Below are 576,716 nucleotides of genomic sequence, written 5' to 3' on the forward strand. Positions count from 1 at the left end.
ATCATTGATACATGGGAAGCATGTCAACAGAAACGGCATAATTTCAGCTCCGTTCTCGATTGGTTCCTGAGTTACAGTAAGCCTAGCGTCAGAATGAACCTTGTCCACTACAGTTGTGAAGCAGCTTTTTGGAAAAGGAGGACAATGCAATTTCATAATCTCAATACAGTTCAACAGAACTGTACAAAAATTAAATTTTGAACCGAAGTACGTGAAGGATGCGCTCGGCACTTCTGCTAATCGTAATTGGAACTGATACTTTGAGCTAAAACTTATGAAAGCTGTTTACTCTTGTGGACGTGGAAGTTTTTCAGTCGATTTCAAACTTTTTTATGAGAGTACAACACATTGGCGACTGGAACAGGAAAAGGCTGAAACTCCTGTGGTACTCAGAGTATCCTCCATCACACACCAGAATGGATCTGTGAAGATATCATATCATTTCAGACGTTTCTGATCGGTAAATTGTTTCAGAAAGATGTTATCTTGTGAATTTTTAAGCAGTTTGACACAAACTCAGATGTGTTAAATTTTATGTTCATTTGCATTATAAATACAAAAGCAGTTCTGGTACAGTCATTGTTTCCATGTCTAAAGATAAGGATTAACAGTATCCAGGGCCAACATTTTAATCTAAGTCATTAGTTTTGTAGACAAGTTGCGTATATAAATTACATTCAAAGCGGCCTGCTCTCTCGCAGGCAAATCGTTTGATGAACTGGCTAGAGGGGATTTCGCATCGTGTAGCGTGTCCTTCACATACATTTTTATACAGTTCTGCTGCACTGTATTGAGATTTACGCATATCGATATCAAATTTCAACAATTTCGCACATGGTTCAAATGGCTCTGAGCACTATGGGACTCAACTGCTGTGGTCATAAGTCCCCTAGAACTTAGAACTACTTAAACCTAACTAACCTAAGGACAGCACACAACACCCAGCCATCACGAGGCAGAGAAAATCCCTGACCCCGCCGGGAATCGAACCCGGGAACCCGGGCGTGGGAAGCGAGAACGCTACCGCACGACCACGAGATGCGGGCTGTACGAGTCAAAGTAAGTGTAGTTTTATTACCTGTAGCTCCATGACTTGCGTCACCGTCTCAGCTGTGCCGTTGTGACCGATGAGTGTGGAGACTCGTGTGCGTCGTTGCGAAATTGCTTTCGTGTGCTGAAACTCGGGCCCCGGTGTTCTGTCTCCAATACAACTAGGATTGCTTTGCTCGTTGCAATCTTTTACGTCAAGTAGAGACAACAGTACCAGATAGAGAGGATTTCCTTCACATTTTGTATGCGTGTCATGTTGTGGTCTGATTGTGTTTAGTTAAACGTAGACTGATTGTATGGTTCCAGATGATGGTCGCATTATGTGGTGTGAATACCGCTACTACTATGTCATTGTTATTAAACACAACAGGTACGGTAGAGTAGAATGTTTGCTGAATATGGAGAAGTAAATTGAGTCTGATATCAGGAGCGAAAATTCTGTTGATAGAAGTGATACAGCGTTAATCTCGGTATGTTGCAAATTAGAATAGTCTGATGTAGCACCTTGTAGAGTGGTGTGAAATACTTTTCAGCGATCAGATATTATAGAGCAGTTGTGTTTGTTCACAATGAACTGTTGACTTTTGCCATGTTTACTCTGGAAGTGTACTCGAGACATTCTTGTTGACAGAAGGATTGTCCGTTGTTACCTGAATTATTTTGCTGTTATCTGGAGTTGTCCGGGTTTTGCTACAACGTTCCTTAGAGTATGTGTGTGCTGTATGTTACTTGAGGAGGCCTGCAATTAGTGAGTCACAATGGGATTGAGTTTTTTGGATCTTTATTTAAAAAATTATGAATATTGCTCTCGTACAAACTCTTTCAGTTCCTGTTTTTTTGCACAGAGTTCGCTGGACTGCCTGCCTCATGACAGCATCTCCACCAGCCGCCTGTGCTTGTTCTGCCTGGCGAGGTCCAGCGCTGTCTGCCCACGACGAGTTGTGGCCCCCATGTCGGCCCCCGCGACGAGCAGCTCAGCCGCCACTTGTGCGCGGCCATTCGCTGCCGCAACATGCAGCGGCGTCAACCCATAATCATCCCTGGCGTCCACCGCCGCCCCCGCCCCCACCAGCAGCCTCGCCGCCTCGACGCCTCCCATGCGCGCTGCCCAGTGCAGGGCGGTCCACCCACCCCCGCCCCTCGCCCCCACGTCGGCCCCTGCGGCGATCAGCGCCCTCAGCTCCCCCACTGCCCCCTGCTTAGCCGCCTGGACCAGCCTCCTGTCCCTCTCCTCTGCAGAGAGGCTCCTGCACAAAACACACAAACTGCCACTCTCTGCTACAAACACACAACACACAGAACGAGGAAAACAGTCACACGAGGAAACAACTGCTGCGAATACAAATCTGTCCTGAAACAAACCTACCGTATTCCCCCTCCCACAGTACAAAACAGTGCGCAATTGTGTGTATGTATTAAATTACAGCAAATCTGTTCTACCCCCCTCATAAGAAAATCTTCATTCATCGTCCGTTACAAATAGCATTATACAACCTCTGAAAGAATTTCATTACCACATTTTGTCACACTCATTCCTGCAAGTTGAAAGGTGGCTACACTGAGCCACAGCGCCAGAGATTGCACCAAAGAGTTTTATTCCGCCGCCTCCACTGGCAGTTCTTGTCGAGATGTGGCAGTTGTCAGTGCTTGCTGAGATGTCGTAGTAAAGAGTTCTTGTCGAGAGGTCGTGCTGGAGTGTGCTTGTTGAGATGTGGTAGTAGCGAGTCGGTGTTGAGATGTTTTAGTAGGGAGTGCTTGTTCCATGTTTTATGCAGTTGTTTGATGGGCTAGACAGCAGATGTTGTTCTAATGGAGATATTGTAATGATTAGAGTGCTTTTCATCAATATATATGAAGGTAACAAAACTCGCTTTTTTTTCTCATTATTTCAATGTCTTGAATAATGCGTCATTACAGGTTCAGTCAACAAAGCATCTGGCTTGTCTTCTTGTATTAGAGTGTAATTCTGGTTTTCTTGCGTAATTATAGTATTTCTATTTTCTTTAATTACTTCAGTATGAATGACATTTAAAATTTCTTGTCTTATTGAAGAAGAACTGTGCCAGATGTGTACGTTGAATCACACTTCCACACACAGAACAGCTACACTTGTGCTTTGTTGGCTTCGTAGATTTTATAGTTGCTGGAGACTTAATTAATTGTGTTAACGGAAATTTTCTTTCATTCTTTGTTGTTGTTCTATGCAGTCTTTGCCTGTACAAAATGTTCACTACATGAGCCCACAAGAGAAAACTGCTCTGTGTGATTATCGGTTTACATGCAAACTGACACTTCGATAATGCAAATACCAGAAAACGTGTTATTGTACAATACACAGCCATTACGCTTGCATATTCAAATTTATTGTAATAAATGAAAGCTCAGAAAGCAGCATCCTCCTTTAAATGGCACGACAAAAGTTTTCTCACTTCGCTACTATCTGGGAATGCAATCCAGCAAGTAAAGACGAAATATCTCAAGTATGGTTTCAGTCACAAGTAACAAAGAGTGTCCAAGTTCAAACTTGAAATGATCTGCCATAAAGTTTTGTTTCCCGGAGATTCGAACGCAGCACTTAATCGGATGGTTAACTAAGCAGAATGAAACGCCAGAAACCGTCATTTTTAACCAGCAATGAGATGACAAACTGAAACCAGGAGACGAAAGTGTTTTGTGTTATGGGCATTCGAAACCAACACCTATCGACACGGACCTCTAGTCACGTGTAGACGTTATATAATGACTTACTTCATTAGCAGCGAAATGTGCGCATTTCTGTATTGTAAATAAAATTATGAAAATTTTCTGCTGACTAGCAATCGAACCCTGGACACACAGTTGTTGACTACATACAAAGATACCTCGACTGTGCTATTCTCTTTCACCAGTAGCTAGGAGTGGCATGTTTGAAAGTGACACGAAAGGGACGAAAAGCTGCCCGTCTGACTTGGGACTCGAAACCAGTACCACCATTATTGTTAACAAAGCCCAGAGAATCGGTAAAATCAGAATAATTTCTCACATGTATTTTTTTGAGCTCATGTTGCAACTTAAAGTGACATGCCAGGATTCGAACCCAGGGATGTGTCTCTTGTGAACGTCTTTATGACTTTGCAGACAAGTGGAGACAATGAAGCAGTGGAAATGCATCATCTGAAAGTGATCAAACGTGACGAAAAGGGAGATCCGAGTTCGAATTCCAGTCCATCGTCAATATTTTCCACGTAAGAGTCAAGTGCGCTGCGGACTTGTACAGCAATTGGCTCATTGATTTTAAAAAAATATCGCTTAAGAAAGGTGACTGGTGACAGAGTTTCGACCCGGCGTGACTTCCGCCTCTGTCAGGGCCCAACCTGTAGCGACTCTCCTCCAGGCTACCAGAGGTGGGAGAGATGCTGCTTATGCTGGGTAAAAATGATTGCCGGATGTGAGAAACGAACCCAGACCTTCAGCATATGTAACAAGAATCATTTCAACTTTTTCCTAACTAGCAACTACTACCACGAATTAAAATTCATGCGAGTTGCGGTATTCGAATCCAGTACACGCAGACTAGAAACTCGCGCCCTTAACCCCTTTTATTTCATTTAATTTTTTAACCATTCCGAGGTCTGGCCACGACGCCTCCCCCATACCTGTCACCGAGTCGCTGCGCTATTTTCGCGCATAATTTTTTTATTTTTTTTATTTCTAATTTTTTTTTTATTTTTAGCACTTGATCTGAAAGACCATGTTTGCACACAAACTAACTCAGCTGAGAGCGACGCCTTCCAACTTCTGTGTTCACGATGGTTTGCTTTCCGATTTATTTCTCAACATCTTGTAAATCGCCCAATGCCTCAGTTCCCGAGGCTCGTTTGGCAAGTTTGTCTTCTGCCACCCCTGAGTACTGCACGCGCTGGAAGCTCCGTGCTGCGATTCCTGATACAGCGGGTGACGATGAGTGTAACGCAGAACAGCAGAAATCAGCGCAGTCGCTTCTGTACAAAAGGAGTTTCGACATACGGAACGAAGTGAAATAAAGTGTACTAAAAAGTACGACGTGTTCTGTCGTGAGGACCAGCTTTTCCTCCGAGATTCCTTCAACACAAAATATAATGCTTCTGACCTATGTATTTCAAATTAGATTTCTGTTTCCTTAAAAATAAGTAAGGCAGTAAAAAACACCGTTTAACACAAAATAGCTTAAGGACGATTCATTATGATGTTCTTGCGTTCACGCCTTTTTCTATTCACTTTGCACACTGTACCACGTAACTGTATGTACTGAAACATGTTGCGAAGTTCCTCTCGCAGTTTCCCGCCTCAGCGACGCACGCGCCGCCCCGTGGCCCGCTTGTGCCCGGCGTGCGTGCGGCGACCCACCCAGCGCCCGCCCGTCTCGCTTCCCTCTGCTGGCAGGTGGTGCGTTGTCTGTCCTCTTAGCCAGTTTACAGCATTCCTTTATTCACGCGGCACGTCGCTACGATTCAAGAAAATTGTAAGGCAAGGTACTGGGAGTAGAGTTCGTGTTATTGTGGCCAACAATTGTCTGATAACTCACCAGATGCCCTTCACTTGAGCGCGTACGAACCTCGCCTGCTGTCAGGTAGTAATTCTGTCACGTGCTGCCGACCACCCAGGTGGACTGCCTCAAGTTTCGCTTTGGTTGCTACTTTCCTGTTTACTGCCCTCTACCGAGTAGTTTTCACACTCGTTGGTAGGTGAGGGGTGCCGATGTTTGTCCAGATGGCCCTCCAGCCGTAGTGCGGCTACTTTTGTACAGTCACGTTTCCGCTTTTGCTTCTCATTAATTCCACGTACATGTTCTTGACTTTTACCATATTCGACGGCCAACTCTGGTTTGAGTATAACTGAGTTGGAATCAAAATTGTTCAAAATGATAAAAGCCATTGGCGACGTGCCGTACATCTGTGGGTGGATTCGAGACAGTGGGAGTAATTTCGTGTGGTAAGTGCGGCGTGAGGACCGTCTGTGTGTCTTCTTCCGCATGTCGTGTGTGGAACACACGAATATAGTTTCTCACTTTCTCCCAAAGTCGGTGAGATTTAATCCCCACCCCTGTTTCCGCCTGAGATGGTCAACGTGTCAAACTTTATCTTAAAAATATTACCACGAGTTAGAAAATGTCTCGTAGCTGACAGAAATCTTGCTGCTGTTTCATGTGGTATGGGTAAAACATGTGCCACGCAGTTGACTTTAGAGACCATGTACATATGTGCAAAGTGTGCCCTTTGGAGGTCGTCAACTCTTCTCGCCCTATGTTCTTTGACTCCAACTGGCACGCTGGCAAGCACTTTCTTAGAGTTTGCAGCTGCAGTACGATTTATATTAGACCTGTAGTCCAGAGCCAGAACTTGAACTGAGGTCTCGCGTGTTTTGGGGTTGTGTGATTTTATGTTGCTTAGCTTCGCACCTGATGCAAGTTGGTATTTGCTGGTGCCCTGCAACGCCTTCTGCGACTCGCTCTCGCCGGAGATCACCACATCCATGTCACCTGTGTACGCCCTACACACGATATTCTGGCGACATGTGTGTGTGTGTCTGTGCATGCGTGCAGCCCTCGTAGCTGTTTCTGCAGAGCGGCTAGCAGGGCCTCAGCGGCAGTGGCGAACGAGGCCCTCCACACAGGACCACCTCGGCGCACACAACTCTTGAGTGCGAGCTGCCTGGTCACCTGACCACTGATCATGATTTACAAAGTGCAGTTCTTCGAAACTCTACCAGTGATGTCGGCAATGGATTGTTTTCAGAAGGCACTGGTGGCTCACCCTGTCGAAAGCCTTCTCGAAATCGAGCTGCATTACAGCCAGCTGAAGCCTGGGAACACGTGCCGTGCATATTCACAAACAGTGTGTGGTATAAGGAGGAAAACATAATTTCTAAAAGGGTACACATTAACAGTTTCTTGAATCATTGACCTTTGGATCAACTGGGTAGTAAACTGAAATTGTGATGAGGCTTAAGGTGGCGGCGGTACGAATTGCTCGATGGTTTTCGATCTGGAAGCCTGTAACTCTGTAAGAGCAGGTGTAGGCAGCAGACAGAATGGCTACTTGGCTGGTCGCGCGACCAGCACCTGCGGCTGGCGCAGCGTTCCCCAGTCAAAGGAGCCGGGTCTCCATTCAGCTGGCGCTACTACTGCGCTCCCACTGCGGTACACTTCGCCAGTAGAGAGACTCAGTAGCGTTAAAATATGAGATTACTTACATGTTCTGCGCGGAATGGTCTTTCTGGAATCAAGGAACAAATTTGACACCTCTGTGTTCAACCTGAAGTGAGAATCTGTCATGTTATTTATCGGAAGTGACAACAAAATATCAACTGAATTGACCAAATCAATGATCACGTGGTTGCCAAATGAATTCTGTGACGTTGCCAATTCTGCGTTAGATTAGCGAGACGGTGAATACGTTGGCTCAGCTGATGCTATGATCACTGGCGATTTTGCCTCGTGAAGACGCGAAGACACTCCAGAATGAGATTTTCACTCTGCAGCGAAGACACTGTCTGCTGCAGTACTGACCAGGGGCCACAATACGTGAAGCATTTCCCAGAGTTTCGTTTGCATTTCTCTAACTTATATTCTGATCCAAAGCACTGTTACGAATAATATCCAGACTCACCGACGGCAAATGTAACGTCTTACATAGAGAGCAGAGGTGATTATTCGGATAGTCGCACTCTTCAGTAGCTATTGTATCTATTTCTGTTTTTTGTGCCTTACATGTGCTGTAGAGATGCAGCTCATTCACCATGAGTGATTCGCTTTTTTAGCACCACCTGACACTATTTACATTATGACTCAATAACTTTATTTTTAATATTATTCACTTAAAGCGGTTTTCCTTGCAGATACGTACATTGGCATCACCAAAAGACAGTGTAACACCGATTACAAAAGATTTTTCATAAGGTTCGAATAACACACTGTTTCCAATCAGAAAAGCAAACAGTACAAGAAAATCTTATCAATGACCAATCGAATGAATACAGTACAAGTTCGATAACGGTAGATAATGTGGGAGACTACATTCCTGATGATAACGCATTTCTTATATTTAGCTAGCGTGTTCAATAAACCAACAAAACAACCAATGAGGTATACGCTGTACGAACACAAAGGAATTGCAACTTACTAAGCTAACCTTACAAGAAAAATATACTACAATAAAACAATGTTCCCATAGCACAAACGCCCATAAATAGTCATGAGTTGGCGAGATATTGTGCCTTCCTGTGCAAAAACAGGCTGTGACCAAGTGCAGCCCACAGTCATAATGAAGTTGCGTTGCAGAACTGCCACGGAAGTATGTGTGGAAAAGTAGCAGTGTGTGCAGGCATATAACGAAATCAAGTTAACAGGTTATTCAGTGCCCCAACTAAATCTCTACACTTTTTTCTGCATAAAAATTATCTCTGTACAAGACGAAACAGCAGCAACTACGTTTTCAAATCGTTAAGTTTTCACTTTTAGACCTACAGTGCACTGAATCAAGACAGGAAAAAAAAGTTTTCTAAGGACTTTTTAACTGCTTGTGGATCTAGCTGAGGGTAACTCTTCCACACAAGAAATAAAAAAAATCTTTCCAGCGAGACTTCAGCCTACATCTACCACAGTCACCCTTTTGGTGGGTTAACGCTTCACCCCTGAGCTATCGCATCAACCATCTCATGTAGCTCTCTCCTTGACCCCGTCGGTGTAAAAGGTTAAAGTGGTTTTAGTTTGAGGTTGAAACGAGCTTTCTGGACTCGGAAACATAAATCTTCTAATCTATACCATCGATGACAACGACAGGAAAATATCAGGTGGATGTGTCAGGACGATTCTCTGCCACTCCAGGAACCAAGTCGGAGTTCACAGTGCTGAAATGAAATCAGTCGGAAATTTGAGGGAAGGAAAAATAGGATGACTGCAGGAACAATTAGAAAAAATCGAAAAGAAAAGGAACATAAGAAGGATGCATTCAGCAAATGGAAAAGGCCGCAACAACCTTCAGTGAAATTAAATGCAAGGATGACTACACAAAGAGTTCGAAAGGAATCCCAGTGTTAAACGGGCAGGAGAGGGCAGATGCCAGAAGACAGTGCGTTAAAGACCTCTGTGAGTGGGAGGAACTAACAGATAACGTGACAGAAGAAGAGATGGAAGCCGAATTGGAAAACGTGTGGGACTGGCCATTACAATCATAATTTCACAAAGCTCTGGAAAACTTGGACACAAACAAGGTGGAACGGTTAGTTAACATTCCTCGGAACTTACATGATCATTTGGGAAGGTGAAAATCAAATGACAATTCAAGTTTGTCTGTAGGATCCATGAGACAGGAGTCATAACAACAGACTGCCAGAAACACACCATCCAAACACTACAGAGGCGAGCAAGGGTCGATATTGCGACAGCTTTCTCGTAGTGAGCTAAACATGAATCCAAATTACTAACAAGAATAATTATAACACGCAGAAGAATCGAAGATAAAACTGAGGGTCTGTTCGAGCACACTAAATTTGGAGTAAAGGATCGAGAGAGGCCTATCAGACCTTCGACCTGATTGTGGAAGGAATGTGTAAGAAAAATGCAGATCTTTATTGGATTTGTAGATCTTTAAATGACATTTGACAATGTGAAATAGTGAAAGTGTATGAAACTTTAAAAAAAATAGGTATAAGACATAGGGAACAGCAGATAACACAGAATATGTACAATAATAAGGAAGGATTGGTGCTTTGATTAAAAAACGTGAAAGATAGCGATGATGATAGTCTCCGCAAATATTCAGTCTGAACACTAAAGAATCGTTGGTGGAACTGAAGAAACTTCCAGGAATTTAATTAAAACTGAGGGTAAAAAGCATTTCATTGATAAAATTTCCTGGCGATATTTCTTTCACTGAAAGTGAGAAAGAATCACTGGAGTTGGTGAATGTAATAAATAGTCGAATGATCACTGAATTAGGATTAATGAACAGAAGAAAGAGGAAAATATTGGGGAGTGGCGGAAATAACATTGATGGCAAAGTTTACATCAGAATTAAGGACCACGAAGCTTACAAATTGCAGGGATTCTGCTATGTGCGAAGCGTCTTTACACTTAGGGACAAGGCGAGGTTGTTATAAAAAGTCATCTAGCACACGAAAACAGGACATTCCTCGCAAAACAAGGCTACTGGTACAAAAGATAGTCCTTAACTGGGGAAGAAACCTCTGAATGTATGTTTGTAACAAAGTACTGTATGAAAATGAATCGTGGATTACGGGAAAAAACGAGAAAGAAATCGAAGCATCCTAAATGCGGTGCTATTGGAGGATGTTGAAATTAGGTGAACTCATACCAGAGGAACACTGAAACGTCCCTCCAGAATAGGTGAGGATAACAATATGTGGAAAACCGTGACATGTACAAGGGTCAGCGTAATAGGTTACATGTGAAGTCATCAGAGGTCAACTGCCATGGTACTAGAGGTAGCTGTAGAGGGTAAAACCTGTAGGGCAGGACAGAGATAGGAGCGCACAGCACAAGTAATTGTGGACTCTGGGCGGTCACAGCACTTTAAACTCGTTGGTCAGACAGACAGAAACATGGTCAACAGCAGGCAGAGTTTCTGCTTCGCATGTGTGTTGTTACTGGGACTGGCTGTTACTCCAGAGTGCGGCGGGTCGACCAAAGTCGTCCACACCCTGACGAGCTGACGCTCTGCCGACATTCGCTTCTCTTTGCTGCTTGACGAGCATACTTGTTGTTATTAGCGGAAATTTTATGGCAAATAATTGTTTTTCTTTTTGTCCTGTCTCAGTGCTGCCAACCACCCCAAATGGTCTCACAAACATGTGTTTATCTGACCCCTACTAGACCACTCCAATATGCCAAGAGTGCTGGACGTTTACCTCTTTTGACATAGAGAGTCACACATTCAGTGCAATCACAGTGGCTCCCTGCCAACAGATTTTCTGTGTACGACGTCGGCGTATGTGCGTGAATTATCGCTGACATTCGCTGCATGAGAATAAATCACTGAACTGTTGACAATAACTCACTATTTTCCCTACCAACCTATTCTTAATGACTCTCTCTCTCTCACGATACAACCTCCTATCATGTCGATACAGCCCCATTATTCATCTGACTGTATTGTTCTGATTTTAGTGCCAGTTCGCTTTGCTGACCGTCATTAACTCTAGACTCTGCATTTACACTTTGCTTTTCGGTATTTAAATCTTATCTACCACAGAATGGTCGTGTGTGTGTGTGTGTGTGTGTGTGTGTGTGGTGAGGGAACTTACCGCAAGCGAGAGACAGTGGCGTCATCAGGTGCAGGAGTCGTGGGCAGTGCAGCAGCAGCAGCAGCAGGAGTCCGGCGGGTTGTGCCGGCAGTGGTGGTGGTGGCGGCGGCGGTGGCGGCGGTGGTGGTGGTGGAGGTGGTGGTGGTGGTGCGCCTCAGCTGTGCAGCGGCTGGTCGGCTGCACACAGAGAGAGAGAGAGGCACAGTGTGAGCAGGCGTGTCCTCGTGGGGTCCTGGGGACGGCCCACTGCAGCGCGCACACACACACTCATACACGCCGACAACAGGAGTAGCGGTCCAGCAAATACAAATGATTTACCAGTGCGGTAATCACATTCATTTGCACCACCTGAGTTCCCCACAGCAGTTGCTCACCATACCACACAACAGGAAGTTCAAAATCAAGCATGAAGAAAATGTACACACAGTGCCTGACACTTACACGGAACTTAATTACAGACCCACTGTGCGGGCCAGCTCTGGTACTATCGTTCTCAAAGATTCGAATGATCTGAACTGGATTGTGCCTCTTTGTACGTGACCCACATAACTTGACTACCTCGCATTTCATGTGCACCCTTTTAGATATTGTCGTTTTACTATACATAATAAACGTCCTAGGACTGGTTGGGTACCAATCCCTGAAGTGTGGCATCTGAGACCAGTACAGACCAAAGTATGTGCTTCAGGTAGAGGCATTTGTACGCCTGTCTGTCTTTATAGCTGTTATAATGGTAACAGACAGTCAAATGTTAAGGACAAGTGGCCCTTCCAAACTTTGAAAAATATCGTGATTAACACTTTGAGCTATTTCTAAATTTCCTTATTTAACAACCACTTTTGAAATATGTATGACCTGTAGGACAGCAGCTCCAGAAAAAATTTCAAGACATTTGGCTTACCATGTGCAGTCATTACTGAACAGTCCTCTGGTGGACTTGCTCATCAGTTCGAAGCTGGTTCTGTCCACACCGCTCCCTGTGTGAGAGACCCCCTGCTCCGTGTGGCGGGATTACTGCAAGTCTACACTCTCTGTTCTGTGATATTTGTATGACTGCTTCAGCGCCTCAGCGTCTCTGGCTATCAAGAAGGTTAAGGAGGAAGGTGGTGGTGTATATTTGGTGTATAAGACAGACCTGGAAGAATTGGAAGGTTCCAGCCGTATTATATCATTCCCAGATAGAGAATCCGATGAATTGCAAGAGGTACGCACGAGCAGACCTAGGGTCAGTTAGTTATGGTGGTGAACAAACTGAAAAGAACTGTTAGGAGCAATCAGTGTGTAGATAAATGGGATACTGAAGAGCTGACGAAAGGAATGGGTTCTTCAACTTCTGTGACACTGCAGATGACGCGATAATGAATGTCTCAGCTGGAATTTCAGGTGAACAGCAGCTGATGTCTCTGACAACGCGAAACACGAAAATTGAACAGAGAAATGTTGGAGCAAGGAAGGCAACTCTGAAGAAATCTGAGCAAACGAAAAAATACATAAAATGATTGATGAAAGACAGAAGTACTAAAATAGCCAGGGAAAGCCAGGAATAAAGTATTACAGGTCGCTAAAGAATGTAATTCTAAGTTCGAGGGACGATGAAGTAGAATGACTGCAATAAGTTTCAGGTAAATAAACAAAAAGTGATCGTAGGATGCACGCAATCAGCACATAGAAAAGCCTAAAGATACCTCAGTGAAATTAAATGCAAGGATGACAACACTAACACCCACCCTTCCAGATGTCAGACTCTCAGATCGGTGCCAAAAGCCGTTATGTCGATGGAGTATGAACCGAAACAGGGCACGTGTAAACGGTAGTTAAAAGTATCACGAGAGCTGCCGAGCACGGGAAGAGCGTATCGGTGAGTAACTGCATCCTAGATCTCGCGTGGATGAGAAGGTATAACGTTCAAATACCACTAGTGACAACCGTGTTGGCGCGAAGCTGTTACATGGGACAACATTTTCCTGACATGTACAAAGACTTTCGGGAGTTTGTAGCAATGTTCCTTTGACAGTCTGCTTTTTCTGCTTCGTTAGTGGAACATCATGTACTTATCATTGATATTATTATGCTGTCTATTATTGATTATTGTTATTGCTGTTATTTCCACGTGTGTGATGCAACTGTTTCTTTATTTTTCGGTTCTGGTTGTATATTCTGTGAAACTACTAAGGCACTCTACAGCTTTACTGCTTTCAGTGAAACGAACCGAAAGCGGACTACCAAGAGAACATTGCTGTGAACTCCAAACAGCCATTTTACATGTCATGAGCACGTCCAGTATTAGAATCAGAATATAAGAGAGCTTTGGAAGGCTTAAGATCCAATAAGGCAGATCATATACATAAAATTCCATCATAATTTCTAAAATCATTGGGAGAAATTTGCAACAAAACGACTATTCACGTCGGTGCGTAGAGTGTATGTGTCTTAGGACTTCGGAAAAATACCATCAACCCAATACAAAGACTGTTAGAGCTGACAAGTGCGAGAATTACCGCACAATCAGCTCAGCAGCTCATGCATCCAAGTTCCTGACAAGAACAGTATACAGAAGAATGGAAAAGAAAATTGAGGATGTGCTAGACGACAATTAGTTTGGCTTTAGAAAAGGTAGAGGCACTAGAGAGACAATTTTGACATTGTGGTTGATAATGGAAGCAAGACTAAAGAAAAATCAAGACACGTTCATAGGATTTGATGACCTGGACAAAGTGTTCGACAATGTAAAGTGGTGCAAGGTGTTCGAAATTCTGAGAAAAATAGGGCTAAGCTATAGCTAGAGATGTGTGGTATACAATATGTACAAGAGCCAAGAAGGAATAATAAGAGTGAACGACCAAGAACAAAGTGCTTGGATTAAAAAGAGTGTAAGGTGGGGATGTAGTCTTCCACCCTACTGTTCAATCTGTACAAAGAAGAAGGAATGAAATAAAGGAAAGGATCAGGAGTGGAATTAAAATTCAAGACGAAAGGATATCAAGGATATGATATGCTGCTGACATTCCTATCCTAGCCTGACCAAGAGAATTCTACTGATATAATACATAGGCCTTAATTTGCGGAAGAAATTTCTAAGAATGTACATATGGAGCACAGGACTGTATGGTAGTGAAACATGGACTGTGGGAAAACTGGAATAGAGAATCTAAGCATTTGAGCTGTGGTGCTACTGGCGAATGCTGAAAATTATGTGGACTGACGAGGTAAGGAATGAAGTCATTCTGTGTAGAATCGGAGAGGAAAGGAATATATGGAAAACGCTGACAACGTGAAGGGGCAGAATGATAGCACATCTGCTAAGAAATCGACGAATGACTTCCATGGTAGCAGAGGGAGTTACAGAGGCCAAGGACTCCAGAGAAAGACAGAGATTGGGATACATACAGCGAATAATTGAGGACATAGATTGCAAGTGCTACTCTGTCCTGAAGAGGTTGCTGGCACAAGAGAGGAATTAGTGATGGACCGCATCAAACCAGTTAGAAGACTGATGACCCAAAAAAAAAGCGCGTCGTCCCATATAGCACTTTCACACATAATACGGTAAAAATTTAGGGTCGTTGGGTTGTGAACCCATGATCTTTGATACAGGAATCTTAGACTCTATCAACTTCCACATGAAAGCAACATACGTTACATACTGTTAGGCTTGTGAAGTGCTCTGTAGTCCTGGTGTTACTTTTAATTAACGTTTATGTACTCTCTGCTGGACAACAGCAGACAGCATGAACTAAACCGCAGTTTTTGTTGATAAGCTATCGACCTGCAACTTTTGGTACTGATCTGAATGTCTGACATCTGCAGGGTTGGGCGTAAGAGTTAGAAAAGAATTTCGCTGCTAAGTGCAGGGGGGCGGGGGGGGGGGAGGAAAGAAAGAGAGAGAGAGGGAGGGGGGAGAGAAAGGGATGGCTGACAAAAGTACAATGAGCACCTCCATGAGGGAGGGACTATTGAATGATATGATGGAAGCGAAACTGAAAGTCGAGCTGGAAAACATAGCAGACTGGTCATTAGACACAGAGTTTAACAAAGCTCTGGACGATTTGTGCAAAGAGAAAGCGAATGGTTAAATAACATTCCCTTGCAGTTTATATGATGCTTGCAGGAGGCTGCAATGAAACGACTATTCAAATTCCAGAATGGCAGAAGTGAAGCTGTGAGTACCGGGCGTGAGTCGTGCTTCGGAAGCTCAGATGGTAGAGCACTTGCACGCGAAAGGCAAAGGTGCCGAGTTCGAGTCTCGGTCGGGCTCGCAGTTTTAATCTGCCAGGAAGTTTCAACTATTCAAATTCATCTGTAGAATCTATGGGACTATAGACATAGCAACAAATTTACAGAAAAATATCATCTACACACTCCACATGCGTGTAAGGACCACTAAATGCGAACGATTTCGCACAATCAGCTAATTAGCTTATGAATCCTAATTGCTGACACGATTAATATGTACAAGAAAGTAAGTTTGGATGTAACAAAGGTAAAATCACCAGAGAGATAGATCTAATCTTACACTTCAAAAGGGAAGCAAAGTTTAAAGAAAGTCACGCAGCCTTCATTGCATTAGGCCACCTTTAAAAAGATTGACAAAGTAAAGTAATGCGACATGTGTGAAATCTCAAAAAATACGAGTGAGGTATAGAATACAAGCAGATTATATAAATTACTATATGTACAATAATCAACATGGAACAGGAAAAGCTGAAGCAAGGAATACTGTCATTAAAAAGGTGCAAAACAGGGACCCAATTAGTATCGCCAAGGGTTCAGTTTGAACATCAAGGAATCGTTCGCGTAATTTAATAAACTTCCAGAAATTTAATTAAAATTGAGGGTGAAGGCATTTCATTGATAACATTCACTGGTGTTATTACCATGTTCACTGAAAGTGAGAAAGAAGTACCCAAGTGGTTAACGCAATAAACAGTTGGATGAGGACAGAATTATGATTTAAACTAAAGAAAGACTGAAATATTGGGGAGTAACAGAAATAACATCAGCGTCAAACTTAACGTCAAAATTAGGGACCACAAAGCAAATTAATTTGAGTGATTCTGCTACCTGGGAAGCCAATTTACAATGAGGGACACAGCGAGATTGTTATATGAAGTAATGTAACAGAGGAAAACAGATCATTCCAGGCAAAACAACGCTACTGCTGCCGAAGATAGGCCTCAATTTCGTGATAGAATATCTGAAAATGTACATTTGGAGCACAGTATTGTATGAAAATGAATAATGGATTATGGGAGATACAGGAAGAGAAGTGCCTTGGAGCATTCAAATTGGGATACAATAAAAGGATGTTGAGAATTAGGTGAATTGATAAGAAAGGAACTGTGGAAAGTGGGATATATCTGAAGACATCAGGGAATAATTGCCATGGTAGTGGTGGAAGCAGCAGAGAGTAAAAACTGTAGACAAAGACAAAGATTGTACTACATCCAACAAATAACTGGAGACTTTGGATGCAAATGCTGCTCTGTGGTGAAGAGTCCGACCCGGCACCCCCTCTTCCCAGAAATAAATGATGGGATCTCAGCACTCTAAGTGTGTTGACAGACAGAAATGTGATCTACAGTTGGCTGAGTTTCTGCTTTGCATGACTGTTGTTACTTTGGCTACCTGCTATAGCAAAATAAAGTGGTACAATCATGTTGGTGTAAACCCTGAGGCTCTTAGGCTTAAGAGACCACCTCTGCCAACTACTGCTTTTGTTTTGACTCTTGAACAGAGTAATTCTTGTTACTTGCACAAGTTTAATCCAGGGGTCTAGGATCCTTTCTTCTCTTTTGTTTCTACCAACGACCCTAAATTGTCTCATAAATAAATCTGTCTTTACTCATCCCCTGCCACTGCATTCCAATACACCATGATTTTTAGAAGTTTATGTCTCTTTAAATATAGTGTTACGCATCATGTGCTCTCATAATCCCTAACTGTGACTGGATTTTCGGTGTGTGAAGTCGCCTTACATGCCAGAGTTGTTGTTGGATTGGTTTACTGGTTCTGATGGGAATATATCACTGAAATGTTCACAATAGATCACTGCTTTCCCTACCAAACCATTTTTAATTGACCTTTCTCTCATAATACAACTTACTCATTCTGTGGATACTGCCCCATTATTCATCTGACCATATGTTATGATTTTCTTTCCATTTCATTTTGCTGACCCTCACTGAATGTAGACTGATCCTTTACATTTCCTTTCTCTGTTTTTCTACCTTCTGTACAATGTAGCGCTAATGTGTGCGTGCATGTGTGTGTAGTGAGGGAACTCACCGCATGCAAGAGACAGTGGCTTCTCCAGGTGGAGGAGATGTGGGAAGTGCAGCTGCAGCAGGTGTCTGGCGGGGTGCGTTGGCAGTGGTGTTGGTGGCGGTGGTGGCGATGGTGGCGGTGGTGGTGGTGGTGGCAGTGGCGGTAGTGGCGGTGACGGCTGGTGTGCTGCACATACAGAGAGAGCAGAGTGTGAGCTGGCTGGCGTATCCATGTGAGGATGTGGGGGTGGCTCACTACAGCCAGCCCTGCTGAGGGGCCGTGCACACACTGGCAACTGGCAGACGACAGGTGCCGAATGCTGCGACAGCGGTCCAGTTAATACAAATGAACTGCTGTTGAGTTAATGACATTCAGATGCACGCCTGAGCTCCCTACAGCAGTTGATCACAACACCATACAACAGGTAGAAATCTTGAAATGACATTCCATAAAGTTTTGCATTGGATGCCAATTTGAACCCAGAACCTAATAGAATTGTTAACGATTTACTGGGATTTGCTTCCAGCACCTATCATTGTTTTATAGCTACAAATACTCGTTAAACACCGTTTTAGAATGCTTAAATAATAATTCTTATAACCTTCAAATGTATAACATTGAATACATCACTGCATAAACAGTTTATACATTCAAATAAAAATGACAATAGATAAACGAACTTATAGTAACCTGTGTAACAACACATCGAACAATATCTCTACCATCTTATGCATGAATCTACTTGTTTCAGTTAATTATGCCCTTTAAGGCTATATGCATCAATGTTGAATGTTATGTGAGAAAGAGTATGCACTTTACTATGCAGTTGCATGATACTTTTTTTTAGGCCTGCGCTACATAGGCTACATTTACTGAAGACATGCATCGTCTTTGTCAAGATCAATGGTGTGAATAATAACAGAATAATAATGAATGACCTCCTCCAAAAACTGTTATATTGGATAAACAAAGTTGCTTTGTAGCTTAATACCACCTCATGGTGAAAAAGAAATTCCTTTTGAAATTGTAATAAAAGCACAACACTTTCAGAATAACAATGGACTCAGTGTCTGAACAGAATAATGACTGTCTACGAATGACGTCCTTATAAACCAAACACATCTCTTCTTTTAGTAAAATTATAAACCTCTAGCACAAAAATAAAGCACTACAAAATAATAAACTGCTTTGACACAATGACACATATGGCAGCTATAAATGCGACAACACTATCTGGAGAACTTTCTGGAAATTCGATTGATACTTGTCGCCGAGTTAATTTTGTATGATCGAGTGTTAGTGTAACCATAGATTCATACGAAGTCACAGCTGCTCAGTTAGGGGCCAACACTTCCTACAGAAATTTCTGCATCATTCCATAATGCCAATAGTGCAGCTGACCGTTATTTATTTCAGCGATTACAAAATCAAGTCGAAATTATATATTTCACAGCGCAGGTATTTGAGGTTAAGATGTTCAAAATGTTGCTGCTGAGCTGGGGAGCTGGGAGTTTAACACAGATATCCCTTTCCGCAGTTTTTGACCCTTTTTGGACTATACAGTTCCATCGTTTTGTTGCTTCCCCAACATTACCAACTCTTCAGGTTTTCGAAGAAAAGTGCAAGTCTGGTTTTAAATAGTGGGCAGGTGTAAAAATTTTCATCGGGTCACTTCAAGTCGTAGCATTTGCATTGCAAATCATAGGTGAAAGGCAATAATAATTTTTTTACATCTCTACATGCATTGTCAACAATAACGATTGGTGCCGGTTTCGACTCTCAGTCGGGCACAGAACTTTTTATCACATCATTTCAGGTTTATAAATTCCACTTCTAATTACTGGTGAAAAACTATTTGACAGTCAACATGTCTTCATGTGTAGTCATCAGCGGTGATAGTATGTACGGGGTTAGAATCCCAGTCAGCACAGAACTTTTCCTCGTGTAATTTCTAGTTCAGGCACGAGCATATCTCGCTAGTGGTGAAACAATCCAACTGGACAGCCACGGCGCTCTTCTGGTTGTGAAGGATATCTTAATTTAATTAACAGGATACTCTGATCATCAGTCTTCAAAGCATGTGTTAAAGACTGGGTTTTGGGAGGTACATATAATGAAAAGGTCGACAGCGCGTTTCGACCTGAGCCAGAGAAGAAATTCAGTACAGTGGGAAGTGTGGGAAGGTGTGAGGATGTAGCAACGCGAAATTTACTTGGCCTAACAGAGTTACCATATAAATCTAAATTTCATCCAAGAAACACAATTAACAGAAACTGAAGTATTTTTCAAATGAGCCACCTCACTTTATAAGCACACACAAAATGATGAGTCGCTCAAAGTAAGCTGTGTCATTTCCCCATTATGGAAAACAAAGTGTGTGTGTGTGTGTGTGTGTGTGTGTGTGTGTGTGTGTGTGTGTGTGTGTGTGTGTGTGTGTGTGGGTAGGTGGGTGGGGTGGGGGCTGGGTCGGTGCTCAATGTTTGTGACTGATGATATTGTGGTCTGTAAGCTGTGCTGTGAACTCACTACTGAAACAAAGTGAAGGTTGTCCTCCACATACAGGAGACATGTATGGTAAATTCTATGAGAAACTTATGTCTACAAGGTCCTGGCACGGATACAAGGAGAAGAGGATAAACATGAGGTAATGAGACATCCTCCCCAAAAAATGCAAAAGCACTGTATTATTGAAGTAAAAAATTATTCTGCTTATATGCAACACTTTTATACATCTTATTTTAATTATTATTAAAATCCTAGGCGTCTGTGATGTATAAAATTTGAGTGTGAGGGGCAATGGGGGGAGAAGAGGGGAATCATACAGTAAAAGACGGTGGTAGACCCAGAAAGGAACAGGATATCTCTGTATGCAACTGACGCCCATAGTGTGTGCAGTATGCGGCAGTGAACTAGGTGAAGATCAGGAATTACAAGGATCTAATATACATCAAGAGAATTTGTAAAATGTACACAAGGATTACTGTCAGTAAAAAGGTTACTGTTAACAAAAACTTTCTCAAACTTAAGACCTTGTGTCATTCCCATAGTGTGAAAAAGGAGTTTGGAGTAATGTAGGAAAATATATTTAGGTGCGATGTATTAATTTTTTTTTTCAAGAACATAACTAAAGATTGTAATATGATCGATGTTTCAAACATGAATTTTCATGTTGATGTCTATTGAACAAAAGAGAAACACATTGAATGATTTACAGTATAGGCTATAAGTTCATTGCAGTTGTTTGAGGGAATGCATTTAGCGTCACCTCAAACACAAGCTTACCAGTATGTCAAATACCACACAAAATATTACCTAAGTATTAGAATCTAGCTGCAAAATAAATGACGGTTTATCAGTGTTAATGGCTACTAGACTTGTATGGACATATGTAACTGTAAGATGGTGCAGAAAAAAGGGAATTTTGGTCTCAGAATCTGTTTCATGTTCTGACTATGAGAGGTGGAATAGCAACAGTAATAGATGGGGTAGATAATATCACAGGTAGTGCCACAGTGGAATGAAAGTCTGTGGTGTTCACTGGGTGCCTATAGGAATCCATAGAGCAACTGAAACAGGCGGAGAGGCGTGGGGTACCGGTTCATCAAAGACACAGTAGAGCATGGCACAGAAGGGAATGTATCCAAGTACTGTGTGAGCTTCATGTAGCGGCTGAATAGAGAGAATAAGGAAATGAGGTGGAAAGTCTCAATTTTATGGAACAAACTGGAACCACCATGAGGACTGGTTTGTGTTCCTGTGAGGTGGTCCAAGGCTGCGAGAGGTGTGAGCAGCCACACACTGGAGCACCGATGCTTACTTCAACAGGTTTTCTGATCATCTTCCATACAAGACCTGACAGTGAACCATTATTCTGTCATATAATGTTCCTTTAGAGAAATTCAAAATCTTCCATGTACTGCCTGGATTTGGAGAGAACAAAGAATTATGTTGGGGAGGTTACTGGCATATGGCTTGCATGAAGAAAGAAAGTGACAGAGAACGAAGCGGTAGTACTGAGGTGTGAACAGCGATTACTCTGATATTCTCCTTTACTACATGAAGAAAATTCCGCAGATCAACATCAGCTGTCGTAAACTGTAAATATGTTGCCGCCCTCCTCGAACCGTTGTGCAGTACGCTTCCTTGCTCGAGGTGTCGGCCAGAAGTGACGTACTCGGTCGTCGTCTTCATGCAGTGTGACTGTTCAGAGGTGTCTCATTGTCATCAGCCACAGAGGCACTGAACAACTTTAAACGCTGCTCTATATGAACGGGCTTACAGCAACCCGTAAGGGCTGCCGGCTGCAAACTACACACATCACTGTGTTTTAGGCTGGGTTGGGCAATACAGCTTTGTGTGCACAGCAGACTGCGTGATGCTGCATTCACACAGTTAATGTATCCTACTCTCCTCACACTTGATGCCAAAACCTATAGAACAACTTTTCCTACACGTGTAGTTCGACAGATAAATGTCTACAAATTGGTTGTTTGATTATTTTTGCTAGAAAACATACCTGTTAATGAAGTGGACTCAGCTTAGGGATTCAGCTAACCTGCTACAAGAGGACAATGATAGCATCGTGAGCTAGCAGGAAATGACAGTCTATGATTGCGTATCTTACAGCAGTGACACATCTAAGGAAACTCAGTGACAAAAATTATAGTCTTACAAATACACACACACACACACACACACACACACACACACACACACACATCGAGAACTGAGGGACACGAATGAGTGGGTTGTCTCGCACTTACCTGCTTTTTGGTGGTGGATCATACAGCAACTGGCTCACTTCGATCAAGTCTTCCGGCTGCTTCCGCATCGCATCTGCCCACCCCTGAGTGCCCATCACCTCGAACGGACAGGTCTTAATGAACGCCAGTGCAGCGTGCTTGAGGTCACTGCAGGAGTGGCGGACTGCGAGGACGGCCGCGGCCGCCGCGGTCTCGACGGTCAGCTGAGCGGCCACCTGCCGCTCGCACTCCGCCTTCAGCCGCGACACCCCGTATTTATCCGCTGCGGCCAGCAGCTGGGGGGCCGTGCCGGGCAGCTGGGGGGCCCGCAGGGTGTACAGGTAGGAGACCAGCTGCCTCAGCACCGGGCCCCCCACGTCCGGGATGCTCACCGCGCCGCTGCTGGCCTCGAGGGTGTCGTGGCCGAACATGGCGGCGAACACAGGGCTCCTGTCCGCCAGGACGGCCCTGTGCGCCAACAGCCGCGTGTCGCCTGCCTCGAGTATCACCACGGCGTCGTCCCCGGCGTCCAGGAGGTCCCCCAGGTCCACGGCCGCCGTCTCCGTGATGTCCTTAACTGCTTCCATTGCGGACGATTCTGAAACACTGCATCACCGGGCAGCCCTTTCAGCTTACAGGTGACTACTGATACTTCTCGAGTGACGGTTCATAAAAAGTGGTCCATCACCAGCCAGTGGCAGTATCATCTTTGCTGTGTTAGACTGATGCCATTGGTGAATACCTGCATATCTTTAATAATACGTTTTTAAATAGTTACGGTTTTCTTTCAGCACATTTTATTTACGCGACAAGCTGCAGAAGGAGGGGGGAGGGGGGCAGACTTCATTTCCATAATTTTTTCTACACAGCGATTTTACTTGAACCGGCAATCGTTAGAACTGGACATCTACCAAAATACTAAGAAGGTTCTAAATAACTATAGCAGTACTTTATTCAACGAGATATTCTGTTCACTTCTTTCCTTCAAGGAAACAACATTATTTTATGGCTGGAATCTATATTATTCGTCATTGAACCAACAATTGTGCATGTAGCCTTGTACGAGTTGTTTCACACAGGTCTACTACAACCTGGAGGGTGCTTCTGGGAAACATTGCCTATGGGAAGCAGGCCTACTCAGCCTGCAACTCATTCTCAACACTTCTCAAATAGTCCAACAGGACAACATCCGACAACCACACGCAGCATGATATGTCAGAGCCAGCCACAGAGAATATTCTTTCCCTTCAACTAACACGTATACTATCATTTTGTAGCAGAAGTCACTGAACCTCCGCATTGCAGATGGTACTGATAATAGTAGATAACCACTCGATGATACAGTTTGTGGACAACGAGGTCTAATTTTCGCTGAAGAATTTCTCAGTTCGTCCTTACACTGACTGTGTAGACTGTGTGCATTAGATGCCGAGATTGGACCTTTGCATAAAATGGGAAATCACTATCTGCTTATTGGATTCACGTTGTTTCATTAGTAACAGTCGCTGAAGAATCGATTTTAAAACAGCAATTCAGAATAGTTCTGTAGAAGTGGAGAATCGATATGAGCCAGGTACCGACAATGTTCCTGCTGATCTTCTCGGTGTGGGAGCGATGAATGTGAAAGGTTGGCTCTATACTCTTATGTGTTGTACAAGTGAACGAGGGAAACTGTCCACAAATCTTAAAACAGACATTTGAATTTCCATCCACAGAAAGAAAAATGACTTAAAAAGAGAGAAAGTACTGAACATTTAAGGTAGTTGTCCAGCGGAAATATTAACATTGTTTCCTCAAAAAGGTCAGGCCACATTTTAAGAAACTCAGTCTGGAATTATAAAAAAGTGTGGGGCTGGTGGTGGTTACGTGGACCACACACACATACACACACACACACACAAACACCTGAAAACCAAAAAAAATTTTTTTCACTTTATACATTTTTGTAGTAGTATTTATGTAGAAATAGCTCTAAATGCATTAACAAAGTTATTGATAGTATTAATAAAGCTACATCCACATCATTTTTACAAGAATGCCTACGATCACCATTGAATAAGAGACAGAACCTGAAAATCAAATCTTCAAATACAGATGTACTTCATGTATACGAAATTTGAAAAGGTTTATTTTGTTAGTTATTCATAATGCCATCTTTACTTCTTTACTGGTATTAGTTTTGAACTTTATTTAACAGTGTAATTTGGACTGTCATTTTTAGCTTCACTTCACACCTGATCAGTTTGAAGCAAATTGTAAGGATGGTGTTAAGAAACTGAAATCTAATGTAGTACCCACTATATTTAGCCATCGTCCTCAAATTAAGGGACGAAAGCCACCAAAGGACAGGGGTGTGCAAAGGGAACCTGAGTGCACTTACACTACACAGAGAGAGCCAGGTACTGTTTAAATACATATATGTAACTAAAGACAGACTTATCTATCTTATTCACTACTAACTTTTTATGAAACTTAAATTTCTCGCGTTTTCGTTCGACAAAACATTTTTTTGTTATTATTATTAATACTATTTCTTTTCAGGCAATGAGCAAGTTTGCGTTCTTCCTCAAGAAGTTTTGCCGGATGTTCACAGTTCTGACGTCGGATTACCTCCTGAGAATGACACCGAAACGGAACTAGAAAGTTTGAAAAGGAAAATCCACTTGTTGCAGAAGCAACTACACATTGCGAATGGTAAAATTGGTACAATGGCGGCATCTGTGAAACCTTTTTTAAACGACGATCAGATCTCGGCACTGCAGAAAAAAAAACTATGCGAGGGACAAAGTGCTCACCAGAAATTATTAAGAAGGCTTTCATAATTCGATTAGCTTGTGGAAGCGTTGGATATAATGCGGTAAGAGAACTGGGACAACCATTACCAAGCGAACGAACTCTACAAAGGAAACTTGAGTCTCTGGCATTCAGCCCAGGTATTTTGGAGGATTTCGTATCCGCTCTTAAAGTGAAGGTAGACACCACGAATCCTTTTGAAAGACATGTTGCAATAATGATGGATGAGATGAGTCTCACGCCAGGCCTAAATTACGTCGTTTCATCGAAATTCGTAATTGGCTATCCAACACTTCCAGCAGCTAATGGTTCATATGAAAAATATGCTTGTCACGTCTTGGTATTTATGCTTGGTGGTCTAAGTACGCGATGGAAACAAATAATTGGTTACCATTTCACCGGGAAATCAATTGCAGGTAAAGAACTTCAGTCTGTCCTGTGGCAAGTAATTGTGAAGTGTGAAGCGATTGGTCTGATGGTAGAAGTTATTGTATCAGGTATGGGTGGACAAAATCAGGCAGTGTGGCGTGAATGTGGTGTTATTGCTGGCCGTCATAATGAAACAAAGAATTTCTGCCAACATCCATTTTCTCCAGAGCGGAATCTGTACTTCATGCCTGACGTAGCTCATATCTTGAAGAATGTGAGGAACACCTAACTAATTCCGACCACATTATCCTACCACGGCAAGCAATTGCAGACAATAATTTGACGGGACCGGTAGTCTCGATTGAGCCTATCAAGAAACTGTACGAGTTTGACAAGGAAAAGTAATTAAATATTGCTTGGGATTTAAAAGATAAAGTCATAAGGCCAGGGCATTATGATAAAATTAAGGTTGGTCCTGCTTACGCACTTTTAAATCACAGCGTTGCAGCAGCGTTACATGATGCAATAGAGGAACATGTACTTGAAGATTCTGCCACGTCAACAGCGTTTTTCATAGCCACAATTTTTCGTTGGTTTAAATTAATGACCACAAGGAACAGGAAAACTGCCATGAGTAGAACCGTTGAGGACATACACAATGATGGTGTACAGTTCCCTAAGAGTGTCATCTCGCTGTTTGAAAATTTGAAAATTGGAAACAGGGGTATCTGGAAACCTGTACAATCTGGAGTTATTCTAGCAACATGCACAGCTATTAATGTCCAGGATTATCTTCTGAACGAAAAAGGTTTCCAGTGTGTTGTGCAGGCTGTCACAGGATGCTCTGGAAAACCTTTTCAGTATGGTTCGAGCTAGTAATCCTGTTCCAGTTTGTGTCAGTTTCAAGATGATACTGCGGCTTATTGCTGTGTCACAGTATTTTCGTCCCAGTTGCCGTGGAAATTATCAGACAGAAGATGGTGAATTTCTTGTCGACTACTTGGAACACAGACTGACGTACGACGAAGCAGAAGGCACAGACGATGCAGACATGCTTGCAAGTGCGAATTCAGGCGTAAGCGATGTTGAAGAAATGCCACCTGAGGAAGCACAGTCTCTACATTATTTAGCAGGCAGGACAACAAAGCAAGTGCAGAAAAAGTATTTGCTTTGTGAAGCGTGCCGAGAATCACTTTCACCAAAGGAGAAATCTTAATGTGAAGCAGTACGAAGACTCACTGAACTAAAAAATTATACAGCTCAAGACAGCTTGGAATGCATTTCCCAAGAAATATTTCGCATTATTGAGATGACAGATAAAGTCTTTCGTGTGGATGAAAAACTGTTCCTGGAAGCTAAATTATCCCTCCAAGCACTGGAGGCAGTTGCACAGAAGTCATTCGAGGAACTCATTCAGAATATTCCTTCTTCTCACGGTGTTGTGGACAGAGCTGTAGATGAATTTTTGAAGACTCGAATTTACGTTCTTCTGAGGAAATATAACTGCCAGATACAGAAGGAAGCCACAGCAAAGTGCGGTAGTAGAAGTATTGGTATGAGAAATGCAGCAAAGGTATTTTAAGAAGAAGAAATTTATTGTCTTTCACATGTATTAGCTAAATTGATGCACCGGTAATTTGTAATTTTGTGTTTTTTTATTTTTAATTACAAATAACTACCATCATTTGTAACAAACAAGCATTAAAAAAGGAAGTATGCAAATCGAAGTATGCATTTGTAATTTAATATGTACTGTAAGTCATGTGTGTACCTCAAAGACCTTGACTGGACTCTATCGTTTAAGCATGTAATACTTTTCACAAAGGTCAGCGTGAGAAAAAAATTACTGCTTGCTATATTTATAAGCGTCTACATCTCACCAGGGAACCTCCCCATCGCACCCCCCTCAGATTTAGTTATAATTTGGCACAGTGGATAGGCCTTGAAAAACTGAACACAGATCAATCGAGAAAACAGGAAGAAGTTGTGTGGAACTATGAAAAAAATAAGCAAAATATACAAACTGAGTAGTCCATGGGCAAGGTTGGCAACATCAAGGATAATGCGAACCCACGAGCGCCGTGGTCCTGTGGTTAGCGTGAGGAGCTGCGGAACGAGAGGTTCTTAGTTCAAGTCTTCCCTCGAGTGAAAAGTTTACTTTCTTTATTTTCGCAAAGTTATGATCTGTCCGTTCGTTCATTCACGTCTCTGTTCACTGTAATAAGTTTAGTGTCTGTGTGTTGCGACCGCACCTCAAAACCGTGCGATTAGTAGACGAAAGGACGTGCCTCTCCAATCGGAACCGAAAACATTTGATCGCAAGGTCATAGGTCAACCGATTCCTCCACAGGAAAACACGTCTGATATATTCTATACGACACTGGTGACTGCATGTGCGTCACGTGACAGGAATATGTTGTCGACCCACCTAACTTGTACACTTGGCGAATGGGTAGAAAGATTCTTCTACCTTGCCCGATTTAGGTTTTCATGTGGATGTGATAATCACCTCCAAAAAAGTGATGAAAACATAAGAGTGTGTCACATAAACTGCAACAAATGAATGCAACACTTTCACAGTCGCACAGTTTTCTCTGTGCTCTGTCAAAACATATGAATTTAACGTTTTCAAATTTTTCCGTGTGTAGACCGTCAAATCCTGCATATGTCCAAGCAAAACTGAACATGTTCTGGAATTTTGGAGAGCGAAGTTGATTATGTGTGAGTGCCTGAACTCTGATAATTGTCTGAAAATAAAAAGTTAAAGTTTTCACTCGAGGGAAGACTTGAACCAAGGACCTCTCCTTCCGCATCTGCTCACGCTAACCACGGGACCACTGCGCGCCTGAGCTCACGATATCCTTGATGTTGCCTATCTTGCCAATGGACTACTCAGTTTGTATATTTTGCTTATTTTTTTCATAGTTCCACACAACTTCTTACTGTTTTCTCGATTGATCTGTGTTCAGTTTTTCAAGGCCTATCCACTGTGCCAACTTATAACTAAATCTGAGGGGGTGCGATGGGGAGGTTCCCTTGTCAGTGAGAGAGTAGCAAATTTTCACTAATTTTCCCAGTAGACGCCGAGTTATCAAGGATGTAACGATTAACAACGATAGTCATTTGTTCACTTGACGCACTGTCGTATTCAGGCGAATTTTACAGTTCCGTCCACAGGGCTGCCCTTGCGCAGTAGGCCTAAAATGGCGGCGGCCGGCAGGTTGGCGGTACTCTCCCGTGTAGAGGGCTCCAGCGTGGCGCTGGCTGGCGCGAATGCCGGACATTTGCCACGCCGGCCATTTGCCACACTCGCCCCTTCGCCGGGTAGCGATCCCTCAGGTAAGGGACGCCCTTCCTCGCACTTCTTCTGTCCGCTTTCAAACCGCCGCCTCCACATCTTACTCGATACAACCAGGCCGTAAGGGACCTTCTTCTTCGACATCTTGGCCAAATACAGAGCTTCTTTTACGAAATCGGAATATTTATAACTTTTGGGAAACGAAAGCAATACCGACGATTATGCCAGTATGTAATTAGTTCTGCCAAGTATAAATATAGATCCCTCTGCCTGTACGGTAGCTTCCTTTCACGCTTAGTGATCGCGATGGAAACAGTCCATCGGCAGGGGAGCAACAAGAAAGGAACGTTGTAAAGAGAATGCGAATTTATGCTAATCATTTCTTTTTGATCACTGCATTTGTGCCTACTTTAATTACTACAACTGCACGCCCAAAAGACAACAAGTAAAGAAGAAATGGGTATGTGAATGTGGGAAAAGAAGAACGATATACTCCATATTAATTTACTCTCTAAAACGCGATATCCCTTGCGGTGAAACATTAATTAATAAAGTGTAGGGGGACAAAGTTCAAAACATGACTGAAAATACGTTCACTAAATAGAGATAAGAACATCTATGATTGACATGTCATCCAAAGCCGACGTACATTTTTAAAATGTTAGAAATAAGGAAATGAGCCGGCCGGTGTAGCCGAGCGGTTCTAGGCGCGTCAGTCTGGAACCGCGAGACCGCTACAGTCGCAGGTTCGGATCCTGCCTCGGGCATGGATGTGTGCGATGTCCTCAGGTTGGTTAGGTTTAAGTAGTTCTAAGTTCTACGGGACTGATGACCTCAGATGTTAAGTCCCATAGTGCTCAGAGCCATTTGAACCATTTTTGAAGGAAATGAAGTAATACAGAATGCTACGCTTGTAACGTACATTGTTGTTCTACATTCTTTAGCTCTGGTATTTACAGGGTCACGGAGAAAGCATCCTAGGTTTTGGAGGGAAAAGCCGTAATTGTAATGATCTGCACTGCAACAGAAAAAAGAAGCACAACTTAAGGAAAAATAATGTAATGTTTGTTCCAACTCACAAGCGACACTGAAGCAGATAGTTCCTGTGACTTAGTATGGACAGAGGTTGTATTCGACAACCGGAATAAATTAATAACTGGCTCCTTTTACCGACCCCCTGTCTCAGATGAAGCAGTTGCTGAACAGTTCAAAGAAAACTTGAGTCTCACCACAAACAGGTACGCTACTCATACAATTATAGTTGGCAGTGACTTCAATCTACCTTCCATATGTTGACAAAAATACATTTCCAGACCACATTGTAGATATAAAACAACTTCCGTAACTGTTCTAAATGCTTTTTAAAATTATTTTTAGCAGTTAGTTCACGAGGCCATTCAAAATGTAAATGGTTACGAAAACACACTTGACCTCTTAGCCACAAATAATCCTGAGCATCACGACGGATACAGGGATTAGTGAACACGCAGTCGTAGCGAGGCTCAATTCCGTAACAAAGAAATTCATCAAAACTAAACGCGAGATATATCTATTTATAAAAGCAGCTAAACATTCGGTTGACTTCTTAGAAACATCCAATCCTTCCAAACTATGTAGTGAAGACCATATATGACTGAAGTTGAAAAAAATAGTATCAACAGCACTCGAGAGATTCATACCAAATAAATTAATTGATCCCACATGGTACACAAAACACGACAGAATGCTGCTCCAGGAGCACCGAGAAAGGCAAGTATAATTTAAACGAACTCAAAATCACCCAGATTCGTGAAGTTTTACTGAGGCTCGAAATTCGGTGTCCATTTCAATGCGAGATGCATTTAATAGTTTGCACAACGAAACACTCTCTAGAAATGTGGCGGAAATTCCCAACAGATTCTGGTTCTATGTTAAGTAAACCAGCGGAAAGGGTCAGTAAGCGATGGGGAGGAGGAGGAGGGGGAGACGAGGGACCAAAACCTTCGGAGCAGGTAAAATCGTGGCAAATGTCCGCCGTGGCAAACGTCCGCACACCGGCAGGCGCACCGCCGCGCGGGATTAGCCGAGCGGTCTCAGACGCTGCAGTCGTGGACTGTGCGGCTGGTCCCGGCGGATATTCGAATTCTCCCTCGGGCGTGGGTGTGTGTGTTTGTCCTTAGGATAATTTAGGTGAAGTAGAGTGTAAGCTTATGGATTGACGACCTTAGCCGTTAAGTCCCGTAAGATTTGACACACATTTGGACATTTCTGCAGACGCGCGACCGGCCGGCAGGCGGCAGCAGCGGCGCAACTCACCCTACAGGCGGAGCGGAGCAGAGCGACGCGGAGCGAGGCGAGGCAGCGCAGCTGGCGGCAGCCGCTCTTATACACCTGCCGCGTGACGTCACGCCGGCCGGCTTATCTGCCGCGGGAGCACGCTTGCGCAATCCGCCCTTCGGATCCCAGAGGCACGTTCCATTCCCACGGGTTGTGATATGTCGCAATACACTCGATAACTGGATTAAACTCGACACGCTCGAGATTGAAAATTTTGTTTCGATGTCAGTTTGAACGACGTCAAACAGAACCTTTCGGCACTCGATGTAGAAAATGGTTCAAATGGCTCTGACCACTATGGGACTCAACTTCTGAGGTCATCAGTCCACTAGAACTTAAAACTACTTAAACCTGACCGACCTAAGGACATCACGCACATCCATGCCCGAGGCGGGATTCGAACCTGCGACCGGAGGAGTCGCGCAGTTCCTGACTGTAGCGTCTAGAACCCCTCAGCCATTCCAGTCGGAGACTAGATGTAGAATGACCGCGATTGTATCACAAATGATTGTCAGTCCGTTCTGCCTCATTCCAGTGAGTATCATGCCACGAAACGGACTCTCGAAATCTATTATAGTTTTTTTGACATGAGATTGAATACTTTGCCTGCTGATGGAATTTCTACAGCTGGAAGAACAGCGATTAAGGACACTTCTTGTGGATCTACTGCGTAATAACGGGGATACACGATTAAAGTTTGTAGGTGATTTGGGGTGTACAGGGCGCCACATTCAGTACACGGAGCTGCCACCTCTGCCGTCAGCAGTCGCTCTACTGTGGCTGGCCAGCAAGCTGAACCCAGCTGAGGCGACAGGTTGCCCGCATCTCGTGGTCGTGCGGTAGCGTTCTCGCTTCCCACGCACGGGTTCCCGGGTTCGATTCCCGGCGGGGTCAGGGATTTTCTCTGCCTCGTGATGGCTGGGTGTTGTGTGCTGTCCTTAGGTTAGTTAGGTTTAAGTAGTTCTAAGTTCTAGGGGACTGATGACCATAGATGTTAAGTCCCATAGTGCTCAGAGCCATTTGAACCATTTTTTGAGGCGACAGGTGCGGCACTTGCCTCCACGGTGCTGCAGCTGTGAGCCAGAGGCCGCCGCAGTGGCTGCCAGGAGGTGGCGTCCCAGCCTCACAGCAACCTTATGGTACCTGCTGGGCGATACATTGTCAATCACTGACCATTCCCCTCTTCCTGTTCCACTCGAGAATGTTTCAAGGGAGCAATGGCTGTCAGTACGCCTCCATGCGTGTTCGACTCTCTCCATTTCTGCCTTCACAGTCTTTTGCGAGATGACTGTTTGTACATTCTAGGGACTTTGACAGTAAACCACACAGTGCTGTGGAGTGCGTCTCTTGCAGCGTCTGCCAGCACACCTGCCTGAGCGTCTCCGTGATGCTTGCGTAACGGAACGCGCTGCTCTTCTTTGGATCTCCGTTAATTCCTCTATCAATCCTATCTGCTCCGGATGCCAGACTGACGAGCAATAGTGAAGTATTGGTCGAACGGGTGTTTAGTGAGCTGCCTCCTTTGTGGGTGGACTACACTTCCAGACAGTCCTTCCAATTACCTTGTATGGTTTTTAAGTTTACCTGCCATTAGTTTCAGATCGCTCTGTACACACACATGTAGATATTTTATGGATGTAATTGCTTCCACTGGTTGTTCTGCAATCCTACAATCATCCAGTAGTCAGTCATTATGCCTATTTATGCGTAATAAATTACATCTGCTTATCTTGAGGGTCAATGGCCACTCCCTGCAAGCAAGTGTCGATCCTCTGTCTCTTGAACAGAACAAAACAGCAATTACAACCCAAAGTAGCAGAATATCGAGCAGGATTTAGATCAAACAGATCACGTCTGGAGCAAATTTTCAACCTCAAAACCATACTCAAAAAGCGGAGTCTCAGACAAAAAAGTGTAGTAAGCACATTTGTACATTTCAAAAAGCATACAATTCAGGAGACACGCCCTCACTACTCCAGATTTTCCAAGAGAGGCGATTAGATCCCAAAACACGAGAAATCGTAAAACAAACACTCATTGGCACGAAATCTAAAGTAACGTATATGGGGGAGATCTCAGAACCCTTCGACATTCAAACAGGTGTTCAACGTAGTTCTGGACAAAGTTATGGAAGAATGCGAGAAAGACCTCAAGACATGTGGGGTTTGGAAGCCTTTACGACTCGGCATTGCCAAAGACAATGTCTACATACCAGATCTCGCATTTGCGGAATACCTGGCAGTACTAACAGAGAATAAGCAGAGGGCAGTGAAACAGCTGGAAATACTCAAAGAATGTGCATAAAAAGTAGGTTTACAAGTTTCGTTTGAGAAAACTGAATTCTTTTGTTGAAAAACAGAAATTGCAAGCATGAAAACAAAATTCTGTAAAATTAACAGGGCCCGACATTTTAAATACCTTAGAGAATTCATTGAACCGACAGGTGTTGAAACAGTTCACATCAACATCGCCTCAACAAAATTAAAAAAGGATTAGGGTTAATCCAAAACGTCTGCAACTAAAAATCAATGTCAAGAGGGACAAAAATTCGACACTACAATACTGTCATAAAACCAGCAATCCGCTATGCAAGCGAAACACTAACTCTTAACAGGAAACAACAACTTGAAGACATCAGAAAAGAAAAGAGAAAGATAATCAGCAAAATTCTAGCAGGAAGACGTAACAAAGGCGGTCACATGCTACAATCGATTAATACAACAGAAAAGTTTTCAAACATCGAAAATGATATTAGCAGAAGGCGAATGAAATTTTTTGGTCATCTCAGCCGACTACCAGAAAATCGATTGACGAAGAGAATAATAGATTATGTAGCCACACAAGAATTCCGCACCTCGGCTAGATGAAATTCGAAAGGACCTAAATAATGGAAACATAGGACTAGCTGACTTCAAGAAAGAGACACTTTCAGACACAAAGAAGACAAATAGGAAGCTATATCAGAGAAACCAAAAGAAAAATAGTACAGACCAAAGGGATCGGATGTGCGTAAACAGGTCTTTTCGGAAAGAATGAATGCGTATTGGAAGAACAAGAAGAACTCAAAGAAAATAATTGATCGAGTTATATGCTCAACTTTTTCCATTTCTGAGGAGAATTCTCCAACAATAACAACACTATATATATATATATATATATATATATATATATATATATATATATATATTACACTGTGATAAAAAAATCAGCGTATAATACCCCATAGTGGCCGGGGTGGCCGAGCGGTTCTAGGCGCTTCAGTGCGGAACCGCGCGACCGCTACGGTCGCAGGTTCGAATCCTGCCTCGGGCACGGATGTGTGTGATGTCCTTAGGTTAGTTAGGTTTAAGTAGTTCTAAGTTCTAGGGGACTGATGACCTCAGCAGTTGAGTCCCATAGTGCTCAGAGCCATTTTTGAACCAATGCACAGTGCTACTCCGAAGCTCGCCCTGTCCTTCCGTCAGCTCCACAGCACTGCAGGCAACGGGGCTCAGGTTGGTGCAGCGTTCCCCGACTTAAGGAAGCCATCTGACACTGTCCCGCACTGCAGCCTGGTGGAAAAAATACCGGATTGTCGAGTATCGGACTACATTTGCGAGTGAATTCAAGAGTTTCTCATAGGTAGAGCTCAAGCTGTCACTCTCAATGGAACAGAATCCTGAGATGTATAGGTAATGTAAGCAATACACTGAGGAAGAGTGTTAGTTTCGTTACTGTTTGCAGTGTATATGAATGATCTAGTAGAAAGCGTCGGAAGCTCTTTGACACTGTTTGCAGGTAGTGCAGCTGTCTGTAAGGAAGTAGCAACGCAGTGTCTATTTCCACAACGACCTGCAGAGCACTGATGAATGGTGCAGGCTCTGGTGGTTGACCCTGAACGTAAATAAATGTACGACATCGCGCGTACGTAGGAGAACAAGTGCACTACTGTACAGCTACTGTGAGCAGCATGAAGGCGTAACTATTCAGAACGACTTTCAGTGGAACGACCTCACGAAACAAATAGCAGGAAAAGCAGACGCTAAGCCGCCCGGGATTAGCCGATCGGTCTGAGGCGTTGCAGTCAAGGACTGTGCCGCTGGCCCCGGCGGAGGTTCGAGTCCTCCCTCGGGCATGGGTGTGTGTGTTTGTCCTTAGGATAATTTAGGTTAAGTGGAGTGTAAGCTTAGGGACTGATGACCTTAGCAGTTAAGGCACACAAGATTTCACACACATTTGAACATTTTTTGAACAGCAGACGGCAGATTGAGAGGAAGGATCTTAAGGAAGTGTAGCTCATACACGAAGAACCAGGCTTATAAGGCGCTTGTTTGGCCCATTGTTGAGTGTTGTTAGTCAATCTGGGACGCTTACGAGGTAGGTCTGAGAGACGAGAGAGAGAGTATGCAACGAACAGCGGTGTGTTTCGTCAGGTGATCGTTTAGTCGGCGCAGGAGAGCTACAGATATCATCAACAGACTCCAGGGGCAGACGCTACAGGCGAGGTGTCGTCTATCTCGCAGTGGTTTACTACTGACATGTCGAGAGAGTACTGTATGGGAAGAGTCGGACAACGCCTCACTGCCTGTCACGTACATCTCGCGATATCAACGCGCGCGAAAATTCTGGAAATCAGAGCCAGTGCATGTCTTAGCCACGTGTCTTACCTCTTCCCATGCGGCATCCGCGACTGGAAGAGGGGAGGGGCGGGTCAGTTCGTGCGTCCAGAAGTACTCTCCAGCGCCCGGAGTCACGTGGCTTGCGAACTGGTGATGTACGCGCAGTTTTATAATGTATCTCTGCACATACTATAACTTCTCATGCAAACGTGGAATTCAGCAACAGGCTAACATGACACTCTTTATGTAATTACTAGATATTATTATTGCATTGGTACCTATTTAAAGAGAGGTTTCTGTTTGCAAACGAAGCAAAAAAATACCGTCAGATTTGTTCCAGGTTTCCTTGCAGTCATCGTGAAGTTGCCCTTCCCTGTAGGTCACTTTCTTCGTCTGAGAATGCAGCCGGTGTTCTCCGCTAGAGTGTTTAGTGTGTCGAGGATATCAGCGACCTGTTGTGCCTTCTTGCGGAGGACACGTGGGCACTGTAGTTTCTATAGAGTTTTCGCCTTTAGCACATCGTGCTCTGTTCAGCAAGTCGAAAATTCTCCGAGACAGGCCCATGCCTGAGAAGATACACCGTATTACTTTCTGATAATAAACAACCTACAATGAGCTACCCTAGCTAATACATTTCTGTAGTGTAACAAGGTGTACACGTTGACCTGCGTGTGTTATTAGCCACCCGTCGTGTGTGATACAAGGGGACGATGTCTCACGTGTTACTCTGTTAACGTTTGCCATGTCTCAGAGAGGGATTTAGTCCCATCGGAGGGTCTCCACGTCCGACTGCAGACCCCCCTGCAGAGCCTCCCCCCCGCCCGCAGTCCCCCTCCCCCCGTATCCCACCCCCTGCCGCCCCCCAAAGCCAGGCTGCTCCACACGCAGCCCTCCTGCACGCACTCACCTCTCAGCTGCTCCGTCTCCCAAACCGCCCGATATGGAGCCGTTTCTCTCCAGTTGGCCCCTCACTATTCCCGAACGGCACAGAATCGCAAATCACTGGCCCCATTGCGCAAGTGTCGACACCCGATAACGGCGACTCGCTTGTCAGCTCATCACAGGTCTGGAGTGTTGACTGCCAGGTGCCCACTCACGTTTCCAGATAAGTGCCGGCCTATCAACTTGAGATCAAGGTCTGTGCGACCTGCAAAGAATGCGCCTCTCTTTACGTATAAATAATGTAGAACGTTTTCACATTAAATTCGACATCTTACGTATTTACCAATTTATTGTCGCATGTCATCCCACCCACGTATCGCAGCCCTAGAGCACCTCTCGTTTCTAGGAATGCGAAATGTCGGAAGGCTTTTACTGGCCGTTCCCACGTTGGAGGTGCGAGACTGAATACGCGCCGGCCGGACTGGCCGAGCGGTTCTAGGCGCTACAGTCTGGAACCGCGAGACCGCTACGGTCGCAGGTTCGAATCCTGCCTCCGGCATAGACGTGTGTGATGTCCTTAGGTTAGTTAGGTTTAAGTAGTTCTAAGTTATAGGGGACTGATGACCTCAGAAGTTAAGTCCCATGGTACTCACAGCCATTTGAACCATTTTCTCTAATAACTTTAAATTCGCTCCTCGAAGTGATCGAGAGGCAAAATTCGGAATGAAAAATGCTTGAAAGTGATATGGTTTCCCGTGTCTGTCCGCTATGTAGCTCACAGCATACACCTACATCTACACAGATACTCCGCAAGCCAACGTACGGTGCGTGGCGGAGGGTACTATGTACCACTACTTGTCGTTTCCTTTACAGTTCCACTCGCACAGAGAGCGAGAGAAACACGACTGCCTGTATGCCTCCGTGTGAGCCCTGACTTCTCGTAATTTATCTTTGTGGTCCTTAAGTGCAGTGTGTACTGGTGGCTCTAGAATCGATAGGCAGTCAGCTTCAAATACCGATTCTCCAAATAGTATTTCTCGAAATAACGTCGCTTTCCCTCCTGGGATTCCCACTTGTGTCCCCGGAGCATCTCCGTAACACGTGTAGTTCGAACCTAGCGGTGACAAACCTAGCAGCCCGCCTCTGAATTGCTTCGTTGTCTTCTTTCAGTCCGACCTGGTAGGGATCCCAAACCCTCCAGCAGTACACAAGTGTACGTCGCACCAGCGTCCTATTTGTGCAATATTGACTGTGGGTACTGAAGTCTTCACGTCTCAAAATCCAGTCGCGAAAACGCAGACAGAGGGTTTTTGTCTTCCTTCCTGACGTCTTCACATTAGCTGCACAGGCCGCGAGTCTGGCTTTCGATGCTTTCGACGCGGCACGCCGAATGAAACAGACGTGCGAGGCAGGACACATTTGTATATCTCATGCAAGAACTGTCAAATATAAACGTACCTCAGCGGGCCGTACATTTATTACAAATTAGAGCATTTCGAGAAATTTCGCGTAAGTATACAGGGTGGTCCAATGATAGTGACCGCGCCAAATATCTCACGAAATACGCATCAAACGAAAAAGCTACAAAGAAGGAAACTCGTCTAGCTTGAAGGCGGAAACCAGTTGGTGCTATGGTTGGCCCGCTAGATGGCGCTGCCATAGGTCAAACGGATATCAACTGTGCTTTTTAAAATAGGAACCCCCTTTTTTATTACATCTTCGTGTAGTACGTAAAGAAATATGAATGTTTTGGTTGGACCACTGTTTTCGCTCTGTGATAGGTGGCGCTCTAATAGTCACAAACGTATAAGTACGTGGTATCACGTAACATTCCGCCAGTGCGGACGGTATTTGGTTCGTCATACATTACACTTGTTAAAATGGACCGTTTACCAATTGCGGAAAAGGGTAATACGGTGTTGATGTATGGCTACTGTGAGCAAAATGCCCAACAGGCGTGTGCTATGTATGCTGCTCGGTATCCTGGACGACATCATCCAAGTGTCCGGACCATTTCACCGGATAGTTACGTTATTGAAGGAAAGAGGGAGTGTTCAGCCACATGTGAAACGTCAACCATCACCTGGAACAAATGATGATGCCCAAGTATGTGTTTTAGCTGTGTCGCGGCTAATCCGCACATCAGTTGCAGACAAATTGCGCGAGAATCTGGAATCTCAAAAACGTCGGCGTTAGAGTGCTACATCAACATCGACTGCACCCGTACCATATTTCTATGCACCAGGAATGGCATGGCGACGACTTTGAACGTCGTGTACAGTTCTGTCACTGGGCACAAGAGAAATTACGGGACGATGACAGATTTTTTGCACGCGTTCTGTTTAGCGACGAAGCGTCGTTCACCAACAGCGGTAACGTAAACCGGCATAATATGCACTATTGGGCAACGGAAAATCCACGATGGCTGCGACAAGTGGAACATCAGTGACCTTGGCGGGTTAATGTATGGTGCGGCATTATGGGAGGAAGGATAATTGGACCCCATTTTATCGATGGCAATCTAAATGGTGCAGTGTATGCTGATTTCCTATGTAATGTTCTACCGATGTTACTACAAGATGTTTCACTGTGTGACAGAATGGCGATGTACTGCCAACTTGATGTATGTCCGGCACGTAGCTCGCGTGCGGTTGAAGCGTTACTGAATAGCATATTTCATGACAGGTGGATTGGTCGTCGAAGCACCATACCGTGGCCCGCACGTTCACCGGATCTGACGTCCCCGGATTTCATTTTGTGGGGGAAGTTGAAGGATATTTGCTATCGTGATCCACCGAAAACGTCTGACAACATGCGTCAGCGCATTGTCAATGCATGTGCGAACGTTACGGAAGGATAACTACTCGCTGTTGCGAGGAATGTCGTTACACGTATTGCCAAATGCATTGAGGTTGACGGACATCATTTTGAGAATCTATTGCATTAATGTGGTATTTAAAAGTAATAAAGCTGTAACATCATGCATTCTCAGAAATGATCACAAAGGTACATGTATCACATAGGAACAACCGAAATAAAATGTTTAAACGTACCTACGTCCGGTATTTTAATTTAAAAAGCCTACCTGTTACCAACTGTTCGTCTAAAATTGTGAGCCATATGTTTGTGACTTCTTCTCCCCAATCCTATTCAATAAAGAGAAGTTTGTGGCACAACTTGACCAGAAGAAGGGATCGGTTGGTAGGACATGTTCTGAGGCATCAAGGGATCACCAATTTAGTATTGGAGGGCAGTATGGAGGGTAAAAATCGTAGAGGGAGACCAAGAGATGAATACACAAAGCAGATTCAGAAGGATGTAGGTTGCAGTAGGTACTGGGAGATGAAAAAGCTTGCACAGGATAGAGTAGCATGGAGAGCTGCATCAAACCAGTCTCAGGACTGAAGACAACAACAACAACATGTTTGTGACTATTACAGCGCCACCTATCACAAAGCGAAAAAAGTGGTCCAACTAAAACATTCATATTTGTTTACGTACTACACGAATATGTAATAAAACTGGGGGTTCCTATACGCAGTTGATATCCGTTTGGCCTATGCCAGCGCCATCTAGCGGGCCAACCATAGCGCCTTCTGGTTTCCGGCCGTGGGCCAGGAGAGTCACCCCGTGGGCCAGGAGAGCAGGGGGCAGCCTCCCCCCCCCCCCCCCCCCCCGTGTCGCTCAGGGGGGATGCTAAGTTCACCCAACCTGGATATGATGTGACGTCATTATGACGTATATACGCTTTAGTCGATTAACACACCTGTCGACTTTTACGAACGTTCCAGATTCTAAACTGTCGTCAGCTAGTGGTTTGTTTTGACACGTGCGATTCTGAAAACAGCTCAATGTGGCAGCGTATATGTGTTTCGCCAAAATAAAATTAAAAGAGCTGGATATTAATAGAAATATTCCCCGACCGTGGCCTTGAAAACACCATGAACAACACGTTTCGTAAAAAAGTGAAGTCTTCTTATGTCCCGACCAGATTAGATTGTGTGATTGTTGTATTGAATGCTTACGCCGAAAATAATATTTATTTATCATCAACATTTTAGTATGGTTTCATACAATTGGTCTTGTCAGTACATATTAGATTGTAGCAGCATACTCTTGCTGACTTTTTTTCTTAATTTATATAGCTGAAAGAGAACTCGGGCAAGTTTGTTAGCTAAGTAATTCACATGTCCATCCCAAGAGAGTCTTTTATCAACCATAATTGCAAGTAATTTTACACTTGGACCGCAGAGACAGGTACCTTAGTGTCCAGTAATGACTGGTGTGTAGAATGATTGAATTTCGAACTTAAAAAGAAAAATATGAGGCACTGTTGAAGAAAAATCGTCGACCGGAGATGAAATACGAGGGGAAGTGGATTTCTCAATGTAATCTTAACCAAAGGTTAGTGTCTAGTACTGATTGACGCATGAAATGACTGAATGCAGTGTCAAAGCATTCCACGGTGGTATGATAATCCAGACGTACTGTATATTATGTCATGTATACAGCCACAATAGTTTTAGCATGTACCTGGCCATGTCAATGTGGTTTATGTCAGCAGTATAATTTGCTAAGACAAGATTATGCAAAATACGAATTGCATCACAACATGAGCGGATAGGCACAATAATTAGAGACGAAGAAATGAAAAACATCGCACAGGACACAAACACAGTACAATACACGATTTAAACGCAAGGAAAGCAAAACACATCTAAACGAATGGCGCAGAGCACAGCGCTACCCTGTCACAACCTCTCGAAAGTTCACAAAAGTCGATATACGGTTTATATCGTTTTCGATGTAGCGTGTATACGTCATAATGACGTCACATCGTATCCAAGTCCGGTGAACTTAGCAGCTGCACCCTGTGTGCCAGGCTGCCTGCGGCTCGGCAGCCGCTGCCCAGGCTGGAAAGTAAGCGCAGCGACCAACTATACGGCGAGCGCCATTTGGAAACACTCGAGTGAAGGCCACGGCAACACTGAAAAAGGGTAAAATTCTCCAAAAAATGTATCCAGCTACAGGAAGTACAACTACCACTTTGACACGCCACGTAAAATCTGTAGACACTGCTGGATATGGAGAACCAGACAGCTCAAGCACGAAGTCACGCTTCCCCTTCCTCCAGCTCAGCTACGCTACGGGGAACTAAAGAACTGGTAATTTGATTACATTTTTCGGTAAGAAACGAACAGCAGTATACGATGAACGTAAATCAAAAGATATTGACTATCTTATTACTGAACTGACTGCCATTAATTTTGCGAAAGATGTCGGCTTGTAACGCTTAATAGAATTAAAGACGCCATGCTATCACTTTGCAGTATGTCATTCGTTTTTGTTTTGCATTATACCTTACAGTCGTCAGTTACATAAATAGCTTAGAATAAAACCAAATTTTTATTTAAATAAATAACCGGAGTATTTCATATACTGGGCTTCGTTAATCATAAGCGATAATTACGTAAACTACTTTCCATCAGAGTTCTTAAGCAACCTCCGACCCCAACGTTGGTTCCGATGAAACCACCTGCGCCATTTATCGGCCAGCAGTGAGCTGCCGGCTGCTGGTTACAGAAGCGGCAAACGGCCAGTGGCTGTGAGGTGCGGTCGCTTCTCAGGGAGCGATCCCCGGTTTCAATCCCACTGTGGCCACTTGTTACCTCGTTATTCTTTTTCCCGTTTCTTCCAGTTACACGTAGGAGGCATATTAACTTCAAAGAGCTAGTACTGACACTTCAACGACTTAATTCACGACTTTAAAAATTGTAGTTTTTCGTTTGATTTTGATTTGTTTAAAATCGCGCCTCATACTCATTCAACGTCATTTGCTACACAAAAAAAATTTGCAATCAAACACGCCTACACAGCTAAAGAGTTTACAGCGCACAGAAGCTTCGGCAAACTTTTCCACGTACTGCTGTCCTTGTGGCGGGAGCAAAGGTCCCGTAAGATAAAATTCCACCTTCCTGGTGCTCGACATACTTGATCGATGGCCCGATAAAGTTGGCGAGCACTTGCTCTGGTTGCCACAGAGAGCTGACACAAGTCACGTACAAACACTCCAGAGATGTGACGTGTACTAGGTGAATGCGTGGCAAGTCCTGCGAAGAGCGTCGTATTGTTTGTACTTTAAACGAGCCGAGTGTTGAACACAGGCAACAACGGAACACTTGGTCGAGCTACGGGCCACTCATGACACTGGAATAGAAATATTTCGAGCTTGTATGAGCTACACGATTTCTTCTGTTTATTGTGACCTGCACCAGAGTTGATGAAAAGGAAACTAGAAATGGCAGAAAATGTTTTGGCGAACTCGCAGCAGTTCGATTTGTTGTCGAGCAATTTGTGAATAACTGCAAAGAATCGTATCGTCCAAGTGAAGTTCAGAGAAAACTGTGGGTTCATTCAGTACCGGCCGAACTCGCCTGCCAAGTGTGCCCTGAAGGTGTTTGTCTGCTTTCCGTGACGCAAAATCCTTTTACACAGGTAACGTGCGAAGTTATTGCGTATGCAGTCAGGACAGTACATTAAGCCAGGCACACCCCCATAAAGTGTACATGCATAGTTGGAAAATGTAATACGAAAAACAGATATTTCGGTTGTGAAAACTTTTACTCTAGTGCTGATTGTTTGCTGAAGTAGAAACTGACATTCAAACGATCTGTGAATAAGAACAAGGAAAGTTGTCCGGTCCTCTGCTTTTCGATTTCGAAATGTTATTGTTGTTGCATCCTATTTACCAAAGAATGGGAAGTGGGTTTTGCTGCTATCAACAATGTAGAGTGATGTATTTTGGATCGAGAAACACGCAGACGTCGGACTTAATAAACTTATTTAATACCGCCAAAGGTGGCGTGGACACAGTTCTCCAGAAGCCAGTAATTATTCCATTTCCAGAAGAACCAGAAGATGGCCCTCATTTTTTTTCCAGATATTGAACACAGCAGGAATCAGTGGTCAGATCACATACAGTTTTCCACGTCCAGGTGTCACTGAGAATTCTGAAAACGTCTGAGTTTGGGATTACTGGAGCTCCGTCTACTCTCAATAGCCAAAATCATATGCATACCTAGGATTGTAAAGGAATCCTTAAGGTTTTTCAGATACAAAAGAAATGCTATGTCCGTTGAAGAAACACCACGAAAAGTCAAGGTCCGGTGCTACCTTTGTGGAAGGATGAAGATTAGGGTAACGACCGTTACAGGTATTGAACGCTGGCGCAAATAAGAAGCACATTCGTTTGAAAGATCCACTTGCTGGTGAGAAGCTGGTAGCCAGTTCGTATATGGGTAGAAGTTGTTGAAGCTTTTATTCGTACGTGTGCTTATTATGTAAAATTTTACTGAAATCAATCCTATGGATTATTTCACCGTAGATGGGGGCGGCACTTGATATGTTGTGGTGTGCAAATGTGCATTCAATTTAACTGAATCTATGAAGGAGTACGAATTGTGGTCTACTTCAAAAGACTACTTCAATCTGAGATGCGAAAGTAGTCTAGTCTATTTATTATGTCTCTAATTCGTAAATATGTTGTTCGAAGCCGGCCGAAGTGGCCGCGCGGTTCTGGCGCTGCAGTCTGGAACCGCGAGACCGCTACGGTCGCAGGTTCGAATCCTGCCTCGGGCATAGATGTGTGTGATGTGCTTAGGTTAGTTAGGTTTAACTAGTTCTAAGTTCTAGGGGACTAATGACCTCAGCAGTTGAGTCCCATAGTGCTCAGAGCCATTTTTTTGTTGTTGTTCGACGTAGTTTTAAGATATGCTCTGACATATTTTTGTACGTTTAGTTTAGGATGCCAAATACGCACCGCACAGAATGTTACACTTTTGATTTTGTTATATTTTGCTGATTACTATGTGGCTGTATTCGTTAAGCTGTTGTGATTCGCGGTGCTGCTTCGATTACCTCGTTCTCTTCCTGAAACACAAGGTTCGACACCCCAGTGCTGTTGAGACGTGTGACGCGACATTCCTTCGGAGATGCGCGCCACTCCAGACGAACGGCCACAGCGGAGGCGCAATGAGATACACGAAGTGTACTCGCAGCTGCCGGTACGGAACACTCGTCAGCTGTGTAATAGGCTGACGACAGTGGGGATATCTGCAGCGCCGGGACTCGAACCCGGGTCCGCAGCTTTACACCAGCGCCGCCGCTTTGGCCGCCCGTACGCTGCGCACCGCCACACCCGAACTTCCGTATCATACGCCGGCGTTCCTGCGCCACAACCTGTGCTGGTAGACACGTTACATAAGTTTCCCACACAGTAGGGGAGAGGGACGTTTCAATCGAAAGTCGCTGCCTGGTGTTGGCGTGTGAATGCGCTCCTGCAGCGGCTGTGTTTCCGAGGAGAACGGTGCAACGTTCTTTTGCACGTACGTGCGTCTACGAAGGAACATTCGCTCTTCCTAACTGCACATGCGGTGCAGTATTGCATATATCTGCAATCGTTGTAGTATTTACCAACACAAAAACGATGAAAATGACGTAATCAGAATTGCAGTGTTATTTAAGTATCAAAAGGCGTAAGTTAGGCTGGCGAGACTGCGAAACTCGTTACGTGATGTACAAGTTGAACTTTTCACGGAGGAACGAAGCGGGACTATAAAACGGCGGCAGCCGTCCTGCTGAAGGGCACTGTTAGACAGTGCAGGGCAGCGCTGGTCAGAAACAGTTTCAGCCTCGAGAACTAATTATTTCGTAGGATGTAGTTATCGGCGACTTGACCAGGGATATCTCTGGTTAAAAGACTTAGACTGTTTAAAATAAACTTCGTTGTATTTTTAATACTTTTCCACGGTTCACCGTTGCCTCATCAAACACTAGATGTCTCCACAGCTTACGTTTCGCCAAAACATGGTACCCAACTGGTGATGCTTGTCGCTGCACAGGAGAACTGGGGCGTGCGTAAGAGTGTGGCGCTGTGTAACCCGGCCAGAGACTGAGTGGGCGTTGTCCACCTGGGAGAACACGCCGAGTTCATGAAGTGCTGGCGGCCTCAGGACAAGTGGGTGTGTTCTACTCACTGTACAGTTCTCCGAGGGCAGTGACGTTTAGGTTAAGACTGTACGTGGGTGCTGTCACTGCCCTGCAAGCTGAGCAGCGTCTGGCCACTTCATGATGTTTAACGAGGAAAGTGAATAAAGGAGCAGTGTTCTGCTGGAAAACACGTACCCTAACCACACGACTGTAGTTGGTAGTGACTTCAATTTACCCTAGATACGTTGACGAAAGTACATGTTTAAATCCGGAGGTAAACACAGAGCATCACCCGATATTGTGCTAAACGCATTCTCTTAGAATTAATTCGAACAATTAGTTCATACGCCCACTCTAATGGTAAACAGTTGTGCAAACACACTTGGCCTCTTAGCAAAAAATAATCCGGAGATATTAATGAGCATCAAGACTGATACAGGGATTAGGTAACCGAAGGTTGTCATAGCGACACTGCATATCGTAGCTCCGAAATCCCGCAAAATAAACGGAAAACATGTCTATTCTGCTTGACGCCATCCTGAGAGACAATCTCCATTGCTCCAAATTAATATTGCAAGTGTAGTTCAGATGTGCCTTGAATTCAAAGAAATAGTGTAGCCAGAAATTGAGAGATTTGTACCAAATAAATTAACAAAAGGCGGAACTGGGATCGTCGAAGGTACGCAAAACAGATCGGAAGACTGTCGCAGAAACAACGAAAAAACCAGGCCATATTTAAACGAACGCAAAGTTGGCAAGATTGGCGATCTTTTTCAGAAGCTAGAAATGTAGCACGGACTTCAGTGCAAGATGTAAAGCCCGTAAATTCAACTAAATACGTAAGACTTACAATTACGAGCACACAAAAAACGTTGTGGGGAAGGCACACCAAATAGTGTGTTTTATTGGCAGAAAACTTGGAAGATGCAATAGATCTACTAAAGAGATTGCCCACACTACGCTTGTGCGTCCTCTTTTGGAGTACTGCTGCACAGTGTGGGACCGTTACCAGGTAGGATTAACGGAGGACGTAGAGAAAGTTCAAAGAAGAGCAGCACGTTTTGTACTGCCGAAAAACAGGGCAAAGAGTGTCGTGCGTGTGATACAGGATTTGGAGTGGACGTCATTAAAACAAAGGGCGTTTCTCGTTGCGGTGAGACCTTCTAACGAAATTGCATTAACCAACTTTCTACGTCGAATACGAAAATATTCTGTTGACGCCGACCTACTTACGAAGAAACGATCATCACAATAAAATAAGGGAAATCAGAGATTGCAGGGAAAGATATAAGCGCTAGTTTTTAGGCGCTCTGTTCGAGAGTCGAGTAATTGAGGATTAGTGTGAATGTGGTTCAATGAACCCTCTGCCAGGCACTTTCCAGGTGAATTATCTGGCAAGTTCTATTGCTCCATTTCGAAACAGGTGAGGGTATCTTGGGCTGCAGTTTGACACCACGTGACATAGCAGTGTGCCCCTGTGTGTCACGGCCAGGTGAGGTGAGGTGAGGTGAGGTACGTCAGCGGTAGTGGGGCTGTATGAGACAGTGTGCGTGATTACAGAGTTGCAGAGGCAATAGAAGACTGGGTTGGGTACATCCTCCACATTTCAGTTTATCCTCAACAAACGAAAACGATTGTTTTATGTCATAACTCCCCTAAACATGAACGACAAAATGGGCAGAAGGGGGTAAATTATGCTGCCACAAAAGTCTTTGGTCACTTACCTAATAGCATCAAAAGTCTGACAGATAGCCATATAGCATTTAAGAGGAAATTAAAAGAATTTCTTAATGGCAACTTCTTGTACTCAAGTTAGTTTAACCTTGAGTAGTGAAAATCATCCTTTCTCCTAGAGTTGTAGCCATGTACATTGCTATTACTTTTGAATTCGTTCAGATTGTTAATAACAAATTTCATAGGTGAATATTTATATTGTGAGGCTACAGTGAAGATCTCTAGCTCTTTAAGTAAGTGTCTGCAGGATGATCTTGGATGAGCTCCAGCAATTATTCTGATTACACGCTTTTGTGCAATGAATACTCTTTTACTCAATGATGAGTAACCCCAGAATATGATGCCATAGGAAAGCAGAGAATGAAAATAGGCGTGCTAAGCTAATTTACTCACATGTATATTGCCAAAATTTGCAATGACCCTAATAGCATACGTAGCTGAACTCAAACGTTTCAGCAGATCCTCAGTGTGTTTTTAAGAGTTCAACCCCTCATCAATGCATATACCTAGAAATTTTGAATATTCTACCTTAGCTACTGATTTCTCATCGAAGTCTATGTTTATCAATGGTGTCATTCCATTTGCTGTTTGCAACTGTATATACTGTGTTTTGTCAAAATTTAATGAGAGCCCATTTGCAGAGAACCACTTAATGATTTTCTGAAAAACATCGTTTACAATTTCACCAGTTAATTCTTGTCTGTTGGGTGTGATAGCTATACTTGTGTCATCGGCAAAAAGTACCAGCTTTGCATCTTCGTGAACATAGAATGGCAAGTCATTAACATTATATTAAGAACAGCAGAGGACGCAAGACCGAACCTTGCGGAACCCCATTCTTTATTGTTCCCCACTTTGAGAAATCACGAGTTTTTTGCATATTATGTGAACTGCTTATTTCAACTTTCTGCACTCTTCCAGTTAGGTATGATTTAAACCATTTGAGCACTGTCCCATTCATACCACAGTACTTGAGCTTATCTGGGAGTATTCCATGATTTACACAATCAAAAGCCTTTGATAGATCACAAAAATCCCAACGGGTGACTTCCGGTTACTCAGAGCATTTAATATTTCATTAGTGAAAGTATATATAGCATTTTCCGTTGAAAAACCCTTCTGGAAACCAAACTGACATTTTGTTAAAACTTTATTTTTACAAAGGTGTGAAGCTACTCTACAATACATTACTTTTTCAAGAATTTTGTATAAGGCAGTCAGAAGAGAGATTGGGCGGCAGTTGTTGACATCAGACGTATCCCCTTTTTTATGCAGTGGTTTAACAATGGCGTACTTCAGTCTATCTGGGAACATACCCCGCTTCAGAGAGCTATTACATATGTGGCTAGGAATCCCACTTATTTCTTGGGAACAAGCTTTTATTATCCTGCTGGAAATGCCATCAATTCCACGTGAGCTTTTATTCCTGAGAGAGTTTATTATCTTCCTAATTTCAGCAGGAGAGGAGGCTGGAATTTCAATTGTATCAAATGGTGTGGGTAAGGCCTCTTCCAGGAACTGCCTTGCTTCTTCTAATGAACATTTTGCTCCTATTTTCTCTACGACATTTGAAAAATGATTATTCAAAATCTTTTCGACTTTCGGCTTCTTGTTTATCAAGTTTACAGTCGCTTTGATGGCGATGCCGTCATCCTGTACTCTTGGTTTCCCTGTCTCCCTTGTAATAATATTCCAAATTGTTTTGATTTTGTTATCAGAGGTATTAATCTCAGACATGATGCACATGCATCTGGACTTTTTAATAACCTTTCTTAATGTAGCACAGTAGCTTTTATAATATTTAGCTGTTTGTGGGTCATTACTCTTTCTTGTTGTTAGATACAGTTCCCTTTTGTGATTACAAGGTATTTTTATTCCTTTAGTAAGCTAAGGTTTTTTGCATCGTTTCATATAATTTGATTTTACTACTTTCTTGGCGAAACAGTTTTCAAATTCTCTTACAAGTGTATCATGAAATAAGTTATATTTGAAATTAACATTGGGTTCCTTGTACATCTCATCCCAGTCTAACTGATGAAGATTTTCTCTGAAATTTCTAATTGTTGAGCCATTAATTGAATGCACAACTTTGGAGGGTGGTTTTGAATTACTGAATGGAGCTATGTCATGTACTGCAACTAGCTGAGCATCATGATCAGAAAGCCCATTCTCAACAGGACATGAATTTATGTTTTTAAACCTGCCTTGGTCTATAAAAGTGTTATCTATCAATGTGCTGCTGTCCTTTACTACCCGAGTAGGAAAATTAATGACAGATGTCAAATTGAAAGAACCGAGCAAGACTTCCAGGTCATTCTACCTATTACACTCTTTCAGCGGCTGTGTCTGCAGCGGGTCACGCTCCACAGTGGCCAAGGAATCTCTCTCTGCCCAAATGCGTAACACTCGGTCACTGACGCTCGTCTTATCCAGAAACACAACACTTCCCTCTGACACCATAAGAGCGCATTACCGTTACTTCACTCGTACAGAATGAATTTAGTTTTGACCGTGGTCGAGCGCAACTAAAAAGGTATCAGGCTATTCGTCGCTAAACGGAAAATCACATTCTGTTAGAGCCCAGTAGCTGAAATAGCCGGAATCGAACCAGTGTTATGGTAGGTTAATACTGTAGTAATCTCTAACTACGTAAATGAAAAGGAAAGTCTCCAACCTAACCAGGCAAAGTGCAACCAAGTGATTCACTGATCATTAACGACTGTATGTGACTTTACTTGGTACGAACACCTGTATCGCAAACAGGACACCAAACAGTAGCACAATGTAGCAAGCCTTCCAATGGAGGTTTGTCTTGAGCAACATATATGGAATTTCAAAATATTTTGGCAGCAAAACGACTTTCACTATCTCTTACCATCTCTGTTTAAAGTGAGAAACCTAATGTTCACTGATCAAAATTATTTAACAATGGATTAGCACAACAAATATGCACATGAGGAGCTTTAACTGATTAACGATTTAGAAACACTGATATAGCAAAGATCTATTAACTGTTATCTTAACTGAAATGGTTACTATACGGTTTCTTTGGCAGCATTTCTTTGTATTAAATAGAGAACAATAAAAGAAGAGGTCCTTGAATCTGTTACAGTTTGAACAGTTGTAGTCGCTGAACCTTTAAACAAACAAATGCTATTAAAATGATTGTTGCACTTTATAAGTACATTTAATGTTATAATGACTGAACAGTTTCCGGCCTGCTATGCTAAAAGTTGAGACAGTATTACAGTCAATTGACTCAGGTCAGAACTGAACACTTCTGCCTAGACATAAAATGAAAACACTTTGAAGTAGAGCTACAATAATATAAACACTTTTACAAACCAATGCAGCAGCTGTTCATGAAGTCGGCCCTTAGACTGCAATGAAAAATAATCACTTGTTAGTATTTCTGCTCTGTTCAGTTGCTTTTAATACTGAATTAAGTTTCCAGCAAGGCTGAAATTTAAACAAAGTAGTTAAGTCTTTTCCATTTATTTACACTTTTTCAAAACATGAACTATTCACCTTCACAGGTTTACGTCATTTCAGAAACCAAACTAACTGTACACTTGAGAAAATTTCTACTGCACAAGCGTTAATGAACACTATTAAACGAAAAAATACTCTGTAGCTAAAAAGAAAAACTGAGATAGCAGCATATTGGGCATTACCAGGAAAAGCATCCTCTCAAGGTGACATAACAATTCAGTAATCCAAGGTTTTCGATACTAACTTGAACCAAAAACAAATACTATATGCAAATAAAGCAAATAGTAGGACCACGCTAGTAAATACAACATTAAACTGTTACTTGATATATGGGTGGTGTCTCTGGAGACTTTCTGTGCCTAAAGTAACGGCGACAGACGTAATCATGGCTCTTTATGTATAAAGGCATGAAATACAAGAATTATTTCTAAAGAGCGACGAAAGAAGAAACTACAAAACCGTTCAGGAAAGGACAGGAATACGGCAATAGAAGTCGTTTTGGAATGCAGTACATAGGAAGCGCAAAGAAACCAAGACTAAATGACTATGAAAATGTGCAACGAAATCGAAAACAGTGCAATTGTCGGAATGACTGGTTTAGCACACAGAAAAGTCAAAACAACTAGTTCTCGAGTGCAATGGCGTTGATCATTTGGATTAATGCGTTCAAACTATTTTCATCAAACCCCGGAGATCTTCCTGGATATGGAGTGTCACTAATGTCGAAACGATCCTCCTTGGAGCGAGACAACCGTTTTATTGCCGTGCTCTGTCCGGTATGGCCATCCGCAGACACGGCGCAAATGTTTCTGGCCGCCTCCCCTGCCCTCAGCCTTCTGTTGGACTCAAACAGAAGAAGTCATCGAGTAAAACAGAAGTGCTTTCTGGCGTACACCAAGATAGTGTTACAGGCCTATCTATGTGAACGATTTAGGAGACAATGTGAACAGCCGTCTTAGGTAGTTTGCTGATGATGCTGTCGTTTATCGTATAGTAAACGGATCAGAAAATCAAAGCAACTACAAAACGAAGTAAGTGGTGCGAAAATTGGCAATTGACCTTAAATGATGAAAAGTGTGAATCCGTTTTGGAAAGAACAGGTATAAAATGTTGTGATTAAAAGGCAAACCGAAGACACCGTTTTACTGGCAGAACACTTAGAAAATGTAACAGACCTCCCAAAGAGACTGCCTGCGCTATGCGTGTCTGTCCCCTTTTGGAGTACTGCTGTGTGGTCTGGGATCCTTACCCGATGGGATTAACGGAGCACATCGAGAAAGTTCAAAGAAGGGCAGCACGTTTTGTGTAATCGCGAAATTTGGGAGCGTTTTTTGTTGCAGCGGAATCTTCTCACGGAATTTCAATCACCAACTTTCTCCTCCGAATGCGAAAATATTTTGATGACGCCGATCTACACAGGGAGAAACGGTCATCGTAATAAAATAAGAGAAATCAGAGCTCGCACGGAAAGATGTGGGTGTTTGCTTTCCCACGCGCTGTTCGAGTGTGGAATAACAGAGAACTATTGTCAAGGTGGTTAGAAGAACCCTTTGCCAGGAACTTAAGTGCGATTTGAGAAGTACCTATGTAGGTGTAGATGTAGATCACTGGAAATCAGTTAAAAAATGGCTCAAATGGCTCTGAGCACTATGCGACTTAACTTCTAAGGACATCAGTCGCCTAGAACTTAGAACTGCTTAATCCTACACTAACCTAATGACATCACACACATCCACGTCCAAGGCAGGATTCAAACCTGCGACTGTAGCGGTCGCTCGGCTCCAGACTGTAGCGCCCAGAACCGCACGGCCACTCCGGCTGGCGGAAACCAGTTCAAACTGGTCTCAGGCTGCTCGCACACAATGTATTTGACCTGCAGGAAATGTTTTTGCACAAGAATAATTGTAAGTCTTTGTTTACCTTTAGGTTAACACAAGGTTGACTAGAAAACATGTGCACATGTGTTCGAAGTATTCAGTACGTGTCCACAGCACTGTAGTTCAAAAACAGTTTAAAACTATTTGTGTTGCTCAGTATTTGATTTCCTTTTAGAAACAATTATAAAACCACAGTAGACCTGAATAGGAACGCCATTACTCTCTTCTGCTGACAAAGCAATCTTGGCGAGAACGGTAAGTATGAACGTGGGCTTCAAATGCAGTAAGTTCAAGACTAAAAAGTAAGTAAGGTGGAAGTAAACAAGCTGGTAAGCATCACATAGTCTAATGATGACTTTATATATATATATATGATAATTGACGGTAATCGGACACAGAAATGAAGGGATGAATTAAAGTTATCCTGGAGCTGCTGCTCTGTGTAAACTCAACAGGGTTCCAAAAGAAAGGTTCCGATTTCTCTTAAGATCTCGCCGCGTCGAAAAACGCATTTCTTTTGATGATTGCCACCGGAACTCGCGTATCATATCGGTGGAACTCTCTAACACATTTCGTGACAATACAAAACGAGCTGCCCTTCTTTGAACCTTTCCGGTGCCCTCCGTCAGTCCCATTGGCTAAGGATCCCATACTGCACAGCAGCACTTCACGTACAAGTGTAATGCAGTCAGTTTCCTAAGTAGAGCTGTTGCAACTTCTAACAAGTGAGTATTTTGTTAGTAAAATGCAGTATTGGATTCGCCTTCCCCACCACATTTTTTATGTGAGAGCTCCAATTTAAGTTGTTCGTAATTGTTCCCCTTAGGGTTTCAGGGAAGTTTAGCAATGCTACACTTTTCACCAGTTTCCACTTTTTGCAACGAGCAATGCCAAGAGAGAGAACTATTCAAAATATGAGTGTTCTTTTCTTTAATTACACTGCAATGGAAATGGTGGGCGGAAGTGAAATAGAATGCACGTTTCTTGCTTCATTCAAACAGATTAAAACTAATTTAAACTGTGAAAACCATGATATCTTAATAACATGCCGCCTTTTATACTGCATATTCCAATCAAAGACGTGACCCTTCTCTTTCACCCACTGCATTCACGATGGACTTATTAGGTCAAACCACCTTTCTACAATCATTACCTTCCAAAAATTCTAATTCGGAAGTACAATAATTTTCTCATCGGCATCGGAATTTTTGCTCTTTATGTAAAATACGTTAGCTCAAATATTGCCAAGTATGAAGTAATTTTTTTCATAATTATTTAAGATACACGAATGTTTTAAGTTTTTTGTCAACAAAGTTGAAATTCCAGAATGAGATTTTCACTCTGCAGTGGGGTGTGCGCTGATATGAAACTTCCTGGCAGATTAAAACTGTGGTTTTTTTTTTTTTTTTTAAATCTCATTTTGTTCGCTTTTGATCGTTGCGTCTGTTCGGAGCGGACGTCGTTAGACATCCGTTTAAGTTCGTTGATGATCGATTAACTCAGTTTTTTTATTACAGAGGGCGCGTAACCCTCTGACCGAACAAACTGAGCTACCGTACCGTCTGCCATCTGAGCCACCGAAGCACGACTCACGCCCGGTACTCACAGCTTTACTTCTGCCACTATCTCGTCTCCTACCTTCCAAACTTTACAGAAGCTGCGACGTTCTGGCAGAAGTAAAGCTGTGAGTACCGGGCGTGAGCCATGCTTCGGTAGCTCAGATGGTAGAGCACTTGCCCACGAAAGGCAAAGGTCCCGAGTTCGAGTCTCGGTCGGGCACACAGTTTTAATCTGCCAGGAAGTTTCAAAGTTGAAATTACTAATCGATTCCACTAAGGAAGCGTTCACTACTTGCAATAATTTCTTGCCAAGCTTCTAATCGCTAAAGCCGAAGAACACGAATCGGGAGCGGCGCTGTTGCTCGTCGCTGTCGATAGATGGCAGCTCTGTACACTGCCTTGTAAAGTGCGGTCCTCGTCTTCTCCCGCCTTTGCCGCCGTCAGCCGTTTGTTGCCGGATGTCGTCAAGTCACGCGATATTACTTTGTGGCCGTAGAGTACTATCCCCTGTAACTTGTGAGCAACCAGCGGCGGAATTTCATATAGACCCAATAGGCGCGGGCCTAGGGGAGGCACCTTAAAAGGGGCGCCATTTTTTGCTCTGTACTCATTTTAACTTTTTACGTTTTAAAATCACTGCACTTACAAACGACAAAAATCTTCAATCTCGTTAAACAACTTGCCAGTTCCAATAAGCCTTAAGAACGAAATTAGACAATACAAGCTTGGAAATATACTTAGTGAACTTGTTGACTGAAGGGAAATTTAACATTGGTTTCCTGTCTGGTATCATCTTCATGATTGTTCAAAATGTACAATTGAATAAAAGCATTGCATCAGCCAGTTCCCAGAACTGCTGAAGATAGACGTTGACTGTGGATGTTGTATCACAGACACAGTGCACAGAGATGTCACTAAACCCGCCCGTAAGATGTAAACAGCCATGCATGAGCAGCGCCTATTGGACGACGGGGGTCCGACAGCCGATCGGTTTCAGTCGTTCCACCAGGAAGGAGGTACACGGTTCGTGTTGTCTGCAGTTCAGCTATGCCTAGATGGTCAATACCGCGGTTCGGTCGCGTCCGCATTGTTACTTTGTGCCAGGAAAACGAGGGAAGTGTCCAGGCATCTTGGAGTGAACCAAAGTTGATGTTGTTCAGACATGGAGGAGATACAGGTAGACAGAAACTGTCGATGACATGCCTCGCTCAGGCCGCCCGAGGGATACTACTGCAATGGATGACCGCTGCCTACGGATTATGGCTCTGAGGAACCATGACAACAACGCCACTATGTTGAATAACGCTTTTCGTGCAGCCACAGGCTGTCGTGTTACGACTCAAACTGTGCGCAATAGGCAGCGTGATGCGCAAATTCACTACCGACGCCCATCTTTGCAAGCATGACACCATGCAGCGCGGTACAGATGGACCCAACAACATGACGAGTGGTCAACTAGGGGCTGGCATCACATTCTCTTCACCGATGAGTTTCGCGTATGCCTTCAACCGGACAATCGTTGGAGACATATCTGGAGGCAACCCGGCCAGGCTGAACGCCTGACCAGCGAGTGCAGCAAGGTAGAGGTGCGCTGGTGTTTTGGGGTGGCATTATGTGGGGCCGACGTACGCCGCTGGTGGTTATGGAAGGCGCCGTAACGGATGTACGATACGAGAATTCCATCCTCCGACGGATAGTGCAAGCATATCGACAGCATATTGGCGAAGCATTCGTCTTCGTGGACGACAATTCGCGCCCCATGGTGCGCATCTTGAGAATGGCTTCCTTCAGGATAATAACATCCTTCAACTATAGTGGCCACAGTGTTCTCCAGATATGAATATCGAACATGCCTGGAATATAGTGAAAAGGGCTGTTTATGGACGACGTGACTCTCCAACCACTCTGAGGAATCTATGCCAAATCGCCGCTCAGGAGTGGGACAATGTGGACCGACAGTGCCTTGATGAAGTGGATGGTAAGCCACGACGAATACAGGCATGTGTCAATGCAGGAGGACGTGCTCCTGGGCATTAGATATACCGGTGTGTACAGCAACCTGGACCACCAGCTCTGAAGTGTCACTGTATGGTGGTACAACATCCAATGTGTGATTTTCAAGAGCAATAAAAAGGGTGGAAATGATGTTTATGTTGATGTCTGTTCTAAATTTCTGTACAGGATCATGAACTCACTGAGCCGAGCTGATACAAAACTTTTTTTGATCTATGTATTTTGGAGTAAGCCGTCAGGATGGCAATCTACAATACAATATTTGAAAAGTTATTAATCCGAGAATGTTGTCAGATTCTGCTTAACCCTACCATATTTTCCCCATGGAAATAACGAGACCTCTGAAAGGCTGTGACAAAGTAACCAGCAGTTTCTTAAATACAGAAACATGTGTGGGCCTCAGTATGTAAAACCTGACTCTACTTCAATTCCTTGTGGAAACTGCGGGGGAGTATCAAGTCAACCCTCCATTACTGTAATAAATGTGAAAGCTCTGTGGTCTTCAGTATCTGGGCTTTGATTTAATGGCACCCGTTTGAAAAAACATGTTTATTTATTTATTTAACCTGGCAACATGTTGATACTGGGAATGTTTTACGTTATTAAACACATGTTTATACTGAAAGAACACAACAGAATATCAAATAATGTGTGAAATACACTTCACAACAGTTCAAAAATTTTATTTATTTATTCACTTACTTACTTTTGGCAAAAAAAGAAGAAGAAACCGACTTTCGTTTATCTCGTGCAGCCTGCACGATATCAAAGTTCTCATTCTGTACAATCAAACGGGACGTGGCACTGAAAATTTTATATTGAACATCTTGAGTAAGCTTTTTGTCCGCAGCTCGTGGTCGCGCGGTAGCGTTCTCGCTTCCCACGCCCGCGTGCCCGGGTTCGATTACCGGCGGGGTCAGGGATTCTCTCTGCCTCCTGATGACTGCGTGTTGTGTGCTGTCCTTAGGTTAGTTAGGTTTAAGTAGTTCTAAGTTCTAGGGGACTGATGACCATAGATGTTAAGTCCCATAGTGCTCAGAGCCATTTTTTGAACTAAGCTTTTTTTTTTCTTTGAGGAGAGATTATTTTTATTTTACGTTAGAACGTAAGGTGCATTTGCGTGTAGATATAACAGCAGTGTTCACACAAATGACCACACATCACATCAACTGCCCACAAGACTGTATAAACTTTATGGTCTGTTTTCTCTGCCCCCAGAAACCGTAAAATGTTGTAAGAACAAGTGGGATAAGAGTCGACCCAGCACGTCTGACTGCAAGAAGTTGCAAAAATTATTTGCTTTTTAAATTAGAACGACAGTGTCAAGAATATTCAGACCATATTTGCGTCTCAGCTAAAATGCCGGCCACGTGGGAAACAGAAGCCAAAGGAGGGACTGCCCCGTTTTGTTTTTCCTTACGAGACGAATTCCAGCCGGCAGGTGTGCTTCTGCTGCTCACTGACAGCAGAGAAAGAGGCGACAATGAAATTAAACCATTCTGCATTGTCGTTCTTTCATAGCACAGTTACGTTGAGTAATCCGAGTTGGTCAGTTCATCGCTCCGTGTTTAAAGGAAAAATCTTCGTGCTCATATGCCACGTTTAGAGTAAAAAGCTTTGTGCTCATGTGCGATGTAGTACGACTGGAACCGAACACAGTCTTTCTTTCTTTCCCTTACAATTGTTTTTCTTTTGTTTTGACCGTTGGTTGACAATTTCGAAAGTGACTTAACATGAATAACAGTGATGAAAGCAAACGTTCAAAATTAAGTGGGGCGGCATTTCGGAAATTATGGAAGCCTTCTCCCTCACAACCTAAGCAAAGTGAACCACTTTGCGTCTCACCCCTCTGACATCTTCACCATCCCAGATGGCCCCCATTCTGGTTACTCCTTATTCCTGACAGTCCACGAGAGTACCAATGCTTCCCTCCCACTATCACTCCTAATTACCAGTAACTTGACCACATCCCACAGCAGAACTCAGTACTCCAATAGCAACACAAGACATTCAACAGATGTTCCATGATAAACGCACTGTGGATCCTGAGCACTACTACAGCTCCTAAGACTCTTAAGAGAAATCCCTCTCTCCTTCCTTGAAACATGTATAATCATTCACAAAGCTTTCTATCCTGGAAAACTTCTGGAATCCTCCTCTTCCTCAAACCTAATAAACGTGCCACTGACACCTCCTCCTACTGTCTCATCAGCCTCACATCCATGTTCAGCAGGGTCCTTGAGTTCGTTCAACCTTCACATATCCGTTAACACCTACCCGTACCTGTCCATCAGCGTGGCATCCATCCCAATGATGCCTTCAATAGCCAACTCCTGTACCTTAATCATGTGGTCTCCCACCAGATCAACAATCACAGATCCGCCATTTTTGTCTCCCTAGATCTTGAGAAAGCTTATGACCTTGTATGGCATTCCCACAAATTTTGTCCACCTCATCGCCTACTTTCTCTCTAAAAGCCAATCTTACGTATCCATCAAAAATGCGGATTCCCATATCTTCCATCCCATTGCAAGTGTGCCCCAAGGTTGTGTCACCTCTCCTGTATGTTCTCTACACTGCCGATATATCAAAGCTCCTGCCCCCCTCCCCCATTCTGCTCATCCTTCATTATGCCGGTGACACTGCCTTCCTTGTCCTATATGCTAATCCAGAAATTCTAGCGATCCCTCCAGCTCCATCTCAACCAGTTCCTGTCCTCGTGCAACCAGTGGCTCCTCAAGTCACAGGCAATAATTGTAGGCTGGACCAGCTGCAGCCTCCCTTCCTACAACTTTTACTCTACCATTTACGACTGTATTATACAGATAAATAATATGCTAAAATACCTCAGACTGACACTTGATCATTGGCTAACACGGGAGCCCCATCTGCTAACCATTCAACAGAAAACACACAATAGACTGAAATTAGTAGAACTACTAACCGGCAAAACATGGGAACTGCACGCTTCCACAAATCTCCAGACCTGATCTGACTCATCCTCTGCTACACAAATGTGGAATGAACTCTCCCTCCTTTTATCGTACCCTATAGATCCTCTATCAATGTATAACTGTGCCGTGCATGGCTCATGTTCCTGCCATCATCTATTTTACACCCTGTTTTTTTAACGGACTTCCACCTCACTACATTAATTTAAATTACTATTGTCACTGAGTTGCTGCTTTGCCTGACCATTAGCGGCGCTAGCAGCGCATATCGATATATCCCCTCTCGTAGTATCTTTGCACGACTGCTATTAGTTCCCGGTCGTTGTCTGTCGTGGGGGACTTCGGACAGCCAGTTCGGGTGCCGACTTCGGCTGTCAGTCAGTTGGAACATGTCTGGACTGGAGTCTGGACCTGCCGGTCGGGAGTTCCAATGCGGCACTGGTGCAGTCGGGTTGGAGCAGCAGTGAGGTCTGCGTCAACATAGCTCGCCCGACCGTTGCCGCCACGCATCACTTGAGCCAGCCGGCAGTCTTGGTGGATCGTCGGTCGGTCGCCATACTGGACGATGCATTTTGGCTCGCCGATCGTTCATGAGTCGGCTGTGTGTGTGTGTGTGTGTGTGTGTGCATCGGTTACCGATTTGTCTTCGTGCGTGCTTAGTTACTGTTGTGCATTACTCAGGACTTCATGCAAGTATTTGTCAGGTTGTATGTGTACTTGGCGTTATTTCCACTGACGACGATTTTATTTGTTGTCGGGATTCTGAGGCGAGTAGGTCCGTTGTTGCGGGCGAGGGAAGTTCTCCACGGGGTGCGGTCAGCTGGGGCCGCTGACGGTCCCTGCACAGTGTCGGAGCATGTGTGGAGCTGTCCGATCGCTACGAGCTTCGTGGTTCGCCGACCCAGGACGTCAAACTTGAGTGGTGGTTTCAACTAGCCAAGCCATTCATGTTGTAGTGGTTCGCTTCGGTAGTTTGCTGTTGGGGAGGTTCTCTGGTGAGAAACACTGAGTGTTTCTACTGCTGGGATTTAGCCGCCATGCAGTGCAATTAACTATTTTGGTCGACTGCGATTTGAGTGCACCACACCCCTCCTATCTGCATCCTCCACTGAGGATGACATGGCGGTCGGATGGTCTCGGTAGGCCACTTGTGGCCTGAAGACGGAGTGCAGTGGAACTTTTTGTCTTGTGACCATTAGTGTTCTGGTTACCTGCCCTGGGCACTGACATAAATTCAGGTAGTGTTCTCTCGAGCGAAGTTAACTATGACCGTGTTTCAAATTCAAGTGTACCAGCGGAATTTTCTGCCTGGTGGCTGTTAGTGTTCCGTGTACCTGCCCTGGCCACTAACGTAATTTCATCCTTTCCTCACCTGTTGTCGCTGTCCAACATTTTGTGTAATTCTGACAGCTAATACGTACTCCATTGTGGATTATCACGTTTGTAAGATTGTCGGTTTGAGTTCTCATGTACTGATTGACGGGAAGCCAGTCGTTGTGTCGCCGAGCGAGGTGGCACAGTGGTTAGACACTGGACTCGCATTCGGGAGGACGACGGTTCAATCCCGCGTCCGGCCATCCTGATTTGGGTTTTCCGTGATTTCCCTAAATCACTCCAGGCAAATGCCGGGCTGGTTCCTCTGAAACGGCACGGCCGACTTCCTTCCCCGTCCTTCTCTAATCCGATGAGACCGATGACCTCGCTGTCTGGTCTCCTTCCCCAAAACAACCCAACCCAACCCAGTCGTTGTGTCGGTCAGTTCGTGGCTGTCCCCTGGTTGGGCTCTCCACCTGTCTCACCTAAGTGAACGAGGGCAGACCGACCTCCCTGGAGGCCTTCCGAGTGCGACCGGTGTTTAATTATCTGTTGTCAGCTATTTTAAATTTTAGGTTTATGGTTATTTGTTATGTTTCTTTAACATTTTGCAAATTAATTTTTAAATTTACATTTCAAGCTTAAACAATGCGGCCTTCTGCCTTTAAAGGTTATGGTAATATATTTTAAAATTTTGAAGTTTTTGGCCCCCAGCCACTGGTATTGCACCTTGCATACGTTGTTTCTTTAAATTATTTTATTGCTATCTTAATTGGATTTTTATCTTGTCGATTTTTAAGATTTCTTATTGTTAAACACGCTGGCCTTCTGCCTTTAAGTGTCTATGGTAATATATTCTGAAGGTGTGAGATTTAATTGTGGCCCTCAGCCATTTGTATTGCACTTTGTGTATTTTGTTTTTGAATTATTTTAGTACTATCTTAATTGAATTTATTTATCTTGTTAAGGTTTCTTGTTGGAGGCCTTCAGCCATCAAAGAGTTGCTAAATTTTAAAAAAATGACAATGAGGAGTAGAAACTGACTTCAGCCCTTGGCCCTTTCCACAATCCTAATACCGGTTCTGCCCAGCGGGTTTAGTGTGCGTTTCAGTAACATTTCGCTCCCTCCTATTCCATCCTGAACATCTCCGAATATCCTACATTGCCCACCAACTTGATTCTACTCATCCCTTAGTTCCCCACCCCCCGCAATTCTCACTGCTACTGGTTCTCTGCCGCAGCTCTACCACCACGTTTCCCCAACACTACACCTTCACACTCTCCACATCCTCTCCCAATGGAACTTTAATCGCCTTCCCTTAACTGACCATGAAACCTGCCCTGATATACACCCATCCTATCAGATTTAACAGAACCCACTCCGCCAACTGCAGCCAGTACTCCCTTCCTCTGCAGTCACTTCCTAAGCCTTAGTCTGGACTGGTATTTCGTCTTCACTCTCCTGAATTGCTCCTTTATTCATCTCCCCACACAGACACACTCTTAAGCACTACCTCAACTTCTACATCCCCATGATGCGCCTCTTCCTGGCCCACTCATTACTTCACACTGGCTCTTTACTTCTTTTAACTTATGCTCCTGTCCCTTCGTCTTTTACCTTTCGTGAAACACTCTGCTACCATTTCAGCTGTGTCAGTCTTTTAATGAATCAGCTAATATGCCTTTTACATTTTAAATTATGTAACTAAATCTATGTCTTCTTATTATGTCAAACATTTATTTTGTGAACTGCCATGTCCAATTTTATACTGTTTTACATTTTTGCTGTCATGGCTGAAGATCGGCAAATTTTATCCACTGACAGCCGACCCCACCCTTCCCACAACTCATATGTGGCGAGGAAAATGCAACGACAATAAAAAAGAAGAAGAGGAAGGAGGAAGAAAAGCCAACTGTCACATTGCATGTATATCATTTGCCATGAAAATGATACTAATCAAAGCAGTGGAACTTTGTGGATACATATATTACTTTATTTTCTTACAACTTCAAATGCTGTTGAGAATTATTTCCCTCGTGCATCCATACACCTTGGCTATATGCACTGCCCACATCAAATACATTTCCTTTACGTAAATTTCTGGACAACATAGTTGTATGGAGATAAACAGCGATTAATTTTCTTATAAACAATTATTCAAAATGACAGTCACAATCACATTATTTATTTTGCCGCCAACCGATTTCAGCCCGCGATGGGGTCATCTTCAGGGCAATTTACACCATTTGGTCGCTCGTCGGAATTACCAACCCTGCCTGTGCACAGTTGGTAACTATCTAGTTACCAACCCTGCCTGTGCACTATCTAGCTAAAGAGAATGCACAGTTTGCCTCACAGCAGGGAGCAGGCGCTGGTAATTTCCACCATTCTGATACAGTGCTGTTACCAAATGTTTGCATTTTGCGACTCAGGTATCATTTGCGACAGTAGAAATGACACATAGAAGTAAAATGAGTTCGTGAATATGCAGTGCAGATACATTCTCGAGCTCATTTGTAAGATATTTACTGTCACATTGCAAAGATCAGAAGTAGCTGCCATGGGCAAGAAATCTGATGATAACTATACTGCGTATGAGTCAAGAAACGACAAACAATAACAAAAATATCACTTTCGATACTCAGGAAAAAGAAAAATTAATATTAAATCTTCGACCATAAGCAACACAATAATCCCAAACATAAAAATGAATCCATCAGCCGTAATATGTAAATTCAAAGTATCCCACCAGAAAACCAGCACAAATTCTTCCAATAGGAACCTGAAACATTCAGTTAATGTCAAACAACTCACTAACAAACATCCAACACAAGAGAGGGCCACCAAATGCTACAATACACCATCTACAAACAGAAACAGAGTCGAAAACATCAAATCTCACCATGATATCACACACCACATCACGGTTACGTCACGGGCCTAAGCAGATGGGTGTAGCATCAGCACCTGACCGAGTGCGAATAACCTTACGTTATCCCCTGATAGTAAATGGTGACAATGACTGCCAATTGGCAAGAAAACAGCACCAAATTATCTAGAATGAAGCTTAGTTACTGTTAGAACATTTGTTCAGAGTGTAAGTCTTTTGGTACAACCGAAGAATGTCAGTACTGCCTGCTTTGCACTTAGAAATCTTTCTCACTGTACTGGCCCACAAACAGGACTCACAGCATAATTTTATCCCAATCTGTCCTACAGCATTTTCTTTTTAAGCAGCGCAGCTAGAATCTAAAAATTGTCCATTCTAACACTGAAATTCTTATACTTACATCCTAAACCATTTACTCCCTAACTGTGCTTGTGACTAATAATAAGGAGTGAATTTAGTACACATTCATTTTATATACGAATTTTCTGAATGTCACTCGAGACATTCGTATAGACACTTACCTGGAGGACAAATAAGTACCATCACGTTTCCGACTTTGATAAAGGTCGGATCGTAGCCAATCGCGATTGCGGATTATTGTATCGCGACACTGCTGGTCACGTTGGTCGAGATCCAATGACTCTTAGCAGAATATGGAATTGGTGGGTTCAGGAGGGTAATACGGAACGCCATGCTGGATCCCAACGGCCTCGTATCACTAGCGGTGGAGATGACAGGCATCTTATCCGCACGGCTGTAACGGATCGTGCAGCCACGTCTTGATCGCTGAGTCAACAGATGGGAACGTTTGCAAGACAACAACCATCTGCACTAATAGTTCGACGACGTTTGCAGCAGCACGGACTATCAGCTCGGAGACCGTGGTTGCAGTTACCCTTGACACTGAATCACAGACAGGAGCACCTGCGATGGTGTATTCGACGACGAACCTGGGTACACGAATGGCAAAACGTCATTTTTTCCGATGAATCCAGGTTCTGTTTACAGCATCACGATGGTTGCATACGTGTTTGGCGACATGGCGGTGAACGCACATTGGAAGCACGTATTCGTCATCGCCATACTGGCGTATCACCCGGCGTGATGGTATGGGGTGCCATTGGTTACACGTCTCAGTCACCTCTTGTTCGCATTGACGGCACTTTGAGGAATGGACGTTACATTTCAGACGTGTTACGACCCGTAGCTCTACCCTTCATTCGATCCCTCCGAAACCCTACATTTCAGCAGGATAATGCATGACCGCATGTTGCAGGTCCTGCGCGGGCCTTTCTGGATACAGAAAATGTTCAACTACTGCCCTGGCCAGCACATTCTCCAGATCTCTCAACAACTGAAAACGTCTGGTCAATGGTGGCCGAGCAACTGGCTCATCACAATACGCCAGTCACTACTCTTGATGAACTATGGTATCGTGTTGAAGCTGCACGGGCAGCTGTACCTGTACACGCCATCCGAGCTCTGTTTGACTCAATGCCCAGGCGTATCGAGGCCGTTATTACGGCCAGAGGTGGTTGTTCTGGGTACTGATTTCTCAGGATCTGTGTACCCAAATTGCGTGAAAATGTAATCACATGTCAGTTCTAGTATAATATATTTGTCCAATGAATACCCGTTTATCATCTGCATTTCTTCATGGTGTAGCAATTTTAATGGCCAGTAGTGTATTTGCCTCGCAGAACGTGAATGTATATAACATTTCTTATTCTCTCTCCAACAATTTTGCGTTCCGCTTTTCGTCTCTTAGAAATCGGTTCAGTACAAAGCCTATTGCTGTGTTGCTACTACAGTTCAACGCTGCATCAACTTATCTTGACGAGAACGATAACAAACATAGATCTTTCTGCCGCCAAAAATTTCGTCTTCAAAGATAATACTGACGACGCCTTCTACCGGATGTGGTAACTCTTGCGAACAACGTCACTTCCCGTGTTTTATTGCCGTGTCAAAGACTCTACATCTACATCTACGTAGATACTCCGAAAGCTACTGTACAGTGTGTAGCGGGGGGTACCCTGTACCACTACTAGCCACGTCCTTCCCTGTCCCACTCACAAATGGAACGAAGGAAAAGCGGCTTTCTATATGCCTCTGTACGAGCCCTAATGTCTCTAATCTTATCCTCGTGCTCCTTATGGGAAATGTATGTGGGCAGAACTAGAATCTTTCGGCAGTCAGCTTCAAGTGCCGGTGCTTAAATTTTCTCAATGGTGCTCTCAAAAAGAACATCACCTTCTGTCCAGTTAGTCCTATTTGCTTTCCTGAAGCATCTGCACAACACTTGCACGTCGTTCGAACCCATCGGTAACAAACCTAGCAGCCCGCCTCCGAGTTGCTTAGAAGTCTTCCTTTAACCTGACCTCGTACGCATCCCAAATACTCGAGCAGTACTCGAGAACTGGTCTCCTTTTCAGATGAACCACATTTTCCTAAAATTCTCCCAGTTAACCAAGGTCGTCGATTCGCCTTCCCACCTACAGTTCACACATGCTCCTTCCATTCCATACCATCTTATGCCCAGATATGTAAACGACTGTGTCAAGCAGGGCACAATTAATTCTGTGTCCGAACATTAAGGGTTTCTTCTTCCTACTCATCGCCTACGCTACTGCTCAGGGTACGCTGACTTCAACATAGGCTTTTTTTTTTTTAATTCTTACTGTGCAGTACTGTTATGTAGCAATTCCCATCAGGTCATGTGTATGCAATGCTACAGAAAGCTAGTAAGAAGGATTACGAATTTCTAGCAAAAATTAAAAATGTAATAAGGCAGTTGCTCATGTATACCAGATCTAAGGATAATAAGTTATTTATGACAGATTGGCAGGGAGGGGGCTAGACGTTGGCATATGAGAGTATTATTGATATCTTCGAAGATAAATGACAACTTGTAAGTAGTCATAAACGGTTCCAGTTACTGCCATGTTAATAAACCTGCACAATACCGACTTTTAGATAATTTTCATGACAGAAATTCACCTGACTTCGCTATGTCCCCCCGCCCTCCCCTCCCCCCCTTCACTGTATTTCAGTTCCCCATCGGGGCGGGCTGGCAGCATCATATGCGCTGCTCTTCAGCCGAAAGACATAGAACAAACAATAGAAGACATTTAAAAAAAAAAACAAAGTAGAAAACATGGTGAACATAGATATAAAAAAGGGGGAACCTCATGGAAGACGATAGACAAAAAAGGGGCGACTGTAAAATGGAGATAAAAACCGTAAAAGAATAGCGCACACAAAAAACCACACACTGGGACAATTAAAAGAACACAAGGCGCGTAGTGGATCCCCCTCTATGGGTATCAATATAAAGCCATGTGAGGAGCTACAATGGTAAAAAAAAACGTGTGCTGCCAGTCCGTAATTTGCCAAGCAATAGCATTCTGTAAATTTCACCTCAGCTCTGCGCATGCGCGTGGAACCGCCGGCAACTGCTTAAACGAACCTAAAACCGTACGCCGCCAATAACTCGTTTTCGGCCAATCACGAACCGTAGACGGCAATAAGAGACGGGGCTGAAAGGATCACCACATTATCTGAGGCAGCGTCTTTGGCTGACATCTGTTGGCAACACCGAACAACACTACAGTATTGAAGCACTACATATTTTACTTCGAATCGACAAGTTTAACACGAAAACATTCGAATTAACATACAATTTCGCAGGTATATCACTTGCTTATTTGTAGTTTGCTAACAAAATAGCAATAAGCGCCCACGTATTTTTATTATCTGTGAACAATATACTTCATACCCACTAAATTTCTTGGTAAGGTGTGCTTTACATACGGTAACTTGCGCGCATGTATTCGTCATGTTTACCTCGTCGCCAATTGTTGTGTATAATTTTTGGACGGCTCGTTAGGGATGGGCTAAACTGCGATTTTCCGATATCAGTGATTTCTGTGAATGCTACTTTTCAGTATCTGTTGTTCTTAACTGTGATTTGTCGCAGTTAAGGAACATAGTTCGTGTATCCCTCCGCCTCTGCGATTTCTGTTACTTCTGCGATTTCTGTGATTCCTGCGACTTACCACCGTATGAAAAAGTTACATCTGTCAACACAGAAAATTGCATCTCAACAAACCTGTCATTGGCAAGTATGTTTTACGTTTTTTCTTCCGTTGGCTTTAATTTTGTATTAAAGAAACAACTGTGAAAATATTAATAGTGTAATTAATATGTAAGTAGCGTACAGTACCGTAATAGTTCGTGTTTAGAAAATGAATTCTAACGTATTGTTATGTTCTCAGGTACCCGAACTACATTTCAGTCACTCAGTAAAGTGATAACTCAAAATATCATTGTCAACAGATCTGAAGAAATTGCCACAGCGTCTTTAGACCGTTTTCGTCAGACGAGAGGTTAGTTTCTAAGCGTTTCGATGGACTTAATTACTTCAGTGAGATCGTTCTTGCAAATGTGATATTCATTATAGCAAATATTAGCAATCTACTCTGTGAATTATATTGCTAGTAATTAATGACAGCAAAAATTGTTTAATAATCCTTGTGTTTTTGCAGACACAGTTCTGACTCTGATTACTGGTTGCTGTATGTATCTATCCACATCAAGGCTGTTTTTGAGAGAGACTCTTGAAGATTCAAGACAGCTCTTAGACGATTTGCAGTTTAAAAGTGAAATAATTGTGAAATAAGTGTGTGAATGATTAAACTGTGTTTTATTGAAGTTGTTGTGCGATTTTAAAGGAATAATAAATGTCAAATACAGTGAGTGAATTATAAAAATCTCATTTTCCACATGTTTAAGCCGTCCTATACCCATAATTTTCCGCCACTTACTTATTGGTAAACACTTGTTGGAGAGTGACATGCCGCCCTCCCCCCCCTCCCTTTCTCCACAATCTTGGTGTGACACTGACCTGTAACTTATCCCGAAGTCTACAATATGCATTTTGAGGCTGTTGATATGAAAGTGGGAAGTACAGATCTTCCAGTTAAATCAGGAATAGCTTAAGTGCATTACTTGAAAGTAACACAGGAAAAGCTTACTTATGTAGGTGGTAGTAGTGTCGGCAAAAAGTTCTTGTGTGTGAAGTTGCCGTGTAGAACACCAGGTGTAAAACTTTTCTCCCGAGTCTTGAACTGTGTCGGAACAAAAGTGAGGCATTCATATGACTGTTTTCATTTCTCTACACTTATACAGATGTCTGAGTTCTGCTGTGTTAACATTGCAAAGTCCTGTAGGCATATGGAGTATTAACCAAAACTGTCATATTGGAAGCAGAATCAAACACATTTGTTACGTTACTTGATATTTTCAGGAGAAAAAGGCAATGTTGTTTCTTATTGATATAATACATTCAGAGTCACAGCAGTATTTGACCAACCATAACTGATGCTGAATGTGCATGTCGTCATATAATATGAAGGGCTTATTTCAATAGTGGTACAAGTCCATTACCTCCACTTTTCTGTCTCTAATGCTTCTGAAATTAGTGATCCAAACAAACATAAATAAAGGTTCATCTCTAGCAAGAAGCCATATGCTTGAATATTTCTGGTATCTCAAATGCAGATTTGTCAGCGCTCATTTAACTTTACGATTCTGTATCTCAAAATGAACAAAAATGGACTTGTACCACTATTGAAATAAGCCCTTCATATGCACACACAGCAAATCGATCTCTTGAGGCACAAGGCTCTCATAACGAAGTACGTACTTCGGTCAACAGATGACACTAGGAAAAGTATGTTAACTGCGCTTTTTAGTTGCTACTTGCGACTCTTAGTTGCGATTTGTCACAGAAATCGCAGTTTGACTCGGTAGCGAATAGCGTAGTATGAACTTTGCTCAACAGATGGCAGTGCTAACTGCGCTTTTTAGTTGCTACTTGCGACTCTTAGTTGCGACTTGTCACGGAAATCGCAGTTGGACTCAATAGTGTATCGCAGAGATGGGCGTAGTACGAACTTTGACTCACAGATGGCACTGTTAACCGCGCTTTCTAGTTGCTACTTGCGACTCTCAGTTGCGACTTGTCACGGAAATCGCAGAAAGCAGTTCTAAATTCGACCAATAGATGGCTCACGTCTTTGAATATGAAATACAACTTGCGACTGCTAACTGTGACTGAAATCGCAGTTAGATTCTGTAAAGTTGCTACTGTGATATCTGTGACTTCTCAGTCACTGTGATTTCTAACAGATACGCGATTTCCTGCCCACCACTAATTTGAGTTGACTGTGGTGCAGGGGTTGACAGCAGAAGTGCGTGAAGTGACGTAAATAAAAACAATGTGAAACAAATAAATACGTCAGTGACAGTTGTGTTGTAAAAGCCTATGTGCTTTTCGGCAAAGGACCAGTGTGACAGTTTGAGCCAGCATTCCAAATGCAATTATGATAAAAGTGATTGCGCAGATATTTGAGGCATGTTCCACGAAAACATTAGATATAACGATGCAAAATTCCAGTTTTGCTTCGTTTGCTTGTCATCTATGCAATGCTGCATTCCGAAATTCCCACTCGTCAAGGTAATGCGCCAGATAGAGTTTGGTTAGTTATGTAATCAAGTTATTCTTCTCTTACATCTGTACATTCATGTTTCCAGATATTTACAGCAGTGCACGAATTTGAGATCTGGCAGCCACCTTACACGCGAAAATGCGAAAAGTGTTAATATGTGGCAAAAACCTAAGAAAACATCACATTTTCGTCATTTGTCTTCGTAATGACGCAATGGCAGATCGTCACATTGGTCGCTCTTCTCTCGAAATCGTTTACATTTATCGTCTGGAAATGTATGTCGTGTGCTGAGGTGTGCAGTTGCACCACTCTGAACAACATAGGTGCTCCCAAGTAGATGCAATCGACAAGTAATAAGTAGTACGTGTCATGTTTTAGTTATCGAAAAATCAATTATTATGCGGTTTTGGTGCCTTGAAGTTGACCTAGGACATTAAGATTTTGCATGAACCGTCATCTTGCAGCCACATTACATGAGAAAATGCGAAAAGTGTTAATATGTAGTAAGACCCAAGAAAACATCACTTTTTCGTCATTTGTTTTCGTAATAACGTAATGGCAGCTCATCAGAATGGTCGCTTTTGTCTCGAGTACGTTTACATTTATCGTCTGGAAATGCATGTCGTGTGCTGAGGTGTGCAGTCGCACCACTCTGTACAACATAGAAGCTTCTAAGTTGATGCAATCGACAAGTAATAAGTAGTATGTGTCATGTTTTAGTTATCGAAAAATCAATTATTGTCCGGTTTTGGAGCCTTGATGTTGATCGACGACCTTAAAATTTTGGATGAACCGAGATCTGGCAGCCAAATTACACGATAAAATGCGAAAAGTGTTAATACATGGTAAAAACCTAAGAAAACGTCTCGATTGCTTCATTTCTCTTTGTAATGACGTAATGGCAGATCGTTACACTCGTCGCTTATCTCTCCAAAACGTTTTACATTTATCATCTGGAAATTAATGTCGCGTGCTGAGGTATGCCGTCGCACTACTCTCTACAACATAGAAGTTTATAAGTTGATGCAAACAACAACTAAGAATTAGTAAATGTCATGTTTTAGTTATCGAAAAATCAATTCTTGGCCAGTTTTGGTGCCTTGAAGTTGACCAAGGAACTTAAGATTTTGCATGAACCGAGATCTGGCAGCCACATTACACGGGAAAATGCGGGAGGTGTTAATATGTATTAAAAATCTAAAAAACCTGACGTTTTCGGCAATTGGCTTCGTAATGACATAATGCCAGATCGTCACATTGGTCGGTTTTCTCTTGGAAACATTTACATTTATCGTCTGGAAATTTATTTCCCATGCTGAGGTATGGAGTCGCACCACTCTATACAACATAGAAGTTTCTAAGTTGATGCAATCGACAACTAAGTTGATGCAGTTGAGAGCTAAGAAGTAGTACATGTCATGATTTTGTAATCGAAAAATCAATTATTGGCCGGTTTTGGTGCCTTGAAGTTGACCTAGGACTTTAAGATTTTGCATAAACCGTGATCTGGCAGCCACTTTACACGAGAAAATACTAAAAGTGTTAATATGTAGTAAAAACATAAGAATGCCTCACGTTTTCGGCATTAGCCTTCGTAATGACATAATGCCAGATCGACACATTGGTCGCTTTTGTCGTGGAAACTTTTACATTTATCACCTGGTAATTTATGTCGCATGCTGAGGAATGCAGTCGCACCGCTCTGTACAACATAGAAGTTTCTAAGTTGAAGCAATCAACAACTAAGTTGATGCAATTGGTTTATATTCTGTGCTGACCAGTTGCAGCTGTAGCGGCACATTGAAAGCTAGGTACTAATTAATTGTTTGTGTATAGTGGTTTATTTAGGAACTTTAGTAGTCTTCAACCGGTGTTTTTTGTGTTTTCTGGTGAAATAATTTCAGAAGAACCTTTTGGGAACTGTTTTCAGCTTCGTTACTGCGTCATTAGACGTTTGATTCTCTTTCTGTATTATTCTTTTGTGATATTCACATTTGTTGTTTACTAATACTGTTAATAATAGTAGTTACTTCCCTTGTAGAGTACTTTTGTGATTATTGTAGTCAGGTTTTTAAAATCTTCTTATTGTAGTAGCAGAACTTAGAAAAAGTAAAATTTTACCATGAGTGAGATGTGTGGGCTTTGCCGTAGGTTTTTGAGTAGTGGATTGTGGTGTGAGACTTGTTCGAAGTGTTTTCACTGGGGGGAATGCAGTGGGGAAGCCAGTGGGCATTCTGGTGAGATCCTCTCCTGGAACTGCAGGTTATGTATCAAGAGTAAGTTGATAGAGGAGCAGAAGCGTAAGATCTGTGCCCTTCAGGTGCAGTTGAAGAATGCACAGGTGGAGCTAGATAGGATGAGGAGGGAGGAGGGGGTTGGGGAATGGGAGCTGGCTGTTGGCAAGAGATCTGCTAGGAGAAGAAGATTTTCAGATAGTTTTACTATTGGTGTTTACAATAGATATGACCAACTGTCAGAGTCTAGTGGAGAGGAATCTTTAGTAGCTGTAGATGTAGGAAGTATGCAGCAGACCCCAGAAGTTATGGTGGCTAGAACAGTTGCAAAGTCGAAGAGGAAGAAGAAGGTTCTGCTGTTAGGTAGCTCTCATGGCAGACATGTAGGCCACCAGTTGCAGGAAGTGCTGGGGAGTGAGTACCAGGTCACCAGCATTGTGAAGCCTAATGCAGGATTGGCTCAGGTGACTGTTAACATAGGGGGGTTATGTAGGGATTTTACTAAAGAGGATCAAGTAGTGACTGTGGGTGGGGCTGGTAATAGTATTGATAGGGATGGGGAGTATGACATAGATGGTGACCTGGAAAAGATAGCCACTCAGACTGGCAACACGAATGTGCATTTCGTGGAACTGTTTCAGCGTCACGATCGGCCTCATCTTAATACAGCCGTCAGGCGTAATAACATGAGACTTGGGGGTGCGCTGATGACAGAAAGCATGGGTCACATTTCAGTGGTGTCGGTGGAGTCTATCAGCAGGACGGGTTTCACTAGACATGGCCTGCACCTCAACATGTTTGGGAAGGGGAGGTTAGCAAAGCTTATAGGTGACAGCATAGGCGGAGTTGGTGGGATCACTCATGGGAAAATTCCTGCAGTAGTGGGTGTTAGAGCTGCACCTTTTTTAGACTGAAATCAGCTGATAGGTATTCCTGCTTAAGGGAAGTCTCTCTAACAAAGGAACCACTTTTGACAAAGCTTAGGTATCCGGGTAACGAGGGAATTAGTATATTTCAGCAAAATATACAAGGTATTAGAGATTAAGTTAGTGAATTGCTTATAGATGTTGACTCTGAAATTATTGGTATATCTGAACACTTCCTAAATAAGGAGATAATTCGGAGGCTTCCTTTACCAGGATACATGTTGGCTGGCAGCTTTACGAGGAGCTCTTTGCGGTGTGGGGAAGTAGCCATGTATGTGAAAAATGGCATCCCATTTGAGTCAATTGATGTTTCAAAGTACTACACTGAAAAGGTGTTTGAATGTTGTGCAGGTGTGGTTAAATTTAATGGAGCTAAACTTCTAACTGTTGTTATTTATAGATCCCCAGACGCAGATTTCACAACATTTTTGCTAAAGCTAGAGGATGTTCTTGGTTCACTTTATAGGAAATACAAAAAGTTAGTTATATGTGGTGACTTCAATATTAATTGTATAAGTGACTGTGCAAGGAAGAGGATGCTGGTAGACCTCCTTAATTCATATAATCTTATGCAAACCGTATTGTTTTCAATGAGAGTGCAAGGGAACAGTAGAACAACCATAGACAACATTTTTGTTCATTCCTCATTACTAGAAGGGCATTCTGTTAGCAAAAAGGTGAATGGCCTTTCAGATCATGATGCACAAATTTTAACTCTAAAAGATTTTTGTGCTGCAACATGTGTTAAATATAGTCATCAGCTGTTTAGGAAAGCTGATCCAGTTGCTGTAGAGACCTTTTTAAACCTTATCAGGGAACAAGAGTGGGAAGATATTTATAGCGCTGATACAGTAGACGATAAATTTAATGCTTTTCTCAAGACTTTTCTCGTGCTCTTTGAAAGTTGCTTTCCGTTAGAACGCTGAAAACAGGGTACTAGCACAAACAGGCAGCCTGGGTGGCTGGCTAGAGGGATAAGAATATCTTGTAGAACAAAGTGGAAATTATATCAAAACGTTAGAAACAGTCAGAATCTAAATGCAGCAGACCAACAGGTGCTTAAAAATGTTATTAGGAAGGCAAAAAGTATGTGGTATGCAGATAGAATAAAATTAAAACCATATGGTCAGTCATAAAGGAAGTGGCTGGTCTGCAAAGACAGGTCGAGGATGTAGAATCAGTGCGTAGTGGGAATGTCCGTGTTACTGATAAGTCCCATATATGTACAGTATTTAATAATCACTTTCTCAATATAGCAGGTGAACTAAATAGAAACCTAGTCCCAACAGGGAATCATACAGTGCTCTTAGAAAAAAGTGTTCCGAGACTGTTACCTGAAATGCTCCTCCATGATACTGACAAGAGGGAGATTGAGTTAATAATTAAATCACTAAAGACCAAGAACTCTCATGGATATGACGGGGTATCTAGCAGAATACTGAAGTATTGTTCTATGTATGTCAGCCCAGTACTTAGCTATATCTGTAACTTTTCCTTTAGGAGTGGTCGGTTTCCTGACCGATTAAAGTACTCTGTAGTGAAGCCACTTTATGAAAAGGTAAACAGGGACAATATTGACAATTACAGACCTATTTCTATGCCATCGGTGTTTGCTAAAGTTATCGAGAAGGTTGTATATACAAGGTTACTGAAGCATTTAAATTCACATAATTTGCTGTCAAATGTTCAGTTTGGTTTTAGAAATGGTTTAACAACTGAAAATGCTATATTCTCTTTTCTCTGTGAGGTTTTGGACATATTAAATAAAAGGTTGCGAACGCTAGGTGTTTTCTTTGATTTAACGAAGGCTTTTGACTGTGTTGACCACAAAATATTACTGCAGAAGTTGGACCATTATAGAGTAAGGGGAGTAGCTTACAATTGGTTTGCCTCTTACTTTAAGAACAGAAAGCAGAAGGTAATTCTCCACAGTATTGAGAGTGGTAGTGATGTTCAGTCCCAATGGGGCACTGTTAAGAGGGGCATTCCCCAAGGGTCGGTGCTGGGGCTACTGCTGTTTCTTATTTATATAAATGATATGCCTCCTAGTATTACAGGCGATTCAAAAATATTTCTGTTTGCTGATGACACCAGCTTGGTAGTGAAAGTTCTTGTGTGTAATATTGAAACAGTATCAAATAATGTAGTTCATGAAATAAGTTCGTGGCTTGTGGAACATAATTCGTTGCTAAATCACAGTAAGACTCAGTTTTTACAGTTTCTAACTCACAATTCAACAAGAACCGATATTCTGATCAGACAGAATGGGCATATTATAAGCAAGACGGGACAGTTCAAGTTCCTAGGCGTTCGGATAGATAGTAAGCTGTTGTGGAAAGCCCATGTCCAGGATCTTGTTCAGAAACTAAATGCTGCTTTATTTACCATTAGAACAGTGTCTGAAATAAGTGACACTTCAACACGAAAAGTAGTCTACTTTGCATATTTTCATACGGTTATGTCGTATATTATAATTTTTTGGGGGTATTTCTTCTGATTCAAAAAGGGTATTTTTGGCTCAAAAACGGGCTGTTCGAGCTATATGTGGTGTAAGTTCGAGAACCTCTTGTCGACCCCTATTCATAGTCTGGGAATTCTGACATTGCCCTCACAGTATATATTTTTTTTAATGTCGTTTGTTGTTAGCAATATTAGCCTATTCCCAAGAGTTAGCAGCTTTCACTCAGTTAATACTAGGCAGAAATCCAATCTGCATGTGGAATGCACTTCCTTGACTCTTGGGCAGAAAGGAGTGCAGTATTCTGCTGCATCCATTTTCAATAAGCTACCACAAGAACTCAAAAATCTTAGTAGTAGCCCAAAGCCTTTTAAGTCTAAAAGCTGAAGAGTTTCCTCATGGCTCACTCCTTCTATTCTGTCGAGGAGCTCCTGGAAGAGCTAAACAATTATCAAATTCCAGTGTTACATTGTTGATTTTCTTTATTTAAATTTACGACTTGTCACCTGAATGTTATTTTTTATATTTCATTTTATCTGTTTCTAATATCATGTTATAATTTCATATATTGACTCGTTCCATGACCATGGACACTTCTCCTTAATTGGGTCCCATGGAACAATAAATAAATAAATTAAGAAGTAGAAAATCTCATGTTTTAGTTATCGAAAAATCAATTATTGGCCTGTTTTGGTGCCTTGACGTTGACCTGGGACCGTAAGATTTTGCGTGAATCGAGATCTGGCAGACACATTACACAAGAAAATGCTAAAAGTGTAAATATGTAGTAAAAACCTAAAAAACCTGACATTTTCGGCATTTGTCGTCGTAATGACATAATGCCAAATCGTCACATTGGTCGCTTTTCTCTCGGAAACGTTTACATTTATCGTCTGGAAATTTACGTCGTGTGCTGAGGTATGCAGTCGCACCACACTCTACAACATAGAAGCTTCTAAGTTGATGCAGCCGACAGGGAAGAAGTAGTACATGTCATGTTTTAGTTATCGAAAAATCAATTACTGCCCGGTATTGGAGCATTGATGTTTACCGACGACCTTAAAATTTTGGATGAACCGAGATCTGACAGCCACATTACACGAGAAATTGCGAAAAATGTTAATACATAGTAAAAACCTAAGAAAACATCTCGATTTCTTCATTTGTCTTTGCAATGACGTAATGGCAGATTGTTACGTTGATCGCTTATCTCTCCAAAACGTTTACATTTATCGTCTGGAAATTTATGTCGAGTGCTGACGTATGCAGTCGCACCACTCTGTACAACATAGAAGTTTCTAAGTTTATGCAATCGACAACTAAGGAGTAGTACATGTCACGTTTTAGTTAACGAAAAATCAATTATTGGCCGGTTTTGGTGCCTTCAGGATGACCTCGGATTTTAAGATTTTGTATGAAGCAAGATCTGGCAGACACTCTACACGAGAAAATACGAAAAGTGTAAATATGTACTATAAATCAAATGAAAAATCACGTTTTCGTTATTTGTCTTCGTGATGACATAATGCCAGACAGTCACCTTGGTCGCTTTTCTCTCGGAAACATTTACATTTATCGTCTGGAAATTTATGTCGTGAGCTGAGGTATGCAGTCGCACCACTGTGTATAACATAGAAGCTTCTATGTTGAAGCAATCGACAACTAAAAATTAGAACATGTCATGTTTGAGTTATCGAAAAATCACTTATTGGCCGGTTTTTGTGCCTTGAAGTTCACCTAGGACCTTAAGATTTTGCATGAACCGTGATCTGGCAGCCACATTACACGAGAAAATGAGAAAAGTGTTAATATGTAGTAAAAACTTAAAAAAAAACCTCATGTTTTCGGCATTTGTCTTCGTAATGACATTATGCCAGATTGTCATATTTGTGGGGTTTCTCTCGGAAACGTTTACATTTATCGTCTGTAAATTTATGTCTCATGCTGAGGAATGCAGTTGCACAGCTCCGTACAACACAGAAGTTTCTAAGTTGAACCAATCGACAACTAACTTGTTGCAATCGACAACAATCGATAAGGAGTAGTACATCTCATGATTTAGTTATCGAAAAATCCATTATTGGCCGGTTTAGGTGCCTTGAAGATCACCTAGAACCTTAAGATTTGGCATGAACCGTGATCTGGAAGTCATTTTACACGAGAAAATGCGAAAAGTGTTAATATATAGTAAAAACCTAAAAAACCTGTCGTGTTCGGCATTTGTCTTCGTTATGACATAATGCCAGATAGTTACATTGATCGCTTTTCTCTCAGATACGTTTACATTTATCGTCTACAAATTTATGTCGTGTGCTGAGGTATGCAGTCGCACCACTGTGTACAACACAGAAGCTTCTATGTTGATGCAATCGACAACTAAAATTTAGTACATGTCATGTTTTAGTTATCGAAAAATCAATTATTGGTTTGTTTTCTTGCCATGAAGTTGACCTAGGACCTTAAGATTTTGCATGAGCTGAGACCTGGCAGCCACATTACACGAGAAAATGAGAAAAGTGTTAATATGTAGTAAAACTTTAAAAAAAACCTCATGTTTTCGGCATTTGTCTTCGTAATGACATTATGCCAGATTGTCATATTTGTGGGGTTTCTCTCGGAAACGTTTACATTTATCGTCTGGAAATTTATGTCTCATGCTGAGGAATGCAGTCGCACCACTCTGTACAACATAGAAGCTTCTTAGTTGATGCAATCAACAACTGCGATGTAATACATGTCATGATTTAGTAATCGAAAAATCAATTTTTGGTCGCTTTTGGTGCTTTGAAGTTGACCTAGGACTTTAAGATTTTGCATGAACCGAGATCTGGAAGTCACTTTACACAAGAAAATGCGAAAAGCGTTAATATGTAGTAAAAACCTAAAAAACCTGACGTTTTCGGCATTTGTCTCCGTAATGACATAAGGCCAGATCGTTACATTGGTCGCTTTTCTCTTGGAAACACTTATATTTATCGTCTGGAAATAAATGTCGTGTGCTGAGGTATGCAGTCGCACCACTCTCTACAACATACAAGCTTCTAAGTTAATGCAATCAACAAATAAGAATTAGTAAATGTCATGTTTTAGCTACCGAAAAATCAATTATTGGCCAGTTTTGGTGCCTTGAAGTTGACCTATGACTTTAAGATTTTGCATGAACTGAGATCTGGCAGCCACATTACACAAGAAATTGCGGAAAGTGTTCATACGTAGTAAAAACCTAAGAAAACCTTACGTTTTCGGCATTTGTCTTGGTAATGACATAATGCCAGATCGTCACATTGGTAGGTTTTTTCTCCGAAACGTTTACATTTATCTTCTGGTAATTTATGTCATGTGCTGAGGTATGCAGTCGCACCACTCTGTACAACACAGAATCTTCTAAGTTGATTAAATCCACAAGTAAGAAGTAGTACATGTCATGTTTCAGTTATCGAAAAATCAATTATTGGCCGGTTTTTGTGTCTTGAAGTTCAACTAGGCCCTTAAGATTTTGGATGAACCGAGATCTGGCAGACACATTACACGAGAAAATGCTAAAAGTGTTAATATGTACTAAAAATCTAATGAAACCTCACGTTTTCGTTATTTGTCTTCTTGATGATGTAATGCCAGATTGTCAAATTGGTCGCTTTTCTTTTGGAAACATTTACATTTATCGTCTGGAAATTTATTTCCCATGCTGAGGTATGCAGTTGCACCACTCTGTACAACATTGATGCTTCTAAGTGTACATTTCGACAAGTAAGAATTAGTACATTTCATGTTTTAGTTATCGAGAAAACAATTATTCGCCTGTTTTCTTGCCTTGAAGTTGACCTACGACTTTAAGATTTTGCATAAACCGTGATCTGGCAGCCGCATTACACGAGAAAATACGAAAAGTGATAATATATAGTAAAAACCTAAAAACCCTGACGTTTTCGGCATTTGTCTTGGTAATGACATAATGCCAGATCGTCACATTGGTGGCTTTTCTCTCGGAAACGTTTACATTTATCGTCTGGTAATTTATGTCGCATGCTGAGGTATGGAGTCGCACCACTCTGTACAACATAGAAGTTTCTAAGTTGAAGCAATGAATAACTAAGTTGATGCAATCGAGAACTAAGAAGTAGTACATGTCATGTTTTAGTTATCGAAAAATCAATTGTTGGCTGGTTTTGGTGTATTGAAGTTGACCTAGGATCTTAAGATTTTCATTAACCGAGATCTGGCAGCAAACCTAAGAAAACCTCACATTTTCGTCTTTTGTCTTCGTAATGACGTAATGCCAGATCGTCAAATTGGTCGTTTTATCTCAGAAACGTTTGCATCCACCTTCTGGAAATTATTGTGTCTTACTAAGGTATCACGTCGCACAACTCTGTACAAAATACGTAGAAGCTTCTAAGTTGATGCAAACGGCAAGTAAAGCCTATTACAGGTAATGTTTCAGTTATCGGAAATTCAATTATTGGCTGGTTTTTGTGCCTTGCAGTTGTTAAGCGTACCATCCTTTAATAGACTCTTATCTCCATAACATAATTGTATCTTTTCACTTTCTCCAAACTGTATTTCGCTTTCTATGTTTTAGCCATGGAGTTGGTAGCAATGACTAACTTTGAGAGTCCTGATCACATCACTTTGACTTCTTATTTCACCTGGTACAACACAGGCATTCATCTTTCATAAATATATCAACAATATTGTGAAAACATGAGGACTGTTCTAAAGAAAATCTCGCTGTTTGAACATCTACTTCATGCAGAAATGTCTGAGTGCTAATTTACTTGTACCATGCAAGTGTGCCGCCATGAAGCCACTTTATAGCTGTTCAAATTCCATAATTTCCCAGCAGACAGTATTACATTTCAAAGAATTAAGAAAATTCTTAATATGAGACGATAAATATTTATGCGAAGTTTTCAGATCATAAAATTTTTATAATTTTGGTTACACAAATAGACCAGTAAAACAGATGAAAGTATCTGAAGTATATATAGGCAGCACTGAGTTTAAGTGTGGCTGAAAGAGATTCCAGAAAACCAGGAGTTACGTGTAAACAATTATGGAGAATAATATAGTGGATACAAAAACGGAGAAGGAATAGCAAGTGGGAGACTAAGTAAGTGTGTAATCAAAGAATGACAAACACTACAACAAATGAAATAGTTCATATATTAGAATTTTTTCCACTTTGTGTCACAGGAATTAAAGTGACATCTATAATGGACGACAGAAACAATTATATTTCGTGTAGATACAGACAAAATTGGACGAACTATGCTTCATTAATTGCTATGTTTCATAAGCTGTGGCATATTTGCAGCAAAAATTTCCAGTGAATCAAGAAGGTATTAATTATGAAGTATTTAATCCAATTATTAGGCGAAAAATGTTATAATAAAGTAATTTTACTACAATATGGAAACACACTGGTATGTGCGCTAACATTATACTTTATTGACTCCCACTGAAAAGATTACATGCGTATCGATATCTCGAAGAAATCAATATCGCGAAAATGAAAAATACTGGTTTCACGAAAAATATCGACATCTTGAATATTCGATGCATAGTAAAATATTAAAATACCCTAAAATATCGACATCTGAAGAAAAATCGACATTTCGGGAAGTAGGACACTCGTTACATATAGACAGGTCGAAAAACATCGGCAACTCGAAAAATCGACATGTCAATATTGTAGAACCCTTGAAAAAGTTGACATCTCAAAAAAATCGACATCTAGAAGAAATTCTACATCTAGAAAAAGTTTCACACGTAGAAAAGAATTAACATCTCGAAAGAAATCGACATTTCGAAAAAACTTAACTTCTGGAGGAATGTGGAAATCTCGAAACATATCGATTTATCGAATAATCTGTTACCTTGAAGGAAATGGATGTCTCAAAGGGAATAGAGGCCTATATAAAAAAACGATACATCAAAGACACTGACAAGCTGATAAAATGGTTACCTCAATAAATCGATGCATCAAACTTCATCGAGAAATTGTTGACGTCGATGTCTCGTTTGGAGCCGATGTAAGATGAAATATCGATATCTGAAGAAATACAACTACCGGAAAAAATCGATATCATGTGTCCTGTTAAATGTCATAAATGTCGAAAAATATCGATACATTGAAAAATACCGATACTACGAAAAATAGCGAAACCTCGAAAAATGTCGTCTTTATGAAAAAAAATCAATAATCAATAATTGCTGATATAGCGAGAAAACGGCATATCGGAATATAGATTGATCTGAAAATTTCGATAATTCCGAAAATGTTATCGACTCGAATAGTATCGGCATGTCGAAAAATATGTACATTTCGAAAATGAACGGTAAATCGAAAGATACCAACGCTCAAATAACATCGATATATGGAAGCAGCCGATGTCAATAGTTTCGATACATCGAAAAATTCCGACACTTCGAAAAATTCATAGTTATGAAAAATACAGTGGCCTGCAGAATATCGACAACTCGCAGAACATCGATATAGCGAAAAATATCTGCATGTGCAAAATATCGGTAATTCGAATGATATCGACCTACTGTGTAATATAGATATATCGAAAATGACAATAACAATGAAAATAGAAATACCGAAAAATTTCGGTATATCGAAAAAATCCTTTATTCGGAAAACGTCCGTATCTCGGAAAATATCGGTATCACGGGAATATCGAAACAACACGAACATCGACGTCTCAAAAAAAAATTATCTCGAAAGAATTCGATATTACGAAAGAAACCGTTATTTCTAAGAATATTGATTTCTCGGAAAAAGTCCACATCTCGAAATAAATCGAAATCTCGAAATATATGATGTGTTGAAGGATATAGATATCCCGAAAAATATCGCTATCTCGAAGAATAGCGGTCTATTGTAAAGTATTGATCTCTGAGGTGTTATCTTGCTTTTATCACGCTGTCCTCCGGAAAAACGCCGACCTCAGGAAAGAGAGACAGACACTCCTCGAGAGACAGACACTCCTAGAGACAGACATTCTTCGAGAGATATATATTATTGAATCATCCAGATTACTAGATGGATCGATAACCTCCGATGTATTGATATTCCTCTATGGTACGGTACTGTTAGATGGAACGACACTTTTCGATGGGTCGGTATTTTTCTGTAGGCCGAAATTACTAGATAGATCAATATTTTTTGTTAGATCGTTTTGTTTCCATTGTACGATATGTTTCGGGATATCGATATGCTTATCGAAATTTCAATTATTGAGCGGTTTAAGCGTCTTGCAACTGACCTAGGACCTTCTGAATTTGCACGAGACGAGGTTTAGCAGCCACATTACATGACAAAACTATAGAAGAATTAACTTGTAGTAAAAACGTAAGTGAACCTCAAGTTTTGTCACCTGTTTTCGTAATGATGTAGTGCCAGAACATCACTTTGTACGGCTTGCTCACATAAAAGTTTACGTTTGTCTCCTGGAGATGTATGTCCCATAGTGAGTTATCCAGTCTCTTCGTTCTGTAAAAAGTAGATGTTTACAAGTTTATGCAATCGCCAAGTAAGCTGTATTACAGGTCATGATTTGGTTATCGACAATTCAATTATTGAACGATGTAAGTGCCTTGCAGGTGACCTAGGACCTTAAGATTTTGAAGGATACAAGGTTTATCAGCCAAATTACACGAGAACACGTGAGAAGTATTAACTTGTAGTAAAAACTTATGTAAACGTCAAGTTTTGCCGAATAATAGAGAGTTGTGAACGTGATTCGATTAATCCTATGCCAGGCACTTAAATGTAATTTGCAGAGTATCTATCTAGATAGCAAAACAAAATTGTAAACAGGTTTCATACTAGACTACTGACAAATTTTTATGAGTAAAAAGAAATAGGTATGCTTAAAATACATAGAGTTGGTTAAAAGTAGTGGTAATTCGGTTATAATTTTTGGGATTTGAGTTCTGCCAGTTATGCAGTTGTTTCACTTATTGATGGTAGATAGATCAAGTATAATTGATATAAAAGTAACTTACATAAAATATAATTAGTACAAATTCTGTTGTGTTTTGTTTACAACTGACTTCATCTCTGGATGAGATTACTTGGAAGTTTACCGAGCGAGGTGGCGCAGTGGTTAGCACACTGGACTCGCATTCGGGAGGACGACGGTTCAATCCCGTCTCCGGCCATCCTGATTTAGGTTTTCCGTGATTTCCCTAAATCGTTTCAGGCAAATGCCGGGATGATTCCTTTGAAAGGGCACGGCCGATTTCCTTCCCAATCCTTCCCTAACCCGAGCTTGCGCTCGGTCTCTAATGACCTCGTTGTCGACGGGACGTTAAACACTAACCACCACCACTTGTGAAGTTTTCAAATGTTTTTTGTTTCTTATGACAGTTCACTCAGATTACTTACTTCACAGATCTTTCCATAGTAAATAAAAACGAAAACCTACTGATGATGGCACAATGGTGCCAAAACATGTTTGGGTACTGAGAAGAACTGTGTTTTGCGTAACTGGCGGACCTCAAATCCCAAAAATTTTAACTGCAAACACGGCCAATACAAGGAGCTGCAAATCAAATATGGATAATTCGGTTATAATTCATGCCAGACTTGATTGCGAGGAATTCACTTTATTACATCCCCGTCTCACATCTCGATCACCTTCCCCCACTCACGTTCAAGACGTCGTACACCGTCGGCACATCCAGCTTTAATAATGTCTCGCTGGGACTTCATTATGGTGTCTTGTCTTTTGCTTCAACGCGTGCCACGAAGTACTTCGTTCATTTTCGCGAACAGATCGGGTGAATACGGTGTATGTTCCAGTATCTCCCACTGCCAAATACGAGGAGCTCCTGCACAGGGCTTATCACTTGATGTCGTGCATTGTCGTGAAATTTGGTGGGATGCAGATCCGGAAGGAAATATTGTTGTGCACTCCGACCACGTGCCACTTCAGTCTTGATTCACGCACTTTCTTCATGTTCCCCAGACGTACTGTTAGGGCGCCTGAAATAGCCTCTCCAACTCTGAGATAGTACATACCGCAACTAACGCAGACACAACCTATGCCGCTGACTTCACTACTTCAGCCCACCATCTCCTACCAGCAACAGAAAGCGAGTGTACCATGTGACTCACATCATCCATATTACGGCATTGTTGCTACTACTTTTTATCCAACACATGTAAACACCCACGAGTGAGTAGCTGTTATCTCCCACCTCGGTAGTGGCCTCATTATCGGGAGGTTTTGAAGTGCATTATCTACACCGGTTGTATTAAAAACAGTCATCCGATTTGGCATGTCTATATTTTTGAAACTAATGAACATATAAAATAAATTTTGTTTTTTGTGATGAATGGGAAACTCAAAAGTTTTTTACATGCCTTTCCAAAGGTGTTCAGTATGCCCACTTGAGATGCACGGCATATGTCTACATCTACATCTACATTTATACTCCGCAAGCCACCCAACGGTGTGTGGCGGAGGGCACTTTACGTGCCACTGTCATTACCTCCCTTTCCTGTTCCAGTCGCGTATGCTTCGCGGGAAGAACGACTGTCTGAAAGCCTCTGTGCGCGCTCTGATCTCTCTAATTTTACATTCGTGATCTCCTCGGGAGGTATAAGTATGGGGAAGCAATATATTCGATACCTCATCCAGAAACGCACCCTCTCGAAACCTGGCGAGCAAGCTACACCGCGATGCAGAGCGCCTCTCTTGCAGAGTCTGCCACTCGAGTTTGTTAAACATCTCCGTAAAGCTATCACGGTTACCAAATAACCCTGTGATGAAACGCGCCGCTCTCCTTTGGATCTTCTCTATCTCCTCCGTCAACCCGATCTGGTACGGATCCCACACTGATGAGCAGTACTCAAGTATAGGTCGAACGAGTGTTTTATAAGCCATCTCCTTTGTTGATGGACTACATTTTCTAAGGACTCTCCCAATGAATCTCAACCTGGTACCCGCCTTACCAACAATTAATTTTATATGATCATTCCACTTCAAATCGTTCCGCACGCATACTCCCAGGTATTTTACAGAAGTAACTGCTACCAGTGTTTGTTCCGCTTCATATAATCATACAATAAAGGATCCTTCTTTCTATGTATTCACAATACATTACATCTGTCTATGTTAAGGGCCAGTTGCCACTCCCTGCACCAAGTGCCTATTCGCTGCAGATCTTCCTGCATTTCGCTACAATTTTCTAATGCTGCAACTTCTCTGTATACTACAGCATCATCCGCGAAAAGCCGCATGGAACTTCCGACACTATCTACTAGGTCATTTTTATATATTGTGAAAAGCAATGGTCCCATAACACTCCCCTGTGGCACGCCAGAGGTTACTTTAACATCTGTAGACGTCTCTCCGTTGATAACAACATGCTGTGTTCTGTTTGCTAAAAATCTTCAATCCAGCCACACAGCTGGTCTGATATTCCGTAGGCTCTTACTTTGTTTATCAGGCGACAGTGCGGAATTGTATCGAACGCCTTCCGGAAGTCAAGAAAAATAGCATCTACCTGGGAGCCTGTATCTAATATTTTCTGGGTCTCATGAACAAATAAAGCGAGTTGGGTCTCACACGATCGCTGTTTCCGGAATCCATGTTGATTCCTACATAGTAGATTCTGGGTTTCCAAAAACGACATGATACTCGAGCAAAAAACATGTTCTAAAATTCTACAACAGATCGACGTCAGAGATATAGGTCTATAGTTTTGCGCATCTGCTCGACGACCCTTCTTGAAGACTGGGACTACCTGTGCTCTTTTCCAATCATTTGGAACCTTCCGTTCCTCTAGAGACTTGCAGTACACGGCTGTTAGAAGGGGGGCAAGTTCTTTCGCGTACTCTGTGTAGAATCGAATTGGTATCCCGTCAGGTCCAGTGGACTTTCCTCTGTTGAGTGATTCCAGTTGCTTTTCTATTCCTTGGACACTTATTTCGATGTCAGCCATTTTTTCGTTTGTGCGAGGATTTAGAGAAGGAACTGCAATGCAGTATCCAAATTGTTCTCACACTTAAGCGAGCATGTCTTAACATACAGCTTCCACAGCTGCTGTTATGTGATGTCTCAATTCATTCATTGCTGTTGGCAGCGGAGGTGCATGAAAAGTGTCTCTTATAAACCCCCACAAGAAATAACCACATATAGTCGGGTACAGTGACCTTGGAGGCCAGTAATGTAAGGCTGAATCATTGGGTCCAGTATGACCGATCCATCGTACAGTAATCCTTTGATTTAAAAATTCCCGCACTTCCAGTTGCCAGTGTGACGATGCCCCATCCTTTTGGTAAGTAAAGTCTTTCGAATCATTGTCCAACTATGGGAAAAGAAAATTCTCAAGCATATCGAGAAACGTGCTACCTGTGACAGTGTTCTCGGCAAAGGCAAATGGACCATACACCTTTTACAAAGCACACAAAATTTTGGAGAGTCCCTCCTATGTTGGAGAACGTAATGGTGGCTGTCCAGTACCCCATATTCTCACATTATGACGTTCAGATTTCCATTTAAATGGAACGTTGCCTCATCACTAAATACGGAGCATGGAAGAAAACTGTCATCCTCCGACTTGCCAAGATCAAAACTACAGACTTCCACATGTTGTTGTTTGTCACCTTCACAAATAGCTTACAGAAATACGCCAGACAGACATCGGGGACATGTTGAGCTGTAGAGCTGCACGGCGAACGGATTTCTGCGGGCGGCTTGTGAAACTATGGCGGATGCGTTCGACGTCTCTGTCAGACACTCGGGGACTTTACCTTTGCCTTTACACCTTCGACCATAAATATAATAGACTGGCCCTGACGTCATTTTCGTGGCTCAAACATCTCTGGGCTAAAGTCACGTGAATGTTGGCAAAACATGGTTGTTTCGTGTTGCGCTTATGGCTGTACTCAGCGTTTTGTCGGGGGAAATGGCATTACATTTCACATGTGTTTCTATGATAGTGCAGATGCATTTATTGAAATCTGCTGAAGTGACTTTTCTATGTTTTTTACACTTGAAATAGAGTATCACCTAAATTAAAGTGTTGAAAGTGATGCCTGTAAAGTCAGACTCCTATTACATTTTGGAAAGTATCTGTGATAATTCGGTTACAGAAGTAAGTATAACAGTTTCTCGTTCCTACTCAAAGGTTCCCTAAGGATGAACACCGAAGGCAGCTTTGGATACAGGCCCTGAAACGGAAAAAAACTTTAAGCCATCTGCACATACACGCCTTTTTGTATATACAAGTGAGATTATAATAATGTAAGAGCACCTATAGTCGGCACATGAAGAGGATTTTTTTCCGCCTTGTAATACTATTAAATAAATGTAGGCTCCGAAATTATTTTCTGAAACTTCAAAGTCTCACCTTCCATCTAAAACATTTTTTTAAAACTTATAGTTTAAACATAGGATGGCAGACCGCTGATTTGAAATCCCGCCACGTTTTGCCAACAGTCACGTGGTTTATGTTGCACAGGAAGTCCAATCTACTAGTATATATGGTCGAAGCTTTACACAGACAACCTGTTTCTCGGAATTGCTCATGTCATCGTCTCATGCTCTGAGCTCTAGGAGGATCCACAGCATGGCTAGTACGGGAGTCACACTGAACAGATATTACTGACCCACACTACGCAAAACGTAGAACAGCAATCGCTTTCCGGTTCCCTGACACCGTTTTTACTAGAACTGAATTGGGCAGATACTGCTGCTACTAGTGGTGGGCAGGAAATCGCGTATCTGTTAGAAATCACAGTGATTGAGAAGTCACAGATATCACAATAACAACTTTACAAAATATAACTGCGATTTCAGTCACAGTTAGCAGTCAGAAGTAGCATTTCACATTCAATGCCGTGAGCCATACTCCTTCCTGCGATTTCAGTGACAAGTCGCGGCTAGAAGTCGCAAGTAGCAACTAAAAAGCGCAGTTAGCAGTGCCATCTGTTGGCCAAAGTTCTACTACGCTCATCTCTGCGACACGCTATCGAGTCCAACTGCGATTTCTGTGACAAGTCGCAACGAAGAGTCGCAAGTAGCAACTAAAAAGCGCAGTTAACATACTTTTCCTAGTGCCATCTGTTGACCGGTGTACGTACTTTGTTATGAGAGCCTTGTGCCTCACGAGATCGATGTGCTATGTGTGCATATGGAGGGCTTATTTCAATAGTGGTACAAGTCCATTTTTGTTCATTTTGAGATACAGAGTCGTAAAGTTAAATGAGCGCTGAAAAATCTGCAGTTGAGATACTAGAAATACTCAAGCATATGGCTTCTTGCTAGAGATGAACCTTTATTCATGTTTGTTTGGATCATTAATTTCAGAAGCATTAGAGACAGAAAAGTGGAGGTAATGGCCTTGTACCACTATTGAAATAAGCCCTTCATATTATATGACGACATGCACATTCAGCATCAGTTATGGTTGGTCAAATACTGCTGTGACTCTGACTGTATTATATTAATAAGAAGCAACATTGTCTTTTTCTCCTGAAAATATCAAGTAACGTAACAAATGTGTTTGATTCTGCTTCCAATATAACAGTTTTGGTTAATACTCCACATGCCTACAGGACTTTGCAATGTTAACACAGCAGAACTCAGACATCTGTATAAGTGTAGTGAAATGAAAACAGTCATATGAATGCCTCACTTTTGTTCCGACACAGTTCAAGACTCGGGAGAAAAGTTTTACACCTGGTGTTCTACATGGCAACTTCACACACAAGAACTTTTTGCCGACACTACTACCACCTGCATAAGTAAGCTTTTCCTGTGTTACTTTCAAGCAATGCACTTAAGCTATTCCTGATTTAACTGGAAGATCTGTACTTCCCACTTTCATATCAACAGCCGCAAAATGCATATTGTAGACTTCGGGATATGTTACAGGTCAGTGTCACACCAAGATTGTGGAGAAAGGGGGGGGGGGGGGGGGCATGTCACTCTCCAACAAGTGTTTACCAATAAGCAAGTGGCGGAAAATTACGGGTATTGGACGGCTTAACATGTGGAAAATGAGATTTTTATTATTCACTCACTGTATTTAACATTTATTATTCCTTTAAAATCGCACAACAACTTCAATAAAACACAGTTTAATCATTCACACACTTATTTCACAATTATTTCACGTTTAAACTGCAAATCCGCTAAGAGCTGTCTTGAATCTTCACGAGTCTCTCTCAACAGCCTTGATGTGGATAGATACGTACAGCAACCAGTAATCAGAGTCGGAACTGTGTCTGCAAAAACACAAGGATTATTAAACAATTTTTGCTGTCACTAATTAATAGCAATATAATTGACAGAGTAGATTGCTAATATTTGCTATAATGAATGTCACATTTGCAAGAACGATCTCACTGAAGTAATTAAGTCCAACGAAACGCTTAGAAACTAACGGTCTAAAGACGCAGTGGCAATTTCTTCAAATCTGTTGACAATGATATTTTGAGTTATCACTTGACTGAGTGACTGAAATGTAGTTCAGGTACCTGTGAACATAACAATATGTTAGAATTCATTTTCTAAACACGAACTATTACGGTACTGTACGGCTACCTACATATTAATTACACTATTAATATTTACACAGTTGTTTCTTTAATACAAAATTAAAGCCAACGGAAGAAAAAAACGTAAAACATACTTGCCAATGACAGGTTTGTTGAGATGCAATTTTCTGTGTTGACAGATGTAACTTTTTCATACAGTGGGAAGTCGCAGAAGTAGGAGAAATCACAGAAATAGCAGTGGCGGAGGGATACACGACCCATGTTCCTTAACTGCGACAAATCACAGTTAAGAATAACAGATAGTGAAAAGTAGCATTCACAGTGATCACTGATATCGGAAAATCGCAGTTTATCCCATCACTAGCTGCTATCTAGCGGTAACCATGTAAATCCCTAGAGTTTGCTCTTCCCAACAGTACACTGTTCACGCACAATGTCGGTAACATATATATAGTTATAATAGAAGGAAACATTCCACGAAGGAAAAATATACCTAAAAACAAAGATGTGTGACTTTGTTTTTAGGTATATATATATATATATATATATATATATATATATATATATAATTTAATTGGGTGATTCTTTTTGATACATCCTATATATTTACACTCTAGACGGCACCACGAAGAAATTACCCCAGTGTGAAGGAAGTCGGTAGATGTGATGTACGCGTAGAGGCAAACAAATGATAACAATTGCAGGAAAGTAGGTGATAAATTCAGTGACTTCCCTTAGCACAGTAGTGGAGAGAGGTGCACCATATCATCTTTTCAGATGAGTCTCAGTGCTCCACAGAAAATCTCGATGGGTGTATCTGTACATGGAGGCTACGTGGAGAATGAACATTGCTATGAGGTACTACAGTGTACACAGCATGATTACTTCTGGTTCACATAGTTGGTAATTTGCAGAAGGCATTAAATTTTCAATGTGTTAAGGCCTTTAACATCTGGTTTGATGTTGCCAAGGAACGTGCACTGTGTCACTTGGCAGCCACTACAATTCGTGAAATCTAGAATAGGGCTGAAGCAGCACGGGAAGTAGTTCTCGTATGTCATCCCAGCTCACTTCAATACAATGCTCGGCCTTGTTAGAGCCATTGTTGCTGCCAGAGGTGGCAGCGCTGTACAATAAATTCCTTGCCTTTTATAGTCCATCTATGTACAAGGTGCTGCCCAAAATATCCAAGAATTTAATTGTATTGGTCAAATTAATTACAGTACTGCAGCACAAAGTTCTGTCATATTTAGCACACCCAGATATGACTTGTAGGGGTGCACGGCAGGACATATTTCAGTGCTTCTGCAAATTGTGGAATGGATAATGTGAAAGAACAATGGATTTGAATCAAATTGTGTTTCAAGTTGAAGGAAACTGCAGCTGAAGCCCAATGCTTGCTGACAGAGGTATTCGGTGACCACAGAGTCAAGCAAGAACACGTGAGTGGTTCAAGTGCTGGGCTGAGAATCTGTGAAAGATGACAAACATTCTGGTCGGCCGTCAATATGCACAACACCAGAGATGATTGTTAAAGTGCATCATGTGATTCATGAAGACAAGCCAGACAATTCACAACGTTTGTAACAGACCTGGGGTGTCATACAGTACATATCAATGAATTCTAGCTGATGAACTGACCACGAGACAAATTGCAGCGACGTTTGTGTCTCGCTTTCTCAGTACTGACCAACAAAACCTCAGCATTTAGACCTGCACTGAGCTGCAACAAAGAGTTTCAAAGCGTCCATAATTCTTATCTAGAATTGCCACAGGTGATGAATGTTGGGTCTACAATTATAACCCTGAAATGAAGCAGCAATCATAACAAAGGAAAAAGTCTCTTCTCCAAGGGCAAAAAAAGCTCAATAAGCCCACAGCAACATGAAGTCAGCACTGATCTTTTTTCTTTCTGGCATTCAGGAAATACTCCACAGAGTTTGTTCCACCTGGTCAGAGTACCAGTGGGCACTTTCACTGTGAGGTTTTGAGGCCACCGAGGAAAAATATTTGGTGCAAATGGCCAAGGCTGTGGTGGGGGGGGGGGGGGGGGGGGGGACACTGGTTGGTATACCATGACAACACACTCACGCACTTCTCATCTGTTGTGAAGGAATTCCTGGACAAAAACAGGATGGCAATAGTCCCCCGCCCTCCCTAATTGCCAACTTCTCCCTGTTCCTGAAGATGAAAATCGCTTGGGAAGGACGACATTTTGACTCAACTGAAATAATACAAACATGTGCTATACAGGCTTTTAAACAACAATATACGGATTTTCAATTAAACTGACTGCTAGAAAAAAATGCGGTGTTGTGCTGTGAAAATGTGCAGATTTGTTTTCTTTCTCACAGCTAGTTTTAACTATGATATCAGTGCATTTAAACAATTACACAAACTGTTTTTACCATACAGACTAGACTCTCGCTAATCCGGCCATTCCTGGCACATATGGGTGCTGGATTAGCGGAAGTGCCGGATTATTGAGTGTCTGAAATTTATATTACTCATTTACTTTGTTTTTTATTTATTTTGAAAACAGGGGGGATAAAGTGTACTACACTTTATTAAACTGAAGGATACAATTTTAAAACATAGAGGATGTGCTTTATTAAATCCACAAACACATTAATTTTCAAAGAAAACTTAGCCCTTGAGTGTATACTGTACATAATTATACAGTTGTATCACTCACTATGAAACATGTCCCTAATTTTTAACTGTCACAATGATGACACGCAACAGTGGCATGCTTTATCACCCAACGAGTTTACGAGCATTACGTCGGTACTGCATGCATCTGGTTGTTGCATAATGTACTGCAGGAAGACCTCGGCAGCTTCAGCACTAGCATTGTGAGAAATCTTCAAGAAACTCCTGTCCCCTCTTTCTTCATCACTTTCATCATTACTTTCTTGCACTCTTTTGCTTATTTATTCGTCTCTTAAAGTTTGGTCCGTATCACAGTTTTCCTCATTCAGCCACATAGTAATATCTTGATCTATTTTCCTCCTGGAAGGTTGCAGAATATGTCAGTGTACAGTGACTGGCTCATCACTGTCACTCACTACTGGATCCAACTCGGCATCAATAGATGTCCACAATTTTCTCCAGCTCTTCATTATGGTAGCGCTCTCCACTTTATCCTATACCTCAGCTGTTTGGGAAACAACATCACATATGTTAATTGCTTTCCACACCTTCAGCATAGTTTGGATAGAGTCGTTTTCACTTTCGTTCAGTAGGGAGACGAGAAGTGAATGTTGATATGACGTTTAATTGATTCCAAAATTCCCTGGTCAGTGGGCTGAATTAGGACTGTCATATTGGGTGGGAGAAAGAGTGCTTGTACATGTATACCATTGGACTTGAGAGAAACCTCTGAAGATGACTGGGAGCATTATCAATTACAAGGATAGCTTTTAGTGGAACCTTTTTCTCCTTTAGCTCTTTTCTTGCTGCTGGTACAAACTGGTGCGAGTCCTGCTTGGACCTGGTCAATTTATGATTATTACTTCCTGATCTTGAAATATCTATCTTACTGTCTAATGCTTTGATGCTGAACGTTATTCAATAATAACACAAAATAGTTAATTTGTTATTCACACTGTGTTTCATCAAAATTTATGATTGACAGGGCAGTTTTTAGATTACTGATGGTAATAATACAATTGGTTATTATGGGAACATTTTCTTCAATGAAATATTAGTGACTGACTACATATGAAACCCACGGGAAAATGATTTTTTCAAAGAGCTTGTAAAATGTTTGTTTTTATACTAACATAGCGCATTTGAAAGCCTCGATTCTCCTCTTTTTGACAAACATTTTATGTTTCCAACAAAAACTTCAAATGTTGAAGGTTGTTCACACTGAAAATTTTCATGTTCTCCAATAGCAGTCTGCACATTGGGGGTTTTGCTCGCTCATAATTGCTCCAGTGCGCCACGCTCGGTCGTGGCTTCCCCGAGTACGAACGCTCGAAGTGTACTACGGTCGAACGAGGCACCGTGGAGCAGGGAGGGCAGACGCCTGTCAAGATGGCGCACTCACCGCGCTGCTGGCTGATGGAGCCACACTCAGGTCAGTTTGTTTACACTGTAGACCTATACTCCTGGGTGGCAATTTCTAATTGTGACATCATTGTGAGCCATAAGAGGAAACAGATTGCTTTATGCAGTAATGAAATTTTGGAAACAATCTGGAATTTCACGTGAAAACTATGTACCTACCAACTTTCGCCAGTCTCGTAATGAAAAATCACGTTGCTGCTATTTATAACAGCATCTGCTTTATTGATTCAAATGTACACATATGATTTGACCACCTAACAAATCAGAAATGTAACAAGAACAAAATTGGGTTGGGTGGTTTGGGGAAGGAGACCAGACAGCAAGGTCATCGGTCTCATCAGATTAGGGAAGGATGGGGAAGGAATTCGGCCGTGCCCTTTCAAAGGAACCATCGCGGCATTTGCCTGGAGCGATTTAGGGAAATCACAGAAAACCTAAATCAGGATGCCCGGACGCGGGATTGAACCGTCGTCCTCCCGAATGCGAGTCCAGTATCTAACCACTGTGCCACCTCGCTTGGTGGAACAAAATTGTCTCCCAGTTATTCCCTGCTGGCGTAATTACATGAATGGCATTGTTTTGGATCAAATTTGCTTCATCAGGCAGAGATATCATTCCAAACTGCACTGAATTTTTCTTTTTTTTTTTGTCTAGCTTATCAGCACCTGATATTTCATCACACATTTGACGCACACTATTTAATGTCTCATCTCTGTCACAAACAAATATCATTTCCAATAATTGAAAGGGCGACCACAGAATTGTTACTATTCTGTGCAATTCTAGAGTTCCTACTTTCTCATCTGTGAGACAGAGACAGCAATGATCCAATACTTATAGTTAATAGAGAATATGACAATTGCAGCTTACTGTCAAAAATACCAGTGACACTGGAAGCGGCGTTTTGCGCAGTTTCCATTTGCTGGACACGCAGCATGTCTACAGTAATTTAAATGTATGCACCTTTGTATCTTTCGGTCTTATAATACAATGACTTTTCAATTTGAGCACCCATAACAAAACAAACTGAACTGTTGGAAACTTTTCACCTTCCGTTTCTGTTGCACCTCCGAATGGCTCTAAAAATGTTACGAGTTCTTTTGTAGCGTTGTTGTCCCAGTCAGTAAGTTTTTCAGACACACCTCTCTCCAGAAGCAGTTCCATGGCTTTGTCATAGTGCCTTAGTATATGCTGTAGCATTCTAAACAAGCCGTTACACTTACTCTATGTTTCTTTGATCTAACTTGTCTATACTGAATTGAGGTCACCTGTTTTCTTCATGAAACAATCACTATCTTTAGCAGCATAAGTCATGAAATAAACTACTCCAAGCCCAATTATTAATCAATCATCATGTAACAAATGTTTCAGGACTACATTCAAAACATGTGTAATGCATGCATAATGCTGAAAGGATTGCAGTGCCTTGCATACATTAACACCTTCAACAGTAGCAAATGAAATCTTATTAAAATGGTGGGGATTTACTCCTAACAATTTGAATAACGTTTCCTCGATGTAGTTCTTAAGCAATTCTACATACTTTTTTTGCAACTCAGAAAAGTAATTTTGCCATATTTCACAGTGCCTAATCTCAATAAGCAAAGCCCACAGTACTAGATTGGTAACACATTTTCTGATATCTGTCGGACTATACACCCACTGTACATCCACAAGCATTCGTGCCTACGGCCTGAATAATGCTGGACATCATACGCACTCATATTTCATCGGGTCGTCTTTCAGTATTTTGTACTACTATCACAGGAGGAGGCAAAATGTTGGAAATGTCTACATCTCTCAATTCAGAACCGAGATTTACAAGCTCCTGATATACAACTCAAGATCTTACACCTAATGTTAATGTATATGGACAAAGGTCGCTGGCACACATTTCTATGCACCTTTTTAATTATTGCAGCTTTCACTGAAAGTGCCAATGCTTCGGAAATTACACTTTGTCGTAATCTGCAGGCAGGTGCCTTCAGATGTATGGTGTCGGAGATGTGAGACGGGAGAGCAGTGCACGTGCTGCAGGTAGCTGACACCCTTGTCAGTCGCTGATGAAAATCTCTCCCTAACATTGTTACAGCTACTGTTTACTGCACTCAGCATATATTATTTTGAATGACATCTCGCTTTTGCACTCTCCTCCATCTCGTGTTCATGCTCTACGGTCCTTCAGCATGCAGTTAGCTGCACTCGGACTGCTAATCAATTTGAGTGTGCGACGCTCGAACAAACGTCATGAAAGTTGAGTGCAGTTTCCCCCTCAGTGCGAAGTGGCTGTATTCACATCTGACGAGTTAGGTGGAATTACGTGCTCTCAGCAATTTGAGCATGCTTAAATGTCAGATGCAGACCTGTATTCTACAATTATCCAGTATTAAAATGTAAATACTTCCAAACTTCAGTAGCACAGTACCATGGTTTCACAGCCGTGATTTTTGGTTTTCCAGAAACATGATCTGCAGTCAGTTTGTGCTTTGCCACCATAAGTAAGAGGTATAAATTAAGTAGAATGTGTAAGTAGGAGGTTCAAGTAAGTAAGTATAAAGTAAGTAGAGTGTATGAAATGTACACTTCATGCGGGAGCCAGTAAGGGCCTAGCTGTGAACTTCTACATGTTTCATCATTCAAATACTATGTTGTAGTCGTGTAAAGTAATATGTTAGTCTGCCACAAGTGCGCTTTGTGAATTTTTTTTAATACGTGTAAGTTACTGGTATGTGTCAACCATGATGTTCTAAGGTATCATCAAAAAGGGAACACTGCGTGTCAATAAAAATGATGAATTCAAAAATCATTTGCTGCAGTGTTGTGTACTTTACCAAATGTTCATCAAGTCCACTAATTGCACGAAGACAATCCAAGAAGAGTGGTTATAGGCCTTCCAAGCTGCAGTTCTAGGTCAGTACATTTACACACTTCTGAAGTTTCTTGTAGGGGTAACACTGTCATCTGGGATCGCCTACAATCAACCAATTAACCCATTCTTAATTTAAGAGGTAAATGATGGTTCTGCAAGCCAAGAAAACTTTATTAACACCTTGTATAATTACTACAGGTAAATACATAATGGAAACTTTAGATAATAAAAATAAAGAACACAACATTTTTTTGTAATAAATCAGTGTGTACAGGGTGGTATCTACAGCTATTAGTTACTGGCAACATTCAAGATATAATTACAACAAACAGTGCTGACAATAATAGGTACTACATGCACACTCTAAGTCAACTCCTGATGAGACACTTGACGACAGCAGCCAAATCGACATAAATGTAAGTACGTCGAGTGGTACTGACTGTCTTCTGGTTAAAACCAACTTTAATGCACTCAATATGTCAATAAATAAGAGGATTTCGAATTATGTGCTAGTGACTGTTAATTCAGTGTATCACTTACAAGAGTTTTTAGACACAGACATACTAATCACAGTGTTATTTGACGAGTAAAGTTGGCAACAACCAGAAAGCAGTCAATACTGATCTACAGCATTCAATTTCTATCGATTCAGCCGCTTGCATCAGATGCTTTACTGAGAATGTGCATTAAGCAGTATTGAAATGTGTATATTAACATAAATACGTACATCAGAAAAATACATTACAATTCACAGAGAACATTGACTACTATTAGAGAGAATACATACAACTATTGAGTGGTCTTTATTGCTTCTAAATAAAAGAAGAAAACAGAATGAAAAACATAATTGTGAGAATTCTGATTTGCATTCAATTATGGCATAAATCTGTCCAAAATGAGATCAAGAATGTCTCTCACCACGCCGTTCCCCTTTAATATTTATCACCTTACACTCAAAACTGGTGGTGAGAACAGAAGCAGGAAGAGTACAAATATACAAAGCCACTCCCCGGAACCTACACGGCAGCAAACATCTACAGTTATGGAAAATTAATCTCAGACAAAAGACTGAAGTACTTGGGCCCCCTTAGTAAAGGCCACAGATAACAGAATTTCTCCACAGTGTCATAAATTTAGTTAAAATATTTACAGCCGTGCATCTGGTAACTACAAGAAAAAACATACGCAGAAAATTGCAATAGTAATGAAATTGTGCTAGTTTATAATTTACATTACCACTGCCACAAAGAACAGTATTGTGATCAATTGGGTGAAACAAAACCAATATATAATGTATGACTTTGAAAAAAGTACAATGCAGTTCTAATCCTAGCTACGTCAGAAGCTGCCTACAACTCAAGAACTTGCTCGAATTATGTCACATACTTTCAGAAACAACAGTACCTTAATACTATATTTTCTCTTACAAACATCAATGTAGCGTAAGGTGTAATGGCAAAATGGGGGAAGGCGTGTCTGATTTAGAGGAGACAAGTATCTGTTTATTTATGACAAGGGTATAATTATATTCATTCTCTAAATATTGATAGGGTAATACAACATCAAAGCTAATCAAATACTGGAGAAAAATGTTCATTTTACCATGAAGATAGAGAAATGGAAAAAGTACACTCACACAGAAACACCTGAAAGCAAGCATCTCACTATATAAATACTACACAATAATAATGAAAAGAAGCAATCAGTTCTGCATTCTTCTTCTGATCAGTAACACAAATTGAGTACTTTTCACTTTCCGTCAACAAGGCAGGATGAGAGCAGACAATGCACAGACTTCCAAATGTCAGTCACAGATTAAATCATTCTGAGTAAATTTAACAAAAAAACTGTTCCTACACTTACAGGAAAACACGCACCATTTGCAACAATTAATGAGAAAAGAGTATTTCACACTTACAATTACAATGCCCAAACCTTCTTTCACAAAATATACAAACACAAAAAAAGAGTAACTCTCTCTCAGTGGGTTCTCGGGGAGGTGAAAACAGTAATCACAGTTCATTTCCCCAGTTCCACAGTATTAGTAATAACAGCAGTACTAGAAAATAAAAGATTGTTCTCCGTCCTGCCAAAACTCGACTAATTTCTCCGTAACTTGTGACAACAGCTATGTGAAAACATACTATCAGCTTACTATATTAGTATATATGTCTTCTAATCCTAGTTACAACATGCTACATTATGCCATTATCTTCTGGTAAAAAAAAAAGGACCATGTGAACAAGAACTATGGGCTAACTTCCAGTTGTAGAAGTAAGCAATGAGATCACAGGTATATGAGGAAGGGGATGGGAGAGGTATGGAATGATTACAGGATAACTCACTTTTGGTTGCACCTGACACATTTGAGAAATAAGGATACAGTGAAGACAGAAGCGCATGCACAGGTATGCGAATGTGTACCCGCCGCAAATATACTCTTCCATTACATCCAATATGCAAGCTTCTTGACGACACTACAAGATGGCAAATCGGCATACAAGAGTGTCAGATCACAGCTCAGCTGCTGCACACAAATTCTTCCAATAGTCGTTAACAATTTCTTGACTACCTACACAGAATTCATGACATTCAAAATAAATAAATCATTCTGCAACAGTCCAACACTGTATCTTCTGTGGCATGGAAAATGTACTGCACGCAATCCAGCGTTCTTAGGAAACCTCTACTTCGTCAACAGCAACTGGTGGATTTGTAAGTGAATCTTCATCCTGCAACACACAGAAAATGTAACATAGTTTTCATTTTAACACCATTCTACAAGTGTGGCTCCTCTAGGAAGAGGAATGATATCTTTTATACTTAATACAGGCTGTTTTCTTCCATACCAACCATATTTCTTCCACAATCAAAAAGTTCCATCCTCCATTCATTCATTGGGTTCTTACAGACAGTCTCTCGTGTGTGTATTGGGGGGGGGGGGGGGCACATGTACTCTGTCTGCCAGTACCATCAATGACAGATGTGTTGATCACCACCATATGTGATTACCACAACCTGAAAAATCTGCGGCAGCTTGGCCCTGTCTTACAGAGGAACAAGGTACTACACAAAGAGACTCAAGTGGCTCCAAATGCCTCGCCTTACAGAGACTGTGTTTTAAAAGAACCTGCTGAAATCAGAACAACAGATAATATCATTAACTGTGGTAATGGATACCAGCTAAGTATAACTTGGAATCCTGTTTTATCCGACACGAAGAAACTATGGCATGTGAATCGGCCGGCTACGAGTATTAATTTTAACGGTATGTCATTTTTCGCCAGCTGGAGGCACGGCAGCTCTTCTTGCCCCAGGGGGCAGCAGCAACGTTTGAGTACTTGCGCATTATCTCAGAGCGTGTGCTTTTGTATTTTACCGTCATTCGTGGTTCGAATCAGTTATCGGCGAGAGCAGCTTAGCTACTCTCACCTGATGATGCAGCCTATTGCACTGTGGAAAAATTAGGTGTAGATGACAGTTTGACCCGGCTGAAGACCCAACAAGAATTTGAAAAGGACTTCAGGACTGCAACTGTGCATAAAGTAATTAAGCAAACATTGAAGTTGTTCCCATATAAAGTGACAGCAGTGCACAAATTGAAACATATGGAGGATGAAAAGCAATTCCATTGCTGAAAATGGTTTGCATCTTATGTTGAGAGGAATATGATTTATATTCTCAACGTCACCTTCTACACAGACGAGGCTCGGTTTCACGTCTCTGGTCATGTTAACATATAAAACACACGATTACAGTTGATGGAGAATCACTGTCCTTTGCTCAAAATGCCGCTGTGAGATCAGAAAATCGGAGTGTGGGTAGGAATATCCGCACAGCACGTTACTGGATCTTTATTTTTTTTTTTTTTTTTTTTCAGAAATGGTGAACAGTGAATGTTGTTATTTAATGACCCACCATTTCATTTGCCAACTAAAGGAAGATGAAATCAACTACTCACAGTTTCAAAAATATGGCGCACACAGCTAACAAAACTGTGCACCTTCTGGAACAATTTTCTGGGGAACATTTCCTCTCAAAAGACTTTGCCAGACCTTACCCCACCAGATTTTTTCTTTTGGGGAGCAGCAGGATCTATAGTGTATCAGAATCACCTACGCATGCTGTGTGACTTAAAAACTGAAATAACTGCGTGCATGAGAAGCACATCACAGTCAGATCTGCACAAAGTGTTCTCACTTGTATAGCCAACTCTGGACATCATTTCCAACATAAGTTGTAACTGGACAGCAACTTTCTGAACACTTTGTGTATAAGCTGTGAAGCAGGTATTTTGAAAATGCCACTGCTCCTGCTCTTACACTGCTCAGCTGTTTTCATTGCCCTAAGTGATTTAATACTAAGCAATTACAAAATTTTAACTGTATAATACAGTAGAGTCCCATTAATCTGAACAAATTGGGACCGGACCTTGTTCAGATTACCGATTGTTCGGATTAGCCGGAATTACGGTGCCGAGTTTCTAGAAACAAGTATACCAAGCAGATAAGTAGGTAAACCATGGTAACAAGTGTGGGAACAATGACTCATCCTCACTCCCTGCCCTTGTTGTTGTACACTGATTAGACTTTTGTAGTGTCTGAGGTCAGTGCACTCCCAGTTGTATTGTATTCATTCAGGTGTAGTGGTGTACGTATTTTTGTCATGAGTAAACGGAAACATACAATGTTAACTCTCTAAGAAAAACTGAATGCTTGAAGTGGATAGAAAATGGTGAGAATGTATCGAAACTGGTAATGGAACTGGGTGTTGGTAAAGCAACCATTTGTGATCGGAAGAAGAAGAACCGAGTGAAGCTTGAACAGTCTGTGCAACGTCTTCGAGAAAAACACTCGAAATTCGGCAGAGTTTGAAACAGTCTCAGTACGATAAAGTGGATGAAGCACTTTTCCTTTATACAGGAAAGAGAAAGGGGAACTCCTTTGGGTGGAGCTCTGGTTCAGGAGAAGGCTGTTTACCTGAACAAGTTTATGAATGGCGATGAGTCTTTTAGTGCGAGTACGGGTTGTTTGGACAGATTCAAAAAAGGACATGTAATCCGTCAGCTAACATTTACTGGTGAGAAGCTTCCTTCTGGGCATGATGCAGTGAAGGAATATTTAGGTGAGTTTGAAAAAATGATATTAGAGGGAAGGTATTCTCCCCAACAAATTTATAACACTGATGAGACTGGCCTTAATTTTAGGGTATTGCCAACAAAAAGCCTGGCATCAAAAGCAGAAGACCGTGCTCCCGGTTTTAAAATGTGCAAAGACAGTGTGACTTTATTAGCGTGCAGCAACGCTGCTGGTAATCACAAGTTGCCTTCACTGCTGATCGGCAAATCTGCTAGGCACAGAGCTTTTAAAAACTGCAACATGAAGTCTCTGCTCGTATTTTATCGCAACCAGAAAAGAAGCACAGAGGGGTGGTAAGCTGTCCAAAGAATGGTTTCACAGCCAGTTTGTTCCCTCTGTTCGACGGTTTTCTAAGGAAAATCATTTGTCTCCCCACGTACTCCTTTTGATTGATAATGCACCATCTCACTCCAGCACTGAGGAATTATGTGACGGAGAAATTGTGGCGAAGTTTTTGCCACCAAATGTTACACCACTTCTACAGCCAATGGACCAAACATTGAAAATTATTTACAGAAAACAATTTTTAAGAATGCTGATCCAAGATGATAGCATTCCTTTAGTGGGCAAAATAAAAAAGATGAATGTGAAGGACGCTGTCTATTGGGGCGCTGAGGCGCGGCAGAATATTTCAGAAAATCGTCGAGAAAACTGTGGACATCTCTTGAATTTCAGGACAACCTAATTCAAAATGAAGAGGAAAATGTACTACAAATGATACAGACAATCCCTGGGTGTGAAGAAGCTAGTGAAGGAGACGTAAATGAGTGGATGGCAGCGGATGGGCCATATGTGGAGAACGTTACTGATGCTGATTTAGTTGCTGCTTTGACTCGAGACTAGGAAGAAGTGGACTGCTGTGACAGAAGTGACATCAGTGCGACAGAGGAGAGCTGCTGCCACACAGGGACGCAGCAGAAGCCCTCGGCCTCGCGCTACATTATTTGGAGCAACAGCCCACTGCAACACCTGCTGATTTGATGTTTATAAGACGATGGCACAACTGTGCGTCATATAAGAGACTGTCTTCATTACGCCAAAAAACAGTGACTGAGGTTTTGTCATCTAAAAAGTGGGGATCAAATGTTCGCTCTAATTTAGTAAGTTTGACAACTTTTCTTTCATTGTTATGCGTTGTTTAAACCTAATATTATCTTGCCAATTTTTCTAATACCATGTTTAGTACACTATGTAAATTAAAATAGTGTGTATGTACAGCAGTTTACTGCACAGGTTTCCATACTTAGTCTAACATTTTTCATGTTCGGATTAACCGAACATTCGGATTACCGGGGGTTCGGATTACCAGGACTCTGCTGTACTACAAATGTTACAATACATTTAATACGAACAGTGCCATTCTGCCGTATAATGAACAGAATACAAGCATACAGAATATCAGACCAACTGTGTGACTGGATTGAAGAGTTTTTAGCAGATAGAATACAGCCCATCATTCACAATGGAGAGAAATCTTCAGACACAAAATGTAAAAGTGACTTCAGGTGCACCCCAAGGGAGTGTTACAGCACCACAAATTTTCACAATATATATAAAAGATACTGTTTTACAAAAAGGAAGTTGCAACTCTAGAATACCGATTTGAAATACTGCAAGACCTTGCGGAGAGTTGACACTCGGTATAGGGGCTGCTGAGTACGATTACATGATTGCAGAACAATCATTGGAAGCAGTCCATAAAATATGTAGGAATAAGCGTGGCAATTTAAAGTCGAAAGACCACGTAAAACGTATCACTGGTGTGGCAGATAGCAGCCTGAGATTCACTGGAAGATTCCTCAGGAAGTGTGGCCCACCCGCAAAGGGGGCAGCTTACAAAGTTCTCGATTGACCAGTGCTCGAATATCGCTCATCAGTCTGGGATCTGTACCAGACAGAATTAATAGAGGAAATAGATAATATCCAAAGAAGAGCAGCATATTTTGTTACAGGTTCATTTAGTAAAAGTGAAACTGTCACAGAGGTGCTCGGCCGACTCGAGTTGCAGGTACTGCAAGAGAGGCATTCTGCGCCAAGATGTGCTTTAGTGTTAAAGTTCTGAGAGTAAATGTTCCTAGAAGAATCAACCAATATACTGCTTTCTCCTATGTATTTTATCACAAAAAGAGCGTGGAGGTAAAACTAGAGACATCGAGCCCCCACAGGAGCTTGTCAACCATTATTATTCAACAAACCATTCGTGACTGCAACAGGAAAGGGGGATATGATAATGGTAAAACAAAGATCTCACCATCACACACCATAAACTGGTTCGTGGGGTGTAGATGTAGATGTACTGTTAACCAGACCAAATCACAGAGTCCATGCATTCCAGAACGCGAAATTTCAAGCTGAACCCTAGACCCCTAGACACATATGTGTAGTCTATATGCAAATTATTTGTACTACAGTAGTAACCAACCCTAAATTCACTCTTATTATTAACCATGAGTATCAGTAACGAACAAAGATATCGGCACACAAAGGTTGGAACATCACAACAAAAAAGAGTGAATAACTGTACTTTGAGCTTATCGTTAGTTAGCTGGTTTTAGCATTCTCCATTTTTACAAATATGAAACAGTGGTTGCTGCACATTACTAATACCCAGAATTACTCCATTCAGCTAGGTATTTTTGCTATTCTTGTCGAACTACATGTTACGGGAGGATAAGCTTCATTTTTCAGATTCAGTTAACCCTCCAACCTCTGACTTTTCTGAACAAAATTCTGGACCAATTTTTTTCACTAATTATAGTAGTTATAAGGATTGCATCCTCCCCCCCAAGAATCACAGACCTCCCAGTTGGTGGGGAGGCTTGCGTGTCTCAGCGATACAAATAGCTGTACCATAGGTGCAACCACAACGGAGGGGTATCTGTTGAGAGGCCACACAAACGTGTGGTTCCTGAAGTGGGGCAGCAGCTTTTTCAGTAATTGCAGGGCGCAACAGTCTGGATGATTGACTGATCTGGCCTTGTAACACTAACCAAAACGGCTGGTATTGCGAACGGCTGAAAGCAAGGGGAAACTACGGCCGTAATTTTTCCCGACGGCTTGCAGCTTTACTGTATGGATAAATGATGATGGCATCCTCTTGGGTAAAACATTCCGGAGCTAAAATAGTCCCCCATTTGGATCTCCGGGTGGGGACTACTCAGGAGGACACTGTTATCAGGAGAAAGAAAACTGGTGTTCTATGGATCAGAGCATGGAATGTCAGATCCTTTAATCGGGCAGGTAGGTTAGAAAATTTAAAACGGGAAATAGATAGGTTAAAGTAAGATATAGTGGGAATTAGTGAAGCTCGGTGGCAGGAGGAACAAGACTTTTGGTCAGGTGAAAACAGGGTTATAAATACACTCCTGGAAATGGAAAAAAGAACACATTGACACCGGTGTGTCAGACCCACCATACTTGCTCCGGACACTGCGAGAGGGCTGTACAAGCAATGATCACACGCACGGCACAGCGGACACACCAGGAACCGCGGTGTTGGCCGTCGAATGGCGCTAGCTGCGCAGCATTTGTGCACCGCCGCCGTCAGTGTCAGCCAGTTTGCCGTGGCATACGGAGCTCCATCGCAGTCTTTAACACTGGTAGCATGCCGCGACAGCGTGGACGTGAACTGTATGTGCAGTTGACGGACTTTGAGCGAGGGCGTATAGTGGGCATGCGGGAGGCCGGGTGGACGTACCGCTGAATTGCTCAACACGTGGGGCGTGAGGTCTCCACAGTACATCGACGTTGTCGCCAGTGGTCGGCGGAAGGTGCACGTGCCCGTCGACCTGGGACCGGACCGCAGCGACGCACGGATGCACGCCAAGACCGTAGGATCCTACGCAGTGCCGTAGGGGACCGCACCGCCACTTCCCAGCAAATTAGGGACACTGTTGCTCCTGGGGTATCGGCGAGGACCATTCGCAACCGTCTCCATGAAGCTGGGCTACGGTCCCGCACACCGTTAGGCCGTCTTCCGCTCACGCCCCAACATGGTGCAGCCCGCCTCCAGTGGTGTCGCGACAGGCGTGAATGGAGGGACGAATGGAGACGTGTCGTCTTCAGCGATGAGAGTCGCTTCTGCCTTGGTGCCAATGATGGTCGTATGCGTGTTTGGCGCCGTGTAGGTGAGCGCCACAATCAGGACTGCATAAGACCGAGGCACACAGGGCCAACACCCGGCATCATGGTGTGGGGAGCGATCTCCTACACTGGCCGTACACCACTGGTGATCGTCGAGGGGACACTGAATAGTGCACGGTACATCCAAACCGTCATCGAACCCATCGTTCTACCATTCCTAGACCGGCAAGGGAACTTGCTGTTCCAACAGGACAATGCACGTCCGCATGTATCCCGTGCCACCCAACGTGCTCTAGAAGGTGTAAGTCAACTACCCTGGCCAGCAAGATCTCCGGATCTGTCCCCCATTGAGCATGTTTGGGACTGGATGAAGCGTCGTCTCACGCGGTCTGCACGTCCAGCACGAACGCTGGTCCAACTGAGGCGCCAGGTGGAAATGGCATGGCAAGCCGTTCCACAGGACTACATCCAGCATCTCTACGATCGTCTCCATGGGAGAATAGCAGCCTGCATTGCTGCGAAAGGTGGATATACACTGTACTAGTGCCGACATTGTGCATGCTCTGTTGCCTGTGTCTATGTGCCTGTGGTTCTGTTAGTGTGATCATGTGATGTATCTGACCCCAGGAATGTGTCAATAAAGTTTTCCCTTCCTGGGACAATGAATTCACGGTGTTCTTATTTCAATTTCCAGGAGTGTACAAAATCAAATAGGGGTAATGCAGGAGTAGGTTTAACAATGAATAAAAAAAAAATAGGAGTTCGGGTAAGCTACTACAAACAGCATAGTGAACGCATTATTGTGGCCAAGATAGATACGAAGTCCACGCCTGTCACACTAGTACAAGTTTATATGACAACTAGCTCTGCAGATGACGAAGAGATTGATGAAATGTATGTTAGCTTTGAGAGACGAAATAGTGAAGGTAGCAGAGGATCAAGCAGGTAAAAAGATGAAGGCTAATAGAAATCCTTGGGTAACAGAAGAGATATTGAATTTAATTGATGAAAGGAGAAAATACAAAAACGCAGTAAATGAAGCATGCAAAAAAGAATACAAACGTCTCAAAAATGAGATCAACAGGAACTGCAAAATGACTAAGCAGGTATGGCTAGAGGACAAATGTAAGGATATAGAGGCACATATCACTAGGGTAAGTTAGATACTGCCTACAGGAAAATTAAAGAGACCTTTGGAGAAAAGAGAACCACTTGTATGAATATCAAGAGCTCAGATGGAAACCCAGTTCTAAGCAAAGCAAAGAAGGGAAAGCAGAAAGGTGGAAGGAGTATATAGAGGGTCTACACAAGGGCCATGTACTTGAGGACAATATTATGGAAATGGAAGAGGATGTAGATGAATATGAAATGGGAGATATGATACTGCGTGACGAGTTTGACAGAGCACTGAAAGACCTAAGCCGAAACAAGGCCCCGGGAGTAGACAACATTCCATTAAAATTACTGACGGCCTTTGGAGAGCCAGTCCTGGCAAAACTCTACCATCTGGTGAGCAAGATGTATGAGACAGGAGAAATACCCTCAGACTTCAAGAAGAATATAATAATTCCAATCCAAAAGAAATCAGGTGTTGACAGATGTGAAAATTACCGAACTATCAGTTTAATAAGCCATGACTGAAAAATAATAACGCGAATTCTTTACAGACGAATGGAAAAACTGGTAGAAGCCGACCTCGGGGAAGATCAATTTGGATTTCATGGAAATGTTGGAACACGTGAGGCAATACTGGCCCTTACGACTTATCTTAGGAGAAAGATTAAGGAAAGGCAAACCTACGTTTCTAGCATTTGTAGACTTAGAGAAAGCTTTTGACAATGTTCACTGGAATACTCTCTTTCAAATTCTGAAGGTGGCAGGGGTAAAATACAGGGAGCGAAAGGCTATTTATAATTTATACAGAAACCAGATGGCAGTTATAAAAGTCTAGGGACATGAAAGGGAAGCAGTGGTTGGGAAGGGAGTGAGACAGGGTTGTAGCCTCTCCCCGATGTTATTCAATATGTTTATTGAGCAAGCAGTAAAGTAAACAAAAGAAACATTCAGAGTAGGTATTAAAATCCATGGAGAAGAAATAAAAACTTTGAAGTTCGCTGATGACATTTTAATTCTGTCAGACACAGCAAAGGACCTGGAAGAGCAGCTGAACGGAATGTATAGTGTCTTGAAAGGAAGATATAAGATGACAGAAGCAAAACGAGGAAAGCGTTTCTGAAGAAGAGAAATTTGTTAACATCGAGTATACATTTAAGTGTCAGGAAGTCGTTGTAGTATTGTATGTAGTATGAAGTATTTGTATGGAGTGTAGCCATGTATCGAAGTGAAATATGGACGATAAATAGTTTGGACAAGAAGAGAATAGAAGCTTTCGAAATGTGGTGCTACAGAAGAATGCTGAAGATTAGATGGGTAGATCACATAACTAATGAGGAGGTATTGAATAGGATTGGAGAGAAGAGGAGTTTGTGGCACAACTTGACTAGAAGAAGTGATTGGTTGGTAGGTCATATTCTGAGGCATGAAGGGATCACCAATTTAGTATTGGAGGGCAGCGTGGAGGGTAAAAATCAAGAGAGGGAGACCAAGAGATGAATACACTAAGCAGATTCAGAAGGATGTAGGTTGCAGTAGGTACTGGGAGATGACGACCACAGCAACAACAATGAGGATTGCATTAAAGGAATCTAACAAGAAAACCAAAAACTATATTTAGAAAGGATTTTTAATTGATGTTTGACATACACAATGCGGGAACCACAAGAACTGTTTTCAATGTTACAAACACAGTAAAAATTTATTGATAATTTTTCTGGATGTTTGGAGCTGCATGGGCTGTTAGAACAGTAACTATTGTTGTGGCTTCTTGTGATTCAGCAGCAGAGAGATGTAAACTACTAGTGCTGGACCTAACAACAACACTGAACAAAGGTTGTCACCACATTATTATTATTATTATTATTATTTTGGCAAGTCTCGGTTTTGTGTATAATGTCACAATGGACATGTATGGGTCTGGATTCTCTGAGAATGATTGTTACCTGACTGAATTTGTCACTGTCCTCTCTAAGTAGGGTTACAAACACAAGCTTGCAAAAATGGATATATTTTGCTTACGTGAGAAGGTATGCACTATGTGATCATAAGTATCCGGACAGTCCCAAAACATAAGTTTTTCGTATAAGGTGCATCGTGCTGCAATCTACTGCCAGGTACTCCATATCAGCGACCTCAGTAGTCATTAGACATTGTGAGAAAGCAGACTGGGGCACTCCGTGGCACTCACGGACTTTGAATGTGGTCAGTTGATTCGGTGTCACTTGTGTAATATGTCTGTACGCAAGATTTCCACACTCCTAAACATCCCTGGGTCCACTGTTTCCAATGTGATAGCGAAGTGGAAATGTGAAGGGACACGTACAGCACAAAAGCGTACAGGCCGACCTCATCTGTCGACTGACAGAGATTGCCCATCTATCCAGCCCACCACGCATGAATTCCAAACTATATAATGATCCACTGCAAGTACTACGACAGTTAGGTGGGAGGTGAGAAAACTTGGATTTATTGATCAAGCACCTACTCATAAGCCACAGATCACACCAGTAAATGCCAAATGACACCTCACTTGGTGTAAGGAGCGTAAACATTGGACAATTGAACAATGGAAAAATGTTGTGTGGAGTGAGAAGTCGTGGTACACAATGTGGCGATCCAATGGTAGGGTGTGGGTATGACGAATGCCCGGTGAACGTCACCTGCCAGCATGTGTAATGCCAACAGTAAAATTCGGAGGCAGTGGTGTAATGTTGTGGTCGTGTTTTTCATGGAGGGGGTTTACACACCTTGTTATTTTATATGGCACTATCACAGCACAGGCCTACATTGATGTTTTAAGCACCTTCTTGCTTCCCACTGTTGCAGAGCAATTCAGGGATTGCGACTGCATCTTTCAACACAATTGAGCTCCTGTTCATAATGCACGGCCTGTGGTGGAGTGGTTACATGACAATAACATCTCTGTAATGGAGCAACCTGTACACAGTCCTGATCTGAATCCTATAGAACACATTTGTGATGTTTTGGAATGCCAACTTCGTGCCAGGCCTCACCAACCGACATCGATACCTCTTCTCAGTGCAGCACTCCGTGAAGAATGGGCTGCCATTCCCCAAGAAGCCTTCCAGCACCAGACTGAACGTATGGCTGTGAGAATGGAAGCTGTCATCAAGGCTGAGGGTGGGCCAGCACCATACTGAATTCCAACTTTACTGATGGAGGGCGCCACAAACTTGTAAATCATTTTTCGCTAGGTGTCCAGATACTTTTGATCACATAGTGTATGTGTACGTATGAGGATGAGACTCAAGAAAATAGAAAATGGACTCCTGATGTTCCACAGCAACAGAAAAAAAAAGTAATTTCCAATGCTGCTGAGAAACAGAAAAATATCTGAAACTTCCTGGACAATTAAAACTGTGTCTCCGCAATATACTTTCTTCCTGGAGTGCTAGTTCTGCAAGTTTTGCAGGAGAGCTTCTGTGAAGTTTGGAAGGTAGGAGACGAGGTACTGGTGGAAGTAAAGCTGTAAGGATGGGTCGTGAGCCGTGCTTGGGTAGTTCAGTGGTGGTAGAGCACTTGCCCCTCGAAAGGCAAAGGTCCCGAGTTCGAGTCTCGGTCCAGCACACACTTTTAATCTGCCAGGAAGTTTTATATCAGTGCACATACTGCTACAGAGTGAAAATTACATTCTGGAGAAAAATACCTGATGGGAGGACAATGACTTCCAATGTCTAAATAGCCGAAAAAGAAATGTTGGTCAGAGATTTTGTTTTTGTGATCAGTTCCTCCTTGAGGGTGCTTCACCTTTAATCGGCAGGCAGTGTACTTCTCTTGCACTGAACTCGAGTTTGTTCTCACAAAAAGGGTATTTTTAAAAAAAATTACAGTATCACGTGGTTGAATGCCAGTAATGCAACATATTACTGATTGATATTTCAATCTCTGAAATTATTTGAAGCAAAACGTGTCATGAACCAATGTCTGGAGGCACAGAAGTCTCCTTCTTATTGGTATATTTTCAGTGAGTGTAAGCCATATAAACTTACAGTTAGGATGTTCCATTTCTGAAGCTGTGTGGACATAAAATATTCTCGAGGCATCAGGTGCACCACACCATTACTGCATTGCAATTATAGTCCTCCGCAGAGGATGAAATAATGGTCAACAGTGGCTCAAAGAGTACTATTTCCAAATTTTTTAAAATGACATAATGAGTGTAACAACACAATACAATGTGACACAGAATAAAGTTTCCCAATTGAGTTTACAATTTTCAACAATAAATTCTGAGATTTAAATGACTGCAGTTCAGAAATTTTTGGTGACTTCTAATATTACAAAGTGAAAACTTAAACAGCCTTGTATGCAAAATTAACGAGGCAAGAAATTTTACAAGAAAGCTGTAACCTATTATGTCTTGTAACACCCTAACGAACCCCAAAACCCAGTTAGGAAAGACCATCATGATGTAAAGTAGGGAAAAGTTATCCTGACATGTACGACAACTTTGCCGACGATATAACACCAGAAAGTCTTGATAAACACCAACATTAAGCATTACAGAGTGAGTTTTGGTAGAAACCAAGAAGAAAGAAAGGACATCTTTAGTTATTTGCCAAACATCTAAGTAATAATTGTAAATTAATACCATGAAAGTTAAGTCCAAAGAAATGCCGGTCAGAGATAACTTTTATGCGGAAGAGAGTTGTAAATGCAACAAAGAAATACAATGCGTCTACAATACTCATTCACGGAAAAAGCAAGTCACTTGCTAGTTATTGCACTATCAAGTCATACGAGAGCAGCTCTTGTCATAGTTGAGCGAACGGAGCATGATGAGATTGTTTTACTTTCAAGAGTCATTGTTTTGTGACATAGGCGCACGGATTTTGTGAACTCGTATTCAGACTAGAGGCTTGATCCGAGATAGTATGCTGACTGTGTCTACCGAGTTGTTGGACTTTATTCACGGAAGTAGGCAATATTGGACTCAACATTCATATAAGTGAACTTATAGAAAGGAATGGACAAAGTTCCAAAAGACTATAATACACGTTTAGTCTCGAGTAGGTGACATTGACACGAATACATGAAGAAGAAACAGTTACGCCGAGGGTTAAAGCTGTCGTAATTGTCACGATACTTGAAACTAAAAGAACTGCCAGTGCTAATTAACCGTGCGTGCGTATGGCGTGATGTTTGTAAAGTATTTAGCAAAAAGGAACAATAAAATTGTTCATCAAAAGTGGAATGCAACGTGTCGCCTCCATCATTCTATGAATGTTTGATAATTGCTCATCAAAAATTAATGAACAATGACTTTTTAACTGGGAAGTAAATTCGTGGACTGTAAGTTGTGACAAGGAAGGTTTGGACACACATAATATTACGATGCAAGATAATGAAGACATTGTTAAAGAGTATCTGTGGATCTCGCGTCATATAGAGCGAACAATTTTACTTAGCAACAAACAAACAATGACCAATACGATCTGCAACTGAACTTTTTCCTCACTTTTGGTGATGTGGGCGATGTGCACGAGGGAAGATACATCAATTACTGCACTGAAGTGTTAACGGGGCACATAATAATTCAACTTCAAACCATAAGAGACAATCAGAGTGCGCAGTTCGTATCAATAAGGAAACTGTGCGGACTCGCAATCAAATTTTAATCATTACGCGAGGAATGATTTCTTAAGAGCTATTCCGGATCTCGTCTCTCGTTAACCGACGGAGATGTCCACCATCACGCAACGCGTCTCGACTCCACCAACCGAGCTGTAGCAGCAACAGCTCCACGGCGTCGACAACACCGGCAAGCGGCAGAGAGCGGACGTCACATCGTTCTGGCGCCTACAACGTGGGGCCCGACGACGCCAGCTGCTGTCTCATCTGGGAGACAACGCAGCGCCTAACGACAACAATCGACGCATCATCAAGCAGACAACGCTAGCTGTATCATCCAGAAGACGACACAATCTTCATGGACAACAGCTATACATTGTTTGTCCACAGAACGGAACTCAACAACGCCGGACGCCACACCGTCCACCACTTATCCCCAACTACGAGTGCAGAGATACAACGTGGGGGGCTGACACCTGCTCAACACAGCCAACACTTCACGACTTTGAGTGACCTACACGCAGAACGACGCAGCGTGTCTGAGAGCAGTCATCAGGGACAACACCGACACCGTGACAATCTTGAACACCAGAGAAAACGTAAGCAATCCACAAAATAAGTGCTTATTTGAGTATAGCAGAATGGATTACTTACCATAGTGGGAATATTATACTTTCACTGTGCTTGTGTTTCGTAGTAGTAATAATATTAGTGGGTGAAACAGTGTAATAACTGTGAGGTATACTAAATGGGTTATCATTACGTCTAAGAGGAACATTAGATTACATAGCGATATGGAGAAGAGAATTTCCGAATCGAGGGAGGAGTTTAGTGATTTATCAGAACAAGAAGAAGGTACTAGAACCACTGTCAATGTAGGAGGTGAAATATTTATTGAACCAGATAACTTGGTGACACCTAGTGTGTCGGGTGTTAGAACAGAAAATAAAGTTGTAGATTTAGTAGATAACAATAATTCTGATGCTAAAGAGGAAATAGATCAGGAATGCGGAATGAATGTCGCACAGACCAGCTCTGGAAGTGTGGACGTATTCTGTGTCATATTGTCAAAATTAAATATATTGGGTGATGTGAACGATGCAATCAAGGAACAGCAAGCTACCTTAGACAAGAAATTTTCAGAACAACAAACATCCTTAGACAATAGATTTTTGGAACAGCAAACAGCATTGAATAGCAAATTTTCTGAAGTAGCCCAACAGCAGGCCATGTTAAATAATAAATTTTTGGAGCAACACACAATGTTAAATAGTAAAGTAGCTAAAATAGGTAGTAAGATAGTGCAACAGCAAGCTGTTATGGAAGCCAAATTCAGTGAACAATTACAGATTTTTGAAAATAGACTTGTCGAACAGCAGCTAAATTAGTGGATGTTGAGTCTAGGTTAAGTAAACAGGAATAACAGGAAGTGAAACTTATTGATCGTATAGATAAATTACAAGAAAATGTCAGTAATTTATCAGGACAATGCGAAATGGTATCAGTAAGAATTAATTCCTTAATGGATAATAATAGTAATATTACAAATCGTCTGACTGAAATTGAAAATAATTCAGCTAAAAAGATCGACAACTATCTTTTCGATCAGAGTAAAAATTTTGAAGAGGATTTATCTGAGTGGATCGAGCAAAAGACTGTAGATATAGACGATAGAGTGCGATCTACGCTTGCGACCACACACAAGTTAGTGATAGAGCAAACACATAAGAATAATGAGACAACAAATAATTTTATTAGTGAATTTAAACAAATTAAAAATAAAGTCATTCATGATTGTGACCATAGTTTTGCTCGAACATCCGAGCAACAGTTTTGCAATGACGTGAAGCCAGAAAATGAGTATGTATGTAGTCAATTAAAATCCAACTCCGAGACGAAGTGTCTGCGTATACAATCCAACACGTATGCTAGTGATCTGTGGGAAATAAACTCGCAATTGGAATTGGATGATGAACCGTATGTGCAGCAGAGTTGTGTTTCTTCCTTAAAGGTGGAACACAGCATCTTTAAGAGTAGGCAATTTCCAATCTTCTCTAGTGAGAAAGATAACATCAACCCGAAGGTATTTATAAACTCGTTTAAGAGAATATTTCTGCGCAATTGGACTGAATTTGATAAGATAAAATTTATCATGTCTAAGATCATAGGAGAAGCTGCATTGTGGGCTGCAGAAATTAGTGAGACTTGTAATACGTGCTCAGAGTTAGAAAGGCTTTTCTTAGCAAAATATTGGCCCTCAAGTCGTCAAGAACATTTGCGGAAGGAGGTTCACCGACCTGAGTTTTACAACCCTAAGAAAGAGACTTTAAGGCAATACTTTGAGTGTTATTTTAATAAGACTAGATGCTGGACTGAACCCATTTCCAGTCGTGCAGTCATCAGGATATTGAAGGGCAGGTTGCCATTCAGTATAAGGGGAAATGGACTCAACTGATATGTTAATAGAGGACGCCAATGGCACAACAATGACAGCAATTATTAAAGGAATAATGGAAACAATAGTCAGTGGTATTAAAATAGGCAGAATAATAATAAGAATTCTACCAACTTTAACCGGAATAATCAGAATTTCAAAAACGGTAGCGCACAAATAGATCAAAGGATAATCAAAATTGGAACCCGAATTATAATCCTCCTAACGGTGCCTTCGTACTGAACAATAATCAAATGCCAGGACAAAGCGATTTCCAAAGAGTAAATGTAGTATCAATGAATAGGAAGAGGAAGTATGGGGGGTGGCAATCGCCAAACCACCAATGTTGTGGCGATGGCCGACAGAACAACTGTGCTCCTATGGAGCTGCCTAGCAAGTCCAGTTGGGGAACATGCCAAATGAACAATGTGGGTTGGACTAATACCAGTGCTACCAGCACATCCTTTAACCGTAATCGATCTATACCATTACCAGATGGGAGAAACGTAATTGTAGACAACGCGTATCCACAAAAAGTGAACGAGATACATCTAGTCTAAATACACGAACCACCGAGAAACTTAAGTGATAGACGGTCAAATGAGAGCCAGTCATTTTAGGCCTTCCTCAGATGGCTGGTTATGAGGAGGGAGGCAAACTTCACAAGTCCATCTATGTCCTTAAGTATCACAATGACTCCAACATCAGAGACAATTTAGTAAATGAACCTAGGGCTGAAGTTAATAAGGAAGAATATTCCTTACAGGCTATTGTGGTAGAGAAGATCAGTAACATTCCAGTAAATATTCTGATTGACACAGATGCAACGGTCAGTGTAATGACGATTAATTGTTTAAATATGGTTAGTAGACAACAGAAGCAACTCACTTTGCCAGTGTCAGGATGCACAGTATCGGGGGCCTTTAGCGTGAGAGCACAAGGGATAATTAAACAAGTACGGGTAGCAGTACAGCTACAAGAAGTTAAATTAGAATGTACTTTCTTATAGTATCTAAAATGACTACACCGTGCATATAGGGGATGGATTTTTTATATGAATATAGTGCAATCCTTGACATTAAGGAAGGTGTTTGTATGTTGACTGTTAATGATAAACCATTAAAGATTATGCAAAGAAAGAAAAGACCTATTTTAGGGAAATACTGTCAACATTTAATTGTCAATTGTATTCCGAGGAATGCTTTGCATTACATAGATGATGACTGTGATAAGTCAACCGATGTTGAAGCTGATATATTGAGCATCGATGATAAAGAATCAGAATATTTATCGATACAGCAGCAGATAGAATTAAGATAAGTGTTAAGGTTCTATCTACTAGTATTTAATAAAAAACCAAGGATAATAAAAAAAACTTCAAGTAAAACATTGAAACTTACCCACATACCACATTCTGTAAGATGACATACTCAGTCCCACGGTCAAAGAGGAAAGCGGTAACGAAGGAAATAAAAAGGATGTTAGACTGGAGTATCATCGAAACTTCAACGTCAGAGTACTCTAGCCCTCTCTTAGCCGTAACTATGCCTAATGGAGATATTCGTTTAGTCTTAGATGTGACAGATGTCAACAAAATTATCAAACTAGTGAGTACTCGACCGGAAAATATTGAAGAACTTATGCAAAAATGTCATGTAGTTAATTTTCTGACCTCCCTAGATCTAACATCCTCTTATTGGCAATCAAAAATCTCCAAGAAATCACGAAAATACACCGCTTTTATATATTTGGGAAGAAGTTATCAATTTAAATGCCATTCGGGCTAAATAGTAGTGGTGGTGTATTCGTAACCGCACTGGATACAGTGCTTGGTCCAGATCTCTTGGAACGAGTTACAGTTTACGTAGATGATTTCTTAATTGCCATGGAAATGTGAGCAGAACATCTGGAATTACTAAATCGTGTGTTTGAAAAATGTTTGGAATATGGAGTAACAACTAATTTGGCAAAATCAAAACTCTGGAGGAATCAAATTAAATTTCTGGGTCACATAGTCACACCTGAGGGAATAGTGCCAAATCCTAAGTAGTTAGATGCCATTAGAAACTGCCCATATCCTAAAAAACAGAAACCAGTTAAAATCATTTTTGGGGATAGCGTCCTTTTTCAGGAAATTTAATATCCCATCAGTTATTGAGTAAGGAATGTCTATTTGTACTATGACACTGCACTAATGCTTGTAGTAAAGCTTCTGATGAAATACGTAGTGCTCTAATTAATGCTCCGCTGCTGCACAATCCATGCACCAAAAAGGATTTTTTCATCGTGAGTGATGCAGCAGAGATGGGATTGGGGGCTACATTATTTCAAATGGATGATGAAACAAATGTAGATACCATAAAGATAATTGCTTTTGCCAGTCGAACACTATCAAATTGTGAACATTCATATTGTACGACTGAATTAAAGGTGTTAGTGACAATACGGGCATTGTAAAAATTCAGGTATCCGACTTACATGTTGGGGCCTAGTGTTACAAGAGTACAACGTGACAGCTAAACACATCAAGGGTCGCAACAACGTCATAGCAGACACATTGTCGAGATTGCCAACACCTAAGTCTGACGAAACGGAAGAAGAGCGTACAGTAGATTTTAAGATCATGATGTTCGAAACAGTTCCATATACGAAAGAGGCAAGTGAGATGTGTTTGCATATAGAGCAGATGTAAAAGATAGATTGTAAAGAAGTTATAAGTGATTTACATACTGGCAAAAATAAAAATTAATAATCATTATAGAATAAAAGGTGTATTATTTTACTGGAAAAATGAAAGGAATAAGTGGAAGATCTGTATTCCTTGTAAGTATGTTGATCCTATTTTATGGTTTACTCATGTCCGTTGGTGTCATTTCGGAGCTCAGAAATGTGTTATGAAACTACAGCAACTGTGTTTTTATCGGAACCCATTAAAGCGAGCTCAAGAAGTACTAAAAAAGTGTAAGATATGTCAAAAGGCAAAAACCAGTTAATTATGGTATTCGAGATGTCTTACAGCCCATAGTTCCTAAGCAACCATTGAGCATTGTATCATGCGATACATGTGGACCCTTTCCAACAGGCAAGGGGAATTTCAAATATGTGTTTGCTATGTATGATTTATTTTCGAAACATGTAAAATTGTATCCATTAAGATCCACTAATGTCAAACCGACGTTGAGAAAAATCAAGGATGACTATTTAATTAACGTAGGTAAACCCACGGGGTTAATTACAGATAATGCCTGTTACTTCAGAAATAAGATGTGGCGTGAAGCATTGAAGACATGGGGCGTGCCTCATGTGTTCATAGCCAGCTTCAACCCATCAGGGAACCCAATTGAAATGATATTTCGAGAACTAAATAGATTTATAAGGACATATGTGGGCAAACAACACCATCGATGGGTAGAGCTGATAGTTAGTTTTGAAACCATGTACAATGAACTACCACACCTATCAACTGGTTATACGCCAAATGAAATCTTATTCAATAAGCAGAGTAATGACAACTGGCTTGGTACTTTACCAACTAGACATCAGAAGGAAAGAAATCGCCAGGAAATGATAAGTAAAGTGTACTTGAGATTGAAACATAAGGCTAAAATACGCAAGAACCAGTTTGATAAGAGAATATGTGTTGTAATTAGCTATAAAGTAGGTGATTCTGTATTCTTAAGAAACCATTCTAAATCGTCAAGAAAAAAAATAGACTGAATAAGAAATGGTGTAATCTACATAATGGACCGTACCGAATTATTCAGATACCTCATACTCAAAGTTATCTTCTAAAAGACGAGGAACATACAAAATAAAAGGAGTTTATCCTCATCTTGAATTAAAAAGGTATTTTAGTTAGTGCAGAATAATTATTTTATGCATCAAGATATTTTGTGAAGTGAGCGAAGACTAAGAATGTTTATATTTTTTATTTAGAATAGTAGTTAATAGTTATAATTATTTTTAAATTAAATTTAATTGAGTCATCAAAGTAGATGATAGGTTTTACAAGAAGAATCAATTAATTAATAAAAGTTCCATTGACGTATTGCTAGAACCATCTTAAAGATGATTATGTGTTGGAATTTTAGTTAATTAATTAATTAATTAATTATGTGTTTATTGTAGACGATGGTAAAGGTTTGTTTAGAATATTTGTTCACACGTTCTGCGATGGAAGAAGCACCACACGCATGTACACAAAAGCACAATGAAAACTATAATCAGGATTAATTTGGATAGGAGAGTAATTTTAAAAGTGAAATCACTTATTTTGGGGAAAGTAAGCGAAGCCTGTATAGAAAGTGACCAAGTAACCAATGAGCGTACCAGAGAGTAAGAACTATTTTGAGTGACAGAACCAAAGCGGTAAAGTGATGATAGTGTGAACAGTCTATGATTAATAAACTGAAGAAACTTGTATAGAATGTCAAGAAACTATTCAAACTACTGAATGACATTGCTAGACAGAGACAAAACATAGTGTTGTTAAAAAACAGTAAATCATTAGTGTTGTGTGTATGCACAAGGGAAAGGAGTGAAATAAGTGTTCCAGATTTCCAACTGTGGTGCTGTGGACACCCGAGCTGCAGGCTGTATTGAGCTGTAGTGCAGTCTACCACAGATATCACCTCGCAATGGAGATCAACCCTAAAGCGACGACAATCAGATCGTACCGTATTTACTCGAATCTAAGCCACACTTCTTTTCCGGTTTTTGTAATCCAAAAAACGATCTGCGGCTTAGAATCGAGTGCAAAGGAAGCGGAAGTTCTGAAAAATGTTGGTAGGTGCCGCCACAACTAACTTCTGCCGTCGAATATATGTAACGCTGCACAGGCAAGCTTTGTAGGCACAAAGATAAATACTGGTGCCAAAACCTATGCGTCATTTTTTTTAAAAAAAAAAAAGAAAAAGAAAAAGAAAAGGGGTGGAAGACAAGCTTTGTTTCTCTGCCCCGAGTTTCGACCACTACATTTTCATACATTATCCCACGAAGTAAATACAAATTCCATATTGTTCATCTTCGAATGTAGCAGAATTTCAATGTACTACGAAAATCCGACTGGCAAGACTGTTTGGGATGTTTGTCAATATGGCCAATTTCTGAATTTTTTTGCTACCTCTGAGAAGAGATGGTTGCTAATAGAAACTTTTTGAATTGTGAATCACATGCAGTATTCTCTTCACCATAAGAATAATAAGAATATAAACATTTTGCCATGTATACTTTAGTGTTTGCTGCTATCTCATTTCAATCCTGTCTGCCTAATAAACTACAAAACTAGAGTGAGACAACAGCAAACGCGGAAGAATATACATATCATGTCATGTTTATATTCGTATTATTCTTATGCCTAATAGTGATACAGTCAGAAATGAAGCAAGGGCAATTGACTAGATTTTTAAATCTAAGATAACTCTAATTTCTGTGCAGAATGTAATGTACTAAAGAGGCGCCTGCAAAGATTTTCAAACGGACAAAAATTTTCGCGAAACTCTTTGTTCAGAACATCTTCTATCATATGCAGTCTATTATTTGGTTCTTGTTGATCATTATCAAAGAAAGCAGCAGTGTAAGTAACAACATATAGCAGTCTCTTACCATTGTTTCGCTAATGAGACAATTCCTCTCTTTTATTTATTTATTTTTTTTTTTTAATTGTAAGCGGCGGTAGCGCGCACAAAATCAAGCCATGCGGCGAGCGGTGACACGCCGCAAACACACACTATCAGAATGCGACAAACAATGCATGACCCAGTACAGTAATGAATTTTCAGCTTAGAATGATGTAAACACCTATAACAAAGAAAACGGCGCTTATCAGATCAAAGAAAAATAAGCAATCGATTCAAACCAGACGAAGCACGTGAAAAAGGAAGGGTACCTGTATAAACACGGATGGAGTGCCCGACGCATAGCAATGGCTACCTGGTAAAGCTTAACTGCTAAGCTTACGACTCGAACCAAACTACTGTAGCTGTATCGTCATTCATCCGACCTAAATTGTGTCTCATATTACAATGGACCAACTTTCTTTCGATTTGGAGGTGCGGCCTAAAACTTTTCTCTCCCCTTGAAGTTCGAGTCTCAAATTTCAGGTGCGGCTTAGATTCAGGAATTTTTTTTTTTTTTCCTTTATTTCGAGTCTCATATTTCAGGTGCAGTTTAGATTCAAGTGCGGCTTAGATTCGAGTAAATACGGTTTGCTGCTTTGTACGATCTGATGCAGTAGCAGCTTTGCCAGAGGTTCGGAGCAGAAGAAGCAGGCTTCGAACTGGGCCACATCTCACAGCCGACACGGTCCAGTGCTGTCGCAGCGTCAGTGAGACGATAACAGTGCAATGAAATGAATTATTTAAGTGATGAACCTTACGTTCATACGTTTGTTAAGATCGATGTATTATTTCATGTTTATGTATGTGTATGAATGGTGTTGCATTTCAGATTTGTACACGTATCTGTAAGAGAGTGAAAAAACCAAAACGAGGACCCGACCTAAGTAGGGACTTCGAAGCGGGAATAAAATACCCACTTCATCATCCGGGGGGTAAATGTAACACCCTAATGAACCCCAAAACACAATTAGGAAAGACCATCATGATGTAAAGTAGGGAAAAGTTATCCTGACATGTACGACAACTTTGCCGATGATATAACACCAGAAAGTCTTGATAAACACCAACATTAAGCATAACAGAGTCTGTTTTGGTAGAAAGCAAGAAGTAAGAAAGGTCATCTTTAGTTATTTGCCAAATCTAAGTAATAATTGCAAATTAACACCATGAAAGTTAAGTCCAAAGAAATGTCGGTCAGAGACAACTTTTTGTGGAAGAGTGTTGTAAACGCAACAAAGAAATACAATGCTCTTGCCATAGTTGAGCGAATGGAGCGTGTCGAGATTGTTTTACTTTCAAGAGTCATTGTTTTGTGACGCAGGCGCACGGATTTTGTGAACTCGTATTCAGACTAGAGGCTTGATCCGAGATAGTATGCTGACTGTGTCTACCGAGTTGTTGGACTTTATTCACGGAAGTAGGCAATATTGGACGCAACATTCATATAAGTGAACTTATAGAAAGGAATGGACAAAGTTCCAAAAGACTATAATACACGTTTAGTCTCGAGTAGGTGACACTGACACGAATACACGAAGAAGAAACAGTTACGCCGAGGGTTAAAGCTGTCGTAATTGTCACGATACTTGAAACTAAAAGAACTGCCAGTGCTAATTAACCGTGTGTGCGTGTGGCATGATGTTTGTAAAGTATTTAGCAAAAAGGAACAATAAAATTGTTCATCAAAAGTGGAATTCAACGTGTTGCCTCCATCATTCTATGAATGTTTGATAATTGCTCATCAAAAATTAATGAACAATGACTTTTTAACTGGGAAGTACATTTGTGGACTGTTAGTTGTGACAAGGAAGGTTTGGACATACATAATATTACGACGCAAGATAATGAAGACATTGTTAAAGAGTATCTGTGGATCTCGCGTCATACAGAGCGAACAATTTTACTTAGCAATGAACAAACAACGACCAATACGATCTGCAATTGAACTTTTTCCTCGCTTTTGGTGATGTGGGCGATGTGCACGAGGGAAGATTCATCAATTACTGCACTAAAGTGTTAACCTGGCACATAATAATTCAACTTCAAACCATAAGAGACAATCAGAGTGCGTAGTTCACATTAATAAGGAAACTGCGCAGACTCGCAATCAAACTAAAATCATTACGCGAGGAACGATTTCTTAAGAGCTTTTTCAGATCTCGTCTCTCGTTAACAGACAGAGACATCCACCATCACGCAACGCGTCTCGACTCCACCGACCGAGCTGTAGCAGCAACAGCTCCACGGCGCAGGCAACACCGGCAGACGGCGGAGACGGGACGTCACAGTCTCCGACACACCAGCTTCTCGAACTGGACTGGACATGTGTGAAACGAGGACATTTACTATAGGAAAAAATTTACCATTTGCTCGAGTTACTTGAGGGGACATTTTTTATGCAATATTTGGTGCATACGTTCTGTCAGGCCTTCAGGCTGCTGCCTATTTTCATATCGAAATACAAGGGGGCAATCAAAAAGTTACCATTCGAGGGCACCGTTGCAGCCCGACTCCGATGCAGGTATATAAGCAGCGACATGTAGACAAGGTGTTTATCGTTGCATTTGTGCCTATCTGATGCGAATGTTGTAAGTGCAGAAAGGTGAACTATGACAATGTTGTTACTAAAGGCGTCCAAACAGGACCAAAGTGCCGTTATTATTTTCTCGGTTGCCGAAGGGCAAACCCCAGTAGACATCCGCGACAGCACGAAGAACGTGTATGGGGCAGCACGTCTGTCCAAAACCACCACTGTGACATGGTGCTCTAAGAGGCTCCGCTGCTTTACAGTAACGCATTCCCACCTATTGCGACGCAGAAGTTACGCCAACTCGTATGCGAGACACTCGAGCACCCACCTTTTACTGCTGATCTCTCCCCGAGGGATTGTCACACCTCAGATCCCTCAAATAAGTCCTCAGAGGAATGACGATTCCCCTCAGATGAGGATGAGGATGTGCAGCAGGCAGTTACAGACTTCTTCCCGCTGCAGGACACTGTGTTTTACCGAACAATGTCAGTGGGAGGATCTCTTCAGTACTCGTGGCAATTTTCCTCTATTGCCGTACCAATTCTGGACCGTATGGTCGTCAGAAAGATACTTTTTAATCACCCTTCATACGTACGCACGCACTGCCAGATTTCTGAACTTCGTGATCAGGGGTACTACATTTTGTATAAGTCAAGTTCCAATACATAAATAGTGGACAAATACTTATTTAATGATACAGAGTAAGCACAGAGCCTTTCACTGATTACAAAAATTTATTTCTAACAAGGGAAACTCCCCAGTGCACCCCCTCAGATTTAGTGGTAAGATGGCCCTGTGGGTAGCCCGTCATAAGCTGAACACAGATCAAGCATAAAACAGGTAGAAGGTGTGCTGAACTGTGGAAAAAGAAGCAAAATAGAAACAGTGAATTGTCCAAGAAGAAGTAGTGCAATAAGGAACACTCTCAAACAGCAATGCCACCGTGGGTAAGTGAATATGCTGTTAGACAGCTAAACGGCAGAGCTGTGTTCAAAACTCCCTCCTGCCATTTACCCCCATCCCCCTTTCCTCACGCACACACAAAATTATGAACTGTTTGTCCAGTCACTGAAAGGTTTGTTCTCTTTCTGTAGTCTTGTCGAAGTTGTCACATTATACATTGGTTATAGAATGTGACTCGTGTGGTAAGAATATGTTACCGTCGCAAGTAACTGTGACAAATAGTGAGAGCAGGCGAGGTACCGTATAGACGTCTCACAGAAATGAAAATGACAAAAGAATTCGAGAGTGAAGACTTCCGAAACAGATCACAACTTCAAAAACATTAAAAACATACGTTTTGACAAAGCACAGAGAAACTGTGCGACTGTCAAACTGTCGTGTTCATTTGTTGCAGCTTATTGTCAAACTATTATGTTTTCATCATTTCCTTGGAGTGATCACATTTACATTCACATTCACACAAACACCTATGCCAGGCAAGGAGGCCTATCTCACTCACTTACCACTCATACAAATTAGGTGCGTCAGTAAGAGATTCCTACAATATGACACGTGTACCGTCACTAATTCTGTGTATGACACCTCAGACATCTTTGCTGGTTGAGGATTCTGTTGACTTGTCACCTTGCCATCAAGTATTTGCAGTTCCCATTTGAAAGCCACATTTCCTTTTGGCTGCTAACAGACCAACCGGTCCCTTCTTCTAGTCAAGGATAAAGTGCGCAATTGGTACACGTCATGTAACAACAGTAGAAATGCAGCGTGCTGTTCGCCAGAGACGTGGCGATCCCATCAGTGTGGCAATTAGTGAGGGTTAAGTGTAATTTATCTCATTTTCTTGCCACTGTCATTTTGTGACAGATGTATATGGGGGGAAATACTATGCTCTCAAAATTTCAGTAGTGAAACACTCTCAGAGTGACTGTTACAGGGGTTTTTTGAGCAACTCCATAACCCTCTAGTGCCGACTTAACAATCCGATCACGAAATGTGCTGCTGCTCATCAGATCTTCTCTATCTCTCTTACATTACTTCAAAGTGGTTCCTACTTGGGACTGATGAGCAGTACTCGAGATTCAATCTTACAAGTGTTTTGTAAGACACTTCTTTTGTCAATAAATTGTATTTCCTATGTATTTTCCCAGTGAATCTCACCATGCATCCTACAGTTATTTCTATGTGGTCATTGCACTTTATCTCAACCCAAACAGTTACTCCCAGATATTTCACTACTGTTTCCGTTACCAGTGATTTTTCACCTATTTATGTGCTGTGTGTTACATTTATTTGTTACACGTTAACTGCTGGCAGTCCCTGCACCCATCATCGATCCTCCACAGGTGCTCCTCCATTTTCTTACGTCCTCTCGTGTTGTAATCTTTCTACAGACAACAGTATGCTCTGCAGAAAGCCTTTATAAGACCATTATCCACGAGGTCAATCACATATTAACTATAATCGAGATGGCGTATGGGGATCCCTTACAGCTAGCAGCTGTGTTGCCAGCTTCCAAAGGCAAACCACAAATGGCTGGAGCGAGACAAAAGCTGTGACAACAGTGAGCTGTTGTGATAGAGATGTTTACAAAATTGCATTGTGTGATTGGCTGTAGTAGGCGCACAAAGCTGTCACGCCCAGCCCTCTACATCTGATAGGTATCTGCTTACACCTTCTCGATTATACCACCCCCTCCTCCTTCATCAACTTTACTGCCTTACCAACCTTTAGTATGAACAAGACTAGTCTCCGAACATGTTTATTTTTTTAAAAAAAACAAAGACAAATTATATTTAGTTTTTGTACGTGTGTCACCATTGCTTTGTGTATCGTAACTGTCACTACTACTACTACTACTACTACTACTACTACTACTACTACTACTAATAATAATAATACAAATATTAAAGAAGAACTAAAAGAAAAATATAGACAAAGTCTAACAAAAATACTGAAAACAGAATTGACAGCAAGAAACAAGACAAAAGCTATAAATACTTATGCTATACCAATATTGACCTACTCATTTAGAGTAGGGAAATGGAGTAACACAGACCTAGAAGCACTCAATACACTTACACGATCACAATGCCACAAATATAGAATACATCACATACATTCAGCAACAGAAAGATTCACATTAAGCAGAAAGGAAGGAGGAAGGGGATTTATCGACATAAAAAACCTCCATTATGGACAGGTAGACAACTTAAGAAAATTCTTTCTAGAATGAGCAGAAACTAGCAAAATATACAAAGCAATCACTCATATAAATACATCGGCTACACCACTGCAATTTCATAACCACTTCCACAACCTTTAGATCACATAACATCAACAGATACGAAGAAAGTAAATTGGAAAAAGAAAACACTACATGGCAAGCACCCGTATCATCTAACACAGCCACACATCGATCAAGACGCATCCAACACATGGCTAAGAAAAGGCAATATATACAGTGAGACGGAAGGATTCATGATTGCAATACAGGATCAAACAATAAACACCAGATATTACAGCAAGCATATTATTAAAGATCCCAATACTACAACAGATAAATTCAGACTTTGCAAACAACAAATAGAAACAGTAGATCACATCACAAGTGAATGTACAGTACTAGCAAATGCAGAATATCCCAGAAGACATGACAATGTAGCAAAAATAATACATCAACAACTTGCCACACAACATAAACTAATAAAACAATACGTTCCCACATACAAGCATGCACCACAAAATGTACTGGAGAATGCTGAATACAAATTATACTGGAACAGAACCATTATAACAGATAAAACAACACCACATAACAAACCTCACATCATACTCACCAATAAAAAGAAGAAATTAACACAACTAATACAAATATCCATACCCAATACAACAAATATACAGAAGAAAACAGGAGAAAAAATTGAAAAATACATCCAACTGGCTGAGGAAGTCAAGGACATATGGCATCAGGATAAAGTTGACATTATACCAATTATACTATCAACTACAGGAGTCATACCACACAATATCCACCAGTACATCAATGCAATACAGCTACATCCAAACTAATATATACAACTACAGAAATCCGTAATTATTGATACATGTTCAATTACCCGAAAGTTCCTAAATGCAATGTAACATATACCGTACAGTTAAAAGGAAGTCACGCTTGATCGAGGTCTGCGTCACTTTCCATTTTTTACCAGACATAATGTCTGAGAAAAGGAAAATAATAATAATAATAATAATAATAATAATAATTCAACGCACAATTAGGCAAAGAGAAGAAATACAGGCAAATCACCGGAATCCATACAGGTCACAAGAGAAGTAACAAGAATGGGGAAAGATTGATACGCTTTTGCGAAAATTTCGGCCTCGTAATTATGTCATATATACCCGTGGTCTAGGGGTAACGTCTTAGATTCATAATCAAAACATCTTCGGTCCCGGGTTCGATCCCCGCCACTGCCTAAATTTTGATAAATAATCAGCATTGGCGGCCGAAGACTTCCGGCGTAAGTAGTCAGCCTCATTCTGCCAACGGCCTTGTCAAAGAGGGCGGAGGAGCGGACAGAGGTTCAGGGCACTCTCTTGTCCTAGGGGTGGGAAACTGCCCCTAAAGGCGGAAGAATCAGCAATGATCAACGACATGAGGATGCAGAAGGCAATGGAAACCACTGCATTAAAGACACGTAACGTGTATCCACAGGACATGTGGCCTGTAATTGAAGAAGTGTCATGATGATCTCTCCATTGGCAAAAGATTCCGGAATAGTCCCCCATTCGGATCTCCGGGAGGGGACTGCCAAGGGGGAGGTTACCACGAGAAAAAGATTGAATAATCAACGAAAGGATAACGTTCTAAGAGTCGGGGCGTGGAATGTCAGAAGCTCGAACGTGGTAGGGATGCCAGAAAATCTGAAAAGGGAAATGCAAAGGCTCAATCTAGATATAGTAGGGGTCAGTGAAATGTAGTGGAAGGAAGACAAGGATTTCTGGTCAGATGAGTATCGGGTAATATCAACAGCAGCAGAAAATGGTATAACAGGTGTAGGATTCGTTATGAATAGGAAGGTAGGGCAGAGGGTGTGTTACTGTGAACAGTTCAGTGACCAGGTTGTTCTAATCAGAATCGACAGCAGACCAACACCGACAACGATAGTTCAGGTATACATGCCGACATCGCAAGCTGAAGATGAACAGATAGAAAAAGTGTATGAGGATATTGAAAGGGTAATGCAGTATGTAAAGGGGGACGAAAATCTAATAGTCATGGGCGACTGGAATGTAGTTGTAGGGGAAGTAGTAGAAGAAAAGGTTACAGGAGAATATGGGCTTGGGACAAGGAATGAAAGAGGAGAAAGACTAATTGAGTTCTGTAACAAGTTTCAGCTAGTAATAGCAAATACCCTGTTCAAGAATCACAAGAGGAGGTGGTATACTTGGAAAAGGCCGGGAGATACGGGGAGATTTCAATTAGATTACATCATGGTCAGACAGAGATTCCGAAATCAGATACTGGATTGTAAGGCGTACCCAGGAGCAGATATAGACTCAGATCACAATATAGTAGTGATGAAGAGTAGGCTGAAGTTCAAGATATTAGTCAGGAAGAATCAATACGCAAAGAAGTGGGATACAGAAGTACTAAGGAATGACGAGATACGTTTGAAGTTCTCTAATGCTATAGATACAGCAATAAGGAATAGCGCAGTAGGCAGTACAGTTGAAGAGGAATGGACATCTCTAAAAAGGGCCATCACAGAAGTTGGGAAGGAAAACATAGGTACAAAGAAGGTAGCTGCGAAGAAACCATGGGTAACAGAAGAAATACTTCAGTTGATTGATGAAAGGAGGAAGTACAAACATGTTCCGGGAAAATCAGGAATACAGAAATACAAGTCGCTGAGGAATGAAATAAATAGGAAGTGCAGGGAAGCTAAGACAAAACGGCTGCAGGAAAAATGTGAAGACATCGAAAAAGATATGATTGTTGGAAGGACACACTTAGCATACAGGAAAGTCAAAACAACCTTTGGTGACATTAAAAGCAACGGTGGTAACATTAAGAGTGCAACGGGAATTCCACTGTTAAATGCAGAGGAGCGAGCAGATAGGTGGAAAGAATACATTGAAAGCCTCTATGAGGGTGAAGATTTGTCTGATGTGATAGAAGAAGAAACAGGAGTCGATTTAGAAGAGATTGGGGATCCAGTATTAGAATCGGAATTTAAAAGAGCTTTGGAGGACTTACGGTCAAATAAGGCAGAAGGGATAGATAACATTCCATCAGAATTTCTAAAATCATTGGGGGAAGTGGCAACAAAACGACTATTCACGTTGGTGTGTAGAATATTTGAGTCTGGCGATATACCATATAGCATCATCCACACAATTCCGAAGACGGCAAGAGCTGACAAGTGCGAGAATTATCGCACAATCAGCTTAACAGCTCATGCATCGAAGCTGCTTACAAGAATAATATACAGAAGAATGGAAAAGAAAATTGAGAATGCGCTCGGTGACGATCAGTTTGGCTTTAGGAAAAGTAAAGGGACGAGAGAGGCAATTCTGACGTTACGGCTAGTAATGGAAGCAAGACTAAAGAAAAATCAAGACACTTTCATAGGATTTGTCGACCTGGAAAAAGCGTTCGACAATGTAAAATGGTGCAAGCTGTTCGAGATTCTGAAAAAAGTAGGGGTAAGCTATAGGGAGAGACGGGTCATATACAATATGTACAACAACCAAGAGGGAATAATAAGAGTGGACGATCAAGAACGAAGTGCTCGTATTAAGAAGGGTGTAAGACAAGGCTGTAGCCTTTTGCCCCTACTCTTCAATCTGTACATCGAGGAAGCAATGATGGAAATAAAAGAAAGGTTCAGGAGTGGAATTAAAATACAAGGTGAAAGGATATCAATGATACGATTCGCTGATGACATTGCTATCCTGAGTGAAAGTGAAGAAGAATTAAATGATCTGCTGAACGGAATGAACAGTCTAATGAGTACACAGTATGGTTTGAGAGTAAATCGGCGAAAGACGAAGGTAATGAGAAGTAGCAGAAATGAGAACAGCGAGAAACTTAACATAAGGATTGATGGTCACGAAGTCAATGAAGTTAAGGAATTCTGCTACCTAGGCAGTAAAATAACCAATGACGGACGGAGCAAGGAGGACATCAAAAGCAGACTCGCTATGGCAAAAAAGGTATTTCTGGCCAAGAGAAGTCTACTAATATCAAATACCGGCCTTAATTTGAGGAAGAAATTTCTGAGGATGTACGTCTGGAGTACAGCATTGTATGGTAGTGAAACATGGACTGTGGGAAAACCGGAACAGAAGAGAATCAAAGCATTTGAGATGTGGTGCTGTAGATGAATGTTGAAAATTAGGTGGACTGATAAGGTAAGGAATGAGGAGGTTCTACGCAGAATCTGAGAGGAAAGGAATATGTGGAAAACACTGATAAGGAGAAGGGACAGGATGATAGGACATCTGCTAAGACATGAGGGAATGACTTCCATGGTACTAGAGGGAGCTGTAGAGGGCAAAATCTGTAGAGGAAGACAGAGATTGGAATACGTCAAGCAAATAATTGAGGATGAAGATTGCAAGTGCTACTCTGAGATGAAGAGGTTAGCACAGGAAAGGAATTCGTGGTGGGCCGCATCAAACCAGTCAGTAGACAAAAAAAAAAAAAAAAATAATAATAATAATAATAATTTATGTCAACACAATTCAAAAAAACCCAACAAGAAACTGTATACTTGGAAGTCGCCCAACACAATGTTGGGTGAATTCCAGATAGACCATGTGGCCATCTCCAAGAGTAACACAGCAGAAATTCTCAATGTGAAAACGAGAAGAGGATTTTTTGACTCAGACCACCATCTTCTACAGATAAAGACCAGATTACAACCCAATAGAAAAAAGCCAAAACTAAATGAAGTGCTGAGACCAGACCCCGAATACATAAAACTCAACAAGGAAAACATCTTACATGAAATTAGTCAGACAAACATCACAAACTGTACAGAACTTGTGGACATCCTCAAATCCACGATGAAATTGAGTCAACCCCCAAGAAGGAGAAAACACAGGTGGTGGAATATAATATGTGACCGAGCAATAGAAGAAAGGACCAATGTCTGGAGAAACTTCAATAGTCACAAAACATCAGAAAAATGGCAACAATTTCTAGTAATCCGAAAACAAACATCGCAAACTATTCGGAGGGAAAAATGAAATTATGACAAACGGCGACTAGATGAGATAGAACAAGACTTTAAGAAGAACAACACCAGGAATTTTTATACGACGTTTAAAGAACATATTGCAGGATTCCAGCCACCCAATCTTTGCTTCAAGAAACTGGATGGTTCACTAGAAACTAACACAAAGAATAACTGCCAAATCCTCGCAGACTATTTCAACAAACATCTCAACTGCGAAAGACCTACAGAGGATATTCACTAACAGGCGTCTACACCAAATCCCGACTCTAAACCGCCAACCATCAATGAAATAGTAGAAATTATCAAGACACTGAAAAACAATGGAGCCCCAGGAGAAGATGGAATTATTACAGAACCATGGAAACTAAATGATGAAAGATTAACAGGTAAAATCCACAAAATGATATTAAAAATTTGGGAAACAGAACAGATCCCTTTTGAATGGAAATGCGCACTCATCCATCCACTCCACAAAAAAGGGGACAAAACTGAACCAAATAATTACAGGGGTATCTCACTCGTACCGGTCACATATAAAATCCTATCAAAAGTTCTCACGAATAGATTAGAAGAACAAGCTGACCCACAAATAGGAGAATACCAGGCTGGTTTTCGCAAGGGACGATCATGCATAGAGCAGATCTGAAATCTGAAAATGATTCTCCAGATGAGAAACACCCGAAACACAGTGGTCACTTTTGTAGATTTTGAAAAGGCCTACGACTCGATAGACAGAGTAGCACTCTGCAAGACGCTGGAAGAATTCAGCATTGACAGAAAGACAAGAGCAATAATTCGGCAAACATTAACTGACACAGTCTCCAAGGTTAAATTTATGGGGGATATCTCAGAACCATTTGAAATCCAAACTGGAGTGTGACAGGGTGACGGACTTCCACCATTACTCTTTAATATCATTCTTGAAAAAATTATCAGGACATTGGAAAAAGAAGTCAAAGGAATGCAAATTGGCATTAGAAAAGATAATAGATTCAATGTGAAGTGTTTAGCTTTTGCTGATGACCTTGCAATCCTCACAAATAATACATAAGAAGCCACTAACGCCATAGAGAAGTTACACGAAATTGCGCAAAGAACTGGCCTGCAAATCTCATATGAGAAAACCCAGTACATAGAAAGAGTGCCACAAGACAAATTGCCTATTGTGACAACCCATGGGAAAATCATACAATTACCACATTTTAAGTACCTGGGAGAAATCATCCAGCCATCAGGGATCAACCTAAAGGTCAATGAGGTAAGAATAAAAAAAAACTACAGAAAGTATATAAACTCACGTGGAACTATTATAACAAAAAGTCCATATCCATTAATGCAAAATTGAGGCACTACAACACTGTTGTACTTCCAGAGGTACTGTGAGCATCTGAAACAACACAAATAGGTGGGCAAACTAAAATCAAAGAAATAGAGAAAAAAGAAAGAAAAATTCTCAGGAAAATTTTTGGCCCGATACAAGAGCAAAGAATCTGGAAGAAGAGACCAACATCAGAATTGTATATATATACACAGACAAGATTACGGATACAATAAGGAAAAGAAGAATGCAGTTCTACAGACATATCCACAGGACAAATGAAAACAGAATTTCAAAGTGAATTCTTAAAGTCATCAACTCAGGCAGAGGAAAAACAAAATGGATAAAAGAAATTGAAGAGGACCTCAGACAAGTACACATAACAGTCAATGATGCAGAAAATAGAACTGAATTCAGGAACATCATCAAAAAACATAAATTTGACACCACAACACAGAAGAGACCAGGATGCAAATGGACAGTGGAGCGAAAGAAACAACACAGTGAACACGTGAAGAAAATTTGGGCTCAGAAAAAACATAAACAATCATCATAAAGGAATTCAAGTTCAAACACTCTCTTTAAATGGGAATAATCGAAAATAATAATAATAATAACAATGTGAATAACTGGGATGAAAGGAATGGTAATGAAACTGGATGGGAAATAGATGCGAAGGAAATAATGGCTTCCCACCACACAGGGCAATGTGGCAATGCAACAAATAAAAGTTCAAAATTTGTGCCGGACTTTGACTCGAATCCGAATGATCCTCTTTTCTGCAACAGTTGCCTCAATCACCTCGGCCATCCAGACACGCTTTCCATCACACCCAACTTCCCACTCACCACCCTGCAATGACCCCTGACTGTTAGCCCCGAACTCGCATATTTCTGATTTCTGTAGGTTTTTTTTTATCAAACAGCCATTGTGCTCATAAAATCACACATATGAGTGGTGTCTGCTGGACATGTCTGACAGTGCAGACACTGCTTATATAATAATAATAATAATAATAATAATAATATTGTAAATGCCCAACAGCAATATAGTAGCCATTACATAGTAGTTATTGTGTTTTGTTTTCAATTAATTCATTTATTTGTTGCAAAACGAATTATAAAGCAGTTTCTGATCTATCATGAAAACTATTTAAAAGACATTTTTTGAGATATTTAAATATATGTGTCATATGGGTCTCAATTTTACTGTAAAAGAAGCATGGTACAAAGTACAAAGCATGTGTGTAGTGGGTGGACTACGTGATGATGAAATTGTTCATACATTCATTTCAGAAGCTGTAATCTGCTCCATATTGTGTCACGCGTTAATGCTGGTACTGAAACACTCCCCGCCACTCCGGTTCACAGGCGCTGGCGGACCCACCAGTACCGACCGATCGGCCTGTCATTCTCTGCTAGTGGCATCAATGTATGCAGTACGGAAGGGTATGGGATCAGCACATCACTCTCCCAGCCTGCTGTCAGTTTTTATGACCTGGTGCTGCTACTTCTCAGCCAAGCAGCATGAGGCCGAGTGCTCCCTGTTCCAGTTCTTCCAGCAAGGGTATATCCTCAGCACTACCAGGAATCGAACCCAGGTCCTCTGAAAGGTGGTCAGCCGCACTGACCACTCGGCCATAAAGGTATACTTGGTATTTGAAAAAGTAATTATTGATAACTTATGTGATCAGTACCTCAGTCATACAACAGTGATCACTGTAATTATATCTTGAAAGAAATTCAGTTTTGTGGATGACAAAGACAAACATTTTTCTTTTTACCCCTCAGTAAATTTCATATTACTCTTCTGGCGATAATTACCTCAGGTTGGCAATTGCTGTGCTAGATTGTTTATATGTACTGTAAAGCGTGATGACCTTTAATACTATCTTAGCAAACTTCTGAAATTACTTTCCAGTTCCCCTCTTTTTTTTACATCAAATACAAACAGATTAATTGTTATCAATTTTTAATTTTTAATCAATGATGTAATCACCCTTCCCTATTTTTAATCATGTTGCTGTCATTAGTATGTACTAATTTTTATTTTATTCTTATATGATCCATATTTCGACCTTACGCAATTTTCAAGTACAAAAATTGGAATAAACAACAGAAATATAAATCACAAAAACAAGGAACAGGACAGCCATGAAAAATAGTGTATGTTGTTGTTGTGGTCTTCAGTCCTGAGACTGGTTTGATGCAGCTCTCCATGCTACTCTATCCTGTGCAAGCTTCTTCATCTGCCAGTACCTACTGCACCCTACATCCTTCTGAATCTGCTTACTGTATTCATCTCTTCATCTCCCTCTACGATTTTTACCCTCCACGCTGCCCTCCAATACTAAACTGGTGATCCCTTGATGCCTCAGAACATGTCCTACCAACCGATCCCTTCTTCTAGTCAAGTTGTGCCACAAACTCCTCTTCTCCCCAATCCTATTCAATACCTCCTCATTAGTTATGTGACCTACCCGTCTAATCTTCAGAATTCTTCTGTAGCACCACATTTCAAAAGCTTCTATTCTCTTCTTGTCCAAACTATTTATCGTTCATGTTTCACTTCCATACATGGCTACACTCCACACAAATACTTTCAGAAACGACTTCCTGACACTTAAATCTATATTCGATGTTAACAAATTTCTCTTCTTCAGAAACGCTTTCCTCGTTTTGCTCCTGTTGATGTTCATCTTATATCTTCCTTTCAAGACACTATACATTCCGTTCAGCTGCTCTTCCAGGTCCTTTGCTGTCTCTGACAGAATTACAATGTCATCGGCGAACCTCAAAGTTTTTATTTCTTCTCCATGGATTTTAATATCTACTCCAAATTTTTCTTTCATTTCCTTTACTGCTTGCTCAATATACATATTGAATAACATTGGGGATAGGCTACAGCCCTGTATCACTACCTTCCCAACCACTGCTTCCCTTTCATGCCCCTCGACTCTTATAACTGCCATTTGGTTTCTGTACAAATTGTAAATAGCCTTTCGCTCCCTGTATTTTACCCCAGCGACCTTTAGAATTTGACAGAGAGTATTTCAGTCAACATTGTCAAAAGCTTTCCCTAAGTGTACAAATGCTAGAAACTTAGGTTTTCCTTTCCTTAATCCTTCTTCTAAGATAAGTCGTAAGGTCAGTATTGCCTCACGTGATCCGATATTTCTACGGAATACAAACTGATCTTCCCCGAGGTCAGCTTCTACCCGTTTTTCCATTCATCTGTAAAGAATTTGTGTTAGTATTTTGCAGCTGTGACTTATTAAATTGATAGTTCGGTAATTTTCATCACATCAGTCAACACCTGCTTTTTTTGGGATTGGAATTATTATATTCTTCTTGGTCTGAGGGTATTTCACCTGTCTCATACATCTTGCTCACCAGATGGTAGAGTTTTGTCTGGACTGGCTCTCCCAAGGCCGTCAGTAGTTCTAATGGAATGTTGTCTACTCCAGGGGCCTTGTTTCGACTCAGGTCTTTCAGTGCTATGTCAAACTCAGTCACGCAGTATCATATCTCCCATTTCATCTTCATCTACATCCTCTTCCATTTCCATAATATTGTCCTCAAGAACATCACCCTTGTATAGACCCTCTATATACTCCTTCCACCTTTCTGCTTTCCCTTCTTTGCTTAGAACGGGGTTTCCATCTGAGCTCTTGATATTCATACAAGTTGTTCTCTTTTCTCCAAAGGTCCTGTAGGCAGTATCTATCTTACCCCTAGTGAGATAAGCCTCTACATCCTTACATATGTCCTCTAGCCATCCCTGCTTAGCCATTTTGCACTTCCTGTCTTGAGACGTTTGTATTCCTTTTTGCCTGCTTGATTTACTGCATTTTTATATTTTCTCCTTTCATCAATTAAATTCAATATTTCTTCTGTTGCCCAAGGATTTCTACTAGCCCTCATCTTTTTACCTACTTGATCCACTGCTGCATTCACTACTTCATCCCTCAGAGCTACCCATTTGTCTTCTACTGTATTTCTTTCTCCCACTCGTGTCAATTGTTCCCATATGCTCTCCCTGAAACTCTGTACAACCTCTTGTTTAGTCAGTTTATCCAGGTCTCACCTCCTTAACCTCCCACCTTTTTGCAGTTTCTTCAGTTTTAATCTACAGTTCATAACCAATAGATTGTGGCCAGAGTCCACATCCGTCCCAGGAAATGTCTTACAATTCGAAACCTAGTTCCTAAATCTCTGTCTTGCCATTATATAATCTATCTGATACTTTCTAGTATCTCCAGGATTCTTTCATCTATACAACCTTCTTTTATGATTCTTGAACCAAGTGTTAGCTATGATTAATTTATGCTCCGTGCAAAATTCTACAAGGCGGCTTCCTCTTTCATTTCTTCCCCCCCAATCCATATTCACCTACTACGTTTCCTTCTCTTCCTTTACCTACCATCGAGTTCCAGTCACCCATGACTATTAAATTTTCGTCTGCCTTCACTACCAGAATAATTTCTTTTATCTCATCATAAATTTCATCTATCTCTTCATCATCTGCTGAGCTAGTTGGCATATAAACCTGTACTACTGTGGTAGGCGTGGGCTTCCTGTCTGTCTTGGCCACAATAATGCGTTCACTATGCTATTTGTAGTAGCTTACGCGAGTTCCTATTTTTTTATTCATTATTAAACCTACTCCTGCATTACCCCTATTTGATTTTGTATTTATAACCCTGTATTCACCTGACCAAAAGTCTTGTTCCTCCTTCAACCGAACTTCACTGATTCCCACTATACCAGACAAACGTGTGGTTCCTGAAGAGGGGCAGCAGCCTTTTCAGTAGTTGCATAGGCAACAGGCTGGATGATTGACTGATCTGGCCTTGTAACACTAACCAAAACGGCCTTGCTGTGCTGGTACTGCGAACGGCTGAAAGCAAGGGGAAACTACAACCGTAATTTTCTCCCGAGGGCATGCAGCTTTAGTGTATGATTAAATGATGATGGCGTCCTCTTGGGTAAAATATTCTGGATGTAAAATAGTCCCCCATTCGGATCTCCGGGCGGGGACTACTCTAGAGGATGTTGTTATCAGGAGGAAGAAAACTGGCATTCTACGGATCGGAGCATGGAATGTCAGATCCCTTAATTGGGCAGGTAGGTTAGAAAATTTAAAAAGGGAAATGGATAGGTTAAAGTTAGATATAGTGGGAATTAGTGAAGTTCGGTGGCAGAAGGAACAAGCCTTCTGGTCAGGTGACTACAGGGTTATAAATACAAAATCAAATAGGGGTAATGCAGGAGTAGGGTTTAATAATGAATAAAAAAAAATAGGAATGCGGGTAAGCTACTGCAAACAGCATAGTGAACGTATTATTATGGCCAAGATAGATACGAAGCCCACGCCTACCACAGTAGTACAAGTTTATATGCCAACTAGCTCTGCAGATGACGGTGAAATTGAAGAAATGTATGATGAAATAAAAGAAATTATTCAGATAGTGAAGGGAGACGAAAATTTAATAGTAATGGGTGACTGGAATTCGTCAGTAGGAAAAGGGAGAGAAGGAAACATAGCAGGTGAATATGAATTGGGGGTAAGAAACGAAAGAGGAAGCCGCCTGGTAGAATTTTGCACAGAGCACAACTTAATCATAGCTAACACTTGGTTCAAGAATCATAGAAGAAGACTGTATACATGGATGAAGCCTGGAGATACTAGAAAGTAGAGGTTTAGGAACCAGGTATTAAATTGTAAGACATTTCCAGGGGCAGATGTGGACTCTGACGACAATCTATTGGTTATGAACTGTAGATTAAAACTGAAGAAACTGCAAAAAGGTGGGAATTTAAGGAGATGGGACCTGGACAAACTGATTAAACCAGAGGTTGCACAGAGTTTCAGGGAGAGGATAAGGGAACAATTGTTACAAATGGGGGAAAGAAATACAGTAGAAGAAGAATGGGTAGCTCTGAGAGATGAAGTAGTGAAGGCAGCAGAAGATCAAGTAGGTAAAAAGAGGGCTAGTAGAAATCCTTGGGCAACAGAAGAAATATTGAATTTAATTGATGAAAGGAGAAACTATAAAAATGCAGTAAATGAAGTAGGCAAAAAGGAATACAAACATCTCAAGACAGGAAGTGCAAAATGGCTAAGCAGGGATGGCTGGAGGACAAATGTAAGGATGTAGAGGCTTATCTCACTAGGGGTAAGATAGATACTGCCTACAGGAAAATTAAAGAGACCTTGGGAGAAAAGAGAACCACTTGTATGAATATCAACAGCTCAGATGGAAACCAAGTTCTAAGCAAAGAAGGGAAAGCAGAAAGGTGGAAGGAGTATATAGAGGGTCTATACAAGGGTGATGTACTTGAGGACAATATTTTGGAAATGGAAGAGGATGTAGGTGAAGATGAAATGGGAGATGTGATACTGGGTGAAGAGTTTTACAGAGCACTGAAAGACCTGAGTCGAAACAAGGCCCCGGGAGTAGACAACATTCCATTAGAACTATAGTCTGTCGGTAAACTGAAGAGTGAGCAAGCGAGTCCCCACTCTGCCTACCGTGCTACGTCACAGGGCGCTTCTACAGGCTGTTTCACAACTTAGTACCGTCTCTGCCGTGGCGCGCGCTTTAAATCTTTGGCGACGCCGTGTACGGATACGTCCCGGCTGCGTTTATTTTTAGACAAATGCGTTAAGAGTGTAAGGGAAACAAATGACGATAGCTTCTTCGCAACAAAACATTATAGAGTAAATAATATTGACATAAGAACGGAAGTCAGGATTCTAGTATAAACATAGAACCGAATGCCCATTCATGTGAATGTATGTTCCTCTATTCGTAAGGCGAACTAGATATAGCGCAATCAATCTGTAGAATTTAAGGCTTGTTCTTACTTTGTGTTTCTACTAAAAGGTAGAAGTTTTCTTTGAAGGGTTGCATTGAAAGTTAACATTTCTTGGAAAGTAACCAGAAATTTATAATTTCGTGTGTTGTATTAGTTCGATTCGCACTGCTTTTTTGTCACCGACTGAAAAGTATCTGTGCAATGTTTTGCATATTCGGTATTTGCCCTGTTGTCAACTGTGAAAAAGGTTATATGGGTTTTGGTAGCATCAACTATTACTTGTTTTGTAAAAAAAATAGATTAGAGAACCAGTACTAAATTTTCTTATAAGAATGGAATAAAATGTATCAAATTTTTAGGAATGTTAAATATTGCTTTCGGTGAGTCTCTTATGAGTATACCAAGAGCATACAAGTGGTATAAACATTTCAAAGCAGGCCATAAAGGGCAGCAGTTTTACAAGAATAGATGAGATTAAAAATGCACAGTTAAGATACCTATGAACTGTCCCGAGGAAACAGTCCCTAAAGTGTTTTGGGAATTGGAAAAAGCAATGGCATGTGAAACTGTCTATAACGTTGGGTCTCCTTCCTAAATTATTAGTTTTCCTTCGCGGCGATTTCAGTAAACCATGCGGCTTGTTTTCGCGTTCCTTCCTTATGCGTGCTATTGTGGCGAGGCTGACGTTTGCATATACTGCAGCCCTTTGATTGGGACTGGTAACATTATGCAACAGTTCTTTTTGTGTCGCCTCCTTAACACACGCTCTACTAACGTTATAGACGATCGAACGCTCGTTACTCTGCAAACACCTCTTCTTCTTCGTATTCTGCACATTTTCTTGCAATGCAGGGCGATTATCCATCACTTCCGGATACTGAAGTATATCAGTGAGTACACAAAGTCAACTGACTGACACTGGCAACTAATATCCCACGAACTGAAACGACGTATATCACTGCACGCCAAACTACACCGCTAGACAGGTAACGGGCAACTGATTTTTGGGTGGCCCTGTAGGCCAGTGCCAGGGTTCTTCCGGGAAAGGCCACTTCCCCCACCAAAAGCGCTGCTCGCTCTTGAGTTTACAGACAGACTATACTGACAACCTTGGGAGAGCCAGTCCTGACAAAACTCTACCATCTGGTGAGCAAGATGTATGAGACAGGCAAAATACCCTCAGACTTCAAGAAGAATATAATAATTCCAATCCCAAAGAAAGCAGGTGTTGACAGATGTGAAAATTACCGACCTATCAGTTTAATAAATCACATCCGCTAAATGCTAAGACGAGTTCTTTACAGATGAATGGAAAAACTAGTAGAAGCGGACCTCAGGGAAGATCAGTTTGGATTCCGTAGAAATATCGGAACACGTGAGGCAATACAGACCCTACGACTTATCTTAGAAGCTAGATTAAGGAAAGGCAACCCTACATTTCTAGCATTTGTAGTCTTAGAGAAGGCTTTTGACAATGTTGACTGTAATACTCTCTTTCAAATTCTGAAGGTGGCAGGGGTAAAATACAGGGAGCGAAAAGCTATTTACAATTTGTACAGAAACCAGATGGCAGTTATAAGAGTCGAGCGGTACGAAAGGGAAGAAGTGGTTGGGAAGGGAGTGAGTCAGGGTTGCAGCCTATCCCCGATGTTATTCAATCTGTATATTGAGCAAGCAGTAAAGGAAACAAAAGAAAAATTCGGAGTAGGTATTAAAATCCATGGAGAAGAAATAAAAACTTTGAGGTTTGCTGATGACATTGTAATTCTGTCAGAGACAGCAAAGGACTTGGAAGAGCAGTTGAACGGAATGGATAGTGTGTTGAAAGGAGGATATCAGATGAACATCAACAAAAGCAAAACGAGGATAATGGAAGGTAGTTGATTTAAGTCAGGCGATGCTGAGGGAATTCGATTAGTAAATGAGACACTTAAAGTAGTAAAGGAGTTTTGCTATTTGGGGAGCAAAATAACTGATGATGGTCGAAGTAGAGAGGATATAAAATGTAGACTGGCAATGGCAAGGAAAGCGTTTCTGAAGAAGAGAAATTTGTTAACATCGAGTATAGATTTAAGTGTCAGGAAGTTGTTTCTGAAAGTATTTGTATGGAGTGTAGCCATGTATGGAAGTGAAACATGGACGATAAATAGTTTAGACAAGAAGAGAATAGAAGCTTTCGAAATGTGGTGCTACAGAAGAATGCTGAAGATTAGATGGGTAGATCACATAACTAATGAGGAAGTATTGAATAGGATTGGGGAGAAGAGAAGTTTGTGGCACAACTTGACTAGAAGAAGGGATCGGTTGGTAGGACATGTTCTGAGACATCGAGGGATGACCAGTTTAGTATTGGAGGGCAGCGTGGAGGATAAAAATCGTAGAGGGAGACCAAGAGATGAATACACTAAGCAGATTCAGAAGGATGTAGGTTGCATTAGGTACTGGGAGATGAAGAAGCTTGCACAGGATAGAGTAGTGTGGAGAGCTGCATCAAACCAGTCTCAGGACTGAAGACCACAACAACAACAACAACATCTAACTTTAACCAATCCACTTCCCTTTTTAAATTTTCTAACCTACCTGCCAGATTAAGGGATCTGACATTCCACGCTCCGATCCATAGAACGCCAGTTTTCTTTCTCCTGATAACGTCCTCCAGAGTAGTCCCCACCCGGAAATCCAAATTGGGGACTATTTTAGCTCCAGAATGTTTTAACCAAGAGGACGCCATCATCATTTATCCATACAGTAAAGCTGCATGCCCTTGGGAAACATTACGGCCGTAGTTTCCCCTCGCTTTCAGCCGTTTGCAATAGCAGCACAGCATGCCCGTTTTGGTTAGTGTTACAAGGCCAGATCAGTTAATCATCCACACTGTTGCCCCTGCAACTACTGAAAAGGCTGCTGCCCCTCTTCAGGAACCATACGTTTGTCTGGTCTCTCAACAGATAGCCCTCCGTTGTGGTTGCACCTACGGTACGGCTGTCTGTATCGCTGAGGCACGCAAGCCTCCCCACCAACAGCAAGGTCCATGATTCATGGGGCAACAGCAAGGTCCATGGTTCATGGGAGGGGTGGGGGGTATAAATACAACAATTCTTTTAGCTTATTTACATGTCAGAAAACATCAGACTTTTATGAAATACAAGACTTTGTCGATAGAACATATCTGGTCATTTTAGGCCAGATCTGTCATTAGTTATGATGAGAACATCTCTAAAACACTTAAATATATTGCAGACTTTCATTTCTTGACCCTATAGCACAGGTGTTATATGACTGCTAACCAACTAATAGGTATGCATCGCACTATAGTGTCTGTACATGAACTGACATGGATGAAATTATCTTCCAAAGACCATCTGAGAGACATCACAGTCTGCACAATGCAATCTGTGGTGTGTTACAGAGCAAGGTAGCTGAACTGTTTAATTACATTATCTCTGCATACAATGGTATACAACAGTGGTTACAGTATATGAAATGGAGTTCAATTTATTAAAGTTCACATGAGAACATTATGAAGTGTCTTATCTTAATACATTTGAAACAAAAATGAAATTTCTAACTTGTAATACAGTTAAGGGGTTCCGGAAAGGCTCAAAATCATGAAAAGTTCAATTTTTACTTTTTTTGCGTTTTCTGAATCTACAGACTATTACCTTTTAATAGATATATAATTTATTCAATTCCGAAGACTACAACTATTTTTAAATTTTTTTTGAAATGTGTTCTACATGGGCATGACCCACTGTGGCGCTGTTAAACTGCTGTCAAATGGTGTTATTATTAACGTCCGTGTTCATCAGGTACATTTTAGTGATGTGAGATAAAGTATGTGTTGTGGCTAACCTGTGATGGTTCAATATATATCGCTGGTGTGATTGTCGATTGTTTCATGTTTATTTACTCTGTCGTTATCTCGAAAATATTTGTAATTAATTCTGTTTCTTGAGTCTCTGTTTTGTTGAAGTATAATAATGAGTAAAAGTAAAGTTATTAGAAATCCTCTGAAGGCTTTTAAGAAAAGGAGAAATGTTGGAAAGCCAAAGGTATGTGTTATTACTGTAAACAATAAAGACGATAACCAAGTGAGTGAACCTAATCTCTCAAGTACACCTGCCCATAGCAGTCAAAGTGGGAAAGAAAATACTTCACAGAAGAAGCTTGGTTCAATGAGTGAAAACTATGAATGTTTTATGGGCGAATCGGATGTGAATGAAATATTTGATATGTTGGTTCTCAAAGGAATTTTTCCAAACTGTGTAAGATGTATTCATTGTAGTGAAGTTGGTCTGGAACTCTCCATAATAAAGCACGTAGGACTTGCTAGTGAAATACAACTGAAATGTGATAAGTGTTCATACATGACCACCTTTTGGAACAGTGTTGCAGTTACTGCAACTGAAGAAAATGGTAGCAAAATCTACGAACACAACATTAGATTTGTTTATTCCTTGCGTTCAGTTGGTAAGGGTGCTACTGCAGGTGCAATTTTCTGTGGCATCATGAATCTTCCAAATCCCCCAACCAAGTTTACGACCTATAATAAATTAATAGGGTCTAAAGTAGAAGATGTCTGTATAGAATCTATGAAGAACGCTGTGGAAGAGGCAGTAATGGAAAATAATGGTAACAGAGATTTGACTGCAGCGTTCGATGGTACCTGGCATAAACGGGGACACACATCTCTTCATGGTGTAGTATCTGTCACCAGTATGTATACAGGGAAAGTTTTAGATGTAGCAGTAATATCAAAGTATTGTAGATGTCCACAAAAATATAAAGGTACACATGAAAATAATTGCAAAGCTAACTATAGTGGCAGTAGTGGAGGAATGGAAGTGGCTGGTGTTGCCAGTATATTCCAGCGTTCTGAGGCGTGTGATAAAGTGCGATATGTTAATTACCTTGGTGACGGTGATTCTAAAAGTATCAAACATGTTCAAGGACTGAAGCCCTATGGTGATGATGTTGTAGTGCAGAAATTTGAGTGTATTGGACATGTACAGAAGCGAATGGGAACAAGACTTTGGCGACTGAAAGCTTCGTACAAAAAACAAAAGCTCAGTGATGGTAAAGGGTTGGATGAGAAGGGAAGGTTAACTGACAGTGTAATTGACAAAATACAGAACTATTATGGAATGGCTATTAGGCAAAATACACAAAGTGTCGACGAAATGAAGAAGGCTGTTTGGGCTCTTTTGTTTCATACTTCTTCAACCGATGAAAATCCCCAACATAGTTTGTGTCCCAAAGAAGAAGACAGTTGGTGTAAATATAACAAAGGATTGCTAACTGGTGAAGTGTACACTCATAAGCATAGTCTGCCTCATGCAATAATTGAGGTGATAAAACCTATTTTCAGAGACTTAGCAGCACCTGAACTGTTGAAAAAGTGTATTCACGGAAAAACTCAAAACCCCAATGGAAGTGTAAATAGTGTTATATGGTCAAGAATCCCCAAGACTGTATTTGTTGGAATAGAAACACTTCACTTTGGTGTGTATGATGCTGTTGTGACTTTCAATGATGGCAACATTGTAAGGTGCAAGGTATTTAGAAATATGGGAATGAAGATAGGTTCTAACATGGTACGAGCGATGCTTGCTTTAGACAAGGAACGCCTTCGGGCTGCAGACAGGGCTGTAAAGAGTCTATAAATACAAACAAGAGTAAACAGGAGGAGGAAGAAGAGGAAGCTGGAAGAGGAGTTTGCAGAGGATGAAGATAATCCATCCTATGGACCTGGAATGCACTAAAAAGTTAATTCAATCTTTGTTGCTCGATTCCCAAAACTTTTATTTTCTCATACTAATTACATGTTTTCTAAGGATCTTCCAAACATATTTGTTTCAAACTTTCAGTAAATGTTACACAGTACCTTCTGCATAATTTAACACAGGCTTTTTCCAAAAAACTGTATATTTTTGAATATATAAATAAAAAATTGCAAAAAAATGTTGTGAATTTTCATTACAATTGAAAAATAATCATCTTTAATAACTAAACTAAAATTTTGTAAAATCCCTGTGTTAAGTTGTAGCCCATATTCCAATAAATAATCTGTAAAAAGTTCAACTTCCTACCTCAAATACTTTGTGAGGAAAGATGTAATTTATAAGCATTATTTTAACATTGCAAGTATAGGGCGTTCCGGAGCCCCTTAATCATGTAAAACATGGTGCACCTATAGAGGTGAATAGTAATGTACATCATTACAAATGGCGATGGCAGTACACAAAAGCCCCCACACCAGCACAATCAACTGAGGGAACAATAATGCAATGGTGAAGACATGGTTGGGCAGAGGAGGGAAAATGGATGCAGTTCAAGAGCCAACAGAACATCCAACATTATTCAAATGGATAGGGGTGGCAGTGGAGTGGGTTGGGAACTCCACAGGTTGCATTGTACAGACTGTGATGTCTCTCAGGCGATCTCTGGAAGATCGTTTCATCTCTGTGCATGTCAGATGTTGTTCAGACAAAACAGTGTGGTGCATACCTGTTAATTAGTTAGCAGTTTCATATAACAGCTGTACAATAGGGTCCAGAAAGGAAAGTCTGCAATATATTTACGTGTTTTATAAATGTGATCACTTTTACTAATGACAGATCTGGCCTATATGACCAGACGTGCTTTTTCGACAAGGACTTGTACTTCATACCAGCCTGATGTTTTCTGACACATAAATAAAGTAAAGATTCGTGATATTTATACACCATTTTACATGGTCGCCTTGTTCCTCATTTTTGTGATTTATATTTCTGTGGTTTATTCCAGTTTTTGCACTTGAAATTGGCTACAAGGCCAAAATACGGATGCTATAAGAATAAAATAAAAATTATTACAGTCAAATGGTGACAATAACATTCCAAAAATTTACAATAGCTGTGGCTCCAGATAAAATAAAAAATGATCACCCTTGTTATCAACAGCCTTTATCATTAGTGCACACGTTTTTGATGCCAGGTCGATAAAAAATCAATTGCTTTTCGAGCAAAATATCTGGTGACAGTATTTGGACATAATCCACATTTTCAATTTTTTTTCCAATTAGAAAATGTAACAATTGGAATAAATAGAAATCCAAAGGCACAACATGGGTCGAGTATGGTGGGTGAGGCAATACTTCCCACCCCAATTCATTAACTTTTTCCAGGGCTCACGTTGTAAGGTGTAGTCTCGCATCATTACGTCGTAGAATAAGCCTTTTCTGATGACAATCGCTGGCCACTTTTCACTTAAAAGACTGATTTACTCGATCTAATCATTAACAGCAAAGGGCTGCATTCACAGTTTATCCAGATTTCAGAACTTGAAAATGAACGAGACCACCTACACTCCACCAAATACACAAAACTGTCTTTATGGTGTGTATTTAGTGACAATTCATGCAGAGAGGGCCACTGCATTTTGTATTTTGGATTATCATAAAGGACCCATATCTCATCCCCATTGAAGAAGCTATCAAAAATTGCATCTGTATTGTGCCGCTGAAGTAATAAGTTGCATGTGATGGATCAATTAGCTTTGTCTTCTTCAAGGGCAGCAAATGTTCTCGGATGGTCAACCGAGGCTGGTTACGAGTGTTGTCTGACTTAATTGTCTGACACGGATTTGGTTCCACTTTTGCCCTTAACATGTCACTGTTTAAAGCAATTGGACTTAGTCATCAATACACAGGTCAGAAAGACCTAAAAATTACCGGATATCAACTTAGAAAATCACTTCTGGCACTTACGAACATCTAATGCACTTGGTTAAACATTGCAAATGGTTTTGGTAGCAACTGTTGTGTTACTACTGTTGTGAAACTCAAAAAGCATATGACATCAGATATGCACCTCTTCTGGTATTTGGCTGGTCATTTCACCATAGACTGGGGGGAAAAAAGTAAGGTTTAATGTTTTACAAGTAAACAAATTACTCCAACTTTAAAATGTCTTCAGCACGACTTTGAAGTACACAGTAAGCTGATAGATGGCAAATGAATTCAACATTACTTTCCGGTACCCCCTAACACATTTGCCAGTTTAATCCTGTTAAGAACATGTTGAGTCCTATCAGCTAGAAAGGCTAGAATCCAATCAAAAATCTAGCCAGATGGCAATTTCACTGAGTGAACAAATAATGTTCTCACAATAAAAGTTTTACGCTTAGCCCGACCTTCAGACGGTTCAATTTGTGTACCAAACACAGCACTGTCAGAGAATACGCTCGGGCCATAAACTCGTACAAAATAAGTAATGTGTTTTTCCCCACTATTATATTGGCTGTGTTATTCCCTTAGCTGTGAGTAACTAAACTGAGCAGTGCCCATCACCTGCTGACCGGCAACTTCCTCCTCCGCCCCGACCATGGCGACACCCTGCGCCACCGCCACAAGGTCAGCTTCGTCTGCCCCCAGAGGCGGCTGCAGCATCACCTCCCCCGCATCCATGTCCATGTCCACATCCCGGCAGTCGTCGTCTATGTCTTCGTCAGCTCGAGGAGACGTCGCCGACAGCGTCGACTCGGTCGACAGGTCCGCATGGTTGCCGCTGCCGCTCACACTGGCCATATCGTCTGCCACCTCGTCGTTCGTCTCCATCTGTAAACGCCGACAGAAGTCCCACATAATATGTTGCTACAGAACCCTCCACTCACTGACTACTCGTTTGTATCGATGAAATGAATTCGTCTAACCAAATTGACATCATCTGCCTCTCTGAACATCAAGTGACCATTGGTATAGATGTGTTAGACATTTCAGGATTTAAGCTAGCTTCCTACTTCTGCAGAGTAGATATGGATGGAGGAGGAGTTGCCACATTTATTAAAAACTGCCATAAATTCCAGAACATTGACATTAATAAATTCTGTGTAGAGCAGCATCTAGAAGCATGTGCAACAGAAGTAGAGTTCCACAACAGACCCTATATAATAGTAACTATTTACCGAGCACATGGAGGAAATTATAATCTATTCATAAATCATCTAGAAGCTCTTTTGGTTTATTTAACAGGAAGAAACAAAGAAATTTTGATTGCTGGTGACTTTAATACAGATTTTCTAATGCAATCTTCCAGTAAACATTTACTGCAGTTAGTAATGTTGTCTTTCAATCTAACTCACACTGTAAACTTTCCAACTAGGATCACTAAATCCTCAAGGACAGCCACTGATAACATTTTTATAGACAAATCAAAGGAACAAAATCATATCATAAAACCTGTAATAAATGGACTATCAGATCATGACATGCAGCTCCTTGTTTTAGATGTAAATTCTAAGCAGATTATCAAGACTGCTAAATCTGAGTACAAGAGAGTATACAATCAACCAAAAATGAAGTGTTTTAGAAAACTGCTCAAAGATATGAACTGGAAAGATGTTTATAGTGCTCATGACATGAATGAAAAATATAACACATTCATGAACAATGTCAGTACCATGTTTGAAAACTGTTTTCCTCTAAAAGTTACTCAAATTAAACAGAAGTCTATAACAAAACCATGGATCACACAAGGAATAAAGATTTCCTGTAAGACAAAAAGGAAAATGTATCTGTCGACCAAGAATAGCGCCAATGTTGATGATTTAGCTAAATACAAGGAATACTGTAAAATATTAAAAAAAGTAATTCAGACATCTAAACAAATGCACTACGAGAAGAAGATAGAAATGTCAGGGAACAAAATAAAAACAATATGGGATATAGTGAAAGAGGAGACTGGTAGAACCAGAAAGGAACAGGAGCAAATAGCACTAAGGGTAGATAACACATTAGTAACCGATGGGCGTAGTGTGGCAAATCTATTTAACAAGTACTTTATACCCGTTACTGATAGAATGGGATTGTCAGGATCAGTAAATAATGCCCTTGAATATCTGAAACTAGCCTTTACAAATAGCTTCAGGTACATGAATATGTCACTCACTTCACCAAAAGAAATAACTTCCATAATAAAATCTTTAAAAACAATGCATTCTGGTGGTCAGGATAAATATCAACAAAGTTAATTAACGTAGGTTTTGTGAGTTTAGTACAATTCGAAGCTAGTTGTGAAACCAGTCTATTATAACTGGGACATTTCCTGATTGGCTAAAATATGTAGATGTTAAGCCTCTATTCAAGACAGGGGATAAAGAGATACCATCAAACTACAGACCGATTTCACTTTTGCCAGCATTTTCAAAAATTTTAGAAAAAGTAATGTACAGGCAGCTTCTCAACCATCTTACCACAAATAACATATTATCAAGAACACAGTTTGGATTTCTGAAGGGTTCTGATATCGAAAAGGCTATTTACACCTACAGTGAAAATGTACTTAATTCATTAAATAACAAGTTACAAGCAAAAGGTATTTTCTGTGGTTTGTCAAAGGCATTCGATTGTGTAAACCACAACATCCTTTTAAGTAAATTAGAAATCTATGGTGTCACGGGCAGTGCTGCAAAGTGGTTCAAGTCGTACCTCGCAAACAGGAAACAAAGGGTGTCAGTGCAAGGGACTAGTGAATTAAGTCATCAGTCATCATCAGAATGGGAAGAAATTACATGTGGTGTCCCACAAGGATCCATCTGAGGGCCATTGCTTTTTCTTGTGTACATTAATGATCTCTCATCGGTTACACTGCCAGAATCAGAGTTCGTTTTGTTTGCAGATGACACAAGTATTGCAATAAATAGTATGTCGAGTGTAGTTCTAGAAAGATCTGCTAATGATATTTTCATGGATATTAATAAATGGTTTAAAGCCAACTCACTGGCATTAAACTTCGAAAAGACTCACTATATGCAATCCAGAACCTGTAAGAGGTTTCCACCCAGCATATGCATAAAGTACGAAGAAGAGCAGATAGAAGAGGTTGACAGTCTTAAATTCCTGGGATTACAACTTGATAATAAATTCAGTTGGGAGGAGCACACCACAGAACTGCAGAAACACGTTAACAAATCTGTATTTGCAATTCGAGTGTTAGCAGACATAGGCGACATAAAAGTGAAAAAGCTTGCATACTTTGCCTACTTTCATTCCATAATGCCATATGGTATAATATGTTCGGGTAACTCTTCAGGTCAAACAAAAGTTTTCAGAGTCCAAAAGCATGTAATACGTATTACTTGTGGAGTAAATTCACGGACATCCTGCAGAAACCTCTTCAAAGAACTGGGTATACTAATTACTGCCTCTCAGTATATTTACTCCTTAATGAAATTTGTCCTAAATAATATATCTCTTTTTCCAACAAACAGCTCAGTTCATACATTCAATACCAGGAACAAAAATGATCTGCACAAGGACTTAAAAGCACTTACTTTAGTTCAAAAAGTGGTCCACTACTCAGGAACACTCATCTTCAATAATTTGCCAGCAAACATAAAAAAATTTAGTTACAACTAAAGATCAGTTTGCAAGGAGCCTGAAAGACTTACTAGTGGCCAACTCCTTCTACTCCATTGACGAACTTTTTAATAAAAACAAATGATGTGTTGTATATATTCATACTGTTAGTATTGTTATTTCAGCTTTTTTTTTTTTTTTAAAAAGTGACATGTTCCACATCCACGAGGATCTCCTCAACACGGACCTATGGAACGAAAAACTAATCTAATCTTAACTTTTTCTACACTGAGGTGAGTGACACTCCAAACTGAATAAGTGAGAAAACCCTGTAAGTGAAGGTAATCCCCCCATTTTCACCACCTACAGCATCTATATTAAGATAAACTGCCTGATTTTCTACATCTATAAGGATGACTTCCAACCACTGCAATGCTTCCCTAGTAATATTACCTGTATAATTATATACATACATCAATGCAACCTGGAAAGTGTTAGGAAGAATGCAAACAATGAGAGGAGTAAAGCTAACACCATTTTTGTACATCTGTGAAGTCTATTAGCATACAAGGGTCGGAACTTAAATAGTGGCAACTATTTATTCACAACCGATACAAGAGAGTTACATGTTTGCACCTGTTATTGTCCTTCAGAGTAGTCACCAGCATTGTATAGGACCCGTCACCAGCAATGTGGAAGGCGTAGTATACCGTTAGCAGAGCCTGTCGTATTGACAGTGCGAATGGAGTGGTCTACTGCCTGTCGAATCTCTGGAACAGTTCTGAAGTGAAAGCCACGAAGTGGTTCCTTCATCTTCGGAATCAATCAAAGTCACAAGGACTTAGGTCGGGGGAGTACGGTGGACGGTAGTACTTCCCAGTCCCGTTGACCAAACACAGCAGCCACAGCTCGCGCTGTGTGTGCCCGCACACTGTCGTGCAAAATGACGGGTGGGTCGCGCAGAAAGTGTCGCCGCTTCTTTCGCAAAGCTGGTCGCAGGTGATGCTCCAAAAACGAACAGTAATACTGTGCACTGACAGTCTGCCGTGGAGGAACGTAATGCGTTAGGATAACACCGTCACAGTTGTACACGAGAATCACCATAAGTTCAGACTGCTCCATTTGCACCGTCGACAGAACAGGCTCTGCTAACGGTATACTACGCCTTCCACATTGCTGTGCAATGGGTTCTACACGACACTGGTGACTACTCTGAAGGACAGCAACAGGTGCAAACATGTAACTCGGTTGTGATTAAATAGTTGCCACTATTTAAGTTCCAACCCTCGTACAAACGAGGGTGAAATTAACATGAAAACTTACTTTTTTGCAGTGCTATTGTGGGATAATTGTTTCTCATTTTTCTTGCCATGTCAGATTTGTTTGTGTAGGAGTCAATTGTCATATTTATTGGATGCATCTACTTACTGGGAACTATCATCACAGAAGCCACTGCAATCATAGTGTGCAACAACTAACTGAGACATCATCTATACTCTTCGTGGTGCATGGAAATAGGCTTGCAATGTTGAAAGGATACATGGAAATAAGTTCAGTTAGGTACAGTCTAATGGACTCAGCATTTCTATATATGTGAATGATCTTCCTTTTAACAAGCAAAACTGGTACTTTTCGCAGATGATACTAGTGTTATAATGAATCTCCTTAGAGAGAAACCAACAGAAGGGATGAATTATTAAGTGTTCCTCAGACAACGGACTCTCCCCACGTTTGAAGAAACCCTCTATTCAGTTCCGTACGACAATAGTCGTACTAAGAATTGATGCAGCACGTGAGCAGGAGACGATAAATGTGGAAAAATGCTACAAATTTTTTGGTGTGTATATTGATGAAATCTTGAATTGGAAGAAGCATATTACTGAGTTTCTCAAACAATTATGTTCAGTTCCTTTTGCTCTTTGTATAATTGCTAATCTTAGAAACAAATTAACATCCTGATATATTTTGCATACCTTCCCTCAGTAATGTCTTATAGAACAATTTCTGGTGTAACTCACCACTCTGAAAGAAAAGTGAGCAATAAGAGTAATTTGTAGTGTTCACCCACAGACATAACAAAGATACCTCTTCAAGGAGCTGAGCATTGTAACTGTGCCATCACAATACATATATTTGCCAATAAAATTTGTCATAAATAAACTATCACAACCGAAAAGAACAGTGAGAGCCACTAGAGGGAAAAATTACCTTTATTACCCACGATTAAAGCTGTCAGTCGCATTTGCAACAATTGCAGCTTACCATACATTGACGACGAAATATATTTTATCATAATGTTGTACGACCTTCTTTTTGTTATTCATAAAGATAGAGCTTGGCATGAGAATCCCAGATGACGGTGTTTACACTGCAATAATGAATTCTGGCCTCCTTGCCAATTAGTGCAAAAAGTTTCAACACCAATATTAATGAGTGTTACATTACTGTACACATCTCTTCAAATGTCCTTAAAAACTATACTATTCCATTAAAACAATATTAGAGAAGGAAAGTTGGTATTCACTGCAGTAGCCACCAGAAAGATCGCGGGAGACGCACATCGGCACGGCGCGTCACGGACGGTAGTAAAAGAAGAGCTCGACCGGCTGACAGCCCTAGGGGTCGTTCTTCCCATTTCTTCTAGTGAGTGGGCTTCACCCCTCGTTATTGTCAGGAAACCCTCGGGAAAATTACGTCTTTGTGGTGATTTCAAGGCCGCCATCAATTCCCAATTGGTGGTGGACACCTATCCTTTGCCTCGCGCTGATGAATTGTTCTTGTTGTTCCGCTGGCAGAGGTCGTGGCCGAATTCCCGCATGCCCTCTGGTGGACAGGACTCTATTTGCGGCAACTACTGTCCGTGACGCGCCGTGCCGATGTGCGCCTCCCGCGATCTTTCTGGTGGCTACTGCACTCACCATAGAGCGGAGATGCTGAGTTGTGATAGGCACAACAAAAAGATTCACACAATTATAGCTTTCGGCCATTAAGGCCTTTGTCAGCAAAACACACACACACACACACACACACACACACACACACACACACACACACAAATGCAACTTGCACACACGTCTGCAGTCTCAGATAACTGAAACCAGTTACAGTTATCTGAGACTGCAGACATGTGTGCAAGTTCCATTTGTGTGTGTGTGTGTGTGTGTGTGTGTGTGTGTGTTGCTGACAAAGGCCTTAATGGCCGAAAGCTATAATTGTGTGAATCTTTTTGTTGTGCCTATCGCAACTCAGCATCTCCGCTATATGGTGAGTACCAACGTTCCTTCTCTAATATTGTTACATTCCATCGTGAAATTTCTGTTCCATTAAAAAATATATTTGCTTTTATACATTCTAACAGTGAAGAGCATTAACTGTACAACAAAATTAAGTGACCTTCACAGCATACTATCATTTCCTGAAAACCTCATTTACCTACCTTTTACAAATTAAAAACTAAAACAAGATGTGGGTGCTAGGTGGTTCACCCTGTGTATTTTATAACAACATAACATATTTTTAAGTAATACTTCTATGCAAACGGAAAGTTACCTTCATTTCCACTTCCTCTATAATGCCACCAATGTTAGGCATCAGTTCGTCTAACTCCATCTTAATTTTCTTGTTCGCGGGGCCAAAACACGTGGCCTCGCAGTCCTCGGCCGCCTCTCCTTTCGGCACCTTTACTTCCTCCTTCGGCACACCGGCAATTCCCACCTTACCCTCGGTAGCGTGTCGGTCGCCGGGGACGTACACCGTGTGCCAGGGGCAGCGCATGTCCACCTCGAACACGCGCAGCACGGGTTCCTGGCAGTGCTCCCTCTTCTTCGCCTTCCTCGCCGCCAGCGCAGCCGCCTTGAGCTTGGCCGCGGCCGCCTTGGCTGCGGCACTCTTCGTCCTCGCGCCGGACGGCACCTTGGCCTTGAGTGCGAGCCCCCGGGCCCTGACCGCTTTCGACCCGGGGGAGGTCGCCGTCGGCCCGGACTCGAGTGCGGCAGACGCGGCTGCCGAGTTCCTCGACCTGAGAGCGGCCGCCACAGCGCCGGCATTCCTAGACCTCAGTGCGGCCACCGGGGCCGCCCGGTCGCCCGAAACCGCCACACGCGGATCTCCAGACTCCGCAGTAGCGGACCTCGCCGCCGCTCCACCGGGTCTGCGGGTCTCGGAGACACCCCCGCACGCGGCCGAGTCCTTCGGGACGACGGTCGTCGTCGCGAGTCTGCCCTCGGTCGTCGCCGGGTTCGCGGCCTCAGATTTTGACGGAACGAGCAGGCCCTTCGCCCTCAAGTCGGCTACTATCGGCGCGACACCTTCCGACCTGAGGACTGACCTGATGACGCTCTTGTCCCTGGTCCTGACGGCGGCCATCAGAGTCGCGTGGTCTGCAGGTTTGAGGGAATCCAGCAGTGCAGCAGAGTCCTTGAACTTCAGAGCGGCCAGTGCTTTCGCCACCTCTAGACTTTCCAGACTCTGAGACCGAGCTGACGGGACTCTTACCGTGGCCCCGTCGGGTACGGCCGACCGACTCCCGGACTCGGCCGGAGTGCGATCCGGCTCCAGGGCAGCGGCCAGTGCTGCGGCACCCTTTGCTCCGAGTGCGGCCGCCACCACCCCGGCGTCCTTCGACTTCAGTGCGGCGATCACTGTCGCCGCACCTTCGGATTTCGAGGCGGACGCCGGCCGCACTGCTCCTTCCGGCTGCGGCACGGCTGCCGGAACTGCGACCTTTTTAGAGTCGTCGGTCACTTCTCGAGTCGACTCCTCTCGGATTTCCTCCGACACTGCCACCTTCCCCGGAGAACTCTCGGACTTTCTGCCAGACGTCCTGGCGGCCAGGAGGGCGGCCGCGTCGCGCTTCTCGATCGCGTCCGCCATCCGGGCGAGTTTCCTCCGCCGCACCAGCTTTTCCAGAGACGGCGTCTTCTCCACACCCAAAGCAGCTGCGAAAGCGGCAGCATCCTTATTCTTCACGGCGGCGGCAGCCCGCGCCGCCTTTTCCGACTCGACTACACTCTGCAGGGTGCGCAGGTCTATCGACTCGAAGGTGCGCGGCCTCCTCGCGGCAGTATCCTCGCGCTTCACGTTGGTGGCGACCTTCTTCACCTTTTCCGGCTCGAGTACTCTCTGCGGGATGCCCACATCTACCGACTCGAAGGTGCGTACTCTTCCCACGGCGACATCCTCGCTCTTCACGGTGGCGGTGACCTGCGCCACCTTTTCCGTCTTCGGTACTTTCTTCGGGGTGTGCACGTCTACTGTCTTAAAAGTACGTGCACTTCCTGTGCCGGTATCCTCATTCTTCACAGTGGCTGCCTTTTCCGTCTTCACTACACTCTGTCGGGTGACCGAGTCCGCCGACCCGAAGGGGCGCCCCCTTCCTGAAGTACCGGCCGCCACGACTGAAACAGACAGGCACGTCTTAGTGTCTTTTTCCTTTGTATACGGGAGACAAATTGGGCATCAAAATCTTCAAAGAATCTGAAGGAATTCTCATATATTTGTCATCAATGGGCAAAAATTTATCGATGGTCAAAACCGTGGGCATTGTAGGTTTATCTCTCCACCAAAACGGACAGTGGTGAATAAAACTTTCCGCACTCGCTGTTAAAATACTTTTATTATACAGTCACGACTGGTTTCACATCAGTGGAGATGCATCTCCAGGTGATCTGTACATGAAATTGAAACATTAAAGAATTACAACTGTCTTAAAAATAGATGTGTCGTACTATAAAGTACCGTATATCAATGAGAACTGCGTATTCACAAGTTTGTTTCTATTTTGTCTGAACTGTCACAGCAACACAACGTAAATGTTACGAAATAAGTTCCATCATTCGTCATCAAGATTTAAGCAATAGCACACTAAAAGTGGGATCACACCGCACCGTGCCATAAACATCACAGTGTGGTGCAATCCCAGTCAGTTTGATCGTAGACGATCACTTTTAGTGCACTATTGGTTTAATCCTGACGACGAACGATGGGACTCGGCTTGTACGATTTATTTTTCTACACCTCACTATTTAAAAAAGTAAAGAAACTTGTGAGTACTCATCTCTCATTGATATATGGCACTTTATGGTAGGGCACATCCATTTTTAAAAACATTATAATTCTCTAATGTTTCAATTTTTTGTACATATCACCTGACAACTGATCACAGCTTTTTAATAAAAGTTTTGTAAGAGCCAGTGGAAGATTTTATTCACTGTCTGGAGTTGCCCAACCTCTAAAATAATGTGTACAATAGACAGTAATTATGCCACCTAACTGCCAGCCACGTAAGACAGCCAGTTGCGAAACTATAAATATGCTATTACAACAGCCCACAGACCAGGCGGAAGGCATCTACATCGAGGACATCACTGTCAGCTATGCTACACTGTCATCATCTCACCACTGCAGCTCGACTACGATTGTTATTTCTCCTTAAACTTGATACATGAGTATATTTTACTGTATCTTAAGTTACCAGCATAATTGTTTGGCATCATATATTGGCACTTATCCACTTCCTTTTTCATAATTTTAAAAACTATTAATCACGTTTCCATTATTTGATGTATTTCATTTTATCACTGTAACAAGGCAAAAGTTAGAAGGAATATAAGGAATGGTTTTACAACAGAAATTACCTTGAAGGCAATATTATAGAAGGAGATCAGTAAACGACAATTCCCCATAACTGTTAACATTCTTAGTAGAGCCAGCCATGACAAAACAATTTCACCTGGTGTGCAACACCTATGAGACAGGTGAAATACACTTAGACTTCAAGAAGAATGTAGTAATTCCGAAAAAGAAAAAGATGCTCGACAGATGTGAATATTACGTAACTGTCAGTTTATATCAACAAAAATAATCATTTTTTGAAAATACAGTGTATAGATAAAAATATGTACTCACTGTACGTGATGGCATGAGAACACACTTATAAACATCAGTCCGAAAACTTTCAGAGCCAGTGACTCCTTCTCCTGGCAAAAGGATTAAAGCGGAAGGAAGGGGGCTGAAGGAAAATGACCGGTGAGGTTTAGGAAAAGGGGTAGAGTTTGGAAAAGTCACCTGGTGGAGACTGATTGTGGGTGACTGCAGACAATCAGTTTTTCTTTCTCACACCATCCGGTAAGCCTTCCCTGAACTGGGTGACTGACTTTTCTTAACTGTACCCTTTTCCTAAATCTCACCAGTCCTTTTCCTTCATTCCTCTGCCTTCCCCTTCAACTCGTCTGCCATAGAAAGGAGCCACTGGCTCTGAAAGCTGGAAAACTTTAATACCTTTGTAAGTGTGTTCTCCTAGCACTGCCTTGTGAGTAGGTATTTTTAATCTATCCAGTTTCAACAATCAGTTTAGTAAGTCGAGGTTGTAAAATACTGACAAGAGTTATTTACAGAAAAACATAAAAACTGATAGAAGCCGACCTCTTGGAAAATCAGTTTCAGTTCCATAGAAACACTAGAACACACGAGGCAATACTGACTCTATGGCTTTTCTTAGAACATGTGTTAAAGAATGGCAAGCCTATGCTCATAGCTTCTGTAGACTTAGAGAAAGCATTTGACAATACTGATTGGAATACACAAATAACACGGAGTAAAAGCCTACATACAACTTGTACAGAAAGCAAGTGACAGTTATAAGAGTTAAAGAGCATGAAAGGGAAGCAGTGATTGTACCCTATCCCCGATATTATTCTGCACACTGAGCAAGCAGTAATGGAAGGCATACTGATATTTGGAGAAGGAATTAAAGTTCAGGGAGCAAAAAAACAAAAGGTTTGAGGTTTGCTCATGACTCTGTGATTCTGTCAGACACAGCAAAGGACTTGGAAGAGCACCTGAATAGAAGTGACAGAGTCTTGAAAGGAGGATACAAGATCGACATCAACAAAAGCAAAACAAGGATAATGGAATACGGGCAAATTAAATCACGCGATACCGAAGGAATTACAGGAGGAAATATGACACTGGAGGTAGTAAATGAATTTACATACTTCGACAGTAAAACAACTGATGATGGCTGAAGTTGAGAGTATACAAGTGTAGAATGGCAATTGTGAGGATACCATCCCTGAAGAAGAGAAATTTTGTCAATTTTGAATGCAAATTTCAATGATAGCAAGCATTTTTTGAAATCATCTTCCTGATGGGCAGCTTTGTTCAGAAGTGAAATGATGACAATCTGCAGTTCAGACAAGAAGAGAATAGAACCTTTCGAAATGTGATGCTACAGAAAAGTACTGAAGATTAGATAAATAGATCACGAAACTAATGAGGAAGTACTGAACAGAATTGGAGAGAAAAGAAATTTGTAACGAACTTGAGTCAAGGAAGGGATCAGTTGAATGGACACAGTTTGAGACATCGAGGAATCATCAGTTTAGTATTGGATGGAAGTGTGGGGTGTAAAGAGTGCACAGGGAGACTACGAGGAGTGTACGGGCCATAGGTGCACGACATCCTCGGTGCCCAGTTATTGACTGTATCTGCCCTGCAAATGTGTCTGCCCATTGGAGGCACGTGCATGGCAAACAAAAAGGGAAGTGGCTTGCTCGCGGCAGTGGGGGGAATTCGAGATCTGGTTTTACTTAGGACGTGCGAGCACTCAGTTGGGCTGAACACAGCTGAAAGGCAGTGGCCTGGTCTGTCTACATCTTAATCTACATTTATACTCCGCAAGCCACTAACTGTGCGTGGCGGAGGGCACTTTACGTGCCACTGTCATTATCTCCCTTTCCTGTACCAGTCGCGTACGGTTCGCGGGAAGAACGACGGCCGGAAAGCCTCCGTGCGCGCTCGAATCACTCTAATTTTACATTCGTGATCTCCTCAGGAGGTATAAGTAGCGGGAAGCAATATATTCGATACCTCATCCAGAAACGCACCCTCTCGAAACCTGGCTACACCGCGATGCAGAGCGCCTCTTTTGCAGAGTCTGCCACTCGAGATTGCTAAACATCTCCGCAACGGTTTTACGCTTACCAAATAATCCTGTGACGAAACGCGCCGCTCTTCTTTGGATCTTCTCTATCTCCTCCGTCAACCCGACCTGGTACGGATCCCACATTGATGGGCCATACTCGAGTATAGGTCGAACGGGTGTTTTGTAAGCCACCTCCTTTGTTGATGGACTACATTTTCTAAGGACTCTCCCAATGAATCTCAAACCTGGCACCCACATTAGCAACAATTAATTTTATATGATCATTCCACTTCAAATCGTTCCGCACGCATACTCCCAGATATTTTACAGAAGTAACTGCTACCAGTGTTTGTTCCGCTATCATATAATCGTACAATAAAGGACCCTTCTTTCTATGTGTTCACAATACATTACATTTGTCTGTGTTAAGGGTCAGCTGCCACTCCCTGCACCAAGTGCCTATCCGCTGCAGTGTTACTGATACCATCACACTAGACGGAATCAAACTGTCACCTCTTCTGTCACTCAGGGAAGCGAACGTGCTTTGGGAAACAATGAGTGCCTATATTGTGGACTGTACGGTGAGGCCTTTTGAACGGACAGTAATTCTGTTCTTAACTGATGAGTGATTCACTTCATCCTGGTTTCTTTTGGGCCTAGACGGTATCTGTGGACATTACGCCGATTTTCTGTTGCGGGGGAAGGAACTCGTTTATATTTTTCTATCACTCTGTGTTCAGCTGATTTTCTGGACACGTATTCACGATTTCTGGCGAATGTGGATTATAATTTGGTTTTTATTTCCTGCTCGCCAAGTTACTGGGTAGCATGTTTTAGTCATTTGTGTTCGTAAGCTCACTTTCTGCCAGATTTTTCCATATGCTAATTGCCTGGAATATTATGTTTTCAATGCTTGCCAGCCCTATTTTATTGACTGGTGTTTTCTATTTTATTAGAATTGTGTTTAATTCTGCCTTTACAGGACAGATTATCCATTATTTAATACTTTATTTATTGAATTCAGGGGCGAACCCAGGAAGGTGCCTCACCATATGCTTTAGTTTGTCTTGTGCCATTTATCAGTTCGTTTTTGGTAATGTAAATTCCTCATACACCTGCTGAAAGGTATCCGTTTTGGTAAGACAGCTGGCCAGCTGATTCAGTAAATACACACTACTTGTTAAATTAGCTTTTTTCCAGACTAGCTGCCTGTTTTATTTTGTGATTTGTCTGTTCACTGTTTCTGCCCGCCAGGTGTAGCTGATTCTGCTACTACCATCATTTGCTTACTGGTAACCCCCGAGATTAGCCCCCTGCCTTACTTTACTGTCTCTCATTTCAACTGTATGTGGACTGATAAGGGGCCTTTATATTTACAATTAATTTCCCTTATGATTCAATGTAAGAGATTCCTTCTAAATCCCACCTAATAAAATCCAACCGACTCTGTCTAGAGACAGCCTTTTAGTAAAAGTTTGGTTCGGGCACTCGAGGCACCTTTTACATTCTAGGCGATTTGCTGTGGAGTTCTCACAAACTTCGTGCCTCGGACCTGTTGTTTTGATTGGCCATTGCTCCTAAAGGGCACTGTGTTTATAAGCCTGGTAGTTTGCCTGCCCATGGAGGCGGGTTCAGCCACAAGCTTAAGATATCTCAAAATAATTACTAATCGACTTCTGTATTTTAACCAAACTGCATGTGAATCCTAAAGCAGCTCTGTCTACTGTAAAGCTTGTTCGCACAAGCTGCGGCCATTCATTCAAGTCTTACATGTTGTGAAGCTTTTTGCAGTGAAATTCTGTTCACTTGAGACTGGTCAGTGTTGCTGAAAGCTGGTCTTAATGGCCAAGGCATTCTGTTCCTTTGTGAAATTTGAGCGTAAAATTTAAGTAAACTGTTTTGGTTTTACCATGGCATGCATTTATCATTGGGCCTTAGATATTTGTGCAGTTACTAAGCATAATTATTGCTTTGAGCAACTGATGTTCTTGACCTGTAATGTCTCTTAACGAGCAATGGTGTGTGCTAATTAATAATTCTTCTTTTAATTATTTTGTTAATTTTATTTGACCCCTCCCCCACTTTAATTATCATCTTGCACTCGTGCTTTTTAAGAATTGTTTTTATTGATGTGGTGAGCCTTGTGTTTAAATACCTTACTCAATAGTTGTCAGTGCTTCCACTAATGACATCTGTAACTACATTGCACTCCAGAAGCCACATAATAGTGTGTGGTGGAGAGTACTTGTGGTTCCACTCCCTTCCCTATTTCACTCGCATGGGGAAAAGTGATTGCTGATAAACCTTTGTATTAGCTCTTATTTTCTCGAATTTTCTTGTCATGGTCATTTCACAAAAAGTATGTGGGTGGCAGTAATATGTTATCCACCTCTTCCCAGGAAGTGCACAACTGAAATTTTAACAGTGTAACTCTCCGTGGTGCACAATGCCTCTTTTGTAATGTGTGTCAGTGGAGTTTGTCGAACACCTCGGTAATGCTCTCGTGCCGACTAAACGATCCTGTGACGAAACGTGTCACTCTTCATTGGATCTTCCCTATCTCTCCTATCAGTCTTACCTGGTAAGGGTCCCATACTGATGAACAATAGTAAAAAATCGGTCAAACGAGCACCTTATAAGCCACTTCCTTCGTGGGCCTATTACATTTCCTTGAGGTTCTTCCTATAAATCTGTCTCGTATCTGCTTTTCCTACTATTTGTTTCATGTGGTCATTCTACTTAAGGTTGTTTTGGATAGTTAGTAATAGATATTTTAGAGAGGATACTGTTTCCAGCAAATTGTCATCAATAGTGTACTTGTACAGTAGTGGATTCCTCTTCCTATGTATGTGCAATATGTTACATTTATTTACATACAGGGTCAACTGCCAGAGCCTGCATCATTCATAGGTCAGTCTGCAAACGGGTACTGTCTTCTGGCATGGCTACTTTCTGTATGTATCATCTGCCAACAGTCTTAAAGAGCTTCTGGCACTTTCTGCAGGATCAGTTACATAAACTAAAAACAGTAACTGTCCTACCACAGTACCTTGGGGTATGCCCAGAAAGTACCTTTACAATCTGTCAATTCTCTTCCACAACGAGCAATGTGTTGAGTTCTGTTTGCAAGGAAGCCTCCAATCCAGTCACGCCTGAGCAAGCTATGCATTTCATAGCCCATGTTTACTAGACATTTTTTCTTTCCTACCCTACACTCTTAGCAACAATAGTACTGGTACATTCATTCCACTGTCAGAGGTATCAGGACAATTTTCGCTTGTAACTTTTGACTCATTTGTTTCCAGTACAAGAACTCTCATATCACATCGATACATTTATCATTTTCCATCATCCTCGAAAGTTTGTAATATCACTATGGAATCATCCTGTGTATACATATATTTACAGGTGCTGGTGCGTATAGCTTTGCCCTAAATTAGACAATGGTGAGAGAATTAGATTAAAAGGAGAAATTTTTCAGCATCTAATATATATTACTGTGTTAGGAAATCTTTTGTGAAGATATCTGTATGGAATGTAGCCTTTTATGGAATGAAACATGGACGATTATCAGTTCGGACAAGAAGAGAACAGCTTTTGAAATGTGGTGCTTCAGAAGAATGCTGAAGATTATATGGGTAGATCAAATGACTACTGAAGAGCTGGGAAAAAGGAAATTTATAGCACAAGTTGGCTAAAGGAAAGGATCAGTTGGTATGACACATCCTGAAGCATCAAGCAAACAACAATTTGGTAATACCCTCTGGAGTGGTTCCACCAGCGATACAGATGTCTGTATCACGGAGGTACACAAGCCACCCCTTTGCAACTACCTCTACGATTCGTGTGGGTATAATGGAGATGAAACTGAATTAATATTCATTGTGTCAGCTTCATATAACTTTGTACTGTTTCAAGTGCTTCACAGTAATATGGAAACCTATTAATGTTGCATGACTACACCTAATTAGCCACTAACCCTTTTGTGAGTGGGTTGATGATTAATTTCTTGGATACTCATATGAACAATGTTGGCAATTTCGTATAAATACTGGAAATGCTAGAAGAATTAGAAAATAACCCTGGGAATTGTGGCTGGAGAGGTGATAGTTGCGCAATAAGTTTATGGAACAGGAATAACTTCCCAAAGAAGTTCTCATTGACAAAGACCATGCTGTGCATTTTTAATTAAACAATGGGAGGGAATAAACCTTTAAGTGCAGCAGCGAGCAGCACCAGTTACAGTATACAAAATTTAAGCATGAATGGTAAAAATGGAAGAAACAATTATGCAAAGCAAGAAAGAAAGAAAGAAAGATATACCAAATTGAAAGAGCAAAGAAATTAGCCGAAAGATCCACAGCCAAGGACAACAGGCCGCAAACACGCTTCATGACAGATTACAATATAATGGAAGGAAACATTCCACGTGGGAAAAATTATATATAAAAACAAAGATGAGGTGACTTACCGAACAAAAGCGCTGGCAGGTCGATAGACACACAAACAAACACAAACATACACACAAAACTCAAGCTTTCGCAACAAACTGTTGCCTCATCAGGAAAGAGGGAAGGAGAGGGGAAGACGAAAGGAAGTGGGTTTTAAGAGAGAGGGTAAGGAGTCATTCCAATCCCGGGAGCGGAAAGACTTACCTTAGGGGGAAAAAAGGACAGGTATACACTCGCACTCACGCACATATCCATCCACACATACAGACACAAGCAGACATATTTGACAGATTACGTAATAAGTGAGTTTAATTACGTAATAAGTGAGTTTACAGAGATCCTCAGAGGACAGGATACTAAGGCAAGGGCCCAGGGTGGCTAAAATAGGAAAGAAGAAATCGCTTCTCGGCTTTTGACGAGATCAATGTGTGGTTTATTTAACCATTTGTTACATCTCCTCCTCCTACAGGTTCTCGATGTACCCGTATCTGATTCTCAGCTGAGACTACAGATATTAAACCCTGTTATACACAGTCATATCAACAAAAACTTAAATTTCATACACAGTCACCGACACCTGATAAAAACAGATAGTGTCGTCTTAGGTAATTTATACGTATGACGAGCACGTACACACATACCGGTAGATTTACCAATAAAAAAATTTCCTGAAATATCAATCCTTGTACTAGTTTGGAAAATTTCCCTCCACTTGATTTAATTGAACATCGAACATTTATGGTAATGCAAGCAGAAGTATCCACAAGGACCGATATTCTAGGAAATATTTTTACTGATAAAGTTACGTGTGAGTACTCGGTGACAATGTAAGCTGTCTAATGATGACACTGTACCTCTTTTTATCAGAGGTCACATAATGTCTACAAAATTTAAGTTTGTTAGTGATATGACTGTGTAAATAATATTTAAGATCTGTAACATTAGCTGTGAACCAGACAAGCGTACACTTCACTGCACGTGAGAGACCGATGCAAATCGACAAATCTGGTTTCTCCGAATTGCAAGTGTGAGGAACATTCCAGAAAGATTATTAAAAACTAAAACACAAAAGACTAAACAGAAGGTCCACGTATCATTGGGACATTACAGCTGTACAAAAATTGTTTTTCCAAAGATATGTGACTTTTTACGACTACATATTTATACAAAAAATGCAAGCATAATTAAATAGACAAAGAAACCATCAACAAACCAACCCCACATTACATTGTACTCAAATATTTGTTAGAAGAATGTAAAGACCAATGCAGTACACAAGTGAGTACTGGCACAGACTACTGCGAGGGTCATCCCGAAAGTAACTGCTCCACCTTCTTTCTCAACCAACAACAACAGCACGAATGCAAAACTTTATATACGCATTTTTCAAGTTTCCAGAGTGCACACACAAATTTTCTGTTTCTTTTGCCAATCAGTATAGCTGCAGCAATGGTGTCTGTGTAGATGTAAGTTATGAGCAGTGCATAGTCACTGAATTTCTCACTGCAGAGCAAGAAACTGTTGGGAATATTCAAAAAATTTTGTGTGCAGTTTAAAGAGCATCTGCAGTCAGCAGAAGTACGGTCAGTCATCAGTGAAACAGAGTGAGGATATTACAAGAATGCAGTTCAGCGAAGCTGTAAGATTTGCAGCATTCTGGGAGGCCATCCACGGCTGACGCAGCTTGCCAGTGTGCTCACGCACAAGGACCGGTGCACAGTGAATCGGTAGTCAGCACCGAGGCTGTCATTTGGCAAAGGAAGTGTGGATGCAATCATCCGTGCTCTCGATTACAATGTGTGTGCATAATGGGTTCAGCAGTGTCTTACATTAGAACACAAATCTCTCAAGAGAATAAAGGAAAACAATTCGTTTCTTCTGAGTTATTGCAATGTTTTGAAGCTGATGAGGAAGCCTTTTTTGTCCAAGAAAGTGACAGGTGAAGAACAGTGCAAAACAAAAGACTCTCAGTGGAATGGCATCATCCCAACGCTCCACAGATGAAAAAATCCAAAGCAATTGCTTCAGATCACTGTGTTTTGGGATTGTGAGGGTTTCATACTCACTGATGTGATGCCAAAAGGCAGCAGCGCTAATTCTGAAAATCATGTGAACACATTAACCACACCCGACAACTGCTTTCGGTGACTTCAGTGGCAGAACACCCCACGTGATCAATCGATTCAACATAATAATGATCAGCCTCGTAGAAGTTTGAGGACTCCAGCACACATCACCAAACTGGGTCGGACAGTGTTTACCGCTACCCCCGCCAACCTCTTTTGCCATGACATAGCTACCTCAGTCTTCCACTTGTTTGAGCCATCAAAGGATGCCATTTATGGTAGACATTTTGAGGACAATCAACAGGGGATTCACACAGTCGAGGAATGGCTTCGTGACTTGAACAACGAGTGGTACCTGTGGCGTCGCAACTGGTGCGCGATCGCCCATTTGTCTATTAAAAGCTTTACTTCAGAATGTATGCGGGCTGCAATGTAAGCTGGTAGAGTATTATACGGTCAGTAACGGACGAGTTGTGTCCTGCAGACTGACGTCACGACCACCTGTTGCAGCTGCACGTGTGAAACCAGTGAAGTAGCGCTGGTTGGCCACTTACATTATACGAAACTAAAAATATTAATAACTAATAAAGGAATAACCTGAGGAACGTCATATTTGATGTACATCCTTCTGTTGTGAAAACAAACAATATGTCAAAGTCTGAGATCAAAAATAGTTGTATTTTGGAAGTTAGTAAAAAATTTTCCGACAGTCAAGAATGTAAATAAATACAGTAATGTAATAGTTCACCTTCAGTGACTATGTACGATGATCTGATAACATTTTCAGTGTTCATATAAAAATTTGGAAAGTTTTTAGTTTCAGAAAACCTCTGTGACTTTTCTATAATAATAATTTCAAGAATTCTAAGTAAATATGTGTATTGTGTGTTAGGGTGCGCGTAAATGAGAATGCGTGCGTGACAGTATGTGAGACATTCGGCATTATTAAAAATCATTCATGTAATTATCTACAGGAACTGGCAAGTGTTCCAACTCTGTAACGTGGGAACGAATCCGCTAGTGGTTACCCTACTAGTGAATGTCAAATGTCCAAATATGTATGCTTATGTATAAGACAGCCAGAACGTTCATGACTACATAATAAATTTCCAGATGTAAAGCTTATCGTTCATTTTGTTTTGTTTATTTAATTAGAGAGTTTTGTGTTACTTAATTTGATGATGTCAATGAGCCTAGAGAAATGGTTGGTGTTGCTAGATTTTGGCGCGAGCCGCGCCCTAGAAGTGAGTTCTCATTGGTCGTAAGTGCTGACAGCCAATGAGAAGCGAGACGGTTGGCCGCCTAGCGAGGAGATATAATTTTGAGTGTGGGAGAGTGGGAAGGGGCAGTCGCGAGCTAGCTTTGATTGGAGGTGGTTATGCTGGATGTGACTTTTCGCATTATGTGCGAGATGAAGTCCTGGGATGACTTCCGCGTTATGATCCAGTGTTACGGTGTCGGGTAGTGACCAGAAACTGTTTATGAAAAGTTTAGAGTGTTGCGATAATTCCATCCGATGAAAATCGCGAGTGAACTTTGAATTATATAGCGTGGCGGAACTGAGCATATTCTTACTGAGTATTTTATGGCGAGCATAAACTTTTACTAAAGACAACCACTGAATATCGTGCGCAGAAGTCATTGACCGATCATTGACTGTGTTACAAGTAATTGGTTTCGGAATTTGGGAAGGTAAACGTTCTGGCTGTTTTAGGTATAGTGATAACTGTGAGCAGAAACTTTAGTAATTTTCGTAAATGTGGGCTGATGATCTTGCTTAACGGCAATAAAGATCTATTGAAGGTTTAAATTTGAACTTCATGTTTCAAGTACGAGTGACATCCCCTTTCCGAATCATTTCTTTAAAGTACACAGAAAATTTTCAGCAAATTTTACTTATAGCAGCCTCCGGCGTGTAGCTGTGAGGTTACAGTTTCCTCAACATTGCTTTTCTGTGATCTCTTAAGTAGCTGCAGTCAGGAGTTTACGTGCAAAGATCTACCGCTGTAAAGAAATAGGTGAACAAAAATTATAAAAGAAATTGCATTGCAGCAGCGACGTATAATCCATCGCAGTTGGTGCATCGCAAGCACCCACGAAAAATCCGTCGCATACCGACAGGGCATAGATGCCCTTCTATCTTGCTAGAGGAAGGCCACATAATGGGAAGGAGATCACATTGAAAAATAGGGAGTGTAGAAGAAACATCTTTCTTCCTTGTGTGTTTGTGTTTCATTGTGCTCAGAAAATAGTTGTTCAAGAAAAAAATGTGGTGCATTACTTTCGTATGTTAAATGCAGAGAATAATTGGTGAATACCATGAACAGGCAATGATGTTCTCCACAGAGCAAATGAAGGCTCAAAATTCTGGCTATCAATGAACACCAGTCACAGAATCCTGATGTAATCTTTAATGAACAAATTCAGTTCCGTTATTCATCCTTACTAAAGTAGCAGCAAACAGTGAATATTTTTCTCGATAAAAGATAATGAGCTTGTTGTAAAGAGTCTAACAGTTCCCCACCCACGTCCCACTGAGTCCTTCCCCCTATCTGCCCCCCGCCGCCCACCCCACTCTCTTGCCTGTTCGTCACATTCGTCAGTTATTTTGACCTATAACATAGAAGTCTGTGCCAGTACTCCCTTGTGTACTATTTTGGCCTCTACATTGTTATACAGGGTGTCTCAAAAGGTACACTACAACTTCAATATATCACAGCACCCAACCTAATTAAGATATTCACACCATGTTCAGCTTATGTGACAGACATAACTCACAACATTTTGTTTGTGTGGGTTGCAGATGGTTGTGAATGAATTATATGACAACCGTTCAAGAAAAGGCTCAGCACATGGAATGGTTTATTTAGACGAAATTGGACATGCAGGTTCAAAGGAAGCACCCATCCTCACACCAGTGCTACAGGAATTTTGTGTAAGCAGGAAGTGTTCGTGTGAAGCTTAGACCGTGCGAGACATTATAATTTCCAGATCATTTGATTGACAGGGGTGGTCCAATTCCCTGGCCTCATAGGATGTCTGACAATACACGGATGGACTTCTATGTATGGGGGTATGTCAAGGACAGTCTACCAAACATGTGTCAACCACACTACTCATTTAAAGAACCGAGTGAATGCCGCCATTGCCACAGCCGATGCGGATACATTGTGCCGAGTATAGGCAGAGCTCAAATACAGACTGGATGTCGTGTGTGTCACGAAACAGACAAAAGTTGAATTGATTGAATGGCATAAAAACTTTGTGAGAGAGTGTGTCACATAAGTCAGACACGGTGTGAGTATCTTAATTACTTTGGCTGTTACAGCACGTCAAAGCTGTACCATACTTCTTGAGACACCTTGCAGTTTTAATCTTTAAATAATGCGTAATATGTAGGGTTTATTAGTTCCTGGTTTCTTTGAGTATTTCATAATGCTTGTGTTTTTCACATTTACAGTCATAAAAAGTCACATACCTTTGGCAAACCAATCTCTGTGCAGATATAAACTCTTGCTGATGATGTACAAATTATATATCTATTCTTAAGTTGTCTAAGGTACCATAGAAAGCTGAATGCCATTAACAGCAGCCATAAATTAACTGTTATTGTGGAATGTTGATATTGCATATTTCAGTTTTTAATACATCTGTATTCATAATTCCACAAAGAATTCACAGTGGAGTGTGTAATGAATAGAAACTTACTGGCAGATTAAAACTGCACATTGTACTGGGACTCAAATCCAGAACCTTTGCCTTCACAACTACATGTCCTACTGACTGAAATATCTAGGCACAAATCATGAGACAGACACACACAGCTGGGAGAGTGTTCCCATGTAATTTGGAAAGTAGAAGAGATATACTGCCAGAAGTAAAGCTGTGTTGTGTTCAGACAGCTCTATTGATACACGTTTACTTGCAATAGGCAAAGGCACCTCTTCCAGGCTTTTTCAGCCAAGCTGGTGAAAGAAATTCAAGAAAAATAGGAAGCTACAAGCGAACATGTAGAGCAAATGTCGTTTATCAGTACTACCACACAGAAATCCATAACCGGTGTGAAGACTATGTATGCACTTGTCCCTGCAACTGCTATGTTTAATGCTGATCAGTCATGTTTAGCCAAAGAACTGCCAACCAACCACAATTTTGTAATTTTACAGTTGGGGTGGAGTGTCAGTAGTGCGATCTATGAATGCTAGAACATATTCGTATGCACCATCTGATCAAAATGTATCCAGACACCCCACATAATGTTGAACTGACCACTCGATGGCACAAGAGATGGATCCACTAGCATAAAAGGAGGCATGAAGTATTGTGTTGTCAGTAGAGAGGCAGTAATAGTAGAATCAAGTCACGAGAGCTCAACGACTCAGAACATACACTCACGATCAAGCACCAGTTCATAATGCACGGCCTGTGGCGGAGTGGTTATGTGACAATAACATCCCTGTAATGGACTGGCCTGCACAGAGTCCTGAAATGAATCCTGTAGATCACCTTTGGGATGTTTTGGAATGCTGACTTCGTTACCTACCATAGTTTGTTGTGACAATTGTGAAGTACAGAGAAGGTGGTGTTACGGTACGGGGATGCTTTTTCACGGTTAGCCTGTGGTCCCCTTACTGTGCTTAAGAAAAAACTAAATGTGGAAGAATATGACCACATTTTACAGCAATGTGCACTATGTACAGTAGAACAATCATACTAACACGATGACTGTATCAGCACGAGAATGCGCCTTGTCACAGAGCAACATTTGTGGGGCAATGATTTGTGGGCAGTAATATTCCTGAAATGGACTGGCCTGCCCACAGTCCTGGCACGAACCTAATTGAACACTGGGACGAGTCAGTATGTCGACTTCACTGCAACTTCTCCCATTAATAACTTCTCTAGTTTCTGCTCTAGAGGAACAATGGGCTATCATTCCTCCACAAACATTCTCACATGTCGCTGAAAGTGTCACCAGAAGAGTACGAGTCGTCATAAGAGCAAACGGTGGACACAACCAATATCACTGTCCACCAATAGCTGTTCAAATCAGATAACGTACAACAGTGCTAGAAGTAAGTACGAGTTGATTACTACTTCTACATCTTTACCTCTGTCTACAGGAAGTTAAGGCAACGTAGGTCTGGAAACTGGAGGTGGGCTGTTTTACTTTCACTATTTCTGTAATAGACATAACACAATGTGGGAAAATGGTAAAGGGTGAAAAGCATTTCTCAGGAAATTGTTTTCAACACTTCATTAAAACTGTCCTCTTACAAGCTGCAGAAAGTATATTGATTTTGCTGAATTTTGGCCTCAACAGGATTTATCATGATACTGACAAAAAGGCTGTCGGTCTAATTTCAATTTTCTTCATAAGTACATATGTGATTTGACTTCTGGATAAGGAATTTTGTAAAAAGTGAAAATTATTTTCCACGAAACTGTCAGACAAGATTATTTCTGATAACTCTGTCATTTCAGATTTACAAGCAGAACAGTATTCTTATTTTTCAGTTATTTGAGTATTTTTCTAACGGTGTCCAGAATTCAGCTAACAATGACACAGACTTTTGTGATCAGACTAGGAAATTTCTAACAGAGAAGATACCATGGGGGGAAGGGGGGGACTTTTCTTTTCACGTTTTTCCCAGCTTTATTGGGAGAACCATAAATTTATCTTCAGTGAACAATGGCCTATGTATATTACAGCTACATATGTAATATAAATAAAACTGAACCAAGCAGACCAATCATGTGATGATCCTTTATCCTCATTTACAATGTTTCAAAGAATGGACATTACAGGATGGAATAACAGTAGTACCTACATCTGTACTCCACAAACCACCCTACAATGTGTGGAGGAGGGTAGCTGTGGACTAATATCACTCCCCCGTTTTCATGCTCCAGCTGCCAATGATTTGTGGGAAGAAAGACTGTTCGTATACCTCCGTGTGAACTATGATCTCTCTTAATTTTACCTTCATGTCATTTTGTAAAATATATACTGTCAAAAAAAAATCACACCGACATAAAATAATTAATGCACAGTTATGAAATTTCAGGAATACATTTGTGTAGGTAACTTATTTCGGTGATTAACATAGCAGGATCACAGGTTACTGAAATAGCAAGATGAGCCACTGCAAATGTGAAATGCTGGTGCATTAATAATCAGTGTAATTGCTAAACATGCAAACATGCATGTATCACGTTGTACAAGTGCTGGATATCAGTTTGTGGGATGGAGTCCCACGCTCGTTGCACTCGATCAGTCAATACAGTGACGGTCGACGTGTTTGTGGATGACGCCGGAGTTGCCTTCCAACAATGTCCCGTATGTGCTCGACTGGAGACGGATCTGGTTTTTTATTTATTTATTTACATGTCAAGTTCCGTAGGACCAATTTGAGGAGCAAATCTCCAAGGTCATGGAACATGTCACTACATGAACTTACAACATAAAAGTAATAACAGATAAAAATAAATGTTCATGAACCTGAAAGAAAATCAGGCCATAAGTTTAAGCAAACGCTATGAGCAATACAATGAGAATCAGCTTAATTTTTCAAGGAACTCCTCGACAGAATAGAAGGAGTGACCCATGAGGAAACTCTTCAGTTTCAATTTGAAAGCACTTGGATTACTGCTAAGATTTTTGAATTTGAGTGGCAGCTTATTGAAAATGGATGCAGCAGTATACTGCACACCTTATTGCACAAGAGTTAAGGAAGTCCGATCCAAATGGAGGTTTGATTTCTGCCGAGTATTAACCGAGTGAAAGCTGCTTATTGTTGGAAATAAGGAGTATACATATTGAGAGGCCAATGTCAAAGTACCCAGACTCGTGAACAGAGGTCCACAAGAGGTTCGTGAACTCTCACCACTTATTGCCCGAACCGCCCGTTTCTGAGCCAAAAATATCCTCCTAGAATGGGAAGAGTTACCCCAAAACATAATACCATATGACATAAGTGAATGAAAATAAGCAAAGTAGACTAATTTGCGTGTCGAAGTATCACTCACTTTCGATACCGTTCGAATAGTGAAAATGGCAGTATTAAGTCTTTGAACAAGATCCTGAACATGGGCTTTCCACGACAGCTTACTATCTATCTGAACACATAGGAATTTGAACTGTTCAGTTTCACTAATCATATGCCCCTTCTGAGAAATTAAAATGACAGGTTTTGTTCAATTGTGTGTTAGAAACTGTAAAAACTGAGTCTTACTGTGATTTAACATTAGTTTATTTTCTACAAGCCATAAACTGAGGTCATGTACTGCACTACTTGAAACCGAGCCAATGTTGGACACAGCATCCTTTACTACCAAGCTAGTGTCATCAGCAAACAGAAATATTTTAGAGTTACCCATAATACTAGACAGCATATCATTTATATAAATAAGGAACAGGAGTGGCCCCAACACTGATCCCTGGGGCACCCCCCCTCCCCCACTTGACAGTACCCCACTCAGATCCCACATCACATCTGTTATCAACATTGTGAATAATGACCTTTTGCTGCCTGTTGCTAAAGTAAGAGGTGAACCAATTGTGAGCTACTCCCATTATTCCGTAATGGTCCAATTTCTGGAGCAATATTGTGAGATCAACACAGTCAAATGCCTTTGTTAAATCAAAAAATACGCCAAGTGTTCGAAACTTTTCGTTTAGCCCATCCAGTACCTCACAGAGAAAAGAGAATATAGCATTTTCAGTTGTCAAATGACTTCTAAAGCTGAACTGTACATTTGACAGCAAATTGTGTGATATAAAATGATCAGTTAACCTTACATACACGTCCTTTTCGATAACTTTTGCACACACTGATGGCATAGAAATAGGTCTAAAATTATCTACATTATCCCTTTCTCCCTTTTTATAAAGCGGCTTTACTACTGAGTACTTTAATCGCTCAGGAAACTGACCATTCGTAAAGGAAAAATGGCTAAGGAAATATGGCTAAATACAGGGCTAACATGTGCAGCACAGTACTTTAATATTCTACTAGACACTCCATCATAACCATGAGAGTCCTTAGTCTTCAGTGATTTAATTATTGACTCAATCTCCCTCTTGTCTGTATCACAGAGGAGTATTTCAGACGTCAATCTCGGAAAGACATCTGCTAAGAAATTTATATGATTTCCTGGAGAAACTAAATTTTTATTTAATTCACCAGCAATGCTCAGAAAATGGTTGTTAAATACTGTATGTATATCTAATTTATCAGTACCAGAAATATTATTACTGTGAACTGACTTTATATCATCAACCTTGTGCTGCTGACTAGATGCTTCCTTCACAACTGACCATATGGCTTTAATTTTATCCTGTGAATTAGCTATTCTATTTGCATACCACATACTTTTTGCCTTGCTAATAACATTTTTAAGCACCTTACAATACTGTTTGTAATGGGCTACTGTAGCTCGATTGAGACTAGTTCTAACATTTTGATATAATTCCCGCTTTGTTCTACACGATATCCTTATCCCACTAGTCAGCCAACCGGGCTGTCCATTACTGCTAGTACCCCATTTAGTATGTTCTAATGGAAAGCAACTCTCAAAGAGCATGAGAAATGTGTTACGGAAAGCACTGTATTTATCATCTATATTATCGGCACTATAAACATCTCGCCACTCTCGTTCCTCGACAAGCTTCGAAAAACTCTCTATTGCTGTCGGATTAACTTTCCTACGAGCAAGCCGAGGCATCGTGATGAGCATGTTCGGTAAAAGCAGCAACGTGCGGGTGAGCAGTATCTAGTTGTAAAACAGCACCTGGACACTGTTCACGAATGGCAGCACAACAGACTGAATCGCCAGACTGACATGCAAATGCACCCGAGATAACTCCCGCTGTAGGTCCAGTGTGTCTAGTACGCAGACAGGTTGGTTGCAGGTCCTATACTGGCCTCCTCCTATGCTCAACACTGGCACCCAGACAAAATGAGCTTTCACTAGAAAACACAAACGACCTCCACCCTGCCCTCTAATGAGCTCTCAGTTGGAAACAATGAAGTCACAAATGCCAGTGGTTTGGGGGTCAGTGGAATGCACACTACAGGGCGTCTGCCCCGGAGCTGTCCTCGAGGCAACCGATTTGTAACAGTAGCTTCCGAGATGCTTGAAGACACACAATGACGCTGCGATTTAGAGGCTGTACGACAAACACAGATTTTTACCTTAACGTGTGAAATGTCCCACCCCCCCCCCCCCCCCCCCTGCTGAGACTGCATTTGATTATGATCTCTTATCCCTGTTAATCGTACATTAGTCATCATAGGGGGGAGTGGATAAAAAATGTATGCACCACAATGCATTAAAATGGATGGTAAAATCTCACAGCCAGTAATAGGTGAACCACAGAAACCCTTAAAAACTCTACTTCTTTACAAATGTAATGCATCGAGATTTATTTTTAAATGTAATTAGAAAAAATAATGCACGCTTTCAGATTCGACATCAAAATAATAGAAACACATCCATCATGTACCTACATACGAGCACTGCAAGCATGCTTTATACATATGTCTCTACATCACTATACATACAGACACATCAAATGAATTTGCAGTTACGAATAAGGACAATCATCAGCTGCAGAATGGAATGACATCAACAAAAATTTGTGCCGGACTGGGATACGGGGCCAGATTTCCCACTTTTTGTGAGCAATCGCCTTACCGTTTGGGTATCCGTGCACAACTCACAGCCGGACCCAAACTTCCGTATGTTGTCAACAGTGTCACATTTTAAAAACTGTGAAAAATTTACCTGTTTAGAAGTAATCAGTTTTTTGCTTTTCCTGTAAAACTGTGTTTTTGGGATATAATACAATTTGATATGTTACTCCTCAATTTTCTGATGTGTCAAAACCAGTGAGTATGCCGTATCTTTGAGGTCTCTGTGATGTTATTTTTCAACGAGATAATGAATAACTGTGCCGGTCTGACCTACCTCAGTACGGAGGGTATCGAACTGCTGTCCCGGCCGGCACGTCCCCCAGACCTTTCGGCCACTGACAATACCCGGCCGTCGGTTACCGAGAGACTCGGACACCGCCACTGTCAGCCATTACGACTGACTACTTCCGGCACAGGGTCGGTACAGCTCGGATCGACATACCCGTATCTCACATCTGAACTCACCGAGGTACTCCGCCTACCTGTCACCGTCGATTTTGTCCATATTTGTGGCATACGCAGGGCTCGGCCAGAAATGAATGACAGAAGTGAGAACTCTACATGGGCAAGCATTTAAAACAAGTAATACTGTCAGTACAGGTCTATACACAGGGGATGTACTTGAGAACAATATTATGGAAATGGAAGAGGATATAGATGAAGATGAAATGGGAGATAAGATACTGCGTGAAGAGTTTAACAGAGCATTGAAAGACCTGAGTCGAAACAAGGCCCCGGGAGTAGACAACATTCCATTAGAACTACTGATAGACTTGGAAGAGCCAGCCCCGACAAAACTCTACCACCTGGTAAGCAAGATGTATGAGACAGGCGAAATATCCTCAGACTTCAAGAAGAATATAATAATTCCAATCCCAAAGAAAGCAGGTGTTGACAGATGTGAAAATTACCGACACGTGATGTAATCATCCGATAGCAAGATCACTCTTAAGTAGCGCGAATACACAAATAAGTTACTGGATTAAATTAATATACATAGTATTCACATATAATATTAGTCTCGAAGATTAATAAGTTGGAAGAGAAGCTAAGCTTCCACATATAATGTTGATCTTTTTTGCGCGTGTTACACTTCTAGATACATCACACAAATGTGCCAGTAAAATTTTTAATAATGACACAAATGTCTCATCTTCTGGGCTCCAAATTCTTCTAAATGGTCGTCCACGAGGAGTTGATTTTTAAATGAGAGTCAAACGCTTTGTGATTTAAGAAATTCATCGTACATTCTGCTTTTAATGTAACGCTTTTCAAACCACCTTTCGCAATATTTTCCCGCTACCTGTACGAAATAGGTTCGTTTCAACAGCTGCAAGAAAGCGCCAAATAACTGGCATCACCGCACTTGCACAGCTACGTTGACACAGGAAGCTCTTATGTTCATACGTGTAAAACATTAAAAGATCTTACATTATGTCATAAAATAAACAAGACATCAAAGGATACTTCAAGAGCGTCGGGATATTGCGAACCATACCAAAATGCGGGAGGAACAAGTTCGGTGGCAGAAGAAACAAGCCTTCTGGTCAGGTGGATACAGGGTTATAAATACAAAATCAAATAGGGATAATGCAGGAGGAGGTTTAATAATGAATAAAAAGATAGGACTGCGGGTAAGCTACTACAAACAGCATAGTGAACGCATTACTGTGGCCAAGATAGACACGAAGCCCACACCTACTACAGCAGTACAAGTTTATATGCCAACTAGCTCTGCAGATGATGAAGAAATTGAAAAATGTATGACGAGATAAAAGAAATTATTCAGGTAGTGAAGGGAGACGAAAATTTAATAGTCATGGGTGACTGGAATTCGAGAGTAGGAAAAGGGAGAGAAGGAAACATAGTAGGTGAATATGGATTGGGGGAAAGAAATGAAAGAGGAACCCATCTGGTAGAATTTGGCACAGAGTATAAATCATAGCTAACACTTGGTTCAAGAACCATAAAAGAAGGTTGTACACTTGGAAGAATCCTAGAAATACTAGAAGGTATCAGATAGACTATATAATGGTAAGACAGAGGTTTAGGAACCAGGTATTAAATTGTAAGACATTTCCAGGGGCAGATGTGGACTCTGACGACAATCTATTGGTTATGAACTGTACATTAAAACTGAAGAAACTGCAAAAAGGTGGGAATTTAAGGAGATGGGACCTGCACAAACTGATTAAACCAGAGGTTGCACAGAGTTTCAGGGAGAGCATAAGGGAACAATTGTTGCAAATGGGGGAAAGAAATACAGTAGAAGAAGAATGGGTAGCTCTGAGGGATGAAGTAGTGAAGGCAGCAGAGGATCAAGTAGGTAAAAAGAGGGCTAGTAGAAATCCTTGGGTAACATAAAAAATATTGAATTTAACTGATGAAAGGAGAAAATATAAAAATGCAGTAAATGAAGCAGGCAAAAAGGAATACAAACGTCTCAAAAATGAGATCGACAGGAAGTGCAAAATGCGTAAACAGGGATGGCTAGAGGACAAATGTAAGGATCTCACTAGGGGTAAGATAGATACTGCGTACAGGAAAATTAAAGAGACCTTTGGAGAAAGGAGAACCACTTGTATGAATATCAAGATCTCAGATGGAAACCCAGTTCTAAGCAAAGAAGGGAAAGCAGAAAGGTGGAAGGAGTATATAGAGGGTCTATACAAGGGTGATGTAGTTGAGGACAATAGTCTGGAAATGGAAGAGAATGTAGATGAAGACGAAATGGGAGATACGATACTGCGTGAAGAGTTTGACAGAGCACTGAAAGACCTGAGTCGAAACAAGGCCCCAGGGGTAGACAACATTCCAGTCCTGACAAAACTCTACCATCTAATGAGCAAGATGTATGAGACAGGAGAAATACTCTCAGACTTCAAGAAGAATATAATAATACCAATCCCAAAGAAAGCAGGTGTTGACAGATGTGAAAATTACCGAACAATCAGTTTAATAAGCCACAGCTGCAAAATACTAACGCAAATTCTTTACAGACAAATGGAAAAACTAGTAGAAGCCGACCTCGGGGAAGATCAGTTTTGATTCCATAGAAATATTGGAACACGTGAGGTAATACTGACCTTACGACTTACCTTAGAAGAAAGATTAAGGAAATGCATACCTACGGTAGCACCTGTAGACTTAGAGAAAGCTTTTGACAACGTTGACTGGAATACTCTCTTTCAAATTCTAAAGGTGGCAGGGGTAAAATACATGGAGTGAAGGGCTATTTACAATTTGTACAGATATGATAAGGCAGTTATAAGAGTCGAGTGACATGAAAGGGAAGCAGCGGTTGGGAGGGAGTGAGACAGGGTTGTAGCCTATCCCCGATGTTATGCAATCTGTATATTGAGCAAGCAGTAAAGGAAACGAAAGAAAAATTGGGAGTAGGTATTAAAATCCATGGAGAAGAAATAAAAACTATGAGGTTTGCCAATGACATTGTAATTCTGTCAGAGACAGCAAAGGACTTGGAAGAGCAGTTGAACAGAATGAACAGTGTCTTGAAAGGAGGGTGTAAGATGAAGATCAACAAAAGCAAAATGAGGATAATGGACTGTAGTCAAATTAACTCATGTGATGTTGAGGGTATTAGATTACGAAATGAGACACTTAAAGTAGTAAAGGAGTTTTGCTATTTGGGGAGTAAAATAACTGATGATTGTCGAAGTAGAAAGGATATAAAATGTATACTGGCAATGGCAAGGAAACCGTTTCCGAAGAAGAGAAATTTGTTATCATTGAGTATAGATTTGAGCATCAGGAAGTCGTTCCTGAAAGTATTTTTATGGAGTGTAGCCGTGTATGGAAGTGAAACATGCACGATAAATAGTTTGGACAAGAAGAGAATAGAAGCTTTCGTAATGTGGTGCTACAGAAGAATGCTGAAGATTAGATGGGTAGATCACATAACTGATGAGGAAGTATTGAATAGGATTGGGGAGAAGAGAAGTTTGTGGCACAACTTGACTAGAAGGAGGGATCAGTTGGTAGGACATGTTCTGAGACATCGAGGGATCACCAGTTTAGTATTGGAGGGCAGCGTGGAGGATAAAAATTGTAGAGGGAGACCAAGAGATGAATACACTAAGCAGATTCAGAAGGATGTAGGTTGCAGTAGGTACTGGGAGATGAAGAAGCTTGCACAGGATAGAGTAGCATGGAGAGCTGCATCAAACCAGCCTCAGGACTGAAGACCACAACAACAACAACGGGTTGGACAAGGCACGAGCCATTTATGTTAGCATAATTACTTGGAAGAAGAGGGAGACAATGTAGACGAGTTACGGTCGAGGGTCACGACTGAAGTCACGTGCTGCAGATGAAGTGCTGAGACCGCTGGAGAGAAAGAGGAGGAGCAGAAGATGGTTTAATGACAAGTGTGCAGTTAACAAGAGAAGAGCAGGTAGAATGTTATGGCTGACAAATGAATGAGATGAAGGAATAAGGCTGAGATACACGGAGGCAACTAGAGAAGCGAGAAAAGTCCTCCAACAGTATTGGAGGGCAGTGTGGAGGGTAAAAATCATAGAGGGAGACCCAAGAGATGAATACACTAAGCAGATTCAGAAGGATGTAGGTTGCAGTAAGTACTGGGAGATGAAGAGGCTTGCGCAGGATAGAGTAGCATGGAGAGCTGCATCAAACCAGTCTTAGGACTGAAGACCACAACAACAACAATGTGAGAGCAATAAACGAAGAGGAAACAACAAAATCACTGAACGTAAATACAGGTCACATCGAGACGACCCACCTCCCAACAGCAGCTCTGACTGCTCTGTGCATCAGCCCCGGATCTACGATATTTCCGAACAGGGGCAATATTTAGTAGTGGCGCCGAGTCACACTTCCGTAACCAGAAGCGGGAGAAGGTACTACTCGTACGCGACTCAACTGCCAATGCACAAGAGCCCGCCTGCAACTGCTCTAACGAATCTAATTTAAACGATTGTCACGTCACGCTCAGCGGAGGCAATTTGTTGTTATAATGCATTGCATAGTGTTCCTGAAGCCTTTGACACACTTTGCTGTTGGCAGACGCTTGTATGAGCACTGTTTTGCTATTGTATACAGCGCGTTTCCTTTGGAACTTAAGTTTTTTTTCGTTTTTTTTCTGTGTTCCCCGGTGCCGGTTCAACCGGACGCGCAGCCGGTTTATGTCGTAATTGCTGCTACAGGCATCGGCTCTTCGTACTAAATGCAACAGCCTGTACCCCATGGACCATCTGTACCTGTAACTGTGCAGACAGAGGTGTACATTATTAACTCGATAAAAGGAAGCGCTCGCCTCACCTGCAGCCGAGCCCTCGGACGAGCGGGCTTTCTCCACCTTGGCGGGAACAGATCTCGCTCTGGAGGGAGCAGCTCTGGCGGGGGAAGTTCTGGCGGCTGCGGCTCTCGCAGGAGCAGCCCTGGCGTGAGCCGCTCTGGCGGGAGCTCCCCTGGTGGAAGCAGATCTGGCGGGAGCAGGCCTGGTGGGAGCGGGTCTCGTAGGAGTGGACCTGGCGGGAGCCGCTCGGGCGGCCGCGCCCCTCTTCCTGGGGCTGGGGGCTGCGGCTCTGGCCACCGCCTCCTTACGGCCGGCGGCAGCTGCCCTCGGCTTTGACGCAGCCATCCTACCGACGGAAACTGCCCTGCCTCTCGCCGCCAGCACTGCCGCGACTGCGGGATTCACGCCCCTCGCACACGCTCGTGCGCTGGTCCGGCAACTCTTCACTACGGGTTGCCTGCTCGTGTTGGCACCACTGGCTCTGCTACCTGTATATAAACAGAGGGATTAACTTCAGTTTTCTCGTCTACACAATAACTGTTCTTCGGTTTTGTTAAGGGAAGTTACAAGAATATACGAGGTGTCCATTTTAACTCGGAACTACTACACCGTGCATACTATTTCTCGAGTCGACACTCCTTTTCCTCGACTCGTACTAACGGTATAGGAACGAACGATGCATCGTGAGGAAGATTTTTTATCCAGCTTCCGACTTTGCACACCAATTTTGCACTGAAACTTATTATTTTAGGAAAATTTTAACATAATAACAGACCTTTAAGTATCACAGACAAAGGGGTATCGTACCTCTATTTTACAAAGTTAACTTCTATTAATCACGAATACACGAGTCTGTTTTTGTATTATCCTATTACAAATACCAATTCATTTGTTTTTAAGGCAGTTATTAACTGGATAATTTGTATACAGGATTGTCATAGATAATAACAGTGACCACTGGGGTACTCCATTATCTCTGCCTGTCATACAAGCTGATTTTTTTAAACAAATATACTTTCCAAAATGACAAACATATTTGTCATTCAAATGAAACTACATTGTTCCGGAGACCTTCGAAGTCTCGAACATCTGTAGTGCACGTGAGGAGATTTGTACCGAGGCTGGGATTCGAACCCGGGTCTCCTGCTCAGTAGGCAGATGCGGTAACCACTAAGTCACCCTGACACGGTGGCTTCACACAACTTCTGGGAATATCCCAGCATGCATCCCTCCTCGATCCAAATTCCCATTCGAGCCTCAGCCCACCGGTATTCCCACTAAACTCAAACAGCCCGTTACGTTCGATGCTGAGGTGATATTCCAGTACAGTTGGAGAGACCCTGCAATGTTGTTTAATTTTTGGGGGGAATACCAGTGGGCTGAAGCACGAATGGGAATCTGGATTGAGGAGGGACGTGTGCTGGTGTAGCCCGTGCAGTGCCTAGTGAGGAGGAGACCTGGGTTCGAATCCTGGCCTTGGCAAAAGTTTCATTCCTCGCTTCAGTCTGCAGATATAATTTTCACCTAAAGTACAAACTGCAATTAAAACCTCCTCTTTATCATCAAACTTCTCTTCAACAATGGATAACTGTAAATGTCATGGTCGAAAGTTAAAAATTACAAGCAATAATGTATGGAAATGTATATAGGAGGTTGTATTGTAAATTCACGATTATTATTTCACATCATTTGGTTCATTTTTAAAGATTGTTCCTCTTCATTCCCACAACTACCCATATCCCAAAGACTTCACTCATTCAAAATACTGCCATTATTTAAAACTATAAAACTGTAAACGTTTCGCCCAGGTACCCTGCTATCTCGAAAAATATGCTTGGTATTAAAACAGAGTCCCAGATGAAAAGTTAATATTTTCAGGGGGAACATCTGTCTGTTGTAAAACTGGCCACTGTGTCCCCCATCCCCCAAAGGGGGGGGGGATCATTTTTTTATTTTCAAGTGGGAACTCCCCCACTCTTTCACTGCAGATTCAGACTGTATGCCAAACAATACCGAGGGTTCATCTGAAATAATTTTTTTCCATTCATGGTGGATTTCACTGTCATCCTGATAGTGAGATTTTAGGGAGCTCACCGTAATCGATCCTGAAGGGGATAGAAAGCTATATTGCCTTGCATGGACATTTAAAAGCCTGAAAATAAGACTTTTATTAAATGTGATTTGAGACTTTCTCGGCGTATTCCATTCGTGAAATCTTCTCGGGTGATCAGCCGAGTAAAGGCGTCGTCTTCTCGCAACGTTTCGAAGGGTTTCATACCCATCATCTTCAAGCGAAGATGATGGGTACGAAACCCTTCGAAACGTTGCGAGAAGACGACGCCTTTACTCGGCTGATCACCCGAGAAGATTTCACGAAAAGACTTTTATTGTACAACCTATTTCACGAAACTAAATTAAATTTTTGACAATAATGTCACCTATTCAGAACAAAAATTTATATTTTAATTGAAAATGTATAGGAGAATCAAATGAGTTAATTCTTAATTTAATAAATCGGTAAGATTGAATTTTGTCAATTGCATGCCATCTGCCACAAATGGAACGAAATATTTTTGGTACATCTTAGACACTTTTTCACGCAGAATCCAAATCTGAAATGAAACTGAGGAGAAGGAGGGGGGGTTCCTATTTGAAAATAAAATGTTGACCCCCCCCCCCCCCCCTTATTGGGGGGCGGGGGGTGGGTGGATGGATTAGGAGAGTAGTATAGACAGATGTCCATCTTGAAAATATTAACTTTTCATCAGCAATTTTTTTTTGTATTATGCATATTTTTTAAGATATTTTGTTGTTTCAAGTCAAAACAAACACACAGCTTCTTTTTTTCTTCAAATTTTTATCCCACAATAAAGCACGCAATTTCATTAATAAAATGTATACAATTCACCCTAAATGCAAATGAGAAGTATATGTTTTTGTTGTTGAAAATTTTATGTCCATTACTTCAAGATCAAATAACATCAGCACTTTTTATGTAGAAGGCTGTGGCTTGCAGTATTACTTAGGTGATATTACGTCGTTTCTGTTGGTAGCACTGTCAAGAACAATATTGTACTTTTTTAATAAAACAAACACATGTTGTACATGGCATGTTCAGAAAGTAAGTGTACTGTCATCATATTGGGGTGTGGTTTTTTGTTTTCTGAGGCTTGACAACAATGAATGGGAGAGGGGGGAGGGGGGAGAGGGGGGGAGAGAGAGAGGGAGAGAGAGAGGGAGAGGGAGAGAGAGAGAGAGAGAGAGAGAGAGAGAGAGAGAGAGAGAGAGAGAGAGAGAGAGAGGGGGGGGGGGGGGGGGGAAATCCTCTGACTAGAGCGAGCATTGCAGGAACATGGTAATATGCAAACTCACATTGGGATTTCCAGTTGTGTAAAAGATGTCAGTAAAAAATTTTGCCAAGCGCAAGCCACATGCTGTGATCCGTTTCTTACTCAATGAAGGAATGGCACCCACCAAAACATTTTCACGAATCAAAAAGGCTTACGGCAAAGGAGTTGTGAACAGAACAAGGATGTTCAAGTGGTATGGTGAGTTTAGTGGAGGCTGAACAAATGTTCATGATGAACAGAGGACTGTAAGACTTTCCATTTTGATTGATGATTTGGTACAAAAAAAAAAAAAAAAAAAAATTGATGAAAAAGTTTGTGAAGACGACCAATCACAGAAATTATGGTAAACCGGAAAACTGTGTGCAAGATGGGCCCCAAAACAGCTGACAGACCAGCAGTAGTGGCTGCGAGTTTCTTGAGTGACGTTAAATGGAAGGTGAGGATTTTCTGAGCTCTGTTGTGATTTTTCTTGTATGCTGAAAAATTCAAAATCACAACTTTGACCAAAAAAATCATGGCTTCTGGGTTTTGGGACCGAAAAAGCACCTTGTTGATTGAATTTCTGCCTCAGGGTGAGACCACCAATGCATAATGACGTCATGAGACCCTAAAAAAATTAAAAAGGAGTATTCAAAACAAAAGTAGGGGAATGCTTGCAAGAGGAGCATGCTCATTCCACGAAATGCCTGTTCTCGCACAGCCTAAGCCACCGAGGTGTTCCTGGACTCATTTGACGGGATGTTTTGAACCTCTGCCATATTCACCTGACTTGGTACCTTCAGATTATCATCTTTTCACCTCCCTTGAAGGCACATGAGTAGAATTAAATTTTTAACAAATGAGCAGGTGCTGAAAGAGTTTTGATTTATAAAATGAGAGTTCAGAAGAATCCGCAGAAGCCGGGTCAGGTGAGACTTACCAGATGGGACGGAAAGGAAAGCTCGACTGTTCGGCATTCCGCCAGATGACATTTCAAAACCTAATAGCTTAAAGGTGTAAGATAGGGTAATAAGCTAGACAGAGATAACCATAAAACCATTGTGCAAGAATTAGTAAGAGTGGAAATCTAAGTGCATTGCATGTGGTAGAGAGGGGGGGACAGGGAAAAATAAGCAAGTCAGAAAATGAAAGACACAGAAAACTAAAAGGGAATGGATAAAGGAATAGTTACTTAGAAGAAACGCTGAGACTGACGAAATTGATGCAAATTACGCCCAGGTGGGTGATGAGAACCAAGGTCATATTGTAATGCCTGTTCATTCCCACCTATAGAGTATTGAGAAACTGGTGTCTAGGGGAAGACTGGTGGCAAGTGTGATGAAACAGACATCTCAGTTCTCACCACCCACCTGGCCTTAATTTACATCAATTTCTTTACTCTCAGTACTCCTTTCTTCACCCCTTTTAGTTTTTTATTTTCTGGCCCGTCCATTTTTTCCCCAGCCCCCGCCTCTACCCCACACAACGTATTTAGCGTTCCAGTGTTATTACATCTTGTACAATGTTTTGTCAGTAACCTATGTTTTGTGTGCTACCCTATATTCCTCCTTCAAGTTCTCAGGTTTTTAAATCTCATCTGATGCAGTACACAACAGTCAATATTTTCTTTTCATGCTGCCCACTAATTCTCCCCCGATCTGGGATTCTGGGGTGACTTTTCCATACTCTTCTCATTTCCTAAATCTTTCCAGTCATTTTCCTTTGATTCTCTTACTTCTTCTTCAATCCCTCTGGCAGAAGAAGGAGCCACTGGTTCTGACTGCTTGCACATTTACTTAAACTTTGTGTGCGTCTTCTCCTGCTGCCTGGTGAGTAGACTCAATAATATGGAAAGGATAGATTACACCTGTCACATAGAGGAGGCGTTGAAACCAGGAAGATATTAAGCTTTCAGATAAAGTCCGTCTTCAGAAAAAAAAAAAAAAAACCCACACACGCGGATATTCTCTCTCTCTCTCTCTCTCTCTCTCTCTCTCTCTCTCTCTCTCTCTCTCTCCCCCCTCCCTCCCCCTCTCCGGGTGCAGGGGGCCCGAGTGCAACTGCATCTGACATGAGCAGCAATCTGCCGGGGTTGAGTGGTGGGGGTAAAGAGGAGGCATTAGGTGGGAAAGAGGAGAGACAGCAGGGTAGGGGTGGGAGAAGACGCTGTGATGCCAGTGGGAGCATGCAGCAGACACGATAGTGCTGCTACCTGCAGCATTGAGAGACTGTGCAATGGATGTGGGCAGTATATACAGTCAACAGACTGGGTGGTAGCTGGAGTGAGGGAGTTTTCTGATGGATTCCAAAAGACAGGGGAAGTACAGGTAAGTACATTGAAGGTGAGAAAAGAACAGACTAGCAGCTCCTAAAATATGATGCTAGTGGAGACTGCTGAGGATTAAACGAATAGATCCAGTAACTAATGAACAGTTACCAAATCGAATCAGGTAGAAAAACGGGGCAGATGAATAGGACACAACCTGAAGTGTTGTTGTTGTTGTTTTTGTTGTTGTGGTCTTCAGTCCTGAGACTGGTTTGATGCAGCTCTCCATGCTACTCTATCCTGTGCAAGCTTCTTCATCTCCCAGTACCTACTGCAGCCTACATCCTTCTGAATCTGCTTATTGTATTCATCTCTTGGTCTCCCTCTACGATTTTTACCCTCCACGCTGCCCTCCAATACTAAATTGGTGATCCCTTGCTGCCTCAGAACATGACCTACCAACCGATCCCTTCTTCTAGTCAAGTTGTGCCACAAACTCCTCTTCTCCCCAATTCTATTCAATACCTCCTCATTAGTTATGTGATCTACCCATCTACTCTTCAGCATTCTTCTGTAGCACCACATTTTGAAAGCATCCATTCTCTTCACGTCTAAACTATTTATCGTCCACGTTTCACTTCCATACATGGCTACACTCCATACAAATACTTTCAGGAACGACTTCCTGACATTTAAATCTATACTCGATGTTAACAAATTTCTCTTCTTCAGAAATGCTTTCCTTGCCACTGCCAGTCTACATTTTATATCCTCTCTACTTCAACCATCATCAGTTATTTTGCTCCCCAAATAGCAAAACTCCTTTACCACTTTAAGTGTCTCATTTCCTAATCTAATACCCTCAACATCACATGAGTCAATTCGACTACAGTCCATTATCCTCGTTTTGCTTTTGTTGATCTTCATCTTATACCCTCCTTTCAAGACACTGTTCATTCTGTTCAACTGCTCTTCCAAGTCCTTTGCTGTCTCTGACAGAATTAAAATGTCATCGGGGAACCTCAAAGTTTTTATTTCTTCTCCATGGATTTTAATACCTACTCCCAATTTTTCTTTCGTTTCCTTTACTGCTTGCTCAATATACAGATTGAATAACATCGGGGATAGGCTACAGCCCTATCTCACTCCCTTCCCAACCACTAGTCTACGAATGCTAGAAACGTAGGTTTGCCTTTCCTTGATCTTTCTTCTAAGGTAAGTCGTAGGGTCAGTATTGCCCGAGGTACTGAGGCCTGAGGTACTGAGGAATAACTAATTTGGTAATGAAGCAATGTGTGATGAAAAGTAAAAAAAATTACCGAAACAGAGCAAAGCTAGAATTTGGTATGGTCAGACTGTGCCAAGTTGTCTAGAGGTTCCTGCATGACCATCACTGACTTTGATGAAATTTTGAGTGAACATTCGCACGTGTTCCCTGTGGACATTGGTATAGTTTTACTTGCACAGATGTAGTCGTTTGTTTGACACGTGGTGCAGCTTTCAATCGTGCACCACAACAGTTTTTGGCAACTTTTGAGATATGATATCTCTGGCAGTTGATATCTCTGGCAATATTTTGTTGGAAGAAACAAAATTAGACCGTTGTGAGCGCTCTCTTAAGTGGAATACGAAAAAACAGATTTCTCGAGCAATTTTCATGTAGACAGTTTGAAGCAAAGTCAGCGGAAAAAATAGATACTTGGAAAAAAAGGTTCACCTTTTCATATTTCATGAAGTAACTGTGTGAGAGATCTGAAATATTGCAAGTGATAATTTGCCAAGAAAAAGTCTTAGAATATAAATTTTTCCTCTGACTGCTTTCCACTAGTTTGTAAACTGAAACCCAAATTGACAATTTTTGTAAAAACGACAAAAATAGGTATTTTTAGACAACATTTACAGAAGGCTGTTTGCTGCAAACTCTTTTAAACCATTTTTGCTAGAAGTACCATGTTCCAAACCGCCTAAAACGTAGGTTTGGTTTTGCAGTTCGAGCATATAGGGCCCTAAAAGGCAGCAAGAAAATGGAGGTGTAGTGAAAATGTGCCCGTATTCCACAGATACTCAAATTTGACACCTTTCATTACATTCCACAACTGTTTAGTTCTCTCTGGGGAAGTCAATATGAAGTCCTAGTCGCATCTGGCCAATGTGCCCGCCCCCCCCCCCCCCCCCCCCCCCCGACCACCAAGAAGCCAAATACAAATTTTCACAAATTTTCACAGGGGTTGAATTTCCAAATACCAATTTTTATACATCTAGCTTTAAAAACGCTGTAATAGTCTTTGAGAAATGATTTACTTTAAAAAAAAAAAAAAAACACTTTCACCCACTATTTCATCTCCATAGGGGAAAAATTTCCAAAAATGATGAAACAGGTATTCTTTTTATTTCTGACTGAGAAACCAGTTTGTAGTTATAGCTACAAAATCCCCTCACAGGCAGAATTTCAAAAAAACCCTTCTTAAGCAGTGTCTATGTTATAAGATCAACACCCTCTCCAAATTTCAAATTTCTTTTCTTATTAGTTTGGAGTGGGAGATAATGACTCAGTCAGTCTGGATATTTTCTTTTATATATCGGAGATTACTTACGGAGATATAAAAAGCCAAACTTCATTTTTCTTTTTTTCTTTCAAGTGTCTATTTTTTCAACTGACTTTGCTTCAGATTTTCTATAGGAAAATTGACAATAACATTTTTTTTTCAAAATTAAGGAAACACAAAGTGTTATATAGGATAGCCTAGATTTTTTTTCTTTCAAGACAATACTGCCAGAGAGAATGTGTCTTAAAGTTGCCTAAAATTCCAGGGTGCACTACTAAAAGCTGCACTTTGGGGTCAAACAAATGATCTGTAATTATTGAAAGTAAATCTGTACTAATGTTTATTGGGAACATGTTTTCATGTTCATAAACAATTTCACCTGAGTTTGTTATGGTCATGTGAGAACTTTTTCCGAAATAAGATCATTTGGCACGGAATTGCCCCAGTGAAGAAAAATGTGTTTGTTGCACAGAAGAATGTAATAATGACGATGATGTGTGGAGTCCACTCCATAACCTCTTGAGTAAGTTGTTCCAGCGGTTGGGAGTACTGAGAAAAGGTTCACCTTGAAGTTTCTTGTAAACAGTCACAGTTTGAAAACAATAGTAACATTCAGAAAATGTAATACTAGAATGAGAAATGATTTACAATATCCATCACCCTGCCTTCATTTGTCACAGAAAGGAGTGGCGCATTCAGGCACAAAAACTTTTCAACACCCACAGAGAGAGAGAGAGAGAGAGAGAGAGAGAGAGAGAGAGAGAGAGAGAGAGAGAGAGACTGACTGTGTGTGTGTGTGTGTGTGTGTGTGTGTGTGTGTGTGTGTGTGTGTGTGTGGAGGGGAGGGGGGGGGGGGGCAGAGAGAGATAATAAAGTAGAAGTCACTTTATGCTTGGAACTAAAGGAAAAAATATTTAAGAAATTATGTAAATGGTCAGCATGTTGCCATATTGTTCACTAAGTGAATGTACTTAATTGTAAAATGGATTTGCTACACATCACAGCAGGGAGTCAGAATAAAGATGCACAGAACAACTAACTGTACTGGGTTACTTCTATGACACATTTTATAAAAGTTGGGCCATGATGTGAGGTTCTATGAAAGATCTGTAATAGTTCTCTGACAACCTCACGAAGGCAGGACAAGAGACAATCAGAACTAACCAGTCGAAGTACGGCGTGCCTTCCTCCTGCTTTTGGAAAATTCCTCGTCACGCTGCTCCAAGGTCAAGTTACGGCGGCCGACACAGGGGACGTAGAGCATCTGGTTTGGGTCGTTTAAGATGTGCTTTAGGCAGTACTTGCTCGCTGGAAGGCATCGCTCGCTGCACCTGTTGACAGTAACATTCAACAATTAATTCTCAATTTGATGAGACATAAAAAGTAAGAAGATAGGGGTGTTGCCCAAAACTCAGAAATAGTAATGTATTATTCAAAAGCTTCTGTTCTTGCACATGTAGGTAATAAGTAGTATTAGCTTACCACCAGATGTCCAATTAAAATACTGGATTCCATTTAGCTAGTGTAGGCACAAATAGTATTAAACAGTACTGAAATAGTTCATTGTCAATACAGATTAAGTTTCTATTATTTGTTTATTTTGTTAGTAAATTGACTTGCTCCACATCCCCAACATTCTCCTCCTCCTCAATGGGAGCTACGGAACACACTGAACGAATGAATGAGTACCTTTTGAAGGCATCACCGAGTAAAACTGAGAGGTGCAAATGTGGTGTGACCTGTGCAACTTTCCAGGCTTTGGGTACAGATCTTTTGTTGAGCAAGCAGTTGTACATGATTGTTAAGTATGGAGCTATTGCACCAGCATACTCTGAAAGGACCCAAACTGGTATCCAGTCTGGACCAGAAGACCCGTTTTTATTAAATGTTAAGTTGCAACTCATGTTGGCAGCTGTTCTTGATTCGAATTCTGGAATATTTACTTTGTCTTCTTTGATGGAAGTTTGAAAGGCTATGTTCAGTAACTCTACCATGACACCACTGTCACTGATAGTATTTCTATTGCTATTGCGCAAAGAAGGCACTGACTGTGTTTTGTCGCTAGCATGTTTTACGTACAACCAGAATCTCTCTAAATTTTCTGCCAAGTTTCGAGACAAAGTTTCATTGTGGAAACTACTATAAGCATCATTGAAGTCCGTGCTAAATTTTGAGTGTCTGTAAAAGATCGCCAATCTTGGGGAGTTTGTGTTCGTATAAATTTGGCACGCTTTTTTTGTTGTTTCTGAGACAGTGTTCTGATCTGTTTTGTGTACCAAGACAGATCAGCTTTGTTTGTTAATTTATTTCGTATAAATCTCCCAATTGATGTTGATACTATTTCTTTGAATTCAAGCCACATCTGGTCCAAAATTATCTTGGTAATTTAGGTGGAAAGGAGTTGTCTTTCTTGAAGACATCAAGTGAATTTTTATCTGCTTTTTGAATAGCTATATTTTTCGTTTATTTCAGGGAGATTTGGGGGTTACAATATGCAATCTCGCTATGACAACCCTGTGTTCACTAATCCCTGTATCAGTTTTGATGCTCATTATTTGCTCAGGATTATTTGTTTGTTTTCACAACTGTTTACTATTCACATGGGCTCATGAAATAACTGCTCAAAATAATTTCCAGAACACACATTAAGCATAATTTTGGATGTTTTATGTTGACGTCCAGATTTAAACATGTATTTTCGCTAACATATCAAGGGGAAATTAAAGTCACCACCAACTATAATTGTATGAGTCAGGTACGTGTCTGAAATTAAACTCAAGTTTCCTTAGAATCTTTCAGCAATTGTAAAATCTGAGTTGGGAGGTCGATAAAGGGTCCAATTATTATTATATTCCGGTTGCCAAGAATGAATGACCTCTGCCCACACTGACTCACACGAACTATCTGGTTCAATTTCGGTACACGATAAACTACTTCCATCAGCAGTAAACCACTGCCACTGTGTTTAGCCTATCCTTTCTGAACACCATTAGGTTCCTCGCAAAACTGTTGGCTGAACTTATCTGCTTTCCGAGTCTATAATGATTTGGGCATCAGTGCTTTTTATTAACTCTAGGAGCTCTGGTACTTTCCCAACACAGCTACGACAATTTAAAACTATTATAGCGATGGTTCCTGTATCGACATTCTTCATATGTTCGACCTGCAACCTTTGAGGATGGAGCCCTTTTTGTTTTCCCCGAATTTCACTTCTATTGTGTGACATTGTCTATACCGAAGAGATTTCTTATTTTGTCTGTCGCCCTTTGCTTGCGACGCATCTGTTTAGCACAATGTTCAATATTGTAACCATTTCCTTTTGTAATAAAATTCATTAATACGATTTGCTTGAACTGTTCTCTAGCGATACGAGAAAAGCAGGTTTCCTAGGCACCCCATATTTGACAAGTGGGCAGGATGAAACGAAACCATTCGTTGATTTTATTAAATTTGAAAAAAATAACAAACAACTGAGCAACCTAAAAGACAATAAGTGTGTTTCTAAATCATCGAAATTACCCAAAGTAAGTAACAGATGTAATCATTAATTTGCAATCTCAATATTCATCCTATATGTTGCGTAATTTTCATATGTTACTCGTGTCTGGCGATAAGATTCTGCCCTCTCGCCGTCTTTTCCGCTCAGTTGTTCCGTTTCGTAGCTGATTAACGTCTTCTTGTTGAACTCCTGTCAAATGTTATCTAACGCTCATTAAGGGTTAGCTAGCGATCGTGAACAACTTTTACAACGGAATGTTTTCTACGCAGTTGCAGGTAATGTGGTGTAAAGTGTCACCTTCTATTCACGAGGTTCCGATCATTACAAGTGAAATTTGTATACAGCGTAACAAATCTGAAAGTACTAATTGCCGTAAATGCCTGCCCCACCGTTGAATTAATGGCGGAAAAAAAGTCGAGGAACATACCAACCATTTGTCGAATATTTCTTGATTTTTGGGCTTCCTATTACATCGTTCATTCGTACCAAACGTCGACGAAAGTCGGAACATTTCAGACCGATATGTTTGACTATGGCTACTGCCAATCTCATAATGTAACTTGGCGCTGTCGTAGAAATGTAGCAGATATAACGTAACTATGTGTGATAAAATAATATGGTTTCATATAGGTCACAAGTTTCGATTCCTGGCGTGCACAAAATCGTTAAGCTTTCGTAAAAACGTGTGTCAGTTCAAAGCATGGAGTAGAATGTGGTACCAGCAGTGGCTGTCGTTGGCAAATACTGATGCTCTTGCCAACAGCTACCACCCCGCCCCAGCAAAACTCTTTACAAACGATACTGCTTATATTAACAGAATCTTCCGTCGGTTCTTGGTAGAACAACATTATAATAATAAATGAAAAGCACCAGTTTGCTTTTGTTCTACAATATTATTTTTATTGCTAACCGGTTTTCGGCTTACAAGGCCATCATCAGACATTTACTGAGTACTATCACCAAAGAAGTTAAATGCTAGCAGACAACATTGGAAGAGAAGTAACACATCTAGAGTGAAGTAGAAACATACAGTGAGTAGCATCTTTGCAATGAAATAGTAAAAACTGAACAGTACATAAATAACAATGGAGTTCACAGGAAAACCTTTAGCACAAAATAGGAATAGCATGTCTACATAACAGTTTCTATTAATAAACAAAACTAATAAAATAAGATAAAATTAGTATTAGACAAGGCTGCATCAAGAGGTATGAAACATGGAGAGTGATACACAACCAATTAAAAAAAAAAAAAAAAAAAAAAAAAATACAGTTTGAGAGTGTGGTGGTACTGCATATTAACATTAATATTATAATCAAAGCAGTGGCTGTATACCAGTATACATTAAATAAATGAGCAAAGTGAAATATGAACAGTATTTGATGAGAAAACTACAAGGGGATTTAAACATGGACAGTAATACAAGTACAAGTTAAAAGCAAACCCTTAACTATTGAAACTACAGCATATGTGGAATACAAAGACAACTGCAACAAATAAAACAAAATTATGACTACAGGAAAATGGGAATATGTACGAAGAGAGAGTGTGGGAAGTAATCAACAACAAAGATGATTATATGAAGTTTAGGAGAGGGGAAGTGTTGAGTTGTGTCTGGTCATTTAGGATGAGATCTGGACTGTGAGCAAGATGTTTGTTAATTTCCAGGGCTTCCAGCTGGTTGAGTTTATGGCCTTTGTTTGCTAAGTGAAGTACATGGGACACTGGCTGGTAGTTGTAACCCTCACTCAGTACATGCTCAGCAAATGCAGAGTCTGAATTCTGCAACCTCCAGCTGCGTTCATGTTCAGCCAGCCTAGTTGATATGTCTCTGCCTGACTGACCAATGTAAAATTTGTCACAATCAGAACAGGTGATTTTGTATACCCCACTGTTGGCTAATAACTGGATCTTGTCTTTGCTATTAAAACACACTGGGCTGTAGTGTTCCTGACATAGTAGGAAACCCTATACTTGCAGGATTTCAGTGATTTGGCTACAGTCTGTGATACCTGACCTAGAAATGGTAGAGTACACCATTTCTTGCAGACAGTGGATGGGGAAGCAGGTGGGGCATTGAGGAGGGGTATAATTTTCCGTTTTTGTTTCCTGTGCAAGATGTGGTCAATAAGAACTGGATTGTAGCCAGTTGATGAGGCAATAAATTTTATTGTATCTAACTCTGCTTTAAAATCATCTCTGGACATGGGGATAGATATGAGACGGTGTACCATTGAGTGGAAAGCTGCATGTTTGTGAGCTATGGGGTGTTGTGAGCAAGAAGGTATTACTGTGTCTGTAGTAGTTGTTTTTCTGTAAATTTTGAAACAATGTGTGTGTGTGTGTGTGTGTGTGTGTGTGTGTGTGTACTGATGTCAATGGTGAGATCTAAGAAGTTTATGGATTTGTTGCCAATTTCCATAGTGAACTGGATATTTTTATGTTGACTGTTTAGGTTTTTTAAGAACGTGTTGAGTTGTCTTGTAGTACCAGTCCACATACACAGGACATCATCTACATATCTAAACCAGTATTTGATGTTTGGCACTCAAAGGTTCTGTTTTTAGAAAATTTTGTTCAAAATTTTTACTATTTCATTGCAAAGATGTTACTCACTGTATGTTTCTACTTCACTCTAGATGTGTTACTCCTCTTCCGATGTTGTCTGCTAACACTTAACTTCTTTGGTGATAATACTCAGTAAATGTCTGAAGATGGCCTTGTAAGCCGAAAACCGGTTAGCAATAAAAATAATATTGTAGAACAAAAACAAACTGGTGCTTTTCATTTATTATTATACTGCTTATACTTGGATCAAGATAATGACGTGATTTACAGTAGATTACAAATGAGAACGAAATGGAGCGATATCGATCTGTTGTTACCCACGCAATACACATGCTGCAGCAACAGCCGTGCAGTTTTCGTATCAGAATACTCTCTTAATGTGCACTGTCGAGTTCCCTATGCCAGATCATAACAGCTTTACTAAATTTCTGTAAATTACTGCATAAGAATAAACCTCATGTTAACATTACACTATGTATTCTCCCGCGTTTGCTGGAACTTCATTGGATTTCGTTTCACGTGGAGCACAAGCCAAGATGTCCCGAGTGCAGTCATACTCCGATAATGTTTTATGCTGTGCGTTACCAACACCGACTGAAGGGTAGGTCTCGGCGCTTGTTGGTGACGTCACGTCAGCTAGGCACGGCGAACGCCAGGTCTGTTGCAGGCAGAAACGCCTGGGCGCGCTTATCACTATAATCTCTTATTCTTGGACAAAATTTTTGGTATCGTTTTGGATTCTGCAGTTTTATTTAGATGAAAGATTTTCTTACTATCGTAAAGCTACAAATGAAGATCAAGTTCTGTATTACTGAATCCTGTCGAAACATACGTCGATCAATATGAGAAGATGATTTGCCCCATTGCAAGCTTCGGAAATTTTACATTCAAATAACTATATTTACTTGGTTCATTTTGTTATCGAAACTTACCCCAACCTCCTTACAATTAACTCGTTTCTTTTATTTATTTAATTATTTATTTATTTTCGTTTGGCATCGTCACTGGAAATGTGAACTAATTTACATGTGTAAATATCCAACTGTTGCCAGTCATTAGATTACAGTCGTTTTCAACGAAAGGAATTCTAAACAGGAAACAAAATAGCTTCATAGATCGAAAATACTGCTGAGCTTAAACTTTTTTAAACATGCACATTAGAAAACATAAATATTCCCCTCTTTATAAGATAAAAAAAATGTGATAAAACACGTATCTCTCTTTTGCCTCTTCTTCTATCCCCCACCCCCTCCTCCAATGGGTACAATCGCAAGATATTTCATTAACATTCAGTGCTCCTCACCCCATAGTCAACCGAGATACCTAAAGAAGAGCACCAATATGTTCACAGTTTCTTGTAAAAGCAACCCAGTACAAACGTAACTTCCTCAGATTTACAAATAACGTAAAGAAACACGAATTCTGTTGCTGCTTGACCGTGAAGTTGTTTTTGTATGTCAATCTTTAAAACAGGTGGAAATTTAAGTCCAGGAGTACACCATTTGTTAAGAAGTGTAATGAATTGCGCAATTAATTGATTGCAGATATCTCTCAGAACAATGTGTGTTGGTCAACTACCGCCAATAGTTTCACATTTTCCTGTGTCAAAGAGGGAGACACCACCATTATGAGTATGCCTGCAACAGACCTGGCGTTCGCCGTGCCTAGCTGACGTGACGTCACGAACAAGCGCCGAGGCCTTCCTTTGAGTCGGTGTTTGCGTTACGCGTGCATCGATTCGGCGATAATAAGGGACAACAGCTTTACCAGCGCATTTAACATGGACAGCACTGGCCAACCGTCTAGTCCAACTAACCTGCAGTGATGCGGACAGTAGAGTTGGGCAACACGATTCTTTTTACCGATTCGATTCCTACGATTCAATCTCACATTGCGAATCGATTCCTACGATTCGTTCACGATTCATTCTAGTCTGTGGTGGCACGATTCTTACGGAATGCAAAAAGTTCTACATCTTACTCACAGATGGCAGGACATGTCAAATTGTCAATGGGGTTACAATCGAACTGTGTCAAGATATGCCAGAAATGAGTAAACATTCATACAACGTTACAAGTGTGATTCTCGATTTATACGTGTAATACCTTAATTGATGAAAGGTCACGTTTCATTTGATTGCATCTATTGTTTTATTTCAGTATGCCAGGAAAGAGGAGTCGATATGTGCGAAAGGTGGTGCAAAATTACGCGGTATGCCAGTTTGGTTGTGCGGCTTGAACGTATCTAACTACAGACGTCTGTTTTATAGTAACAAAATCTAGCAGTGAGGCAGACGTGGTTTGGCTCATATCATCCTATTCAAATAAAGTTGAAAGCAAACAGTTAAATAAATTAAATTTTCATTTCCGAGATACCAGCGATCAGAGGAAACCATGTCTAACCTAAAACATATCTAGGATGATTGCTACTATTGGACGCACAGTAAGTCCAACGTGTTCGTATTCGGATTATCTTATACCGCCATCTCACAAAATTTTCATACACCTCTACTGCAACATCCAATAGTAACAAAGATTTACGAAATTGTGATATAAAATACTTATTGCGTAAAATCGAGTTTTTTCAGGAAACACACTAATATAGATAAACTTAAAAATCAAAATCTTTATCTAAATATAAAATTCTATCCAAACTGTTAAAGCTGTTCCCAAGAAACACGAAATTCGCGTTTTTATTTAAAAACATTCTTTTGTGTAAAATCGCGTGCTGTAAGGAAAGAAACCTATATACAGATAAAGATAAAAACCAAAACCTTAACTATATTCAATATGTACTAGCAAAGGTTTACGAGATGTCGTTATAAAAACATGTGAAATAGCGTTTTTATAATATAAAATTGGGTTTTTACGAATGGAACTATGTAGGATAAATATATTGCAAAATTGACTTTTTACGAAAGAATGGAACTATGTAGGTGAACTCAAAAAGCAAAAACAAGTCTAAATACAAAATTTCATTCAAATTGTTAGGGCAGTTTCCGAGATACGCGAAATACAATACATAATCCAAGTGCTATTACTCGTGTGTAAAGAAGGTCTGTGTGTGTGTTTTGCATTGTATCTGCAACATATAAGAGGTACGTATTTATTCATCATACTTGGATTTCTTGATTTTAATCGTGTGTATTGGGAGCTGTGTACTCGCTGTATATCGTTCCTGTCATCACTAGTTCGTGTATTACTCGCGCAAAATAAGCTGACGTAAATGGGAAATGCCTTTACGCTCGTTCCCATCAGCCACAGCCAAGTGTCAGCTTGAGCTTGGTTTTCAGTTTTCACAGTAATATTACGGCCCACGAACTTCGTTTGTTCGTTCCGAGCTTCCTTTGTTCACACGCATCCTCCACTTGACTGCCATCTGGCGGTCGTAATCATTCGGCATGATTCGGAAGTTGCCTTCGAAGCATAGCGTACTAAGAATCGATGAATCGTTGTAACTTGGTATCGTCACGACTCGGAAACACGCAATCGCTCTTACGATTCTTTTGAACGACGATTCGTCCGCATTACGATTCGATTCTTACGATTCTTTATTGAGAGTCGTTCAAATGAACGACTCATTCACGAATCGCCACAGCTCTAGTGAACAGTTGTAATAAAGACGCAGACGCGAGCAGAGAACAATGTAGCCTTGAAAGTCATTTAATTTTTGAACAGAAGGAAATAATGATACGCTTCTTAAGTGATACACTGGAAAACATAACATGTTCTCGATCATAGCTAACATAGTACTGTAATTAAAAACGAGAGTGATGAAAATTCCTGATTTTAACACGGGCGATTTTTCTGCATGAGCTATGTGCGGCGTAAAAGTGCACAGTTGGGATTTCACCATTTAGTTAGATATTGAAGCCACAGTCAGTCGTCTGGTAAACTCCGAACTTCTTCCATATCAGACTCCGTGGAGTGCGGTAGATTTCAGTGCTGCTACTTTGATAACAAGGTGATCAGCAATAGAATCTCAAGCTACCGAAAAGTCCACATTTCCTCCTCCTCCTCTTTTATGACGTGCTGTTCCGCAATTCGCCATCGCTCGGCAGTGACGTGTCACAAAGCTTCGTGCATTATCTCGTGACATATCCCTTAACTTGGCTCCTGATCAATTCTGTTGGGTGACTGTAGTGTTAAGGTGACAACTGTAAAAATGCAGCATTTGTACAGAGTGTTCGACTCCGCGAAAATTATCGTTTCCCATGTTTCTACGACGCTTGTCGCTCTGGCTCGTGAGAGACCACGTCTGTCCTATAAAACAAAGGACATATTCAGACAAAGAGTAACTGATTTTTCATTTTCTCCAAAAACTCTAATTGTGTAACGTTTTAAAAACTTCAAAATATTCACAATCTTTTATAATATATCGATAATTAAGATGTGTATTTGCAATGAAAACGAGAACTCTTTGTGTGATACGTAATTAGAAACTAGAATACATGCATTTTTCTCGAAAAAATCATGGTTAAGTACAAGTTATTTACGATATATTTAATAAATTTCACATTTAAATGATTTAGGTATTCAAACTGAACAAAAGGAAATTGCAGATAACGATCGCCGATCCTCTGTCCACCCAGTTATCCACCTACCACGCTACACGTTACGCTACATGTCTCGACAATTAGCACATCATGTTTCTCGAAAAACGTAGAAGCTGATTCGTCTTGGTAATGTTGTGAAAAACATTAAGAACAACTTGTTTTAGACATTAACGGTGTTCCGCATGTGTGTTTCACTACAAAGCAGCAAGCAGCGTCATCCATTATCGCGGGCCATTTGAACAGCGGGACAATCGGAACATAAGTAGCGCTTACAGAGACTGGGACTGTACACGGGTTTTGAAATAAAAATTACGTAGCTAAAGTGAGATTAAGAAAAACGTCGATGGCTGTTAATACATCAGAATGTCAAAGTTTCATTTACAGTCACACAGTAATACGATATCTAACATGGAAGTTGGACATACTTCCAAGGGCGGAATAACACCAGTGTACGAGAGTAAGGGCTGCTGACCAATCATCGGGTATGTGTTTGTTTACATCAGATTTCTATGATGAACGAAGTATAGTTGCATGGATACTGAGATTAGACGTGTCGGCAGAGCATAAAGAAACTGAAATATGAGGTGGAGAACGGTGAAACTGTTCGGCTCTTTTTTTTTTTTGTTTTATCAATGCTATGCATAGGCGCTTGTGGCATTTTAATGATGCTGACTACACAAACAAGCAGCGACGTTATGCTGCGCTTGACGCTATCATACGTGATCTGAACACGGATTGGTAGACAATATGTGGGCTGCAGAGTAAAATTCATTGAATTAGTGTACATATACCGTATTTACTCGAATCTAAGCCGCACATTTTTCCGGTTTTTGTAATCCAAAAAACCGCCTGCGGCTTAGACTCGAGTGCAAAGCAAGCGGAAGTTCTGAAAAATATTGGTAGGTCCCGCCACAACTAACTTCTACCGTCGAATACATGTAGCGCTACACAGACATGCTTTGTAGGCACAAAGACAAATGCTGGCGCCAAAACCTCTGCGTCAGTAAATAAATTTTTTTAAAAAAAGGTGGAAGACGAGCTTTTATTCTCCGCCCTGAGTTTCCACCACTGCATTTTCATACATTATCCAACGAAGTAAATACAAATTCCGTATTGTTCATCTTCGAATGTAGCAGAATTTCAATGTACTACGAAAATCCGACTGGCAAGACGGTTTGGGATGTTTGTCAATATGGCCAACTCTACGTTCTGAATTTTGTCCTACCTGTGGGAAGAGATGGTTGCTAATAGGAACCTGAAGAAATGTGAATCACATGCAGTATTCTCTGCACCATAAGAAAGAATATGAATACAAACATTTTGCAACGTATTGTTTCATGTCTGCTGCTATCTCAATTAAATCTTGTCTGCCTAATAAACTACGAAACTAGAGTGAGACAACAGCAAACGTGGAAGAATATAAATATCGTGTCATGTATATATTCGTATTATTCTTATGCCTAATAGTGATACAGTCAGAAATGAAGCACGGCAACTCACTAGATTTTTAAATCTAAGATGACTCTAATTTCTGTGCAGAATTTGATGTACTAAAGAAGCGGCCGCAAAGATTTTCAAACGGAGAAAATTTTTTGCTAAACTCTCGTTCAGAACATCTTCTATCATACGCAGTTTATTATTTGGTTCTTGTTGATCATTATCAAAGAAAGCAGCAGTATAAATAAAAACAAATAGCAGTCTCTTTCCACTGTTTCGCTAATGAGACGATTTTTTTTTCTTTTTTTTTTTTTTTTTTTTTTAAACGCGGCGACACCGCGCGCAAAAGCAAGCCGTGCCGCGACAAACAATGCATGACACAGTACAGTAATGCATTTTCAGCTTAGAGTGACGTAAACACCTATAACAAAGAAAACGGCACTTATCACATCAAAGAAAAATAAGCAATCGATTCAAACCAGACGAAACACGTGAAAAAGGAAGGGTACCCGTATACATACGGACGGAGCACCTGACGCATAGCAATGGCTACCTGGTAAAGCTTAACTGCTAAGCTTACGACTCGAACCAAACTACTGTAGCTGTATCGTCGTTCATTCGACCTAAATTGTGTCTCGTATTACAATGGACCAACTTTGTTTCGATTTGGAGGTGCGGCCTAAAACTTTTCTCTCCCCTTGAATTTCGAGTTTCAAATTTCAGGTGCGGCTTAGATTCGGGAAATTTTTTTTTCTTTTATTTCGAGTCTCATTTTTCAGGTGCGGCTTGGATTCGAGTGCAGCTTAGATTCGAGTAAATACGGTACATATGAATCAAGAAAAATACAGGCAAGCAAAACATATGGGCGCCGAACTGCCCACGTCTGCAAGAACAGAACCCGGTGGATACAGTTCTTCATTTATTCTCTGCAAACTACTGTGAAGTGCGTGGCAGACGGTACGTCCCATTGTACAAATTATTAGGGTTTCTTCCGTTCCATTCACGTATAGAGCGCGGGAAGAATGAGTGCCTCTATGCGTGCAGTAATCTTATTCTTACGATACCTATTTGAGTGACTCGTAGGTGGTAGTATTAAATTATGTGATCAACAGTATCTGGAACATACGTTTTTCATATTAGGTGCATTGTGCTGCCACCTACTGCCAGGTACTCCCTGTCAGCGACCTCAGCAGTCATTAGACATCGTGAGAGAGCAGAATGGGGCGCTCCGTGGAACTCGCGGACATCGAACGTGATCAGCTGACTGGGTATCACCTGTGTCATACGCCTGTACGCGAGATTTCCACACTCCTAAACACCCCTAGGTCCACTGTTTCCGATGTGATAATGGAGTGGAAACGTGAAGGGACACGTACAGCACAAAAGCGTAGAGGCCGACCTCGTCTGTTGACTGGCAGAGACCGCCCACAGTTGAAGAGGGCCGTAATGTGTAATAGACAGGCAGCTATCCAGATAATCACACAGGAATTTCAAACTGCATCAGGATCCACTACAAGCACTATGACAGTTAAGTGGCAGGTGAGAAAACTTGCATTACTTGGTCGAGCGGCTGCTCATAAGCCACACATCACGCCGGTAAATGCCAAACAACGCCTCGTTTGGTGTAAGGATCGTAAACATTGGGCGACTGAAGAGTGGGAAAACGATGTGTGGAGTGACGAATCACGGTACACAATGTGGGGATTCAATGGCAAGGTGTGGGTAAGGCGAATGCCCGGTGAACGTCATCTGCCAGCGTGTATAATGCTAAGAATGAAATTCGGAGGCGGTGGTGTTATGGCGTGGTCGTGTTTTTCATGGAGGGGACTTGCATCCCTTGTTGTTTTGCGTGGCAATATCACAGCACAAGCCTACATTGATGTTTTAAGCACCTTCTTGCTTCCCACTGTTGAAGAGCAATTCAGGGATGGCGAATTCATCTTTCAACACGATCGAGCACATGTTCATAATCCACGGCCTATGGCTTAGTAGTTACACGACAATAACATCCCTGTAATGGACTGGCCTGCACAGAATCCTGACCTGAATCCTATAAAACACCTTTGGGATGTTTTGGAACGCCGACTTCGTGCCAGGCCTCACCGACTGACATCGATACCTCTCCTCAGTTCAGCACTCCGTGAAGAATGGGCTGGTATGCCTGCGAGAATGGAAGCTGTCATCAAGGCTAAGGGTGGGCCAACACTATACTGAATCCCAGCATCACCGATGGAGGGCGCCACGAACTTTTATATCATTTTCAGACAGGTGTCTGATCACATAGTGTATGTTCCCCGAGTGATCATTAAATGTCGTTTCTTGAAACTTTGTTAGCAGGCGTTCTCGGGATTGCTTATGTCCATCATCAATTCCTTCTGTACCTTTGAGCTTCCCACTGATCAAACAAGCCTGTGACCATTTGTGCTGCCCTTCTCTGCATACGTTCAATATCCCCCGTTAGTCCTATTTGGTAAGGGTCCCACTCAGTTGAGCAATATTCTACAACCGGTCGCACGAGTGATTTCTAAAGAATCTCCTTTGTAGACTAACTGCACTTCCCACCAATACACCGAAGTCTACCACCTGCTTTGCCCACGACTGACGGTATGTTATCATTCCACTTCATACCCCTACAAAGTGTCAGACCTAGATATTTCTATGACCTGGCCAATTCCAAAAGTGACTCACTGACGTTATGGTCATAGGATACTAAATTTTTTCGTTCTCTGAAGTGCACAATTTTACATTTCTTAACATTTAAAGAAAGTTGCAAATTTTAGCACAACTGTTAAATCTTATCACGATCTCACCGAATATTTATGCACCATCTTTCAGACAGTACTTCGTTGTAGATAACTACATCATCTGCAGTTGATAGTTTCTTATTTACGCAAAATGACAGGAGAAGAGGCTACAGAAATCTGGAAAGCTGAACTATTCATTCAATATTAATTTATTCAAAACTTCATAGCAGTGCTCTCCATTCACAAATTGTTGTACAGATGATTAAAATAACTTCTAGGGTCTTTCAGTACAACTTCTTTCAGCAAGGTCGCTGAGCAAACAAGCTGTTTTTTCTTTATACAGTCACGACACGTTTCTTGCTTTTTTTTTTTTTAAAAAAAAGAAATCTGTCTAACGCAGCGATTTCATGCAAGCAAGAATTAACTCCGCCACAGCTCTTACAGCTGCCAAAGCTTTCATTTACACACGACAAAGGCACTCACAAAACAACGAAATTGTAACACCGTGTCCACACACACACACACACACACACACACACACACACACACACACACGAAACCATTTGCATGCAAGTCGATTGAAGCAACGAGAGGCGTTAAGTTCGTGTCGTCGTAAAAAATAGCCTTCTGACCAGGAGCACTGCCATCACTGAAGTATTTGGCGGAGAGACATTGGCAGCGCTGGCTGTGAGGTGTGATGGGACCGCAACGGGGCGTGTCATCGGCGCATTGTAGCTATCCAATGAGAAAAAGAGCAGCGGACAGGCGGCATAGTATTTCGTGTCAACGAGTACAAAAAAAACCGCGTTAAACCAACAATAAAGAGCTGAAATTGGCAATTTACTCCCACAAATTGATGATGAACAGATCTCCCATCACTCACTCATTAAATCCTTTCATTAAAAACCCTTACGGTAATGGGCCTTCCGTCTTACTACTGTAGTGACTAGATTGGTTTTTATATGTTCGAGCAACTCGCTGCCTAATGAGCTGTAATTTGCTTCAAATCGCTTGAAATTATGCCGACACGTAGGCTCTCAATTGACGTTTGCTTATACAGGTCTTAACAAAGTTGGTTCATACAATCAAGCAAGGTTGGGTTGTTGGCAAAATCGACCTAGCGGCTTCCACATTCCAACTGCTTGCGCAAAATTGCCTGCCAAATGCTCAACCAAGCTTACACTAAATCACCTTTAGTCATTAGACGACTATGGTACAAGATACGCACATGATTTTTAAGTGTAATCCCTGGCGGATGATACGAATGTGTGGTTGTATCATAACCATTGAACGAATAGTTATAGTTGCACGTATTTAACAACCATCTTTTCTTTCTTTTCTGGCTTTTGGTCATCGCCATACAGCATCACACTCATTTTAGTACGGATCAGGGATTACTGGTAATACGTACTTGTCATTTTTTCAAATGTAAAATAGCACATTTGTCACGATGCTTTTACGTAAACCGGATCAGACTCTGTTAAAATTGCGTCTGCCTGTTGAAAATGAGTGTTGAATGTCCACATGTTGGCTTTTTTTGCAGCTATTCTGCGTTTATGTTAACACCTCTTTCCAAACGCGTAATTTTTTTTAACGTTGAGAAAGTAGTTACCATCGGTTATGTTTTTTCTTTGACTGTCAGCTTTTTTTCTTTGACGACGTTCTTTCTTTTTTTTTTCTCTGGTATGATGGTCTTCCGTCGCTCACGAACTTCGATCTCTGTTTGCCGCTCCTTTTCTTCAATTTGGCGATCTTCTTGATTAGTGAAACTATTTTTTTCTCAAGTTCTACGAACGTCTTCCTCTGTTTGGTAATCTTTTTTTAATTCAGTAGGCTCGTTTCCCATCAAGCTACATTCTTCCGTTGATTAGCAGTCTTATTTCATATGCTCATCGATCTTTACCTAGGTTTAACAATAATTCTTTCCTGCAAAATTGTTTAGTGTCAATTATTTGATTCCATCTTCGCCCACAGATCCGTTTGCTTGTTTGTCCAGACCCCTTCCCTTGTAATGTTATAATTCATCTCACTAACCTTCTCCCCAAAAATCCACAAATGTTGCTAATTCCATGCTCTAATACCAACACTCCTTCCATGAAGCATAATATGCTTTCACCATAGCCAAGCTACATCCCCACACACTGTTCCTCCAATGTTGAGTGACTTTTGGCATTATGTCTAAGGCTTCACCTTAACAATTCCCATACTAACTGTCCAACTTCCCACAATAGATAAAAAATAACCATGATATTTGTCTCCTTTACTCACCAAACTTATTTCTTCTTACTGTAGCTCCTGAGACACCCACTCCTCTCCCACCCACCGCCAAACCTCGTGTCCCCCTCTTCAAACCTTCACCAATTCTTTCTCCTTTCCTACCCTGAAGAATGAACCTCATACGAGTGCAGTCATTATTTATTTTTATTTGTGCCTGTCAGCTGTACTGGATGATGTGCCGCCTGAAGGTAAGTACTGGACATACAGTCTTTGTGATTTTAATAAATTTCTGGATGAAATTTTTCTTTTCATATGTTATGAACCTGTTGCTATCATTTTTTCATGATTCCCTTGAAGTTATCACAGACTGTTAAAAAGTGTGTTGACTTCTATGCATTGTTCATTCGTTAATTCATACATCATGCCCCATAAATTGCACCATGAAGGAGAACCTTTCAGGATGTGAAACACTTCAAGTTCAACATTAACAGGCAGAAATAGCCACCACTGGCTTTTGATTTGATTTTTCACTGGGAGACAACAACAGTGGACCGAGCCCCTGTTCCCCACACCAAAATTAAGTTTACTGTGCAGTATTTAGCCACAATGTCTTCAGGAATTAATGGCCCAAATATTTTCTGTCTCTGGCCTCGCAGTTTTTCTCAGTGGATGATTAAATGTTGCACTGTTTCACCCACTGTACCACATAGTCTGCACTTGTGGCATTCTATCCCTATTCCCACTGTGTCCAGGTGTTTCCTGAAGTTACCAAGGGCAGTGACGACACTTGGGTTTTATCTGCCTCCTGTTCAAGCTGAGGATTATAGAAATTCTCTTCAAACATGGTTTTGGCATTAGTAGCTTGCCACGTTGTTTTGTTTCTGGGTTTTAAATCTATATTCTACAAGCTGAATCCTAATACAACACTGTGGTTTAGATTTTACCACTGTCTTAGTAAAAGTTATCACAAGTTTCGGTCCAACAAATGGGGTCATCACCTCCACTCTAACCACTGCTGGTTGCTTTTGTATTTAATATACTAGCAACCAATCATGACTAAAGATAATCTAGATTACTTATTATCGATATATTTGGAGTAAAGCAGATATTCTGCAGAGTGTCTAGGGACGAGGGCTAGTTTTCAACTTACACTACTGTGTAATTTCCAAGAATGATTGCCTATTGAAGTCGCGGGGTCCAAACGACACGTATATAGAACGTGTGATTGTAAATCGATTGTGTGAGTCTTGTGGCGGGCGTTATGTTTATGGTGGTCACTACAGTAATGACTAAAGAAGAGCATTAAGAAAAAAAAAATTGTAATTAAAAAGGAAATGACTTACCTTATTCGTCATCGGTGTTATTGTCATGTGAAAGTCCATGTGATGTGTATGCTGCTGGGACAATTCCCTTTTTGCCATAGCCTGGGTAAACTTTGCCAATATCACGCAAGAATATCGGCAGAGTGTCACATGCATTAACTTTTCCCTGCAAACGCAAGTTATGGAAATAGAGGTTCTGAAACAAGTACTGTTCGTCTCTTTGTCCTGGACACCCTTCTCTTTTAATGGAAGACTTCACAGATTTCTATAGCCGCTCAATATTCTGTATGTGGACATGTGGGTCATCCGAAGACACGAACTCCGTAGAGTGGTTCATGAACTCGTGGTCGAATCCTTCAGCTTTCAGAGTCGTGTACGACTAAACCCGTCTGTAACAACTTTAGTTCCAGTGCTTTATCAGACGCACTAAAGTGACCTTGTCTCTTGTCAATACTCACAACAAAACACTTCCGGGAATCTCTATTCCACTGAATACCCGAATGTGATCCATTTCACTTTTTGAAGGTCATCCTCTCTGGTTCTTCCGTCTAGCTATATGAGATTCGTCAACTTCCACAACTTTACTCACTCCACCAATTGGTACACTGTCATTTGTCACTACCACATAACAGACTTCTTGGCAAAACCCGAAATAGTCACACATGGTATTTGCATATATCTCTTTCTGATGCTGTTGCTTGTAACATGTACTCTCAAATGCAGCACAATAGAAGAATTACGCTGGTCTGTATGAATAACTTGGAAGAGTCGAACCACGTGTTCTTCCTGATACTGGGTTGTTTTCCGAACTTCCTGCAATGAAATTGAAATGGTATTTCAGCATTGAAACTCATCTTACGAAGTTTTACACAGTTCGCAGCACCACAGTCAACACAGTCCTTCCTTTCGTCGTCTGGCAGAACTCCATATTTGCGGCAAAAAGTCAAACAGTTTTGTACATTAGATAAGCATGGAATTAGGTTTTTCCATGTGAGAGAATCCGCCAAAGAAACATTAGGAACACCAGATATCACACTCAGTATGTACAGAAATCGTCTGGGGTTCCCAAGAAAGTCACAAATAATTCGCGGAGGAAAGAGCAAGTAAACAAACGACGGAAAACAGATAAAAATGATGATCACAAATAATTGTCATAACGCCCGCCATGAGACTTGCACGATCGATTTACAATCGCACATTTGATATATGTGTCATTTGGATCCCACTACTTCAATAGGCAATCATTCTTGGTAAATAACTCAAATGCAATTTGTTCATCTTGTAACATAAAATTTTCAAATAATTTGATCTGATGTACTGATATACCAATGTTTACTTTATTTTATATAGCTACATCTCTGAATTACTGCCACACAAATACATACTATAGTTTTCAGTATATATAAAAAACTGTTAACCTATTCTCCATGACAATTCTTCAATAGATAAACAACACTTTTCCACCAGAAGAGTATAGAGTAATCTTTTCAGCAATCCAAGCTCCATGTTAAACATATTACTGCCTTTTATTTTATTGTAAATTTTTAACCCCATTTACTCTGGTGTTTGTGCATAGTGCTATAACAGTGCATTGGGAGTTTAAAATTCTCTGTGGCAAGAGTTGTAGTTGTGGTCATAACAGAAAGAGAGTGGTGTTTGCTGATTTTTCTTTACGAGTAACAACAGCTCATATACGTAAAGGAAGAGAATCGATAGTATTTTTAAATTTTTTTAACAGTGGCCAACAGGATACCCATTGTTTGGCAGCACACATGTTTTTAATTGTTTTCTTTTGTAATACTAAGAATCTCATCACATCTGCTATATTTCCTCACAAGATTATGCCATAGTGAATAAAACTGACTCAAAGTAACCATGACCGACTATCTTTCTGATGTCTACTATGTGGCAGTTGCCAAAATACACATTGCAAATGCTAAGTTGTTAAGTTTTTTTGCTATGTAGTCAATGTCTACCTTCCAATTTAAATTTTTATTGAGATTTAAGTCTAAGAACTTTATGTGCTTTGCTTCTCTGAAATCCTGACCATTGCAAGTTCCCTTTATTTCACTCCATTCTAATGCTTTAGCTTAAAACTTTGTGATTTTTATTTTAGTTACAATTAGTTTTAGTTCATTTTGATGGAACCAAGAAAAAAGGCTAAACCTCATTCACTTCTTCACAATTCATCTGAGTGAAAATAAAAGTAAGATTTTTTAAACAGTTCTAGAATCTCAGATAGTATGTGTACAAGTAAACAAGATACATACTGATGTAAGAAAAATTATTTTATTTGTAAAGTATAACGATAGTGAGGAAACAGATTGCCAAACACAGTGTGTGTATAATATTAAGGAAAATGTATTTGGAACAGTAAGTTTGTTTTGGTTTGCGCACACGACAGAGGAAGGTAGGATTGTACCCTCCCCACCTCTTCATTTATTAGTTGTCCCCATCTTCTCTGTGAATGATTCATCTCGTTTTAATGTTGGCGATATTTTGAACGGTTCTTATTGGCGATTATTCCAAAGTTTTCGAGCTGCTTTGGAACTACTGCTGCCTTAAATGGTGTACCAAAGTGTAAGTGCTGCAGTAGCCATTATGCAGTGAACTGTTCTGTTTATTGTTGTTTTCGTTGCTTTGTTGTATGTTGCACGAAATACCATGGCGGTACAAAGAAAGCTTGTGTCTGGAAGTGGAGTTTGTGTGTTACAATGAGCCAATTCTTGACTACTGTAATTGTGATGTGAAGTTAAACTTGATTTTGTGACAAATATACGACGGTGGAGGAGGTTCCTACCTCCAAGGATGCAGTTCAAAAACCTAAACCAACACATAACCATAAGTAGGCTGAAAGCTACAGTAAAAGTTTAATAAAATATTTTAAATTTCATTCCCCCCTTACTCAATGAGCATTTATATCAGTGCCAGCTTAATTTACTTTCATATTATTTGCTACAAATAAGTACCACATGTGGACATGAACGGCCTCGTAAAAAAGTCCTTGCAAGAATCCTTATTATTTGTGTCACATTTCTACCATACACAGTTGTTGACCAGCACTACACAAAAACTGGCACCGAGCCACATGGAAAAAATTATTTTTCTCGTAACATTCCTCACCCCTCTGGCAGGCACCCCCTCCCCCCCCCCCCCTCCCTTCCACCAGTGTTTGTGAACACTGGTACTGGTACACCGAAATTTAAAAAATGTAAAGCTGTATAGTGGTATACAGTGCCAAAAGGTCTGGGAACCACTGGGTTAACTGAATCACCCTGTATAAAAAGGTTAACTGAATCACCCTGTATAAAAAAACTGAGGAGTCAACGGCTATTTTTTAAAATAATAATTTTTTTTCTAATTTTTTAGGTACTAGTTAAAGTTTGGTGTACATCCACATTACCCTCCACATTTGACACGATCTTCTTGTTTCTCATGGTGAACATGTGACTTTCACACTTCTAACTGTTGAAGATTTAAGTCCAAGAAAGAACAGCCAAAAGGGAGCCTTTAATTTGCAATAAAATTTAGTACATTCAGTCTCCGATACAAACCTCTGTTCTCCATAGCATTGAACTCCCCTACAGCAACAGTGGTACAACTAGGGCAGCAGTAAATGTTAAATTTATGTGACTGTACTAATTAACCACAATATTATTGCACTCGGCTGTTATTGGAAAAATGCAGTGACGTTACTGTAAATAAGTGCAGTGGTGACTGAAGAAAATGCATCACCCTGTCAACGCTTTCAGGTCAGTAATCCACACATTAACAATCTAGCTCACAATAAGCAGACAGAAGCACCTTCATTCCCAGGTGCAATAATTTTGTGACTGACTACTAGATACACTATGTGATCAAAAGTATCCGGTCACCCACAAAAACATACGTGTTTCACATTAGGTGTATTGTACCGCCACCTACTGCCAGATACTCCATATCAGCAACCTAAGTAGTGATTACACATTGTGACAGAGCAGAATGGGGCACTCCATGGAACTCACGGACTTTGAACATGGTCAGGTGATTGGGTGTCACTGTGTCATACGTCTGTACGCGAGATTTCCGCACATCTAAACATCCCTAGGTCCACTGTTTCCGATGCGGTAGAGAAGTGGAAATGTGAAGGACATGTACAGCACAAAAGCGTACAGGCCAACCGCATTTGGTGACTGACAGAGACCGCCGACAGTTGAAGAGGGGTCATAATGTGTAATAGGCAGACATGTATGCACACCATCACACAGGAATTCCAAACTGCATCAGGATCCACTGCAAGTATTATGACAGTTAGGTGGCAGGTGATGAAACCTGGATTTCACAGTTGAGCGACTGCTCATAAGCCACACATCACACTGGTAAATGCCAAACGACACCTCGCTTCGTGTAAGGAGCATGAACATTGGACGATTGAACAGTGAAAAAACGTCGTGTGGAGTGACGAATCAAGGTACACAATGTGGGGATCCGATGGCAGGGTGTGGGTATGGCAAATGCCTGGTGAACGTCATCTGCCAGTGTGTGTAGTGCCAACAGTAAAATTCGGAGGCGGTGGTGTTATGGTGTGGTCGTGTTTTTTGTGGAGGGGGCTTGTACCCCATGTTGTTTTGCATGGCACTATCAGAGCACAGGCCTACATTGATGTTTTAAGCACCTTCTCGCTTCCCACTATTGAAGAGCAGTTCGGGGATGATGACTGCACCTTTCAACACGATCGAGCACCTGTTCATAATTCGCGGCCTGTGGCGGAGTGGTTACACAACAATAACAACCCTCTAATGGACTGGCCCGCACAGAGTCTTGACCTGAATCCTATAGAGCACCCTTGGGGTTTTTGGAACGCCGACTTCGTGCCAGGCCTCACCGACCGACATCGATACCTCTCCTCAGTGCAGCACTCCGTAAAGAATGGGCTGCCATTCCCCAAGAAACCTTCCAACACCTGATTGAACGTATGCCTGCGAGAGTGGAAGCTGTCATCAAGGCTAAGGGTGGACGAACACCATATTGAATTCCAGCATTACCGATTGAAGGCGCCACCAACTTGTAAATCATTTTCGGCCAGGTGCCCAGATACTTTTAATCACATAGTGTATGAAGCTAGCTAGTGAGAGGTAACACTTGGGGGATGGGGTTGGGGAGAAAGTCTTTGCAAGCAATTTTATTTTATTTTTTTTTATTCCCTTCGCAGGTATGTGAGTAGATCACATACTGCTATTTGTAGTGTGGAAGCTATGCAGGTATAGTATGTATTCACAACAACAGATGATCTGCGAGTGCTGGTAGTAGCACAGAGCACACTGCCAAATAAGTCGTGTGGTGAGCAGTGTTGAGCATCGTGCGTGCATGAAAACAGCAATATTCTCCAGGGACATACAGGAGAAAATGTCATATTGAAATAGTGTAAGCCTTCGGGAATAATGGCCTCTCATACCGTACAGTAGCACGGTGGGTAGGAAAGTTTCAGTGAGGATGTGACGCAACTGGTGATCGGCACGCTCAGCACAACCTGTCAGTGTGCGGAACGATGTGGCATGTACCGCAATTGAGCAGCTGCTACGGGAAGATAGTTGATGCTACTGGAGTTAGTGTGTGGGAGTGGCATTGAGAAGCTCACTGTGGTATCACAGGATATTTTGGACAGAGCTGCAACTGCGTAAAATCGCATCACAATGAGTAACAGATGACTCGATGGAACTTCAGTGGTGGATGGCATACGCATAACCCTCTGACCAATTAGCACGCTGGCAATAGGACAGCAGCCAATTCCTGTCACGAATAATCACCAGACAAAGTTTGAGCAAGGGTGTACAAACTGTAACTCTAATGTCAGTCTGTGGGATGACGACATATCGGATCACTGAGGCAGCGGAAGTTCCCTCAGAATATTTCTCCCGTGAAACTGATGGTGATTATCACGTATGCCCACACGGGCACAAAGTACTACCAGGGCCTTCCTGGTGCGACAGGTAGCACTTGACAATTGGGACAAATGTCCAGATCTCGTGGTCAGTGCAGTAGTGCTGCACGACAACGCAAAATCAAATAAAGCACAGTGTGTGAAACGGCAAGTTTGATGTGGGTGGGAAGAGTTGGAGAACCTGCTGCACTCTCCTGCCCTCTGTCCCTGCGACTTCGACTTTGTAAGAAAAGTAAGGAAACCACCATGTGGTAGGTGGTTTGCAACACGGGAAGACATTTTCCAATGCTGTGCGACAACAGATGACCTAATTCAGATACGGTGGGGAAAATGGTGATGCAGACGCTATTCAGCGTCTCTCACATCATTGGCAATGCGAGGTCCACTCTGAGGGCCTTTAGGCTCAGTTTTGTCCTGTAACCTGCACATGTGCTGTGCTGTAATCATTTTGCAACACGAAATTGTATCATCCTATACACTACCATAATAAATATGTGAGAGGCACAATGTTCACACTTTTTCAGTGTCCACACGTGTAGTTCTCACCTCATCCTTTCATCTGTACATTTCACGTTTGCCATGACTATTGCCTCGACCCTCATATTAAATTATATTGCCTTCTATTTCGGGGATTTCTTCATATCCAATTATATGTATTTCAAAGACATCTACTACACAGTTTATCCTGACCAAGTGGAGAGATGCCTATTCCATGGACAAAGAAAGCATTTCAAATGTTTTGGCAAATAATGACATTAACACAGAACTGTGGTTATAGATGAGGATTATAGAGTACAGCAGCCACCAGCAACAACTTGGTTTTGGTTTACTTTACTGATAAAGCACAAAATGTTCCTTTCGTCCATTCTTCGGAGTTTTCACTGCACTGTAGAAAAGTCCACTAGTGACCACAAGCAGAATTCGTGCTTTGTTGGTGCTGTGCAGTACTTGAGACAAATTAAATGATACACTGCACTGCAGATTTAGTTGGAAAAGTTTGCAAAATTAATCCTCCACTCTGCTACTCCACCATCAGTCCAAATATAAGTTGCCAGCCTCCTCCAACCCGCATGACAGGATTAAACTACTCACAACTAAAGTTAATAATTGAAAGGCCTGTAGCTATATAACTATTTTCAGAAAAGCTACTAACATGTGACCACTGGACTAGGATATATTCATCGCTAACAGTTCAATGCACCGTGTCCAACTGGCTCTCGGCAAATCTCACCTATAATCACCACAACAGCAAAACAGGAACACTGTTCAAAGTCAATAGGGAAAGACATAAACGTCACTATCAACTTTCCATGGACAGCATTATCATTTATTGGTTCCTACTAAATGTCACGGTGACCAACTCATACACTAAAACACTAACTTCTGCTTAGCTACAGGCTCCGGTATCTCATGCAAGGACTTCGTCTACCAAGCACGTGCACACTCAAAAGGCAACACTGGAAAATGCATCCACCTACTGGAACACTCTTTTCAGCCTTCTATACTGCAAGGTACTGTGTGTGTACCACAGACAACAACTTTTCACAGTATCTATAAACTAGCCTGGTGCCCGCTGCTTCACTCTTGTACACTGAATGGCCTGCACAGATTTTCTTTTTTTCTTCAATCAAATTTTTATGTTGTTCACAAATTGCAACACCTTCTATACTTTTCATGCTAATTATGTCTGTAGAAGCACGATCTCTTCCTAGTGCACTTCTGACTAAAAAGTGATTCTTGCAGCTGGATACCTTTTGTATTCTTGGGGTGACATTTCCATTGCAACTTTCATCACCTAATACACATTTCTTTACATCTAATCGAGAAGTGAAACACCAATTTTTCATAGATTTAGTTTTAAATTTTTTAATATGGTGAAATAGTTTCTTAAAAATTTTCATTCCCTATTTCACCCCATTAGGAACTGAATTTCCAATGGTATTTTTTTTTTTCTTTAATTTCTAACAGAGAAGCCAAATACAAATTTTCACGGATTTAGCTTTGAAAATGTTTTCAAAATTAAATTATTTTGTAAAACTTTTCATTCTCTGTTTCACTCTCTGAAACACGTATTTTTTTTATTTCTAACCAAGAAGTAAAATACTAATTTTCATAGATGTAGCTCAAAAATGCTTTACTAGGTCTTTAATAATTTTATTTTCGAAAAAAAGTTTAACCCATTATTTTACCTATTTAGTGGTTGAATTTCCAAAACTGCTGAAACACATATTTTTTTGTTTCTGATTGAGAAACTAAATACCAATTTTTGTTGTTTGAGCTTCGAAACTATCTTCAGAGTGACATACTTAAAAAAAGCCTTTCATTCCCTATTTCACCCCCTTAGAAGTTGAATTCCAAACCGACAGTATAAGGTTCACACCCTTTCCAAATTCAAGTTTCTGTCTTTGGTAATTTGGGCTGGGCAATGACAAATCAGTGAATCAAGTCTGCTCCTATCTCACTCATTTAGAGGATGAATTTCCAAAAACAGTGGCACACATACTTCTTCTTTTCCATCCAAGAAGCCAAATACCATTTTTCGAAGACTTGGCTTTAAAAATGCTTTCACAATGAAATATTCATAAAACATTTCACCCCCTGTTTCACCTTCTTAGGGGTTGAATTTCCATACAAAGTGAAATGCACAATTTTGTATCTCTAACAGAGAAGCCAAATACAAATTTTCACAGATCTAGCTTTGAAAATGCTTACATAATGAAATATTTTGATAAAAACTTTCATTCTCTATTTCACCTTTAAAGCGGTTGAATTTCCAGAAACAATGAAACATGTATTTTGTTATTTGTAACAGAGACTTCAAATTTAAAAATGCTTTCATTATAAAATATTTTTATAAAACATGTCACCTCCAATTTCACCCCTTTACAGGTTGAATTTCCAACACTGAAACACACTTTTTTTTATCTGTAACTGAAAAGCCAAATACCAATTTTCAGAGATGCGTAGCTTTAAAAATACTTAAGTAGTTCTGTAATAATGATTTATTAAAAAAACTTTCACCCAATATTTCACCCCCATAGAGGTTAAATTTTCAAAAATCCTGAAACATGTATTTCTTTATTTCTGATTGAAAAATCAAATACCAATTTTCGTAGGTCTAGTTTCAATATTGCCTTTATAGTGACATTTACTAAAAAGATTTCACGCCCCATTTCACACCCTTGCGGATGGAATTTCGAAAAATTTCTTCAACAAAGTGTACGATATAAGATCAACAAACTCTGCAAATTTCAAGTTCCTATTCCTTGTGGTTTGGGCTGGGTGGTGATGAGTTGGTGAGTGAGTCAGGCAGTCGGTGTATCACCTTTTATATTATAAAGATGACCTAGTGGATAATGTCGGAAGTTATTTGAGGATTTTTGTGACAATGCTGTTATATACAGGGAAGTCACAACACCAAAAAATACCAATAAAATGACCTGCAGAGGAATTGATGCTGGGTGGAGTGATTACTAATTGACCGTGAGCATAAACAAATTCAACAAATTGCTCATAAACAAGACAAAAAGACCCACTACAGTATGACTACTCAACTGAAAAACAATCAATGGATGTGTTGACATCTGTTAAATACCTGGAAGTATGCATACATAGTGATGAAGTGGAACGAATACCAAAACTAATCACTGGTAAGGCAAATGCTGCATGAGAGTCACTGGAAGAATTGTCAGGGAGTGTAGACCACTCACAAAGGAATTATCTTACGAAACCCTCATTCGAGCAATACTTGAATACTGCTGATTAATAAGGGATCCATATCAGATAGGATTGATACAAGAAATAGAGAAGATCCAAAGAAGAGCAGAGTACTTCATTACTGCTTCATTTAGTAACCTTGAATGCATCACAGAGATACCCTGCAAACTCTCTGGCAGATGCTGCAAGAGTGGTGTTCTGCATCCCAATTTGATTTACCGTTAAAGTTCTGAAAGCGTGTGTTCCTAAACGAAATCAATCAAGGTATTGCTCCCTCCACTGTATACCTTGCGAAAAGAGCACGAATGTATAATTTGACATACAGAATTCATCTTTCCATGGAGGCTTACCAACACTCTTTCTTTCCACAAATCACCTGTGAATGGGGGAAAGTGTCAGTGGACACAATGTACCCTCCATCACACTACATAAGGTAGCTTTTGAAGTGTAGAAGTAGATGTAGATACAAATCAGTCGATCACGGAGGATCACCCATAATGAGAGCATATGGTTGTACACTACCCAAGGGCTACTGGCTGTTTCCTTTATTTCGTAAGTTCCCAAAATTCGCCACAAAGTTATTCAATGTTTAGGCATCCCAGACAATTAGAATTAGAAACAGAATTTAGGCATTTTCATTGGCTGTTTCGGATTCCTCCTGATATTGCTTCTGTAAGTTGCTGCTTCCTGGCAGAGTTTTGGGAAGTTAGTTTGCAACAGTTGTTACAAAACATTGGCTATAATAGGAAGTGACAAACCTTTAAGCTGCCCACTTAGGAGGATTAGTGAAAGACTGGCCCATCACCTCCGGGCTGAATAGCAACTCCTTCCTCCAGACACTGACATCGATCAGCAAAATAGCCACCTGACAAGTGCACAGGTGCTGCATGTTATAAGCAACATAACCATTTTCAAACATAGACATTCATGCTTCAACATGTTAGTTTACTTGCGAATTGCTGCGTAATGATTGCCTGAAACATTTGTTTTTGCTCTCTTTCTACCGTGAATAAAATTCATGTTGTTGTTGAAGTTATCACTTACCCTCACAGTGGTTTCATTATTGTTATTATTATGTGCGATTCGACCCATACGGATCACGCAAAGCTTTTCCGATTCAATTTTTTAATTCTCCAAACTTCTCTCATTCTTTCCCCATGAATTCTCTTTCTTTCCTCTGTCCATTTTGTCCCCTGTCTCTTGCAAACTTCATTCTCGGGTTGTACTTTCCAACTATTGATTTTTTGCCTGTATTTCTGTTTATAACTTCTGAAGAATTTATTTGTGCATTTGCTAGATCTGTTTTGGTTTCTTGTATCCAGGGTATGGTTTTCAATTTTTCAATGTATATTAAAATTTTGTGGGAGAGTCTGGGTGTTGGGAGTCTGTGGATATGACCGTAAAATTTTAGTCTTCTTTTCCGGATGTCTGCGGCGAGGTTAGATAATTTTTCTGTAGTTTTCCGAGACTGTAACCTGTATCCATCTTCCGTTCTTTTTGGGCCAAGAATCTTTCTGATAATTTTTCGTTCCTCTTTCAGGATGCCTTCCAGGTCGCCTTTTCTATGGAGTGTGAGTGTTTCGCTGGCATATAGTGCTTCGGGCTTGATTACTGTATTGTAGTGTCGTATTTTTGAGTGAATGGAGAGACACTTTTTATTGTAGATGTTGTGGGTTTTCCAGTATGCTCTTTTCAGTTTTTGCAGTCGAACTTTTTGTGCAGTTTTCTCTCCCCCTGTGGGTTCTAGGACCTCGCCTAAGTATTTAAAGAATGGAACTCTCTCAATTTGTCCATATTTTGTAGTCAGTTTTTGAGTTTCAAATTTTGAGCAGATGAATTTGGTTTTTTGGAAGGAAATTTGTAGCCCAACTTTTTCGGCGCATTCTTTGAGAATGTCTATCTGTTTAACTGCTGTGGTCTCGTTTTCTGCTAGAATGGCCACGTCATCTGCAAATGCCAAGCATGAAATTTTAATACCATCTTTAGATCTTCCTAGTTGTATAGCCTTCCAGTAATTTTGATTCTTCAGTTCTTTTTCCCATTCTCGGATGACTTTGTCTAGACAAGGTTGAAGAGGAGTGGAGACAAGCAGTCACCTTGTCTGACGCCGGTTTTGATCAGGAAGGGCTCCGATATTTCACCCAGGAATTTTATCTTAGAAGTTGTGTTTGTGAGCGTTTCTTTGATATGGTTTAGGGTTTTCGGATCGAGTCCTAGCTCCTCAAGGATAATAAAGAGAGATTGCCTATCGATTGAATCATAAGCCTTTGCGAAATCAACAAAGGAACAAATGATCGGACTGTTTCTGACTGCTTTGTATTTTAGTGTTGTCTTCAAATTGAAAATTTGTTCTGCACAGGATCGGTGAGGGCAAAAGCCAGCTTGGTATTCACCAATACTGTGTTCGAGTTGTTCTTGTGTTCGTTGAAGAAGACAAGCTGAGAGGATTTTATAAGTGACTTGGAGAAGGGAGATTCCTCGATAGTTGTTTATATCTGCCATGTCTCCCTTTTTATGCAGTGGATGAATTAGGGCGCATTTCCAATCTTCTGGTAGTTTTTCTGTCTGCCAAATGTCTGTGATGATTTGAGTGAGTTCTTTGAGGGAATTTGGTCCAAGATTTTTAAGTAGTTCTGCAGTGATATTATCTTCTCCGGATGCCTTGTTGTTTTTCAGTCTATGAATATGTCTTTGGATCTCCTCTAGTGTAGGTGGTGGGGATTCTGGATTTGTGTAGATAGCAGTTTCTTGAGGGAATCTTGAAGAAGGTTCAGGGCAATTGAGGAGTCCGGAAAAGTATCTTGCCAGCTCCTCACAATTTTCCCGATTTGTGAGCGCTAGTTTTCCATCTGGTTTTCTGAAACATAGATTTCGTGAGCCGTATCCATTGATTCTCCCAGCAAAGGTCTTATAGAAGTCTCGTACATTATAGTTATTGTCTTCTGGTGTTGTGGAAGTGATCTAGATTTTCTGGGGATTTTTTACTGTTATACTTCAGAAAGGCTTTCTTTCTTTCTTCCAGTGCTTTTTCACATCCAGAGTCCCACCAGGGGTGTTTTGTGTTCTTTTTCAATGGGATCAGTTCTTTTGCCTTCTTTGTAATTTTTGTTCAAAAGTTTTCCCAAGAGTCTGCTGGTTCCTTTTCCCACTCCTCCTTCAGATTGGTTTCTTTGATTGTTCGTGTGTCAAATTTCATCATGTGTGTTTTCTTCGGATAGAATTTTTTTGGGGTGAATTTCACTTTAATGCTTGTTAAGTAGTGGTCTGAGTCAATGTTCGCCCCTCTGCGGACTTGGACATCATGGATCTCTTTCTGTACGAAATAGGAGATGGCAATGTGGTCAATCTGATATTCGCCGATCTCTTATATGGGGGACCTCCAGGTCTTTTGTTTTCTAGGTTTTTTTCTCAAAGATGTAGACATTATTTTTAGATTATTTTGTTGGCATAGTTCAATAAATCTCAGTCCGTTTCTGTTGGTGAATCTGTGTGCTGGATATTTTCCTACAGTTTTTTGGTGTTCTTTCTCTCTGCCAATTTGTGCATTGAAATCTCCCATTAAGATTTTGATATCATCCCGGGGAATTTTGGCCATGACATCTTCAAGTTTAGTCCAGAATTTTTCAGTTTGTAGTTGGCGTTTTTTGTTGTCTATGTTTGTGGGTGCATGAACATTTATCAATGTGTATTTCTTGTTGGCGCACTGGATACGCATGGTCATGAGGCGATTATTTATGGAAGAGACCTCTCTAATTGAGCCTAATATATTTCTGTGCACCGCAAATGCCATGCCCAGGAGTGGCGTACCATTGGCAATTCGTTTGTCAGTCTTGCTCTTGAAGATGCGATAGTTTCCATAGTCTATTGTATTTTCATCCGTGAATCTAGTTTCTTGTAATTCTAAGATCTTAATTTTTTGTTGGTCTAGCTCTGTTACTAAGTGGTTTGATTATTATTATTATTATTATTATTATTATATTATTATTATTGCTATTGATATTAATGAATTCTCCCAATAAATGGTAGACATTAAGCAAATAACTCAGTCAACTTTTCTTTAGTTTCTTCTTGTTGCTCCGACGAACTTCCCATTTGTCTACTTTGTGTCTGAAAGTCTCTATTTCTAAAAATGTCAATTGGTGTTACGTTTGCATTTTTAGGTCCTTTCGAGTTTCGTTCAACCAATGTCTCAAGTTCTTACGTGATGTTATATAGTCTATTATCCTTTCTGACAATCGTTTTTCTTGTACTCTGTTGAGATGACCAAAGATTTTATTTTCCTGTTCTTAACGCCAATTCTGATGTTTGAAAATTTTTCTGTTCTTTTGACTGATTGTAGATTGTAACTGTCTTTGGTATATCTTGCACTTAAAATTTTCTTGATGATTTTCTCCCTCCTTTTTTGATATCTTGAACTTCCATGTTTTTTATTAAGTGTCAGTGTTCTGCTTGCATAGAGGACTGTTGGTTTGACTGTGTTATACAGCCAAATGTTTGTCTATCTTGACATGGATTTTTTGTTGGAGAGGTTTTGGACTAGCCCTAATTCTTTTCTAACTTTTCGGAAGTGATTTTGCTGTGAGATTTTTTCGAAGCCTGTCAGTCCGACAAATTCTCCAAAACACAGCCACAAATTTTAGGTATGGAATGGACAGGTTGTCGGTAGGATTGGCTTCCAAAACCCACATTTCTTGAGTTCTCTCCCCCATTCTTCCATACCTTGTTTAGGATGACACTGAACAGACTAGGAGGAAGCCCACATCCTTGTCTCTTCCCTGTCTGAATGTCAAGGGGTTGTGAGATTTCCCCCATAAACTTTACTTTAGGTTTTGTTCCAGTTAGTGTTTGCTTTACGAGTTCTTGTGTTTTGGGATCTAGTCCCCTCTCCTCTAAAATTTGCAATCGTGATGGCCTGTCTAACCAGTCATACAGATTTCTGAAATTAAAAGTGTACATACAAGAAATTTTTGTGTGAGGACTCACATTTGAGTATGGTTTCGATGGTAAAAATTTGTTCTGGATGTGAACCGTTCAGTCTGAATCCTGCTTGATATTCTGCTAATTTGGGTTCTAATCATTTTTGTACTCTACTCAAGAGACAAGCTGATAGGATTTTTTTAGGTGACCGATGAGATCCCTCTATAGTTGTTGACATATGATCCGTTGCCCTTTTTATATAGTGGATGAGTGAGAGCAATCTTCCAGTCATCTGGGATTTTTTCAGTTTGCCTAAGGTTTTGGATTATTTGTGTTATTTCTTTGAGTGAGTTTGGGTCTAAAGTTTTCAAGAGTTCAGCTAAAATACTGCCCTCCCCTGATGCTTTGTTGTTTTTAAATTTCTTACGCTGTGAATAAACTTTTTCTTGTGTTGGTGGTGATGAACTTTCTGTTGTGGTTTCTGGATGTATTTCTGGGAATCTCTCTTTGGGTTCCAGACAATTTAAAAGCTGTGAAAAACACGTGGCTAGTTCTTGACAGTTTTCTTTATTTGTCAAGGCTACTTTCGATCTCATTGTGAGTACCCTCTGATTTGTTTCGCAAAGATCTCATAGAAATCATGTGTGCTGTAATTTTCGAAGTTGTCTTCAACTGAGTGTAGTTGGTGACTGACATATTTGCAATTATTTTGTCTCAAAACCTTGGGTGTTTGTTAGCAAACTTCAATGAATTTCTTATGCATTTTTTCTGATTTGTTGCAATTGTAATTTTGAAATGCCATTTTTCTTTCTTCGTGTGCATCTTTAACTTCTGGTTCCACCAAGGGTGTTTTGGTTTTCTGTGAAGAAAGATCAGATGTTTCACTGTTGTGGGTGATTATAATTTGAAATTTCTTCCAAACTTCCCGCAGGTTGTTCTTCCCATTTTTCTCTTATTTTAGAGTCTTTGATTTTGTGTAGATCAAATCTTGTGATCAATGGTGTTTCCTGTTAGATTTTCTTTTGGATGTGGGTTTAATTTTGATACTGGTTAAATAATGATCTAAATCGAGATTTGCACCTCTGTGTACTTACACATCAAGAATTTCTGTTTGGTAGTCGTACAATATTGTCACATGGTCAATCTGAAATTCTCCTAAATGATGGATAGGTGATAAATTGTTTTGTTTTTTGGACTTTTTCTGTAGTGAAGCTGACATAATTTTAGGTTGCTTTGTTGTCATAACACAACGAGTCATGTGCAGGTCTTAGTGATGAACTGGTGTGCAGGATACTCCTGTATTTGTATTCCCCATCAATTTGCACACTAAAATCACCAAACAGATTCTTCACATTGTCATTTGGAATTCTGGCTATTCTATTTCAAGTTCTTCCCAAAATCTTATCAGTTTTTTCAGGCTCTTTTTTATTGTCACCATTTGCCGATGCATGCACATTAATGAAGGTGTAATTGTGTGTGTGTGTGTGTTTGATGGGTTTCACATCTTTTAATAAAGCCAAAATTTTTTTGTCTGCAATGCCAAATATAACTTTTCCTTTGCCAATTTTCTGTTTGTTCCATTTTTAAAGATTCTGTAATTATCGTAGTCTATTGTTTCTGAATCTGCGAAGCACTCCTTGCAAGACAAGAATTTGGACTTTCTGCTTTGTGAGTTCTGTTGTGAGATTGTGTATTTTGCCTGCTAGAATGAGGGTCTGAATGTTGAAAGTGACAACATAAGTGTATGATTTTTGTGGAAGTTTACGAGAGGGCTCTGGCTTGCTCTTTTGCGTCTTGTCATCAATTTCCTACATTTTGCTAGTTGTGTAGAACCAGGGATTTTGAGTCCCTGGAGCCTGTTTACAGCCACACCTCCTGGTGAATAGTGCTGACCATACTGCCACTCGCTCCAAGTCAGACGCAGCATAGATTTTGGCTGTCATTTAAGACCACAGGTGGTATTTTATTTCACACCTATCCTTCAGAATTAGAAGTAGATCGGCCAACTCAGGACTATGTGAAATAGCTGATTTATGACTTGATACTGTTTTCCTTTTTTTGACTTCCCAGAGCATGTCTTCATTCTCTGTTCTCTTATTTTTCTGAAGTCCCTCCTCCTTCCTATTGTTTTCTTTTGGAAACCCTTGACCTTTTATACTGTTTTCCTGAACTCATATCTGTTTTCCACGTTTTTCTTTCTCCCAACTTCTGAACTTCTTGCTTAACTTCTGTAAACCATGAAACTTAGGTAGTTGGACTATTGTCAATGAAGTCGAATATTTTTTTTTTGTCAGCCTCTTGTTATCCATTCTTTTAAAATGGCCATTAAATGTAATCCTCTGTTTTCATTGTATCTACTTTATTCCTTGTTTTTGTTTTTGTTTTTTTTTAATTTTTTTACATCATATTGTTGTTCCTCAATTTGCAAATCCCATTTTCATAACTTTGGAGCCAATTTTTTTCGAATTGTTGTTCTTTCTTTTTTTTCTTTCTTCTCCACATTATTTTTTGCAGTATTATGGTGAGGCAGCCTGGGGAATAAAGACATGTGATTTTAATCACTACATTGTAAGGTCTCAATTTTTTATTTTATCAGATAAAAGATTTTTTTTGTTTTTTTTTGTTTTTTTTTTTGTTTGTAGAATGTGTTCTTTGTTACGTGGAGGGCCACTTTCATTTTTCTGGTCCTGTTTATATGAACTGCTTACTTCAGAGCATTTGATTGGATTATGTTTCCCAAGTATTTAAATTCTGTAACTTTCTTGATCTTCCCATATTTTAATATCATATACAAAGGAGCACTTTAATATTGGTCATGTATATGTTTTTTTTTCCAAATGGAATTTGTAATCCATTTTTTTTCTGCTCTTTCATGGGAAATGTATATCTGTTTCACTGCATCTTGTAGATCCTCTTGGTAAGATTTGCTAAATCAGCAAAATCTAAGCAGTCAATTTTATTGTTCTCTCTCTTTCTTCCATGTCTCACTTTATTTATTTCCTTTTCTTCTCTTATTTTCTTCATTTTCATACTACTTTCAACAAAACTTTTGCTGGGCAGCAACACAAACAATTGAAAGCTCCCCACATTTTGGCTTACTATGCGGGGTGTTCAGTAAGTAATGCAACACTATTTCTCCCAGCCAATTTAAGTTGAAAAAAATGTGAATTTTTTTGTAGGACATCAGGGGATATTTCCACTCCAGTCCATACAGTTTCATGAAATTCAATAGGTTGTGGCATTACGTGAAGCCATGAAAATAACTTCTGTAATGGAGGTGCATTCCAAACAGAGGGCTGTCATTGAGCATTGCAGGTATTCATAGGTGCTTGCAGACTGTCTACAGAGACATAGCTGTGAACAAAAGTGTGGCGAGTCATTCTATATAGCTGTGATTCCTGCAATTTGAGAACAAGCGGGCATTCCGATTTGAGGTGACTGACAGATCATAATCAAATATCTCACTGCTCAACTGGACATCTCTGTTGTAGTGCAGAAACACTCATCCAGCAGTCGGGGTACTCAGAGAAAAGTGCCAGCTGGGTTCGTCACCACCTGGCAGAAGGCCACACAGAGCAACAAAGTAGCATCCTAGTGGAATTGTATCCAAAAATGTGAGGAATAATATGCTGTATTGGAATCCTGAATGAAAATGAGAAACTTTCAGGGGAGGAAAAAACCACACACATGCCAAAGAAACTGGTTTAGGCATGTGTATTCAACTACAGATATGTGTTAACAGGCAGAATATGGAGCTGATATCGGCAACATTTATATGAGACAACAAGCATTTGGCGCAATTGCTAGATCGGTTACTCCTGCTATAATCCCAGGTTATCAAGATTTATGCGAGTTTGAACACGGTGTTATAGTCAGTGCACGAGCGATGGGACAAAGAATCTCCGAGGGGTAGCGATGAAGTGGGTATTTTCCCATACGACCATTTCACAAGTGTACAACGAACATCAGAAAGCCTGTAAAACATCAAATCTCCGACACTGCTGCGGCTGGGAAAATATCCTGCAAGAACAGGATCAACGACAACTGAAGAGAATCATTCAACGTGACAGAAGTTCAACCCTTCTGCAAATTGCTGCAGATTTCAATGTCGGGCCACCGACAAATGTCAGCGTGTGAACCTTTCAACGAAACATCATCGGCTTTCGGAGCCGAACACTCACTCGTGTGCCCTTGATGACTGCACGGCACAAAGCTTTACGCCTCACCTGGGCCCAACAACAGTGACATTGGACTGTTGATGACCGGAAACATGTTGCCTGGTTGGACGAGTCTCATTTCAAATTGTATCAAGTGGATGGACACGTACGGTTATGGAGACAACCTCATGAATCCACGGACCCAGCATGGCAGCAGGAGACCGTTCAAGTGGATGGAGATTCTGCAATGGTGTGGTGTGAGTGAGGTTGTAGTGATATGGGATGCCCGATACATCTAGATATGACTCTGACAGGTGACATGTCTGTAAGCATCCTGTCTGATCACCTAAATCCATTCATGTCCATTGTGCATTCCGACGGACTTGAGCAATTCCACCAGGACAATGCAACACCTCACAGATCCAAATTGCTACAGAGAGGTTCCAAGGTACTCTCTTCTAAGTTTAAACACTTCTCCTGGCTACCAAACTCCCCAAATATTAACATTATTGAGTATATCTGGGATGCCTTGCAACATGCTATTCAATTCAGAAGAGATCTCCACCTCCTCGAAGTCTTACAGATTTATGGACAGCCCTGAAGGATTCGTGGTGTCAGTTCCCTCCAGCACTACTTCAGACATTAGTCGAGCCATGCCACGTTGTGTTGTGGCACTTCTGCATGCTCGTGGGGTCCCTACATGATATTAAGCAGGTGTACTAGTATCTTTGGTTCTTGAATTAGCTCAAACTTGCATATGAATCAACAGTTGCCAGGTTATGAAGTGATACTGCCACACTGATCTGAGCAGCAATTGTAATACACTAACAGTTTCTTGCCTACAGATGTGTTCAATAATTCATGGTCCCACCAACAGTCTTTGCAGTTATTACACAAATGCCTCCTCAGTCCCTCAAGAATAATGTCAAAATCTTGCTGTGATATTTTTGTGAATACTTGAAAGCAAAGAGTCACCTAACCTTTGTATTTCTTCCATCATATTTTTACAACAATAACCTGCACATTGTTATAGTGGTGTGCACATGAGAAGGTGGTTGGTCGGGCATTGCACACTGGCAAGGGGCAGTGTTCCACATGGCAATCCCGCCAATAGCATCATTCTGCCATGTCTGCCTGCAGCATGTGCTTAGGGGTGCATGCAAAATATGTAGCATTGATTTTTCATGTCATTTTAGTTATGGTGAGATTATTTACCAACTATAATGTTCATTATGGATGAAATCAAGCAAAGATGACAAATTTTAACATTAAGAAACAACAGAGATTTTTTCCGGGCGTATAAATTCTACTAGGTAGAATCAAAAGCAGAAGCTGTTCCACTTACCCAGCACTGCCAGTTACTTGGGTAGCCAACAGAGTCCTGTGTGACTGAGTATGTGAGCATGAAGAGAAGGGTGGTAGGAGCACAGCCTAACTGGATAGGCTACCCACACCAGTTAATAAGTATCAGAACAAGAAGTCACGTTCACGTTACGAAGAAAAGGAAAAGGTTGGGATCAACCACGCACCAAAATGCCTTCCATTATCGCGGAATTATTAATAAAACATCTGCCGCAATAGTTGATATGAGGACTTCCACAGAATCAGAGGCATTATTTCACACAGCACATTACATAAACACAGATTAGTCTCTGGTGAATGTTTTACTTACAAGTAAATTGCCAAACATTAAGAAGATGGAAGTAAATATCATGAAGAAAATATGAGAGAGGATGGCTGTCTGCCACTTTCTGGCAGATATGTCGCATAACTCGGTTTTTGTCTCTGACCAGGGCACCAATATAATAAAAACCTAAAAAGTCACGAAAGATTTCTTTGTGATGCTTATTGTATTGATGCAGCACTTAACCACATTTTTGGAGAATGCAGGTTCTTCTTGAATGGTGCCACGAACAATGCAGGAACAACAAATACTGCAAAATGCGCTGTACGGTACATGAAGAAAAATGGTTTCTCTTACCTCTGACATCACCTTTGAAATGAGATCAGTACGTGCTGGAACAGCTTGTACATGATGATGGAGCCTTACTCAGTATATCAAAGTTTCTGTGTTAGTGATGGAGAGAAGTCCACTTACAGAATAAAGGAAAGTGATGATGGGCTTTCAGAAAAAATTGTTGATCTGGAACCAACTAAAGAGGGGACAGGTGAATCAGAAATGGGGGTGGGGGGCTACAATCAAGTTAGTTTTTCTTTGGTTACTGAACAAATCTTCAGTGTCCATGAAAATGACAGATATGAGTTAAATTACTGCAGCCCGAAGCACTGTTCTGTATAATGTATACTAACAGATAGGTATTTTCTAGTAAGAGGTACAAAGGATTAAAAATTGGGCTCTGTCTTTTGTATATGAGATTATTGTAATTGCTTCAAACCATGAAACTGCTACTTTCTTTCGGTTGTCTTTCCATCGTGACAATCTGTTTGACACAAGCAGGAAATTCTTAGCGATGTGCTACAAAGCATGCTAGTTTTGTAGGTAGGTCTACTACATGTAATCATTAACATAAATGTTTTTGTATAGTTATTGCTTAGTGTCTTGTAGACAAATGGAATTCCCCCCCCACATACATCATCATGTAGTTCTATATCTCTTCTCTCTCTACTGTTTATAAACTACAGCATTCAAGTACAGTGCCATTGCCACCCACACAGAGATTGGTTCTAGAACTGGAAGAACAACAAATTTTCCACTGCTTTAGTAAAGTTGGCATGTTATAAACACCTCAGCACAGCCAATTAAATCCAGACTGTGTCAGTGATCTACTGCTGATAAACAGTAAATATAAATTTTCTTAATCTGATAAACTACTGTGAAAAGTTAAAAGTTACAGCTGTAAATGTATGATGTTTTTCATGTGTTCCCCCCCCCCCCCCCCCCTTTCACTCCTAATGTCCACGGCGAGGTCCATCTTTGCAACCACGACACTGTGCAGCGCAGTACACACGGGCCCAACATGCCGAATGGACCACATTCTCATCACCGATGAATACCACATATGCCTTCAACTAGACAATTGCCGGAGACGTGTTTGGAGGCAACCCGGTCAGGCTGAACACCTTAGACACACTGTCCAGCGAGTGCAGCAAGGTCTGGATGCCTCAGACACACAGTCCAGTGAGTGCAGCAAGATGGAAGTTCTCTGCTGTTTTGGGGTGGCATTATGTGGGGCCGACGTACGCTGCTGGTGATCATGGAAGGCACCGTAATGACTGTATGATACATGACTGCCACCCTCTAACCGATAGTGCAACCACATGGGCAGCATACTGGAGATGCACTCGTGTTCGTGGACGACAATTCGTGCCCCCATCGTGCGCATCTTGTGAATGACTTCCTTCAGGATAATGACATCAGTCGACAAGCGGCCAGCACGTTCTCCAGACACGAACTCTATCGAACAGCCTGGGATAGATTGAAAAGCCCTTTTTATGGATGATGTGACCCACCAACCACTCTGAGGGATCTACGCTGAATCGCCGTTGACAAGTGGGACGATCTGGACCAAAGTGCCTTGATGAACTTGTGGATAGTATGCCATGACGAATACAGGCACGCATCAATGCAAGAGGGTGTGCTGCTGGGTATTACAGATACTGGTGTATATAGCAATCTGGACCACCACCTCTGAAGGTCTCGTTGGATGGTGGTACAACATGCAATGTGTGGTTTTCGTGAGCAATAGAAAGGGTGGAAATGATGTTTATGTTGATCTCTATTCCAATTTTCTGTACAGGTCCCGCAACTCTCGTAACTGAGGTGATGGAAAACTTTTTTGATGTGTGTACATAACAGCACTACCTTCCTATCCACCACAGTAATGTATTTTAATCTTTCAGGTTTACAGATCACTCCCAGCTTTGTTGAAGTTGAAATCTGACAAATATATGAACAGCATCTCTTCTTATAACGAGGTTCACCAATTCACTGAAAGATTCCTCATTCCTTAACAAATTCCTATAGTCATCCAGCTATGCAGCAAGTTCTTTTAGTAGGAAGTATGGTGATATGTTGAACACCTTCCAAGTTGCCTTTTCACCCATTGCACGTCCTCTTTTTTTTCTTTTGCAACTGGAATCACAAACCAAGTGTGTGTCGACATGTTCGCTACGCAGGCAGAGTTCTAACTGTATGTTCCGGGAGTAAATACTGCGCAATAATATTGTGCTGTTCTTGGCGTCACAATTTCTGACAATACGTTGACAGAATATTATTGCACAATAAACACTGAACATGGGATGGTCCCTTACTGGATGTGTGTACAGTGTTGTGTTATGTATGTGTTGTGAGATTGTGACGAAAGAAGGGAGAGGATGAAACATAATGGAGCACATAGCTTACTCCAGTCAACAGCTATAAGGAGTTCGCCGACCTTAAAATCGGGAGGGGGTTACGTAATTAGCTGTGATTATCCAAACAACCAGACATGTGAGGACAGCTGATGACACTGTACATAAAATAGCTTACTTGCTCACTATCACTCATCATAACGAAACTACTGAGATGCGAGTGCAATCACAGTGTTGAAATAAAGCAAAGCAAAATGTGCAATCAAATCGAACACGAACTTTTGGCAATTAATGCACTATGCACTCACATAAAATTTTATGCATATTTACTCAGAAATAAATGCTTGCCGAAGGACCTTATTATGAAACAGCGGGTTGTGACATGCCTGGATTGGGACGCTCAATACTTGTTTGTTTCCATTTCTAGAATATGAAGTAATCAATATACATTACGGGTCATTCCACATCAAATCACCCAATAAAAAACAAATTTTACACCCACCTCCTTAGATTTTCATGAAATTTGGCTCAAATGGTTCTAATACCATCCTGACAACACCTGCAAAATTTTTTTGCTGTATCTCTTATAGTTTTTTTTAAATAAATTTTTTAAGTTTTTATGTTTTGCGTTTTCCGAACCTTCCGAAATGGTAAATTTAATTTGTATTCAAAACTTTAAAATTGCTTATCTTAAAAACTCTTCTAGATAACATCATGAATTTTTGCAGCAAGTTTATTTATTATACATATTTGAAGATAAAAATGATACTATTAAAATATATTAATATTTTCTATGAAAAAAATATATATATGTATTTTTTTCTTTTCTTTTTTGTAACGGATGTTTTGTTTTATAAGAATTGCAATATCTAGAGTCTCAGACCTGATAGAATGCTCAAATTTGTTTTAATTTACTCTTAAACATATAGGCTACTTGATAAAACAAAAATAATGATGGCTTTTTAACATGTTTATTAATTATAGTGGATTACATTAGAATTATGTACAAAGATATTGTACTTACAACACTTATGTATAACCCAACTGATTGCTTGAAACATTGAATTTTTTGAGTAATTTTGTCTTTTTAATAAACATTAATGCTGATTCAACTTGTTTTTCCACTTCATCCAAGAGCTTTCAGTTCTTTTGATACAGTCTTTTTGAAGTAATACATTCTTCCAGTGCCGCTTGATTGAGGTGCCTCTACTACACGGACTATGTGCTCCAAAGGCACTACGCAAGAATCTTCTCTTTCAGGCCAATAAAATGATGCAGCTGGTCCTGAAGGATGTAGAAATAGAATTTCTGCATCTTCTTCATCATTGAATATTGTTTTTACCAGTCCAAAGTACCAGTTACCATCATAATTTACAGCCACATAGCTATTTATGGATGGTTCAACACGAACCCAATCAGAAGATGAATGGAAAGAAAAGAGTAAGGAGGGATTTACACTATCTGTAGTCCTTCTAATTTCAAGGTTGTTTGTTGCAAGTGGTTTGAAGTTATGAAAACTTGTTGTTCCAGGAATGGTTCAGGTTGCTGAAAAACGGTTTTCTAGTTTTAACCGTAGCAAATCAGCTTCTTTTTTGTCAATAAAGTGAAAATGAACACACATCGATTACTGTCATTATTTGTTCTTTGTCTGAAAGCTGTAGACCAGCTTTCCTTAAAATTCTTTTAATAGTTCCTCCTAGGCCATCACAAATTGACTTCTCATGACTTGTTGCAAAAAAAGAGTGTTGGGCCTTCAAATTAAAGTGTCTCAAGTGTTCAGTCAAATTTTTAAAACTGTTTCTATTTTTGTACTGCCCAGCACAACCATCTGTAAAGTAGTGAACTGAGTCAATGTCAGTATGATGCGATGACAGACACTTTGTAATTTCTTTTTGTACAAAGTTAACAAAACCAGTATCACATTCTTGGTCATTACTAATAAAACATTGGTTGGAAACAATTTCCTCATTTCTTAGAAAAACTCCAACTGGGTGTAGAGTACAACCACCTCTATTCCAGTGGTAACTTTGGATCTCATTTTGTATAACGAAGGAATAATTTTCACTGAAACCCATCACAATAATTGCTGTTTTGGGTGGTGGGTCTTCTTTCAATCTTTTAAAGGCTGCTGATTGGGATTTTGCTATAAAAGAGTGCGGGGTGAGCTTTTCCAATGACCTAACCAATAAAGAAATGTAGTCTTCAACACTGATAGACTGTTTGATCATTTCTGCCCTTTCTGTGTTAACCCACTGACTGATTACAATTTCTTCTTCTAAATCATAATCTTCACTTGGTTTTTCAAATAAGTACTCAGTTAGTGCAGTATCTGCAGTACAGCTGTCGCAATGACGTAGCATGCAGTTTTGGTTTTCCGTGTTGCACACAAGCATCTTAATTAGGTCTTTACAAGATTCTTCAATTTTCACAGCATCCAGTAATAGTTTAACATTCTGGTGGATACTGCATACACATACAGTGTGTGTGCCTGCAGCACCAGCAAGGATACACCATTTAGGTCTCAAGAAACAAAATTTTGAAAATCCTACTTCTACCTCGGGATTCTCCCATTAGAAAGAATAATAGAGTTCTCTCAAGTTACACAAAATGAGTCTTTTTTGCATGAACACATTTTTTTTGAACACTTACTTTGTCTTTTGTTCCAGGTAGCACTCTGGAACTTTCATCCTTTTCATAAAAATCTGTTACAAGTCTTACTGTACTTTCAGAAAGAGTTTTACCTTTTTTTGGACCAGGAGTTTCCAAAATACCCTTTTCAGATTTTAGCTTTCTAGCTTGTCGCACCATGTACTCACTTACATTAAATTCTTTCATCACTTTATTTTGACTCCAAGAATCTGAAGCCAGGGTCAGAATCTGGATTTTTCTAGACCTCCCAACAGATGAAATCTTCTCTTTCATAAGAGAAATCATTACATCAAAATCCTTTAATTCAGCCATGACTTCATCATCTGTTTCACTTTCATTGACTTCAACTCTCTATTTTTCCTCACAAAAGTTACGGCATGTTGAGCAAAACTTTTGTCCAGGTTTTATGCTAATATTTTTTGTCAGTAATTGTTTAGAAAGATCCAAGCCTACACTTCTCAACGATTTTTTGATGGGCTTTTTGCGTTTTTTTAGTGGGTCTACACATGTTGTTTGATACTTTTCAAAAACATTTAAAAAGTAGTAGCTGTGGTATGAACATATATTCTTAAATTCACACAGATTAATTCCAGATCGTAAGTGGATCAAATCTTTTTCTTCCTCACTCAATTCAGATACCGGCTGTAACTGTTTTGAAGGTGTGTAGGTTGTTTGGAAACAGTCAGATTTTTTAAATAACCCTACGCTACAGGTTTGAATATCTGACATACTGATTTCACTTTTGGTCTGATTACTGTTCTGGTTACTTTTATAGGATATTGGAAAAGAATCTCTGTAAACTAAGTAACAGTACTTACTGAAAGTTCAAATAAACTTAATAAAATACTATCCAAGCACTATTTAACACTGTAATAATTTTTTACTTCAAAACACAGGAGTAACAAAACAAAATCCAAGCGTACATTGTTACTCGAAGAAGACAAAAACTTATTTTCGGTGTATAAGTCACTTGGTACTTTTTATTTTTAAAATATAATTAATATTATTTTAAAAATTAGATAACTATTAAACAGGTTAAAAAGCCAACATAATTTTTCTTTTATCTAATAGCCTGTACAATTAAGAGTATTTTAAAACAAATTTGAGCTTTCTATCAGGTCTGAGACTCTAGATATTGCAGTTTTTGTAAAACTAAACATCCGTTAGCTAAAAAAAAACTTTTAAATTTTTATTCATTTGGAAGGTTTTAATATATCTTTATGGTATTTTTTTTTTTTTTTACATTTAGATATAATACACAAACTTATTCCAAAATTTCATACTGATATCTTGAGTATTCTTTAATATACAAATTTTTTTAGTTGTGAGGACACGTTTAAGTTACGATTTCCGACTGCTGAAACAACGCCAAATCTAAAAACTTTAAAAATTTATTAAAAAAAAACTATAAGAGATAGAGCAAGAAAATTTTACAAGTGCTTTCAGGATGATAAAAGAAGTAATTGTACCAAGTTTCATCAAAATCTGACATGGTTGGTGTCAAGGCCTGGGTGACTTGACATGGAATGACCCTTACAGCAATTCTCAATGGTAATTCTTTGACTGACGTGTCAAGATGTTTCTCAAAATGTTGCACAAAAAGAATGTCATCTTCCACCCATGGATTCCCATCTGAGTTCACAAAGAACTTCCACAATTACATGAATGTGTCGTGTCTGTTCTTTCAGACACTACTGATTCCACGTAATGTCCCATAGCAGCTGACAGCAGTGATTCCCTTCAATTTAAATACAATTTCCATAACACTGGCATGTTGATCATACCTACCAATAACAAATCTAGCAACACACCTCCGACCTGCTTCAATGTCTTTGCTTAACCCAAGCTGGTAGGGATCCCAAACACTTGAACAATACTTACGAAAGTGTCCCACCAGTGTCCTATACACCATATCTTCCGTAGATGAGCTGCACTTTGCTATAATCCTTCAATCAAACCAAAGTCGAGCATTTTCCTTCCCTACAACTGACCTTACATGCTTGTTCAATTTCATATATCACTCTCTAACATCACACACCATCTCTTCCAGAGACGGTCTACACTGTTCTAGAATTCCTGACCTTATGTGCTCGTTCCACTTAATATCACTCTCTAACGTTACACTCAGATACTTAACTGATATGACTGTGTCAAGCAGCATGCCACTAATAATATGTTCAGATACCATAGGATTGTTTTTCCTGCTCATCTGCATTAACGTTAACTTTTCCACATTTAGAGCAAACAACCATTCATCGCTCTAATACAGAGCCTGCTGAACTCATCCTGTATCCTCATAGAGTCATCAGCAAACAGTTGCAGACTGCTGCTCACCCTAATCGCCAGATTGTTTATGTGTGTATAGAGAACAAGAACAGTCCTATCACAATTCCCTGAGGCACTACTGACAGTACTTCAGCCTGGTGAACACTGGAATTTAATACTTAAAAAGTCTTTGAGGTGTTCACATACGTGAGAACCTGTTTCACAAGCCCAGACCTTTGTTGGCAATCTGCAGAGTGACATGCTTTCAGAAATCTGTTGTCCTCTACCTATAGTTCACAAGGTATCGTGCTAGAAAAGGTGAGCAAAAGTTTGCAAGATCAATGTTGACGAACAGTGCAGTTTCACCCAGATTTTTGTAATTCCCCGAGCCTTACAGAATTTCCCAAGATTTCCCTAACTTTTCCAGTAAATTCAGTTTTCCAAGTTTTTCAGATAAGTTGCCACACACTATTACAAGGGGTTACCTTCATTTGGCTACAAATACTGTGTGGCTACAAATACTGTGACTGAACAAGGTGTAATACTCGTGAAGATATCTCTAACCTAGTAAAATTCAGGACACAAAAACTGAGATGTAATACACGTTTATGAAATTCTGACACACAATCTCCCAATTCCTCGCGTCTACACTCGTGCAGCCTTTTCTTTGGACTTTTAGAATACACGCGCCGAGACGAGACAGAACGAAACGCACTCACCTGACGCCGCCTTCCGTGTGGATGCAGCGCGGTCCCGGAGGGGCAGGGGTGTCGGCCCGGCGTTCCCACGACTTGCGGCGCAGGACCGCACACACCCCGCGGTGCCGGTGGTAGCGCCACGTGGCGCGCAGCTTCTCCTCCGCATCGTACCGGCTCCGCTGCGGTGTGCCCCGCCCGCTGCTCCTGCCGGGGACCGCGTCCGAGGTGGAACCCCGTTCCGACAGGCCCGTCCGCTCCGAGTTCTCTTCCCCGGCCTCTGCCGCGAGCTGACGTTCCTTTGCCGCGTCGGCTTCAGCCTGGCGTTCCAGTTTCAGCTCGTGTAAGTACCTGCGTCGACCCTCGCGCAACAGGTGTTGTAACCTGTAAAAACAAAATTCACAAACAGTCAGAAAATTGGCAGTCCACACCAGTGTTCGCTGATAAGGCATACTGGGTGAATCCTAACTCCTCTGAAAAAAATTCTGAAACTCTGGATATTTTCCAAGTGTTTCGGTATAAGAGATCCAGGGTCTTTCGTGGCTTATTCAAAATAATAAGATAATAATGATTTCGTTTTTGCAGAAATACCCTCACAAAAGTGAAAAAGCTTGTAACATGTAATTAACATAAATAGAAAATACTCAGTTTCTCAGGGGTGCCCATGTACAGATGAAAAATTGGCCACATCTGAGTAGGACTCATGCACTGAGTGTTCCGTAAAAACTTCATTATGTATATAGACAGTTTGTCTATTTGAGGAATAGAGAATCTCAACAATATCTGCATGTTACCAACATTGATACTGATAAGACATACGTGTGTGGGGGGTACCACAACTTTCGAGACTGTTTTAATTTCAAGTCTGAAGTCTGATAACAAATGACAAAAGAATTTTTTTTTGTGAGATATAATTACAAATTAACAGTTTTCAGATTTTTTTGTTCCTTTACTCGAACTGCAAAACCTCGATTCTTGCGCAATATCACTTTTCTAAGCCACTGGGAAATACACTGTAGGTTTTGATGAGTGAGTTTTCTTCAAGTATCAAAATATGCGACATAAATGGTCAAACCTTTCAATTGCATTGATTTAGAAGTTAATGTTAATTATGTCACCAAGGGGACACAGACCCTACTATGTGACATTAATTTTGAACTTGATATGTCAACCTCTTCTTGAGAAAAAGGGGTCTTAACAAACGGATGAAAGATAAAGAGTCACGTAAGGAACGACAAAAAAAATTTTTCATGTACAGCAGAGTCCTGCTAATCTGAATCCTGGTAATCTGAACATGAAAAATGTTAGTCTAAGTATGGAACACTGTATGGTAAACTGCTATACATGCACACTATTTTAATTTACACAGTACAGTAAACATGTATTGGAAAAATTGTCAAGAAAACATTAGGTTTAAACAATAAACAACAATGAAAGAAAAGCTGTCAAACTTACTAAAATACAGCGGACATTTTATCCCTACTATTTAGACACCGAAAACTCAGTCATTGTTTTTTGGCATAATGAAGACAGTCTGTTATATGACACACAGTTGCGCCAACATCTCAAACATCAGATCAGCAGGTGTAGCAGTAAGCTGTTGTTCCAAATAAAATAGCGTGAGGTCAAGGGCTTCTGCTGCGTCCCTGTGTGGCAGCAGCTCTCCTCTGTCGCACTGATGTCACTTCAGTCACAGCAGTCCACTTCTTCCTGGTCTCGAGTCACAGCAGCAACTAAATCAGCATCAGTAACGTTCTCCACATATGCCCCATCCGCTGGCATCGACTCATTTACGTCTCCTTCACTAGCTTCTTCACACCCAGGGATTGTCAGTATCATTTGTAGAAGATTTTTCCTCTTCATTCCCAACTAGGTTCTCCTGAAATTCAAGAGATGTCCACAGTTTTCTCCACGATTTTCTCAGAGTATTTCCTGAAATATTCTGCCATTCCTCAGCAGCCCAATAAATAATATCCTCCACATTGGTATTTTTTATTTTGTCCACTAAAGGAATGCTATCATCTTGGATCAGCATTCTTAAAAATTGTATTCTGTAAACCAGTTTCAATGTTTGATCCATCGGCTGTAGAAGTGTTGTAACATTCGGTGGCAAAAACTTCGCCACAATTTCTCGATCACATAATTCCTCAGTGTTGGGGTGAGATGGCGCATTATCAATCAAAAGAATTGCGCGGGGAGACAAATGATTTTCCTTAGAAAACCGTTGAACAGACTATTCTTTGAACAGCTTATCATTCATCCGTGCCTTTTTCTTGATTGCAATAAAATACGGGCACAGGCTTGATGTTGCAGTTTTTGAAAGGTCTGGGTCTAGCAGATTTGCCAGTCAGCACTAAAGACAGCTTGTGATTACCAGCAGCGTTGCTGCATGCTAATAAAGCCACACGATCTTTGCACATTTTAAAACCACGAGTATGGTCTTCTGCTTTTTGTTGGCAATGCCCTAAAATTAAGGCCAGTCTCGTTAGCATTATTAATTTGTCGGACAGAATACTTTCTCTCTCTCATCATTTTTTCAAACTCACCCAAGTATTCCTTTGCTGCATCACGCTCAGAAGAAAGCTTCTCTCCAGTAATTGTTAGCTGACAGATTTAATGACATTTTTTGAATCTGTCCAACCAACCTGTACTTGCACTAAAAGACTCATCACTATTCATTAAATTGTTCAGGTAAACTGCCTTCTCCTGAACCAGTGATCCGCTCAAAGGAGTTCCCCTTTCTCTTTCCTGAATAAAGGAAAAGAGCTTTATCCACTTTATCGTACTGGGACTGTTTCAAAGTCTGCCAAATTTTAAGGGTTTTTCCCGAAAACGTTGCAAGGGACTGTTCAAGCTTCACTCAGTTCTTCTTCCAATCACAAATGGTTGCTTTACCAACACCCAGTTCCGTTGCCAGTTTAGATACATTCTCACCATTGTCTATCCGTTTCAAAGCATTCAGTTTTTCTTTGAGAGTTAACATTGAATGTTTCCATTTACTTATGAGGAAAATATGTATGCCACTACACCTGAACGAATACAATACAACTGTTACGCGTGCTAGCGATCGATAACCAACATAACCAAGTGCTTTGTGAGCCAACTGGGAGTGCACTGACCTCAGACACTACTAAGGTAGTGAGAGTGAGCTATTGTTCCCATTTGTTACCATGGTGTACCTACTAATCTGCTTGGTATATTTCATTCTAGAAACTCGTCACTGTAATTCCGGCTAATCCGAACAAATCAGTAATCCGAGCAAGGTGTGGTCCCAATTAGTTCGTTAATCTGAATCTACTGTAATATAATTACAAACTTACTGTTTCAGATTTTTTGCTTTGGATGTACTGTGAAACCCTTTTTGAAAAATTTCAAGGTTCTAGACCAATGGGTAACCTGTTATTTTGATGAGTGAGTTTGCTAGTATCAAAAAATGTGACAAACGGCCATATCTTTTGACACCACCAACTTATAAGCTAATGTTTATTATACCACCAATGGACCATAGGCCTTAGCATTTGACATAAATTTTAACTTGATATGTCTACCTGTTCTCTGAGAAAAAGGGTTTTTAACAGTCGGACAGGCAGATTGACAACAAAGTGATCCTATATGGATCCAGTTTTTACCAACTGAGCCACAGAACCCTACAAAGTAGTGCGATTTCCTTGCCATCACCGTAGGAACAGCTCAGCATAGTGTCATCATGCTGCTGCTCTACTGCATTGGTGAATATCAGTCAACTCTGCACCACTAAACCCAGTGCTCAACTTGTAAAAAATGAGGTTCCGATACTGTGACCTTCGACAGGGTGTTTTTTAAATGTAGACTTCTTGAAACGTTATTTTAACCCTTTTCTGAGCATTTTAGAGGTGTGACTATGCCTGTTTTACATCGATCAAACGTAGCAGAAGCTCTGTCATATCACATATCAAAATCTGCGGTTCTTATCTTTTTTCATCAGAGGTACTGGTATGGCATACTGGTGCATAGTGTCACAAACTGGGCACTGAATTGACATATCCATATAACTGAGTACCATCGTTAATGTACTGCTGGGAAAATAAACTTGAGACAGAACTGAGCAGTACTGAAGGCGAAAAATAAAGTAGACATTGCTGTTGTCAACAGTAGCGGGGGATATACGCAGACATAAGAAAAAAAAAAAAAAAATAATAATAATAAATTAAAATAAAAATAAAAAAATAAAAAATCCCCAGTTTCCCCGTTAAAACCACACTTTTTTCTAGGATGAAAATGCACTTCAGCCTGGGTGAAAGTAACATTTTTTCTGTGTTAAGTGACATTAAACTTTCCTTCAGAGCTAGAAAACTTACCAATTTCTTGGTAAAGGATTTATTCATTGGTGCTGAATTTAACAGAAACAAATCCCAGTAAAAAACAACATGTTTTGGAAAGATCTTCGATGTGTGGCAACATGTACAATGCTTGCTATACTAGTATGAGAGTATAAATACGAATTCTACCAAATGCAGCACAGTAGCTTCCGAAGCACTGACATCGAGACTGCAATGCTCTTTTGGCAACCAATTGTACCTCATTCCACGTGATCTTGACAGACAATGACAGCAGATATTCAGATCATAGGCTATGTGATGGAGTCAGCCAAGCAACATCACTTAAGTAGCACAAACACACAAACAGGAAAAGTTAATGGTTTAAATTAACATACTTACAGTACAGCTACAAGAAAAACCAAGTTTTCACATGTAATATTGGTTGTCAAAATTTTTTTGCCTTTTTTTCCCCCTGGTGGTTTGTTAGGCAGGAGCCTGAGGGCACATGTTAAATTTCAGCAGCTAAATATTTCTGACAAGCACGATTATAAATTTGACTGCTGTGCACTGAACATTCCATGGGTTACCTGGCTGAATACATGTTCTGTCCACTTTCCCACAGAAAAGCCAATTATGTGTGAAATTACTCACCAATTCACTTTGTCCCTTTTGTAAGGATAATTATTCTTTTTTGCCATTGTTATTGCATAATTTGTAATGTCTATAAGCTTGGTCTTTTTAGCATGTGCTTTTTAGGATAACATCACACACAAATGTGCCAGCAAAATTTTAAATAATGGCTTAAATGGCTGGTCCTCAAACTGCTAAGTTTTGAATGAGGGACAAATGCTCAATGAATTAAGAAATTCATTGCACATTCTTAAACGCAATATAATTCACCTTGCGTAAAAGAATATTTACTGTGAAAGTAACGCTTCTCGTACCACCATTCACAATATTTTTCCACGGCCAGTTACAAATGTAAACAGTGCGATATGACGCTTATCAAAAGCGGTTTCTTATTACAAAATATTGCACAGTTTTCGTCCCAAAGCCTTTGACACATTTTGCTGTCAACAGACACTTGTATGAGTACCGTGCTTTGTTGTTGTAAATGGAACATTTTCTTTGCAACTTAAGTTTTATTTTGGTGTTATTCTCCCATTTATGTTTAATGCTGCAATATTATTCTGCAGCAGTGGGCTAAAATAAATTCTTCATTACAGTACCAGTGCTTACTAGTCAAAATTACAAAAAATTAACTGAAACATTGAAAAATTCCCAGGTTTGTCCTTGATATTTTCTGGGTGAAAAACTCCTGGGACTTTCCCAGTTGTTCCTTCGTGTATACATCCTGATTATCTTGAGTGGTACAAGTTTGTTCCCTAACGAGGTAAACAGCACATACCTCCAACTTTTGTACTGCAGTACAGATATTTTAAGTGCAATACCAATAATACAAAGATAAACAGAGGTGCAAACACAGATGGAATGCCATTACTTTGTAAGAAGCTACCAGAGACCACAGGTCCCTTACACCTAAATTCTCAGAAAATATCACTGATAAAACTTACAATATTATGGCAACACCGATTATTTACTATATCATTTAGAAGAGGTCTTTCACTCTCCAGTGTGCATTGTTGAACAGATTCAAACTGTATGCTGGAATTCAAACCCCTATTGTGATCTTTCACAGGCAATGTTCTTACTGACTGAACGATCTGGCTACAGACATCCACATATCCTATTCTTGTAAAAGAATCTTACAGTGTGCCCCTATTTATTTCTGATCATTCATATATGGCTGGCAATTCTTTGCATCACGATCAAGTTAAGAGAGATAGAGATAGAGATAGAGAGAGAGAGAGAGAGAGAGAGAGAGAGAGAGAGAGAGAGCAAGCATTATCAGTAAATACACTCTAAAAGATACAAATTGAGATAAACATTGTGTTTAAAGTTGGCTCGCTGAAGACTGGCTGTACTATAGTACTTACAACAACAGTATTTGTAAAATCCACGTATAGTGTATCCAAAGATAATTTACAACTACAGAAAACAAAATTTACTCTTTTAATTGCCTCTTTTATGTGTGTGTATAGACATGTCATGTTGATACATATCTGCTTCTCTATAGTACAGCCATTTTAATCTTTAGAGATGTTACCCAACTTTAAATGCAATCTTTAATGCTGTCTGCCAACTTTAAACATAAGTTCACTATGCTGGAAGTAGAATATGTACTTTACGTAATGTCAGTTTAAGCCTTCTGTATTATCTCAATCTGTATCTTTTACAGTATATATTCTGATGTCGCTTGTTATCTGAGAAGCGAAACTGGTCAATAAAGAAAAATACATAGTGCGACTTGTGGCTGTTTTTCAACAGCTTAGTTTTAACAGTCATTCCCCCTGCAGGCAACACCTGCTCTTACTAAACTTGTAATCGCATTACGTGGTTTTCTGCAGCTAAGTGTGCACCATAAAAGTCTAATAGTCATTGGTTCTGATGTAGCTAGAAAGAATACTTTTATTAAAATTCCACATTTATTAACAAACAGGAATGTTAATTAACAAATATGATAATTTTTTAAATAAAAATAACACCTCTTTACTTCCAATTACCCTGTCCAACCCCATTACTGTGACCACCTGACAAAGCCTCAATAACCAACTTTTTGCAGCACGGACTGCTATGAGTTGTGCAGGAAGAGGTTCTGGAAGGTATGAACAGCAATATGGAGCCAAGCTGACTATTTGGTGGTCGCATGTGGTGACTGGTATTTTTTTTTTTTTGGTGGGGTTTAAGGGCGCTCAACTACTGAGGTCATTAGCGCCCAGTCACTGTTGCTAGAGCACATGGAATCTAGTAAAACTCAAGGGGATGGGGGGGGACACCAGAAGGACCTGACAAAGATGCAGATAAAATAAGTAAAAAGGTTAGATGTCTTTGGACAAGCCAGTCAAAGTTATAAAACGCAGAATACGAGCAGCTGCTCGAGCGTCATCAGCTAAAACATCTGGTAAAGTAGATGGCAGGGACAGGACAACACGAAATTGACTAAAGCGGGGACACGACAATAAAACATGGCGCACTGTTAATGCCTGACCACAAGGGCACTGCGGGGCTGGGTCACCGGAGAGCAGGTAGCGGTGGCTAAACCGGCAATGCCCAATCCGCAACCTGGTCAGAAGGACCTCCTCTCGCCAAGATGGTCGGGAGGAGGTTGTCCAAGCAGTTGGTAGCGGTTTTACTGCCCGGAGCTTGTTTCCTTGGAGGGATGACCAAGCATCCCACCACAACGACACAAGCCTCTTACATACATCCCCACGAACGTCAGATGACGGCACACAATGGGAGGCTGGCCGAGGCAGGAGGACTGCAGCCTTGGCTGCAGCATCCGCAGCCTCATTCCCAGGCACTCCTACATGTCCGGGAACCCACAGACAGCTGACAGGAGAACCATTATCAGCGAAAGAATGGAGGGACTGCTGTATCCGTTGAATCAAGGGATGGACCGGATAGGGAGCTCGAAGGCTCTGAAGAGCACTGAGTGAGTCAGAGCAGAGTACATACGATGAATGGCGGTGGCGGCGGGCATACTGAACGGCCTGATGGAGAGCAAAAAGCTCGGCCGTAAAGCTTGAACATTGGTCGAGGAGCCGGTATTTAAAGGTGGCGGCCCTGACGACAAAGGCACAGCCGACACCATCGTCAGTTTTGGAGCCATCGGTGTAAATAAAGGTGTGACTGGCAAGTCGAGCACGAAGTTCGACAAACCGTGAGCAATACACTGCAGCCGGAGTACCCTCCTTCGGGAGTGAGCTGAGGTCGAGATAAATATGAACCGGAGCCTGGAGCCAAGGTGGTGTCGGGCTCTCACCCTCTCTGAAGGTGGTAGGGAGGGCAAAATCCAATTGTCGAAGCAGGCGACGGAAGCGGACTCCGGGGGGCAGCAGGGCAGACACATACAACCCGTACTGACGGTCGAGAGAATCGGCGAAGAAGGACTGGTAAGAGGGGTGGTCGGGCATAGACAACAGCCGGCAGGCATACCGACACAGCAGTACGTCGCGCCGGTAGGTCAATGGTAATTCGGCAGCTTCAGCATAAAGACTCTTGACAGGACTAGTGTAGAAGGTTCCGGTCGCAAGACGTATCCCCCGATGGTGGATGGAGTTGAGCCGGCGTAAGAGAGATGGCTGAGTGGACAAGTAGACGAAGCTCCCATAATCCAGCTTCGATTGGACTATGGACCGATACAAGCGAAGCAGGACAGTGCTATCCGCTCCCCAAGATGAACCGCTAAGAACTCTGAGGACATTAAGGGAACGTGTACAACGGGCCGCCAAATAAGAGACATGTTGAGACCAACACAGTTTCCTGTCCAACGTGAGCCCTAGAAACTTAGTTGTTTCCACGAATGGGAGAACAACGGGACCGAGATGTAAGGATGGCGGAAGGAATGCTTTATATCGCCAAAAGTTGATACAAACCGTCTTCTCTTCAGAGAACCGGAAGCCATTTGCCATGCTCCATGAGTATAGGCTGTCTAGACAACGCTGAAGGCAGCGCTCCAGGAGGCATGTTCTCTGGGCACTGCAGTAGATCGCGAAGTCATCGACAAAGAGAGAGCCTGAGACATTAGGTGGAATGCAATCCATAATTGGATTGATCGCGATGGCAAAAAGGGCTACGCTCAAGACGGAGCCCTGAGGCACTCCGTTCTCCTGGAGGAAGACGTCGGACAATACGGAACCCACACGTACCCTAAACTTTCGATCCGTTAAAAAGGAATCAATAAAAAGGGGCAGGCGACCGCGTAGGCCCCACCTGTGCATAGTGCGGAGGATACCTCCTCTCCAACAGGTATCATAAGCCTTCTCCAAGTTGAAGAACACGGATGCCGTTTGGCGCCTTCGCAAAAAGTTGTTCATGATGAATGTCGACAAGGTCACAAGGTGGTCAACAGCGGAGCGGCGGCGACGAAAGCCGCATTGGACATTAGTAAGTAGCCGTCGAGATTCAAGAATCCAGACTAACCGAGCATTAACCATGCGCTCCATCACCTTACAGACACAGCTTGTAAGAGAAATGGGGCGGTAACTAGAAGGAAGGTGTCTATCTTTCCCAGGTTTGGGTATAGGAACAACGACGGCGTCACGCCAACGCATGGGGACCTGACCTTCGGTCCAGACGCGATTGTAGGTACAAAGAAGGAAGCTTTTGCCCGCCGGAGAAAGGTGTGCCAGCATCTGAACGTGAATGGCATCTGGCCTCGGAGCAGAGGACCGGGACAGTGCAAGCGCACGTTCGAGTTCCCGCATAGTAAAAGGGGCATTATAAGTTTCCAGATTCAGCGACTGGAAGGAAGGTCGCCGAGCCTCTTCTGCCTCTTTCCTGGGAAGGAAGGCAGGGTGGTAATGGGCGGAGCTTGAAACCTCCGCGAAAAAGCGGCCAAAGGTGTTGGAGACAGCCACAGGATCAACAAGGACCTCATTACCTGAGGTCAGGCCAGGTACCGAGGAGTGGGCCTTAATGCCCGACAGCCGGCGCAGGCCACCCCAAACGACGGAAGAGGGAGTAAAACTGTTAAAGGAGCTGGTGAAAGAGGCCCAACAAGCTTTTTTGCTGTCTTTGATGACTCTACGGCATTGCGCTCGGAGTCGTTTGTATTCAATACAATTCGCCAACGTAGGATGGCGGCAAAAGGTGCGTAAAGCACGTCGTCGAGCATGCATAGCGTCCCTACAAGCCTCGTTCCACCACGGGGCCGGAAACGCGACGTGAAGAAGAGGTAGTACGAGGAATGGAACGTTCGGCAGCATTGATGGTAACAGCCGTGAGGTATTCGACCTGACTGTCACAACTGAGAAAATCGTGGTCCGGAAAGGTCGCTAGGGAGGAGTAAAGTCCCCAGTCAGCTTTCGGTATGTTCCAGCACGAAGGACGTGGGGATGGGGTGTGGTGCAGGAGACGAACGACACAGGGGAAGTGGTCGCTCGAAGAGGTGTCAGAAAGGACATACCACTCGAACCGATGGGCAAGAGTGGTAGAACAGATCGAGAGGTCCAAGTGGGAGTAGGTATGAGTAGAGTCCGAGAGGAAAGTCGGGCCGCCAGTATTGAGGCAGACAAGATTGAGATGGTTGAAGACATCCGCCAAGAGTGAGCCTCTTTGACAGGATGCAGGAGAGCCCCAAAGGGGATGATGGGCATTGAAGTCGCCAAACAATAAAAACGGTGGGGGAAGCTGAACAATCAGGTGCATCAGGTCAGCCTGACTAACAGCAGATGACGGTGGAGTGCTAGATGGTACAAACTGAAAACGTAAAAGCAGAAAGAGTAATACGGACAGCTATTGCTTGGAGTGGGGTGGTCAATGGGATGGGATGGTAATAGACATCGTCCCGAACGAGCAACATGACCCCACCATGAGCTGGGATACCGTCCACAGGGGCGAGGTCATACCGCTCCGAGGTATAGTGGGTAAAGGCAATACGGTCAGTCGGGCGCAACTTGGTTTCCTGGAGACCAAGGACGAGCGGACAGTGCAGGTGGAGGAGCAGTTGTAATTCCTCCCGATTAGATCGAATACCTCTTATGTTCCAATGTAACAAGGCCATCGCTAGTCAAAAAGTTGGGGGAACGAGACGGGGGAAGAGCTGGTCACCTCGACGGCCGCGGAGGGCCAGGTTTCGAGGGAACAGCGCTACAACCGGCGGGAGGCGGATCCTGTTCCATCGAGTCGGCGCCAGCTGCGGCCGCTGTCCCTGGATGTGTAGGAGGGGCAGCATCATTTGCCGACGAGAGGCCAGATGAGCGCCTGGCAGCAGAGCGTCCCGGCGAAACTGAGGACGGCCGGGAGCAGCGACTCACGGATGGAGCATCAGACGAAACGCGCCGGGGTGGAGAGGGGGATAGAGACTTCTTCCTGGAGGCCTTCTTGGAAGGTCGAGGAGGCACAGGGATGGTGGGCTGGACCCGAAGAAGGTCCTCACGCGCGGGGTCCGTTTTGGAACGCCGGACCTCGGAAGCTGGGGTCCGGAACGTTTCCCCGATGGACGCCTGAGAAGAGGATCGCTTCTCAGGTGGCGGGGGGAGAGGAGGAGGAGGAAGGGTGGCCCCTGGGGCAGAGGGGGCGGGGGCCACGGGGGAGGAGGTTTTGGAAGGGAGGGATTTGGGAGGCGGAGGCAGAGCCCCCTGATGGGTGGAGGAGGGACAGGATAGGGGTGAGGATACCGCGGAAGGAGTGGACACAACTGAGGCAAACGAAGTGGTCAACGGCATGGGATGGAGGCGGTCATACTTCTTCCTGGCCTCAGAATAAGAGAGCCGATCCAAAGTTTTGAGTTCTTGTATCTTCTTCTCCTTCTGATATACGGGGCAGTCTGAGGATCTAGGTGAGTGGATGCCAGGACAATTAATGCACCGAGGTGGTGGGGTGCCACCTATCCTCACGAAGAGGACGTCCACAATTGCCACAAAGGCAAATGCTGCTGCCACAATTGTCACACTGTGACGACATGTGCCCAAAGCGCAAACACCGAAAACAGCGCATAGGTGGCGGGACGTAAGGTCGCACGTCGCACCGGTAGCACATCACCTTTACCTTCTCCGGGAGAACGTCCCCCTCGAAGGCGAGGATAAAGGCCCCGGTGTCGATGCGACGGTCTTTGGGGCCGCGCTGGACTCGCCGGACGAAATGCACGCCTCAGCGCTCCAGGTTGGCCCTGAGCTCCTCATCAGATTGTAGCAGGAGGTCACGATGAAAAATAACCCCCTGCGTCCTATTTAGTGCCAGATGCGGGACAATGGACACTGGGATGTCCCCTAGGCGGTCGCACGCCTGGTCTTGATAAGAACGGACCCTGAACGCATCTTGCTGAGAGCCTCGATTTCCCCGAAGATGTCCTCAATGTGCTGAACAAAGAACATGGGCTTGGAGGTGGCGAACGTCCCCCCATCGGTTCGAGAACAGACCAAATAGCGGAGGAAGTACTTCGCCCCAAGCCGGCGGGCCTGTCCCTCCTCCCAGGGAGTGGCCAAGGGGGAAAGGGCAGGAGAACCAGAACTAGAAATGGTACCTTTTCTTTTGAAAGACTCTGCCGCAGAGCGACCTGATACGTGTCGACGTTTCATCTGTGAAACGTCCGCCCCGATACCACCCACTCCGACCAGCGGCTCTCCCCACGGGCGCCACCCAGCCTCAGCAAGGGCCACCTGGCAGGATGACCGTTGCCGGGAGTCCTGATGCCACAAGGAGACGGGCATCTACTCCCTGGCCGACGTGGGGAGGGTGCAGCTCAGGTATCGGCAGTACGATCCCTGTGTTGTCAGGGGGCTACAACCTAGAGGGTACATGACGACCCCACCACAACGGGCTGGCTACCGTGCTGGATTTCTGGTGCCATGGAAAGTCCATTATGATCGCTGGTGCAGATGGGGACGCACTATGGGCGTAACTTGTACAACCCATCAGGCGTTTAGGCTCAATTTGAGGAATAGTGGGTATGGTTACAACGCCGGTACAATGCTGAGTGACAAGGTCTTAGTGCACTTGAGACCAATGGTACACCACGTAAGGTGTCCTTCCCCAAAAGGCTCGTACTTCAAGGGGGACCATCACATGGAAGGCCGAAATGGTTGAAACTCCTTTTAGTCGCCTCTTACGACAGGCAGGAATACCTCGGACCTATTCTTACCCTGGACCCGCAGGGGGAGGTGACTGGTATGAACCCCCCCCCCTCCCTGCCCCCCCACCCCCACCCTGCTCCTCTCACCTCTCATAGTTTACTGTCTGTATGTGAAGGACAATCTAGGAATTATTGCAGGTATTTTGATACAATTTTCAGTAATAGATAAGACCGATTCACAAGGATGGTTTGTGTATGCAAAGCACAAATTTTTCACACAAATTGGCTGAGCTACGATGGTGTTTGTCGCAAAAGTTGTGCCTCAGAATTTCCCTGATATGTGCTGCTTAAATCATTTAGTTATATGAAACAAGTTGTGTGGTCAAAGATACTTAAGGTTATCTGTGTGAAAGTGAAGTGGGTGGATAGTTCACAATAAATTAAAATTTGCTGGAAACAATGGGAAGCATCAAATAGAAAATAAATTCTTTTTTCATTTCTAGAGACTGTACAGTATTAATGATGTATATAGTTTTCTTATTTAACAATAAGGTATTTTGCACGTCTGCATCAAATTTTAATTCATTTTCATATGACCAGTTACAAGGAAGAAAAGATGTTAGCTAACATTTCCATTTGTTAATAAATAAGTTTGTAATTTAAATAACAGTAAAAAATTGCAACAATTATGTTAATAGTGTACAACTGTTTGTGCTTAAGAGCAATCTGAAATCTTATTCTCTTCAAGGATTTTGTTTTTTCTTTCAGTTTTTGACAATCAAGTCACACTGCTTTTAGCACAGAGCTCCAAATCCTGTAAGTGTGAACAAAGTTGAAGAGGTCCAGTCCATAAGTTCCCCTCTTCTAGTTTCCAAACTTCTGTAAATAGTGACTATTTACAACATTAGAAGACTATTTACAACATATCTGCCGGGACAGCTTGAAGAGTCACTTCCAAACTTCTGTTTTAAAAACAATACACAAAATGCTACAGTGAAAATTCTGTTCTGTGGCCAAGACATTTCTCCCCAACATTCTTTCCTCCAGGAATGCTAGTCCTGTAAGGCATGCAGGGGAACATCTATAAAGTTCAGTAGGCACTCTTACGGAGGGTTGAGAATCGTATCTGGATAGCACAATTTCTATATCATTTGCTTGGTAATTTCACTAGCATTCTGAACCTTTTTCTAGGCAGTGTTATTTTCTGACAGATATGGTGAACAAAAATTGACTACTTTTGCAAACAGTTCATCCTTTGGGTCAGAATTATTAAATATTTGATGGTTACTACCACGTGTTATGTTATGATGATCAGACTCTAAAAATATAAAAGAACAGATGTCAAGTGCTGGGTTCTAATCGATTAGACAGGAGTTAAAAAACAGATCTTTTACAAAAGCTTTTGGCCGAAAGACTTCCTTCTGAAGTAGAAAACAAACACACATTCACACAAGCCAACACACACACACATGACCACTGTCGGTCTGCTAGTTGAGGTTATGTGAATGTGTATGTGAATGTGTCTGCGTCTTCTACTTCAGAAAAAGACCTTTTGGCCGAAAACTTAAATGTATAGCAGTCTTTTCGTTGTGCTAGTCTGTGACTCAACATCTCCTTTATACAGTGAGCAGCCACCTATCATTTCCATACAATTGTCGTCATTCAGTCTTGGACTTCCCCTTGTTTGATCATTTACCAAAGTCAGCTGATATACGAACTCAAATTGTTAAGATTCCCAACATCACGGAATAGGGTCAGACTGATGTATGTACTTTAAATTTCTTTTTCTTTTCTTCTATTTGCTTATTATGCTTAATTGTGATCAGTCATGTGTTTAACATACGGTCTGTAAGCAGGGAAAGTGTTCCAAAATCTTTCATTCTAATCAAATAAAAAAATTAAAAAAGATTGGTATTTATTAAGGATTTCAGTACTGCCTCAATTTGGGCTTTTAAGAAAATCCTATTCACTTTTAACTCAAAATCTGCTTACATCTACATATACAGGATGTTATAAAGAGTATACCACACTTTGGGAGGTGGTAATATGGATCAAAACAAGAACTTAAGTCCACTAATCGTGGGCTTTAAAATGCATACCTCAAGAACTATGTGCTGTTATTGGTCTTCATTACAGTGAAACATATTCCTTCTTCTGCGAGTTCTTTGCTATTAGAATGACCTACACAATCAGTAAAGAACCAATTCACTCATGATTTATTGTTACAACAGCACATACGGAGTACACGAAGTGATTACATTTACAAATCAATAGCACAGGCAGTTCCTAGGTACCAGATACCGACCCACGCCGTAACACCCATACTAGTACACGGCGTAGCCTCGACAGGTGGCAGTGTAGGTGCTGACTCTGGCACCCAGTTGATAGTACAGGTAGTGAATACTGTCCCGGGATACGTTACGCTACACCTGCTCAACCTGTTCACACAGTCCCGTAAGAGCAGTCGGCCGAGAAGTCGCTCCTCGTCCCGCACGTGTTCGGTAACAGAGAAGTCCAGAGGTCTTGCCGGCCAGGAAAGTTTCTGCACGTCTCGCGGAGCACGTCGAGTTTCGTGAGCAAGGGTGAGCACAATCGTGTCTGAACAACACATCACCACCTCATTGCAAGAAAGGCGAAAAATGGGTCTATCGACATTCTGCACGTACTCGATGCTGATTAGCATCTCCACCAGAAACACGAAAGGTGAGTAAAAATTGTACCTTACGGCACCCCAGACCATAAGAACTGGGACGGGGTCAGGGTGTACGGGACAAATACAGCCTACGAGACAGCGCCAACCGGGTCTGTGTCGAACGCACAACCGTCCCTCACATGCAGGAAGCATCTGCTTTCATTTCTGAAAACCACAGGACACTATTCCATCTTCCGTACGATCCTCTGACGGCACCAGTCGAGCTGTGCGTGTCGATGCCGCGGCACGGGCGGAACGCGGGCTAGAGACGTGTTCACGCCCGCTGTCTTGCTGCGACTAATCGGTTTGCGACAGGTCGCATTGACCCGTCACGGCTGACAAGACCTCTTACGTGTGCTGTGGTAGCTGTGCGATCCGACACTGCTTCCCTTACGATACAGAGACCCTGGCAGGTGTCTGTGCTCCGTGGACGTCCACAACCCGATCTACGGGTGTGGAAATATTCACGAGGCCGATGACATCGGCACCATTGCACAACAGATGCAGCACGTACCACCCGTGTGGCAACTCGCCGAAAGGACCGTCCGGCCGCTCGGATGGCCACAATTTGACCCCAGTCGAACTCACTAAGTCGGCTGTAAGAAGCACGAGCGCATCTCTGTGGCACGGTCGTCCGTTTGCTTCGCACATTTCCACCATACCAAGCCTTCTGGCTGTGAGAATTCCCTCTTACAGGATAGTGAAGTTTCTACTAGATCGACAAATTCCACAAGTTCGGCTCGGCTCAGCTTGCAGGGATAATATAGCGCTAAGAGAGAAAAAGCAGCCGGCTGTCATACGTTTAGCATTTACAGGAAACCAGTAGCTACGTACCTTGTTATTCATGCGCAATTCAACCATCCATCTAAGTATAAAAAGTCCTATTTTTGCTCAATGATACATAGGCTCTTAAAGATGCCATTGCAATGGAGCAGGGTTAGGCAAGAGATAGATGTTCTCAAGCATATAGCCTGTAGCAATGGTTATGATGCAGGCATGGTGGACACGTTGTATATAAAAATTAAAAAAAAGCAGGGATAAGAAGGAAAGGCCATCTAACAATAGTAGGGATAAAAAGTATGTTCCAACGACATATCAAGGCCCGTTGTCTGACAAAATAAACCGACAGTTTCGTAAGTCCGGTGTGGTCTTGTCATTTAGCACAATAAATAGTTTGCACTAGAAACATAGGCATACGACTGAAGACAGCGCCGATAAATTTAGAAACAGAGGGGTATACAGATTACAACGTGGCGGGTGTGAAGGCTTTTATGTGGGGCAAACGGGGAGACCGTTTTTTACTTTTTGCTTTCGTGAGCACACGAGTGCCCACAATAAGTCCACTTTGGGTGACCATGTAAGGGACTCGAACCATAAAATTACTGATATGGGACAAGGTATGAAAATCTTGCATAAAGCATCTAAAGGAAGCAAACTCAACATTTTGGGAAACATCGAAATTTACAAAAACAGAAAAAGGTTTCCAAGCAAATTGTTGAACAACCAATTAGAATCGGCGGACTATAATTTCTTAGACATATTTTATGCGGCACTCCAGAGATCCTGTGCGGCGTATTCAAAAACTATGATGATGAGTTTTGTGTATCTGTTATGCTCGGAAAACCACATAAAAAGTACTGCTAAAAAACTTTTCTGATTTGGCCTTCTGTAATTTTATGTGCCTATGCAAGTTTTCATAGTTGATCCGTACTACATTCATAATGAGTGTATAGTTGGTGAGAGCCTTTTATAGCACGTTACTACCTTTTTTTACCTAAGACCGTAGTGCCCAGACAGGTAAAGCCCAGCATATAGGTTTTAATCACTCGTCACATTGTATCTAAGTCATGTTATGAACAGCTTACTATGTGTGAATTCCTGACTTCCATATATGAATAAGGGTGAATTATAATATGTAGTTTTGTATGGCACTAATATGGATAATGTTTTTACTCTGTAATTGACATACTTCATAGCATGTAAAGTAAGTGTACGCGAAAGTGTTCTTTGCATGGGTATTTGATTAGCAGTAATAGTAAAGTTGTATTGTAGTAGAAATGAGTGGTTATACCGTGGGACTGTATGTGCACTGCTGGGACAGTGCTATCTAGTGGCCGGTTGTGAACCACTAGAATTGCAGCAGGCAAACCGGTGCGGAATAGGGAAGTGTGATGCCGACCGTTGTAGTCGAGCAGTGGTCACGTACCAAATAGTTTTATCTTGTGAGTTCGGTTTTACATATCTGATGAAAAAGAATGACCATGAGAGCAACTGTTTTTATTTTTGTGACAGTGATTTTGTATCAGCTGGTCTGCCTCATGTATCATTATATCCAAATGGTTTATAAATGTTAAGCTACATTCAGTTATGTAGTACTGTACTAATAGTAATGTATATAGTGTAACTCATGTAAGTCCTCCCTCAAACCTGTCATGTTATATCTTCACAGATCCGATGATAGCACCTTTAGTGTGTTGAAACCGGTTATCCAGTAAACAGTATTTAAGTGATCTCGGCTTTTGAATTATTTCTCCAAGATTTAAGTGTAGCTCTTCAGGCGTTCCCGGCGATCTAATGACATCTTGGGTTGCTGGGTGTTCTGCCGGATATTAACGCAGCTCGTAACCTTCTACATCTAGATCCATACTCCGCAGGCCACCTGACGGTGTGTGACGGAGGGTACCTTGAGTAGCTCTATCGGTTCTCCCTTCTATTCCAGTCTCGTATTGTTCGTGGAAAGAAAGATTGTCGGTATGCCTCTGTGTGGGCTCTAATCTCTCTGATTTTATCCTCACGTTCTCTTCGCGAGATATACGTAGGAGGGAGCAATATACTGCTCGACTCTTCAGCGAAGGTATGTTCTCGGAACTTCAACAAAAGCCAGTATCGAGCTACTGAACGTGTCTCTTGCAGAGTCTTACTCTGGAGTTTATCTATCACCTCTGTAACGCTTTCGCGATTACTAAATGATCCTGTAACGAAGCGCGCTGCTCTCCGTTGGATCTTCTCTATCTCTTCTATCAACCCTATCTGGTACGGATCCCACACTGCTGAGCAGTATTCAAGCAGTGGGTGAACAAGCGTACTGTAACCTAGTTCCTTTGTTTTCGGATTGCATTTCCTTAGGATTCTTCCAATGAATCTCAGTCTGGCATCTGCTTTGCCGACGATCAACTTTATATGATCATTCCATTTTAAATCACTCCTAATGTGCGTACTCCCAGATAGTTTATGGAATTAGCTGCTTCCAGTTGTTGATCTGCTATATTGTAGCTAAATGATAAGGGATCTATCTTTCTATGTATTCGCAGCACATTACACTTGTCTACATTGAGATTCAATTGCCATTCCCTGCACCATGCGTCAATTCGCTGCAGATCCTCCTGCATTTCAATACAATTTTCCATTGTTACAACCTCTCGATACACCACAGCATCATCAGCAAAAAGCCTCGGTGAACTTCCGATGTCATCCACAAGGTCATTTATGTACATTGTGAATAGCAACGGTCCTACGACACTCCCCTGCGGCCCACCTGAAATCACTCTTACTTCGGAAGACTTCTCTCCATTGAGAATGACATGCTGCGTTCTGTTATCTAGGAACTCTTCAATCCAATCACACAATTGGTCTGATAGTCCATATGCTCTTACTTTGTTCATTAAACGACTGTGGGGAACTGTATCGAACGCCTTGCGGAAGTCGAGAAACACGGCATCTACCTGGGATCCCGTGTCTACGGCCCTCTGAGTCTCGTGGACGAAGAGCGTGAGCTGGGTTTCACACGATCGTCTTTTTCGAAACCCGTGCTGATTCCTACAGAGTACATTTCTAGTTTCCAGAAAAGTCATTATACTCGAACATAATGCGTGTTCCAAAATTCTACAACTGATCGACGTTAGAGATATAGGTCTATAGTTCTGCACATCTGTTCGACGTCCCTTCTTGAAAACGGGGATGACCTGTGCACCTTCATCAGGTGCGACCTGCGACTGCTCCTCGAGTGGACCTGGCCCTGTCTGTGGCCTCCCCCCTCCACCAGCAGTTGCAGGTGTTCCTTCTGCAGTCCGCGCCTGCTCGCTGCAACCTGCTGCCGTTCCGTCTTCCGCCCGCTGCCATTCTGAGCGTTCCCTCTGCGGTCTGCGCCCACCGGACCCACTCCTCGGCGTTCCGTCTTTGCCTCGGTGTGTTTGGGGTTCGGTCTGGGTTCCCAGGCGTTCTCCCTGCGGTGCTTTAACGCTCACTGTGGTCTTCTGGACGTGGCAAAGGAAGTCCGACTTGCAGGGCTCTAACCGACACCAGGCCTCCAAAATTGAACGTCACAACTGAAGAGAGGCACACACTCACAGAGCTCCGGGAAGATGACAGTACTGTAGTACTGCCGGCAGATAAAGGGAATTCTACAGTCATTCTGCAGCGGGTGGATTACGGTGAGAAAAAATATGGCAACTTCTGAGGGACCCCACATACAGAACCTCGGAGTGTGACCCCGCTGACGAGGTGGACGTGAAGACCGGGGCTCTTCTGAAGGAGGTGGGGATGCCCGATAAGATCGTCACACAACTTCGGGCAAATGCAGCGGTACCACCTAGACCGTAGGGTTTGCCTAAAATACTCAAGGAGGGCGTGCCCCTAAGCCCAATTGTCAGTAATATTGGGGCACCTATGTATGCAACTGGAGAGGAAATACAAACTTTGACGTTCGCCGATGACATTGTAATTCTGTCAGAGACAGCAAAGGACCTGGAAGAGCAGCTGAACGGAATGGACAGTGTCTTTAAAGGAGGGTATAAGATGAACATCAACAAAAGCAAAACGAGGATAATGGAATGTAGTCAAATTAAGTCGGGCGATACTGAGGGAATTAGATTACAAAATGAGACACTTAAAGTAGTAAAGGAGTTTTGCTATTTGGAGAGCAAAATAACTGATGATGGTCGAAGTAGAGGGGATATAAAATGTAGACTGGCAATGGCAAGGAAAGCGTTTCTGAAGAAGAGAAATTTGTTAACATCGAGTATTGATTTAAGTGTTAGGAAGTCGTTTCTTAAAGTATTTGTATGGAGTGTAGCTACACTCCTGGAAATGGAAAAAAGAACACATTGACACCGGTGTGTCAGACCCACCATACTTGCTCCGGACACTGCGAGAGGGCTGTACAAGCAATGATCACACGCATGGCACAGCGGACACACCAGGAACCGCGGTGTTGGCCGTCGAATGGCGCTAGCTGCGCAGCATTTGTGCACCGCCGCCGTCAGTGTCAGCCAGTTTGCCGTGGCATACGGAGCTCCATCGCAGTCTTTAACACTGGTAGCATGCCGCGACAGCGTGGACGTGAACCGTATGTGCAGTTGACGGACTTTGAGCGAGGGCGTATAGTGGGCATGCGGGAGGCCGGGTGGACGTACCGCCGAATTGCTCAACACGTGGGGCGTGAGGTCTCCACAGTACATCGATGTTGTCGCCAGTGGTCGGCGGAAGGTGCACGTGCCCGTCGACCTGGGACAGGACCGCAGCGACGCACGGATGCACGCCAAGACCGTAGGATCCTACGCAGTGCCGTAGGGGACCGCACCGCCACTTCCCAGCAAATTAGGGACACTGTTGCTCCTGGGGTATCGGCGAGGACCATTCGCAACCGTCTCCATGAAGCTGGGCTACGGTCCCGCACACCGTTAGGCCGTCTTCCGCTCACGCCCCAACATCGTGCAGCCCGCCTCCAGTGGTGTCGCGACAGGCGTGAATGGAGGGACGAATGGAGACGTGTCGTCTTCAGCGATGAGAGTCGCTTCTGCCTTGGTGCCAATGATGGTCGTATGCGTGTTTGGCGCCGTGCAGGTGAGCGCCACAATCAGGACTGCATACGACCGAGGCACACAGGGCCAACACCCGGCATCATGGTGTGGGGAGCGATCTCCTACACTGGCCGTACACCACTGGTGATCGTCGAGGGGACACTGAATAGTGCACGGTACATCCAAACCGTCATCGAACCCATCGTTCTACCATTCCTAGACCGGCAAGGGAACTTGCTGTTCCAACAGGACAATGCACGTCCGCATGTATCCCGTGCCACCCAACGTGCTCTAGAAGGTGTAAGTCAACTACCCTGGCCAGCAAGATCTCCGGATCTGTCCCCCATTGAGCATGTTTGGGACTGGATGAAGCGTCGTCTCACGCGGTCTGCACGTCCAGCACGAACGCTGGTCCAACTGAGGCGCCAGGTGGAAATGGCATGGCAAGCCGTTCCACAGGACTACATCCAGCATCTCTACGATCGTCTCCATGGGAGAATAGCAGCCTGCATTGCTGCGAAAGGTGGATATACACTGTACTAGCGCCGACATTGTGCATGCTCTGTTGCCTGTGTCTATGTGCCTGTGGTTCTGTCAGTGTGATCATGTGATGTATCTGACCCCAGGAATGTGTCAATAAAGTTTTCCCTTCCTGGGACAATGAATTCACGGTGTTCTTATTTCAATTTCCAGGAGTGTATGTATGGAAGTGAAACATGGACGATAAATAGTTTGGACTAGAAGAGAATAGAAGCTTTCGAAATGTGGTGCTACAGAAGAATGCTGAAGATTAGATGGGTAGATCACATAAATAATGAGGAGGTATTGAATAGAATTGGGGAGAAGAGAAGTTTATGGCACAACTTGACTAGAAGAAGGGATCGGTTGGTAGGACATGTTCTGAGGCAGCAAGGGATCACCAATTTAGTATTGGAGGGCAGCGTGGAGGGTAAAAATCGTGGAGGGAGACCAAGAGATGAATACACTAAGCAGATTCGGAAGGATGTATGTTGCAGTAGGTACTGGGAGATGAAGAAGCTTGCACAGGATAGAGTAGCATGGAAAGCTGCATCTCCAGGACTGAAGACAACAACAACAACAACATGTATGCAACAGCCAAGTACTTGAAAGATCTGCTGTGTTTGTGCGTGGAGAAATGTGTTCACCACATCCAAAACTCAGAAGACTTCCTGCAATGCCTCGAGCAACTACGCATCACAGATTCTGACATCACGGGTAGTTTTGATGTATCACTGTTCACTAGTGTCCCACTGAAAGACTCACTAGAACTGACTGTGGAAAAATTTGACGGGGCTCTGTTGGCCCTGTTCAGGCATACACTGACATCCATGTATTTCCTGTATGGCAACCGATATTTCGACTAAACTGAAGGTGTAGCTACGGGTAGCCCCTTGTCCCCTGCGGTTGCCGACATGTTTATGGAGAGACTTGGGGAGAGGGCATTAGAGACAGCCAGATATAAACCCACATGCTTTTTCAGGTACGTGGACGACACCTTCGTGATCTGTCCTCGTGGGAAGGACAGGCTCAATGAGCTCCTCCAACATCTTAACTCCTGCCACCCAAATATCAAGTTCACCATAGAACTGGAGAAGAATGCCCAGCTGCCATTTCTGGATTTGCTAGTTAAAAAGAAAGCAGATGGATCAATTGGCCACAGTGTGTCTCGAAAACCCACACACGGTGATATATATCTGCCGGCCAGCAGCTGTCACCACTCTGCGCAGAAGAACGGGGTTCTTAAGACATTGGTCCATAGAGCACTTATCTTGTCAGACCAAGAGCGTCTACCAAAAATGGATATACTACCAAACAAATTGAGATGGCACTCCAACCAGTCACTACGCCACCGGTTCCAGAAGGAGAGCAAGATGAAGCAAAGGAGGTGGCTTATCTACCCTATGCTGGTTTTATTTCTGCCAAAATCAGTAGGATCCTCCGTAAACACAACATCGAGAGTATTTTCTGTCCATCCAACAAGATTGAGGGACTGATGGGAAACGTTAAAGACGACCTGGGGTTACAGAAACTGGGCATTTACAATATACCTTGTCAATGTGGCATGTCCTACATTGGCCGGATGACAAGAACAATGGATATCAGAAACAAGGAACATCAAAGGCAGACCTGATTAAGACAGGTGATGAAATAAGCCATTGCTGAACACTGTCTAGAACTACTGGGTGATCAAAAGTCAGTATAAATTTGAAAACAGAATAAATCACGGGATAATGTAGATAGAGAGGTACAAATTGACACACTTGCTTGGAATGACATGGGGTTTTATTAGAACCATAAAAATACAAAAGTTCAAAAAATGTCCAATAGATGGCGCTTCATCTGATCAGAATAGCAATAATTAGCATAACAAAGTAAGACAAAGCAAAGATGATGTTCTTTACAGGAAATGCTCAGTATGTCCACCATCATTCCTCAACAATAGCTGTAGTCGAGGAATAATGTTGTGAACAGCACTGTAAAGCATTTCCGGAGTTATGGTGAGGCGCTGGCGTCAGATGTTGTCTTTCAGCATTCCTACAGATGTCGGTCGATCACGACACAGTTGCAACTTCAGGTAACCCCAATGCCAATAATCGCACGGTCTGAGGTCTGGGAATCTGGGAGGCCAAGCATGACGAAAGTGGCGGCTGAGCACACGATCATCACCAAATGTTTCGCTGTCCAGCGCCATCTGTCGGACATTTTGAGAACTTTTTTATTCTAATAAAACCCCATGTCATTCCAAGCATGTGTGTCAATTTTTACATCTCTATCTACATTATTGTGTGGTTTATTAAGTTGTCAAATTTATACTGACTTTTTGATCACCCGGTAGATCATGCCACGACTTATGATAAAACCAAGATTCTAACACAGACACCCAGACTTTGGGACAGTGTTATAAGGGAATCGATAGGATAAAAGTGACTGAAAATCTCACGAACCTCGACATGGGGTACCACCCAAGCAGAGCTCGAGATCCTGCTCTGGAATTGTTAAAGGAGCAATGGGGCAGCTACAGCACTCCACGAATAGAAGAACTGAAGGCGTGGAAATAGAAAACGATCCCCAGACAGAGTACCGGGCTCTCCGGACCAAAGATGGAACAACTGGGAGCAGGTCCAACGGGTGCGGACCACAGAGGGAACACCCAGAACCACAGCGGACCGAAAACCGAATGGCGATGCTCCAGAAGATCGCAGTGAGTGGGAGAGGATGACAGGGAGAATTGCCTGGCAACCCAGACAGAACACCAAATGCACCAGGCCAAAGATGGAACACTGAGGAGCGGGTCTGGTGGGCACGGGCCGCAGATGGAACACTCGGAACGGCAGCAGACCCAAGACGGAATAGCAGCGCGCCAGCAAGTCGCACTCAGCGAGCACGGACCACAGAGGGAATGCCTACAACTGCCAGTGGAGGGGGAAGGCCACAGAAATAAATACTGGACCAGGTCCAGTCGAGGAGCAGTCTCAAGTAGCACCTGATGAAGATTACCAGCTACGTTACCGAAATACCACGCAAGAATGACGCTGATATCCAGCAGAACACCCGACAACTCAAGATGCCAAGATTTAAGTTGTTTGAATGTGGTGTTATAGTTGGAGCACTCAAAAGATTATGAGTAACTGTCTTTTAATTTTGCCTGTCTGCAGCTTAGTATGTCATCTTTACAGTAAGTAGCAATCTATCATTTTCTAAAGTATTGTTAAAATATGCACAGTATTTCACAATGACCTTTCAGCCATACTATAACTAGTAAAACTTTTAAAACAGTGTAAACAAATTGGGATTATCAAAGTACAACTTGCTTGATTTAGACGCAGAACAATGTGAATGTGAGTGAAGAATAACCAATACACACACACACACACACACACACACACACACACACACACAAATATCATATTTTATTTTGTGGGTCCTTTTTTCATGTTTTCTCCTTTTCTCAAAGCTATCTCTTTGAATAACCAACTTCTGGACAGTTCTCAAATGCCTTTCTGACATTTTTACCACAATTGGAAGAAGGTACTGCAGACAGCCAGTTCACAAACCTCGCCAGGCGATGAGTGAACACTCACATTTTTTCTGTTCTTAAATTTGCAGGCTTTGGTTATCTCTTCAATCTCATTTCTGTTTCCTGGGCATCAGAAGCCACTGCTGCACTACGCTCCATTCGACAACAACGGATAACAGGCTGTATTTTTTTCTATTACAATAATTCTTTTCTTATTTTTGTTAACTACTACTGTCATTTCTCTTCTTACGTCTTTAAAATCATTCTCTGACTCCGGTGCACTTTTTCACTCATTTTCTACAGCAGTCAGCAGTTCCTCTGAATACGAGGAATCAAAGGGACACTGAAACGGTTCGGAAAAGAGTGCACTTAAGTGACACATTTGACTGGAAAAAAACTGATTTCCAGCCGTTAAACCATTACTTTGCTGACTCGAGTTCAGGAAACGAATGTCAACCAGATACTGACCCAAGCCTTCTTTCAGTTTTTGTGATATTTATGTCTGAAGAACTATTGGAATTTATTGCAGAGAAGTTGTTCTTATGTTTACACCACAGAAAATACAATACAATCTGTGAATTCTCGACTGCTAAAGTGGAAAGACACTGGATTTCAGGAAATGTATTGTTTTGTTGCTATTTGCCTTCTAATGGTACAAGTTAAGAAGTTAAAATTAAAGTGATTATTGGCCCAGAGACACACTTCTTAACACAGGAGTTTTCAGCGAAATTATGTCCCGAGACCGTTTTTGTCTACTTCTGAAAATGCAACACTTCAGTGGTAACTCTGCGAGTACTGGACACGACAGGCTACTCAAAATTAGGGAAATTGCTGACTACGTTCTTAAGACATTTTGTAATTCTTTTTGTCCACATCACAAGCTTTGTATAGATGAAAGGCTCTTGCTGTTCAAAGGACGTTTTATCTTTTAAGCAGTTTATTCCAACCAAACGAAGTAGAATCGGAATAAAGACATTTGTACTGTGTGACCATCAGAGTGGGTATATTTTGAATTTTATTGTATATACGGGCACAACAACAAAAATTGGTTTTCACAATTTAGAGAAAAGTGGCAACGTACTGGCAACTCACGGGACCGTATTTGTAACGGTGTCATATTCTTTACGTCGGTAATTGGTACTCCGGCCCCGACCTGTTCCTCTGGCTTCACAACCACGGAACAGCCGCATAGGCACTGTTCGTAAGAATAGGCGCAACATACCAAAACTGCAGAGGAAATTAAAACGAGGAGAAACTGAGTTTAAGTCCACTGACAAGACCCTCACTATCAAGTTGTACGATATGAGAGAGCTGTGCACGTTTACCACAAATCACACAACACAAATGGTTGACACAGAGAAGACTGACAGAAATACTGGCAGAAACCTCAATGTATTGTAGATTTCAATTCAAGTCTGGGTGCAGCTGGCTGTTGTGACATGTTACTGAGCTCAGTGGGATCAGTGCGTAAGTCTGTGAAATGGTAGAAGAAATATTTTTTTTTTTTTTTTCACATTCTTCAAAATGCTCATGCTCTCCACCAGTCAGTAATAGGGCAAAAAATAGCACTCGCAGAGTTTCACCTTTCTCTCATAAGGGAGACTGTAGAAAAATACGCTACAGAATAGAAAAAAGCTAGTGCGGGGAGGGGGCACTATGACAACGAGAATCCTCTGCGATTAACGGGGAGAGATTTTCCAGCTGCTATTGTTGAGCGAACATTTGCAAAAAAGTACGCTAATGCGCAGATGCGTTGTCTGCACAAAACAGAAAGTGCGCCGGGAAACTAGATACCGATGCAAAACTTGCAATGTTCCATTATGTGTTGTACCCTGCTTTGAGATTTATCATAAAAAGAAGTATTACTGATCACTGGGAACTAAATCTGAGAACATTTATTGGCACTTCTGAACGAATTACTAAAAAAGGGGGCAAAACCTGTAAAAAATTATAAATCTATTTTTAACTTCGCCAGTGCCGGTCCAAAGATGGCACAATATCTTTACTGTGGTAAATGTAATTATGCTGAGTACATTGTACCAGTATAACAAAAGCCATACATTAATCTACATACGACACATTTAAATTATTAACACGTAACAAGGACAGTTACATTCTTTTATCCCTAGTAGTACAAATACAGATGACATTTGGTCTATTTATACAAAACCTGATTTCCATAACTGATTTCAAATGCCTTTGATTAACGAGAAATAACATGCCACAGTTAAAACTATGTCCTCAGTGCGATTTTTATTGTTTCTTTGCCTGTGTTGTTAGGCAATATTGGAAATTAAACTCACTGTTCTGGGTATTTGTAAAAAGAAGTACCAAATATAGCCCGCTTTCAACTTTTCATAAAAATCAACATCTTTTCGGCTAATTCGTAGATTATTCGAAAATAGTAGGTGAATAAAAATTTTTATTCCATATCTTTGTGCTGTCAATCTATTGCACTATAAATGTTTTATATAACATAGTTTTTCAGCAAAATCAAAACAAAAATACTGCATTTTTGACGGTTTACAAAATCTTCAATTTTGCACTTAACTCATTCAGTACTGGAAAGTGCTACGCAAAAGAAACTTTGTATTTGAGAACCTTGTGTTGTTAGGTTACTACATGGCAAGTTTTACATTTGTCATAGCATTGGTCCAGGAGACGCAAGAAGCCAAACTTCAAAATTTTTTCGGGCGCCTATTGTTTTGGCCAATTTTATTTAAAATTTTCTGGCTCAATATAGCTCATAAAATTATTTTCATTATTATTGTTAAGAGAATGCATAAAGTTGTACACGATGGCTAAATTTGATTTATTTAGATAAACTATTGCCCGAGATATTACAGCTCACAGCTGCCAAAAATTCACGCCGGCTCTACGCGAGTAGTAATCAGTCCAGAAGTAGTCAGCCTCTAGCTAGGTCGGCGCAAGCCGCTCTGGTCCCGGCGGTGGCTCTGAGTGACAGGCACTTAACGCAGGTAACCGGATTACGCTGCAGGCCTCGTGTACCGAGCAGATGGTGCACCACCACAGTCAAAGGGTTAATCAATCATTCTCTTCTTGCTCTATATGTGAATGCAAGGGGAAGAAGCCCAGTATCCTCTGCCGTGTGCTTCACATTGGTGTGCAGGGTATAGATACACATGAAGCAATAAACACACAAACTGAGCACCTTCTCTCAAATCCCCAGGCTAAGAATAAAATCGAACAAATCTACTCGCAACATTTGACAAACTTGCCTCCGACATTATCATTGCACGACAAATAATAACTACCATTACCTTGAGAAATGAAAGCAAAATCACAGCCCACAATGAATGATCCCAGAGGACAGGCAACTGTCTGAACCTAAAGCACAATCCAAGCGTCAAGTTTGGTAACGGCTGGGGTGAAAGTCTGGCAACTGCACACAGTCACAGCGGCTACAGGTGTCGTGCGATTAGCCGAATACGGGCCGTACTTCTCGGGCCAGTTTCACTTCCCCCCATTGTCAATGCTACAGTAATTCTGAACACATTACAGTAGCCAGGTACACGAGTGCACCACGCATTGCCAGCCGTGTCACACCTGGAAAACTGCTGTATGTAGAGAGCCTGCTGCCGCACCAGCTTGTCGCGGGCGAGCAGGGCCGCCTCCTCCGCCGTGTAGACGCCAGCGTGGTGCAGGAGGTCCACGGGCTCCAGGCCTTCCGGGCCCGATTCCGCCCCCGACGAGTCTCCGGTGCACCCTGAAATGCAAAATGAGTTTAACAGGCCGCAATCGGCTAAGCATTTTAGGTTAAGCTTGACCCTGACCTCAATAAATACCAACTGAATATGCAAATTGCTGTAACCAGGCACATTTATGGTACAGGAAAATTATAAAATCTATGAAACATTGCTAAAATCGGAAGAGGTAAATGGCAGAGATCGACATAAAAAGTGACTCAGTATGTGTGAGACTAAGTCTCTCCAGGAAAGTACTTTGGCTCGAACAAACAGATCTGTATGAATGTCGGTTACAGGAGCATTATGTACCTCTGAATGTGATGGTGGGTGTCGTTTTCTGTAAAACTCTGCAGTCATGCTCTAGATATCACCGTAGATGTAATTGGAGATGCCATACGCAATGCAGCAATCTTAACTATAAATGTAAATGCGGAATGTCAATAAAATGCTTCGAGCGATACGAATGACTGCAAAACGCACAGTGAAGAAATGCAAGTTGATAGCATGGCGTAATTGCATATTCTATAATATCAGTGTTGAACGCCACGTCAATGACACTTTTGAAGTTGTTCACTGGTTCACCAATATCGTAGCCAACATATGCGTAATGAAGCATTGGTCTGTATACTCCCGCAGATAACTGATTGTAAATGACAGAATGCATATTCGTGATAAAGAATCTGTCGTGCAATTTTGACTGCATATTACTGGAACGTAGTTTAATGAAGTCTGTCATTCGCTTGGCATATATTTTATACTGCCTGAAGAAATACACATCCAGAGGTTGTGCATATTTTGTAGTTTTAGGCAGAATGACTTTTAAATCTACATGTTTTCCGCCAGATGCTTCCAGTAGTACTCATTCATCCTTATGTCCAGACCAGAAGTCACAAAGTAGTAATGACTTTATCGACAAATGTGGATTCAAAACTGACAGAAAAAATGTCTTCAGATGTTGTTTCGTCATTTTCCCACTCACACTTGCATCGACGACGACATTTGGAGGGCACCGCGTTTCTATTTCCCTTGACACGCAGGGTCCAAACTTTCCACTGGATTCTTGGAAGCAAATATAGAGTTTGTCTGCCAATCGTCCGTCCATTGATATAGTAACATCAATCGTGTAACTATATGTTGCACATTTAACTGATTGCAACATCGCGACAGTGTTTCTCTCCCCTTTCATGTATAGTGTTCTGTCACAAGAAAGTTCACAGTTGAACTGACTCTGATCACAGTTCCATACAGAACTAATATCGATGTTTTCTCTCGTGATATGCTCATTGACGTCAGCAACAAATGTTTGAGCTCTTTCAATCAGCTCTTCTTCATCATTCTTATCTTTTCGTGCTTGGAGCATAGTGATGCGGCGTGATGTTATCCTAAACTCCTTTTTCAAATTAGTAATAAATCCTAGTGAAGCTGCAAAGTTTGTACACCCGAGATTTCTGGCTACGTCCAATGCCCAATGTTGTAAATGCCAATAATGAATGGCAGAATCGCATTCTCGCGCTTCATCGAATTTCGCCATTACACGCTCCTTGATGGCAGTGTACGATTTCCTTTGAAAACTGTATTTCCTGCTCTTTTCTTTGCCACGTAATCCAATATGTTTTTAATATTGCTTTTAGACTTCAGTTTAGGGTATCTTTTCAGAAGCTTGTCGTATGTGTCGAAACCTGTTACGTAATAACCATCGTGCATGTTCTCCAGTGTGTTGTCATCAAACGCCGTGACGATACTTGCGACTTTAACCTTCTTCTCGGGAGACGGTTGGTATTCACTGTCACTGCTTCCATCGCCCCTTCCCGCACTTGCCATAGCACTACCTTTTGCAATGAGTTGTTCGTCATTATCATCCCTATCATCATTACGTGTTAGTGTTACAACAGTATCTGTTTCTAACTTACGTTCATATTTCTGCACTATAATAGATACAAGAAAACATGTGAATGATTCGTCTTCCACACCAATACCATCTTCACGAAGAAGGGTTCTTCGTAACTTCATCTCAAACAATCGCAATACATTAGCAGGATTGATTACCAATCGCCGAGCCATCTGATGCTTCAATACGCAAATAATGTCACAAAACGCAACTTCAGAGGCACACTGCGCCATCCCTACTGGTCCCCGACTGGCGTACTGGCAGGTCAGTGTGCAATGCGGCATGGCATACGCAGAGGCCTCTAACAGACGACCACAGAGTTTTGCAGATGCGGGAGTATCGCTAGTGTAATAACAGACCTTTACATTATTTCTCACACGATTTTGGTGTATTTGTGTTTGTTCGAGCCCAAGTACTTTCCTGGTCAGAGCTTTTTTACAATGTTTACAAATATTCTACGCATCCAGGCTTTGTCACATGCCACACAGGTATTCAGCAGTCAATCCCGCTTGCACCTGACCCAGCTTATACGGAGTGAGGTAAGGACAGACACAGTGTCGCAAGTCTTTGAGGTTCCGTGATAGGAGCAGAACATAAATCCTATCCTTAATGTAACCCACAGGAAAAAAAAGCTGTGACGCGGCGACATCTCGTTCGAGTAATCTCGTACACAGCTGTGGAAATGACGGGGAGGGGGTTTCATCTGGATCTGGTTGAAACATGCTATCAGTGTCAAGCTGTGGCACGAGCCACAATTGCACCGTGTTGACATAGGTGATACTGCTGATGAAAGATCTCTTTGCAAAGACGACACGGCACACGGTGCAAAACACACTAACTTCGTTAGGGTCCCAAACGTGTTCGCTGCACACGGATTCTCTGTTCCCCAAATGCAGTGTTGCTTGACCCTTTCAGAAAGATGAAAAGTGGCTTGGTCAGTGAAAATTAATTTTCTTGAGAAGTTGCCATTTTTGATACGATTCTGCATCTCAACCCAGAACTGCAGACAGTATAATTTGTCATCACAGATTATGGCTTGGAGGAACTGCAATTTGAGTAGCTTCACTCTTAATCACTTACAAATCACACTATCGGCTGAGTGATATTAAATTCTGCACTTGTTCGATATGCAGACTTTGTGAAACACAAACAGTCTTCTCAAACATTTTGAATTCACGCAAATCTCTTGCACCATTTCATAATGTTGTTGTAAACTGGTGGTGTCCTGTGAAACTTGCTCTGGAAAGCTCTTTGTACACTCATACTGATTTGTAACAGGCAAATTTTAGCACACAATACACTTTCTCTACCTAGCTCAACCAAATTTTTGCAACTACATTCAGTGGAACAACTGTTGGCAGTTAACTTGCTGACACCACGTTTGAGTAACTTTGAGAGTTTGTTTCGACGTACTGGACTGCTTTTTGTTATTGTTATGTTTAGCCATTTAGCTATTTAACTAGACCTTTTTTTTTTAATTGTTTCATGGATGTTTTAATTACCTTTTATTGGAAGTTACCACGTCACACACAAATCGACAACTGTTCTCTTCACACACCCATACCCCACAAAATGATAGCATTTCATTCTACTGTTAATGAAGCAGTCCAATCACCACACACTGAAGTTAAAATTAATCATTGAATGAAAACAGCACCACAAACAGTTATTACAAGTGGTTGGCTATAACTGCTCTACAATAGATACACTGAAACACTCAATGTCAAGACAGCCACAGCACAAAAGACACATAGTGAATAACACCATCTACTCATCCTCTTAATGGGTAATATTTGGTATTGATCTTTCAATGTCCTTAAACACAAAGTGTTGAGTTCTTTCTTTCACTTTTGCCAAGTGTAGTGACAACTAAGTAGTCTTTGCAACTGGACAGGTCAGTATATCCTGTATAGCCTGCTACCTCTTGGGACCTTTGTAACTCCATTTGTGTTACCTATCCAGAGCACCTATACGTTTTTCCTTTTTTTTTTTGGAGGGGGGGGGGGGGGGGGGGGGGGGGGGAGAGGGGGCGGCGAGCATGTAGTTTTGTTGCACCACTGCAAAAGGACATTGCAAAAATTGGAAGAGATACATGGCCAAGAACAACATAAAAAGTGACTTAGTACGTGACAGACAAAGTCTCGGAGGTTTTTGCCAATGTTTAAAATATTCTGTCCATCCAGGCTTTGTCACATACCACACACCTAATCAGCAGTCAATTCTGCCCACACCTGAGCCAGCATATCCAGAGTGAGGTAAGAACAGACACAGTGTTGCAATTCTTCAAGGTCCTGTGATAGATGTAGAACATAAATCCTATACTCAATGTAACCCACAAGGAAAATCTGCAAGGTGTCAAGTTCGGTGACCTCGGTGGCCACTCAAATAGTGCCATGTCAGTAGCCACAACATGGTCTATCTGGTGACACCTTGTTCAGGTCTTATCTCAGTAAGCTCTGCACTGAGTGGAATCCACTGTACATCCCGGAATTTGTTACAATAACATACCAAGGTCATAGCCGTTGGTGGGGAGGCTTGCATGCCTCAGCAATAAAGATAGCTGTACTGTAAGTGCAACGACAACGGAGGTTCCTGAAGAAGGGCAGCAGCCTTTTCAGTAGTTGCAGGGGCAACAGTCTGGACAACTGACTGATCTGGCCTTGTAACAATAACCGAATCAGCTTTGCTGTGCTGGTACTGCGAGCAGCTGAAAGCAACAGAAAACTACAGCTGTAATTTTTCCTGAGGGCATGCAGCTTTACTGTATGGTTAAATGATGATGACATCCTCTTGGGTAAAATATTCCAGAGGTAAAATAGTCCCCCATTTGGATCTCCGGGCGGGGACTACTCAGAAGGGTGTCGTTATCAGGAGAAAGAAAACTGGCGTTCTTTGGATCGGAGTGTGGAATGTCAGATCCCATAATCGGGCAGGTACGATAGAAAATTTAAAAGCGAAATTGCTAGGTTAAAGTTATACATAGTGGGAATTGGTGAAGTTTCGTGGCAGGAGGAACAAGACTTCTGGTCAGGTGATTACAGGGTTATAAATACAAAATCAAATAATAGGGGCAATGCAGGAGTAGGTTCAATAATGAATTAAAAAATAGGAGTGCAGGTAAACTACTATGAACAGCATATTGAATGCATTATTGTAGCCAATATGAATATCAAGAGCTCTGATGGAAACCCAGTTCTAAGCAAAGAAGGGAAAGCAGGAAAGTGGAAGGCGTATATAGTGATGTTCTTGAGGACAATATTATGGAAATAGAACAGGATGTAGATGCAGTTGAAATGGGAGATATGATACTGCGTGAAGAGTTTGACAGAGCACTGAAAGACCTAAGTTGAAAAAAGACCCCGGGAGTAGACAACATTCCATTAGAACTACTGACAGCCTTGGGAGAGCCAGTCCTGACAAAACTCTACCATCTGGTGGGCAAGATGTACGAGACAAGCTAAATTCCCTCAGACTTCAAGAAGAATATAATAATTTCAATCCCAAAGAAAGCAGGTGTTGACACATGTGAAAATTACCAAACTACCAGTTTAATAAGTCACAGCTGCAAAATACTAACACGAATTCTATACAGATGAATGGAAAAACTGGTAGAAGCTGACGTTGGGGAAGGTCAGTTTGGATTCCGTAGAAACATCGGAACACGTGAGGCAATACTGACTCTACAACTTTTCTTAGAAGATAGATTAAGGAAAGGCAAACCTACGTTTCTAGCATTTGTAGACTTAGAGAAAGCTTTGACAGTGCTGACTGGAATACTCTCTTTCAAATTCTGAAGGTGGCAGGGGTAAAAGACAGGGACCAAAAGGCTATTTACAATTTGTACAGAAACCAGATGGCAGTTATAGGAGTCGAGGGGCATGAAAGGGAAGCAGTGGTTGGGAAGGGAGTGAGACAGGGTTGTAGCCTCTCCCCGGTGTTATTCAATCTGTATATTGAGCAAGCAGTAAAGGAAACAAAAGAAAAATTTGGAGTAGGTATTAAAATCCATGGAGAAGAAATAGAAACTTTAAGGTTCACCGATGACATTGTAATTCCGTCAGAGACAGCAAAGGACTTGGAAGAGCAGTTGAACGGAATGGACAGTGTCTTGAAAGGAGGATATAAGATGAACATCAACAAAAGCAAAACGAGGATAATGGAATGTAGTCGAATTAAGTCGGGTGGTGCTGAGGGAATTAGATTAAGAAATGAGACACTTAAAGTAGTAAAGGAGTTTTGCTATTTGGGGAGCAAAATAACTGATGATGGTCGAGGTAGAGAGGATATAAAATGTAGACTGGCAATGGCAAGGAAAGCGTTTCTGAAGAAGAGAAATTTGTTAACATCGAGTATAGATTTAAGTGTCAGGAAGTCATTTCTGAAAGTATTTGTATGGAGCGTAGCCATGTATGGAAGTGAAACATGGACGATAACTAGTTTGGACAAGAAGAGGGTAGAAGCTTTCAAAATGTGGTGCTACAGAAGAATGCTGAAGATTAGATGGGTAGATCATGTAACTAATGAGGAGGTATTGAATAGGATTGGGGAGAAGAGAAGTTTGTGGCACAACTTAACTAGAAGAAGGGATTGGCTGGTAGGACATGTTCTGAGGCATCAAGGGATCACCAATTTCGCATTGGAGGGCGGCGTGGAGGGTAAAAATCATAGAGGGAGACCAAGAGATGAATAGACTAAACAGATTCAGAAGAATGTAGGTTGCAGTAGGTACTGGGAGATGAAGAAGCTTGTACAGGATAGAGTACCATGGAGAGCTGCATCAAACCAGTCTCAGGACTGAAGGGCACAACAACAACAACAACAACAACAACCACAAGCAATATTTTGAACTGACTGACAGTGTCACTATGGAAAGCCATTTATTTATGAAGGATTTTGAAGAAAAAGTGCTGAACTCTGCAGTTTTAAGACCGGCACGATTGATGACACATTTGTAGTTTGGCCAACGATGAGCCTTAACTGGTAGACTTATTTTAGAATTTGAATTTGATTCATGAAATATTGGGTTTACAACTGAGTGGGAGATGAATAGCTATCTACTGTTTTTGGATGTACAAGTTCAATAATTTTTGGATTAGTTTTTAGGGAATTGTGTGTACTTTAAATCCATTCATACTATTTTATCCTCCAGCTGCCACCACAAGTGCACTTAAAACGTTAATATACAGTCTATGTGGTGTTTGACACTGACACTGACAGTACTAGTACACCTGGAGGACATTTTAGGAAAAATGCATAAACAAAACTTGAAATTACAAGAGCTATGCAAATGAAAATGCCAGGCAAACAAAAGGAACAGGAAATGGATGCAAAATCTATTCCGTTTCTTCCACATGTGAGAAATGTTTCTTCAAAAACTTCCAGCTTCATGGAGTAGCATACACTGCATACGATTTTCCAGCCACCAGTCAAAATGGCTAGTGCAGATTCTGTCAAAGATGATCCACTTTCACAAAAGGCACATATCTACAAAGTTCTTTGTCAGTGTGTTAAATTTATACTGGTGGTTCAAAAAATGGTCACTTATTCTGTTGTTGTTGTTGTTGTTGTGGTCTTCAGTCCTGAGACTGGTTTGATACAGCTCTCCATGCTATTCTATCCTGTGCAAGCTTCTTCATCTCCCAGTACCTACTGCAACCTACATCCTTCTGAATCTGCTTAGTGAATCTGCTTAGTGTATTCATCTCTTGGTCTCCCTCTACGATTTTTACCCTCCACGCTGCCCTCCAATGCTAAATTCGTGATCCCTTGATGCATCAGAACATGCCCTACCAACCGATCCCTTCTTCTAGTCAAGTTGTGCCACATCTCCTCTTCTCCCCAATTCTAGTCAATACCTCCTCATTAGTTATGTGATCTACCCATCGAATCTTCTGCATTCTTCTGTAGCACCACATTTCGAAAGCTTCTATTCTCTTCTTGTCCAAACTATTTATCGTCCATGTATCACTTCCATACATGGCTACACTCCATACAAATACTTCATAAATGACTTCCTGACACTTAAATCTATACTCGATGTTAACAAATTCCTCTTCTTCAGAAACGCTTTCCTTGCCATTGCCCGTCTACATTTTATATCCTCTCTACTTCGACCATCATCTGTTATTTTGCTCCCCAAATAGCTAAACTCCTTTACTACTTTAAGCGTATCATTTCCTAATCTATTACCTTCTGCGTCACCCGACTTAATTCGACTACATTCCATTATCCTCGTTTTGCTTTTGTTGATGTTCATCTTATATCCTCCTTTCAAGACACTGTCCATTCCGTTCAACTGCTCTTCCAAGTCCTTTGCTGTCTCTGACGGAATTACAATGTCATCGGTGAACCTTAAAGTTTCTATTTCTTCTCCATGGATTTTAATACCTACTCCAAATTTTTCTTTTGTTTCCTTTACTGCTTGCTCAATATACAGATTGAATGACATTGGGGATAGGCTACAACCCTGTCTCACTCCCTTCCCAACCACTACTTCCCTTTCATGCCCCTCGACTCTTATAACTGCCATCTGGTTTCTGTACAAATTGTAAATAGCCTTTTGGTCCCTGTATTTTACCCCTGCCACCTTCAGAATTTGAAAGAGAGTATTCCAGTCAACATTGTCAAAAGCTTTCTCTAAGTCTACAAATGCTAGAAATGTAGGTTTGCCTTTCTTTAACCTAGCTTCTAAGATAAGGCATAAGGTCAGTATTGCCTCACGTGTTCCAACATTTCTCCTAATAATTATATGTCCGGAAATCAGTACCTACTGAGATATGGGCTGAAAATCCACATTTCACAGCCTGCATTTTACTTACAAATGAGGCAGAATTCACAAGAGATGGCCTAGTAAATTACCACAATAAGCACAAGTGGGCAGATGCAAATCCTCGAGCAACAGTGGACGTGAGACATCACGTTCGTTTCAGTATTGATGTATGAATAGGAATTGTGAGCAAAAGACTTTTAGGGCCATACACTTTATTATATAAATTAACAGGTGCTGTTTATCGTCAATTTCTGCATGGTGAATTACTACACTATTGGTGAGTGTTACCCTTGCAGAAGGACAATGGGTCCACCACATTTTCTACAAATCTTGTGACCACATCATAACATTTTATAGGCGATGCATTAGTCATGGTGGTCTGGTAGCACAGCATCCCTGTTCACCAGATCTGAATCCGTTAGATTTCTGGCTGTGGGGACATTTCAAGGCATCAGTGTATGCCTAGCCTATCAATAAAGTGCACATGATGCAAGAGTGTGTGAGCAATGTACGAGAGACGCAATCAGAATGAAGCCAGGTGTGTATGGAAGACTGCACGATTCAGAGGACTGGAGGATATGTCAGGATGCGTGGATATTACATGCAGCACTCCCTATAGTGTCTGCAACTACTTAACAGATGGATGGCAATGAGTGGACGGACTGGCCCATATACCCAACAGGTGTGTGTTTCCAGACATATCGTTACAGGACCTTTCTTCTAGTTTTGAACAATGCTACCTCCTATAGGAATGTATGATGCTTTTTCTCAACACACTGTATAGGATGAACCATATGCACTGTAAAAGAAGATTCCACTGAACACCAACAACACATTCGTCTTCTACAGCCCAAGAAAACTGCAATAGCTGAATACTATATTTCTCTTGACTGTTCTGTGGATTACAACAAAGTCAAGATACTGGTCATGGTGTCATCTTGTTGGGATCCAATGGTCAAGTGAAGCTGTGGAAATGTAGCTGTCAGACAACTTGTTCCACAGAAAAAAGGACTTCCATCTCGGAAATTCATGGAAAGCACTTTTTTCATGTTTGTGTTCGCAGAGGAATTATTGCTTTCAGTCTTTGCTGCCTGGCATTTCATTTCAACAACTGACAACTGTTTTAAAAATTATCCAACTAATTTGTATACACTGGAGATTTGCTGACTCAAAGCTCACTAAATTTTCATCTTAAGACACAAGGTTTCATTTATGGTGCTATTGTGCCAATTGCCTTTTTTGTGATGCATGCTCCTTCAAGTCCATATTATATCTATGAACAATGTGGTTGGATGGTTGGTTTGGGGAAGGAGACCAGACAGCGTGGTCATCGGTCTCATCGGATTAGGGAAGGATTGGGAAGGAAGGCGGCCGTGCCCTTTCAGAGGAACCATGAACAATGTGATTTTAGCATTTCTGCATATGAGTATGCATATGAGATGCTCAGAACTTAGTAACTGACTCATATTGAAGCTAGTTGTACGATTAACAGTCCTCACTGAAGATGGTCGTACGATTAAGAGCCAAAATTTTGGTCAACGAAGTATTGCTGTCCAAATGGAATCCCAAAACATGATGGAATACATGAAAAATTACTTAACACAGAGCATGGACAACCCAAATTAATTTTTAGTTGGCACGATTCTAGCAGCATATATTTTCAGTTGATTCACATTGCCCACTTTGCTCGCAGCAAGTAATTCTTATAACTTTGAAATCTAATGTAGACATAGGGCTACATTACATATCCATCTACCATCACACCCAGAATTTTGTATTCACATTTGGCTTCGTACTCTTATTTTTGGACTTCACTCACTCAAAACTGAACAGTCACTTTCCAACCTAGCCTAAAACTCTGGCTACACAATGCATTAGGAAACTCCTGTATCTTTACGTGTAATGTCTTTGGATCCACATATTTATTCATTCTTTCACCTACTGGTCAGTTGACTACTGATTACAACTGGGATAAAATTCAGTCCATGAAAGAATAAAAAGTGCACCCTTCAGATTGCCAAGACTGTGTCATGTGGGAGTAGTGTATCTCCATTGTTTGCTATTTACTCGTTGCCTCATCTCCACAATCAACTAAAGAAAAGCAAAATTACACACTCCCTCGAGAGTATGAAAGTGTCAATAAGTTGACTGTGAACTTTTTTAAGGAATAAAATAAACTGTTTAAAATTTATATGCAACTGTGGAAAACGTATTGAAGAGTGCATGAAATGTCTCTTGGACTTTGCAAAATTTAGTTTCAGATTGTGTAGAATCTATGGTAAATTGTACTACTAACTGCACAAAATGTATCAAAAACTGCATAAAATGTACCACAAACTGTGTTGTATATATTGTGAACTATGTGAAATGCATTAATTTGACAGAAATGCTTTGAAGGACATTTCCACCAGGAAAAAGAAAAGAAAAAACACAGAAATAAATAACAAAACTTCTTTGACGATAGCAATAAACACATACAGGGCTCAATTATCATTCAAAATAGTGCAACACCTCTATGAACTTTCTGCTTCAAATGAATATTTGCCATCTTGCAGAATATTTACTGTTCACCATTTATTTGCATGTTGTTCACTTGATTATATTTGTCACAAGTAGCTAGCAGAATGCTTTGAGTATGTTCCTTCAGCTAAAATGATTGGAGTGTACTTTTCGCAAGATGTGGGGTCCCACATTCTTCACAATTTGCAATGGAAGCATTTGCATTGTGCCTCTGGGTTCCATATCTCAATTGGTAAAAATGGAACCCGTATGGAATCTACTTGCAAAAAACAGTTTTTTCTGGCCAATAAGTCAAATATAAATGAAACCAATTGAAAAAAGAAAATGGTTTTGTTAAATTTTAATGCACAAAACCAAAATTAGTAAATCTGCATATCCTAGCCAAGTCAAGTCAATGTTAGCTCGTATTTATAACGATAAGACTGACACGCTTAATTCTGTCATTGATGTAAACTTCAGAAAATACACACAGCTTTTTCCTGACGAAGCGATCGTTGGTTGCGGGGGCTGGAATTTTGTGTGTATGTTTGTGTGTCTATCGACCTGCCAGCGCTTTCGTTTGGTAAGTCACATCATCTTTGTTTTTAGTTATATTTTTCACACGTGGAATGTTTCCCTCTATTATATTCAGAAAATACACATACGCATACTACTACTACTGCCACCTACTAGTAGTTCGACATGGCCTATTATGAAACTAACAGCATCATCTATTGGTTCATTGGTGTGCTATACTGTCACTAAGGTAAACACACGAACTACTAAGCTGAGCACAGACTCCTACAACTTTAAATTAATATTTTTTTGCGTGGTGTGATTTTGATAAAGCCTACATGTTGCCCTGAACTATGCTCAAATTACCTGTGAAAACCCCATTAAAATTTTTCCAGCAGTTTTTGAGAGTAGTGTGTTCAGATAGGCAGTAAGGATGGTTTTACAGTTTTATTATTAGTACTCACCAAGTACACATAACGGACGTGGAAACGTGCATGCTTTCAGAGCCAGTGGCTCCTACTGGCAGAAGGGCTGAAGGGAAAGGAAGAAGGATGAAGGAAAAGACTGGCGAAGTTTAGGAAACAGGAAGAGTTGCAGAAAAGTCACGCAGAATCCCAGGTCAGGGGAGCCTCATTCTACGGGATGTAAACTCCCCTGACCTGGAGTTCCGGGTAATCTTTCACCAGCTCTTCATCACGAGTCCTTGTCTTTCATCCCTCATCCTTTCACTTCAACCCTTCTGCTAGGAGGGGCCACTGGCACTGAAAACTCTTGTGTTTCCACATCTTTTATTTGTTTTCCCTGCCACTGCTTGGAGAGTGCCATTTTTATCTATCCACACTACTTTGCATAGTCACTGCTCAAAGTGTGGTCTTTTACCTGATCCAGTACTAGGATCTAAGAGCACTAGGCAAGAAATTAGTCACCCCCAGAAGACGTAACACTAAATACTGCATAACACGGTCGCTTGTGTCAGCAACGGTATCAATTTGGAGACGAGAAGCATCCGTAAATGTTTTCAGGCATGCGGTATCCAGCTGAAACCACTCACTGATAAGCAGATCCGATAGAGCTACCAAATTACAGGGATGTCGATTGCTGTGTGTCACATGCAGTTCCGAACAGTCCCTGACATTTTACTAATATATGACTCCTTAGCGGACCGGCCGGTACGATATGGTGCCAGCAACTTCATCAAATTAGAAATGTTTGTTTGCAGCCCTATGAACACAGTTGTCATCTTGGAACACAAGAATGTTGACAGCAAACTCATTAAGGAGTCATAGAAGAAAAGGGAACACTAGAGCACCAAGAATGTTAAAATTGTTGTGTTAGCAGAAGAGCCAACACCGTGTTACGAGTGGAGGCCGAAATGCACGCGTTTTAGCTTACTGACGTGAGGTCTGGAACACGACAAGGAATGAGAATTCAGAAAGCGGACATAATTAGTTTGATACTTAACTTTAATCCATTAATGATTAACGTCGCTCTTGACGGTACATGATTCACAATATTGTCTGTTCAGAATACATTCTTGAAGTAATTTCTTATAGTAACTGAATATGGCGCCTTGCTAGGTCGTAGCAAATGACGTAGCTGAAGGCTGTGCTAAACTGTCGTCTCTGCAAATGAGAGCGTATGTAGACAGTGAACCATCGCTAGCAAAGTCGGCTGTACAACTGGTGCTAGGGAGTCTCTCTAGACTAGACCTGCCGTGTGGAGGCGCTCGATCTGCAATCACTGACAGTGGGGACACGCGGGTGCGACGTATACTAACGGACTGCGGCCGATTTAAAGGCTACCACCTAGCAAGTGTGATGTCTGTTGGTGACACCACAAAAATAAACATCGTAGTTCATGTTGATGGTAACCTGAATGAGTGTGCACAAGTCCTGGAACAAAAAACAATGCCAGAAAGTCACAGAACCACTGCCAGCAAGAGCTACACACTGAGGGTTAAATGTTTGACTGACTTTTGGTGCATTCAAGGGGCAGAAATTGTAATTTGCTGGACTGCACTACATGCGCCTTTCAACTACTCTCCAGTTTCTCTGTTGATTGGATAACTTGCAATACCTCAACTAAACTAACTACCACAGTTTTTGTGTACCAGGGAGCCGCAATGCACAGTGCTTGTCCCAGTTAGCAGGTGGGATAAATACTGACAGGCCACTGGTATCTCATATTATTATACCCAGTATCAGATCATATGAAGGAATGGACTATGACCCTACTTGCACAGACCCAATGATGTGAATGGATATGGGGGGAAGGAGTAAGAAATCTTAACACACACAAATGATTTATGAGCCAGCACAAAGAGATATGTTCTAAAATAGGCACAGAACAATGTACTCTTAGCTTAGGGCAACCTCCACTGACACAGACAGATTCAGAGAAGAACATATGGAACCAGCATTCTCCTATAACTACACAAGTTTAACTGAGAAAACACTTCATGGAGAAAATCCTGAATAACGAGAACTAGGTTTTGGCAACAAAAGAGTGGGAGGGGGGTGTCAGACTTCTGTGGACCTTACTGCATGTCTGGTCGGCACTGTTGCTCTCACATCATGAAACACTTGCAATCGGCAAATGACTGAAATGGCAATCAAATCTGAGTATCGTTACTAGACTGAGCCCAAAGTAATGAGCCATTAAGCTTTACCACTGCATGTCTGAATGTACCTGTGGGTGATTGGATGTCACGAACGAGACAGCAGCTGGTGGACCTTTCAAGAAGACATTCCAGTATGGCCTGGAGTTGCGATGCTCTTTGGTTTTGTCAATTGTCTGTACCTCACGCTAGTCTGACTACAGCTGAAAAAAGTAATTCTGATGCCAACTTGTTGCACAGTGAAGTCGTTAGCTATCATCTGTTGGGTCATAGAACTTGCCGCTTCCTATTTACACCAGAGGTTTCCTAACGTGACTCAGCCTCGGCTTTTGGGGCAGAGGCTTTTATGTGTTCACGTGCACCACAAGACCCAGAAGACATCCGTTTAAACTCAAATCTTTGTAACAGCCACCGCCATATTGAACAATTTATTAATCCTCTCAAAATGACAGCAGCTGAAATCTTTATGGAATTACTATTTCACGATTTCTTTCATTTCTGTAACTATTTAGGTGCTTCAATTCACAGTTGAATCTTCAGATACATCAAAATAAAATAGATATACAAATTATCGATAGAGCAGCTGTTTTTTCCTCATCGGTATGTACTGAATCTGTCACCCGATTTCATACTCATTTCTCAACTCATTCCTTGTTTCTGGCTCCTGCACCCACTCACACACTCGTCACTTCATAAGTCAGTCTTGGAAGGGTACGCAACATGATGGGTTATAACTGAAGATATGAATCTTTGTGTACTACTGTGAGCAATGGCCTTTTCCAAGGTGCATAACTTCAAATGTCCACTGATTGCAGTTCCCCTCACAATGTTTGCTCAGGAACTGGTAGAGATGGACCTGCATTCACCGACACCAAATGTCAGATTTGAGACCAACTGTCATTGACAGGAGACACTAACAAACTGGGCAACTTCATACACATTGGCCCACATCCTTTCGTCTTTCCCTCTCCTTCCCTCTTTCCTGATGAGGCAACAGTTTGTTGCGAAAGCTTGAATTGTGTGTGTGTGTGTGTGTGTGTGTGTGTGTGTGTGTGTGTGTGTGTGTGTGATAGAGGGAAACATTCCACGTAGGAAATATATATCTAAAAACAAAGATGATGTGACTTGCCAAATGAAAGTGCTGGCAGGTCGACAGACACACAAACAAACACAAACATACACACAAAATTCAAGCTTTCGCAACAAACTGTTGCCTCATCAGGAAAGAGGGAAGGAGAGGGAAAGACGAAAGGATGTGGGCCAATGTGTATGAAGTTGCCCAGTTTGTTAGTGTCTCCTGTCAATGACAGTTGGTCTCAAATCTGACATTTGGTGTCGGTGAATGCAGGTCCATCTCTACCAGTTCCTGAGCAAACATTGTGAGGGGAACTGCAATCAGTGGACATTTGAAGTTATGCACCTTGGAAAAGGCCATTGCTCACAGTAGTACACAAAGATTCATATCTTCAGTTATAACCCATCATGTTGCGTACCCTCCCAAGACTGACTTATGAAGTGACGAGTGTGTGAGTGGGTGCAGGAGCCAGAAACAAGGAATGAGTTGAGAAATGAGTATGAAATCGGGTGACAGATTCAGTACATACCGATGAGGAAAAAACAGCTGCTCTATCGATAATTTGTATATCTATTTTATTTTGATGTATCTGAAGATTCAACTGTGAATTGAAGCACCTAAATAGTTACAGAAATGAAAGAAATCGTGAAATAGTAATTCCATAAAGATTTCAGCTGCTGTCATTTTGAGAGGATTAATAAATTGTTCAATATGGCGGTGGCTGTTACAAAGATCTGAGTTTAAACGGATGTCTTCTGGGTCTTGTGGTGCACGTGAACACATAAAAGCCTCTGCCCCAAAAGCCGAGGCTGAGTCACGTTAGGAAACCTCTGGTGTAAATAGGAAGCGGCAAGTTCTATGACCCAACAGATGATAGCTAACGACTTCACTGTGCAACAAGTTGGCATCAGAATTACTTTTTTCAGCTGTAGTCAGACTAGCGTGAGGTACAGACAATTGACAAAACCAAAGAGCATCGCAACTCCAGGCCATACTGGAATGTCTTCTTGAAAGGTCCACCAGCTGCTGTCTCGTTCGTGACATCCAATCGCCCACAGGTACATTCAGACATGCAGTGGTTTTAAGGGAGAGGGTAAGGAGTCATTCCAATCCCGGGAGTGGAAAGACTTACCTTAGGGGGAAAAAAAGGACGGGTATACACTCGCGCACACACACACATATATCCATCCACACATATACAGACACAAGCAGACATATATGTCACATCATCTTTGTTTTTTGTAGTGTAATATCAAAAAGAGTTTCATTTCCATGTTTTTGTGAAAACACAATTGAAATTACGGAACAGTCCTACAAAGAAATATGCATAATTTACAAATGTATAAATACAGAAGAAGAAGTATAAATACAGTATCCTGGACAGTTTCTGTACGCTGGGTGTAGCTGTCTCGTTTCTCTACGTCGTTATTTTGTAAACATCGCTATAGACCGCTATAGTTTTACCTATGGCCATTTGCATTTCACAGTTGAAATGCTACCAAAAGCACTGTCAAGGTGTCGGGGATTTCCCCAAGTTGACTAGACTGCAGGAATGTCTCAGTAGTAAAGAATAAATATATTAAAACTTCACACATGATCCAGCATTTTTCAGGCATCTCAGTGTTTATGATACTATATCTCCAGAACTAAGATAGGACAGTGGTTCTTACCTCCACAGTAATTCTTGTCTGACAGTAAGATATATATGTAATAAGTCTGGTTGAAATCTGTTTGGTGGTTTACAAAAAGATGTGGAAACAAACACACACACACACACACACACACACACACACACACACACACACACACACAGAGAGAGAGAGAGAGAGAGAGAGAGAGAGAGAGAGAGAGAGAGTTTCATTAGAGAAATGCATATGGTTTGCTAAACATTTTTTTTTTACAATAAATAAATAAAATTAAAACACTTCAGATTCAGCATTTCTAACGAGGCAGAGGGGGCACAATGGTGTGGGTGGAATGGCAAGAGAGCTCGACACCATAAAAAGGGCTACTTGCATCAATACACTCAAACTGCATTGTGTCATGGCATCTGCTGGCTGCAGTCACCCACCTGCCACTCAGCACCCAGCTAGTTAACTGAAACCAGGGACACTTTGGCACAAACCATAAGTGACATTTGCAGTGGCAACACCACAACAAACCCAATTCTGTGCTTATAAAAACTGGCTGTAGGCCTGGGTAAGTCACCGAATCGGTGAGCCATCACGTCGACGCCTGCCACAGGGCCGGCTTCTGCCCTCGGGCCTCTCTACTCGACTGTCATCTTGACGCGACCAAGTGTCAGGTGTCCGGTCACTGCCCGGAGGGCCGAGGCCCTATGGCACCAGCAACACCAGTCTCCACGAATCGACCGTCTCGTACTTGGCGGGCCGTGCCAGCTTGCCACATCGGCCCTGATGTAACTCACTACCAGCAGGGGATATCTATTATGCAAGGTTACACCACGTCTGGGCCACCCTAAATACAGTAGCTGCTGACGATTACTACGACACTTCGTCTCCGGGTCTGTGGGTCGAGCCTGACGTTACGACATTGCCAAATGTCGGCCCGAGCTCGGAGTAAAAAATGGATTGCGCTGCCTTTGAATGGTTTCTGACTCATCCTGACCCACCATCTTCTACCACAGCACACCCACATCCTCTACAATAGGCACACAATGATTTAAATACATTATCTCATTACTCTAATGAGTGTACCTACAAAATCTGCCTGCCAGAAATTCCTTCCACAGGTATTGATGTATATCAATAGGCAGCAGGAGGATTTCACTCTACCTAAGAAACCTGGACCTCTAGCTACGATAGCTTTCAGCAGTACTGACAGTGCAACAGAAAACGCTTGTAACGTGAGCCTTTAGGTATCATTTTATTCTTTTCTATCACTATGTAGATATCTGCTTGGCAGATATCGTAAATTATGGAATGAGTCTTTGTTTCCTATTTTTAACTACTGACAGTTGGAGGATGAGCACTGGCTGTTCAAAACTGATGAAGCCACTGTGAAATGTTCCTGCGATTATCTCATTTTTATATATATATATATATATATATATATATATATATATATATATATATATAAAATGAGATAATCGCAGGAACATTTCACAGTGGCTTCATCAGTTTTGAACAGCCAGTGCTATATATATATATATATATATATATATATACACACACACACACACATCCACACACACACACACACACACACACACACACACACACACACACATCTATCAGAAAGGTCACTCCCGTTCATGACAAGTCTGTGAAAGACAACGACACAACTGAAATGTTCCATCACACTGTACATAATCGAGGCCACCACAACGGACTTACCACTACCAGCATACTGCCGTGACGATCCGAGTGTCGGCGTCTCGTGGTCGCTGTCTTCCGACCACGCCGACTCTGCACTCGGAGAGGAAGCACGGAGCCGGTCTATGCGGCCAAGAAGTTGTTCGACGGTCGGCGTGCGCCCGACGGAAGAGCTCCGTCGCCTCGCCTCGGGTGCACTGTGCGGCACAGTCACAGTCACGGTCGCAGGTGTCGCCACCGGTCTGCCGGCTCCGCCCCCCCTGCCGCCCCGGCGGGACGGTTGCGACGGGGCAGGTACCGGGGGCGGGAGGTGGAGCAGGGACGCGTGCTGGCGGCAGTAGCCGCGGTGTGCCGGGAGGGATGCCCGCGAGCACCGGTAGCCGCCAGAGTTGACGTGGCGGCAAGACATGGCGGGGCAGTCCTACTGTCTGCAAGACGAACAATCCAACTTAGTTCTGCTTAAAACCACTGCACACTATTCACGACATTTGCAATTACACTCTATAAACTCTTAAAGTAATACAAGATGTACAACTTTGCTACCGCCGTTTGCCAATAGGTAACCAATGGTAAGCAGCGGTTGAAAGAAACAGATAGCAGACGTCAGGCAGTTAGCTCGGACCTCAGTCATCATAACCTCATTCAAACATTAGTTGATTTGTGGCCAAGTCATAAAGTTGTTCTCGATTGAAAATGTCAGTTTACGAGCCTAATTCTCGTTATTTGGGTGTTACTGTTTTGTTTCAATATGAAGTAAACAGCGGCCGAGTCTCGTCGAATGCTCTCAAGTACGTACGGTAGTGAAAGAGCGTGTCGTGAGTGGTTTCAATGCTTCAAGAACGGTGACTTTAATGTCGTAGACCGGCATAGTGGTGGAAGAGAGAAAGTTTTCCAAGCTTCAGAATGGGAGACATTGCCGAGAGAAGACTCGTGTCAAACCCGAGGAGGATTGGCACGATTAGTGGGAGTGACATAGCAAGCCATTTTAGAAAGTCTCAAGGCTACGGGTACGATTCAGAAAGAAGGAACTTGGGTTCCATGTGAGCTGTAACCAAGAGACATTGAACGGCGCTTGTGTTTTTGTGAACAGTTGCTTCAGAGGCAAAAACGGAAGGGATTTCTGCATCTCAGTGTGACCAGAGATGAAACGTGGTTTCATTACGATTAACCTAAATGCAAAAAATCATGGGGATATCCTGGCCATGCTTCCACATCGCCGGTCAAACCGAATATTCACGGCTCCAGGATTATGCTCTGCATTTGGTGGGACCAGCTCGGCGACATGTACTGTGAGGTGTTGAAACCAAGTGAAACAATCACAGGTGCTTGTTATCAAACACAATTAATGCGTTTGAGCAGAGCATTAAAAGACAAATGGTCGCAATACAGCGAGAGGCACGATAAAGTGATTTTGCAACACAATAACACTCGACCCCGTGTTGCAAAAAGAGTTCAAAACGTACTTGGAAATTTTAAAATGGCAAGTCTTACCCCACCCGCCGTATTCTCCAGACATTGCTCCCTCTGACTATCACCTGTTTAGATCAGTGGCGCATGGCCTGGCTGACCAACACTTCCGATCTCATGAAGTAGTCACAAATTGGATCGATTTGTGGATCGCTTCAAAAGATGAACATTTTTTTCGACACGGTATTCATACACTGCCTGAAAGATGGGTGAAAGTAGCGGCTGGTGACGGAAAATACTTTGAATGATACATGTGTAACCAATTTGTTTCATTAAAGCCTCAAATGTTGGGGAAAAAATGGCAGAAGCAAAGTTGTACACATTGTAATCTAATAGGCAATTAAAAATCAGTATGGGAATTTTGTTATTTCTCCTGTTTCAAACCTCAAAATGAAGCAACTCCCACACACTCAACATACACAGTTTTCAAACTGTGTACGTTGAACATGAGGGAGTTACTTCAACGCAATGTTTCGAACAAAAGAAATCAAGAAAATTCATCGATATACGTCTTGGCATATTGGCGACAAAATGAAGGTCCTTGCATAACAACAGGAAGGTCTCATGATGAAGCTCTGACTTCAAAATCTACATTGGCATAGTAAAAATGCTTATAAGATCATGTACAGTTTTTATTATTAATTTTTCTCTGAAGAATATTGGACATATTGAAGCAGCCCTTAGTACTTCCTCTTCTTCATTTTTCCAATAGGCATTATTTGAGAGTTTTTGAGGAGGGCCATTAAGAAAAGACAAGAAAGAGTGCAGTAGCTGTCCCATAATGCAATGTTACATGACTACATTTTAGGAGTGTCTGCAATGAAACTTTTAATAAATGTTTTACTTACTACACTTTACAAGAGTTCATCATAACACTCTTAAGGTAATGCAAAGCTGTCCTAAAAATTAAGGTTGTTTTCAACACAGCAGGGCTTTACTCAATTGAAATGGTATGCCCCTTCCCTACCTCTGAATTTTGAATTGACTGACCCAGTGTGTTAACAGAGGAAATCGAAATAGCAGGGCAGCTTGGTAGTTTTCAACGTGAGGTTGAAGCTCAGTCTCGTGTCTGTGTTTAGTAACAAAGAAATTTGTTTTTGGATAGGTTTCATCAAGAGCAAACAATTTTCTTCTTCTTCTTCTTCTTCTATACCCAGACATGTTTCACTTAAGTTACAGCAGCAGTGGTTTTTTTTTCTTCTTCTTCTTCTTCTTCTTCTTCTTATGAGATTAACAGGAAAGAACTGCTTTTTACTGTCTGTACATACAGAATTTAAGTTTTGAAGTAAGGTATTCACAAACTGAAACAGAAAACTTTTTCTATTTTGTTGGCACACAGTTGGTTTCTGCACTCTGCAGTGTAACTGTCATCCTATTACAGTTTGCAATCCGCCACAGCAGAGAACTTATATAGCCTGGAATGTTAAACTGTTATGGTTTACATTATTTTATTCTGTGTTAAAGATAGTGTGTTTGCACAGAACCTAATAATTGAAGAAAACTACTAAATATGAAAAACCACAGTAGAAGGAAAAGAAATAATAAACAAATGTACAGACCTCTGCAACTGAACTCTGTTCTCTGCTCTCCAAGAACGATCAAGTGACCAAAAAACACGCACATGCATACACACATGCACGCGTGTGCATATTCTCTACTGTTGCAGGTGACATACTGCGAAGTACAGAAAATTACAGACACTACAGGATGGGTTGACAAGGTACAAGAAAATTCTGTTTCAATTAGTGAATACTTCACTTGAAAACTGACACTCTGTGTGTACAGACAGCGAAAAGCAATTTTTTCTTGTTAAAAACAGTATTATGAAAAGGCCAGATTGCTACTCACTGCAACCTAACCTTTTTCTTGTTACTTTCAAAGAAATTAATCTGACAGAAGCAAATAAAAAACCAACTGTTGCTGTAACTTCAACAAAATGTGTGTGAGTAAGAAAGAAAAAAGAATTGTGTTTGCTTAAGGTGGAACCTATCCAAAAAAAAATTCATTGGTATTTTTCATTCTTTCACGTCTTGTTCCGTAAATGTCATCACTAAGAAAAATCTTTCAAGAATGCGGAATGAGTCAGGTTATACATCAATAGGCAGAGAAAGCTGTTACTGGCATTGAGTCGCAGAGAAGCACAATGAGAAAAATACTCGAAATATTTAAGCTTCCAGGGAAAATTTCACTAGGATATAACTTTGACTGCATTTGACTATAATAACAAACTGCTAGGGTGTGTGTGTGGTTGAGGAGGCAGTATGGGGTGGGAACGGTGAGATGATGGTGGTGGTGGTGGTTAGTGTTTAACGTCCCGTCGACAACGAGGTCATTAGAGACGGAGCGCAAGCTCGGGTTAGGGAAGGATTGGGAAGGAAATCGGCCGTGCCCTTTCAAAGGAACCATCCCGGCATTTGCCTGAAACGATTTAGGGAAATCACGGAAAACCTAAATCAGGATGGCTGGAGACGGGATTGAACCGTCGTCCTCCCGAATGCGAGTCCAGTGTGCTAACCACTGCGCCACCTCGCTCGGTGGAATGGTGAGAGATAATAGGGTAGGGCTGGGGGAAGATGCTAGTGCCATCTGTGGGAAAGTGCAGAGGTGAGCTGGGGACACTATAGAGCTGCTGGGTGCAGTGTTGGGTGGCTGTGTGGGGGTGGGGGAGGGAGGAAGTAAAGAGGGAAGGTCTTACAGGTGCATCAGCAGGATGTAAGGTGTGTGTGTGTGTATACTGTAGTCAGAGCACTGAAAGGGATATGCAAATGAAGGACAGGGGCTAGTAATTATGGGAAATACTTCAGAATACAGGATGTCCACAAAAGAATATCCCAGTTACAAATGACAATAGTATCACCTGTAAGCATTGTAAACTGTTGATTCAAGGTCACAGTTAAGGAGTAACTCAAACAGTTATAAATAAGTGCTTCTATGAATACTGATTTTCATTTTCCCACTTGCAGAACCACACTAACAAAATGGAGATTGCCAAGCATAACACATTTTGTGTTCTGCAGTTTGCTAAGAGGCAATCTGTAATTTCAGTTCAATGTGCATTTTGTTTAAAGTTTAAATTGTGACCCCACCAGGTAAAAACATTTGTCAGTCGTACAGTCAATTCCAAATGACCGAATGCGTGTAACCGGAAAAGCACAGGACAACTGAAAGTGTCTGAAGAGGACATTGATCGTGTCAGAGCATCTTACTGAAAACTACTCTTGAAATTCAGTTGCCAAAGATGACAGTGTGGACAGTTTTAAGAAAATGTTTTCACATGCATCCATACTGGTTACCACTGGTATACACTTTGAAGCCAGATGACTGTGTTGTATATTAAGTGACAAGCTGCGGCGGGAAGATGACACTCTTGATAATGTGGTGCTCAGTGCTGAGGCAACTTATCTAAGTGGAAAGGGGAACACCCACAATGTTCATATCTGGAGAACAGATTATCATCTGCAACTTCTGAAGCTACATTAATAGTGGTGGCTTATCAGGCTATGTTGCAACAATGGCTCTCTCCCCTATTAGAAGGTGAACATGAGAACTTTATTTAGCACCAAGATGGAGCTCCTCCCCATTGACATCTCTCTCTATGAGAGTGGTTGAATATCGAAGTCAGTGACCACTGCACTGGTTGTAATGGTAAGTACGACACAGAGCCCCTTTCTGCTGGGCTCTGCGTTCACCTGACTACACACCATGCGATTCTTTTCCTCTTCGAGGCTTCACAAAAGAATGTCTATGGTCCACCACTACTTAATGATTTGCCAGAGTTGAGATATAGAACTGAAGAAGCTATTGCTGTCATTACTCCGGACTTGTTAACCAATGCTAGGGAAGAATTGCATTTCAGGTTGAATGTGTGCTGTACAATTAGAAGAGCTCAATTATCAGTCTCATGTACAATTTGTTGTAAATAGTCTAAATGTGACTGTTATAAGAGACATTATTTTATGGACACACTGTACTTCAAATGTATGTGTGATAGGAGACAGCTACATTCAAAGATCACTGCTCCTATACCGCTTATCTGTGTTCTTAACTAATACTTCAGACAAAGCATTTTAATTTTACATAGACCACTATTAGCTGTCTGTGTAATGGCAAAATCTGCCCAATAGAAATATTAAGAGTTAGGCAGAACTTCCATTCAGGTATACTGTAGGAGTGGCTAATGATTATTCTGTTTTTGTGTTTAAATATAAGCGGATATTTCAGTTTCCTGTCATATGTTGACTGGCAACCTGTTATAGACTTTAGTACCACAATATAAAACTCCATTCCGAACCCTAGAGGGAGATGCTGGTTTATATGGATATTATTTCTATTTCTGGTATTGGGGTTGTGAACCACTGAGTGAAGCAACCTTCAACTGATGTGGGAAGGTTAAGCGGCCTGACATTTGCGTCTGAGGTTCACAAACCCCCACATTTTTGGGAACATTTCAGGGGCAGTGAAAAAGTCAGTGTATGATGCATGTTGATGAAAGACAGCATAGTTGGACAATTTTTCTTCACCTAGCAGACAGTAACAGAACGCAATTTGGGCAATTTTCTGTCTGTCCCTCTACTTCTTCCCCTTCAGCCAAAAGCTATCTTCCAGCAGAATGTTGAACCACTGAACTGGAGTTTTCAAGTCTGTGACATTCTGGACCGAATAGATCCACAGTGATGGGTAGGACATGATGGCCACCGCTATCTCAGAACGTAATCCCTCTGGATTTCCTCCTGTTTGGATATGTGAATGACATTGTGTGTGCCTCATCTGTACACTACATTGGAAATATCCACAGAAGAGCTGTGGATACAATAGTCTGTCACCCCAGAATATTTGTGTATATACAGGTTGACACACAGCATTGTCTAGACATGTTATGGGTTACAAAAAGAGCCCATGTAGAAGTGTATCATTTTTTTGTACAAAAATTTTTTTGACTTACTATACACAATACAAAACAAACTGCAGGTATCTATGTCTCACATTTTTTCATTTGTAAATCATGAAGGTCACATGGGGACACCCTGCTCTATTGAATAAACTTGTGTACACAAGCCCTTCACTGACGGTTCTACCCACTCCAGAACAAAAGATGATACACAGCTGTCAAAGGATGTATAAGTAAATAAAGAAGTAACTGAATTTTGCACATGTACATAACTTACTACAGCGAAAATATCGGACATCGTGTTGAACCATCACTGCCACTGTATCATAATAGGGCTGTAAAGAAATAGTAAATGCAGTGCGTATAGGAGAAATAAGTCACAAAAATATAAAAGCAAATACAACAGTCAGCTCTTCTGGCCAATAAGGAGGATTCTCTTTGTCTGTCCTGACTCTGACTTTGAACACAATGGGGATGGGAAAATAAATGCAGGGACCACAGCTGAAAAAGAAATGCGGTCAAGCATTGACAGCGAATAAGCAACAAGAACACCAAAGAGAACAGGATTTAATATTATCAGTCACCATTGAGTGTTATACAGAAAGTTAAAAACATTTGCACATAGATACTAAAGAGATTGTTTGTGCTGGCTGGTCACTAATTTTGTGTGTTCATTAGGGTGAACAAGTTTGCTCAACACAGTTCATACTATTCATAAAGTTCTAAAGAATTACCACCTTGCTGACTGAAATGCGAGTTATTTTTCAGTTTTTGTACACAAAAATTGTTGGATCCTGAGAAATAACAGTAGCTAGATGGAACAATGGACAGAACTACAGTTCTAAATCATAATTTATTGAAGAACTACAGAACACTTTTGTTTTTGGAGACTGAACAACATCTACATAGGTGTCCGCAAGTGCCAACAATGTAATACCCAGTTAGTGCTCTCTTTTCACAAGATCCAGAAGGCAGCAGATATGAGAGGTCCAAAGATATTGGAGGCCTTTTTTCCCCCTTCTGAAGTGACTCACATTTGATTCCAAATCAACATACATTAAACATTTTACGTGCTTACCGAAAATCAGAACAGGAAGTCTTCATGGCAAATAGAACTGTGTATGTTTGTCTTAGATGACGCAAAAATCACAAGTGAAGGTAGTATCTGACATGATTTCAAAGTAGTGGAAAGATGGGCAACTTGCTTTAAACGTTCAGAATGGCAAAACTGTGCAGTCCATAAAACACTAAAATAGGATTTGGCCAACTTCTACAAATATCTGGATGTAACAGTTTGTAGCGATACAAAACGGAATGATCACATTGGCTTTGCCATGGATAAAGCAGGTAGCACATCAGTTCACTGGTAGAACACTAGGGAAATGAAACCAGTCTACAACGAAGTCTGCTTAGAAAACACTCGTGTGACCTGCCCTATAACATTATTGAAATGTGTGAGACCCATAACAAAGAATATTGAACATACACACAGAAGGGCAGCTTCATTGGTCACAGGCTCGTTGGAGCACTGGGAGAGAACTACACAGATGCTAAAAAAACTGAACTGGCAGATACTTCAAGTCGGACATAATCTATCCCAAGAAAGCCTACTTACAAAGTTTTATGAGCCAGTTTTAAATTATGATTCTAGGAATATAGTACACACCCCTACAAATTGCAGTAATAGGGATCGTGGGGCTGAGATTACATTAATTACAGCACGCACAGAAGAGTTTAAGCAATCATTCTTTCTCTGTTCCATACATGAAAGAAATGGGAAGAAATTCTAACAACTGGTGCAATGAGAAATTCCCTCAGTAATGCATTTCACAGCACGTACATATTCAGGTTTTCAAGGTGCAAAGACTGTTCCATAAAATTTCGGGCATGCAGCAGCATAAATTCAGATTATTCTTCTAATATGTCAGCTGGATACTGTCCAGCAATCTTCATAGTGAGCCAAGGTGACTGATGCTCCAGAACTTGCTCCATCCTTTTAAACCAGAGGACCGAATCACTGCATAAGCTGAATTTATGTGGCTGCATGCCCGAAACTTTATGGAACATTTCACAGCAGTTTGCAGAGTGTGGGTGTAGATTCAGTGTACTATACTTTAAGGTAGTCGTCATCACTGGAAACTTGTCACAAAACGCTTTGAAATTTGCAGACAATAGTACACACCCCTACAAATTGCAGTAATAGGGATCGTGGGGCTGAGATTACATTAATTACAGCACGCACAGAAGAGTTTAAGCAATCATTCTTTCTCTGTTCCATACATGAAAGAAATGGGAAGAAATTCTAACAACTGGTGCAATGAGAAATTCCCTCAGTAATTCCCTGGTGAAAAGATTTCCAACTGACCATAAACAAAAACTTACGTATCAAATTCAGAATTTTAAAAATCACTGGGGAGGGGGGGGGGGGGGGGGGGTACAAGGGAAGTGGCAACCAAATGACTGTTGAAGTTGGGATGCAAAATCTGCAAGACTAGAGACATACCATCAGACTTTCAGAAAAATATCATTTGCACCATGGGTGTCCACAGAATTTTTTACAGGGGGAACTAGACTCTCAACACTGTCATTTTTTTTATATAAATGAGATGTTTAGTTTTGAGACATGTCACGCCATAAGAATTAAATTTTATAGGTGACACTGAAAACTCATTGTATCCCAGAGAATTCATGGTGGTCCATTCAATATATAAATAAAACTTCTGTACTCCAGATTTCAGAGTAAAAAAGGGGGGGAGAGATGCAAGTGCACAAGCTCATGCATAGAAAATGCTGACAAGAATTACGTACAAAGGAATGGAAAAGTAAACTGAGAATCTGTTAGATGACGATCAGTATGACTTTAGGAAAGGTAAAAAGTACCATAGATGCAGTTCTGACATGGTCGATAATGGGAGCAAGGCTTAAGAAAAATCAAGACACAATCGTAGGATTTTTTCAGCCTATAAAAAGTGATTGATAATATAATATGCTACAAGATGTTTGAAATTCTTCAGAAAAATAGGTATAAGCAATAGAGAAAGATGGGTAATACACAATTTGTGCAAGAACCAAGACGGAACAGTATGCGCAGAAGACCTAGAACGAAGTATTCAGACAAAAGAGGGTGTAAGACAAGAATGCAGTCTTTCAACCCTGCTCCTTGATCTATACATCGAGGAAGCAATGACGGAAATAAAAGAAAGGTTTAAGAGTGGATTAAAATTCAAAGCAAAAGGATATCACTGGTCTGGAGTACGTTCAATGGTACAGCAGCGAACCATGGACAGTTTGGGAAAATGGAAAAGAAGATAACTGAAGCATTAGAAATGTGGAGCTATATAAGGATGTTGAAAATCTGATGGACTACATGTTGAGTAGAATGTGAGGAAAGCTTTGACAAGAAGTAGTGACAGGATGACAGGACATGTGTTAACGTCTCAGGGAATAACTTAGGTGGTACTAGAGGGAGCTGTACAGAGTAAACACTGCAGGAGAACACAGAGACTGGAATAAGTCCTACAAATAAATGAAAATGTTGAGTTTAATTGGCTCTCTGAGATGAAGAGTTGGTACGATTACTGAATCACAATATTTGGTCTACGAGTATGATTAATTGTAATTTTGTGTATAATCTGACTTATGTACAAGAATTTATATCTGATCTCATGGCCAGTAGATATTCGACAACTTGTTACATGTAATACATGGGTAATGTTATGTTGCATTGCACTGCCATGATGTAATTTTTGGAAAGTCTTGCTATACGAGTAGGTGCATCTGAAGATTAGGCTGGTAATCCTGATATCGATTATGCAATAAAGACATTAAGAAACCATCCTCGCAGGCTAATTTACTAATTACTTAATTCCAAAAAACATAAGATTTCAGAATGAGATTTTCACTCTGTAGCGGAGTGTGCGCTGATATGAAACTTCCTGGCAGATTAAAACTGTGTGCCGGACCGAGACTCGAACTCGGGACCTTTGCCTTTTGTGGGCAAATGTCCCGAGTTCGAGTGTCGGTCCGGCACACAGTTTTAATCTGCCAGGAAGTTTCAACATAAGATTTGTTGGTGACGTGGTAATTCTGTCAGAGAATGTGCTGGACTCAGAAGACTAGTTCAGTGGAACAGACAGTGTCTTGAAAAAAGATTATATAAGGGGCATTCAAAAAGAAACTTGTTGGAGGCATAGTTACAGAAACCATTACCTGTATGTTAGAAGTATTGGCCCCGGCTGTTGAGACGCTTGTCCCACTGTGACAAGGCAGTGAATGGCTGTCTCATAAAATTTCCAGGGCTGCAATGTTAACCAGTTCCGCACGTACAGCTGGACGTCATTACAAGGTGAATCGTTTGCCCCCTCAGAGTCTTTTTAAGGAGACCAAAAATGGAAAAATCACAGAGAGGTCCGGACTGTATGGAGAGTGGCAGAGAACCTCCCATTTGAATACCTGCAGGAGTGCCATGACTGTGGGCCGTATGAGACTTTTTTACATTGTCGTAGAGCAGAACGACCCCACGGGTGAGATAGCCTGGTTGTTTTGATTTTATCATTTGGCAAATGGTGGTCAAGATTTGCGAGTAACACTGGCCATTCACTGTTGTCCCATGCTGCTGGAAATGAATCAGAAGAGGGACATCTTGGTCAAAGAAGAACGTCAGCTCTGAGGGGCAAACGATTCACCTCGGACGATGACGTCCAGCTGTACTTGCGGAACTGGTTAACATCGCAGCCCTGGGAATTTTATGAGACAGCCATTCACTGCCTTGTCACAGTGGGACAAGTGTCTCAACAGCCAGGGTCAATACTTCCAACATACAAGTACTAGTTTCTGTAATTATGCCTCTGGCTGATTTCTTTTTGAACGCCCCTTATACGATGAACAACAACAAAAGTAAAACCAGAATAATGGAATTTGATTGAATCAAACCGTGTGATACTGAGGGAATTAGATTAGCAAAAAAGACAGTAGTAGTCAAAGAGTTTTGTTATTTGGAAAGTGAAATAAATGAAGATGGCCAAAGTAGAGAGGATATAAAATGCAGACCAGCAATAGGAGGAAATTGAATATTTCTCGGGTATTCACCCAGGTGCTGTTGTTCAAAGGCGCAATATTTTTGCAAAATGACTTGTTGCCATCTTCTGGCATTCCAGGAGTCTGATTGATCTCAGATGGGTACCAATCCTATACAATCTTTCACCCCCCCCCCCCCCCCCTCCCTCGCACAGCATCTGCCCAGTTCGCAGCCAGAGGTGTCACGGTTCCCCCACCAGTCGGCACTGTGCTTCCCCACAGACCAACACACGAGGCATTGAGACGTTAGAGAGAGAGAGAGAGAGAGAGAGAGAGAGAGAGAGAGAGAGAGAGAGAGAGAGAGAGAGAGAGAGAGAGATGAGATGGGAGGGGGTGTAGATATTGTAGACGGGGAGACCAATAAATGAATACAGTATGCAGTTTCTAGTGGATGTAGGCTTTAGTAGTTATGCAGAGATGAAGAGGATTGCACAGGATAGAGCAGCATGAAGAGCTGCATTAAATGAGGCATTGGACTAATGATAACAATAACAACAACAATATGTTCAAATACAACTCAAGATATACATACACCTTCCTCCGCTGCACATCTCACTTAATGGCGGCAAGAATAGAAACACACATGTTTAGGCATATACAGATTGGTACCAGGAACATTTTTTCCTGCAAGCCATCCATAAACGGAAGAGGAATAAGACGGCAGTGCATAACTTCAGTACAGGGTGAGTGTAATATACGGCAAAGGTCTTCAGTGGGGGCTTCAGAAAGTAATTTACACGTGTCACCCCACACTAGAACCATTGTGCAACAAATGTGGCGCATTGCCAGAAGAAAGTATGTGTCTCTTGGTTCCTGCAGAGTTCCACTGCAGTTCAAATAAGAGGTGGATCATAATGTGCGAGCAAAATAGCACGGCAGCTGGAAACACTCAAAAGTTTAAGTATGTGGGACATATCACCCTTATGAGTGAAATGTGTAAAGTGTGCACTGATCCACTCTTGAAATTCTGGCAGTATATGGACTAAATGCACTGTCACATCGAGCCACAGTGAAATGGTGCCAACAATTTGACCAAGGCCACCAAGATGTGGATGGCAGGAAATCCAGATCTTGTACCGTGCAGTTCCCATTATTTCGGCAAGCTGAAAGAACATCTTCAGAGGGGGCAGGAGAGGGAGTGTAAGAGATTTTCCAAAAATGTGGAAGTTCCTGTAGTAGTTCTCAGATGGCTTGGTGACTAATGAGCTGATTTCTATCAGTGAGGAACTGAATGATTGGTAGCACCTTCCAACAACTGTTTACAGAGGCACTATGTTGACAAATAGTGTCATGTACCTGTGTCACTTTGAAGTGTAGTGCAGTACTCAATAAAAGCAACGTGGCCTGCCATAGTAATGTGATACTTTTTGAGGTACCCTTGTAAATGTGAGTAGTATTAAGGAGTAGTGGTTAATGGTTACGAATCCAAAACACATAATGTTGACCCTAGGAGATGGGATGTCTTTCAATCGTGTGCAGACACACTGAAACCAAACTGCATTTTTCAGGGTACTTCCAAAGGTGAATATGTACTTTACATACAGATGGTATACGGGTGATAGCTTCAGGATGATGTCTGTGTTGAACCTGCAGATATGACGAAGATTCATTAAATGTCTTGTGGTAATCTGACTAGCCTATGCCACAATTTTGTTGTTTATTGTTTCAGAGAGAATCTTATTTGGCATAATTAGGTACACGGCTCCTCCTTCCAGACCTTCCCAACAAAGAAAAATCTGTGCAATCAAATCATTCAAATCTACATCAGCAGCTAACTATGCTACTATTAGACTGTGGCATACATCCTCAGCTCGCTCACTGGGTGCAACAAGTGGTTGTATATCATTAATATTCAGTTGCTCAATAATCCTATATAGCTGCTTTACTGATCATATTTAGGCCTAATTCATATAACTGACTTCGAAAACATAATTCACCTGGGAGTCCAAATCTGTCAAAACATTGAAGTACATAAAGTGATCCCAAAATATAACAACATCAGAAACCAGTCGTGCAACAATATGCATAAAACATCCCAGTTCTTGCATGTCAAACATAGAGCAACATTTTGGATCACTTTACTCAATGCCTCATTCAAGCTAGACTACAATAAACGCACCTGAATATTAAATTGTATAATTTCAAAATCAACCATGTATTAAGTACCACCAATGAAACAACTGAATGGATTATCCAACACAGTATCTGTATTGATAAATGACACATGGTTTAAAGTGAAAATGCGTGGTACCGAACCCCCCTCCCCTCGATATCTTGTTTGTAGTGACTGACAGATGCATTATGCGGGCCAAGTTCTAGCTTCGGTTGGAAGGTGACAATATGATTGAGACTTGGCGAAGCCTACTGATGCGAAACCCAAATAAAAGTTGTGCCAACTGACTGGTACCGAATCAAAAACAGCAGGCATAGACAAAAATAGAAAACACACAAAAATTGCGTAAGTAAAAGGACTGAAAGAACAGACTGAAAACTAGCTTTTTTTTTTTTTTTTTTTTTTTTTTAAAAAAAGAAGTCCCTTCACTGTATTATCCTCTGCATTATCTCCCTTTGTTACCCTCTGCACAATTGGTATTATTTTACAGTGTGCCGTAATAATTATACAGCGGGCAAGAGTGTTTTAAGTTTGCACAGACTGTCACATCAGTGCTTAAATACGATTGCATATTACAGGATGCCACTAGGCTCAAACTCTTACTTTCACACTGACAACTTACGCCTTTAAGGATGCGTAACTTGTATGCTCAGTTTTAATTGTCCTCACAATAAATAACATTCTAAACTAGAGTCTGCCGATGCACATACAAAAAAGGCGATTTCCTTCACTATGGCCTGTTAACGACTTCTGATTCTGGAAGTCCGGGACAACTACCATTTATGCGACACAGTATGGCGGCAGTTAGGGGGGGGGGGGAGGTAGTTTTGTGTGGTTGCTTAAGATGATACCGGTACAGGTCAGCCTGAACTACCACCACATTTACGACACCTGCAAACTTCAAAAAATATTGCGCTGTAGTTGTTATCGAACGATTTCTGTACTCCACATTGCTTTGTGCTGTACGTTGCTCGTTTTATTTTGCAATGAATGAAGAGAGTAATTCTGGTCCATGTCGGGGTTTCAGTACATCCCACACAATGCAAAAAGGGATTGGTGGTTCTGCTTTCGCAGCAGCGTAGGACAAAGAGGTACGGTGCCAGCCCTGCGTATGAGTGGTGAGGGTTGTCTCCCTTCCTCCCCGACCTACCGTGTGGAAACTACATATTCTTCCCTGAGCCAGTTAGACAGACTATAGCTCGGTTTCAATTAATTGAGAAGTTGATAACTGAATGAATAAATAAAAAACTGATTGTTAAAAATGTATCCTGAATACATGTGCAGATATAGTGCCTCCACGAAGAATAAAAAAATTGTCCTTTGTACAACCGACCGAGTGCTCCCACAAAGAATAAAAAATTGTCTTTTCCACAACTGACCGTAAACCTACTCCAGTGTCTCATGGGCAATAAGTAACTTAAAATAATAGTCTGTGTATAACTAAAGAATACTTTTATATTTGGAAACTAATGCCAACAACGAAGCATGCTTTGTTCAAACGAGCCAATCCTGCTGGTCAGAACCAGCGGGAACTACGAGTAAACGACATACGTCAGTCGTCTGTTGTGCGAATAAGTTAAACAGCGAAGTAATAACATGTAATTCAGCTCCCGAGTGGGTTAAAACTGATACATGCGTATCTGAAAAGATGAGAAACGTGGCTGTGGCCTAAAATACGATTCTGTCAGACATTAGTAGCATGATAAATTTTAATTTTTAACAATAGAGATTAATATCATGATAAATCTTAATTTTTAACAATGTGTGTTCAAATAAACATCGTAGTATTTAATTCGAAGTAATTAACAGCATTTTTCATTAAAATGATTAACGTAAGTTTTTTGGTTACCAGTATTACACTGTGCATGTCATCCCTTATTAAAATAACAGCTGCTCGACGTAAAAATTTGGTTTTATCATTGCTGTCTCGTAATGCTGTGCTTTACAAGTTGGCAACCCTACTGTCGACCGGCAGATGAAAAAGACGGGAATCATGTTACACGGACAGCTAATGTCTTGGTAAAAGTCAAACGTTGTCGAATTAGCTGTTTTCTACCCACAGGTTTGTTAAACAAGCGCGCTCCGACATATTAACCACGTCTGTCAAATTTAACCTTACTTTGAAACAGTTGTCACAGTGTGTCTGTGTTGCGAAGTATTTTCAAACTGGTGGAGATAGCTACCAATGTAAAACATTTCTTGCACTGATTTGAGAATTGTGTATTTCTTCTTACGTCTTTTTGCTCAATATGTTTGCTGGGAAAGAGGAAACACCTAAATTTTGATAAGTGGCAACATGGTCGCGGATTGCAACAGTGATCCATGATGTGTAGAATTTCTTTTATTTCCGCCAATAACAACAAATCTGACCTGTTTCGGTAAACAACCACTATCTTCACGTCTGCAGCAAAATATGGGAGATGAAATACAACTAGCGGCCAGATTAAGTCTCACAACAAAAAAAGTGTCATAGCGAAAAATGATTACTTTCAAGAACGTAAAAACATCCGCTTAAAATATGACGAGGCATACCTGTTTAATAACTTGTTCTAATAGAATAAAGCCATAATGGCATCGTTACAAAATCAGCTTATCATCGTCGCACATCTTTCAAATATGGTGTAAGGTAGGTCACACTGCTAGTGGAATTGTACTATCTGCCGCTACTGTTCATAAACTGCAGTACAGTATCCATAACGCGTTTGTGCCGTACGCTCGATAGATGTCGCTACTGCACATCTAAACTTATTCGTCAATTATAAAATTGTATAGTACGCATAAATGAAGAGTACGGTGCGTTAAGTTCATAGTGAACTTGCCAACGAATAAGTTACTACAGTGATAAAGTGTAATATTTAAAAAACACGGATAAAGTTAAATTTAGAATTGTTAAAAGCGAATGGTCAAGTGACTGAATTATTCTGAGAGGCTCTTGAAGTCATTTTAGATAAAAATAATAACGTAACGAGAACAAGCTCCTGGAGCTAATAAAATAACAAAGTTGACAGAATAACCAGGGAAAGAAACGGAAAAAGATGAAAACAAAAGACTACAGAAAATGATTAGCGTCGTCTGTTGGCGTAGCCTCCAGAATGCAGCAAAGGCGAGAAGTCGGAAAAACTTTACCGCCAGAGGGCTTCAAGCACCCTGCAACATGCTGTTCGAAAAATAATAAAACATTTTAACAGTCACGAAGATTATCTTGTTAATGATATTTACCACATAAACAAGGGGGAATCTAACACGAGTGCGAAACGAAAAATATAAGAAAATGGAGCAAAAAGTGACGCACTCAATACTGTGTAATGACAGGGCAAGATGCACACAAGACAGGCGTTCAATCAACATTGTCAAATTAAGCAAAGTGGGCATGAATACGAAATCGCGTAGCCCAAAAACCACTTCTGCCATCTCCTGCCTTTTGGCTCTAAAAATTTCAAGCTCTTGCAATACATCGAGAGCAAGTCCTTTTTAAGGTCTTGTAGAACAATCCGCCCCCCCCCCCCCCCCCCCCAGTACTCCCTACGGAATGATCAGTTTCTGCCAAGTACAGCCCAAAGGTATTTTTGCTACTTACCTGTAAATGCCCCTTACGCCCTATATTGAAAGTAACTGGTCGATATGGCATATTTTATTGTTCTATGACGTAATCTGTTCAGTTGTACTTCATTTCCCATGTTTTGCTGCAGATACATAGATGGTCATTGCTGACCGAAGCCGGTAGTGTACAGACTAAAAAAATTTGGTGATCATCAGCGAAATAAAAGAAATTCAACCAAACATATCGATAATTGCCAGTGATCTTTTGTTCTTCAATTGTAGTTTCTACAACTGTGGAAGCTAACCATACAGGGACATAAGTTGTAATAAAATCTCTTTCTCGTTATGGAAGCATGGCAAAACAACACATGCAATATCTTCCATCTTGTCAAATCTGACGTCAATCAAAATTTCTTATAACATGATATATGTTTGACAAATGCACCACACGAAACTACACACTGCCAAATAATTTGACAAACTGCTTGACTGTCTGCCCTACTCGATGAAACTTATTAAAATTTTTCACGTTTGTTTCACTAACACCAAGATCATATTCAAAAGTACAGCTTGAAAAGTCAATACAAATGCAACGAAAACCATCACAGCTACAATTATCAATGCATATATTGAGAACGCAGAAATCCCATCAAACTTTTACACAGAACAGACAGGAAGTCTCAATATCACCTCAATGAGTGAGCTCAAAGACTTCTTGAGTAATAGAACCCAGTATACTGTCCTCTACAGTGAGTGTTCATCAGAGAATCATGAGTGTCCCGGGAAGTGTGACAGGGCTGCTGCTGTTGTCTATGTACACAATGAACTGGCTGCCAGGTTGGGCAGCAGTCTGCAGTTGTTTCTGATGAAGCTGTGGCGTACGGTAATGTGTCGAAGTTGAAAGACTGTAGGAAGATACAAGACGACTTCGACAAAATTTCTAGTTGGTGTGATGAATAACGGCTAGCTCTAAAGGTAGAAAAATTCAGATTAATGTGGATGAGTAGGGAGCGCACAACTTTAATGTTCAGATACAGTGTTACTAGTGTCCTGCTTGACATAAGCAAGTCGTTTAAATATCTAGTTGCAACATTGCAAAGCGATATGAACTGGAACAAATATGTGAGAACTGTGGTAGGGGAGGTGAATGGTCGACTTCGGTTTAGTGGGAGAATTTTAGAAACGAGTGGTTCACCTCTAAAGGAGACCGCATATAGAACGCTGGTGTGACCTATTCCTGAGCACTGCTAGAGTGTTTGGGATTAGTACCTGGTCGGATTGCAGGAAGACATTTAACCAATTCAGAGGCAGGCTGGTAAATTTGTTACCGGTATGTTTGAACAACACATACGTGTTACGGAGATCCTTTGGGAACTCAAATGGGGGGGAGAAAGCAACATTCTTTTCGAGAAACATTATTGACAAAATTTAGAGAACCGGCATTTGAAGCTGACTACCAAATGATTACACTGTCGCAAACATACACTGCATGTAAGGACCATGAAGATAACATTCAAGAAACTGGGGCCCATAAGGAGGGGTATAGACAGCTGTTTTTCCCTCGCTCTATCTGCGAGTGGAACAGCAAAGGAAATGACTAGTAGTGGCACAGGGTATCCTCCACCATGCACCCTACGGTGGCTTGTGGAGTATCTATGTAGATGCAGAGGTAGAGTGGGTAAACAATTTGCACACATTCAATTAAATCTAATTAAAATTAACTCTGACAAATATCACACTACAACTATTTTTCCTTTTATTTTTCATAGCTTGCTTCTCTCTTTGAGCCCAAGTCACAGATCGTATTCAGAGCGTAACCTGTAGCAGTAAAATGTAAAACAAATTATATACAGTTGGGCACATTTAATGTTGAACTGCAGGAAATTTTCAGTGCGACAAACTGGAAATAATAACAATAAAATAAATGTGGTGACCCTGATGAAACTAATTTCCATAAAACTGCACTATCCACTATTCATCTACAGGTGAGTACAAAAACTGAAATTCACAATACCGATGTTCCACAATAATATATATTTTAGAGTTCATTGCAAACCGCTTTTTGGCTTTCTAGGCCATTCTCAAACCGTGTAAGATCGAACAGACAATCCACACAACAACAAGAAGATTTTGTTGCTATAAAAACAATTTTTTTTAGGTATGTGACCTTTTATGACTATATATCTATACAACAGATCCAAGCATAATGACGTGAGCAAATAAACCTCAAGATAAAAGTATAATATAGAGACCAAAACATGACTACTGATACAGATTATTACGTTATATGGTCAAAATAACTGGTGAGTGTGATGAACTGGCAAATGAAGATAAAAAGGTGGGGGGGGGGGGGGGGGGGCAGCAGATGGGTGGCAGGAGTTAATGGAATGTGGGTGAAGAGCAGATACGCACATTACCCAACAAAAGAAAGAGGTGTCAAAAGGACATTGTTGGATGTCAACATAACTTCATACAAATACACCACACCATTCATGGGTATGTAAACTCTTTTTTTTTTTTTTTTTGGTCATTGTTTTCTCATTGGTTTGCCACAGCCTGCCCACGAATGCCCCTTCAGAGTCGACCTTTTCATCTCACAGTAGCATTTGCAACCTACATCCTCAATTATTTGCTGGGTGTTAATCTCTGTCTTTTTCTACAGTTTTTACCCTCCCTGATGTCTTAACAGATGTCCTACCATACCATCCATTCTACTTGTCAGTGTTTTCCATTTATTTCTTTCCTTGCCGATTTTGCAGAGAACCTCCTCATTCCTTATCTATCAGTCCACCTAATTTTAATTGTGCCCGGCCGCACCTTAACGTGTCTTCCTAATGGTAAGTAGCAATCTATCTTTTCCTACATTGTTGATATCCCTACCTGGAGTTTCCGTTGTTTGATTTCAACTGATTTTCAACATTCTTCTGTAGGACTACATCCCAAATGATTTGATTCTCTTACGTTCCGATTTTCCCGGAGTCCATGTTTTTCTAGCATACACTACTGTGCTCCAAATGTACAGTCACAAAAATTTCTTCCTCAAATTAAAGCCTACGTTTGATACTAGTACAATTCCCTTGGGCAGGAATGCCCTCCAACACAAACAACTGCATTTGGAGTGGTGTCATGACTGGGAAACATAGACTGTTGATGAATGGAGTCACATTGTGTTAGTTAATTACATGTTCCATGGATCATTTGGAGGATTCTTTTACCAAGTTTTTTTACTGGCTACCAGTTTTTAAGCAGAAATTCATCAATAGAGTGGAGCAAGTTGTCCAGGAGAAATGATTTTAATTCAGATTTAAAACTTGCTTTGCTACCTGACATTTTATCTTACTGAGCAAATGATCAAATTTTTTTCTTTTTATATATTGAGCTCCTTCCTTAGCCACTGACAACTAATGGACAATGACGTTCATTTTTCCCTCTAGTGTTTTAGGTATGGACATCACTGTTCTTCTCAACCTATAATGGATTATTTATCACGAATTTCGTTAGCAAATATATGTATTGTGACAGCAAAATTAAAATGCCAGCTCCTTAAAAGAGGTACCTACACGACATTCATGGCTGAATACCACGTAATATTCTTACTGCCCAATTTTTTTTTTTTCAGTCTTCATCTATACTGTCCAAAATACAGAGATGTGCATGGCAGAAGGTATGTGCCATTGTATCAGTTATTGGGGTTTCTTCCTGTTTCGCTCATGTACGCAGTGCAGAGAGAATGATTGTTTGAATGCCTCTGTGGGTGCAGTAATTATTCTAATCTTATCCGCACAATCCCTATGTGAGCAACATGTAGGGGGTTGCAGTATATCCCCAGAGTAATCATTTAAAGCCGGTTCTTGAAACTTTCTTAACAGACTTTCTCGGGATAGTTTATATCTGTCTTCAAGAGTCTGCCAGTTCAGTTCCTTCATATCTCTGTGACACTCTCCCACAGATTACACAAACCTGTGACCATTCATACTGCCCATTTCTGTATACATTCAGTATCCTCCGTTAGTCCTATCTTGTATGGGTCCCATACACTTGAGCAATACTCTAGAACCAGTCACACGCGTAATTTGTAAGCAATCTCCTTTGCAGACTGACTGCACTTCCCCTGTACTCTACCAGTAAACCGAAGTCTACCACCTGATTTACCCACGACTGAGCCTTTGTGATCATTCCATTTCATATCCCTACAAAGTGTTACACCCAGGTATTTGTATGAGTTGGCCGATTCCCATTCGATTCCAACAGACTCATTGATATTAAAGTCGTAGATTGCTTTATTTTTTTTGTTTTGTGAACACACAATTTTACATTTCTGAACATTTAGAGCAAGTTACCTATCTCTGCACCACATTGAAATCTGATGAAGAGCTGATCGAATATTTATACAGCTTCTCTTAGATAGTATTTCGTTATAGAGAACTGCATGATCTGTAAAAAGCCTGATTTTACTATAAATATTGTCTGCAAGATCATTAATATACAACATGATGCACTTCCTTCGGGCACACCCTAACTTACTGCTAAATCTGATGACTCTCCTTCCAAGGTAATATGTGGTGTCCTTCCTACCAAAATGTCCTCAACCCAGTCACAGATTTCACTTGATACCCCATGTTATCGTACTTTTGACGGTAAGGGCAGGTGTGGTACTAAGTCAAATCCTTTTGGGAAATCCAGAAACATTGCATCTCCATGGTTGCCTTGCTCCAAAGCTTTCAATACGTGATGTGAGGAAAGTGAGAGTTGGGTTTCCCATGATCAATGTTTTCGAAATCCATGCTGGTTGGCATTGAGGTGGTCATTCTGTTTAAGATACCTCATTATGTTTGAGCTCTGAATATGTTCTAAGATCCTGCAACAAGTTGATGTCAAGGATATTGGTTGGTAGTTTTGTGGATCATTTCTATTACCTTTCTTGTAGGTGGGTGTGACCTGTGCCTTTTTCCAAGAACTGGGCACAGTTTTTTATTCGAGTGATCTAAGATAGGTTATGCTTAGATGAGGGGCTAACTCAGCTTCAAATTCAGTATACAATGCGACAAGGATTCCATTGGTGCCTGGAGTTATCACAGTAAATTATTCCGTAAGACACTGGGTGAAAATATGTGAAGAGGCCGATATTTTTGTTTCCAAGATCAGCGATTACACGATGAGCAACAGTAGTGGAACTTCACTGTTTGAGCAGCTCAGTAATATGCTTCTAATTCAGGTTTTCTTCAATATGTACACCCAAAAATTTGTAGCATTCTGCTGTATTCAGGAAGAATCACTATTCTGCATTACCACAGATGACCACCTTAATTGACTATGGCAGCAAACTGTGGAGAGGATTGCAACATTTTGAAGAGGAGGAATAATTTTTACATCTACTCTGAAACATTGTTCATAGTCTGTCCCACAGTTTTCGTTACTTGTTCTGGTTCTGCATTCAATCTCATTTCAACAGCTTACTCCTTAGTTTCACTGAGACAACCTGCTTGTTAAGTCTAATTATTTTTATTTTATTTTTTCTAAAGCCTGCCACTGCAACAGTTAACACAATTAATTACTTTAGAGCATCATGAAGGAGGAAACTGTGGCTCTATCATAATATGAAGGACAGTCACAGCCAAGTGATAGAATTTCACCATGGAATATACCGGAATGTGCTGAAGAGTGGATGTTTGGGATGTACTGTCTAGTGAGGACAGAATACCGATTGAGAGAAAATGGAAGAAATTAGGACTAATGGAGGAGCAGCGGAAACAATTTTAGCAATCAACTTAACATCAAAATTGGGGGACCACGAAGCAGAGCAAGTGAAGGAGTCCTGCTACCTCGGATGCAAAATAATGCATGTTAGTAGAAGTAATAATGATATAAGAAACTGATGAACACAGGTAGAGAGGGCATTCTTCATTAAAAAGAAGTCTAATATAATAAAATACTGACCTTAATTTGAAGAAGAAATTTCTATGAATATACACTGCAACACAACATTGTGTGGAAGTGAATTATAGACTGTGGAGGAAAACCAAAAAAAAAAGAAAGAGTTTAAGAAGTGGTGTTCTAGAAGAACGCTGAAAATTGGTGGACCGATAATACAAGACCAGTAAACCACTGATTCTCCAAAGCATTGAACTCTCATGTTTAAAACAAACAGTTTCAAACTTCTACTTACAGATGAGTTAACATTTCAAATACTTAATGTTAGGAATGTATGTGAGAAACAGTTAAGAAAAGGTTTGAAAATATCTTTAAAGATTGTTGGAAGTTGCTAAGTGCTCTCATAATCAAACATTGGGTAAGTATAGTCTGGGTAATTTGTGCTCTATTTAGAGCAACTAGTTTTTCACACATGTCGAATTTTTTTTTCTAAACTATGTGTCATACTACAATTTTGCAGGCATGTGGATGCTTTCGGCAAAATGTGTTGCAAACAGAGTTAGCAGTAAGAAGTAATAGGAGGGTCATTCAATAATTAAAGAGACAAATTAGTCTGGAGAAAAAAAAGCATTTATTTTTACAAAACAATACTTTTTCTACTTTTCAACATAATCCCCTTGAACATTTATGCACTTGTTCCAATGGGTTACAAGCCTTTTTTATTCCAACTGCAAGAAACTCTTTACCTTAATGTTTGAACCAATTTGCCACAAAAATTTCCACATCATCATCATCATCCTGGAACCTCTTCCCAAGTACTGCCTCATTCGGTGTACCAAACAAATGGAAATCACTATGTGCTAAATCAGGACTGTAATGGGGATGGGGCAGTACTGCCCAACCCATTTTGTTGATGGCTTCATGGGTTAGTTGAGCAATATGAGGATGTGTGTTGTCTGCTGGAGAATCACATCTCTCTTCTGACATAAAGGACATCTATCTCTCAAAGCTGGCTTCACCTTGTTTAAAAGCAAATCCAAGTAGTATTAGCTGTTCATTGTACACTGCTCTTTGAGATAATCACAAAAAACTGGACTTTCAGCATCCCAAAACACCGTCAACATGACTTTTCTTGACAGGTGAGGTGGTGTGCTTCCACTCAAAGCTTTGTCTTTTTGATTTTCTGGCTCATAATAGTGAACCTAAGTTTCATCACAAGTTAAAATTTTGTTGAGGAAGTGTTCACATTCTCTTTCACAATGTTCCTCTAGCTCTGTGCACACATTCATCCTTGTTTTCCTGAGCAAATGTGTCAACTCCTTTGGGATCCATCTTGCACATGCTTTACAGTACTTCAGCTTGTTACAGATAATGCTTTGAACTGTACCAGTACGAACTTGAACCTCATCAACAATCATTTCCACAGTCACACAGTGGCCAGCACGAATAATCTTATCAATTTGACTTTCAAGTGAGGGAGTTGAAACTGCAACTGTTCGGCCAGAGCGGTGTTCTTCAGTCACTGAGTCACGACAACTGAACTACTCAACCCACTTGTAAAAATTTGCACAATTCATACAACCTTCGCCATAAACTTTAGACATTCTACAGTATATAGTCACAGGTTTCTCACCTTCCGAAAGTAAAAAACAAATAACAGAACGTTGTTCAACTAATGTGGACATCTGAAGCGGACTCGCCATCTTCAAAAGTATTTTTGAGGTTATAAACAAAACAACATTGATACATCAGTTGATCAGGGCTCATTCCAGTGATGTCAACTTATAGCCATACAAGTACCAAACTTGCCCTACTAACAGTTTTTTCTTCCAGACCAATTTGCTTCTTTAATTATTGAATGACCCTCATATATTATAATGTCATGCCTGATGCAGTAGTTTTACTGCACAAACAGTGAAAATGTTGGAAACAATGAACTTAGTTCCTTTCACCAGTGTGTGTGTGTGTGTGTGTGTGTGTGTGTAATGGGGGGGGGGGGGGGGGGGGGGGGAGGAAGGTGAAATGGGTCAGGTCAGATCAGCAAGGAAAAGGCTTCATAAAGCTTTGAAATTATGTGTAATAAACTTTGTTGGAAGTTGCTAAGTCCTCTCATTCTGAAATACTGGATGAATATAGCTTGGGTTATTTGTTCATCATGAGTCACACTGCCTCTATCTTTAACACTTGTCTTATTAAAACTTCCTGGCAGATTAAAACTGTGTGCCGGACCAAGACTCGAACTCGGGACCTATGCCTTTCGCGGGCAAGTGCTCTACCAAGCTTTGAAATTATGTATAATAATTGTGTAATTGTCTTATTGTGTTACACCTTTAACATGAGGTTAACCCTTCTAATGATTAGATTATGGCAGCATTTAAAATTTTCAAATTTGGTCAATAACAATAAGAAATAATTTTTGTCGAACATGGAATCTGTTGGATGGCCAACTCACATCTAGGAGTGTGGACCATGAACAATGAGCCGTGAAACAAGTTATTAATTTAGTAATACAGATGAGGTGGTTCACCACAGAATCAGCGATGATAGTTATACGTAGGACAAAATGAAGAACATATCCTGAGACATCAGAAGAATATTTTCCATGGTACTAGAAGAAGCTACAGGTAGTAAAAAGTGTAAGGGAAGACGAAGAGTGGAATATACTCAAATGACACTGGGTGTAAGAGCTACTCTTATGATGAAGAAAGTGGCACATGATAGGACTTTGTGGTGGGCTGCATCAAACCAGTAAGAAGACGGAAACAAAATAAAAAAATAAATTAAAATAAAAAAATTAAAGCAAAGACAGATTAAAAGCTCTCATGGAAGTACCACATACAGAATGATGTGCAAAATTGAATGCTAATATTTTTTCCATAATAATAATCTCTACTGCCTCTGACACTAAAACACAAAAGTTGTTTACTTTGAATGCTTTTACTCTATTATTTAGTATGGCAGTACACACAAAAGGTAATGGATAACATTCTCTCATGAACTTCTTGACTGAATGCTACCAAACTGATACTCAAATATTTACATGCCTGTAGGATTGAGCAAGCAGTAAAGGAAACAAAACAAAAGTTCGGAGTAGGTGTTAAAATCCATAGAGAAGAAATAAAAGCTTTGAGGATCGCCGATGACATTGTAATTCTGTCAGAGACAGCAAAGGACTTGGAAGAGCAGTTGAATGGAATGGACAGTGTCTTGAAAGGAGGATATAAGATGAACATCAACAAAAGCAAAACGAGGATAATGGAATGTAGTCGAATTAAGTCGGGTGATGCTGAGGGAATTAGATTAGGAAACGAGACACTTAAAGTAGTAAAGAAGTTCTGCTATTTGGGGAGCAAAATAACTGATTTTGGTCGAAGTAGAGGGGATATAAAATGTAGACTGGCAACGGCAAGGAAAGAGTTTCTGAAGAAGAAAAATTTGTTAACATCGAGTATAGATTTAAATGTCAGGAAGTTGTTTCTGAAAGTATTTGTATGGAGTGTAGCCATGTATGGAAGTGAAATGTGGACGATAAATAGCTTAGACAATAAGAGAATAGAAGCTTTCGAAATGTGGTGCTACAGAAGAATGCTGAAGATTAGATGGGTAGATCACATAACTAATGAGGAGGTATTGAATAGAATTGGGGAGAAGAGGAGTTTGTGGCACAACTTGACTAGAAGAAGGGATCAGTTGGTAGGACATGTCCTGAGGCATCAAGGGATCACAAATTTAGCATTGGAGGGCAGCGTGGAGGGTAAAAACCGTAGAGGGAGACCAAGAGATGAATACACTGAGCAGATTCAGAAGGATGTAGGCTGCAGTAGGTACTGGGAGATGAAGAAGCTTGCACAGGATAGAGTAGCATGGAGAGCTGCATCAAACCAATCTCAGGACTGAAGACCACAACAACAACAACAACAACAACAACAACAACAGGATACGTTGATTACAGTTTCATCCTTATGAATGACTATTTTCACCACAGAAGAAGATGCATTCCTATAGATGAAGGTCAGTGTGAGTATATTGGGTACTGGATGTCGGAACATAGCATTCCGAGAAGATGTGCACAAGAAGCAGCTTATTGCTACGTTTCGGACTTCGCGAATTGTTTGCCCAAGAGGCACAGGAGCATCATACCAAGAGAGTGCAGAGACTACTGGCATAGTGCAATGATGGCAGAATGACTGGTGATGAGATGGACAACAGTATGATAAGAAGAGTAGGGACATGTCCTTCCAGAAGAACCACACCAGGAAGATCGCAGGCTTGCTCCACTGGCTCTGATGAATAAATGGATGACAACAGGTGTTACAAGCAGAATGTCATGACCAACTGTGAGTCGCCACGTGTCACTTACTGCTGACATTGTACCACAGACAGCTGAGACTTGGGACACTGAGTGACATTCTGCGGTGCTCAGGCTGGTACCCACTGCCCCTCCCAGACACACACTGTGCAAACATTTAGAAAACATTATCCCACTTGAAAAAGAGATAAACTAGAAGCAGACAGATGGGGTGCTCAGAGTCCTTCCTGGTAGTGTCAGGAATGGCATCGGGCTACCAAATGCCACTAACACTGCCAAAAACCAATATTTTTCAATGCCAAACCTACAGAGGAAGGGAAAAAAAATGCTTCATTGATATTTCAATATTTCAGATGAATGATTTCTCGCCTCTATATTTTCTTACTACAGCAAGGGAGCAATCTTCATCAGAATTCTACAACAGGGGATCACGATGGTCATTTTCGACTGAGTGTACTGTTAACAAAGGCAAAATTGTGTGTCTCGTGCCTATTCAGCAACAATTCATTTTATCAGTTTGACTATCACGTTTTAACTCTATGGGCCCACAATCTGACAGATTTTAATTTTTTTTTTTTGTGGTATTCAAAAAATTTAAAAACCTCTCTCACACCGGCCTGATTTAGCTTCACTCATCAGGATAGTAAAAACATGCGTATGTTAAGGGAATTTTCATTCACAAAGCAGGCTTATCACATTCACACAGTTCAGTACTGTTCTATCCTGATTAAATTGAGCTTAACTTAAATTCCATAAGGCAGTGAAGCAATTTCGAAGTCTCGGTGCGACGAAAATTGTCAGTCGGTCTCCTGAAAACATTTGTAATAATTATTAACTTTCGATGATCACATGGGGAAGACCGGAGATCTGTTGGTAAGACCGTGTTAGCCCATTTATTTGAACTAACTGGATATCTTGATCATACAAAACGGCAGGTTCGTCCAGTGTAAATCAGACGTTCTCCACTGATCCTGTGCAACACAGCGTAGTAAGCAGACACTATAATAATCAGTTAAATAATACGCGAACACACTTACTTTAGTTTAGTTCATGTATTAAATTCCTTCTCATACAGAATCTCATCAAGATGGCGACTAGCTCAACAAAACATACATATACATCCTCCTCCTTTCACGGCTAATCGGCAAGATCTCCTTCATTCTTTTCATAAGAGAAAACATAGCAAAGAAGCTATTCCATGGAGTAAACGGACGCTCCAAGGAATAATAGGGCTTGAAACTACTTTGCATTGATAATCATCGTATATTAAAGTTTAGGAATCGGTAAGATAAGAAGAGATATTTCGAGATATGTACAGAGTTATATAATTTATAAAATTTCTGAAAATACAACGGAGAGACAGCTGCAAGAGACATTACAAGACGATATAAATGCAATAAACTGGCATGCACTGACACACCTCAGATGTGGTGGTTATGCAGCATGTGCTTAGTATAAACATAGCAACACACACTACTAATCTCCAATTGTAAAAAATGTTAGAAGATGGCTGTCTGATCATCAGCCCTAAAATAACAGCAAGAAGCAGCATGTGGGTTGGCACAAGGATCGGCACTGTGCCATCTCTTTTTCTTAACTACACAAATAATCTTCCCCTGATGACAGAGTGGTTCAAAAACTGTGATGTTTGCTGATTACACGAGCATACTAATCAAGGGCTTAGACTCAACCTTACCAGATACAGCTCAGATGATAGCTGAAGACACCTAAAGGCCTCACAGCTAACAATTTAACCATTACTCTAAAACAAAGACTCATACTATGTATTGCCAGAAAAACAGTAGTGACATATTGGCACCAAAAATAGATGTTAATGGTCACAAATTACATGAAACATATTGTGTGAAACTTCTTGAGGATCCAATATAATGGAAGGAAACATTCCACGTGGGAAAAATTATATATAAAAACAAAGATGAGGTGACTTACCGAACAAAAGTGCTGGCAGGTCGATAGACACACAAACAAACAAACACAAACATACACACAAAATTCAAGCTTTCGCAACAAACTGTTGCCTCATCAGGAAAGAGGGAAGGAGAGGGGAAGACGAAAGGAAGTGGGTTTTAAGGGAGAGGGTAAGGAGTCATTCCAATCCCGGGAGCGGAAAGACTTACCTTAGGGGGAAAAAAGGAGGAAAAAAGGAGGAAAAAAAGGACAGGTATACACTCGCACACACGCACATATCCATCCACACATACAGACACAAGCAGACACCTGTCCTTTTTTCCCCCTAAGGTAAGTCTTTCAGCTCCCGGGATTGGAATGACTCCTTACCCTCTCCCTTAAAACCCACTTCCTTTCGTCTTCCCCTCTCCTTCCCTCTTTCCTGATGAGGCAACAGTTTGTTGCGAAAGCTTGAATTTTGTGTGTATGTTTGTGTTTTTTTGTGTGTGTATTGATCCGCCAGCGCTTTTGTTCGGTAAGTCACCTCATCATTGTTTTTATATATAATTCTTGAGGATCCAGTTAGATAACAAGATAAATGGGCTCAACACATGGATCATCTGATCAAGAAGCTCAATTCAATATTAAGCCCTTAGAAGCATCTACCATTAGACATAAAGACAAGAGTGCTGGGTTATTTTGCATATTTTCACTCCCTGTTGCCTTACGGAATTATCTTCTGCAGCAGTGCACCAAACATAAATAGTGGGTTTTTTCAGTAGAAGCAAACAGAAAGAATATTGTGTAAGGTAGATAACTGTAAACCACTTTAAAAACCATAGAAAGCTGCATGACTAGTACTATAAATAGGAGTCAGTATTTACATTAGTGAAAAAATCAATTTTTGAAAATATAATGTAACTGGATAGATAAAAAATCTACTCATATAATGGTGGCAGGACGACGCACACACACAAGGTTATTTAAATTTACAAGCTTTTGGAGCAAGTGGTGCCGCCTCCTGGCAGAAGGATTCAATGGGAAGGAAGAGGGACGAAGGAAAAAGACTGTTGAGGGTTTGAAATGGGGAGATTTCGGGAAAGTCACTGAAAACCCTGGGGCAGAGGAGACATACCGGACAGGATGAGAAAGAAAGACTGATTACTGGGGACCGTACCAGACGAGATTTGAAAACCCTAGAGATTACAGGTGGAAAGTAGGGCAATACTCTAGGCAGGATTACTGCCATAACACCATGTATGAGCTAACAAGAGCGGAAAGCTATGTGCATAGCATGTGGCAGAGGCAGGGAAGGGAGGGGGCGAAGGAGTGATAGACAGGTCAAGACATGAAAGATGTAGAAAATTAAAAGGGAATGAAGAAAGGAATCGTTATAGTGAATAAATGCTCACACAGAAGAAATTAATGTAAATTAAGGTCAGGTGGGTGCCGAGAAATTTGGATGTATTGTAGAATTAGTTCCAGCGTCTGTACCCTGTGTTCATATAGCAGCTAGTATATGATGTGCCATTTCACAAGTGGCTCTCCCTTTGAATATGTTTCCCCAGTCACACAGCCTGGCAAAACATATGCTATTCAGTAATGACCTATACTTTCACATTCATAAGACAGAATGCAAGAGGAAGAAGCGAGTAGAAGAGGAAGAGGAAGAGGAGGAATGTGATGCATTTACCCGAGATTGTGAATAAAACCCAGGAAAGTCATTGCAGATGTAGGTTGCCTGGATGTAAGGGTTTTACATTTGTGTGATCAAGGCAAACTGTACCTCTGTTTCACAAAAGAGATTTGTTTTTTTAAATTCCACAAAAATAGCAGAATCATGAAAACTAGTATTTTAGTTGTACTTTGTTCCACAAAAATGATTTGACAACTAGTATAACTTTCCATTCACAAAATCTGCACTCAATAGTGAGGTGGTTGATGGCATTTCACGATGATCTCTTTCATTGCTGGGAAGATAATAGTAAGGAAACAGCAAAGTTACAATTAAGCACGACTACACAGATGTTATTACACTAACTTCTCACTACTCCGGCTCTCTGCAGTCCAGTCTCTCAGTAATCTGGCCACATCCTGTCTGCAGCCACTCAAGCAGAAATGAAGTGTACAATAACTAATTATCATGTGCAACAATGTTGTTAGTTAATTGCAATGCTAAACAATGCTATACCCATTACAGTCCAGTATCACAGCTTCTAAAAGGAAACAGGTCGTGCTAAACATCAAGCAGAAACTTAAAATTAGAGGTAAGTTGAACTAGGGTTCTTTGCAGAAAGTCATTGCTGCTGAGTTGGATGAGCAATTATTTATGACTAAACTTTAACAGATGAAGAGACAATCGGAAGCATACAGAAAAATTATGATGAAAGTGACAAAGAAGAGCACACAGGAAGAGAGAAAAATGAAGATATTTCACACTGCTAATGCCGAAGCTGCACACATCTTCCTGGAGTACATTATGCAACAATCAGGCATGCAATACCAATGTAAGGCTTGTAAATACATTGTGTTTTAAAGCATACTGCCGTCACATTTCATCACTGCAACAACTAAAAATTTGGGACATGTTTCATAGTGAGGGATACTACTTTATGAGACATGATCAAAAAGTAACAGCAATTTGTTTTTCTTACAGAATCTTTATTTATTCATCAATATCAACTTTTTCCCTTCAAAGCAAACCTCCCCAAATGTAATCCACGTGTGCCAGCATTAGACTTCATTCAGCAATTCATGGGCAACATCTACGCAATGCCGCTTTGTCAAAATTCAACAATTCCAGAACAAACTTTGTTGCTGCAAGTTTCATGTCCAAAACATCCTAAAATATTGCTTGATATGAGCCAAATGAAACGTCAACATCATCAGCAACCTCTCTAGTGGTGATTCAGCGATTTTTACCACAACCGTTTTCTCTACTTCTTCCACATTTTCATCAATAATTGATGTTCTGGGGCATCCAGGAGAGTCATCTTCAATATCTTCTCGACTCTCTTTGTAATGCTTGCACCACTCGTAAACTGTCGTATTACTCATAGTAGATTTGCTAAAAGCCAGTCAACATTTTGAATGCAGTACTACGCTTTATTCCATTTTTCAAGCAAAATTTAATCCAAATACTTTGATTAATTTTTTTTGAAAGTAAAAATTTGCCAATCACTCAAAAACTTGTATAACCTTTTCAAGTGTCAACAACAAACTATATATCCAAAACAGCTGTAAATGCAGACATGTATCGGAATGTTTGTACCAAAACAATGAAAAAAAATTGAAAACTGGATGTATAAAGCCTCTGAAATTAAAAAAATTCCAGTTACTTGTTGATCACACCTTGTATATTTGCTATGAAAATGAATGTATCTTTGGATTTAATAAAGTATAATCCCTATGTATTTACACTAAATTTACCACACGCAATAATTGAGTTGGTCAGCACACTTCACTCCTTTACCAAACAGACAATTTCTAATTGCTTGGGATATTTCTAATCAACTGATTCCTTCTTTTAGTCAGTTTTTACCATAATTTTCTTTTTTTCCATATTTGATTCAGTGCTTTGTTAGTTAATCTACCTTCCTACTCTTCACTTTGCCATCTGTAAATGTAAGTTTTTACTTCACCTCCCTTACCCTTAAAACTATATTCCAAATACCTCCTTTGATTCCTTCACAGTCTGGGGAAGGTACGGACTGAATAACGTTGGGAATAGGCTGCAACACACACTCACTCTCAACTCATATTTTTGTGTCCTTCACCTCTTATCACTGGGGTATAGTTCTACTACTAGTTTTCGAAAGTCCTTTATCCCCGTACCTTCAGAATATGAAAAGTGCATTCCAGTCATCACTATCAACTGGTCTTTCGAAGCTTCTGAATGCTACAATTGTGGATTTCCTTTAACTTTAACAGATTTCTCTCCTTCAGCAATGCAATTCTTGCTATTGCCACTTTGCATTTTATATTCACATCTGCATCTACATACATAATCCGCAAGAGACTGCATGGTGTGCAGTGCAGGTACTTTGACTGACTACTACAGTCAAGTTGGAGTAAGAAGGTCTCTGGCAGTTGCAATGGGGTGGGTGTGGCAGCTGTGCACACCTAACTCACCCAGTTGTGTGACCCAAGTTTGTAAACAAACCTACAGCAACACCTCACCTCAGTGTTGTCACAGGTCTATAGACAGCTATTGCTTTCATCTGCAGGAGTTAGCGGCCTACAATTGAATGCTGGCAATAGTGCTGCCAGTCGTCAGGGATCTTCTTATGCCCACTCAATTATTTCCATTTCCTTTCCAATTATTTTTGTAGTCCTTATGCAAAATGTACATTGGCGGCAGCAGAATTGTTCTGGAGGCAGCTTCAAATGCAGGTTCTCTAAATGTTCTCAACAATGCTCCTCTACACTTTAGCCACCCTCAATTTTTTGCCATGTAAATAACAAAACATTGCCTAACTTAATTTGACTAATTTCATTACCATGTTTAATATTTGTTTATGTTCATCTTATAACCTCGTTTTAGGGCATTTTTTGCATCAACTGCTCTTCCACGTCATCTGCTGTCTGACAGACTTACAAAATCATCAGCAAACTGCAAAGTTTTTATGAGAGACATTAATAAGTAATGCAACACATTTTGTCTGAAATATTCGTTTTATTCAGGATTGCAATACAACATGTTATTCCCCACTCTTATGGCTACAAAATCCTATTTTTAATAACCTTTGTTCAGTATTTTGCCCATCCTCAGCAACTGTAGTCATATATAAAGAAGTAATAAGCAACCAGTTGCATAAAAGAAATTTAATTTCTTTACCAGTTTCGGGAAGTTAATGCTCTTCTTCACAAGGTAATACACTATGTGATCAAAAGTATCCGGACACCTGGTTGAAAATGACTTATAAGTTCGTGGTGCCCTCCATCAGTAATGCTGGAATTCAGTATGGTGTTGGCCCACCCTTAGCCTTGATGACAGCTTCCAATCTCACAGGCATACGTTCAATCAGGTGTTGGAAGGTTTCTTCCAGAATGGCAGCCCATTCTCCACGGAGTCCTGCACTGAGGAGAGGTATCAATGTCGGTAGGCGTGGCCTAGCACCAAGTCGGCATTTCAAAACATCCCAAAGGTGTTCTATAAGATTCAGGTCAGGGCTCTGTGCAGGCCAGTCCATTACAGGGATGTTATTGTCGTTTAACCACTCCGCCACAAGCCGTGCATTATGAACAGGTGCTCGATCATGTTAAAAGATACAATCACCATACCCGAATTGCTCTTCAATAGTGGGAAGCAAGAAGGTGCTTGAAACATCAATGTAGGCCTATGCTGTGATAGTGCCACGCAAAACACGACCACACTATAACACAACCGCCTCCGAATTTTACTGTTGGGACTACACACACTGGCAGATGACGTTCCCAGAGCATTTGCCATAGCCACACCCTGTTATCAGATCGCCACATTGTGTCTGTGATTCGTCACTCCACACACTGTTTTTCCACTGTTCAATTGTCCAATGTTTACGCTCTTTACACCGTGCGAGGCATTGTTTAGAATTTACAGGCATGATGTGTGGCTTACAAGTGGCTGTTCGATCATGAAATCCACGTTTTCTCACCTCCCGCCTAGCTGTCATAGTACTTGCAGTGGGTCCTGATGCAGTTTAGAATTCCTGTGTGATGGTCTGGATAGATGTCTGCCTATTACACATTACAACCCTCTTCAAATGTCAGCATTCTGTCAGTCAACAGATGAGGTCAGCCTGTACGCTGTGCTGTGTGTGTCCCTCCACAGTTCCACTTCACCATCACATTGGAAACAGTGGAAGTAGGAATGGTTAGGAGTGTGGAAATCTCGCGTACAGATGTATGACACAAGTGACATCCAATCACCTGACCACGTTCAAAGTCCTTGAGTTCCACGGAGCACCTCATTCTGCTCTCTCACGATGTCTAATGACTACTGAGGTTGCTGATGTGGAGTACCTGGCAGTAGGTGGCACCACAATCCACCTAATATGAAAAATGTACTTTTTTGGGGGTGGCCAGATACTTCTGATCACATAGTGTTCCTATTGCACTATTTACGAGTGTCAACAATAATATACATACACCAAAATGCCATGGTCATGTGGCTCAAGGTGTCTGTACAAAATTAGTATAAAGAAGTGAAACATTAAGTGCAGGCATCATGACAGAACAGGAGCTAACAGTAGAATAGCTCCTGTTCTGTCATGTCGACTGCACTTTGTGTTTCACTTCTTTATACTAATTTTGTACAGACCATATGACCATGGCATTTTGTTTTATGCATCTTATTGTTGGCACTCACAAATAATGTGATAGGTATGACCTTCTGAGGAAAGGCACTTAAGTGCCTCAAACCAATAAATAAATTAAATTTCTTATATCCAACTGGTTCCTTATTATTTCGTTATAATCTTCGTACAGTGCGATGGGCTTACATCATCTTACTGCGAGGGCCCGATATGCCTGCATAGCACCACTCTACTAGTCGAAGTCAGATCCAATGTCTTTCTGCAGCAGCAATTTCCTCATCATCCACAGACTGCTTCCGGTGGAGTGCATTCTTCATTAAGCCACACAGATGGAAGTCACAAAGTGCAAAATCCGTGCTGTAGGAGGGATGACGAAGAAGAGTCCAATGAAGTTCTGCGAGATCCTTTCGGGTGTGCAGACTTGTATAGGGCCTTGTGTTGTCATGGACAAGGAGAAGTTAGTTTGTAACAATTTTATGAAAAGGAAAGTTGCTATTCACAATATAGCGGAGATGCTGAGTCGCAGATCGGCACAACAAAAAGGCTGTCACAAATAAAGCTTTTGTCCTCCTGTAACAATATACAACGCACACACATGCGCGCCCACACACCAACACCAACACAAACACGACTGCAGTCTCAGGTAACTGAAGGAATGTGGCTTCAGTTGCCTGAGACTGTAGTCCTGTGTGTACGAGTTGCGTCTGCATGTGCGTGTGTATTTTTCAAAAAGTTCTAAAAATGGGTATTTTTAGTCAAATTCTTCAAAAAGTGTTTTCTCCAAACTCTTCTAAACTATGGTCATTAGAAAGAGCATATTCTAAACTATCTAGAAAAGTGGATTTGGTTTTGCAATGCAAGCATATAAGGCCCTAAAAAGCAGCATCATCAAAGAGGCGCACTGGAAGTTTGAACACATTTTTCTGGCACTCAAATTATACCTGAAACCTTTTATTACGCCTAATAAATGTTTATTAGTGCCTTGAATAATTGAAATAAAAAGATCTGGTAAATAGGCAATGAGACTGTCAGAAAAACTTGAAAACTATGAGAAGTAGCCCTTCTACTTTTATCGCAAGTGTACATCTGCATAAAACTATTCTCACTTAAAAAAAAAAAAAAAAAAAAAAAAGGCGGGGGGGGGGGGGGGGGGAGGGAGGGGGGGGGGGAGAGAGAGAGAGAGAGATATATCATACAGAAATCAATGAATAATAGCTTCATATTTTTTGTACTTCTCAAAATTGTAAATATTTACAAGTGGAAAATGAAGACCTAATTTTTGGATTCAACTGTATAAAACATTTTTCAAAAAAGAATCGGTTTGTTTGAATCATGCATCAAGTGATGTAAATTTTCCAATCAATATTGCAGAGATTTTAATACCTAGGTGTTGTAACCTGTGAATTTTTGTCTTAAAGTTATTAAGGAAACGTGTGAAATTGGTTGGTTAAACATCTAAGAGTTTTAATTTTGTATTTAATCACACTTAAATGTAGTCTACTACCTTGGTAAATACGTAACCACTAGTTTCACAGAGAAAATTCACAAGATTCACTGTTTATAGAAAATATAATGGGAACAATTACTTTAACAATCAGATTGTTTCATTATTGTGAGCCTTGTTTGAATAATCAGTATTTCAGTCGTGCGTTTGCAGCATAGTGAGTGGGTTCTCTTGACTGAGTGTGGCTTGTTAAGTGATTCGTGAGAACATCTTAGTCTGCAATCTAATTTTAAAAAAATTGTTTTGATTGTGTCTTTTATAGCATATATCTCTTATTAGATTTTTTCATTGGTATTGAAGCAAAGCTGGACAATACCTGTCAAGTTTGCCTACACCATGAAGCCCTGTTATTGACACACTATGAGAGGTTACAAAAAAAAAAAAAATGCTTCAATCCCTTTGGGAAGGTGAATCATAATGTTAAGGCAGGAAGTTGCACTCTTGATACTGAAACAGCTAATAAGGCTTCTGATAAGTTGAAGAAGCAGCTAGTTAATAACATAAATCCAGGTCAGAAAATTTTGTCCGGCTTGCAGGACTACCTTAAATAAACACATGGACGAAGCTTTATCAGCCTCATCATCACATTCTGAAGAAGAATTAAATAGTAGCTTATTGTCTATCGGTATTTCACCCCTGAAGAGGACAGTAAGCTACAGAGATAAGCCCCAATATGTGAAGAAGAAAATTCAAAAGGTTGAAAATGTGATTAAAAAACAGTATTGTAAATGCAATGGCAGTAAACCGACAAATTTAAGATGCTAGTGAAATTAAGGAATGTGGAAACTGTGCTGAGTATGCACATTTGCTGACTGAACTGAAAGCCAAGATGCCAAATGCAATTCATAAAGAACAGATGCAAATTTTAACCTTGGCACCTGTAAGTTGGACAGTCAGACAAACAGCAGCTCAGTTCGGCGTGTCCGAAAGAATGGTGAAGAATGCTCGGAAGCTTAAGGCAGAGAAGGGCATTCTGGCAATTCCTGAAAATAGGCAAAGCAGGAAATTACCAGCAGAAGTTGCTAGTAGAGTGCGAAATTTTTTTGAAGATGATGAGTATAGTAGGGTGTGCCCTGGAAAAAAAAGGTAGTATTTCAGTTAGACTTTTAGATAGAAAGACATACATGCAGAAAAGATTGTTACTTTGCAATTTATGGGAAATGTATGTTATCTATAAGAATATAAATGGTCCAGAAATAGGGTTCTCAAAGTTTTGTGAACTTAGACCCAAATGGTGTTTAACAGTAGGATCAGCTGGAATGCATGCAGTTTGCGTCTGTGCAATTCACCAAAATGTTAAGCTTATGCTTAGCGGAGCTGGTATACGTGAAAATTATAAGGAGATTCTCAGCAAGGCAGTTTGCAGTTTGAACTCTAAACAGTGCATGCTACATCGCTGTGAAAGGTGTCCTGGGCCCGAAGCTATAGCATCTGAAATTGCCAGCTTTTTCCTAGATCATGAGCCACAGGAAGTTATTGTGTTTAAGTAATGGATACATACTGAAAAGGGCCACACTGGACACGAAGCAAATGGTAGTGGATGAATTTATTGAAGATGTAAAAAATAAAATATGGAGTCTGTCATGCCATCATTACATTGCCAAGCATCAAAGCTTGCATCTTAAAGGCCTTAAATGTCATCTGAAAGACGAAGAGTTTGTTGTTCTAATGGATTTTGCAGAAAATTATTCTTTTATCATTCAGGATGCTGTGCAAGGCTTCCACTGGGACAACAGTCAAGCAAGAATTCATCCATTTGTTATCTATTTTCGTCAAAATGAGAAAGTAGAATCTTTAAGTTTTTGCATTATCAGTGATTGTTTGCAGCATGACACTATTAGAGTTCACGTTTTTTATCAAGGAGCTCGTCAAATATATAAAAGCACGGTTTGCACAGATATCCCACATTCATTATTTCGGTGATGGCTCCAGTGCTCAATATAAAAATTTCAAGAATTTCCTAAATTTGTGCTATCATAAGAGTGATTTTGGAATAACAGCCGAATGGAATTTTTTTGCTGCTAGTCACGGGAAATCACCTTGTGATGGGATTGGAGGTACAACCAAGCGGTTAGCAGCAAGAGCAAGCTTGCAACAGCCACTTAATGGACAAATTCTTACACCCCTAGATCTGTTTCACTTCTGCTCTGAAAACATTAATGGAATTAAATTTGTTTTCGTCAGTAAAGATGAAATTGAAAAAAATATTGTGTCACAAGGAGAGAGGTTTAAACTTGGGCAAACTGTAGCAGGCACTAGAGAAAATCACTTTTTACCTATTGGTGAAACAACAATTCAGGTCAGCGGAGTTTCAAATGATTGTTCACCTTTTCTAGCTAAAATGGGTCCCAGTAATGAAGGAAGCATATTAATGTCTGCTCTCCAACCAGGACAAGATGTTGCATGCATCTATGAAAACGTGTGGTGGATTGGGAATATCTGTGAGACCTCCACAGAGCAAAGGGATGCATTAATAAACTTTATGCATCCACATGGTCCAGCAAATTCATTTTATTGGCCACCAAGAAGTGACAAGTGCTGGGTTCCGGAACACAACATTATTGCAATTATTCCAGGTCCATCAGTAAATTCGTCTGGCCGGCAATACACCATTCCTCTTGATATTCATCAGAAAATTAATATAGCACATCAAAAATTGAAATAGGTTAGAGGAAACAATCTAAGGAACCCAAGAGTGCCTTCTAATTTTACACAGGGCACTTAAATAATTTTAATATCAGGCTTGGGAACCTGTGTAAAGAAACCCTTATCAGGCTTGGGATCCTGTGGTAAAGAAACCCACCCTTGGCTGTTGTGACTAAGCTATCGGGCGTGGCCCCTATGGCAATGGGAATGCTGGTTTTCTCAGGTGAAATGAAACTAGCAGTGGATAAGCCACCATGGACCATAGCAACTCATTTATACACTTCTTTTCCATCAGTAAGCTAGCGTTGTTCATTAAACAGGCAACTAATAGTTAGATGATTGTGCAAATAAATTTTACGATTTACATTCATTCCTAGTAATAATTTTGTGTGTGTGTGTGTGTGTGTGTGTGTGTGTGTGTGTGTGTGTGTGTGTGTGAGAGAGAGAGAGAGAGAGAGAGAGAGAGAGAGAGAGAGAGAGAGAGAGAGAGAGAGAAGAGGAGAGGGGGGGGGGGGGGGGGGGGGGGGGGGGAGGTGACAATTAAGAAATAACATTGTTTCTATTTTTATTCTTTTGCTATTCGGACTTAAGCTATTCATCAGGACTTCTTATTTCATTTATCCCAGACATTAATAAACATGTATAAGGCAAAATAAAAGATTTCAGGTATAATTTGAGTGCCAGAAAAATGTGTTCAAACTTCCAGTGCGCCTCTTTGATGATGCTACTTTTTGGGGCCTTATATTCTTGCATTGCAAAACCAAATTCACTTTTCTAGATAGTTTAGAATATGCTCTTTCTAATGGCCATGGTTTAAAAGAGTTTGGAGAAAACACTTTTTTGAAAATTTTGACTAAAAATACCCATTTTTAGCCTTTTTGAAAAATCGTCAACTTCACCCTAGATTTGTGAAATAATGGAAAGCAATAGGACAATGAAATTTTATATTCTAAGACCTTGTGTTGGTGAGTTATGGTCTGCAAAGTTTCATGTACATCCCACAATTACTTTTGGAGATATGAAAAACTAAAGTTCGCATTTTTTTTTTTAAACAGCTATTTTTTCACCCAACTTTGCTTCAAATTATCTATATGAAAATTGCTCAGATATCCTTTTCTTAATATTTTACTTTAAAGAGCTCTAAAAGTTGTATAAGATGGCCAAGTTTTGTTTCTTTCATGCAAATAGCTACAGAGAGATTTCCTCTCAAAATTGCTGAAAATTCAAGGACGCACTATAGAAAGCTGTGCTATGGTCTTAAACAAGTGACTGTATCTCCGAAAGTATTGAATTTCTGAAACTGAAACTTTACCAGTGTTCATTGAGAACATGTGTGAATGTTCATACAAAATTTCATCAAAATCCATGAGGGTCATGTGGGAGCCTCTAGACCACTTGGCATGGAATGACCCTGGAACGTTCAGGTAACAATGATGGGAGGTGGACAGCGACCACGCAACCTTCTCTCTGAGGTACACCACAAAGACTCAATAGCGAGATCACATGACCGTGGTGGGCATGGGAGAGGCGATAATTCATCTTTGCACTCACAGACCCAATACTGGACAATGAGAGCTGTGTCAAAAGGGGCCGCGACGTCTTGGAACACACCTCCACAATTGGAGAACAAGACTTTTGCAGCTGTCATCTTATTTTTTGTCACATTCCTCTTTAGTGACTGTGTCACGATCACTTAAGCACGTGTTGTGATGTAGCAGATGATGTTTTTCTCCTTTCCCGCTATGCAGTATAAATCTTCAAAACTGTGCCTCTTGACACACTAAATACTTCGGCCCCTTGGTGCTGGAAGCACCCATCATACGAGCACCGACAACTGATCCATGTTTGAATTCACTTAGCTTCAGCCTAATGCACTCACAACTACACAGAACTCTGTTCTCACCATGACACCTGCACACGTGCTGTCGATAGTCAAATACAATTGCGCAACTGGCACGATTCGCTTCAAGCGTACATTCCTCACAGTGTTTCCGTATTTCTGCCCAATGCCTGTATCTTATAAGACGAGTCATGGAGTCAGTATCGTCCCTCGTCTTCCTATGTTTCTTCAGAACTCAAACCGATGTCCCCCGAGGTCAATTTCTACAAGTTTTTGCATTCTTCTGTAAATAATTCAGGTCAGTACTTTGGACCCATTACTTATTAAACTGATGATTCTGTAATGTTCACAAGTGTCTGCAACTGCCTTCTTTGGAATTTGAAGTACAGCAGATTTCCGTTACTGGGGCATCCAACTGTCTGGAATGTAAACTGACAACCATTACAGAAAACAAAACTGAACAGTTAGAAAGCGAACTGTAGAAATATTTCAGTGTAGTATGCTCTGCACTACTGCTCGCAGTCTGGCTTCAGCTATCAGACACTCTAGTCGTCTCTCTCTCTCTCTGTGTGTGTGTGTGTGTGTGTGTGTGTGTGTGTGTGTGTGTGTGTGTTTTTCGACAAAGGTCTTGTTGGCCAAAAGCTTGCTTTCCAACAGCCTTTTTATTGTGCCTACTGCAACTCAGCATCTTTGACATATGGTGAGTAGTAACTACATTCCATCCTGGATTTTCCATTGTTAAATACAATGGAAAGTTTGAAGAAATAATCACAGATAATAAACTAGCAGATCAGATTTACAATGCCAATAAAACATGCCTACAGTGGTACTGCTTATCAACATCTATTCCAGCTGGAGGAGGTGAAAAGGCAGCTGAACAAATACTGACAGTTATGCTTTGTGCAAATGTTTCTGGAAGCTTCCAAGTAACTCTTCTTGTAATTGGTAAATCTGTAACACATCAGGCATTTAAGAATGCTATGAGATTGCCTGTTCAATGTGATAATCAATCCTTATCCTACCAGGTGACAGCTAAGCCATTATTCTTTCAGACAACTATAAAGCACATCCGCCAGTAGCAGAGTTCATTTATGAAAACATATTTGCTCCACTTCTCCCACCTAATTTTACATCACTGATTCAACCAGTGGTTCAAGGGATAATCCAGAATGTTAAATGCTTTTATAGGAGATCTTTTTCTCACAGTCTGTTACATTACGAGTGTGATTTAACTGACTTAAAAAAAAAAAAAAAAAAAAAGTCTTATGAACAAGATGCTATCCATCTATGCTGTCATACTGTCTTGGGCTCAAGTACAAAAAGGTATTTTACAACAGTGTGGGGGAGATCTTTGGACAACTGCAGATCTTACATTTGATTCATCACAGGGGGGACAAAATACTGAATCAGTACCTGAAGTTTTGGATGCCGTAAGAAGTGTAACCAACAGCAACCCTTTGGAGAAGGTGCTCGAAGGGGAACTCGTGGAGTAGATTCAATTGGATGCAATGAACCTATTGAACTGGAGCTAACCAATGGGGACATTATCCGAAGTGTAGTAAACCTCAATACACTCAGACGTGGAAATCATAGAAAGGAGAAAACTGGCTGGCCAGAAGCTGCAGAGCACCTACATAAATTCAACACTTTTGCTTTGTGTAATGCTAGTTACAATGCCTCTGAACTTTTTTATATATCATTAGAAGTAACTTTTTACATAAGCGACAACGGTCTTGAGTGGCGGGAATATTTGAGATTATTTTAACTCAAAGTAAAATACTGTATAAAACATGTAAATAAACTAAATGTGTTGAATAAATATTTGATACTGAATTAATTTTGAGCTTAAGTTATTAACCTAATGATTCTGCTAATCAACATTTTACTGCAAAACACCACGTTACAGTTGTGTTCGCTGATCGGCTTAGCCTATACCAGTAGTGAGGGGTACTGCCAATAGTCCAGCATTTTCAGTAATTTGGCAGTGGATGAGTCCCAAGCATTCTGTACTTTTACAGTTTTATATTATTTTTTAAGTCTTGGAATATTACACTTGTGTTATACCTAACATATCAAGTAGTAATACATCTGTATATTGTAAAAACTACTATTCAGTCAAAGAATTTTAAACAAATTTATATGGGTAACCACTCGCAAAATTTAACTGACCAAGTACGACACTTAATAACAGAACACTTACAATATTTATATTGAATTTAGTTGTTATCAGCTTTCTAGACTGTGCTAAAAGTTATGTTACTGCTGAAAATAATATTTGATGAATTAATCTGATATACGTCAGAGGATACTTTTAAAACAATAAAGCTTGCTTATATTTTAAAATAATTCATATGTATATTACAACAAGGAATAAAACATGCATGTCACCACCCATGCTCATGCAAATCTTGTCACAGTTAAATAGAATTGGGAAAGTATACTGATTCACAAAATGAAGATTAAATAGTTAAATATACTAAACTTTTCCTGATACATGTGACTGCCTGCCTACTAATAGAAAGGAGAAAAAAAACTAGAAGGCACCAGCCACTCAAACATTAAAGTCTGCCTGCCCCCCCCCCCCCCCCCCCCCCCCAATTAAGGGCAAACTGCTGTTCCTCATACAATTTTAATGTCTTTGCTAAACTCATCCAACTGTCTCTTAAAATGGAAGTCAGGTCTCATGTCACACTGTTCAGTGCCCTTTGTCAGCCTACGAACAATAATCAGTTCAAATGTGGCACACTTTTAAGCCAATTTGTAATGGAACGAATACGAGCAAACAAGTATCAACAAATGATAATTCTCTCTGGTATAAACAACAGGTGAATGGAGGCAAACTGCTTGCAGTCATATTCAGTTAGTAAGCACTAGTGTTCGCTCGTGGCTCTCAATCTTTTAGTGAAGCATCAAACAAAGTTCGCATCCTCTCTGTTTTGGCACTAACATTACAGAAAGCTTATTTTGAATACTACTGCTATTGACATTAGTTAGTGAGCAATGGAGTGGTGTGAAGAGAATATAGTGTTGCTAACGGAAGTACACTAACGTCATACAAGCTTCTGGGATCCAAGAGACACCCAGCAAAAATGCTGAAGTAAAAGAAATATGAAACATAATTTACCTGTTACAGTAATTAAAATTAAAAATATACAAATGACCCAGTTGTTGTCATTGCTTACTTTTGTGGTAACTGTAAATTACATGGCTGATGTTATCACTGACATGTGTTCTCCTTCCACTGGCACTACATACCAGGACGGGCGGCCTCCTCAATAATTTTCTATCATTCCCCTCTGGACTTTGCTGTCATGTTACATCCCTGTCATGTTACATAGTTTTAATGATGAATGGTTCACCCGGTATCATGCTATCTGCCCTTTAACAAACTACCTAATACTAAGGAAAGCTGGAGCTGCAATTCAGTGCTAAAGTGAACTACCTGCATGCATTCATTGATTTCACATTCACTCACAAATTCAGATGCCTAAGTTGTTCTTTCCCTACATTTATTTGCTCTCTTCATCAAGACCAGTAGACTCACCATGCAATATAATGCTCTCTGTACATCAGTTTTGCATCCTGGCTCTAGGTGACGAAAGTCATGCGATAGCAATATGCACGTATACAGATCGCAGAGAGATTGTGTACACAAGGTGCAAAAGAACAGTTCACGGGCAGAGCTGTCATTTGTACTCAGGCGATTGATGTGAATAGGTTTCCAATGTGATTATGGCTGCACGATGGGAACTAACATACTTTTGTTCCGCCCACATGTAGTAAGCGTTGCTTCACGCAGTGGAGAATGGCAAAACAGAGGCACGCCGGCGACCGATGCGTTGTGAAGTAGGCGAGCACAGATAGCTTGCTGACAGCAGCAGTCTACCAACCGGCAGATGCAAGGACGTGCACAGACCGAGTGCCGAGCGAAGCCTGGAGAGTGCCAAGTAAAGGAAAGTGAGGCCAGCATGCTAAGTTACGCAGCAATATACTGCGGGAGTAGTAACAAAAAGCTACCACTGAGGGTAAAAAAACATCCTCCTGCCAGATATAAACAGTGGAGCGCGGGCAGCAACAGACAGAAGCCATTAGGAAGAAGTTCGGATCCGAGGACGGACATGGACCGTGTCCGAATGTTCAATCTTCATATGTGACGATTCCGGAAGTCTGTTTCAGCTCGCAGGAGTCATCCGTTCGCCGCCAGGTGTCAACTTCAGCTCTGGAGGTCGGCCCGAGTTCGGTCGGCACATGGCTGACAAACTACAGTGAGAACTTCCAGCAGGACCGGCCGCAGCACGGTCTCGGTCACAGGTGCCGCAGGGGACTGACGTCCGGACTTCACGGCAACCCAGTCCCACGGCGCGTGGTCCATCCGTGAAGGGACCTTGCGGAAATTGGAGGACTGATGGCTTCCCAGCACCCGGTGCAGCAGGTGTCAGCAGCTGACCTCACGGCGACGAGTTCATCTCAACCACAGGGCATCCTGGCTTCAGTGGAGCACTGGTGGCCTGAGGCTCCCGATTACGATCAGTGGCGCACGTTACACGCATTGTCGGGGAATCTACACAGCAGCAGCCAAACAGAAGGATCCGCAGGGCTGGGCAGCGACGACGAGGGAGAAATTGTAAAGAAAGCTCAATAAATAATTGTAAAACTCCACGCCGTCTCAGTCTTTGGCGCAGCCACTGTGTCTGCTGCTAACAAGTGGTGTCAGGCGCACCTACGCCACGACTTTGACTAGCACCGTGCGGAGCAACCGAGAAACACCGAATAGGGCGAGTCCAGCAACTACCTTCTCTCTACGTTTTCTGTGTAGTTAGACATGTCGAGGGTAACGTTAAGGGATGTGAGAGTGTCATTTGAAAGGCCTAGTAGCCCTGTAGACTTATCGCAGTTTCGTGGGAATGATAGTCACGTTACCTTAGTACCATCTAAACGTGTAGTGTGTGGATTAACAGGTCACGTCGCTCCTTGCAATAAATTTGTACCAAGCACTTGTGATGTGTGTGGCTTCTATGGTCATGTAACGGGGCAATGTGGTAAGTCTAGATAGCTTGCCATTAGACGTGCTAGGAATTAACTTGCTTCTGGGTAATACAATTTTATTTTTGTGAGGTGAGGATACCACACGGAAAATGCCAGACACACGTGCAACTGGGAAAAGTGACGCCGTAATCGCAATGACAGAGCAAGTTAAGAAACGGATTGAAGAAAATAAGTTGCAAAAGCAGCACATGCAGAGGATGGAGCAACAATTGCTGCAAAATACTCAATCAGGCTCAGGAAGCGATAGTGTAGAATGCAAGGGTACTGTCTTTTCCGGTGTGGCAGATTGTTCAGCGGCTAACTTGATACCTTCCTTCTTGGGTAAAACATCAGAGGATGTGAATGTTTTCATTGGTGACATACGTAGTACGACTAGACTGTGTGGCTTGTCAGATGAAATGCTTTTGCAAATGGCAAGGTTACGGTTAGTAGGTGATGCTAAGACTTATGTGGCATACCACGAAAGATTACAGGATGTTACTACGTTCACAGAGTTGGCTGAGGGATTATTGCAAAGGTTTAGGAAACAAAACAGTGTCAGATATTTTAGAGAAAAATTGGGGAGGATGATGCAAAAAACGGGTGAAATAGTAGAAGAATTTTCAGACAGAATTAGGAGAACGAATGCGCACACGTAAGAGTTAACGCAAGATGCGAGTGCCAATGAAGTTCTATTGAAAAAAGCAGAGAATAGAGCGTCAGATGCATTTTTGCGAGGGGTCTCGCCGGATTTTTCACGCCAGGTACGGATGGAAAATCCAAGTGACTTAGCAGCAGCATTGCGCATAGCTACACATTTGCAGGAAGTTGATAGCGCCACTAGAAGTCACAATGACAAGAAAATTTTTTCGTCTTTCAAAGAGTGTTACCATCGTGGGAAGCAAGGTGGGACAATGTCGGGAACCACAGTGTTTCAATTGTCAGAAAATAGGGCACAAGGCACGGCAGTGTAAAGCCAAGAAAAGGGTTAATGCCGTCGGGAGGCATTCCCAGTAAAAAGAGGTACTCAGAGAGTGCACGAAGAGGCGGATTGTAGTTTGATGGTTTGGATAAAAGATAAGTGGGAGTTTTAGTGGATACTGGAGCGCATGTATCAGTTGTCAGTATGGACCTCGTGGGCAAGAAAGGATTGCAAGCTCTGAGATACAGATTGCAAGCTCTGAGATACAGATTGCACGCAGTAGGTGATAAAAAAGTAGATGCACTAGGGACAGCACAGCTCAAGTTTAAGATAGGGAACATGTGGTTCCGGGAGCAAATGGAGGTGTTGTCAACTGTGGGACAGGGATTTTCAACTATACTTGGGTTGGACTTCCTGATTAAACATCACGCCAAAAGTGACCTTTCACAACGTACGCTAGAACTCTATGAGAACTTGTTCTCAATGGGTACAGCTGTTGCAAATGTTTCAGAGTCGCAAGGTGCACCGATAGCTAAGGTGATACCAACTAAACTGCGTACAAGTGCATTAAAGGTGATCTCGTGTGACAAAGTACGAACAGGTACAGGGAAGTTAATCTGGGTACCGGTGGATGTAAATGTGCCACAGCAGGGGTTATTCTTGGTAGAGCCACTACCGAGTAATGAGGTTTTAGACAAAAATCATTGCTTTATTTGTAGGAGTGTATCAGGGGTAACAGAAATAAATGGGCAGTTTATGGTTCCGCTGAGTTTAGATAACTTCGGGCACGATGATGTCGATCTGCCGAAGGGATTAGTAATAGCCACATTAGAGTTAATGGATCAAGAGGACATCAATAGTTTGAGGCTAGACTATGATGCAACGCAAACTGTCAGCACGTCTGCACTTCGTGACAAGGTAAATAATTTGAAAGAAAATGATCATTTGGTTATGGAAGCATTATTACTAAAGTATAAAGCATTGTTTGAAGCACAGGGTATGTTACATGCTACACCGATAACACAGTATCGTATTCCGACAGCGAATCACGCTCCGGTGTATGGACGCATTATTACTAAAATATAAAGCATTGTTTGAAGCACAGGGTACGTTACGTGCTACACCGATAACACAGCATCGTATTCCGACAGGGAATCATGCTCCGGTGTATCGTAAGCCATACAGACTACCAAAACAATTACAACCAGTAGTAGAGCAACAACTGGAAGATGGGATAATCCAGCACAGTAATAGTCCTTGGTCTAGTAGTGTGGTCCTAGTTCCGAAGAAGACACCGGACGGGTTGAAAAAATTTTGCTTCTGTTGTGATTATAGACAATTGAATGAACGGACAGTGGCGGACGTATATCCGATTCCAAATATCACAAAAACGTTAAGACAACCTAGGACAGTGTAAATTTTTCTCCACTATGGATTTGCGAAGCGGTTATCACCAGATTGAAGTACGTCCGGAGGATAGACCAAAAACAGCATTTACGACACATTGTGGTCACTTCGAGTATAAAATAATGCCGTTTGGACTAAAAAACGCTCCAGCAACTTTTCAGAGGTTGTTGGATGGAGTCCTTCGCAACCGAAAAATGCATGGTGTATCTGGATGACATTATAGATTTTTCAAGAGATATAGAGCAGCATTTATCAGTCAGGACGGGGTACGGACAGATCCTCGTCTCACTTCTGCAGTATGAGATTTTCCGGTTCTGCAAATGGTTAAACAACTGCAATCGTATATTGGTCTTGCGAGCTATTATCAAAAATTCGATCAGGGGTTCGCAGAAAAAGCGAGGCCACTTACTAAGTTGCTAAGAAAAGGTGTTACCTTCCAGTGGATGTCAGAGTGTGAGACAGCATTTCAAGAGTTGAAACGGATACTGACATCAGATCCAGTTTTGAAGCTTCCAGACTTTTCGAAGGAGTTTATAATACAATGTGACATGTCTAATCACGCTCTTGGGGTTGTACTTGGGCAAGAAATTTATGGCAAAGAACATCCGATTGCGTTTGCGTCTCGTCAACTTAACATGGCGGTACAAAATTACTCCACAACGGAGATGGAATTGTTAGCGGTAATATACGGGATTTCGTACTTTCGATGTTATCTGTACGGTAGAAGGTTTAAGGTTGTGACTGATCATTCAGCTATGAAATGGTTATTAGGTTTGAAAGACCCAGCGAGTAGGCTAGTGACATGGGCGCTGAAACTCAGTGAGTTCGATTATGAGGTAATACACAAGCCAGTTGTGAAACATGCCAATACTGACGCATTGAGCAGGAAAGTGGTAGTATTACAAGTAACAGGGGTGATTGAAGATGAGTGGAAAAGGGCACAAGCCGTGGATAGTGACTGCCAATTGTTCAGAAAGCAACCGCAGTTCCTAGTACAGGACGGGTTACTTTGTAGGTCGACGAAATGCGGCCCACACGTCATCGTACCAGCAGCGGTAAGATCTGAAGTTTTGCATTAGGCGCATGACCATTTTCTTTCAGAACATGGCGGAAGAAGAGTTACAGATAGGCGGGAGAAGAGTTACGGATAGGCGGATAGCGAGAAGTGGACGAGTACATCAGGAATTGTGTGCCATGCGCACAGCATGTGGACTTGAGCCATCAAAAGTTTCAGCTTCAAAGATTACCAGAGGCAGACAGACCTTTCCAACAAATCGGAATTGATGTATTAGGCCCGTGTAATAGGAGTGCAGCAGGGAATAAGTATGTGTAACAGTGATTGACCACTTTTCTAGGTATTTAGTCATGGTCGCATTACCAGATCAGAAAGCAAGTACGGTGGCACAGGCTTTAGTTAATAATTGGTTACTCAGGTATGGCATACCTCAGTCCATAATCTCGGATCAAGGTACTAATTTCACATCTGATCTGATGAAGCAACTGTGTAAGTTACTGAAGGTAAAGAAATTACGGACTAGTCCATTCCATCCGCAAGCAAACGGACGAATGGAAAGAGTGCATCGCACGATTGCTAAGATGTTGAGTCACTATGTAAATAGTCAACACACCGACTGGGATGTATACTTGCAATTCGTAACCAGTGCATAAAATAGTAAGGTACATAGGTCAACAGGATTGTCACCATACGAAGTGGTGTATGGGCGGAAGATGCCATCTCCTTTTGACATGCTTCGTCCAAGGCTGGGAGCAGAGGGCGAGCATGTAAGACAATTTGCAAAAACAATTAAGGAAGTATGGCAGAGAGTTAGATGAGCTAACACGAAAGCGTTGGAACAACAGGAATGGATGGGAGGTACAATGAGGAAGTTGCCACAGTACAGAGTAGGCCATTGGGTGCTACTAGCTAATCCGTATGTTCCAAAAGGGAGAACCAAGAAATTCATAAACAAGTTCCATGGACCATACCAGGTAGTGGAAATGACATCACCTGTCAATTTAAAATTACAATTGGCTACCAAGACAACGGTGGTTCACGTTAGTAGAGTTAAGCCATTCCAGAGGGTAGTAGATCTGTGCATATATACTTCCCCTTCTGGCAGAAAGTGAAAAGAAGTGCCAGAAGCAGACAGTAAACCAAGTATTAAGTATAAGTTGCGTTCGAGGGATGTTTAGTTAGACGTAATTATCTTGTGTGTATTATTTTTGTGCACGGACTAGGGTTATTTTATTGGTATTAAGGGGTAGTGATGGGAGTTTTTTCCTTCTCTCTCTCTCCATTATGTATGTGACGCAGGATGGGGTACAAGTGGATAGTATGGGGCGTAGTCCTCTGGTAGCTAACACAAACTAGCGAGGTACAGGATGTGCCGTTGCGAAGTGGGATGTTGTTCGGGGAACAACAGGATGTGGTCCCCACGAGTCACGAGTGGACGCTTCGGCTGGCACTCAACATCCTGCAGGTAAGGAACGAGATGCGGCAGCTACAGGAGGTGGTATCGAGTGTGGGAACGGTTGCATCTAAGAACGGAATATTATGGGACGTGCAAGAAGAGTACGAGGCTTTGGATAGGTCATGTAAGGAAATAAGGGAACAACTGCGCCAAGTCGTGAGCATGATTCCAGGGAGGAGAAAGAGAGTAAAGAGGGGTTGGTTGAATGCAGGTAGGAAGTTGGGACAGCGGACAGAGACGATATTGAGTGTTTGAATAATTCTTTAACAGTTATTCGCGACAGGGAGGAAAGCATAGAGAAGTTATTGGATATACACACAACAGAGATATGGGGATTAGGTACAGAGTTGTTGAATGTGACACGCGTGGTGCATGGGATGGCTACAGGGTTACGAGCATACATAGAACAAACACACAAATTATTAAATACGGATCTAGAACAGGTACAAACGCGATTGGATATAGTGGAAAGCTAGCTGGAAATGGTAAATTGCTGCAGAAACTGTTTAACAGCATTGATGATGCACGAGTGAGGATGGATGAATTGCAAGAGGCAGTACATCACGCATTGCACGGGCAGGTGAGTATGACGTGATGTCACCAGAAAAATTCAGATGGAGTCTGAAGCGGGCGGAGGGAGAGTTTCCAGAAGGGGTAGAGCACGTAGTGCCGATAATTGAAGCGAGTATGTAACTTTTTTATCATATGTCTAGGATTAAGGTAACAACGGATCTAGATAAGATGTATATAGAGATTAGATTTCCAGTAAATAGTGTGGGGAGACAGTATCACTGTTACACAGTGAATCCTTATCCGATCAGATGTGAGTGCATGGGGAAGGGCGTACAGTTCAGGACACAGGAGGTTTTATTAATTTCTAAGGAGGGGGATACTCATGCTACTATGTTTAGTTTAGAGTTGAGTAGACGTCTAACGGAGTCAGTTTCCATTTGTCCATCGCAGGTTGTTTTCACGGGCAAGGGGTCGTGTGAGATTCAGTTATTTAGCGCAGAAGTGTCGGAGAATAATAGCGAAGCCTATGCCACATTTTCAGCGAGTTGGGAGGCATTGGTTGTATTCAGTATTCACTACGGAGAGGATATCAGCCAAGTGATATGACAATGGGAATTGGACAGCAACCACGGAGATGGAATTACGGGACAGTGGTTTGCTAATCGACAGGACAAATTGTGAAATAGTAGGGGATCGTTTCAGCTTACCAGCGACAGTCACGGGAGTCACCAAGGTTACAGATACTCATCTGACATTGTACTGGCAAGATGCGTCATTCAGCATCACTCCGGGAGAAATTTTGACGTATATTAACGACACCTTGGATGCTACACTATTGCAAACAACAGATAAACTAGTAGATTCGGAGAAAGGTCAAGTTTCAATGCAGAAATTATTAAGGCATGTGGAGGAATACGATACCAGGCAGAAACGTAGCATAGTGACCATTGGTATTTCAACTAGTACTATTACCGTGTTGATTGTATTTATCGGTGTGGGATATGTGTTACTAAAACGGAGGATTCAGCATGTTAATGCAAGACTGCTCCTTGACATTCCTGTAGAATGGATTACCAGTAGGGCACGAGTCAGGGCAACCTGTATGTATATAGGGAGGAAGTAGAATATAGGATAGAACTAGAGTTAACGTATAGGGTGAAATTGGGGACGGATTTAATTTTTAGGAGGAGACAGTGTTGCGGCCACATGTAGTAAGCGTTGCTTCACGCAGTGGAGAATGGCAAAACAGAGGCACGCCGGTGACCGAGGTGTTGCGAAGTAGGCAAGCACAGATAGCTTGCTGACAGCAGCAGTCTACCAACCGGCTGACGCAAGGACGCAGACAGACCGAGAGCTGTGGGAAGTGAGGCCAGCACGCTAAGTTACGCTGCAATATACTGCGGGAGTAATAACAAAAAGCTACCACCGAGGGTAAAAAACGTCCTCCTACCGGATATAAATAGTGGAGCGCAGGCAGCAACATACAGAAGCCATTAGGAAGCAGTTTGGATCTGAGGACAGATGTGGTCTGTTTCCGAATGTTCAATCTTCGTAGGTAACGATTCCGGAAGCCTGTTCCCGCTCGCAGGAGTCATGCGTTCGCCGCCAGATGTCAACTTCAGCTCTGGAGGTCAGCCCGAGTTTGGTCGGCACCACGGCTGACAAACTACAGCGAGAACTTCCAGCGAGAACTTCCAGCAGGACCGGCCGCAGGGCGGTCTGTGTCACAGGCGCTGCCGGGGACTGACGTCCGGACTTCAGGGCAACCCGGCGCCACAGCGCATGGTCCGTCCGTGACGGGACCTCACGGACATCGGGATTGATGGGTTCCCAGCCACCGGTGCAGCAGGCGTCGGCATCTGACCTCGCGGCGATGAGTTCATCTCAACCACAGGGCGTCCTGGCTTCAGCGGAGCACCGGTGGCCGGAGGCTCCCGAGTACGATCAGTGGCGCGCGCTGCGCACTTTGTCGGAGAATCTACACAGCAGCAGCCAGGCGGAGGGATCTGCAGGGCTGGGCAGCAACAACAAGGGAGAAATCGTAAAGAAAGTTCAATAAATAATTGTAAAACTCCACGCCGTCTCAGTCTTTGGTGCAGCCACTGTGTCTGCTGCTAACAAGTGGTGCAGAAGCCGTAACACTTTGAATGCAGAATGGTACATTGAGCTAGATGCGTGGGACATTCCTCTTCAGAAATTGTTAGGGAATTCAATAATTCAAGATGTGCAGTGTCAAGAATGTGCCAAGAATACCAAATTTTGGGCATTACCTCTCACCAGATAACACAGTGGTTGACAGCCATAACTTAACAACTAAGAGCAGTGACATTTGCACAGAGTTCTCAGTAATAACAGACAAGCAACACTGTACGAAATAACTGCAAAAATCAACGCGGGACGTACGACGAACATATATGTTAGGACAGTACGGCGAAATTGTGTGTTAACGGACTAAGGCAGCAGACCAGTAATGGAAATCTGATCTGGGCTGGTAACAATATTGGTTGTACCCTAGAAGACTAGAACCATGGTCTGGTGAGAGGAGTTCAGATTTCAGTTGGTAAGAGCTGGTGGTAGCATTTGAGTGTGGTGCTGACCCCACAGTCATGAACCTATATTGTCAACAGGACTGTGCAAGCTGGTGGTGGCTGCATAATGTTGTGTCCTGTATTTACATGGAATAGACTGAGTCCTCTGGTCCAACTGAACCAATCACTGACTGGAAATGGTTATGTTTGGCTACTTGGAGATCATTTTCTGCCATTCATGGACTTCATATTCCCAAACAACAATGGAATTTTTAGGGATGATAATGTGCCATGTCACCAGACCACAGATGGTTTGAAGGACATTCTAGGTAATTCGAGTGAATTATTGGCCACCCAGATTGTCCAACATAAATCCACTTTCATAACCTCAGTGTATATGGCATTGTGTCCTCTGTGCCAATTACTTGTGCAAAAAAATTGCGATGTTCTCGTGCTACACTTATTCCACTGTATTTTCTTCCAACCCCTTCTGTGTTTACACTTGTTCACAGACACGAGTTAATGATAGTTGACACTGGCAAATTGTCTGCACATGATCATTCACTTGTATTCACTTCCATTCACTCCACTGTAAACAAGAGTTTACAACAATCCGTTATGTGTAACATTCTAGAAGATTTTCATGACATGGGAGGAAGCTACAAGTTAGAAATCAGATTAAATAGATGATGTTTGGTACAGGATAGCTGGTCTGCTTAATGATGTGAAATTTATTTTCATGTTTGTGTGTTGTTCTCTCTTGAAAGTAATACATACTATTACCTAATTACAAGTTAATATATCCTCCAAGAAATAGTCAGAGCCCATCTGCAGTGCCTGCTGCAGTTGCACTGCACAAAGATATTGGTAATGACGTGAACGATGAATGACAGGAACTGAGTATGACCAATTTTGAGTCAGTTGACAGTAACCAATTACAATCTCATTCATAATTTCCTATGGTTTGTACATTAAGTTACCTGGTACTTTTGTTGTATTCGGTCAGAATTTGAACAGAATGTGTGAATTTTTTGGTAAAATTGAAATATAAGACATACAAACGAATGACAAACATTTATTCTGGGCTCTACTGCACACCTACCTATTATTGTAAGATTTGTGACTGGTAGATCTGAACAGCATGCAAGTGTTATGAAGATGCTTCAGGTACTCCAATGGGAATCCCTGGAGGGAAGATGATGATGTTTTTGAGCAATAGGCTACTATTGAGAAACTTTAGAGAACTGGCATTGAGAAGCTGACTGCCAAATGGTTCTACTGCCGCCAACATATATTTAGCATACGGACCACTAAGGTAATATACCAGATGTTATGGCTCATATGTAGGCATGTGGACTAACTGTGAGTGGAACAGGAAACAAAATGACAGTGGTACACGGTACCCACCACCACACACCACACTATGGCTTGTCGAATATGTATGTAGGTGTAGATTATGACAGTTGTGTTTTCATGTTGAGACTACATGGCTTCGCCTGCTCACAAGCAATTTGTCACATTCCAAACTAACAGAGGCCTCTGGTTACACTACAGGTGAGTTTTTCAATACATCTGGCTTCCTTCCACTCCTATGGTGGTTCGTTGGTTTAGTGGTTCAGTGCCAGACTACAGATACAAAGGTCACGGGTTCAATCCCTATTCAGTCTTAATCATCATTTCTTTCACCTTCGTCATTTCTTTCGCCTTCACCAATGTAAACAATTCCTAGATGCAATCTTAGTTCAGACTGTGTGTAAAAATTGTAGGTCCCCATATAACTGGCTAACAAGGAGAGGTCACCACTTTTTGGAACCATCTATAAGGTATTGTAGGGTAAAGTCCCAGGTATGACACACTGCAACCATTCACTCTCTGGTGGGCCCTCATTTGTGAGTAATCAACAAAGAAAAAATTCCAAAATTGTGTGTGGTGCTTCATGACTAGAGACTGGTTGCTAAGCATAATGGTTATGGTACAAGAGTCATATGCAGGAGGTTGTAGGTTCAAATTTCAAGTGCTTTGAACTTTTTTTATTTTTAAACCTTTATCAAAATGACTTTGATCTTTATTTGTATTCTGTTAGTTAGTTTAAATGTATTTTTTTAATATCTATTCCTTGGTCATCATTTTTATCACTGTATTAACTTTTTTAATTGCTCTCATTTTTTCTTCTGATTATTCTTTTTGAAGTTGGTATATCTGTGCCTGTGCATTTAATTATTTTTGTTTATCTATCGTGTTCTTTAAACATTTGAAAGTGCTGGTTTTCGGTTAAAAAACAAAATATGGATGCAATAACAAGGACGCAAATGCAGGCTGATGAAACGGAAGAAATTAAATCAATGTTAATACACTGAAATAATTAAAATCACATGCAAAAAATTCCAAGTGAAAAAATATAGGAAGAAAAATTGAGAGCAACTGAGAAAGTTAATACAGTGATTAAAATAAATACAGTGATTAAAATACTGTGACAAAGGAACAGCAACTAAAAAACTACACTTATAGCAATTAACTGAATAAAAACAAATGATCAAAGACGTATCGATAAAGATTTGCAGGGTGTGATGCCTGGGACCTTAACGTACTTCACTGTATAGGTGGTTTCAAAAAGTCAATCCCATCGCTGGGAACCTCCCCTTGTACATCAAGACCAGACAAAGGCAAGGCATACCACTTCCAATAAAACTGTGCAAAAAAAAAAAAAAAAAAAGGATTGTGGTGATCAATTCGACCTTTTGGGCTGATTACACTTTTACCTTTTCATTTCAATCATCCCTTTGGGACTCTTATCATTCTCATATAAATTTGCAGGCTGTGGTACACTTGCTCATCGAAAAATAACTTCTAACAATGCCCTTTTCCTCAAACTCTGAATTCATGAAAAAGTGTTATGTAGTACAATTAAGAACTGTGACTGTTTAGTAAAAGCTTAACTGTAACCCTCAACAGGTTTCAAAGGTGCAGTCAAACTTTATCGTGACAAAGAAGAGTGGGGCACACCGGCACATTGAGGTATAACGACACCTTACGATCAACATTTCTAGCTAATATAGTAAAGATACCCTCAGTTGTGACACAGGTGTCAAAAAATTATGGATATTGTTATTGTAAAATAAATTTCAGAATGCTTCTTGGCAACAACCTAAAGATGGAATGTGCCATGGATTAGCACCAACTTTACACTACAACTGGAAAAACTGTAGCCTTTTTAAAGTAATGTTTGTTCTGTGTATGCATTAAAAGGTCATCTGCGATATATTCTGTTAGTACCTAACGAAAGAAAGGAATGACATTGATTACCACATGTTCAGGAGACAATCATTAGTAGTAGTAAACTGTTAGCCTAGAACAGTGGTTTGTACCAGCTGTTTATCTTCCCTCCATTTGTCATTCCTGAAGAATATCTCCAAAGTGGGCTCTAATGGGCAATATGTGAATGACTCTCACCAAAATATTAAATTACTACACACTATAGCAACTTGCGTGTCTCCTAATAGCTACTAAACAAAAAAAATTCACTTGCGGTTTCAAAAATCACAAGTACAAAAACAAAGAAAAGTTCAATTTCAATAAACACTCATATCATTAACACAGCTGATGAAAGTAAAGCAGAGAGGCAGGTATGTACATGAGGAGTGGGAAAACACATAGTCACAGTCAGGACAAGAAAAAAAAAAAAAAAAACAGTAACTGTTCAGCACCAACACAAAAACTTCGAGGAATTGGATTTATAACACACAAATCTTCAAGACACTACAGTCTACACTTTCTTTAGGGGAAAGAGAAATGTGGGCTAGTTCTGTGCGAGCAGTACACCAAGAAGCAATGCAATCCTCATAAGCCGATGACTTCAAATGTTTTTCAGGACTATTTAACCAAACTGAAATAATGTTTAAAACTTTTAACAGTCTACGAAGTCACTTTTCTGTAACATGTTATCTACTGATTTACTGAAGCAATTACAGCTCTTTTTCTGGGATGTTTTCTGTTTGTAAGTTTTTCTTCTCCAATGTTGGACCTTATGCAGCATACAAATTTTGCACTTTGGCTCCAAACCACCTAGCCCAGCTCCCTAATGCAACTCAGATCCTGGATACATTCTTATGAACTATTTAGACATCAAATGGCTAGAAAATAGGAGTCTTTCAGTACCACTCAAGAAATGAAGACTTTTACAAAAATTATGTTACCAGTACCAGAAGTAGGCTTTACGGAACAATTACTAAACCTTTGTTACAACAAGAATACAAAACAATGGAGGCTGAAGATCACTCTGTGCACAGTACCAACATGTTCCAAAAAGCTGCGTGTGAGAATGTGATTTTTCAAGGGGTCATTTCTTGGGTTCTATTGATCAATGCGATAAAGGGCTAAGTGTTTTGGATAGTCCTTGGCCTAGTGACCATTCACATATCTATTGGAAGAAGAAGCATGCTGTAGCTATCCTATAGGACAGTGTCACAATCTACACATTACACATTCCCTCCAACCCAGGAAGACTGAGCAAATAGGATGGTTCTTTTGCATTACATGTGGTCTAAGGTGGGTCTTAGATGGCTTATAAAAAAAACACCATTTGTCCATGGGCGGCTCCTGAGAAAACCCTAAAAACCATGTTTTTTGGGTACCATATGTACCAACTGTGGGAATGGCAGAGTCTTTAATTTCTATTTATGGTAGATCATCAAAATTTTTACTGTATTTTCTTACGGTGATATTCTCACGGAACTTCAAAGCTTTTTTCAATATCATTATTTGTTTCAGAGACTGACAGATTCAAAGTTACCGTACTTATGCACGAAATATCCCGCATGAGGTGTAAATACAGTTTCAACTGACGTAGTGAAAGGGGTTGAGGTCGCCAAACTATGCTTTTTTTCCACCAATACCAGTAAACTACGATGTGCTGTCTCTGTGTAATGAGCATTTCATATCTATACATGTTATCTTGCAGTAGACATTACCTGATTGTGTCACCTGGTGGTGCAAGCACTTTAGAAAACATTTTGTCAAAATTCTCCATAGTTGCAAATCAAACACTTTATTTTTTGGTATACTGTGTAGTGCAGGGTAAAAAATCTTAAAGATTTTTATGTTAGGTAGAGTAAAGTGAACTTGCATTGGATGGGTGATTGGATGGGTGACTATTGTGTGTACTCATTTGTTGTTTATATATCTCAGAGAATGTAAACATGTCAAAGTATATAAACAAACCATCAAAACTTTACTGACCTATATAATTTGTTTTATATAAGCAGTACGTCCTGCTGTAACACAGAAAAGTATGGAACCAGCTGAAAAATGCTCCTCCCAAGGCACAAAAAAGGCAAATATGTTCCTCTTTAAAAGATAGAAAAGTGGGGAACCAGCTGCCTTAATCTTCATTCTTTTATCCTCGCCAAAAATTTTGGTCTGTGAACATATTCACATTTTTTTGTGCTGAAAGAGAATAGTAGAGACCAGTGACAGAAGAGGAAGGAGACACTAATGGTGGGAGAGAGAAAGTGACAGTGAAAGAGAAACAGAATTGGATGACAGAGGGAGCCAGAGAGAGAGGAGACAGTGGAAATGAAAAAGAGACAAGTGGAGATCGTATGTAGGCTTGGGGATCTAGACATGTGACGAATATCCAATGGAAGTCACATTGAATCGGAGGGGGGGGACTATGTATTTTAAATTAAATGAATAAATCAAAATGAGTTATCAAAGTTTAGAGCCATTATAAAATATACACGGGCTAAACTACAGAGCAGTGGAATGAAAAAATGTAGAAGTAAATTCATATGCCATGATTTACTGGGAGGTCCTCTTTGTTTCCAAGTTCTTTCAATTGGATGCCACTTTGGTGACAATCACACGCTTAACCTCACCTGGTAATCCTCCTAAGAAGATGAAACATATATTCGAACGTAGAATCCAAATCACTGTTCCTCCTGGCATACCTTCACATCTTTGAGAGGTGAAAGCTCGAGTAAAGGCAAATGAAGAATGTCTGTGTTTGACCAGGATTATTGTCTCTAGGCTTGCACACTTTACATCTAGACCACAAAATTTGACAGAAAAAAATGTAAAAATATTGGGATCTAACTAAATAATACAGTGAACTCATTACAATTTGCAGATTACCAGGCAACTTCAGATACCTAAATGTAAACATAAGGAAAATGAAATAAATGGTCACTGGTGCTATAAATGAAGATGTATTATTGGAAAAAGCACTGGGAACAACAGCTATTAGCAAGTATAAATACTAAAGACTGTAAACTGCAAATAACGGGAAATATCAAAGAAATTAGGGCAAGATAAATTAAAGAAAGAAGACTATCTCTCTATTAAATGGAATTTTCAGGATTAACTACATAAGAAATGATACTAAACACTAGAAAAATGTATTTTTATGCACGTTTCAGAAGTTAGGACAAAGGACTGCCATCCAAATCCAAAATTCCTCTTTGCAAATATGTATTTCTGGAGACACCCAGCAATGATCTAAGGATGGAAAAGACAAGAAAAAGTAGTCAGAGACAGGATAAAAGTTCAAAATTCAGTTGTTGACACATCTGGGCACATCAAAAGAATGCGAGAACAAAAGCTTGTGAAGAGTATAATGGGGTCCACACCGAATGGAAGAAGACTAAAGGAGTGTACAATTAATGCTTAGATTCACACAATGTGATTTAATGAGGGAAAAGGATATTCCTGACTATGTAGGAACGTAGAAGAGTGACGAAAAATAATGAGAGAGACTGTATAATCATATCTACCGGTGAAATATGTACAGAATGTGACACCAGAAATAATAATTAGTGTCAATTGTAGTTTTCAAATGTTCCTTTACAAAGGAAAAAGCAGGAGTATTGGCCCAATTTAATCTCCGTACCACTGAAAAGTTGAGTGAAAGAGAGATTAGCATCAATGGTGTCTACAAGAAGGGTAGTACGAGTGCTCCACAAAACTACTATCCAATATCCTCGACATATACGCAGTATTTCTCTATTTCTGGGAAGCGTTTGCCTCAGTACCACTCCTGTGCTTATTATCAAATGTTTGATCATACGGGCTATCGGACGGGTCTGTGGCACTGCGCCTGGCACATCAATTGCGTCACTGAATCCCCTCTGCTGCAGGGCATCGGACCACACTGTGCCACTCAGTTCTGCTGTTCCGGCTGAGGGCAGGGCCTGCTAGATACCGATGCGGTCAGCGTGGATGAAGTTCTAAATTTCTCTGCTCGTGTATTCTTGCCAATAATATTGGATCGAGGATTTCTCGGTACGGAGGATGCAGGATGCTATCGAGGATGGAGAGTCACCGACATACGAAGAAGTAACTTTTGGTGTATCTCAGGGAGTTGTGTTAGGTCACTTGCTGTTCATGTCATACATTAATGACCTCGCAGACAATATTAATAGTGAATGCAGACTTTTCGCAGATGATGCAGTTACCTACAATGAAATACATTCTGAACAAAGGTGTACAAATATTCGGTCAGACTGATAAGATTTCAAAGTGGTGCAATGGCTGGCTGCCTGCTTTAATGTTCAAAAATATAAGATCGTTCACTTCACAAAACTAAAAAACAGAGTATCTTATGACTACAGTGTGAAAGACTCACAGTTGGAATCTGTGAACACACACAAATACTTGGTTGTGGTGGGGACACGAAGCAGAACAGTCGTATAGGCTCAGTCACGGATAAAGAAGGTAGCATACTTTGGTTTAGTCATAGAATACTAGGAAAATGCAGTTAGTCTATGTACGAGATTGCTTAGAAATCACTTGTGCAACCTGTTCTAGAATAGCTCAAGTGTGTACAACCCACACCAAATAGGACTAACAGGGACATTGAACGTGTACACAGAAGGACAGCACGAATGGTCACACGTTTGTCTGACCTGTGAGAGTGTGTCACCGAGATGTTGAAAGACTCGAACTGGCAGACTCTTGAAGATAAATGGAAACTATTTGGAGAAACTATACTAACACAGTGTCAAAAACTGGCTTTAAACAATGACTAAGGATATACAACAGCCCTGTACCTTTCGCTCACATAGGAATTGTGAGGGTAAGATTAATTACAGCACGCACAGAGTACCCTCTCCCTTGCACTTCACAACGGTTCAGAGAGAGAGAGAGAGAGAGAGAGAGAGAGAGAGAGAGAGAGAGAGAGAGAGAGAGAGAGAGACGATATGGGGTTAAAGCCCTCCATCACTGTTTCTGTCTGTATGTTAAGGCTAATATCAGTAATATCAGAAGCTACCACAGATTTCCTGATATGATTTTCAATGACTGACTGACTGACAGCAAGGAAGGCTTGAGGACACAGCAGCAGCCTGGCACGAGCTACCACAACTGGGAGGCCAGTGTGAGCTACCAATGACATCCTAAATGACCTGCAGAGCAGGCTGTACATATTACATATTAAGTTGATAAGAATAAATACTTTGGTGTATAGTGTTTAAGGGATGTGAAGGGAAATCCAGGAAGTTGTCACACAAAATGTAGCTCACTACGAGCTGGCACTGCAGTCTGGCAGACCAGGACGTGCAATAGCTCCCAGCGCCCATCATTACCACAACGTGTAACTCTAAGCACTGCTAAGATACGGAACAGATGACATTTGCACTGCCAAGAACTTTCCCGCAGGGTTTAGCTTAAATAGATTAAATCATACGAAAGTTATGATACTCAGTTGCCTAACATTTTCCTCTGATTTTTAATTACAATCACACAGTGGCCCATAAACAAAATTATCACAACACCAGATAAGTGGTCTGGCCGTAGATCCACAGTGTGACCTGTGCGGAGCCAGGTTCAGTTGCTAATATAATTTTAAGAAGATCCTTAAGACGTCATTTGGAATTAACTGACCACAGGCTCCACAACTACAATAAATCTTTGTACACCCCAGTTTTTATCCCAGAGGCCGTGGATGCCTTCACCATTGTTAGTTTCTCGACAGAGATGTGTATTCTCAATTACTATGTGCATCCTCTGCATTTGCCCGATAGTGAAAATCTAGCACAATATAATTTGAAGATCGGAATAAATATGACAGCTGAGAGACAAATATACATACGGTAAAAAAAGTAAAAGTTTAGCATTCTTCCAAGGAATTTCAGGCAAAATAAACCTTCCCCCCGTACTGAACCAACCAGTTTTGGCCCCTTTAAAGTTTTCCAAAGGCATACCAAGGACAATGGAAAGTACAGTTTGTTTAGTTCTATCTGCCAGCTCTCCACTTTATACAACTTTCCACAACAAGTGTGGCACCGTGTGTGGGTTTCATTGTGTACCATATTTTCTGACGAGAGTTTCACATTCTGAATGTTCTCTTCCAAAGTGAAACTACAAAACAAGGATCAGGATTTTCTTTTTTCACAAATCTTTTCACCACAACAGAAACAGTTCAAACATGTAATATCTTCCCCACCATTCCAATTTTGTCACTTTGATTCTATGCACATTTATGGGCTCTTCGTTACGTCTAATGGAGGCTGTCTTCTCCTCCAGTGCGATTTGAACATTAAGAAGGTGAAAACAAGTCATACTATGAACTTCTCAACTCTCAATAGTAATTAGCGCTATTTGTAGTACATAAGATGGCATTAAATCCAACAGTGTCATGTTAGAGTGGCTATTATGTGCACATTGAGATATCTTTTCTCTGTATTACTACCATGCTTTCAGCAAACGACAGCTGTTAAAACAGTTTATTGACAAGTTTCAGGGTTCTGTGTGTGTGTGTGTGTGTGTGTGTGTGTGTGTAAGGGTATAATGGGGGAGAGGCAATAAGGAAAAATAGCGCACTGTAATGTCAATGAAAGTTAAAGTGCAAATCAATCTTACACACACCTCATGTTTTGGTTCTGTCCGTAGACAGCAGCAAACGTTTACGTCTCCACAGTCCCACTCTTTGAGCTCCATAACAGAGGGTTACTTCAAATCTTTGGGAACTAGTTGTATTCAACTGCACCCATTCTTATATTATTCTCTCATAGAAAAGTCTCAATAAAATCTTGAAGTATTTCTCGTGAACTTCTAACACATAACACCTTTCTAATTTATTTATTTATTTTTTAATGAAAGAAATGCTGCTTTGTGTCCTTAACACTGAAGTTCCTTGCACCACAGTAAACTCCACTAAATCTCAGACACAATTCCAATGTCAATCCTTATTTCACTGCAATTTTTCTCTCTTTTGTTGGGTCTTTAGGACCACGTCAGTGTTGCTAAAACTTCACAGCTGTTTAAGTGAGTTCCCATTACTCCTCCTCAAATGATGTTCACGAACAAAATTTTTTTTAGTAATGAATGCGGAAAGCAAAAGCAAGAACTATATTTTCAAATATTTCTGTACTATGGAAGATCCAGCAGTACTGCACCAGTTTCCTTTCACACAGCTGCAAACATTATATTACTAAACTCAGTAACATTAAGAAATCGAGAGACAGTCTAAACAAGATGGCCAAACTAATTTGAAACACACACAGGATATGTGGCAACTGCTCTGTGATAAAATGATACAAATACCCCTCCCCCAAATCCGCAATTCTTTAAATAATCGATGTCCCGTGTATAATACTACACCATATCTTCAGAACTACATATTGTACTATGACTTAGTGGTGTTTGTGGATACTATCTGCAAAATGTGTTGCGGAAAGATTTAATAATAAGGAATTATTATATTAAAAAGTCATGCCTAATGTTGAACAGTGGAAAAGCAGGAAGTGATAAACTATGTTTCTTTTAATGTCTTTATGGTGGTATTAGTGAGGGGGGTGGGAATCAAAAAGATTTTCACATGTGTACAGTTTGTTAGAAGTCACCAAGTGCTCCCATTCTAAGACACTGGATGCATATTGTCTGGGTAATTTTTGCACCTTGAGTTATGCCGCCTCAAGACATATAATTTCTGAATTGGCACCTCTTAATGAGTACGAGACAGCATTTTAAATTTCTAAATGTGGTCAATAACTATACGAAATACTGAAAATGATATTTCTGTTGGCTTTGGAAACTGTTAAATAGGCAATCTGCAACTGGGACCATGAAAGATTCTTAGCCACTCAGTAATGTGGAAAACAGTTTGATGCGCACAGCCAAACGACGGTTGTATCCGTCGTCAACATTAAGGCTGGTGTGCTGCAGTTCTTGTTGGTTATCCTCTTTATTTCAGCACCACTGCCACATCCCTGATTATCGACTACAAGTTGTTGCAGCTGCTACACTACCAGTGCCGTGACAGTCTTTTTTGTTTGAGCTAATACTTTTACAAACATTCAAACCAACTGTAAATACCATTACCTGTCACAAGCTACATGTCCACTCACCGTACACTGGTGGCTGAGCAGCTCGTGTTTGTGCACACATTAACTACCATTTGAAGATTAAATAAGAACCGAAGCTGGCCGACAATGGGGATGTTCCTATGCAAATCCTGGCAAAACTGCTAGAGCTGTTCACATTTAGCCCCCAGGCACATTTCATATTACAGGGTGCAGTGAAAAACTTAATTGGCAAATTTTTGGTTCTGTTAAACCACATGTTGTGCACAAAGAGCTAATGCACACTCTTGCATGTGACTGTAATGTCAATTCACAAGCTCCTTTATTATCAGTTCCTTCTTTAAAGATAATACACCGAAAAGGCCTGTACCGTGCCATCTGCACCTTATCGAGACCCCCTTGTACGACATGTGATTCCCCCCTCTGGAAGTGCACAACTGTGTGGAAACCACTGTTTTCGTGCGATATGGAGCAACACCTCATATACCCCCCCCTTGAAAGATCTGCTTAGTGCTTAGTGCAACCTTCCGTGAACTTGACGAACCTGTTATCTCCAGAGGTTTTCCAGTTCTGTGGCGTGCTGGCGTGCAAGGTGACCTGACATTAATCCGTGTTACTTTTAGTACTGGGTATAAAGAACACGTTTGCCAGTGACACATTCAGTCTCTAGGTGATCTGAGGCCAGTATACAGGAAAATGTTGCTCAAATTCCACTGGAACTGCTGCAAGCAACTGTTGATAATTTTGTTTTATGGACGCAGCATCGTCAAAATCTCTGGCGCACATACTGAATAAGCTGTGTAGGCGGTGGTTAACAACAAAATCTATGTTTTTCTCCCTCATTTGAACTTTTCTGCCTACATTGTGTTCCTAACCCATTTCACATGTAAACATTTCTATATGTCTTTTTTGCATTCACAGCACCCTATTTGCACTAGGTGGCAAAAAAAAAGCACTCCGTCTTCAGGCCACGAGTGGCCGACCAGGACCATCCGACCGCCATGTCATCCTCAGAGGAGGATGCGGATAGGAGGGGTGTGGGGTCGGCACAACGCTCTCCCGGTCGTTATGATGGTATTCTTGACCGAAGCCGCTACTATTCGGTCAAGTAGCTCCTCAGTCGGCATCACGAGGCAGAGTGCACCCCGAAAAATTACAACAGAGCATGGTGGCTGGACGGTCATCCATCCGAGTGCCGGCCACGCCCAACAGCGCTTAACTTCGGTGATCTCACGGGAACTGGTGTATCCACTGTGGCAAGGCTGTTGAGGTGTCCGAAACTGGAACAAAATTTTTTCCAGCGTAAATCAGTTCCCCATTAATGCATTAGAATATCTGCCATATGATAATTACTGTCCACAGTCGACCTCTATGAATTATAACCAACCGGTACAGAAGAATGCTGTGCATACACGTTCATTGCGATGGAGACTGAGGACATTTGTTTGACGATATCAATGGTACTCTCCACGACTATTTTATTTTAACCATTTTTAGTAAAAGAGGTTGTGATTGTTGTTTATCAAACAATAATACTATTGTAGTATTTGAACCCACTGTAAAATGTCTTACATTTTGCACAACTGTGTGTTTCCTGAGTGGGAGATGACTGTGTGTTATAATGGTTGTCTAACTGAGGATAGTTGCTCTGACTATCGAAACATAAGTGTGTAAGTTGGAACATATTTCACATTGTGGTTGAATGCGACAACGTTAGCATTGTTGCTTTACAGAACTAAGAGTATCCCACAAAATAGTGTCCACGGATATCCGACATAGTGTGACTGGTTCTTCAGCGTGTGTTGTATGCGGGTGACAGGACAATGACATGAAAATGGAGTGCAGGCGAACACTGGAAAGTAAATCTGTGGTCAGCTGAGTGTACTCAATTACTTGCCTTGCATGGAGCTTCTTTTTGTCAAGCTTCTGTTCTCAAACCCATTTCCTCATTATACTATTTTGGTACTCCAAATACTTTCGGAAAGTACGCCCCAACACTTTTATTTAGATTTAATGCCAACATATTGATCTTCAAGATACACAGTTTGCATTTTATATTCTCTGTATTTCTACCATCAGTTATTTTGCTGCGTACATAGCAAAACCTGTCTACTACTGCAGCTATATTTTGCTGCAGGAGAGTGTGCATTGCTGTGTGGCAAGTGTCAGCTAACTCTCAGCAAGTAGATGAGGCAGCACTATTTGTTAACCAGATGCTAGACTACACCTTTGACCGCTGTTTAATCCCTCATAGGTATAGCTACACCCCAAATTAGAAGAGCAGTCGCTGCAGAAAAAGAGAGAGATGCAAACAGAAGACCAACAACATATTGTATATAACCTCACTATTGTCACTAGACACCTGAAGTCGAGAAAGTATTTCCTCAAGAGAATTACTCCCTTAACTATTGCACCAAGAGACCAGACACTTAAATCTACAGCAGGAGGCACAAGTCAATCTTTCTTACAAGTTGAAAGAGGAATTTCCTTGGGGCCTCACTGTGACATCGCCTCATCCTCGAGAACACTCAAGTCTTCTACGATCAGGAGTCTCCAAATGCAAAAACATCCTAAGGAAATGACAACATGTAGATGACAACTTGTGCAAATGTGGGAAAATCCGAACACACCACCACCTGCTCCTCTACACACTCTTGGATGGAGCAGTCAATTTACAAAACACAGGACAAAGGACAATGCTGTAAAAGCTGCTGATCGGTGGAGAAGGAAGATTTCACGAACAATGGACATGTAAAATAAAGTAAGGATGTAGTTTCCGTGCCTCATTTCCTAGTCTGTTTCCCTCCACATCAACTTCACTGCATTATCCTCGTTTTGTTTGTATGTGTCTTAAAACCTCTTTCAAGACAACCCATTACGTCTTGCATTCTTCTGCAGCTGTACTGCTTTTGTCACTATTTTCTGCTGTTCAAAAATGATACTGCCAGATATCCCATTCTCTGCTTTTGCAGCCTCCCACACTTCTCTATTTTTTTTTTTTTTTTAAATCAAATTCTGTTGAAGTTTTTCGTCACCAATTGCATTCAGCCCCTCTTCATTAGTTACTTCCTAACCACCTAGCCTTCAGTATTCTTCTGTAACTTCATGCTTTAAAAGCTATCACCACCACCACCACCACCACCACCACCACCACCACCACCATTATGTTTAACGGGCTAGAGCATGATAATCGAACCTATTCCGACCTCCCCGGCTTTGGTAAAAGATTGATGTCTATGTTCGCACTACATTTAACACACGATTTGATACAGAATCTAAAACTGCTGAGTAAATTCAGTATACATATATTAATGGACAAATTTCCGATAAGAACATTCGTGCATATTACAAAAATATATCACGCATCAACTACATTACTTTTACCATTTACTGCCCACCAACTACTTCCCCACGAGGCTAGCCATAGTTCCAAGACAGAACTATTAAAAAATATGTTTTTCTCAATTTTTTTTGGAATATTTCCCCCACAAATGACAGTCTACATTTTTTGGAATTGTCAATACGACTCATGTTTTTGAGCAGTTAGTAGCAACTCTTTAATGCTAAGCCCTGAAATGCATGTTAGCATCACATACAGAGGCTTCGGGGTACAGTTTATACAGAGTACAGCTCTTACGGGTCTCCCACATGCTCTGATAATTTCACCTGACGGTGCCCTACCAAATTCCACACAATTTTCATGTTCCGACATTACACTGAAAGGGAATGAGCAGAGTGGCTGAAACTTAGCTACTGAACGCCTGTCTCTGTGAATCTCTGTTATACAGCATAGCACAGTTAAAAGTAGCCCGGCTCCCTTTTGAATGAGAATGTAATATTTCACCTTCTGAAAGAAAGTAACCAGCTACAACAATGGACGGTTTTATGCAATAATCAACTGTTAGCATTCTTCTGTCAGCATTTCACATTATTTCATCACTGAGGTTAGAAACTTCTCTTTGCAGTTTGCAAAATGACTTTCTCAACAGAAGAAAGAATTGAAATTGTAGAAGCACATGTGAAAACAGGTTCAATTAAGGAAACCTGTGAAACTTTCAGGATGAAGTATCAAGACAGAGGATTACCAGCAGAGAGAACAATACAGAGCCTATATAAAACTGGCATGCTGCGGATCTGTACAAAATGTAAGAAAACAAAGAATTCCTTCAGTTTCCACACCAAAACTCATTGCAGGTTTTCATCAAAGAATTGTTGAGGGCCCAAAGAAGTTTATATGTAAGTTTGCCCAACAGGCACATGTAACAAGGAGGAGTTGCCAGCAGATATTGAAAAGTCTTAATCTGAACTAATGCCGTGTGAGATAAAGGATGACAGTCAGAAATGTAAAAATTATTGCATGTGGCTTTTGAATAATGTTTGTTGGACCCCCTTCGACTATATCATGAGTGATGGAGCACCGTTTCATATCTCTGGTCGCACGACTTCGCAGAACACGAGGTGCTAAGCAATGGAGAACCTTTAACATTGTGTCAGCAACCACTCAACGATGAAAAATCGGCGTTTGGTGCAGTGTAACTCAAATTTGCACCACCGGACTGATATTTTTCAACACTACCATTAACGATGTTGCATATGTGGAACTGTTTCATATATTTTGTGCTTGACTGATTGAAAATGAAGGACAACACAGCCTCTTCCAGCAAGATGGTGCAACAGCCATACATCTAATGTATCCCTGGAACGAATACGTGATGCCTTCACTGAGGAACGAACTGTTGGCAAACACTTGTGGCCATCATTTGAAGAGCAAGGTCTATGAAACAAATGCACACACGATACATCAACTGAAAAACATCACCAGCTGTGACAGCCGCAATCGATATCCGAACTTCACGACGGGTGTATCTGAATGTGCTTAGATGTGCTCAGCTGTGTACTGATATTGCAAGGGTTTGCTTTCAGCACCATCTATAAACGAACTTTTTGTTGCATTTTCATTGGAAATAAATGTTAAGTCCATTTCAGCTCTTTGTTTCCACAATTTCACTGCATTTCCTTTATACTTCCATGAGCTACTTTTATCAGCGCTACCCTGTACTTTGACATATGGTTAATCGACGTTTAGTATTAATGAACTGACAGTGTTTTAGATAGTTTTTTTCCCTGTTGTTGGCAATCCTATACACCGCGAGAATAAGTTTGTACGTGTGTCGCTAGACAGCAGTAGAATACAGTTACATTGTTATCATCTAGTGGGGATTTCATGAATGTATACAGGAAATATGCCCTTGAAAAAGCCCCCGTTTCAGTATAATAAATTTATTTTTGTGAGTGAACTGTGCTCGAGTTATTTTCTTGCCAATAACTGCAGCATACAGTGAGTCTGAAAAAAGGAAAATATTAATTCAGTCTGCAATTTATAAGGTAAAAATTTTGAAGATGAGCTTGAAAAAGAACTACTGAATCGTCCAAATTTTAATTAAATAGTCACAGACTATTGTGTAGCGAGCAATGGGAGACGAGCTGATTTCATCAATAAACAAACGAATTATGGTAAGCAAACGTATATTAACAGGTGATAAGAAGTAATTCATTTGTTGTAACTACCCATGTAGCTTACTAAATGAAGTGAAAATGGGTGGTAACATGTTTCTACACAGGTGTCACATTTTCCAATACTTTAGCAAACAAACCATTCAAAAAATTGTGTGTTTTGAAGTCGTTTGTCACTTATACTGCATATTTTTCTTTAAACAGAACTATAAATATGAAAACCCTGACACATATAATACACTAGCTCGCAAACAAATCAACATGGCAGCTGTTCGGTTTGCCTCTGCCACCAGTCACAGCGCAAGACCTGTGATGTCACGAAAACTTCAAGCTTTTGTCTCGCATACTCATAAAAGATGCGAACTGAACATACACACAACAATAAACGTCCCAGGCTTAGATTTGAAAACATGAAAAAAATTAAGCATGCAGTGAAGAAAACATACACTGCATTAAAGAGCTATCTTCAAAATGCATCTTTTAGTTAAAATTTGTTGCAATAAAAATGTTGGAAATGTGACATCGACAAATAAATACGATACCTGAAGATTACATCGTGGAGTTTCTTTTTGGTGTGATTCAGTAATTGTGTATGGAACACAGAGGAGATACAGTAAGCAAACTTTTGGCTAGCTTTTGTCCCCTCTCCTCAAAAATCTTGGTTGTGGTCACAGGCTGATCTGCAGCATAGCCCGAGGTCTAGGTTAGTTCAGATTGGCAAATTTTGCAGTTTCCCAGGTATACAAACCACATGCTACAGCTGCATATAGCTATACTAAAGACAAATATACTTTCAGAAAATACTTCAGCACTTAGATTCAATTTTAACATATTCCTCTTTTCCAGAAATTATCTTCTTGCTATAGCAAATCTGTATTTTACATAATCTCTACTCAGCCATCATGAGTTTTTCTGCAGCCAAAACAGCAGTCACCTACTTTCAGCATCTCATTTCCTAATCTAATTCCATCAGCGTCACCTGATTTAATTTGACTAAACTATATTTATACCATTTTTAAAATTTCTGTTTTAAGTTGGTCAGAATGAATACGTGGAAAAGAGATGTAAGATGAACACAAGTCCCCTACTGTTTCAGAATTGCAACACCATCAACAAACCTTCAAACAGTTTTTATTTCTAATACATTAACTTCAATTCCATTTCCAAATTTCTCCTTGTTTTTCTTCACAGATTGCTCTATGTAAAGACTGAATACCATGGGGAATAGGTTGCTACCCTGACTCACTCTGTTGTCAACCACTCCCTCCATTTTGTGTCCAACTCCTGTAACTTAGTCTTATTTCTGTAGAAGCAGTGGATAACAGTCCACTGCTTTTTATCTCTAATAACTTCAGAATTTCAGTAAGTGTATTTCACACAACACAGTCACACATTTTTTTCTGAATCTAAAGAATCTGTGAATTTCTATTTTTCTTAAGTTACCTTTGGCAGAGCAGGATTTTCACATGTATCAGCTATGCCCATGCCCAAGACCAGGGTACAAGGAACAGTGTTGCCAAGAGATCTCAATCAGTATTTGTATTTTCCACAAATTTGCTCTCTCTTCCCCACCACCTGAAAACTTGTACAGCATGTCAGCAGCACTGTCATTGGCATTGCATTTGGTTGATTGTTCAGTAGTAAAACAAAGAAAGGAAGGTTAAGGTTTAACATCCCATCAACATCAAAGTCATTAAGATGGAGCATGAGTTCTGATTGTTTCCAGCATGGGGGAAGGAAATTGGTCATGTCCTTTCAAAAGGGACTATCTTGGCATTTGGCTGTACTGGTTTAGAGAAATAATGGAAAATCTAAAGCAAGTTGGCTGGACGTAGATCTGAATATTCATCATCCCACACATGAGTAGAGTTCAGTTGTAGGTCAACTGTTAATGCCAACTAGTCATAAAGTGCCCGATTTGCAAATTTTGCATTGCTTTATGTACTAGATGACATTGGTTTGACAGTCAGACTGGAAACAAGTCTCAATGAAAGATTCTTAAGTCTAACACTAACTTTCTAGGTTAATATATTTATGGTTTCATATTAAAATACATTTACTTATTTTCTTTCTGCAGATATAGTGAACCAGTGGATTCGTTGGTTGTCATTCTAGGTTGAGAACAGCTTCTGCATTCCCCTCTGCATACACACTTTTCCTTAACCAAACTGCAAACTGCCAAAGTTGAGCCTACTCCTTTCAATTACTCCAACATAGTTTTCATTTTCTGAGCAGAAAAGTAAATAGCTGACAACATAACTTTTAATTTCTACATCCACAATACATTTGCTTTAAGTAATTCCACTACTGATTACATTTTTGTAGTAGAGAATCTTAATTCTTTAGAGCAACAAAAAATAAAAATGTCGAAAGTCTAAAATCAATGAGTGACAGAGGGACGGGGTGCCCTGAAAAGTCTCCGGCCTAGGGTGTAATGCTTGGAAATCTGGCCCTGGTCCTCAGAGATATAATTTGCTAAAAATATGAATGAAAACTGCATGCTCTGGTGCTTTCTGAAAGACAGAACAAACCCACATGACCCAAGCACAAAAAAGGTGGGCACAAACATCTCCGTTTCAGACATTCCCTACTGTGCTGAACAATTACAAAGAGAATCCTCAACTTACCGTCCAGAAAAGGGGTCACCGGGATGGACGGTATCCTCCCACTTGCAGAATTTACACGTTCATCATGCCAGTAAGACTGCAGAGGCGGAATGTGTTCGGAGCTACTTCCAGTATCGCCTTACGTGCCGCACGTATCTCAGTCCGCCACATCTTCGGTAGAGCAATCTATTGGAGACGGGTCGGGAGTTCTTGAGAGTTAGCTAAGGCTGGATCACACGCCTACATTCTGCAACTGCACTGCTTTCTGGAAGTTAACCCTAGATGCAAAAATTCATGTTCCTAACATACTTCTGGAGGTAAGAAGCGTCTCACAATTTATAAAAATACATTCACTTGTGTCAGATTACTTCCACATAATATATTTCACACAATTTGATCTAATTTAACAGACCAGTATCTACAAATTGTGCCAATGCCCAGTTTACGTCCAACATTTATGTGACAAGCTGCCAAATGTTTAAAGTAACTTACTCTAAGTAACTAATGAACAGTTAGCAAGATTACTTCATTTATTATTTGAACCAGCAGATGTTCACATGGTGCAAATGTCAGGGGCACGTCAACACAAACAAACAAACAAACCTCAAATCAAGTGGCGAGAGCACTGGAATGAGATGTCAGATTAAACAATAAAGGAAGAACACAGCTTCTTGATCGCAAATTATCAGTAAAAGAGAAAAACAAAGTCTTTCTAATCTGTATAATATTTTAAATAATTAAAAATGTTGATTTGAGAATAGTTGACACTGAAATGTTGTATTAAGCAGGAATGAAAGAACACAGCTACACGATTGCAAATCAGCGATAAAAGGAACAACCGAAGTGTCTTTCTACTATGTATATTATTTTTAAATTAATAAAAAAAAATCTTGATTTGTGCAGTCATATGAGAAAATTTACATTTAACATCTAGCCGGTGAGCATTCTTTGTGGGCGCTTACATGATGCTCAAAGTACCTAAAAGACCACTTTTTGCACCATGGAACTACAAAGCAATTACTGTGATTAAATGTTTCTAGAAATTAACTTCATGAGACTAAAATGATGGTTATTACCATGAAACAAGAGCTTTAAATTTCACAGGAAGATTAAAGAAGCAAGTCGCTACACAAGAATGTCTGATCATTACAAAAATAAAAATAAAGACAATTATAGTTGTTGTTATTATGTAGGAGTGTCGTTCATTGTATGATTTTAGGACTCCACATATATCCCAGTAAACAGAATCACACTGCACTTTAAACTAAGTAAGTGTTACTATATGACGATGATTATAATATCTGCCTCCATAGCATTGAGTACAATTATTTAACTATAATTTTGTGCCTATCAAAAAATTTTGATTCAGTTAACACACTTAAATATTATAGTGTTACAGGAATAGGCTGACCCACAGCCACACAAATTTTAAACATCATCTACAATATTACAGGAACTGCAATGGTTATCACATATGTGTATTAATCAGACTGCCGTTTACAACACAGACATCAGTTTCTCTTTGGAACTGTAAGAATTTCAGCAGTCACAAATAGTCAGATACTAAAAACATTAATCAATGTCTGGCCCACAAACACAGTTATTTGTAAATTACACCATTCCAGATTAACTCGCTGGCCCAAAAGATTTAACTCTTGCTGAGCGGGGAAAACGAGCAAATCACATTCTGGAATGCAAGAGATCTAGCCTCAAAGTAACAAAATCGTACGCTATCCCGACACTGCTCCCGGAAAGACTTTTAAAAGAGTTTTCACATGGTGTTTACAAGTGTACTATAAGCACAACAGGGCTAATATAATACTCAAAATGACTCGATGGGAATCTGTTGAGCACTTGCCACGTTGATGACACACTGCTAGGCTTCATTACGGAGACACACCGTTGTATTATACTTTTTTCAAAGTGAAGAAATTATACTGGGAACAGGTGCAATTTTAGGAGTTGTCACATAGTAATTTGTCACACAGAGGGGTGCTGCGGTAGGAATACAGCTTCAGTCCCAGAGTAATCTTACACATACACTAACACACGAGTGGGAGATGGGAACGGCAGTGTCTGCAGGATCGGCCTGTCACGGGCCCCGGTCACAGTCTGTTGAGCCTCCCGAGTGGGGATGGCAGGAGTCACTCCCATCAGTCAGTCACCGGACAGCAGGCGGAGCAACTCTTGTGCGTCTGACACCGGACAGTCATCTCCGGCACCATCCACAGGGCCGCAGGCATCCCGCCCCCCACCATCTGCGCCCTCCTCTGCCCCGGCCCGAGCACCACCCTTCCTGCCGCCGCCCCCACCTCGCTACACCATCGATATCGTCACGTTTATGCCCAGGTTGCCATTGTCGGCAAACAGCTGCGCGATGCAGGTGTCGAACACCAGGCAGTCCGAGTTGAGGATGGCAGAGGCGACCCCCTCGTGGATGGAGCGGGGCGTCGCCTCCCAAGTGAGCCGGCGCCGCTGCCCGTTCAGCTCTAGCCGGTAGGCAAACCCCTCCGCCTGCTTGCGCGACCCGATCAGCTGCACGATGGCAAAGAACTGCTGGTGGCCGTCAAACTTCTCCTGCGTGCAGAAACGTTTCAGTGTCAGTGGTTGCATTTAAAAATGAAACACTTAAAATGTCGACCAATACAGCTGAACTTTAAAACGACAATATCGGTTACAGTGACAACTCGGCTATAACGTTGTAATTTCTGTAGTACTGCCATATTCCTCGTAAGGAACATACTTCTAATCCTCATTTAATGTGACAAATGTACCTCGTACATGACATTTTCAGCTTCACTTAGCAACAAGATTTTACAAGAATCAATGAACTGTAGAAGGCAATCTGTTTTTGTTAATAAGCGACCTGGCATTGTCTTCTCCTCTACCCTCTCATCAACAATAGGTGTAATATAGACTCCTCACCTCATTATTACACTAGTTCATTCACACTACAGTACTGGTAACGATGACAGAACACACACCAACAGTACATGTGATGTCAGTGTCCATAACAACTGCTATGAAGCAAAAGCATTTTTGAGCAGCATGGCCAGTAAAAGAAATATTTACGTAATGGACGAAAAAATGAAAGTGATTCATGAAATCGAGAGTGGAACTCAAAAGGATGACGTGGGTTGTCAAATTTGGCATTGTTAATTCCGCAGTCTAAACAATTTGGAAAACAAGTACGAAATTGTTACTGTGTTTGAACAAAATTGACCTAAAATTAAGCAGTTACAACAGGCTGAATAAAGCGATGTGGACAAAGCACTGCTTAAGTGGTTTAAGCATCAGAGAAGCATTCACGTTCTCCTTACGGTGAAAGTGAAGAATTTGCCAAGAAATTTAGAAGATGAGGAATTTCTGTGCAGCAGTGGCTGGATTGACAGATTCAAGCAACATCACGGCATTATTTTCGGCAATGAGCGATGAATCCCATAGAGTAAAAACTGAAATAATCCAACAATGGCTCTCTACCACGTGGTCTACCATCTGTGAAGGATATGCAGACTGTGACATCTTAATGTAGATGAGACTGCCATTTTCTGTTAATTGGCATCAGACAAGATTATGAAATTCAAGGGCAAAAAATGTGTTGGCGGCATGTTATCTACAGAATAAATAATAGTTACAGTTTGCGCCGACACAGATGGAAATGAGAAGAAAAAATTGCACACGATAGATAAATCAGAAAATCTTAAGATATTTTAAGCATGTAAAAAATCTGCTTATTCACTACAATGCTAATAAAAAGTCCAGAATGACCTCTGAACACTTTGAAGCTGAAATAAGGCATTGGGATGGGAAGCTTAGGCTACTTGTTCTTGTTGATAACTGTCCAGCACATTCTGCACACTCTGGCCTGGAAAATATTAAGCTCATTTTTCTTCCTTCAAATATGACAAACTTATTGCAGCCCATGGACCAAGGAGTAATTATGAGTCCGAAATGCCACTATTTTTCGCTCATATCACCAAAAGTGATCCAATGCCTTGAAAAAAAAGACAGGATTATACTATTACACTGATGGATGTGATCAGATGCATTGCCAAAGCTTGGCGCCAGGGCACAGCCCAAACTACCAAGAGCTGTGTCATGCAGGAACCACTACTGAAGGAATAAATGCTGCTGAAACTGAAGACACGTTTGCTGACACTGATTATCTGTTGCTGCCTGCACTGCTGCCAGAAATCAACTGCAAGAAGTGCCTATCCCTATTGTGAGTGACACTTCAGAAGCCATCAGAATTGTGAACCTGTTCTTTGAAACTAGAGGAGGGGGCAATGAAATTGCAGATGAAATAATGAACACAGAATGTAATTTAGAAATGTGGGTATTGGGCAAATAGACAGCAGAGTAAAATGACTGATTACTTCACTCCTAAGTAAAGAAGTTTGGTGAGAACTTGACGTACTGCTGTGTATATTGTGAATACAGTATATACAGCTGCATGTACAGTGCTTAAGAATGAATACTGTATGTAAAACTAAAAAAGGTTAAATAAATTTGTTCTTTGCCATTTGTCACCAAAATAAACTAAAAATATGAATCTCAATCACAATGACAATCATTTACATCATCATCATCATAATATTCGAGGATCTTTGAATATTGTTATAGCCAGGTTCCACTGTCGTTCACACTTTACAAAACTGTTTGTAAGTCGTCATTTACAGCTGTAAGATATTTGACAAATCTCATTGGTTGTTAAAAAGTAGCTGCCTCAGCAGTGTGTTAATGCAGAGAGCATTACCCTGTTTTAATGTACCAACAAACACAGGCATATTTTTTTATTAATAGTTTATCTTCTCAGGATTTTACTGCTGTCATACAGTTTGCACTAAGTAGTTAAAATTTGTTGAGTACATTATGAGATTTTCACTCTCCTTAGTAATTAGATTACATACTTGGGAAAGTTAATGATGTTGGGTAAAAACACTAAGTATGAGGTAGCATACTGTTTATGAAATGTAAACCTTCAAATTCTCTTATAAAAACTAAAATTTATTACAAATTCAGCTCAACACTAAATTATTCAATTGATGTTGGTGAATGTTTGCGACCAACAATAACAGACTAATAAATGACATTCCAGAAAATAAACCATTGTATCAAAACTTAAACAACATTTATCATTTTTCAATGAAAAATGACAAACTAGGCAATGAACAGGCTAATAAACAACGAAAATTACTGTAATATGGCAATTTTAAATGTTAATCACCTAGAAAGAAAATTATATTTTAAACCGATTGTTATACGAATGTAGTCAATGCATTACAGGTTCAAATTGCGGTTTGGCACAAATTTTCATTTTTCACCATTGACTTATTTCAATGCCTCATTAAAGCAAAATTTGGAAATTTCTTCTGTCAGGTGTAAGTTAATATAAAATGAAAATCAACTTTGCTGATGATGTGTGAAGTTCTTTATTATTTACTCAAGACAGCTAGCACTCAATCATAAAACTGGACATCAGAAAATAATGACAACTTCTGTGTGGAGATTCAGACAGATCAGTAAACTTCACCCACTACACATTTCATTATTTATCATTGTGCGAACTTCTTCAGAGTTCTGAGATAAGGTTGCAGCACCCACACTTTGTTCACTGCAATTGCATTTTTACCTCTGTGAACTCTGTAAAATTTCGTGCACTGTTTTGTTTAATTTGATGCAGCGCAGTAAGTATGATGGATACCAAATAGAAATTCAGTCCTTTATCGGGCAAAGACATCAGACTGTAAGATGTACAAAAATCAAATTTTTTCACCAAATAGTTTCCGAAAAATCAGACGATAAGTATTTCATATCGGCTGGAATGCCATCTCTCAGCCCAGGCACCAGCAAAGCCATTCTGGTCTGAGCTGCCAGAGCGGGCGGTCACGTGTGCGTGAGGTGTGCTTGCTTGTGTGAGTGAATGCTGTGTGTTTCTCTTTCTTTTTCTGACACGGGCTGTGGCTGAAAGCTTGTGTGTAAGTGTCTTAATTGTGTCTGCCTGCAACTTCATGTGTCATCTTTATGGTAACGACTGATGTGTCTTACTTTGTATGCACAAGTCATTTACAGATAAGTACAAATCATTTACAGCTACTCAAATTATACGAACAGCAACAGTGGCCAAACATGGACAGATCCGTTACAACTGTTCAACATGACAGTGCATATTATTCAATACTAAACAAAAGTGTGTCACTAACAATATAACAACACAATCAGGTAACATAAAATTATATAATTTCATGCAAAATTATAAACACAAAAAAGCCTAGGTAAATAAACCTTTTACCTGTTAACACTACGCTTTGCAAGATACGTATTTGAAAAAAACGGAAGTTATCAAGATTTCAATTTTCCACATGCTAGTGTGCCAGACATAATAATCTAATACTCTCATTTTGAGAATTAGGAATAGGATGCCTGGCTATTTAATGTGGCAAGCATTCAAATTGAACCAGTCCAGTGATAAGGAACTGACACAGAGTGCAGCTTGCAATTCTGGAACTGTAAAAAATGCTTTACACTTTCCAGTACATCAACTATTTTGATGACTTCTGAAATTAATGCTGTTTCATTAAAAAAAAACTTTAACAGAATCATCAATAGAGAGTGACAGTGATGAGTACACACCTCCCAGAACGAATGTCAGTTAAACTAACAAGATTAAAAAATTAAATTGCTATCAAATTTTATTGGAAAAAACATAAACAAGACAAACGTTAAAGGGAATCAAAATATGGAAAAGTCAAGTTTCAAGTTTCAGGATTTAACTACTAAGGACAAACAATCCAGCCACATGCTGTGGACACAACAGCTAATACAAATAGAGCCAGAAAAATGGGAATCGCATTCCACTTAATAAACAAAACATACAGTCCCTTAAAGAACACATACAATAAAAGAGCCTTTATCTATTAATACAATATTATGGCATTACAATATGGTGATTAAAGCTAGTGTCTCTAGGTCTCAAACTGTCATACGGTAAATGCAGCCAGGCAGTTAAATAATTTGGAGAAGAAAGACAGAAAATCTTATAGATCCGAAGTGTGAAAATGAGAATACATACAGGGTGACACAGAATAACACGAATGTTTGAAATGAGTAGTGGGAGCCATGGGCAGGTGGCAGAACTGTGGGTTCGTGACCATTTAGTAAGTAAACAGGTCGTCATTTCAGTAATCACGGATCAGTGGAATGGAAAACTGCATGCATTAGACACAAAAATGTTTTAAAAACAATTATGGTTTGGTAGCAGCGCAGAGGGAGTTTCGACGTTTTTAAAATTTAGGACGTCATGATGCGGTTCCACCAAAACACACGATAAAATACTGAATTAATAACTTTAAAGAGACTGTATCTGCCCTTAAGAAGAAACCAACAGGACGACCAAGAAGTGTGCATTCTCCAGCGAAACTGATGTTGTATGCGAGTCTGTCTCACGGAGCCCACAGCATTCAATTCGTATGCAAGCAGCAGTGGTTGGAATGTTCCAGGGGAGTGTTCGCAGAACTTGTCACCCTGATTTAAAATTTCAACCGTACCAGCTACAGATGGTGCAATAATTGAAAGAAAACAATTACCGGTTAGGATTAGGATTCTGCCAACAAATGGTATCAAAAACAAACAACGACGAATTTCTATACAAGTTGTGGATGTCAGATGAGGCACATTTTCACCTCTCATGTTATGTGAATAAACAGAGCTACCGATATTGGGCAAACACAAATCCTAATGACGTTCACAAGCGCCCTCTACATGCTAGTAAAGTGACAGTATGGTGTGGTGTTTCATCACATGGGATTATTGGACTGTATTTTCTTACAAATGAATTGGGAAATGCAATAACTGTCAATGCCAATCGTGACGTGGAGATGTTATGAACTTTCGTTACACTTTCCAAAGTTCAAGAAGCCTGGTTTCAATAGGATGACAATCAATGGTATGTGTGCGAGAAATGTTTGGCAACCGTGTGATCTCACGATTCGGTAACATTCCCTGGCCCCCTAGATTGCCAAATTTATCAGTTTGTGATTTTTTCTTGTGGGGCTACCTCGAGAGCAAAGTCTACATGACTATCAAGAATCGTGGATGGGATTAAACACAGAATTCAGGATGCAATTCACAGTATCCCAGCTGAGATGATACAGCAGTCAATGAGGAATCTCAGCAGCAGGATTCACAAATGTATTTATACATGAGGACACCATCTAAAGGACTTAATTTTTAAAAAATGGTAAATGCCATCAATGTTTGGTAAATGGCAAAGCAGTAAGGTTTCAATCATTATGAATGCAATTTCTTTCCTTAATCACTCCTAGTTTTATTGGATTGTGTAAATGTTCCCATTTTTCTGTGTCACCCTGTACATATCACATGATAAAGTGGAGAATTATGTTTTATGGACACTAAAAAAGAATGGATAAAGAGAGGCTGACAAAAAACATTCAATTTGTGAAGCTTCAGTTTCTCACTGCTTAATTCATGATGAAACAGTTCATGAATGGCTGGATGTCAGTGTTGAACAGGAACAATATTTGAGCAAGTAACTATCTTGCACCACCAGGCGTACTGACCGACTGCTTAGGGATGGCTCACAGAACTCCCCTCCCCCCCCCCCCCCCTCCCTCCGACTCGATATATCTCAGGTCAGTCTTCTATCGACACGTTGCTCTGTCTTCAGTTTGTGCCCAGGAATGTGTGCTGGTAGTATCTTTTACTGCCTGAGCCTGAAGTCCATTCACTGTGGGTACCTCTTTCCTCTTCTTAATAAGACCAAGTGTGAAACGGGGGTGACTGTGCTTTTTTTTTATCAATAGGATTGCTTCATTCCTCTGGAGACCTGCTGTTAGAAGAGGGGCCAGGTCTTTCATATACTCTGTGTAGAATCAAACTGGTAACCAGCCCAGTCTAGTGCCCTTTTCACTGTCAAGCTATTTCAGTTGCCTTTTTATTCCTTTGTCACTTATTCTGATTTGGGTTCTTGTCATTCATGCGGCAATTTAAAAGAGGAAGTTATCAAGATTGGATTTCTACATACTAGTGTGCCAGACATAATAAGCTAATTCTCTCATTTTGAGAATTAGGAATAGGGTGCCTGGCTATTTAATGTAGCAAGCATTCAAATTGAACCAGTCCAATGATAAGGAACTGACACAGAGTGCAGCTTGCTATTCTGGAACTGTAAAAAATGCTATATACTTTCAAGTGTATTAACTACTTAATAACTTACCTAACTTAATAATATTTTACTAAAAATCTTTAACAGAATAATCAACAGAGAAACAATGACGAGTACACACCTCAGGGCCCAAATCAATTAAATTAACTAAATTAAATTGCTATCAAATCTACCTTCATAGACATTCCATGGTTTTATGACAAATTTTTTATTATTATTTTTATTTTATTAAAACTGCTCTGAATCTAGTTTACGTGCAACCTATTATTATTCAATTGTGTATTGAAAAAAATAGTATGAAAATGAAGAGAAACCAACAGAAGAATGGTTGTTATGTAAGTTGAAACTTGGGAAACATGTTAACTTGAACCTGACTCCTTAGTTTATGCTGATTACTTCGCAATGTTAGTAGAAAACTTACAGGATGCAATCAAACAGATAAACATTCTCTAGGCGGCAGCAGAAAAATTGGATTCAAAGTTTTGTTGGAAAAAAATCATAAACGAAACCAATGTTAAAGGGAATCAAAATACGGAAAAATCAAGTTTCAGAATTTAAATATTCAGGAGAAACCATCCAGCCACATGCTGTTCACACAGGAGCTGATACAAATAGAGCAAGAATAATGGAAATGACATTTCACTTAATACACAGCACATACATTCACTTAAGGAACACATACAATAAAAAAGCCACATCTAATAATACAACACTAAGGCACTAAAAGTGACGGTTAAAACTTTATGTCGTTATGCCTCAAAATGCCTTACCATAAACACAGCCCAGTAGTTGAATAATTTGGAAAAGAAGGAGAGGAATTAAAAAATTACAAATCCAAAGCATGAAAATGGGATTTAGAAATTGAGAAGCAAGGACGTGTATGCAAGAACAGGGTATATGAAAACACAGAGGATTACATTTGCTGGCCAACTAAGAAAGAATGGATAAAAAGAGACTGACAAAAAATACTGAAAATGTGATTCTTCAGTTTCTCTCGGCTGAATTCACGATGAAACAGTTTGTGAATGGCAGGATGTAAGTGTCAAACAGGCACAATATTTCAGCATACAACTACATTGCATCACCAATTGTGCTGACAAAAACAGGTGGTATAGCATAGCAAACAATACAGGCAAGACTTGAACTATGGGGGGGCAGGGGGGGGGGGGGGGGGACTGGATGAAATGGTTCTCTTGCAGAAAATCTGAAGATTTCATTTAAAAGACAGATCACTGCGGGCTAAAGTTGTTCCTTTCATTAAACAGTGCCAAATTTAGAAAACTTAATGAGGACCTCTAGAAAAATAATACGAGATCTTTCTATAAAACTTTTAAATTTGCCTTACAAAAATACTGAGGACCAAATCTATGTTTCAAATATGAAAAAGAAAAGCTGCTGCTAAATAATCAGGAAGGCTGTATAATATGGGCAGGATACTTTCAGAACATGAACATTAACAAAAGCAAAATGAGAATAATGGAATGTAGTCTAATGAAGTCTGTTGGTGCTGAGGGAATTAGGTTAGGAAATGAGACACTTAAAGTAGTAAACGAGTTTTGCTATTTGGGGAGCAAAATAACTGATCATAATCGAAGTAGAGGGGATATAAAATGTAGACTGGCAATGGCAAGGAAAGCATTTCTGAAGAAAAGAAATTTGTTAACATCGAGTATAGATTTAAGTGTCAGGAAGTCGTTTCTGAAAGTATCTGTATGGAGTGTAGCCATGTATGAAACATGGACGATAAATAGTTTGGACAAGAAGAGAATAGAAGCTAACGAAATGCGGTGCTACAGAAGAATGCTGAAGATTAGATGGGTAGATCACATAACTAATGAGGAGGTATTGAACAGAATTGGGGAGAAGAGGAGTTTGTGGCGCAACTTGACTAGAAGAAGGGATCGGTTGGTAGGACATGTTCTGAGACATCGAGGGATCACCAATTTAGTATTGGAGGGTAGTGTGGAGGGTAAAAATCGAAGAGGGAGACCAAGAGATGAATACACTAAGCAGATTCCGAAGGATGTAGGTTGCAGTAGGTACTGGGAGATGAAAAAGCTTGCACAGGATAGAGTAGCATGGAGAGCTGCATCAAACCAGTCTCGAGACTGAAGACCACAACAACAACAAACTTTCAGAAGCTTCTAAACTATGAAAAACTGAGAGAGAAGTTCCCAATGCAAGTTCCACATAATAAATTTGAAGATCCACAACTATAAAATTTTCAGGACATCCAACAGATCATTAGTGAGCTAGAAAACAACAAAGTTCAGGGGAGAACAATTTTGTTGCAGAAATGTGAATGACTGAACTGTCGGACAACTATAAAAAGAAATCCAAAACATCTGGAGGACTGAACAAATACCAGAAGTTTGGAAAATAGCACTTACTCATTCACTACACGCAAAAATGAAGGTTAGGGGTGGGGGCAACCATTTGGTGGAGAAAGTAAGTATGAAATTGGGAGCAGTATCAAATTTAAAAGATTATTATTATTTTTTTTATTATTATTTACTCTATCAACAATCTATCATACACACATCTAAGAAAGTTTTGCATCACTCTGGTTCCCAGAATTCCTGAAGATATACGTTGACTGCGGATATTGTATCACAGACAGAGAGACTTTGACTGTTCAGAGATGTCACAAAACCCACCCAAAAAAGGTAAACAATCACGCATGAGCAGCACCTATTAGACAGAGGGGGTGAGACAGCACATCAGTTCCAGTCATTCCACCAGGAAGAAGGTACACGTCTTGTGTTGCCTGTAGTTCAATTATGCCTAGATGGTCAATACCGCAGTTCAATCATGTCCACATTGTTACTTTGTGCTAGGAAGGGCTATCAACAAGTGAAGTGTCCAGGCAACTCAGAGTGCACCAAAGCGATGTTGTTCAGACATGGAGGAGATACAGAGAGACAGGAACTGTTGATGACATGCCTCACTCAGGCCATCCAAGGGTTACTACTGCAGTGGGTGACTGCTACCTACCGATTGTGGCTCTGAGGAACCCTGACAGAAACGCCATGTTGAATAATGCTTTTCGTGCAGCCACAGGACGTCGTGTTATGACTCAAACTGTTCACAATAGGCTACATGATGCGCAACTTCACTCCCGACATCCGTCTTTGCAACTATGAATCCATGCAGCGCGGTATAGATGGGCCCAACAACATGCCAAACGGATTGCTCAGGATTGGTATCACATTCTTCACTGATGAGTATCTCATATACCTTCAACCAGACTATCGTTGGAGACCTGTTTGGGGGCTGAACACCTCAGATACACAGTCCATGAATGCAGCAAGGTGGAGAGTCCCTGCTCTTTTTGGGGTGACATTACATGGAGCCGACGTATGCTGCTGGTGGTCATGGAAGGCTGTACGATACGTGAATGCCATCCTCCGACCAATAGTGCAACTATATCGGCAGCATATTGGCGAGGCATTTGTCTTCACGGACAACACTTCGCACCACCATCATGCACATCTTGTGAAGGACTTCCTTCAGGGTAACAACATCACTCGACTAGAGTGGCCAGCATGTTCTCCAGATATGAACCCTATCGACCAAGCCTGGGACAGATTGAAAAGGACTGTTTATGGATGGTGTGACCTACGAACCACTCTGAGGTATCTATGCCAAATCGCCATTGAGGAGTGGGGCAATGTGGACCAACCATGGCTAGATGAACTTGGGGATAGTATGCAATGAATAATACAGGCATGCATCAATGCAAGAGGATGTGCTACGGGGTATTAGAAGTACCAGTGTGTACAGCAATCTGGACCATCCCCTATGAAGGTCTTTCTGTATGGTGGTACAACGTGCACTGTGTGGTTTTCATGAGCAATAAAAAAGAGTGGAAATGATGTTTATCTTGATCTGTATTCCAATTTTCTGTACAGGTTCCGGAACTCTCAGAACCGAGGTGATGCAAAGCTTTTTTCGGTGTGTGTGTTTTCTAGAGCAGAGAACTGAAAATTTTTATTAGATCCCTGACAAATGCTCATTGTAATGAGATTTTTGTTCCCACACAATACCTCATCACAGTGAATATATCACTGAAGATATTAAAGCCACAATTAAGTTTAATATTTGGCAATCACAAATCACTTACAGCTAACCTAATGATACAATATAGTAATAACAGTGAAGAATCATGGGCATGTCAGCTATTAATGTGACAGTGTGTTTTCCTCTGTACTAAACAAAAGAGTATTAGTAACAATATGTCAACTCAAGTACACAACATAAAATTAGAAAATCCCACTCAGAATTAAACAACAGACAATAATACACAGTTAAATAATACTTCTACCTGTTGACAGTTTCCCCACTTTATTTGATGGCATCAAATGCAGTGTTTGGGTAATGAATTGTTCCTTATAGATGTACAGCATTAAACCATAAATATGTACACTTAGCTAGATACATATTGGAAAATAGTTACGTATAGTAAAATAGATTTCATCACACATATACTATTGTTCCAGACATAATAATCTAATTCCCTCATTTTGAGAATTAGGAATAGGGTGCCTGGCTATTTAATTTAGCAAGCATTCAAATTGAACCAGTCCAATGATAAAGACCTGACACAGAGTGCAGCTTGCAATTCTGGAACTGTAAAAACAGCAACACACTTTCCAGTACATCTACTACTTAATGGCTCACCTAACTTAATGTAATTAAAAAACTTGAACAGAATAACAAGTAGAGAGTGAGTGACAGTTATGAGAACACACCCCAGAGTCAATATCAGTTAAATTAACTAAATTAAATTGCCATCAATTCTACCTTCATAAACATTTGATGGTCTGCTTCTATACGTCAAGTTTATTATTATTTTATTAAAATTGCTCTGAATCCAGTTCACTTGCAATATACCACAATTTGATTCAGGTAAGCTCTACACGATGTTCAAGAAGTTCCTGTATCTGTTGAAAAGAAACTAATCCACACACGAGATGCGTGAGGATTATTATTCAATTCCATGTTGAAGAAGGTAGTATGAAAAGAGAGAAAAATGAACAGAAGAATAGTGACTATGTGAGTAGAAACTCGGGAAACACAGACCAACTTGGACTTGACTTCTTAGTTTTTGCTGATTATTTTGCAAAATTTGCAGGAAACCTACAGGATGCAACAACGAAGATAAATAACGAAGATAAATAACACAGATAAATATGCTCAAAGTGGAACCAGAAAAATTGGATTTCAAACTTTTTCGAAAAAACCATAAACAAAACAAACATTAAAGGGATTCAAAACACGGAAAAATCAATTTTTAGAATTTAGATATTCAGGACAAATGATTCAGCCAAATGCCTGGACACAGCAGCTAATACAAACACAGTCAGAAAAATGGAAATGGCTTTTCACTTAACAAGCAACATATGCAGTCACCTAAAGAACACATACAATAAAAAAAGAGTCCTTATCTGTTATTACAATATGATGGAAAAATGACGAGGTGATTAAAACTGGGTGTCTTTATGCCTCAAAATGTATTACCGTAAACGCAGCCAAGGAAGTGAAATAATTTGGAGGGGAAGGAGAGAAATTCAGAAAATTATAGCTCCAGGGTATGAAAATGGGATCTGGAAACTGAGAAGCAAGGATGCAAGAACTAGGAACATAATATATAAAATGAGAAAGTGGACAATTACATTTTATGCCCTCCCACCACTCTGACTTGCTCTCTCCCAGATCCATGCCAAGCATCTCTCCACTGCTGTCTTCCATCGACACACGGTTCTGCCTTCAGCTTGTGTCGCAGGATGTGTGCCTGCAGTATCTTTCACTGCCTGCCCCTGAAGTCGGTTCACTGTGGAGTACCTCCTTACTCTTCTTAATAAGACCAAGTGTGAAATGGGAGTGACCTGTGCTTTTTTTTAATCATTAGGGGAGCTTCACTCCTCTAGAGACCTGCTGTTGGAAGAGAGGCAAGGTCTTTCATATACTCTGTGTAGAATCAAACTGGTATCCCATTAAGTCCAGTGGCCTTTCCACTGTCGAGCTATTTCAGTCGATTTTCTATTCCTTTGTCACTTATCCTGATTTTCTATCTTGACGTTCATGCGACGATTTAAAAGAGGAATTTACTAAGATTTGTTTTCCAAACACTAGTGTGCCAGACATAATAATCTAATTCTCTCATTTTGAGAATTAGGAATAGGGTGCCTGGCTATTTAATGTAGCAAGCATTCAAATTGGACCAGTCCAATGATAAGGAACTGACACAGAGTGCAGCTTGCTATTCTGGAACTGTAAAAAATGCTTTACACTCTCCAGTACATCTACAATTTCGATGACTTATCAAACTTAAAGCTGTTTCATTAAAAAAAATTAAAAAACTTAAAACAGAGTAATCAATAGGTAGTGACAGTGATGAGTGCACACATCAGAACAAATGTCAGTTAAATTAACTAATTTAAATTGCTATCAAATTTTATTATTTAAAAAAAAAACCACAACGTTAAAGGGAATCAAAACATGGAAAAATCAAGATTCAGAATTTGAATACTAAGGAGAAACAATCCAGCCACAAGCTGTGGACACAGCAACTAATACAAATAGAGCTAGAAAAATGGAAATGGCATTCCACTTAATAAACAAAACATACAGTCCCTTAAAGAACACATACAATAAAAAGAGTATCTATTAATACAATATTATGATTAAAGCTAGTGTCTCTATGCCTCAAACTGTCATACTGTAAATGCAGCCAGGCAGTTAAATAATTTGGAAAAGAAAGACAGAAAATCTTATAGATCTGAAGTATGATAATGAGAATATATACAGGGTGACACAGAATAACACGAATGTTTCAAATGAGTAGTGACAGCACTGCAGGTTCGTGACATTTGGCGAGTGAACAGTCTGCCATTTCAGTAATCTTAGATCAGTGCATCTGACAACAGCATGCGTTAGCCATAAAAATGTTTCTTAAAAACAATGATAGTTTGGTAGCCGCGTAGAGGGAATTTTGACCTTTTTATAATTTGCGATGTCTTTATGCCATTCAATGGAAACATGATAAAATGTTGAATTAATAACTTTGAAGAGATTGGATCTGCCCTCAAGAAGAAACCAACAGGTCGACCAAGAAGTGTGCGTTGTCCAGCGAAGTCTGTAAGTGAGTCTGTCTTACGGAGCCCACGGCATTCAATTCATAAGCAAGCAGCAGTGGTTGCAATGTCATGGGAGAGTGTTCACAGGATTCTTCATCATGATTTAAAATTTCATCCTTACAAACTACAGATGGTGCAACAATTGAAAGACAACGATTATCGGTTATGATTAGGATTCTGTCAAAAATGATAACAAAAATAAACAATGACAATGAATTTCCTAACAAGTTGTGGATGACAGATGAGGCCCATTTTCCTCTCACACATTATGTGAATAAACATAACTACTGTTACTGGGCAAACACAAATCCTAATGACATTCACGAGTGACCTTTACACACTAGTAAAGTGACAGTATGGCGTAGTGTTTCATCACATGGGATTATTGTAACATATTTTTTCGCAAATGAACAGGGAAAAGCATTAACTGTCAATGCCGTGGAGATGTTACGAACTTTCGTTACACCTGCATTGAACGACTTTCCAAATGTTCAAGAAGCCTGGTTTCAACAAGATGGAGCGACATCACATATTGTCGGCAATCAATGGCACATATGCAAGAATTGTTTGGCAACCATGTGATCTCACGATTTGGTAACATTCCCTGGCCCCCTAAGATCATCAGATTTATTAATACACGATTTTTTCCTGGCGCGGCTACCTCAAGACCAAAGTCTACACGACTCTACCAAGAATCCTGGATAAGTTAAAACAGAGAATTTGGGATGCAATTCAGAGTATCCCAGCTGAGATGTTGCAACGGTCATTGAGGAATCTCAGCAGCAGGATTCACAAATGTATTTATACAGGAGGACACCATCTAAAGGACTTAATTTTAAAAAAATGATAAATGCCATCAATGTTTGGTAAATGGCAAAGCAGTAAGGTTTCAATTATTATGAACGAAATTTCTTTCCTTAATCACTTCTAGTTTTATTGGATTGTGGAAATGTTCCCGTTTTTCAATGTCACCCTGTACATATCATATGATAAACTGGAGAATTATGTTTTATGGGCACTAGGAAAGAATGGATAAAGAGAGGCTGAAAAAAAAAATATTCAACTTGTGAAGCTTCAGTTTCTCCCTGCTTAATTCAAAATGAAACAGTTCATGAATGGCTGGATGTCAGTGTTAAACAGGAACAGTATTTCAGCCAGCAACTACGTTGCATCACCAGGTGTGCTGACTGTTGTGCATCAGTACTTTCATCTCCCCCCCCCCCCCCCCCCCCTCGACTCGATATCTCTGAGTTCTATCTTCTATTGACACAACACTCTGTCTTCAGTTTGTGCCCTGGAATGTGTGCTGGCAGTATCTTTTACTGCCTGCGCCTGAAGTCCGTTCACCATGGGGTACCTCTTTCCTCTTCTTAATAAGACCAAGTGTGGAAAGGGAGTGACCTGTGCCCTTTTTTTTTTATCATCAAGGTTGCTTCCTCCTCTAGAGATCTACAGCACACTGCTGTTGGAATATGGGCAATGTCTTTTGTATACTCTGTGTATCATCAAACTAGTATCCCATCAAGTCTGGTGAACTTTTCACTGTCGAGCTATTTCAGTTGCCTGTCTATTCCTTTTCTCTTATTCTGATTTGGGTTTTTGTCATTCTTGTGACGAGTTAAAAGAGGATGCTATCAAGATTTCAGTTTTCCACATGTTAGTGTGCCAGACATAATAATCTAATTCTCTCATTTTGAGAATTAGGAATAGGGTGCCTGGCTATTTAATTTAGCAAGCATTCAAATTGAACCAGTCCATTAATAAGGAACTGACACAGAGTGCAGCTTGCTATTCTGAAACTGTAAAAAATGCTATACACTTTCCAGTGCATTTACTACTTAATGATATTTTATTAAAAAACTTAAACAGAATAATCAACAGAGAGACAGTGATGAGCACACGCCTCAGGGCCTATTTCAATTAAATTAACTAAATTATATTGCTAGCAAATCTACCTTCATACACATTTCACGGTTTTATGACAATTTTTTTATTATTATTTTTATTTTATTAAAACTGCTCTAAATCTAGTTCACATGCAACCTATTATTATTCAATAGTGTATTGAAGAAAACAGTATGAAAATGAAGAGAAACCAACAGAAGAATGGTTGTTATGTAAGTTGAAACTTGGGAAACAGGCCACCTTGAATCTGACTTCTTAGTTTATGCTGATTATTTAGCAATGTTAATAGAAAACCTACAAAATGCAAACAAACAGATAAACATTCTCTTTGCGGTAGTAGAAAAACTGGATTCCAAGTTTTGTTGGAAAATATCACTAACAAAACCAGTGTTAAAGGGAATCAACCTAACGAACTAGACCCTCCAACTTTCAAAGAAGTAGAAAAAAATTCTTAAAGAACAAAAAAATTATAAGGCATGTGGAGAAGACCAGGTTTTCATTGAAATGTGGAAATATGCAAGTGACACAGTCAAGACCACCTCACACATGGCTCTAACAAAAATTTGGGTAACAGAACGATTTCCCGAACATTGGACCACAGCTATCATCCACCCACTACACAAAAAGGGAGATAAGAGCAACCCAGACAACTACAGAGGAATCTCTCTCCTAGATTGCACATACAAATTTCTATCCAAGATCCCGTATGAAAGAATCAAGGAGCAATTAGAACAGGAGTTAGGGGAATATCAGGGAGGTTTCAGACCATGGAGAAGCTGTGCAGAGCAGATAATTAGTTTAAAATTGATCATGGCATACTACAAGAAATGGAACAAACCTCTGGCAATAACATTTGTAGATTTTAAGACGGCATATGACTGTCTCCACAGACCTTCAGCATTAAAAATTTTAAGAAATCCAGGACTCCATCCAAAACTAATTAAAATAATACATCTCACTCTAACCAACACCAAATCAAAAGTGAAGTTTAGAGGAGAAATTTCGGAACCATTCCTCATAAAAACAGGCTTAAGACAAGGTGACTGCTTATCACCATTACTGTTCAACTGTGCACTGGAATACATAATGAGAGAATGGTACAATGACAATCCAAAGAGGATAACAATTGGAAGTGCAAAAGATGATATTAGCTTAAACTGCTTGGGATTCACTTATGATCTTGCTCTCCTAACCAACACTGTTCAAGAAGCCAGGCAACAAGTGAAATCACTACAAGAAATAGCAGAGAAAGTAGGCCTTAGAATATCATTTGAAAAAATGGAGATTATGCTAACTGATCCACCACTTGCAAACAAAATTACAATAGGAGAACAGGAAATCAAAATTGTTGATAAATTTAAATATTTAGGCGAAATAATAACATACAATCTAAATGAGGAGCCATCATGGCAGAATAGAATAAAAAAACTGAACTAAGCAAATTACATTACCAAAACTACATACAACAAAAAAAGCCTATCTATAGATGCAAAATTGAAACACTATAAAACAGTTACACAGCCAGAAATAACGTATGCAGCTGAAACTATCTTCAAAACAACTAATACAGCAGAAATTGACAGAATACTAAAAATAGAAGAATAATTAGGACACGTATAAATAAACAGTATAAAATAAATGGACATTGGAGAATAGCATCAAATGAAACAATATATAAGAAAATAGAACCAGTCATGAGCACAATCAGGAAGAAACGCATCTCATTCTTTGGACATCTGATGAGAACTCCAGAAAACAGAATTAGTAAAAAAATAATACAAAAATTGTGGAATAGCAAGAGTGACATTAAATGGATCACAGAAATTAAGGAAGATATAAAAGAACTTCAAATAACTGTAGATGACCTAAAAAACAAGACAGAGAAAACCAGAATACTGCAAGACCCGCAAACCAGACTACAAATGAAAATCAATAAAAAGAGTACAAGAAGAGTTGTCTCAGATGAAGAAAGAAAGAAAATATCTGAAAGAATGAAGAAATATTGGGCAGACAGAAGAGCAAAACACCTTTCATATAAGAATAGCCTCTAATAATTATATTACCTAAATATATTAAGTTACTGTTGAACCAAATTGTATCCCTATGTAACAACTTGTTCAGAACTTTGTATTTTTGACTAGAGTGGTCCAATGAGCAATTACATAAACTGTTATAGCTTGATACCAGTGCCTACCAATTTTAATTGTATATTACAGCACTGAGGATGGTCACTAAGTGACCGAAAATCAATTTTGCTGACAATAAAACAACAAAATACGGCCAATGCTGATTTTCCTTCCAGTTCTATCCAGTATTTAAAGTATTATTTAGAGCAGAATTTTGGTTCGTACATTGCCGAACTACTTGTTTTTCTGACGCAATTCTTTGCTTCACTGCTTTGGCAACATCATATTCAATGTTTTCGTCGAATGATCTATGTTTTGGCAAGTATTTGCTGTCCGTTGTGACAAACACAAATTGTTTGTGCACTGCGCCTTACTGACAATATATTTTAGTTTCTATGTTTCACTACGTCCACAATTCAGTTTTGTGTAGAACGCCAAATTTGTTTTAATCAGAACATTTTGGAAAAAAGCAAAATGACTCTGGTATAAATAAAAGTTTCCCAATTTATAAACACTGTTTATGTTATAAAGGGTGTTCATTTTAACTGGGGACATGCTTTTGTAAGTCCACAGTTTTGTTTAATGTATTTTGTCTACTTCCTTTTGATTGACTGAAGTGCTTTAAAATAAAGCCAAACGTGCCTGGTGTAAATAAAACTTTTATTACAGTCTCGCAAGACAGAATATTTCTCAATATTACACACGACACCTATCTGGTACTTAAATTAAATGAGATATTGTTACATGGTAAATTTTGTATGAAATTTAGGTATCTTGTCCACATTTCATTCTCAACATTGTGGCAACTAAAATCGACCATATGAAAAGTATATGCTATGGACTTTTACCTCTGCAAACTCTTCAAAATTTCATGCAGTGGTTTACTACATTTAATGCTGCACAATGACTGTGTTGAACCTCGAAACAAAATTAAGTCACTTATGGAGGAAGGTATCAGTCAAGAAGATGTGTAAAACTCAAATTTTTGGGCCAAATAGTTTTTGTGAAATCGAATGATAAGAGTGTCAAAGCAGTCAGTACACCATGTGTCTGCACAGGGGAGCAGTGCAGTGATGACAAAATGCGGGGAGCACGTCTCTGTAGCAGCGAAAGGGTTAATCCGGCCGTGGCGGCTTTACTTCATAAACTGTGCGCTCCCCCCTAAACGTAAGTTTGCTTGGCGCGTGCAACTGGCAAGATAAAAGAATTGAACTATAAATGAACATGTAACGAAACATGGTCCTCCTCTTTGGATCTTCTCTATTTCCTACACTAGTCCTACCTAGCATGCATCCCACAATGACGAGCAATATTCAAGTCTCAGCCGAACCTTACACATCAACATTTATTTATAACACATCAGCGAAAGATGCCTAGCTTTAATTGGTAATGACACATCTAGAGTGCGACAGGCAGTTGGGTGATATGTTTCCTGATAAATTAATTATCCTATATTTGCACAAAGCATCTGGTCACTTTGAACAAAATCCTCATAAAGGTTGAAGATCTGTAGACAAACTACTATACTCCACAATTTGCAGTGTATGATGCGACAGTTACATACAATAAAGGAAGTATTACAAAGTGCCACAGGCTCTGTAAAATACCTATCAGTGCTAAGTCATTCATAAACAATGACAGGAAGAGGAATGCTGAAAGGTAACAGAGGAGTTTGAAGAGGCAAGCTACATATAGCACAAAAGCTGCTACATTAAGCATAGATGGTGAATTGTCCAGTGTGTCACAAAATCTCAATAAACAGTCCGACTTCCAGCTGTTGTCAAAATTTCAAACGTCATTTTCCACAAATGATCTTTCATGCCAGTAAGGAAAAATGTCAACTGAACTATTACAGATAATTTTTATTCTTTGTACAACATTACCATTTACACAATCTGTCGAAAAATAAAAACCAGTACTGACAAAAGTCAGTGGAAATGATATTCTTATTTTTCATGCTATATACAAATTATTATCTGAAGAATAATTACCAATGTGTAAGCTACTAAATACAATAAGACGTCAAAAAGTGACACGTCATACCGTGCTAAGACCAGTGCGCAACAAGAGTAGCGCATGTTCCCTAGACACAGTTCTGTAGCAGTATGGATAACAGTGTACCATACGGTTGAAGTGAAATGGCATAGTAACTGAAAACTTACTCCAAAGAAGAGGAATGTGAGACAGTACAAATCTTGTTGGTGAAATGTTGAATTGACCCAAAGGTTCACTGTGAAATTCTGAAGTATATGGATCAAATGCAATGTGGGTCCAGCCACAGTGAAATAGTGCCTACAATTTGACCAAGGCTACATAGGCATGGCTGACGCTGATTGGGAGGAAAAACTATTTATCTTAACCACAGACAATGTTTTGCTGCAATCACTGATTTTCCACAACGAGGATGCTCACACAGCGATTCTCAAATGGGTCTGTCGCCTTGGAGCAGACTATCATCAGGAAATTGAACTACTGGTAGCATGTTATGACCAACGGTTACACAGACGTGTGGTGACTCTGCTGAAATTAGTGTCATTATCTGTGTCGCTTTGAATTTTGGTGTAGCATTCAATAAAAGTTATTACTGATGTACAACTTACTTTTGGATGTCCTCTTGATAGGTTGTGGGACCCCTTAATGTGCCTTTGACTACAGTATCATAAGAGATGGGGGTATACAGTGAATCAGTTATATCCTTTAGGAAGGAACTGTCCTAGCATTTGCCTTGAGTGATTTAGAGAAACCTTTAAAAACCTAAATCTGGACAGGGATTCAAACCACCGTTCTTTGAAATCCAAGTTTAGTGGTCTGTGTAATTTAATAATATGGTGTTTAACAAGCAGAATGTAATGGATGTTGTAAATTACAGTTGCAATATATTTTGCTAGTGCGTTAAATTGCAATTTCTTCCATCAGATGTACTGCACAAAAATATTTGTTCAGTTCAAACTCCTGGCAAAATACTAACTCATTTTCAACAAATCATTATTCTATCGAGACCAAGACTTTTGCAAGTATAACCCTGAAATGAAATCCTCTCTCCCAGATATCCTTCCCACTTCCCCCTTTTGCTATGGGTCACTCTCCTCTCCTAACCTCTGTGACATCCTAACCAATCACATGTTCCCTAACATTAACCTTACCACAGGTTCCTCAGCACAAAGTTGTCCCTGCTGTAAACTCGCAACCACCTATACCAATCACGCCACTGGTAAACCTTATGATATCTAATACAGAACTGTGAAAAAAAGAATTTAACCACATGTTCATGTTCACAACTTTTTAAAAACTCCAAAGTCAACAGAAAACATGGATACTGCCAAACCTACATTTAGGAGGATTTCAAATTGAACATCTGTCCATGTTATTTCAAGTTTAGAAGGAAGTGATGAATGTGTAAGTTAAGGGGCAAATATAGGAACAGGCTATTGACTTACAATAATAGAAATGAAATGTATCCACTGGAACAGCAAAACATCACCGAAACAGAAGACCTTAGGAATAGATGCAGAAATCTTGAGTACCAAGAAACATGATTTTGAAGAAAAATTTGATATACAATTTGAAGATTTGGATCTAATTCAACTATATTGGTCAAGTCAACTTACTTAGCTACTAAAGGTAAGAGAACAAAGGAACACAGATGGTGTAATACATAGTGTGGGAAAGCACTATAACTAAAAACACAAACTTGGATGAAATGCTATTCTTGCAAAAATCTTAATACTACGTTCAATTTAAAAGCAGAGATCACTGCCAACTAAATTAAGACTTATCAACACATCTCAAAATATCTGGGTAAATAATACATTAACCTTTAACAGTTTTCCATGCAGCATTAAACTGTAAGTATGTACAGCTAGTGAGATATGTATTGGAAAAAATTAATCAGGATATCAGTTTTCTATACATCAGTGTTACAGACATAATAATCTAATTCTCTCATTTTGAGAATTAGGAATAGGGTGCCTGAGTATTTAATTTAGCAAGCATCCAAATTGAATCAATCCAATGATAAAGAACTGACACAGAGTGCAGCTTGCAATTCTGGAACTGTAAAAAATGACGTACTTTCCACTCCATCTACTATGTTATGACTTATCTAATATTAAGTTACTTATTTAATGAATTTGAACAGACTAATCAATAAAGAGCACAATAGCTGTGTGTGCACACCTCAGAGTCAATATTACTTAACTAAGTTATCAAAGCCATCCCCATAAAGGTTTCATGGTCTGCTGCTGTGTGAAGTATTTTATTATTATTATTATTATTATTATTATTATTAAAACTTCTCTGAGTCTAGTTCACTTGCAACCTTTTTTTTTAAAAAAAAAGAGGCAGGAGACAGGACAATGGACTGTTTACATATTATCCAATTGTGTGTTGGTGAAAACAGTATAGAATGGAGAAAAAGAACAAAAGAATAGCGGCTTAATAAGTTGAAACTTAGAAGAAAGAGAGAAATCTGAAACTGCTTGCTTAACTTTGGCTGATTATTTACAGTCTTAACTGAAAACCTATACAATGCAACAAAGCATAAAACATTTTTAAGCTGTAGCAGAGAAAACTGAATTACAAAATTTATATGACAAACAATAATCGAAACCTATGTTAAAGGTGTGCCAAAATCTATGGAATCAAAATATCGAAAAATAAATAAAGTTTCAGAATTAAATAATTGGGAGAAATGATCCAGCAAAATGATCTGAACATAGCAGCTAATATAAATAGATCCAGGAAAGACATGGCAATGGCATTCCACTTCATAAAGAACATGTAAACTCCCTTCAGAACACACAATTAAAAAATCCTGGTCTATTAATACTGTCCGAGTTGCCTCGTGTCAGCAGCTGTTCGAATAAATTACTGTGTGTGGACTATCAGCTGCTGATACAGCAAAAGAGACTTTTTACATCAACTTATTCACTTTATTCAACTGCACATGAACTGGGTTAACAATTAATACTAGAATGAGGCGTTTTACATGAAAGAAGCATAAACCCAACAACTAGAACATCTGATAGACAAATTAACTCCATAACTAATTAACAATAGAATGAAAAACTACCCTAAGAGTAAGTGCACAAGCAGCATAGAATGCAGCACCTCTGGTGGGCTGGCACAGATGCACTTGGAAAGCGTTACAAAATTACGCACAAAAACCGTGCAACTTGCACTGCACTGTAGTTAAGTTCTGCCTGCTACAATATAATACTGAGACACCACAATATGATGGTGTAAACTGGATGTCCTTACACATAATAGTACCTTGCCATAAACACTATGAAACAGTTAAATATGAATACACAGAGAAACTGAAAACTCTATAGACCCAAAGTATGAAAAAGGAAATTGGAAAATCCAGGATGTAATGTAACAATACTTCGAAAAGGATAGTCGCTTCTCACCATATAGTAGAGATGCCGAATTGCGGAGGGGAAAAAAAAAAAAAAAAAAAAAAGAGGGGAGAGAGAGAGAGAGCCCCCGTCAGAAAATGAGCTTTTGGCCAATAAGGCCTTTGTTGGAGATAAGAGTGTTACTATCAGACTTCCTTGTGGTACTCCTGACGATTCCCATGTCTCCGATCGACACTCCCCATCGAGGACAGCACATTGGGTTCTATTATTTAAAAACTCTGAGTCACTTACATATATGGCAACGTAATCTGTATGCTTGCATCTACAATAATCTGCAGTGTGGCACCGTGTCAAACGCCTTCCAGAAATCTGCTTGTTGTCTTCTATTAATGGTTTGTAAGATATCTTGTGAGAAAAGAGTAAGCCAAGTGTCACAAGAGCAATGTTTTCTAAATCCGTGCCAATCTATGGACAGAAGCTTTTCTGTTTATTATACGCAATGCGAAATCGACCACTGGATGCCACCAGGAGTGGATCTGTCACAATAACAGGGGCCAGAGAATTTTGTGTTGTCAGCAGAGAAGCCGTTACAGGAAAATGAGTCAGTCGAGAGAGCTCAGTGATAAACGTGCATTAGTCATTGGAAGCCATCTGAGTAACAAATCCATCAGAGACATTTCAACCCTTCTAAAGCTACCTGAGTTGACTGTAGGTGATATGATTGTGAAGTGGACATACAAATGAGCAACTGTAGCTAAACCGAGACCTCTCATATTGCTGAGGGTGCTTCTAAAAAATGCACGAGATCAATGAAAAGTGCCACCAACAGTCAAGCTAGTGCAATGACTGTGCGTGGGAAGTAAAAAAAAGAGGCACAATGGTCAAGTAGCTTCACGCAATTCACACATTTCTGTAGTCTATGTTAAGTGACACTCAAGGTGGTGTACAGACACACACCACTGGATTGTAGATGACTGGAAATGAGTTATCTGGATCATGCCATTTGGCGAATGCCTGGAGAATGTTACATGCCATCACAAGCAGTATCAACAGTGATGTACCAGAGGACTAGAGTTACAGTATGGGTGCATTTTTCAAGGCTAGGGTGAGGTCCCTTATTGTGCTAATGAAGCACTAAATCCAGGAGGATATGAACACTTTTTACAGCACTGTGTATTGTACACATAATAGAAACAACTTGGAGTCGACAACTATATTCGCGTGATGAAGCAGCATATCAAAACAGTATCTGCGAGGCAATGGTACAAGAACATTCCTGAAATGAAATGGCCTGCCCAAAGCCCCAATCTGAACCAACTTTAACACATCCAAAGTGAGTCAGAACATTGACTGCACTCCAGGATGCAGTGACCAACATCTATACCTTCTCTGTTTCCTGCTCTTGAAGAAAAATGGGCTGCCATTGCTCCACAGACATTCACACACCTCACTGAAAGTGTCCCCAGCAGAGTTCAAACTGTCATAATGGCGAACAGCGGACACACCACATATTAATGTTCATTTATATTATGTTTGGATACTTATGATCAGATACTGTACTAGTAAAACTGAAACGCTTCTCCTAGGCAGAGACCTAGATTGAAAATATTTGCTAAAGGAAGGAAAGAGACAGGAGCACATCTAACAGATGAGGAAGTTTTCACCATGGAAAGTGCAAAGATTGCATCCACTGTTCCTTTCCTAAATGCAAGTCCAAAACGTTGAACTCTTTTAAGAGCCATCTTTCTATTACATTCTCCCATATTTTCATAGTATGTGGCATTAGTTTTATCCTTCTATAATTACTACCATCTTGAATGCCACTCTTCTCCTTAAGTAAGGGAATTATTGTACTCTGCCCAGTCACTAAGAATTCTTTCTTCCACAGAGATGTCTGTTTGCAGCAAGCCTCAGTGCATATCCAACCTTTCTTTACCACCACACATGTCAAATATTTAAGAGTAATAGTAAGCAGTGATGTGAAACAAAAAAAATGCATAAAATCAGTAGTAAGAAATGTAAATGGAAAACTCTGCTTTGTTGACAAAGTTCTGACAAGGGAACCTCCCCACTGCACCCTCCTCAGATTTAGTTATAAGTTGGCACAGTGGCTAGGCCTTGAAAAACTGAACACACATCAATCGAGAAAACAGGAAAAAGTTGTGTGGAACTATGAAAAAATGAGCAAAATATATAAACTGAGTAGTCCATGTGGAAGATATGCAACAACAAGGATAACACAAGGAGGGGAGCGTCGTGGTCTCGTGGTTAGTGTGAGCAGCTACGGAATGAGAGGTCCTTGGTTCAAATCTTCCCCCGAGTGAAAAGTTTAACTTTTATTTTCAGTTTATGTGATGAACTATTATGTTTTCATCAGTTTTTTGGGAGTGATTATCACATCGACATGAAAACCTAAATCAGGCAAGGTAGAAGAATCTTTTTACCCATTCGCCAAGTGTACAAGTTACGTGGGTCGACAAGAAATTCGTGTCATGTGACGCACATGCCGTCACCAGTGTCATATAGAATACATCAGACGTGTTTTCCTGTGGAGGAATCTGTTAACCTATGACCTTGCGATCAAATGTTTTCGGTTCCCGTTGGAGAGGCACGTCCTTTCGTCTACTAATCGCGGTCGCAAAACACAGACACTAAACTTATTACAGTGAAGTCAATGAACGAACGGACATATCATAACTTTGCGAAAATAAAGAATGTAAATTTTTACCCCTGGGAAGATTTGAACCAAGGACCTCTCACTCCAAAGCTGCTCACACACCACCAGACCACGGCGCTACTGAGCCTGCACTCTCCTTGATGTTGCTTATGTTGCACATGGACTATTAAGTTTGTATATTTTGCTTATTTTTTCATAGTTCCACACAACTTCTTCCTGTTTTCTCGGTTGATCTTTGTTCAGTTTTTCAAGGCCTATCCACTGTGCCAACTTATAACTAAATCTGAGGGGGGTGCGATGGGGAGGTTCCCTTGTGAGAAAGAACACACTCTCTCTCTCTCTCTCTCTCTCTCTCTCTCTCTCTCTCTCTCTCTGTGTGTGTGTGCGTGCGTGCGTGCGTGCGTGTGCGTGCGTGTGTGTGTGTGTGTGGTGGGGGGGGGGGGTTTCCTCTGTGAAGAGAACCATACAGAAGATGCTAACATGAAGTAAATATACACATTTGACAGTGACGACACCACACAAAAATTTGTGATGCATGAATGGCACAGAGCTGGTCACAAGATAGACACTGATTAAACTACAGTGATACCTGAAGAACGGAATGTTTGTTTTCAGCAAAGTTACTACAAACCGGCTAAGCAATAAATGGCTGAACCCAAAGTAATGTAGCACAAAAGAAAACCATTCTATTGTATTTTATTCAGCTCAGGTCCCACAAATTGTATTATAACCAGTTTAAATTTGTTAGAAAGTCACTAACACCATGAGCACATTGCATAGTAAACATAGTAACTAGATGAAATGTAGTACGTGTAATCCAATCCATTTAACACGCTACAGCCACCCATCAGTATCTCAATATCATAGCTATAGATTCCTGATAATACCACAAGTACATACATATTTGCAAGTTTTCCACTTGGTAAATCGCTTTATATTCTTATTATTACAGACATAATTTCTTCAAGCCTGAATATTGAGGGGAAATTGTTTTCAGTTAAATTTAGTACAGGAGATATGATTTGAAGATGTAAATTCATTTCTATGCAAAAATACATGTGTCAAAACTAAAGCATAAGAACAAGAACCTAGTCAGTTTTGGGGACTGACTTTCCCCGATGTAAAGAAAGTAATTAGCTTATCTTAAATTTTCACATTTCAAAACTTACTAATTACAATACAGTCTGAAGACATCACCCATTTTTATGCCTTGTAATGTTTCTCTTTCAGATGTATTTTAACACTCATATCTCTCTGGCTCATTATGTCGCCAAAATGTTGACCCCTGCAGAGGAATTTCTGCACTGTCATGGCAGGCTGATAACACCAAGTCTCGTCACCTGTGATGGCTTTCCCAGAAAATAACTGTTCAATTTTTCAGTTCAGAAAAGTCGCAACAGGAATCAACACATTGTTCTTCTTAGGAAGTCAACGTGTGTGGGACAAACTAGAACAGCAATTTTTTTTATAGGAAATGTACACATTTTATTTTTCTACATAGCCACCACTGATGTCCAAACACATGTTCATAGAACTGCTGCCAGCTCATTTAAACAGTTAGTTACAGTTGCTTACAAGCTGTCATCATTTTCCTGTCATCATTCACCAAAAAATTCTGTGGCAAAGAGCTGAAACTTACTGTCTGTGTAGTGGCTGTCTGACAGTGACTGACCTTGAATTGGCCTTACCTGACATTGTGGGGACACTATACGCAATTGGTTCTTACTTAAAAGAAAAAAATACCCTCGTAAAACTGAACATACCAGCAGAGTTGCTCCCAGCTTGTTCAGTTGTATTTCTGCCAATTGCATTTTCCCTACATACAATACAAAGTAACGATAGGTTTTGTTACCAAAATGACAGCAGCCTGCCAGACTATCATAGATATGTATGAGAGTACCTGTATCTCAATGCAGCTGGTAGGACACAAGGGGCAATTCAGTTTCTCACACCTTCTCCAGACCTTACATATCCCTGTTTATTCTTATGAGATGCAGGGAAAGAGGGAGTGAAGTTCTGAAAACCACACAAAGGATAGATTTCGGGATCAAATTCGAGTGGTGCGCACACACATCGGATTAAGCTGAGGAATGTGGTACGAGAATCTGGCCCTAAACAATGGCTAAACTTGAGAATTAGCCTCAATAAAGGAAAGTTGGTAATGATAAGAAGGATCTGGAAGCCTCTCTTCCACATAATCTACAAATTAGTTTCCTTTTGTGAAAAATACACAAACTTTCTGAGGTTTGTTGCGAATTTTACTTAGCAAAAACTGCAATAACTTTGATTTGCAGCATATGTTACGTGGCGTACTGTAACACCCCACTCCTTCCCAATTCCTTAAGTGTCCATGAGAAAACCAACACGCACTTTTTTCACATAACATCCTGAAAGCCAAGTACCAAGACAGTCAGGTAAACGCACTATTTCTTTATTTCCTAAAATACCTAGATACCAATCTTACATTATCAAAAGCTAGATCTTAAATTAAATTTTCCCTGAGACATTTAAGTCTCCAATTTATCTACGATAATGTTGGAAGCTGAAGAAGGGAATTAAAATTTGTGCTGTGGCCGGGTCTCTAACCCGGGTCTTCTTGCTTATTAGGCAGACACGCTGACCATTACACCATCAGAGCATTATGGTCAACATAGCTGCACAAACTACCCAAGTCAAATACCCTCCCCAACACATACTCCAATTCACATCTTCCCTTATTTGTCACTGTTACCAAGGCTCTCCGACATTGGAATAGCACCCCAGCTATGTTGACCATAATGCTGTTGTGGTGTAATAGTCAGCATATCTGCCTAGTAAGCAAGAAGACCCGGGTTCGAGTCCCAGCAGCAGGACAAATTTTAATTCACTTTTTCAGCTTCCAACATTATCGTAAAAGCTAGATCGTATGGCGTACAGAATGAAATTTGTAACTGGATTGAGGATTTCTCGGTAAAGAGGTTGCAGCATGTTATGTCGCATGGGAACTCCTCGACACACATAGAAATAACTGAGCTCCGGGGAAGTGTATTGGTCCCTCAATGATCATGTTGTATATTAATGACACTGTAAACACTATTAACCTTCTTGCCGTTACAGAGACGCTCTGTAGTTTGCGCTGAGTGTGGCTTTTGTTTTGGCTGTACTGCTCACTAAATGCTGGTGCCTGTGTCGAGAGATGGCATTCCAGTCGATATGAAATACTTATCCAAATTTTTAGAGACTCTTAGGTGAAAAAATTTTATTTTTGTAATCTTGCAGTCTGATATCTTCATTTTGAGGAACTGAGTTTCTTTTTGTCATCCATCGTACTTCATGCACTGCATCAAATTAAGTAAAACATTACACACAATTTCAAAGAGTTTGCTTAAGCAGAAACGCATTGCGTAAACTTTGCTTATGGTTGATTTTCAGTGGATGAAATGTAGGTAAGATATCAAATTTTCATTTAAAATTTAGAGCAGAATGATATCTCATTTCAGTCTCTAATTATTGGGTTTTATCCAATGGATGGTCACTTGTGACCTGCCCATTCACATTCTTGCGCATAACGAACCATGTGGTCAGAACAATCGTATCTCCAACGATTCAGAAGACTAATGAAATTTTCTGCAAATGATAGCACACAATGAGGAGCACATATCATACAACATATACTCTAATTGTTTTTTATTCACCAAGATATGGAAGTAACTTGTCTGCAGCAGTGAGAGGCAGGCAACTCAGGATGCATATAGACATCCTTAGCACTGTAGGAAAATCCAAGCAGGGCACAGGTGCATCCACAGCACCTCAGAAACAGTGTAGCAGGATGTATATCCATGTCCACAGCAGTAATTATATCAAAACGTTAGAAACAGTCAAAATCTAAATGCAGTAGCTCATTACAAACAGTATTGTAAGGCGCTTAAAAATGTTATTAGGAAGGCAAAAAGTAAGTGGTATGCAGATAGAATAGCTAAGTCTCAGGATAAAATTAAAACCATATGGTCAGTCGTAAAGGAAGTGGCTGGTATGCAGAGACAGGTCAAGGATATAGAATCAGTGCATAGTGGGAATGTTCGTGTTACTGATAAGTTGCATATATGTACAATATTTAATAATCACTTTCTGAATATAGCAGGTGAACTAAATAGAAACCTAGTCCCAACAGGGAATCATATAGCGCTCTTAGAAAAAAGTGTTCCAAGACAGTTACCTGAAATACTCCTCCATGATTCTGACAAGAGGGAGATTGAGTTAATAATTAAATCACTAAAGACCAAGAACTCTCATGGATATGACGGGGTATCTAGCAGAATACCGAAGTATTGTTCTATGTATGTTAGCCCAGTTCTCAGCCATATCTGTAACTTTTCCTTTAGGAGTGGTCGGTTTCCTGACCGATTAAAGTACTCGGTAGTGAAGCCACTTTATAAAAAGGGAGACATTGATAATGTTGACAATTTTAGACCTATTTTTATGCCATCGGTGTTTGCCAAAGTTATCGAGAAGGTTGTATATACAAGGTTACTGGAGCATTTACATTCACATAATTTGCTGTCAAATGTTCAGTTTGGTTTTAGAAATGGTTTAACAACTGAAAATGCTATATTCTCTTTTCTCTGTGAGCTTTTGGACAGATTAAACAAAAGGTTGCGAACACTAGGTGTTTTCTTTGATTTAACGAAGGCTTTTGACTGTGTTGACCACAAAATATTACTGCAGAAGTTGGACCATTATGGAGTAAGGGGAGTAGCTTACAATTGGTTCGCCTCTTACTTTAAGAACAGAAAGCAGAGGGTAATTCTCCGCAATATTGAGAATGGTAGTGATGTTCACTCGCAATGGGGCACTGTTAAGTGGGGCGTTCCCAAGGGTCAGTGCTGGGGCCACTGCTGTTTCTTATTTATATAAATGATATGCCTTCTAGTATTACAGGTGATTCAAAAATATTTATGTTTGCTGATGACACCAGCTTGGTAGTGAAGGATCTTGTGTGTAATATTGAAACAGTATCAAATAATGTAGTTAATGAAATAAGTTCTGTGGCTTGTGGAAAGCAATTTGATGCTAAATCACAGTAAGACTCAGTTTTTACAGTTTCTAACTCACAATTCAACAAGAACCGATATTTTGATCAGACAGAATGGGCATATTATAAGCGAGGCAGAACAGTTGAAGTTCCTAGGCGTTCGGGTAGATAGTAAGCTGTTGTGGAAAGCCCATGTCCAGGATCTTGTTCAGAAACTAAATGCTGCTTTATTTATCATTAGAACAGTATCTGAAATAAGTGACAGTTCAACACGAAAAGTAGTTACTTCGCATATTTTCATACGCTTATGTCGTATGGCATTATTTTTTGGGGTAATTCTTCTGATTCAAAAAGGGTATTTTTGGCTCAAAAACGGGATGTTCGAGCTATATGTGGTGTAAGTTCGAGAACCTCTTGTCGGCCCCTATTCAATAGTCTGGGAATTCTGACATTGCCCTCACAGTATATATTTTCTTTAATGTCATTTGTTGTTAGCAATATTAGCCTATTCCCAAGAGTTAGCAGCTTTCACTCAATTAATACTAGGCAGAAATCAAATCTGCATGCGGAATGCACTTCCTTGACACTTGTGCAGAAAGGAGTGCAGTATTCTGCTGCATCCATTTTCAATAAGCTACCACAAGAACTCAAAAATCTTAGCAGTAGCCCAAAGTCTTTTAAGTCTAAACTGAAGAGTTTCCTCATGGCTCACTCCTATTCTGTTGAGGAGCTCCTGGAAGAGCTAAAAAATTAAGCAAATTGCAGTGTTACATTGTTGATTTTCTTTATTTAAACTTACAACTTGTCGCCTGAATATGTTTTTTATATTTCATTTTATCTGTTTCTACTGTCGTGTTGTAATTTCATGTATCGACTCGTTCCATGACCATGGAGATTTCTCCTTAATTTGGTCTCACGGAACAATAAATAAATAAACTAAATTAATTTAAAAAAAGGTTAATAGTAACCTCTGACTTTTCACAGATTATGCAGTTACGTATAACGAAGCACCATCTCAATAAACCTCCACAAATATTCATTCAGAACTTGACAAAACTTCAAAGTGGTGCAAGGACTGGTAACACGCTTTAAATGTTAGCATATGTAAAACTGTGCACTTCATAATAAAAAAACACATGAATGCCCGATAATCACTGCAAACGGATCTCGTATATGTGCAGAATTGTTTATGTATGATGCGATTGCAAGCCCTGCTACAAAGAAAGAGCAGCCAACTTCTCCACGAATGGACACAACAGGTTGCAAGGACTTTCCTGGAAGACTGAGAAGTCTGGCTTTCGGTATGTTTTGTTGCAATATGCAACAGTCAATAGAACATCCTGCTACCACAAACCTCCATTCTTGCAGGTATGGAAAGCAGGTGACTATTTTCGTAGTTACTCGTCTGCTATCACAAAACCATTTATGTCTACCTTATTGATGAAACTGTAAAACAATGTGAGAGCCATAAACGAATGTTTCAGACATAGTATTTTCTACACATTTCATCTCACATTGACACTGACAGTGGACTACATAAAGCCCTGCAGAGCAATTGGAGTGCACTTTTCGTTAATGATTTCCGTGCCACCTCTGAATTTGTTCAGGCATGTTATCTATATAACCCACCACAATACACTATTCACAATAAGAACTGCAAAAATGTTTTTAAACAAATAATAAGAAAGTAATATACACAGCACTTCATAGTATTACTATAGTAAGTGTAGTACGTTTATCTGTTTCACAATTTGTGTAACCGGAACTGTAATTTCTATAAATGTTTGGATGAGCTATAGATGAAGTCCTTCAAAACTCAAAGGCAAAATTTCAGGAATTAATTCCTCGTACAACAACAAGAAAAAGGTGTAGTAAACACGGAGTCTAAAATGCACGCCATTAGAACTGCGAGTACTTGTTAATCTTCCCTACTGGGAATGACAAGTCTTCTACTGAAGAAGTGCTCGTAACTTGTAAGGAATGTATTTTACAGCCTATACTTATTGGGCATTTTTTCCTTCTTTTGGTCCATACTACCTCCTCCCAAAATATGGAACCAAAGGGATTGCAATTGGAGAGATGTGCTTTATAATATCGAAGATGAACATGTGCTCATAGATCTTTAGGAATTTAGAGCCCATGTTTACTGGACTACCATTCTTATTGTTACATGAGGAATTCATTGCTGAGAGTGTGTCAGGGTGCATGGTAGCTACGCACAGCACTGCCTATAGTGTTTGCTTCTAGATAACAGACAAGCGAGAATGAAAGGACAGATAGGCCAATATCTCAACAAGTATTGTTTTCCAAATGTTGGTGTTTTTGCGGTCTTCAGTCCTGAGACTGGTTTGATGCAGCTCTCCACACTACTCTATCCTGTGCAAGCTGCTTCATCTCCCAGCACTAACTGCAACCTACATCCTTCTGAATCTGCTTAGTGTATTCATCTCTTGGTTTCCCTCTACAATTTTTACCCTCCACGCTGCCCTCCAGTACCAAATTGGTGATCCTCGGAACGTGTCCTACCAACCGATCCCTTCTTCTAGTCAAGTTGTGCCACAAACTCCTCTTCTCCCCAATTCTGAATAGAATTCCTCATTAGTTATGTGATCTACCCATCTAATCCTCAGCATTTTTCTGTACCACCACATTTCGAAAGCTTCTATTCTCAACTTGTCCAAACTGTTTATCGTCCATGTTTTACTTCCATACATGGCTACACTCCATACAAATACTTTCAGAAACGACTTCCTGACCCTTAAATCTATACTCAACGTTAACAAATTTCTCTTCTTCAGAAACACTTTCCTTGCCCTTGCCATTGCCATTCTACATTTTATATCGTCTCTACTTCGACCATCATCAGTTATTTTGCTCCCCAAATAACAAAACTCCTTTACTACTTTAAGAGTCTCATTTCCTAATCTAATTCCCTCAGCATCACCTGACTTAATTCGACTACATTCCATTATCCTCATTATGCTTTTGTTGATGTTCATCTTACACTCTCCTTTCAAGACACTTTCCATTCCATTCAACTGCTCTTCCAAGTCCTTTGCTGTCTGATAGAATTATAATGTCATCGGCGAACCTCAAAGTTTTTATTTCTTCTCCATGGATTTTAATACCTACTCCGAACTTTTCATTTGTTTCCTTTACTGCTTGCTCAATATACAGATTGAATAGCATCAGGGAGAGACTACAACCCTGTCTCACTCCCTTCCCAACCACTGCTTCCCTTTCATGCCCCTCGACTCCTATAACTGCCATCTGGTTTCTGTACAAATTGTAAACAGCTTTCGCTCCGTGTATTTTACCCCTGCCACCTTCAGAATTTGAAAGAGAATATTCCAGTCAACATTGTCAAAAGCTTTCTCTAAGTCTACAAATGCTAGAAACGTAGGTTTGCCTTTCCTTAATCTTTCTTCTAAGATAAGTCGTCCTCCCCCCCCTGAACCATGGACCTTGCTGTTGGTGGGGAGGCTTGCGTGTCTCAACGATACAAATAGCTGTACCGTAGGTGCAACTACAACGGAGGATTATCTGTTGAGAGGCCAGACAACGTGTGGTTCCTGAAGAGGGGCAGCACTCTTTTCAGTAGTTGCAGGGGCAACAGTCTGGATGATTGACTGATCTGGCCTTGTACACTAACCAAAACGGCCGTGCTGTGCAGGTACTGCGAACGGCTGAAAGCAAGGGGAAACTACAGCCGTAATTTTTCCCGAGGGCATGCAGCTTTACTGTATGGTTAAATGATGATGGCGTCCTCTCGGTTAAAATATTCCGGAGGTAAAACAGTCCCCCAGTTGGATCTCTGGGCGGGGACTACTCGAGAGGACGTCGTTACCAGGAGAAAGAAAACTGGCGCTCTATGGATAGGAGCGTGAAATGTCAGATCCCTTGATCGGGCAGGTAGGTTAGAAAATTTAAAAATGGAAATGGATAAGTTAAAGTTAGATATAGTGGGAATTAGTGACGTTCGGTGGCAGGAGGAACAAGACTTTTGGTCAGGTGAACACAGGGTGATAAATACAAAATCAAATAGGGGTAATGCAGGAGCAGGTTTAATAATGAATATAGCAGAAATTGACAGAATACTAGAAGTAGAAAGAAGAATAATTAGGACATGTATAAATAAACAGTATAAAATAAATGGACATTGGAGAATAGCATCAAATGAAACAGTATATAAGAAAATAGAACCAGTCATGAGCACAATCAGGAAGAAACGCATCTCATTCTTTGGACATCTGATGAGAACTCCAGAAAACAGAATTAGTAAAAAAATAATACAAAAATTGTGGAATAGCAAGAGCGACATTAAATGGATCACAGAAATTAAGGAAGATATAAAAGAACTTCAAATAACAGTAGATGACCTAAAAAACAAGACAGAGAAAACCAGAATACTGCAAGACCCGCAAACCAGACTACAAATGAAAATCAATAAAAAGAGTACAAGAAGAGTTGTCTCAGATGAAGAAAGAAAGAAAATATCTGAAAGAATGAAGAAATATTGGGCAGACAGAAGAGCAAAACACCTTTCATATAAGAATAGCCTCTAATAATTATATTACCTAAATATATTAAGTTATTGTCGAACCAAATTGTATCCATGTGTAACAACTTGTTTAGAACTTTGTATTTTTGACTACAGTGGTCCAATGAAGGCCATAAAATAAATAATAATAAATGAATAAAAAATAGGAGTGCGGGTAAGCTACTACAAACAGCATAGTGAACGCATTATTGTGGCCAAGACAGACACGAAGCCCACGCCTACCACAGTAGTACAGGTTTATATGCCAACTAGCTCAGCAGATGATGAAGAGATAGATGACATGTATGATGAGATAAAAGAAATGATTCAGGTAGTGAAGGGAGACGAAAATTTAATAGTCATGGGTGACTGGAATTCAAGAGTAGGAAAAGGGAGAGAGGGAAACATAGTAGGTGAACATGGATTGGGGGTAAGAAATGAAAGAGGAAGCCGTCTGATAGAATTTTGCACAGAGCATAAATTAATCATAGCTAACACTTGGTTCAAGAAGTGTGAAAGAAGGTTGTATACATGGAAGAAGCCTGGAGATACTAACAGGTATCAGATAGATTATATAATGGTAAGACAGAGATTTAGGAGCCAGGTTATAAATTGTAAGACATTTCCAGGGGCAGATATGGACTCTGACCACAATCCATTGGTTATGAACTGTAGATTAAAACTGAAGAAACTGCAAAAGGGTGGGAATTTAAGGAGATGGGACCTGGATAAACTGACTAAAGTAGAGGTTGTACAGAGCTTCAAAGAGAGCATAACGGAAAAATCGACAGGAATGGGGGAAAGAAATACAGTAGAAGAAGAATGGGTAGCTCTGAGGGATGAAGTAGTGAAGGCAGCAGAGGATCAAGAAAGTAAAAAGATGAGGGCTAGTAGAAATCCTTGGGTAACAGAAGAAATATTGAATTTAATTGATGAAAGGAGAAAATATAAAAATGCAGTAAATGAAGCAGGCAAAAAGGAATACAAACATCTCAAGACAGGAAGTGCAAAATGGCTAAGCAGGGATGGCTAGAGGACAAATGTAAGGATGTAGAGGCTTATCTCACTAGGGGTAAGATAGATACTGCCTACAGGAAAATTAAAGAGACCTTGGGAGAAAAGAGAACCACTTGTATGAATATCAAGAGCTCAGATGGAAACTCAGTTCTAAGCAAAGAAGGGAAAGCAGAAAGGTGGAAGGAGTATATAGAGAGTCTATACAAGGGTGATGTACCGTACTTGAGGACAACATTATGGAAGTGGAAGAGGATGTAGATGAAGATGAAATGGGAGATACAATACTGTTACCCAAGGATTTCTACTAGCCCTCGTCTTTTTACCTACTTGATCCTCTGCTGCCTTGACTATTTCATTCCTCAAAGCTACCCATTCTTCTTCTACTGTATTTCTTTCCCCCATTCCTGTCAATTGTTCCCTCATGCTCTCTTTGAAGCTCTGTACAACCTCTGGTTTAGTCAGTATATCCAGGTCCCATCTCCTTAAATTCCCACCTTTTTGCAGTTTCTTCAGTTTTAATCTACAGTTCATAACAAATAGATTGTGGTCACAGTCCACATCTGTCCCTGGAAATGTGTTACAATTTAAAACCTGGTTCCTAAATCTCTGTCTTACCATTATACAATCAATCTGATACCTTCTAGTATCTCCAGGGTTCTTCCATGTATACAACCTTCTTTCATGATTCTTGAACCAAGTGTTAGCTATGATTAAGTTATGCTCTGTGCAAAATTCTACCAGGCGGCTTCCTCTTCCATTTCTTAGCTCCAATCCACATTCACCTACTATGTTTCCTTCTCTTCCTTTTCCTACTGTCGAATTCCAGTCACCCATGACTATTAAATTTTCGTCTCCCTTCACTACCTGAATCATTTCTTTTATCTCATCACACATTTCATCAATTTCTCCATCATCTGCAGAGCTAGTTGGCATATAAACTTGTACTACTGTAGTAGGCGTGGGCTTCGTGTCTATCTTGGCCAATATAATGCGTTCACTATGCTGTTTGTAGTAGCTTACCCGCACTCCTATTTTTTTATTCATTATTAAACCTACTCCTGCATTACCCCTTATTTGATTTTTTATTTATAACCCTGTATCCACCTGACCAAAAGTCTTGTTCCTCCTGCCACCGAACTTCACAATTCCCACTATATCTAACTTTAACCTATCTATTTCCGTTTTTAAATTTTCTAACCTACCTGCCCAATTAAGGGATCTGACATTCCACGTTCTGATCTGTAGAACGCCAGTTTTCTTTCTCCTGATAACAACATCCTCTTGAGTAGTCCCCGCCTGGAGATCCGAATGGGGGACTATTTTACCTCCAGAATATTTTACCCAAGAGGACGCCATCATCATTTAATCATACAGTAAGCTGCATGCCCTCAGGAAAAAAGACAACTGTAGTTTCCCCTTGCTTTCAGCCGTTCTCAGCACCACAACAGCAAGGCCGTTTTGGGTAGTGTTACAGGGCCAGATCAGTCAATCATCCAGACTATTGCTCCTACAACTACTGAGAAGGCTGCTGCCCCTCTTCAGGAACCACGCGTTTGTCTGGCCTCTCAGCAGATACCCCTCCGTTGTGGTTGCACCTACGGTACAGCCATCTGTATCGTTGAGGCACGCAAGCCTCCCCACCTACGGCAAGGTCCATGGTTCCTGGGGTGGGGAGGGGAGTGGGAGGGGGTCCCATATGTATCACAGGAATTTTTTTCTAGTTTTGACGAATATTATAGAGGGAAACATTCCACGTGGGAAAAATATATCTAAAAACAAAGATGATGTAACTTACCAAACGAAAGCGTTGGTATGTTGATAGACACACAAACAAACACAAACATACACACAAAATTCAAGTTTTCGCAACCCACGGTTGCTTCATCAGGAAAGAGGGAAGGAGAGGGAAAGACGAAAGGATATGGGAAGGGAGAGGGTAAGGAGTCATTCCAATCCCGGGAGTGGAAAGACTTACCTTAGGGGGAAAAAGGGACAGGTGCGAGTGTATACCTGTCCTTTCCCCCCCCCCCCCTCCCCCCCCCCAAGGTAAGTCTTTCCACTCCTGGGATTGGAATGACTCCTTACCCTCTCCCTTAAAACCCACATCCTTTCGTCTTTCCCTCTCCTTCCCTCTTTCCTGATGAAGCAACCGTGGGTTGCGAAAACTTGAATTTTGTGTGTGTGTGTGTGTGTGTGTGTGTGTGTGTGTGTGTGTGTGTGTGTTTATTTGTGTGTCTATCAACAAACCAACGCTTTTGTTTGGTAAGTTACATCATCTTTGTTTATAAAAAATCCTGTACTGTCAGATCTTGGTAAGGTATCAAACTGGTGCAAACACTGATAACTTGCTTCAAATATTAGCAATGCAAAATTGTGCGCGCCACAAAACAAAAACAGTATGGTATTCTATAACAACAATACCATAAATCACAATCAAAATACGTTAACTCAAACGAATACTTGATAGCAACAACTTGTGGAGGTATAAAATGGAACTATTACAGTCATAGGTAACGCAGGTGTCAGACTTTGGTTCACTGGTAGCATACTGGGAAAATGCAGTCAGTCTCTAAAGGAGAATTGCTACAAAATACTATTGCAACAGATCCTAGAATTTAGACTCATACCAAATAGGATATACACGAGATATTTGATGTATATGAAGAAGGGCAGCACAAATAGTCACAGGTTTATGTGACCCCACAGACACAGAAAAATTAAACTTGCAACTTTCAAAGGTAGGCCCAACCTATCCTGAGACAGCCCACTTACAATGTTTCAAGAACTACTATCAAGCGAAGAATCTTCAAACGTCCAACAGCCTACTATGCACAAGGGTGGTTTGATAAGACTGGTAAATTTCCACGAAAGGCTGAAACATTTTGGTTGAGCCTTTACAGTTAGGAAGCTTGATTATTTCAAGGATCATATAGAGAAGTTCAGCAATGTACATCACAGAGTTCATTGTTGACAGCCATCTGAATTGGTCAGTGAGTTAACTGTGATAGAAAATGGGAGATAATAAGAGTTTTGCACCGTCATTAAATATTTTCATTTGTAGTGTTGGACTGCTGCACAAATCAAAACAGAACTGTATGAAGTTCAGGCAGGCTCGGCACCATCACTGGAGTCCATTTTTTACTCCTGAATAAATGAATTTAAAAATGATCAGACAAGCACTGAAGACGAAGTGCACTCCAGCCTTCCAACTGAAGTCACCACAAAGGAAACCATTTGTGAACTCTATGACATGGTAATGCAAGACTACTGAATAAACGTTCTTGAGACTGGCAAGACTGTAGGCATCTCAAATGAGTGAATGCATAACATCCTACATGGGGAATTGTCTACGATGGTGACGTGTGCAAGGTTGGTGCTACAATTGCTCTCAGTCGAGCAAAAGCACATCTGGCACAACATTTCGACACAATGTCTGGCAATGTTTAATCTTGATCCGCAAGACATTTTGGTCCAATTTGTGACCACTGATGAAGCCTGGGTCCATCATTAAACACCGGAGTCAAAATGGAAGTCAAAACAGTGGGCAAAGGTTGATGAAAATGCATGAAAGAAGGCAAAGACTATTTTGTCAGCTGCTAACGTGATGGCTACTGTTTTTTGGCATTACCAAGCAATAATCCTCATAGATTACACAGAAAAAGGCAGAACCATAAGTGGACCTTATTACACTTCACAGCTGGATCATTTGTAACTCTGCATTCGCTGAAGAAAGACCAAGGTCAGTACACAAAAAGTGCTCAGTCACCAGGATAGGACATCATCCTACACATCAGCAATAACAATTGCAGAAGTGCATGAACTGGGCTTTGAATCCGATCCTCATCCACCCTATTCACCTCACTTAGCCCCAAGTGAGTTCTTTCTGTTCCCCAACTTAAAACTTAGGTTTGCTGGGAGGAAGGAAATGATAGCTGCAATCAACGAGTGTTTTGTAGGGTTTGACACGATCTAATTTTGTTTTTCCAAAGGGATGCAAATGATAATTGAAACCTTCAGCTGCTGACAGGTGTTGTTGATATACCTTGATGGGGACAGCTGAAAATGTGTGGCCAGACCGGAACTCGAAACCAGGATCTCCCGCTTACATGGCAGACGCTCAATCCATCTGAGCCACCGAGGACTCAGATGAATAGCGCGACTGCAGGGACTTATCCCTTGCACGCTTCCCGTGAGACCCACATTCCCAACTGTTCACAATTCTACATATGTAATATACCTAATAGATACACTGGAGGATCGCTGGACCCAGTGTATACCTGTCAAAGGGGACTATGTCGAGAAGTAAAGCGAGTTATTTATGAAACAAACATTTTTCCTTGCTTTTTTAGCAGACTTACCAAATCACCCTCGTACATCACCCGTACCGATCGCGAAGATGTAATCAAACTAATACAACATGTGCAGATGCGTTTATGTGCAAACACACTTCATCTGCAAATGGGAAGAAATCCTAACATTTGCTGCAGGTGATGTGTGCCTTCCGCTGCGCAGTTGAACGTGATCTCCGGAGTATAAATGTAGATATAACCAAACACAGCTATTATGTCATACTTCAAGCAGTCCGAGTGTGGGGTTCCCAAAAACAAAGTTTAGTTTTATTACATTGCTTATGGTGTTAAGTCTCCATGGTGGTCTAGCAATCAAACCTGTAGACTCTGGCCCTGGAGGTCTTGCGTTCAATCTCTCAAAGGAGAGCAGACTACTACTACTAATTGCAGTCCCTCCAGGACGGCCTCAGGTCCACTCTAACTGCTACCAAACGAATACCAGTGACCTTTCTCAGGGGTATAAGCTGACCAGGGCAGTGGGCTTGCCACCCTCCCCTCCTAGTGCCCCAGCATAGAAAGGCTGCACTCCACAGGCCAATAGCCCCGTCACAGGCTAGTGCCACATACTTTTTTTTTTTTTTTTTTTTTTTTTTATGCGGTACTTGTAAAATATTTGAACCTTCAGACAGTTCCCACAGTCCACAACAGGAACACACACACTGTATCAGCCGTAGGGATTGCCTACTTGCAAATCGCTAATTTCACAGGTCGAGAAAGAATGTGTCACACCAAAATTTTAAAATATGTGAAAAAATATATGTTGAGGTTCCATATGACAGCTATCAAAAAATAAAATATTTCAATTTTCTGTCGACTGGTTAAAATGTTACAGACTTACCTAATGGATGGTATCTGTGACAATTTCTTATTGAAAGGGAAAATAAAGAAATTGTAATTAAAAAAGTAAAATTTATAGAGATCTAATTATTTTTTAAATTAAAACATCGTTCACAATATTATCAGACACACACACACACACACACACACACACACACACACACACACACACAAACTTCTGAGCTGTCTTTTCATCTCTAATTTGGGAAAAAATACCAAACTTTTTGCAAAATTCTGTTTTGCAAAAATGAACAATCATAGGATGTTAATCGTCTTGAGAAATTATACTGTGGAAACTCACCTAACTGTCAGAAATAACACTAATGCCTTAACTTACACGAGGGTCATTCATTCAATAAGTAATGCAATACTTTTTTTTCTGAGAGCATGATGGCTATGTTTGAGACTCTGATACACCACATTATTCCTAACTACCTCAGCTACAAAATCTTATTTTTTAACGTAATCTGTGTTCAATGCAATGGTCTTACACCCCCTACTGCGAGGGCCTGTATCCTCACACGGTACCACACCACTGGTCAATGCTGAAGCCAACGTCTTGCTGTGTCAGCACCTCCCAACCACCCACATACTGCTTCCACACAGATGGCCCACCATCACTGCTCTTTACGGTCTTCTGTTAGGCAGCGAGGAGCCCAGCAGCCACACAGCTTTTGAGTGCCCCCAACTAGTGGACGATTTTGTCAGCACTACCGACAGATATGTCCAGTCTAGCAGCGAGGTTATCCACTCTGATCCATCTATCGCCTCAAATGGGAGTGTCTGCACTTTCCAACACTGCAGGAGTCACAGCGTGTGCAGCTGGCCAGTGCACAGGAGATCAGATACATTTGTGTACCGTATTTACTCGAATCTAAGCCGCACTCAAATCTAAGCTGCACCTGAAAAATGAGACTCTCAATTCAAGGGGAGAGAAAAGTTTTAGGCCGCATCTCCAAATTGAAAAAGTTGGTCCATTGTAATACGAGACACAATTTACGTTGAATGAATGACGATACAGCTATAGTACCTCGGTTCGAGTCTTAAGCTTAGCAGTTAAGCTTTACCAGGTAGCCATTGCTATGCGTCAGGCACTCCATCCGTGTTTATTCGGGTACCCTGCCTTTTTCACATGGTTGGTCTGGTTTGAATTGATTGCTTATTTTTCTTCAATTTGATAAGTGCCGTTGTCTTTGTTATAGGGGTTTACATCACTCTAAGCTGAAAATGCATTACTGTATTGTGCCATGCATTGTTTGTCGCTTTCTAATAAAGAGTGTTTACGCCGGCCTGTCGCCGCTCGCCGCACGGCTTGCTTTTGTGCACGGTACCGCCGCTTACAAGAAATAAATAAAAAAAATAAAAAAGAGGAATCGTCTCAATAGCGAAATAATGGCAAGAGACTGCTATTTGTTGTTACTTACACTTCTGCTTTGTTTGATAATGATCAACAAGAACCAAATAATAAACTGCGTATGACAGAAGAGGTTCTGAACGAGAGTTTAGCGAAAATTTTTCTCCATTTGAAAATCTTTGCAGACGCCTCTTTAGTACATTACATTCTGTACAAAAATTAGAGTCATCTTAGATTTAAAAATCTAGTCAACTGCCGTGCTTCATTTCTGACTGTACCACTATTAGGCATAAGAGTAATACGAATAAAAATATGACATTATATGTATATTCTTCTGCGTTTGCTGTTGTCTCACTCTAGTTTCGTAGTTTATTAGGCAGACAGGATTTAATGAGATAGCAGCAAACATGAAAGAACACATGGCAAAATGTTTATATTCGTATTATTCCTATGGTGAAGAGAATAATGCATGTGATTCACAATTCATAAAAGTTCCTATTAGGAACCATCTCTTCTCACAGGTAGGAAAGAATTCAGAACATAGAGTTGGTCATATTAACAAACACCCCAAACAGTCTTGCCAGTCCGATTTTCGTAGTACATTGAAATTCTGCTACATTCAAAGATGAACAATACGGAATTTGTATTTACTACATTGGACAATGTATGAAAATGCAGTGGTCGAAACTTGGGGCGGAGAAGAAAGCTCATCTTCCACCTTTTTTTCTTTAAATTTATTTACTGATGCAGAGGTTTTGGCGCCAGTATTTATCTTTGTGCCTGCAAAGCATGCCTGTGTAGCGCTACATATACTCGACGGCAGAAGTTAATTGTGGCGGCACTTACCAACATTTCTCAGAACTTCCACTACTTTGCACACGATTCTAGGCCGCAGGTGGTCTTTTGGATTACAAAAACCGGAAAAAAAAGTGCGGCTTAGATTCGAGTAAATATGGTAAACTTGCAATGATGACAGACACCTTGTCCAATGACTCATTAAGCTTTTGTTCTCAGCCAGGTCTCTCAACATTCTGCAAGCACCAACGAATATCTACAATTCTCTGGTTTTCTGCGAAAAGAAACTCAATGACATCTCACTGCTTGGAACACACCTCCATTACAGACATAAAGGCTACATATAGTGCCACCACCTACCGAATTTCATGAAACTATAGGGCCTGCAATTGGAATATACCACTATGTCCCACAATAAGTTCCATATTTTTTCAAGCAAAACTGGCTGAGAAAAAGTGTGTTCCATTACTTATTTGAGCACCCCTCAAATTTTTTCATAAAAATGAGAGAAATTTTTGGATTCTTTATGATTTATAAATCTTTTCTGAATATTCAAAAAATTGCATGGGATATTATTTGGTGATCATACTCATAATAGGTACAATCAGCATGGCAATATTTCTGCTGTGCAAAATGCAACAAATTTTTAAGTTAGACCTATCATAAAAAAAAAAAAAAAAAAAAAAAAAAAAAAAAAAAAAACACTATTTAAAAGGTTTGCTGCCAGCAAGTGAAAGTAATACAAAATTGGTATTTCTGAGTGAAAATAACTATGTTTTACAGCGCTACAAGTGTGTGGGAAAAACAACTGTTGGTTTTCTTCAAGCTTTCTATAACAAAGAAAATGCATGTCAGTTTTATGTGTCTTTCTGTTTGCTATATATTTCATAAATTTTTACTCTCTCCTGAGTTTACTTCTTTTTGGCATTCCATGAACTGTAATTGTCTACTGTGGTTCGAACTTTGAAATACTAGGTGGAGAGTCTCTACACTTAACTAGACCGTCAGTTAATTGTCCATTTTCTTACTCTGGGTGAATAATTCAACTACCATACAGTAAGTTTGCTGAAAGGGACTCACACTAACAGTCAACACTACACTGCATTTGTTTTTTCATCTGCACCTATTTGAAATTGTGTAGCCAGGCCTGATTTGCATGTGGACAAGGATAACCAACAAGAACAGCACTTTGGAAATAGGAACACCCGTTGATCAGCATTTTCTTAAGAGGAACAGGGACTTCTTAGACATATTATAGGTTGCAGTAATTATGCAAAACCTGCAACAAATGCAAAAACTAACAATGTTCTTGGAGAAAATCCCTGACCACTTGCAGCAACCACAAGAGAGAACATGGAAAATTAACATAGGTCTGCGACAACACCACGGATACGGATACTGCCATTCAAATTACAAGTTTTTGTGACTTTTTATACAGCTTGTAACTCTGGCAAACCACAAATTTAATCAAGTATTTTTAGAACAATATTCTCAACAAACAAACAATATTAATTATAACCCTCCAACTGTGGGCAATTTTCCAATTTTTCCATACAAAAGTGGGGTGCATTTTTATTTGGTAATTAGAATAGTGATAAGGATAGAATTATAGCAATGCAACAAGAAAACCAAAAACTCATTTTAGAGTTGATTTTTAATTGACATGCAGGAAACGTGTCATTCAATGTTATAAAAGCAGAATAAACTTATTGATAAATTTTCTGAGTATTGTGTATCTTAAAGCAAGGCTCCACACACAAGCTGGGGAATGTGGTCACAAAGCTGCTGCCACATTTTAAGTACATGAGAGACTGGAAGAAGTGAGAAACAACACCTGCTGTTTCAAGCAGGAAAATGGTAACCTTCAATGTTCCAGTGCAACAGAAAAAGATTTGATAAAATAGCAGCCTGTGTTCCAGAGCAACGCAAAAATATTTGAAAGGAAAGTTACATCTTCCGACTTGTGAATAGAGTAGAAATTACTTCTGATGCGATAATTGTGGACCCCGCAAAATTATCTGGAAAGAGCTTAACGCCCACATCAGTGTTGCCCGTGGCTGGAGAGTTAATTCGGAACGGGTGAATATGAATTTCATTCATATGTGACAAATGTACCAGATGCCACCTGTTGGCAGTTGCAATGAGCTGTATGCAAATAATGTGGATTCTGCCAAACCACTATTTCATCCTGTGATATAGCATGTCAATTTTGCTAGTATGTTGGATGAATTACTCTTGTAGCTGATTCAATCAGGTACCTTCTGGTACATTTCATGTCTGGTGGTATAGTGTAAAGCAATGCTGCATTTTTTAAAGTATTTGTTAGTAAGTTATTTTTCCTTTAGCTACGGATCTGAGGACAGTGCCCACTGAACTGATACCAGCAATTTAAAAACATTAAAGCAATCAAGATTGACAATAAAAATATATTAACACTCTTTCCATCCAGTAAGTATCTCCTGACCCACTATTCTGGGCGAATTTTCTGAAATCTAACCCTTTTCCTAGACTTCTCCGAAAGCTTGCCTAATTATAACATTATTTTATGAATATGTTCTGCTGCCGCTTGGCGAACAGGTTTTTTACCTATTTGAATACAACAAAAATACACTGTTTTACAACAAATAACACAAATATTCGATCTGACTCAGACAATCCAAGCATAAGGTAGCTGGGGTTGTGTGAGCATTACCTGCTTCTCGAGCACCAGCATGAAGTGGTGTCCGAAGCAAGACTGCATCATGACCCAGTCGACGGCCCCGGGCAGGCCGATATCTGTGGCGAGGAAGACGATGTCCTCACCCTGCAGCGTCGTGATCGACTTGTGTGACGTCACCAGGTGTGGCATCACCGCGTCCAGTGCACCCTGCCACTTGCACGAGGCACCCGGGCAGGGACAGCCGTATGGCCGGAACTCGCACCCCTCCTCGTGGTCGCCCTTCTCAGAGTGCAGCAGCGCCGCCTGGCATCCTGTCGTCTGATAGCGGCACGGAAATGTCACCGTCGATGCCACCTGCGGGCACGGGCACTCTGTTTCTCTCAACTGCCGACACACGACGGCACTTGAAGTCAAAGTACAAGTAAAACGTCACCCCGGCCACTACGGAATGCTTTCCACTACAGATAATGTTCGTCGAACATCTTCGGGTGGCAGGCAATTGAGACTTTGCCGAGTGTTTGGTAGATGAGACAATGTGCTACTGAAACTATTTTCCTGTGTACGAAAGCACTCAGCAACATTCTAGACACCTGTCACCTGAAGACATTCCACGAACACAACAAACAGTAAAAATTATAGCTTAACAACGAAAGATATGGTGTTTTACATATACCTCAAAATAGTAACATTTGTGGCAGCACAGCATAAAACTTGCTTAAAATTGTCTAATATGTGCCATGCAAACTTATTCAGCTCATTTGGAAAACTGATGCATTACCAGACACCAGTCATTTGTCCAACATATGAGAAACGAAGAAAGATAGACCACTGTTGCTACCGAGGCATCAGCTTTCTTAACGCGGTAAACCAGATTCTTTCTATAATTAGTTTAGAACAGCTAAAAGCATTTGCAGAAAATATAACTGGAGAATATCTGATTGGACTCTGTCCACAGCATTCAGCTACTAACAATGCTTTTGCTCTTATTCAAATTCTTGAGAAATATCGAGAAAGTGACAGTCCAGTTAATGTTCACAACTTTTCGAAGAACTTATGACAGTATTTATCAAGATAGCTTCTATAAAACCTTGAAGGATTTGCAAATCCCAAATAAACTCTCTGTAATATTTAGAGTATGCAATAGTGAATCGAGCAATATTACAGACTGAAGTAGAACTAGATTAAGACAGGGAGGTGCATCATCGTGTGTACTGTTTACTCTCACTACAGAGGAAATCCAAACAGGAAATTTGGAGAGGGTAATGGGCTACAAAAGAAAACTGGCAGGATTCAGATATTTGTTTCACACAGACGATACAGACTTAGAAAGTGAGGGAGATCTCTGTGAGATGCACAAAAGGGTCACTACAGTAGCAAGTAATGCAGGACTTCCTGTCAATAAACAGAACCAACGCAAATAGACAGAACTAAATACGCGCAACAGCACTTCACAGTTTATGATGACATGTTCAGGCTGCTGATCAGTTGTTCAAGTATCTGGGAAGATGGTACAGTTGTTATATTCAAATACCCTTTGGTGTAACTGAAAGAATTCCTATGGCTCCTTATGTCTATATTCCTTCAGAGATAAAGTCTACAGCCACAACACATTTGGCAAATATGAAATCTGCAATGCCACTACACACCCCACTGTCCTCTATGGTGCACAAAGTTGGACACTAAATAACAGGGTGATGCAGAAGCTTTTAACATTTGAAAGAAATGTGACAAAGAGAACCTAGTGCCCAGTAACTGAAATACACTCCAAGACTAAAAAATGATGCACCACACAGAAATTACCTGAATTGGATGGAATTCGGTACAAGTGATGTAAACGTACAGACAAACAAATGATTACAAGTTCAGGAAAACTGAGTGATTTATTCAAGAGAAAGAGCTTCACAAATCAAGCCCAAATTCTGTCCAACTTGTGCATTAGATCATCAAAATCCCGACCTAGTTGGAGGGCCCTGTCATAATGGTTCAAATGTTCTCAATTGGGGAAAGATCTGGAAACCCTGTTAGGCAAGGTAGGGTTTGGCAAGTACAAAGACTAGAAGCAGAATCTTTCGCCGTGTGTGATCAGGCATTATCTTGCTTAAATGTAAGTCCAGAATAGCTTGGCGTGAAGGGGAATAAAACAGGGCGTAGAATACTGTTGATGTATTGCTATGCTGTAAGAGTGCTGAGGATGACAACCAAATGGGCCCTTCTATGAAATGAAATGGCACCCCGGACTATCAGTCTTGGTTGTTGGATAGTAAAGTGGGTGACAGACAGGCTGGTATACCCAGACAGGTTTTAACTGGTCATCACAGCTCAATTCAAAGTGGGACTCATTACTGAAGACAATTCTGCTCCAGTCAATGGTATTACAGGTCTAAGACGTGTCTTGAGATTCCCCAGACAGTGGAGGGATACCAACCAGACTGTTGTACGCCATACGGCCTGACAACAGGATGTGATGGTCTGGGGTAGCATTTCTTTCCACTGCAGCACCCCTTTGGTTTTCATCCATGACCCCATCACAACAATGTGGTGCATCAAAGATATTCTATGCCCTATTTTGTTGCCCTGCACTGAAAGCGATACTCAGCTTATATTTCTGCAAGACAATGCCCATCTGCACACATTGGGAGTTTCTAATGCGTTTTTTCATGCTTGCCAAACCCTACCTTTGCCAGCAAGGTTGCCAGATCTCTCCCCAATTGAGAATGTCTGGAGCATTATGGAGCCCTCCAACCACCTCGGGATTTTGACTAATGCACCAACTGGCCAAAATTCGGTATCATGTCCTTCAGGAATACATCTAACAACTATAAGTCAATACCAAGTCAAATAACTGCTTGCATAAGGACCAGACATGTAACATTCCATTATTGACTTGCTCATTTTGTAAAGGTCTTTCTCTTGAATGAATCATCCAATTTTTCTGACACTGTAATCATTTGTTTGTACATTTACATCACCCCTACTGACTTCCGTTCCATTAGGATCATTCCTTAATGTTGAGTCTCTTTTTGTCAAAGTGTACTTTGACAACAAGGAAGAAAACTAAAATTTATACGATCACGAACCAACCCAATGTTTTATAATACCGAGAGATCAGACAAGTCTAATGGGCAAATCACATCACCTGTATGCCAGAGGCCCAATTTACTAAACAAGCTTTCATTCTTGACACTACAACAAAAATAATACTGGGGAGGCCAAGAAATAGAATGGAAAGATGACAAAGAAAGGCGCAGAGGCTTTGAATACAGTCAATCGGGAGGAAACAGTAAAGGACAGAGCGCAGTGGACACAGACTATTGACACACGACATGTTCTATAGGGACAGTGAGCACTGAATAAGTAGGTAAATAAGTAAGTGATTTACAAGCTGACAGAATGCCACCTTCAAGCCAGGTGACAAAGGAAAGTCAGGCTTCTGTGACTATTGTAAGATATTTACATTATGGTTCACTTGCCCAATCAAGAACCTCCACGTAACTGTGAGCCGTGTGCTAAAGCAGTGTTTTGTGTCTGTCTTCTCCTACCCAGACAGAGTCACGTGCTACTCAAGTCACACACACAAGACATATCTGCCTTATTGACACAAATCTATATGGCGGAGGTTTAACCCTTCAAAAAGTTTGTTGTTATTGTTGTGCTCTTCAGTCCTGAGACTGGTTTGATGCAGCTCTCCATGCTACCCTATCCTGTACAAGCTGCTACATCTCCCAGTACTTACTGCAACCTGCATCCTTCTGAATCTGCATAGTTTATTCACCTCTTTGTCTCTCTCTACGATTTTTACACTCCACACTGCCCTCCAATGCTAAATTTGTGATCCCTTGATGCCTCAGAACAAGTCCAACCAACCGGTTCCTTCTTCTTGTTAAGTTGTGCCACAAACTCCTCCCCAATTCTATTCAATACCTCCTCATTAGTTTTGTGATCTACCCATCTAATCTTCAACATTCTTCTGTAGCACCACATTTCGAAAGCTTCTATTCTCTTCTTGTCCAAACTATTTATCTTCCATGTTTCACTTGCATACATGGCCACACTCTATACAAATACTTTCAGAAACGACTTCCTGACACTTAAATCTATACTCGATGTTAACAATTTCTCTTCTTCAGAAACACTTTCCTTGCCCTTGCCATTGCCAGTCTATATTTTATATCCTCTCTACTTCGACCATCATCAGTTATTTTGCTCCCCAAATAGAAAAACTCCTTTACTACTTTAAGTGTCTCATTTCCTAATCTAATACCCTCAACATCACCTGAGTTAATTCGACTACATTCCATTATCCTCGTTTTGCTTTTGTTGATGTTCATCTCACATCCTCCTTTCAAGACACTGTCCATTCCGTTCAACTGCACTTCCAAGTCCTTTGCTGTCTCTGACAGAATTATAATGTCATCGGCGAACCTCAAAGTTTTTATTTCTTCTCCATGGATTTCAATATCTACTCTGAATTTTTCTTTTGTTTACTTTACTGCTTGCTCAATACACAGATTGAATAACATTGGGAAGAGGCTACAAAACCTTGTCTCACTCCCTTCCCAACCACTGCTTCCCTTTCATGCACCTCGACTTTTATAACTGCCATCTGGTTTCTGTACAAACTGTAAATAGCCTTTCGCTCCCTGTATTTTACCCCTGCCACCTTTAGAATTTGAAAGAGAGTATTCCAGTCAACATCGTAAAAAAGCTTTCTCTAAGTCTACAAATGCTAGAAACGTAGGTTTGCGATTCCATAATCTTTCTTCTAAGGTAAGTCGTAAGGTCAGTATTGCCTCACATGTTCCAATATTTCTACGGAATCCAAACTGACCTTCCCCGACGTTGGCTTCTACCAGTTTTTCCATTCGTCTGTAAAGAAATCGTGTTAGTATTTTGCAGCTGTGGCTTATTAAACTGATAGTTCGGTAATTTTCACATCTGTCAACACCTGCTTTTTTTGGGATTGGAATTATTATATTCTTCTAGATAGTAGAGGGTATCAGATAGATTATATAATGGTAAGACAGAGATTTAGGAACCAGGTCCTAAATTGTAACACATTTCCAGGGACAGATGTGGACTGTGACCACAATCTATTGGTTATGAACTGTAGATTAAAACTGAAGAAACTGCAAAAGGGTGGGAATTTAAGGAGATGGGACCTGGATAAACAGACTAAACCAGAGGTTGTACAGAGTTTCAGGGAGAGCATAAGGGAACAATTGGCAGGAATGGGGGAAAGAAGTACAGTAGAAGAAGAATGGGTAGCTCTGAGGGATGAAGCAGTGAAGGCAGCAGAGGATCAAGTAGGTAAAAAGACAAGGCTAGTAGAAATCATTGTGTAACAGCAGAAATATTGAATTTAATTGATGAAAGGAGAAAATATAAAAATGCAGTAAATGAAGCAGGCAAAAAGGAACACAAACGTCTCAAAAATTAGATCGACAGAAAGTGCAAAATGGCTAAGCAGGGATGGCTAGAGGACAAATGTAAGGATCTCACTAGGGGTAAGATAGATACTGCCTACAGGAAAATTGAAGAGACCTTTGGAGAAAAGAGAATTACTTGTATGAATATCAAGAGCTCAGATGGAAACTCAGTTCTAAGCAAAGAAGGGAAAGCAGAAAGGTGGAAGGAGTATATAGAGAGTCTATACAAAGGCGATGTACCGTACTTGAGGACAACATTATGGAAGTGGAAGAGGATGTAGATGAAGATGAAATGGGAGATACAATACTGTTACCCAAGGATTTCTACTAGCCCTCGTCTTTTTATCTACTTGATCCTCTGCTGCCTTCACTATTTCATTCCTGAAAGCTACCCATTCTTCTTCTACTGTATTTCTTTCCCCCATTCCTGTCAATTGTTCCCTTATGCTCTCTCTGAAGCTCTGTACAACCTCTGGTTTAGTCAGTTTATCCAGGTCCCATCTCCTTAAATTCCCACCTTTTTGCAGTTTCTTCAGTTTTAATCTACAGTTCATAACCAATAGATTGTGGTCACAGTCCACATCTGTCCCTGCAAATGTGTTACAATTTAAAACCTGATTCCTAAATCTCTGTCTTACCATTATATAATCTATCTGATACCTTCTAGTATCTCCGGGATTCTTCCATGTATAGAACCTTCTTTTATGATTCTTGAACCATGTGTTACCTATGATTAAGTTATGATCTGTGTTAAATTCTATCAGACGGCTTCCTCTTTCATTTCTTACCCCCAATCCATATTTACCTACTATGTTTCCTTCCCTCCCTTTTCCTACTCTCGAATTCCAGCCACCCATGACTATTAAATTTTTGTCTTCCTTCACTACCTGAATAATTTCTTTTATCTCATCATACATTTCATCAATTTCTTCATCATCTGCAGAGCTAGCTGGCATATAAACCTGTACTACTGTGGTAGGCGTGGGCTTCGTGTCTGTCTTGGCCACAATAATGCGTTCACCTATGCTGTTTGTAGTAGCTTACCCACACTCCTATTTTTTATTCATTATTAAACCTACTCCTGCATTACCCCTATTTGAGTTTGTATTTACAACCCTGTGTTCACCTGACCAAAAGTCTTGTTCCTCCTGCCACCAAACTTCACTAATTCCCACTTTATCTAACTTTAACCTATCCATTTTCCTTTTTAAATTTTCTAACCTACCTGCCCGATTAAGGAATCTGACATTCCACACTCCGATCCGTAGAATGCCAGTTTTCTTTCTCCTGATAACAACATCCTCTTGGGTAGTCCCCACCCGGAGATCCAAATGGGGGGCTATTTTACCTCCGGAATATTTTACCCAAGAGGATGCCACCATCATTTAACCATACTGTAAAGCTGCATGCCCTCGGGAAAAATTACGGCTGTAGTTTCCACTTGCTTTCAGGCATTCGCAGTACCAGCACAGCAAGGCCGTTTTGGTTAGTGTTACAAGGCCAGATCAGTCAATCATCCAGACTGTTGCCCCTGCAACTACTGAAAAGGCTGCTGCCCCTCTTCAGGAACCACACGTTTGTCTAGTCTCTCAACAGATAACCCTTCGTTGTGGTTGCACCTACGGTACGGCCATCTTTATCGCTGAGGCACGCAAGCCTCCCCGACAACAGCAAGGTCCATGGTTCATGGTTCAAAAAGTTTAGTGTAAATTAAAATAAATTGTGGCTGTAGTGCGATCAAAATTATTTGACAGCTGATATCTATCACTTGCTGCTACAGTGTAGTCACAATCGCTGCCAGCTACCGTGCACCACGCTAACAGGTGCCACGCAAACAAAGTGGGCCACTTCACTTAAAAAATGCCGTTAATGTGTAACATGGAGAAATGTTGGAAGAACCGGCTGTGAGGTATGATTGAGAAGGCAGATGTTCTGTAGGCAGCTCATTTAAATGACCAATGACTGAACTGCAGCAGACCAAATTTCATTAAATTTGAGTCCGAACTTAACCACAACCTCGTGATGTGCAATGTATCTGAGAAAACTGTTTTCAACAATTTGTGGCAGAGCGAAAGTCACAATCACTTTGTTAATGGCTAACTTCTATGAGCAAACTCAAAACAGAAAAAAATCTGCTTCAGCAGTAAACGAAAACTAATTTCTCACTGTACTTTGTTATCTAAAACTATCCTCACACTGGCTACATAGGTTGCCACGTTACCAAGCAATTAGCAGGCCTGGTTGGTACTTTGTTGCAGATTATAGGCGACACAAGCAGATTTGAAACGAAAGAAGAATGATAGGAAGAAAAATTAAGAGCAAGTAAAAAGTTAATATTATGATTAAAATGATCCAGAAAAGCACCAGAAATAAAAAAATAACTTTAAGCCAATTAATGACCAAAACTAATACTAAAAGATGTCTTTTCATTAGATTTAGAAAAATAAAAAATATAAATGCATTCGATGGGATTCAAAGCTAAGACCTTCCATATGTCAGGTTTACATGCTAATTGCTGCTCCATACAATCACTCTGCAGAAAGTTATTATATCGATGACTCTGGTAACCCAGTTGCAATGATTAACGGCAGCCTTCAAAAACTCAGTTTCACCCAACGCTGTCCAAAACTTCTATAATGAAAGAAGTTATCTCTCTCTTTCTCTCAAGTGTGTGTGTGGTGAACTACATTATTTCAGAGTGGCACGAGTGAATGCAACGTCAAGAATATAGACATTATGAATGTGCAAACTTGTTGAGCACATGCTGCATCAAGTTGCTACACTACATCGGGCAAAAGGGGATCCGACACTAAATTAGGGGGTATTTTGCAATTTGTCACTTCAGTGTACTACAGTATAATGAGAAACTGACTTTAACACACAAAATATGCTGTTTTGTCTGCTTGCACAGAAACAAAAGTGGCAGTAGTAATGCCTTTAATCAGCTTTAATATGTAAACTTAACACATTCAGTCAAGAAGTTCATTTTGTGCAATGTGTGAGACATTTACAGATGGAAATCTACAAAACATTAGGTACTCTCATGATGTGCTTAATGTGTGTGTACTCTTCATAACTCATTATGTTTCTGAACCCACATTTTATTTGGTGACTCAATCTAACTAACAACGTTAATTGTGCCAAACATTCTGCATTTGCAACCAATTTCTAAATGTAGTCCACTTCCCCTATGCTTAAATGCTTCACATCCTTACAAACAACCTGTCCTCAATTCTTCACCAGCACTAGCACACACAGAACCAAAATAAATTATTTCTCTTCACTCGCTGTTAAACACGACTTTTTGCAGAACCATGTATTTCGGAAAGTTGTTCTCTCCATCAAGATGATACATTAAGAAATCTTTTGGTTGACATGCACCTAAATGTACGGCCACACCAAGCCTCTTTCCATGTGCGTAATCGCAGATGCACAGGAATAAATGGGCATGCACAAAAATTTGTGGAAAGAGCACATGTACGTTCTTGTGTCCACACGTGGCCTCAACATGCAAGCAGTATGCTATGGATTCCCACCTTTGCCCGGAAGCTTGTACTGAGTTTATTGTGATGAAGAGGCCACAGGAAAGACATTGCAAAAATGACTGAAGATAAAGAAGTATCTAAATGACAGAGTACATAAATATGTGTTGCTCGTGGAAAGTTTCGGTAAAGAAGGAAATGTCCATATTAAAGCAGGCGGAAGATTCAATTTTCTGGTTGCATCAACATGGGCACATATTGGTTTACAGAGACTTTTGTCGTGAGTAATGATGTTCTGGGATAACCTACATCATGGCTGTACAACAAACAATACTGCTCACACAAATTATGAAGACGCATCCTGCCATTTGGCAGTTCTATAGTAAGCAATTTATTTTGTTTTTATCTGAAAGTGGCTTGTGTGTAAGCTGAAACTAGTAATCAAATAAGACAGCGATCTTGACTATCAAGGGTTTTCCCGAATCCACAGCTCCAGTTCTTTTAGGTCTGCAAGGAGTGTATTAAAACTGAAATCTGGTAAATAGTGCTTAACTTTCAGTAAAATGCTCAAGGGCAACTTACCTTAGTGCAAATCTTTTTTCCTGTGTGTTCATCGAATCAATCTAGCAGCTTCTACTGAATGAGTCAATACTCCATACAACAAATCCCATGATGGCGTATGTAAGTAGAGTTTGCTGAGCTGGAATTCCTACACATCTGAAGAATAACCTACACAAATTACACATACTGACAACACAGATATGTGTGACTGCTCTTTTCTGGGCAAAGAATATTACTGGGGAGTGCGCAGAACTGACCCAAAATAGGGTACCATAGGAGGTAGTGGAGTGAACGCAAGTGAAGTGGTTGGTTGGTTTGTGGGATTAAAGGGACCAGACTGCAACGGTCATCGGTCCCTTGTTTCAAAACTTAAAAACTACCACACAGAGTAAAAAAAAAAAAAAAAAAAAACAGATAATAGAGACAACAGACAACACAGGACAAGAAAAACTCAGACAAAGAACAGACATAGCAAATTAAAATCACACGGAGTGTGGCGGTGGTTGGCCGACCATAGAATAAAAAAAGGAAAAGCCAACCACCGAGAACACATTAACAACTGTTTAAAACCGTAGGCCAAAGGCCAGAATCAACACAAAACAATAAAATAAAACATAAACACTCATATTAAATGATAAAAACCCCCTGCCCGAATAAAACGTAAAACTAAGCCAGCCATAGCAGGGTCATCAGTTAAAAGGGCAGGGAGCGTATCAGGCAGCGCAAATGTCTGCCTGACCACAGCTAAAAGGGGGCAGGCCAGCAAAATGTGGGCCACTGTCAAAGCCGCCCCGCAGCGACACAGAGGAGGGTCCTCCCGACGCAGGAAGTAACTGTGTGTCAGCTGGGAGTGGCCAATGCGGAGCCTACAAAGGACGACTGAGTCCCTGTGGTTGGCTCGCATGGATGACCGCCACACAGTCATCGTCTCCTTAATGGCACGGAGTTTATTGGGCGTGATCCGATCGCGCCATTCAGCATCCCAAAGCGCAAAAACTTTTCGGCGGAGGACTGCTCGCAAATCCGTCTCTGGGAGGCCAACGTCCAGAGATGGTTTACTGATAGCCTCTTTCGCCAGGCGGTCAACATTTTCATTTCCGGGTATCCCAACATGGCCCGGGGTCCGAACAAAGACCACAGAGCGGCCGCAACGGGCAAGAGTATGCACGGACTCCTGGATAGCCATCACCAGACGAGAACGAGGGAAACACTGGTCGAGAGCTCGGAAACCGCTCAGGGAATCGCTACAGATAACGAAGGACTCACCTGAGCAGGAGCGGATATACTCTAGGGCACGAAAGATGGCGACCAGCTCAGCAGTGTAAATGCTGCTGCCATCCGGCAAGGAACGTTGTTCGGAATGGTCCCCTAGTGTTAGCGCATAACCGACATGACCAGCAACCATCGAACCGTCAGTGTATACAACGCCTAGCCCTGATACGGGGCCAGGATGGAATAAAAGCGGCGGTGGAAGGCTTCTGGAGGGACTGAGTCCTTCGGGCCCTGTGCCAAGTCGAGCCGAAGGCAAGGGCGAGGAACACACCATGGGGGTGTACGTAAAGTGGCCCGGAAAGGAGGTGGAACAGTGAAAACCCTAAGCCCAGAGATAAGCTCTTTGACGCAGACCGCGATCGTACAACCTGACCAGGGCCGACGTTCTGGCAGATGGACGACCGATTGCGGGAACAGGAGACGATAGTTTGGATGCCCGGGACAGCTAAAAACATGGACAGCATAAGCGGCCAGCAAACGTTGGCGCCGTAACCGCAGGGGAGTGACACCTGCCTCCACTAGTATGCTGTCCACAGGGCTGGTCCGGAAGGCACCAGTGGCAAGTCGTATTCCGCTGTGTAAGATTGGGTCCAGCACCCGCAACGCAGACGGGGATGCTGAGCCATAAGCCAGGCTCCCATAATCCAGACGAGACTGGATTAATGCCTGGTAGAGCCGTAACAGGGTAGATCGGTCGGCACCCCAGCTGGTGTGGCTCGAGCATCGCAGAGCATTTAGATGCCGCCAACACGCCTGTTTAAGCTGCCGAATATGAGGCATCAAATACTACAACCAAAAACCTGTGGGTCTCCACCACAGCAAGAAGTTCGCCGTCAAGAGAAAGCCGCGGCTCAGGATGGACCGTTCGGCGCCGGCAGAAATGCATAACTCGGGTCTTGGCAGCCGAAAACTGAAAACCATGCGCTACAGCCCAAGACTGCGCCTTGCGGATTGCGCCCTGTAGCTGACGTTCAGCAGCTGCAATGCCAATTGAGCTATAGTAAAGGCAGAAGTCGTCAGCATACAGGGAAGCGGAGACAGAACTTCCCACCGCTACAGCGAGACCGTTTATTGCAATTAAAAACAGGCAGACACTGAGGACAGATGCCTGTGGTACCCCGTTCTCCTGGACTCGGGAGGAACTATGGGAGGCTGCGACTTAGACGCGGAAGGTACGATACGACAGAAAATTGCGGATAAAGATCGGCAGAGGGCCCCGAAGACTCCATGCATGAAGCGTAGAAAGGATGTGATGACGCCATGTCGTATCATAAGCCTTCCGCATGTCGAAAAAGACAGCGACCAGATGCTGACGGCGGGCAAAGGCAGTACAGATGGCCGACTCCAGACTCACCAGATTGTCGGCGGCAGAGCGGCCTTTACGGAACCTACCCTGAGACGGAGCCAGAAGGCCCCGAGACTCCAGTACCCAGTTCAACCGCTGGCTCACCATCCGTTCAAGCAACTTGCAAAGGACGTTGGTGAGGCTAATGGGACAGTAGCCGTCCACCTCCAAAGGGTTCTTCCCAGGTTTCAGAATGGGGATAACAATACTTTCCCTCCACTGCGACGGCAACTCACCCTCGACCCAAATGCGGTTGTAAAGGTCGAGGAGCCGTCGCTGGCAATCCACTGAAAGGTGTTTCAGCATCTGACAGTGGATGCTATCTGGCCCAGGAGCGGTATCAGGACAAGCGGTGAGGGCACTGCGAAATTCCGACTCACTGAATGGAAAATTGTAAGATTCAGGATGGTGGGTGCGAAAAGAAAGGCTCCGACGTTCCATCCGCTCTTTAATGGAGCGGAAGGCCAGTGGGTATTTGGAAGAAGCAGAACTCGGAGCAAAATGCTCTGCCAAGCTGTTGGCAATTTCATCGGAGTCTGTACAAACTGCTCCATTCAGTGAGAGCGCAGGGACGCTGACAGGGGTCCGATAGCCATACAGGCGTCGGATCTTGGCCCAGACCTGCGATGGAGAGACATGGAGGCCAATGGTGGACACATACCACTCCCAGCACTCCTCCTTGCTTTGGCGGATAAGGCGGCGGGCCCACGCACGCAGACGTTTGAAGGTAATGAGGTGTTCAATGCAAGGATGTCGCTTGTGACGCTGGAGTGCCCGCCGGCGATCTTTAATCGCTTCAGCGATCTCAGGCGACCATCAAGGCACAGTCCGCTGCCGAGAGGACCCAGAAGAACGGGGAATGGCAGATTCGGCGGCAGTAATGATGCCCGTGGTGACCGATTGAACCACCGCATCAATTCCATCATTAGAGAGAGGCTCAATAGCGGCAATGGTGGAAAACAAGTACCAGTCAGCCTGATTCATTGCCCACCTGCAAGGGCGCCCACAAGACTCACGCTGTGGCAGTGACACAAAGATCGGAAAGTGGTCACTACCACACAGGTCGTCATGCATTCTCCATTGGACAGATGGTAAGAGGCTAGGGCTGCAGATCGAAAGGTCAATGGCAGATTACGTGCCATGCGCCACACTGAAGTGTGTGAAGGAACCATCATTTAACAGCGAAAGATCGAGCTGTGCCAATAAATGCTCAATGGTGGCGCCGGACAAAATGACCACCTCTACGCTCTAAGTTGGCGCGCAGCTCGTCATCAGACTGCAAAAGTAGGTCCCTATGGAAAATAACACCCTGGACCATATTTAAACTCTTATGTGGTGTGATGGTAACGTTAACATCCCCCAACTTGTCACAAGCAAGTAACCTGCGGGACTGGGCAGAGGGTGCCGTTTTTATCAAAACTGACCCAGAGCGCATTCTGGACAAGCCCTCCACCTCCCCAAACTTGCCCTCTAAATGCTCTACAAAGAACTGAGGCTTCACGGATACAAAGGATTCCCCATCAGCTCTGTTACAGACGAGATACCTGGGCGAATACTTGTTACTGTCATTCATTGCCTTTCGTACCTCCCACGGTGTGACCAGGGAGGGGAATGATTTGGGGTCATAAACATTACCTTTAAAATGAGCCCTTGAACACTTAGAGACTGCTGGCGGCTGGCCACCAGCGAGAGACGACGTACCATGCTTCACTGCGGGTCTTCCGCCCTGATGCCACCTACTCCGACCAAGAGCCCTCCGCACGGGTGCCACCCAGTCTCAGCAAGGGCCACCTGGCAGGATGGCCATTGCCGGGAGTCCCGATGCCCCAGGGAGACGGGCATCTACTCCTTGGCATACGTGGGGAGTTAACGGCGCAGGCATCAGTAGAGCGATCCCTGTGTTGTCAGGGGGCTACAACCAACAGGGTACATGGCGGCCCCACCACAACGGACTGGCTACCATGCTGGATGTTAGGTAACATGTGGTCCATGGTCGCCGTCAGTGCAGAAAGAGGCACTGCACAGTGCAAGGTGTAATCTACACGCAGGAACGTAGTCATGCCCAAGAGATGGAGAGCGGGCAGAACTGCAATTCAACGGCAAATAAGCTGGCGAAAGGTCTGATCGCAAGATGGACACAATGCACCAAGTAAGACGCCCTTCCCCAATCGGCTCGCTCTTCGGAAAATTTTGAGAGATGGAGGACAAACCCAACAGGGGACCATCACATAAGGCCGAAAAGTTTGAGACTCCTTTTAGTCGCCTCTTACGAAAGGCAGGAATACCGCGGGCCTATTCTAACCCCCGAACCTGCAGGGGTTCAAGTGAAGTGAATAAGCCTTTGTACTCCAACGTTAAGGACAGTGGAGATTATTCTTATAACAAAGATAGCAGTACTTAGTTTCACCACAAAAACTTGTACATGGTACTTTCATGAAAACAATTTAAGGAGTTAAAAAAATTGTGTCAAGTTGTTGAGAGACACACAAAGTAGTCTTGAGACTACTAGCTTCTGAATGCTTTTTTAAGCTATATCGCAACCCCCCCCCCCCCCCCGCCCCCGCTCCCCCACCCACAACTCTCTCTCTCTCTCTGCGCGCTCAATCTGCCGGCACAAGGTACAATGTCACCATACATCACCATACAAGTGTGTGTGTGTGTGTGTGTGTGTGTGTGTGTGTGTGTGTGTGTGTTTTCTTGTGTACTTTTTATGTTGAAACAATAATAATGAAATGAAATGTCGTGTGGCTAGGGCCTCCCGTTAGGCAGGCTGGTCATCTGGTGCAAGACTTTTCAGTTGACGTCACAACGGCGACTTGTGTGTTGATGGGGATGAGATGATGATGATCAGGACAATGAAACACATAGTCCCTGAGCGGAGAAAATCTCCGACCCAGCCGGGAATCGAACCTAATGACTTCATCCGAAATACGAATCTCAGTTGCGATGAAAAAACTGATCTGAATAACTATAGTCGAGATGGTACAGGAAGATCCCTGGCAGCTCATAGTGCTGTTGCAAACTTCAAACTGTGAAGCACTGACAGCTGCGAGTCAAAAAATACCCATCAGAGCTGTGATGACACTGAGGCATTGCCATAGAGATGTTTACAAAATTGTGTTACGTTATTGGTTGAGTTGGGCCCAGAGTCATTGGACATAAACAAATAATAAAAAATGAAGCAGATATTTCTTTACAAACAACAACAAACATTACAAAATTGTTAAGGCTTTCGTGGCCACTTGCTGACAAACTGTGAAGCCAATAGGCAGTTTGTCAACAACAAACATTCATTTGCAAAAGTAAAGTAGTGGTTATTCTTATCTAAAACAATCAGTATTGAAAGTGCAATTGATTGAGAATGGTTGCAAATATTAAGAATGTATTTTTTTCCTTATTTTCACCAAGCTGTTCTCATGATGCCACATCTGCAGTGTACCATATTTATTATGGGAGTTAGTGGTGCACTTTAGATTAGATTTACTTTCATTCCAATAGATCTGTAGTGAGGTGGTCCTCCAGAATGTAGAACGTGCCAGGAAAACAATAATAATACATGACAAAAATTTATAACTGAAACAAATAAGCTAATGTACTTCTGACGGGTCCCAAGTGGAATGATCGTCATTTTTTTAATGAACACTATATGGAAGAATCATTTTACGAACACTTATTTACTAAAATCACATTAATACACTGAACTTAAAATTAAAAAAAATCTTTTATTTATAAAGTAATAAACATATAATAGAGCTACTACAATATTTATTTACAATGAACACATTCAGTTGGTTATACTGAGAAAATCATCAAGGGAGTAGGAGGAGTTGGCCACCAATAAATCCTTTAGTCTTCTCTTAAACTGAATTTCATTGCTTGTTAAGCTTTTAATGGCTGATGGCAAGTTATTGAAAATGTGTGTTCCTGAATAATGCACACCTTTTTGTACAAGAGTAAGTGACATAAAATCTTTGTGAAGATTATTCTTATTTCTAGTATTGATTCCATGAGCTGAACTGTTGGTTTGAAAAAGTGATATATTTATAATGACAAATTTCATTAAGGAACAAATATATTGGGAAGTGGTAGTTAGTAACCCCAGTTACCTAAACAAGCTTCTGCAGGATGTTCTTGAGTTCACACCACATATAAGTCTTATTACACACTTTTGTACCCAGAAAACTTTAGCTTGGCTTGATGAATTACCCTAAAAAATAATCCCATATGACATTATGGAATGAAAGTAAGCATACTATGCCAGCTTTATCATTTTCATATCCCCCATGGGAAGCGTCCGATCCCGCCCATCTGCTTTAACCCATGACGTCACAAATATGGCGGAAACGACCATAAACCACGATTCCAATATGGCACATATAAAGTCGTTACGTACACATTATGAGGACGAAAATCATCGAAAACCAAACACACAAATATAAACAAATTTAGACACTCACCCCCATACAAAACCACACAAGACGAAAAGAAAACGTCATCACAAAACTTTCCAAATACCACTAAACACAATATCATCTGGAATCAGACACTTCCCTTGACCTACATAGCACAACAACAGCTCCCGATCCCATAAATTAGGATCAAATACTTCCCTTGGCCTATATAGCTCAGAAACATCTCCCGATACCAATACCAACATACACAGCCACACATTGGGATCGAACACTTCCCTTGACCTGCGCACTGTTAATTTTATCCGTCATATCCATTTCTGAACAAAAACAACAACTGATTAATTTTACTAATATTACCACACGACGTACAGCGAACAACACTAAATTAACCTTCACACAAAATCGTTAACTCACTGAAACGAATTCCACTACAAACACAGCCGACACTAACAGTTCTGGATAATGAGCAAAAGCAAACTGATTCCATTACACCACACAAACGAAAACCCGGAACATACCAACAGAGAGCACAACAAACCACAACACGACATCTACAAACACGCCACACTCACAAACCAAATTCCGCGCCATCATGACGTCACACACGACAACACCCTTACGTCACGGGTCAAAGCCGATGCGTGGGATCGGACGCTTCTGTCGACCCCCTCTATGTCTGGCAATTCACATTGCAAACAGAGATTAGTTAAGACGCTTCAGGAGTTCTGCGGTGAGCTGCTCCCAGTTGAATTTATTATCAAGCTGTAATCCCAAGAATTTAACACTGCTTATCAGCGTGTGTTGGGCATATACTCATGGGACACCCCTTACAAGTTCTGAAGTGCATGTAGTGTGTTTTTACACAGTTTAGTGGCAAAGAATTGGCTAGGAACCAGTGATTAATGTCCACAAATATTTTTTTAGCCGATTATTCTAAGACTACACTTGATTTGCAATTTATTGGTATGTTTGTATCATCAGCAAACTAAACAAATTTCATTAAGTCTTCTTGAGGACACTAATTTCAAACCTTGTGGATTACAACAATGGAGATAATAGTAAAATAACAACTACTTCTTCTTATTGCCACCATTGAAAATGCATATGCTAGAAAGCCAGTATTAAGTTAAGTGTACTTGGCAGATCCTGAACATACATACTTAATTCCCAAGTATTAATCCCAGTTATGTTTTACACACCAGGACTATTCAAAAACTAATGCAATTTTTACGTGCAATTAGTTACAAACCTCAGTAACTTATTATTCACAAGAAATAAAATTTTGTGTACTCTAGACCAAACCAAAGAAACAAAAAACCTAGAAGTACATTCTGTAAAATATGCTAAATGTGACATCTGAAATATAAATTGTTCAGTGAACATAAGAAGTCTGATAGTCAGGATAAGTGATCACTGCAAACAGCTGTGCTTTATCCATGCTAGTCATTAAAGACTGCAGTGAGTAACAAATACATTCAAATCATCTGACAGCCCTACAAACAAACTCGTGGGACATGTCCACATCTAGTATTTCACCTTCATATCATGCATCTACATTGTGGGGATACTCATGCTTTTTAAAATAAACTTAATAGGTAAGGATAGCAAATTGCACGAATGCATGCATGCAGACATCCACACACCTAATCGTTTCGTGTAAGTTGCTTTTGCCCACAAGGGGACCAGTAAAAAATATGGTACATACATTCATAACAAGTGTTCTGGCTGAAGAGGACAAAAAATAAGTCCAATTGGAAACAGTATAGTATAATCAATGTTTAAACCATATTTACCTTTTCCATTGCAAGATTGCGGATGTTGCCAAGTGGGCCACGGCATGTGGGGCAGCAAGTGAGTTTCGGGCGACATTGGGAACAAACCAGGTGACCCGACTGGCACTGCAGGATGGGAGGCAGTACATAGTCAAAGCAGACTGGGCACTCAAACAGGGAAGCTAAGTCTGCAGATAGCGTAGCTGCTGATGAACTCGCCCCAGCCCCCCCAGAGGATGAGGGCCCACCTCTACTACCTCCTCCAGACTTAAGTGCTAGGGACATTCTGTTGGCAGGTCTCTTGAAACGACTGTGCTGTGTTTTCGGCAGCGTAGTCAGCTGCTTTGGTCTTCCTCCTATGTGGTGGCTGCTTTGATCTTCCTCCAGTGCTGAATCCGTTTCGTCTTCGTCCAGTGCAGTGATTATGTGATCTTCCTCCAGTGCAACAAATTTATGATCTCCTATTGCTGAATGTCCTTCAGTCCTATTCTTCTGGTCTGAAGCTTCCTTGCTACAGGCTGCAAGATGATTATCTCTGCAGATGATTTACTGCTCACACAATAATACTGCCCTAATTCACACACACATACAAGCTATGAAACTTTCAATCAACAGGAAACTTTATCCTCCACAATATTATTCCCCCACTATTGTAATTGCGAATTCAAATTACTGCTAATTAACAACTTTCTTTGCACTATTAAGCTTAGGCCTAACCAAGGTAACAAATAACGCACCTGATAATTTTCCCAGTTATGTTTCAAAGGAAGAAGGCATTTACTCGAAATACATAAATCAAGCTACCAAAGCGATAAACAGAACCGTAGACTTTCCCGGGATCATACTAATTGACAGATTACGATGTTTTTTTACTGCACATGGATATTTCGATGTTTGTTTTTATTAGGCGGAATGGCTATACCAACACTTAACGTAAAAAGGAAATTCGCAATTTTTCTACGAAGCTATGTTTGCCTCTATATTTTTTTATTATTTTTCAAATGGCTTTCTTTAATTTTTTTGGAAGTGTCATACACTGTGTCTAAAATTACAAACCAAAGTACGTCACGCCTCTTGTTAGGCTAACTAGTTTGGACACGAGCTGTATTGATCACAGTGTTAGTCCAAGAACTGCGCCTAAAACAACGGCAGCGTATTTCATCGCGTAACGTGGGCTGTAATGTGTTACTTTGTCCTGCGACAGCATCGTCCGCATAAAGAAAACCTATGCCAATGACGGTAATACACACGCCTTTATATTCAATATCACTGCGCCTGATACACTATTTGTTATGGTGATTAAATGAACAATATGGGTATAATCCTCCGAGGCAACAGTGAAGCGTGCGAAAAACTCATGTGAGAACGCCTTGGTTAATAAAATATATGTATGTCATTTTTACACAGGCTCTACGACTATTTTACCTAATAGTATTTCGCAACAGTGTGTTGCGTGTGGACACTCCGTGGATGCTGTCTCAGAATTCCTAATCCTAAATGTGTATTAAAAAGCACAACAAATACTATAATATGAGGGGGGCGGCTGCCCAACGAAGCACAACTATCAAGAGTTTAATTACGTCAATCTTTTACTTCCTGCACCGAATACAGGCGTCCATTACGTGCGAATGCAGTCCAGAGACGTTCGATAGAGATATTGCACACCACAGCCTAAAAAATGTTTCTTGTTGAAAATATAAGTGAATGAAGTTAGGTGTGGAAGACAGAACCATTAGAGATCATTCAATAAATTATTGTCTTCAGTTAAACATGGATTTAATAAATGGTATAGATGTATTCGGTCAGAACCTACACTATGTGAATATTATATTCAATATCGCTGATACTACCGATATGAAGTGCGCGACTTCCGCCAACACATGCTCATAAGCTCATTGCTCCTACATCACAGCCGGGAAAAGAAAGCAGAAGTGTCTTCGAGCCGGTTATTATGCAACATAATAAACAATGACGAAAGGAGAAAGTCAAGAAAAACCAAAACTTATAGTGCAAAAGCGAGCCTATATCCAGAAAAAACACATTTATGAGCTTGGAAATTACAAATACTACGTCAAAAGTTGCAACATGCCACTCATTACACTCAGTTGTTGCTCATGGTGAAATTCCGTCATGTAGACGTACCGGGTGAAAATTAGCTGTATGATTTACTATATTGTATAAATACGGTACTATTTTTCTGACATGTAATTTTAACCTCCCAGGCCCCTTTATATAAATAGCTAACTGTGTTTTTGGGAAGAATGGTAAGTAAGCAGCAAATCATGTCAATGCAGCGCCCTTCAGAGTAAATAAGAAATGGATTACACATTAATTTCAACCACTGACACTTCGTTAGTGATAAAGTAAGTACAGCAAGCACAGCTAAAATCAGTAGTAAGTTCACTGATGACCTTCGACAGGTTTAATAATTTGTGATTAAAACAACTTGACATTAACGTAGATGTAATTTGCTTACTGTAAATTGCCAGTCAGTAATCACATACCATCTGTACATTTCTGGACTTATAGCATTAAGAAGATACTGACATCTGCTAAACCAATACTAAGCTTCTGAAGGTGACAATTTGCCAAAACTGGTAAAGCCTAGTAAAAATATGATTTAAATTTATTCAGAAAGAAACCGAACACCAGAAATTATTGTCTATTCATAAAATTCGTCTTTTGTCGTATGTTTTTAATTCTTTGTAAGTTCAGAGAGAAATTTTTGAAGGGATTAATAAAAATTTTCTTGTATGTAAAATAGACTCGTACATTAAAAGACAAAGTGGAATGTGCTATACAGTAATGTAAAGGCGTCATGAGCCCAAATTTTAGTTTTAACACCACATTGCTTCTACTAGGCATCACTGTTGGAAGTGATAGCCTACATCCTTGACTTTATATAGCTGGTGCCAGTTCAACAAACATTGGGAAAATTGCTACAGTGTGGGAATTGACTGCAGTATTTTTTAATTGGTTTGATGCCCATTTGCCTCTAAGCCAACCTGGTTTGCAGCAGGCACGTGCAGAGCTCCCAGTGAAAGTTAACATTTCAATACTGGAAAGAAATTCGGTAGAATTTCACCATTTTCATAATCTGTTAATGGAATATTCTAATAATGTCTGTCAGTGGAAAATACAGGGTGAATATAATATATGTAGGAAGATATATCACTGCACAATAATTGAGAGATAGTGGGCAATAAACAATGAACTGCTTAATGTTGAGGTATTGCAGCCTGGTTAATTACGTGTCAACTGTCCCATGTCTCTTCTGTTTCGTGAGCAATAATATAGCATCATATCCATACCAGTAAAGAAATGCTTCTATTGTAGCTCAAAAAATGTGAATATGTTCCTGTTTATTTAGAAGACTGACTGAAAATTGGGGTCTCAGTTGCCTTATTCTACCTTCCTCAGCATCTTTAAAAATTTTCACAATTTTTTTAAGCAAACATATTCACACTTGTTTTAACACACAACTCCCCTCTAACTTACAAGCTCCCCTAACTGTAACTTGCTCACACCTGCTAGTCCATCGCTCATGTCACTCATACCAGCACCTGTCCACTCGCAGTTGCTCTTTCTCACTCACTCATTCATTCAGCCCAACTCATTGTCATTATCTCTCTGTCATTGTCTTCTGTGTCACAGCCACAATTTCCTCCATTCAGTCCTACTGCTACCATACCCTCTCACTGTCACTGCTTCTCTCTTGCTCTCTCTCACTGTTCATTCCTTCCTTCATACTGATGCTGCCCCTTCTCTGTCACTATCTCTCTCTTCCTCATTGTTATGGTCATATACTCTATCTTTCACTATCACTTTCTCTCTATTCCCCCACCCCTGGCATTCTACATCTACATGTATATTCTGCAACCCACTGTGAGGTGCATGGCAGAGGATACATCCCATTGTACAAGTTATTAGGGTTTCATCCTATTCCATTCTCATGAGAAGAATGATTGTCTGAATGCCTCTGTGCAAGCAGTAATTATTCTAATCTTATCCTCACAGTCCATATGTGAGCGATACATGGGGACTTGTAGTATATTCCTAGAGTAATCATTTAAAGCCAGATCTTGAAACTTTTTTAACAGAGTTGCTCAGAATAGTTTACGTCCATCTTCAAGTTTAGCTCCTTCAGTATCTCTGTGACACTTTGTCATGGATTAAACAAACCTGTGACCATTTGTGCTGCCCTACTTTTTATATGTTCAATATCGGCTGTTAGTCCCACACACGTGAACAATATTTTAGAATCGGTCACACAAGTGATTTTAAGCAATCACCTTTGTAGACTAATTGTACAAACCGATGTCTACCATTTACTTTACCCACAACTGAACCACTATGATCATTCCATTTCATATACCTACAAGGTATTACATCCAGGTGTTTGTATGAGTTGGCCAATTCCAATAGTGACTCGTTGCTGTTATAGAATACAGCATTTTTATTTTTATTTTGTGAAGTGCACAGTTATACATTTCTGAACATTTAGAGCAAGTTCCTAATCTCTCCACCACACTAAAGTCTTACCAAGATGTGGCTGAATATTATGCAGCTTCTTTCCGATAGTACTTCATTATAGATAACTGCACCATCTGCAAAATGCCTGGTTTTACTATTAATATTGTCTGCAAGGTCATTAATTTACAACATGAACAGCAAGTGTCCCAGCGTACTTCCCTGGGGCACACCCGAAGTTACTTCTGCATCTGATGATGAATCTCCATCCAATATAACATGTGACATCCTCCCTACGAAAAAGTCCTCGGTCCAGTCACAAATTTCACTTGATACCTCATACGATTGTACTTTTGACAATAAGTGTAGGTGCAGTACGGAGTCAAATGCTTTTCAGAAATCGAGAAGTACTGCATCTATCTGGTTGCCTTGGTCCAAAGCTTTCAGTGTGTCATGTGAGAAAAGTGCGAGTTGGGTTTCATATGATCGACATTTTGAAATCCATGCTGATTGGCATTAAGGAGGTCATTCTGTTCTATGTACCTCATTATATTTGAGCTCAGGATATATTCTAAGATTCTACAAAAAGTCAGTGTCAGGGATATTGGATGGTAGTTTTGTGGATCACTTCTCCTTCACTCTTTTCCCAACACTATTCTGTCACTGACATTTATGTTCCACTGCCACTGTGTCCCCCTCTTTCTCTCGAACGGTCATTGTCTCCTTTGCTCTTTCTATAACACTGCCATCGTCCACATCTTCCAGTATTTACTACTTTTCTGTCTCTTTACCACTGCCATTGTCCTCTTCTCATTCTGCATAAAAAAGTGCAAATACATTTGCTTGCGAAAATTTTTAAATGTACTGAGGTAGGTAGAATAAGGCAGCTAATATCCCACTTTTCAGTCAGTCTTTTAAATCAAAAAGAACACATTCACACTTTTTGTTCTCTGATAGAAGCATTTTTCTGCTGGTTTCCTTCTTTTGCCTACTGCAGCAGGGGCTGTAACTCATACGAAAAGAAACGTATTGGTCAGTAAAATTCAGGTAGTTTACTTATGTGAAATTGAAATAACACAAATCTAATTTTGCACCTCAGACCATATTTTATATACAAAAAATTTCACATGTGCTTCAGTACTACAGCATGGGATTTCCAGATAATAATGGAAACACTTTAGAGCATATTTCTCTGTGCTATATCACCTTATAAACTGTGTTTCCACCCATATTTTACATGTAGTAGAGTAACGTTCAACCCCTGTATCATGGAAACATAAAGATATCAAGAAAATTTTCAAGGTTGTTTGAGATCGGAATTTTAGGAATATATTGTAAAAACTTAGTCACTTGCTGTGCATAACTGTCTTGGAGTCCTGAGCTGGGTTTTGTGTTGTGACTCGCCGATCATTCAAAGCGCCGCCGTGCAATTACGCGCGTCCTCTACGTGCGGCGCTGTCTGCCAGCCATGCAGCAGCTGCGCCACCTAAGCGGCTAGCCGAGCAGCGGCCGCCAGACTGGGACTCAGTGCTCATTCGAATGCTAACGTGTACGCATGTCTTGCTTGTCAACTTACTCTGTGACTTATATGTGTTGTGTCGTTCTGAAGTATATGTGTTAAACTTGACGTTATAACATTTTGGTCTGCAGGTGATGGTGAAAACATCTTAAAAAACCCTTTTTTGTGGGGTTTTGTGATGAACTGCCCTTGAACTAATGGTGCCTCCATAAGTTCCATTAAGTCCACTGTAGACCACATAAAACGCAAAAAAAAAAGAAAAAAAAATTGATTTTCTCTCTTTGTGTAACCAGGAGGAAATGTGTAATATTCACACTTGGACCCTGTACTGTCGGATAGTGACAGTAAGACAGTCCTTCTGTTGGGTGTACAAATGGTCCATAGCCCAAGGGATATGCAAAAACATTTGACCCTACCTCTTTATCACCGGCAGAACCCAGGGTACGAGCAGTGAAAAATCCCGTGTTTATGCACAGTGTTCTGGAACATATAGGTACACATGCATCCTGATTGAGATTAAAAATGCTTCCATAAGACAGATGAGGCTTCATTAGCATAAACATATGCCTATAATTGGAAGGACATGAATGATTAAATATTAAAATGGCCCACATGGTGATTCACATAAACCTGAATGAGTCAGGGTCTATAATTATGAAAGTAACACCATTGCTGAAACTGCATTAGCAATTGACTATCATTCAACATCTATGCCTATAATCTGCAAACCGTTGTGAGGTGCATGGCAAAGGGTACTTCCCATTGTACCAACTGTTAGCATTTCTTCCTGTTCCATTCACATATGGAGGTGGGAAGAATGGTTCATTGAACGCCTCTGTGCATGCACTAATTATTCTAATCTTGCCCTCATGATCCATGCGCGAGCAATTCATTGGGGGGTGGGTGTTGTAGTATATTCCTAGAGTAATCATTTAAAGCCAGTTCTTGAAACTTTGTTGACAGACTTTCTCAGGATAGATTATGTCTATCTTCAGGAGTCTTCCAGTTCAGTTCCTTCAGCATCTCTGTGATGTCCTCCCACAGATTAAACAAACCTGTGACCATTCGTGCCAACCTTCTCTGTATACACTCAATATCCCCTGTTAGTCCCTTCTGCTGTACCAGTAAGCTGTTTGTTACCCTCAGTATTTTTAATGATAGTGCTGCTCCTCTGAAAAAATCTGTCTCTTTGTCAGTTATATTAAACAGATAAATGTTTACCTCCTACCATCTTGATGCTTTAGGTTCCTGGATGACTTTTTTGGCATGTTTTCTTCCAAATGCCCCCATTCTCTCATTCCATTTCATTCTCTTGTCTTTTGTGCTCTTAATCTCAACCCTGTAATGAGTTTACATGTGCATTTAAATCCATATTCCGGAAACTGCTGTGAAGTGCATGGCAGAGGGTATTTCCCATTATACCATATTTTATGTTTCTTTCCATTTTATTCATGTTATGCGCTGTGAATCCTTGCAGCAGAGTGCAGTATTTCATGCCTAAAGTAGCCTACTTTGGAGATATGCATTCAATCTTCAGTTATGGGGCATGGCTAGAATGACTGTTTAAATGCATCTGTACATGCTGCATTTATGCTAATGTCATCTTCATGGTTCCTCGAGAGCGGTCCTTAGAACTTTTTAAGTAGGTACTCTTCAATATTCCGCCAATTCAGAGCTTCCAGCATTTCCAGGACTCTCTTCCTGTGGGTCAGACAGACATGTGACCATTGAAGCTCCCTTTCTTTGTACACATTCAATATTACTTCTTAGTCACATGTGATATGAGTCCCATACTTGACCCTACATTCATCCCTAACTGGTTCACACCCACTCTGCAGAGGCTTAGAATGTTAGTTATGATTTACTATGATAATGGGTCAAGGCACCACTTATGGTCATCTTAAGGACAATTCAGTGTAGGCTATATGTTTACTACAGGAAAAAAGTTTACATATTTCTTTAAAAAAATCATATATATCATTTCCTCACTTTTGGTCACTTCATATTATAATAAAACTGGGGCTTTAAATAATTGTAGAACCAATTTGCTAGGAAGTACTTTGTTCTTTATACAAGCACATAAGAAAACAAACATGCATAAAGTAAATAAATGTGACAGAAAAACAATCAACAAAAAGTGTTGTAATGTTTGGCACAGAAACAATCTATGATTAATTTCCCTTTAGAATCCAGAAGAAAGTTTCATCCACATTAAAATCTCTGTCGTCGTCAGTAGAGTTTTAGGTATTTCCTCATCAGTTCATTTTTTACCCTTGTAACAGAAGCTCTGGCTCCATTAACATTCAGCATCTTTTTGTGACAAAACTTTGTGTCTCTTAATAAAGCCATGATATCACACTTTTCCAGGCTGTTTGTTTGCAGTGCAGCCTTAGAACTTCAGAAATCTGTCTTTTTCAATAACGTTTTGCACATTTACATAGAGAATTGTCTTAGTAACTGTAAATCCCATGTTGGAACAACCTAGATCCAAGTCCATGTTTTTTATTTATTTTTCTCCTAAGATTAACTGTGAGCCACAGCTTGTGGAGATAGCCTAGAAATTTTATCTCTTAATGTTGTTGGAGTATTATTCAACTTGCTTACAGTTACAACTTTCATTCCTTCAACAATAGCCACTAGTGCATTTTTAACTTTTCATGAAGAATACTGAAATTTCCTTGGCTGACCCTGAGCAAAAAAAATGTTATATTTTTATAATTTGTGATGTATTTTTTCTCATTTACAAGTATAGATAAATTAAGATTGATTAATTGAGTAATTTATTCATCCATAAAACAATACACATTGTAAGTATGCCAACAAATGTTTGAACAGTTTTTCTTATTAAAATAAACATACTTCTTAGAGTATTTATAAGCTCCTATGCTTAGTCCTACTTTTCTAATTATGTCATAAAATTGTTATATACTACAATGTTCATGAACATTATGTTATTATCTATAGTTATTTTAATATTCATTTTCAGTGTAATAGCCATTATTTAGTAAATTTGGTTTCAGCCTTTGGCTAAAAGTGTAGGGATCATTTACATCCTTTATTTCTTTTGACAGTCTATTGTACAGTTTTATTTCATGGTATAATACACTAATTTTAGTTTTTGTAAATAGTGTCTGGATTTGGTTCCATGGTATATATTGTGCTATTTGTGATGTACAGATTAAGATTTTTTGTGATATACATTATGTTGTGATAGACATTTTCACATGGAAATGAAATTTCTAGTGTGCCCTGTGACTACTATTCCAATAGCTCTTTTGACTATCTTGAAAATAGTCTGTATGTTCCCCAGCACTTATTCACCAAAACATTACCATTTCGAATCTGGTAAGTATTTCACTACCGATCTTTTAGAAATATATGAGGTTTTAACTCTTTGCACTCAGTTTTCCAAATGTGACTTAAACCAATTTTTTGCGATACCCCTTATTCCTAATAGTTCTAGTTTGTGTAATAAAATTCTGTGGTCAGCTGTGTCAATTGCTTTACCTTTGATAGATAAAAAAATAAAAAATTTAAAAAAAAAATGCCTGTTGCATTCTTGCCCATGTCTAGTGACAGTGTACTTCTCGTATACCTGAAACCATATTGTTCATTGTAGAAAAGGTTGTATTTACTCACATAATTCATTAGTCTATTTTTCATTATGGTTTCTATTGTTTTGGAAATGCAAAATAACAAAGAAATTAATCTATGGTTCTGTGCTTTCTTGCTGCATCACCATTTTTTAGTATTAGTATTACTTTTGCTTGAGTAAATTATATAAATGGATAGAGAAAAAATGTACTCACCAAGCTGTGGCAGAACACACATAAAAGACCGTTGTGATTTGCAAGATTTTGGAGCCGGAGGCTCCTTCTTCAGGTAGAAGAGTTGAAGGGGGAGGAAGACGGATGAAGAAAAAGGACTGGCGTGGTCTAGGAAAGGGGGTAGATTTCGGGAAAGTCACCGAGAACTGTGGGTCAGGGGAGACTTACCGTACGGGATGAGAAGGAAAGGCTCAAACCACAACAGTCTTTTATGTGTTTATTCTGCTGCCACTTGGTAAGTAGATTTTTTCTCTATCCATTTAAATAATTTTATCAATAATTGATTGTTTTAGTTGTTTTGCTTTGTGAAGGTATTCAGGAAAGCAGCCAGACCTGAGACACTCATTAATTATTACTATCAATGGGGTTTTACGTTGTCTATACATCTCTTAAGGACACTGACTGAGATCTAATCTAACCTTGTAGATTTTTATTGTATAATTGGTGTATTGCCTGTGATACCTCTTTCTCTGTCGTTGTAAAGAACACCATTGAGTGTGGTGAGTGGTCCTGGTGGTGTAGAACATATGTGTCTGGAAATTCCTCTTTCAGTTTCTTAGCAATGTTCCTGAAGTATTCATTCACTGTGGTTGCTAGTTCCTTTAGCTTGCTGATTTGAACATCGTTGCCTTTAACCTGTGTTTCCAGATGTTTTTGTCCAACATTTGCTGTCTCCTGTTTGATAATGTTCCAGATTTTTTTACTTTTGTTTTCTGTCTTAAGTAACATTTTACTATTTGTCATTTTTTTCCCACTAGCAATACCTTTCTATCAGTTCTCCTGTAATTTTTGTAAAATTCTGAAAAGGCTGGGTCAGTCTGGCTATTATTGATGAATGTGAGATGCCTTAGAGTTTCAGAGGATTTCTTGATACCTCTCATCACCCATATATTTTTTTCTTGAAACTCCAATGGAATGCAGTGTCAAATTTTAGCGTAAATACTCTTACGAACTTATCAAAGATTTTGTTAATGTTCATTTCTGCACACTCTACCTCCCACCCTTCAAGTTGTAACTGGGATGAGAACTGACATAGGTTTGATTCTGGGTAGAGCCTTGTGTTAGCTCCGATTGAGTTTTAGAAAAAGAAAAAAAAAAAAGTCCATATTACCACTGCAACCTCTCTACAAATAGAATACAATTAATTTTTTTGACATGCTGTTTTCTCTTATTTTAACCTGATAATTCATAATGTTTGTTTCACTTAATGCTATAAGATCTCTTCTAATTTTAAATGTAATAACTTTTTTGCATAAACAGATGATCCCCACCTTTCATGGAAATTCTACAATAGGAACATGCCAGGTCACATGATATTAATGCAAAATATACAGTTTCATTTTCCTCACACCAATGTCAATGATACAAACAATAGTACTATCAAGTGTTTGTAATGCTAATTGTAATTGTAATTGCTCAGGCAAGATTATTGATTAGGTCTATCTTGGTATAAACATTCTACATATATCTTAAATAAGCCTTCTTAAATAAAATTAGCCTACTTAGCTAACCAAATCTATATTATAGATGTTTTATATATATTTTTAAAAGTGACCAGAACAGGAAACATTATTGTGTCTACTTATGACCACAAGCGTGGTATAACGGGGAACCAGAAGTGTGATGGCATGTTTTTTGGTTTACCATATTTAACTGTAATACTTAATCAAACCTCACAACAAATTACATTTCTTCTGGTATTTTATTTAAATGTGTAGAATATGAAAAACTGATTATGCATTGCTTAAATAAAAACTCTATGAAACTCAACTTGTTCAACACAGACATTTTCACAAAATTTTGTCTCCAAACAAGAACAAACAAAGAATATCTATATCTAATTGAATAGCACACTTCATATTGTTTGTAATAAGCTATTGTAAGGTTGGCTGATATTCAAAAGAAGTTTAAAAATACACTAATTATATTAAAGTGGCCATAGGTGGGGAAGTGGCTGAAACTGAGCCTTTACCCAATATAAAAATTATGAATCAGACAATGCTAGTTACATCAAGTTAAAGAGTAAATAAATCATGTTAGCAAAATATAAGGTGAATGCAGATTACATCAGTAAGTCCCACAAAAAGTGTAAACTGGTTTGAATGTTGTAAAGTCTGAAGTGGGGAGAAGCAAGGACTATAAAAATGATGACTTTAAAGTTAATATCACATCAGATGAATTCAATGCCTATTTTGTTAATGCTTGTGATGCAAGTTCCTCTACAGTAACTGAATCAAATTATAAATATGATCAGGATCCAAAAGATGCTGTCTTTTTCCTACAACATTTTGAACACATTTGTCCTACAAATGAATGGAAAGATGCTAAGTAAGTGGTATCATGAAATCAGCTGCAAAATTAAGAGCTCAACAGCAGAAGACATTTATGGTTTATCTGATTTTGTAATTAAGAAAATAGGAGACATAATAGCATACCCATCTTGTTTACCTGTAAACTTAATACTTATTAGTGGTTGTTTCCCAGCAAGGAGATAAGTCATGTCCAAGTAACTATCGGCCAGTTTCTCTAATACCTATTCTATCAAAAGCGTGGAGTACTGCATGTGACTCCAAATCCATAAGCATCTGTCTGTTAACAACATTCTTAGTGATTCTCAATATGGATTAAGACCAGAATTATCGTCTGTGAAAGCAGTGGAAAATGTTTCCTTCACTTTGTCTGCATTCAAATCCAAAGTTTCTGTAAATGCCACACTCCTAGACTGAGTTAGACTGAGTAAAGCTTTTGATTCTGACAGCCTCAGCATTCTATAGCAAAAGCTTCACTTTTATGGTTTTAAAGGTAAATTACTATCTTTGTCATCGTGTCTGAATGAGATAAAATAAATTGTACAATTCAACAAAAAGAAACCAGACACCCTGGGTGTCATGTGAGGTGTCCCACAAAGTTCTCTGTTTGGACCTTTGGTTTTTCTACTTTATGTAAATGATTTGCCCAATATGATGCCATATGAGTCTATATTATCTGCAAATGACACCACCTTTGTTACAGTTGATATAGCCTCAGACACGCACAAGCAGAAAAGTGCAGGACAACTAATATCCATTATATGGTTCAGAGTAAATGAATTACAAATTAACAACTCTAAACCTGTAAATATTCTTTTTAGAACTATAGTGCCTCTGTTAAGATTCTTGGAATTCATCTTGATCCAGAATTAACTTTGTAAACTCAATTTAACTATGTAGCCCGAGTCACCTACCTGCTAAGTAAACTTAGGACTCGGGTGACTGACAAGCTACTGGTGAACTCTTATTATGCTTTATTACGGTTTTTTTTCACAGCCACCTTGTGTATGCAGTACTGTTATGGGGCAATTCCCCTGCAGCGAAAATAATTTTTCTCTGGCATAAAAAGGCCATAGGTGCATTGCGGGAGTAAGAAACCACATATCATGTGGGAAACACTTTAAAGAGCTCAAAATACTAACAAATGCATCTCTGTTTATTCTCAGCTGCTTGGTGCTTATCAAGGAAAACCAAGGCCTCTACACACTGTGAGACTCTATATTTAAGTACGACATGCGCCCTGAGATGCAAGGAATCATCGCACAGCCTCCTCCACCTCAGTGTCGGTTTGTAAGTGATGTCCCAAGAGAGGCTTTCGATGCACGGAACAGTTGAAAGACCAGTGGGGTTGTAGGCCAGGTGATCAGATCTCTCTCACCTGAAGTGATGAATCTGATCCAGGGTGAACCTTGCTGTGAGTGCTTTTGCATTGTCGTCCAAGAGCACACCACCATCACGCCAGAGCCCTGGTCTCTTTCATTGAACGGTGAACTTGAGTTTGATGAGGGTTTGTGGTAGTGTGCCATGTTGCTGATCCCTTGCTGGGGAACCTCAGGCATTCCTTCTGCACCGATACCCCTTCTGCCATTGAACTAGTAATGAGTATTGATTCACATGATGTTTGTTTGTATCACCTACTGTACCATCTTCTCTTTTAAAAACAATGATGAAAATTACTTTCAGTATATCCCTCATAATATATTGCCAACTACAGCACACGGTGCATCACTGAATGTGTTCAGAAACGTTACAGAAAAGTGGCTTGAACAAAAAGCTCTCTATATGGTATGTTGTATGATTTGACCTTTATATTATTTGAGCATTTATTGTGTCATACTGTTGTGCTTGATTTTCATAATGCGTTTATACTCAGTGATCAACACATATGAAGCATAACTCATTTGTATTTGTCAAAATATTTTTCTCAGCATGTGGATGGGTTGGACATACTTTTTCTCCTTTTTTTCATTCTGACATGCATTTATATTCAATGATTATTACATATGCCTAGTATAAACCATATTCACATATCAGCCAGAACATTATGACCCGCTACCTAATAGCCGATATATCCACCTTTGGTACGGATAACAGCGGCAATGCATCATCGTGTGGAAGCAGTGAGTTCCTGGTAGGTCGCTGGAGGAAGTTGGCACCACATCTGAACACCTAAGTCACCTAATTCCCGTAAATTCCGGGGAGGGGGGCGATGAGCCCTGACACCACGTTCAATCATACCCGAGATGTGTTCGGTAAGCTTCAGATGTGGTGAGTTGGGGTGGGGGTCAGCACATCAATTGGAATGCACCACTATGTTCCTCAAACCTCTCCATCACATTCCTGGTACTGTGGCAAGACGTTTTATATTGCTGAAAAATGCCATGCTGTCGGGAAACACAATCGTCACGGAGGGCTGTATGTGGTCTGCGACCACTGTATGATACTCCTTGGCCATCATAGTGCCTTGCATGAGCCAAACTGTACCCACAGATGCCCACATAAACGTTCGCCAGAGCAAAGTGGTGCCGCTGCCAGCTTGTCTCCGTCCCGCAGTACAGGTGTCAAGGTGATGTTTTCCTGGAAGAGAATGGATTCACACTTTCCTATCAGCACGATGAAGAAGGTATCAGAATTCATCAGACCTTGCAGTGCTCTGCCATTGCACCAATGTCCAGCACATACCCATTTCAGTCACAGTTGCCGATGTCATGTTGTTAACATTGACATACGCACGGGTTGTCAGCTGTGGAGGCCCGTCATTAGGAGTGTTCAGTCTACTGTGTGTTTTGACTCATATGTAGTCTGCCAGCATTAAAGTCTGATGTTAGTTCCACCACCTGTCCTGTTTTAGCAGTCTGCCCAGCCTATGAAGTCCGACAACTGTAATGATGGGACCCCATGACATCTGGATGTGGTTTCACTTTGGTTTTGCTGAGTGTTGAAAACACTCACCACAGCACTCTTTGAACACCCGACAAGTCATGCAGTTTCCAAAATGCTAGTGCCGAGCCTCTGGGCCGTCACAGTCTGCGTGTGGTCAAATACAGTTGCATTGTGCGCCTTCCCCATTCTACACGCAGACAGCTTGCACACTGATACTACATGCACTGTGCATGTGTCTGAGGAGCAGTCATTCGTCATCAGGTGACACAGCTATCGCCTGAACAAGTTTGTATTGATAGTAGGTCAATGGTCATAATGTTGTGGCTGATCGGTTAATATTACTTTAACAAGTGCAAAATGTGTTACTTATTATGCGACTATACAGTGTGTATAAAAAGACAACAACAATTGCATGAAAAATTCTTAAATATGGATCAATAAATCAAATTTTGATTTTGTGAATTTCTAAGGTGGAGTGCACTGGTGATTTGTAAGCAGCCTCCTTTGTAGACGTCGCCCAGTATCTTACCTTTGAATCAAAGATGCCGATCGATGCTCGGTGTTATGTTATCATTCCATTTCGTATCCCTACAAATTAATACACTGAGGCATTTGTATGAATTGACTGATACCAGTTGTGTCTCACTCATGCTGGAGATTAGGATACTGCGTTACCCTGTTTTGTCAAATATACAGTTTTACGTTTCTGTACATTAAAAATAAGTTTCCATTCTTTGCACCACTGTGTAATCATATCAAGGTCCGGCTACATATGTGTGAAACTTTTTTTCAGTGAGTACTTTGGTCTAGATAACAGCATAATTTGCAAAACGTCTGAGGCCCATCTTTGAATATGTTTAGTTTTCCCTATTTTTTTATTTTACGTGTTTAGTTCCATAGGTCTAAATTGAGCAATTGATCTCTATGTTCGTGGAATGAGTCTGCACATGAAATTAATGTAGATAAAATAAAATGTGTACGAATCCTATGAAGATGGCGAGCTGCAAGTATACACTGATCAGCCAGAACATTTGTGACCATCTACCTAATAGCCGGTATGCCTAGCTTTGGCACAGATAACAGCAGTTAATGCATCATCGTACGGAATCAGTGAAGCCTCGGTAGGTCGCCGGAGGGAGTTGGCACCACATCTGCTCACACGAGTCACTTGATTCCCATAAATTCAGGGGAGGGGGGAGATTTGCTCTGACGCCATGCTCAAGCGTATCCCAGATGTGTTCGATCAGGTTCGTGTATGGCAAGTTGAGGGCCCAGCACATCAATTGGAACTGACCACTGTGTTCCTCGAATCTCTCCATCGTACTCCTCGCCTTGTGACATGGCGCATTATCTTGTTGAAAAATGGCACTACCATGGGGAAACACACTTATCCTGAATGGGTGTCTTTATGCAATGATACAACTGAAATACATCAGATGCCTAACTAAATAAATCTATAGATATTCTTCATCCCCTAGTATAATGTACCCACAGGGACCATGAAAACAAGATTAGGCTAATTACAGTGTGTATGGGGACTTTTAAGGAGCCATTCTTCGTGCACTCTGTGTATGATTGGATTAGGAACAAATCCCAACTGACTTAGTGCAGCCATTCTTGCTATGTTGTATGGGAGGACAGAAGCTGATATGGATGTAACAAATATCAAAAAAAGCCATCAACTGTAACTGCATCTCCAATTTAGTTTATAGGTGTCCAGTTTTGGAAATATAATATTCCATCTTCAGGCCCTAAACAACAAATTTACAACAGAACTGACAAGAAGAATTACACAGGACAAGATTACTATCTGTAAATATATGAAATCATATTTGTCACCAATCAATAAGAGATGAGTAGGTTTGGTATATGAAGCCACTATATGTGCAGGTTCCACAAGCTGTGTCTATTGTGTAGGTATAAAAAATATGAAGCCTTCAAAAGTAGTTAAGCTACTAATAAAGTGTATGTTCTAATTATGCTACTAAAAGCTTAAAATGACAATAAAATAAGTAGTTGAAAGACAAGATGGAAGACTAGGCTCATTACTATTGGGTTGGTGTGCAAGTTCATATTGTTTTTCTGTAAGTTTAATAAAAATGACAGATACACCTAACAGAGACTGTAGTCATCAATAATATATTCTCCTTCACTATATATGACAGTCTATCAATACTGGGGTAAGTTTTCAATTCCATGTTCTAATTATGCTACAAAAAGCTTAAAATGACAATAAAATAAGTAGTTGAAAGACAAGATGGAAGACTAGGCTCATTACTATTGGGTTGGTGTGCAAGTTCATATTGTTTTTCTGTAAGTTTAATAAAAATGACAGATACACCTAACAGAGACTGTAGTCATCAATAATATATTCTCCTTCACTATATATGACAGTCTATCAATACTGGGGTAAGTTTTCAATTCCATGTTCTAATTATGCTACTAAAAGCTTAAAATGACAATAAAATAAGTAGTTGAAAGACAAGATGGAAGACTAGGCTCATTACTATTGGGTTGGTGTGCAAGTTCATATTGTTTTTCTGTAAGTTTAATAAAAATGACAGATACACCTAACAGAGACTGTAGTCATCAATAATATATTCTCCTTCACTATATATGACAGTCTATCAATACTGGGGTAAGTTTTCAATTCCATGTTCTAATTATGCTACTAAAAGCTTAAAATGACAATAAAATAAGTAGTTGAAAGACAAGATGGAAGACTAGGCTCATTACTATTGGGTTGGTGTGCAAGTTCATATTGTTTTTCTGTAAGTTTAATAAAAATGACAGATACACCTAACAGAGACTGTAGTCATCAATAATATATTCTCCTTCACTATATATGACAGTCTATCAATACTGGGGTAAGTTTTCAATTCCATGTTCTAATTATGCTACTAAAAGCTTAAAATGACAATAAAATAAGTAGTTGAAAGACAAGATGGAAGACTAGGCTCATTACTATTGGGTTGGTGTGCAAGTTCATATTGTTTTTCTGTAAGTTTAATAAAAATGACAGATACACCTAACAGAGACTGTAGTCATCAATAATATATTCTCCTTCACTATATATGACAGTCTATCAATACTGGGGTAAGTTTTCAATTCCATGTTCTAATTATGCTACTAAAAGCTTAAAATGACAATAAAATAAGTAGTTGAAAGACAAGATGGAAGACTAGGCTCATTACTATTGGGTTGGTGTGCAAGTTCATATTGTTTTTCTGTAAGTTTAATAAAAATGACAGATACACCTAACAGAGACTGTAGTCATCAATAATATATTCTCCTTCACTATATATGACAGTCTATCAATACTGGGGTAAGTTTTCAATTCCATGTTCTAATTATGCTACTAAAAGCTTAAAATGACAATAAAATAAGTAGTTGAAAGACAAGATGGAAGACTAGGCTCATTACTATTGGGTTGGTGTGCAAGTTCATATTGTTTTTCTGTAAGTTTAATAAAAATGACAGATACACCTAACAGAGACTGTAGTCATCAATAATATATTCTCCTTCACTATATATGACAGTCTATCAATACTGGGGTAAGTTTTCAATTCCATGTTCTAATTATGCTACTAAAAGCTTAAAATGACAATAAAATAAGTAGTTGAAAGACAAGATGGAAGACTAGGCTCATTACTATTGGGTTGGTGTGCAAGTTCATATTGTTTTTCTGTAAGTTTAATAAAAATGACAGATACACCTAACAGAGACTGTAGTCATCAATAATATATTCTCCTTCACTATATATGACAGTCTATCAATACTGGGGTAAGTTTTCAATTCCATGTTCTAATTATGCTACTAAAAGCTTAAAATGACAATAAAATAAGTAGTTGAAAGACAAGATGGAAGACTAGGCTCATTACTATTGGGTTGGTGTGCAAGTTCATATTGTTTTTCTGTAAGTTTAATAAAAATGACAGATACACCTAACAGAGACTGTAGTCATCAATAATATATTCTCCTTCACTATATATGACAGTCTATCAATACTGGGGTAAGTTTTCAATTCCATGTTCTAATTATGCTACTAAAAGCTTAAAATGACAATAAAATAAGTAGTTGAAAGACAAGATGGAAGACTAGGCTCATTACTATTGGGTTGGTGTGCAAGTTCATATTGTTTTTCTGTAAGTTTAATGAAAATGACAGATACACCTAACAGAGACTGTAGTCATCAATAATATATTCTCCTTCACTATATATGACAGTCTATCAATACTGGGGTAAGTTTTCAATTCCATGTTCTAATTATGCTACTAAAAGCTTAAAATGACAATAAAATAAGTAGTTGAAAGACAAGATGGAAGACTAGGCTCATTACTATTGGGTTGGTGTGCAAGTTCATATTGTTTTTCTGTAAGTTTAATAAAAATGACAGATACACCTAACAGAGACTGTAGTCATCAATAATATATTCTCCTTCACTATATATGACAGTCTATCAATACTGGGGTAAGTTTTCAATTCCATGTTCTAATTATGCTACTAAAAGCTTAAAATGACAATAAAATAAGTAGTTGAAAGACAAGATGGAAGACTAGGCTCATTACTATTGGGTTGGTGTGCAAGTTCATATTGTTTTTCTGTAAGTTTAATAAAAATGACAGATACACCTAACAGAGACTGTAGTCATCAATAATATATTCTCCTTCACTATATATGACAGTCTATCAATACTGGGGTAAGTTTTCAATTCCATGTTCTAATTATGCTACTAAAAGCTTAAAATGACAATAAAATAAGTAGTTGAAAGACAAGATGGAAGACTAGGCTCATTACTATTGGGTTGGTGTGCAAGTTCATATTGTTTTTCTGTAAGTTTAATAAAAATGACAGATACACCTAACAGAGACTGTAGTCATCAATAATATATTCTCCTTCACTATATATGACAGTCTATCAATACTGGGGTAAGTTTTCAATTCCATGTTCTAATTATGCTACTAAAAGCTTAAAATGACAATAAAATAAGTAGTTGAAAGACAAGATGGAAGACTAGGCTCATTACTATTGGGTTGGTGTGCAAGTTCATATTGTTTTTCTGTAAGTTTAATAAAAATGACAGATACACCTAACAGAGACTGTAGTCATCAATAATATATTCTCCTTCACTATATATGACAGTCTATCAATACTGGGGTAAGTTTTCAATTCCATGTTCTAATTATGCTACTAAAAGCTTAAAATGACAATAAAATAAGTAGTTGAAAGACAAGATGGAAGACTAGGCTCATTACTATTGGGTTGGTGTGCAAGTTCATATTGTTTTTCTGTAAGTTTAATAAAAATGACAGATACACCTAACAGAGACTGTAGTCATCAATAATATATTCTCCTTCACTATATATGACAGTCTATCAATACTGGGGTAAGTTTTCAATTCCACGGCTGCAGAAATCACACGGTTCTGAGGCAAAGAACTCTTCAAGCCATGTTTGGAGTGCATTTTCATCTGGAAATGAAGTTCCAGAAGGTTATTTGATAGTGTGTGGAAAAGTGAAAATCTGAGGGAACAAAGTCAGGTAAATAAGGTGAGTGTGGAATGACTTCCCAAGCCAGCTCCTATGTAGTGTTTTTTGTCAGTCTAGCTAAATGCGGGTGGCCATTTATTTATTTATTTTATTTATCCATCTGTTGACAATAGATATTGTATGGATGTTGTCAAGGGTACATGTAAGCCATTTCAAAGAAATGGGACACAAACAATATATATGTAAAAAAGTACAAAACAAAATAATACAATGAAGTTAATGATAACACAATGAAATTAATATAGCCTATATTCATCCCTGCTTGTTATTTTAAATGCATAGTCTGTTTTACTTAAGGCTTTAGTTTTGTCCTCCCTAAATGGCAAGACCTAATATACACAACACTGCTTAAGTATATATATTTACATCACACAACAGCTGTCCTTTAAGTATGTAAATGTAATGAATGATTAGGTACAGATAAAGTATTTTCCATTTTGCCTTTATAAATATCATCATAAAAATATTTATTGACCTACATAGTCATTTATAGAATAAAAACATTGTTCTACTAGAATTTTTTTTAACTTCTGTTTTAAATTTGTCATCATCTTCTAACTGCCTGATGTTGACTGGTAGTTCGTTGTACAGTTGTGCACTGATATGGCTCACATGGCTTTGTGTATTCGATCTTTTTGTTCGCTGAGTATGGAGTGCTGCGCTATTACGGGTATTGTAGTTATGAAAGTCGGCATTTGTCTGAAAATCTGCAATGTGGGTCCTGACATACAATACACATTTGTATATGTATAATGATGGTATAGTAAGTATTCGAAGCTTTTTGAATATGGGTTTGCAGTGTGTCTGTGGATGACTGTGAGTTATTGTTCGGATGGCCCTCTCCTGCAACAAAAAAATTTGTTTTAGGCGCCCTGTTGTGGAACCCCAAAATATTATTCCGTATGTTTCAAGAGATTGAATATAGCCGAAATATGCCATTCTGGCACCCTCTGAGGTACAAACATTTGCAATAATTCTGAGGGCAAAACAGGCTGAATTAAGTTTCTTTGCAAGTTTTATTACATGGTCATTAAAATTTAAGTTTTCATCCACATGAATCCCCAGCAATTTTGTGGATGTCACTCTGTCTAAGGCTTTGTCACCCCACACCAGATTGAGATTTACATTTTGACATCTTTTCCCAAACTGCATATAATTTGTTTTATTTACATTGAATGTCAACCTGTTTGCATTGAACCAAGAGTGGATGTAATTTAGTACTTTATCAGCAGTTGTTGGTAGCAATTGCTTTGGTGCACTTATTATCACACTAGTATCATCTGCAAATATTACTTTGGCTGCATCATCTGAGGTGTGAAAATCGTTTATATAGGCAAGGAACAATATGGGCCCTAGGATGCTGCCTTGTGGTACTCCTATTTCTACATTTTTTGCCTCTGATACTGAATTTATTTTGTGGTTGGAGTAAGTTGATGTCAGTCCTACAACCTGTGTTCTGTTTTTTAGGTATGATTCAAACCAATTTTTTCCTCCCTCATTATCATGGAGTAGCATTTCTTCACAGTCTTCCTGGTTATTGTTCTCAAATTGTGTCTGCACAACATCTAAGCTGTTGACAATAAATGTCAGCAGTGATGGTACACCTCGGGAATTCAATTTGTAGTACACCACACTGTCGCCGTTCCAAAAGATGTATAACATTATCTTTTGTGTATGCATGTAGGTCTTTGTACAGGGAGCTGCTGCTTTGTTTGGGCTCAACCATTCCTTTTTTCCCCTTATTTTACCATAAAGACACGATTTCTCATCACCATTAATGGTACAGGATGGAATGGTCAGTGTTGTTCATGAGGAAATTGATGTCCAGAAAGCAGAGGTGCACATATGGCCACCTGCTGATTTTTATGGTCGTCATTTAGAGCATACCTTCCCCACTGAATGTAATTGTCACATGTCTGAAGTACACTGATGTGGATCATTGTGGATTAATGCATTTAGATGATCTTCATCAAACATCAAAGATCCTCCTGAACATCGAAGTCACTAATGTCAAAACGATCCTCCTTAGAACGAGAAAAATGACAGTCGGTAAATACACCCACAGCAATTGGATTACCAACATACAAAACAAAAATGCTACAAACTTAGGCACCAAACTAATAGTAAATCCAAAAATAGATAGGTATAATCTCAAAAATGAAAACATCATCTGACTATAAGTTTGCAGCTCAAGGTACCTATTCATTACCAGGAAATACTGTAGGATCAGTGTCAGAGACCGGAAAGAATAAAATGACCTATATATCTGAACCATACGTATTAGCAGTGACAGTCTTCCTAGTGACACACTGACAAGTCAGTATAACACAAGAGATGTAAGATATGTTGCAAACATCATTACTAAATACAGTGAAGTAAAGTATACTTGTACTGTCCCGAAATAGACATATTTACAAAACTTGGCCATTTGCGTAGGCAAACTGACATAAACAGAAGCCTTTAATCAGAATGATGATTACAGTAGAGTAGTGTATACTGTACTCTCATGAAGTAAAGAACCAGAAATAAGTAAAGTGCCAACCAGCCTACATTTGAAGGAAGGCTATATACCTCAGGATTTATATAACTGAAGAGATCTAAGTAGGCATATATGCATTACAAAACAAGTAAACAAAGTGGCTACATAGGACAGTATCCCCAATAATGAAAAACTAAAACTGTCTGATTAAATTGTGCAAATGTAGACCTCATTCTTGGTCTAAGTTGCAAATTATTCAGATACCAATAACCAAAGTCATCTCTGTCAAGGTAGATGTGCCCTGTATCTTGTAATTGAAGATGTATTAAGTAGATATCTCAGTCTAATGTGCAAGCTAACAGTCATATAATCAGAAATAAGTAGTCAAATATTGTGGGAACCAAACAGCTTATAATGGATAAAATTGATACAAATCACATAAGATAGTAAAATAATGGTCACTATTTAGGTTAAAGTACCAATAGTGTTCAAGGTATACAGGAGACTGGACCAACGCCAAAACTAGGAGTGTCACATAATGGTAAGTATGATTTCATGTATCAATGGATAGTATCGTTGTTCTATGTAATTCTTGTTAATGCTGCTGTAAATTTGTTGTTTAGGGCCTGATGATGGTGTATCGTGTTACTGAAACTGGTAGCCTATAAAATAAATTGGAAATGAACTTAAGCTGACAGCTTTTTTGAAATCCTATAACATACTAACTACCCACTGCCATACACTATACACATCCTTGCTTCCAGTAGTGCTAGCCCTGCAAGGTCTGCAGAAGAACTTCTGTGAAGTTTGGAAGGTAGTAAAATTGTGAGGGTACACCGTGAGTCGTATTTGGGTAGCTCAGTTGGTAGAGCACTTAACCCCAAAAGGCAAAGATCTGGAGTTCAAGTCTCAGTCTGGCACATAGTTTTATTCTTCCAGGAAGTTTCAAGTCTGCACACACTTTGCTACAGAGTGAAAATTTCATTCTCGACACTATACAGGTGTTTGCAGAGTATGTATGTGGGTGTAGGTCCTTTATTTATTTACACTTATCATGCAGATCATTAGTGCAGAAGTGTTGCTTGGACATGGAACGAGTCACCGTAGACTTTTTGGATGGAGAGTCATCAACAGATGTGGAAATAACTTAAGGAGTACTCCTGGGAAGTGTATTGGGTCCCTTACTGTTTATGTTATAGATCAATGATCTTACGGGCAATATTAATAGTAACTACAGACTTTTTGCAGAGGTACAATAAAGTTCAGTCTGAACGAAGCTGTAAAAATATTCAGTTTAACCTTGGTAAGATTTCAAAATAGTACAGTGATTGGCAGCTTGCTTTAAATGTCAAAAAATGTAAAACTGCACACTTCGCAAAATGAACAAAAGACATAGTATCCTGTTGTTGTTGTTGTAGTCTTCAGTCCTGAGACTGGTTTGATGCAACTCTTCATGCTACTCTATCCTGTGCAAGCTTCTTCATCTCCCAGTACCTACTGCAGCCTACATCCTTCTGAATCTGCTTAGTGTATTCATCTCTTGGTCTCCCTCTACGATTTTTACCCTCCACGCTGCCCTCCAATACTAAATTGGTGATCATTTGATGCCTCAGAACATGTCCTACCAACTAATCCCTTCTTCTGGTCAAGTTGTGCCACAAACTCCTCTTCTCCCCAATTCTATTCAATACCTCCTCATTATTTATGTGATCTACCCATCAAATCTTCAGCATTCTTCTGTAGCACCACATTTCGAAAGCTTCTATTCTCTTCTTGTCTAAACTATTTATCATCTATGTTTCACTTCCATACATGGCTACACTCCATACAAATACTTTCAGAAACGACTTCCTGACACTTAAATCTATACTCGATGTTAACTGCCAGTCTACACTTTATATCCTCTCTACTTTGACCATCATCAGTTATTTTGCTCCCCAAATAGCAAAACTCCATTACTACTTTAAGTGTCTCATTCCCTAATCTAATTCCCTCAGCATCACCCAACTTAATTTGACTACACTCCATTGTTCTTGTTTTGCTTTTGTTGATGTTCATCTTATACCCACCTTTCAAGACACTGTCCATTCCGTTCAACTGCTCTTCCAAGTCCTTTGCTGTCTCTGACACAATTACAATGTCACTGGCGAACCTCAAAGTTTTTATTTCTTCTCCGTGGATTTTAATACCTACTCCAAACTTATCTTTTGTTTCCTTTACTGCTTGCTCAATATACAGATTGAATAACATCGGGGAGAGGCTACAACCCTGTCTCACCCCCTTCCCAACCACTGCTTCCCTTTCATGTCCCTCGACTCTTATAACTGCCATCTGGTTTCCGTACAAATTGTAAATAGCCTTTCGCTCCCTGTATTTTACCACTGCCACCTTCAGAATTTGAAAGAGAGTACTCTAGTCAACATTGTCAAAATCTTTCTCTAAGTCTACAAATGCTAGAAACGTTGGCTTGCCTTTCCTTAATCTTTCTTCTAAGATAAGTCGTAGGGTCAGTATTGCCTCACATGTTCCGACATTTCTACGGAACCCAAACTGATCTTCCCTGAGGTTGGCTTCTACCAGTTTTTCCATTCGTCTGTAAAGAATTCGCATTAGTATTTTGCAGCTGTGACTTGTTGAACTGATAGTTTGGTAATTTTCACATCTGTCAACACCTGCTTTCTTTGGGATTGGAATTATAATATTCTTCTTGAACTCTGAGGGTATTTCGCCTGTCTCGTACATCTTGCTCACCAGATAGTAGAGTTTTGTCAGGACTGGCTCTCCCAAGGCTGTCAGTAGTTCTAATGGAATGTATCCTATGACTGTAATATATGTGACTAACAGTTGGCTCTGATGAACTTATACAAATATGTCGATGTAACTGTTAGTAGGGATATGAAGTGGAATGGTCACATAAGCTCAGTAATGGGTAAAGCAGGTAGTGGACTTTAGTTTATTGGTAGAATACTGGGGAAGTGCAATCAGTCTACAAAGGAGACTGCTTACAAATCACTCATGACGGATCCTAGAATATTGCTCAAGTGTGTGGGATCTGTACCAAGTAGGACTAGCAGGGACTGTGAACTGTACAAGGTGGCAGCCTGTCAGGGAATATTTAGGGAACTAGTAAAAAAAATTATTTTAAAGACGACAGTCAAGTCTTTACAAGTTTACTCGCAAAGCAACTTTGGATGTGTGTACATGACTGAAGCTGCCTGCTTTTCGGAAATGAGGCAGTTCTGTCTGGTTAAAACTGCCGACAGCTGTCTGTTGAAGTTGCTAGTGAATTCACACAGTAGTGTGCGTGGGAGGAAAGTCACTTGTTTGGACCCTGGAAGGTTCTACATTGCAGAACACAGCCTCTTCTCTCTCTCTCTCTCTCTCTCTCTCTCTCTCTCTCTCTCTCTCTCTCTCTCTCTCTCTCTCCCCCAACAAACCTTCTCTTACATCTGTGTCTACCCTTATACTCCAGAAGTCACCATATGGTGCAAGGCGAAGGGTATCCTGTACCACTAAGAGTCATTTCCTTTCCTGTCCCACTCACAAATAGAGCGAGCGTAAAATGGTTGTCTGTATGCCTCTGTATGATCCCTAATTTGTCGAAGCTTATCTTCACGATCCTTACACACAATGTATGTTGGTGACAGTAGAATCGTTTGGCAATCAGCTTCAAATGCAGATTCTCTGAATTTTCTTCTCTCTTGCTGCCTGGTTTCTTTAGTTTGCTTGACCTCCTATACTGGCTTACACCTGTTAAGTTCGTAATTCATGCACGCCTTGTGTGTCCCTTACATTGAAAAATATTCTTTTTATTTTGACTAATTTTCTGTTCTACCATTCAACATCAGCCCTGGACAGCCACTCACAAGTCCTAACTGCTTGTACAGAATGTATACAGAGATGGTCACAGGTTTGTTTGACCTGCAGGAGAGTGTCTCTAAGATGTTGAAAGAACTTAACTGGCAGACTCTTTAAGACAGACGGTACATGTCCTGAGAAACTATGATAACAAAGTTTGAAGGACCAGTTTTAAATGATGATGCTACAAATATAGTGCAACCCCCTAAATATTGCTCCTGCGGGGATCATGAAGATAATATTAGATTAATTATAGCATGTACAGAGACATTTTAACAGTCATTTTTCGCACACCCCCTATGTGAGTGGAACGAGCTACAGTTGGACGTACCCTCTGCCATGCATTTCACGGTGGTTGGCAGAGTGTGGATGTAGGTGCATAGAATATCCACTGATGAAGAAAAACGTTATGATCACCTGCTTAATAGCCTATTGGTCAACCTTTGGAACACAGTACGATAGTGATCCTGCATAGTATGGATTCAGTGAGTCCTCAGTAAAATTCTGGAAATATGTGTTAACAGATATCTAGGCACAGGTCAAGCAAGTCCCGTAAATTATGCGTCAGTGGTTTGTGGGTACAGGGCTGGTGTGCGATAGCATGCCAGGTGTGTTCTGTCGGCTTCCTATCAGGCGAATTTAGTGCCTAAGAAATGAAGGTAAGTTCACTATCATGCTCCTAAAAATGCTGTAGCACAATACTGTGCTTTATACAGTCATGCACATAAACTAAGGATAATTCCAGAATGTAGTGCCACAGAACGTGGCACTACACAAAACTGGCGCTAGTAGCACAGTCAGATAGGGAACACACATGACACAGATCTGTAAGTCTACGGTATTGGTGATAAGTTGAGAAAACCGTCCCGAAACACATGTGCTATGAAACGTCACTGTTTCTTGCGCATGTACCCCGACATCAATATGAGATATGATCACCGTGCACACGTACACAGGCAGCACAATGCGTTGGCATACTCTGGATCAGGTGGTCGAGCAGCTGCTGGGATTTAGCCTCCCGTTCTTGCACCAGTGCCTGTCAGAGCCACTGAAGTGTCCTAGGGGTATGAAGACGTGCAGCGATACGTTGACCGAGAGCATCCAGACACACTTGATGGGGGTTTCGGTCTGGAGAACAGGCAGGCCACTCCATTCGCCTGATATCTTCTGTTTCAAGGTACTCCTCCATCATGGCAGCTCGGTGGGGCCGTGCATTATAATCCATCAGGAGGAAGGTGGGACCCACTGGACCACTGAAAAGGTGGACATACTGGTGCAAAAGGGTCCCGATACACCTCACCTGTTACAGTTCCTCTGTCAAAGACATGCAGGGGTGTACGTGCACCAATCATAATCCCACCCCACACCATCAAACCACGACCTCCATACAGGTCCTTTTCAAGGACATTAAGGGATCAGTATCTGGTCGCGGGTTCACACCAGATGGAAACCCAGCGAGAATCACTGTTCAGACTATATCTGGACTCATCCGTGCACATAACCTGGGAGCACTGTTCCAATGACCATATACTGTGTTCTTGACACCGGGCTTTATGGGCTCTCCTGTGACCAGGGGTCAGTGGAATGCACCTTGCAGGTCTCCGGGTGAATAAACCGTGTCTGTTCAGACGTCTGTAGACTGTGTGTCTGGAGACAACTGTGGCTGTGGTAAGGTCCCGAGCGAGGCTACCTGCAGTACTCCGTGGCCATCTGCGGGCACTGATGGTGAGATATCGGTCTTCTTGTGGTGTTGTACACTGTGGACGTCCCGTACTGTAGCGCTTGGACACGTTTCCTGTCTGCTGGAATCGTTGCCATAATCTCGAGGTCACACTTTGTGGCACACGGAGGGCCCGTGCACGACCTGCTGTGTTTGACCAGCCTCCAGTGGCCCTAGTATTCTACCCCTCATAACGTCATCAATGTATGTTCTTTGCGGCATTTTCAACACTTGGTCACCATTAGCACGTCTGAAAAAATCTGCACGCTTACTCTCTGCACCGTACTCTGACATGCACCAACACACCTCTGTGTATGTGGATTACTGCCAGCGCCACCGTGCGACAGTTGCGGGTCAAATGCACCACACGGTCATAGCCCAAGGTGATTTAAACCTGCAAATCGCCCACCAGGGAATTGTTTCACCATGTATCAGCATTATCCTTAATTTATGAGCAAGAGTGTACATGGACTGTTACCCTGCTGGAAGATGCCACGACTGTCAGGGGAGATACCAGCCATCAAGGGATGCACGTGATCCACTATAATGTGCACATAGGCCACTGCTGTCATGGTGCCTTCTATTACTACTGCAGATTAGAAAAATGTCTGTATGGTGCAGAAATTGACAATTGACCCTAAACAAGTGAGAGGTCATCTACATGAGTGCTAAAAGTAAACTCTTAAACTTCAGTTACACGATAAATCAGTCAAATCCAAAGACCATAAATTCAACTAAATACCAATCAATTACAATTGCAAACAACATAAATTGGAAAGAATATATAGAAAATGTGGGGAAGGTGAACAAAATTCTGCATTTTATTGGCAGAAGACTTGGAAGATGCAACAGATCTACTAAAGACACTGCCTACTCTATGCTTGTCTATCCTCTTTTTGGAGTACTGCTGCACAGTGCGGGAACCTTACCATCTAGGATTAATGGCGTACATTGGGAAAGTTTAAAGCAGGGCAGCATGTTTTCATTACTAAGGAATGATAGGTGGGGGGCGAGGGGGGGGGGGGGGGGTTGGGGGGAGGGGAGGGGAGACTGTCTGTATGTGAAAATGTTTTGTTGACACCAACCTACATATGGAGAAATTACGAGAAATCAGAGCTTGCAGAGAAATATATAGGTGTTGGTTTTTTCCCTGCACTGTCCGATAGTGAAATAATAGAGAATTTTTGTGAAGGCGATCAGATGAGCCCTCTGCCACCGGCCGGTATCCGTGGCATGGTCCACATTTCGAGCAGTTTCTGCCCTAATGACAGCATATCGAGACACAACCATTGACCTGTTGTAATGAGAAACAATATTCCTCTGTCTGGGCTACACATCTCTACTGCTCCACAGTCCAGTCTCAAAGATCCTGCACCCACTTCTGGGGAGCCCCACAGTTAACAATGTGTGCCAAACATGTTGTTGTTGTTGTGGTCTTCAGTCCTGAGACTGGTTTGATGCAGCTCTCCGTGCTACTCTATCCTGCGCAAGCTTCTTCATCTCCCAGTACCTACTGTAACCTACATCCATCTGAATCTGCTCAGTGTGCCATCTGGTTTCTGTACAAATTGTAAATAGCCTTTTCCTCCCTGTATTTTACCCCTGCGACCTTCAGAATATGAAAGAGAGTATTCCAGTCAACATTGTCAAAAGCTTTCTCTAAGTCTACAAATGCTAGAAACATAGGTTTTGCCTTTCCTTAATCTATCTTCTAAGATAAGTCGTCCCCCCCATGAGCCATGGACCTTGCCGTTGGTGGGGAGGCTTGCGTGCCTCAACGATACAGATAGCCGTACCGTAGGTGCAACCACAACAGAGGGGTATCTGTGGAGAGGCCAGACAAACATGTGGTTCCTGAAGAGGGCCAGCAGCCTTTTCAGTAGTTGCAGGGGCAACAGTCTGGACCGACTGATCTGGCCTTGTAACACTAACCAAAATGGCCTTGCTGTTCTGGTACTGCAAACGGCTGAAAGCAAAGGGAAACTACAGCCGTAATTTTTCCCGAGGGCATGCAGCTTTACTGTATGATTAAATGATGATGGTGTCCTCTTGGGTAAAATATTTCGGAGGTAAAATAGCCCCCCATTCGGGTCTCCGGGCGGGGACTACTCAAGAGGACGTCGTTATCAGGAGAAAGAAAACAGGCGTTCTACGGATCAGAGCATGGAATGTCAGATCCCTTAATCGGGCAGGTTGGTTAGAAAATTTAAAAAGGGAAGTGGATAGGTTAAAATTAGATATAGTGGGAATTAGTGAAGTTTGGTGGCAGGAGGTTGGTTGGTTGGTTGGTTTGGGGAAGGAGACCAGACAGCGTGGTCATCGGTCTCATCGGATTACGGAAAGATGGGGAAGGAAGTCGGCCGTGCCCTTTCAGAGGAACCATCCCGGCATTTGCCTGGAGTGATTTAGGGAAATCACGGAAAACCTAAATCAGGATGGCCGGACGCGGGATTGAACCGTCGTCCTCCCGAATGCGAGTCCAGTGTCTAACCACTGCGCCACCCCGCTCGGTCTGGTGGCAGGTGGAACAAGACTTTTGGTCAGGTGAATACAGGGTTATAAATACAAAATGAAATAGGGATAATGCAGGAGTAGGTTTAATAATGAATAAAAAGATAGGACTGCAGGTAAGCTACTACAAACAGCATAGTGAACGCATTATTGTGGCCAAGATAGACACGAAGCCCACACCTACTACAGTAGTACAAGTTTATATGCCAACGGGCTCTGCAGGTGACCAAGAAATTGAAGAAATGTATGATGAGATAAAAGAAATTATTCAGGTAGTGAAGGGAGATGAAAATTTAATAGTCATGGGTGACTGGAATTCGGGAGTAGGAAAAGGGAGAGAAGGAAACATAGTAGGTGAATATGGATTGGCGCCAAGAAATGAAAGAGGAAGCCGCCTGGTAGAATTTTGCGCAGAGCATAACTTAATCATAGCTAACACTTGGTCCAAGAATCATGGAAGAAGGTTGTTTACATGGAAGAACCCTGGCCAGAGTCCACATTTGCCCCTGGAAACGTCTTATAATTTAAAACATGGTTCCTAAATCTCTGTCTTCTACATCTACATCTACATCCGTACTCTGCAAGCCACCTGATGGTGTGTGGCAGAGGGTACTTTGAGTACCTCTATTGGTTCTCCCTTCTATTCCAATCTCTTATTGTTCGTGGAAAGAAAGATTGTCGGTATGCCTCTGTGTGGGCTCTAATCTCTCTGATTTTATCTTCATGGTCTCTTCACGGGATATATGTAGGATGGAGCAATAGACTGCTTGACTCCTCGGTGAAGGTATGTTCTTGAAACTTCAACAAAGGCCCGTACCAAGCTACTGAGCGTCTCTCTTGCAGAGTCTTCCACTGGAGTTTATCTATCATCTCCGTAACGCTTTCACGATTAGTAAATGATCCTGTAATGAAGCGCGCTGCTCTCCGTTGGATCTTCCTTGTCTCTTCTATCAACCCTATCTGGTACGGATCCCACACTGCTGAGCAGTATTCAGGCAGTGGGTGAACAAGTGTACTGTAACCTACTTCCTTTGTTTTCGGATTGCATTTCCTTAGGATTCTTCCAATGAATCTCAGTCTGGCATCTGCTTTACTGACGATTAATTTTCTATGGTCATTCCATTTCAAATCACTTCTAATGCCTACTCCCAGATAATTTATGAAATTAACTGCTTCCAGTTGCTGACATTCTATATTGTGGCTAAATGGTAGAGGATCTTTCTTCCTATGTATTCGCAGCACATTACACATGTCTACATTGAGATTCAATTGCCATTCCCTGCACCGTGTGTCAATTCGTTGCTGATCCTCCTGCATTTCAGTACAATTTTCCATTGTTACAGCCTCTCGATGTACCACAGCATCATCCGCAAAAAGCCTCAGTGAACTTCCGATGTTATCCACAAGGTCATTTATGTATATCGTTAATAGCAACGGTCCTACGACACTCCCCTGCGGCACACCTGAAATCACTCTTACTTCGGAAGACTTCTCTCCATTGAGAATGACGTACTGCGTTCTGTTATCTAGGAAGTCTTCAATCCAATCGCACAATTGGTGTGATAGTCCATATTCTCTTACTTTGTTCATTAAACGACTGTGGTGGACTGTATCAAGTGCCTTGCGGAAGTCAAGAAACACGGCATCTAACTGGGAACCCGTGTATATGGCCTCTGGGCGTCATGAATGGATAACCTGAGCTGGGTTTCACACGATCATCTTTTTTGAAACCCATGCTGATTCCTACAGAGTAGATTTCTAGTCTCCAGAAAAGTCATTATACTTGAACATAATACGTGCTCCAAAATTCTACGACTGATCGACTTTGGAGATATAGGTCTATAGTTCTGCAAATCTGTTCGACGTCCCTTCTTGAAAACGGGGATGACCTGTGCCCTTTTCCAATGCTTTGGAATGCTGCGCTCTTCTAGAGACCTACTACTACTATTGCGAATACATAGAAAGAAGGATCCTTTATTGTATGATTATATGATAGCGGAACAAACACTGGTAGCAGTTACTTCTGTAAAATATCTGGGAGTATGCGTGCGGAACGATTTGAAGTGGAATGATCATATAAAATTAATTGTTGGTAAGGCGGGTACCAGGTTGAGATTCATTGGGAGAGTGCTTAGAAAATGTAGTCCATCAACAAAGGAGGTGGCTTACAAAACACTCGTTCGACCTATACTTGAGTATTGCTCATCAGTGTGGGATCCGTACCAGATCGGTCTGACGGAGGAGATAGAGAAGATCCAAAGAAGAGCGGCGCGTTTCGTCACAGGGTTATTTGGTAACCGTGATAGCGTTACGGAGATGTTTAATAAACTCAAGTGGCAGACTCTGCAAGAGAGGTGCTCTGCATCGCGGTGTAGCTTGCTCGCCAGGTTTCGAGAGGGTGCGTTTCTGGATGAGGTATCGAATATATTGCTTCCCCCTACTTATACCTCCCGAGGAGATCACGAATGTAAAATTAGAGAGATTAGAGCATGCACGGAGGCTTTCAGACAATCGTTCTTCCCGCGAACCATACGCGACTGGAACAGGAAAGGGAGATAATGACAGTGGCACGTAAAGTGCCCTCCGCCACACACCGTTGGGTGGCTTGCGGAGTATCAATGTAGATGTAGATACACCGCTGGAAGAAGGGGGGCAAGTTCCTTCGCTTACTCTGTGTAAAATCGAACTGGTATCCCATCAGGTCCAGTGGCCTTTCCTCTTTTGAGCAATTTTAATTGTTTTTCTATCCCTCTGTCATCTATTTCGATACCTACCATTTTATCATCTGTGCAACAATCTAGAGAAGTAGCTACAGTAAAGTATTTGTCTGTGAAACAGCTTTGGAAAAAGACATTTAGTATTTCGGCCTTTAGTGTGTCATCCTCTGTTTCAGTACCATTTTGGTCACAGAGTGTCTGGACATTTTGTTATGATTCACCTACCGCTTTGACATAAGACCAAAATTTCTTAGGATTTTCTGCCAAGTGAGTACATAGAACTTTACTTTCGAATTCATTGAAAGCCTCTCGCATAGCACTCCTCACACTACATTTCACTTCGTGTAATTTTTGTTTGTCTGCAAGGCTTTAGCTATGTTTATGTTTGCTGTGAAGTTCCCTCTGCTTCCACAGCAGTTTTCTAACTCAGTTGTTGTACCACTGTGGCTCTATTCCATCTCTTACGATCTTGCTGGGCACATACTCATCTAATGCATATTGTACAATGGTTTTGAACTTTGTCCACTAATCCTCAACACTATCTGTACTTGAGACAATACTTTTGTGTTGAGCTATCAAATACTCTGAAAACTGCTTTTTGTCAATCTGGTAAACAGAAAAATCTATCTACCTTTTTTAATATTTCTGTTTACGACTGAAATCATCGCTGCAGTAACCGCTTTATGATCACTGATTCCCTGTTCTGCACTAACTGTTTTAAATAGTTCAGGTCTGTTTGTCACCATAAGGTCTAATATGTTATCACCACGAGTCAGTTCTCTGTTTAACTGCTCAAGGAAGTTTTCAGATAATGCACTTAAAAAAATTTCACTGGATTCTTTGTCCCTGCCACCCGTTATAAACGTTTGAGTCTCCCAGTCTATATCTGGCAAATCAAAATCTCCACCCAGAACTATAACATGGTTGGGAAATCTACTCAAAATATTTTCCAAATTTTCCTTCAGTTGCTCTGCCACTACAGCTGCTGAGCCAGGGGGCCTATAGAGACATCCAATTACCATGTTGGAGCGTGCTTCAACCATGACCTTCACCCAAATTACATCTTACCATTATATAATCTATCTGATACCTTCTAGTATCTCCAGGCTTCTTCCATGTACACAATCTTCTTTCATACTTCTTGAACCAAGTGTTAGCTATGATTAAGTTATGCTCTGTGCAAAATTCTACCAGGCGGCTTCCTCTTTCATTTCTCACCCTCAATCCATATTCACCTACTGTGTTTCCTTCTCTTCCTTTCCCAACTCTCGAATGCCAGTCACCCATGACTATTAAATTTTCATCTCCCTTCACTATCTGAATAATTTGTTTTATCTCATCATACATTTCATCAATTTCTTCACAATTTGCAGAGCTAATTGGCATATAAACTTCCCTTTTTAAATTTGTAGGTCTCACGGGGAGCATGCCAGAGATAAGACCCCTCAGTCGCACTATCCTCTGTGTCCTTGATGGCTCAGTTGGATAGAATGTCTGCCATGTAAGCAGAAGATCCTGGGTTCGAGTCCCGGTCAGGGCACACATTTTCAGCTCTCCCCGTTGATATTTATCAATGCCTGTAAGCAGGTGAAGGTCTGGATTTCATCGAAATTTTATGCTCTGTCAAATTCACTTATATCGTGGATTTCTCCATTTCTAGCTCATATTGATTGAATGTTTCCCCATTCACCTCTGCTTCACTTATATACTTCCCTTAGCACATCATATGCCTGTGTCATTGTTGAGTGGCACAAAAGCTTGTAGTTGGCTTGAAAAAAAACACCTTCATATGAATCAATGACACAACCCCCAGTGGCTCATGGGACACGAGTTAATAATTAAACTATGTACTGTACAGGATGGGCACATGGGCAGGCGGTGGGTGTTATGGAATGATTAGGATTATTTTTAGAGAAAGGCCATTTATTGTTGGCAAAAGCATGTTGAAAGGGGTTACATAGGCCTAGGGAGGTGATGGTGAGCCAGAGCTTAGAGTTTGGCGAAACATTGTTCGCGAAGCAACCAAAAGTTGTTGTCTGCCAAAACTAAGTCCACAGTGCCACAGCACTGGGAGAAGCGGGAGATGTTCAATGCTACAGGGCGCGCATCCGACTCGCGGGTGAGCAAGAATACAAGAGAGCGGGAGAGCGGGCCCGGCAATGGGCGGCCGGGTATATTCGACACACCACATGACTTCCTCCGCCCTGATTGGTCAGGACCGAGCAAACCATGCTGGTGGGATGGAACTTTCCAGAGAGTTGCCTGCTAAGAGACGCCTGTGTGTGTGTGTGTGTGTGTGTGTGTGTGTGTGTGTGTGTGTGTGTAGACAGTGAGCTAAATTGTAAGCAGCAGATCAACACTGTTTCCAATAAGCTAAACTTAGTCATATTTGTAATGAAACAGCTGGCTCAGTATGAACATCAAGACTTCATATGCACCATTTGTCATGGAATTTTTGAACCATACGTGCAGTATAGAATCACAGTATGGGGGAACTCGGCCATCTCAGGAATGAAAAGAATATTCATACTGCAGAAGAAAGGCATTCAAATTATACAGAGAAACAAGCAAGAAGAATCTTGTAGAACCTTTTTCATAGCTCTTAATATTTCGACATTTCCATCACTGTATACAGGGTGTTACAAAAGGGTACGGCCAAACTTTCAGGAAACATTCCTCACATAGAAAGAAAGAAAATATGTTATGTGGACACGTGTCCGGAAACGTTTACTTTCCATGTTAGAGCTCATTTTATTACTTCTCTCCAGATCACATTAATCATGGAATGGAAACACACAGCAACAGAACGTACCAGCGTGACTTCAAACACTTTGTTACAGGAAATGTTCAAAATGTCCTCCATTAGCGAGGATACATGCATCCACCCTCCATTGCATGGAATCCCTGATGCGCTGATGTAGCCCTGGAGAATGACATATTGTATCACAGCCGTTCGCAATACGAGCACGAAGAGTCTCTACATTTGGTACCAGGGTTGTGTAGACAAGAGCTTTCAAATGCCCCCATAAATGAAAGTCAAGAGGGTTGAGGTCAGGAGAGTGTGGAGGCCATGGAATTGGTCTGCCTCTACCAATCCATTGGTCACCGAATCTGTTGTTGAGAAGTGTATGAACACTTCGACTGAAATGTGCAGGAGCTCCATCGTGTATGAACCACATGTTGTGTTGTACTTGTAAAGGCACATGTTCCACATGTTCTAGCAGCACAGGTAGAGTATCCCATATGAAATCATGATAACTTGCTCCATTGAGCATAGGTGGAAGAACATGGGGCCCAATCAAGACATCACCAACAATGCCTGCCCAAACGTTCACAGAAAATCTGTGTTGATGACGTGATTGCACAATTGCACAAGCACCGAAGTCAACATTACCTTCCTTCAATTGGGCCAACTGGCGGTGAATCGAGGAAGTACAGTACATACTGATGAAACTAAAATGAGCTCTAACATGGAAATTAAGTGTTTCTAGACACATGTCCACATAACATCTTTTTTTTATTTGTGTGTGAGGAATGTTTCCTGAAAGTTTGGCCATACCTTTTTGTAACACCCTTTATATTCAAGATCACTATTACTGCATTACAAGATTCCAGATAACTGGAGACCAATGAGACTATTCATCTTCATAACACAAAGAACAGAAAACAATTGTGGTATATTTCAGATAGACTTCAGATTTTCAAAAAAGGACCTAAATAGTTCAGTATCAGGTTAGTACAAGCATTGCCAAGAGACTTGCAAAATCTTTAAACTGAGATGATGTTCCCTGAAAGCCTAAAAAATGTTTATAATGGAAGAATAATTCTATCATGTAGCTGAATATCTGAGCAGACAGTGGGCTAAAGTCCATCTGTAAACAATGAAACTTATCCACCACATTAAGAGAACCTGGAATTAGAAATCAGTGTTTGGAAGTAAACTAGAATTAAAACTAGTCTTGTACAATGAAATATAACATTATGACACAAAATTGAGTTTTTTATTTAATTTTTTTATTTAAAAACTCCAGTATATGTATTGTAAATCATTATGCATTATGTATATACCGTGCAAGATATAATGTGTATTTACTGTGCAAGCTATTATATGTATTTACTGTGTAACTCATTTTATATGTATTGTCTAGATTGTAAGCATAATGAGGTATCCTGTATTACAAGTACATAGCTGTACAGAAAGTAATTCAAGGGACCAATCACAATAATAAAGAATGTAAGTAGCAATGTATTGAACATTTTAACAGACTTTAATTGCAGTTACTGAGAAACATTTTAATCTTATTCACATTATAACAGTTACTGATTAATCAGTTGCGTCTTTGGTTCATTTGGGAGAGGGGACCAAACAGCGATGTCATCGGTCCCATCTGATTAGGAAAGGATGGGGAATGGAGTTGGCGATGCCTTGTAACAGGAACCATCCTGGCATTTGCCTGAAACGAATTAGGGTAATTATGGAGAATCTACATAAGGGTGGCGGATGGCCAGACGTCGTCCTGAATGTGAATCCAGTGAACTAACCACTGCACCACCTTACTTGGTGATTAATCGCTGTGTCATTAACTTAATAAACACATAGTCATGTTCTTTATTAGCATTGCAAAGACATCAAAAATTTTGTACATTTTTTTATTTATGTTTAGTGAAGAATTCATCTAAAGAATAGACAGATACATCCAGGGGGTAGTTCTGTAAATAAATGAATGCATTTAATATTGCTTGATAGAAAATTTAAGATTTCAGTACTCACATACTTCACCTATTTTTTTACCAACAACTGATACACTTGAATAAAAATCTCTCGGTGTACATGCCACGTCAATTCAGGATGAAAGTCCAAATGTGGGAGCCTCGCTAGTTCAAGACAGTCAGTTTTAGCCCTGACAACGACCATGGAGGTAGTAGTTGAAAGCTTGGAGTTTCATCCTGAATTGACGCGGCATGTACACCGAGAGATTTTTATTCAAGAAATACGTCGCGAAAGACTTCGTAGCCAAACTGATACACTGGCTAACAGTGGACGTCATCCTTTTTTTGTGTCATAGCTACAATTTACACTATTTATTTCATAATTAGAGGAGGTTTTGTTTACAACAACAACAACAACATTAACAACACTGACAATACATAAGAGAATGTATTGTGAAATTGTGGTCATAATTTTGAACTATCTAATACAGTTATGTCATCATCTTCTAGACTATAATTCACGGGATTCATGCTGCTTTTTTCTGTCTCATGAAGATTTTCTTTAAAAATTGTATGCTGCTGCAGAAAACTATACTGTAACACACCAAAAAATGGAAATAGCCAAAACATAATGGTTAGAGACAGTGGAATCACCCAGAAGGGATGTAATTGTTTGTACAAAAGGTTCTGAAGGTATTTTTCTGGAGAATATGATGTTACCCAATTCAGCTTATCGCCTATATGAACACTTGAAAGTTTTGAAGAGTATACTTGAACTTTCCAGTCTCAGAACTTGTCAAGTCCAAATAAGTAAAATTTTCAGAGGCCACAGAAAACTGTTATTTCATGAGGGAAAAAGATATGGCGCTGCCTTTTTTGGAGAAAGTGGTAGGAGGATTTACTCCATCTTACCACAAAACATTAGGATAAACTAGTTTTAATTGGTAAAAAATGAATTTTGCGAGATTTTGGGCAGGGAACATATTTTGTTGTGGTGATTTTTTCCACAGATATAAATAATAAGTGATGTAGTACAATAAGAATAGCCCGCTCAGCTAGCTCCGCAGTCTAACACGCTGCTTCCTGAGTGGGAAAGTGTGCCGGTCCCTGGCACAAATCCACCCAGCAGATAACTGTCGAGTTCCGGTGTGCCGGCCAACATGTGGATGGTTTTTATGGTGGTTTTCCATCTGCCTTGGCGAATGCGAGCTGGTTCCCCTTATTCTGCCTCAGTTACACTATGTCGGCAATTGCTGCGCAAACACTGTCTCCACGTATGCGTACACCATAATTACTCTCCCACGCAAACGTTTGGGGTTGCACTCATCTGGTATGAAATGTTTCTGGGGAGGGAGGGTGGAGGGGGAAGGGGGGGTGGTCCACTGGTGGCTGAACCGCATAATAACCCTGGGTTCAGTGTGGGGTGGCAGTGGGATGGGTGGACTGCTGTGGCCTGTTGTGGGTTTGTGAACCACTGAGTTCTACAGTGGGACGAAGCCTCTCCATCATTTCTGGGTCCCTGGTTTAACACACACACACACACACACACACACACACCTACACAACATATGATTGATATCACTGTGCAACAACCACTCATAGACAACAAGGAGTGGAGGGCATATAAAGTGTGTTGGAAGACACGGAAAACAGTGCAGTCATTGTCATATGCAAAAATGGAGTGCTTCATCTGATGTCCAGAAGGGCACAATCATTGGCTTTCGGACCAAGGATGGAAGCATTTCTGAAATTGCTAAGTTTGTGAACTACTCATGTGCCACCAGGGTTAAAGTATACCATACATGATAAAATGTCACTATCCAAAACTGTCGCCAAGGCAACTGTGGTGGACCACGGGCCATATGTGACAGGGGTGAATGATCCCTTCACAGATGTGTACGAGCAAACTGACATGCAGCTGTTGAGCAAATGACTGCCAAAATGAACAGTATCCCCTCAATGATTGTTCCACAAATGTTGCTGCATATGGGCCTTCGTAACAGGCACCTCGTTCACGGACCCTTGCAGACTCTCGTTCATCGGTGACAAAGGCGGGAATTTGTAGCCAGTAGTGCAACTGGGTGTCTGTAGGGTAACAGCAGGTCGCCTTTTCAGAGCAGTCGTGTTTCATGCGCTACTGTATGGATTGCAGTTGACGTATATGGTGTGAAATGTCTGAAAGCAAAGGGTTCAGTCTGGAAGAGGGTGTGTTATGGCCTGGAGAGTTCGCTGGCTGATCTAGGCATTTTGGAAGGCACACTGGATGAACACAAGTGTGCATCTGTCCTTAGAACCTTGTCCACCGCTTCACACAGTTTATTTTTCCTCAGCACCGTGGTATCTACCAGCAGGTCAATGCGATGTGTCACACAGTTCGCAGTGTACGTGCACGGTTCAAAGAGCGCCGAGATGAATTTACCATTCTCCCCTGGTCACCAAACTCCCTGGATTAAAACACAGTTGAAAATCTGTAAGATCACCATAATCGAGCTGTTTGGACCCTGGATTCTCACCCGAGAAACCTAGTGCAGCTGGCCACATCACTGGAGCCTCATCCCTATTGGTACTTTCCAAAATCTCATTGACATTCTTCCTGCACATCTCACAGTGCATAGGGTTGTTATTCAGGATTTTGTCAGGCGGTCACATTAATGTGACTGGACAGTGTGCATTTACAGTTTTAGTGTTAGTGAAGGAACTTCTAAACTCTCCCAGGGAAAGGACAAAACTCTAGCCTATGTATGGCTTGAGAAGTATTTTAAGAAAGGTACTAACAAAAATTGCATGGATATTGTACCGCAGGTTAACAAACATAAACCTAGCAATCTACCTTTCTGTGAAATCCGTTACCAACTGCTGCAGTGCCCAAAGCAATAATAAGATGGCCACTGGCATCTTTGAAGTTCAGGTAAAAGACTGTTATTTCCCATGGTTCGTCCACCTGAAGGAGTTTTTTTCAGACAGGCTGCAACTTTACTTAATAATTTGTCATTATTGTCACACAAGAGTGATTTTGTTGGGACTGAAATGATTTTTAATGTACTGGAAGAAAACAATTTTCAGATTATTGAAACAAATGGGTGACTGGCATTTCAAGCTCAGCCATATGAAATATATAAAAAAAAATTAAATTAATTATAATTGAATATGATTGCATTGTTAAAATGTTCTGTGCTTATTGGTATTGTTTTGGGCATTGGACTTCATTTACTTTTTATTTGAAGCTGCAGGCAGCGGAGGACTCTGGGAACACTGGTGCTTCTTGTAATCGTGGATATCATCTTCCTGTAATTTTCCTCTTCACTAAATTCAATAAATAAAAAATACTTGATACTGTTTTTCCATATAATATTATTCACAAACACATGTGATACATAAAGCTTGCAATACTTCATATCTAAAGTCGCACATCTTCATTGTTTTTCTACATACAGGGAGTTTGTAAGAGAGAAGAAAACAAAAAACAAACTGTACGATAGTTGACTGTTTCTTCTTTCATTTGTCTGCACCTTACCACGCATTTATAATCAACGTCTTTGACAACCATCTGGTTACTTGGTGTTTCAATTTGTTTTCTTTTTTTAATAAATCTTAATTTTAAAACATCCTGGGGGCCTTTTATCATGTACTTACACAGTGAGAAAAAATGTGTCATGAGGGTGGATAAGAACAACAGCCAGTGCAGTGAAACTAAAAGTATACCCAAACGTCACAAACACTTGGCTGCAGTAATTTCACCAGCTTCATTTAAGGGAAAGAATAACTTTGAATAAATAAAAGTTTAAAGACTTGAATAAATTGCATGGAAAACATTGCGATAAATGCTGGATTGCTTTAAAACACTTTTTGTCCGAGAAAAAAATCTTTATGAGCATTAGGCTGTGATCTGTGGCATAATTCTCTGCATAACATTTTTCTCTCATAATGCTGGAGATATCGTCAGTGGCTATTAAGTCTATAATGCCACTTTAAAATTTAAACAAGCTCACCAAGCCAAACTTTTGATGAGTATATGCACAGCATTGGGTTTGTAATGTTATTGGACTGCTACCTAAGAAAGCAGAGTCACACAGACATAAGTTATGTAGCTTGTTCCATGTAAGAGTTATGCAGTTTTCTGTATTTAACACTAACATGCATAACTTGTGCAAATGCAGTGTCTTCTTTCCTGTTAAAGTTGTTAATTTGTGTTTGAATTTTTATGGTCTCCCTGTGCATCCCAGCATAGTGACTGGACCATGTTGTTGTTGTGGTAGCACACTGGACTCGCATTCGGGAGGACGGTTCAATCCCGTCTCCAGCCATCCTGATTTAGGTTTTCCATGATTTCCCTAAATCGTTTCAGGCAAATGCCGGGATGGTTCCTTTGAAAGGGCATGGCCGATTTCCTTCCCCATCCTTCCCTAACCCAAGCTTGCGATCCGTCTCTAATGACCTCGTTGTCGATGGGACGTTAAACACCACTAACCTAACCTGACCCTGCTGTTGTGGTCTTCAGTCGTGAGACTGGTTTGATGCAGCTCTCCATGCTACTCTATCCTGTGCAAGCTTCTTCATCTCCCAGTACCTACTGCAACCTACATCCTTCTGAATTCGATTAATGTATTCATCTCTTGGTCTCCCTCTACGATTTTTACCCTCCACGCTGCCCTCCAGTGCTAAATTTGTGATCCCTTGATGCCTCCTACCAACTGGGACTGGACCATAGAAATTCTGTAGTATCAGGGAAACAAAATTGATTGTTCCCTGCTCGCAGTGCCTGATCTGCTACTGACAACACCTGACAACACTGTTCTTTTTTTTTTAAACACTTTTTTTCTATTTCTGAAAAAATACATTGTGATCCTAGTTGTACTTTGAGTGCTCAATTCAAAACTATTTTGTTTTTTCTGTCGGGATGAGTAATCATAATTTTAATTCTTTTTTCTGATATAGTGCAGCAAACATGAGGTGAAATTTGATACACAAATTCACGTTTTTATGATGTTATAAGTTCATCACATTAATGGAGAGTGGATCTAACATATACCACAGTAATCTTTGTGTATAAGATTTGTAGCATTTATTTGACATGAGAAATTACAGAAAATTGACAAAAAAATGAGCCACTGTATTGCAATGCACATCACTTTTTTCTCTTGTATTGTGAATCTTTCTTCTCTCAAATGATATTCCAGCAATTATCTGCTAACATAGAAGGTATCCACTTCCCTTCATAATGCCTTTCTATGGTAGAAGTGTCTTTATGGAATCTTTCGCCATGTTCATCCGATACATCACTACAACTCTCTGTGAATTAGTCCAGATGAGAGTGCATCATACGTACCTTCAAAGACATATTGCATCTCAGATCTTGATATGCTTTGATCATGTCATTCACCATTGCTTTTTAGTTAGAAGCTTTTCTTCTTACAAAGAAGTTTTCTGACACCATCTAGAAGCAGTCCCACACTGTCTTTTCTTTGTCAGTTAAACATGCTTCAAAATTTGCATCTTTCTGCAGCTCCTTGAGTTGTGGGCCCACAAATACACATTCCTCAATTTTTGGAGCTGAAAGGTATGCAAACCCACTGTCTGTTGGATACATGGCCATTATGAATTGTTTCATTACGCCAAGATTGAAGTGAAGTGGTGGAAGTAGTATATCTTCAGGAGCTACCAGACTTTCACATTGTTCATTCTTTTCACCCACTTTCCATCTCTGCCTAGGCCATTTCATTTTCACATGGAGAGAATTTTTGTCTTGACAATCCCACTCAGAAAGAAAACAGGCATACTTTGTCTAGCCTTGTTGCATTCCCAGTACTATAGCAATTACTTTGACATCTGCACATATTTTCCATTTGTGCTCATTGCATGGTAATGACATCTACATCTACATGGATACTCTGCAAATCAATTTTAAGTGCCTGGCAGAGGGTTCAGCAAACCACCTTCACAATTCTTTATTATTCCAATCTCATATAGCACGCGGAAAGAACAAACACCTATATCTTCCCGAATGAGCTCTGATTTCCCTTATTTTATCATGGTGATTGTTCCTCCCTATGTAGGTTGGTGTCAACAAAATATTTTCACATTTGGAGGAGGAAGTTGGTGATTGGAAATTCGTGAGAAGATTCCGTCGCAAAGAAGAATGCCTTTCTGTTAATGATGTCCAGCCCAAATCCGGTATCCTTTTACTGACACTCTCTCCCATATTACATGATAATACAAAATGTGCTGCCCTTCTTTGAACTTTTTCGATGTACTCCATCAGTCCTATCTGGTAAGGATCCCACACCAAGCAGCAGTATTCTAAAAGACAACGGACAAGAGTAGTGTAGGCAGTCTCCTTAGTAGATCTGTTACATTTTCTAAGTGTCCTGCCAATAAAGTGCAGTCTTTGGTTAACCTTCCCCACATCATTTTCTATGTGTTCCTTCCAATTGAAGTTGTTTGTAATTGTAATATCTAGGTATTTAGTTGAAATTATGGCTTTTAGATTAGACAGATTTATTGTGTTACCAAAGTTTAACGAGTTCCTTTTAGAACTCATTTGGAAGACCTCACATTTTTTGTTAGTTAGGGTCAGCTGCCAATTTTTGTACATTTCAAATATCATTTCTAAATCATTTTGCAATTTCTTTTGATCTTCTGATGACATTATTAGTTGATAATCAACAGTGTCATCTGCAAACAACCTAAGACGGCTGCTCAGATTGTCTCCCAAATTGTTTATATAGATAAGGAACAACGAAGGGCCAACAACACTACCTTGGGGAACGCCAGAAATCACTTCTGTTTTACTCGATGACTTTCCATCAATTACTATGAATTGTGACCTCTCCGACAGGAAATCACAAACCCAGTCACATAGCTGAGACGATATTCCATAAGCACATGATTTCCCTATAAGCTGTTTGTGTAGTACAGTGTCAAAAGCCTTCTGGAAATCCAAAAATATGGAATTGATCTGAAATCCCTTCTCAATAGCACTCAACACTTCATTCGAATAAAGAGCTAGTTGTGTTTCACAAGAATGATGTTTTCTAAACCCATGTTGTCTGTGTGTCAATAGACCATTTTCTTTGAGGTAATTTAGAATGTTCAACACAATATATGTTCCAAAATCCTGCTGCATATCAATGTTAAAGATATGGGCCTGTAATTTAGAGGATTACTCCTACTACCTTTCTTGAATATTGGTGTGACCTGTGAAACTTTCCAGTCTTTGGGTATGGAGCTTTCGTTGAGTGAATGGTTGTATATGATTATTAAGTATGGAGCTAATACATCAGCATACTCCAAAAGGAACCTAATTGATATACAGTCTGGCACTCTGAGGATATTTACTTCTACATTACTCATGTGGCAGCTTTTCTCAATTCGAATTCTAGAATATTTACTTCGTCTTCTTTTGTGAAGGCATTTTGGAAGGCTGTGTTTAGTAACTCTGCTTTGGCATTGCTAGGGTGCAGAGAAGGCATTGATTGTTTCTTGCTGCTAACATACTTCACATACAACCAGAATCTCTCTGGATTTTCTGCCAGGTTTCGAGACAAAGTTTTGTTGTGGAAACTGTTATAAGCATCTCACATTGAAGTCCATGCTAAATTTCGAGCTTCTGTAAAAGATCTCCAATCTTGGGGATTGTGCATCTGTTTAAATTTTGCATGTTTGTTTCATTGTTTCTGCAACAGTATTCTAACCCTTTTTGTGTGCCAAGGAGGATCAGCTCTGTCGTTTGTTAATTTATTTGGTATAAATCTTTCAATTGCTGCTGATACTATTTCTTTGAATTCAAGCCACATCTGGTCTGCACCTGTATTATTAATCTGGAATGAGTGGAGATTGTCTCTCAGGAAGGTGTCAAGTGAATTTTTATCTGCTTTTTTGTATAGCTATATTTTTTGCTTATTTTTGGAGGATTTTGGGATTACAGTATTCAATCTGGCTACGACAACCCTGTGTTCACTAATCCCTGTATCGGTTTTGATGCTCATTATTAACTTAGGATTATTTGTTGCTAAGAGGTCAAGTGTGTTTTCACAACCGTTTACTATTTGCATGGGCTCATGAACTGACTGCTCAAAATAATTTTCAGAGAATGCATTTAGCACAATTTTTGATGACATTTTATGCATAACTCTGGAATTAAACATGTATTTTTGCCAACATATTGAGGGTAAACTAAATTCACCACCAACTATTATCGTATGAGTCGGGTACATGTTTGAAATCAAACTCAAGTTTTCTTTGAACCCTTCAGCAACTGTATCATCTGAATTGGGAGGTCAGTAAAAGGATCCTATTATTATTTTATTCCAGTTGCCAGCAATGACTTCTGCCCGTACTAACTCAAAGGAAGCATCTACTTCAATTTTGTGACAAGTTAAACTACTTTTAACAGCAACAAACACACCACTGCCTATGTATAGTGGACACCTGACCTATTCAGTGGAGCCCAAAACCCAACCACCCTTTGACGTAAGTCGAGGAATCTGCAGCCAACATGGTCGCAGAACCATCTGAGCCTCTGATTCAGATCTTCCACTTGGCTCTGTACCAGAGATCTGTAATTGGTCCTGCCTACTATGCTGCAAATGGTCAGCCCTGTTTTCATCTTGCAAGCAAGACTGGCAACCTTTACCACTTCTGTTAGCTGCTCAAAACCCGAGAGAATCTCTTCTGATACAAAGTGACACACATGATTGGTACCAACGTGAGCAACCACCTGCAGTTGGCTGCACCCTGTGCTCTTCATGGCATCTGGGAGGACCCTTTCCACATCTGGAATGACTCCACCCAGTATGTACACAGAGTGCATATTGGTTTACTTTCCCATCTTGTCAGTCAAGTCGCTAAAAGGGCCCCATAACACATTTAATGTTGGAGCTCCCAACTACCAATAATCACACCCTTTGTGATTGCCCGGAACTTGCAGGCTGAGTGGTTTCCTCTGAAACAGGATAGGCGACAGCATCTGGCTCAGCCACAATGTTACCCACAGACAACACCTGGAACCTGTTTGTCTGACAAACCAGGGAGGCCTTATGTGTGGCCACCCAGGAAGTCTTTCACCACCTGCTTCACCCCAGAATGACCTCCCACATGACCAAATGTGAGGAGTCAACCTCAGTGCGAGCAGTAACTAGGTTGGCTACCAGTGAGGACCGATTGGAGGACTCAGACTTGCTGGACATGCGTTGGATCCCCACGGCCAGCCCACAACAGTGGTGCCCACCCACTGCAGCCTCAAGCTGTGTAACCAAAGCCATCACAGCCTAAAGCTGAGAGCGAATTGTCGCCAACTTGGCTCACATCTGTGCACAGCAGTCGCAGATGAATGTAGCATCCCTTGTATGAATTCGTAATTCTCTTTGGTCAAGTTGGCATAAGCTACTGGAACAGAGGGTATTTTATTTCCATCATGGAACAAAACACCCTTGAGACTTGTTTTTGACGCATCTATGAAAAGTCCCTACTCCTGTGAAATATAGGTGAAGTGCAGCACTTTCATTAGGCCAGCAATGTCATTGCAAAATGTCAGTGCTCTGTCAGTTGCAAAATAGGAAATAAAAGCATATTCTCTGTGCCTGAACTCATTGATTGTAATACTTTGGTGGAGTAGATTATACTCTTGTAATCTTGAACCAAGCAGCAGTGCCTTTTGTTTACTTAGTCGTAGATCGTGTACTAAATCATTTAAATCTGCTTGTGTTAACAGATGTGGTGATGAATCACTTGTGCAGTGATATATAGGACCATTGTCTGTGATTTTGTCAGTACTAGTTACTTCACTGTCAGTCCGAATTTGACCAGGAGCTCTTGAAGGTATTGGGGACTGTCAAAATGCTGCACTGACATTCTCACTGAAGGCAGATCTGGGTAAACAGCGTGCCTCTTGGATTTTGTATCTGTAAAACCCTGAATTTTTGTTAGACAGAAATAACAATCAGTAACGTGGTCTATGGGCTCTCACCACACCATGGGTACAGTGAACTATGCCACATTCTCTTTACCTTTTTACCTCTGAATTAGTTTGAAGTAACACGTGGCACAACAGAAATGTGGTGCCCATTCTTTATCTTGGTCTCCTGCCTCTACTCCAAAGTAATGTTTATATGCTTTCTTTATGAATGTTGAAATTTTCTTCCTATTTCTGACAAAGGTGAACTTCCCACAGATATAGCAGAAGTTGTCTGGCTTATATTGACATCCACAATGATGTGGCATTTCTGAAAATTTAAAAATACCTCTTCAGTAATACACCTGTACTTCATTAATACTAGAGAACTAGAGAGACACTGATATGTAAAAACAAGCAGTCAATTTCTCTTCAGAACCAGGCTAAATCAGTTTAAACACAGGAACTTATAAGTTCAACTGTGCTCAGAAATATGACAGAGACGGTTACTTGTCAGCCAAAACACCCACTCGTTAAGATTGACACAAATTACGGCTAACACCTCTATCACAAAGTTGATGCACCTGCCTCTGGGAAGCATAAAGGTTTACTGCCGAGGCAGCAACCGACTGTCGCTCTTCGAATTAATGAGCTATTGCAGTTGGTCTTAATGACATAGGTGTGTTGGGGATAATCCAATGATGTCTGATTCTTCCCACCTGCTATTGAACAAGAAATTGTCACGTTCCATCACTACTGGATGCAGCAACATACCTGTATTCCTCTATAGTGTCCCTGTGTTTGCCATGAATTGTGGATACGCATATACAGGGTGATCCATTGATAGTGACCGGGCCAAATATCTCACATAATAAGCATCAAACGAAAAAACTACAAAGAACAAAACTCGTCTAGCCTGAAGGGGAAACCAGATGGCGCTATGGTTGGCCTGCTAGATGGCTAGATGGCGCTGCTATAGGTGAAACGGATATCAACTGTGTTTTTTTAAAATATGAACTGCCATTTTTTATTACGTATTCGTGTAGTATGTAAAGAAATATGAATGTTTTAGATGGACCACTTTTTTCGCTTTGTGATAGATGGCACTATAATAGTCACAAACGTATAGGTACGTGGTATCATGTAACATTCCGCCAGTGTGGATGGTATTTGCTTCGTGATACATTACCCGTGTTAAAATGGACCGTTTACCAATTGCAGAAAAGGGCAATATTGTGTCGATGTATGGCTATTGTGATCAAAATGCCCAATGGGCGTGTGCTATGTATGCTGCTCGGTATCCTGGATGACATCATCCAAGTGTCCGGACCGTTCGCCAGATAGTTACGTTATTTAAGGAAACAGGAAGTGTTCAGCCACATGTGAAACGTCAACCATGACCTGCAACAAATGATGATGCCCAAGTAGGTGTTTTAGGTGCTGTCACAGCTATTCTGCACATCAGTAGCAGACAAACTGCATGAGAATCGAGAATCTCAAAAACATCGGTGTTGAGAATGCTACATCAACATCGAATGCACCCATACCATATTCCTATGCACCAGGAATTGCGTGGTGACAACTTTGAATGTCGTGTACAATTCAGCCACTGTGACAAGGGAAATTATGGGACAATGACAAATTTTTTGTACGCGTTCTATTTAGCAACGAAGCGTCATTCACCAACAGCGGTAACGTAAACCGGCATAATATGCACAACTGGGCAACGGAAAATCCACAATGGCTGCAACAAGTGGAACATCAGCGACCTTGGCGGGTTAATGTATAGTGCGGCATTATGGGAGGAAGGATAATTGGCCCCCATTTTATCGATGCCAATCTAAATGGTGCAACATATGCCGATTTCCTATGTAATGTTCTACCAATGTTACTACAAGATGTTTCACTGAAGGACAGAATGGTGATGTACTTCCAACCCATGATGGATGTCCAGAACATAGCTTGCATGCGGTTGAAGCGGTATTGAATAGCATATTTCATGACAGGTGGATTGGTCATCGAAGTACCATATCATGGCCTGCACATTCACCATGGGGAAAGTTGAAGGATATTTGCTATTGTGATCCACTGACAATGCCTGACAACATGTGTCAGCGCATTGTCAGTGTATGTGCAAACATTGCGGAAGGCGAACTACGCGCTGTTGAGAGGAATGTCGTTACACGTATTGCCAAATGCATTGAGGATGACGGACATCATTTTGAGCATTTATTGTGTTAATGTGGTATTTACAGGTAATCACACTGTAACAGCATGCATTCTCAGAAATGATAAGTTCACGTAGGTACATGTATCACATTCGAACAACTGAAATAAAGTGTTCAAACGTACCTATGTTCTGTATTTTAATTTAAAAAACCTACCTGTTACCAGCTGTTTGTCTAAAATTGTGAGCCATGTGTCTGTGACTATTACAGTGCCATCTATTACAAAGCGAAAAAAGTGGCCCAACTAAAACTTTCATATTTCTTTACATACTACACGAATATGTAATAAAAAATGGGGATTCCTATTTAAAAAAAAAAACAAAAAACAAAAAAAAACAAAAACGCAGTTGAAATCTGTTTGACCTATCGCAGCGCCATCTAGTGGGCCAACCATAGTGCCAGCTGGTATCCCCCTTCAAGCTAGACACGTTTTGTTCTTTGTAGTTTTTTCGTTTGACGCTTATTTCATGAGATATTTGGCCCGGTCACGATCAATGGATGGTAATTCCTCGGATTAGCCTTTAAGCTGGAAGTTAATGCTTCTTTTAGCATGGGGCTCACATAAACAGTACCTTGCAAACAAATTAAATAGTGTAGCATTTGCAGTGCTGTACAATGCTATTAGTATGGATATAAGAAAGTAGTATAATTACAAATATGCCCAACGTAGGGTGAAGAAAATCATGTTTCTCTCTCCTAAAAGCTATAAGTACAGGGTGATTCTAATTAAAGTTAAACTTTCAAAACACTGTGGAAATAACACCACTGGCCAGTCAAAATGCAATGGAATATTATAGGAGAAGGGGGAAAATGTATGGCAGAAGAGAAAAAAGAGTGTGAAAATTATGGCACTGTATGTGTCAGAATATGTAAATGAAAACACCTGTCATGCGCCCGACCCATTGAAGTTGGTATAAACAAGCCGGGTACATGGCTTTTCCTCCTTCTGCATCTGCGACGTTTGCCAAGACTGTCTCAATGCAGGATTGCACTCTGCTTATAAAGCTGTATTACAAGAATAATGACTGTGTGCAGGTCGCTCTGCAGAAGTTCCGGACACTGAAGGATTTGAAAAAAGGTGTTGGTCCGATGACTGCCAAGGCTGTGGATAAAATGATTCAGAAATTCAAAAAGACAGGTTCTTTTGGTGTGCAACCTGGTAGCAGAAGAAAACAAATTGATTCAATGTCAGTGGAAGCAGTGGCCACAGCAATGCAGGAGAAGATGAGTGGTGGTGTGCAAACATGTTGTGCATGGAGAATGAACATTGGACGTACCCGTGAGCATGGTGTGTAAAATCCTACGAAACATCTTCTTTGCTATCCGTTCAAAGTTAGCCATGTGCGCAAGTTGCTTTCTGTTGACCTGCCAGTAAGAGAGACCTTTCCTTTAGTATATCTTGCTTCCACAGATGTGGATAGTGATTGGCTGTAGAAGATTTTGTGGACAGACGAAGCCCACTTCCATCTGATAGGGTATGTCAGTACACAGAATTGTCGAATATGGGCAATACGAAAATCCACACGCAAATCAACCAGTACCACTTCATCCTGAAGAGGTCACTGTGTGGTGAGAGTTTATAGCATCATTTTTCATAGGGTCATATTTTTTCGAAGAGGCAGGTGCTTCCGGTTCTGTTATCTGTACCATCACTGGTAAGTGCTATGAGTGTCTTTTGCGCAACCACGTCATTCCAGCTCTCCAACAGTGTGGATGGGTTCATTTTTATGCAAGATGGTACACCTCCACTTTTTGCAAATCCAGTTAAGCTGCCACTGAAGCACTGTTTCAGAAATGCTAGAATCATCAGCCACCATTTCCCTACAGCCTGGCTGTCCCGGTCACCAGATCTGAATCCGTGTGACTTCTGGCTGTGGGACTGTCTGAAAGATGTTGTGTTCAGCATTCCAAATGCAAACTTAGCTGCATTGAAGACATGAATTGTGCAACACATTCTGAATGTGACCCTGGAAATACTTTGATCAGTTGTGAAACACGCTGTTTCTCGATTTCAACTTGTTGCAGAAAACGGTGGACAGCATATTGAACATATTCTGTGCCAGTCACATGGAAATTAATAATCCAATTTGATTTTGATTGATGCTTTTTATGCAGTTTTTGGCATCAGGACAATTAAAAACTGATTTGTGTGATGCTTTTTACATGGTTTTTGGCCTCAGGACAATTAAAAACTGATTTTTCATATCCGATGTGGTATGATCTTGCCATGGTGGATGGGCTTACGTAACTAACAGTATCACACCTGTACCACACACACTGAGTAGTACTGGTACAGTTTGTTTAATGTCAAATGTACACCTTAGGCATTGTTGAGAAATCCATTTGGCATTTGTAGTTGACCACTATTAAATTATGATGCTTACAACACCATGTATTGCTACATTTTGTAACTGTTTATTTTTCTTCTGCCATACGTTTTCCCCCTTCTCTGATAATATTCCATTTCAATCTTATGTCATTCTGACCAGTGGTGTTATTTCTACAGCGGTTTGAAAGTTTAACTTTAATTATAATCACCCTGTATATTAAGTGTCCTCTCACTATGCATTTATTTATTTATTTACATGTCAAGTTCAATAGGACCAAATTGAGGAGCAAATCTCCAAGGTCATGGAACATGTCAGTACATGAAATTACAAAGTAAAAGTAATAACAGATTAAAATAAATGTTTATGAACCCGAAAAAAGTCAGTCAATAAGTTTAAGTAAATGCAATCAACAATACAATAAGAATCTGCTTAATTTTTCAAGGAACTCCTCGACAGAGTAGAAGGAGTGACCCATGAGGAAACACTTAAGTTTTGATTTGAAAGCACATGGATTACTGTTAAGATTTTCGAATTCGAGTGATAGCTTATTGAAAATGGATGCAGCAGTATACTGCACTCCTTTTTGCACAAGAGTTAAGGAAGTCCGATCCAAATGTAGGTTTGATTTCTGCCGAGTATTAACTGAGTGAAAGCTGCTTATTCTTGGGAATAAGCTAATATTGTTAACAAGAAATGACAGTAAGGAATATATACATTTAGAGGCCAATGTCAAAATACCCAGACTCGTGAACAGGGGTCAACTACAGGTTCGTGAACTTACATCACTTATTACCCAAACCGCCCATTTATGAGCCAAAATTATCCTTTTAGAATGGGAAGAGGTACTCCAAAATATAATACCATATTACATAAGTGAGTGAAAATAAGCAAAATAGACTAATTTTCGTGTCGAATGCTCACTCATTTCTGATACCATTTGAATAGTAAAAGTGGCAGTATTAAGTCTTTGAACAAGATCCTGAATGTGGGCTTTCCATGCCAGCTTACTATCTATCTGAACACCTAGAAATTTGAACTGTTCAGTTTCACTAATCATATGCCCGTTCTGTGAAATTAAAACGTCAGGTTTTGTTGAATTGTGTGTTAAAAACTGTAAAAACTGAGTCTTACTGTGATATAGCATTAGTCTATTTTCTACAAGTACTGCGCTATTTGAAACTGAGCCAATGTTGCACACAACATCCTTTGCTACCAAGCTAGTGTCACCAGCAAACAGAAATATTTTAGAGTTACCCATAATACTAGAGGGCATATCATTTATATAAATAAGGAACAGGAGTGGCCCCAACACTGATCCCTGGGGCACCCCCTACTTGACAGTACCCCACTCAGACCCCACATCACAGCCATTATCAACATTCTGAATAATGACCTTTTGCTGCCTGTTGCTAAAGTAAGAGGTGAACCAATTTTGAGCTACTCCCCATATTCTGTAATGGTCCAACTTCTGGAGCAATATTTTGTGATCAATACAATCAAATGCCTTACTTGAATCAAAAAATATGTCAAGCATTTGAAACCTTTTGTTTAGCCCATCCAGTACCTCACAGAGAAAAGAGAATATAGCATTTTCAGTTGTTAAATGACTTCTAAAGCCAAACTGTACATTTGATAGCAAATTGTGTGATATAAAATTATCAATTATCCTTGCATACACTTTTGTGGCGGTGTTCGTAACGACAAACACTTGGCTGTAGAAATGGCTTACGAAGTCACCACCACACTTTTAATAGCGGGCCGACCGGTCCGCTGGAACAGTGAACAGAAAGATGAAAGCCCAAACACTCATATTAAATAAAAGTCGGTACTTATCTTTTATTAATGAAGATACAGTAACACAGTAGTGAACTCGGTGTCTACAGAAATCTGTCTAGTTCGAGTCGGAGCGGCTAGGTCAGCGTCGGCTGACGACAAACAACAACTCTGCTGCGATGAACACACAACTGACTACCAAGTACACAATTCGGAGGCGAGTATACAACTGAGCGGCGAATACAGAACTGTCCTAGCGCTCGCGACTCCAGCGCTTAAGAAGCCAGAAGCCAGCGGTGGCGCGCGCAGACTTGCGGCGATTTCCTCTCTCGCTGGCACTGCTTATGCGGACGGCGTCCGAACTTTGATGCTGCCAACCTTTTGGCAGCGGGCTCGGGTGGCATTACTGGCTAGGACATAACACTCCTTCCCCCCCAAATCGCCGCACCGTCGTTGAATAATGACGTGGCGAGCGTCGACGGCGGGGGAGGGGTCTGGCCGCAGGCGTAGCAGAAGAGACCGGGGCGGAGACTGTTGTCGGTGGCAGTCCCCGGTCCGCACCCCAGCATTGGCCGCGCGGGGCCTCGGGAAACACCGACTGAAAACCGAGGTCAGGGTGCACGCCTGTGACCAAGGGCGCAGCTTCTGGTACTGGACGCGACGGGGCGTCGGGACCCACGGAGAGAGGCAGCGTCTCCTGACGCTGCGTCGACGGCTGCTGAGACGGCGCCGGACAAGGCGCTGCGGTGTCAGACTCCTTGGGGGTGCCCAAGGAAAGCGGCTGCAGGACAGGCTGCACAGCCACCGCTTGAGAAGGCGGCCCGGCTGAGGGGTCGACGTCCATCAGCTCCGAAGGCGGTGGCGACTGAAGAGGGACCGCAGGCGCCGGAGCGACCACCCGGGGCGCTCCCGAATGAAGCTGCGCGGGAGGCATCAACGGGACGGGCTGTCGGCGTGGTAGCGGCGACGGCTGCTGCTGCTGCTGCTGCTGCTGCCCTGGGGGCGGCAGCGAAGTCAGAAGGTGCGGCTGGAACCCGCCGCGGACCAAATCTGTGGACAAAGAACGAGCGGCAGAATCCGGGCGGCCAGCGCGGCGCAACTGGTTCTGATGCCTCCTGTGCACCCCAGTAGCACCTTGAACAGTATAAAAACCGCGACCCTGGACACTTATCACGGTACCACGTTCCCAACGACGGCGACCGTGATAAACTCTGAAAAAAACGGCGTCGTCGCGCTGAAAACGTGTGCGATGCTCAGAAGCGGCGGGTCGATCCGGGGGGTGCAACAACCTTAGTAGGGTGCGGTGACGACGGCCGTGGAGAAGCTCCGCAGGCGAAGGGCCGTCGCGTGGCGTGGTCCGGTACGACGACAGGAACGTGATGAGGGCCTGCTGACGAGAGTGCGTAGCACGAAGGCGGTCCATATGATCCTTGAATGTGCGTACAAAACGTTCCGCTGCACCATTCGATTGAGGGTGGAACGGCGGAGTAAGAACATGGCGAATGCCATTGGCAGAACAAAAACTTTCAAATTCAGCAGAGGTAAATTGTGGACCATTGTCAGACACTAAAACTTCTGGGAGACCCTCAATACAAAAAATTGAAGTCAACGCCTGTATAGTTTGTGCAGACGTTGTAGACTGCATGGGCACAACAAACGGAAAATTACTAAATGCATCTATCACGATGAGCCAACGAGAATTCCAATATGGACCAGCGAAATCAATATGTACTCGCTGCCAGGGATCGGCAGGGCATGCCCACTCAAAATAGCGTTGAGGCGGAGCAGCTTGGTGTTCGGCACACGTCGAACAATCTGTAGACATCTGCGTAATCTGCTTATCAATGCCGATCCATGTACAATAACGGCGGGCAAGCTGCTTGGTGCGGACCACTCCCCAATGACCTTGATGCAACAAGTCGAGGACCTTGGATTGGAGCACTTGGGGAACCACTACACGAAGCTGGTCATTCTCGGTGCGTAACAGCAAAACTCCGTGCGAAACAGACAACAGATGACGTTGCGGATAATAGCGACGAACCACAGGATCCGATATGTCCTCTGCCTTGGACGGCCAACCACGTTGAACAAAACGTAATAGTAAACTCAGATGAGGATCCGTAGCTGTCTCACGTGCCACCTGACGATAATCAATCGGAAAATCCCGGAGGGATTGATGCTCATCGGCGTCAATCTGATGGCAAGAGTCTTCGGAGGAATCGAAGACATCATCCGCAGCAATCGGCAATCTAGAAAGCGCGTCAGCGTTTGCATGCTGAGCTGTAGGGCGATACAATATCTCATACTGGTATTGTGATAACAAAAGAGCCCAACGTTGTAGTCTCTGAGCTGTCCGCTGAGGAACTGGTTTAGACGGATGAAACAGTGATGTCAGGGGCTTGTGATCTGTTACTAAATAGAATGGTCTACCATAGAGGTAGTGATGAAATTTTGTGACACCGAACACAATAGCCAACGCTTCCTTGTCCAATTGGCTATAATTACACTGAGCTTTGTTTAGCAATTTAGATGCGAACGCAATAGGACGTTCGGTGTTACCGACTCGGTGAGACAACACAGCACCGAGGCCGAAAGAAGAGGCATCACAAGCTAACACCAGAGGCTTGTTAGGGTCGTAATGGACCAGACAACGATCATTCAATAAAGCCTCTTTAAGCTGCTGAAAGGCTGATTGGCAATCAGCTGTCCACACAAACGGAACATTCTTACGGCGGAGACGATGCAACGGTGCAGCAATCTGTGATGCATTAGGTATAAATCTAATATAATATGTCAATTTGCCAAGAACTGCTTGCAATTCATTCAGATTGCGAGGGGCGGGCAAATCACGAATAGCTGCTAAATGTGACTGGGAGGGATGAATGCCTTGAGCATTAATAACATGTCCCAGATACTCCATCTCCGTAAGAAAAAAGGAACATTTATCGATGTTGCAACGTAGGCCTGCCTGAGACAACACTTTAAACAAACACTCCAAATTACGGAAATGTTCAGCAGGCATCCGACCGGACACAACAATATCGTCTAAATAGTTGCAACACGATGGCACATTAGCCAGAAGTTGTGACAAAAAACGCTGAAAAACAGCTGGAGCTGACGCACAACCAAAAGGCAAACGCAGAAAACGGAACAACCCCAACGACGTGTTTATGACAAAATACTGTTGTGATTGCTCGTCGAGGGGTAATTGCAAATATGCTTCACGGAGGTCAATTTTGGAAAAGAAACGAGCTTCCCCTAACTTAACCATCAGCTCGTCCGGCCTAGGCAAAGGAAAAGAATCAATGACAGTCCACATCCTGGAGGACCTCCTCACTACGGATCAATTGGAATGAAAGTAAATCTAATCTAATCTAAATAATCTGAGGATTAACTGTCGACTTAAAATCAGCACACAAACGTAACTTGCCAGACGGTTTCTTTATAATAACTAAGGGAGAAGCCCACTGGCTCGCTGAAACGGGTTGAATAACACCGTTGTTTTGCCAACGACGAAGTTCATCTTCTACAGGTGCCCGGAGGGCGTGAGGCACTGGACGAGCACGACAAAATCGAGGCTGAGCATGATCTTTTAACGTAATATGAGCGGCAAAGTTCGCAGCACAACCTAGTTCGTCTTTAAATATGTCACTGTATCGTTTACACAAATCGGTTATGCTGTCTTGAGGAACAACAACAGAATTAATTTGCAACACATTGTCTTGGATAGACAGGCCAAACAAGTCAAAACAGTCTAATCCGAAAATGTTTACACTGTCTGTAGCGCGGAGCACTGTGAATGAAACTGTTTTTGTATTGCCACGGAATGTGGCTGGCACGCTACATACACCTAACACAGGAATTTGTTCGCCACTATAAGTAGCCAAAGAACGTTTTGCCGCTGAAAGTTTAGTTCGGCCGATAGCCGCATACGTAGCACTATTGATGAGAGTCACAGACGCACCAGTGTCTAATTGAAAATTGAAGGTCTTATCCTGGATGCGTAGCTTCACAAATAGTTTATTACACTGTCTCTGGATCGGTGCAGTGGACGCGGAAGACACAAAATCAGCGCGTTTAGCGCGTGGTCGCTGCTGACGACAACTCGTGGGTTGGGCGGGTGGAACAACAACTCCCGCTTCACTTGCAGTCTGTACCTTACTTTTTACAGCGTTTGACTTACGCTTGGGGCGCATAGCAGAGGGCTGGGTGGGTGGCTTATTGCGAACAAGTTTATTACCCACACGAACCGTGGAAGAGTCTTTAAACGCGACCTTCTGGGCGGGCTGGCTTTGAAGAACATGAATATCCATGGGCTGGGCAGCACTAGAATTGTTCTTGCGTTTACGCAAACAAACAGTCTGGATGTGTCCTTCCCTTTGACAAAAGTGACAAACCGCGTTTCTTAACGGGCAACGTTCACGAGGATGAGCCAGAACACACTTAGGGCAAGACTTAACTCTATCATTTTGCACACGCGGCTGACGAATGTGTTTAACATGACGCGGCCGGCTAGTGTTTACAGTCTGACTCTGCCGGTGGGGCCGCGGGCGTGACGTAACTTGCTTAGCACAGGCAATTTGAGAAATACATGGCTGATCTAACTCACACTCAGCATAGTCAAAAGTATCTTGGGCTTCAATGATGTTCATCACAGTCTCTAATGACGGGTCAGGCAACTTTAAGATAGCAGCACGAATACGAGAATCTGCAATGTTTTGAGTAATAGCGTCTCGTAACATGACATCACTGTAGGAAGCTCCACACACACAATTAAATCGGCACTGACGGGTGAGGCCCCGTAAATCTGTTAACCACTGTTTATTAGATTGATGTGGCAGTTTCTTTAATCGGAAGAACTTGAATCTGGCTGCTGCCACATGAACTCGCGACTCGAAATACTCAGCAAGCTTGTTAACAACAACGTCATAGTCTAAAGCTTCTGGCTGGGATTCCGGGAACAACGTACAAAGTAGTCGATAGATTTCCACGCCTGCAGTGGAAATTAAATAAAGCTGCCGCTCAGTACCTGTGATTTTGCAGACTGTCATGTGCGCCTGCAACTGCGCGAAATATTCTCGCCATTCTTCTCTGGATTCCTCAAAAGCCCGGAACTGTGGTGCTGCCTGTGCTTGTTCCTTTTGTGTTGGTGGATTAGCCGCTTGTTTGGCGATTGCTTCCACCAGACTTTGTATTTGCTGACTCTGTAACAAGATCAACTGTTGTAATTCGGCAGACATAGTGAACACAAATTAAACCAGCCCCCAAAATTCTATCGCTACAATTAGGAAAACCAGAAACAAGTTGAACCAGCCCTGCACACGAGTTCAGAAGTCCTCGTCGCCAGTTTTGTGGCGGTGTTCGTAGCGACAAACACTTGGCTGTAGAAATGGCTTACGAAGTCACCGCCACACTTTTAATAGCGGGCCGACCGGTCCGCTGGAACAGTGAACAGAAAGATGAAAGCCCAAACACTCATATTAAATAACAGTCGGTACTTATCTTTTATTAATGAAGATACAGTAACACAGTAGTGAACTCGGTGTCTACAGAAATCTGTCTAGTTCGAGTCAGAGCGGCTAGGTCAGCGTCGGCTGACGACAAACAACAACTCTGCTGCGATGAACACACAACTGACTACCAAGTACACAATTCGGAGGCGAGTATACAACTGAGCGGCGAATACAGAACTGTCCTAGCACTCGCGACTCCAGCGCTTAAGAAGCCAGAAGCCAGCGGTGGCGCGCGCAGACTTGCGGCGATTTCCTCTCTCGCTGGCGCTGCTTATGCGGACGGCGTCCGAACTTTGATGCTGCCAACCTTTTGGCAGCGGGCTCGGGTGGCGTTACTGGCTAGGACATAACATACACAGCCTTTTTGATAACTTTTGCAAACACTGATGGCATAGAAATAGGTTTAAAATTATCTAAATTATCCCCTTCTCCCTTTATATAAAGCAGCTTTACTACTAAGTACTTTAATCACTCAGGAAACAGACCATTCCTAAAGGAAAAATTACAAATGTGACTAAATACAGGGCTAACATGTACAGCACAGTACTTGAATATTCTGATAGACACTCCATCATAACCATGAGAGTCCTTAGTCTTCAGTGATTTAATTACAGATTCAATCTCCCTCTTGTCTCTATCACAGAGGAGTACTTCAGATATCAATCTCGGAAAGGCATTTGTCAAGGAAGTTATACGATTTCCTGTAGAAACTAAATTTTTATTTAATTCACCAGCAATGCTCAGGAAATGATTGTTAAATACTGTACATATATCGTATTTATCAGTAACAGAAATATTTTTACTATCAACTGACTTTATATCGTCGACCTTGTGCTGCTGACCGGACACTTCCTTCACAACTGACCATACACTTTTTATTTTATCCTGTGAATTAGCTATTCTGTTTGCATACCACATACTCTTTACCTTCCTAATAACATTTTTAAGCACCTTACAATACTGTTTGTAATGGGCTACTGTAGCTCGATTGTGACTACTTCTAATATTTTTATATAATTTCCACTTTGTTCTACAAGATATCCTTATCCCACTAGTCAACCACCTGGGCTGCCTATTACTGCTAGTACCCCATTTAGAATGTTCTAATGGAAAGCAACTCTCAAAGAGCATGAGAAATGTGCTAAGGAAAGCATTGTATTTATCATCTATGTTAGCGACACTATAAACATCCTGCCAACCTTGTTCCTTGACAAGGTTTAAAAAAACTCTCTATTGCTGTTGGATTAACTTTCCTACATAGTTTGTAATTGAATACGAAATTGGTTTGAGTACAAAAGCCTTTTAGTGTTAAATTTGTGCATCATGGTCTGAAAGGCCATTCACGCTTTTACTAACAGAATGCCCATCTAGTAATGAAGAATGAATAAAAATAGTGTCTATGGCTGTCCTACTGTTCCCCTGCACCCTAGTTGAAAAAAACACAGTCTGCATCAGATCATATGAATTTAGGAGATCTACCAACATCCTCTTTCTTGCACCATCATATATAAAATTAATATTGAAGTCACCACATATAACAACTTTCTGGTACTTCATACAAAGTGAATCAAGAACCCTCTCTATCTTAAGCAGAAATGCTTTGAAGTTGGAGTTAGGGGACCTATAAAAAACAACAATTACGAGTTTAGTTTCACTAAATTCAACTGCACCTGCACAACATTCAAATATCTGTTCAGTGCAGTGTCGTGATACGTCTATGGACCCAAACGGAATACTGTTTTTTATGTACATAGCCACTCCCCCACCCTGCAAGGAACTCCTTGAGAAACAGCCAGCTAATCTGTATCCTGGTAAAGGAAGCCTCTGAATTGTCAAATTATTTAAGTGGTGTTCTGATATGCCAATAATTTCAGAGTCAACATCTATAAGCAGTTCACTAACTTTATCTCTAATATCTCTTATATTTTGATGAAATACGCTAATTCCTTCTCTACTTGGAAACATTACATCCTCAGAAGGTGAGCCCTTATTTAGAGGGACTTCCTTTAAGAAGATATACCAATCAGCTGACTTCATTCTAAAAAAGGTGCAGCTCTAACACCAAGTACTACCAGAATTTTTCCATGAGTGACCCCACCACCACCACCCACACCCACTACACTTCACCTATAAGCTTAGCCAGCCTCCCCTTCCTAAGGATGTTGAGGTGCAAGCCATTCCTAGTGAAACCCTATTTACTGGAGGGTGGAGGTGGAGGTGGGGTCCGCATCTTGGTTCGAGGACGGGTGCTCGGTCACCTCCGCCGTTCACGGCTGGGTCGCAGCCTCACAGTCTCGGGCCTCAGTTGTTGTACGGGCTGTGGTTTCCTGGGGCTTGTGGTGGCTCTGCAGGGTTGCCTGGCTTGAATGTTTAGAGTATTTGTCTTGGGATCTTGAGGGGTTTCTGGAGGAGTGTATGTTGGTTGAGGCCATTTTTTGGAATTGTGGTGTGGTTCAGCCTTGTTGGCGTGCATCGGTTTTGATGGGGAAGTGACTGGGTTGTTGTTGATTGGTCTGTCAGTAACCTTGCAGAGTTGATAGGTGGTGTCTCGCCCAGGAGGGGCGGTTTTCAGTCTGTGTGGGGGTGATGGTTGAGTTCCTGGTTATTTGATGTAAAGTTTGTTTTAAATGATTTGCTTGGCCTGGATGGCAGTTTTTTTTAAATGTTTGCATGCTGTGCCCAACGTTGTTCCCCCTTTTCAACTAGGTACTGCCCGCTATATCCTGAGCCGGCCCAGGCTACAAAGACAAACTTCTGCCAGAGGGAATCGATAGTGCCTAAGCCAAAAATATCCCTGGTGCCAGTCCCGCCACAGCTCAAAGGGATTGTGATAGATAATAGAAATATTTAGGTATAGCACTATAATGCAAAAAAAAAAAAAAAAAAAAAAAAAAAAAAAAAAACTTGTTTCCTGTGCACATTTCTTCATTTTTTGTGCATTTGACACGTTCCACATCATAATGGTTTTTCCGTGCTCTTGATCAATGGAACACGTAACTAACTAACTAACTAACTGATAGAGCCAACAGGCACCACTGAGATGTGACCCATTCCCTCTGCCATCAGCACCCTCCCCAGCCCCGTGTTAATGTGCCTAATAGCCACATTAAGGTGAGGCTGATCATGATACTGAAACAGTTGCACAAAATGCACATTAGTGCCACCAGTTTGGGTAGCTATCTTTACCAGGTCACCGCCTACATCATATTACCTGTCCCTATCGAGACTGTTCCCTGCTCCACCCACTATCACTAGTTGATCTTCCTTCATAAAATTCCTGCATAACTCCCCTACATCATATTACCTGTCCCTATCGAGACTGTTCCCTGCTCCACCCACTATCACTAGTTGATCTTCCTTCATAAAATTCCTGCATAACTCCCCTATGCTGTCAGTCACTTGAGCCAACCCTGCACTAGGCTTCAAAATGGTGGTGTCCCGGTACTCACTCCCCAACACTTCCTGCAACAGCTGGCCCACACCTCTACTGTGAGAACTACCTAGCAGCAGAACCTTCTTCTTTCTTCTTGACTTTGCAACTAACCTAGGCCTCCTAATTGCTGAGAACTGCTGCATGTTCTCTACATCTACAGCTACACGAGGCTCCTCTCCACTCAACTCTGACAGTTGGTCAAATCTATTGCATATACGCAAAGTAAAACTGTCTGAATACTCCTCTTCCTAGTTGCCTTCTTGCCAACTGTCAATTCCCATTCCTCACCAGCCTTCACCCTCCTCAACCTATCTAGTTCCTCCTTTTCACATTGTAACTGCACCTGAAGGGCACAGATCTTACACTCTTGCTCCTCTCTCAACTTATTTCTACTACAGATTCTGCATTCCCAGGAGAGAATCTCACTAAAATGACCACTGGCTTCCCCACTGAATTCCCCCCAATGAAATTACTTTGAACAAATCCCACACCATAACCTAAATTAGAGCCCACACTTCTCACTAATGGTAAAATTTTACAGTTACTGAGAAAAACTATACATCTACATTACCAAAGTTCAGTTACACCAGTAGAACTATTTATAGAACTAACACTAATGGTCTCAAAATTCTCTGCCTACTAAGAAAGCAACTACTTGTATTAATACTACTACACCACAGCATTTATGAGCTGATTACCTTTGTACATAGTAAAGCTGATTGATTTGTAGTGAATCATTTTCATCATACTACGGTATATTGATAATTTTCATTTATGGACCGTCTGATTGCATTAAAACAAGCGTTCAGTGCATAGTGCTGTGGAATGCGGAAAAAACAGCAAATTGGCGCTCATAGGAAGAAGAACAACACCGAAAATGCAACAGGAGCGTAATATGTAAGAAATTGTGCACGCAACCTGCCACTGATGATGCCTTGCAGAAAATAAAGGCGAAACGCGTATGGCACTAAAATTGTGTTTTATTCAGTTGCTGTCAGACGGTCCATAAGTGAAAATTATCAATATACCGTAGTATTACGCGCAACTGAGGAGGACAGGACCACAAAAGTTGAAGATGTCATTTTCATCATGATTACATCAGAAATCAAAATAATTTTATGCTGCCCACCCACCATTTAAAACTTTATGTGCCAATTCCATGTTATATAGCTCTAAAAATTTATAATAAAGTGAGAGGAAGATAACTGCTCATTATAAATTTAGAAAAACTGAAAAAAATCTTATATCAGAAACTAGTGCAGACATGTTACTTTTCAGTAGAAGAATTCATGAAGGATAACCTGAAAATCTGAGCAGTACAGAGTGAGTACTTAGGGCTGTTAATTTTTGAAAGTTTGTTACTTTTTAACAAAAATTATTAGTTTCATATTAATTACAAATCCAGTACAGTAAATTATATTAATCATATTATAAGAAAAATTGTAAACTAATTTTTTTGTTTAGATGAGTCTCTTGTACATTAAGTCAATGACTTGAAATTGTATGTTACAAGACAATAAACTTCTATTCTATGTGACTGCTCTGCTTCACGTTCCTACTAAGTGTTATGTGTAAGTGTTTGTATGAGTTACAGATTCCACTGTGATTCACAGATATTATATTCATAGGATACATTTTTTTTCCTTGTTTGAAGTGCACAGTTTTACTTTTCTGGACATTTAAAACAAGCTACCAATCATTGCACCACTTTGAAATCTTATCAAGATCTGACTGAATATTTGTACAATTTTGCTCAGACTATATTTCATTGTATATAACTGCACCATCTGTGAAAAGTCTGAGGTTACTATTAATATGGTCTGTAAGTTCATTAACATACAATATGAACAGTGAAGGACCCAATGCACTACCCTGGGGTACACCTGATGTTACTTCTTTATCTTTCAATACTTTACATCTGGGATAACATGCTGTGTCCTCCCTATCAAGAAATCCACAATAGTCACACATTTCGCCTGATACCCCATATGACTGTACTTTTTGTTATAAGCATAGATGTGGTACTGAGTCAAATGCTTTTTCAGAAATTGAGAATACTGCATCTGCCTGGTTACCCCAACCATGGCTTTCAGGATGTCATGTGAGAAAAGTGCGAGTTGGGTTTTATATGGTCCCTCCCTCTCTCTCTCTCTCTCTTTTTTATCTGTGCTGGGTGGAATGAAGGAGGTCATTCTGTTCAAGATACTCATAAAGTCTGAGTTCAGAATACATTCTAAAATTCTGCAACAGATGGATGCTAACTCAAACTATGGCGTCGTAGATAAAGAGATGCTCAGTGATATGTGTTTGGCTGTGAAGAGTGTAATGTATTGAGGTGACTACAGCAGAACAGTATTTTCAAAAACCTTTCACAAAACACAAAGGAATTTTGGTCATTGTAAAGACTGTCAGTGGAATCAACATTAGTGTCCAGGCACTCATGGATAATACAGGAGCTGAAACTGATAGTAGCAAAGCAAAAACAGGAATGCTGTAGTCCATTTGCAAATATTCATTTGTTACTAAAGATGCAGAAGTGCTGCCATACTTTAATTCTTATACCACTGTAAAGCTGTGTGATATAAGATATTAGTGCCAGCGGTGTTGAGGAAGTGCTGAAATTGATAAAATTAAACAAGGCTCCAGGGCCCAATGGGATCCCTGTAGAGTGTATGAGTTAGCTCTCATTTAACCATAATATACCATAGGTCCTTAGAAGAAAAATTAGTGCCAGGTAAGTGGAATAACACACAGGTCACACACATCTATGTGAAGAATAGCAGAAATGATCCACAAAACTACCGTCCAACATCCATCAGTTGGAGAACCCTAGAATACATTCTGATTTCAAACATAATAAACAGTGTAGGAAAACACAGATTGTTACTTACTGTAAAGAAGACACATTAAGTTGCAGACAGGCACAGTTAAAAGACACTTACACAAATCTTTCAGCCACTGCCTTCATCAGAGAAAGAGAAACACACACCACTCATATAGACAAGCGAGCCCACCTCACCCACACAACTACCAACTCCAGCAGCTTGGGCCGGAGATGGGCTTGCTTGTGTGTATGAATGGTGTGTATTTCTCTTTTGCTGATGAATGCTGTGGCTGAAAGCTTTCAGTAAGTGTCTTTTAATTGTGCCTATCTACATCTTAATGTGTCTTCTTCATGATAAATGGCAATCTGTCTTTTCCTATGTTGTTGATAATCCTACCTGAAGTTTCCATTATAATGAGGTATCCCAAACAGAATGCTTTCCTCCATTTCACCAATATAGAGTCCAAAAACATTGATCAAGCCAAACCCAACTTCTGATTTTTTTTACATGACACCATGAATAATATGGATCAAGGCATTCAGGTGGATGTAGTATTTCTTGACTTATGACTCATATCGTGCCAGCGATTTATAACAAAGTATGATTTTATAGACTAACAGACCAAATTTATGACCTGACTGATGATTTCTCAGTAGAATGGAGAATCTTGCTGATTAGCTTTTATATTCTCGCTCAAACAGTCCGTGGGTGTACTGCCGGTCCATAGCGTCCAATGGGCACAATATTTCGGCAATCAGACATGCCCCCATCGTCAGGTGCTCTGATGAACTGGACTCCTGAGGGTGGTCGGCCATCTTAAATCCCCTCCCCTCATGACGCGCTCTCTCTGCGGTACACGCCCACGCGTCAGTGGTCACTGAGACGCTGGCGTCAGCGTCTGTGGTGGAGTCGGTGTAATTGCTTCGTCTGCCCTAGTCATCTGTTCCTTTCCATTGCTGAGTGTCTTTTTAATTAGACTCAATGCTGATTCCCATGCCCTGCGCAAGGATTTAAGATGGCTGCCCGCCCTCAGGAGCCCAGTTTGTCAGTGCACCTGATGATGGTGACATGTCTGATTTGTAAATATTGTGCCCATTGGACACTATGGACCGGCAGTACACCTGTGGACTGTTCGAGCAAGCAATATGCCAGGAAAAACTGAAGAATCACAGCTTTTATATTAAAGGCTTGACAGACAATATTAATAGTAACCTCAAACATTTTTCATATGATACAATTATCTACAGTGAAATACAGTCTGAAAATGGCTGAGAGATTTAATAATAGATTTATTGCAGCCAAACTGGTCATTTAGTGCATGAAGTACAGGAATTATTCTCTATGCACTATTATTATTCTTAGTCACTACAGAACTTCACCGGCAATTCTGTTTTCATCCCACAGATTAACACATGATATCTCCCGCACTGGTCACTGCACCTCGCACATATACAGGTTGTGCTGGGCTTATGAAAACTCTAAGTGTTGCACAGTTTGTGGTGAAATCAATGCACAGAGAGTCTTGTCACTACATGGTAGAGTTTGTATCCTCCCTGCGTCCATTCATGGTTAGCCATGACGTCTGTAACATAGAAATCCTTCCGTATCTTGCATTTCTTCTCATGTAGTTCCGGTCAATAAGTCCTGGTAGGCTGTCATCACTGGTAGTAAGTGCTTCAGTCGCAGCTCTTCTATGAAGAACAGCTCTCTGGCCAATTCATACACAAGCCACGAGAGTCTGTATTTGGAGATACATAGCATCCTTTTTAAGGAAGTAGCCTTCAGCTTCTCTATTTTTTTGAGATCTGTCTTTTTCAGATGAATCCATATGTTTTACAACCCATAAATTGCAACAAGTTCATCTTTGAGTTCAGATGTAGGGCTGTTTCCAGGGAGAGTTTGCCTAACTCGATATCATTTATGGCTCTTGTTGTGGTACTGGCTCTGTAGTTTATGTGGCATTTGAATACTGATCCCTGTGACTGAAGGGTAACTCCTAGGTACATAAAACTGGTGACTGACTTTAGCGGTGTCTCTCCAATGTAGAAAGTGGTGGGTCTTCCTCCTCTTCTGAAGGTTATGGAGCCTATCTTCTCTTCATTCAAGGATAGGTCGTTTTTTCATTCCCAGTACACTAACTGGTTGAAGGTTTTCTGCAGATCATCCTCTGAAACTAAGGTTAATGCCATGTCATCTGCATACATGAGTAGATGTACACTGTCAGATTTTATTGTCTTAATGATGTCTGTGTTAGGTAAGATGAAGAGTAAGGGGCTCAGAGAGATTCTGGTCGTATGTGAAGTATGTTAGCAGCTAGAAACAATCAATGCTTTCTCTGCATGATTGCAATGGAGATAGTATCAAAGACAGTGCTGCCAAAGCAGAGTTACTAAACACAGACTTCCGAAATGCTTTCACAAAAGAAGACGAAGTAAATATTCCAGAATTCGAATCAAGAACAGCTGCCAACATGAGTAACGTAGAAGTAAATATCCTCAGAGAAGTGAACCAACTTAAAACACTTAATAAAAGCAAGTCTTCTGGTCCAGACTGTATACCAGTTAGGTTCATTCCAGAGTATGCTGATGCATTAGTTCCATACCTGACAATCATATACAACCATTCACTCAACGAAAGCTCCATACCCAAAGACTGGAAAGTTGCGTAGGTCACACCAATATTCAAGAAAGGTAGTAGGAGTAATCCACTAAATTACAGGCCCATATAATTAACACTGATATGCAGCAGGTTTCTGGAACATATATTGCATTCAAACATTATGAATTACCTCAAAGAAAATGGCCTATTGACACACGGACAACATGGGTTTAGAAAACATCGTTCTTGTGAAACACAACTAGCTTTTTATTCTCCTGAAGTGTTGAGTGCTATTGACAAGTAATTTAAGATCAGTTCCATATTTTTGGATTTCCAGAAGGCTTTTGACACTGTACCACACAAACAGCTTATAGGGAAATCATGTGCTTATGGAATATCGTCTCAGTTATGTGACTGAGTTTGTGACTTCCTATCAGAGAGGTCACAGTTCATAGTAATTGATGGAAAGTGATCAAATAAAACAAAAGTGATTTCTGGCTTTCCCCAAGGTAGTGTTATAGGCCCTTTGCTGTTCCTTATCTATCTAAATGATTTGGGAGACAATCTGAGCAGCCATCTTAGGTTGTTTGCAGATGACGCTGTCATTTATCAACTAATAAAGTCATCAGAAGATCAAGACAAACTGTAAAACAATTTAGAAAAGATATCAGAATGGTGCAAAAATTTGCAGTAACCCTAAATAACAAAAAAACGTCAGGTTGTCGACATAAGTGCTAAAAGGAATCCATTAAACTTTGGTTACATGATAAATCAGTCAAATACAATGGCTGCAAATTCAACTAAATACCTAGGAATTACAATTATCAAGAACTTGAATTGGAAGGAACACAAAGAAAATGTTGTTGGGAAGGCAAACCAAAGACTGCGTTTTATTGACAGAACACAGAAAATGTAACAGATCTACTAAGGAGACTGCCTACACTACACTTGTCTGTCCTCTTTTAGAATACTGCAGTAAGGTATGGGATCCTTACCAGATAGGAATGATGGAGTACATTGAAAAAGTTCAAAGAAGGGCAGCACATTTTGTATTATCGCCAAATATGGGAGAGAGTGTCGGTGAAATGATACAGGATTCGGGATGGACATCATTGAAAGAAAGGCATTTTTCTTTGCGGTAGAATCTTCTCACAAATTTCCAATCACCAAGTTTCTCCTCTGAATGTGAAAATATTTTATTGACACCAACCTACATAGGGAGAAACAATCACTATGATAAAAGAAGGCAAATCAGAGCTTGTACGCAAAGATATAGGTATTCGTTCTTTCCATGTGCTATATGAGATTTGAATAATACAGAATTATGAAGGTGGTTCGATGAACCATCTGCCAGGCACTTAAATGTGATTTGCAGAGTATCCATGTAGATGTAGATGGAGATTGTGTCAAACGCCTTGGTGTAGTCTATGAAAATTGCATGAAGCTTTCCTACTCGGTTCGCTAAGGCCATTTCTATATCGGTTTGGAGTCAGTGCACAGCTTGTGTCGTTGATCTCCCACATCTGAAACCAAACTGTGAATCGGGGAGTTTCTCATCAATGATATCTCTAAGACACTTGCACAGTAGTGTTGTAAATATCTTGAATAGGGTGTTCTCTAGTGCAATGCCCCTGTACGCATTTGGGTCAGCCGTGTTACCTTTTTCCCTCGTATAGCGTTATCACCTTTGAATGTTTCCACTGCTCCAGTACAACTTCTCATTTCAGACACTCATTGAGGAGGGCTATGAGTGGAATCACTAGTGCAGGGAGCATAGTTTTTAGGTGCTTGTCATAATGTTGTCTGGGCCAGATACTTTATTGTTCTTTGTGCTCATAATTGTGTGGATTATTTCTCCTTCTGTGAAAAATTCAGTGTCCTGCATAGGGGCTGGAGTCGCTGTTGGGCTTCTTGCCAGCAGGTGTGTGTCATTAGCCTGAAGTATTGAGCTTAAATGTCTTTCTCACACTTTCATTGGGATGTTCTCTGGGAATTTTGGTTGCTTCGGCTGAAGAGCCTTGTACGGTCTCTGTCTCGCTGATTCTATTAGACGTTTTTGCTCTTCCTTCCAGAATACCCTCGGCTCTTCCTTAATCTTGGTTCTATACTGAGAGATATCTGTGGCTGAGAGATATCTAGTCAGATTTGGTAAATTTCAAAGTAGTGCAAAAATTGGCAACTTGTTTTAACTATTCACAAATGTAAAATTTGACACATCACAAAACACAGGATGACTACATCAATGGATCACAGCTGTAATCAGTCAACTCATGCAAAAACCTGGGTGTAATTATTTTTAAAGGTATAGTAACCGGCAAAGAACTATTTAAAAAACTTGGTATTCTTAAAGGCCCAATGAGTACACATACAAATCAGTTGTGCACATTGGGGAAAACATTACTGACTAGTTCACTAATAATTTTATCCATAATCATGAAACGAGAGCCTGTTTGAACTTGCAGTTAACAAGGAAAAACAGGAAAAAAAAACACGAAATAGCATTTTCCACCAGGGAATGAAATAGTGTAATAAATTGCCCAAAGAGATGAAAAAGATTATTAACATACAGCTATTAAAAAGACAGTTAAAATATACTTGGTAAGTAATGTATACGACACAACTAAAGATTACTTAGAGAACTCAGGCTAGGGGTCAATACTGATAGGGGACAGTTACAACACACCATCACATCACAAGACGTGATCACTATATAAGGATTTTGGAAGCAAATGTTCCTAGAACCATAGCACACAATAACAATTTCTCGTCATTCTTCTGATCTCAACATCTCACTCATTGGGGGGCACGCTGACTGAGTTTTGCAGGCAGATTGAAGGGAGGATACGGAGACACGCATGTTTGTGGTCCGTCCTGGAGTCACCAGCAGGCAACCCTAATCTGTGCAGTGATGCAGTGCAAAACTGTGTTTTATGTCATATTTGGTGCAAATTTCTTATAATCAAAATAATGTTATACGGCAAGAGCCAACTGAATGAGTCAGTGCAGTTGTTAAGGTGCTGACCTCATATCCAGCAGGATGGAGTTCACCCTATCCAACTATCTTCATTTAGTTATCTGTGGTGTTCCCAAATCATTTCAGGCAAATGTCAGCAAGGTTCCTTTAACAAGGCTTCGGTTGAGAATCTGTCCGGTCCTTATAAAACATCCTTGTAAGTTCTGTGGTTAACTATATTAGAACTATCTTATTTTGTTATATTATGATGACCAATTCTGTATCATTGTGAGACAATCCCTGCACAAATCCAAACATATTATAAGAATGGATGTACGATTATTCCGTACATCCTCCTAAACCAGCCAAACGATTTCAACTAAACTTTTTACACATATCCCTTACTGTCAAGCAACAATCACTGTTAGGGTAAGAACCAAGTGCATACCATAGTTCAAGAGATATGATGTCATAAATATTAAGACGTGTGAAAAACTGCCACACTGTGCGTGACATTAAATTTTCTTCTTTCATGCTGCTAGCTAATTTGGAATAAATTTTACAGCTAGTATCCACGTATGCTGCTGAATGTACCCACACAAATATATTACTGTATGAAGAATAGTTCAAGAGAGACCCTTTACTCTGACCGATCTCCTCTTCCACTTCAAGAGACTGCAGTTTCCTGTGAGACCTGCATTTGCCATTACAGTTAATAAGTCACAGGGGCACTTTATTAAATACTGTGGAGTTGATCTGACGTCATCATGTTTTTATTGTGGATAACCTCACATCATTTGCTCAAGGGTGGGCACACCCAAGAATTTATTCATCGTAGCTCGTAGACATGTAACTACTGTAAGGGGTCCGTAGGCCCTTACTGTAAATTTGCACTCGGCACAGATCGGTAGGGCAAACAATCGATTGTGTCGTGTTGCGAGAGCGAGTGTGGAGTTGAGCCAGTGTCATGTTGCGGGTAGAGGTGTGTGGAGGCCAGTTGTTGAAATGCAAGGCTTTAACGGAGAAGGAAGTCGCCATCGGCGTGGTTGGACCCCTTTGTACTAGAATAATACCGGGAAGGTGAAGAAGTATCATTACGAAAGTGATCAGTGACATTTCTAGGGCCGATATTTGGTTTCGCGTCTACCGCGCCGGCATCACCTTGGAATGCAGTGTTGGATTGCAGTGTTGGATGCAGTGATGGATTAACGTGTGACGATAATGGAAAATGAAGAAGCCTGTGCTGAGATTAGCCGTAATTACATATGTATGATGAAGGCAGTGGCTGTCTCCTTTTTTGTGTTTTTGAGACGAATATAGGTTCGTAATTAGTGAAACTGTGTTGGTGTTTTTCTTGTTACCAGACATTTCATTATTACAGTATTGAGAAGGACGAACTGGAAAGTAACAACTTCTGTCGCAGTCAATTCCGATTGCCAGCCCCATTAGGTACACGGTCACATTAATAATAATTATTGGGCTGCTATTCGATCAGATCAGGTCGGGATAAATAAACAGAGGTGTTACACTACAAATATTGTTTGTAACCAAAGTTTGTGTTAAATAACCATTACAGAGAATCAAACAGTGGAAAATCCAGGATGGAGTGTAACAATTATGAGAAGGGAAGTTGCTACTCACAATACAGTGGAGATGCTGAGTCGCAGATAGGCACAACAAAAAGACTCTCACAATTAAAGCTTTCAGCCATTAAGGCGTTCGTCAACACTAGACACACGTACGCACAAAGACACTCTCGTGCAAACGCAACTCACACACACGTGACTGCAGTCTCAGGTAACTGAAACAACGCTGTGAGCAGCAGCACCAGTGCGTGATGGGAGTGGCGACTGTGTGGCTGGAGTGGGGAGGAGGGAGGGATAACGTGTTGGGTGTGGTGGACGGTGAAGTGTTGCAATGTGGTGGAGGACTGATGACTATGTAGTGCTGGAAGGGGTTCAAATGGCTCTGAGCACTATGGGACTCAACATCTGAAGTCATCAGTCCAGGGAACGGGCCGGATGGGTGAGGACAGTAGTGACTAAAGTGCGCGTCATTTACGACGGCGGCCGAGTTTAGGTTCGTTCTGCGCATCTGACGTCACAAAACACAGGCAGCCAATGAACAGAGAACGACGTTGCCAGAGCTCAACTGCAGTGCAGAGCACGGACGAGTATCTTCAGTTTTAGAAACGTTCAGTCATAAATAATGTAATTGAACAAAAGGAATGTCTTGATAGCAGAATTTCTTTTATAGAAAGTTTGGAAAAAGCATTCTTTATACCAACTGCTTCATATTCTATTAATTAACTAAACCAAACAAGCAATAAGCCTCCTATTTCAGGTGATAGCAAGGAAAGGTGTTTGTATCAATCTCACTAATCGCTTTTTCGCAAGAAAGAACAGCGGTAATTGTTACTTTCGTACTGTACTTTGACGAAATGTGAGTAATTCATAGTCATACCAACAGTGTTTGTCAGTATTTTGTGTGCTAATTTGAAGTCCTTCGGAAGGTATATTAAATGACGAGTTGCTGGCACGGTAACTCAGCGTGTTCGGTCAGAGGGTTAGCTACCCTCTGTAATAAAATAGCTGAGTTAAGGGATCAATGACGAACTGAAACAGGTGTCTTGCGATGTCTGCCCTGAGCACATACAACGAATGAAAATGAACAAAATGTGAATTAAAAAAAAAAATAAAAGCTGTGTTACTGTAATGGTTAAAGTGTTTGACTGCTAAGCAAAAGGTTCTGAGTTCAAACGTTGTTCGGTGCTTAATATTTTCTTTATTTAAAAACAATTTTGAAATGTTGTACTTCATGAATTTTATTCGTTTGAATATAATTTTTTGAAATTTCTAGTGGCAACTAAAATCGACTATACGGAAAGTATACGCTATGAACTTTTACCTCTGCAAACTCTTCAAAATTTCATGCAATGGTTTACTACATCTAATGCTGCACAATAACTGTGTTGAACATCGAAACAAAATTAAGTCATTTATGGGGGGAAGGTATCAGTCAAGAAGATGTGTAAAAATCAAATTATTGGGCCAAATAGTTTTTGTGAAATCGAATGACAAAGTGTGTCAAAGCAGTCGAAACACCACGTGTCTGCACAGGCGAGCAGTGCAGTGATGACAAAATCGCGCACAGAGCGGAATGCAGGGAGCACGTCTCTGTAGCAGCGAAAGGGTTAATGCGGCCACGGTGGCTTTACTTCATAAACTGCGCACTCCCCCCTAAACGAAAGTTTGCGAACTATACTATGGCTGCTTCTCTTGGCGCGTGCAACTGGCAACGCAGCAATCTCCCGCGTCTGGGCGGGCATGCGCGAACCGCCAAGATAAAAGAATTGAACTATAACAAAAGTTGAGGCCAAGAGGGTTACAGGATCTAAGATGTATTGCAGGGAAAGTTCCCATTGAAATTTCATGAACTGAAGGATGTCTTGTCTGGCAGCACGTTCAGCAACAGGGTGTTCCATTTGTTTCTTGGCCACAGTTTGTCAGTGGCCATTCATGCAGACAGACAGCTTGTTGGTTGTCCTGCCCACATAGAATGCACCACAGTGGTTGCAGCTTAGCTTGTAAACTACATGACTGGTTTCAAAGGCAGCCCTGCCTTTGAGGGGATAGGCGATGTTAGTGACCGGACTGGAGTAGGTGGTGGTGGGAGGATGTATGGGACAGGTCTTGCATCTAGGTCTATTACAGGGGTATGAGCCCTGAGGTAAGGGATTGGGAGTGGGGGTTGTGCAAGGATGGACAAGTATATTGTGTAGGTTTGATGGACGGTGGAATACACTGTGGGAGGGGCGGGAAGGATAGTGGGCAGCACATTGCTCATTTCAGGGCATGATGAGAGATAATCAAAACCGTGGAAGGGATTGTAATTCAGTTGCTCTAGTCCTGGGTGGTACTGAGTTATGAGGGGAATGATCCTCTGTGGCCAAAGTCTGGGACTTTGGGAGGAGGTGGGAGACTGGAAAGATAAGGGTTGGGTTGGGTTGTTTGGGGAAGGAGACCAGACAGCGAGGTCATCAGTCTCATCGGATTAGGGAAGGATGGGGAAGGAAGTCGGCCGTGCCCTTTCAAAGGAACCATCCTGGCATTTGCTTGGAGCGATTTAGGAAAATATTGGAAAACCTAAATCAGGATGGCCGGACGTGGGATTGAACCATCGTCCTCCCGAATGCGAGTCCAGTGTCTAACCACTGCGCCACCTCGCTCGGTGGAAAGATAAGGCACGGGCGATTTGTTCTTGTACAGGGGTGGGAGGATAATTATGGTCAGTGAAGGCTTCAGTGAGACCCTCAGCATGTTTTGAGAGGGACTGCTCATCACTGCAGATACGCCAACTGCGAGTGGCTAGGCTGTACGGAAGGGACTTCCTGGTATAGAACGGGGGCAGCTGTCGAAGTGGAGGTACTGCTGGTGGTTAAGAGGTTTGATACGTACAGAGGTACTGATGTAACCATCTTTGAGGTGGAGGTCAACCAACGTCTAGGAAGGTGGCTTGTTGGGTTGAATAGGACCAGGTGAAGCAAATAGGAGAGAAGTTGCCGAGGTTCTGGAGGAATGTGGATTAGGGTGTCCTCACCTTTGATCTAGATAGCACAGATGTTAAAGATGTGACTCAGCATCTCAGCTATATGGTGAGTAGCAACTTTCCTTCTCATAACTGTCACATTACAGAGAATTTGTATTTTACTTACTACATTTCTTAATTTGGATACTGTACTTATATGTCTGTACATTGTGCATATTTCTTTGTATGACTGTTTCATAATTTCAAAGGGCTTTTCTTAAAGATGTGGAAATGAAATTTTTTAGTCTTACCCTACAAACACAGTTCTTTTTTGTTTTTGTTTCTAATAGAAAATTGGTAAAATTAAAATCTGGGTAAGGCCAGGTTTGTCAGCTAGTAAATAAGTAAATATGAAATAGCGTGTTCACATAGGCCCAGTCATAGGTAAGGCAGATAGCAGACTTTCGTTTATCAGCAAGATTCTGGAAAATATTCAGTCTACAAAGAAGACTGCGTCCCACTTCATTGTATTTTCTTGCAGTATATTTGAAGGAATACAACAAATACGGATCTGTTAATTTTCAGCCATCTGCTTTACTTTCATTCCTAGGGGTTTCAAACATATTTTCCAAGTTCTTCACCAAAACTATTTCTTAAAATTCTATAACTAATTTTTTGAAATGCATCTCAAAACTGCGCTGCATCAGGCATGTTGGCATAATTAATATTATCTGCCTTTTTTCATTTTTCTTGTTCTCCTTCTTGGCTACGCTGGACAATTTGTGTCCATATTAACACAAAAACTTAGAGAAATAACCTAAAAGAATGAGGATTACTGTGAGCAAAGTGTAGGTTATCAGTGGTTTGTCAGGAGTTGAGCAGAGCGCTGTTGCAGAAGCTGTGCGAACCGCCACTGACGCGTGGTGTTGTTGCTAGCAACAGTCCAGACTTGAGGGGTTTTTCCCAAATCACCATATTTCTAGGCTGGGGGCTTATACTGTACAACTTGATGTGGTTTTGACAGAAGTGGTCATATAATCATATGAATAATGTTGAGGGTGTCGAATGCAAGCATGCAGAAGTGCACGCATTGTAATGTACAGATGCTGGAAATCAGTTTACGGGGTGCAGTTCAGTGCCTGTTGCACTCGGCTGGTCAATATACGGCCGATTAATGCTGTTTACGGACGGTGCCGGAGTTCTCACCCGACGACGTCACATATATGCTCGACTAGAGACAGATCCGGTGACTGAGCAGGCCGAGACAACACGTTTACACTCTGTAGAGCACGTTGGGTTACAACAGCAGTACGAGGTGCATTCAAGTACTAAGGCCTCCGATTTTTTTTCTAATTAACTACTCACCCGAAATCGATGAAACTGGCGTTACTTCTCGACGTAATCGCCCTGCAGGCGTACACATTTTTCACAACGCTGACGCCATGATTCCGTGGCAGCGGCGAAGGCTTCTTTAGGAGTCTGTTTTGACCACTGGAAAATCGCTGAGGCAATAGCAGCACGGCTGGTGAATGTGCGGCCACGGAGAGTGTCTTTCACTGTTGGAAAAAGCCAAAAGTCACTAGGAGCCAGGTCAGGTGAGTAGGGAGCATGAGAAATCACTTCAAAGTTGTTATCACGAAGAAACTGTTGCGTAACGTTAGCTCGATGTGCGGGTGCGTTGTCTCGGTGAAACAGCACACGCGCAGCCCTTCCCGGACGCTTTTGTTGCAGTGCAGGAAGGAATTTGTTCTTCAAAACATTTTCGTAGGATGCACCTGTTACCGTAGTGCCCTTTGGAACGCAATGGGTAAGGATTACGCCCTCGCTGTCCCAGAACGTGGACACCATCATTTTTTCAGCACTGGCGGTTACCCGAAATTTTTTTGGTGGCGGTGAATCTGTGTGCTTCCATTGAGCTGACTGGCGCTTCGTTTCTGGATTGAAAAATGGCATCCACGTCTCATCCATTGTCACAACCGACGAAAAGAAAGTCCCATTGATGCTGTCGTTGCGCGTCAACATTGCTCGGCAACGTGCCACACGGGCAGCCGTGTGGTCATCCGTCAGCATTCGTGGCACCCACCTGGATGACACTTTTTGCATTTTCAGGTCGTCGTGCAGGATTGTGTGCACAGAACCCACAGAAATGCCAACTCTAGAGGCGATCTGTTCAACAGTCATTCGGCGATCCCCCAAAACAATTCTCTCCACTTTCTCGATCATGTCGTCAGACTAGTTTGTGCGAGCCCGAGGTTGTTTCGGTTTGTTGTCACACGATGTTCTGCCTTCATTAAACTGTCGCACCCACGAACGCACTTTCGACCCAGCCATAACTCCATCACCACACGTCTCCTTCAACTGTCGATGAATTTCAATTGGTTTCACACCACGCAAATTCAGAAAACGAATGATTGCACGCTGTTCAAGTAAGGAAAACGTCGCCATTTTAAGTATTTAAAACAGTTCTCATTCTCGCCGCTGGCGGTTAAATTCCATCTGCCATACGATGCTGCCATCTCTGGGACGTATTGACAATGGACGCGGCCTCATTTTAAAACAAAGCACATGTTTCTATCTCTTTCCAGTCCGGAGAAAAAAAATCGGAGGCCTTAGAACTTGAATGCACCTCGTATGTGAATGAGCATTGTCCTGTCGGAAAACACTCCCTAGAATGCTGTTCACGAATGGCAGAACAACAGATCGAATCGACAGACTGATGCAAACATTTGCAGTCAGGGTGCGTGGGATAACCACAGGAGGGCTCCTGCAGTCATATGAAATTGTATCCCAGATCATAACTCCACATACAGATCCAGTCTGTTTGGCACTCCTTCTCACCAACATATGGCCATCACTAGCTCCAAGGCAGAACTGAGAGACTTCCAACCTGCCCTCCAATGAGCTCTCGATTGACACCACTGAACACCCAAATGGTAGTGGTTTGGGATCAGTGGGATGCATGCTACAAGCTGTCTAGCTCAGAGCTGTCCTCGAAGAAATTGATTTTTAACAGTTCATTGTGTCATTGTGGTGCCAAATGCTGCTCCAATTGTTGCTGCAGATGCAGTACAGCGTAACAGAGCCATACACTGAACACAATTGTCTTCCCTCTCAGTAGTGCCCTGTGGCTATCCAGAGACCAGTCTTCTTGTGACTGTAGATTCTCATGATCTATGCTGCCAACAGTTAGCTACCACAGCTACATTCCTGCTAAGTTTTTCTGCAATATCGCAGAAGAAACATCTAGCTCTCGTGGCCCTATCAGGACCTTGTTGAAACTTGCTGAGGTGTTGATAAAGGCATCTTTGTCACCTTAAAGGAACTCTTGACTATCATCAACTCATCACATCCAGTCTCAAAAATAACTAACACTCATGACCATTACGGCATGTATTTAAACCAAATCTCATTTGCATCCTTACAGTGATGCTACTAATGCCACTCTTATGTGACTGGCATAAAATTTGTATAGCCATCATCTTTCAGATGTAGATTAGATTTAGATTAGATTAGATTTACTTTCATTCCAATTGATCCGTAGTGAGGAGGTCCTCCAGGATGTGGAACATGTCAGAAAAACAATACATGAGACATATTTACAAGTAAAACAAATAAGCTAATGTACCATTCCACAGGTCACAAGTGGAATGATGGTCATTTTTTAATGAACACTAAGAGTCATTTTACAAATACTAATGCACTGAATTTAAAATAAAAAAGTTTTTTATTTATTTATAAGGTAATAAACATGTAATACAACTATTGTAATACTTATTTACAACGAACACATTACTGCACTGAAATGGTGCAGAAGTTAGATTATACTTACACACACACACACACACACACACACACACACACACACACACACAAATTTTCAATGAACACATTACTGCACTGAAATTGTGCAGAAGTTATGTTGTACTTATATACAAATCAGTTGGTTTTACTAAGAAATTCATCAATGGATAGGAAGGAGTTGGCCACCAATAAATCCTTTAGGCTTCTCTTAAACTGAATTTCATTGGTTGTTAAGCTTTTTATGGCTGCTGGCAAGTTATTGAAAATGTGTGTTCCTGAATAATGCACACCTTTTTGTACAAGACTAAGTGACTTTAAATCCTTCTGAAGATTATTCTTATTTCTAGTATTGATTCCATGAATTGAGCTGTTGGTTTGAAAAAGTGATATATTTTTAATGACAAATTTCATTAAGGAATAAATATATTGGGCAGCAGTAGTTAGTATCCCTAGTTCCCTAAACAGGCTTCTGCAGGATGTTCTTGAGTTCACACCACATATAATTCTTACTGCACGTTTTTGTGCCCGGAAAACTTTAGCTTGGCTTGATGAATTACCCCAAAAAATAATCCCATATGACATTATGGAATGAAAGTAAGCATAGTATGCCAGCTTTTTCATTTTTATATCCCCTATGTCTGACAAAATTCACATTGCAAACAGAGATTTGTTAAGACGCTTCAGCAGTTCTGTGGTGTGCTCCTCCCAGTTGAATTTATTATCAAGCTGTAATCCCAAGAGTTTAACACTGTCCATTCTTCTATCTTCTTGTCATCGTATGTTAGACATATACTCTTGGGACACCCCTTACAAGTTCTGAACTGCATGTAGTGTGTTTTTTCAAAGTTTAGTGACAAAGAATTGGCTAGGAACCAGTGATTAATGTCCACAAATATTTTATTGGCTGATCTTTCTAAGACTACACTTGATTTACTATTTATTGCAATGTTTGTATCATCGGCAAACAAAACAAACTTGGCATCTGGTAATGTTACTGATGAAAGGTCATTGATATACACAAAAAAAGTAAGGGCCCCAAAATGGAACCTTGTGGGACCCCACATGTAATTAGTTCCCAGCTGGATGATGCCTGATAGCTTGATACATGTCTCTTTCATAATAACACTGTTTGTTGCCTGCCAGAGATATAAGATTTGAACCATTTTGCAGCATTTCCTGTTACACTATAATATTCTAGTTTACTTGAAAGGATATTGTGATTTACACAGTCAAATGCCTTTGACAGATCACAAAATATACCAGTAGAAACACATCTACCAATTTTTGTTTAGATCACACTACTAATTGGTGCTGTGATTCTTTTTTTTTTTGGGGGGGGGGGGGGGGCAGCATAAATAAGAAAGAGATGTGAGGCTAATGTACTACCCTGTACCCATTTTAACTCTCTGGGCTTCAGGTGCTAACTTGATTTTGTGATTAGAATGAACTGATGTTATAAGCTCCCTACTCCTTGGAGATTATACGGGTCAATTAATGATTATTATGTTACAATCCTCTTGTTGTCGTTGACCATGTATATTGAGACTTCATTCATTGTTAAATGCAGTGGTGTGGTACTAACTGATGGAGATGCATTAAGAACTGGTAAAATTTAATTTATTTCCTTTATCACACTGCACAAACATAAACACACTATTATTCAAACTGTGTGCCTCTACTATTAAACATAGAGATAAATCCTTCGCTATGCAACCGCCTTTGGCTCATGCAGCCTACACCTTCCACAGCCTCTCGACAAATGCCTCTGCTTGTGACTCTCTGGGCCACTGGGCATTGTCGCCCTCCAAAGGACAACCACTTACAGCTACTACACACCAGTACCCTCACAATGTGAGTTCCATAACCTGTGGTGTATATTGGATGTATCATTGAAACTACTCGTTTACTCTCACTTTTATTTCCATTGCTTTCATATTATCTAAAACTTTGGAAACATCTAAATTAACTCCTACAACAGTGTTATTGTTATCCAGGTTTCTAATCATCTCATCTGCATAACCCATTATTGCTTTTTCTGTACTTCTACCTATTTGGAAGCCATGCTGACTAGTATTCATTAGACTTTGGTCATATAATTCCTAGGTGATTTGCTGCTTCATTAACCTCTCAGTTATTTTAGACGATGTAAAAGGAGTGATGTGGATTGATAATTTTTCTGCTTTATTTTATCCGAATAAAGATATCACTACCAAGATTTTTAATCTGTGGAGGAGCACTCCCTCAGTGGATGTTAAATTAGCAATGTGAGACAAGAGCTTTGCAATTTACAAAGCAGCATGGATTATAAATGACGCTGGCACTTCATCTATACCTAATGACATTTTTGGTTTGAGGCATTTAATCACCTTTTGTATTTCATGTTCACTAGATGTAACTAATCTCATACAAATGAAAGATAAATTAAAACAGTTGTCTGCATCAGTTAATGACACAGATAACTGTTTTAATTTATCTTCTATTGTCATAAACAATCATAGTTTCCTAACCACAGTCCAACATATATAACATAAAGTATCATCATGCTGTAGGTAAGTGTATGATAATTGAAATTATTGTGATTTGTGAAATTTGAGCTTAATGTTTGGCAAGCTTTTATAAAGTAACAATATTTATGAAGTTTGACAGGTGTTTCTGTCAGTACTGATATTATGAGCATTTTTAAGTGGCACTGTTATTACCTGATTGTTAAGGCTTTTCTAATCAGGATTCTTTACTTAGTCAATCAACAAAACTAGTACAGTTTTCCACAGAAAAATTTCCTATATAAGAAAGAAGTACATGCATTTCTCTCATAGGTATAGCTGGAATTTTAAGGATGAAAGCATTATAATCAGATAGCCTTAAGTCTGTTTTAAAAATTACTCTCTCTGTGGTGACCATATTTGAAAACAGTTTCGTATATCCATCTTATATCAGAAAAGAAATGACAGTTGGTCAGTATCTGAAGATGAAAAAAAATGGTTCAAATGCCTCTGGGCACTATGGGACTTAACATCTGAGGTCATCAGTCCCCTAGAACTTAGAACTACTTAAACCTAACTAACCCAAGGACATCACACACATCCATGCCCGAGACAGGATTCAAACCTGCGACTGTAGTGGTCGCGCGGTTCCAGACTGAAGCACCTAGAACTGCTCGGCCACACCAGCCGGCGATTTGAGGATGATGATACCACCTCCATCCATGTGTTTTTAAAATGCTTTATTCAGTGCTACCAGTTTCAGTGCTACACTGCATTGTCATTAGGCCCTCAGTAGGTAATAAGTGGACCTACAGTAAATATCCATCCTGCCATAACAAGGAATAAAATTAAACTGGTGTCTGCAGATCTAGTCATGTGTGAAGGATTTGCTGGGTATATCGGGAAGCAACTGAAGGTGCCAGTTGTTTGTTGATGTACATAACGAGTCCTTCATACACAAACAGATCTGCAGACACAACATTAATTTTAGCTCTTGTAATGGTAGAATGAATAGTTGATGTGGGTCCAATTATTGCCTACTGAGGGCCTGGTGGTGGTGCAGCGAAGCACCAAAATTGATCAGATTGAATAAGGGATTTTAAAAATATGCAGCTAAAGGTGGTACCATAAATCCTCAAATATTTGAAAATATGGTGTCTGTAAAACATTCTGTTCTGTTTCTTACTCTTGTGGGACCATTTATAAGAGGAAGCACATTGAAACTGTGTAATACATTAAGAAATAGCTTCCCAGATGCAGAATGATCCACAAAAATCTGCACAATCAAAGATCAATGTACAGAGCTGAAGCACTACATCCACTTACTACAGCTGAACAAGTCTGCAATAGCAGGACACTCCATAGAAAAGGACATAAAATGAATTACCAACACACACAAGTCCTGGCTGCAATGGATGAATTTTGGGACTTCACCTTCAAAAACGTGATTGAAATCAGTGTGGCTAGTACTTTAATTAACAGGGACATGGGCTTCCAACTGAACAATGTATGGGAGCCAATATTAAGCTCCATCAGAGCAGAATGCAATGACTGGACACGAGTTGTGACAGCGATAGCAGGCAGAAGGCAACTGAGACCATCCACCTACCCCCATCATCACCACCAAGCATAGCACAGAGCCAGTGAGGCCCAAACTCTGCACCGGCAGCATAAATAGAGCCAGCATGCAGCAGACACATCATTCCATCAGCACCACCTGAAAATGACAGAATGGTTATTCACCAAAATATTGTGGGCCTTCAGTGACTGGATCTAACAGTACACCTGAGAACCTTGGAAGCATCACCTATCATATACAGTGCACACATTTATAGTCTGTACATGTTTTCTTCCTGGTCATCAACAGATTAGTTTCTCTAAAATATATTTCTACCATTTGCATGTTCTCACTTCCTCTCTTTTCCAGATCCATTACTGAGTTTCTATATGCTAGTAAAGTTCTCCTGTTGGCATACGTAATCACTTTTTCATTTATTGAAGTGGACATGTCATTTATGTGCAGCTTTACATATGTCTTGTAAGGACATTATACATAAATTAAGCCAAAATTCTGCTAAATTCAAAAAGCTTTGGCACCAGGAAATAAAACCTTAGTAAAAAGTCTTTGAATATAGCAGTGTTTTGGCTTACTATAGATACAATTTATGTACAAGATAAAGACCAGAGGTCCTAGCACTGAACTCTGAGCTGTCCCATATTTTACCTCCAGAAAAGCAGAGTAGATGTTTTTCTCAGCACTTCTGAATTTATGTTTTATCTCCATACACTGCAGTCTGTATACGACAAATGTTTTTATAATATCTACAGTTTCTGTAGAAGAATTCTATGACAGACAATCAAAAGCTTCGGAAAGGTCTAAGAATACACCACATTCTTGCCTCCAGTCATCCAGGGTATCAGTTATGTGACTTATGAAGTATGCCACAGCAGTTTTTTTATCTCCCCTTTCTGAAACTGTGTTGAGCTCTATTTAAGATATTTTATTTCTCTACGAAGATGAAGTTTATCATTCTGTTTTTGTTAACAGTTTCTATTATTGTAGAAATGCTGTACAATGCCTTTTTTATTTTTATTTTTTATTTGCTTGTGCATGGCTACAATAGCCTAAGAATTATCATATGCACCTAAATGTATAACTGGTGCAATGGGACATATACTCTGCCATGCAACTCATGGTGATTTTCAGAGTATAGATGAAGATGATGATGTATTGAACATTTAATATCTGGGGATATGTTTTACATCCTTTTAAATGTACATGTACTTCAGATACTGTTGTTTGGACTGATTCCAAATCTGCAAGGTCAATTTCATTTGGCACAATCTTGCTTCCTATTAAAGAGTTTGAGAATAATCTTTCCATCATTACTATTTTTATAAAAATGTCAGATGCTTTGCAGCATATCTTGCACAGAATTTAATAATTTTTGCTGATATGTCATTCTAACCATTTGTATTTTTATTTTTTAGTGCTCCAGTTATTTTTGAAACTTCAGAATTCATTTATCAAGAAATGGGTTTGAATTCTCAGCCACCCTTTTAGGGCTTACCAAGCATTTCGGTACTGTTATGTTGTCTTTTAGAAGTTTCTCAATTACTTGCAACTGACTGAAACTACTACACACTTATTGTGGATCTGCCACGCCTTTCTCCTCTCTTGTCAGTATTATGAAGGAGCATTCAGTAAGTAATGCAACACATTTCTTTTCTTGGCCAATTTCAGTCAAAAAAATACAATATTTGTTTTGGGAGATCATGGAATATTCCTGTTTCAGTCCCTATAGTTACATTAAATTCCGATTGGAAGTGGAACTACAGGTAGACTTCAAAATGGCATCTGTAATGAGCCTGCATTCCAAGCAGACATCTGTAATTGAGTTTCTTTTTGTGGAAAACCAGAGCATTGTAGATACGCATAGGCACTTGCAGAATATTGACAGAGATCTGACAGTGAACAAAAGCACAGTGAGTCATTGATTGAAGAGTCTGTTATCATCCCAAGATCATGCAAAGCTGTCTGATCCCCCATGTGCCAGCCAGCCACACTCAGCTGTGACTCCTGCAATGTTTGAGTGTGTGGACACTCTCATTTGAGGTGATCAACAGATCACACTCAAACACCTCACTGTACAACAGCTCACCTCTATTGGTAGTACTGACACACTCACCCACCAGTTGGGGTGTTCGCAGGTGTGCACCCACTGGGTTCTTCACTGCCCAACAGAAGACTGTAAAGAACAGTGAGGGCCTTCTGTGCAGAATTGTTTAAGCATTATGAGGCTGATCGTGACAAGTTGTGTTGAACATCATCACAGATGATGGAACATGGGTTCACTACTTTGAACTGGAAACAAAATGGGAATCTCTGGAGTGGTGTCACACCATCTCTCCTCCAAAGAAAAAGTTCAATGCTGCACAGTCAGCTGGTAAAGTCATGTTGACCACCTTTTGTGATTCTGAAGGGGTTATTCTGTTTGATGTTCTCTCTCGAGGTGCAACGATAAACTCTGAAGTTCCTTGTGCTACCCTCAAGAAATTGAAGAAATGATTTCAGCATGTTCATCACAAAAAGAGAAGTTTCTCAATTACTTGCAACTGACTGAAACTACTACACACTTATTGTGGATCTGCCATGTCTTTCTCCTCTCTTGTCAGTATTATGAAGGAGCATTCAGTAAGTAATGCAACACATTTCTTTTCTTGGCCAATTTCAGTCAAAAAAATGCAATATTTATTTTGGGAGATCATGGAATATTCCTGTTTCAGTCCCCATAGTTACATTAAATTCTGGTAGGAGGTGGAACTACATGTAGACTTCAAAATGGCATCTGTAATGACTCTGCATTCCAGGCAGACATCTGTAATTGAGTTTCTTTTTGTGGAAAACCAGAGCATTGTAGATATGCATAGGCACTTGCAGAATATTGACAGAGATCTGACAGTGAACAAAAGCACAGTGTGTCATTGATTGAAGAGTCTGTTATCATCTTAGTTGAGTACAGTTGTATCCAAATATGTTTGATTTGATTTGATTTGATTTATTTCGTGTTCCATAGCTCCAACTGTGTTGGATACACAAGGACGTGGAACGAGTCAGTTTTTTACAAATACAATCTGATAATCTTATAGCATATACAAAAATTTAAGTACATAATTATATAAAAATCTATACAGTAAATTCTTTGGGCAGCAATACAGAAAAAGAAAATACATATTTTCTAAGAATCATTAAAATACTACACAAAACAGATACAGAGCGCACACAGATACAGAGCTCAGGTTAAATAACATTCTTAGTGCCACTATGTCAACTTGTTTTATATAATATTAAAATATTATAATTTATTTAGTTAAAAATTCACTTAGACTGTAAAAAGCTTTTTCTAGCAGAAATATTTTTAGTGATTTCTTAAACTTACTCTTGTTATGAATCTCTTTCTTTATTTCAGGAGGAAGAGCATTGAAGAGTTTTGCTCCAGTGTAGCGGACATCCTTTTGTGCCAAGCTCAAATTCCTGAGCTCGCTGTGTATGTCATTCTTCCTCCGTGTGTTATGCTCATGATAATTACTGTTTGGTTGAAATATCTCTATATTTTTACAAATAAAACACATGAGAGAAAAAAATATATTGGCATGTAGTTGTGTATATTTTAAGTTTACGAAAACTATTTCTACACGAGTCTCTTGGGTGCAATCCACATATAATTCTTAAAGCTCGCTTCTGTGCAATAAACACTTTCCTTGCTAATGGCTGGTTGCCCCAAAAAATAATTTCGTACTCAATGAGAGAATGAAAATAGCCATAGTATGCCACTTTTGCAGTGTTAGGTTCAACACATGTAGGGACAACCCATAAAGGATAGGTAGCAGAGCTAAGTCTCTTACAGAGATCAATAATATGTGAAGACCAGTTCATTTTCTTGTCAATGTGCACTCCAAGAAATTTTGTTGTTTCCATTATTTCTATTGGTTGATTACCACGTCACACTTATCTCTCTTTCTTTTTCTGTTTTTGTACAGAATTGAATAAAGCTGGTCTTACTGGAATTTAATGAGAGACCATTCACCTTGAACCAATTAACCAAGTCTGAGAGTATGTGATTAATGAGTTCCTCAAGATTGTTGTCTGTACTACTGCTCATAAAAAATGGTGGTATCATCAGCAAATAATGTAAATTTACACGGCAGGCTTGTACATGATGGTAGATCATTTATAAAAATCTGGAATAATAGTGGCCCAAGAATTGAGCCCTGAGGCAGTCCACATGTAATGGAATTCCATTCAGAATCTGAGGAAGAATCACATACTCCACCCGAGCTGTTCAAGACAACTTTTTGTTTTCTTAAGCATCATATTGATAAAAGTAATTGGTTGCAGGTTTATTGAGAACATGCACTAGATAAAAAGGTGGAAGATCTCGTATTTACTCTTTCTGTATATGCTAAGATGACCTCTCCAATTAAGTTACTAAATAATAAAGAGGCACTTAGAGTAAATAAGGCCAAGTATGCAAAGGTGTTGAAGATCAAGAGGGAGTGTGATCAATATTATGACTGGTATAGAAGTACAGGTTCTCAAGTAATTAAAAACATGCTCACGGTGAAAAAGAAAAGATTAAGACAGGCCTTAAAGGAAGCTAGGTGTAAAAAAATGAAGATATAATACTAACATCTGAAAATAAGACACATGCAATGTGGAAGATCATTAATAGTCAGTGCAATAGGAAAATGACTTCACAGGCTGAAAGCAGTAATCTGAATGCTGCACAATTAAATACATTCTTCACTGAGAAAATGCAAGAAATAATAAAGGTGATTGGCACTTCCAATATAGCCACTGACCATAATTATTACCTGGCAAACACCACAAAGCCTGAAAGTACATTTAGCTTTAAACTGGTCAAGATGCAGGTTGTTATTAATATACTGGAGAAAATGAAGAACAGTTTCAGTAATGATGTTTATGGTTTAAGTTCAGCCATGTTAAAGTGTGATTAAGTTCAACTGCCAGAATGGATAACACATGTAGTAAATACACGTATATTGGAGGCTCAGTCCCCAAAGGCACTAAAGTTTGTTAAAGTCACTCCAATACACAAAAAAAGTCAGCCTCTCAAGTTGTGATAATTTTAGGCTTGTTTCAATTGTGTCAATCTTGTCTAAAGTGATGGAAGCTATACTAAATAATCAAATAGTAAAATACTTTGAAGAAAACAAAATCTTCACTGATAGTCAATTTGGCTTTAGATCAGGGTTAGGAGCTGTTAAATCTGCCTTATCACTTTTAACACAGTGTATGAAGCAAGTAGAAAGCAAGATAGTTGTTCAGAATAAACTCTTTGATTTATCAAAAGCTTTCAACACTGTGTCTCATGAAATCTTATTGAACAAACTGCAATTCTATGTCTTTACAGGAAGTGCTCTGGAGATGATAAAATCTTATCTAAGTGATGGCGTGCAGAAGGTGGTTTTTAATGGTGCACAATCAGATTACTTACCTGTGGGCCTGGGTGTCCAACAAGGTTCTGTACTTGGCCCAATTCTATTTATTACTGATATAAATGACTTACCATGTAACATAGTTGGGCTGTCACCTAGGACTTACTTATTTGCAGATGATCTTGCAGTCTGTATAGCTGCAGAAACAGCACAGAAGGTGAAATATGAAGCAGACCAGTGCACTGTCAAGGTTGAAAATTGGTGTAAAGCTAATTCCCTTTGTGTCAACTGAAAATCAATACAAGACCTGTATGTATTGCGGAATAATAACACTGAATTTGAGCAGAGCTCAAATGCTGTTAATTTCCTTGGAATCTCAATTGATTCAAAATTATCCTGGTGCAGCCATACAAAAAAAGTGGGAAACAACATTAGCAAAGGAATATTTGCTCTAAGGAAGATTCATCTTTGTCTAAATGTGCCAGTACTTAAAGTGGCATATTTTTCATTAATACACAGTCACATTTCCTGTGGCACAATACTGTGGGGACATCAAAGCAAGGCAGCTAATGTCTTCAAACTACGAAAGAAGGCAATAAGACTGATATGTAGCTTGGCACCAAGAGCTCACTGTACATCAAGCTTTAAAATATTACAGATTATGACACTACCATCAATATTTATACTACAGTGTGTAATGCATATTAAGTAAAACTATTCCAGTTATCAACACTATGACATGCAACATAACTATAACACAAGAAATAAGCAGGTCATAGTTTCTTTCCAATGTAACTATAAAAATACACAGAAGTGCTTCGTATACAAGTCCATAAAATTTTTAACCCCGTACCCCAACATATCAGGGATCTTCCAATTCAACAATTCAAAAAAAAGTAAAAGAATTTCTTCTTTAGTTCAGCATTTATGAAACTGATAAATTTTTAAGAGAGACAAAGAATATGGTATGACTACACTTTATGTGATCAGTTTGTATATGCTTCTACATCTGAGTAAATCTGTAATTGGTTACATTTACTATGCAATATCAATTTGCACCAGAAGTTTCTCTGTTTTGTATTTGTGTGAAGGTACTATAATTATTTGTGTAACATTCATACTGTGTAATATTGACTTTAGTAATGCCTCAGATGATCTCAGAGGTCTCTACAACAATAAATCAAATCAAATCAAATCAAATTGGGACAATTCTCCTGAGTTTTACTTTTTAAAGGAATATTTGAAAATGGAGTTAAGCTTTCAGCTTTTGTTTTGCTATCTTTAATTTCAGTTTTTGTCTCATTCACTAGGGACTGGACACTAAATTTGGTGCCGTAACTACCTTTACATATGACCATAATTTCTTTGGTTTCTGTGAAAGATCACTTGGCAATATTCTGCTACAGTAGAGACTGAAGGCATCACACATTGCTCTCTTGACAGCCAAATGCATTTCATACACTATCTCTCTACCTACAGCCCTACGCTCTATTCTATATCAATTATGCAGCAATCACTGTTTCTTTACTGCAACTGTATACCATGGAGGTCCATTTGTTGCCATTAGATCCAATATATTTCCATCTTTAGTGCGATTCCTATCCATTCTAGGTAGTTTTCAAGGAGGCATTTAGAAAAGTTTCACAAGATGTCTTACAATGCCCACCACAAACAAAACTGTAATTTTCCCAGTTAAATGTTGTGTGATTAATGTCTCCTCTGATGATTATAGTATGACTGTGGAACTTACATACAATTGACCTGAGGGGTTCTCTAAAGTTTTTGGTTACATCAGGAGATGGGGAACTTACATACAATTGAGCTGAGGTTTTCTCTCAAGTTTTTGATTACATCAGGCGATGAGTCTGTTGGGCAACAGAAGGATCCATTTATCATTTCATACCCACCTCTGATATTGAGTCTTGTGCAAACAATCTCACATGCAGCATCAATTTCTACCTTGGTGGATTTGCGTTTCTTATCTATTGTGCCAAATACAACATCTCCATTTACCATTTGCCTATCCTTTTGATATACACTAAAATTTTCCTCAAAAATCTCACTGCTACCAATTTCAAGTTTCAACCAGCTTTCTGTACCTAGTATTATGGGAGCTTAACTGCTTTTCATCAGTGCTTCAAACTCTGTCACTTTGTTGTGAACGGTTTGGCAGTTTACCATTAGGTCTTTAATACTTTCACCTGTGGGAGGCATTTTGCTAGATTTTACGCTGATACATCTGGGTTTCCTGCAGCTATCATTATCTGGGTTGGATGGGGAGTCACCTAATCTAAAAACCCCTTGTGTGCATGCCACAAACAGTCAGCTAGCTTAGTAGCAGCCTCTGATGTGAAGTGCACCCCTGACGCATTTAGGGGGACCCTACAGTTCTCAACCCTTTCGTACAGGTCAGGAAGTCACAGCCTAGCTTGTTGCAGAACTTTCAGAGTCTGTGGTTCAGACCTTCCACTTGACTCGGAACCAAAGGGCCACGATCGGGTTCTGGGGACAGTGCTGCAAATTGTGAGCTTCATTGAAACTCCATTGCAAGGTTGGTCTTCTCAACTTTCTCTGACAGTTGCTGGAATAACCCAAGAATGACATCGGAGCCCAGACGACAGGCACCATTTTTCCAACATGCACCACAATCTGCAATTCTGATGTGTAATGCATCCATGTCTGCTGAGGGAAAGAGAAATGTCTCAGAGTTGCTTGTCCGGATATTCAGTACAGTAGGCAGGATGATACGCCACTGAATGTCCATCAGGAAATGTGGCTTCAACATGACAGTGCCTCATCTCAATTCTCACGTGCAGCTCAGAGACATTTCAGCAATACGGTAATAGACGAATAGGCTGACGTGGTCGAACCGCGTGGCCACTGCAATCGCCAGATTTAACTTCTATGCGCTATTTCTTGTGAGGTCGTATGCAAAGTCTAATTCACGAGACTCCTGTAGTGACAGGGGAAGATCTGATGACACGAATTCTGGCTCTGACACTACAAAATGAAGTGACACCAGGTGGGATGGAGAGTGTGTACCTGAACATGCTTCGTAGGTTCAATGTCTGAAACAACACTGACGGTTGCCACACTGGGCTGCTGTTGTAAAGCATCAGCACTGTCCTGTGTGTACCGTAAGCAGGTTCTTTTTTGTTTTATAATAATATAAACATGTAATGTTTAAGTGTTAATACAAACAAATGTGCTTAAGTGATAAATCAAAGTTTCATTGTGTTTCCTTTCAAATTGTTACCTAATAATTGTACTGCATGATGTCTAATTAAATTCCTCAAGAAGAAGTGGATGAGTTGAACACCTGAAGTGAACTCTTCATAGAATGGAAATGGTACATTTCTAGTCATCGGTTTCTGCTCCAGGTATTATGTACTCACTCCCCTCTACAAGTCCTAGAAGTTTGTAAGGGGAATTTCTGAACACTCTGTACAGTAGTACAGATTTACAAGTCAATTTGTGATGTAAACGTAAAATGACTCATTCCATATCATTACAATTAATTGTACAAATAATCCACAGAATATGAAAGTAACTAATTATCCAAAAAATTTAGTCCTTTTCTACAGGCTTCCTGTTTCCAGTGCTTCTCCCCGTGGGCCCAAGTGTTGCAGCAGCAAATGTCAGAAGATCTGCTGCTGCTGTTGGCTCTGCTGTTTCTACTGTTTCTCCATTTTCCGCTGCGGCATCTGGTGCTACTGATGGTGTTGTGTATGATGGTTATGCTTGGCATACTGATGTAACTTCATGTACTGATGTAACTTCTGTTACCAAAATCTAGAGGGAGGTAGTGGAAGTTTGTCCACTATAACATCCTCAATGCCTTTACGATCTCATAAAAAATACAGCACGTACAACTGAACTTTATACTGATTTTTCTGAACATAGGTGATTATACAATCAAGACAGGAAATTTGTTTGGCTGCTGAATTATTATTAATGGAATACAGCCCTTGTGATCTTAGCATATTGTTGTTGTTGTTGTGGTCTTCAGTCCTGAGACTGGTTTGATGCAGCTCTCCATGCTACTCTATCCTGTGCAAGCTTCTTCATCTCCCAGTACCTACTGCAGCCTACACCCTTCTGAATCTGCTTATTGTATTCATCTCTTGGTCTCCCTCTACGATTTTTACCCTCCACCCTGCCCTCCAGTACTAAATTGGTGATCCCTTGATGCCTCAGAACATGTCCTACCAACCGATCCCTTCTTCTAGTCAAGTTGTGCCACAAACTCCTCTTCTTCCCAATTCTATTTAATACTTCCTCATTCCTTATTTGATCTACCCATCTAATCTTCAGCATTCTTCTGTAGCACCACATTTTGAAAGCTTCTATTCTCTTCTTGTCTAAACTATTTATCGTCCACGTTTCACTTCCATACATGGCTACACTCCATACAAATACTTTCAGAAATGAGTTCCTGACACTTAAATCAATACTCGATGTTAACAAATTTCTCTTCTTCAGAAACGCTTTCCTTCCCATTGCCAGTCTACATTTTATATCCTGTCTACTTCGACCATCATCAGTTATTTTGCTACCCAAATAGCAAAACTCCTTTACTACCTTAAGTGCCTCATTTCCTAATCTAATTGCCTCAGCATCACCCGACTTCATTCGACTACATTCCATTATCCTCGTTTTGCTTTTGTTGATGCTCATCTTATATCCTCCTTTCAAGTCACTGTCCACTCCGTTCAACTGCTCTTCCAAGTCCTTTGCTGTCTCTGACAGAATTACAATGTTATCGGCGAACCTCAAAGATTTTATTTCTTCTCCACGGATTTTAATACCTACTCCGAACTTTTCTTTTGTTTCCTTTACTGCTTGCTCAATATACAAATCGAATAGCATCGGGGAGAGGCTACAACCCCGTCTCACTCCCTTCCCAACCACTGCCTCCCCTTCATGTCCCTCGATTCTTATAACTGCCATCTGCTTTCTGTACAAATTGTAAATAGCCTTTCACTCCCTGTATTTTACCCCTGCCACCTTCAGAAAAGGTATTAAGGCATACTAAGAAAATTAAATTGTTATGCTACCTTTAGTTTTATGTCAATATTTATGTGTTCAAGAATTAATATTTATTTATTCATCATGTATTCATATTTTGATCGCTGATTAGTAAAATATTGTATACATCAATGTATACTTATAATTTGAAGTTACAGGTTAAATTATAATTTGAGCATTTATTTTACAATGTACACACATATACATGCACACTATCTGATCAAAAATAGCTAGACACCCTTATGTAATGCAGAACTGACCACTAGAAGTGACAAGATGCATATCCATCAGCATAAAAGGAGGTGTCAGGGACTGCACTGTTAGTAGAGAAGAAGTAACAGCACAGCAGGTCAGTCAGGAGAGCTTAGTCACTTTGAACATGGACTAATCATTGGATGTCAAGAGTAACAAATCAATCAGGGCCATTTCAATGCTTCTAATGATACCCGTGTCAGCTATTGATGATGTGGAGATGCAAGGGAACAACTAAGGCTAGGCTGAGGTGAGGCAGACAGGAACCGCCACGCATTGTGCAGAATGGTTGTAAAAAATTGTATGAACTCAGCAAACAGAATCATTTGTCAATTTCAAAGTGCTACCAGTAGTCCAGCTAGCACAACTACTGTGCATAGGGACTTTGGTATTCCCTCTAAAGTTGCTGTTCAAGTTAAGGGTGACTACCAAGTGGGCTGAAGCGGGAATGGCAATTTGTATTGAGGGGGGAGGTGTGCTGCGGTAGTCCACGCAGTTGCGCAAAGCTACTGTGTGAGGGTGGTGTGGTGGTTAGGACATCTGCCTGTCTTAGCAGGAGATCCAGGTTTGAATCCCATCACCTCAGTCTGCATATATACATCGTAGATGTTTGAGACTCAGAAAGGTCTCCGGAACTGTATAGTTTCATTTGATTAAACGTGTTGTTTTGAAAATAGTCTGAAATATTTACTTCCAAACAGTGACAGCCGACTAACACGATTGCTGAATGCAGACTGATTAACAACATAGTGACAGTGCTAGTTGAATGATACCCACTGACTAGTGTGGAAGTATTCATAGTGAATGACAGGTGACAACTGACTGACACGTTACTTTATTGGGCCGTTGCTGTACACTGGTGCAGAATTTTGCATAAAGATTGCTAACTACAGATTGACTGTGGCTTTGCTGTATGCACCAATATAAAGATGCACATAGTACAGAAATTACAAAGTATTAAAATATAAAGCTATTGCACTTTAGATATAAAAAATAGAGAACTAAAAGAAGCAAAGATATTATAGGTAATGAAGTAAATTTGTTTAACCAAAATCTGTATCCTCTTAAACTGATATAAATGGTAGATACCATTTTATGAGAGGAAGTTTTAACACACACTGGATCTTCCACAGCCCACTAAGGTTTTCTAGAAAATTAAATTTTATAACTTGAATAGTTAACAAACATACATATAGTCATTCTGATTTCACCAATCATTATGTAAAGTTCTAAGGAAGGGGAAGGGTAAACTGGCTGGGAAAATAGCAGGAAAGTTAAAGGGGGGAGGCACTGTCATGAGTGATAAAATATCAGTGGTTATAGGGTTCAGAAAAGACCTTTTTTTAGGGTAGTGAGGATAGAAAGAAACCAAATTTTAAGAGAGGTTAGGACTGAAACAAACCTTCAGTTTGAGGGGAAAAAAACATAATTCTGGCTTATTACATCAGCATAAACAGACATTTGTTAAGAATTTTCAACAGCCAGCAGATATTTTAACTCTACCCAATTTTAACTCAGTCAATGTGAAATGTCAGCTATCTTTATTGAATCAAAATATTCGAGGACTGAGAACGAAAATTAATGAATCAATTAGAGTCTTCAAACCCAGATGACATAATCTGCCTCTCTGAGCATCATGTGACCACTGGTATAAAACTTTTAAATGTTATAGGGTTTAGGTTAGCATCTCACTTTTTTAGATCAGAAATGGAGAAAGGAGGAGTTGCTACATTCATCAGGAACTGTCATAAATTTAAGAACATAGACATTCAACAAATTTTGCCTAGAACAGCATATGGAAGCATGTGCAACAGAAGTAGAATTTCACAAAAAATCCTTCATAATATTAAGTGTATATTGAGCACCTGCAGGTAACTTTAATCTGTTTGTAAACCACCTTGAAGCTGTACTGGCCCATTTAAAAACCAAAAACAAATAAATAATGGTTGCTGGTGATTTCAATGTAGATTTCCTTAAAGACTCTCCAAATAAGAACTTATTTGAGTTAGCAACACTATCATTCAACTTAATTCCCACTGTAAAGTTCCCCACTAGGGTAGCCAATTGCTCACAAACAGCCATTGATAATATCTTTATAGAAAAGTCCAACGAACGAAATTATATTACAAAACCAATAGTCAATGGCCTCTCAGATCATGACATGCAGTTCCTTGGTTCAAATGGCTCTGAGCACTATGGGACTCAACTGCTGAGGTCATTAGTCCCCTAGAACTTAGAACTAGTTAAACCTAACTAACCTAAGGACATCACAAACATCCATGCCCGAGGCAGGATTCGAACCTGCGACCGTAGCGGTCTTGCGGTTCCAGACTGCAGCGCCTTTAACCGCACGGCCACTTCGGCCGGCTGCAGTTCCTTCTGTTAAAGGTTAACACTGAACACGATATAAAATCTGCTAAATCTGAGCTCAAGAGGGTAATCAATAAGCCAAAAATTGATGATTTTACGACACTCCTCAGAGACATTCATTGGACTGATGTTTATAGTGCTCAGGGCATGAATGAAAAATATAACACTTTTGCTAATAAAGTGCTTACCTTATTTGAACAATATTTTCCCCAAAACCTTACCAAGGTTAGAGCTAAGTCTACAAAGAAGCCATGGATTACTCAAGGAATAGGGGTACTTTGTAAAACAACATGAAAACTGTATCTGTCAATCCGAAACAGTTCTGATGTTGGTGCTATAGCACATTACAAGAAATACTGCAAAATATTAAAGACTGTAATACAGACATCAAAGGAATTTATTACAAGGAAAAGATAGTCATATCAGATAACAAAATAAAGACAATATGGGATATAGTGAAGGAGGAGACTGGTAGAACAAGACATGAAGAGGGACAAATAGCATTAAGAGTAAATGATACATTGGTGACAGATGTGTATAGTGTTGCAGAACTTTTTAACAAACATTTCGTAACTGTTACTGGAAAGATGGAGTTGTCAGGTTCTGTAGATGCTGCTATGGAATACCTCAGACCAGACATTTCAAGTATCTTCAATAATATGAATTTGACCCTCACTACCCCAACAGAAATAATGTCCATCATAAAATCTTTAAAATCAAAAACATCTAGTGGGTATAATGAAATATCAACAAAGCTAATTAAAGAATGTGATTCTGAATTAAGTAACATATTAAGCCATCTGTGTAACCAGTCGTTTCTCAGTGGAATATTTTCTGATTGGTTAAAATATGCTGAAGTTTAGCCACTGATATGAAGGGAGATAAAGAAATAGCATAAAATTTCCGTCCAATTTCACTTTTGCCTGCATTCTCAAAAATTTTAGAAAAAGTAATGTACAATCGGCTTTATAACCATCTTATCTCAAATAACATACTGTCAAAGTCACAGTTCAGATTTCTAAAGGGTTCTGATATTGAGAAGGCTATCTACACTTACAGTGAAAATGTGCTTAATTCATTAGATAAAAAATTGAAGGGAACTGGTATATTTTGTGATCTGTCAAAGGTATTTGACTGTGTAAATCACAATATCCTTTTAAGTAAATTAGAATATTATAGTGTAACAGGAAATGCTGCAAAATGGTTCAAATCTTATAACTCTGGCAGGAAAGAAACAGTGTTTTTAGGTAAGAGACATTTATCAAGCTATCAGGCATCATCAAACTGGGAACTAATTACATGTGAGGTCCCACAAGGTTCCATTCTAGGGCCCTTACTTTTTCTTGTGTATATCAATGACCTTTCATCAGTAACATTACCAGATGCAAAGTTCATTTTGTTTGCTGATGATACAAACATTGCAATAAATAGCAAATCAAGTGTAGTCTTAGAATGATCAGCTGATAAAATATTTGTGGACATTTAAATCACTGGTTCCTAGTCAATTCCTTGTCACTAAACTCTGAAAAAACACACTACATGCAGCTCAGAACTTGTAAGTGTCCCACGAGTATATGCCTAACATAAGATGATAAGCAGATAGAAGAAGTGGACAGTGTTAAATCCTTGGCATTACAGCTTGATGATAAATTCAACTGGGAAAAGCACACCACAGAACTGCTGAAGTGTCTTAACAAATCTCTATTTGCAATGCGAATTGTGTCAGACATAGGGGACATAAAAACGAAAAAGCTGACATACTATGCCTCCTTTATTCCATAATGTCATATGGGATTATTTTTTGGGGTAGTTCACCAAGCCAAGCTAAAGTTTTCAAGGCACAAAAAGGTGCAGTAAGAGTTACATGCGGTGTGAACTCAAGAACATCCTGCAGAAGCCTGTTTCGGGAACTAGGGATACTAACTACTGCTTCTCTTTATTCTTTAATGAAATTTGTCATTAAAAATATATCACTTTTTCAAACCAACAGCTCAATTCATGGAATCAATACTAGAAATAAGAATAATCTTCACAAGGATTTAAAGTCATCTAGTCTTGTACAAAAAGGTGTGCATTATTCAGGAACACACATTTTCAATAACTTGCCAGCAGCCATAAAATACTTAACAACCAATGAAATTCAGTTTAAGAGAAGCCTAAAGGATTTACTGGTGGCCAGCTCCTTCTACTCCATTGATGAATTTCTCTGTAGAACCAATTGATTTGTGTGTGTGTGTGTATATATATATATATACACTTGAAGTATGTCTGCTTGTGTCTGTATGTGTGGATGGATATGTGCGTGTGTGCGAGTGTATACCTGTCCTTTTTTCCCCCTAAGGTAAGTCTTTCCGCTCCCGGGATTGGAATGACTCCTTACCCTCTCCCTTAAAACCCACTTCCTTTCGTCTTCCCCTCTCCTTCCCTCTTTCCTGATGAGGCAACAGTTTGTTGCGAAAGCTTGAATTTTGTGTGTATGTTTGTGTTTGTTTGTGTGTCTATCGACCTGCCAGCGCTTTTGTTCGGTAAGTCACCTCATCTTTGTTTTTATATATAATTTTTCCCACGTGGAATATATATATATAACTTCTGCTCAATTTCACTGCAGTAATGTGTTCATTGCAAATAAGTATTATAGTAGTTATATTACACGTTCATTACCTTATAAATAAATAAAAAACTTTTTATATTTTAAATTCATTGCGTTAGTATTTGTAAAATGATTCTTTCATATAGTATTCATTAAAAAATGATGATCATTCCATTTGGAGCCTGTGGAATGATATATTAGCGTATTTGTTTGAGTTGTAAATATTTGTCATGTATTGTTGTTTTTTTGACATGATCTATATCCTGGAGGACCTCCTCACTACGAATCAATTGGAATGAAAGTAAATCTAATCTAATCTAAAGGCAGTGTTTGGTAATGACCCAGTAAAGTAACATGCCAGTCAGTTGTCATCTGCCACTTGTTAGAAAAACTTTCATGCAACAGTGATTCAACTGTCACAGTTGCTGTTAGTCAGTCTGCAGGGAATGACACCCAATACTGGTCCTTGCTTGTTAGAACCTTTACTCTCTCCTTCTCAAGTGGTCTTACTGCTTTCTAGTGATTCTGCTGATACGTCAGAACTTTACCATACCAAATAAACAAGAAAGACCAGGACCAGGAGCCTAGTGAGTTTGGCACCCCTTCATCCGACTGTCCACTTGTAGCCATGACACCACAATGAGAAAATATAGGATGTGGCTTGTAAAAACCCCAAGGATGATTTTCTCTTTTCCAGATTGATTCTATCGATAATGCTCTCACTGTTTATGGACCAAACAATACTGTTGTCAGGAACTGCCGTCTTTGCAATCCATGTCCCTGTCTCAAACAGTGCGTACTGCCCTCGTTTGTGAATCAGACTATAATACACCTGATACCTCAAAACCAAAATTAGTTTTTTGTGGGTAGAAACTACAGAAATGTAGCTACTTGACTCTTATTTTCCTAAGTTTATCACACTGAACTGGAGTCATAAGGATAAGCAAAATATCATCTTTGTCCAAAAGACATTTTGCATCTCCACTCGCCTGTTGCTAGAAAAATAACAGTGTTGGCTTCACCCAGAGTCCTCTTAACTCATATTTAACCTTGTAAGAAATTCAGGCTTTTAATCTCCTGATTCCTGCAGATCTGGATCTAAGATATGGCTAGTAATTTCTTTTACTTGTGCTAGTCAGCATTGTTGAAGTGTACTTAGCATACAAGACATGGCATGGACCTTCACCCTGCTGCTGCTTTCTATTCCATGAGCTCTGTGATAAGCAAATTTCAGACTGTATAGCCTTAACAACTCTCACCCAGTTAATGATCTAAATTGCAATTGCTATATAAGGCCACGAAAACATTTCCATACTATAAAACTAGTGGCCAAAAATGTTACTCAAACTAATGTCAGTTAAGTACTCAAATCAAAAACAAAAAATAATAGCTGCAATTGCTGGGTCAAAATCTGCATGCTTGTATAATAGTAACAGATTGTAAAAATTAATTATTCATTTCCCAAGGATCACACTTTCAAGGTCTCTTTGTTATCCAAGCAGCTGTGGTGACTGTTCCAAATGCTTCTGAAACTCCATATAGGGTATAAATTTATGATTTCAGCCAGAAGCTGAATTTAGAAATATACATTCAATGTTCTCTGAACTATGTGGTATGGGCCCACACACTTCTGCAATGCTCTGAGATGGTATGAACATGTGTCTTGTAAGCATTCTCATTTGTAGACTGAGAACATATTCCCTGCACTCTGCCAATGAAACAATGACTGCTACCTGTTTTACCTACAAGTGAGCTTATATGATCATTTCATTTCATATCCCGACACATTGTCATATCCATCTATGTGTATGAGCTATAATGTAACTGGACAGATAAAAATTCTACCATGTACAGTGTGTGCAGGCACTATCAGCAGCCTCCACGGGTACACTTCTGCGAATGGTTCATGCAACAATGTGTCAATCCTCATTTCAGTGCAAATGTTCTCTTTACGGATAAGGCTTCATTCCAACGTGTTCAAATTGTAAATTTTCACAATCAACATGTGTGGTCTGACAAGAATCCGCACGTAATTGTGCAATCCCGTCATCAACACAGATTTTCTGTGAACGTTTGGGCAGGCATTGTTGGTGATGTCTTGATTGGGCCCCATGTTCTTCCACCTACGCTGAATGGAGCACGTTATCATGATTTCATATGGGATACTCTACCTGTGCTGCTAGAACATGTGGAACATGTGCCTTTACAAGTACAACACAACATGTGGTTCATACACGATGGAGCTCCTACACATTTCAGTCGAAGTGTTCGTACGCTTCTCAACAACAGATTCAGTGAGGGATGGATTGGTAGAGGCAGACCAATTCCATGGCCTCCACACTCTCCTGACCTCAGCCCTCTTGACTTTCATTTATGGGGGCATTTGAAAGCTCTTGTCTACGCAACCCTGGTACCAAATGTAGAGACTCTTCGTGCTCGTATTGTGGACGGCTGTGATACAATACACCATTCTCCAGGGCTGCATCAGCGCATCAGAGATTCCATGCGACGGGGGGTGGATGTATGTATCCTCGCTAACGGAGGACATTTTGAACATTTCCTGTAACAAAGCGTTTGAAGTCACACTGGTACATTCTGTTGCTGTGTGTTTCCATTACATGATTAATGTGATGTGAAGAGAAGTAATAAAATGAGCTCTAACATGGAAAGTAAGCGTTTTCGGACACATGTCCACATAACATATTTTCTTTCATTGTGTGTGAGGAATATTTCCTGAAAGTTTGGCCATACCTTTTTGTAACACCCTGCATATATAACTATTTACAATTTACAGTTACAGCAGAAGTTACAATTTGAGTAAGTGCGTAAATGTCTGTATATGTGACTTACTTTATTTTGTTGTTCTTAAATTTCCAAGATTTACTTATTTATTTTCCATGGACAAATACAAGGAATTGTTTTGGATAGTTTACATATTGATCATTTCCCTTTATAACATTGTGGAAAACAATTATATACAATAGGTCTAACAGATAAAAAATTATGTTGCTATTTTTTTTACTTGTAAATACTATTTATACGAATGAAAGTATTCTACTCCTCTAAGAGGAATTCCTTAATACTATAAAAACACTTATTGCTGAGGAACTCCTTCAAGGCAATTTCAATGTGGCTTCCACTTAAGCTTTTTAATTTTTTTGGAAGTTTGTTACAAAATCTGATCCCTATGTAACAGGGGCTCTTGTCTGCACTTTTTGTCCTATTTCTTTCCAGGTGATAATCATCGTCCCTCCTAGTATTGTACATGTGCACCTCTCTATTTAGATGGTTGTACTGCTTGTATTTTAGCATCATTTGAACAGTTTTATAAATATATAGTGATGGGAGTGTTAGTAGTTTCTTAATTTTTAAAATAGCTTTACAAGACTCATTATATCTAAGCTTACACATGATACTAACCGCCTTTTTTTTGAAGGATGAATACTCTATTTACGTGCTTGGCAGCAGCACATCACCACACTTCAATTCCGTATGTGAGGTATGGATACACTAAAGCATAGTAGATTATACTCATTTGCTCATATTTAAGAAATTGTGATGTTGTCCACAGTGCATAAATTGATTTGCTAAGTTTTTGGCATAAGAAACCGATATGATGCTCCCAAGAGAGATGCTGATCTAACATTACGTGAAGGAAGAAAGTTTTATCTTTCAATTTTACTTCTGAACCATCATCAGACACAACACTCCATTGTATTTCATCTTGTTTGTGGTGTATTTGAAATTCCATTTGATTTGTTTTATTGATTTTTACGCTTAAGTGATTGTTTTGGAAGTAGTTCTTCAATCCAAATAAGACATCAGAACAATTTTGCGCCAAATCATTCTCGTTGGTTCCCCAGCTAACAACGGTTGTGTCATCCACATAGTTAAGTATCATACTGTTGTGTTCTGGGGGCAGATCATTAACATAGAGTATGAACAATAAAGGACCCAGAACTGACCCTTGGGGCACACCATACATTACTATAGCTCAACTGGAGCTGTACTTCTTAATAGCATTGCCCACTTTCTGTGTGACTTGTGCGACCTGATATCTGTATTGTAGGTGTGACTGTATGAGACATTTGGCTATTCCTCTAATACCACAAGTTTCCAGTTTCTCAAGTAGCACCTCATGAGATACTGTGTCGAATGCACACGATAAATCTAGGAACAAACATGCCACCCTTTCTTTTTCATCTAATTTCATAAGTATCATATGTAATACATAACATATGGCAAATAATGTTGAATAGTCTTTCCTAAAACCATGTTGGGTTTCTCATAGCACAACGTTTGCAAAAGACACCAGTTGGTGTCTGCATGCAAAAAATAAATTTTTCTTTGACAAGAAAGTTTTCGAACCATAGTGAAATAATCTTTTCTAATATTTTGCTTAGGAATGGAATTAAGCTAATGGGTTGGTAGTTTTCGACTTTGTCGATACAATCTTTTTTGTGCAATTGTGACTATTGTATATTTTAATTCAGAAGGAAACACGTCTTTATTCAAACTTTCATTGAAGAGGTGCGCCAGAACAGGTATGAGTTAATGTTTGCATCGTTCTAATATAATGGAGGATATTTTATCCCATCCCGTAGAGAATTTGTTCTGCATTTTATTTATTATTCCCTCTACTTCAGTTGTATCTGTTTCATACATAAACATTTTTGTAAGCAGTTCTGTAGTCATCAGTGTCAGAGGTCACACACGTTACCTGAATTTAAAAAGTGGGTATTAAAAACACTGCTGACCATATATGGATCTGAAATATTTACATTATCAGTCATTAGTTGGATACTGTTGACACTAGGCTTTGGTTTTCTGCTGATTCTCTCATTTACACAGTTCCATACTGATTTGCTTATGTTATTTGAGATAACAATTTTTTGCTGTATATTTTCCTTTGTGTATACATTCAGTGCTCGTTTAAAGGCTTTTTGACATTTGGTAGTTGTCTCTAGTTGATGGCTCCTGGAACTCTTTATATATTTTCCAAGTAATAAACTTTTTCTTCTGCAGCTGTTTTACTTCTGAAGGAAGTCTTATACGGTTTTGAGTATATTTCTTTTTGAAAGTGACTGGGCATGTTACATTGAAATGGGCAAAGAAAGTGTTATAAAAGTTATTCCATTTGTCTGCAAGATTTTCTGCACAATATATGTAAGTCCATGTCTCAGACTGCAGTGCGGAGCCCAACGTCTCTAAACATTTTTCATTTGTACATCTTATTTGAATCATCTTGTATGTACTTTTTGAATCGTATGTATTCAGTATTTCCATTGTCTGGCAAAGGTGATCAGTTAGGTGAAGGTTTATTATGTCAACTCCGCAGTTATCTACGTTGGTGTAAATGAGATATATACAGCTAGAGGAGTCTTTAGTTAGTCTGGTTGGCCCATCAACCCCGTCTGACAAATTATAGATACACAGAATATCATTTAATTTTTCATAATCTTTAGTATACTTTAAGGGATCTATATTAAAATCACCATCTATAACAATACCTATGTTCTTATACCTATTACATACATTTTTTCCCTTGTTTTGTATGGAATTTGTCCAGTACTAGGAGATCTGTAGAGACCTATAACAATCAGGGGCACTTTGTTCACAAACAGCTTTATTGCTGAAATTTCAAATGTCATTTCTACACTAAGTTCTGTGATAAAATCCAGTTTTGTGACATGTAGATGGTCTTTACAATATATGGCAACTCCCCAACTTTTATGTTCTGCTTGACAAAAAGAGTATGGTTGTCGAGTTTAGTCATTGTAATTAAAGTACTAGACAACACATATTCTGTAAGAATAACTACGTCGGCATTTTCCTCACTTAGTGCTTGCTGTAACTGTGGGCACTTTTTGCTTAGGTACTGAATGTTTTGATGTAACACTTTGACACCTGTTTTGTTTTTTGTGTATGTCCAGTACCCTTTGTATATGTCCACTATCCTATCTAGAGATGAGATAAATTACTACTGGTACCACTACCACATACTGTACTGTATATTATTAGATTTATTACTTATTTGCGGCTTCCTATCACTTTAAAAACTATATTTCTTTTGGTAGACATAGTATTTCCTTGTGTCTTCTTTAGTCCGTCATCCTTCTGCGTCAACTATGCTCTCGCGCACTAATGTTTAGGCACTGACAATGTGATATGCTTTTTTTCCCTTGTTATCCACGACTTTAGTAACATAGGCCTATCACATCTCGTTCTTGATTTGACCAACTTCAATAAATAGTGTTGTGTTGCTTTCAAGCTTGGTAAAATATCTCTCTATGTTTTCACTATATGTGGTGGTATGAACACTCTTATTTCTTTAAAACTGCTGAAGCCTGCCACAATATATACTAATCTTAGAACAACATCAGGAGCGCAATTCTGACATTTCGAACGCTTCTCAATTTCATATTTAAAATGCACGCTTTTCATACCTCTGTTACAACAAATGAATACCACCGCAGCCAAAGTTATTGAACGTATTATCGCAGCAAACGCACACAAACTCATAGCCGTCGCAAATATAAACCGAAAACATATTAATTGAAACGTGTTTCTTTTCTGCAATTGTAGCTTTTACTGTTATGGTACGGGTAGTTTACGTCCTTGTATACTTATCTGAAGGAAGCCGTGATGGTTTCTATTATTAACTTTGACTAATCGTCACACATCTCTTTAGATTGTAACATCCTAGGCACTAAACAGTTGCACTCGTCTCGTGGTTAGTCGCGGAAAGTGTAATTTACGATCCTACGGAGTGTTTGTTTAATTAATAAACAGTAAAAACCGTAGTAAGCAAAAATGGCTAATCCTGCTCTAAGAGATATGGTAGAAGAAGATGCGGCAGCGTTAGTGTTCCCAAAAGGTATTTCAGCAACGTAGTAGTTTACTGTTTACCATGCGATGAAAAATCAAATTAATTTTTGGTTAGAAGAACTTTGTTTGTGAATATTAGATCGAAATTTGGTACTAGTACCATGTATCTACAGCAAAAATAATTCTCTTGTTGGTTTTCAGCCCCATGAAAAGTTATATTTGTGAACTATACTGCCATAAGTTGTAATTGTTTACACTGGGTTGCTGTGACTGGTATGTTGGAGAGCCCGAGGTCTTACATATCGGGCTGTAAGGCATTTATAATGGTTCATAAAAAAAATCAGCGCCCCGCCCCACCCTTCTTAAAATTTATCACTTACTGGATAATTGGGCTAAAGTTACTTGTTGGACCCTCTGTATGGCACGGACGTAAACATTAGGCATCGCTATCAGTCAGTTGTTACCATAACCAGATTTTCTGCTTTCATATTCGTTTGGTTCGCCAATTCAAGGTAAAATTATCATCTTCCTACCCAACCTAGTCCTCTGGCTGCGCTACAGATTAGTTCGTCCCCCCAACCGTAATTTCAGAAGGGGCCCAATACGTAACTTTAACCAGTTTGTGTTTGGGAGTAGGCACATTAAGTTACCTAGCCAATAGTTTTATTGTTATTAAATCACGTAAGCAAATTCCAGTTTAAACTATTCACAAGTAAATTAGTGCTCTTGTTTCAGACTTAGTTTCCGTATGTGTCCCAAATTATTGTATGTCCATAGTTGAGTTATTGCACTTTAATACATATCATACATGACAAAGGAAGAAAATGAAAACAAAAAATGAGCATACTGACAAACATTCGTGATTTGCAGAGTTCGAGAATGCAGAAACGCTGCTGATCAGCGAGGTGCACATGCTGCTGGAGCACCGGAAGGCACAGAACGAAAGTGCTGAGGAGGAGCAGGAATTCTCAGAGGTGTTTGTCAAGACGCTGGGCTACACCAATCGCTTTCGAAAGTTCAAGAACAAGGACACAATTGCCGCTGTACGTAGGTGAGTTTATATTCTGACAGCTTTTTTCTGTGGTTCCTGTGTCCACAAAGTTTATAAAACAGGGTCAGTGCCATTACTTAGTTGTTAGTGGTACAACTTTGGCACTGTTTGCGAAATGGTGTGGTTGGAATATGTGAAATGTGCTTTATTCATCTCATAACATACACAATTTCAGAACAGATGTCTGATGTACAGGAGACCCGTCAAGCTTACGGTTTGCTTATTTAAAATTTTGTCACACAATAATACTTTGTGGAGAATTTACTTGCTTAAAATTTGTCAGATTTAACGGTATTTACATCTATTAGAACTATCATAAATTTTTATTCCATTTTAGGGATGCAGCTTAAAGTATTGCTTAATCCTTCATGAAATCTTCCACAGGGTAATAGCATCATTTAATTAGAAAATTGTGTAAATTGCTTTTTAAAATATTTATCTTCATATTCATTATGTCACACCCTTTCATTGTGTTGTGAATTTTCATGGCTGTATACTGAGGAGTCTGAGCACACAGTTTTAAGGGATGAGAGGTGGACATGAAGCCAGAATGAGATTTTCACTCTGCAGTGGAGTGTGCGCTGGTATGAAACTTCCTTGCAGATTAAAACTGTGTGCCGGACCAAGACTCAAACTCAGGACCTTTGTCTTTCACTTTGCAGGAGAGCTTCTGCAAAGTTGGGAAGGTAGGAGACGAGGTACTGGCAGAAGTAAAGCTGTGAGGATGGCACATGAGTCGTGCTTGGGTAGCTCAGTTGATAGAGCACTTGCCCGTGAAAGACAAAGGTCCTGAGTTTGAGTCTCGGTCCGGCACACAGTTTTAATCTGCCAGGAAGTTTCAGGTGAGCATGAAGTTTTCTTTATGTCTTGTCATATGAGAGTTTAAAATTATTATTATTATTTTTTTAAAATTAGATCAGCTCCACCTCAGAGATGTATAAAGAGGAGACAGTTAATATTTTTAGGTCTTTAAATAATGGCCGACATGATGCCCTCGGCTGCGCAGAACACATGTTGCGAATGATTCTTTTTTTGAAACTTTAAAATTCGTGTAACTTTCCTGAGTTTTCCCCAAAAATTATGCCATATAGAATAACTGATTCAAAGTAGCTATAATATGCTATTTTCCTGGTGGCCATATCAGTAGCACTCGCTAAAATTTCCATTGCAAATGCAAGGCTGTTTAATTTATTTGCTAGATATTCTATATGGAATTCAAACTCAAAGTTCTGCCTAAGTTTATTCCCAGGAACCTGACCGAGTCAAGTTCTTCCATTTTTTGATTGTTGTGAATGATACATATTTCTTCAGTTTTTGACGGTTTGATTTTAAAACTCATCATGTGGGTTTTAGAGATGTTTAGCCTTAAGCCATTTAGACTGAACCATGTTTCCAGGTTACTTAACGTATTCGTGACACACTGTGGTATATTGTCAGAGTTTTCATTTTCGATTAGGGTAGAAGTATCATCTGCAAACAAAGTTAAATGAGTATTTATATTGAGAGGCATGTCATTTACATAGAACAGGAATAAAATGGGTCCAAGCTGTTCCATTTGATGTGATTACTACCCTTTGTTTCCTCTCAAAGAGATATGATTCAAACCATTTCAAAGCAATACAACAGTGTGTTCGAACAGCTGGTTGCAAGAAGCCGATGAGAGCAAAACAAGCAGATAATGTCTTTTGTAGAAATGAGTTCAAGCATTTGTGTCAAGTTGTAATGTGTGACTTTGTCCGTGAAAAGCACAATTTATTAATTAGAATAGTAGTTTTGAGAAGAAATTCTCCCAGTGATTAGCCGTTGTATGAAAGTAAAATAAAAAAACTCTATTTCTGTAGATACATATATTTCAGTATGTGATAAAACTTATGTTTAGTACATACATTTGGTTGGCTGTTAGAAATAGGAAATGTCACAGATAGGTTTGTGACACCGCATAGTACAGATTAGGACTGTTGTTTGTAAGTTTTCTGACGAATCCTGTGATCCTCGGTTGTCATTTTTTTCCTTTTGTTAGTCCAGTTGTTGATGGCTAGCAAGTGTCCTAAGAACTTTATTTGTACTACCTAAATTGCGATGTGTGACATACATACCCGCATCACTTCTTGATCTGGATTACTATGTGCTTATGATTGTTTTAAAATAATTTTTTGACAGATCTGATAATGTGTTACACCTGAAATACCTAATGTAATAAAGTAGTTCAGCCAGCCTCTGTTGACTGTTAGCAACCTACCAACATTGGTTATAATTTTCTTGTATTTCAACAGGGTTGTAAGCCCCATGCAAGACTTTGTCATATTTAAAATACAGAACATGTGGTTTTAAGAAGATGGTGTCATTGCTCATTCAGCAACGGTTTCACTGGACTCGGTGTGATAGTTTTTCTCTGGATGTGCAATTTCTCAGCACGTTGACATTCCGTGGCCTCTGTGCTCTCCTGACTTCTTCACCCCCCCCCCCCCCCCCACCCTCCCCCCTCCCACACACACACACACACACACACACACACACACACACACACACACACACACACACACACACACACCTGTGTGTCACAGATATGATAAGCGAGTTGGAGTGGCAGTTGCTAAAACAAAGCTGGTATTCATCAGAGCTCACACAAAAAGACATGTGTGTTCAGTATTTGAGACTGAAATGGTTAAAAAAAGACTGAACCTTCTGTCCTCTATCAAATACTTAAGTACATATTGCAGAGTAATCGTGTAGATATAGGGATTTGCAAGTGCATGTTTGTTTTCATGAATTATAATTACTGAATGTGACTTTAAGTGAAATGTTTCCATGTGAACAATTTCTGTTATCAGCTACCAGGAAATTACTCTGAATAATAAAGTTTTAAAGATACACCCCAGTCAAGAAACTGGAGATTTACTACAGACTTAGTATATGTCTTATTTGTGGAAGGAAGAGCAGGAAAAAAATGTTTTGGGTTGCAATATAATAAGAAAAATTATTCCACTGTGCTACATTTCATATCACATGCAGAATGTTGTCTGGGAAGCATTTCCTGAAAGCTACTCAAAGACTGAGAATGCTGTTGAGTAAACTTTCTTTCACAACGCTTCTCAGTTCTGCCTGCCCAACAGCAAAGGACGCGAGTGGGGAATGAACTGCACAGTACAGTGAAGCTGCAGCTTCACTCTAAAGATTTCATCGGTTGACTGAAAACTTGTAGATTGCAATCATCAGATCTCTTAGTAAGTTGCAATGTTGTGTCTTTATTTACAAAGGTGCCCTTGCAGGACTCTATGGAGCTCATTAGAAACAAGTTTGAGGACATAGTAGCATTATTTAAACACGTGCTTACTTCAATACACTTCTTATTTCATGACCAGTATTTTGAACAAGTAGACATTGTCGCCATGGGAAGCCCTCTGTCTCCTGTGGTGGCCAATTATTTTATGGAGGTTTTTGAAGAAAAAGCACTACAGTCAGCCACTCTCAAACCCTCTTGTTTTCTGCAGTATGTGTGTGGTGTGGTGTGGTGTGTGGTCACATGGACTTGATTACCTACGTTTCTTCAGCACCTGAATTTGCTCCATCTGAATAGAAACTTCACACTGGAAGTGGAAAAAGATGGTACTTTACCTTTTCTTGATGTCTTAGTACAAAGGAAAGCAGATGGAATCTTGGGACCCAGCGTCTACTGCAAGCCAACGCATACAGATCTATATCTGCAGGCCACAAGCTGCCATCATCCTGCACAATGGGGTAGTGCCTTATGCACGTTAGTTCATAGAGCACATGTGGTATCTAATGCTGAAAGCTCGTCGAGTGAAATACAACATTTCAAGACAGTGTTCCGAAAAAACGGTTATTCTGAGAGACAGATATGTAATGCATTCAGGCCCAGGCAAGTTCAGTCTATGGAGCAGAATGAAGATACGAAGACACCTACCACTTTGGCTTTTTTGCCGTACTTTGGTGTCATCAAGAATCAGAAGAGTCCTCAGAAGATATGGAATTAAGTGTGTGTTTTTTTTTTTTTTCTTCAACCATTTGCAAAACAGAGAAACCTGTTGGGTTTGGTTAAGGATGACCTTGGCCTGAGGCAATGTGGTGTGAACACGATTCCTTGTCAGTGTGGGGCAGCATATATAGGCCAGACATTCCGCACAGTACAAAAACACTGCGATGAACATCAACGTCATACACACATTTATCAGCCGGAAAAGTCGGCAGTTGCGGAACACTGTCTCGGTACAGGACATTGTATGATGGATGAAAAGACTGAAGTTTTATCCCCGGCATCATCATTTTGGGATTGCGTCATTAAGGAAGCAATACATACCCGTACAGCTGATAATCTCATCAACAAGGATACGGGATTTCAGCTGAGCACAGCCTGGAACCCTGCATTGACTGCTATTAAATCACGACATGAAAGTCAAGATTCTTCAATAACAGGCCCGTTGTAACATTGGTGAGTAACGACTGGCCACACTGTTGGCAAACGCAGTTACAGCGCACGCACAGGAGAGCAGCTCTGTGATTTTCAGCAGAGGGAGTTTGAATGTGGCACCATCTATCTGCAAATCCTTGCACATGCACAATTTCCGCGGCTGCGAATTCTTTGCGCGCGTGTTCAAGTAACGGGGCATCAACGTGCGGATACTGTCAGTTGTACCTAGCCACCAGCAAAGTTGAATCACCTGAAGATGTTGGACAGTTGCTCTGAGGAAATATTGTGGAATTTGCACAACGTGATCCGGTGGAAAACCCATGGAGACTATTTACAAGATGTATTTTGTTGCACGTGGGAATGTGTGATGAATTTCTTAGATCACAGAGCATTTGACTCTCATTCAAAACTTAAGACTTTGAGGACCAACTAATTAAAAAAATTTTGGGTCCAGAAGACTACCTATTTATGCCATTATTTCAGATTTTACAGGCACATTTGTGTTTTATATATCTTGAAGAGTGACACGCACTAAAAGGAAAAAAAAAAAAAAAAGACCAATATTATATCTGAACACACAGCTTTTCTTGTAGCTATACTACATGTATATTAATTTAAATCATTAAATTTTCCCATTTGTGTGTTTGTGCTACCTAACATTGATATTGCCATTGGCTGACTACGTCTCATATCCTATACTCTGAATATCTGCTCTCATTGGCTGCCAAGATCACCTGATGTGAGCTATAACTGGCTGACAAAAATGCAGTGCAATGTAAATTGCAATGCATTGGAAGCTACTGTATTTGGTGGAATTCGTATTTATACTTTTGTAATATGAAAACATGCAATGGACATTTTGCTGTGCATCAAAGGTCTTTTTCAAAGTGCATTTTTTTTTACTGGATTTCCTTTCCTAAAGTGCCGGGAAATTCTACACTAATGTAGAAAACCTTTATCATTCAAAGGTTTGATAAGTTTTGCAGCTCCGGGGGCAAATGTATTGTCACCTAACATGGGAAAAATGTACATTCAGTCAAAAAAGGTGTATTTTTAACTGGGGAAAAGTGGGGAATTTTATTGTCCCTGTTCTGTTGTTGAGGAATTGAACAGTTGGTAGAATGTTCCAACCCTTGTTTCGAGAGACATGGTGATTGTTGGAAACTAGTTTCATGTTCTTGGAAGTGTAGTGTAGCATTCAATAAAAGTTACTTGTCTTGCCATAATAATGTGGAAGTTACTTTTTGAAGTTTACTCATACTATTCATATGATTTGTGTCAGTTTGTGTTACGCCAGTGTGAATATAAACAGTGGAGAGTGATGCATTTACACAGGACTGGGAAATGCACTAGTTTCAGCACATAAAAGTACAATCAGTGTGGACTTCTTTGACTATTACTTGCTGACTGCTTGCATGTTTCAGTCTGCTGGCACAAAAGAAGCTGCACAAATTTGAACTGGCTTCGTTGGCGAACCTGTGTCCGGAGAACCCCGAAGAAGCAAAGTCGCTGATTCCGAGGTAATGGTTCCTGTTATCCAGTATAATAAATGTAAATTTCACAAGTAAGGTGTAATTGGCTAGAATGTATGACACATTATTTTCATTGTGAGATCAGTGGCTGCTCAAGCCAGTGATGGCAGTCATGTGTTAGTGAGGTGTACTTGCTTGTTTGAACGTGTGTGTTTACCTTGTTGAAGACTTTGGCTGAAACCTATAATGAGTAACAGTGTTTTCTTTGTGGCTGTCTGCTACTCAGAGGGTCATCTTTACAGTGAGCAGCTATCTGTAGTTTTCCTAATGTTGTTGATATTCCAACCTGGAATTTCCATTGTTTTGATATTGACAAATAGTATTTAACTGTTCCTTTCAAACGAATAAGACATTTTTTCCTATTCTTTAGTTTGTGACAATGTAATGCACTTTCTGGATAGCCTTCGTACTAATCTAGCAACAGAAGATTAACTGAACCATATAAAAAAGCAGAGTAGCAGCACAGTCTAACACATACAGTCACTACACTTCTGCCCCTCTTTGTTGTAAAGTGTGCCTGCAATACCCGAAGCAGACTGAAGGCTACAGTGCTGATTAAGATACTAGATTAGTGTAAATAGTACAATTTATATTGATTTGTAACATAGTTTTTACAACAGGCAGTGTATGTAGTGCTGTAAAAGTCGCCAATAACTAAAAAACAATACCAAATTTCTCTCAGTTCAATTTCGTGCAGGTGTTGAGAGACAGGAATCGGTACATTACAGGACAGTTTATTTATGACTCTTTTGTAACCTACAGATAATTAATGAAGAATACCATTTACTTTTAAGGACAGAAATAAGGTCAATAAACAGCAGAAGACTTGACTTTTGCATATACCCACTCATCAATGTGAAGTTTTCTCCACTACGCTTGCAGTCAAATCAGTCAGTGTGAAACATAGGAAACCTCTGCGGAATGCAGTACCTACAGTTTTTAATGCCACTGCAGCTGTAACTTGAGGGGGAAACCACACAGACATGACGTGATTATAAAGTGTCACGCAATATAACTGTTTTCCAGCACAGAAGAAACCAGTTTACACAGTTGTTGCTACATCTGAGGCACAAGCAACAGAGTGAGTGGGGCTCAGTGGTTAGTACATTGGACTTGGGTTTAGGATAATGATGATCAGATTTTCTCTAAATCACTTAAAGCAAATGCCTGGGTGGTTCCCTCAAAAGGGCACAGCTGCTTTCCTTTCCCATCCTTCCCTAATTCAAACTTGTGCTCCATCTCTAATGACCTCCATGTTGCCGGGGAGTTAAACACTAGCCTCCTCCTCCACCACAAAGAGCGATGACCTTCAACACTTCTGCTTCTGAAGTTAAAGTAATTATATTTACAAAAATATTCATGTATTAGAAAGTCAAGTGAAGTGTAAGACTGTGTGAATCATTAGAATCTGTACAAAATTGTTACATTCAAGGAAAGTGCCTAGCATCAGAACAGACGACAGAAATGTATGCATCTCGTGTGTGACATGCATGTTTTTCTTGCTTTCAGCTGAGTAAGCTAAAATTATATGCTTATTCACATCACTGAACCAGTGTGTGTCAGCTATTTATATATTTCTTACACAATAATTCACATCTCTTTATCAGTTTGTAATCTGTTAGTAATTAGTAGTAAATAGAAAAACTATTTTGTTAATTTCATAAAAGGAAAAAAAATTAAAAACAAACATGAATCTTATCACTGGTGGCTTTCTTTCCTTGAGAGGCACTAGTGTTGGTCCAGCTGTCTGATGATAAGTTTTCAACAGCAGCAGCGAGTGTCGTGGTAGTATATGTTAGACTGTAGTAGCAGCTTCCTTACTAAATTATTTTGGATAGATAAAAATTATAATCACTAAACAGCAGCAGAGCACATGCATAAAAAGTTTATGATTAGGCAAGCTTTCGGAGCCTGTGGCTCCTTCAGGCAGAAGGATTAAAGGGGAAGGAAGAGGGGTGAAGGAAAAGAACTGGAGAGTTCTAGGAAAAACGGGGTGGATTTCAGAAAAGTCAGACAGAACTGCGGGTCAGGGGAGACTTACATGAAGGGATGAGAAGGAAAGACTGATAGTTGGAAACTACACTGGATGAGAATTGAAAACCTGATAGCTTAAAGGTGGAAGACAAGGTAATGTGCAAGACAGTGATTACTGCTAATCCATTGTGTTGAGTTAATGTAAAAATTGATTGTTTTCATTGTTACTAAATCTTTTAATAATTTGGATATCTGTAAGGAATGGCAAAGTGGTAGATCAAAACATCACAACCACCACACACATCTGTTGGCCTAGCATATTATTTTGCCCATCTTGTGTAACTTTAGAGTGATCTCATCTTAATAAATACTGTACAATTTGCAGATTTTATAACAGCTTCTGCGTTCTCTCTTTTTCTCTGCAGCCTGGAAGGGAGATTTGAAGACGAGGAGCTGCGACAGATCCTGGAAGACATCCAGACGAAGAGGAGCCTCCAGTACTGATGATTGTGCACTGTGCACTGCATGTGTTTGGTGCGTGGCTGCCGGCAACGAGTCGCACATATGTATCGTTGTAGGGGATGATTGTTCTTTTAAGCAAAGTTTTCTGTGTTGTTTATATTCTTTGTTAGGGTTTTTCTGGCATTTGTTTAATCGACTTGTAAGTTATTTTGCCACACAAGTGTGATTTCAGTTATTACTGTCATTCATTGCATTTAAAAAATGGGTCAGCAGAAGTTAGTCTGTATAATTACTCCAACTGACTTCCCTTATTTTGTTACAAAACAGTGAAATAATTGATCAATAAATGAACAGACTACTGGAAACTTAAATTCAAGAATAGAACAGTAGTCACATCAGGATAGTTAGTAATAGAAACACGCAACTTCCGCAGTTTCTCAATTTTTACCTGTATTTAACACATTTGTGATGGCAATGTGATATTGACTGGAATATTGTGTGCATAGAGGAACTTTTATTTTGTAAAAACTGACATTCCAGAAACAAGGGATTGTGCTGCTGCAGCAGTCTTTTTCTTTCCAGTTTCCACACCTGTTATAACTTGCATGATTGAAGAACTGTTTTGTTTATTATAATATGGATCTCAGCATCCACCTGTAACTAATTTCAAAAAGAAAGGAAATATTGGTCAGTCGTCTGTTGTCAGGTGTCCAGATGTGATCAATTTCATTTTTCAGGACAATATTTGAGGAACTGATCTAATAAATAGTGGTAACAACTCACCGAACAGTGGAAGAGTTGAGTTGTTAGTACCTACATAAGAAAGATTGAGAGTTTTTCTAGCTTTCAGATGAATCCTTCCTTGGTGTAAAAGTGCGAGTCCAACCCCCGCCCCCAATATTTTCAACTCCCCCCCCCCCCCCCCCTCTCGCGACACTTGTACTAGTGAGAAAACAGTTTATGAAAAAGAGAAGTTTGTGGACATCAGATATAAATTTGAATGGGAGTGTGTTGAGTCGTAAAACTAGCGTACTACCATAAATAAGTGTAGACTACAGTAGTTTACCTAGCGGCTTTGGTCAGTTAATGTTGCAGCCACCTTACCTTTACATTGGGTGTGTTGCACACTTACAGGCATCACCTCATAATGATCACTGTCTTGATATATGTGATCAGTGTCTCACTAGATTCCCCTAAAAATCGGAAGTTGTGAGCTATCTAGAGGCTGAGTGAGGATCTATATAAAGCGCCAGCTAACCTACAGAACATTTTTGTTCTACGTAGTTACCCTCTTATCTCTTACTTAAGAATAAACAGAACTTGTAACAAAACTGAAATTATGAGTGCTTAATTAACATTTTATTCAAAAATTTTTTGTTTGTAATGTGAAACAGAGAAATGTTGTAGCAGAAATAAAAAAGCAATACAGATTTATCATTTAATGGTAGAAAACAAAATAAAAAAACTGCAAAATAAAACATCAATTTGATACTTCGTCGAGCTTGTATGAAGTGTGTTTCTGCTATTCATAAACAACTGTCACGCTTATCGGTGACAACAAGAAACCCTTACCTTTGATCATACGAAGAACATTCCATTGAGTATAAAATAACAGTGATTGTATAGATTATTTCTGTGTTGGTGCATGTAAACTGTACTTGCATCGAAACTAATTGCTTTGTTTACATAAAACTGCAGAAGTTAAGTGAGCATTTCATCGACACACACTGTTGCACCTATTTTCAATGAAATACAGAAAAAAATTTGAATTGCAGCTGCTTGTCTCCTTTCTTTCCTATTGATCATCTGGATTGTCAATCTGTAATGCAGATAATAAAAGCAAAAATCTTTCTTTACTAACAGTGCATCTGAAAACGTCTCTGCTGCTCCATCAGTTGCAAACAAACTATAAGCCAATCCATTCCCTGATTTGAAAATGGCTGAGTACATGAATAGTTCAATTAATGTCATCAGTTCAATAATATCAACATCTTGTAGATACAATAAGCAATTATCAGTTTATTGTGCTCTAAGCTTACATATTTCCAGATCTATTGCTGGGATGTTTATCTAGAGTATCTTGGTGGGACAATTTGACTTAAAAAAAAACAGTAAGCAGGTTGCATAAGAGATGAAGACGCTTGCACAGGATAGGCTATTGTGGAGAGCTGTATGTATATCCATGTCTATACCTTGCAAGGCATATGATGGTGTGGTGTGTGGGAAGAGTGACTGTCAGTAAAGGTCTATATCAATTCTAATTTCTCCATTTGTTTGCTTCTTTGTGGTCATTTCACAAGGAGGAAGTAATATGTTGTCCAATTCTTTCCAGAACCTATTCTCTCAGGATTTCAGTGATAAACCTCTCCCAAGGTACATAACAGCTCTCTCGTAGAGGCTCCCACTGAAGTTTGTCGAGCTTCTCCATAGTGCTCTCATGCTGACTAAATGACCCCGCGATGGAACAACCCATTTGTTGTTGGAGCCCGTTCATTTCTTCTATTAACCTAAGCTGGTAAGCAATATTCGAGAATCATTTGGAAGCTGCTACTTTTGTGGATGAATTAAATTTCCTTAAAAATCTTCCTACGAATCTCAACCTGACATCAGGATTACCTGTAATTATTTTGTGTGGTTGTACCGCTTTTGGTCACTCTGAATGGTTACTGCAAAGTATTTTATTGAAGTAGTCATTTCCAGAGATTTGTCCCAAAAAGTAAAGTGGATTTCTGTAACGATATTATGAAAAGGATAGTTGCTACTCGCCATATAGCGGAGATACTGAGTTGTAGATAGCCACAACAGAAAGACTGTCAGAAAGTGAGCTTTTGGCCTGCGAGGCCCTCATTGGAAAAACACACACACACTCACACACACACACACACACACACACACACACACACACACACACACACACACCACACACACACGCGCGACCACATTCTGTGACTGTTAGCCCCAAAAGGCAGAGACGTGGTGGTGTGTGTGTGTGTGTGTGTGTGTGTGTGTGTCTGCGACTCACCATCTCTGCTATATGGTGAGTGACAACTATTCAATATTGTTACATTTCATTCTGTATGTCTTCTGTTTATGTGCAGTACATTATATTTATTTATATAATGGAAGGAAACATTCCACGTGGGAAAAATTACATATAAAAACAAAGATGAGGTGACTTACCGAACAAAAGTGCTGGCAGGTCGATAGACACACAAACAAACACAAACATACACACAAAATTCAAGCTTTCGCAACAAACTGTTGCCTCATCAGGAAAGAGGGAAGGAGAGGGGAAGACGAAAGGAAGTGGGTTTTGAAGGAGAGGGTAAGGAGTCATTCCAATCCCGGGAGCGGAAAGACTTACCTTAGGGGGAAAAAAATGACAGGTATACACTCGCACACACGCACATATCCATCCACACATACAGACACAAGCAGACATATTTAAAGACAAAGAGTTTGGGCAGAGATCAAACTCTGCCCAAACTCTTTGTCTTTAAATATGTCTGCTTGTGTGGATGGATATGTGCGTGTGTGCGAGTGTATACCTGTCGTTTTTTTTCCCCCTAAGGTAAGTCTTTCCGCTCCCGGGATTGGAATGACTCCTTACCCTCTCCTTCAAAACCCACTTCCTTTCGTCTTCCCCTCTCCTTCCCTCTTTCCTGATGAGGCAACAGTTTGTTGCGAAAGCTTGAATTTTGTGTGTATGTTTGTGTTTGTTTGTGTGTCTATCGACCTGCCAGCGCTTTTGTTCGGTAAGTCACCTCATCTTTGTTTTTATATAACATTATATTTATTTACATTTAGGGTCAGCTGCCTGTCACTGCACCAGTCATCAGTCCTCTGTACATATTCCTGCAATTGTTGCTGTCTTCTGGCACTGCCACCTTCTTATAGCCAACTGTGCGGGTAGCCATACATGTTAATGCGACTATTTCCGGGATGGGCAGGTATGCCAACCCAGGACTGAATCTGATTGATGATGATCGACAGTGCAGGGTCAATTGCGGGCAGCTTGCATGCAGTTTCCCATATCCCACTACGTGAATACCTGGCTGATTCCCATGTCCTGCCTCAAATACACTGTAAACAAACATTTCAAACATGTGGGCACAGAATTTACTTTATACACAGTAAGACTGGGTGCTTTCATCCTCATGTCGAATAGGAGACTAATAATGTTAGCTGTTCAGTCTCCTTAAATACTTAGTGGCAGCAAAAAGCCTCGTGCATCCTCGAATGTTATCCACTAGCTCATTTGTATATTTTTTTTTTATAGTAATGGTACTGTCATCCTTCTTTGTAGTGCCCCTGACACTACCTTTACATCTGCTGGTTTTGTTTGGTTAAGAGCCATGTATTGACATTTATCTGCAAGGAAGTCCTGAATACATTTACAAATCTGTTCAAATACATATTAAGGCCTATTTTGTTCACAAAATGACATTGTGAAACTGTGTTGGGTGCTTTTCTGAAGCCAGGGAACATGGCATCAACACTGGTGCCTTTGTCTATGAGTGCAGATTGAGGGGTTCTTGGCCTGATAGCGAAAATGACAATTTATGCTTTCAAAGAAATTTCATTTTTCACCATAACCTCCTCTAATATCAATACATTTCATTTTTTGACATAATCTCCTCTAATATCAATACATTTCACCCAGAAGTGTTCCAATGCACTATCCCCTCTCTGTAGTGTTCCTCCGTAAGCACCACAAAGTACCTGCCTCAATGGCTTCTCGACTGTACAAAAAATGCTAACTGGTGCAGAATTTATTCTGCTTCGAGAATAGATGGAAGTCCGAGGCAGCCAAATCTGGGGAATGGGGTGGATTTTCCAGCACTTTATAGTCCAAACCCCTCAATTTCCCCATTGTCAAGACACTTTTGTGGGCTGATACATTGTTCTGATGGAAGATAATATTTTTCTTCTTTAAGCAAGGTCTGTTTTCACAAACACTTATGTTCACTTTCATTAGAAGTTGAGAGTAGTGTTCGCCACTTGTGGTTTTACATTTTTCCAGATAGTCAATCAACAAAATTGCTTTCACATCCGAAAATACTGATGCCATGATCTTTCCTGCTGATGGCACCATCTTTGCCTTCTTTGGATTTGAGAGACAGTCTTCTGTCCACTGCCTGGACTGCTGTTTAACTTTGGATGTGTAACAGTGTATCAATGTGTTTCATCCAGTGTCACATATTGACACAAAAACTCACCTCTGTTTTTCTTAAAATGCGCCAAGCACTTTTTTGAAAGTGTCATGCGAATTCGTTTGTAATCTGTAATGAGCACACACAGTAACTTTAACATACAAATATCTCCAAGAACATTTCTTATCTTGACTAAGCTCTGAAATTATACCCATTGTATGAGCATTGAATGTAAAGCAAAGCCTCCACCTTTGTTAATTGAGGTTGAACGGGAATATTTTAATAAATCAAATGCAGAAATAATCCTTAGAATGTGATCTCTAATTACCAATATTCACTTTTCCACATAATCAACAGCCAATTGGATACATTTCTGCCAACGATGAACAAGTTTTCTGAAGACGTCACGGAATAAGTCGACACACTGTTTCGGCAACCAGTCTCACAGTTCTCTGAACGTCTTCATCAGAAGCATACTGATGTCCCCGCAGATCGTCTTTCATTATCGGGAACAGATGGAAGTCAGTCGGTGCTAAATCTGGACTGTATGGAGGATGCTGTACGGTGGTGAGATTCAGTGTGGTGGCACATGAGAAGTGTGTGATTTGGCATTGTCATGCTGCAGAAAAACATTTCCCTTTTCCTTTTGGACCCTCGTTAGCCATTGTTTCAGTGTTCACAGCGTTGTGATGTAACGCTCTGAATTTATTGTTGTTCCATGATCAAAGAACATTGATAACACCATCTGCGTGCCAGAACACAGTGACCATGATTTTTCCAACATTTTGTCTCCTGTCACAATTGAATGGAGAAAGGCGTTTTCATCCTCTTAATTCTAGAGGAGTTCCTGGCAAATTTCAAGTCTGTGCGCTTTCGTTTCAGGAGTCAGCATCCGGGGTTCCCATCGTGCACAGATCTTCCAATAGTCAAGCAAAGCAATAATGTGACCCACACGTTCTTGTGAAATGCCGATTGTGCTTGCAGTTCCTCTCTGAGTGATATGACGATCATCCTGAATCAGTATGTCAACATTTTACTTGTGAAACTCGGTGGTTCATCTCCTTTGGGTTGACACCTTCTGCTGTCAATAATTCAATGACTGCACGTTGCTTAAATAACATTGACAGCCTGTGCAGGGTTCCATACTAAACACTGTAACAACACAACCGTTCAGTGCTAAGGCTTCCCGCCAACTGGAGCTGTAGAGAAGAGGCTACAGAACAAGCCAGTACCTGCTGCGTATCAATGCTGCCAAACGTTGCAGAGTTATGAAGGTGGAGGCATTACTTTTGTCAATCGTCTTAGTTCAATAGGACTTGGCAGAAGTCACAGCACAATATTGTAATGACCTTCTAATGCTTTCTTTTTAGGCTTTTGCTGCACGAGTAAGTAAAATAACATTGTCCTTTCTGACACTCAGGATTTTCGTGTTTCAATTTTAGACCTTTTGGCGCTTTCCTATGCGCCTTATTAATGCACAAAGCATTGCCATTACAAAACTGCTTTTGGCTGGCAAATTTGGAATTACTTTTGTGAGATCCCAATTTTTTTAGTTGTTTATAATTTTTTAACAATGGTGGTCTCTTGTTGCATAACCTGCTTTACATGTTAATCATGCAAAGGATAAAATTTTGGCATCAGAAGCAATATTCCCCCAGTTATTCTGTTGCTTTCATTAACATTGTCCATGAAATATCAACACCAACACTGTTCCATATTTTCTGAAAGTTATGATTTTATATATATATATATAATGGAAGGAAACATTCCACGTGGGAAAAATTATATATAAAAACAAAGATGAGGTGACTTACCGAACAAAAGCGCTGGCAGGTCGATAGATACACAAACAAACACAAACATACACACAAAATTCAAGCTTTCGCAACATATGTCTGCTTGTGTCTGTATGTGTGGATGGATATGTGCGTGTGTGCTAGTGTATACCTGTCCTTTTTTCCCCCTAAGGTAAGTCTTTCCGCTCCCGGGATTGGAATGAGTCCTTACCCTCTCCCTTAAAACCCACTTCCTTTCGTCTTCCCCTCTCCTTCCCTCTTTCCTGATGAGGCAACAGTTTGTTGCGAAAGCTTGAATTTTGTGTGTATGTTCGTGTTTGTTTGTGTGTCTATCGACCTGCCAGCGCTTTTGTTCGGTAAGTCACCTCATCTTTGTAAGCGCTGGCAGGTCGATAGATACACAAACAAACACGAACATACACACAAAATTCAAGCTTTCGCAACAAACTGTTGCCTCATCAGGAAAGAGGGAAGGAGAGGGGAAGACGAAAGGAAGTGGGTTTTAAGGGAGAGGGTAAGGAGTCATTCCAATCCCGGGAGCGGAAAGACTTACCTTAGGGGGAAAAAAGGACAGGTATACACTCGCACACACGCACATATCCATCCACACATACAGACACAAGCAGACATATATATATGCTGATGTGATGTAATTTATTGGCTGCACAAAGTAATAAAATTAAGGTGATAAAAAAATTATATATATATAATATATATATATATGTAATTTATTGGCTGCACAAAGTAATAAAATTAAGGTGATAAAAAAATTATATATATATATAATTTTTTTATCACCTTAATTTTATTACTTTGTGCAGCCAATAAATTACATCACATCAGCATTTATTTTGCTTCCTGAAGTTAAAATCGGAAGTCTCATTTTCTAATCTTAATTCTCTGAGCATCATCCAACTTAATTCGACTCCATTCATTCCCTTTGTTTTACTTTTTGGATACTCGGCTAATAACCTCTTTTCGAGACACTAACTGTTCCATTCCACTGATCTTCCAGTTCCTTTGCCGGCTCTGGCAGAATTACAGTGTCATTGGTAAGTGTCAGTGTTTTTATTTCATGTTTGTGAATTTTAATTGTAATATGTACTCTGTTTCCTTTCCTTTAATGTCCAGTGTGAAAATTTAATAGCCTGCAGGATTGGCCTCAACCACAATCCACTCTCTTCTCTACTACTACTTCCCTTTGATAGCATTCAGCTACAGTCTGGTATCTGCAGTAGATGTACATAACATTTCTGCATCTTCATACATACTCTGCACACCACCATACAGTGTATGGCTGAGGTTACCATGTACCACTAGTAGTTATTTCTGTCCCTGTTCCACTTGTAAACAGAGCAAGGAAAAACAACTGTTTATAAGCCTCTGTACAAGCCCTAATTTCTCTCGTCTTATTTTCGTAGTCATGGGAAATGTACATTGCTTGCAATAGAATTTATCTGCAGTCAGCCTGAAATACTGGAGCTTTAAATTTCCACAATAGTGCCTCTCAAAAAGTGTTGTCTTTCCTTCCAGGGATTCCCATTTAAGTTCATGAAGCATATCTGTAACACCTGAATGTTGATCAGACCTCCCGGTAACAAACCTAGCAGTATGCCTCTCAATTGCTTCGATACCTTTCTTTAATCTGATGTTGTAGGGTTCCCAAATACTCAAGAAGCTTTAAAGAATGTATTGCACCAGCATTCTATATCACATTTCTTTTATACTTTGAGCTAAACATTTTCCTAACAATACAAAGTTGAGCATTCACCTTCCTGACTATCAACTTAACATACTTATTCTAATTTCATTCACTTTTCAATGTCAGGCCTACATATTTAATTGATGTGACACTATCATGCGGCACATTACTAATGCCATATACAAATGTTACGGATTGTTTTTCCTACTCATCTGCATTGAACACTACCTTTCCAATGCCCAACGGATTCCAAACCAGCCACCTTCTTAGTTGCCATGACCAACTACATCCTCAACCAGAATTACTTCTCCTTTGAAGACATTATCTACAAACAAACCAGGGGTACTGCTATGAGCACCCGCGTGGCACCATCCTATGCCAACATATTCACGGGCCATCTAGAGAAATCCTTCCTAAACACCCAGAATCCCAAACCCCTCAACTGGTTCAGATTCACTGATGCCATCTTCGTGATCTCGGTCAAGGGCAAGGACATCCTGTCCATATTCCTCAAGAACCGCAACAGCTTCTCCCCATTTACTTCACCTGGTCCTACCCAGCCCATCAAACCACCTTCCTCGATGTTGACCTCCACCTCAAAGATTGCTATACCAGTATCTCTGTCCACATAAAATCTACCAACCACCAGCAATACCTCCATTTCGGCTGCTGCACCCGTTCCGTAACAAGAAGTGCCTTCCATACAGCCCAGCTACCCATAGCTGTCACATCTATAATGACGAGCAGTCCCTCTCAAAATAGACCGAGGGTCTCACTGAGGCCTTTACAGATCGTAATTACCCTCCCAACCTTGCACAAAAACAGATCTTCCTTGCATTATCTTTCTAGTCACCTGACAACTCCCAAAACCCCCACCATCCAGTCACATTGGAGCATTCCCCTCATGTTCGGTACCACCCAGGACTGGAGCAACTGAATACATTCTCTGCCGTGGTTTCAGGTACCTCTTGTCGTGTACTAAAATGAGAAATGTCCTGCCCACTATCCTTCCCACTCCTCCCACAGTGATATTCTGCTGCCCACTGAATCTACACAATATCCTCGTCTATCTCTACTTAAGCTCTGCTCCCAAAACCTTGCCTCACGGCTCACATCCCTGTAATAGACCTGTCCCATACATCCTCCCACCATCACTACTCCAGTCTTTTCACAAACAGCACCTATCCCATACCTGTGAAACCTGCCATGTGATCTACAAGCTAAGCTGCAACCACTGTGCTGCATTCTACATGTGCATGACAACCAACAAGCTGTCTGTCCACATGAGTAGCCACTGACAAACTGTGGTCAAGAAACAATTGGACCACACTGTCGCTGTGCACTCCACCCAACACAGCATCGTTCATTTCAATGACTGCTTCACTACCTGTGTCATCTGGATCCTTCCTACCAACACAAGCTTTTCTGAATTGTGCAGGTGGGAACCCTGCAATATATCGTACATTCCCATAATCCTCCTGATCCCAACGTTTGTTAGTCATTGTCTTTACCCATCTAGTCCATCCCTGTTCTGCCCTGCGTCTAACCTCCTGATTGCACCTATACCCGGGCTGGGAAACATGTCACTTGACAGCTCACGTGTAGTTGGCTATACTGTGATTGCGAGGTTGCAATAGCTGCCATCCCATACGCCCACAACTCTGAAGTATGTTTTGTAAATGTAAGCTACAATTGCTGTTTATACATAAGTACAGTGAAGTACATTTTTCTAACAATGGTGAGAACGATGACCGAGACTCAGCGTTTGATAGTATATGAAACTGGGAAATAAACACCCAAAGTTTATGACAGTATCTATGAAAAGTTGTTCCAAATAGTTACCATAATAGCTGCCTGTAAAACATCGTATAATAATGTAATCCTAAGCATACCAAAGAACACACTATCCACACTCATAGAGAGAAATAAAGCAAAACGTGCATAGCCTACTCAATTGCAGAGAGACAGAATTAATTCTGTATACATTTACACTCACCAATTTACGATGTCAGTAGCACAATTCCATCCAGTTCTCCTTCACTACCACCAGAATCGGTGCTAAAACCGTTGTCATCATCATCATCATCATCATCAAGAGAAATCATTAATTGTTCATTTTCATTTATAATCACGTCTATAGCCTGTGCTTCTCTTATGGGTTTAAACTTGGTCTACTTTCTTCCTCCATGAGGTAGCGTCTACAGTAGCAAGACCCTCGTGTAGCAACCTTTCCACTTCTGTTACAGTAAAAGTCTTGTTGTTACTTCTAATGTACACCTGGACATCACTTCAGACCAATTCAATTGGATTAAAATGGCAGTGATACGGCGGTAGCCTAATTACCAATTGACCCTGTTCACTTGCAATTTCATCCGCAACGTATTTAGATGTCACAGGCTTATTTTGTTTCACGAGCAAGTGTAACAACAGCTTTGTCATGCTCACGTCCGCAGCAATGTCTCTCTCCTGCAGCCACTGCACCATAGTTTCTTTACGATCACGGTGATAGGAGTTTTGTCTAAAATCGCAGAATGGTACGCTGCATTGTCCATCACAAACACTGTTGGAACCCTAAACTGGAGCAACAAATTTTTAAACCACTGCAGAAACCGCAGGTGGTCCATATCCTAACGATAGTTACTGGTTTTTCTTGATCGAAAAACTAAAAGTCCTTCAGGCACAAAGCTGTTTGAAGATCCTGCATGGGCCATAGTTAATCTGGATCCTCTTCCTGTTGGCTGATGACCGCTGTTATTCGGAGTATCATCTGTCCAGCGTTTCTCAACTGATCCTCCAGCATTGACCCACGTTTCGTCTAACTGTATGAATAAGTGTATGTCTGTCCTACAATTTTATGTTAGAAAATGGTACGAGCTGCAATAACGTAAACTTTTTCGAGTAACAGATTTCGTCCATGTAACATTTTAGAACGGAGGCCCATACTTTTTAACACCATCTTAAGTGATGTTTCCCCCCCTGAGAAAAGTTCACTTTCTTTTAAAGAAATTAGCAACTTCGCTATTGTGGGGTATTCTTTCCTTCTGTAATATCCATAAATGTGCAGGATGAGGCTTTCCAGGGGTACTTAAAAACACACTGCTTTTATCACAGGGGCTTTCTTCCACACTGTTTACTTCAGTGTTTTGTAAGTCTTGAAGTAGCACCCCTTCCTGTATAACCGTTCTTTGAACGAGTCCTAGAGTTTTCAAAGGTGGGAATTGACATATGCCCATGAACAGAAAGAAATTGTTTTTCTTGCTCGTAAAACTCACCCGTCCACTGTCGCAATTCCAAACCCTGACTAGTTAATGGCACTCCACAGCGCAATGGACTGTCGTTTGGTGACCGACATCGTTTTGGTGACACTGTTTCATACTAACATCCTATGTTTACGCGGAAGCTGGCAACGTGGTAGTGTCGACGCAGGAACCGGCTTTTGTTTGGTCCTGTTATTGGTTCGGAAGACGCAGCGCCTCGCGTTCCTCACTTGTTTGCCAGTTATATTGCCAACTTTATGGCGTTTGGGAAGTGATCTTGAAGTGACATATCTCAGCGGCCCGGGTATAGCTGCCCCTCTCTCCACCTTAGCCCTGCACATTCGCAGCAGCACTTTGCTGCCCCCACTCGTACCCTGCTATCCCTCCCCCTCCTCACTCCAGCCTCCTCCTTACCCTCACCTGGTTGCTTCTTTCATAATGCCCTTCTGCTCACAGTCTGGCTCCAACTGCCAGAGACTGTGGTCATGTGTCTGAGTTGTGTTCGCACGAGTGTATGCATGTGTGTGTTGTGTAATTTTGACAAAGGCCTTATTGGCTGAAAGCTAATCGTGTGCAGTCTTTTTGTTGTGCCTTTCTGCAACTCGGCATCTTTGCTATATGGTGAGGAGCAACTACCCTTTTTATTATATTGTTACTCTGCATTAACTTACATTTTTCTACATTAGAGCAAGCTGCCATTTCTCATCTTGTATACCCCTACTTTCACCCAATGACAGCAGGTTCCTGTACATCACAGTGTCACCTGCAAACATCTGTAAATTGCTGTTTACTTTGTCTGTCAGATCACCTATATGTGTAGAAAATAATAGTGATCCTACCACAGTTTCATGAGGCACTCTGGATGATACACTTGTCTCTGACGAACGCTCGCCATCGAGGACAGCGTACTGGGTTCTATTACTTATGAAGTCTTCAGACCACTCACATACTTGCGATGCATATTCCATATGGTCATACCTTCATTAAGTCTGCAATGCTTCCCAGAAATCTACAAATATGAACTCTGTCTGTTGCTCTTCATCTGTAGTTCACAGTATATCACGTGAATAAAGGGCAAACTGAATTTTGTATGAGCAATGCTTTCTTAAACCCTGTTGATTTGTGAAAAGAAGCTTTTCTGTTTCAAGGAAATTAATTTTATTCAAACTCATAATGTGTTCAAGAATTCTGCAGCAAACTGATTTTAAAGATACTGGTCTGAAACAGGTCATGGAGGCCCCAACAGTACTGACCGACACCTGTGTCATGCTTGGTTTATAGGCATCACTGGATGCAAATATGGAGGGGCATATGGTCAGCACACCACTCTCCCAGCAGTTGTCAATTTTTGGCAGCCAAAGCCGCTACTTCTCAACCAAGCAGCTCCACAATTGGCCTCCCAAAGTTGAGTGTACCCCACTTGCAAACAGCACTTATTGAACCTGGAGTGTCACCCATCCAAGTGATCTGACGGGAACTGGACCACTGCACAAGGCCATTGACTGGTCTGTTCTTTTATCTTTCTTATATATAGGGGTCACCTGTGCTTTCTTCCTGTCATTTGGGACTTTTCTGTGGGTGAGTGATTTGCAATAAATGCAAGCTAAGTGATGGGCCAGTGCCGCAGAGCACTGTCTGTAAAACTGAATTGGGATTCCGTGTGAAATTCTTTCAGTTGCTTCTCTATGCCAAGGATGCCTATTTCTGTCCTCAATGCAGGAGTCTGTTCGACAGTCAAATGACGGTGTGTTTGTATGATACCCTTGTGTGAATGATTTCTTAAATGTGAGATTTAAAACTTTGTGGTTCCTTTTGCTGTCTTCTGTTGCCACCCTAGACTGGACAGTGAGTGACTGTATACAGGGTGTTACAAAAAGGTGCGGCCAAACTTTCAGGAAACATTCCTCACACACAAATAAAGAAAAGATGTTATGTGGACATGCGTCCGGAAACACTTAATTTCCATGTTAGAGCTCATTTTAGTTTCGTCAGTATGTACTGTACTTCCTCGATTCACCGCCAGTTGGCCCAATTGAAGGAAGGTAATGTTGACTTCTGTGCTTGTGTTGAAATGCGACTCATTGCTCTACAGTACTAGCATCAAGCACATCAGTATGTAGCATCAACAGGTTAGTGTTCATCACAAATGTGGTTTTGCAGTCAGTGCAATGTTTACAAATACGGAGTTGGCAGATGCCCATTTGATGTATGGATTAGCATGGGGCAATAGCCGTGGTGCGGTACGTTTGTATAGAGACAGATTTCCAGAACGAAGGTGTCCCGACAGGAAAACGTTTGAAGCAATTGATCGGCGTCTTAGGGAGCACGGAACATTCCAGCCTATGACTTGCGACTGGGGAAGACCTAGAACGACAAGGCCATCTGCAATGGACGAGGCAATTCTTCGTGCAGTTGACAATAACCCTAATGTCAGCGTCAGAGAAGTTGCTCCTGTACAAGGTAACGTTGGCCACGTCACTGTATGGAGAGTGCTACGGGAGAACCAGTTGTTTCCGTACCGTGTACAGCGTGTGCAGGCACTATCAGCAGCTGATTGGCCTCCACGGGTACACTTCTGCAAATGGTTCATCCAACAATGTGTCAATCCTCATTTCAGTGCAAATGTTCTCTTTACGGATGAGGCTTCATTCCAACGTGATCAAATTGTAAATTTTCACAATCAACATGTGTGGGCTGACGAGAATCCGCTCGCAATTGTGCAATCACGTCATCAACACAGATTTTCTGTGAACGTTTGGGCAGGCATTGTCGGTGATGTCTTGATTGGGCCCCATGTTCTTCCACCTACGCTCAATGGAGCACGTTATCATGATTTCATATGGGATACTCTACCTGTGCTGCTAGAACATGTGCCTTTACAAGTACGGCACAACATGTGGTTCCTGCACGATGGAGCTCCTGCACATTTCAGTTGAAGTGTTCGAACGCTTCTCAACAACAGATTCGGTGACGGATGGATTGGTAGAGGCGGACCAATTCCATGGCCTCCACGCTCTCCTGACCTCAACCCTCTTGACGTTCATTTATGGGGGCATTTGAAAGCTCTTTTCTACGCAACCCCGGTACCAAATGTAGAGACTCTTCATGCTCGTATTGTGGACGGCTGTGATACAATACGCCATTCTCCAGGGCTGCATCAGCACATCAGGGATTCCATGCGACGGAGGGTGGATGCATGTATCCTCGTTAACGGAGGACATTTTGAACATTTCCTGTAACAAAGTGTTTGAAGTCATAACAAAGTGTTTGAAGTCACGCTGGTACGTTCTGTTGCTGTGTGTTTCCATTCCATGATTAATGTGATTTGAAGAGAAGTAATAATATGAGCTCTAACATGGAAAGTAAGCGTTTCCGGACACATGTCCACATAACATATTTTCTTTCTTTGTGTGTGAGGAATGTTTCCTGAAAGTTTGGCCGTACCTTTTTGTAACACCCTGTATAAACCATCAACCCACATAGTGATTTTATGTAAGACTAGATTTTTCTCAGGTTCTCAACAAGATCTTTTGCTGAGGTACAATGATGGAGGTTGTACACTTTGTGTGTTCACTTTCTTATACAAGCACGAATTTCTAGTAACTTGATGACATCTGCGTGTTCTTTCTTGAAATCAGAATGCAACAGTCTGTTTCCTCAACATTTTCCAATTTACAGTCAGTCTAAACTTTGCCCACACTTCTGCTTCCTTGCTCCTTGTACTGTATTCCTGCTACCTTAAGAATTTGTGTACATTCCACTAACTATTGTCAGAAGCATTTCTCTAAATCTACAAATGCATGTTCCTACATGTCTCTGAAACCCAAACTGATCTCCCCCAAAGTCAGCTTCTACCATTCTTTAGATTCTTCAGTAAATAAATGTTAGTATTTTGCAACCATTACTTATTAAATGGATAGTTCGTTAAAGTTCACATGTGTCGGCACTTCCATACTTTGCAGCTGTTTTTATTACATTCTTCTTGAGGCCTAAATGTATTTCGCCTGTCTCGCATATCTTACAGGGTCTCAGTAATTCTGAGGGAGTATTGTCCACTCCAGGGGATTTGTTTATGTTCTGTTAAATTATTCTTACAGTGTCATATCTACTATCTCATTTTCATCTAGTTCTTCTTTAGTTGCTTTTCATACAAGTTCTTAACATTCATACAGGTTGTTCTCTTTCCTCCAGGAGATTTCTTGAATTTCCCTGTAAACTGCATGTATCCTTCCCATAATTGTGCATTATTCTCCAGCATTGAGTTTCCCCTATAACCATCAGTGTTTTGGTGTTTCGCACTTTGCCAAGTTTATTTTTTTGTACATTTGTATTTTTTTTTCTCCTTAATTCACCTTCTTCATTTTTATATTCTCTCTCTTCATCAGTTGAATTCAATGTGAGGTCCTATCGAAAAGTAAAAGTAACTGGAATTTTTTAATTGCACAAGTTTTATATATCTGATTTTCAAATTGTGTTTATCTTGTTGGTACTTACGTTCCTGATGTATGTTTGCCTTTTCAACTGTTTTGATTATTTATTTTGTTGTTAACAAAGTAAATGTTATACGTGTTTTTGAGTATTTGTCAAAATTTTACTTTAAAAAAAGATGGATTAAAGAATGTGCATTAAATTTTGATTGAAAAATGGAGTTGAAGTGCAGCACTGCATTCAAAATTTTGACTGTGGGTTTTGGCAGATCTCCCGTGAATAAAACAAGAGTTTGAGTAGCGTAAACATATCAAAGAGGGTCAAGAAGACATAAAAAAATAACGACCCCCGTATGCTATAGAACATCAATTACCAATGACAATGTGGAATAAGTGAAGTAATGGGTCTGGAAAATTGCAAAATCATCATTGGAGATGATGCTGATGATGTCGGCATTCCTTTGGCTCATGCCAAGCAATTTTTTCAGATCTTTAATCATGAAACATGCAGCAGAAAAGTTTGTTCTGAAATTTCAACCAAAAATGTCATTACATTCGCTCAGGAACTACTGAATGAAGACGAGAACAATCCAGAACTTTTAAAGAATGTTATAACAAGTGACAAAACATAGGTATACAAGAATGACATCGATACCACGGTCCAGTTGTCCCAATGGAAACTGCCTGAACAGCCACGACTAAAAAAAAAAAAATGTTACGTTCGATCACATGTGAATGTTCTTGTCATTACCTACATATCTACAATTTCACTTTCATTCCCCAGTTCATAAACAGCAAACTGTGGCGAGAGTCCACATCCGCATCTGCAAATCTCTTACAGTCTAGTTCTGAAATCTCTGTCTTGCCATTATATAATCAGGCCGAAAGCTTCCAGTGTCATCAGGTCTCTTTCATGAATACAAACTTCTTATGTTATCCTTAAAGAAAATACGATGATTAAATTATGCTCTGTGCAGAATTCTACTAGGCAGCCTCCTCTTTAATTCCTTTCCTCCAGTCCATATTCTTGTGCTATTTTTCCTCCCTCCCTTTTCCTACTATCAAATTCAAGTCCCGCTGTGCAATTAAATTTTCTGCTTCCTTCTCTATCTGAATTTTTTTTTCTTGTCAAACATTGTTTCAATCTTCATCATCTGCAGAGCTTGTTGGCATATTAAGATTTACTTGTGTGGTGAGTTGGGCTTTGTGTCTAGCTTGCATTCACTTTGCTGCTAATAGTACCTTACCTGCATTCCTATTCATTATTAAACCTACTTCTGCATCATCTCTATTTGATTTTGCATTTATAATCATGTTTTCAGGTGTCCAGAAATCCTTTTCATCCTTCACCAATCTTCAATAGATATAACTTCAGCCTATCAATTTCCCTTTTTAAATTCTCTGACCTACCTATATCTGATTACAAAATGAGATATTGCACACTTCGATTTATAGGATAGAAGTTTCGTATTTTCTTGATGACAACATACTCCTGAGTAATCGCACACGGAGATCTCAGTGGACAATTATTTTGCCTCCAGAATATTTTACATAAGATAATGCCATCATTATTGAGGCATACATGAAGCTGCATGTCCTCAGGAACAGTTTCCCATTGCTTTTGGTCATTCGCGGTACCAGCGCTGCAAGGCCATGTTATCCATTGTCACAAAGCCAGATCAGTCACATCATCCAGACTATGATGTCCCTCTTCAGGAAGCACATTTGTCTGCTGACTTCACAGATACCCCTATATGGTTGCTCTTACAGTATGGCTACTTGTATCGCCAAGCCACGGTAACCACCTCAACTTATAACTTTATAACAGTGCTTCTATAATATAATTCTATCAATAAACACATTAACTGCAAAACTAAATGCAGTAATTGAACTTAAAATGAGTGGAATTTTTGTTTTTCATCTCATGTCCTTGGCAAAACGCACTTTACAACCATTACAATCTCTAGACTTGTGCAACTCTCTAACATGAATAAAACACAGAGTGTGATTCAGTGCAGCTGTTAGTATATTTTGAAATGTGACACCTGTTGACAATGAGGGTATTTGCTGTAAATTAGGAAGGTGTCCTAAAGAATGATTTGTCCAGTGATTGTCTTCAGCCTGAAGACTAGTTTAATCCAACTCCCCAACTCCTGGGCAAGCCTCTTCATCTTCAAGTTTCTACTCCCACCTACATATTCCTTCATAAAAGACTTCCCAACCCACAAATTTATATTCAGCTTGAACAAATATCTGTTCTTCAGAAGAACTTTTCTTGCCATTGCCAGCATACATTTTATATCCTCCCTACAGTGGCGATCGTAAGTTTTTTTGCTCCCAAATATCAAAACTTATCTACTACTTTTAAGTGTATCATTTCCTAATCTAATTCCCTTAGCATCACTTGATTTAATTCGACTACATTCCATTATCTTTGTTTTGCTCTTGTTGATACTTTTATTTCCTTCGTTGATCGTTTGTTGTCTTCGGTGTCGACATACTGGCTGAAGAAATAGGAGTTGGATGTGCAGTTACCGTGTATTGTAAATGATGTAGTCAACAAATACACAGTTGTGTTTTATAGTCTTTTACTTTCACTTTTCACAACCCCCCAATAATACACAGCCATATATGGCCAGTGAACTATTGTTTTAACTTTCCATAAGCCTCATTAATAGGTTGCAGGTGAACATCCACATACTAGCTACAACAGTTTACTGTTGAATATCTACGAGCAGTAGAAACCTAACCATAAAGTTCACTGTTCTTGAAGAACAGAAAGGTATGTATGGAGCATACACTGTCATTGTTTTTACACATGGCTTAATTGTTTAACACTTATTCCATAGATAAGTTGAAGCACTGTTGTTGTTCTAAGAAACACAGGTCCCTCGTCTGAAACTCGCCCGTGGACTACCTGTCTCGTGACCAAAAAATTGGACCCTTATATATGCTCACAATAATAGGTACTGAACTTACACATTGTTTGAAGTTAAATTTACAGAAATTACAAGTAAAACTTAACTCATTAAATTAGCTGAGTACATCGAAAAATTGCATCTTTTTAACAGATAGGCCAAATTACTTGTTTAAATCATGAAATTAACAAATATCGTTACACAAACAATACTGTTAATTACTTTGGAATTAATTAAGGGCTGGTTTTTCTAACATGTTTTCGAATAGAGCCAAATAGATGCTTTAAGAATACTAGCATTTCGTCTTCCAAATGTTTACAATTATCATATAATTTATATTTGTTTATACATCAGCAATAGAATTTAAGTTACGGAACAATTACTGATTTTGCTCTATAATAAAAGATACTAATTAGGAATTAAAAATAAATTAGAAAATAAATTACATACATAAAACTAGGGACAAAATTAGATCTGGTGTTACTCTAAAACTGAGGGCCAACCTTTCCCTATTATGAAAATACAGATTATACTCGCATATGTTAATGGCAGTTAGTTCAGAAATGAAAAAAAAAAAAAAAAAAAAAAACAATTTAAGTAGGCAGATGGCAAAACAAGAGGGGAAGTAAAAATATCCCAGCTTGCCTCATCTCAAGTACCCTGCCTGATTGTGAGGGCAATAGTCTTTTTCCTTTTATGAGTTGAACCCTCATCCTCATCTTCAGAATGTTGTTCTGTTGGGCCACATACCAAATGGCAGAATACTCCTCTGTGCCTCATCATTCTTAATTTGATCAATCCTACACTAAATCCTGCTATTTTGAAATCCCAGATATGTGAAGCAAAAAATAGTTTTTAGAGTCTACTTTCTGGTTCTGTTGCAGAGCCTATAAAACCTGATTATCCCGTCAATCAGATCTATGCCACCCAATTACTGCTAGATGGGAAACCTGAGTATATCTCCTCTCTTTCTTTAACTGTCTTCATTAATCCATATGCTGCTTCCCAGTCTTGGTTGATGCAGATGTAACTAGCTTTTGGTCATACCATTTTACAATAGAAAGCTGTTTGTCTTTTCTCACTGTCTGCTCACAGATCCACATCTTTGATTTTAAAGAATCTTCTCTGCTGTAGAGGTAAAATATCTGTGAAGAACATGAGTTCCTTCTGGAAGACTCTGACGAAACCTGAGGACTGCTGACACTTATATTCCTTGTTTTGATGGTTGACCTTTACCCCTGGGAATGATCATTTGCCCTGATAAATCTCAAAGCCAAGGACTAGACCTGAAGGAGAAACAAACACAAAATCTTTAAGCCCTTCAGGATTTGGCTTTACATTAACAAATTGTTTTGCTGCACTTGCTCCAGTGCACTTTGTGAGTCTGGGGCAAATTCAGGCATTCCGTGGTCACATATTACAAAAGTTGCTTTGGTTTCCACAGTTTGTCTTTCATTTTTCTGAGCTCCAGTCTGTATCCTTCAAAAATGATTGTATTAACATAGTACCTACTTTACTTTCAAAAAGTAATGATAATGTCATTTACCAACAATCACAGTTAGAAATGAATTGGAAATTTGCAAAGATAGTCACTGCTGATGCTTAGGAATCAGTGCTCAAAACTATGGCACAGGACTCCAGTGTCCATAACAGTGGATGTCACTATTTTGTAACCATAATTAATGAAACATGCAGTAGTACCAAAGCTCATTACACAGCAATGCATATAAAAACATTTATAGATAATATGTGTTTATGGAGTACTCACCTGCCATGGTATCACACTGTAAACAAAGCTGCTACTTGGCAGCCAGTAATTGTAGTGAGCGTTTCTCCTGCCAGGTAGCTGCATCGTACTGTCCATTCAAACACACCACAGATATCGTGACGGATAATGCAGCATATTTTATTACAGGACAGAGAACTATGTCCGTTATAATGGAAGTCATGCCTAAGGAGGATAATACCTTCAAGATTTTTCCTTCCAACTCAGATTTTCCTCCTTTGCTTAGCACTGATTTTCTTTCTGAGCTCTAGATAATCATACAGCTGCTTCTCTTTTCTCCAAAAGCCTCTTTAATTTTCCTGTAGGCAGTTACCTGTTTTTCACCTACTTATATATGCTTCTGTAAATTTACATTTGTCCTCTAGTCATTCCTGCTTAGCCATTTTGCAATTCCTGTCACTCATTTTTTAGACATTTTTGTTCCTTTTTGCCTGCATCATTTGCTGCATTTTTATATTTTCTCCTTTCATCAATTTCATGCAATATCCAATGACTTCTACTACACCTTGTCTTTTTACCTGTTTGATCCTGCCCTCACTCCCTCACTGTTTCATCTTCCAAACCTACCCAATCGCCTTCTAGTCCATTCCTTTCCCCTGTTTGTCAGTCATTGCCTAACACTATATTTGAAACTCTCAACAATCTAGTTCTTTCACCTTGTATAGGTCCCGTTTTCTTACTTTCTTACCTTTTCACAAATTCTTCAAAGTTAATCTATATTTCATAACCAATAAACTATGGTCAGAGCCCACATTTACCTGGGAAAGGCTTACAGTTGAACCTCTGGTTCTGAAATCACTGTCCGACCATTACATAATCATTCTGAAATGTCCGGATACTTTTAGTTCTTTCATTTTCGTGCTGTTTACCACTCCGCAAACAAAATTAAATTTGTATCTCCATAAACAGTCTGAATAGTTTCTACTGCCTTCATCATACAGTCTTTCCAGCTTACTTGTGCAATTAGTACACATATATACTTGCACTACTGTGGTGTGTGTTGGCTTGCAACTTTCTTGGCTGTGATAGTGTATCCACTGTGCCGATACTACAAGTGTTGTTCTCCGACATTGCTGTTTTGTATTCATTAGTTACATCTTGATCATAATAAAAAATTGATCAACACTGATTGGTCACTGTCAGTTCATTGTTACCTGCATGTCCAACATTGCCACAGCAACGACAGCTGTGGAATTCAGTACAGAATTCCTTGCTATGTTTCCTGTTAGCTTGTATTGTTGAGTTTACCTTGCAGGAATGTAGTAGCTGCATCACTTTCTTGCTCAGTAACAGCTGCAGAGACTCTTTTGAATATTATTTTAAAAATCAACACAAAGAAACAGAGCACCTGATGAAAAGGATTAGTCGATGTAGTTGTCATGCGCAAAGAGATGTAACAATGTTGAACGAAAGGGAAGATGTGATTCAGCTTATTCTGTGGTTGGCTGTTGATGAGTTAGCTGTCATGTAAACAACTTGCTGTTAATCACTTCGTTATTCTGGTCTCAGTATAAACCTATTGCAGCATTAACCTTACTGGATTTCATATTGATAACTCTGCTCTCACTTTACCAGAATTCCTGCTTGTCCTATACCCACAGTTCAGTGATTCCCTTTGTGTCTAACTTCACGTCATCCATGTATCTTTGTAAATTCTCTTACCTATCCATCCGATTAAGAAATCTTACATTTCCAAGTCTGATTCGTAGAATGACGATCTGGTTTTTTCTGATGATGACACCATCCTGAGTAGTCCTCATTTGGAAGTCAGAATGGGGATCTATTTTACCTCTAGAATATTTTACCTAAATGATGCAATATAGTGGAGCTGTCCTTAGGAAATACAACAGCTGTAGTTATCCCTTGCTTTCAACTGCTCGCAGTCCTAAAATAACTGCGGCATGTTGGCTTATGTTACAAGGGCAGAGTAGTCATTCAGAAGGTTGCCCCTGCTAGTACTGAGAAGACTGCTGCTCCTCTTCAGGAACCATGGGTTATTCTGGTCTCGCCACAGATGCCCCTCTGTTGTGGTTGCACCCACTATACAGTCATCTGTATCACTGAGGCACTCAAGCCACCCCCCGACCTCAGCAAAGTACATGCTTCCTGGGGGGGGGGATCACAGCTATTATAGTCACATAATACCAAACTTTACAATTTGTAAAGTGCATAATTTTTTGTTGCTGCACATTTAAATCAGGTTGCCATTTTTCTCACCCCTCTGAAACATTATTGAGATACGACTGGAAGTTTCAGTAGATTTTTTTCAGACTGTAGTTCGTTGTATATACTTTATAACTGTTTCATCAGAGAAAAAACTGAGGTTACTATTACTTTGACTGCTGTGGTTCAGTTAATTTGTGATGCTCTGCTGCTTCTCAGGTTCCCAGGATGTGTTAAAATGTGGCATCTTCGTTTTGCTTAAGCACTATTGACGTGTTTACATATTGCATTCTGCCAGCCTTCTTAACTTATCCGGATGAACTTTCATATTTCAGTGTATAAAAACATTTCAAGTATTTCTCATAAAACATATGTGCCTCTTTGTGTGCTATAATTTGCAGAAAACTTTGCTTCAGTATCTTGAACCATTTACGAAATATGACAATTGTTATGACCCGACAATTCCAGATATGCAGCGAGATGTGCCGAGTGTGACCACCCACCAGATACAAAAACAAATAACTCGAGAATGAAAAGAGATATCATCCTGTTCTTAATTTTAAATAAATTTTCGATGTCTTAGCTAGGTCTCATACACTATAAAGTATGAGATAAAATCAACTATGCCATAAGTCTACAGAATGCATTTTTACTTATGCAGTCATTAAAATTTTGTACAGTTCTTTATATTGTTTGATGCAGCACAGTAACTATGATGAATAACAAAAAGAGAGACTCTAATATGTGCAGAACTCAATATTTTTCAGCAAATAGCTTTATAAAAATTGATTGATAAGTATGTCGAAGCAACCGGAATGTCGTCTGTCAGCACAGGTAGCAAGATAAAGCAAGCAGTATGACAACAAAAAAGTTGTGCTCAGCACCGAATGCATAGAGTACCTCTGTAACAGTCAAAGGATTAATATACAGCCTGAACAACAGGGGTCCCAACACACTTCCCTGGAGCACATCTAAACGTACTTCTACGCAAACAGTGTCTTTTCTCATAGATGTTGTGGTGATTCCCCTCCCTGAGTATTAAAAAATTCTTGCCTGTTTAATATTTTCTCCATTCCCAAACAGTTATGTGGATACTGATTTGATATTTGTTATGGGCTGTGGTTGTATTCTGAAATGAAATTTGCCTTCCCACCTTTCTTGCAGCACAGAGGATGTGAACTGTTCTCATTTTCTGAATGACTGACAGCCACCAAAACATGAGCGAGCACCTGTGATTGTGAACCAAACATAATCAAAAACACTTTGCACCAACTTGCCTACTTTTTACATTCAAGACAACTGTCATTTGCTCATGTTCGTTAATTTATGTTCACTTCAGTGTAAATCTGGCTTCACAAAATTCAGTTTTTATATAGTTTACAATCCGCTTGCCATACGAAAAATTTATAATGTATTGAACGAAATTTTCATTTCTTTGCTCTCGTAAATGCATATTCATTTTTAACAGTTCTGGCATATTTTGCAAAGTATTTAAGTTTTTAATATAAACTGTGGCATGTTATATATTTGCTTGCAGGTGTGGGTAGTTGTAACACATATGTCAGTCACTTGTAACATACTCATGTTGTGTAGGTAATAGTCGTATTACGGTAATATCTTTCCCGGAATACAGTGAGACACAGATTATTTACCTCGATGATTATTTAATATCTTTATGTCATGTCCTGCAACAATTCCTGTCCAGCTTGACTGCAGATCAGCACCAAAATTGTACCTGTGCCAAAGTACCAGCATAATTTCCCATAAACAGAAAAAGGAAAGCTCAAGTTTTAAGTTTTGAGTTTAAGAAATAGTTCATACAGGAGTATTGTACAAACATACCATCAGTAGACTATCGCACAGACTTCCATATGGAGGGCATAGTAATAGTCACTGATGTAGAGAAGCAACTGAAAGAGATGGAAACAAGTAAGTTGCTATGTCCAAATGGAATATCAGTACAATCTTACAGAGAGTATTCTGTAGCATTGTCCCCTTACTTAGCTTGCATTTATCATGAATCTCTCATACAGGGCAAAGTCTCAAGCAACTGAAAGTGCAAATGAATGCTGTACACAAGAAAAATAGAAGAAAGGATCCACCTAGTTGCAGACCAGTATCCTTAACATTGGTTTGCTGCTGATTTCTTGAACATACTCTCAGTCCAAATATAATAAATTTCCTACTGTCCACAAATAACCATGGTTTTAGAAAGCATCGTTCTTGTGAAACTGAGCTTGCCCTTTCCTCATTTGAACCATGCATGGAGGGCTACATACTGATTCCAGATTACTAGTAGGTGTTTGACATGGTACATCACTGCAGATTGTTGGGAGGTGGTCCAAGCATATGTATTAGGTTCCCAGGTATGTGAGTGGCTTCAAGAATTTAAGTAACAGAAAGCAGTACACTGCCTACGATGACGGGTGTTCATCAGAGACAAAGGTACTGTCAAGAGTGTCCCAGAGAAGTGTGATAGGACTGCTCTCTACAAAGTGTTCATTTTAACTTGAGAGAACTAAATACCTTGCAAATGATGCATCATATGAAAAATATGTTCTAGGTGAACAGTTATTAATAGTGGAGGGGACAGCTGTCTGTGCTATAACTGACAACTTCTTAACCACCCCTCCTGCATGCCTGGGATCGGCTTTGTACTTTAAGATGGGAAGGTTCCCATCTTTATTGCCTATTTGGATTCTACATGACAAAATACATACGGTTAACTCAAACTATTGTTTCCCTTTCGTGGTAAATGGCACTGTAATCCTCAAATATAAAGTGTGCCGTTTTTGCAACTAAGAATTTTGCATTTGCTTTTACATTTCATTTCCACTGTAAACAGAAACCTTTGTGTCCTAATGATTGATACTGATGTCAAAACGTTACTTCAGTGTTGCAAACGTGATTGTACAGTACAAATAATATGGCTAGTCATTGGCATTTATGGCGAATATGCTACTTGTAGGGTAAAGTAGTTTTCTGTCCCCTACAGGGTTGAGTGTGGTGATTCCCCAACTATCAGAACACTTTATTTCCATGGCCGCCCTCAAACCCTGCCATAAAGATTACTGGGCTGCTGTGCAGCTACTGATCGAATACAAACCACTACCATTGTAATAAGGTAAAATGTTCATGTGGTGATATAGTGGTAGATGCACCTGCCATGGATACTTACCAAAATCAAGCACCCTGACAGTGAGGGGAAGGGGACTCATTCAGATGGGAACAAAAAAGTATTACATTCGTGTCATTGTTCCTGGGTCAGGGTAAATATAGTTTCTAACCAGACATTGAAACAACCAACCATATTGTACTTCACAATTGAATTTGCAACAGTAAAGTGAATTCTGAACATAAATGTCAACCATTACAACAGAGAGGTCTACACTTACGTCGTAAATGAAATGGAGGCTCAAATTTGTCAGTTCTTAATTGCAAAAATAGCACACTTGATATTTGTCAGTCATTGCACTATCTAACACGAATGGAAAACAATGGTCTGAGTAAACTGTATTTATTTTTATGGTGCAATTACAAAGTTGACTCTGCCCATGCATCAGCCATGGGTAGGAGATGGCCAGTTGTGGCATCCCCTTTACTAATATCAACATTTCACCTATAGCATTGTTTTGTGCAATGTGTTGTTTTTGAGATATTTAGTTGTTCCAAGTTAAAACAGACATCTTGTGCACATAAATGACCTGCAGACAGGGTGAATAGCAATTTACAACTGTTTGCTGATGATGCTGTGATGTACCGTAAAGTGTCATTCTTGAGTGACTGTTGGAGGATACAAGATGTCTGAGACAGAATTTGTAGTTGGTGTGATAAAGAGCAGCTTGCTCTAAATGTAGAAGAATGTAAGTTAAGCTGCACACTACTTATGTATTCAAATGTTACGGGATTGTTTTCCTACTTATTTGTATTGACACAGTCACAGTGATTAAATGTTTAAGCATAATGTTGCAATGACATATGAAATGGAAAGACCAAGTTGGGTTTGTAGTTGGTAAGGAAATTGCTCAACTTCATTTTATTAAGAGAATTTTGGGAAAGTCTAGCTCAAAGGATATCACCTATTGAAAATTGGTGTGGCCCATCCTTGATACTGCTCAGGTGTTTGGGATATCCACCAGGTCAGATTAAAGGAAGACATCGAATCAGTTTAGAGATGTGCTGATAGATTTGTTACCAACAAGTTCAAACAGCATGTAAGTATTATGGAAGTGCTCTGTGAACTCAATTTGGAATCCCTGGAGGAGGTACTGTTGTAGAAAATTAGAGAACTGGCATTTTAGGACGATAGCAGGTGGATTCTGCTGTCACCAATATACATTTTGCGTAAGGACCATGAAGATCAGATGACAGAAATTAGGGCTTGTACAGACGCATGTAGGCAGTTGTTTTTCCCTAAATCTTTTTGTGACTGGAACAGGAGGGCAAATGACTAGTAATGGAACATGGTGCACTTCACCATGCGCCCTATGGTGGCTTTCAGATTATGTATAGAGAAAGACTGACAACTAGTAAAAACCAATATGTGTAGTGACTGTTAGAGCTGCTGTATTTCTCATCATGATCGGCAATGTTAAATCTGCACTTCAGTGGAGTCCTGACAATCATTATTAAAAATCTGAGAGAAGTCTGCAATGAACAAAATTCAACTGTCCAGAAGATTCCAGGAGTGATCAAGTGTCCCTTCTTACACCCCCAGCCCTCCTCCCCCTCTGCAGACGCATATGCACACAGAAGAAAGTTAACATGACTGATACACAGTTGGAATACCCAACTTCCCTCCTTTAGGTAACTGATGACTGCAACTGTGGCTGCAAAATTAAACTGATAATGCTTGAGTACAGCAGAGCACGTGCTAAGATGGGGTTAATGCTAATGAAAAGAAGAAAGAAGATACATTTAAGTCATTACGGAGAAAGAGGTGATAGCAAATTGCAATTTAACACTTATTTGAGGACTTAAAAGCAATCATGCAAATATTATAATATTACAGTATAAAAATATAACATTCCAACATGTATAAGAGAAGCAAATAGTGTACATAAATTCTAATCTGAAAACAGAGCATCTGTGTAATGACTTTCTCCATTCATGCATCTAAGATGAGCTTACTTTGAACATGTTGTCCACTGCACCCATTATCCTCCTGATCTGTTTTTACAATTGCCCATGCAGACGAGAGAGAAACATTCAAAATCATAAATGAATTGTTCACTCTGCAGAGGAACGTGCAGTGATATGGAATTTCCGGTCAGATTAAAACTTTGTGCGAGACCGGGGCTCAAACTTGGACAGCTCCCAAGTGATCAGGTACTGACAAATGACAAAGGTTCCGAGTTCGAATCCTGGCCTGGCACACAGTTTTATGCTGCCAGGAAGATTCATTCAAAATCATCTTCATTGGCGTATTTCGGTGCACTGAGTCTCATGTCATTTGAAGGTGTGGTTTGTTTTTGGCTTTTTGCAACTGTTTTTGGTCAGCATTTATTTTCCTTTCATTTGCCATTACATCAAGTGCTAGTTTTGTGGAACTGCCAGTAAGAATTTAACTTTTTCTTTTCTATCTTGTCAGATATCTCATAGAAGTTTCCTCCAAAGCTGGTGTTAAGATGACAGGAAAAGCTGAAGGCAAAAGAGCTGAAGCCTTCAAGTCCTTCAGCATTGTTGTTGCATCAGCACTCAAGGGTTCCAACTCTAGCAACAGTAAACCCCCACTTCCTTAAAGAATCAAACTCCTGTATATGAAACTGCAATGAATTTCTGATTCCTTTACAAATGAATTAATATGCTACATACTTAGCTTTAAACATGAAAGTGAGAAAAAGCTTAGAAAAGGTTTTAAATTATGTTTAAAGTTTGTTAGAAGTTGTTAAGTGCCCTCCTCATGAAACATTGGATGGATATAAACTCGATAATTTGCACTTCCTTTTGAGCAAAAGCTAGTTTCTCATGCATCTCAATGCTTATGACATCACATCTCCTGAATCTGACGGAAGAATAATATAATGTTGCAGGTAGATTTAGTGATATATGTAGATACTGTGTGCAAAGTGTGTTGCAAATAGAGGTAGTAATAAAAAATGATAAATTAAAACATCATTTGTGATGTTGAAGGTTGACTGCATGAACAGTGAAAGTGCAGTAAGCGATAAGCAGTTTTTCCTTTCATAATTTTGTGACAGGTGTCAGTGAGAAGTTTTGTAAGGGTTTGAAATTATTTGTAAACTATGTGGGAAGTCACTAAGCACTCTCTTCCTCAAATATTGGATGAATAAAGTGCAGGTATTTGTGAACAGTCAGTTACACTGCCTTGAGACAAGCATACACAGTTTCTAACTGTAATACTTGTCTTAATGTCTTAACCATGAACTCTTCTGCTGTGCCAACCTCTTCATCTCAGAGTAGCAATTGCAACATACATACTCAGTTCTTTGCCAGATGTATTCCACTCTCTGTCTTCCTCTACAGTTTTTGCCCTCTACAGCTCCCTGTAGTACCATGGAAGTCATTCCCTGGTGTCTTAATAGATGTCCTATCATCCTGTCCCATATCCTTGTCAGCGTTTTCCACATATTCCTTTCCTCTCCTACATTGCACAAAACCTCCTCATTCCATATATCAGTCAATCTAATTTTCAACATTCTTTTGTAGAACCACAGCTAGATGCTTCAGTTCTGGTTTTCCCAGAGTCCGTGTTTCACTACCATACAATGCTGTGCTCCACACGTACATTCCATCTTGGTTCTTGTATTTATTGTATATTACCTGTCTGTTACTATAGCTTACCTTTATTTTCTCACAAGTTCAAACATGTTGCAAGTTCTATGAATGTGTCTGAATTTTTTCTTCACTCTTGTTTTCATTAACACCTGCAACATCAGAATTGCCTCTCTGTTGCCTTTACCTTTTGTAAAGCCAAACTGATGGTCATCTAAGAGATCCTCAATTTCCTTTTCCATTCATCTGTATATTATTCTTGTCAGCAACTTGGACGCATCAGCTGTTAAGCTTCTTGTGCTGTACCTCTCGCACTTTTGCTATCTTCGGAATTGTGTGGATGTTGCTTTTCTGAAAGCCTGATAATGTAGCCAGTCTGATACATTCTGCTCACCAACGTGAACCGTCATGTTCCGGCAATTCCTCCAGTGATTTTAAAAATTCAAATGGAATGTTATCTATCCCTTCTGCCTTATTTGATCTTAAGTCTACCAAAACTCTTTTAAATTATCTCTCTTCCCTGTCATCTCCTGTTACTTCTTCTATAATGTCATCAGACAATTAGACAAGTTCTCATAGAAGCCTTCAATGTACTCTTTCCATTCACGAGCTCTCTCCTCTGCATTTCACAATGGAATTCCCATTGCACTCCTAATATTGCCACTCTCGTTTTAATTTCACCGAAGGTAGTTTTGACTTTTCTATACAATGGCAATGATTTCTTTTTCAATTTCTTCACTTTTTTGTGCAACCATTTGCCCATAGATTCCCTATACTTCCCATTTATTTATTTATTCTGTAAGTGACTAGTATTTCTGTATTCCTGAATTTCCCTGAACATTTTTCTACTTCCTTCTTTCAAAAAATCAGCTGAAGTATTTCTTTTGTTACCTGTGGTTGCTTTGCAGTTACCTAAGTTGTACATGTCCCTAATAACACAAAATATTGAAATTAGAATGTTTGTTCCCCTACACTGCATCTGATACTGTGTTCCTGGGTAGTGTTTTAGTAATATAGATTAGAAAAATTAGTCATTTTATGCATTTGGTCTGTCATAATTTGGCATCTCATTACATAGCCAAATGCCAGTTGCAGAGCAACCTATCAGAATATTCGTTGCTGTTGCTGCTTGAGGCAGGACAATAGCAACAATTTGTGGTGCATTATATATTGTTGATGTATTACCTGCCAGCTTTTGTTTTGTGATTGTAACAATTTCTGGTACCTTATACACTGTAGACACGTTGCTTGTCAGATTTTGTTTTATGGCATTTGGCCAATATTTGCTAACAATTTTTCTGGCATTTCACCAGCATGAACAGCTAGTTTTCTCAGAGGTTAAACCCCCATTACTAGTAGCAGACTGGATTATCTAGCCCATGGCCGTAGGTTATATATACCTGTTGTACTAACATCTGAGAGGCTTCACCTTTATCACCACCACTGTAGTTCTCCACTTATTACCTGCTATTGTTGTTCCCTGTAGCGTGAGAATTGAGCATCCATATTCTTGAGACTGTCTTCTTTCTTGTTGAAACCATTGTACTGTGTGTGAATTTCTATGGCTTCCCTTGATGTGGCTGTACTTCTCCACAGAAGAACCATGTAGTGCCCCAAAGTATGTCCTAATACACTCCTGTTACGCTTTTCCCAAATTTTGAGGCACTACATAAATTATGTTTTCTGTATAAGCAGCATACATGTAATCAATAGTAAATCACAACCTTCTGTCAAGTAATTTGAATTTTTACATTGGACTTTTTTATACTGTTTCATTTAGAATATAATGATATGATGGCAGCTTAGAGCAATTAATTTCTGTATTAAAAATAACAGATTTTATCTTACTCATATTTGAGTTAATTGTTTACCATGCTGTTATTCTTCTTTGATAGAAACTTTCCTTCCAGCTTACTACTTCAAAACATTACTCAAGCTAATAGTTTCATAATAAGTCCTATCTCTGACAACACAAATAGCAGCAATCAGAGAAACAGTAACTCCCTACTCAGAGGTCATCTTATGAGATTATTTTAATCCATTATATATCTGTAACTGATTGTCTGTCCTTTTCACTGTACCAACTAACCTTAGTAATTTACATTTGCCTGTGTAATTTATCTGATGTCAGTTACCAAAGTCTCTCTTTTTCTCTTTTATTTAGGTCTCTGATTTCATGAGTCTTAAGTTTTCATATATATGTCTGCTTGTGTCTGTATGTGTGTATGGATATGTGTGTGTGTGCGAGTGTATACCTGTCCTTTTTTCCCCCTAAGGTAAGTCTTTCCGCTCCCGGGATTGGAATGACTCCTTACCCTCACCCTTAAAACCCACTTCCTTCCGTCTTTCCCTCTCCTTCCCTCTTTCCCCTGATGAGGCAACAGATTGTTGCGAAAGCTTGAATTTTGTGTGTATGTTTGTGTTTGTTTGTGTGTCTATCGACCTGCCAGCGCTTTCGTTCGGTAAGTCACCTCATCTTTGTTTTTATAATAATGAATTTTCTGTTTCTTTTATTTTTTGTTTTTATTATTATTATTATTATTATTTTAATTCTGTAAGGAAATAAACTGACCACATGAAGAGAGCAGGGTCTTAGTTTACTGCTGTAAGGCAGGTCGCACTTTTATTTTTCTTTTCTCTGAGTACACAGCTGCCCCAATCAAGTTCCACAGTATCAGTTATTGCTGTCACTACTTTTGCCTTATAAATTAACTTCTTTTCAAACAATGCTCAACCAATACATCCATTAGCATTTTACTACATTCCTTTTCCCAAATGAATTAAGTGGATAAAAATGCTATTCATTTTAATTTAATGGTTCCACAGGACCACATAGTAAGATGAGTAATTTGACTATTAAGAACTTGGTTGATTAAACAACTTAAGGCATCCAGCAACACGATACTAGCCCCGATTCACAATCAGTCGAACTCATTTGCATCGTTCTGACATCACACAATAGAGTCTCCTAGCTGTAAAGAAGACTCTGTCCAGGACAAACTAAGCTGAATGAGAAAAAGATTGGATTTTCTTCTGACCAAAACTCTCTTCCATTCAAACAACTATTTGAACACTTTGAGTGGATACTGACTACATTCAAACAACTATTTGAACACTATGAGTGGATACTGACTAAGAGACTAGTCAATGATCTGTTAACATTTTCTTATTCTATATCCTACTCGTCATAACTAGCCCATATACGCTAGTAAAAGTCCAAATCACAGATGGGCAAACTGTTCTTTTCAGAGATTGTATCAGAACTGGTCACTCATTGAAATGAACTAGCTCTTTTTCATGACTCAGCACTCACCATTCACTCACAGAAATAAGTGAAAGAATGAAGGTACACTGCCTTTTCAATTCAGGTCAATAAACCCGTATTTTTATCTGATTTGCTCCTCTTTTGAAAGACCATATGAAGAGAAGTAATAACTTTGTGTGATGTCCCTAGTATATTTCAGATACAAGAGTTTTAAATTTCCCCTGCTATGTTGTTGTTGTTGTGGTCTTCAGTCCTGAGACTGGTTTGATGCAGCTCTCCATGCTACTCTATCCTGTGCAAGCTTCTTCATCTCCCAGTACCTACTGCAACCTATCCCCTGCTATAAAAATTATAAATATTACAACAAAATCCTAAATATATTTTATGAAGTAGAAAATTATTGAAAAAAAACATGTAAAAATTTTAACAACTGTAATTGAAATGTATCTACAGTCATCACTTACAGTCACTATTACCATATATGTTCCCATAAAGGAAAAATTGATCACTATTCTCATTTATAAATAAAATTTGACCCATTTTAAGTCAATGCAAGTGTCTTTCTCTTCTAGTGCGCATTTGTCCTTGTTTTCAACATATTCGTTCACAGGCCACTGATGTTGCCAGGATACATAATACTTTTAGAACGAGTTGATACAGTGCTGACCACAGCAATTTCCTTGTTTCCCACCAGTTTAAGGGATTGCTGTTTCTACGCAAATATCCCTCCACTAATTATTAGTCCAGTTCGGAAATTTCCACATTTTGTGGGTTGTGACTTGCTTTCATTGAACTCCTGCAAGACTGAAGAATTCTAATGTGTCACAGTGGTAACTGATTGAAAAATGAGCTCTGTTTTTTCTTGTTGAACAACCAAAACTCTCATTTCTGCAATATCCTTCATGTTGCTGTCCTGAAATGTTTTGTCGTCTGAAAATCCCTGCCTTTGAATCGGGCGCCAGTATCATTGCCTGATTACTCATTTCGACACTGGTGATAACCCCAAACCATTCTGATAACCCTTTAAGCAAATTATCAAACATTAACTGTATTTCTTGAGGATAATCTTTATTTTTGTCTTTAAAAGATTTTAGTTGCCATTCTATTAATCCTGACAAGATTTTCATTTTAAAAGTGAGACTGTTCTCTCTGAGGGCACTTTCCAAATCCTTAAAGCCCGTATCTTTAAAGTTTAAGGTGATTGATTTTCCACCTAAAGTAAATCTTTGCAACAGTTCATAAGTAGAGTTCCAACTGGTTGTGACATCTTGTTTCAGTTTCAGTTGGATTTTTAATTTTCTTGCATTTCAGCAAGTTTTCTTAAAGCTAAGGATATCTCCTTAAGAAAGGTAACAACTCATTTGACCTCATCAGTGGTTTTCTGTATGGTCTTCTGAATTGTGTGTTGCTCAGTGATTTTTAAAGAATGTGCAAAGCATGGGATATGTGGAAGTTTTAGAAGCATGACAGTTAATATCATATCTGACACATCTTCTGTTATTGTGGAAGTGATTTTAAAATTGATATTGTATTAGGGATAACAGACCTTACTCAGTTTGAGATGTTTTCTGCAGTA

General features: G+C 40.5%; 4 protein-coding genes and 1 non-coding gene across 8 annotated transcripts; 2 read left to right on the plus strand and 3 right to left on the minus strand.

The window, feature by feature from the left end:
• Positions 1-22,354: 22,354 nt before the first annotated feature.
• On the minus strand, positions 22,355-22,924 carry LOC124553528 (speckle-type POZ protein-like). Its single transcript, XM_047127377.1, has one exon. The coding sequence runs from the start codon at positions 22,922-22,924 to the stop codon at positions 22,355-22,357; it is 570 nt and encodes a 189-aa protein (XP_046983333.1).
• A 74,232-nt stretch (positions 22,925-97,156) lies between these two features.
• Positions 97,157-427,205, minus strand: LOC124553647 (serine/arginine repetitive matrix protein 2-like). 4 transcript variants are annotated; one of them, XM_047127524.1, is made up of 9 exons: positions 426,983-427,205; positions 284,618-285,024; positions 265,758-265,917; positions 236,753-237,112; positions 190,920-191,086; positions 181,638-182,102; positions 154,748-156,594; positions 148,193-148,459; positions 97,157-99,738 (listed from the first exon to the last, which is right to left on the minus strand). In XM_047127524.1, the coding sequence occupies exons 2-9, from the start codon at positions 285,003-285,005 to the stop codon at positions 99,682-99,684; spliced, it is 3,711 nt and encodes a 1,236-aa protein (XP_046983480.1). In that variant the 5' UTR covers positions 285,006-285,024; positions 426,983-427,205; the 3' UTR covers positions 97,157-99,681. The 4 variants fall into 4 exon arrangements, with proteins under 4 accessions (XP_046983480.1, XP_046983481.1, XP_046983478.1 ...); XM_047127525.1 differs by lacking the exon at positions 426,983-427,205 and adding an exon at positions 358,356-358,539 and having other exon boundaries at positions 148,201-148,459; XM_047127522.1 differs by lacking the exon at positions 426,983-427,205 and adding an exon at positions 358,356-358,539.
• Positions 358,694-426,990, minus strand: LOC124553648 (E3 ubiquitin-protein ligase SIAH1-like). The gene is made up of 3 exons (XM_047127526.1): positions 425,579-426,990; positions 407,321-407,641; positions 358,694-360,911 (listed from the first exon to the last, which is right to left on the minus strand). Exons 1-3 carry the CDS (start codon positions 425,840-425,842, stop codon positions 360,651-360,653), a joined length of 846 nt encoding a protein of 281 aa, XP_046983482.1. The 5' UTR covers positions 425,843-426,990; the 3' UTR covers positions 358,694-360,650.
• Positions 427,206-460,865: 33,660 nt separating the features above from the next.
• Trnat-ugu lies at positions 460,866-460,939 on the plus strand. Its single transcript has one exon. It is a non-coding gene; the product is annotated as a tRNA-Thr (tRNA).
• A 71,431-nt stretch (positions 460,940-532,370) lies between these two features.
• Positions 532,371-542,501, plus strand: LOC124554080 (DNA-directed RNA polymerase II subunit Rpb4). Its single transcript, XM_047128129.1, has 4 exons — positions 532,371-532,539; positions 533,361-533,541; positions 539,395-539,490; positions 541,902-542,501. The coding sequence occupies exons 1-4, from the start codon at positions 532,476-532,478 to the stop codon at positions 541,978-541,980; spliced, it is 420 nt and encodes a 139-aa protein (XP_046984085.1). The 5' UTR covers positions 532,371-532,475; the 3' UTR covers positions 541,981-542,501.
• Positions 542,502-576,716: the final 34,215 nt, after the last annotated feature.

The sequence above is a fragment of the Schistocerca americana genome, chromosome 11 (assembly GCF_021461395.2).
Source record: "Schistocerca americana isolate TAMUIC-IGC-003095 chromosome 11, iqSchAmer2.1, whole genome shotgun sequence".
Taxonomy (NCBI): Eukaryota; Metazoa; Arthropoda; class Insecta; order Orthoptera; family Acrididae; genus Schistocerca; species Schistocerca americana.

Excerpts from the sequence above, each read along its gene's own strand:
- LOC124553528 (XM_047127377.1), bottom strand. The coding sequence starts at position 22,924 with ATGGAAGCAGTTAAGGACATCACGGAGACGGCGGCCGTGGACCTGGGG.
- LOC124553647 (XM_047127524.1), bottom strand. The coding sequence starts at position 285,005 with ATGTCTTGCCGCCACGTCAACTCTGGCGGCTACCGGTGCTCGCGGGCA. Across the intron at positions 156,595-181,637 it reads GTCCGAGGGCTCGGCTGCAG|TCGTGGCGGCCGGTACTTCA; the intron begins GTGAGGCGAGCG and ends TGTCTGTTTCAG. Across the intron at positions 148,460-154,747 it reads TAGAGGAAGTGGAAATGAAG|ATGGAGACGAACGACGAGGT; the intron begins GTAACTTTCCGT and ends CGGCGTTTACAG.
- LOC124553648 (XM_047127526.1), bottom strand. The coding sequence starts at position 425,842 with ATGTCCCTAGCACTTAAGTCTGGAGGAGGTAGTAGAGGTGGGCCCTCA. Across the intron at positions 407,642-425,578 it reads GCAATCTTGCAATGGAAAAG|GTGGCATCGACGGTGACATT; the intron begins GTAAATATGGTT and ends CCGTGCCCGCAG. Across the intron at positions 360,912-407,320 it reads TGCTGGTGCTCGAGAAGCAG|GAGAAGTTTGACGGCCACCA; the intron begins GTAATGCTCACA and ends TTCTGCACGCAG.
- LOC124554080 (XM_047128129.1), top strand. The coding sequence starts at position 532,476 with ATGGCTAATCCTGCTCTAAGAGATATGGTAGAAGAAGATGCGGCAGCG. Across the intron at positions 533,542-539,394 it reads ACAATTGCCGCTGTACGTAG|TCTGCTGGCACAAAAGAAGC; the intron begins GTGAGTTTATAT and ends TGCATGTTTCAG. Across the intron at positions 539,491-541,901 it reads GCAAAGTCGCTGATTCCGAG|CCTGGAAGGGAGATTTGAAG; the intron begins GTAATGGTTCCT and ends TTTTCTCTGCAG.